The sequence below is a fragment of the Lissotriton helveticus genome, chromosome 6 (assembly GCF_964261635.1).
Source record: "Lissotriton helveticus chromosome 6, aLisHel1.1, whole genome shotgun sequence".
Classification (NCBI taxonomy): Eukaryota; Metazoa; Chordata; class Amphibia; order Caudata; family Salamandridae; genus Lissotriton; species Lissotriton helveticus.
In genome coordinates this window covers 255,521,170-256,097,885 of record NC_136067.1, presented here as the reverse complement: position 1 = coordinate 256,097,885, position 576,716 = coordinate 255,521,170, and the positions used below count along the sequence as shown (strand labels likewise).

The 576,716-nt window shown below is 45.9% G+C and overlaps 3 protein-coding genes across 5 annotated transcripts; 2 read left to right on the top strand and 1 right to left on the bottom strand.

Moving 5' to 3' along the window:
* Positions 1–70,254: 70,254 nt before the first annotated feature.
* Positions 70,255–71,043, top strand: LOC144761323 (uncharacterized). The gene has a single exon (XM_078646764.1). The coding sequence runs from the start codon at positions 70,255–70,257 to the stop codon at positions 71,029–71,031; it is 777 nt and encodes a 258-aa protein (XP_078502890.1). The 3' UTR covers positions 71,032–71,043.
* Positions 71,044–234,626: 163,583 nt separating this feature from the next.
* Positions 234,627–343,502, bottom strand: PFN4 (profilin family member 4). Of its 2 annotated transcripts, none has more exons than XM_078646762.1 (5): positions 343,437–343,502; positions 335,338–335,485; positions 255,171–255,305; positions 239,128–239,233; positions 234,627–235,569 (listed from the first exon to the last, which is right to left on the bottom strand). In XM_078646762.1, the coding sequence occupies exons 2-5, from the start codon at positions 335,452–335,454 to the stop codon at positions 235,541–235,543; spliced, it is 387 nt and encodes a 128-aa protein (XP_078502888.1). In that variant the 5' UTR covers positions 335,455–335,485; positions 343,437–343,502; the 3' UTR covers positions 234,627–235,540. The 2 variants fall into 2 exon arrangements, with proteins under 2 accessions (XP_078502888.1, XP_078502889.1); XM_078646763.1 differs by having other exon boundaries at positions 343,421–343,488.
* A 128-nt stretch (positions 343,503–343,630) lies between these two features.
* On the top strand, positions 343,631–567,471 carry LOC144761320 (protein FAM228B-like). Of its 2 annotated transcripts, XM_078646760.1 has the most exons (10): positions 343,631–343,766; positions 375,040–375,192; positions 401,729–401,849; positions 431,794–431,913; positions 458,637–458,714; positions 481,775–481,972; positions 484,292–484,369; positions 501,884–501,971; positions 547,591–547,735; positions 566,022–567,471. In XM_078646760.1, exons 2-10 carry the CDS (start codon positions 375,158–375,160, stop codon positions 566,194–566,196), a joined length of 1,038 nt encoding a protein of 345 aa, XP_078502886.1. In that variant the 5' UTR covers positions 343,631–343,766; positions 375,040–375,157; the 3' UTR covers positions 566,197–567,471. The 2 variants fall into 2 exon arrangements, with proteins under 2 accessions (XP_078502886.1, XP_078502887.1); XM_078646761.1 differs by lacking the exon at positions 484,292–484,369.
* Positions 567,472–576,716: the final 9,245 nt, after the last annotated feature.

Sequence of the window (576,716 nt, the reverse complement as noted above, 5' to 3'; positions counted from 1 at the left end):
TGCCTAGCCATGAACTTTGCAATGACCTGAACTCCTTTTTTTTTTTTAAAATCCAAAATTCTATTACCCCCACCAACTGTAGTTCCAGTGACAACAGGGACCACCCCAATTTATGCTCTCTTAACTTTCTCCCCTTGATGGATAAGAAATGCTTCTTAGACCCAGTAGTAAAGGTCAAATCAGGCTCCCCTGAAGAGGACTGTCCCATTAACGTTTCTAAAGCAATATATCGGTCCTTCCCAGACATTTTTCTTAAATTCCTGAACCATTCACTGTCCCTTGGCATTTTACCACTTGCTTTTAAAGAAGCAGTGGTCATCCCACTTCAAAAAAAGCATGGCATAGATCCCAATAAATTGGAGAACTATAGACCTATTTCCCTTTTCCCATTCCTGGCGAACGTGTAGGAGACCCATGTGGCCACTTGTCTCAGCCCTTCCGTCCGGCGCACTCCACCGAAGCGGTGATTCTATCGTACTGGACTAACTCAAGGGACAGGCCGATGTGGATCACACTCAGGCCCTGATCCTCCTTGACCTGTCTGCTGCATTTGACACCGTGAACCACAACATTTTGTTGTGTCGCATTGCCGCAGCGGGTCTCGGGAGCTCAGCACTTGACTGGTTCAGCTCCTTTTTGGAGGACTGTAAACAGGCAGTGTGGCGAGCGCCATTTAAGTCCAGAACGGTTGCTCTGAGTTGTGGCGTTCCTCAGGGCTCCTTCCTTTTGCCAATTCTGTTCAACATCTAAATACGTCCCTTGATCTTGGGTCTACGGCAGATGGGAGTAAAGATCTTCAACTATGCTGATGATATTCAGCTAATTTTTACCCTTGATAACTCCAGGGAATCTAAGGTCTATGCTGCACGTCAAAAAGTGGATGAATGAAAACCAATTAAAGTTCAACTCTGAAAAGACCGAGATCACCATTCCCCACAGCAAACTTGTTTATTGGACTCCCTCCTATTGGCCCCCTGGTGTAGGTGTTGCACAAACTCCAAAACCTGCTATAAAGACTCTGGGCCTCCACATTGATGCGGATCTCTCCATGAACACCCAAATCGGCTCAGTGACATCGGCATGCTTTGTCCAATTGCGCAAACTGCACAAGATCAGATGCTTTTTTAGCAAGGAGGCCATCACCCAAATTGCCATAGCCCTAATTCTCTCCAAAATTGTTTATGGGAATGTCCTCTACATAGCACTCCCACAATTTCAGAGACATCGTCTGCAGATGATCCAAAATCAAGTACCGAGAATCATCTACCTTAAGGATAGATGCTGCCATATCACCCCCCTGCTTAAAGACCTCCACTGGCTTCCAATGGAGCAACAAGCCTTGTTCAAAGCCGGTTGCATACTTTTCAAAGCAATCGAAGACACCGGACCTATATTTACTGTCTCGCTATTCAACAAACACTTATCTAAGCGGACTCTGAGATCCACGCATCAGAACTTGTTGACGGTGCCCAGAATCCGGCGTAAACGCATCGGCGGGACTCGGTTTTCCTTCCTAGGTCCGAAGATCTGGAATGCGTTTCCTGCTTTCCTCAGGTTTGAGGGAGACTATTTGCGGTTCAGAAAACATCTAAGGACCTGGCTGTTCACCTTGACCTATGACTAGTTGCTCCCGGCTTAAACTGCACTCACCTGACATTCCTAAGCACCAAGAAACCTGTTGGTGTACGTGCGCTATACAAATACCCATATAACATAACAACAAACTCAAGACAGCCTTAAAAAAACATGTATCCCTATTGAGATACAGGCTTGAAGATCTTAATATAAAAGGTTCTGGAAGCTAGGAAGACCTCTATTAGGGAATGGGCATGGACGAATTTAGCTTCTTTGCCTTTCACGATAATGTGCATTCTAGAGAGTGGTTAACGCATCTTGCTCTAGGGCAGCTCCTGCACCTACCCTAATAGTAATAATACCAGAGTACAAATGAGAAGAGCACTTTAGCACACTCTAAAGAAAACTGCTTAGGGCCTAATGGGGTTCCTATTGATATATTATGAATACACTGTTAATCTATTGGCTCCCCTAGTTACGAATGTCCTTATAGATGCTGCAGAGACTAAACTGCTGTCACCTTGGTTTCGGTCTGTTATAGTGCCGGAAAATATGAAACTGGCAAAGCAGACTGCATTTGAAATATTGGATTCTGTAGTGCAAGTTGTGGGTAGGGTTTTGTTTGAAATATTGGCCAGTCTTTTCTGTGCACGGCCTTTGCACAACCATTTATGAAGAGCTCACTCCCTTCACACAATCAAGACCTATTAGGAGGCCAAGCATGTTGCAAAAACTTAAACCCATTAGCAATAAAGAGGCTTTAGAAAACTAGGTCTAGATGTCCCGGAGGTCTGGATGGTGTCATCGATTACATTGTCAATGATGTTACTTGAGATGTAATCAGTGATGTCATCAATTATGTCATAGAACCTCATAAGTGATGAAGTATGTTAGGTCATAAGCAGTGCATGGCGGGGCGTAAGTTCTAGTTAGCTCATTAAAGTATACCTGACTATAGCACTAACTATCACTAACTTTGATCCTTAATTTCTGGAAAGATTTACGTAAAATCACAAAAAGCACACTTCTGAGTAAGGATTTAACTTGATGTACGAAAAACTTTCCAGGAAGTAGCTGAGATGGATGAACTTTTTTGGGAAAGTTTCATGAAGATTCATCAAACTGCGCCAAAGTATTAGCAAAACAAAACATGTTCTTGCTGTGGAAAGTCTGACCTAACTATAAGTACACTTTGTTGACCGGCACTTTGTAATATATATATATATATATATATATATATATCCTTGGGTACGTCAGTACAGTTAGGATTTGAGCTGAATATGTTTTGTAATTTTGCAAGTAAAGTAGTTTTGACGGCCGTCAAAGCTACGTACAGCCAGAACTTTTTGCCATGGCACAAGCCTTGTTTTGTGAACAAGTGCGTCGAGAAGCAGAAGTGCATGTTTAAAAGGCAAGACACCAGACACACCCACACTGCTGCCAGCAGCCAGGAACAACCTAAAAGTAAATTAACTGACATCATGATTAAATTGGAACGTCTTTATGAACGAGAAACACGCAAGTGGTGGGAGGCCACCAGCCTACAAAATTATCTTGAAGAACAACGTGTCCCTAGAGGACTGAGGGTATACACTGTGCCCTCCTATGAAAACCCAGATCCAGAGTTACTAACTGACTGGGCAGAACACACGGTGCAATACTGTAGAGGCACACTTGGCATACTAGTGAAGTATGCGTGGAGTGACAGAGAAAAAGCCCTTCAAGAAATCAAATAACTGGAAGGAGACCTAGTTAAGGAAGATCTAGATAAGAAGCTTTTGGATGATATGATGGGCCAAATGAAATCACGGTTGGTTAAATATGAACAAAAAAATCAAGTTACGCAACCAAGAAAAATTTGCATGTGACGAAAATGATTACTTACAGGGAAGAGTGCTCACCTTCGCCGGTAAGTTCGACGGTCCCAGAAAGGAAGTAAACCAACGATCCAAACAAGTCACTCCCAGAGTGGAGACCTCAGAATCGGAAGTTACCGAAAATGAGTCGGGAGATGAAGGGTCAGGTACAAGAGCGGAAAGGAGTAAAACACTCACTCCTTTTCACAACAAATTCAAGATTATCCGACAGTCATGGCTCCGGGGAGGCAAAAACAAACCCCCGGAAGGAGGCGCAGAAAAACCCGTAGAGGCAGGAAGGGGAAGGGGCCGAACCCGAAGTTGGGCGAATCGCAAGAAGAATACGAACAGGCAATAAAAGCGTCTAATCTCACAGTAGTCAACCTCATGGAAAGAACCCTCACTGATGTGGAACATAAGATACTTACAATGGGACTAACATTCTGTCCCAGCAATCAATTGGAGTATACACAAGTACGCATAGACCTATTTAGTTTTGTGCGGAAGCTTAAGCTCCATAAATATTTCAAAACTAGATCACATCAGAAAGAACGCAAAGGGAATACCGCGAGGCTGACCGCAACTGACGGCCTCACTGGGAAAGATCTGACCGCAATTGAGTGTCTGGAAGAATTGAGGTTAGAGACTGCCGGTGAATCAGTGCACGGAATTCCAGACTTTCCAACGAGAGCGGCAAATGTAGGAGTGGAACAGGACAGAGAAGAAAGTCCATTTAAACCCAAGTCCCTGTTCAATCCGCAAATGCCATCTGATGCAATTGACATTTTTTCTGATGCGATGATCAGTGACCTCCTCAATTTCAGAGGGAGACCTAAAGAAAACACAAGCTCAGGCAACCTAACGAAAATTGAGAAACAAGCATTACAACAATTAGTACAAGACCAAACAATCGTCATAAAACCCTCAGATAAGGGGGGTAATGTGGTACTACAAACAAGGGAGGTGTACTGTGAAGAAGCACTCCGACAGTTAAACACGGACTGCTATCAAAAAATTACAGCCAAGGAGTACCAAAAAAGCACCATGGCGGGAAACTCGATACTCTTCGCTAGCATCAGTCATCCACCCAAACTCGTCCAAAGCATTCCCTACGGGGAATTGCTTAGGCTAAGAAGAAATTGTTCAAAAGACAACGAGTTTGAGAAAGCTGCCGCAGCGAGCATTGCAAGATTTAGAGTCAGGGGATATGATTCAGCTACCCTTGACAGTACACTACACAAAGTGAGAGGTGTACATAGAAAACAATTACTTACTGGCAGTAAGAGGGCTTCAGCTGATGTAGGTAAGTTCCGGATGGTAACTCCCTACTCAGCTGAGGCGAACCACCTCAAGAAAATGCTCCGTAAGAACCGGCCCATTCTCCTATCAGATACCATCATTGGTATGGACATTCCCCCCAACCTCTGTTTACATTTAAAAGAGCGAGATCCCTGCGGGATATCCTGATCAAAAGTCACCTAGACAAACTGCCTGGAAAAATAAGTAGCCTAAAACAGATGATGGGCTTTTTTCCTTGCAGCAAATGCAAGGCCTGCGCCAACAGCAGGAGGGTATTCACATATAAAATACCAGATGCAGGGATTACAACAAAGATCACGAAGTTTATCACCTGCACGACACCCTTCGTTGTGTATTGTTTGATGTGCCCGTGCGGTCTCCGCTATATAGGGAGTACCGTTAATCCAGTAAAGATGCGGGTGTTAGAACACATGCGGGCCATCGAAAAAATGATCAGGCATACCCGGTTGCGCGCCACTTTGCAGATAAACACAGTAGGGACCGCAACCAGTTACAATACTTTGGTTTGGATTTCGTAGCCCAGAGTCCGAGGGGTGAAGACAGACTGAAGAAGTTGCGCAGGTTAGAATCACGCTACATCATAGATCTACACACTAAACACCCTCAAGGAACTGACAGTCCATATAGGTTAAAACTGAGGTAAATCTACAGAACAGTAGGAATGGGGTATTAGATGTTTTTACCTTGAATTTTCATCTTGGGTTTTACATCCTGCTTTACAACATAATCATGAACCTGATTATAATGTGTCTAAAGATTGGATATGATTAGAGTACCCTAGGAGTATGATTCACTATCTTCATGTCTCTTTAAGTGTCTTGATTAGTGTAAGTAAGTAATGAATTGAGCAATATACTAATGTGTAAAAATTGGATAATTTGATGTCTTGCCTTGTTTTGACATGCACCTAGCTGAATTTCTTTATAATTTAACAGTAATATGTTCACCCATTCCAACTATCCATGAGTAGTCAAAGTCATCCCAATCTGTGGTATGATTGGGACTGTATATGGAAGGACATTAGCCGATCCACGGCTCTATTAGTACATTTTCATGCATGGCGATGCATAACAATATATGTTATATCATTATGAAATTAACTATTTGCTTATTTTGATTCGCAAATTTTATTTATTCAAATAACGAATCATGAAACATCACTAAGATGATAAATTGTCGAATAATGGATGATTTGTACATGCAATATAACATGTTATAAAATGCGCCCACATTAGCAGTGGAACGCGAGTCCTTCCTTAATTTTGACAGCCTGAATGTAAATAAAACATGGCGTTTCATACTAGTGCCGGTAACATCGAGAAAGGCGCTTCCGCCGAAACGCGTCTGTTGCTGTTGCTGTTGCTGTAAATAAAAGACACTTGCATTTTCAAACTGCCCGGAGTGCGGTTTTCCTTGGGTACGTCAGTACAGTTAGGATTTGCGCTTTATATATATATATATATACATTCAAACAACTCTCCAAACCACCTCCAGCAAGGGAACGCCGGCGAAGAAGAATTTTGTCTGATGCCCGATGGAGCCTAGGTCCTATCCTCTCTCCCCTGAATCTCTCCCCTTGCCTGCTACTCTGCCTACCCCCTGTCTTTTGTGCCCTTTGACTAAGCACTCCTTCTCCCCTTGTTGGGGAAAGATGCAATATTTATACTCTGGAATCTCAACGAACCCACTGAGTGAGTCCACTGCGCCAAGGGAGCCACTCACACTTGAGGTATGGTATGGCACCCCTTGCCAAAGCACTCCCTCTCCCCTTTTTGGGGAAGGATCCAGTATGTAGACCTTGGAGTCTCAGAGACCTCTCTGAGAGAGTCCACTGCGTAAAGGGAGCCTCTCGCAATAGAGATAGGAAAGGGATACCACTTCCCCTGGGATCACAGCTTACTGGACTTTGACGTTGCCTTGACTCGTCTACCGGTTTGTGTGCCCGTCACCCTTCCCCTCTTCTCCCCATGCTGAGACTCTCACCCTCCCCTCCCTTCCTCCTTCAGTATCTGTCTATTTCCCATACTCCAACCCCCCCTGAATCTCTCACCTTTCCTTCTTTTCCCCTTACGTATTTGTGCTTATTGTTTATCTCAACCTTACAAGTAACTATGTTGCCATGCTCTAAGAACTATGTAACCTTTGTAACGATGTAACATGTAACTATGATCTGATGCTCATGTAAAGCGCTCTGATACCTCCGGGTCTAGCCAGCGCTATATAAAACTTTTAAAATAAAATAAATAAAAATAAAACAGACCACACGGATTAGGCAAGATGTTTCGTTTATTTTCTTATTGCCAAGTTCAACAAGATGATGCGTTTCGGGCGTGAAAAGCCCTTGATCACATAACGGCCACAGCAAACATTTCTCTTTTTAAAATGCTGATGTGTGCACTCCCCCCAGCACCATGTGACTCAGTCATGTGATAATCAACTGTGAGGAAATACTCGGTTTGTTTAGATATCTACCTGCAATGCTCGATACACATGAAATAATTTTTTAGCATAGCCGTTCTTTACAGCTTGTAACATTCCTGTATAAATACAGATATATCAATCCATCATTAAAAAGCAGCAGCGTTATTGACATTCTCTAAAAAAATATATATATATATATATATATATCCATCACACCTCCTTTGTTAAGGAAATGAGTACGCACTCACAAAGTCCTTTATTTCCCAAGATTTTATTCGCAGTGATTTCCAGCATATAAGTAAAAAATTAAGCCACTCCTATTTCTACGGAGGGTCCGCCAACAACTGTGAAGTCATTACATCACTTCCTGTTACTAATACCGGAATTGCGCTTGGAATTGTAGTTTTTAAATATCATCTTCAATTAGGTTTTATGTTTCAAAGTTTCTGGCATCATTTTTTTCTTTTTTTTATTTATATTACATTTTTTTATTATTATTATATATATTCTCTCCCACCTTTGTCAATTCCTTATATCAAAGGGACTCCCATTGCGTCTTACATAGAGATTACCGGCCGATTTACAGCTCACGGTTAGGTCCGATAGATTTGTCCGTTTTGAATTCTAGTTTATCCAACTTTATTAAGTATATATTCCTGCCCTCCAGTGGGCTTCTAGGTTGTTCTAGATTTATGGCTACAATCCTTGCGAGTCCGTGCTGGCCCCAGGCAGGGGCTGGCAGCAACGGAATACAGGACAGTTCAGTGCCATTAGCAGGGTGGTGCTTTTCTGATGCTCATTTTGGCGAACGAGAAAGCGGGGCAGGCTGCTGCTTGAGCTTTGGATCAACCCACTGTGGAACTACTGATGTTTTAATTTTTTCAAGATGAAAAGCAGCCCACCGAGGATGACTTTTGATGCACTACGAACACCAGAAGGCTGTGCGAGGGCCATTCCCACTGTGGCAGGTGTTTTAAGAACGTGTGCGCAGAAAAACATTGCTATCATTCTTTTGAAACAACGCCACTGAAGAAGGGAATTGAATACTCCTGAAACGCGTTTGGCATGTTATTGATACTAATACCGGCATCTTGTCAGTTTGCCTGCTTGCACGTTTCCATTAAATACGAAGAGCCATTTATCTGTGTGAGGCGTCATTCCGTTGGGGCTTACCTGTGATGTTGGATATATATATATATATATCACTGAAAAAACCATAGGTTTCACACCAGTTATAGTTAGGTGGAAATTTTACTCGCATAAAACCATTGAAATTCCCACGTTATAGTTAGTTGGACTCACTATAACTTGCGCGTGCAATGCACTGCTGATGACGTCACATATTACATCACTCATGACATGGTCAGTGACATCACTCATGACATCACTGATGACATCTCAAATGACATCACTGATGACAACATCCTTGTGACAAAGTGGCAGACCTCCTATCAGCATAAAATAACCTTTGACACACACATTCAAAAATAGAAACTAACATTTTCTTAAAAAAGGAGAAACCAATACCAATTACAACAACTTATTAGGTAATTCCACCATCTACATACACATCCACTCATTCACCAACAGTTCTCTATAGTCACTCATGCATATACTTACTCATCATATGTACTCATACACCTATACATCCTGTTACACACTAATACTCATCCATATAGTTATTCACACACAAATTCACACATGCAAATAAACTATCAAAAAACATTTACTTGATTATACTGCTATATGCACACCACTACACATACTTCTACAGAAACGGAAACATATTTACTCTCTTAAACAATCAATTATAAAAACACATACTCACTAACCCACCCACACACACAATCATCCACCCATACAGTCTTGCACACATGCTGTCTTCAAAATACATACAAATAGTGAGTCACTCATTCAAGCATCTGTGCTCTAAGTAATATCCCCCACCGAACCATACAGACACTGATACTGATACTCAAAAAAACAACTAATAACCCAAATACACACTCATGTAGCTACTCAACAACCCATGCAGCCACTTATACACAAAGTGAGACACAGATACAGATATTTAAACATTACTCGCTAATATATGTATTCACGAAGATACATTTAATAAGTCAGTTAACCAATCAATTTTACACAAAAAAAACATCCATTTAGACATGTATTTACCCATTTATTCTTCCATCAACCTTTAGATATACATATATAAAAAATATTTATTTTTCAGAAAGATACACATTCACTGGATGATGTCATCAGTGATGTCATTTGAGATGTCATCAGTGATGTCATGAGTGATGTCACTGACCATGTCATGAGTGATGTAATATGTGACGTCATCAGCAGTGCATTGCATGCGCAAGTTATACTGAGTCCAACTAACTATAACGTGGGAATTTCAATGGTTTTATGCGAGTAAAATTTCCACCTAACTATAACTGGTGTGAAACCTATGGTTTTTTCAGTGAATTTAATAGGTTTTTTAAATGCTAATTCCTAACTATAACTGGTATGAAACCTATGGTTTTTTCAGTGAATATATAAATATATATATATATATATATACAATTTCTATGGCAAAATTAACCCCCTCATTTTGTTCCTTTGCAATTTAAATGTTTTAAGTGTTAACACTTTATTCCAATCAAGATGACTTCAGGTGTGCCATACTTTTGTCATAAGTAAGACTGTTAGCGCTCTAGTTGTTCTTTAGAACACTCTGGGACATTCTGTCATTGGGCTATAGTTGGGCTACATCTGGCTGATATTTGGGCTACATTTGGTTTTTTTTGTCTCTGGTGGCCATCTTTGGGCTACATTGGGCTACATTGGGCTACATTTGGGCTCTAACATATATATAGCCCAATGTAGCCCAATATATATTTTTTCAAAGTTAATTTTCGTAAAAACCACTGGAGCATATATCTTGAGACATAGCAAAGGCACATCGGGGTACCAGTCCCTACAATTTTGCCAAGTTTGGTGGAAATCCATTCAGCCGTTCGGGCTAAAAATGAGTCCAACCGCCCTATGGAAATTAACATGGGGAAAACATGTTTTGGGACCCCCCTTTTATCTCGGCCCCCGCTTGACGGATCCCCCTGAAACTTTCAGGGAAGGAGCGGAGCGCAGCGAGGCAAAGTTAAGGAAAATTACAGGCAGATCCCTCATTCGGCGCCAAAGTTATTCCCAATAGAATGTTGCAGATTTCCTATGGAAAACGATCCTAACTATAACTACCTACTGGCGACCGCCAGTAGGTAATATATATATATATATATTCACTGAAAAAACCATAGGTTTCAGGAGTTATATAGTTAGGAATTCGTTTTTAAAAAACCTTTGAAATTCACTCAAAAAACTATATGTTTTAGTGGTGTTATAGTTAGCTGGACATTTTACTCATACAAAACCAATGAAATTGCTCCTATATAGTTAGTTGTACTAACTATATTTCGCGCACCCGCAATCCACTGCTGATGATGTCACATATTAGATCATTCATGACATGGTCAGTGACATCACTGATGACATCTCAAATGACATCACTGATGACATCATCCAGTGAATGTGGTTTGCTTCGTTATTTAAATATGCATTATATATATAGCAATTTACATTGAAGAATGAGTGGATATATATAAATAAATATTTGGATGGAGGATTTAGTAGCAGTGTAATTGACTGTTTACTTGACCAATTTATAATGTCTCACTAAATATAGTGGATAGTGACTAAACTGTGTGAATATCTGTATCACTTTGTCAGTTGTTGTGTAAACTGATTATACAGTTGGTTACTAGCTATGTGAAAGTCTATATTAGTTATTGATTAGTTAACTGAGTATTTGTATGGGGAGTGTGAAAGTGTGTGTGGTTCGGTGGGGGGGGGGGTGTGACTGTCCAAAGATGTGTGAATAGTTGATTCAGTAGATATATGAAGTTAAAACTACATGTTCTAACAGTTTGGGTGAGGGAATCTCTTTATGGGTGTGGTGATGAGCAAATATATTTCTCAAAGGTACAGGTCCAACAAACTAGAAAAATAAAAGGCAGTGTATGTGTCAGTTGTTGTATATAAATAAGTATACATAAGACACAATGATTGTGTGAGTGACTGTATGGATAACTGTATACTTGTAATAATGATTTTATAATTCACTAAGTATGACTTACTATCTAAATGAATAGAAGAAGTGGTGTTTGTATAAGTGTTTTGCTAAGTAAATATGTAAGTATGATCCATTGTTTGCATAAGTGAGTAGAATGACTTCATATGTGAATAGGATGCGTGCTGTTGTTTAATGTCGATATAGATGTATAAGTATTTTTGATAGTGTTCTATTGTTCATTGACAGCATGTATGAGTGAATCCATAGGTAAGTGATTAGATGTGTGTATACATCTATGAATCACTGAGTGGATTTTTAGATACTTGTATTGCTGTGACAATGGATTTAAATATGATACTCTGTATTTTACAAACAGTGATGAAAAATTGTAATAGTGTATGAAAAGGTGTATGTGATTGTCACGTGGATGATTTCATCAGTGATGTCATCAGTGATGTCATTTGAGATGTCATCAGTGATGTCACTGGCCATGTCATGAATGATCTAATATGTGACATCATCAGCAGTGGATTGCGGGTGCGCGAAATATAGTTAGTACAACTAACTATATAGGAGCAATTTCATTGGTTTTGTATGAGTAAAATGTCCAGCTAACTATAACACCACTAAAACTTATAGTTTTTTGAGTGAATTTCAAAGGTTTTTTAAAAACTAATTCCTAACTATATAACTCCTGAAACCTATGGTTTTTTCAGTGAATTTCAAAGGTTTTTTTAAATGCTAATTCCTAACTATATAAGGCCTGAAACCTATGGTTTTTTCAGTGAATTTCAAAGGTTTTTTAAATGCTGATTCCTAACTATATAAGGCCTGAAACCTATGGTTTTTTCAGTGAATTTCAAAGGTTTTTAACTGCTAATTCCTAACTATATAAGGCCTGAAACCTATGGGTTTTTCAGTGAATTTTAAAGGTTTTTTTAAATGCTAATTCCTAACTATATAAGGCCTGAAACCTATGGTTTTTTCAGTGTTTTTAAAAAAAAAATTGATTGGTTAACTGGCTTGTTAAGTGTATCTTAGTGAATACATATATTAGCGAGTAATGTTTAAATATTTAAATATATGCATGAGTGATGTAATATGTGACGTCATCAGAAGTGCATTGCAGACGTGCAAGTTATAGTGAGTCCAACTAACTATAACGTGGGAATTTCAATGGTTTTATGCGAGTAAAATTTCCAGCTAACTATAACTGGTGTGAAACCTATGGTTTTTTCAGTGAATTTCAAAGGTTTTTTAAATGCTAATTCCTAACTATAACTGGTGTGTAACGTATGGTTTTTTCAGTGAATATATATATATATAAAATTTCTATGGCAAAATGAAACCCCTCATTTTGTTCCTTTTCAAATTAAATGTATTAAGTGTTACCACTTTATTCCAATCAAGATGACTTCAGGTTTGCCATACTTTTGTCATAAGTAAGACTGTTAGCGTTCTAGTTGTTCTTTAGAACACTCTGGGACATTCTGTCATTGGGCTATAGTTGGGCTACATCTGGCTGATATTTGGGCTACATTTGGTTTTTTGTCTCTGGTGGCCATCTATGGGCTACATTGGGCTACATTGGGCTACATTGGGCTACATTTGGGCTCTAACATATATATAGCCCAATATATATTTTTTCAAAAATATATATTTTCGTAAAAACCACTGGAGCACATATCTTGAGACATAGCAAAGGCACATCGGGCTACCAGTCCCTACAATTTTGCCAAGTTTGGTGGAAAACCATTCAGCCGTTCGGGCTAAAAGTGAGTCCAACCGCCCTATGGAAATTAACATGGGGAAAACACGTTTTGGGACCCCCCTTTTATCTCGGCCCCGCTTGACGAATCCACCCCAAACTTTCAGGAAAGGATCGGAGCGCCGCGAGGCAAGGTTGACGAAAATTTCAGGAAGATTCCTCAACCGGCGCCAAAGTTATTCCCAATAGAATGTTGCGATTTCCCTATGGAAAACAATCCTAACTATATATACCTATTGGCTATCGCCAGTAGGTAATATAAAATTTCTATGGCAAAATGAAACCCCTCATTTTTTTCCTTTTCAAATTAAATGTGTTAAGTGTTACCACTTTATTCCAATCAAGATGACTTCAGGTGTGCCATACTTTTGTCATAAGTAAGACTGTTAGCGTTCTAGTTGTTCTTTAGAACACTCTGGGACATTCTGTCATTGGGCTATAGTTGGGCTACATCTGGCTGATATTTGGGCTACATTTGGGCTCTTTTGTCTCTGGTGGCCATCTTGGGAGACTGCATATCAGAATTTTATTAATGAAATATAAGAGGACTTGAGAAGTCACTCAAAATGTGCCCTAATTTTTCTTTCGTCAGCACTAATCATATTTTCTATGGCAAAATTAACCCCCTCATTTTGTTCCTTTGCAAATTAAATGTTTTAAGTGTTAACGCTTTATTCCAATCAAGATGACTTCAGGAGTGCCATACTTTTGTCATAAGTAAGACTGTTAGCGTTCTAGTTGTTCTTTAGAACACTCTGGGACATTCTGTCATTGGGCTATAGTTGGGCTACATCTGGCTGATATTTGGGCTACATTTGGGCTCTTTTGTCTCTGGTGGCCATCTTGGGAGACTGCATATCAGACTTTTTTTAATGAAATATAAGAGGATTTGAGAAGTCACTCAAAATGTGCCCTAATTTTTCTTTCTTCAGCACTAATCATAATTTCTATGGCAAAATTAACCCCCTCATTTTGTTCCTTTGCAAATTAAATGTTTTAAGTGTTAACACTTTATTCCAATCAAGATGACTTCTGGTGTGCCATACTTTTGTCATAAGTAAGACTGTTAGCGCTCTAGTTGTTCTTTAGAACACTCTGGGACATTCTGTCATTGGGCTATAGTTGGGCTACATCTGGCTGATATTTGGGCTACATTTGTTTTTTTTTGTCTCTGGTGGCCATCTTTGGGCCACATTGGGCTACATTGGGCTACATTGGGCTACATTTGGGCTCTAACATATATATAGCCCAATGTAGCCCAATATATATTTTTTCAAAGTTAATTTTCGTAAAAACCACTGGAGCATATATCTTGAGACATAGCAAAGGCACATCGGGGTACCAGTCCCTACAATTTTGCCAAGTTTGGTGGAAATCCATTCAGCCGTTCGGGCTAAAAGTGAGTCCAACCGCCCTATGGAAATTAACATGGGGAAAACATGTTTTGGGACCCCCTTTTATCTCGGCCCCCGCTTGACGGATCCCCCCGAAACTTTCAGGGAAGGAGCGGAGCGCAGCGAGGCAAAGTTAAGGATAATTACAGGCAGATCCCTCATTCGGCGCCAAAGTTATTCCCAATAGAATGTTGCGGATTTCCTATGGAAAACGATCCTAACTATAACTACCTACTGGCGACCGCCAGTAGGTAATATATATATATATATATAAAATTTCTATGGCAAAATGAAACCCCTCATTTTGTTCCTTTTCAAATTAAATGTTCCGTAACTGCCTCGACATGTGGTGCTGCAGTCGGATGGCACGCCGTGCCGCAGGGCTCCTCTCGCGACTCAGGCGGGCCGCATTTACCTTCAAACAAAGTTTGCCTGTAATGAGGGAGCCGCAGACAAGGAAGTAAGTATCGCCTTGAATTTTATTAAAAGATGCAGTGAAATCAGCAGCGCGGTTCTTTGGCAAGTGTCACAGCTCCGCTCAGCCCGACGCGTTTCGTGCCTCCAGGCACTTCATCATGGGCTTCTTTCTTGGTTGAAAGCTGGCATGTCTTTTATTGTGTGCACCACTCTATAGATTAAGATCCCGCCCCAGTGGGCATGGCCACCCTCGTGGCCTGCTGGTAAACATAGTGCATTCATCCTACTCCAGTGAGTTATCATGCCGCAATCAATAGTAGTCCAGATAAAACCCCAGTGGGTTGCAAAGTAAACCATCGCAGCTGGCTCACTTCCGTTAATATCTTTTAATGGCCTCCTCGTTCCGTAACTGCCTCGACATGTGGCGCTGCAGTCGGACGGCACGCCGTGCCGCAGGGCTCCTCTCGCGACGCCGCATTTACCTTCAAACAAAGGTTGCCTGTAATGAGGGAGCCGCAGACAAGGAAGTAAGTATTGCCTTGAATTTTATTAAAAGATGCAGTGAAATCAGCAGCGCGGTTCTTTGGCAAGTGTCACAGCTCCGCTCAGCCCGACGCGTTTCGTGCCTCCAGGCACTTCATCATGGGCTTCTTGCTTGGTTGAAAGCTGGCATGTCTTTTATTGTGTGCACCACTCTATAGATTAAGATCCCGCCCCATTGGGCGTGGCCACCCTCGTGGCCTGCTGGTAAACGTAGTGCATTCATACTACTCCAGTGAGTTATCATGCCGCAATCAATAGTAGTCCAGATAAAACCCCAGTGGGTTGCAAAGTAAACCATCGCAGCTGGCTCACTTCCGTTAATATCTTTTAATGGCCTCCTCGTTCCGTAACTGCCTCGACATGTGGCGCTGCAGTCGGTTGGCACGCCGTGCCACAGGGCTCCTCTCGCGACTCAGGCGGGGCCGCATTTACCTTCAAACAAAGGTTGCCTTTAATGAGGGAGCCGCAGACAAGGAAGTAAGTATCGCCTTGAATTTTATTAAAAGCGACGGATTTGCTCCCACAAACCCACTTGGGCAAGTTACTTTCAGAAAAGTGAAATGCTCGGCGACTCACTGTAGTTCTTACTAACGGCACCACAAAGACCAACAGGCCACGCGGGTGGCCATGCCCACTACGGGCGGGGGAAGGATATAATGAAGGTGGAGCTGTAACAACGCCGTAAGCATGGAACTGATGGAAAGCCCATATCCCCAGAAGAAGTGCCTCTCAGGCACGAAACGCGTCGGATGGACTTTTAATTCACTGTGCGGCATGACGCCGCTTTGCCTGTCTACGCCCATCAATTAAAAGCCTTATGAACATTTACCTGTCGAGGGCCTCTCACTACAGGCAAACTTTTGTTGTTTGATGTGATGCGGCACCGCCTGAGCCGCGAGAAGAGCCCCACTGTGCCTCGGTGCAGTTCTATCAAAGCGTCAACGGGCGTTTTGACATCAGGAGTGGGTAAGAGCTGATGGAAGATGCTAACGGCTTGTAAAGCGACGGATTTGCTCCCACAAACCCACTTGGGCAAGTTACTTTCAGAAAAGTGAAATTCTCGACGACTCACTATAGTTCTTACTAACGGCACCACAAAGACCAACAGGCCACGCGGGTGGCCACGCCCACTGCGGGCGGGGGAAGGATATAATGACGGTGGAGCTGTAACAACGCCGTAAGCATGGAACTGATGGAAAGCCCATATCCCAAGAAGAAGTGCCTCTCAGGCACGAAACACGTCGGATGGACTTTTAATTCACTGTGCGGCATGACGCCGCTTTGCCTGTCTTCGCCCATCAATTAAAAGCCTTATGACAATTTACCTGTCAAGGGCCTCTCACTACAGGCAAACCTTTGTTGTTTGATATATATATATATTTATATATATATATATATATTATATATATGTCAGAAAGGTTTTCCCGCACGATATCAACTCAGGAAACACAGAAGACTCGCACTCCAGGGTCCGTGTTAAGAAAAATGGTTTATTGTATATTTATATAAGTACGTGAAAGTGCCTTTGATTGGCTTTTGAGAAATTAGAGTTTAAAAAGTATTCTGGTCTGGTCATGAAGAGGTTACATTTTGAGATATCTGGGCCCGTATTATATAACATGTGCGCTGTTCATGTTTGCACCACGGCACAACTTTAAACGCACTTAAAGTTGAAACATGGAGCAAAAATGAACCTTGCACTGGTTTACTGTTCTTGCTCTGCCATCAGGGCAGCTATGAACTCAGGGCTGTCTTGGAGACAGAGCATTCAGTTAAATATGGGACTGCTGCTTTAATCTGCTTAGAGAGAGGACAGAGATCCCCTGTAGGCAGGTGCAGGGAGTGACTACACCCACTTCCAGGGGGATCCATGGGACCCCCTTTGTCCCCTCTAGAGTCCACATGCAGTGCACTGACAGTGCTCAACCTTTATGTGGCGCAGCATTAGTGCACCTCCTGACGGCTTCTTTGCCTTTGTACCAATGTCCATAATATAGCGCAGGCGCAAAGCAAAGAGACTCTCATTTCAATGAGGCCACGGCCCCATATAAATGAGGGACTGCCCTCTCAAGCTAGCGCTTGCGCTACATGAACGCCAGGGCTATCAGCATTACAGAAGCAGCCCTATCAGTACTCCTAAAGTGCCCGAAGCAGGTGCACATGTCCATTGTGCCCCCAAGAAATAGGTGACATTCTATGTAACGACGTTACAACACATGCCATTACATCGCATGCCGTTGCAATGCAAACTTTTGCTCCGACTTTTTGTCGGGGGCGCTGGAAGTTGGAATACATTAATTGTCTATTCCAACTCCAGTGTGTGCAACAGTAGGGAAGGTGTTGGAGTTAAATCCAACACCACCTACCCACTGCTGCACACCTTTTGCGTTGCAACAACATGCGATGTAATGGCATGCCTTGTTTTAGTTTTGTTGTAAAGGCCCCCAAGGTACTTGTGTATAATATGGCCCCTGGAACGTTAATCACTGGATCCTCCATAGATTAAAAAATCCACAGAGCTTTTCCAAATAGAATAAAAGATAAATAAAAGGCACACCACTGGACTAGGAAACGTTTCCTCCAACTGTTGATTGCGGATTCACAAATCCGTAGCACTCTGGCTGGCCGCCACAGAAAAATGTCACTGTGCACCCTGCACCATGCTGAGAAAAAGAGCATAAGAGTGCATGCCCAAGTATAGGGGGCCCAAAGGGACTCACAGCAATAAAATAAATATTAATAAAACAATTGTTTTGGGGGGGACACTCACTGTGTCCTGTGGACCCTCCTAGGGCTCCAGGATTTGCAAATATTGGAAGAAAATAAACAGAAATAAAAAAAGTATTCAGTGCACTATGCCTGCGCTTGGCCAACGAGATGGCCGTTGGCCGCACCCACCAAATAATAGGTGGTAATTTATTATATTTTTTGTTGTTGAATTAGCCCTTACTACCTCAAATTTCCTCCATTTCTGTCTTCACAACTCTCTGCCTCGCCTTGTGGCCGATCCCAGCTATGCATCAGATGCGTTCTCTCCAACGTCCACACCCAAGCTTTAGATTCGGGAAACACGTCCATGCAGTGTTCAACAAATGTGTCTTCATTTCTTGTGCACCTTTGTAAGAGGTAGCCGGAACAGGCAGGTGATAACAGAGCTGGATTAACATCTTTTGTTAACCCAAAGCTTGGCGTGGGCCGCTGGGCCTTCGTGGTAGCTCCCTGTGTTTGCTTTCGTCTACCTGTCAAACGTCATTTTTTAAACCAGACATTTTCTAAAATTTCGTTCCTTGTGATCGATATGGCATTTGTATTTTTTTACTCATGCTTCATCTTTTTATTTTAATGTGGTTGTTCCAGCCAGAACTTGTTTGTGAATCCTGTATAGACTAAACATTGAATAGAAATAGAACTAAACAATTGCCTTAATTACTCGAGGTTTTGTATACAATATTTACCATCAATCTAGTAAATAGTTTCACAAAAAAAATGTCTCCGGGGGTCAATTCAAAGCAGAAAATGATTAGTCAGTCGTCTAGGTACAAAAGACCAACAGTTCACTAGGGGTGCTGGCAACAGCTCCAGGAGAAGGCACTCCCTGTGTGTTTGCAAATGATTAGTAGCGCTCAAAAAGTTTCCATTACAACTTTAGGGTATAAGACAACTTCAGAATGTAAAACTATAATGCAGTAGGCAGCTGAGAACTGATGCCAGGGCGCCGATTACCTAGTGGAAACGTGTTACAGTGTAATTTGAACCAATGTTTTCATTGTGCAAAGTACAATTTTTGTAGCGGTGGGAAAGTACACGTGTCGGCTGATTGTTGTTGCAAGTAGCGTGGCATTATAATGCTAGAAGTTACCAGCCTTTTTTCCAAATTTGTCTTGGATGTTCTCTTTATGTTAAGAATTACCTTCAATGTTCTTCTGACCCTCTTTTTTCTTTATTCACTCTTGTTTCTTTTATTTATGCTTAGTCTTTCTTGAGTTCTTTATTACATAATCATATATACAGTAGTTCAAGCAAAAGTATGAAAGCAAGCCATAATATGCCTTCAGCCTTTCTCTTCCAGCATTAGATCATCTTTATAGGGATGACCATTACATGTTTGGGCTCCTTGCTCTTTGTTGTGTGCCAGAGGCGCGGAGATACTCCTTCGGGAGTCGAGTCCTAGCGCGGTATAAGTCTGAAAATAAATAAATAAATAAATAATACATATTTACTAAGAGACGTTGTCAACCAAGATGGCTGACAGGACGCGATTTTAGCTAGCTTAATCCTGCGGCATCCTTTGATGATATGCGTCCATCCCCCTGCCATGGTATGGGACCCACCTCTCCATGCCATTGAGGGAGGACTGGGTGGCCTGTGGACGATTTAGACCCCAAAGAGGTCGACACACACCCCAGGAGTGGCTGCGGACTACATGTGCCGCGATGACAGATCGTTTACTGCGGAGTTGATCCTGGCTCCAAGGCGAGCTTAGCCTATTGTTGCGGGTCCAGGCGGGCCAGTGACCTTTGGCGGACAGAGTGGCCGCACAGAATTTCTGGGGGTGATTGAGTCAGTCCGTTGGGGGCACAAAATGCCGGCGAGTGCTCTGCCCTCTGAGGTGAAAATTGGCCCGGGAGTGAAGCAGATTGGCTGGCCTGGGATGGCGTTCAGGAACCAGCTCTTTGGGGGCATATACCGGCACGAGGTACTGGCTGGAGGGTACGCCAGCTCTCATGGGCTTCATGAAGCAGCCGTGCGGTGAGGCCTAAGCCGTGGGGACAGTGGGGCTGGAAAGCCTGTGATTCCTGGCTCTCAGTAATTTGTTGGGGGCTCTCTCTCCCAACGTGGACTTCTCAGCGAGGGTCAAACTGTGAGGCGGTGGCTGGGAGTGCTGCCCTCACTTCCGGGGCTCATCGGCTGACAGGGGTGTCTCCACCCGCATGTGGCCCACAGTGGACTTGACACTGGGTCTGGATTTCCACTATGCCCGGACTCTGAAGGGCCCTTTGTTGGGTTAAGACTACTTCGTTGGGGTCCTAGAGGCATGGTGAGCTTTGGGAGTCCATATACAACTGATATCCTGCTCCAGTGGAGTCTGTGTTCCTTTTATTTGGGGTCTCTGTTGCTGATCAGCCCCCTGCGGTGGAGGACTGGCGCCATGGACTGGGAGGAGTGGCCCCCTTCTTCTAGACCCATTCAGACATGTGTGCTGCTTACCTTTGGGGTCACTTTCATTAGTTTGGGGTGCACTGTCTTTTCACCTCCCTCAGAGTCATTCGTGGGTGATTACTCTTGCTGGTGGTAGTTTTGCATTCCTTTGTGGGATCCTGGTGTATCACATGCTTGGTGGCCCCGGGAAGCTTATTTCATGTCTGCATTGGGGGGTCCTGGGGAATGGTCCCCCATCTTCCTGCTGAGGTGCTTGCTACCGGATCTGGAGCTCAATGGGGAGTGCTTGCTCACGTGTACCTTGGGGCGAGGTTGGAGCTGGCTCTCTGCATTGTCCCACATTTGCCATGAGGAAGGACAGGCCTCAGAGGCACTTTCTGGGTAACACCATCACACAGTATACTACCCTGCACCAAAGCACTCAGAGAATAACCAGGCAGGGTCAACAGGTAAAGTCAGAGCGCTCAACGATGCACCAGGAGTGACCATTCAGTGCTGCCCTCTTGGAGGCCATTCAGGGCTCAAGGCAGGGCCGGACTGGGAACCGAAACCGGCCCTGGCAAAGTGCTCGGCCGGCCCCCCCTCCCCCTGGGGGGTTGGGGGGGTGCGACCGCGCTCTTTGCTAGGGCCGGTTTTCGGCCGATTTTGTTACAGTGCCGTTTTTGCAGCTATGCTGCAAAAAACGACCCTGTAACAAAACCGGCCCCCTGGGGCCCAAAACCGGCCCCCACCCTCGCGACCGACCGGGGAATTGCCCGGTGCCTGCAAAGGCCAGTCCGGGCCTGGCTCAAGGGTGTCCCTAGAAGAACAAATTTCAGGTGTGTCCTTTGAAGTGAATCTGCTCCATTTTTATTTGGGAATCATTGCAGATAAGGTGGACAATGTGGAATCCAACATTGCATCCCTTCAGCGTGAGTTGGAGACGTGTGGGGACGCATCCTCCCAGGGTGGCATCTGCTGCTGCAGGATATGTTGGATGGGGTTGAGGTGGCCCTTGTTAACTGCTATGGGCCTAAAATAGATGATGAGTCCTTTTATTTAACACTACGGAATATTGCATCTCCGGCGGTTGATTCCAGACTGATCTAGGTAGGGCAGTGGTATAACGAAAGTTGAAGGGGCCCCTTGCAAGGTACACAGAGCTGCCCCCGCTCCGGATTTAATCCAGAGCTCTCAGACCCGAGTACTGTGATGAGGGGGCCACATGCAAATTGGGGGCTCCAAAGCACTGCAAGGGCTGTGGGGGCATGTGTTACACCACTGGGGTAGAGGCCTTTAAGTGCATTATGGATGATACACCTGGTCAGCACCTGACTAAATACTAAGCCAAAGATGAAATTCATGCTCCCGTTATCTCTCTGACCATGGCCAGTGACATGTGAGCTTGATTTGGGTGGTGGCCCCAGGTCCCCGTTCACTTGAAGGTTTTCCCCAGAGGTGTTACAGGATCCTGTGGGCAGGGATACACTAACGGGCACCCTTACGGACTACCTTGAGGTTAATTGGGCTCTTACTCAGAGCCTGGCAACAGAATGGGATGCAATGAAGGCTGTCTTGCGGGGACAGTGCGTGGGCCTCTCCTGCAGGGACTGGTGCGCATTGCAGGAGGGAGTTTTGGCCGACATTCACCGGCTCCGCCCGGACAAGGTGGATGGACATCAGGATGAGATGGGAAACCAGCATCTGGTAGCTTCCATCAGAGATAGACTTGAGAGCTACTCCCTGAAGTCTTATCATCAGTTACTGTATAGCAGAGTTCTTCAAACTGTGGGGTGCGACCCATAGGGGGCTCGAGGAGTCCTAGGAAGGGGGTCGCAGATTCCCCAGCTTCACTTGTCCCAGCAAAAAGAAAGACCTCATGGGACAGCTAATTAAGATCGTTATCAGCTGCTTGCCTGAATGAAAGGCAAGTGTGCCTTATCTGTTAATCTGCAAGTGTGTAAAGGATGCTTGGGAGCAGTCCTGGTTCATTATGAAGACAAAGATGTGTTTTACAAAGAGTTAACAACTGGGCTGGGAAGTTCTTGCTTTTAATTTTAACTGCATTTAAACAGCCCTTAGTGCCCCATAAGAGGTGTTGATGGGACAGATATGTAAAACTACACTCTGGTATCACTAAAACCTACATTTTGAAAGCACCATTTTATTGTAACACTATTTGTACGTTTCGCAGCATTCTATCTAACCCTGTGTGTAATGCAAATATAAAAAATAGACTTACATATTCACAGTGCTTTCCGTCACAGCCTGTGACTTCGTAGCACGAAAAATACACATCACTATTCTCCACTGCACCAAGGTTTCATAATGTACTACAGTGCATTTCCCAATGAGAAATAACTTTTTTAATTTATTTTTCATTTATACTGCCCATTATTTTATATGTAGATATTTGAAGGTGAAAGACCTAAAAAACATAGAATATTTTGGGCTTGTTTATGAAAGGCTTGCATTGCCAGAGCATCACTTTTTTGATGTTTTGATGGCGCAAGCATCTCAACCATACCTATGAGGCAGAGCAAAGTCACCCTGCATGGCATTTGCATTACCTCATAGATATGGAGTAAGACATAGCAGCGCAAGTCACTGCGTTGCCTTACTCTGCGTCAAGGAGGTGTTCCATGGGCGTTGACTGGGGTTTCCACTCAAATCCTATTGATTTTGATGCTGAGCCATATTTACAAAATCATGTTAACCTAGGTCAGCTCCAAAAACGGACGCCTCTCCAGTGGAGGCATAACGAGGAGAACTGTTTTCATTTCTTCTCTTTTTTCCTCTTTCCATGTGTGTTGCATTATGCAGCTCACAAAGAAATATGAAAACGCCCCCCAGGATTGTTTTGGTGAAGGAAGGTCCCTCTTCCCGTACAAAAACAATCCTGCCAACGTTGGTGCTAGGCAGCAATTTGTGAATGGGAAAAAACTGGAATGCACCGTATTTCATAAATACAGTGCATTCCTGCCCTTTAGCATTGGCATAGAGCAGCGCCGCAAGAAGACTTGCAGCACTGCCCTATGCCAATTCCTCATAAATGAGGCTATTTGTTTTTAGCCACACCTTTGGCTACACCCCTACGCTCAATGACCTTTGGTTTGCTAAACACTGTTTAATATCATTTCCCCAGCGTACACATTATTTGCTGTGGTAATTGGGGGTGTTAGAAATAGGGTTCTCTAGTTGGAAATGGTTTGTACCTTTGTCCTAGTAGGGACCCTTCTTTCTAGTCAGGGTAAGAGGGACACATTACTGAAATAACCCCTGCTGACCCCCTCGGTAGCTTGGCACAAGCAGTCAGGCTTATTTCAGAGGCAGTGTGTAAATGATTTGCACATAACCAACAGTAATACAGTGAAAACACTACAAAAGGACACCACACCAGTTTAGAAAAATATCCAATACTTTATATATTCAAAACAAGACCAAAAAGATAAAAATCCAACACATAGTACTTAAAAATATGCACTTTGCGGGGAGCTTGCATCGGTCAGTCCGCACTGCGGTGTTGGATGGAGCAGTGTGTTGCAAGACTTATTTTTTGAGTTTAAAGATAATTTTATTGGGTATAAGAATGCAATTCGTACAAGGAATAACAACTGCAATATGAAACAACTCAAACAAGCTAGTTAATATTTATAAGAGAAAGTGGAAAGAAAGAGAGAGAAAGGGGAAGAGGGAAAGAGAGAAAGGATGAGAGAAGGGGAAGGAAAAAAGAGAGAAATGTAAAAAGTCAGCAGAGAAAATACAATTGCAGTATTCAAGGCATATCACTATACAATGAGCATAACCATTTGAACTACATTAAATCATGAAACGAGTTGAGAACGTATTAAAAAGAGTAAGTAAAAAACAATTCAAGGGGGTTTGGGCACTTCCTCAGTACGAGGGGAATGAAGTGTAGAAGATGCAGCTGAGGAGTCTAAGAAAGAGGTGATAGGTAACCACAATAAATCACGTTTGATAGCAATCGTAATAGGATAAACATAAGCTCTATCCAATCTATGGTTAAAACAAACACCATACCACCAAGCCTGATATGAAATGGATGAGGTATCTTTCCACGCTTTGGTGATTTGCTGGAAGGCGATTGCTAAAAGGAGATCAATAATAGAAGTGTTGAAGAGAGAGGAGGACCATATATCGGAAAGGCTACCCAGGAAAACATTTGTATAGGAAAAAGGAAAATTAGTGGAGAAAATATTATTAATTTGTTTCCAAACTTTGGACCAAAATGTACGAACAAGGGGGCAGAGGAAAAGCATGTGTTTGAGATCCGATCTTGCTTCAATACAAGACCAGCATGTAGAGGGAATAGAGGAATTCACTTTATGTAAGCGTGCAGGGGTGAGCATAAGATGATTAGAGAGAAAAAATAAAGTTTGGGTAGTGTTAGCTGCTCTAGAGGATTTCCGTATTTTATTCCATATGTCTTGCCACAAAGAGGTAGAGAACGTTTCACCTAGGTCTGATTCCCATGCTAGTTCGACGGTCGATTTATCTCGGGTAGGGGAGGATTCATGTAGTTTTTTATAAATCTGCGAAGCGGAAGATGAGGATAAGAGAAAAGAGAGTGTAAGAGGAGAAGAAGAGGAAGAAGAAGAAGTAGAGGAAGGAAGGGAATCATAACCTAGTTGGACCGCAGTAGTCAAAAGAGTGAATTTAAAGAGGGAGGAAGGAGGAAGAGAGAAACGCTGTTGAAGAGTAGGGAAAGAAATACAAGTACCATGTTGAAAAACTTGATGTACCCAAAAAAGTCCGAGATCATACCAAGTCTTCCAGAAAAAAGTCCTATTTTTGATCTTAATAAGAGGATTATACCAAAGAGGAGATTGTAAAAAATGCGAATGGCTATCAAGGGTGGTCTGACACACTGGAAGGAAAAGTTTCCTGGAGATCGTAAGAGTAGGTAGAGACAACTGTTTTGGGATACGGGGTAAGGAAATAAACTCTTTAAACGAAAAGGGATGAAAAAAGGAGGCTTCAACATCAACCCACAGGGGAAGAGAGGTATCATCAAGTAAAGTAGGAGACAGCAAAGAAACTGAATGAGAAAGAAAAAAGGAAGTATGGTAAGATGAAAAGTCGGGAAAATTAACACCTCCCAGATGTTTGGGACGGCGGAGTTTAGAAAACGACATTCTAGCTCTTTTATTTTGCCATAAAAAACGGGATAAAATGGAATAAATAGTTTTAAAACAAGATTTTGGAATATTAACAGGAAGATTAGAAAGAAAAAATAAAATAACAGGAACCAGCATCATTTTAATTGAGTCTAATCGTCCCCACCAAGATAAAAATAGCGGATGCCATCTTGACGTAGAATCTGTGAGAGTGGTATGTAAGTGTTTAATATTAAGAGCCACTGTTTCTTTAATGGATGGAGCGAACCAAAGGCCTAAATATTTAATCTTAGAGGGATTCCAGTGAAAAGAAGACATCAAAAAATCCGCATGAAAACAAAATTTGTTAAGGGGAAGAATCTCGCATTTATCGACATTTAATTTATACCCGGAGACAGCTGCAAAATCAGAGACTTCAGATAGGAACGCCGGAACAGAAACTTGAGGGTTAGAAATAAAGAGAAGAATGTCATCAGCATAGGTGGATAACTTTAATTGTTTATCCCCATATTGGAGGCCCGAAATCTGTGCATTGAGTCGGATTTTTGTCAGGAAAGGTTCTAAAGCAAGAATAAAAAGAAGGGGTGAAAGAGGACAACCTTGACGAACTCCACGAAATAGAGGAAAAGAAGAGGAAACAAGGCCATTAGCAAAAATAAAAGATCTAGGGAAAGAATATAACAAAGAGACGTAAGAAAGAAACTGCGACCCAAAACCAAACCATTTAAGAGAGGACAAAAGAAAGGGCCAGTTAACTCTGTCAAAAGCCTTTTCAGCGTCTAACGCTATAGCAGCCAAAGATTGAGGGGAAGCATGTGATTTAGTAAGGACATCAAAAAATAAACGCGTGTTATCTGAGAGATGTCGACCTTTGATAAATCCACACTGTTCCTTACCAATAAGCTGAGGTAAAATTTTGTTAAACGTAAAGCTAAAATTTTCGCAAAAATTTTATAATCAAGATTAATCAAAGAAATAGGCCTATAATTTTTACAGAAAGTATGATCTTTATTATCCTTGGGGAGAAGACAAATCAGTGCTTCCTGAAAAGAACCCGTAGACTTTTGGGAAGAAATAAAGAAAGAAAATAATTGAAATAACTTAGGAACAAGAAAAGCAGAGAAATGAGAATAAAATTCAATAGAAAAACCATCTGGACCTGGAGCTTTCCCCCTTTTAAGGACACGAATGGCTTCTAAAATATCTACAGACGTAATGTCTTTGTCTAAAGAGGAGAAATCTACATCAGAAACAGAAGGAGAAGGAATAGAAGATAAGTAATGATCAATGACGGAGGGGACAGGAGGAGATTCAGGAGTGTAAAGATTCTGATAAAAATTAGAAAATTCATTCAGTATATCTTCATCCTTATGAAGAATAGCGTTTGTAGAAGAGACAATCGATTCAATTTTGGTGCGTTCTTTCTTAACTTTAAGATAATTCGCCAACATATTACCAGCTTTATTCTGAGAGGAATAGTACTTAGCACTGGATTTAAGTAGAATTAAATTCGCAGATTCGGTGGACAGCTTATTGAAGGAGAATTTGGCGGAAACAAGATTATTAAGGTCAAATTGAGATTTAGATGAGTAATAAACTTGTTCTAAATGTTTAATACGAGCGGTAAGCGTAGAGATAGACTGTGTGCGTAGACGCCTCTTCTTGGCAACATAAGAAATGATGAAATCTCTAGAAGCAGCCTTAAATGTGTCCCATACTAGTTGGGGGGAGATCTGAGGGGATTCATTCTCTTTAAAGAAAAGAGAGGCAAATTGAAGGAAGGATGTAGAGAATGTAGTGTCGAGGAGTAGGGAATTGTCAAATCTCCATCGTTTAGTCCCCTTAGTAGGAGGAAGTAAATCAAGTTGAAGGGAGACTGGAGCATGATCGGAGATTAAAATGGAACCTATATCTGAGTGAGTAATGAGTTGAGAAAGAGCTTTGGAAATAAAAAGATAATCTATTCGGGATTGGGAAGAATGGACTGGAGAAAAATACGTGTATTCTTGTAGGGTAGGGTTACAAAGTCGCCATGAATCAACTAGGGATCGTTGGTCAATAAAGGAGGTGAATTGAGTATGGATTGGAGACGGGGAGAATCGGGAGTGAGATTTACGATCCAGGAAAGGATCCATAATCGTGTTACAATCCCCACCAAAAATAAAATAATCATCAGTATATTGCATGGTGGAGGAAAGGATTTGTGGCCAGAACAACTTATCAGGAATGGTAGGGGCATATACATTAAAAATGGTAAGAGGAATTTTGTTGACCAGTAATGATGTAACAACCCATCTGCCCTCCGTATCATTATCCTGTTGAACAAGTTGAACATTCAAACGTTTATGAGTCAAAATAGCAACCCCATTACCTTTTCCCGTCCCCGGAGAAGCAAAGACATGACCCACCCAAGTACGTCTAAGTTTAGAAACTTCAACATCTTTAACATGTATTTCCTGCAACAATACTATATCTGCTTTCAGATGAGCTAAGTGAGAAAGAACACGTTGTCTCTTAATAGGAGACCCCAAACCTTTAACATTCCAAGAGATAATATTAATTGCCATTGAAAAGATTAAAAAACATCCAAAATATATAAATAATCATACATAAAATTAACAATGCAGCAAATGAAGAAAAGGGAGAAGAAATGCAAGGAACTGCTGAAAGCTGAGAAAAGAGAAAAGGGAAGATGCAATATATGAAGACATAAGAAAGAAGAAAATGAAGAGAAGAAAAGAGGAGAAGAAAGGAGAGGGAAAGAAAAGAGAGGAAAAAGCGAGTACAAAAAGAAGAGAAAAACAAGAATCAATGTGATAATAAAACACATACCGTACAAATATAAGAGAACTGGGGATGGAGGAGCCATAAAGGAAGGGAGCACAATGAACCGAAGACTCCACGGAGACGCGGCGAGGGGAGGAACCACCGGGCAAGTGAGGAGGAGTGAACGGATAACAAATGGTAAGGACCACATGACCAGCAACTAAAGGAATAGGGGAGAGAAAAAAATAAACATATAAGAATCAAAAGAAGAGAGAAAACACATTAGCTACATAACAATTGCACATAACAACCAACATTGGGAAAGAGAGGGAACATCATAAGAAAATACAAGAAAAGGCAAACAAAAATCATCATGGATGCGGAATGTCCATCGTTTCGGCGTGACAGGAATCCAGGAACTGCTGCAAGCGAACAGGATCTTCATAAGATGTCGTCTTGTTATTATAGGTGACCCTAAAAATGCAAGGATGAAAGAGTCCGTAGCGGGCATTGAGGGCCCGTAAAGCAGGTCTCATGTCCAAAAATCTTTTACGACGGTCTGCAGTAGCTTTAGCATAGTCCTGAGCAAAGAACAAGTTAGATCCATTGTGTGAAATTTTTCCTTTTTGTCTGGCAGCATGAAGAACTCGAAGGAGGTCAGTATATTCTAGAAAGTACAGTATAACACCTCTAGGTTTTACCGAAGTGGAGACATTTGCTGAATGAGATACTGGACCTAGACGGTGAGCACGTTGAATATTTAAAGGAGGCGAAGGTGGAATATTGAGAAGAGTGGGAAGAAAAGATTGAAAAAATGAAATTGGAGTGGACCCCTCAAGATTTTCGGCAAGGCCATAAATACGGATGTTATTGCGCCTATTTCTATTTTCCAAATTTTCAACCTGCTGCTTGAGGGAAGCAATCTCCTTCTGCATAGTAGGAACCTGGACAATGACCGTTTGAGCTGAAGCCAGGGAATCTTCAATATCCACCACTCTCTGCTGTGTGTGAGACCAATTATCCTCAAGACTCTGGAGGCGGGAGTTGGTCTCTGACATGTATGGTCGAAGGGCTCGAATCTCTTCCAAAAGAAGTTCCATAGAAATTGCGTTGGACATATTTGTAGGAGAAGGAGGATTAGCTTTAGACCTCTTTCCTGAGTTTGGATTCGAAGATGGAGAGACAGCTTTGGAAAGTGGCTTTGTGGAGCGCGACTTAGGAGTATTAGAGCCTTTGATGCTAGCAGAATCAGAGTGTGAATCATCAAATGAGTCCTGCAACACATTGAAAGGGTTATTATCTGCCAAAGGCGCATGAGAGACAGAGCGTTGCTGAAGAGGAGCATTACGGTTTGAACGGGACGTAGCCATTGTAGTGAAGATTCAATTGAAAAATGAACTACGTGAAAAAGGAGAGCTCAGCACAAGCAGCCGCTACAGTGAGGAGAAATATCAATAAAATGTCTTGAAAACACAACAGCAACTCAGCAAGGACGCCTGGGTTTGAAATGACAGCAGCAGGGCGCAAAACTAAGGGCTACAGGAAACAGGAAGAGGCCATGAGAAGCATAATAAACCTGCGAGAGCCCAGTGAGGAAAACATCAAAAACAAAATGGCGGCAGGAATTTGAGGAGAGAAGCAATCATGCTATTAAATCAGCATGAGAGGTCAAAAGATGAGAAATATGCAAAGAACAGTAGCCAATGTCCAAAATGCACTGCAGCATACTAAAAAATGCAGCATCTCTAAGAAAAGCAGAAAGTCACCTCAGAAATGCGATACAGCTCGCAAAATGGCGGCCGCAGGACGAGCGGGCCGTCAGGAACTGCAGGTGGAGAAATGCCGGCACTTAAAGCTGCTCGCGAGCTGGCGGACACATGGACATGCGCCGCATACCTTCCGACGCACTTCAGCGCTGGTCCGGTAGGCGAAGAAGAGAGAAGTCACCCGGTGAAGCTCCCGTCACCTCACGTCGCGACGGAGCTGTCCGGGATTGCGGCCATATTCCTCGGCGCCTTAGCCACGCCCCCCGTGTTGCAAGACTTATAAGCAGTGCCCCCAATCCATGGTGCGGTCAAGGTTGTCGAAGTCAGCAACGGCGTCAGTGAGACCAGGGCGGCGAAGTAAAGCGAGACGGTGTGGAGTGCGGTGCCCACATGTCAATCATGGAAACACCAATCCATAATACAATTTACAATAGGAGCACTTGCTCTTTATCACTGAACCGCAGTGAGAAGGTGCGCAGAGACAGTGAACCAGCAAAAACAGAGTCAAAAATAGGTCAGAAAGGAAAAAACAGGGGAAACATGCCAAAAGGTGCCAGATCTAACAGTGAAATTTATGGTTGTTGATAGTAGTTGTTGATGAGGAGAACCAGTTTCTAGAAAATTTTGTCAGAAGGGGTCCTTACGCCTAAAAAGGTTTGACAATGGGGTCTTGACATCAAAAAGTTTGAAGACCACTGCTGTATAGGGAGGGGTAAAGCTATGCTTGGCTTTTGGCATGGGTGGTCCGTCAGGAGGCACCCCGTGCCCCAAATCATACATCTTAAGACTCCCCGGGACGGGATGGTTACACGCACAGTGATATTGTGAAGACCCTTAGAGAACATTTGGAACAGTTATATTCTAACCCTCAGCGCCCGGAGCCAGAGCGTATTACTGATTTTTTGGCCACTCAGCCGATTCCAAGATTGGGGCATGTGACGGCCCAAAAACTGGATGCGGATCTCACCCTGGAGAACGTCAGAATGCCGTTGCTGGCCTGCCTGGGAGAAGACAATGGCAAACAATGGCTTCCCCGGTGAGTTTTATCAGGCTTTTACTCAGATCCTGTCATGCCTGTGGTCTTCCGCGTAGCCGGCTGAGTGCAGCAGGGGCGGAGCCTCTTAGTGATATCTGCGGCATTGATGAACAGGAAGCCACTTGTCGTTCCAGTTGTTTGTGAACCGCAGCTCCCTGCCATCGCGTCACCTACCTTTTGCTTTTTGGTTATCCCTCCCCGATCACGGCGTCCTCCACAGGCTCCTCTCGTTGAGCTGGATCTCATGGCGGCTCGTTGGTAACCGCTTCTAGGAAAAACCTCCTTCTGGATTATGGATGTTTCGACGATGCTCCTGTAAACTAAAAGAAAAAGAAACAAAGTATCAAGTCACACTGACATTGTTTGGTAACGTGCTAGTGCACTGACATATTTAACGTTTAAATCCTGTTCTGTTCCTTCATTGTACTTATCTGGCATTTAAGTCTTCTGATTTGCCATGGATGAAAACAAACTCTCCTGATTTTCTGCCTAAGGAAAACAAGAAATAAATACAGTGTTACTTTGCTCAACTGTATTAATGCCACTTGTACTCTCTCAACACGGCTAATTTGTTGTCTAGGCTTATTTTTGTTTTTGTTATTTTGACCCTGGTGATATGGCTGACCTATTGGGCACATGAAGTAATGCACTATATATAGAGCAGTGCAGGTCAGACATGGACTAAGGGCCCCAACCTGACCCCTTCCTGAGGGCACACGAAAGGCTCTGCCCAACCCCTGACCCTCATCCCACCTTGCATCCCCCATCCTAGCCCCCATTTGCCACCTGCACAGAGGAGGTGGTAAATGGAGGCAAAATTGTCAACAGAAAGATGCATCTAAATGAGCAAAGAATCCGGCAATTCTGGGTCTACACGTTTAGTCCCCATTCCAGGAAAAAATAACGTATATCTATATGATGCAGGGGTACAAATACAGGCAGGAATTGGTGATTCTAGGCTCAGTAATTTCGGCAACCATGCAACTTGTAAAAAACCTCTTCCAAGCTGATGAGCAACATAAATAACTCATTCGGTGGCCTGTAGTCTGCCCCTGGGGATTGGTCAGCAAGAAGTTATTTTATATGGCGGGAAGGAGAAGGCTCGCTGGGAGCCAGCCCTCAACACCAGCAAAGAACTGGGGGATTGAACAAGGAGCGAATCCCATTGGGATATCCGAGGCTGTCGGGCTCGCTTACGGGAGTATGTACATATAAAGGACTGAGTTCCAATTCGACAATGTGGTAGTGGCGGAGTGGAACGGGAGTATGTGGTGCCTGTGTTACAGTTTGGTATTTGTCTGTTGGTGGCAAAATGTATAATAGTTTAAACCTCTTCAGTGGCAATAGGATTAATTAATGCCTTGTGGTCACCTTCTGTTATTTGATCTACTTTGTGCTTAATCCCCCTCAGTTTAAGAGTTTTCTTGTATTATTTGTAATCATTATTGATTTAATTAGTGTTGTCATAGATGTGTAATTTGGTATTGGATATGTCAAATGTGTTTTAAGAGTGTATAATGAGGGTGAGAGCTAAGGTGAAGAAAAGTACTATGTCAACTTCAATTTCTTGTCTTTTTAGGTTTGTGTTGTAACCAGTAGTGACACCACATGTAGCTTAACTTCGCTCAACTGCAGTTTTTGTCCATTAATTTAATTGAGATTTCAGTTTGGTATCTTCAATGCACGCAGGTATACCTGTGACAGAATGTTCCCGGCAGTATTGAGACTTAAAGCCCAGAGCCATCACCAAGCATTAATGACCCCAGGTGGTGATGGTCATCACAAAATTGGAATGTTGAGAACTCCATTAAAGGTAATGGAATGTCTCAGGGCAATGATGACTGGTGTAGGCATTCTGTTCCAAAATTTCAATATTTCTAATTCTGTTTCTCTTGTTATAATTTCAGTGGAATGTTCTAATAGCAGTATAGCCCTTCTACTTTGAGTTACCTGCCACATTCGTTTCCGCAAAGCCGTGAAGACCTGGCTCTTTGTCCAATAATTCTCTAGGAATATATGTTGTTGCTTTTTTGTCTATCAGCGCCGGGAAACCCTGACGGGTAGCTATATAAGCTTAATAAATAAATAATAAATAAATAAAAATATTACATCAGTTGTGCCAACATCCGGTCTCACCACGGGGTGATGGGGTATTGGTGGCCTTTTCCCTGCCTTGCCCATGGGTGAGAGGGCTATGTGTAAGGTATGCAGGGCACAAAAGACCATCTATTCTTGGGCAACATGGGAGAGCAACCAGTGCCCCCTTTTGTCTCGAAGCTGGGGGAAAGATACCCTTTCTGGTCCATCGGCGCTTCTGGGCAGGCAAGAGTAAAATGTGTTTTTTGCTATGACCCCCCTGATCATTTCAGGTCTGAGGAGGCAGGGTAAAGAACGTGAGGTTTTGGGGGAATTTCTCCGTGTACACTTATGTATGGTAGAGCATCAGTTCTCTTGCTTAGTATTAGATTTTTAAATCACCCTGTTGTTCGCAAACATCAGTAGTTTTGTTTATAACAAATGGGGTGTTTTACCCTTAAAAACTTTCGTTCAGCATTGTTTCCTGCTGTCTGACAGGTGCAGTATGTTTTCTGAGGCATAAACAAACAATTTCTGTATTTTCACCTCATTTGATCTATAAACATCTTGATGCTCGCTATCAAATCCACTTAAACAAGATGACTGCCATCCAAAAATGTTCCATTTGGGTTGCAGCCAATCAGATAGTGCGTTTTCTGTCATGTTGGTGCTTACTGTAAAAAATAATCAAAAATCAGAAAACTAGTTTTTTTCCAAATTTTCCCAATTTTCACTAATTTTTGAGGAATGTGTAAATCTGAAATCTGGTGTATTTTTGTTACCGTTTTTTTCATAATTTCGAGCAGTTTCCTATGTAAATACCCATGAAAAATCTAAAAAAAGCTTGTTCCCATTGATCAATCTGCCCCACATTTGACACAATATAGTTTGAATTTTGTATAGTGCATTTCCAAAGTTTGGTGCAAACCTTTCGTGGAAATGAACAAATTGACACAGGGTGGAAAAATAGCTTTTTCTTTAGAGCGTTTTGTCAACCTTCTCCACCGGCATGTAAATGCTGCACATAATATAATCAGTAAATTAACAACGGTACAGAAACATAAAATGGTCTTAAAATGGAAATTGAAAAGGTTGTTATGGTAATGGTCCAATACCTAAAAAACATTGACGTTTCCCAGCTATGGTGAGCTACTGAACCATAACCCACACCATATATTGTTCATGGCCATGCATGTGATGTCGGAGTTGACATCATACCTGACATCATCTATAACCTCACTGGTGACATTTCAATTGGCATGATCCATGACATATTTGAAGCCACTAACTATTCCTTGTGCTGGATTTGATTTGCCCTTTCTCTACCTAGAGAGGGGAGATAGCAGTCAAATTGTTGGAGAGGATCCAGGGTGTTACTCTTACAATATGAGTGATGAATAGAAAACTGGTGTAGGTCGTGAAAGTCAGAGAAATGTTTCTGAACTTTTGTTAAGATTATGTTTGTGCTGTTCCAAGGGATGCTAAAAAGTCTGCGGACAGTGTTTATGACTACTATGATTTCATTGAGGACAGAAAACCCATCACTTGAGCAATAAAATGAGTGTAATGGTGTCATCATGAGAACTGATGTTTCGAAAGCACAGCATCTTAGTGACTGCGACGCTTAAGGATAAGGAAAGTTGGTGCAGGCAATGGAGGCACAGGACCAGATATCTTCATATATGAGAGCCAGGAGGTACCTTCTATGGGCTGGGCCTGTCTTTATACTTCACTGAGTAGAGATTGAGGTGAGGTTGAGAGAACATGTGAGAAATATGTGGTTTGGTAGTGATGCTGACATTTCAGGACTACTCCTCAAGACCTCTGGATTGTGACAATACCCTACGCCACAACCTCTTAGACACTGCACTGGAACCCCAAGGGGCATCATGCACACTGCAGCACGTCTCATCCAGGGCTTGACAAAATATGATCACATCACCCCCATCCTGATGGAACTCCAGTTGTTCCCCTTTCCTGCCCGCACCATCTTCAAACCTAGCTGCATCATTTACAAAGCAATCAAAACCAGCACATGTGCTTAATTTACAAACAAGCTCACCATCTTTGGTGGATTCTGACACACCTACAGCCAGGACATCATCAGACTAAGAAGAGTAAAAAAAAAACCAAGATAGCAGGCCTTTTCCGTCTAAGACTCCCAGGATCTGGAACAACATCCCCATATCCACCTGGACCGCCCCAACACTTTTACAATTTAGGACAAAGTTAAAAACTCATCTCTTTAAAGAACACTACCTCACAATGCATTAAGATTCCACAGACCAGCTTTCTCTTCAATTACTCTTTGAATATATGTTTGTCTCTAACTCTTTATGGCTAGGTTCACGCGATAGAAATACCATGTACATACATACATGCCTTATAACAAAGCGGGTTGTTTTGAAGGTAGGAGTGATGTTGTGATGATTTAGGGTGCATTAGTGGGTCTGGGGAAAAGTCAAAGACCCCCTCCCCCAAAGCTATAGGTGTTTTCATTTAGAGTATGGAATATGGGAATTGATGGAGCAAGGATTTGCACGTAAAGCAACTTGCTTGTATCAAGAACCTCAAATAATGTTAATAATTATAACCAATAATGTTCGTGTTACTAATATTGCACATTTTACATTACACGGGGTGTCCTAGAGAAGCTTGCATATGTGTTTATTAACCATAATACGCTTGCCACTAAAATGGCCGCTGCTTAGCGGGAATTTCAGCTGCGCATGCGTCGGTCACACTCACGTGACGTGACGTACTCGCAGTTCTGGTGGGAACTTTTCGCACTTGCGCACTCGACTTAAGATGACTGCTTTGTGTTCTCACATGCCGAAGCTTGCCCTGCCGCTTTCTGCAATGCTGTTCGTCTTGCACTAATCTTAATGCTATAGTTAATATAAAGTAAGGGGAGTCATATAGGGATTCCTGGTATACATTGTATTCATTTATTTCTATGTTCTAAATTGTTTTCCTTTACTTTTCATGTGGCGAGTCTTTTGGGCCTGGGGAGGTGCTAACGCTCCATCTTAGAAGTCCCTACTGCGCATGTCACCCTGGCAGAGGGAAGAAAACCTTGTACCAGTGGAACTCAGCCAGCTGGCAGCCACAGTCAAGATGCTCATGAGAACTGACCTGCGACCCAGCAGGACGAAGCTGAACTGTACTGCAATTGTAACAATTGTATACTAAAATGTATTAGGCATTGTTAGGAGAAGAGCACATGTCCTGGGAACCCCAAATTCAATAGGCGGTCCCAAAAGATGCAAATTGGGGCTTGTAGAAGTTAATCCTGGTTGGTGTGTTGACCTGTCCTACCTGAGGACCAATCGAAATTGGGGATTCTTACACTTGCAACATTTGGGGGGTGGTACACTGACCCTAAAACAGTATAAATAGCCTAGGTTTAGCTAGAGAATTTGTCCGACTTGTCCGAATAGCTGACCTGTCACTGACCCAACGCACTCAATAGGTGACTGATACAGAGGTGCGGAGCACTCTGTCCGTAATTTCCATAGACCCAAGCGGGGTTTTAAGAACCTTAAGTGCTGGCGGAGCACTTTGCTGGAGAATTCGATAACCCAATCGGGGTTCTGACTGATAGCTGCAGAGAGGGTGTAGCGCAGGCGTTGCTACTGAACTGCGGGTGCTGGTCTTTCCTTGATGGTCCTGTCCTGATCCTTATCTGGTTTTCCTGTCCTGTCCTGGGGTGTCCATTCTGCACCTGCTGGCCTACTGGCGACTGTCCTTCCTTGGGGTTTTTCCTGTCCTTAACTGACCCGTGGCCAGGGTTGGTCCTCACACCGTTCTAGGTAAATATAGTGCTGGGAAATCTATTCTGCATCTTTCATTCTTTTCCTTGCTTTAACAAAGACGTACTCTTGCATATTGATTTTCCAGGCTTTCTTTGCACTGACAAATGAAAAAGTCATACATCATAGTTGTTATATTAGCATGTTCCAATTTTCCTTATCCTTTAAGTACGTTTCTGCATACAGCTTATGAAATATAGACGTTCCTTTTCTTTACCTTCCTTTAGCTAAATGAAGTGATTGCTCTGAAATATTAGCGTGTTCCACTTTTACCTTCCCTATAGTCACATGGTACCCTCAAGTTTCCATAGACTGACTAAATTCTCGTACTGTGCCCACTTTTGAAGGGTATAAATTTTAGCATGTTCCTTGTTTTTACCTTCCTTTAGAATTCTAAATGGTTGGTCTGATTTATTTCCTATATGGATACGTGCTCTTTATAATTTTAGTTATTGACAGTTTACTTACGGTGAACCTTATGCTTAATGAAACTGGCGAATTTTAGATAAAGGTTTTAAAACTTCCCGAGTCTGTGGTTATTATATGAGTGCAAATTGAGTAACTAGAGTATTTTGGTGTCTGCCTTTCTTTTTCAGCTAGCTCCCTGATCCATTATGGTCATTAGGTACCCGTAGCAGTGGAATGGTAAGTCGGGTACATTTGAAATACAATAGGAAGGAACAGGGTTACTATTAGTAGAGTGTAAGGTTACCCGATTAATAAATATGGTAAATTGAATTTTTTATGGGCCCAATACGTATATGGTAAAATTATAGTCGGGTGACCTGCGCGCTCTATCAGTAATTTTCTGGTAGCAGAGCTATGGTTAGGGACTAGTTAAAGATAGATAGGACTAGTTAGGATAGGTAGGTAGGTTATTTGCTGCTAATTGTGAAAACATTTTTTGCTGTTGAGATCGATCGAATGTACAATTGTTTTATTGCTTTGAGAAATTATGAAATGTTTTAAATTGTTTTTCTTGCTGCTATAGTGATATATGTACTAATCCACTCGTTAGTGATTGTTATATGTTTGTTTGGAATCCCCGGGGAAAGAATAGCGGGTGGTGAGGAGAATCCATCGCGCAGTGAGGTCAGTGGCTCGAGGAAAATTGGTGCAGGTTAGGCAGAACTGGAAGCACTAATTAGGGTTTTCTGTATAAATGTATGAATAAATGGTAGCAAAGAGTTCGCTGACAAAACTTCTATTGTGATATAACCTAGTAAGGGTCACACGGAAAGAGTAGCAGGTTCGTCTAAGCTTGATTGATAGCAAAGGAGTTCACTAGTGAAACTTTTGGCTTAGTATATATCCCAAAGTGGATGAGTCGAAGGAGTAGCAGGTTCACTGATGCTTGTATGAAGAGTAGGCAGAAGGGATCTACTCGTAGTATTTGAAAAGTAAATAGAAGAAGTTTACTTGCAGTGAAACAAATCTTTCCTTTCTAGACACTCGAGTACAGTGGCGAATGTGTTTCCGTTGTAAATTTAACTGAGCACTTGCACTTTAAAGGGTAGAATTCGAAGTGTTTCTTACCTTGTGAAGGAGGGAGTCAGTTGCGGATCTGTGCTGACGTCACTCAGTGCCGCGCTGGTATTGGCTAAGACAGTGGGCGTGTAGCTGAGGCGGAATTGTAAAGGAGGGGTGAGTGCCGAAGCGTGGGAACTTGTCTCACGAAAAGGCCGCGCAATCATTGGTCGAAATTATTTGCAACCACAGAGTTGATTGGTTTAAGAAGATTGAAAGACGTGTTAGCATTGGAAGAACATAGTAAACAGAAGAACGCATTCGCGCATGATCTAGGGTTGTGAAGTATATGTGGTATCCAGAATTTTTACCTGATCCGAAATACTTAGGGTTTGCTAAAGAACAGATGCTAGAAGGCAGACTTATAATATGTACGGAAGCAAGAGAAAAATGACTTTAGTAGACAAAGTTAAAAATTATTTCAAGAAGGATAAACCCATCAAAACTAGAGAAGGAATAGTTATTCCACCACCTAATACTCCCGCATCATTCATGTTATTTGACAAAGGGTATCATACATGTGTATGGTTGGAAAATTGGGCGGAATATACTAAAAATGACGGAATTTTGCCATTTCCATTAGATGGTACTTTTAATAGCCGGATTCTGTTCAATTTGAGAACCCGAATGAATGATTTACATCCCAGACCCAGACTAACGCAATATGAGGCCTTAGAAGAATGGGAGATAGAGGCTTTTGAACGAGATAGACCCAGAATTGACAAGGGAATAAGTAAATGGTACCCGAAGATGCATGGAGAAGCCAAAGAAAAAAAAATGAAGCAGTGGAGACAGAACATGATAACAGAAGGACTGTACCCTGTCATTGCTCTAGAAGCGCCAATGGGAGAGAAAAGGGTACAGAAAACAAAACATTTGATGACCAGTGGGGATTCAGATGATGATTATTTGGAGGAATTGCTAATGAAAAATCCACCTCCTTATAATGAAGGATCAAGACCAGTAAGTGCAAGAGACGGCTGTCTAATACCTCCTTATCAGGAGGAGCCGAGACCTTTAAGCACAGGGAATCCATTCCTGAAACCTAACTATGGTGAGGGACCAAGTATGACGCATCCAACTGCCCCGAATTATACTCCAACCCTGACTCCGCAAATAGTACATGAAACAAGCTTGGAAAGAGTGCTGCAGGAGAGAGAACGAGAGGCTATAGCTAAACAGAGAACAGAATTAATTCAGAAAATCTCCCAACTAAATACAAGTCCTGAAGCTTTGACAATTCCAGTAACTATTGGACCAGTTGTTCCTTTGTACGGGGATAAACAGGGGTGTCCAAAGACTCCGATTATTACCCCAGCCGTAGTGCAGCCGCGAAAAGAGCCCTTAATTGTAGATGACCAGGCAATTGAATGTGAATCTGTGATTTCCTTGATGGATTTACCGATAAGGGAACCAGAAAGGGGTTCACGGAGGAAGAACACTCCTTTCAATTCAGGAGAAGTGCAGATTGAGTCAACTTCTGGCATTAGAAGTGTCACCGTAGTGACTCCTGAAGAAATTGAGAGATGGAGTCGAGAATTGGAGAAACAGAATCCTCAGTCGAAACCATTAGATATTTACAAATTGAGAATAGAATTGGAAGAACTGATGGCTGGAAATGTGGGGTTAGACAGATTGAATACTTTTACTGAGGAAGAATTGCTGTTTATCTGCAAGAGTATCACCCGTAATACCAGAGTGTTCCATGAGAAATTAATGGACACCGCGGCTAGTATGGGAATAGATATTGGTAAATCAAAAGTGTTGCAAAAACCTTACAGAGCAGAGTTCTCTTACAAAGATTTGGAAAATATGAATGTGTCAGGGAAAAAGGTACAGATCAGGGAATTGTTGAACCTGTTGCAGAAATGGGGAGAATTAGAAAAATGGAAAGCCAGGTGGGCAAAGAAAAAGGAGGAGATTAGATCAAAACAAATGGCCTCCGAATATGTCTTAAAAGAAGCAGACAAGGCAGAGAAATTATATCCTATGCGAGAAGTGCCAGGTGGAAAATATGTACATGTTCCATGGTCCCGACAGGATATTGTGTCCTTTACCAATGATTTCCCAAAATTACGAGAAAAACCTGTAGATTGGTACAGACAGGTAGAAATATTTGTGAATGTTCAGAAATGCCTCTGGAAAGATTTGGATGGGTTCTTTGACATTGTAGTTCCCGTAGATTTGTGGACAGAATGTAAAATTGCTATTGATTGGCCTAGTGAAGAATACCCGAGGGACCCTAACACAGGGGCTCCTTCTGCAGAAGTAATGAAAAAGTACAACCAGGTAATGTTGCATCTCAAGGGAAAAGTGCCTGCAAAGGAAACTGATTGGACCCGAATAGATAGAACTACCCAGAATAGAGATGAAACTGTGCATTCCTATTATGAACGACTGTTACAAGTATTCAAAACGTACAGTGGTCTGGATAACATAGAAATGAAGGACATGACCCAGTTCATCTATAGATTTGTGCTAGGGTTAATACCTGAGATTTCACAATGGATCAAAGACAATAAAATCTGTTGGCAGTCTAAACCAATTGATGAGGTCCTGAAGTACGCCAAATATTGTGAGGATGAGATGGCTGACAAACGAAAGGCATTGAAGGAAAAGGTCATGTGGGCACAGGTAAAATTGGCAGAACAACAGGAACAACAGCTAAATAAATTAACCAGTAATCAGAATCAGGGCCCTGGGGGTGGGGGAAAGCCAAGAGTAAAAATGAGCAGAGAAGAGACCAAAAAGAAGTTTCCCTGTCACGGGTGCGGACAGATAGGTCACTGCAGAGACGAGTGTCCACATGTACAGAATAGTAACATACAAATAACTGATTTAAATCCACAGACGCAGAATGAGAAACCACGAAAGACCCAGCAACAGGTAAAACAGAATCAGTTGCCTCGTGCACCTAGACAAAATTTTAGGAGCAAAGCACAGCAGGGTGAAGATACCGAAGTGTGGGAAGTAAGGGAAAATAAGAATGCAGCAACCTCACAATTTCTGTTAAATGACAAATTTCTCTGTGATGACACCTACTGACGGTGCTTGAGGGGGGAGGACGAGGAGTGCGTGCTTGGCGCCTCCTTGCCGGTGGACTAGACAGGGCCATACATTGAAGGAAAGGTTGAAGGAAATTATGTCACCTTTCTGTTGGACACTGGTGCTACCCGTTCTACTGTGAGAACAGCAGACGTTCCAAACCTACCCCTCTCGGGAGAAGCGATCCAAGTAGTGGGCATTTCTAATCAGCTAATTAGTGCCCCAGTCACTGAACCTATGGAAATTAAAATTGGGAATTTTAAAGAAATGCATAGATTTGTTGTCTGTGATTCCAGTCCTGTAAACCTGCTAGGACGAGATTTGTTGTGTAAAATGAATTGTACTATCTTTTGCACACCAAATGGCGTTGAAATTCAGACCCCAGACGAAGACGGAATTTACAAATTAATGTTAGCAAGACCAGACTCTGAAATTAAAAGACTGACAATGCAAGACTTACCTGAAGAACTCCAAGAAACAGTGAAACCAGAAGTATGGGATTTTACCGGAAAAGATGTAGGATTAATGGAAAATGTTGACCCAATTAAAATAGCCATAAAAGAAAATGCAGTATACCCAAATGTTAAACAGTACAAAATGAGGGCAGAAGTAAAAGCAGGAGTTGCCATTGAAATAAAAAGATTGTTAGAAGCAAACATCATACAAGAAGTAATGAGCAGCCCATGTAATTCGCCCATAATTGGAATCAAGAAACCTAGTGGGAAGTACAGGGTAGTACAGGACCTGCGCAAGGTTAACAAAATTGTGGTTCCTTGTTGTCCTGTTGTGCCAAACCCTGCAGTGACACTATACCAAATTCCATGGAATGCTGGATGGTTTACCGTCATTGACCTATGTCATGCATTCTTTTCAATTCCATTGCATCCAGACAGCAAATTTCTTTTCTCATTTGAATTTGACAGTCACGTGTACGTCTGGAATCGCGTCCCTCAGGGGTATACAGAAAGCCCCTCAATCTTTAATCAGATTCTGAAAAAGTGCCTTGAGACCCTAATTTTGCCCGGAAAATCAGTTTTGGTGCAATACATAGACGACCTTCTGGTGGCGTCTAAAAGTCGAAGAGACTGTGTAACTAACACCATTGCCTTGCTGAACCATTTAGGTGAGGGGGGGCATAAAGTATCACCCGAAAAACTGCAATTCTGTACCACATCAGTAACATATCTGGGGCACCAGATAGAGAGAGGTATCAGGAAAGTCACCACAGAAAGAATCAGGATAATTCGAAACATGGAATTGCCAAATACTCAGAAGGAAATCAGAATGTTCCTTGGAGTTGTAGGGTACTGTAGACAGTGGATTGTGGGATTTGCAGTCTTAGCAAAACCATTAATAAAAATGACAAAGAAAGGAGCAAGTGACCCTGTAGAGTGGGATGACGAAAGCGTGACAGCTTTTACAAAATTATGAGACTGTCTCTGTACTGCTCCTGCCTTAGGAATGCCCGATTACTCAAAAGACTTTGCACTGTTCTGTGACACACGAGAAAATTATGCACTTTCAGTCCTGACCCAAATTCATGGTTTGACTCGACGTCCAGTGGCATACTTTTCTTCCACATTGGACCCAGTAGCAGCAGGATTACCTGGATTTTTTAAAGCTGTAGCTGCAACTTGCATGAGTCTTGAACAAAGTGAGTCCATTGTTATGGGACATCCAGTAACTGTGTATGTTCCACATTCTGTTGTAATTTTACTGACAAGGACAAAAACCCAGTACCTCACACCTAGTCGGCTGACTAAGTATGAGAGAATCCTTGTAGGTGCAGGAAATGTAACCATCGAACGATGTAACATTTTGAATCCAGCTACCTTACTGCCCAGCTCATTTGCAGAGGAAGTGAGGGAGGAATTTGCGCATAATTGCATTGATTTAACTGAGTTCAGTACCAAACCACGCCCAGACATCAAAGAGAGCCCTCTGTACAGTGAAGATTATGGGCTGTTTGTAGACGGCTCATGCATGAGACATGAGGACGGTGGCCTGAGCGCTGCCTACTCAGTGTGCACTCTAGAGCGTCCAGTGGAAGCATCCTATTTATACGGAGTCAAGTCTGCACAAATAGCTGAATTAATTGCATTAACAAAAGCTTGTAAATTTGGGAGAAATTTGAGAGTAACCATATATACTGATAGCCAGTATGGTTATGGGGTTGTGCATGACTTTGGCCAATTGTGGCTACAGAGGGAGTTTCTGACTTCTTCAGGCACCCCTATCCGAAATGGAAAATATGTGCAGGATTTACTGGAATCAATCCAGTTACCAAAAGAATTGGCTGTGGTCAAGTGTGCTGCTCACAAATCTGGCGATGACGATGTGACAGCAGGTAATCGATATGCTGACCAGTTAGCCCAACATTGTGCAAAATACAAAATGGCAATCAATATAAAGGTTGGGGGAAACGGAAACAGCTGCCAACTTTTGATGCTAGAGGGAGTGAATACATGGGAGGAAGTGAGAGACTTACAGGAAGCAGCAGACCCACAGGAGAGGCAAAGATGGAGAAACTTGGGTTGTCGTAGGAGACATGAAGATGGTGTTATTGTTTACCTTGATGATATGCCTGTGTTGCCAGACTGTATGCTTGCCCCTATGGCTAGGCTGATCCATGGAAACACACATGTAGGTAGAGATGCAATGATTCGCATGTTCCGCCAAACATGGTTCAACTCGAAATTCAGAAGCGTAGCAGAAGCACTCTGCCAGAGGTGTTTGACCTGCCAACAATTTAACCCTGGAAAGAAAACCATAGTGTTACCAGGGAAGATTGGAAAGGCAGAAGGCCCTTTTATTTGATTACAACTTGACTTCATTCAGTTGTCCCCTTGTCGAGGAATGAAATACCTACTTGTCATTGTCTGCCTGTTTTCAAAATGGGTGGAAGCTTTCCCTGCACGAAGAAATGACAGCATCACAGTAGCAAAATTGTTACTTAGGGAACTAATACCTCGTTACGGTTTTCCAGTCTTAATTGAATCTGACAGAGGAAGTCATTTCCAGAATGAAATAACAAGTCAAATCTGTGAAGCATTCAAAATCACTCAAAAACTGCACTGTGCATATCGTCCAGAGGCTTCTGGAGTGGTAGAACAGATAAATGGCACAATCAAATCAAGATTGGGAAAGATGTGTGAATACACTCAGCTGGAATGTCCAGATGCTCTGCCTCTTGTGTTGATGGGACTCAGAAGTATTCCAGATCGGAACACGGGCTAGAGTCCCCATGAAATCCTGATGGGAAGAGCAATGCGGCAAGCATGGGTGCCAAGATACAAAATAATACGCATATCTGATGATTTGGTACTGGAATACTGTAAAGAACTGGCTGACCAAGTACGTTCTATCTCTCGCCAGGTTGGGGGAGAAGACGTCGCCAGGCCAATGACTCCAGCACATGCCCTGAATCCAGGTGACTGGGTCGTAATAAAGAAGCGCACTCGGAAAAGTTGCCTTGAACCCAGGTGGGGAAAGCCACGACAGGTGATCCTGGTAACCACCACAGCTGTAGTAGTACCTCGCTGGATCCATGCAAGCCATACGAAGAAAGTGACTGACCCTTCTGAAACTGAGGCTGAAGGTTGCACAGCTGAGGGATCCCAAGACATTGGTCCTGAAGTAGCTGAAGAACAAACGAGCTCCAGTCAAGAAGATTGGATTCCATTTATCGATCTGACAATCGACCCTATACGAACTAGGAGTCAAGCTCAACTAGAGAGACAGTGGGATAGTGAGGACGAGACAGGTGAAGAAGAAGCTACTCAGATCATCGAAATCCATGTAAAATCTGATTCTGAGGAGGACCAGGTAGGGAGAGAGCAGGTAATAGACACTCCTCCAAGAATGTCAAAAACAAGGTTGGTGGAGGGTCTAAGGGGAAAATTATTTAAAGACCAAAGGACAGACAAACCCCTTATTCACAGTATAACAACACAAAAGGACTGTCAATGGTCTGTACAACTTATGGGGGCAAAGAAAAAATGTGACGGACTCTGTGTCTACCTGTAAAGTGTGTACAACAAAAAGGAAATGAATCCCATCAGCCCACCCATATGGCAGAGCTTCATCATCTGGGAAAGAACCAAAGATGGTCCGGTTAGGGAGCCACACACCTGTTGGAATTATGTGCTTCTCCAAACCCAAGGAACCACCAGTGATGGATCATACCAAAAATCAAATCAGTTTGGAATGGTGTGGGATGTTAAATTGCAGTGAGAAAAAATGTGTGCAAAAAGAATCAAAAAGTGGGATGTAAAATTGGCTACCATGATTTAAGGAAAATTTTATTAGGGAAAATCATGGTGTCAAAATTAAAATGAGTGTGAGACAGTTTGACACAATAACTGTCTATTAAGGATGGTATTTGGTCAACATGTTTCAGCCATTGTAGGAAAAGTAAGCCTACCGGGCTTTCGTCAGGACCTCTTAAACACTACTGCAATTAAGCTTAACCTAAGCTTAGTGAAAAAAGCAAAAATTAACACAAATAAATGATACCAAACATCCTACCGTACATTGGATTTTCCAGACGGGGGATGTCTGTTTCATAAAGTATTTAGAATTCTTTCCTAAAAAGGAAGATTCACAACAAGGGACAACAAATAGGTAGAACACAGACACACATTTCTATTATTTTTGCGCCATATGTTTCTTTATGCCAATAGGTCATTCTCCAAAACGATAGAGATATGTTTTTTTATTTATTTTTACTCACCCAAAAATGCTGGGGAGAAAGCCTCACCTCATCCTGGCCACTGCTCAGGGTTGGAGGCTCCACTCTAATTTGTGAAATAAAATAGTGGGTGTCTGGTTAGATCACATCCATACTAATGATTCACTGGCACAAAGTGCTAAAAACCTAGGCATTGTTTCTGAGTACATGACAGACAGCAACTACAAGGGCTGCCGTGAGAGTGAGACACAGTTAGTAACAGATCTCTGATTCTAACACTATATCAATGTAAGAGCAGTGAAAAAGGCTCTTCAAGGCTGGCTGATAGCGAACCTAGTTCATTTAGTAACAATAATACATAAGGAGCTCATCAAAACTCCGCTTTGTAATTGTAATCCAACAGCCTGTATGCTGATGTCCAGAGCGCTCTCCTAAGAATGAAAATAGAGAAATGAAATTAAGGTTAAGCTTAATTGCAGTAGTGTTTAAGAGGTCCTGACGAAAGCCCGGTAGGCTTACTTTTCCTACAATGGCTGAAACATGTTGACCAAATACCATCCTTAATAGACAGTTATTGTGTCAAACTGTCTCATACTCATTTTAATTTTGACACCATGATTTTCCCTAATAAAGTTTTCCTTAAATCATGGTAGCCAATTTTACATCTCACTTTTTGATTCTTTTTGCACACATTTTTTCTCACTGCAATTTAACATCCCACACTATTCCAAACTGATTTGATTTTTTGTATGATCCATCACTGGTGGTTCCTTGGGTTTGGAGAAGCACATAATTCCAACAGGTGTGTGGCTCCCTAACCGGACCATCTTTGGTTCTATCCCAGATGATGAAGCTCTGCCATATGGGTGGGCTGATGGGATTCATTTCCTTTTTGTTGTACACACTTTACAGGTAGACACAGAGTCCGTCACATTTTTTCTTTGCCCCCATAAGTTGTACAGACCATTGACAGTCCTTTTGTGTTGTTACTCCTCCAAGAACACCTGCACCAGAAAAGGGACAGATAGAAATTAGGGCGGAAGTTCATGCAGAAGAAAATCAAGAGTTCGAAGAGCTTGAACAGGAACAGGTAGGATTAGACAATTGTGTTCAGGAAGAAGAGATCGAAACAGATCAAAGCCAAACTCAGCAGACACCTGAACAGGGCCAGTTTAGGGACCAGGCAGAAGAACCATATGAAAGACCTGGACCTAGTCAGTTAGGTAACAATACTGAAGACGAACTTGATCCAAATGTGCCACAATTGAACGAAAACAAAAGGGTGTTTGAAGAAGGCCAAGAGACAGTGCCAGTTAAAAGACTGAAGAAAGGTGACTCTGTACCCAGATTTGTGAAAAGGCTGAGATTGCGTCTGAAGACGATAACCGAGGAGCCTGATCAAATAAATGAGGTCTCGAGTCAAACTGACCCAGTGGTGACAAAGCAAAAGAGAAGAAGTGCTCGCATTAAAAAGCTGAATAACAAGTATTCGAGCACTGAATGGACTTACTATGTACTGGAAGAATTTGAGAATCCGGAAATAAGTGACGAAAGTACTGAAAGTGACGGAGAATTGATTGCTGAACAGACCGAAGAAGAAGCAGAACCACCCTGAAAAAGTTACTCGAGTAAGCAAGTTGTGCAGAGTTACAAAGAGGGGTTGAAGCTTCTTTTTTTTGGAGCCGAAATGGCTGATTCTTCTGAGATGGGAGACCGAGACGAAGTTGTTGTAAAACATGCTGCCAAGTATGTTTATGCAGTGTAGCAATAGTACTGATCCTTTGGATAGGACTAACAATAACCATCCCTTCTATGATGAGTAAAAATCCCAGTCTGTACCCAAATAATAATTTACCTGACGACACTGTAGAATCACACACTAGAATTACACCACGAAGAGTAGACACATTGGACAAACCACTTAGCCTGAAACGAAGACAAGTAAATTTAGAAGCACCAGATGAGGAAGGATTACACTTTAACAAAATTAAGAACAAGACTCATTTAAATGTTTTCGCAAACCTGTTAGTACATTATGTAGAAACTATGGAGATAGACGACTGTTATGTCTGCATGAAGCTACCTACTTCTGTGGCTGAAGGCGTGACTTATCATCACCTGCCCTTAACCTATGGAATTTCCTGTAGTATACTAACTAGTTTATTTTACAAAAGAGGACCTTTACAGTATTACTATTCAAACTCTGACGTGACATTTTCTGAACTTCCTGTTCGAAGAAACCTGAATCCTGTACATACGACTAGAGATGTAGCTAAGTACATGAGTGATTATTTTCTAACTGTAGGAAAAATTAATATAGATGATGCACACAAAAATAACCTGACCTGTTCTTTACATGAAAAGGAAAAAGAATTTCTGGACATGGTAGAGAAGAGAAGAGAGAGTTTCCAAAAGAAAGCAAAAGACAAGAACCATAAAGTTCCTAAATGGGCAGAGAGTATAGGGAGCACCTCAAATGGTGGAGCTAATGCTGCGATGCTTCTGGATTTCGAAAAGAAGGGGAAACTCTGTCTTAAAAGAGAAATGACTAGTTATTATAACAATATTTTCATTGGTTCCAGTGAATGCGAACATAATTACAAGGTAATTGGAGGTTGGGGTTTCAAAGATGGGACAGAGCCTGTGTTTCCTGGAATTTATTTTATTTGTGGGAACAAGGCTTACTTCAAATTGCCCGACCATTGGTACGGGAGTTGCTATTTTGGTATTGTCTTCCCAAAGATATACCATGTGGGGAAAATCACTGGAAGCACTGAAGAAACTAACCAATTAGTACGCACTAAGAGAGAAAGTGCTGGTGAAATTGTAGGAGATATTTTTAGTGCACTGATACCTACAGTGGGAGTGGTTCTGAATACACACAGAATTTGCAAATTGTTGACAGTAGTAGATCGGTTATCTACCGACACTGCTGGAGGTTTCCTGATGGTCAATACCGAAATGGTTGCGGTCAGATCAATGGTTTTACAGAACAGACTTGCTCTTGATACCCTATTGGCAAAAGAGGGCGGAGTCTGCAGAATGCTGAAAGCGCAACATTGTTGCACCTACATACCAGATAAAAGTGTAGAAATAAAAGGTATGTGAGGAACATTACAAATTTGGGAAAAGAGCTTAAATCACTGGAGGTTGACAGTGCCTGGAAGAGACTTACTGATGGTCTCTCCGCCGTAGGCCCTTGGTTTGCTAATTTAGGTAGAAGTTTTCTGATTAAAGTACTGATGACTATTGCGGGAATAGGTTTAGTAGTATTCATCATATTCATCTGTTGTAAATGTCGAAAGCACCAGAAGAAGTATACTGTGAACCAGAGAGGAGTGAAAAGAAATGTGGATGAACTTGAATTAGAAGAAATGAATAATCAGATTTATAAAAGGGTGAAAAATTCTCACCCTAATAAAGAGACAAAAGAGAAACTGAATCGAATGTTTGAAGATATTGAATTGGGCAAACTGTAAAAAAGTTGGCATCTGGTTCCATTTGATTTGTGATGATATAAAATATCATCAAAGAGGGGATTGATGGAGCAAGGATTCGCACGTAAAGCGACTTGCTTGTATCAAGAACCTCAAATAATGTTAATATGTATAACCAATAATGTTCGTGTTACTAATATTGCACATTTTACATTACACGGGGTGTCCTAGAGAAGCTTGCATATGTGTTTATTAACCATAATACACTTGCCACTAAAATGGCCGCTGCTTAGTGGGAATTTCATCTGCGCATGCGTCGGTCACACTCACGTGACGTGACGTACTCGCAGTTCTGGTGGGAACTTTTCGCACTTGCGCACTCGACTTAAGATGGCTGCTTTGTGTTCTCACATGCCGAAGCTTGCCCTGACGCTTTTTGCAATGCTGTTCTTCTTGCACTAATCTTAATGCTATAATTAATATAAAGTAAGGGGAGTCATATAGGGATTCCTGGTATACATTGTATTCATTTATTTCTATGTTCTAAATTGTTTTCCTTTACTTTTCATGTGGCGAGTCTTATGGGCCTGGGGAGGTACTTACGCTCCATCTTAGAAGTCCCTACTGCGCATGTCACCCTGGCAGAGGGAAGAAAACCTTGTACCAGTGCAACTCAGCCAGCTGGCAGCCACAGTCAAGATGCTCATGAGAACTGACCTGCGACCCAGCAGGACAAAGCTGAACTGTACTGCAATTGTAACAATTGTATACTAAATTGTATTAGGCATTGTTAGGAGAAGAGCACATGTCCTGGGAACCCCAAATTCAATAGGCGGTCCCAAAAGATGCAAATTGGGGCTTGTAGAAGTTAATCCTGGTTGGTGTGTTGACCTGTCCTACCTGAGGACCAATGGAAATTGGGGATTCTTATACTTGCAACATTTGGGGGGTGGTACACCGACCCTAAAACAGTATAACTAGCCTAGGTTTAGCTAGAGAATTTGTCCGACTTGTACGAATAGCTGACCTTTCACTGACCCAACGCACTCAATAGGTGACTGATACAGAGAGCTGCGGAGCACTCTGTCCGTAATTTCCATAGACCCAAGCGGGGTTTTAAGAACCTTAAGTGCTGGCGGAGCACTTTGCTGGAGAATTCGATAACCCAATCGGGGTTCTGACTGATAGCTGCAGAGAGGGTGTAGCGCAGGCGTTGCTACTGAACTGCGGGTGCTGGTCTTTCCTTGATGGTCCTGTCCTGATCCTTATCTGGTTTTCCTGTCCTGTCCTGGGATGTCCATTCTGCACCTGCTGGCCTACTAGCGACTGTCCTTCCTTGGGGTTTTTCCTGTCCTTAACTGACCCGTGGCCAGGGTTGGTCCTCACACCGTTCTAGGTAAATATAGTGCTGGGAAATCTATTCTGCATCTTTCATTCTTTACCTTGCTTTAACAAAGACGTACTCTTGCATATTGATTTTCCATGCTTTCTTTGCACTGACAAATGAAAAAGTCATACATCATAGTTGTTATATTAGCATGTTCCAATTTTCCTTATCCTTTAAGTACGTTCCTGCATACAGCTTATGAAATATAGACGTTCCTTTTCTTTACCTTCCTTTAGCTAAATGAAGTGATTGCTCTGAAATATTAGCGTGTTCCACTTTTACCTTCCCTATAGTCACATGGTACCCTCAAGTTTCCATAGACTGACTAAATTCTCGTACTGTGCCCACTTTTGAAGGGTATACATTTTAGCATGTTCCTTGTTTTTACCTTCCTTTAGAATTCTAAATGGTTGGTCTGATTTATTTCCTATATGGATACGTGCTCTTTATAATTTTAGTTATTGACAGTTTACTTACGGTGAACCTTATGCTTAATGAAACTGACGAATTTTAGATAAAGGTTTTAAAACTTCCCGAGTCTGTGGTTATTATATGAGTGCAAATTGAGTAACTAGAGTATTTTGGTGTCTGCCTTTCTTTTTCAGCTAGCTCCCTGATCCATTATGGTCATTAGGTACCCGTAGCAGTGGAATGGTAAGTCGGGTACATTTGAAATACAATAGGAAGGAACAGGGTTACTGGTAGTAGAGTGTAAGGTTACCCGATTAATAAATATGGTAAATTGAATTTTTTATGGGCCCAATACGTATATGGTAAAATTATAGTCGGGTGACCTGCGCACTCTATCAGAATGACGTGAACAGGGTTGGAGATGGCTTTCTAAAATGCACATGTACGGTGAATACAAATTGTGGAGCTAAGTACAGAGCTGAGTTAAAAGTCAGAGTAGGCTAGTGAATATCTGGAAAGGGCAAGGGACATTCTGAATTCACCCATTTTGTTATTGATTAACCTACTACCTTTCTAAAGTAAGATGGCACAGTTCATATTCTTCCCTTATCTTAAGTGTATAAAACACTTAACCTCTGTGCACTATTGCTGGTGCGGTTCTGCAAGGAGAACAACGCTGCGCTTATTCAAAACTTATTCACTTTTATATAACGTTTCAAAAAAACATCTTAAATGTAGTTTCTTCACAGGTTTCAAACAATGTTTTATGTATAAATATGAACTAAACCATAAATCCAGTCATTATTGTTTTCATTCACAATAAATTCAATACATTTATAACATGTTTAACAATAATCCAAATGTTAAATCGTGGACGAATTTTCTTTTGCCCAATGCATTTCAAGCTCTACGAGCTCTTCATCAGGGGCCTGTGAACTGAAAAGTGGGGTTCAATTAATCATTTTTAAATGCATGACATCACATCTATCTCAAGATACAAGGCTTCAAAGGCTCTAATAGAAATTGTAAAAAGCAAACAGCATAAAAGCAGCCCAGTCACCTCACCACTGTGTGTAAAAATAAAAATAATAATAAATAAACTCACTCGTCCCGAAATCCAGGAATGATTTCAAATCTAAAAGATGAATGAATGATCAAGCTCGACCCTAGTCCACACAATTTCGTTACTCTAACACCTCTAGACGCCACCTCTCAGCCTTCTTACCTTGAAAAAAGCTTGCTGTGCGTTAACCCTCTCCTCAAAGGACTGCCGACTTACTCACTCGCCTGTAAATAACAAAAACCAGAATCTTACTGATTCTTAGACCACCTCTCTTTGTCGTACTACCGCCTCGTGTTACACGAGCACCCAAGCGCTCACCTGTCACTTGCCACAGCCTCTGATACAAATAACTCCAACTCGCGTGTATCTCAAGCTTCTCCGTTCAACAGAATTTAGATGCGGTGTCAACAGCTCCTCCTCTCCTTACAAACATCGTTCCTCAAGACTAAAAACGGACTAACGAGGCCGTAACCACTGGCGCCAAACTCGAAAGCTGAACTCTCTGATCTGTAACTGAAACTGAAAACAGACTGTGCTCTCAGGACCGCGGGGGCCATGTTGAAGTGTACATTCAATCTAAAACCTCTATATGCTCAAATAAAAACGAAAATATGAAATGAAATGGTGAAATAGAAACTAGAAAATTGATAAATGGAAATAATGTTCTCATGTTGTCTGCTAACAATAGGTTATACAATTTACACCTCATGACTAACTTAAAACAGAATTACATTTTTGGGGCATCAACTTTTCAGCAGAACCTAGAGTGAAACATTATAAAAAACACAATAAATCTACTTTTTCATTCAATCCCCTCGGTTCCTGTGTATCGAGTCTTCTAATCCTCCAATGTATTTCTCTTTGGAGGAGGGATCTGGTAAGATCAACCCCCTCATAAGTTTTTACTATCTCTAGGATGGAAAACCTGATCTGGGCTATGTTGTGATTATTCTCGTGCCAATGTTTTGCTAGATTGCTTTTGAAATTTTTGTTACGTATTGTACTCTTATGTTCAGAGATTCTAGTCTTCAGCTTCCTCTCTGTTTTTCCTGTGTAGATTTTTCCGCATTATATTTTTTGAATTGCAGTCTCCATCATAGTATAGAGACATTTCCTTTCCTGTACGTGGATGATGTAATATTTTGCCTTCTATTACATTAGAACAATGAACGCAGTTTTGACATTTTTTCATACCTCTATGGGCCACATCTGTTTGTCTGATAGGAGTCTTCAGTAGTTCTTTGAGATTTTTTGATCTTGTGTAAGCAAAAATGGGCTTATTCGTGAAGATCCCCTTGAAGTCTGTTTCATTTTGCAAAAGTTCCCAATGTTTATTGATGATATTTTTCAGCTTGTGTGATGAGGTGGAAAATTTTGATACAAAAACATGTCTTTCCAGTGTTTTCTTAGGTTTCTGCGTCAAGAGATTGTCTCTGCTGTATGTTTCAACCCTATTTCTTGCTTTTATAAGAATATCTTCTGGGTATCCTCTTTCCTTGTATCTTTCATGTTGTACTGTTAAGTTGTGTTTCAAATCCTCTTCCTCAGAACAGATTCTTTTTATTCGCATGTACTGGGACACCGGTAGATTGTTTTTTAGATTCTGTGGATGAAAGCTCTGGAAAGATAAAGAATTATTCACATCTGTTTGTTTTCTGAAGACTGTTGTTTTCATTTCCGCATTTTTAATGTTAATCGTAACATCTAAAAATGAAAGTTCTTTGTCACTAATGATATGAGTAAATTCAATGTGTTCTGTGCAGTGATTTAATTTTCCAATTTCTAGTTCTAAGTTCTCCCTTGTTCCAGACCACAAAACAAAAATATCATCTATGAACCGACGATAGAAAATCGCATGTTCATTCCAAGAACTGTTGTTGTAGACAAAATCCGCTTCAAACTTGGCCATGAAAGTATTTGCATATGCCGGAGCCCGGCAAATCCCATGGATGTTCCATGTTGTTGAAGAAAAAACTTAGTTGACCATTCAAAATAACTATGATATAAGCAAAAATGCAATAGTTCCAAAATAAATACTTTCTCTGCCTTTATGGATGGTTGTTGTAACAAAGCCCATTCCACGGCTTCCATACCAGATTCATGGGGAATTGAAGTGTACAACGACTTCACGTCTATTGTGCACAAAAGGGTTTCACTGCTGATCTTAATTTCTTTCAATTTCAAAAGGAAATCGTTCGTGTCCTTTATATACGAGGGCCATTGTTGGACAAATGGCTGAAGGAATTTGTCAATGTATTGACCGAGTGGTTCAAAAAGGGTACCACAACCGGTCACAATCGGACGCATAGGTGGATCTCTTAAGTTCTTGTGCACCTTTGGGAGCATATAGAGACTTGGTCTCCTCGGGTATTGAACAGTCAAAAATTGTTTGGTGCTGGCTGAAATGTATCCTAAGTCTTGTGCCTGTGTTAGTATCTCTTGGAGGACATTTTGTAGATCTTTGATGGGATCTTTCTCAAGTTCAAAATAAGTTGAAGAGTCAGATACGTGTTCATCAACTTTTTGTTTGTACATGGTTCTATCCATTACAATAATGGCTCCTCCTTTGTCAGCTTTTTGAATTAGGATATTTTGATTGTCTTGAAGTCCTTTCAAAATACTCCTGTCATGTACTGATATGTTCTTCCTTTTAGATTTCTTCATATTAAGACTCTCCAAATCATTAATCACTGAGTTTTCAAAAGCGTCAAGAATTTTATGAGACACTGGTGCTTGAAACTTTGATTTGGGTCTAAATTCCAACATTTCAGGTTCCTCCTTGTCGGTTTGAACTGGTACTATATTTGTGAAGAAATGCTTGAGTTTAAGAACTCGCATGAATCTGTAAAAAGCAATCTCGCTCTCTAGTTTGTTGGTGTCATATGTAGGAACAAATCCCAATCCTTTGTTCAATACTCTCAATTCATCTTGACTCAATGGTGTTTTCGAAATGTTCAGGACCAGATTTATCTCATGCTTCTTGTGCGTGCTCCTTCTACCTCCTCTCCTTGTTTTGGACCAGGTTTTTTTTTTGCTGTTGTTTCCCTGGCGGTTGGCTTGAATCCCCTCCCTGGGCTAAAAAAGACTGGCTAGTTCCTGCTGTTCTTGAAGGATCAGATAAAGTACGATCTGTGAGTGCTTGGAATTCAGCAATTTGTGTGTGGGCAGCAGGCCTGTTAATGTTTAAGTCACTTTCAGAAACAAGGCTTTCTTCTGAAGTTGTAGGTGCCTTTTTCTTGGGGTATGTTCTTCTTTGGGCATAAACCTCAGCCCAAGTATACACTTCATTTAGTTTATAGTCCAAAGTATCCCGTTTGAATTTACGTAGTTTGCCTTCTTGTAACTCTTTAGAATATTTGTCTAATTTTGCATTTGTTTCATTTAAGGACCTTTCCCAATCAGCTTTATCCATCCGGGTCTCCAAATTGTGTTTGATTTCCTCAATCTCTTTGGTTAGTTCATGAATTGCTTTTGCCAGTTCCTCAATTAATAAAAGAATCAGGTCCAGGGAGCATTTATTTAAGATAGAGTACCACTTCTCCATAAACTCCTTATTGAGGTGAAATCTGTAGAGCATTGGTTTTATAGACATCCTTAATCCTCGTGGAATCCTTTTCACCCTGTGATACTGCACCAAGGTTGATGCGTGTAGTTTCTGGTATACCTCACGTTTAGCCAAATACTCAAATTGTTTTAATTGTTGAATGATGGTGTTGCCTTGTACGTTGGAAGATCTGACATCTTGTATTAAAGAGTAGATATCATCCGCTTGTTCACTTGTATATGCTAACGTGTTAGCTCTGTTTTCTGTGATGCTTGATATTTGGTCAAATGACATGATTGGGTGCTCTCTCCGTGTAGACAATATCTTAAAATGTGTGAATGGGATTAGAGGAGCACTCCTTTTCTAGGTTTTTAGTGTGTTTACAAACTCAGTTATTTACCGTGGCTTGTTGTGTTTCATCTGAGCGTGCTACAGGGGTGGCACGTATGTCCTGACCGTGCCTGAACTTAAATCCCTTATCTTAAGTGTATAAAACACTTAACCTCTGTGCACTATTGCTGGTGCGGTTCTGCAAGGAGAACAACGCTGCGCTTATTCAAAACTTATTCACAGTTCATATTCTTACCACAAGGGGGCAAAGATACCAATGGCCTATATTGCAATCTCTAAAATCGTATGGGAGAGTGGATTTTTCTTTCCTAGCCATGAAAAACATGCATTATTGTATCTCCAATATACAAACTAGTTGTATTGCTAAAGAACTGTGCTATGGGTGTGTGTGTTTGAGTTTTTCACACTATCGTTCGGGGAATTCAATTTTTTATTTTGTTATCTAGTTATTTCCTCTGTGGGTCTAATCAATGTTCATGCTGTGAAAGGGATTGGAGCGCAACACAAGGCCCGGCAGCCCGAGGAACCTCTGAGAGTTCCAATCTGGCAGGCTGTCCCTCAGCTCTGTTGTGATATGTAGTGGAAAACAGCAAGCAAAACAATAGGAACCTTGGGGAAGTCACTGTGTTTCTCATGCATAAGCAACATTATTTTAGGCCTGAGGTTAGCCAAGACCTTTTGATTTTACTAAACTTATATTCATGATATACTTACACAAAGTGCCTTTCAGTCACCTCTCTTCATCGATTGGTCTGTAGCTGGGTCATTTACACTGTGCTTCCGCCCACTACAGCATACAGCATGGGCCAAGCAGGTCAGCCTTCTAAAGCCACTGGTAAACTTCACGTTGACTGACTGCATTTTGTTTTTTCACAAGGAGCACGTCCACACACAAGGAAGTTCCCTTCAGTGCCAGTGTTTTTTCTTTTAATTTGTAATTGATTCATTCATCAAAGCTTTATTCGATATAGAAATATCTTAAAAGCACAGAACAATAAAAATACAATTCATGTTATTAATTAAAACACTTAATAAATAATTAAAAACAGGATAAAACAGCATTAAACCATTTACAGCTTTGAGTTAGTTAAGAAGAAAGATAACAGGAGACCGCCAGAGAAAAATTCATCACATAGCTTTGAATCTAATCACCCACGCCCAGCTAAGAAATTTAGCTACCCCACAGGCCAGTACTGTATTAGGATCAGATTGTAAGATTCTTAACGCTGGGGCATAGCCTCTAGTCTTGAGTAGGCGACAGACTGGTTTTAGCCATTTGGATCTAGGCTTGTTATAGGCACTGCAGACAAAAAAGACATGTGAGATGGTTTCCAATTCAGCACAGCAGTGTGGGCAGGTGGCAGGCGTCTGATGGGGGGGTTTCCATTTAGAGGTGCGATCACGGACTGGTAGTGTTCCCGTTCTAAACTGGATATATAAGGCCCTATCTTTAGGTTTTCTAATGAAGTCCATATAGGGTTCAAGCAAGGGTACTGTCTTGTGCAGACGAAACTCGTCTGTGAGTCTACCTAGAGTATCCGCTGTAGATTCTTGGGCGTCGACCCACAACCAGTATGCCTGCTTGATCTCCAGTTTGGATATTGAAGCACCGGATTCCCATACAACCCACAGGCCAATGGCCATTAGGAGCTCCTTCACTTTGGAGAGCCAGGCAATTTTGTAAGACCCCTGCAAATTCATAACTTCTTTAAGGCCGTCGGCGTAGCTCTTTAGCTCTGGTGTGCGCCACAGGCGGGCCCAATAAAGAAGCGGACGCAGAATTATAAGATCTTTAATAGATCTGCATCCAAGATCGTATTGGATGGGTTTGCTTGGGGTACTCATAGGGACAGACAAAAGCTCCTTATACAATTTATTCTCGGCCATTACGAGGGAATCAACATTACTGAAACCCCAGAGCTCTGCTCCGTACAGTGCACTGCCTACTGCTTTTGCAGAATAAATCTCCAAAGTGGCAGCTATGGGTCTTGATACTGAAGATCTATGCTCCCTGCCTATGACGCCCACAACCCGTTTGTGGTTTAAAGCCATTTTTTCAATGTGAGAGTTCCATTTAAGTTGGTCGGATATCCTAATCCCAAGGTAGTCAAACATTTTAACCCGCTCCAATGGCTCTTCATTAAGTGTGAGCGGGCGATTGGCTTTCCTACTGGGGTTAAAATAGAGGAGCTTGGTTTTAGAGGTGTTAATAACCAAGCCCCTTAGATTACAAAAGACACAGAACCGATCCAGCAATTTTTGGAGCACCATGGGCGTTTTGGAGACTAGTAGCGTATCATCGGCAAAAAGCATGGCAGGAACTTTCACACCGGCCAAACTAGGGGCATCAGCATTAATATCAGATAAAAAAGAAACCACCCCATTAACAAATAAAGAAAAGAGAGTCGGCGCCAACACGCATCCTTGGCGGACACCTCTATTCACCGTGATTTTTGCAGTTTTCTGCTCCTGCGTGCCCCACCGAATGCGTGCATACGTTCCATCATGTATGCGGGCCAACAGGTTCAGAATGGGCATAGGAAACCCCATCTCATGAAGAACCACCCACAGACGCCCTCGAGGAACCAAGTCGAACGCGGTCTTCAAATCGATAAAGGCCAAGTACAGACTGCCCTTACCGATCGAGACTGTCTTCCAATGGAGTAATAACAGCCTGAAAGCCTGATCTACAGTGCTTGTACAAGCCCTAAAACCTGCCTGGAAGGGGGAGATAATGTTGTTCTCCTCTGCCCAAGAGAGGATCCTCTCCAAAAGGACTCTGCCAACCACCTTCTGACCAGCATCGATCAAGCTGATCGGGCGATAGTTGGCAGGGTCACCCCTTGGCCCCTTCTTGTAAATAGGTATCACTTCAGCCCCCTTCCATGAGCTTGGGACTGGAGACCCAAGGAGGAGGGCATTAGTCAAGAGGGAAAAGAACTTGGCCCATTGCTTGGGGCTGGAGCGGAACAGATCACCGGGAATGCCATCCTGGCCCGGTGCCTTGCCTGGGACAATTTTGCTGATCGCAGACTCAACCCCGGACTGCCCTATAGGATCAGTAAATACGGTTGTATCGTACAGGGGTAATATACATTCTGCTATCAGTTCGCTATTCTCGGGAGCCCCTACCCCGGTGTACAGTTTCCTAAAGTGGTCAAACCATTCCCTGTCCGTGATATGATTAGGTAATAGATCTAGGCCATCATCATTAGTTTTTCTTACTAAAGCCCAGAATCGTTCACCATTCCTGTTCTGGCTAGCCAATTTTAGCTCTTCCCAGTGGGAATCGTCCCAAGCCCTCTTTGCCACTAATAGTGCGCGCCTGTACACAGCTCGGGCTAAACGAACCTCGCTTTGTTTTAATGTTGTCTGTGTGTTTAAAGCCTGGTGTGATAGCCGTACGCTATTCGAGTGAGAACAGGCTGCATTTCAGCTTTGTCAGATTTCATCCTTGCTTATGCTGTTGCATATTCCTATTGAAGATGATCTGTTTATTTGACTGCTGTTATTTCACATCAGCTCGCATGAACCCTGAGTATAATCAAATCAGTGTGCTCTATCAATCTTGCCAACCCTGTCTTTCTTTTTTCCTTACTCCCTTTCTTTAGTTCTTCCTTCCTTTCTTCCCGGTATTCCTTCTTTCTTGCTTTTTTTCTTCATTTTTTTCTTTTTACTTCCTTCCTACCCTCCTCTTTCCCGCCTTTCTTTTTTAAAATTTCTTTCTCTCGTCCTTACTTTCTTCTTTTTTCTCTTTTGCTTTCTCTCTTTCTCTCTTTCCCTCTTTCTCTCTTCCTCCCTTTCTTGTCTTCTCTCTCTTTGTTTGTTTGTTTGTTTCTTCCTTCCTTCATTCTTAACCTTCCTCCTTTCCTTCTTAATTTGTTCTCTCTTCCTTCCTTTGTCTTCTTTCTCTTTTGCTTTCTTTCTTTCTTACTCAAAGGAGACGGAGCCTGAGGTAGTACCCTGTCTCTCTCACCGAGGCTCTGCCTTTGAGATCTCATTAGACTGTCAGACTCAGTCCTGATATCATCTGAGCCATGGTCAGTGCCAGAGGCTCAAGAATTACCCTGAACATCTCCACCTGATTGCTTCTGTCAACTTCATGTTTAGTTGAGGAGGGATATCATGTTCATAATCTACTTGACTTCCTTTTTGTCTGCACCTTGTCACCCCTCTTCCATATTCATCTACATAGACCAATTATGGTTTTATTTCCAAATTCCATGGATTGGATAAGGGCGCCTGGGCACTAGACTGGATGTGACAGTTTCTGTGGAGTTGAGTGTAGGCAGTCTTGGTTTTTGGCTTGATGAGTCATTGACAAGATTCCATAGGTCAGGGGTTCCCAAACTTTTTTGACCCGCGGCTCCCTTGACCAATTGGCCTCCAGGCGCTGCTCCCCATTACATTACTTTTTTTTGGCAGAGGGATGTAAGCCTGGTCTCAGTAGTCCTTCCATTTTAATCCCAGCCAAAACCAGCCAGAGACACCCGGGTGCCGCAGTGCACAGTTTAGGAACCACTGCTGTACATGTTCCTCTACCATTTCAGATGAACATGTCCACTGGTTCCCCTTTCCCTATACCTCCTATGCCTTTTTTGTCCCATTTTATTCCCACTCATATCAACCCTCTCCCTCTTACAGTTCCTCAAATGGCTCTACTATTTAGCATTTATGTACTCACTGAACTGTAAACTCTCATTTTAACTTTTGCTTTAGTCTCCCCAACAGTACTTTGACTCATCTTCTTCAATTCTTAGGAACAATAGTCTTTAAGTGATAACCCTGTACCTCACCATCTACATTAAAAATCATGTTGCTAAAGAATGCATTTCCCTGGTAAACTGTGATTCTCTCACTTTGGTGAAGGAGGGTTGAAAGGGAAATCCAAGGTTCTCATTGTGTGTTGCACTGTGTATTGGGCCTCAGGAGGAAGAGGAACTAGTTTATCCACATGTAATGGGCAATCTTGGGGTCTGCAAAGAATACTGGAGGAGTGGTATGACTGAAGTGTGTACTTAAGCTGGCCTTATCTTAAGGCTGGTTAATCCTTGGACTGGAAGACAAATGCTGTGGCCTCTAAGTTGTCCTTAAAAAGACAGTTTGGTCAGGAAATGGATTGACCATGGAGCCTCCATGAAAGTGTTAATAATCTGAAGCCATTTTGTTTTACAAATAGAGAACTAGGCTGTAGTATTTATACTTTCTGATGAGGGTGAACTAATTCTGGGTATGCTTGATGGACTTCAGAAGTTTGGCTCAACAGCAGAATTAAACTGACTGCTTTAGAGCTGGTAGAAAGAAGGCAATGCAATCCATGACTTGACCTCAAACCTAAGGACTCTAGGTAGAACAAAGAAGAATATGAAGTTGATTCCTCAGGAATCATTCATTCAAAACATTTTCTTTTTTGTTCTAAAAAAAGGGCCAAGGAAAATAATGTTTCTATAATCGAAGGTTAAGTGGTGTGAACGGCAAAGCGCCTAAAGAAAGCGCAATCTGCTTGTGGGAGGGGGGTGGGGGGGGGGGGGCACAATCCTGGTAAACGCAGAACTACAATCTCTAACAAGATAGGACAGCACCCCTGGCCACCTCAGTACCAGCTGGCACCTGTGCAGAATACTGTTGAGTTTATTGTGCTGAGCTGGTGTTTGGCTGCACTTTCCTAGTCGCCTCTGCTTACAACTGTTCTGCACAGTAACTTATCTCATTGAGTAGGTATTAGTTACATCAGAGTATTAGCTGCCCTTAAAGGGCATCACTGCTTGAGGAAATTTACCGTAATTCTCACCTGGCTGCCTTTCCAAAAAGACTGGCCCGGCCCCATGGCCCCCCACCAAGCAAGCGTTGGCCTCGCCACCAACCTTCGCGTCAACCTTTGCCCTTCCAATACAAAGCCAACAATACGGTAATTGTCTTCAGAAACCTAATCCCTTAATGCCTGAGCACAGAGGAGTTATCGTCAACGTCATCAGCTGTCCCCGTGCACGCCAGGAGAGCTCTGTGGGCCTGTTTTGTTTGTTTGTTTGTTTTCATTTCTGTGGCAGCCCTATTAGATGCCAGAGGCAATAATTAATGTCAGTGTGGGGCAGAGAGCGCCACAGGCAACCCTCAACATGACATGCAAAGGAGGGAGCTCCAGAGAGCGGTGAAAGCGAATGCGCGGAAACAATAAAAAATATGGTAGGTTGGAACCAAACTTTTTAGAAAATAATATTAAGTATGCGTCAGGGTGGGGAAGGGGGACAGGTGATAGCAAAATATTATTATTTGTGCAATGCACTGATTGCACATCCTTGTAATGAATAGAACTGGAGATCTCACCTGCACTGTAAATTAATCTGATTATAAATTAATAATGTCGAGAGTCGCAATCAGTGTTTGAACAATGCACAATTTTTTTAATAAGACAATTCCTATATATTTTACATCGGTGTAACTCCAATTCCCCATGGGTGTTGGAGTGCTAAGGAGAAAATTACAATTGGTTCTATTCCTAGGTACATCTTTGAATAGATTGTTGGTGTTTAATGGCGGCTATTTACTTCAGTTTACACGTGTAGGTCTCATACTCCAGTCTGACTGTTACTAATTCTGTAAAGCATACAGAGTGGGTTTTGGCGGCAGGATCTATTTAACCTCACTTCTTACTACTGACTGTTTTGTGTATCAGTCCGCCCTCTAGGAAGTGCTTTATATTGAATACACGGGAATCTATTTTGCATGTGAAAAGTACACGAAATCATAACATTTTTGTCAGTTCTTTATCTCGTATGTGCTTTCTGTCCAGAAAGCAATATTGTTTTGCTATTTTTCTCCCCAGCTTTGGCAAATACAGTAGGTGTGACTTTCACGTGCAAAATAGCATTTGTTCATGCATGTGTTTACACGAGTTAGCAGTGTAAAACCCGGCCCCTTGGCTTTCCTATAGCTTCTTATGTAGTGTAAGTAGTGTCTTGGTTCTGCATTCCGTGAAGAACCACTCATTTTTTTTTTTACTTTATTTTTTCAGTTTACACATCATAAACAATAACACACACCTGGCATCTATTCAGTGTATGTACGCAGATCTATGACCTCATTAGCGGCACTTAGGACCACAGACGGCAACAGGGAGGGAACGGACACATGTGGAGAACCACTCTTAAAAACCATTTGTGATTGGTCAACTTGACTTTCGATTCACGAGGAGAGGGAGTGTATGAGCAGAACTGTGTCACTCGATTAATGACTTAATCACTGTGCAGTTCCAGTCGAAGTAACATAGCTGCCAACAGGGACTTGTGTAAGGACTGGTACAATAGCCAGATCCAGGCCTTTTTTACCATGGGCACTTTGCATCCTGCCCCTTGTAAAGACAAACTACAAGTACAAGCATGAAATTTACTTGACTAAATGTCAGGACTGGAAAAACAGACGGTGACACTCATGAGTAGACCTGGGCATGAAATTCCACTCCGCTTGCTGAGGTTCCGGAGTTTTTCCCACCTTGCGCTCCACGTAGAGCGTAACGTTCCGAGAAACACAGTGGGTCGCTACCGCTCAGTTTCAGAAACCATTCGCTCGTGCTAAGGAAGCTGACGCTTGAGTAGAACATCCACTCGAGAGGCAGAAAGAAGCAGCACCCTCTTGCGCTGAAGGTGGTGCTGTGCGTGCTGATTTTACAGCACGGGATAAACACCGGGCGCTAAAAATCAGCGTAGCATATCACACTTTGCCGCTTGCAAAACTCTGCGTAGCGCAGCAGAGTTTTTTTTATCTCTTCGCAGAGTTCCACATAGCAAAACTTCGCAAACTCTGCCCAGGCCTACTCATGAGTGGCTGGGTGGAAGCTATGAATGCAGGGAACTGTTGGAGCAAGCACGGGAAACACAGTAGGTTCCACAATATGTGGAAAAATAATTTTTTACAAGAATAAAAAAAGTTTCATACGTGATTTAGGGTATTAGGATTGCATTGCTGAATTTAATATTATTTTGATTTTATAGCTGCCAAATGCCGCCTATATCATGTGTGACAACTTCAATCCAGCCTGGCTTTTTAGCCAATAGCACATTGCCTGCTGAGATTTGTAAGCCCAGTCTTACATTGAATGTAAAACATCAAAACCTAGAATGGTATGTGTTGCTTCATTTAAAGCGATGACTCAGTGACATGGTCATACATAATATGTCCTAACTCTACATCACATAAAAAAAGTTAAGTAGAAATAAATAAAGGCAGTCATGCAGATTTTGCTTTCTCCTACTCACTGTAATTGGATGAACTCCCCACAAGTCTGGACTAAGGTCTTCTAAACACTTAATTTAGGTTTTCTTTGTATACTATTGGTGAAAACACTGCATACACTATTCCTGATAATGCTATATTGAAAAATGTCAATGTTAGCATCTTCTACCACTTCAAACACCCTTCGCTGCCAAGTTTCCCAGTTCTATGCATCCTGCATTACTTCAGTACTGGTTTTTACTTTGAATTCTGAGAATTGTAGTCCCCTTTTATACTGGAATAAGCAAAACGTACATGTCCCAGAATTTACATTAAAAACCTGGACAGGAGGAGTATATCACCCCTGGTCCTGGGAAACTTGGCAGGGCTGCCACCACCAGGCAGATCAGAAAACATTTCTAACTGGAGCCCACTACCACTCCCCCTGCTGCTGACGCGAAGATGTGGCCTAGCCCCTCCCCAGACTTACAGACTAGAAGTGAAAAATAAAATGACAATAAAATAGTTTTATTGACATTTTATTTTTCTTCTGTGTGCTGGCATGGAGGAGCCCCCCTGTGTTGTGTTGTAGTTCAGGTATTGAGTTCTGTTATGTTGTGATATGCCCTACTATGTTTTAATTGTGTTTTTATATTACTTTGTGTATGTTTTTTTGTTATGTTCAGTTGTTTGCTTTTAGTATGTCAACAAATGGTGCCATATTTCCAGTCAAGAGCAGCACATGCCAACTCATGAAACTCAGTGACAAACAACCATGTACCACCATCTACAGAGGTAAAATAGACCTGCTGCAGCTCTTCAACTACTTAAAACACCAGCCAGCCTGCAACTGTTTCAGGAACTGAGTCTGAAGTTAATGCTCCCTCCCAGTTCTCACTTTATGTGATAAAGCCTCAATTCTCTCACATACAGGGCACAACAATACATTTGTTGCAGAGACTCTGTGTCACCTGCTGCCATACTCGTTCTAATTCTGGAAGAATAGCAGGTTACATGCAGCAGATTTGCAGCAGGACTACACTCAGTCACGTTGCAAATCTGCAGCAAGTAACCTGCAAAGACCAAAGTTTTATTCATTTTAGGTTTTACCGTCATCTTTTGTCCTCAAATTTGACAACAAAATCAGTGCAACTGAGTCTTGTAGTAACGATTAGCATTTAGCATTTCTGCAGCACTTACTAACACAAAGAATTCAGTTTAAGTTTTATGCTAAATAAATGAGTGGGATTGGAATAGAGAGCAAAACACCTTTTACATCTCAAGTTACCTTTTGACAAACTTATAAAACAACAGAAAGAGTGGGACTTGGGTTTCCTTGATGGGCTGCTGAGCCTGTATGCCAGGTAGGGGTGTGTCCATCCGTGCTGCTTTTCATTCTGACACCTGCTTCAGGTCAGGACGTCGCACAGATAAAAGGAATCCTTTCACTGAGAGATTTGGAGCTGGGAGTGCTGGAGAGGGAAAGAGACTCCAATATCTGCAACCACTGCAAACAGCATCTCTGCACTGCCACAGTGTGTCCCAGTTTGTGTAAACTACACCAGAGCACAGTTGAGACAATTCACATAAATTGCGGCAAACTATGAAGTATGACCTGGCAGGTACACCCTAAAAGTATTACCATATTTCATTAATACCTCTTGAGAACCCGTAGATTTTTCGCCAATTTATATGGAGAATGTGCCAATTGGCATTTAGTTTTGTTTTTCTTTGTCAGTGTTCTTGGAAGAGATTCGCTACCCTTTTCCCTTGCCAGCCCACTGTGGAGGAAGTAGGGCTGTCTTGGCATCACGGAGTAGGTGTTGCTGATACACCCCTTTCAAACTGCTTCTAGATGGTCCCAGTTTGAGTTCGGTCAGGGAAAAGAACCATAGAGATGTAGAGTGACTTTCCCAAGGTCACACAAATTGGTTGAGTGCAAAAGTCTAGATTCCAAATGTCTCCTGATTCTGAAATTCGAAATGTAGTCACTCTTATAAAGTGAAGGATAAACACACAGAGCATTAATAGGTTGTGTGATCACAAAGGAAATAATACACCGTGTTCAGCCTGCAGTGCCTTTCAGGTCAAGTCAAGTTTATTTACACTCTTGTCCAATCCAGTGGTATTTTGTGAACCTAGAATTTAAGTTATAATATGTAAAATATACTTTATCAGAGGAAAGGCAGCATAGCAATTACAAATTGGACTTCGGCTCCTAAACTCTAGCTTATGTTTTTTAGAACTGAAACAGCAGTGTACTGTTGACACTCATAAAAGTCTGTTGACCATATATACTGAAACTAAATAAGGTCTAAACTGAACATTTTCATACGAAATTAGAATGTGTTCACCTAACTGAGAAGCTTTTGCAGAAAACATTGAGAGACTCTGAGATTGTTCAAATAGTCAAGGCCTCTTGGTGTAAATGGCACTTTAAGCCTTTCTGCACATTTACAGGAAGCAAATATTATCACCCCGTTTTCACACCACACTTGTGTCCACATACAAATTGCATTGAGAATTGAATTATGAGCTTGCTGGTGCTGGGTCTCAAACCAGTGACCTTCTGCTCTTATGACAGAAGGTTTTACCCGCCATGCTATATGGTCTCACCAAGCATTCACAATATGTAACCTTGTAAGCTTGCAAGTTAGAGCTAAAGGGAAGCGAAAGAATGCATTCTGCATTGGCCTTCACAGGTACATCAGGAAATATTAAAAACCAGGCCTTATTACACATTGGATGCCCTTACCCTCGTTGTACCATTGTGCACCTTTAAATAGGCACGCCGTGCGCAAACAGGGAAACTGCACCCTATCACAGTGAATGCACTGACCTCACGGTAGCCGTGAACTCATCCTACCAAAGGGACAGCGCATTCAAGTGAATTACGGAACAGCTGTCTCAAAGCCGTCTCTGTTTCACAGTACAGGCGCCAACCTATCTGCACTCTGAGAAAGGATTAGAGATCCCTTTGCAGGCGGGTGCAGTGAGTGACTGCACCCACCTGCAAGGCGATGTGGTGGGAGGGTCCACTGACAGCGTGACACCTTTTCGTGACACACTTTCAGTGCACCTCCTGAGAGCTTCTATGCCTTTGATGCCTGCATCTATAAAATGGCACGGGCGCAGAGGCAAAGAGATTCCCTCATTTGCATGGTGCCACACCCCTATAAAAATGTGAGGATGCCCTCTTGAGATAGCGCTTGCACTACATGTGAGGATGCCCTCTTGAGATAGCGCTTGCACTACATGTGAGGATGCCCTCTTGAGATAGCGCTTGCACTACATGTGAGGATGCCCTCTTGGGATAGCGCTTGCACTACATGTGCAACAGCGTTATCAATATTACAGGAGGGGTCGCACAAGCATCTGCAGCCCTTTCCGTAATACCAAAGTGCCCCAAGGGCGCACTAAATGGACGCCCTCGTTTCTGTAATACGGTCCCAGTTGTATTACTTTGACCGATGTGCAAAGTCGTAGGTTCATGCATCTGTCAGTGAAAACTCATGAGACTCAGGTAAGCAGCAACAAGGAACCGTTAGTGAAACTGAAAATGCACTGATCCCTTGTCAGAAAGAGAACACGGCATAAACTGTATCCCCAACCCTGTGCCATCCTTACTCAATACCTGATCTGTGTGCAGAAGAAAGAAAATGAATTTGGTGCACAGCACACAGGCAGGATAGGACTTCAGTGGGTAGGTCTAGGGTGACTACTCCACCCCATGCCATCCCTGTCACTGCCCAGAGTATTGAGTCTTTCACGATAAATCATTTCCGTCAGGTGCATTAGTCTAATTCGTTGAATGGAAGCACACCAAAGCTACAGCACCCAGAATTCATGAGATTGTCACTTGAAAACTCAGGACTGGGAACATCACCTGCAGCAACACAGAGCTTGGCACCCCTTGTTAAAGCAGGCCTAGTTGAATATCCAGGTGCCCACACATGTCTCCTGTGCCCCAGTACCTGAAGCATAACAGGAGCCCAGGAGACTGCTGAGTAGGGAGTAGGACTCCTGCAGAATGTAGAAGAGAGGCAAAGATCCTCCAGCTCAGCAGAAGAGTATGCCACCCCATTCCCCATGAACTAAGCTCCACCAGACCCACATCTCGCCATCGCCAAGCTGAGCGAAAAAATGGCTGGCAAACACTCAACAAATGAAGGAGCAATAGAAGGAGCCTTGGGGAGGTAAAGAGGACTGTTAGGGCCACTTCAACTAAATAAACCCACACAGAGTGACTGACCAGAAACACCTGTGCTGGTTAGGGCACAACCACAAGGGCAGTACATGGCAGGGTAGTAAGTCTAAATAGCACAACAGGTGCAGTAGCACCAGGACACAGGGGCAGGAGGGGCTCACCAGACTTCAATTATAGCTGCATTTTACTAGCAAACAAGAGGACGGCATTCTTTAAGGGAATCAGGTGGCAGGCTATGTACAGGGTGGGAATATAAAACAAAAAGAAAATCTCTTACCAACAGGGAAGGTAGATATCCAGTGTTGTGAGACAGAAAATCACGAGTATGGTAGCTTTATGACTCCCAGAGAGAAGGTGCAGTCTAAGTTAGGGACTGAGCATCAGTATTTGTTTTTAGGTCTATTTCAGGGGTAAGGTTGTTAAATCCAATCTTTGCAATTGACAAAACTTGATGTAAGGACTGGAACGAAGAAGATGGACAAGGAGGAAATGAATACATTACTGTTAGCTTCAGAGTTTTTTGTTGTCTGTATATATTTCTGGTGGAATGGTAGCCTACAAGCCATTAGACCTTGCAACAGAAACTTTGCCATGAAATTAAACAATAATAAAAGACTATCTTACGGCAACTCGCTGGATTGCTGTTAGGGCTGCAACCTGTAGACTATTGAGTCCATCAAGACTCTAATCAGTTTATTACAATAGTTTATTAGGCTTCATTAAATCTTAAAACATCACTTTCAAAGCATACACATCTCACTCTCAGTCCCTTATCCTTCCTTCGGCAATTCCATGATTATTATAGAACTCAGATGCATAGTTCTTAGAGCAGAAGTATGGAGTCCATGAGTCTAATGAACCACGTGTGCCCCATTGGAATTGGAAGATCCACTGGAACCCTGCGGATCCTGTGACATCTTCCTGGAGACATTTGTTGCTGAACTCTCCAGGTGAGATTGCGTGGAGAAATGAGAAATTATCAGGGGAATAGGACCCTGAATCACCGATTCCCTTGGTAATTCCTTATTTCTGAGGGGACCTTCGCGGTCCTACACGTAATCCCTGGTAACTCTGTTCCCCAGAGTTACCGCCACTTATGATGAGAGGTGTTACCCGGCCACACAATTGTCCTGCCTAATGTATCCTTTATTGGAGCATGCTGTGCAAGCGTACTCATTATTAATGTTATATAACATTCTCAAAACTATGTTTTTACAGGTGAAGCACCTCTCTGCATAGAATGGAGCAACAGGCGAAATGCAGAGCCAAATCCCCAATGGTGATGGTTGATGCTCATTTTCTGAATCAAAAAGAAGAAGAAGAGCTCTGCGATAAACTCGATGGCATCCACTACCAGCATTATTGTACAATGTCAACACTAAGGAAAGAGACTAACCAGACCGAGATGCAGTGCAGGAAACTTCTCGCCCAGCGGAAGACTATCCAAAGAACCACGCTCGACCATGTCATGAGTGAAATCCGTTGCTTGAAGGTTGAAAGGCCTAGTAGCATCAGACAGAGGCACAACACTCTACTTAAGCCCGGAGCATTCGCAAGACCGAGCAGTGCATCTCCTAGACTTGGCCAATCAAGAGTAGCTCATGCCTCTTCTTGCCAACTGGCCAGTGATGGAGTGGGCAATAGCTTAATCTCAGATCAGATACCCTTCTTGAGAAGAGCTGTTTCTGATGATGAGTGGTCAAAATACAAACTCAGACCAGCCACTAGCAAGACTCATGAAGCCTCCAGCTGTGCGCCATCAAGAAAACCAAGGGCAGTATCTTCTCGCCTGAGGAAAATGGACAGCACCACGGACACAATGACCTACAGGAAGCTTGAGGGCCTCGCAAAAATTGAAAACATTTCCCTGAAGGAAGCTGAACGCACAAGGCAGGATAAGATCATGGAAAAGGAGAAAATAAGCCAGATGCTGGATGATGCACTGCAACAGAAAATTAACCACTTCCTTGAGAAGTTTGAGGATAAACGACTGCACTCTCTCACTGCATCTCTATAGCGGTGCAACATGTTAGACATACCATTCACTTATTCACTTGTACTTTTTTGGGGAATCGAGGAGTTCTGTGCTATGAAACCCAATTCTGATTTCTTGATAAGCTCACCGACACTAGCTGCACTATGTTTAAGGCAGAAATTGCCAATCTACTTTCTTGGCTGTCAAAGCTGCCACCTATAGAGGTTTTTCAAAAAAGGATTAAAAAACCCTTTACCAACCAAACCGTAAAGAACTTACGGTTTGGTTGGTTTTGGCACCCACATCTCTGACAGACTTTCTATCATCCTGGTTGCTCACAGTGTCCCTTTTATTTACCCTCTTCTACACTGCACAATGTTTGGTTCAGTTTCAGGGTCAGGACTTTCAGATCTCTGCAATGAATACATTTGTATCCAAATCCCTGGTGGTCCCATATTTACTTCCTGAGATTTAAGTTCAAGCTTGCTAATTGCGCTTGCTAATTATGGAAGCAATGGTAAGGCCCATTCGTACAATACTTACATCTTTCCAGAGGCCTCACACCAAGCAATTATAACTGGCTACATCACCACTGTATTTGTTTTACCCAAATCGGTCATTTAACTTCTGTAATTACATTTGCACTATATTTTACCGAACTAATAATTGTATTTATTTTAATATTGGTTTATAATAACCTTGGAAACTTTCATACATTGATCAATCACAACAATAAACAGCATAATTCAATAAAAAGTATGACACATGCACATTTGATAATCTATAATTATGTCTGAGGATTTTTAATTAAAACTTTTTTATTGTATGATTGAATCGTGTTTTGAGTAGTGGACAACAACTTCATTAAGAGTGAAATTAAATTCAAAACGTTTATAAAACAGAGTCCGATTTAGAGTTTGGCGAACAGATTATGTGTCATCACCATGGCACAGTACTTTACTCCTGCAATGGTGGGGGTACTCCGCCTGCCAGAGTTAGAGATAGCTGGCAGCCCAGTGGACATCTCTTGTAATTCCAGGAGATGCCGTCATGGCGGTTCCTGAAAATGCACTGAAAGTTTGACAGATTGCTCCTTCAATATGACTGAACTGTGCATCAAACTTTCAATTTTATTTATTTTCAAAAACAAAATCCCAAAGTGGGACTTTGTTTTAAAAATAAGAGAAACAATGACCCCCCTCTCCATGGCAGTTGTCTTACATGGACTGGGGGTCATTTTGCAGTTTTCACTGGCCCTCACAGCCAGGTTTTACCTGGTGTTAACTGACAGTGAAAATGTGCCATTTGTCCACTCACTTTAAATAGGATGGGCAAAAAAATTGCAAAACCTCCTACAGCCATTACTTTGTTGGGCTGTCAGCGCTGTATGTCGGTGGTTAAGACGGGGGAAAAAACGAGAAGAAATACAACTGGGAAAGCGTACAATTTTTATGCGTTCCCAGGGTTACAATTCTTAGAATCAGTGGGAATGCACCAAAAAGCTTAAGTCAAAGCGTGGGAACCCTTATTCTCCTCCCATGTATTGCCTTCCCGAAGACAGTGACTTGTATTGCCTTGTGTTTACCAAGCCAAGCAGGGCCACGCAAGGTGGTTTTGCGTGGCTTGGTAAATCTGAATTAGGCCCTTGCGTTGCCTTGCATCACCTTGTGTGATGCAATGGTAACTCCAGGGCTTAATCAATCTGGTCCTCGATGTACTAAGCCTCGACCACCAGACTTTACATGTTTTTTCCCAGAACTGACCACATCTTTATCATGTTCAAATCAGCCCTTTGAAGCTTAGGACTCCTGAGTACAGTATAAGGCTGATTCATAAAAGCATTTATGAAGACCGAAAGCAGTAACACAGGAGTACCTTTTATGTGGTCTTTCACACCTATTGAATAGGTCCTGATAGGTCCAACTCCCTGTTAGCAAAAGTATCATAAAAGTGCAAAGAGGGCACAGTCCTTTTTAGGTCAAGCCTACAGCAGCGCATGCGCTGTTGCACGACATTTTGTAAGGGGCTTTTCAAAGTCCTACCCACAAGCTTTTCCTGGCCTAAAGCTTGTGGGCATGTGCGCGTGAACGCGCGCAGCCGCCATCTGTGTCTCCGTCACAGGTAATTAAGTGCATCTCAATCGCGATCACTTTAACTTTCGGCGCCCGCGCGGCCAATGGGAGTATCTGACTGAAGAAACAGAACTGGCAGAGTCACCCTCATGACATCTGGTCAGAGGTTAGATAAACAAGCAGGGTCTTTTAATAGAGGAGCTCACTGCTCCCCTCTGCCAACAAACTCGAGTCAGCAACATCTAAACCACAATGTGCTGTATCTGGGTTTTGATCTTTTCAAGGCGCTACATTGGAAGTCTCTTTTGATGGAAATCCGCTCATTCTCTTTCTCAAACGATTAAAAACGTTTTTAAGGAACAACGCATCCAAAAGCAAATGTCTTAACTCTTCTTGCCTCAACCTACAACTGTATTTCTGTACATACGTCTGTATTATAATGTATTTACTATTGTGTAAAGTGTTCTAATACCTGCAGGTCAAGTTCGCGCTATATAAAACTCCCACCACCATCTAAAAAAAAGGTCTCTCAAACCGCATACATATTATATATAATATGCACGTTTTTATCTATAGCTTTGTTTTATTTTCCACAATAATACCAACCCTGCTGACTTTAAATACTGTTCCGAAATGTGGTATCAAGTATAGGTATAAGGTGCCACTAGGCAGAATCACACAGCCAGTTTTTGAAATGTATCTATTTCTTCAGGCAGTGCTGTAGGGTATGGAGAACCACCAAACTCCACAGAACAAAGCCTCAGCTTTCTTTGACAATCTAATTATCTCCCCTACACACGTGAAATCCAACAAAAGGTCTCCCAGTTTTCACAACAGCAAACAAATAATAATATGTCACACAGTGAAACAGATGTAAATGTCTTATGTTCTCTTTTTCAATGTTTATTCATGTAGGCTTCAGAATCAGCTCTCAACAGCCAACACATGTTTTGTCGCGTTTGGGGTGTTATCCCGCAACTTCAGAAAGGCTGTATAGATATAAACATACAAAAATACCTATGTGTCCATTGCATAATTCGAATAATATCACAAAACATCATATTTGTCGATCACGATACGAAAGATTATACAAAGTGGTCAGCCATTTAGAATTCACCAACAGCGAAAATGCACCATTATTGAGTTCAGCATGACAAGATTTCCTCAAATGAATAGAGGTGGGCTATAACCCAAAATATGATGGAGAGAGAAAAGATAAAAAATATATAAATGATAAAAAGTGATAGAAAGGAGGGTATCTCACTAAGCCGAGTGCAACCTTATCACCCGAGTATGAGGTGCGCAACATTAGACTCAATGAAAACTGTCGCCACACAATTTTTCCAGATATCTACCGTGCCCACTGTAACTAATGCATTATATGTAAAAACAGCACCTCTCCTAGTTAGTATGAAACCACTTTGTGACAGGTGATAGACCCCGTAAACCGGACATGCACATATAATATCCTTTTCAAATACCTATAAACTTCGAGTCGTTATTCTTCTGTAAAAAGAGAATATAAGGCAGAACTATGTCAGTTAAAATGTAACCCCTTCTTTGTATCAAAGTCAATGTATCAGACTAATACTACAGGTTGTGAGCACCTACTTGATTTGTGGTGATACTTCCGGACCACAAAGGGTTTCTGTATCCGAAAGGTGTATCTCATGTAGATTCATGTTAACTGTTCTGTATCCCTCTAAGATTTAATTCTGGGTTCCTGGAAAGATGATATAAATCCCATTACTTGTATGTCATCCAAACCGCAGAGAAACCTACTCTTGAATGTTAAAATATGACCCCAAATCTCTGCCCCAAGGAGTTGTTGATGAGTCTAAAAACTTCAATCAAGAATTAACATACTTGAGCGTATCGGTCTAAGTAACTTATGTTCTAAAATAAATACTAGATATTTCCTAATGTTTCATACATTACCAAGAGACCCCGCATCTGCCCTCTAGCCTCTCACCCATCTTCACAATATACAATGTTAACATGATCATTAGTAAATCATGGAGTTTTATTTAATATCTATCGCTCAATGCATTGGGCATTAAATAAACCACCCAGTGGTAACTTTCCTCAAGGAAACACTAATTAACAGAAAACTCTCTACTTGCCCTCGTTAGCATGTTTGTAAACTCAAATACAACACCGGCGCTTTCTCTCTATGTCAACATTTTTTCTCACTAAAAAACGCTACCTCTTTTCTCAGTGATCTTACGTCAGTAGTCATTTCTTCATGTGGATTGGCGTTCTCATTGTGCCAGAGTACGGCAACAGACGCCAAACGAACAGGAACGGCTCCCTATATCCAGGAATAACCAGATACAGTCTCCACAAAAACATGCGGGCCCGGGAACCCGTTTCCCAGTATGCGCATGGAAATAGGACTAACTACAGCCCCTCCTGAAGACACCACCATATTGTAGTGGGTTCTATCTATTGAAAATTCGGTAAAGCTCTAATTTGTCATTAAAAAGAGACCCATGTACCGTAATCTGGCCCCGGTGTGGGAGCGTACACGCGAGGATTTGAAGGTGTGGTCCCGCTTGCCCCCGACGATTTATGGCAGGTCGGCCATTTTCAAAATGGTAGCGCTTCCCCGCCTTCTATATCAATTGCAAAACCACCCCTACCAGATTTCGCCCCGCTGGTTCCAGCAGGTTAATTCGGCGCTGGGTGGGTTTCTATGGGCGGGGGGTGTAGTACGTGTGGCCTTGCGCACATGCTTCCTATTTACATACACTGGGGGGCTTGCTATGTCGGATATCCTCTCCTATTATCAGGCGGCACATTTACTTGTTCTTAATGAGTGGAGGTACGGGGACAAAGGGGACCCAGCTTATGCGGTCGAGCGACACCTGATGGGTACTAGGTCCCTACACATGCTGCTCTACTCGTTACGAAAGTGCCTTCCCTCAGCTATACAGGTGGTGTTTCATGTCTGGAGGCGGGCTCAGAGTAGGATGGGGTGGTGGAATGTATTGACCCGGGAGACTCCTCTTTGGGGAAATGGGCCGTTGCACCGTCTGGCAGCACTACAGGGCTTCCAGGGTTGGGACTCTATAGGAATCTCGTCCATAGGGGACGTGATGATGGACCTGACACTCAAGTCCTTCCAAGATCTGCGAGACGAATATGGGAGGCCGGGGTCCCAGTTCTTCAGATACCTGCAGTTTAGGCACGCACTGACACCTCACCTGGAAGATCTGGAGTCCCTTCCCGACTTTAGTCCACTAGAGGCCAAGGTGTTTATGGGGAACTACCTGATCGCAAGATCTCTCGCATCTATCAGACGTTGGTTCATCATTGTTCCACCGACTTACAGAGGCTCAAGACTGCATGGGAAGGGGATGTGGGCGACCTAGAGGGAGAGGGCTGGGTGGAAGCACTGGCGAGCCCGCGGGGGGCAGCAATATCTACACGCCTATGACTAGTACAGTTCAAATACTTGCATCGTACATACTTCACCAGAGTGAGCCTGTGGAGGGCAGGAATGATTGGCTACCCTGAGTGTCTCCGCTGTGGGATGGATGAGGGCACACTTCTACATACAGTGGGGGGGTGCCTGGTGCTACATCGATATTGGAGGGGGGTGTTCTCCTGCCTGTCGGAGGTGTTGGCAAGGGAGCTACCACGCACGCCGCGATTGGCCTTACTGCATGTCATGGAGGGTATTGGGGCCAATAGATATAAGCGTCATCTGTTGCTGCTGGGTCTCACGCTGGCAAAGAGGGACATAGCCAGGGCATGGAAGGCACCCAAGCTCCACCATTAGCTGCATTGGAAGAATGGGATGGACTTTTGTATGGGGCTCGAGCTGCCGATTTTTATTGCCAGGGGATGCCCCCGTAAACATTTTAAGATTTGGAAAAGATGGGCGGATTACCGTGGGCTGAACCTTGACCCGCCGCCGGAGGGGGTCGCTCCCTTGCCAGTCTGATAGGTAGGTAGAGTGTGGGTTTGGCAGGGTGTTTGATGGACTCAGTGTGCTACTCTGGAAATGTAAATCATTGTTAGTGGCAGCATACAAGCAATCGGGGGGAGGGAGGGAGGAGGGTATGTTTGGTTTTAAAAGTCAACGGCATTATTGTTGATCCATTGATTTGTGCAGTAGACTCCGGACTGCGGAGCTATGCAGTATATGTGACCTGTGACGAATAAAATCTGTTTGAAAAAAAAAAAAAAAAGAGACCCAAGTGACCTATCCTTATGGCGAAATCGTCAAAATGTATTATGTCATGCCAAATAGCGAAATTTGTAATGCAAAGTGTTATAATTCGTTGTGTGAAAATGTAATAATTCTATGTCTTAATCTGCCACACCAGTAAGATTCATGTGTACTTCCTGAATTATAACTTCCAGAAAAAACGCAACTTGTCTAAAAAGTGACTTCAAATCTCCATCTCTCCAGCTTTTGAGGTTAGAACAAATGATAAAATTAGAATAATAATGTCATAAGGTAGACACAAAATATGTACTTATACCAAATGAAAAGAAAAAAGAAAAGAAATCGTCGCAGTGTTGCATATAATTAATACATTAATTGATGCTACACAGTCTGTTCTCTAATATTGTATTGAAGATTGGCCATGATTATCAGGCACAATGACTCACTAGGAGCCGCCAGTGAGCATCAGACAGACACACAGAAAACTCCTGTATCCATACTACCATTTATCTACCCAAGAAGTAGTGTAGCTCTTGGTCGATGTTGAGGCCACACTCCGTACTGCGTAATCTAAGTATCCAGAATGCTTCTTTTCTGCGTAAAGCTAACTCTCTGTTACCCCCTCTGGGGTGTCTTGTTACGTGGTCTATCCCATAAAACTCAAAGCTTTTGTTTGTCAGTTGTGCAGGGCATATAGACATGTGTGCAGCCAACGGATATCTCATATCTCCCTGTTTAACTGCCCGTATATGTTCCCCAATCCTCTCTCTCAGTGTCCTAATGGTGCTACCAATATATCTCTTTTTGCATCTACATTCAATTGCATAGATAACAAACTTTGTCATGCAGTTGATATTCGTCCTGATCTCATATCTCTTGCCACTAGGTCCCTGAAACTCAACTTCTTGCCAAGAAGACTGAGTTTCAGGGACCTAGTGGCAAGAAGTTCTTGGCATAGGCCCATTTGTACGCTGTGCAGTGGCCACAACCATAGAAACCCTTGGTAAATGTACTCATCCAGTTGTCGTCTTTAGGTTGCGTGGGATGACTAGGACTAAGAATATTCCTCAATGATAGTCCTCGTCTGTAGGTAATGTTTGTTTGTCTGTGATGTGGTCTTTCAGGGATTTGTCAGCCCATAGCAGGTGCCAGTGTTTGTTCATGCTTCACCTCAAAACACCCGACCAATTGTTGTAGCCTGTTATCATCCTTACCACATCTCCCTTTCCTGTTGAAGATTTATTGTCCTTCAGTGTCTCATCTCTTTTCAACTGATCTACTCTTTGCTCAGCTTTTTTTAGTGTGAGCCCGTCATAACCCCTATTCCTGAATCTCGTAAGGACTCCTTTCTTGCAAACCTCAAAATCAGTGTCCAGACTACAGTTCCGTCTGACCCTAACAAGTTCCCCATATGGGATTGAACATATCTGATGTGGCGGATGTGCATTAGATGCATGTAGAAGTGAGTTACAAGATGTCTGTTTACGAAATATTCTACTGTGTATTTGGTTGTCTTTTACATAAAATTCTACATCCAGAAACGTAATTTTAGTCTTACTCTGTTCAGACGTGAAGCGGATGTTAAAATCATTCATGTTCAGATGTTCAATGAACTCAGACAGTTTGGTCTGTGTGCCTGTCCAAATCATGAAGCAGTTGTCTAAATACCTCCCCCAATTTAATATGGAGTCATTCCATTTGGAGCCCTCTGGGCCCCAGATTCACATCTCTCGAGCCAGCCCATGAAGAGGTTGGCATACGAGGGAGAAAATCTGGAGCCCATTGCCACTCCTTGTCTCTGTCTATACCACTTATATTGGAATAAAAAACATTGTTGTCCAGTATTAATTCCACCATTTCAATTAACATTTCAGTATGGTTCCAAGCGCTTGCAGATCTGCTATTAAGCATCTTTCTGATTGCCACCAATTTTGCTTCTCTCCTGATGCTGGTATATAGTGCTGTTACGTCTAAGGTTACCATAAACATATTGTCATCCCAGTTAAAATCTGAAAGTATGCCAAGAATATGTTTTGTGTCCCTTCTGTAAGAAGGTAAGTTACTCACCATTGGTTTTAAAAATATGATACGTACGTAGAAATTCTCTCTGTTGAACCTCCAATTCCCGAAATTATAGGCATACCCGGGGGAAAGGGTAATGCCTTATGTACCTTGGGTAATGTGTATTAACATGGGTATCTCGGTTTGTCAGTTTTTAGGTAAGTCAATACATTGTCATCAATCAGCCCCAAACCATGCCATTTCTTAAGGTGTAAATTAATATGATCAATAAGTGCCCAAATAGGGTTGCCATTTAGTGGTCATAACAGTCCAAATTGTTAAATTGGGAAAGAATCTCATTGTTGTAATCTGTACTCCGCATAATCACCATGTTGCCCCCCTTGTCAGCCTCTCGTATTGTAATATCCCTGTCATTACATAGTTCCATCAAAGCATTTCGTTCCTTAAAAGATAAATTGTCCCTTTTGAGCTTAGAGACACTATTCTTATCTTCATGTCTGTCCAAGTCAGCTAGTACCTGTTTGTGAAACAAATCTATGTTGTTCCCAGATATGAGTGTCGGAGTCCATTTGGATTTCTCCCTTAGATCACTGGAGATGCTATAATCTGTTGTGATGTCAAGATCCCTCATAATCATTTCAGATGTGATCACCTCATCCTCACAGTCCGTTAGAGAAAGTAACAATCTTGTATCTAAAACATCTTTAATTGAATTCCCACTAGACATCAGTACACCAAAATTGTTGTGCAAGCTTTTATTCTCGTGCTGAGTTAATTCAAAGTGTTTCTTAAGTTTCAACCGTCTTACAAATTTGGACAAGTCAATCTTGACATCACACACATTTCCGATACTGTTAGGGCAGAAATTCATGCCTTTGGGCAATACTGAGCAAGCATCATTATACAGACATATATCAGTTAAGTTCACAATATTCAATCACTTACTTCTTCAGATTCAAGTACCTGGTCCTGACCCCTGGTCTTTCGTCCATTTGAGCCCCCTCTCTTTCCCCTCCTTGTTTTTCTGGCTGTGCGGGACGTCTGTATTCCTGATTGCCCCTCTTGATCCTCCTTACTTCCAATAAAAAACTATTCTCAATATTGGTGGTGTTATTCACTCCTTCGGATTCACTGCCACTGGTATGGGCTGTGTCCAGAGAGGTTGAGCTAGAGCTTATGAACTTGGTCTCTGTGTTCCCTGCTGTTTCTCCTTAGGGACTAAGTGATCATATTTACGGGCGAAAGTGAATACCCTCCCACTAGAATAGTCACGTTCATCCCGCCGTAATTTCCTTGCTTTCCGTATTTATATATCAGCAACATGATGTTGTATAATATAATTTAATATAGCATAGTTCTTGGCTGAGACTTCAGGTAAATTTATATCTTTGATCTCTGACTCCAAAATGTCTATGTCCTTCTGCAACTGCGCGACCTTTCTCTCACAGTTTTCTATGAGGATTCCCATCAACCTATTTGAGTTGTTAGTCAATTCTTTCTCCCAATCCGATAATAAATCTGCCTCAAGATCTTCATAAGTGGGGATAATCTGGGATCTTAACCCCCACGGGATCCTCTTTACCCTTATGTACTGTTTTAAAGTGGCTGCATCCCACCAACGTGATAATTCATTTTTCCTCAGTCTCTCTAGCCTGACAAATTTTTCCTTCATGACTTAATTTTTAGGTCTCGCCTAACGTTGCAGCACGAATGTGCTGCCATCGCTTTGCGAGGCATGCAGTGTACACTATAGTGTGGAAGCTTCGTGGAAGCTCCGCCCAATCTCCAGCCCATCTTCTTCCTTGGCTTAGGTTACAAATGCTGCCTTCCGATGCGCTTTAAGATTGTTAGTCAGTACCGCCCCATGACAGCCATGTCAGTCATTTGTATCCTTTCATGGCTACTGGCCCCTTCACTGCAGACTACTTTCATCCCATCCCCCCGACCCTCCTCCCATGCCTTCTTCCCCCCCCCCGTGCCTCCGTTGCTGCTGCCTCTGGGGATAATTATGTGCCCCTTAGGATGGCACTGGTGCCCTCATGCAGCCTGCCTGGCTTACATGCCTATCAACACTCCAGGAGCACCGAGGGCCCTACATGCATCACCTCCGCTGGCCCTTGACTGAAGTGGAGTACTAAAGGCCGGTATTTTATCACTACCGGCCCCCGATCTCCGGGACTGCTGCGTGTTCACTTTTTTAATCACCGCTGCTACTCGAGCTGCCTGCCCGAGGTTTGATTCGAGAGGAGCCATGTTGCAGTGATAACCGCACTTTTGGAATGCTTTTTTTAAAAAAGTGCGCCCGCATTTGGGCTCATGGAGAAGCAATTGCGAGCAATGAGAGGAGGGAGCCCACCCCACATATCTTGAAGATCTGCTGAGATCGGCCAGAACTGCTGTCTCGAGAAATACGGGGGCGGAGCTTACTGACCAGCAGAGGAAGTTCCCATGTGCCAGTTGTATGCTGTTTTTGTTGGACTTTGTGATGTTTGTACAGCGCAAACGGTTTAAGTCTCTGCCGATGCCCCCGCTCCCCATAGGGTGGTTGTCAGTGCCTGATCCGCCTCCATCAGCAGCAGACATGCAGCCAGCGCCCCTCCCTGAGGTCAGGTGACACGGCAGGCAGTGCTGCTCGGGCGGTTGTATGCCTCTGTTTTCCTCCCGGACTCATTCGCTCTCTACTGTACTTTCTACTGTTGCTCCTGCAGCGTTTGCTGTGTAACAACAACATGGGGCTAGACTTATACTCTGCCGCTGCAATTCCACGCACCAAGAAGACGTGCTGCGGAGCCTAAACCAGCTTTTATGGTGTAGACCCCTCTTCCGGTGCGAACCTGGGCCAGAGCTCCTTCACCCCTAGGGTGACCAACCGTCCGTAAATTTCACGGACCGTCCGTCATTTGAGTATGATGTCCACAAGGCGTCCGTAATTTGGGGATCCCAAATTACGGGCGCCTTACAGACATCATGCTAAAATCGGAATGGGAGATTTTAGTAAGGAATGCTGTTTCCCATGTGAGTTTAAAAGCTTTCACTTGGGGCCTCTCGCAGTTATCTTTTAAACTGAAGAGGCTGCCTGCAGAGGCCCCTCCCGGAGTTCCCTCATGCAGACTTTGAAGTGGCCCATTGTCAATTCAATTAAATTAAAAAAAAGTCTTTATTGCGATTGTCCATCTTAAAAAACAGGAAATGTATAAAAGTTCTATACAAAGCATCAGTGTTCATCATAAAACTGTCGTTTAAAAATTGTCATTCCATGATAAAAATATAAATAACAAAAGTCACATTTTAAAACAATTCATTAAGACTAGATTAAATATGACGCATACACAAGACTTTTCATAGAAACTAGGCAAATGCCTTAAAATCCCTACCAAGCCATACAGTAGAATAACTATAATTAGCAAGGGAGACCCCCTCTTTTTTCCCGGATAGCCCAAGACCAGCTAAAAAACTTAGCCACCCCTATGACAGCAATATCGTTGCATCCAATTTTCAATAGCCTATTGGCGACCAGTACAGAGCTGGTCCCCAAAGATCTACATAGGGGTTTAAGCCACGTACTTCGTGGGTGCTGATAGGCAGGACAGACATAGAAAAGATGGCTAATATCTTCGACATGCTCAGGACAAAACGGACACTTATCTCCTGTACCTAGTGTCCATTTACATGTGAACTTCCTAGTTGGGAGTGTCCCGCTCAAAACTTATGGTAAAGCTTGCGATCTCTAGGCTTCGTTATTAGATCCCAATAGCTTTCCATTAGGGGTTCATCTTTGAGCTCACAAAAATCTTTGGTAAAGGATGAGCAGGTCAGGGAGGAATACTTCTTGATTTTAATGAGGTTCCAATATGCTGCTCTATACAAAGCTTTAGATGGAAATTCCGCAGTCTCTGGACAATCCGACAGTTCTCTCATCCCCATGTTAGTGAGCAAGGATTTAATGCTACTTAACCATATAATTTTGCTAGCACTGTCCAGCCCCCTAACTTCAGTCAGACCCCTGGCGAATAAGTGAAGTTCAGGTGTAATCCAGAGCCTTCTCAAGAAGGCCAACATCCTGAACCGTGCAATGTCCTCTATTGCTTGGCAACCAAGATCTAACAGAAGGGGGATGCGCGGAGTCGATTTGGGGAGGCCCACGATTGATCTCAAAAATGTATTCTGGGGGGGGCGTGGCTAGCAGCCGAAGATGGCGGCAGCCTAGAAGGCGAGCTCCGAGGTTGACGCGGCCTCCTCGCAAATCCGACTAATGATCCGATAATTAAACACTACCCTGCGGGACGGTACTGAAGCCCGGGACCGGGCGGCACGACCGGCAGCAACCAAAACGAAAATCCGTCCGAGGGAAGCGGAGTTTGCCGCGCTACTCGTTCAGGCCACAGAGAGGAACTGAAGCTGGGAGGCTGATTGACTCCGGGTCCCGACAGGAAGTGCTGCGGGCTGGGCGCCGAGGCACCGGAAGCAACCGCTGGTGGCGCAGCTCTGAGGGCGAGAGGTGTACACAGACCGTTGCAGACGTCGGAATCCAGGTGCCTGTGGCCCGGGACCGTCCGTCGTCTGCTGAGACCAGGTATAAGCCAGGGAGCGCCCCGGACCGCAACGCGGGGACGGACAGACCAGCCGCGTCCGAGTACGGACCCGCCATCTTGGACCCGGACTCACCAGCGGCTCGGGGCAGAAGACGGCGAGTGCGCTGCCTGCCTCGGTGAGGTGCCCGGATTGTAGTGTGGGGCCCGGGGGGAGTCCTTGCTCGGACCTCGGAACGCCTGGCGAGAGGGTTCACCGAGACACCACTCCGGCCCAGTCGCCGCTGCAGGTAGAGGAGATCCCAGCGGGGGCACAGTCGTTCAGGGCCCCGCACCCCGCGCCTTGCTTTGTACACTGCCGCGAGGGTGCGGTGCCATTACCCCCCCCTTTTGGCTCACCCGACTGGGGAGTGGGCTGTGTCGCTGGAGTGGCCGCCGCAAAGCGTGACAGCGGAGAGACATTGGCAGCAGCGGACGGTGGGCACACTCCTGCGGCAGCCAGAGTGATCCCGACTGGGGCCAAGTTAATATCGAGAGCTGCGCCGACCATCAGCGGAGTGACAAGGGCACGGTGAGGGCGGCGTCTGAGAACGAGTGTGGCCCGAGACACCTGGCCGCGGACAACCTGCTCCGGCTCGCTGGGGGCGGTGTGTTTCCCTGGCGGGCCATACGGCATACCGGCCCGAACCGCAAGACCCACCAACACTGTGGCCTGCAGGGAAGAGAGAGTGACGGTGACGTCTGAGGGTCCATCCATCAGCTAGGTCCACACGCAACCATAACCCATTGGAACACTGCGAGCCTTCACCGGGAATACCTACGGTTGGCCTCGGCTCCCTACGCACCTTGTTCTTAGCACCTACTCCTCGGTGGTTCGCCGCCGCGGCGACGGCCGGAATGACGGGTAAGGGGCCGAAGGGTGGAAACACGCAGTCAAGACTCAAAAAATATGCATTTGATAAAACGTCATCCTCCCCGACGGAAGCGAAACTGCAGGCGAACAAAACGGCCGACACGGCGGGAGGGAAGAAAGCGACTCTGGAGGACGTGATGCGGGCTCTGTCCAGGTGACAGTGGGGTCGATATCAACAGAGATTGCACTAATAAGAGCAGACTTCCACAAAATGCCGGAAAAAGTGAACTCGATGGAGGTGGTGACGAAGTCGCTAGTGGAAGACGTCTCAGAACTGCAAATCAATATGGAGCGGATCTCGAAAGAAAATAGAGAACTGCGTGACAAGCTGGACGAGCAGGAGGGACGCTCAAGACGGAACAACATCCGCATATTAGGGGTTCCAGAATCGGAAGACACTAGAGCTATGGACCTATATGTGGAAGGCCTGATCCAACAAGAACTTAAACCCAAGGGTCTTTCAGCATTTTTTTCGGTGGAAAGAGCTCACCGAGTCCCTGGGGGTCGCCCAAAAACAGGAACATCCCCAAGACCGATCATTGCCCGACTCTTTAATTTCAGAGACAGGGAGGCGATCTTACAGGCGGCGAGAAACTCACCACCAATTAAAGTCCAAAACTCCACATTGGCGTTCTTTCCAGACTACACAGCTGAGGTCGCACGCAGGAGGAGAACATTCTTTGAAGTTAAAAAGGAACTTCGAGCGAGAGAAATCCCCTATGCAATGCTCTTCCCGGCTAAACTGAGAATAGTGGCGGACAATAAAACTTGGTTCTTTGATACCTCGGAGGCGGCACACGACTGGCTGGAAGGCTGGAGAACAACGGGCCTGCCTCGCCGCTCCATTAGACCAAACAGACACCGCAATAATGGTACACGGCCGAGCTCCCAAGTATCCGGTGACGACGCGGGACAGCCTTCGCCCCTGAGCGAGGTTCCTGAACGTGAAGACAACGAAGAACAATGACTTCCCGTGATTATAATGATAGACCGAATGTAATTCTGGCCGGGCGGGCCGCCAAGGACACTGGGCAGAGGTCCTCCGTGGACATGATGAGGGGCCGCTGACTCCGGAGAGTCCTTCACCCCAGCGAGCAAGTACTGTGTTTTGGGTTTGGGTTAGGCACTCTGCTAAGTTGGGGGGGCGGGCAGTTCCAAGTCCGTTTAGCAGGGGGGCAGGGAGGGGGGGAGTTGAGGGGTTTTGCATTTTACGGGTAGTTTTACAGGTCTAGATTGGTTTGGCAGGCACACATATGCAGCATGGCGAGCTCCGGGCAACTTACTAGATTATGTTCACCGTGGCACGTAGTCACCCTTTACCGTATGCAATATGGCACACAACACACAGACTGACTTAGGGGGGGCAGACCCTGGGATGGGACCAGCGACACCTTTACATCTTTTGTCTTGGAATGTGAGGGGCCTAGGGGATAAGGTCAAACGAGGCTTAGTCTTACAACACATAAGGAGATTCAACCCGGCCCTGGTCCTGCTACAAGAAACACACCTGACAGGTTCTGCGGTACATGCATTAGACAGGAAAGGCTACCGTATGATTGCCCACTCGGAATTCACTAGGGGGTCCCGTGGTACAGGGATACTGATGCACCGGTCCTCCAGGTACATACTTCAATCCACGAAGATAGACACGCAGGGGCGATTTGTGGCGGCGCTTGGACAGTGGGAAGGGAGACCGCTAAATGTGGTCTCGGTATATATTCCGCCGGCTTTGCATGCGGCCGCACTCCCAGAACTGGGGAAATTCCTGTTAGGACTCCCAGAGGGAGATCTCATAGTGGGAGGAGATTTCAACGCAACGGTACACAATACCTTAGACTGATTCCCGATACGAACTCAGGCTCCCGGACCGTCCCGGCTGACTGACTTCCTAGAAGCGCAGGGTTTGATAGACATTTGGAGAAGTTTCCATCCGACGGCCCAACAATACACTTACCATTCAGCAGTCCATGATAGCCTCTCCAGGATCGACTATTTTCTGGCGTTGGGCCATGGGCTCCTCACTGTAGACGATGTGCGGATTAAGCCGAGAGGAATCTCGGACCATTCCCCATTGACGCTGACTCTCTCCAACCCGGAGCGGTCCCAAAAGCGCATTTACCCGATCCACCCAGGATATCTTAAGGTGCCCCAGGTGACCAAAGCACTTACTAAAGCAACCAGATGCTACCTCGCGGAGAACGAGGGTTCGGTGTCATCCCCTTCAGTCCTGTGGGAGGCCTATAAAACGGTTCTCAGAGGACAAGCCATTTCCACTATAACAAGGCATAAGCGCACCCAGAAACAAGAACTACTGAACTTAGAAGACAAACTCGCTAAGGCCAATGAAGAACACATGGCTGACCCGACACGCGCTCCAGTTGTGTCAGCAACGTCATACCGATCTTCTACGCCGCAGAGTAGGAGACAATTTGGCGGCCACGGCGAACAGGATATACGAGATAGGGGATAAGGCCAGCAAGCTTTTAGCGTGGCTGGAGAAGAAACGGGATGGGCAAAGGTCGATCCTGCGACTAAAGGACTCGCGGGGGGTAGTGCAAACCCGCCCTGCACTGATAGTCGACCTACTGGCTGATCATTATCAAACAGTGTATACCCCTGAAATAGAAGTTACGCAGGAAATGGCGGGAACGGCTCTTATGGGAGTGCCCACCCCTACACTGTCGCAAGACAGGGTGGAAGAACTTGAAGCTGACTTAACGACTGAAGAGTTACAGTCGGCTATCGCAGCGTTGCACCCAGGAAAGGCCCTAGGCCCTAATGGAATACTGATTGAGTGGTACAAAACCATGTCGGAGACGCTAGCTGCACCCCTGCTTAACATGTTCGTGGAATGCCTGGAAAAGGGACAGCTGCCACCTGACCAGCGCATGGCGACTATTGTGGCGATCCTGAAGCCTGGCAAACCACCTGAGGATTGCGGATCCTACCGGCCGATTTCCCTCCTTAATGCCGAGAGTAAAATATTAGCGAAACTACTAGCCAATAGATTGTTGCCCCACCTTGCACATCTAATTCACCCAGACCAGTCGGGGTTCATGCCTCATAGAAGTACGGCGATGAATCTCAGACGTCTGCATGGTGTGATGGCAAGAGCCCCGTTGTTGAAGGAACCTGCAGCAATCCTCTCGTTGGACGCCAAAATGGCATTTGACTTGGTGGAATGGCGGTATCTCTTTGCGGTCCTACAGCATATGGGATTTGGCCCGAAATTTGTAGCATGGATTAGGCTATTATACAACAACCCTGTGGCGCGAGTAACAGCAAATGGCCACATCTCGAGAGATATTCTGTTAGCAAGGGGCACGAGACAAGGCTGTCCGCTCTCGCCACTATTATTCGCTTTAGTGCTGGAGCCGTTGGCCACGGTCATTAGAACCACCAGACTACTGCGAGGAATAGCCTGGGAGGGCGACTGGGAGGACAAAGTATCGTTGTACGCCGACGATATGTTAATATACCTAACCGACCCGGCGGAGGGGATTCCCGTGTTGTTGGCACTGTGTGAGCGACATAGTGTAGCTTCAGGCTATAAAATCAACTGGACGAAATTGGTGCTCTACATGCTGCATGGGAATCCGCCGCACTTGAGTGGGGATTGTCCTCTGCTACTAGAGGCCATCTCCTTCAGATATTTAGGGATCCAAATCACGCGAAACCACGGGGCCTTTCAGGACATGAACCTGAAGCCGCTGCTCGACAGACTAAAAGCGGATGTCCGGCACTGGAAGACCCTTCCGCTGACATTGTTGGGAAGGGCGGCGCTTTTCAAGATGATGGCGCTGCCCCGTTTCCTCTACGTCTTGGAAAATACACCAGAAATGGTCCCACCTTCCTTTTTTAGACAGATATCAGGACAGTTGTCAGGCCTCTTGTGGGGAAACAGGCCGGCTAGGGTCGCACAGGCGAAGTTGGTTAGAGACTGGTACAGTGGAGGAATTGCGCTCCCAAACTTAGAACTATACTATTGGGCGGCGCACCTCAAGGTGATTAACCAATGGATACATGCTCCTCAGAACGACCCGGCATATCTAGCGGAACGGCGACAGCTGGGCACTACCACCCTTTTGGCCCCGCTCTACAGTAAAGGACTAACAGCGAAATTGGTTGGCCCGACTAAACACACTGTAACACTATGGCACAAAGCTCAAAGACGACTACACTGGGAGGGTGTGATCACACGGCTTACACCCCTGTGGGATTCCAAAGACCTCGGCAATCTACGTAGCAGCAAGGGCTTTACCCAATGGGATAACATCGGGATCTCCACGGTGGGTGACATGTGGATGAGAGATGGGGTAATTCCATTCGCGACCCTGAGAGAGCAGTACGAGCTGGGCATTACTGAAACATACCGGTACATACAGGTTCGGCACGCATTAATGGCTGCAATCTCACCGGGAACAAAGGTCCCAGAATCAGCTCCTTTAGAAGACCGACTCCTTACAGACTACATGGAGGCAAGCGCCACCTCCCTCACATATCGCAAACTGGTAAACAACCTGCCTGACCCATTACAGACACTGAGACGCAAATGGGAGGATGAGCTCGGGGAATTTGATGAGGCAAATTGGAATGCGGCACTGGCATCGCCTAGAGTAGCTGGAATCTCGGCAAGATTCCGACTAGTACAATTTGAAATACTGCACCGGGTATATTACACACGCACCACCCTACATAAAATTCAGAGGGCGGATCACCCTTACTGTTTGAGGAATTGCGGGGAAGAAGGCACACTGTTTCATACCCTGTGGACCTGTCCCAGCATGGTAGAGTACTGGAGGCGAATAATGCGCACTGTCGCCCAAGCCCTGCAGCTCCCCATCACACCTGACCCTAGAATCTGTCTGCTGAATGTCTGGGGCCCGAACAACCTGACTCCACAGGGGCGGCAATGGGTAGTTATTGGAATGATGTTAGCAAAGCGGGACATAGCGCAGAAATGGGGGGCTCCGGAAGCACCGACCTTGGCGCAATGGTGCAGAAATATGGACATGCTCATGGTGATGGAACGTGCGGTGTATCAACAAAGAGCCAACCCACGTAAATGGAACAAAATATGGCTGCCCTGGAACACATATAGGGGGGACATTTGTGATCCGCTACCTGAGGAGGAGGATGTAGATAGCTCAGAAGAGGAGGAGGAAGTAGAGTAGGTGTGGGAAGCGGGAGGGGGCTGCACAAATAACAGAAGGGTCCTGCGACTTAAGTGCCCACCTGATGTGAACGAAACTTATACATCCTGTGAGACACCAGGCCTTACTCGATATGCTGCTACTGTGGGATATAGTAATTCATGTCTTCAGTACTACTAAGTTACCAATCTATGAACCTAAAGTTGAATGTTATGTAATAAAAGGAATAGTTGCAATACCGGTCGGATGTGGCTGAATGTTGAAGCGGCACCGACAATGATATGTTACTACACAATACCTTATCTTGATGCAACAATAAAAACAAATCTTAAAAAAAAGAAAAAAAAATGTATTCTGGGCCTGAGCTAGGTGATACAAATTGCATGCTCCCCATATTTCGGCCCCATACAGGATTGCGGGAATAATTTTCGTGGTATACATTTTGACAACAGGAACTATGGGTTTGGTGATTGACTGCCTATGTTCCTTTAACAGAGCTCCGGCTAGCTGTGAGTGTTTCAACACCAATAGTTTCAGATGTGGTGACCAACTCAATCTGCTGCCAAAGGTGACTCCCAGGTAGGTGAAGAGGTTTGTCTGCTCCAAGAGTTTCCCGCTCATGAAAACTCTTGATGTTACGGGGCTTGCCCCATGGAGAATCATAAACCTAGTCTTCTCAACGTTAACCACCAGTTCATGGTCGCAGCAGAACTCCTCAAAACGAGACAGCACCGACTGTAACCCCTGTCTCGTCTTGGATAAAATCAGCGTGTCGTCTACGAACATGAGCAGAGGGACCCTTTGGCCTGCTAACGTAGGCGTATCCGTTGGGTAGTTGTCAAATTTATAAAAAGTGAAAACAATGTGGGGGCCAGAACGCACCCTTGGCGGACGCCCTTCCCCACTACAAATTTGTCTGTAACCTCCCCTAGCTTCCCCAACGAACCTGTGCATAATTGGAACTGTGAAGCCTTACCACTATGGAGACCAGTTCCTTAGGCATCCCCAAGGCCAACAGGACATCCCACAATTTGGATCGTGGAATTCTAAATCCACGAAAGCAGCAAAAATCATACCCTTACCCAGCATAACCTCCTTCCAATAAAGCAGGACAAATCTGAAGGCTTGATCCAGTGTCCCCATGTGGGCACGAAACCCCGCCTGTAACGGGGTAAGAATGCACTCTTCGAGCATCCATGACTGGATCCTGCCCAGAATCACTCTCGCTACAATTTTCTGCAGGGCATCGATAAGGCTTATAGGCCTATAGTTAGCCGGGGCAGAATGATCACCCTTCTTATAAATAGGAAGGATTTCCGCACCGCCCCAAAAAACTGGAATCGGCGCTCCACCTGCTATTGCATTAAGAAGGTTCGTAATGTAGGGGGATCCAAAGATCGGGGCCCTGCTTGAATAAATCGGCTGGGATGCAATCAGGCCCAGGAACCTTGCCACTAGGGATAGCCTTCAAAACTACCTCAACCTCTTTGGTACTAAAAAGCAGGGGTATGACTGGGGAGTTAAGAGGAGGAGCTGGTACCTCACTGGCATTGCTATTCTGAAATTGGGTTTCAAAAAAGGCAACCCACCGCTGAGGTTCAACATTATTATTTGGAGTAATTGATCGTTACCCATTTCCCCATTTTATCAGATCCCAGAACTGGGTCATATTCCTACCTTTGCATGCTGACAGCAAATCCTGCCAGTGCCCCTCGTCCCAGTCTCTCTTTGCCTTTCTTAAGGAAGATTTATAAACCAATCGAGACTGCTTAATAGTACAAAGCTTCCTTGTCTTAATGGCTGCCACTAAGACCTTATGGGCAGCACTACATGTCTCGTTGTACCAGGAGTTGGGTTTAAGATTGGGGATCTTTCTAATTGGCTTGGTATTAATAAAATAATTTTTTAGCCCTGTAAAGAGCTCACTATGGATCCTAATTAGGTTAACATTAAGGACCTCTTGAGTGCCACATTCATTCAGGTCCTTTAATGACCCGGAGACTAGAGCCCTAATCCCTTGCACTTTCCTATCATCAAGGGCCACCTTTGCCCAACGTACCCTTCTCAGGTCATTAGCCAAGATTACTTGGTTAGAACCTATGTCAGCTTCGATGGCAAGTGAGCTACAGAAGCTCCCATCATTCAAGGAAAAGACCAACGGGTTGTGATCACTTTCGGGGCGATTTTGGACTACCATATCTAGGACTAAGTGCCAGGACTCGACATTCACTAAAATATAGTCGATCCGACTTTTAGAGCGCCCATTGTCAAAGGTCGCCACACCCAGGGCATCAGACGCTGTCCTTCCATTGACCGCACTAAGACCCCATTCCAAACACAGCCCTTTGAGTTGAAGGGCAGGTTCAGACCAATTTTTAATAGGCAGGAGGTTCAGTTGAGGCACACCCCAGATCTCGTCCACCTCAGCACTGAGTCTACCATCTTCCGTATCTAGAGGCTCGAAGCAGGTATTGAAGTCACCTGCAATTACGAGGTTAACATTAGAAAGTCCTACAGCCAATAACGAATCCAGGGCGGTAATAACCTGTGAGGACCTTCCGCCCGGTTGACCCCTTGCATACACGTTAAGCAGGAGTAAGTCAAGGACTTTAACAGATTTGACTCTAATAACTTGAATATCAGGGCTGTCCAAGTCAATCTCCTCTACTGTAATCCCCTTGAGCTGCCTTACCTAGCATGTTAAACCACCCAAAGGTCTTCCTCTATGACCTCTTATTGCTGGTTTTGAAAAGTTTAAATAGCCAGCATGGAACACAGGATTAATTGACCATGTTTCCAGGAAGGCCCAGATATCAACACCCTTAATATAAAGAGACCAATCGTCAGATACTGCCTTTGATTCCAATCCAGCTATATTCCATGAGGCAAGAACCTAGGAAGACTTCTGGGGAGCAGAAGCAACTTGCACGGTACCAACTACATTAGCCACATGGTATTCAGCGGGCATCTGTGCCACGGAGGTTAGAGAAGTAGTAAGTGCATTAGTGACTGATGGAGTGGGGCAGCCGGGCGTCAATTTGACCCCTACTGCCTCGTCACTAACCCCCCCCTGCTAGATCCCCCTGAACGAACGTCCCCAGTCAATCAATTTCTTCAAGGGAGGAAAGAGCCTCGTAGCGATTATTGATCTGAATTGAGGAATTGGGCCTTAGGTAGTGTCTCAGCGAGCCACATACACCCCTCTGTCTGGATGAAATATTTTGTTTATAAAAGAAGCCAAGGTGAAGAGTGCCAATAGCGGCCCTATCATGTAGAACATGACTAGCCATTTTCAAGTATGTGGCGGACCAGGCCGGGGGACCTGAAGCTCAAGACTACACATTCTCCCGGCATGGACTTTGTGGAATGTCCGACCATTTTGAACTCATGAAATAAGGCTTCCCCTATTCCCGTTTTTTTATTCAGAAAGTCGAGGGCCTTATTTTTAAGGGATGACCAATGCTCATAAGAGCTCTGGGAAAGAGGGGGAACGTTAGCTAAGATGACTGTAAAGGGGGTAGCTTCCGGTGGTAAGTGGAGGTAAGGACACTTCTTTTCCCGGACAGCATTACTAAAGTTATCCAACCTCCGTATTTCCTCGGACTCAGGTTTCCTTCTGGTGGTCAAGGTCTTATCCACACCTGAGGCGGGCTCAAATGTACTCCCAACACTCCCAGCTTGAACATCGCTTCTCCCCATTATCTGGGCATTCGCCTTAATACCTCCCTGGTCCCTGTGTTTTACCCCTACTTGAACGGCAGAAGTGCTGGTTAAAACCTGGTTGCCAGGCGTAGCCTGGGTCACTTGTTGCGGTTGTGCCAACGCCGATTCAATTTTGGATAATCTAGAATCCACCGAATCTAATCTTTTCAAAAGTGGCTCGAGTAGGGCTGCCAGTTGCTCTTTTAATAGAATGCACATATCGTTTTTAGTCAACGGAGGAGTATTGGTTGACAAAAGGGGGTTAGCTAAAGGATTGGAGTTTTGGTTACCAAAAACTCCGCTTGGACCCTTGGGGGCTGGGGGAGGCAATGGGGTCTTAGCGCCTCGTCCCTTCCTTTTTTTATTAGGTGGGTCCCTAGTGATAGCACCCGTGGCTTTCATCCCTCTAGTTGTAACCATGACAAGACTACTTGCAGTACTCACAGGCTGGGGGGTGGTCTGTTCAGGGCTAGGAGGGAGCAGAGTAGGTGAACTATGCGGTGAGTGAGTACTTGTGCCAACAGTATCAGGGACTATCTGGGTCGGGGGTAACTGTGCGCATGGGAGGGAACACCTCCTAGAGAGGATAGGATCAAGGGAAAGCCTGCGTTCTGTAGCCTCAATCTCATGGATTAATACTGATTCTGCCCTTGTAAGAAAAGCGTCTAGCGTTCCCACCACCCTATCTCCCACTCTCCTTTTATCCATAATACAGGTTAATACAGGTTAGAAGCACTTAAAAACAGACAAAGACAAATAGGGTCCCGTTAACAGCCCCCTGCAGCCAAATGCAGCAGTCCGTATAAAGTGCTTACTGTCCAGGAGGTATGATGTCAGAGGGGTGGCCTAGCCCAGCCTCGTCTGGCCTCAGACGGTCCCGCCCTTGTCCCGGGCTTCTCCCGGGGTGCTCCCGCACAGCGGAAGAGGAAGTTACTTAAGTAATAGGAGTGGAAGGGGCATTCCACAATCACAAGCACAGGTGTGGGCGGTGGAAGACTCCTGGGACTTCGAGTCCTTTAGGTGGCTCCTTCAGAAAGCTCATCAAAATCCCACAGTAACCTCCGTGTGGTCTTGGCACTTGGGAACTCCTTTCTGACCTTCTGTCATCAGCACTAGCCCCGTGAAACGCTGCAGCACCCACGAAGCAGGTGCGGCGAGGTTTTGAGCCAGTAGCAGCGCGAGGGGCGTTCCACAATCACAGGCACAGGTGTGGGCGGTGGAAGCCTCCTGGGACTTCGAGTCCTTTAAGCGGCTCCTTCAGAAAGCTCAAAAATATCCCACAGTAACCTCCGTGTGGGATCGGCACTTGGGAATTCCTTTCTGCCCTTCTGGCAACAGCACTAGCCCCATGAAACGCTGCGGCCCATTGTCATTCTGAGACTGCAGCTGATTAGCACTTTAGAATGACAATGGGCCCAATTGTAGTGACAGCATGTGGTGTGCCTTCTCCTGCATGGGACTAGGGCAAAGCATTCTGCTTTTGTCTTGGCGCCATGCTGCAGAAAATAAAAATAAAATAATTAACAGCGTTTTCACTGTACATTTAAAAGACAGTTTTCAACATACAAATAAAAAAATACTATTTATTAATGTTTATTGTTGGAAAGGCGATCCCAGGGGAGACAGAAGATGTCTGACTGCCCGCCCCGAGACTCACCTCTCTCTATGGAAAAGGCCGAGCGCCGTAGGGAGGCCTCCTTGGCGAGGCTCCTCTCCTACAATCGTACCAGCTGAGCAATCACACTACTACAGACGGACACCACACGACGGGATATTCACAAGTATCTTTATATAAGAAATGAAGGCACGTTCTTAGCAGGTTAGCAGGCAGGGAACGAGGGATCCATAAAGTCGTGGTTTCGGGACTAGTGGGGTAGCGGGACAGTCTTGGCACCAACTAGTGCGTGGATAGTTCAAGGGGTCAGGCCGCGACAGCGTCAGCAGGGCCTCGAAGGTGATTCAGCTTGGTCCGGCCGCGACAGCGTCAGCAGGGCCTCGAAGGTGGTTCAGCTTGGTTCACCCAGCAGGGGGGTGTAGCCAGGGCCCAGGGAGGCTGGAGGGCGATCGACACCAGGCGTCCGGGGATGGCTGGAGGCCCATCGAAACTCCCCTCCTCCGGGACCCGCCAAGTGGCCACTCTACCACCTGGGAGGATCTTGGTGCCCCGATGTCGGGGCTTCGCTGGGGCCGGGGCCAGGGGTGGCTGCGGCCACGTGCTCGGGACATGATGGGCCCAAGATGGAGTCGGGCCGGAAATGGTGGCCTGGCATGGTCGCCAGACCGGCAGTGTTGGCGAGCAGGGTCCGCTGGGGTCCCAGGGGGGGAGAGCTGTGGGTTGCCAGGGGGGCTGCTCTCGTCAATGGTTCGTGTTCAGGGGGATCGACGGTGGGTCGACGGAGGCCGATGTCGTCCCGGGCCCGCCATGCGGGAGGGGTAGGACCACGCCACGAGGCCGGGTCCAACACACGTCCCCTCCAGCTGAAGGCGGGGAGAGTCACCCATCTTCCTGGGTATTCTCCTCATCGAGGCGGAAGAAGCGGGACAGGCCGTCAGCGTTGGCGTGGTCATTGCCAGGGCGATGCTCCACAGTGAAGTCCATCCCTTGGAGGGAGATGGACCATCGCAGCAGCTTTGGGTTTTCGCCACGCATCTGCATCAGCCACCGCAGGGGCCGGTGGTCAGTCTGGACCCGGAAGTGGGTGCCGAAGAGGTAGGGCCTGAGTTTCTTGAGGGCCCACACGACGGCGAAGGCCTCTCTCTCGATGGTGCTCCATCGCTGCTCTCTGGCCAGCAGCCGCCGGCTGATGCAGGCCACAGGATGGTCAATCCCCTCGGGGTCAATCTGAGATAGGACCGCCCCAATGCCGTGCTCCGAGGCGTCGGTCTGGACTATGAACTCCCGGCTGTAGTCAGGGGCTTGGAGCACAGGGGCGGTGCACATGGCTGTTTTCAAAGTCTCGAAGGCCACCTGACACGCGGGTGTCCATGGTACTTTCTGTGGCTGGTTCTTCGAGGTCAGTTCCGTGAGGGGACCCACAATGCTCCCATAGTTCTTTATGAAGCGCCGATAATATCCAGTGAGCCCCAGGAAGGCTCGGACGGCTGTCTGGTTGACCGGGGGCTCCCAGGCCACGATGGCGTCAATCTTGGGTTGGAGGGGAGCCACGTGGCCGCTCCCCACTTGGTGTCCCAGGTAGGTCACGGACCCTTGACCTATTTGGCACTTGCTGGCCTTTATTGTTAGTCCGGCCCGTCGGAGGGCCGTCAGGACCTCCCAGAGGTGCTTCAGGTGCTCGGCCCAGTGGAGGCTGTACACTGCAATGTCGTCTAGATAGGCGGCGCTGAATTCCTCTAGCCCCGCCAGCACTTTGTTCACCAGTCTCTGGAAAGTTGCTGGGGCGTTTTTCATGCCGAAGGCATCACCTTGAATTGGAAGTGGCCATCGGGTGTGGAGAAGGCTGATCGCTCCTGGGCGCCAGGGGTGAGGCCGATCTGCCAGTACCCTGCTGTGAGGTCGAAAGTACTGAGGTACTTGGCGGCTCCCAGGCGGTCTATTAGTTCATCGGCCCGGGGGATGGGATGTGCGTCGGTTCTGGTAACAGCATTTAGTCCCCGGTAGTCGACACAAAACCTGAGTACTGGAGGTGTGCCAGGTGCGGCGGCTTTGGGGACCAGGACAACTGGGCTGGCCCAGGGACTGTCGGAGGGTTCGACCACCCCCATGGCCAGCATTTTGGCAACTTCTGTCTGGATGCAGGCCCGAACTCGGTCGGGAACTCGGTAGGCCCGGTGTCGCACTGGCTGGCTGTCCCTGGTGTCGACATCGTGGACACACCACTGGGTAACCCCGGGGGTGAGGGAGAACAGGTCCGTAAATTGTTCCAACAGCTCTTGGCAGTCTCGGCGCTGGGCGGGGGTCAGGTCGGAGGAGAGAGAGATTCCCTCGACGGAGCCGTCTTTCTCAGCGCACCTTAGGAGGTCGGGCAGGGGCTCGGAGTCGTCTTCGGCCCCATCATCGGTAGCTAGCAGAAGGCTCAGTTCTGTGCGGGCAAAATGAAGTTTGAGCCGGTTGGCGTGCAGAACCCGGAGGGGGTTTCGGGGTGACTCCGTGTCCACGAGATAGGTGACGGGGCTCTTGCGCTCGATCACTTTGAAGGGGCCCGACCATTTGTCCTGGAGGGCACAAGGTTCGACCGGGGACATGACCCAGACCTCCTGGCCGGGCTCGAACTCGATGGATGAAGCGTTCTGGTCATACCAGCGTTTCATGTCTTCCTGACTGGCCTCAAGGTTGGCCTCGGCAAGGGCCCGGAACTTCCGAGTCTGGCTTCGGAGGGTCAGGAGATACCGGTAGACATTCGGCGGGGCGTCTTGGACTGTAGTTTCCCAGCCTTCTTTGACCAGGCTGATGGGACCTCGGACAGGGTGCCCGTACAAGAGTTCGAAGGGGCTAAACCCCAGGGATTTCTGTGGTACCTCCCGATAGGCGAACAGGAGGCAGGGCAGCAGGACGTCCCATTTGCGGCGGAGGGGTTCTTCTAGGCCCTGGATCATCCCCTTGAGTGTTCGGTTAAACCGCTCCACAAGTCCATTCCCTTGGGGGTGATACGGGGTGGTGAACTTATATGTGACCCCTCACTGTTGCCACAGGGACCGCATATACTTCGATATAAAGTTTGTGCCCCGATCACTCACGACTTCTCGGGGGAACCCCACTCTGGAGAAGATCCCCATCAGTGCTCGGCCCACCACGGGAGCCGTTATGGTGCGTAGGGGGATGGCTTCGGGATAGCGGGTGGCATGGTCCACCAGGACGAGGATGAAGCGATGCCCTTGAGAGGTTCGGGGGTCCAGGGGCCCCACGATGTCGATCCCCACTCGCATGAAGGGAGTGGTCACCACTGGAAAGGTTTGGAGCGGGGCCTTCACCTTCCCCCCGCTCTTTCCGCTGGCTTGGCATGTCGGGCAGGTGCGGCAGTGGTTATGCACATCGTTGCACATTTTCGGCCAGTAGAAATGGGTCACCAGGCGGCTGTAAGTTTTGTCCTGCCCCAGGTGCCCGGCGAGGGGCATATCGTGTGCCAGGTTCAAGAGAAAGTCTCTGAATCGTAGGGGGACCACCAACACTCAGCTGGCCCCCAGCTCGGCAATTTTCTGTTCACTGTATAGGAGGCCGTGGTCCCAGTATATCCAGTGGGACCCCGAGGTGTCCCCGGCAGCTTGGGCCGTGGCTTGCTGTCGGGTCCCCTCGAGGGAGGGGCAGGCCTTCTGTTCCTGCCGGAATTGTTCTCGGGTGGGACCACCCTCCTGGCGCCATTGGGCTAGTTCGGGTATGTCGCTGAGTTCGGCGCTGCCTTCTCGGTCATGCTCTGATGGCTCGGGCTCGGATTCTTCATTGACTGCGGGCGGTGGTGGCGCGGGCCACTCCGGCTCTTCAGTCGAGGTGGCCTCGGGTGCCGCAGGGGCCCGGGCAGTCATAGATCGGGTCGTAGCGCAGACCTACTCTGGTAGTCCCATCATTCCTAGATGTTCTCTCCGCTCGACTTGGGCCCAGGGAGAGCTCTCGAGGTCGTTTCCGAGGAGGCAGTCCACGGGGGCGTCGTCCCGGACGGTTACCTTGAGGGTGCCCGACACCCCCCCCACTCGAAGGGGATTCGGGCCATCTGACACAGAGTCTCGGAGTTGTCGGCGGCCCTCACGGGGCATCGCACGTTGGGTATGATCTGTTCGGGGGTCACCAAGTGGCAGCGGACGGCCGTCACACTGGCTCCCGTGTCTCGGAGGGCTTCGGTCCGTCGTCCATTGATGTGGACCCACTGACGGTATTTTTGAGTGTTGCTCGGTAGAGGGGCTTGGGGGACCATGCCTCTTTCACCCAGGCAGGCTAGGGCCATGGCGGCCGGTTCATACTCGGTCTGATCTTCATCGTAGACCTCTTCGCCTTCTTCTCCCCCTTCCCCCAGGGCTGCAGCAGCGAACTGGCGGGTCGGAGGCCCGGTGGTGCCAGGCCGCTGATTCATGGGGCAGAGGGGGTCACTGGCATAGTGACCGGGCCGCTGGCATCTGTGGCAAGTAATGTTCGGGCGGGGCCTCGGCCGTGCTGGAGGGGGTCCTCTTCTGGTCAGGGTTGGCGAATGTTTGTTCTGGGGGGACCCCCGAGGCGGGCTCCGGCCCGGGGCCGCCGGGAAGTCTCGGCTCCTGTTCTGGCCTCCTCCGCCGCCACGCTGGCGGGGGTGCCCCTGCCCGTTCCGTCCCGTTTCTCCTATCAGGGTCCGGGGGACCCGGGTGCTCACCCATCGATCAGCCTCGACGGCGAGTTTTCGGGGCTCGGTCAGCTTGCTGTCGAGGAGATGCTGTCTGAGCTCGACAAAGCAGTTGTTGGAGAGGTGCTCCCAAACGATGAGGTCAAACAGCTGCTCGTAGGTGGACACTTTGCTGCCCTTTATCCATCCTTCCAGGGCCCGGCTATAAAAGTTTACGTATTCCACCCACGTGGTACCGGGGATCTTTTTGCAGTCTCTGAACCTCTGTCGGTACATCTCGGGGGTGAGGCCATACCGGGTGAGCAGGGCGTCCTTCATGTGGTCATAGGAGGACATCACTTCCTCGGCCAGCTCGAGCAGGGTGTCCCTCCCTTCGCTGACAAATCTCCCCCATAAGCCGGCACCCCAATCTTTTTGCGGGATGCGGTGCGCGGTCATGGCAACTTCATACGCCTTGAACCATTGCTGGATATCGTCATTCTTGTAGTATTCCTTGACGATATCTATGGGAATGTGGACCTTCGGGTCGGCAGGAGGTGGAGGGTCCCGGGTTATCGCGGCGCCAGCCTCTTCGGTCTTGGACTTGATCTCTAGTTCTTTGAGGCCACGCTCGTGTTCGTACGTGAGCTTTTTTTCTTCCAATTCCCTTTGCCTCCGCCTCTCTTCCAGATCTCCTTCTAATCGTAGTTGCTCAATGGCCATTTTCTTTTCTGCTAATTGAAGTTCTCCATCCAGCCGGAGTCGGGCGAGCTCTAGTTCATGGAGCCGACTCCTCTCTCGCTCCCGGGCGTCTTCGTGGGAGAGGCCCGGTTCTCTGTTGGCGGTTCTTTCTTCCACTGGGGCTATGACCGTACTCAGGGGTACTTCTAGGATAATGTCATCGTTAGCCTGGGGTGGGGTCGCTCTGGTCTCCACCCACGTTTGCAGCGCATCTTTAAAATCGTCTTTTGTGCTTAGTCCGGTGGTAGCGATACCCAGGGCTTTGCAGAATTGTTTGAGTTCTTTATGGGTGTACTCCTCTAATCGTTCCTTCTGGAATTCTGTGGTTGTTCCGGTTTCCTTAGTAGTCATCGTGGTTGTGCGTCTCTGTTAGTAGTGGCGAATTACTCGCTGTACGATTTGCGCGGGCTCGGATCCCGTCGCTTGCCACCAATGTTGGAAAGGCGATCCCAGGGGAGACAGAAGATGTCTGACTGCCCGCCCCGAGACTCACCTCTCTCTATGGAATAGGCCGAGCGCCGTAGGGAGGCCTCCTTGGCGAGGCTCCTCTCCTACAATCGTACCAGCTGAGCAATCACACTACTACAGACGGACACCACAGGACGGGATATTCACAAGTATCTTTATATAAGAAATGAAGGCACGTTCTTAGCAGGTTAGCAGGCAGGGATCGAGGGATCCATAAAGTCGTGGTTTCGGGACTAGTGGGGTAGCGGGACAGTCTTGGCACCAACTAGTGCGTGGATAGTTCAAGGGGTCAGGCCGCGCCAGCGTCAGCAGGGCCTCGAAGGTGGTTCAGCTTGGTCAGGCCGCGACAGCGTCAGCAGGGCCTCGAAGGTGGTTCAGCTTGGTTCAGCTTGGTCAGGCCGCGACAGCGTCAGCAGGGCCTCGAAGGTGGTTCAGCTTGGTCAGGCCGCGACAGCGTCAGCAGGGCCTCGAAGGTGGTTCAGCTTGGTCAGGCCGCGACAGCGTCAGCAGGGCCTCGAAGGTGGTTCAGCTTGGTCAGGCCGCATCAGCGTCAGCAGGGCCTCGAAGGTGGTACAGCTTGGTCAGGCCGCGACAGCGTCAGCAGGGCCTCGAAGGTGGTTCCGGTGCACGAGTTCGGATCAGGATCAGCCGCGACAAGGTCAGCAGGGCTTCGACTCCAAGATACAACTGGGGTCCTAATCCAGGGCTGGCCCAGATATAGGACTGGAGTCCTTTGATGTCCGGACCCTCGCGCCTGGGGTCCGAGGGGCCAGGATGAAGGTGTCCAGACACCCAGCAGGGGGGTGGAGCCAGGGCCCAGGGAGGCTGGAGGGCGATCGACACCAGGCGTCCGGGGATGGCTGGAGGCCCATCGAAACTCCCCTCCTCCGGGATCCGCCAAGTGGCCACTCTACCACCTGGGAGGATCTTGGTGCCTCGATGTCGGGGCTTCGCTGGGGCCGGGGCCAGGGGTGGCTGCGGCCACGTGCTCGGGACGTGATGGGCCCAAGATGGAGTCGGGCCGGAAATGGTGGCCTGGCATGGTCGCCAGACCGGCAGTGTTGGCGAGCAGGGTCCGCTGGGGTCCCAGGGGGGGAGAGCTGTGGGTTGCCAGGGGAGCTGCTCTCGTCAATGGTTCGTGTTCAGGGGGATCGACGGTGGGTCGACGGAGGCCGATGTCGTCCCGGGCCCGCCATGCGGGAGAGGTAGGACCACGCCACGAGGCCGGGTCCAACACTTATTTTTACTAGCACAAATCTTGACTGCAGAAAGGGCCCGATGTTGCTTTGCTAAGCTGCGTGCATACTGAAAAACTGTGAAGTGCACGATTGCCTCAACCTTATATAAACTGATTTTGACTTGTATTTATTTTGGTTGTCTATTTACTTACTTATATATTATTGTGCCACCTGCATATCTGTAAAACTTATGTTTGTCCCAAATTTTTGTCCTGAATTTTGACCTTCTGTCCTGAATTTTTGTCCTAAATTTTGACCCTTTGTCCTGAATTTTTACACTGACCGTCCTGAATTTGCACCCATGCCAGTTGGTAACCCTATTCACCCCTCTGACGCCCTGAGCGGCCTCCGGTGTTGCCTCGGAGATAACTGGGTCCCGGAAACAAACAGGACTGTCAGAGAGCAGAGCAGTCTCTTTTGAGCTCTCTGCAAGACAAGGCGGCAACATGTGTGTAGTATGTGCCCCTGCGCAGACTGCTTGAAAGGAGACATAATCCTCTATGGAGTGTGGAGGCATGACGCCCGAATGACAGCCCCGCCTTCACCACTGTCGAAACACTCCAGTCAGACACACACACACAGGCTGACAGGCAGCCAAACACATTATGTCTTAGGGTCACGCATACCAACAACACACAGACTGGCACACCGCCAATGAGACACTCAGACTAGCGTGCATACACACACAGGCAGACACACATCAAAAGAGTCACTGACAAGCAGACCGTAAACAAACACACGCCCATGATGATACACAGATATGATTATTACTCGCACACAGACACAAACAAGCAGCCTCAGCCAGTCAAACACACAAAGAATGGCACACACACACTCAAGCACACAGGGATATAACCACAGACACACTAACACGCCTTAGACAGTTATGGAGATATGCGCATGCATACAGAAACGCAAACCAAGCATAATTACAGACACACACCAGCACTCACAGGCACACATAAACGCACTGTCAGTCAGTCACTTCACAGACACACATATAAACACTCTCAGACACTAAGAGGAAACCACAGACACATGCGCGCAGAGGTAGTCAAACAGTAGCGCATACATGCGTGCACAACAGCAAGCAAACATGCACACATCCAGCAGGACCTCCACAGTCACACTTACACCTCTCACCCCGCTCACACACACCCACGTGCCCGCACACAATGTGGACCTCAAAGTGGTGGGAACAATAATCTTTGTTGGGCACAAAATATGTACTGCACCTCTTGCAATTTGATGGCACGTTTTAAAACAAACAAGCATTTACAATGCAATGGTCTCGGCATTATTAAAGGTAGAGCTATTGGCATTGCTCATGACTTTTTTTTTAATCATAAATAAATGGCATTGTCATTTACATTGCCAAGAGCTTAATCGTTAAATAAATGGCATTGTCATTTACATTTTTGACAAAAAATAACCTAGGCAACTATACTAAAACAATGTAATAGACATCTGGACAAATGGCTACAAAATATTAAGAAAATATATGTTTTATTATAAGTTCCATAAGGACACAACATGTAACATAATTAAAAAGAAAACAATGAACATGTATACAATTATATATCACATAAAATTAATTAAAGAATTCATACATTTGTAACAATTATTATAAACATATATTGAACAAATTAAAAGACTAAAAGTGGCAAATAAGGGTCTCTACGCGCGTTTCGGCGAACCAGCGCCTTCTTCTGGAGTAGCCACACAAATTAAGTAAGGTAAGACGTTTGCAGAACAACTCGTCAGACGTGTAATTGATGTCCAAAATAATAGGTTCAAGGTAAACAGAGTATTCTGAATTCTTATTTGATATATCTTGTCGTGGTATATCCCGCCAACCGGATGTAAATCTTGAGTAAATCTAATTCAGTTTTAAGTTTCTCCGAATTCTCAGTGGTTTCATGAATCGTTGATATACGATGAATAATTTAAAAGATCTCCCTGCCCGAAATATTCGGCAGAGCTCTATGTAGAGGGATTAAAAGATACTCCCTTAGGATTTTTTTGAGGAGATGTCCCAGGTATTGGTGATTTGTTTAAAAGATCTCCCTGCCCGAATAGTTCGGCAGAGCTCTTTGCATAAAAAATCAGTAGTAGCCCAGTCTGAACTTCCACAGCTGGGCTCTAAAGAATCCGGTGGCGGGAGGAAGGACGAAGGATGGCGGCCCGACAGCGACGAGTGGTGTGCAAGCAAACCCGCACTTTAACACACCACTCGTCGCTGTCGGGCCGCCATCCTTCGTCCTTCCTCCCGCCACCGGATTCTTTAGAGCCCAGCTGTGGAAGTTCAGACTGGGCTACTACTGATTTTTTATGCAAAGAGCTCTGCCGAACTATTCGGGCAGGGAGATCTTTTAAACAAATCACCAATACCTGGGACATCTCCTCAAAAAAATCCTAAGGGAGTATCTTTTAATCCCTCTACATAGAGCTCTGCCGAATATTTCGGGCAGGGAGATCTTTTAAATTATTCATCGTATATCAACGATTCATGAAACCACTGAGAATTCGGAGAAACTTAAAACTGAATTAGATTTACTCAAGATTTACATCCGGTTGGCGGGATATACCACGACAAGATATATCAAATAAGAATTCAGAATACTCTGTTTACCTTGAACCTATTATTTTGGACATCAATTACACGTCTGACGAGTTGTTCTGCAAACGTCTTACCTTACTTAATTTGTGTGGCTACTCCAGAAGAAGGCGCTGGTTCGCCGAAACGCGCGTAGAGACCCTTATTTGCCACTTTTAGTCTTTTAATTTGTTCAATATATGTTTATAATAATTGTTACAAATGTATGAATTCTTTAATTAATTTTATGTGATATATAATTGTATACATGTTCATTGTTTTCTTTTTAATTATGTTACATGTTGTGTCCTTATGGAACTTATAATAAAACATATATTTTCTTAGTATTTTGTAGCCATTTGTCCAGATGTCTATTACATTGTTTTAGTATAGTTGCCTAGGTTATTTTTTGTCATAAACCTTTATTCCCTGGCCTTGGAACTATGGTATCCGCACCTTCAGGGGGTCCTTGTTAAATACACGCGATTGTCATTTACATTGCCAATAGCTTAATCGTTAAATAAATGGCATTGTCATTGTGCCAATAGCTTAATAGCTCGCAAATGCATGACCTATTGCATTTACACCCACACAGAGCCACCCACACAGAGCCACACACACACACACAGAGCCCCCCACACACACACACACAGAGCCCCACACACACAGCCCCACACACACACAGAGCCCCCCCCACACACACAGAGCCCCCCCACACACACACAGAGCCCCACACACACACACAGAGCCCCACACACACACACAGAGCCCCACACACACCCAGAGCCCCACACATACCCAGAGCCCCACACATACACCCAGAGCCCCACACACACACGCAGAGCCCAACACACACATACACACAGAGCCCCACACACACACACACACAGAGCCCCCCCACACACACATACAGAGCCCCACACACACAGAGCCACACACACACAGAGCCCCCCCCACACACACACACAGAGCCCCACACACACACACACACCCACACCCAGAGCCCCCCCCACACACACACACCCAGAGCCCCCCCCCACACACACACACACATACCCAGAGCCCCACACACACACATACCCAGAGCCCCCCCACACACACACCCAGAGCCCCCCCCCCACACACACACACACACCCAGAGCCACCCACACATACCCAGAGCCACCCACACACACCCAGAGCCCCACACATACCCAGAGCCCCACACACGCACAGTGCCACACACGCACAGAGCACCACATGCACAGAGCACCACACACACATAGCCCCACACACGTACAGAGCCCCACACACGCACAGAGCCCCACACACGCACAGAGCCTCACACACGCACAGAGCCCCACATGCACAGAACCCCACACACGCACAGAGCCCACACACACACCCAGAGCCCCCCCACACACACACAGCCCCACACCCAGAGCCCCCACACACACCCCCAGAGCCACACACACACCCACCCAGAGCCACACACACACACACCCAGAGCCACACACACACACATCCAGAGCCACACACACACACACAGCCACACACACACACACACACACACCCAGAGCCACACACACACAAACACCCAGAGCCACACACCCACACCCAGAGCCACACACACCCAGAGCCACACACACCCAGAGCCACACACACACACACCCAGAGCCACACACACACACACCCAGAGCCACACCCAGAGCCACACACACACACACACACAGACCCAGAGCCACACACACACCCAGAGCCAAACACACACACACACACTCAGAGCCACACACACACACACACACACACCCAGAGCCACACACACACACACACCCAGAGCCACACACACACACACCCAGAGCCACACACACCCCCAGAGCCACACGCACACACACACACACAGAGCCACACACACACACCCAGAGCCACACACACACCCAGAGCCGCACACACACACACCCAGAGCCACACACACACACCCCCAGAGCCACACACACACACACCCAGAGCCACACACACACGCAGAGAGCCCCGCACACACACACACACCCAGAGCCCACACACACACACATACCCAGAGCCCACACACACACACCCAGAGCCCACACACACACACACACAGAGCCCCCACACACACACCCAGAGCCATACACACACACACCCAGAACCACACACATACACACACCCAGAGCCCACACACACACATCCAGAGCCCAAACATACCCAGAGCCCACACACACACCCAGAGCCCCCCCACACACACACTGTCCCACACCCAGAGCCCACACACACACACCCAGAGCCACACACACACACACACCCAGAGCCACACACACACAGAGCCACACACACACACACATCCAGAGCCACACACACACAGAGCCACACACACCCACACACCCAGAGCCACACACCCACGCACACCCAGAGCCACACACACACACACACCCAGAGCCACACACCCAGAGCCACACACACACACACACATCCAGAGCCACATACACCCAGAACCACACACACACACACCCAGAGCCACACACACCCAGAGCCACACACACACACACACACCCAGAGCCACACACACACACACACCCAGAGCCACACACACACACACACCCAGAGCCACACACACACACACCCAGAGCCACACACACCCACACACCCAGAGCCACACACACACACCCAGAGCCACACGCACACACACACCCAGAGCTACACACACCCAGAGCCACACACCCAGAGCCACATACACACACACAGAGCCAGACACACACACACACACACACCCAGAGCCACACACACACACGCAGAGCCACACACCCACACATACACACACACACCCAGAGCCACACACACACACACACACACAGAGCCCCCCCCACACACACACACCCAGAGCCACACACACACACCCAGAGCCACACACACACACAGAGCCGCACACACACACACCCAGAGCCACACACACATACCCAGAGCCACACACACACACACACCCAGAGCCACACACACACACACCCAGAGCCACACACACCCACACACCCAGAGCCACACACACACACCCAGAGCCACACGCACACACACACCCAGAGCTACACACACCCAGAGCCACACACACAGAGCCACACACACACACACACACACACCCAGAGCCACACACACACACACATGCAGAGCCACACACACACACCCACACATACACACACACACCCAAAGCCACACACACACACACACACACCCAGAGCCCCCCACACACACACACCCAGAGCCACACGCACACACCCACACCCAGAGCCACACGCACACACCCAGAGCCACACACACACACCCAGAGCCGCACACACACACACCCAGAGCCACACACACACCCAGAGCCACACACACCCAGAGCCTCACACACGTACCCAGAGCCACACACACACACACACACACCCAGAGCCACACACACACACACACCCAGAGCCACACACACACATACACCCAGAGCCACACACACACACACACCCAGAGCCACACACACATACACCCAGAGCCACACACACACCCAGAGCCACACACACACACAGAGCCACACACACACACACCAAGCCACACACACACACCCAGAGCCACACACACACACACACCCAGAGCCACACACACACACACCGAGCCACACACACTCACACACCCAGAGCCACACACACACACACCCAGAGCCACACACACACACCAAGCCACTCACACACACACACACAGAGCCACACACACACACACACACACACCCAGAGCCACACACACACACACACACCCAGATCCACATACACACACACCCAGAACCACACACACACCCAGAGCCACACACACACACCCAGAGCCACACACACACACACCCCCACCCAGAGCCACACACACACACCCAGAGCCACAAACACACCCAGAGCCACACACACACACACACACACACACACACCCAGAGCCACACACACACACACCCAGAGCCACACACAGGAGAGCAAGCACAGCGAGGGGGTATGGAAGCAAGCACAGCGAGGGGGAAGGGAAGCAAGCACAGCGAGGGGGCAGGGAAGGAAGCAAGCGCAGCGAGGGGGCAGCGAAGCAAGCACAGCGAGGGGCAGGGGAACCAGGGGGCAGGGGCGCAAGCACAGCCAGGGGGCAGGGGAGCAAGCACAGCTAGGGGGCAGGGGAGCAAGCACAGCCAGGGGGCAGGGGAGCAAGCACAGCCAGGGGGCAGGGAAGCATGCACAGCCAGGGGGTAGGGAAGCAAGCGCAGACAGGGGACAGTGAAGCAGGCACAGCTAGGGGCTGGGAAGCAAGCACAGCCAGGGAAGCAAGCACAGACAGGGGGCAGGAGAGCAAGCACAGCCAGGGGACAGGAGAGCAAGCACAGCCAGGGGGCAGGAGAGCAAGCACAGCCAGGGGGCAGGAGAGCAAGCACAGCCAGGGGGCAGGGAAGCAAGCACAGCCAGGGGGCAGGGAAGCAAGCACAGCCAGGGGGCAGGGAAGCAAGTATCATCAATAGGAGTACAGGGGGAAAAAAGGGTAAGGCCGCTCCCCACTCAAACAACTGTAAACAAATAGCGCCTTACCTACTGAAACTACATCAAAGATTTATTGACCACCCGGGACAGTCTGATGCATCGTCCAGATCCTCCAAGTGTGTTACCTAACACTAACCCCATGGGTCAAAGATGTAGATTTAAAGCAAAATAAAGGACAGGTCCCAGTGTTTCATAAAGATGCGTGAGCACAGAGAGAGCACCTCACGGACGTAACTCCCGAGGGGGTTCCTGGTTAGCAATGTCCAGTGTACCCACTTCTCATCATCGGTTACTCTCTCTGTGTGGAGTGTGAGAAAAGGTAAAAAAAAACACACAAAATGGTATGTAAAAACAATAACCAATGCCACAGTGCACTTATATAAATAGTGTGTCTATACACATGTGAACCCAAAACTAAAGACTAAGAAATAGTGTTTATAGTGCAACCAAAATGTTAAAACGAATTAATTATAAGGGTTGCTAGCTTTCTATCTTTATTCTGGTGCTGCAAGCCTTCCAAATAAAAAATGGATGTTCATATACCATACAAGTTCAAAAATGCCGACATGTTTCATTGCTATCCATTCAGCAAATTCATCAGGGCAGTCTGAGGTTCTTAGTCATCACACTCATATGTGTATCTAGGACCTGTATCAGAAAGATAAAACAGAACACAGAGGTGAAATCATGACACCCCTAGCCAGGGGCTTTCTACTGGAGGTCACTCTTACAACGCCCAGAGGTATATGGGCCTCAGAATTACCTTATGGTTGCCACATCCGGACGTACCGGCAACCATGTGTGGGACCCCGTGTCTACTGATCACGTGTCCTTCGGTGCTTTGGTAAGACTCAAGCCCGCTAAAGGAGTGAATATACATAAGAGAGACCGATCAGTGATTTGGCGGAAAATATACAGGTTTTTTAATTTGCCACACACCATCACTGAAAAATTCTAAACACCGCCATGACGTCCTCCCGGCATCATCCACACTTATATGCCCAAGTTACGAAAAGTATAGCCGGCTCGCACCGCCAACTATATAGCGTGGGCAATATTCAATCGAACTTGCCTGATATACCCGCTATATGTCGCAAGTAATGCAGGGTGGAGAGCAGGTCGTATTTACAAGCTTTCCGACCGAACTGACAGTCCGGAGAGCCTACAAACGAGCTTGCCAAATGCGCCCGTAACATTTCACCGACCGGTCAGATTGACAGACGCCTCATGTCAAAACACACAAGACAGAGTATCAAAAGTGTGTTTGCCGCGGCAGCGGCTGCCTCTCCAGCATCTAGCCTCCTTACCAATGCCGCGTCCCTCCGGCGCTTCTGACGGTCCTGCAACAGGCTGCCGTTGCGGGGGACTATACAAGGGGGCTCCGCCCACCACGTGACATGACACGTCACGCTCCCAAAGGATGCGGTGGCCATCTTAGATCGGGAAACAACTCATGTAATATACGAGATACATGATTTACTGCGAAGGGCTCACAGGAAACGAGGTTTTATATTAAAAAAACGGGGGAATCCAAATCATATAAAATTGTGAATACAGCCATTATTGCAAACGAGGAGTCAGATCGTATTAATTGTAAATACAACCATTATTGCATTTTAATCGTAATTACAGCAAGGAACTTCATATATTGTAGCCACCAAAGCAACGAATATTAAAGTGCAAGGTTTAATTTACAAAGAGGCTCATAGGATGCGAAGTACACTAAAACAGGGCCAGTTAGATGTAGAATAGGCAAAACAGTGAATAACGCCATTGCTTACAGCAGCCGGCTACTTCATGGGCTGTTGATGCCAAGTCAAAGAAGGAGTAAAAACATGGTGTATATATGTGTGAAAAAGAGCCCATAGACATGGACATCGTATTGCAGCTTTTCACATCCAGATACAGAATGGGCTCATTTCAACACCAACACTGCACATACAGGGTGGGCTCACAGAGTTTGATATACCCATACCCCCCACTTCTGCCTGTAAACTAGAGACCTGAAGGAGTGCGATATGAGATAACTGAGCTGGGATGTGTGAGGGTTCTAATGAAGAGGGGTAATTACCTCCTGCTAACTTTGTTCCATTTGATATTCTCATTCAACCCCTCCCGATTTGCCCTCTCAGAAAAAATCCATTTAGCTTCTTTGCGTGCCAAAATGAGATCAAGATTGTGTGTGTCCCCCACTATTCTCTCTAGGACAGTCCATGTCAGGTCTTTCTGGTCATGTCCTTTCTCGATAAAATGTTGCACTAGGCGGGTGGTCAATTTCTTTGCTCTTATTGTACTCAGGTGTTCTTGTATGCGAATTTTCACCTTGAGCGAGGTAAGGCCAATATAATGCAGCCCACAGCTGCAAGTCAGCCTGTAGATAACATAAGATGTATTGCAGTTACTGAAACGGTTTAGAAACCATACTCTCCCATCCCGCAAAGTGACACTTTTAGTGGCCGTGTTGTGGCCACACACAGAGCAGCTCCCACAGGGATAGTGTCCATTTGGAATGGTACTGGGCTGTTTTATCATAGGACATCTTGTGTGACGAGCTTATCCCGTAGGTTGGATGCTCTTTTGAAAGCGAACCTAGGTGCCGGCATCTTGCTTGTCGGGGTGTTCAGAATAGACCAATGTTTTCTGATGATTTGTCTCATTTTGGTTGACAACGGGTCAAAAGTGGTGACCACTGGGAGGCAGTTTTGTTTCTCTTTAGCATTTCTCTCCAAAAGAGCATCGCAGGGAGTGTTCAAAGCCCTCTTGCGAGCATGTTTTATGACCCTCACTGGGTATTCCCGGTTTCTTAATTTAACCGCCAGTTCTTCCGATTGGCTGATGAAGGTCTCAGTGGTAGAGCAATTACGTCGGTATCTCAAAAACTGTCCTACCGGGAGATTGTCCCTGAGTGCTCGGGGGTGAAAGGATTGATAATGGAGAAGGGAATTCCTATATGTGCTTTTATGATGTACACTGGTGATCAGTTTCTGCTCTGATACTGTGATGTCCACATCAAGGTATACCGCCGCCCTGTTGCTGGTGGTCCAGGTGAACCTCAAGCTGGTGTCAGCTTGATTCAACCATTGCAAAAATAACTGGAGTTGGTCCTCTGCACCTGTCCAGATGTAGAGGACGTCGTCGATATATCTTTTCCAAACTGTAATGTTTGCCAGGTATGGGTTTGACGGATGGTACACTGATGAAAATCAGAAAAATGGTCAGGCGATTTAGTCGATGTTTCTTAAGTAATTTTGCCCGGCGTTAAACGCCTCTAATACCATACGAAGTTTATCAAATAAAGAGGCAGGCGCTGGAGACAGGAAGACAGGAAACAAGTTTTATTCCGACGGAGCAGAACACATCAGATCGGACAACAAGGTATCGTCTCGAGGTGCTCTCTAACAGCCTCTCTGAGGCCTGGCCTTTTATACACTGGTTTACGACATGTGACCGCTCTTTATTACAATAAAGACATTGTGAAGTAATGAAAAAAAGACATCCCCGGTACCCCCCAGTTCCGGCTCATTCCAACACGTGGTTACAGTAGAGGTTCTCACCCCCCATACAATAGGAGGGGGCTATCACGCAGCTGAGTGTTCCGCCGATTCCTTTGGAATGTGTGCGCCTGATCGAATCTCAGGGGGTGGGGAGGTCATGATCAATAGTAGCTCCTTTGAAGAGGGGCGAGAGCATACAGTAGTGGGCAATAAACTGTATCCTCAGGCTAAGGGATGACCAGCGGTCCGTGCAGACAATCGGGCTCAGAGGAAGGGGTTATCAAAGGAGAGATATTCATGAAAGGAAGGATCGGTGTGGACAATCGAGCGTAGAGGAAGGGTTTATCAAAAGAGGGGTATTCATGGAAGGAAAGGAGGTGTTGGTCAGGCGCGGGGTGTGATTCCCAGAGACAGAGTCATGCGGAAGGGGGGGGTTCATGACTTGTGCATGTGAGAGCGGGGGCAGCCAGGGTGCATGAGGGATGCTTGCAGGGTCAGGGAAGTGCGCTGATGATCGATCGTGAACAGGGAGACCATGGTACCTAAAATGGCTGTCGTGTATGTTCATACGTGAGTCTGAGGAATGGGCAAGATGGCGCAGATGATGTTCAGTTCACGAACTAAAATTCCACAACACCACATTCTCCTCGAACTGGCCCACATATATGCAGGCCAGACTCGGGGCAAATGTGGCCCCCATCGAAGTTCCGGATATCTGCAGATACAACTGACCGCGGTACTCAAAAAAGTTTTTTGTGAGGGCCAACTCTATACATTGTAAGACAAAGGTCTGAGGTGTATCATAAAACCACTCCATCTCCCCCAGGGCCCTCGCTGCTGCCACCAGCGTAGCATCCTGGGGGATACTGGTGTATAATGACTCAATGTCGATAGTGACCAGGATTTGGGTCTCAGGATCGAATGTGATATCATTAAGAATGTTCAAAACATCAGTCGTGTCCTGGACATAGGACTTTTGGCTAACCACCGCTTCCCTCAAGAAAAAATCAGCGAACTGAGACAGTGGTTCGAGGACAGATTGTATCCCCGCAACAATGGGGCGGCCGGGAGGTGGACGTTGGAGCTTGTGGATTTTGGGCAAGATGTAAAATGCCGGTACCCGAGGCTTAGTGTTGATAATAAAATCAGCTTCTTTGGGGGTAATCCATTTCTTAGCTACTGCGTCAGCCACCATTTGTTTGATGGTATCAAAAAGTTCAGGTGTGGGGTCACGCATAAGCGGGTGGTAATTTGTGCAGACCCTAAACAGTTTGTGTATTTCTGCTTCATAGTCAGCGGTGTTGAGCACCACAACCGCCCCGCATTTATCGGATGGCTTGATTGTAATAGTGGTGTTCTGTTGTAAACCCTTCACCGCTTGCCAATCATCCCTACTCATATTCTGTCCTTGTTGACGTGATTGTTTGGCTTCCAATTCATCTATCTCATGGAGTATACGTTGTTCAAACACTGCAACCTCAGGGCCGAGAAGGAAACTAGGAGGACAAAAAGTGGAGGGGCGGTGTAGATTAGTGTCAAAAATGGACAGAGGTGTCTTCTCTTTGTCGGCAAAAAATTTGTGCAATTTAATGTTTCGCATCATTTCGGACATTTCCATCCTACATAGAAAGGCGTCATGCTTAAGAGTGGGAACAAAACCCAAACTTTTGTTCAATACTTTGCGCTGGTTTGAGGTCAACTCATATGAAGAGAGGTTAACAACAATGTCATTGCTGTCCGGTATCGGGGGTTCACTCAAAGCCCCTGATTCTGAAAGGATCTGCCCCTGCTCCGTGTGACACGGGGCGAGTGGGTCTGCCATGTTGATTGCCCTCTGCCCCTGCCTTGGCCTCGTTGTGCCTGACCGTTGCCTTCCCGAGCACCTCTCGGGGTTTGCCCTAAAAAAGCTCTCAATAGGACCCCCAAATCTTCGTCTGATCTATTTTCAGGAGCGAAACTAACCCTGTTGCTTGTAGGTGCTGGGTAGCGGTCTGATGTCTCCTCGTCTTCACTACTGGTGTTATCGAAGCGCCAATTGTTAGGTGTACGCCTATTGTCTCTTTGTCCCCCTCTCTGAAACTGTTGGCCCGTCTCTGAAAGTTAGGACCCCGTTGCTGAGTCACCGGTTCGTTATAATATTCGTCTTCAGTGTAGGGAAATGCCCACGTATGTGTGTAACGATCTAGATTCTTCCTGAGACCCTTGATTTTCTGGTTGACCATGTAAGTTTTATATTCTAACAGGTCGCCCTGTATCCTAGTCAGCTGTTCTTTAGCATCAGTAAAAGCAGCGTTATTGTTCAGACTCTCCTCAAGGTCCCAAATCTCCTTTAGAAGGGCCTCACTCAAACGTTTAGCAGTGTTAATGATTAAAATGAGCCAGTCCCTCGTGCATTTATTTGCTATGAAACTCCAATCAGTACGGAACTGCTTATCCTCGAGGAAGATCTTAGGTTCGAGACGGACTATCAAACTGGGGGGTGAAGCACCAGCCCTGAGATATTCGGTCATGAGAGCCCCATGTAGAGCAACCCGTATTTGGCGTTTCTTCAGGTTACTCAATTTGTCCCATTCATCTCTTGCTGTACTGTTGGTGTTCAATGGAGCATCAGGTAGTAAAGAGGGACCCGATAGGATGTGCGCTATCTGCTCATCTGTAAAAGCTAGGCAGTTCATCCCCACCGCTCCGAATGTAATTATGAGGCTCATCTTTATACCAATGAAAGCACCAAATTGTAATAGAAGAGTGACCACCAGAAACTATATCCACCTACTGGTTCTGAAATCTAAAATTGATATTCAGTTATGCTACTCTCACGGCTGGGCCGCCGTACAAAGCCACTATCATCAATAGGAGTACAGGGGGAAAAAAGGGTAAGGCCGCCCCCCACTCAAACAACTGTAAACAAATGGCGCCTTACCTACTGAAACTACATCAAAGATTTATTGACCACCCGGGACAGTCTGATGCCTCGTCCAGATCCTCCAAGTGTGTTACCTAACACTAAACCCATGGGTCAAAGATGTAGATTTAAAGCAAAAAACAAGGACAGGTCCCAGTGTTTCAGAAAGATGTGTGAGCACAGAGAGAGCACCTCACGGACGTAACTCCCGAGGGGGTTCCTGGTTAGCAATGTCCAGTGTACCCACTTCTCATCATCCGTTACTCTCTCTGTGTGGAGTGTGAGAAAAGGTAAAAAAAACAACACACAGAGTGGTATGTAAAAACAATAACCAATGCCACAGTGCACTTATATACATAGTGTGTCTATACACATGTGAACCCAAAACCAAAGACTAAGAAATAGTGTTTATAGTGCAACCAAAATGTTAAAAAGAATTAATGGTAAGGGTTGCTAGCTTTCTATCTTTATTCTGGTGCTGCAAGCCTTCCAAATTAAAAATGGATTTTCATATACCATACAAGTTCAAAAATGCCGACATGTTTCATTGCTATCCATTCAGCAAATTCATCAGGGCAGTCTGAGGTTCTTAGTCATCACACTCATATGTGTATCTAGGACCTGTATCAGAAAGATAAAACAGAACACAGAGGTGAAATCATGACACCCCTAGCCAGGGGCTTTCTACTGGAGGTCACTCTTACAACGCCCAGAGGTATATGGGCCTCAGAATTACCTTATGGTTGCCACATCCGGACGTACCGGCAACCATGTGTGGGACCCCGTGTCTACTGATCACGTGTCCTTTGGTGCTTTGGTAAGACTCAAGCCCGCTAAAGGAGTGAATATACATAAGAGAGACCGATCAGTGATTTGGCGGAAAATATACAGGTTTTTTAATTTGCCACACACCATCACTAAAAAATTCTAAACACCGCCATGACGTCATCCCGGCATCATCCACACTTGTATGCCCCAGTTACAAAAAGTATAGCCGGCTCGCACCGCCAACTATATAGCTTGATCTACACACAAAAGGGCCCCCTTCTCAGATTACTTATAATATAATTTCACATAGGGCCAAATAAACAAATTCATTAAATTTGGTCCGGTATATTTATTTATACCTCTTAGTCATATACTTTTATACAAAAAATCTTTCTAATGGCAGAAAGGAATACACAATACAAAAAATTACTTACAGTATTATTCAATCAACATTTAACATAAACCATTACGTTAAATGTTGATTGAATAATACTGTAAGTAATTTTTTGTATTGTGTATTCCTTTCTGCCATTAGAAAGATTTTTTGTATAAAAGTATATGACTAAGAGGTATAAATAAATATACCGGACCAAATTTAATGAATTTGTTTATTTGGCCCTATGTGAAATTATATTATAAGTAATCTGAGAAGGGGGCCCTTTTGTGTGTGTAGATTTATATATGGTCCAGCCCTCCCTCAGCCCCGCCAAGGACCTATCTCCCCTTTTTTGAACTATATAGCTTGGTCAATGTTCAATCGAACTTGCCTTATATACCCGCTATATGTCGCAAGTAATGCAGGGTGGAGAGCACGTCGCATTTACAAGCTTTCCGACCGAACTGACAGTCCGGAGAGCCTACAAACGAGCTTGCCAAATGCACCCGTAACATTTCACCGACCGGTCAGATTGACAGACGCCTCATGTCAAAACACACAAGACAGAGTATCAAAAGTGTGTTCGCCGCGGCAGCGGCTGCCTCTCCAGCATCTAGCCTCCTTACCAATGCCGCGTCCCTCCGGCGCTTCTGACGGTCCTGCAACAGGCTGCCGTTGCGGGGGAATATACAAGGGGGCTCCGCCCACCACGTGACGTGACACGTCACGCTCCCAAAGGATGCGGTGGCCATCTTAGATCGGGAAACTACTCGTGTAATATACGAGATACATGATTTACTGCGAAGGGCTCACAGAAAACAAGGTTTTATATTAAAAAACCGGGGGAATCCAAATCATATAAAATTGTGAATACAGCCATTATTGCAAACGAGGAGTCAGATCGTATTAATTGTAAATACAACCATTATTGCATTTTAATAGTAATTACAGCAAAGAACTTCATATATTGTAGCCACCAAAGCAAAGAATATTAAACTGCAAGGTTTAATTTACAAAGAGGCTCATAGGATGGGAAGTACACTAAAACAGGGCCAGTTATATGTAGAATAGGCAAAACAGTGAATAACGCCATCGCTTACAGCAGCCGGCTACTTCATGTGCTGTTGATGCCAAGTCAAAGAAGGAGTAAAAACATAGTGTATATATGTGTGAAAAAGAGCCCATAGACATGGACATCGTGTTGCAGCTTTTCACATCCAGATACAGAATGGGCTCATTTCAACACCAACACTGCACATACAGGGTGGGCTCACAGAGATTGATATACCCATACCCCCCACTTCTGCTTGTAAACTAGAGACCTGAAGGAGTGCGATATGAGATAACTGAGCTGGGATGAGTGAGGGTTCTAATGAAGAGGGGGAATTACCTCCTGGTAACTTTGTTCCATTCGATATTCTCATTCAACCCCTCCCGATCTGCCCTCTCAGAAAAAATCAATTTCGCTTCTTTGCGTGCCAAAATGAGATCAAGATTGTGTGTGTTCCCCACTATTCTCTCTAGGACAGTCCATGTCAGGTCTTTCTGGTCATGTCCTTTCTCGATAAAATGTTGCACTAGGCGGGTGGTCAATTTCTTTGCTCTTATTGTACTCAGGTGTTCTTGTATGCGAATTTTCACCTTGCGGGAGGTAAGGCCAATATAATGCAGCCCACAGCTGCAAGTCAGCCTGTAGATAACATAAGATGTATTGCAGTTACTGAAACGGTTTAGAAACCATACTCTCCCATCCCGCAAAGTGACACTTTTAGGGGCCGTGGTGTGGCCACACACAGAGCAGCTCCCACAGAGATAGTGTCCATTTGGAATGGTACTGGGCTGTTTTATTATAGGACATCTCGTGTGGACCAGCTTATCCCGTAGGTTGGATGCTCTTTTGAAAGCGGACCTAGGTGCCGGCATCTTGCTTGTCGGGGTGTCCCGAATAGACCAATGTTTTCTGATGATTTGTCTCATTTTGGTTGACAACGGGTCAAAAGTGGTGACCACTGGGAGGCAGTTTTGTTTCTCTTTAGCATTTCTCTCCAAAAGAGCATCGCGGGGAGTGTTCAAAGCCCTCTTGCGAGCATGTTTTATGACCCTCACTGGGTATTCCCGGTTTCTTAATTTAACCGCCAGTTCTTCCGATTGGCTGATGAAGGTCTCAGTGGTAGAGCAATTAAGTCGGTATCTCAAAAACTGTCCTACCGGGAGATTGTCCCTGAGTGCTCGGGGGTGAAAGGATTGATAATGGAGAAGGGAATTCCTATCTGTGCTTTTATGATGTACACTGGTGATCAGTTTCTGCTCTGATACTGTGATGTCCACATCAAGGTATACCGCCGCCCTGTTGCTGGTGGTCCAGGTGAACCTCAAGCTGGTGTCAGCTTGATTCAACCATTGCAAAAATAACTGGAGTTGGTCTTCTGCAACTGTCCAGATGCAGAGGACGTCGTCGATATATCTTTTCCAAACTGTAATGTTTGGCAGGTATGGGTTTGACGGATGGTACACCACATTCTCCTCGAACTGGCCCACATATATGCAGGCCAGACTCGGCGCAAATGTAGCCCCCATCGAAGTCCCGGATATCTGCAGATACAACTGACCGCGGTTGTTGGACCCGGCCTCGTGGCGTGGTCCTACCCCTCCCGCATGGCGGGCCCCGGACGACATCGGCCCTCCATCCAGCCCGGGTCGGCCTCGGGCACACCTCTGCACGCCCTCCAAACCACCAGATCCGCCACCAGGCGGCCCACAACCACTGACACGGCACACTCGGCCGCCCCAGCATTACCGGTCCGGTGCCCACCCCGGACCCTCATTCCAGGCCCGACGCCATCTTGGGCCCATCACGTCACAGACACGTGGTCCCGGACCAGCCGCGGCCACGGCCCCAGCGAGCCCGCCATCGAAGCACCAAGAACCCTCCGGGTGGTAGAGTGGCCATTCAACCAGAGACAAGGAGAGGGGAGTTTCGATGGCTCTCCAACCGTCCCCGGATGCCTGGTTTCGATCGACCTCCGGCCTCCCTGAGCGCTGGCCCCACCCCCTGCTGGGTGTCTGTACACCATCATCCCGGCCCCTCTGACCCCCAGGCGAGAGGGTCCGGACATCAAAGGACTCCAATCCTATATCTGGGCCAGCCCCGGAGTAGGACGGGAGTTGTATCCCGGAGTCGAGAAGCCCTGCTGACGCTGTCGCGGCTGACCCTGAGACGAACTCCCCTTGCTGCTCTACCTGGAACCTGCTGGCGCTGCCGCGGTCCATCTTCTCTGTAACCACCTTGGAGCCTGCTGGCGCTGCCGCGGTCCATCTTCGCTGTAACCACCTTGGAGCCTGCTGGCGCTGCCGCGGTCCATCTTCGCTGTAACCACCTTGGAGCCTGCTGGCGCTGCCGCGGTCCATCTTTGCTGTAACCATCTTGGAGCCTGCTGGCGCTGCCGCGGTCCACACTCGCTGAACCATCTTGGAACCTGCTGGCGCTGCCGCGGTCCACACTCGCTGAATCATCTTGGAGCCTGCTGGCGCTGCCGCGGTCCACACTCGCTGAATCATCTTGGAACCTGCTGGCGCTGCCGCGGTCCACACTCGCTGAACCCTCTTGGAGCCTGCTGGCGCTGCTGCGGCCCAACCTTCCGGAACCCCCCAGCTCGAGGATTGAGAGCTGTGCGTAGGGTCTCCTTGCAACCGAACATCTATAAGACTGTCCCGCTACCTTGCCCCTTACCACAAGACTTTCCAGATCTCTGGATCTGCTGTATATATTGAAACGATACTTATTGCCCGATAAAGATTGAAAACTCTATCTACGTGTGGTGTATATTTGTAGTGGGGGGGTTACTCTGCTGTACGATTCTAGGGGAGGGCCCTCCCGTCGGAGGCCTCTCGACATCGCTCTGTCCCTTCTCTGAAGGAGGGGTAGACCTAGGGGTGGTCAGTCAGACACCTTCTGCCTCCCCCGGGTTCGCCTTTCTAACATTGGTGGCAGGCGCTGCAATCCGAGCCAACGCAAAATCGTACAGAGAGTGATCTACCCACTACGACGGAAAAACACACAGAGACCATGACGACCCAAGGAACCAACCTACCTGCCGAATTCCAGAAAGAGAAGATAGAAGAATACAGCCACAAAGAACTAAAACAATTCTGTAAAGACATGGGTATCGCTACCACTGGCCTGAGCACAAAGAGGACTTCAAATCGGCCCTACAAGCCTGGGTGGAAACCCGAGACAGACCACCCCAAGAGGAGAATGGCCCGAACGGGCAACAGGAAACCAGCGCACCCCCGACGGGGGAAAGAACCGCAACACTAAACGAGGACCTCATCTATGAAGACGCTCGAGAACGAGAGCGCAACCGGCTACACGAAGTGGAGCTTGCACGACTCCGGCTAGACGGAGAACTCCAGCTAGCGGAGAAAAAGATAGCCATCGAGCAACTACAGCTGGAGGGGGATCTAGAAGAGAAACGGAGACAACGTGACCTCGAAGAAAAACGACTAGCATATGAACACGAACGAGGCCTGAGAGAACTAGAAATCAAGGCCAAGATCAACGAAGATAGCGCGGCCGGGGCCAAGACCTCGTCCCCTCCCGTGGACACCAAGGTTCACCTACCGAAAGATGTAGTCAAAGAATACTACAAGAACGATGATATCCAACAATGGTTCAAAGCCTACGAGGTGGCCATGACCGCCCATCGGGTGCCCCTGAAGGATTGGGGCGCCGGCCTGTGGGGAAAGTTCGTCAACGAAGGGAGGGACGCCCTGCTGGAACTCCCTGACACCGAAATGACCTCCTATGAACACATGAAAACGGCCCTACTCACGCGCTACGGACTCACCCCCGAAATGTACCGGCAGAGGTTCCGAGACTGTAAAAAAATCCCCGGTACCACTTGGGTAGAATATGTGAACTTTTTTAGCAGAGCCTTCGAGGGGTGGGTCAAAGGCAGTCAGGTCACTACCTACCAGCAGTTGGTCGACCTGATGTTATGGGAGCACCTCTCCAACAACTGCTTCATTGAACTACGACAGCACCTCCTCGACAGCAAGTTGACCGAGCCGCTAAAGCTAGCGGTCGAAGCAGATCGGTGGGCGAGCAACCGCGTCCACCGGAACACCACAGGAGAATACGGACGAGGGTCCCCGGGGAACCACCGGCCGCGAGGCGGCGGGTCTGGCATCAGCCGAGGCCGAGACCTCCCGCCGGGGTCTTCGCCCGCCTCCTCTACACCAGCCTCCAGCCCGAGGGGGGCCCATCCAGCCCGACCGGGGCCACGCCCCAACGTTACGTGCCACAGATGCCAGCGGCTGGGTCACTATGCCAATGATCCTCTCTGCCCCATGAACCAGCGGCCCGGCACCACCGGGCCCCCCGGTCGACAAATCACTGCAGCTGCTCTGAGCGAAGAAAAGGATGAAGAAGAAGAGGTCCCTATGGAACCAGAAGAATGGGAGTCCGCGGCCATGTGCCTCGCCTCCCTGGGCGACAAAGACATGATCCCCCGAGACGAGATTCCGATCAACACCCAGAAGTACCGCCAGTGGGTCACCATCAACGGACGCCGGGCCGAGGCTCTCCGTGACACGGGGGCCAGCATAACCGCCGTCCGCTGCCATCTGGTGACCCCAGAACAAATCTTGCCCCACGTTCTGTGCCCTGTCCGGTCAGCGGACAATTCCGAGAGCCTGTGCCAGATGGCTCGCATCCCCTTCGAGTGGGGAGGAGTGTCCCGCATGCTGAAAGTCACCGTCCGAGACGATGCCCCGGTGGACTGCCTCCTAGGGAACGACCTGGAAAGTTCCCCCTGGGCACAGATCGAGCGAAGAGAGCATTTGGGGATGCTAGGCCTTCCTGAATGGGTTTGCGTAACGACCCGATCCATGTCCACCCGGGACGCCGTCCCAACCGAAGACAATCTGCCCGAAGAACCTGAATGGCCGGCACCTCCGCCACCCGCCACTGCCACGGCCGAACCCGAACTAGGGCCGCAGGGCCCCAGCCATGAAGAACTTACCGAGCTCGGGCCCCTTCCCGAACTAGCCCAGTGGCGCCAAGAAGGGGCCCCACCCGCGAGCAGTTCTGTCGGGAACAAAAGACATGTCCTTCCCTTGAGGGACTCCGACAACAAGCCGCCACGCAAGCCACAGGAGACTCCTCGGGGTCCCACTGGATCTATTGGGACCAGGACCTACTGACAGTGAACAAAAGATCGCCGAGCTGGGGGCCGGCCGAGTGCTAGTCGTCCCCCTCCACTTCAGAGACTTTCTCTTAAACCTGGCACATGATGTGCCCCTCGCCGGGCACCTGGGGCAGGACAAAACCTACAGCCGCCTGGTGACCCACTTTTATTGGCCGAAGATGCGCCGCGATGTGTACAACCACTGCCGAACCTGTCCGACCTGCCAAGCCAGCGGAAAGAGTGGGGGGAAAATCAAGGCCCCACTCCAACCGTTTCCCGTGGTGACCACTCCCTTTGAGCGAGTAGGGATCGACATCATGGGGCCCCTGGATCCTCCAACCTCTCAGGGGCACCGCTTCATCCTCGTCCTGGTGGACCATGCCACCCGCTACCCAGAAGCTATCCCCCTCCGGACTATCACAGCCCCCGTAGTGGGTCGGGCGCTAATGGGGATCTTCTCCAGAGTCGGCTTCCCCCGAGAGGTCGTCAGTGATCGGGGCACAAACTTTGTATCGAAATATATGCGGTCCCTGTGGCAACAGTGCGGGGTCGCGTATAAGTTCACCACCCCGTATCACCCTCAAGGGAATGGACTAGTGGAGCGATTTAATAGGACCCTGAAAGGAATGATCAAGGGCCTAGAAGAGCCCCTCCGGCGCAAATGGGACGTTCTGCTGCCATGCCTCCTGTTCGCCTACCGGGAGGTACCCTAGAAGTCCCTGGGGTTCAGCCCCTTTGAACTATTATATGGACACCCGGTGCGAGGCCCCCTCAGCCTGGTCAAGGAAGGCTGGGAGCTGGCCGCCTCCGATACTCCGCCCGATGTTTTCCGATACCTCTTGACTCTCCGCAACCAGACTCGGAAGTTCCGGGAACTGGCCGAAACCAACCTGAAGGCCAGTCAAGAGGAGATGAAGCGCTGGTATGATGAAAATGCCTCGTCCATTGAATTCGAGCCGGGCCAGCAGGTCTGGGTCATGTCCCCGGTCGACCCCGGCGCCCTCCAGGACAAATGGACGGGGCCCTTCAACGTGGTGGAGCGCAAGAGCCCCGTCACCTACCTAGTGGACATGGAGTCCCCCCGGAACCCCCACCGGGTCCTACACGCCAATCGGCTCAAGCCCCACTTTGTCCGCACCGAACTGAGCCTGTTGTTGGCTACCGATGACGGAGCAGAGGACGACTCCGAGCCTCTACCAGACCTCCTGAGCACCTCCGAGAAAGATGGCTCCGTCGAGGGAGTCTCCCTCTCTCCCGCGCTGATACCCAAACAGCGCCAGGACTGCCAGAAACTGCTGGGTCAATTTGCAAACTTATTTTCCCTCACCCCCGGAGTCACCCAGTGGTGTGTTCACGACGTCGACACCGGGGACAGTCCGCCCGTGCGGCACCGAGCCTACCGAGTCCCCGACCGAGTCCGGGCCTGCATCCAAGCCGAAGTTTCCAAGATGCTAGCCCTAGGGATAGTCGAGCCCTCAGACAGTCCATGGGCCAGTCCCGTCGTCCTGGTCCCTAAGGCCGCCGCCCCCGGGGTGCCCCCAGAGCTGCGGTTCTGTGTCGACTACCGGGGACTGAATGCCGTCACCAGGACCGATGCCCATCCCATTCCCCGAGCGGATGAACTGATCGATCGCCTGGGAGCCGCCAGGTACCTCAGCACCTTCGACCTCACGGCCGGATACTGGCAAATCGGCCTCACGCCAGGGGCCCAAGAACGATCCGCTTTCTCGACCCCCGATGGCCACTTCCACTTCAATGTGATGCCCTTCGGCATGAAGAATGCTCCGGCCACCTTCCAGAGACTAGTGAATCGGGTAGGCAGGGCTGGAAGAGTTCAGTGCCGCCTATCTGGACGATATTGCGGTGTACAGCCTCTGTTGGGACGAGCACCTGACCCACCTCTGGAAGGTCCTGACGGCCCTCCAACGGGCCGGACTAACAATAAAAGCCAGCAAGTGCCAGATCGGTCAAGGGTCCGTGACCTATCTGGGACACCAAGTGGGGAGCGGCCAAGTGGCTCCCCTTCAACCCAAGATCGACGCCATCCAGGCCTGGGAGCCCCCCGTCACCCAGACCGCCGTCCGAGCCTTCCTGGGGCTCACTGGATACTATCGGCGGTTCATAAAGGACTATGGGAGCATTGTGGGGCCCCTCACAGAACTAACCTCCAAGAGACTACCCCCGAAGGTGCACTGGACCCCCGAGTGCCAAGTAGCCTTTGAGACACTAAAGACTGCCATGTGCACCGCCCCGGTGCTCCAGGCCCCCGACTACAGCCGAGAGTTCATCGTCCAAACTGACGCCTCGGAACACGGCATTGGGGCCGTACTGTCCCAAATGAACTCTGACGGAGTTGACCTTCCTGTGGCCTTCATCAGCCGGCGCCTGCTGGCCCGAGAACAACGATGGAGCACCATCGAGAGGGAAGCATTCGCCGTCGTATGGGCCCTAAAGAAGCTCCGGCCCTACCTCTTCGGCACCCACTTCCGAGTACAGACCGACCACCGGCCCCTGCGGTGGTTGATGCAGATGCGGGGCGAGAACCCGAAGTTGCTACGTTGGTCCATCTCCCTCCAAGGGATGAACTTCACCGTGGAGCATCGCCCTGGCAACGACCACGCCAACGCTGACGGCCTCTCCAGATTCTTCCGCCTTGGCGAGGAGAATCCCCAAGAAGATGGGTGACTCTCCCCTGCCTTCAGCTGGAGGGGACGTGTGTTGGACCCGGCCTCGTGGCGTGGTCCTACCCCTCCCGCATGGCGGGCCCCGGACGACATCGGCCCTCCATCCAGCCCGGGTCGGCCTCGGGCACACCTCTGCACGCCCTCCAAACCACCAGATCCGCCACCCGGCGGCCCACAACCACTGACACAGCACACTCGGGCCGCCCCAGCATTACCGGTCCGGTGCCCACCCCGGACCCTCATTCCAGGCCCGACGCCATCTTGGGCCCATCACGTCACAGACACGTGGTCCCGGACCAGCCGCGGCCACGGCCCCAGCGAGCCCGCCATCGAGGCACCAAGAACCCTCCGGGTGGTAGAGTGGCCACTCAACCAGAGACAAGGAGAGGGGAGTTTCGATGGCTCTCCAACCGTCCCCGGATGCCTGGTTTCGATCGACCTCCGGCCTCCCTGAGCACTGGCCCCCCCCCTGCTGGGTGTCTGGACACCATCATCCCGGCCCCTCTGACCCCCAGGCGAGAGGGTCCGGACATCAAAGGACTCCAGACCTATATCTGGGCCAGCCCCGGAGTAGGACGGGAGTTGTATCCCGGAGTCGAGAAGCCCTGCTGACGCTGTCGCGGCTGACCCTGAGACGAACTCCCCTTGCTGCTCTACCTGGAACCTGCTGGCGCTGCCGCGGTCCATCTTCGCTGTAACCACCTTGGAGCCTGCTGGCGCTGCCGCGGTCCATCTTCGCTGTAACCACCTTGGAGCCTGCTGGCGCTGCCGCGGTCCATCTTCGCTGTAACCATCTTGGAGCCTGCTGGCGCTGCCGCGGTCCACACTCGCTGAACCATCTTGGAACCTGCTGGCGCTGCCGCGGTCCACACACGCTGAATCATCTTGGAGCCTGCTGGCGCTGCCGCGGTCCACACTCGCTGAATCATCTTGGAACCTGCTGGCGCTGCCGCGGTCCACACTCGCTGAACCATCTTGGAGCCTGCAGGCGCTGCCGCGGCCCAACCTTCCGAAACCCCCCAGCTCGAGGATTGAGAGCTGTGCGTAGGGTCTCCTTGCAACCGACCATCTATAAGACTGTCCCGCTACCTTGCCCCTTGCCACGAGACTTTCCAGATCTCTGGATCTGCTGTATATATTGAAACGATACTTATTGCCCGATAAAGATTGAAAACTCTATCTACGTGTGGTGTATATTTGTAGTGGGGGGGTTACTCTGCTGTACGATTCTAGGGGAGGGCCCTCCCGTCGGAGGCCTCTCGACATCGCTCGGTCCCTTCTCTGAAGGAGGGGTAGACCTAGGGGTGGTCAGTCAGACACCTTCTGCCTCCCCCGGGTTCGCCTTTCTAACAGCGGTACTCAAAAAAGTTTTTTGTGAGGGCCAACTCTATACATTGTAAGACAACGGTCTGAGGTGTATCATAAAACCACTCCATCTCCCCCAGGGCCCTCGCTGCTGCCACCAGCATAGCATCCTGGGGGATACTGGTGTATAATGACTCAATGTCGATATAGTGACCAGGATTTGGGTCTCAGGATCGAATGTGATATCATTAAGAATGTTCAAAACATCAGCAGTGTCCTGGACATAGGACTTTTGGCTAACCACCGCTTTCCTCAAGAAAAAATCAGCGAACTGAGACAGTGGTTCGAGGACAGATTGTATCCCCGAAACAATGGGGCGGCCGGGAGGTGGACATTGGAGCTTGTGGATTTTGGGTAAGATGTAAAATGCCGGTACCCGAGGCTTAGTGTTGATAATAAAATCAGCTTCTTTGGGGGTAATCCATTTCTTAGCTACTGCGTCAGCCACCATTTGTTTGATGGTATCAAGAAGTTCAGGTGTGGGGTCACGCATAAGCGGGTGGTAATTTGTGTGGACCCCTAACAGTTTGAGTATTTCTGCTTCATAGTCAGCGGTGTTGAGCACCACAACCGCCCGACATTTATCGGCTGGCTTGATTGTAATAGTGGTGTTCTGTTGTAAACCCTTCACCGCTTGCCAATCATCCCTACTCATATTCTGTCCTTGTTGACGTGATTGTTTGGCTTCCAATTCATCTATCTCATGGAGTATACGTTGTTCAAACACTGCAACCTCAGGGCCGAGAAGGGAATTAGGAGGACAAAAAGTGGAGGGGCGGTGTAGATTAGTGTCTAAAATGGACAGAGGTGTCTTCTCTTTGTCGGCAAAAAATTTGTGCAGTTTAATTTTTCTCATCATTTCGGACATTTCCATCCTACATAGAAAGGAGTTATGGTTAGGAGTGGGAACAAAGCCCAAACCTTTGTTCAATACTTTGCGCTCGTTCGAGGTCAACTCATATGAAGAGAGGTTAACAACAATGTCATTGCTGTCCGGTATCGGGGTTTCACTCAAAGCCCCTGATTCTGAAAGGATCTGCCCCTGCTCCGTGTGACACGGGGCGAGTGGGTCTGCCATGTTGATTGCCCTCTGCCCCTGCCTTGGCCTCGTTGTGCCTGACCGTTGCCTCCCCGAGCACCTCTCGGGGTTTGCCCTAAAAAAGCTCTCAATAGGACCCCCAAATCTTCGTCTGATCTATTTTCAGGAGCGAAACTAACCCTGTTGTTTGTTGGTGCTGGGTAGTGGTCTGATGTCTCCTCGTCTTCACTACTGGTGTTATCGAAGCACCAATTGTTAGGTGTACGCCTATTGTCTCTTTGTCCCCCTCTCTGAAACTGTTGGCCCCATCTCTGAAAGTTAGGACCCTGTTGCTGAGTCACCGGTTTGTCATAATATTCGTCTTTAGTGTAGGGAAATGCCCACGTATGTGTGTAACGATCTAGATTCTTCCTGAGACCCTTGATTTTCTGGTTGACCATGTAAGTTTTATATTCTAACAGGTCGCCCTGTATCCTAGTCAGCTGTTCTTTAGCATCAGTAAAAGCAGAGTTATTGTTCAGACTCTCCTCAAGGTCCCAAATCTCCTTTAGAAGGGCCTCACTCAAACGTTTAGCAGTGTTAATGATTAAAATGAGCCAGTCCCTCGTGCATTTATTTGCTATGAAACTCCAATCAGTACGGAACTGCTTATCCTCAAGGAAGATCTTAGGTTCGAGACGGACTATCAAACTGGGGGGTGAAGCACCAGCCCTGAGATATTCTGTCATGAGAGCCCCATGTAGAGCAACCCGCATTTGGCGTTTCTTCAGGTTACTCAATTTGTCCCATTCATCTCTTGCTGTACTGTTGGTGTTCAATGGAGCATCAGGTAGTAAAGAGGGACCCGATAGGATGAGCGCTATCTGCTCATCTGTAAAAGCTAGGCAGTTCATCCCCACCGCTCCGATTGTAATTATGAGGCTCGAGTTTATACCAATGAAAGCACCAAACTGTAATAGAAGAGTGACCACCAGAAACTATATCCACCTACTGGTTCTGAAATCTAAAATTGATATTCAATTATGCTACTCTCACGGCTGGGCCGCCGTACAAAGCCACTATCATCAATAGGAGTACAGGGGGAAAAAAGGGTAAAAGCGCCCCCCACTCAAACAACTGTAAACAAATAGCGCCTTACCTACTGAAACTACATCAAAGATTTATTGTCCACCCGGGACAGTCTGATGCATCGTCCAGATCCTCCAAGTGTGTTACCTAACACTAAACCCATGGGTCAAAGATGTAGATTTAAAGCAAAATAAAGGACAGGTCCCAGTGTTTCATAAAGATGCGTGAGCACAGAGAGAGCACCTCACGGACGTAACTCCCGAGGGGGTTCCTGGTTAGCAATGTCCAGTGTACCCACTTCTCATCATCGGTTACTCTCTCTGTGTGGAGTGTGAGTAAAGGTCAAAAAAACAACACACAAAATGGTATGTAAAAACAATAACCAATGCCACAGTGCACTTATATAAATAGTGTGTCTATACACATGTGAACCCAAAACTAAAGACTAAGAAATAGTGTTTATAGTGTAACCAAAATGTTAAAACGAATTAATGGTAAGGGTTGCTAGCTTTCTATCTTTATTCTGGTGCTGCAAGCCTTCCAAATTAAAAATGGATTTTCATATACCATACAAGTTCAAAAATGCCGACATGTTTCATTGCTATCCATTCAGCAAATTCATCAGGGCAGTCTGAGGTTCTTAGTCATCACACTCATATGTGTATCTAGGACCTGTATCAGAAAGATAAAACAGAACACAGAGGTGAAATCATGACACCCCTAGCCAGGGGCTTTCTACTGGAGGTCACTCTTACAACGCCCAGAGGTATATGGGCCTCAGAATTACCTTATGGTTGCCACATCCGGACGTACTGGCAACCATGTGTGGGACCCCGTGTCTACTGATCACGTGTCCTTCGGTGCTTTGGTAAGACTCAAGCCCGCTAAAGGAGTGAATATACATAAGAGAGACCGATCAGTGATTTGGCGGAAAATATACAGGTTTTTTAATTTGCTACACACCATCACTGAAAAATTCTAAACACCGCCATGACGTCCTCCCGGCATCATCCACACTTATATGCCCAAGTTACAAAAAGTATAGCCGGCTCGCACCGCCAACTATATAGCGTGGGCAATATTCAATCGAACTTGCCTGATATACCTGCTATATGTCGCAAGTAATGCATGGTGGACAGCGCGTTGTATTTACAAGCTTTCCGACCGAACTGACAGTCCAGAGGACCTACAAACGAGCTTGCCAAATGCGCCCGTAACATTTCACCGACCGGTCAGATTGACAGATGCCTCATGTCAAAACACACAAGACAGAGTATCAAAAGTGCGTTTGCCGCGGCAGCGGCTGCCTCTCCAGCATCTAGCCTCCTTACCAATGCCGCGTCCCTCCGGCGCTTCCGACGGTCCTGCAACAGGCTGCCATCGCGGGGGAATATACAAGGGGGCTCCGCCCACCACGTGACGTGACACGTCACGCTCCCAAAGGATGCGGTGGCCATCTTAGATCGGGAAACAACTTGTGTAATATACGAGATACATGATTTACTGCGAAGGGCTCACAGGAAACGAGGTTTTATATTAAAAAATCGGGGGAATCCAAATCATATAAAATTGTGAATACAGCCATTATTGCAAATGAGGAGTCAGATCGTATTAATTGTAAATACAACCATTATTGCATTTTAATCGTAATTACAGCAAGGAACTTCATATATTGTAGCCACCAAAGCAAAGAATATTAAAGTGCAAGGTTTAATTTACAAAGAGGCTCATAGGATGCGAAGTACACTAAAACAGGGCCAGTTAGATGTAGAATAGGCAAAACAGTGAATAACGCCATTGCTTACAGCAGCCGGCTACTTCATGGGCTGTTGATGCCAAGTCAAAGAAGGAGTAAAAACATGGTGTATATATGTGTGAAAAAGAGCCCATAGACATGGACATCGTGTTGCAGCTTTTCACATCCAGATACAGAATGGGCTCATTTCAACACCAACACTCCACAACAGGGTGGGCTCACAGAGTTTGATATACCCATACCCCCCACTTCTGCCTGTAAACTAGAGACCTGAAGGAGTGCGATATGAGATAACTGAGCTGGGATGTGTGAGGGTTCTAATGAAGAGGGGGAATTACCTCCTGCTAACTTTGTTCCATTCGATATTCTCATTCAACACCTCAGGATCTGCCCTCTCAGAAAAAATCCATTTCGCTTCTTTGCGTGCCAAAACGAGATCAAGATTGTGTGTGTCCCCCACTATTCTCTCTAGGACAGTCCATGTCAGGTCTTTCTGGTCATGTCCTTTCTCGATAAAATGTTGCACTAGGCGGGTGGTCAATTTATTCGCTCTTATTGTACTCAGGTGTTCTTGTATGCAAATTTTCACCTTGCGGGAGGTAAGGCCAATATAATGCAGCCCACAGCTGCAAGTCAGCCTGTAGATAACATAAGATGTATTGCAGTTACTGAAACGGTTTAGAAACCATACTCTCCCATCCCGCAAAGTGACACTTTTAGTGGCCGTGGTGTGGCCACACACAGAGCAGCTCCCACAAGGATAGTGTCCATTTGGAATGGTACTGGGCTGTTTTATCATAGGACATCTTGTGTGACCAGCTTATCCCGTAGGTTGGATGCTCTTTTGAAAGCGAACCTAGGTGCCGGCATCTTGCTTGTCGGGGTGTCCAGAATAGACCAATATTTTCTGATGATTTGTTTCATTTTGGTTGACAACGGGTCAAAAGTGGTGACCACTGGGAGGCAGTTTTGTTTCTCTTTAGCATTTCTCTCAAAAAGAGCATCGCGGGGAGTGTTCAAAGCCCTCTTGCGAGCATGTTTTATGACCCTCACTGGGTAGTTCCGGTTTCTTAATTTAACCGCCAGTTCTTCCGATTGGCTGATGAAGGTCTCAGTGGTAGAGCAATTACGTCGGTATCTCAAAAACTGTCCTACCGGGAGATATTCCCTGAGTGCTCGGGGGTGAAAGGATTGATAATGGAGAAGGGAATTCCTATCTGTGCTTTTATGATGTACACTGGTGATCAGTTTCTGCTCTGATACTGTGATGTCCACATCAAGGTATACCGCCGCCGTGTTGCTGGTGGTCCAGGTGAACCTCAAGCTGGTGTCAGCTTGATTCAACCATTGCAAAAATAACTGGAGTTGGTCCTCTGCACCTGTCCAGATGTAGAGGACGTCGTCGATATATCTTTTTCAAACTGTAATGTTTGCCAGGTATGGGTTTGACGGATGGTACACCACATTCTCCTCGAACTGGCCCACATATATGCAGGCCAGACTCGGGGCAAATGTAGCCCCCATCGAAGTCCCGGATATCTGCAGATACAACTGACCGCGGTACTCAAAAAAGTTTTTGTGAGGGCCAACTCTATACATTGTAAGACAAAGGTCTGAGGTGTATCATATAACCACTCCATCTCCCCCAGGGCCCTCGCTGCTGCCACCAGCGTAGCATCCTGGAGGATACTGGTGTATAATGACTCAATGTCGATAGTGACCAGGATTTGGGTCTCAGGATCGAATGTGATATCATTAAGAATGTTCAAAACATCAGTCGTGTCCTGGACATAGGACTTTTGGCTGACCACCGCTTCCCTCAAGAAAAAATCAGCAAACTGAGACAGTGGTTCGAGGACAGATTGTATCCCCGAAACAATGGGGCGGCCGGGAGGTGGATGTTGGAGCTTGTGGATTTTGGGCAAGATGTAAAATGCCGGTACCCGAGGCTTAGTGTTGATAATAAAATCAGCTTCTTTGGGGGTAATCCATTTCTTAGCTACTGCGTCAGCCACCATTTGTTTGATGGTAATAAGAAGTTCAGGTGTGGGGTCACGCATAAGCGGGTGGTAATTAGTGCGGACCCTTAGCAGTTTGAGTATTTCTGCTTCATAGTCAGCGGTGTTGAGCACCACAACCGCCCCGCATTTATCGGCTGGCTTGATTGTAATAGTGGTGTTCTGTTGTAAACCCTTCACCGCTTGCCAATCATCCCTGCTCATATTCTGTCCTTGTTGACCTGATTGTTTGGCTTCCAATTCATCTATCTCATGGAGTATACGTTGTTCAAACACTGCAACCTCAGGGCCGAGAAGGGAATTAGGAGGACAAAAAGTGGAGGGGCGGTGTAGATTAGTGTCAAAAATGGACAGAGGTGTCTTCTCTTTGTCGGCAAAAAAATTGTGCAGTTTAATTTTTCGCATCATTTCGGACATTTCCATCCTACATAGAAAGGCGTCATGCTTAGGAGTGGGAACAAAGCCCAAACCTTTGTTCAATACGTTGCGCTGGTTCGAGGTCAACTCATATGAAGAGAGGTTAACAACAATGTCATTGCTGTCCGGTATCGGGGGTTCTGATTCTGAAAGGATCTGCCCCTGCTCCGTGTGACACGGGGCGAGTGGGTCTGCCATGTTGATTGCCCTCTGCCCCTGCCTTGGCCCCGTTGTGCCTGACCGTTGCCTCCCCGAGCACCTCTCGGGGTTTGCCCTAAAAAAGCTCTCAATAGGACCCCCAAATCTTCGTCTGATCTATTTTCAGGAGCGAAACTAACCCTGTTGCTTGTAGGTGCTGGGTAGCGGTCTGATGTCTCCTCGTCTTCACTACTGGTGTTATCGAAGCGCCAATTGTTAGGTGTACGCCTATTGTCTCTTTGTCCCCCTCTATGAAACTGTTGGCCCCGTCTCTGAAAGTTAGGACCCCCTTGCTGAGTCACCGGTTTGTCATAATATTCGTCTTCAGTGTAGGGAAATGGCCACGTATGTGTGTAACGATCTAGATTCTTCCTGAGACCCTTGATTTTCTGGTTGACCATGTAAGTTTTATATTCTAACAGGTCGCCCTGTATCCTAGTCAGCTGTTCTTTAGCATCAGTAGAAGCAGAGTTATTGTTCAGACTCTCCTCAAGGTCCCAAATCTCCTTTAGAAGGGCCTCACTCAAACGTTTAGCAGTGTTAATGATTAAAATGAGCCAGTCCCTCGTCCATTTATTTGCTATGAAACTCCAATCAGTACGGAACTGCTTATCCTCGAGGAAGATCTTAGGTTCGAGACGGACTATCAAACTGGGGGGTGAAGCACCAGCCCTGAGATATTCGGTCATGAGAGCCCCATGTAGAGCAACCCGTATTTGGCGTTTCTTCAGGTTACTCAATTTGTCCCATTCATCTCTTGCTGTACTGTTGGTGTTCAATGGAGCATCAGGTAGTAAAGAGGGACCCGATAGGATGAGCGCTATCTGCTCATCTGTAAAAGCTAGGCAGTTCATCCCCACCGCTCCGATTGTAATTATGAGGCTCGAGTTTATACCAATGAAAGCACCAAACTGTAATAGAAGAGTGACCACCAGAAACTATATCCACCTACTGGTTCTGAAATCTAAAATTGATATTCAATTATGCTACTCTCACGGCTGGGCTGCCGTACAAAGCCACTATCATCAATAGGAGTACAGGGGGAAAAAAGGGTAAGGCCGCCCCCCACTCAAACAACTGTAAACAAATAGCGCCTTACCTACTGAAACTACATCAAAGATTTATTGACCACTCGGGACAGTCTGATGCATCGTCCAGATCCTCCAAGTGTGTTACCTAACACTAAACCCATGGGTCAAAGATGTAGATTTAAAGCAAAAAACAAGGACAGGTCCCAGTGTTTCAGAAAGATGAGTGAGCACAGAGAGAGCACCTCACGGACGTAACTCCCGAGGGGGTTCCTGGTTAGCAATGTCCAGTGTACCCACTTCTCATCATCCGTTACTCTCTCTGTGTGGAGTGTGAGAAAAGGTAAAAAAAAACAACACACAAAGTGGTATGTAAAAACAATAACCAATGCCACAGTGCACTTATATAAATAGTGTGTCTATACACATGTGAACCCAAAACCAAAGACTAAGAAATAGTGTTTATAGTGCAACCAAAATGTTAAAAAGAATTAATGGTGCGTTTCCGTATAAGACGTGGCACTCGGCAGGGCTGCCCCCTGTCCCCGTATCTATTTGCCCTTGCCATGGAGCCCCTGGCGTCGCGGGTACGAGTGGATGCCCAATTGTGTGGCTTTGTCTGGAATGGGGGCCTGACGGACAGAATTGCGCTGTATGCGGATGATGTCCTCTTCTTTCTTACCGACCTGCAACGCTCGGGCCCCCGGGTCCTGGAGGTTATGCGGGCATTTGGCGAGGCGTCGGGCCTCCATCTCAACCTCAATAAATCGACCCTGTGGGTGCTGGGCGGCGGAGTGGTGGCCGACCCCTGGGCAGCGGAGTTGCGGGTGGCGACGGGAGGCCTAAAGTACTTGGGCGTTTTTCTATCGGAGTCGCGGGCTATGGCCTGGGCGCGTGGAGTCCTGCCGGTGTGGGAACGAATACAGGCTGATGTCAAAACTTGGTCCAGGATGCCGCTCACTATCTTTGGTAGATCGGCCATCTTCAAGATGGTGGCGCTTCCGCGTCTACTATACCAGCTCCAGAATTTCCCATACCCTATCGGCCTGGAGTGGTTCCGTCAGGTTAACTCTGTGTTGGGTCGTTTCCTGTGGGATGGGGGTGCGGCTAGAGTAGCACTGAAGACGTGTTTTCTGTCCACATACTGTGGCGGCCTGGCCACCCCGGACCTCCTCTCCTACTACCAGGCTTCCCAGCTACTTGTACTTAATGAGTGGTGGTATGGAGATAGAAGTGATCCGGCATACGCCCTGGAACGGTCACTCATGGGTGACCATACGCTCCACACCATTCTGTATTCGGCTCGCCTGCGTCGCGGGTTACCATCGGTCACAAGGGTGGTCTTTGCCGTATGGCGACAATCCTTGCGTCGCATGGGGTGGTGGGGCAAGTTGACGGCCGAGACGCCGCTTTGGCATAATGGTCTGCTCCCTGAGCTGGCGGCTCTGGCTGGCTTTGAGGGTTGGGAGGCCATAGGGGTTGCACAACTGGGACAGGTCATGTCTGGCACTACTCTCAAATCCTTCGAGGAGCTCCGCACGGAATTCCAGATGCCTCAATCCCAATTCTTCCGTTACCTTCAGCTGCGCCATGCCCTCGCCCCGAGCGTCGCCGGTCTCGACTCCCTGCCAGAGTTTAGCCCGATCGAGGCCAAGTTGTTTATGGGAGACTTGGGAGACAGGAAGGTCTCCAAGATATACCAGACACTTGTTGTCCACTGCTCCTCCACCCTGCACTCCCTTCGGGAGGCGTGGGAGGTGGACGTGGGGCCCATTGATGACGACGACTGGAGGGAGGCGCTGGAGTCCCCACGTGGAACTGCCATTGCTATCCGGCTCCGGCTTATTCAGTTCAGGTACCTACACCGGGTATACTATACACGTGAACGTTTGTGGAAAGCTGGTTTGATTGCATCCCCGGAATGCTTGCGCTGTGGTGCGGTGCCTGGGTCCTTACTGCATACTGTGTGGGCGTGTGGCCGGCTGACTGGGTTCTGGAGGGGTGTGTGGAGCTGCCTGGCTGAGGTGCTGGGCTGGGACCTTCCTCGTACCCACCGGTTGGGCCTGTTGCACATCATGGAAGGAATTGGGGGTAACGTATATAAGCGCCATTTACTGCTCTTGGGGCTGGTTGTGGCCAAGCGAGACCTGGCCCGGGCATGGAAAGCGGTGAGGGCCCCCCCCCTTTCTGCTTGGAAGGCGGGGCTGGATTACTTCATGGGGCTGGAGAGACCGGTCTTTGAAGCAAGGGGCTGTCCCCACAAGCACTTCAAAATTTGGAAGCGTTGGGCTGACTATCGTGGTCTGTTCCTGGACCCCCCAGTGGAGCGTGAGGAGGACATTTGTTCACAGTGACACTGTTGGCCCGAAGTACCGCTGCCCTGGTGGCGCTGCACCTACTTGCTTTTCTGTATTGCTTTCTGTGCACGTGTGGTGGGGGGGTGGGGGGTGTTCGGGGCGGGGGGGTGGTGTTGTGGGCTAGGGTGGGTCACTGGGGTGCTTCTATACTGAGCATATTTCTGAGTCTACTCTCGCATTTGCTACCTGTGTAATTGCTGTTTTGATGCTGTCGTGGTGTTCTTCGGTTGTGGAGATACCACGTTCTTAATGCTCATTTGCTCAATAAAATTGGTTGTGAAAAAAAAAAAAGAATTAATGGTAAGGATTGCTAGCTTTCTATCTTTATTCTGGTGCTGCAAGCTTTCCAAATTAAAAATGGATTTTCATATACCATACAAGTTCAAAAATGCCGACATGTTTCATTGCTATCCATTCAGCAAATTCATCAGGGCAGTCTGAGGTTCTTAGTCATCACACTCATATGTGTATCTAGGACCTGTATCAGAAAGATAAAACAGAACACAGAGGTGAAATCATGACACCCCTAGCCAGGGGCTTTCTACTGGAGGTCACTCTTACAACGCCCAGAGGTATATGGGCTTCAGAATTACCTTATGGTTGCCACATCCAGACGTACCGGCAACCATGTGTGGGACCCTGTGTCTACTGATCACCTGTCCTTCGGTGCTTTGGTAAGACTCAAGCCCGCTAATGGAGTGAATATACATAAGAGAGACCGATCAGTGATTTGGCGGAAAATATACAGGTTTTTTAATTTGTCACACACCATCACTGAAAAATTCTAAACACCGGCATGACGTCCTCCCGGCATCATCCACACTTATATGCCCCAGTTACAAAAAGTATAGCCGTCTCGCACCGCCAACTGTATAGCGTGGGCAATATTCAATCGAACTTGCCTGATATACCCGCTATATGTCGCAAGTAATGCAGGGCGGAGAGCACGTTGTATTTACAAGCTTTCCGACCGAACTGACAGTCCGGAGAGCCTACAAACGAGCTTGCCAAATGCGCCCATAACATTTCACCGACCGGTCAGATTGACAGACGCCTCATGTCAAAACACACAAGACAGAGTGTCAAAAGTGCGTTTGCCGGGATATTCTTTGCTTTGGTGGCTACAATATATGAAGTTCCTTGCTGTAATTACGATTAAAATGCAATAATGGTTGTATTTACAATCAATACGATCTGACTCCTCGTTTGCAATAATGGCTGTATTCACAATTTTATATGATTTGGATTCCCCCGGTTTTTTAATATAAAACCTCTTTTCCTGTGAGCTCTTCGCAGTAAATCATGTATCTCGTATATTACACAAGCTGTTTCCCGATCTAAGATGGCCACCGCATCCTTTGGGAGCGTGACGTGTCACGTCACGTGGTGGGCGGAGCCCCCTTGTATATTCCCCGCGATGGCAGCCTGTTGCAGGACCGTCGGAAGCGCCGGAGGGACGCGGCATTGGTAAGGAGGCTAGATGCTGGAGAGGCAGCCGCTGCCGCGGCAAACGCACTTTTGATACTCTGTCTTGTGTGTTTTGACATGAGGCGTCTGTCAATCTGACCGGTCGGTGAAATGTTACGGGCGCATTTGGTAAGCTCGTTTGTAGGCTCTCCGGACTGTCAGTTCGGTCGGAAAGCTTGTAAATACGACGTGCTTTCCACCCTGCATTACTTGCGACATATGGCGGGTATATCAGGCAAGTTCGATTGAATATTGCCCACGCTATATAGTTGGCGGTGCGAGCCGGCTATACTTTTTGTAACTGGGGCATATAAGTGTGGATGATGCCGGGAGGACGTCATGGCGGTGTTTAGAATTTTTCAGTGATGGTGTGTGGCAAATTAAAAAAAACTGTATATTTTCCGCCAAATCACTGATCGGTCTCTCTTATGTATATTCACTCTGTTAGCGGGCATGAGTCTTACCAAAGCACCGAAGGACAGGTGATCAGTAGACACAGAGTCCCACACATGGTTGCCGGTACGTCCGGATGTGGCAACCAGAAGGTAATTCTGAGGCCCATATTCCTCTGGGCGTTGTATGAGTGACCTCCAGTAGAAAGCCCATGGCTAGGGGTGTCATGATTTCACCTCTGTGTTCTGTTTTATCTTTCTGATACAGGTCCTAGATACACATATGAGTGTGATGACTAAGTTCAAGTTCATGCATTTATAAAGCGCACTACTCACCCAGAGGGTCTCAAGGCGCTGGAGGGAGGGGTTTATTGTTTATCGAATAGCCATGTTTTCAGTTCTTTTCTGAAGGAGATGTGATTCTGAGTAAGGCGGAGGTGGGTGGGGAGTGAGTTCCAGGTCTTGGCAGCCAGGAAGGAGAAGGATCTGCCACCCATGGTGGTTTTTCGGATGCGCGGGACTGCAGCGAGGGCTTGGTTGGATGATCTTAGTTGGCGGGTGGGATAGTAGAAGGACAGTCGGGTGTTGAGGCATTCGGGTCCTAGATTATAAAGGGCCTTGTGTGCGTGGGTAAGAAGGCGGAAAGTAATTCTTTTGTTGACGGGAAGCCAGTGGAGGTTTTTTAAGTGACCGGTGATGTGCTCTTGGCGCGGGATGTCTAATATGAGTCTCGCTGATGCGTTTTGGATGCGCTGGAGCTTTTTCTGCAATTTTGTTGTAATTCCGGCGTAGAGTGTGTTGCCATAGTCCAGTCGACTCGTGACCAGTGCATGGGTGACAGTCTTTCTTGTTTCGAGGGGGATCCAGCGGAAGATCTTTTTGAGAATGCGAAGGACGTTGAAGCAGGTAGACGATACGGCGTTGACTTGTCTGGACATTGAGAGGGAGGAGTCTAGAATGAAGCCAAGGTTATGTGCACGGTCTGTGGGTGTGGGCGCAGATCCCAAAGCGGAAGGCCACCAGGAGTCGTCCCAAGCTGAGGGGGAGGATCCTAGGATGAGCAGCTCCGTTTTGTCTGAGTTGAGTTTTAAGCGGCTCTGTTTCATCCATTCGGCTACTTCTTTCATACCTTCGTGAAGGTTGTTTTTGGCGGTGTTGGGGTCTTTGGTGAGGGAAAGGATTAGCTGGGTGTCGTCGGCGTAGGAGATGATGTTGAGGTTGTGTTGACGTGCGATGGAGGCGAGGGGACTCATGTACACGTTGAAGAGGGTGGGACTGAGTGAGGAGCCTTGAGGTACGCCGCAGATGACTTCGGTGGGCTCTGAGTAGAAAGGGGGGAGTCGGACTCTCTGGGTTCTCCCGGCAAGGAACGAGATGATCCAGTCCAAGGCTTTTCCTTGTATGCCGATGTTGTTGAGGCGTTGTATGAGGGTGTTGTGACAGACAGTGTCGAAGGCGGCGGAGAGGTCGAGTAGGATGAGGGCCACTGTTTCACCGTTGTCCAGGAGTGCTCGGATGTCGTCAGTCGCTGCAATGAGGGCGGTTTCGGTGCTGTGTTTGGCTTGAAAGCCGTTCTGTGAGGGATCCAGGGAGTTGTTGGATTCAAGGAAGGCTGCGAGTTGGCTATTGACGGCTTTCTCGATGACTTTGGCCGGGAAAGGGAGGAGGGAAATGGGTCGGTAGTTTTTCAGATCTGAGGGGTCTGCTGTTGGTTTTTTCAGAAGGGCGCTGAGTTCGGAGTGTTTCCATATTTCTGGAAAGGTGGCGGAGTTGAAGGAGCAGTTGATGACATCGCGGAGTTGGGGAGCGATGATGGAGTCAGCTTTGTTGAAGATGTAGTGGGGACAGGGGTCAGAAGGTGAGCCAGAGTGGATTGAGTTCATGAGGCGAATGGTGTCTTCAATGGTGATTGGGTTCCAGGAGTTGAGGTAGTTAGTTGGAGGGGTGGGATCTGAAGGGGGTGGGGTGAGTTGGTCATTGGGAGTATTCTTGAAGCTGTTGTGGATGTCGGCAATTTTGTTGTAGAAGAAGGAGGATAGCGCATCGCAGAGGTCTTGGGAGTTAGTGATGTCGTTGGATGCTGCGGGAGGGTTGGTGAATTCTTTGACGATATTGAAGAGTTCCTTGCTGTTATGAGAATTGTTGTCGAGACGGTCCTTAAATGCTGATTTCTTGGCGGATCGAATCAGTTGGTGGTGTTTGCGGGTGGCAGTCTTGAGGGAGGCCATGTTGTCTGAGGTTGGTTCTTTTCTCCAAATCTTCTCCAGGGTGCGGCATGTCTTCTTGGATTTTTTAAGGTCATCATTGAACCAGGGAGCTTTTTTGCTGGATGATTTCGGCTGGTGTTTTTTCAGGGGTGCTAGTTCGTCCGCACTGTGGGTAATCCATTGCCTGAGGTTGGTGGCCGCTAGGTCTGGGTCCGTTGCTAGGGTGGGAGTGTTTTGGCTGAGTGATGTGAGGAGTTGGTCGGTGGTGATTTTGTTCCATTTTCTTCGGGGAATGGGTTGTGGACGGTTGTGGGTCAGGGTTGTTTTGTAGCTGAAGTGAACACAGCTGTGATCCGTCCAGTGGAGAGCTGTAGTGTGATCGAAGGAGATGTGCTTGCTGGAGGTGAAGATAGGGTCGAGCGTGTGTCCGGCTATGTGAGTGGGGGTGTCAACAAGTTGTTTGAGTCCGAGATTGGACAGGTTGTCCAGAAGGGTGGTGGTGTTGTTGTCGAGAATGTTGTCAAGGTGGTAGTTGAGGTCTCCTAGAAGAATGTAGTTCTCGGAGGCGAGGGCGTGCGGGCTGACGAAGTCAGCGATGTCGTCGCTGAATTGAGATCGGGTGCCTGGGGGCCTGTAAATGAGGGTTCCTCTAAGTGTGGTCCTGGGGTCGGTGTGGATCTGAAAGTGGAGGTGTTCGGCGGTTGCAAGATTGACGTCAGAGCTGGTTGTAATTTTGATGGTGTTTCTATGGACGATGGCGATGCCTCCTCCAGTTTGATCGGTGCGGTCTTTTCGAATGATCTTGTAAGTGTCCGGTATGGCTATGGCGATGTCGGGGGCAGAAGATGCATTCATCCATGTTTCAGTAAGGAAAGCGATGTCAGGTGACGCAGTGTCAATTAGGTCCCAGAGTTCGGTTGCATGTCTGTGGACCGAGCGGATGTTCAGTAGGATGCACTTCAAGTTGTTGGGTTCGGAGCTGTGTGTGGAGGAAGTGTGTTTGGTGAGGGTCCTGAAGCAGTTGAACTTACAGGAGAATGGGCCGTGGGTACGTCCAGGGGTAGCTTCGCAGCATGGTGGGGTGCGTCCGGGGTTGAGGGCGAGGAGAGTAGCGGCATCGTATGTGACTCTAGAGGGTTGGGAGCGGCGGGGACCAGGGGGTCTGGCGCTGGGTGCACTCCAGGCGCGGACGGGCGTAGACGGGCTTACCTTTGGCGCACCTTCGGCGCGGCCGGAGCGCGTGGACGCTGCGCGTATGGTTATCTAGCTTAAGTGGAGAGTGGAGGGGGGCGGAGCGTGGGAGGGGCAGCTGGGAGGCGGGAGCTGGGAGGAGACACGGTCTCACAGAAGGTAAACAGTTACTCCACCAAATGGCAGCCCGGTACCAGAAACGAAACTGGGGCACAGCCGGAGTGCGAGGCAAGGTACATCAACAATTAAAATAACCAAAAGACTGTGCAGGCGCTTTACACCTTCCCCGCAATGCAAGGCTAATGCACACCAATTATGCAGGCAATCAAATGAGATCAGGCGCGATACAAACGCTCTAATAGGGCAAGCAGGCAGCAGGCATATAATTTATAATAACGATACCAAGCGCTACACCAAGCGCTGCGTGCACTTCGAGGCGCTCAATCAGGGTAATCTGGCAGCAGGGAGCAAAGCGTCTGTTAGGAGGCACAGCGCGATGGGAGCGACCACTGTGGAGAGGGTCCAGCTGGTCACCAAGAACCTCAGACTGCCCTGATGAATTTGCTGAATGGATAGCAATGAAACATGTCGGCATTTTTGAACTTCTATGGTATATGAAAATCCATTTTTAATTTGGAAGGCTTGCAGCACCAGAATAAAGATAGAAAGCTAGCAACCCTTACCATTAATTCTTTTTAACATTTTGGTTGCACTATAAACACTATTTCTTAGTCTGTGGTTTTGGGTTCACATGTGTATAGACACACTATTTATATAAGTGCACTGTGGCATTGGTTATTGTTTTTACATACCACTTTGTGTGTTGTTTTTTTTTACCTTTTCTCACACTCCACACAGAGAGAGTAACGGATGATGAGAAGTGGGCACACTGGACATTGCTAACCAGGAACCCCCTCGGGAGTTACGTCCATGAGGTGCTCTCTCTGTGCTCACACATCTTTCTGAAACACTGGGACCTGTCCTTGTTTTTTGCTTTAAATCTACATCTTTGACCCATGGGTTTAGTGTTAGGTAAACCACTTGGAGGATCTGGACGATGCATCAAACTGTCCCGGGTGGTCAATAAATCTTTGATGTAGTTTCAGTAGGTAAGACGCTATTTGTTTACAGTTATTTGAGTGGGGGGCGGCCTTACCCTTTTTTCCCCCTGTACTCCTATTGATGATAGTAGCTTTGTACGGCGGCCCAGCCGTGAGAGTAGCATAATTGAATATCAATTTTAGATTTCAGAACCAGTAGGTGGATATAGTTTCTGGTGGTCACTCTTCTATTACAGTTTGGTGCTTTCATTGGTATAAACTCAAGCCTCATAATTACAATCGGAGGGGTGGGGATGAACTGCCTAGCTTTTACAGATGAGCAGATAGCGATCATCCTATCGGGTCCCTCTTTACTAGCTGATGCTCCATTGAACACCAACAGTACAGCAAGAGATGAATGGGACAAATTGAGTAACCTGAAGAAACGCCAAATACGGGTTGCTCTACATGGGGCTCTCATGACCGAATATCTCAGGGCTGGTGCTTCACCCCCCAGTTTGATAGTCCGTCTCGAACCTAAGATCTTCCTCGAGGATAAGCAGTTCCGTACTGATTGGAGTTTCATAGCAAATAAATGCACGAGGGAATGGCTCATTTTAATAATTAACACTGCTAAACGTTTGAGTGAGGCCCTTCTAAAGGAGATTTTGGACCTTGAGGAGAGTCTGAACAATAACTCTGCTTTTACTGATGCTAAAGAACAGCTGACTAGGATACAGGTCGGCCTGTTAGAATATAAAACTTACATGGTCAACCAGAAAATCAAGGGTCTCAGGAAGAATCTAGATCGTTACACACATACGTGGGCATTTCCCTACACTGAAGACGAATATTATGACAAACCGGTGACTCAGCAACGGGGTCCTAACTTTCAGAGACGGGGCCAACAGTTTCAGAGAGGGGGACAAAGAGACAATAGGCGTACACCTAACAATTGGCGCTTCGATAACACCCGTAGTGAAGACGAGGAGACATCAGACCGCTACCCAGCACCTACAAGCAACAGGGTTAGTTTCGCTCCTGAAAATAGATCAGACGAAGATTTGGGGGTCCTATTGAGAGCTTTTTTAGGGCAAACCCCGAGAGGTGCTCGGGGAGGCAACGGTCAGGCACAACGAGGCCAAGGCAGGGGCAGAGGGCAATCAACATGGCAGACCCACTCGCCCCGTGTCACACGGAGCAAGGGCAGATCTTTTCAGAATCAGGGGCTTTGAGTGAACCCCCGATACCGGACAGCAATGACATTGTTGTTAACCTCTCTTCATATGAGTTGACCTCGAACGAGCGCAAAGTATTGAACAAAGGTTTGGGCTTTGTTCCCACTCCTAAGCATGACACCTTTCTATGTAGGATGGAAATGTCCGAAATGATGCGAAAAATTAAACTGCACACATTTTTTGCCGACAAATAGAAGACACCTCTGTCCATTTTTGACACTAATCTAAACCGCCCCTCCACTTTTTGTCCTCCTAATTCCCTTCTCGGCCCTGAGGTCGCAGTGTTTGAACAACGTATACTCCATGAGATAGATGAATTGGAAGCCAAACAATCACGTCAACAAGGACAGAATATGAGTAGGGATGATTGGCAAGCGGTGAAGGGTTTACAACAGAACACCAATATTAGTGGAGTAGTGTGGCTCACTGGTTAGAGGCGGCAGGCCTGAGAGCAGAAGTCAGCCTGGGACCAAGGTTCAATTCCCGACGCGGCAGGGTCGTGGACCTTGGTCAGCGGACTCGATAATTCTCGCTTCGGTGCTTACTCTAATCAGGGGTTCCACTCGGCAACTCTGGGCATTAGCTTGCCTAATCTCCACAACGGCCCCACCAATTCCGGGGATGCCTGGCTCCACCTTGGGGACTCCCAGCAAGGGACCATCCCACAGGGAAAGCCAGGACGGGTTCCCCAGAGTTATACAGCGCCGGGACGCCCCGTTGCTGGGGCAGCTGTGCGCTTTACAAGTATACTACATTTACATTTACATTACAATCAAGCCAGCCGATAAATACGGGGCGTATGTGGTGCTCAACACCACTGACTATGAAGCAGAAATACTCAAACTGTTAGCGGTCCACACAAATTACCACCCGCTTATGCGTGACCCCACACCTGAACTTCTTGATACCATCAAACAAATGGTGGCTGACGCAGTAGCTAAGAAATGGATTACCCCCAAAGAAGCTGATTTTATTAGCAACACTAAGCCTCGGGTACCGGCATTTTACATCTTGCCCAAAATCCACAACCTCCAACGTCCACCTCCCGGCCGCCCCATTGTTTCGGGGATACAATCTGTCCTCGAACCACTGTCTCAGTTCGCTGATTTTTTTCTTGAGGGAAGCGTTGGTTAGCCAAAAGTCCTATGTCCAGGACACGACTGATGTTTTGAACATTCTTAATGATATCAAATTCGATCCTGAGACCCAAATCCTGGTCACTATCGACATTGAGTCATTATACACCAGTATCCCCCAGGATGCTACGCTGGTGGCAGCAGCGAGGGCCCTGGGGGAGATGGAGTGGTTTTATGATACACCTCAGACCTTTGTCTTACAATGTATAGAGTTGGCCCTCACAAAAAACTTTTTTGAGTACCGCGGTCAGTTGTATCTGCAGATATCCGGTACTTCGATGGGGGCTACATTTGCCCCGAGTCTGGCCTGCATATATGTGGGCCAGTTCGAGGAGAATGTGGTTTACCATCCGTCAAACCCATAGCTGGCAAACATTACAGTTTGGAAAAGATATATCGACGACATCCTCTGCATCTGGACAGGTGAAGAGGACCAACTCCAGTTATTTTTGCAATGGTTGAATCAAGCTGACACCAGCTTGAGGTTCACCTGGACCACCAGCAACAGGGCGGCGGTATACCTTGATGTGGACATCACAGTATCAGAGCAGAAACTGATCACCAGTGTACATCATAAAAGCCCAGATAGGAATTCCCTTCTCCATTATCAATCCTTTCACCCCCGAGCACTCAGGGACAATCTCCAGGTAGGACAGTTTTTGAGATACCGACGTAATTGCTCTACCACTGAGACCTTCATCAGCCAATCGGTAGAACTGGCGGTTAAATTAAGAAACCGGGAATACCCAGTGAGGGTCATAAAACATGCTCGCAATAGGGCTTTGAACACTCCCCGCAATGCTCTTTTGGAGAGAAATGCTAAAGAGAAACAAAACTGCCTCCCAGTGGTCACCACTTTTGACCCGTTGTCAACCAAAATGAGACAAATCATCAGAAAACATTGGTCTATTCTGGACACCCCGACAAGCAAGATGCCGGCACCTAGGTTCGTTTTCAAAAGAGCATCCAACCTACGGGATAAGCTGGTCCACACGAGATGTCCTATGATAAAACAGCCCAGTACCATTCCAAATGGACACTATCCCTGTGGGAGCTGCTCTGTGTGTGGCCACACCACGGCCACTAAAAGTGTCACTTTGCGGGATGGGAGAGTATGGTTTCTAAACCGTTTCAGTAACTGCAATACATCTTATGTTATCTACAGGCTGACTTGCAGCTGTGGGCTGCATTATATTGGCCTTACCTCCCGCAAGGTGAAAATTCGCATACAAGAACACCTGAGTACAATAAGAGCGAAGAAATTGACCACCCGCCTAGTGCAACATTTTATCGAAAAAGGACATGACCAGAAAGACCTGACATGGACAGTCCTAGAGAGAATAGTGGGGGACACACACAATCTTGATCTCATTTTGGCACGCAAAGAAGGGAAATGGATTTTTTCTGAGAGGGCAGATCGGGAGGGGTTGAATGAGAATATCGAATGGAACAAAGTTAGCAGGAGGTAATTCCCCCTCTTCATTAGAACCATCACTCATCCCAGCTCAGTTATCTCATATCGCACTACTTGAGGTCCCTTGAGGTCTCTAGTTTACAGGCAGAAGTGGGGGGTATGGGTATATCAAACTCTGTGAGCCCACCCTGTATGTGCAGTGTTGGTGTTGAAATGAGCCCATTCTGTATCTGGATGTGAAAAGCTGCAACACGATGTCCATGTCTATGGGCTCTTTTTCACACATATATACACCATGTTTTTAATCCTTCTTTGACTTGGCATCAACAGCACACAAAGTAGCCGGCTGCTGTAAGCGATGGCGTTATTCACTGTTTTGCCTATTCTACATCTAACTGGCCCTGTTTTAGTGTACTTCGCATCCTATGAGCCTCTTTGTAAATTAAACCTTGCACTTTAATATTCTTTGCTTTGGTGGCTACAATATATGAAGTTCCTTGCTGTAATTATGATTAAAATGCAATAATGGTTGTATTTACAATTAATACGATCTGACTCCTCATTTGCAATAATGGCTGTATTCACAATTTTATATGATTTGGATTCCCCCGGTTTTTTAATATAAAACCTCGTTTCCTGTGAGCCCTTTGCAGTAAATCATGTATCTCGTATATTACACGAGTTGTTACCCGATCTAAGATGGCCGCCGCATCCTTTGAGAGCGTGACGTGTCACGTCACGTGGTGGGCGGAGCCCCCTTGTATATTCCTCCGCGACGGCAGCCTGTTGCAGGACCGTCGGAAGCGCCGGAGGGACGCGGTATTGGTAAGGAGGCTAGATGCTGGAGAGGCAGCCGCTGCCGCGGCAAACGCACTTTTGATACTCTGTCTTGTGTGTTTTGACATGAGGCGTCTGTCAATCTGACCGGTCGGTGAAATGTTACGGGCGCATATGGCAAGCTCGTTTGTAGGCTCCCCAGACTGTCAGTTTGGTCGGAAAGCTTGTAAATACGACGTGCTCTCCACCCTGCATTACTTGCGAAATATAGCGGGTATATCAGGCAAGTTCGATTGAATATTGCCCCCGCTACATAGTTGGCGGTGCGAGCCGGCTATACTTTTTGTAACTGGGGCATATAAGTGTGGATGATGCCGGGAGGACGTCATGGCGGTGTTTAGAATTTTTCAGTGATGGTGTGTGGCAAATTAAAAAACCTGTATATTTTCCGCCAAATCACTGATCGGTCTCTCTTATGTATATTCACTCCTTTAGCGGGCTTGAGTCTTACCAAAGCACCGAAGGACACGTGATCAGTAGACACGGGGTCCCACACATGGTTGCCGGTACGTCCGGATGTGGCAACCATAAGGTAATTCTGAGGCCCATATACCTCTGGGCGTTGTAAGTGTGACCTCCAGTAGAAAGCCCCTGGCTAGGGGTGTCATGATTTCACCTCTGTGTTCTGTTTTATCTTTCTGATACAGGTCCTAGATACACATATGAGTGTGATGACTAAGAACCTCAGACTGCCCTGATGAATTTGCTGAATGGATAGCAATGAAACATGTCGGCATTTTTGAACTTGTATGGTATATGAAAATCCATTTTTATTTTGGAAGGCTTGCAGCACCAGAATAAAGATAGAAAGCTAGCAACCCTTACCTTTAATTCTTTTTAACATTTTGGTTGCACTATAAACACTATTTCTTAGTCTTTGGTTTTGGGTTCACATGTGTATAGACACACTATTTATATAAGTGCACTGTGGCATTGGTTATTGTTTTTACATACCACTTTGTGTGTTTTTTTTTTACCTTTTCTCACACTCCACACAGAGAGAGTAACCGATGATGAGAAGTGGGTACACTGGACATTGCTAACCAGGAACCCCCTCGGGAGTTACATCCGTGAGGTGCTCTCTCTGTGCTCACACATCTTTCTGAAACACTGGGACCTGTCCTTGTTTTTTGCTTTAAATCTACATCTATAACCCATGGGTTTAGTGTTAGGTAACACACTTGGAGGATCTGGACGATGCATCAGACTGTCCCGGGTGGTCAATAAATCTTTGATGTAGTTTCCGTAGGTAAGGCGCTATTTGTTTACAACGGCAGGGAAGCAAGCACAGCCAGGGGGGCAGGGAAGCAAGCACAGCCGGGGGGGGCAGGGAAGCAAGCACAGCCAGGGGGCAGGAGAGCAAGCACAGCCAGGGGGGCAGGAGAGCAAGCACAGCCAGGGGGGCAGGGAAGCAAGCACAGCCAGCGGGGCAGGGAAGCAAGCACAGCCAGGGGGCAGGGGAGCAAGCACAGCCAGGGGGCAGGAGAGCAAGTACAGCCAGGGGGCAGGGGAGCAAGAGCACTGGCATTAGGATAGATTTACTGCCGTGGTCGGTATTTTATCCATTTTAGACCTTCTGTATTCGTAGTTTACTTCCCGCCCACCCCAATGCCCTGCGCCAGTTACCTGTTGAGCTCTTCCAGTGTGAGGCGGCGGCATGAAAGTCATGGAGGAGGCCTCGGGGAACCGGAACCCAAGCCCCGGTGCTCCTCTCGGCTTCCGAGTTGGGGCTTGTCCGGGCCAATGCCAAGCTTTGCCCGGTTCCCGGTTCCCAAAACCGGATGTCAGCCATACACCAGGGCCGGGTGGGTCAGCAGGAGACTGGTGATAGGCCACGGCTTCTGCGGTGAGGTCCGGGGCGCAGACGCTTGTGCCGAGGGAATCATCGGGAGGCCATGGTTGCCCCGGGCTACTTCTTAGGCCGAGTGCCGGCCTGTGCTCGACTGCATCGAGTGAGGCAGCGTAGTTTACTACCCGCCCACCCCAATGCCCTGCGCCAGTTACCTGTTGAGCTCTTCCAGTGTGAGGCAGCGGCATGAAAGTCATGGAGGAGGCCTCGGGGAACCGGAACCCAAGCCCCGGTGCTCCTCTCGGCTTCCGAGTCGGGGCTTGTCCGGGCCAATGCCAAGCTTTGCCTGGTTACCAAAACCGGATGACAGCCATACACCGGGGCCGGGTGGGTCGGTGGGAGGCTGGTAATAGGCCACGGCTTCTGCGGTGAGGTCCGGGGCATAGACGCTTGTGCCGAGGGAATCATCGGGAGGCCATAGTTGGCCTGGGCGACTTCTTAGGCCGAGTGCCCGCCTGCATCGAGTGTGGCAGAAAGAGGCTCAGGCACACGCTCAGCTTCGGATAATTTTGGGTTTCCATTCCCAGCTCTGCTCTCGTTTCCTCGACCCAGCGTGGACCGGCAGCGGCTGCCATCTTGAGAGTGGATTTTTTCACTAGGCAGTCTCGGGTTTCAGATAAGGAAGCATCCCACAACGTAACGTGGAGATCTTAAAACACACAGAGCATTACATCTCGGGGATTAAACAGTCACGGGTTGGGGGATACGTGCAGCGTGCGGCTCGGTGTATCTGTTGTGAGTGACAAACTCCCCCGTGCAATGCAGCATTACATCTCAGCATTACATTGGGGGATATGTGCCGCGTGCGGCTCGGTGTATCTGTTGTGAGTGACAAACTCCCCGTGCAATGCAACTAGAGGCTGGAAGTCCTCGGCTCGACACGACACGACAATGTTGAGACTACATTTCATAGAGCTCCTAAAGTCGTTCAGAAGTATTTTAAAAGGACTGACCCTATCTGCCGCGATCAGACGAGTCGCTTGCTCTTGGAGGCAACAGCAACGCTTGCAACAATGGCGGCCGCAAACATCCGAAGATTTCGGATTCGTGGGCTGTCTAGGCGTTCTGAGTGACGGGTGACATCACAGGTGGAAAGAACGCCAAAAACACGCCCCCGAATCCGAAAGAGACAGGGCTTCATTGGAGTGACTCCCCTCTCCTCCAATGGCTGGCATCCGTTTAGGAAGCCAGCCAATGAAAAAGAGGTGGAGGAGAGAGGCGGGTTCCAAGCCCAGTCTAAAAATCATTAAATCTCCGACCAAAGACTGCGCAAGCGCAGCCTTTAGGTCCTCGACCTAAAAACGCAGTTGCCACTAGCATCTTCCAGGGTGCCATAAACGTCTCTGCGCTGCTTTCAGTTCTGCCACAAACACGTAACTGCGAACGTTTGGTACAGGCTGCAGCCAAACTCCATACACACCATTGCACGGTTAAAGGCAATGAATCAGAGCGGAGTCAACGCCTCATCTCAGGTCACAGGGGCACAGGTATTGTAATAGAGGCGAGGTTGTACTTAACTTTAGAGATGGGTAGATAGACGGGTAAATGGCTCAGTGAGTAAATGGTCAACGGAGAAGACAGACAAACCCCAAAGGACGGACAGAAAGATGGTGTAAGTCAGACAAGAAGACTGGGTAGACAGGTTGACTGACGAATGGGACATACGGGTATAGAGACAGTGTAAACAGAGAAACTGTTCTGTGAATGGCAGCCATTAAAATGTTTACCCCACTCTCCTGTATCACTCCAGTAATATATTGCATTACGAATATGAATGAATGGATACCTTGTTTGCGTATTGCCAATACTTGAAAGAGTCCGAATTCTCTGAGCAGCAATTTGCACACCATAGCGTGGGACATATTTGTTGCTAAAATTGGATGATATTTTAATATTTCTGTTTTTTTCTAAAGTACAAACATTATCTTGCAGGACGTCACAGTGCTGTACATAGTCTGAGAGACTGACATTTAATTCAAGATGTACATATAGCGTGGCATTACTAGAGATCGCTAAAGTGATACAAATTTCTTCTCAGGGACATTATTGAGACAGTAGGAAGTCATTCAAAAGAAACTAAGTGAACATTACAGTTTGGGGTGCTAGTGATTATGAATACGACTTAATATACTGAGCTCCAACTTTAGGGTTTTGTGAGTTTTCCGAACCCTGTCAGCGCCTAGTTCGCACTCTCAGCCCAGGCAGACGTTGTGTGTGCTACCACTTAGAGAACTTTCTATAATTGTTGAAAACCACTAAAATCCTCGTTAGGGTTGCCTGCTTTTACACAGTTGCGCCATTCTATTGAAGGACGCAGTAATTTAAGTTTGCTAATTCTGTCCTGCAATTCCCACACATTCGATTGTTCCTTAGTTCCTTTACCATGTGCACATACATTGGTCCATAGAAATTGTCTTCAAATCTTGTATTTTATGTAATATGACCACATAAGGACCTGATTCTATATTACAAACACTTCTTTGGACTAAACCATTTCCTGCTGAAAGGCAATATTTCTCTCCATGTGTTCCCATACCTGGCGTTTCCTCCATATTAAAGAACAGTAGATGTTTCAGCACCCGGGCTAATATGCTGCATAGCTAAATACATATAAGGTCCCAAAGGCGAGGCCGATGCATTGCAAATGCTTGTTAGAGTTCTGACCACCTTGTGCTATTGAGCTCAACGGCTTGTTGCTAGCAATATTACTAAAGAGGTACTCTACCTCCTTGTCTCTATTCAGTTTCTCATTATAGAGTGAGTTCATTGTGCCTACCGGACAGCCACCTATATTCAACTAGTATACTGTTCCGAAATGTGGTATCAAGTATAGGTATAAGGTGCCACTAGGCAGAATCAGACAGCCAGTTTTTGAAATGTATCTATTTCTTCAGGCAGTGCTGTAGGGTATGGAGAACTACCAAGCTCCACAGAACAAAGCCTCAGCTTTCTTTGACAATCTAATTATCTCCCCAGCTCACGTCAAATCCAACAAAAGGTCTCCCAGTTTTCACAACATCAAACAAATAATAATATGCCACACGGTGAAACAGATGTAAATGTCTTGTGTTCTCTTTTTCAATATTCAAATTAAATTAGATAGCCTACTGACTTTAAAGTGAAAGCTTATTGGACAGGCATTTTTTAGCACATACGCACGTTTTTTCATTGGTCCTGTATTTTTTTCTCTCCATTATATGTCTAGGCCGGTAAGTCTCAAAACGTACAGTGCAGCTGACTGAAGAAACAGAACTGGCAGACAGTCGCCTTCATGACATCTGGTCAGAGGTCAGTTAAACAAGCAGGGTCTTTTAATGAAGGAGCCATTGCTACCCTCTGCCAACAAACACGAGTCCGCTACATCCAAGTCACAATGTGCTGCATCAGGGTTCTGATCAAGGCACTACATTGGAAGTCTCTTCTGATTTTTAGGTCTCGGCCTGGGGGTACACTGCGCAGCAGTGTTCGCGCAGCCAGAGACCTATTGTATGCGTTTTGAAAATAGACCTGTAAATTCCACACGCTCGTTCGTGTGTTTTTTCCTTTACGGTCTACTATTGGCCTTTGCGTGTGTTTTAGTTTTAAAGCAAGCATACCATAGGTCAGAGGCGGGTGCATAGCTCCGCCCCTGGCCTATTGGTGTCTGTTACGCGCATTTCCTGACATATGCTTTAAATTATCACGGCCAGACACGGGCGCGATAGTTGAAAGCATAGTCAGGAAAGGCGCGCCCACCACTAGCGGCTTCGGTTTTTACCCAATTGCTTTCAGTTTCCCTCAGGCGGCCGACGAGCACATAGGGACCCGACCCTCCTCTGTACATCTGGGCTGCCCAAAGCAGAGAGCGGATTGCTGGTACGAGTGTTTTTAAGCCCTGCGGACGACGCACCCTCCTCAATGAACCTGGGACACTGGCTGCTTGGGTAAAGGCATCCGTGCTGCAAGAAGCTGAAAGTGCTTCCACGCTTCAGCCTCTCTTGGCGAACATTAATCCATCCTGGGAAGTTGGCGCCTCCTTTCGCTTCGAGCTCTCACCTGCTAGGAAGCCCTCTCTCGAAAGCAGCGTGGGTAAGAAGCGGTTCCTCCTCTCTACGGGGCAGCGGCTGCGTCCCACGCCCGTCTGTGGAGAGTGGCGTGGGGCGCGGGGATGCTCCGGCTCTGCGTGAAGTGCACCCCATTCCAGTCCAGGAAGCTGTTAGTCCAAGGTCTATTAATATCTAGACTGGACTACAGCAATGCCCTGCTTTTGGCGGTACCCGAAGCAACCATCAGCATCCTCCAGCGTGTCCAGAACTCAGCAGCTAGGCTGCTTACTGGCTCCTCTTTAAGAACTTCGGCCAAGCCAGCATTAAGATCTCTTCACTGGCTCCCGATACGGGAAAGAATAACATTTAAATCTCTTTGTATAATACACAAGTCCCTTCAGGACAAGGGACCCCCCTTCTTGAGGAGTCTGATCCGCCCTTACAAGTCCTCTCGGTCCCTACGATCTGACCGGGGAAACCTTGCCATCGTTCCCAGAGTGAGGAGGGCACGCTCGGGGGGGCGTCCCTTCTCAGTTAATGCGGCATCGCTGTGGAACTCCCTTCCTGTGACGATCCGAACTGAACCCAATCTTTGGAAGTTTCGGAAACTTCTTAAAACCTTTCTTTTCCCAATGACCCTTAACTAAAGCTGCCCATCTTAGGTTGCTTTTCGTTCTGTAGCGCTGGGACGCTCTCGGGCAGCCATGCGCTTTACAAATCAAATATCATTTCATTCATTTCATTTCATTTCATTGTTACGGAATCTAGGTCTGAGAGGACGGCACCCAACCGTGCACCTCATCCCGCGGGCTACAGCCCTGTGTGTGTGTCATTGTGCTACTGTACTCTAGCGCTGTATGGAGTGCATGTAGCACAAAGCGCTCATCACTTATACTCAGGAAGAGCAGTGGAGCAGGAGGGCGCCACACGCACACACTGCGCTCTAAGCTCTACAGTCAGGGCTTTAAGTGGAATGAAAAAACTAGGGGGTCTCGTAAAGGGGCATGGCCAATGTAATTAAGAGCGTGATTTAAAACACATAAGCTAAAAATCTGTGTTTAGCACGGTGTGCCACCCAACTTGTATTTTGATGTTTCTGTCATTGAATCCAGATATACGATACAAGTGACATCATACCTACAACAAGGCAGGACCATTGGCTTTGTCAATGGTTGTTAGTTGAACCTGGGGGTGCACCTCATCCCGCGGGCTGCAGCCCTGTGTGTGTGTCATTGTGCTACTGTACTCTAGCGCTGTATGTAGTTGTAATGTTTTCTAATGTTTCACTCTAGTCTTTCTGGAACTCTTCTTCTTGTCTGTTCTGTCCCTTGTCCCTTTAGTTCTATTTAGAATGTATTTTGAATGAGCCTTTTACAGTTGACTATCTGCCTTGCTGTTGAGCTGCTGCGCAGCACCTGTTATCAATAAATCTTCTCTGCAATTACGTTGATTCCGACTTCATCACTACAAAAAACGTGGCGACGATCATCAACAGGTGTCTGCTTTCCACGCGTGCATTCAAGAAACAAGTTTTCTACTGGAAAAAAAAAACGCGAGTGAAGTACCCTCCGAGAATCGCTGAATTCTCTTTTGTACTTCTCAACCTCTTCAAGTTTTAAGCTCTGCAAGTATTATTTGAACAAGGTACTGTACAATTTTTATCTTACTTCTAAGCGGCAGCAGCTTTACTTCCAGCGCTAGTGTCCTGACGTATGCGTGTACGTACTACTTGCACTTTCCACGTCATCTACGCAATCTATTTATTTTTCTACGTTGTCAGCGTCCTACCTACGCTATCTACGCTACCTATACTATCTACGCTTCGACGACAATTGCGCATGGTTACAGATGTGTGTGCAGTGTGACGCCTTGGTTACTGGAACGCGTCACTGGAACGCAACGTTGATCCCGTGAAACGCATCGTCAAGCGCCATTTTGAAGATCATTTTTTTTTAAAAGCATTCGTAAACACGCTAGTCAAATATTGACATTCTTTTAGTCAACGCGTATTTGAACGGATTTACTGTGTGAACTGCAACAGCGACGAACTGAGTCTCGCTTCAACCAGTTTTACTGTGTGAACTACAGCAGCGACAAACTGAGTCTCGCTCCAACCGACTCCTCACCCTATTTACAACACGGTATCAGAATATTTTGTCATCTTGCTTTTTAATCGTTTTTTTTTCCACAGACCTTCGTTCGTTTTAACAGTTTTAGTTGCATAACTGTTAAGGTCAAGGAACTCATCTTCTACTTCATAAAAATATTTGGATTACTGCTGTTCACAGTCTTGTACTTTACCATTTTATCAAAGCAAAATGAGTTTACAAGCAGTTTCTCCTCCACCACCTTTTCTTGATCTTCCTGGGGAACCCCCTATTAATTGGAAGAAGTGGTTTGATGCGTTTTCTACTTATTTAGGAGCCATTGGTGCCTCGAGATACAGAGCAGAAAGGAAGAAGTATTTTCTTTTGAATAGCCTTGGGTTTGAAGGTCGCTCAATATTTAAACATTTACCTCCTTTAGTACTTCCTCCAGGAGAAGAGGATTTGGATGACTATAATCAAACTGTAAGACTACTAGAGTTACGTTTTGATATCAAACCCAGTTTGGTTGTTGTCAGACACAAATTCTACAAACGTGAACAAAAGCAAGGAGAAAAGGTTGAAGACTTCATTTCCGCACTTAGAGTGCTTAGTGCAGAGTGTGAATTTGAAATTTTCAGAGATCAAATGATTAGGGATCAATACATTTGCAAATGTTTAGATAAAAGTATACAACAAAAATTGCTTTCTTTAGGTAATCCCTCACTTGAAGAAACTGTACGTGTGGCTAAAAGTATTGAATTTTCTAAACTTTCTGTCAAAGAGCTTGATGGAAAACCCTCTACATCATTTTGTAAAGAAGAAACTGTTAGTGTTGTTAAAGTTGTAGACAATAAGGCAAATGTTTCTGGTCGTACTGACAACAAATTCTTTAAACAAACTAATATTTGTTTCAAATGTGGAAATTTTCCTCATTCTAGGTCTGGACGTCCTTGTCCAGCTAGAAACGTCACCTGTAGATTATGTGGTAGGTTAGGCCATTTTGCTAAAGTCTGCCAAAGTGTAAAAAGAAATGCTTCTCTACCTCAGCCCAACAAACAGTGGAACAATAACTACAATCCTACTTCTGTTGCCTATGTTTCTGACTGCAACCAAGATGATACCAGCATCCAAGACGATTTAAGAGATATGGTTGCTGTAGTTGGCGTCAATGTTGCTGATCCTGAGTGTGAATGTGTGGATCCATACACTGATATTGGCATTGGCGATAAAATAGTTTGCTTGTTAGTAGACTCAGGTGCTAGGATAACCATGCTTACTCAGGAACTCTTCGAAGAAGTTTGGAGTGATCGCAAACTTTTTCCTCCTGACAGGTCTCCTCTTAATTATGAGGGTAGAAGAATTGAACTCAAAGGTTATTTTGAGGATTCTATTGAATTCAGAGGGAGGAACATTTTTGGCAAAGTATATGTTTCAATCAAAGGTTTAAACATCCTTGGTTGGTTCCATCAAGGTCTGTTTAAGATGGTTCTCCGCCCTGGCACTAAAGATCCTATCTCCATCTCTGTTGTTCAAACTGGTGACCAGCCCTCCACAAGTAATAATCTCTCCATTCAAAGTGATGATTTCATCAATACTTTAGTCAAAGATTTTCCTTCCGTTTTTAGCAATAATTTGGGAGAAGTGAAAGGGTATAAGCACACTATTCGTGTCAAGGACAATACCATCCCTATTAAACATAAACTGAGGAATGTCCCGTTCAGTGTGAGAGAACAACTTGAGTCAGAGCTGTTTGGTCTTTGCAGTAAAGGGATAATTTATGGCTTTCTCCCTTAGTAGTCGCTAAAAAAAAGAATGGGGAACTTCGTGTCTGTGTTGATTTACGCAGTTTAAATAAGAACATCTGGGTGGATCCTTTTCCCCTCCCCAAAATTCCTGACATGTTGTCACTTATTGACGGTTGCAAGTGGTTTAGCAAATTAGATTTGGCATCTGCGTACCACCAGGTGGTTCTAGATCCTGCTTCCAGACATTTCACTGCCTTTGTTTCCCCTGTAGGTTCCTTTCAGTACTGCCGTATGCCTTTTGGGCTAGCCTCTGCGGCAGCAGTTTTCCAGAGGATCATGACCAACATTTTGAAAGGCATTACTGGAGTTGTGGTTTTCCAGGATGATGTCCTTATTCATGGAAAAACCTGTGATGCCCATGATGAAATTTTGAGGGAGGTCTTAAAAGCTTTGGGCAATGCTGCTGTTGTTTTGAAGAAAGAAAAATGTGTTTTTAGGGCACGGAAGGTAGAATATTTTGGTCATGTGTTGTCTGAGAATGGCGTGGAACCTAGACCTGGCCTAGTCAAAGCAATAGTCGATAGCCCTGCACCTAAGGACAAAAGTGATTTAAAGTTATTTATTGGACTTTGTGAGTTTTATGCCAGGTTCATATCTGACTACGCCTCCAGGGTACAACCGTTGTCCAACATGCTTAAAAGAGAAGTTCCTTTTTTGTGGGATGCCAATTGTGAAAGAGTTTTTGCCTGGATCAAACAAGAATTGATCAGTTCTAAAGTTTTAAAACCTTTCAATCCCAATGCTATGTGTACCATCACCGTGGATGCCAGTGGGTTTGGTTTGGGGGCCGTTCTCACTCAGGAAGTTAGTGGTGTTGAGCAGACCCTGGGTTATGCTTCGAGAGTTCTCCGCGGAGCTGAATCCAATTTTGCGGTGATTGAAAAGGAACTCTTAGCCTGCTGGTGGGCAATAAGAAAGTTCAATCCATACATCTGGGGAAAGCATTTTCGTTTGAGGACCGATCACAGTCCTTTAGTTTCTATCCTTACTGGTGTCCGCATCAAGGAACACTCCCCTAGAATTGCTAGACTTTCTACTAAATTACTACAATATGACTTTGAGGTTAGTTACATTCCGGGTAACAAAAACACTAGAGCAGATTATTTTTCAAGAAATCCCGTTGACGTTGACTGTGCAGGAGATTGGGAGGAGGATTATGATGAGGAAGATTATTTTGTTGCTTTTGTTGGTTTGGATGATATGCGTTCCATCAGTGAGGCAGAATGGAGGGAGCATTTGTCTAATGACATCCTTCTCAATGAAGTGATTAGATTTGTCAAAGATGGATGGCCAAGAGAGAAGAATGTTCATGTTTCTCTTCAAACCTTTGTTAAAGTTTCTGAAGAACTCTCTATTGAGGGAGGTCTGCTCATGCGTGGTGATAGACTCATTCCTCCTAGTGATCTCAGAATCAGAATTGTTAAAGGTGCACATGAGGATCATCTGGGCAAGACATTAACTAAGAGAAGGGTTAGAGAACATTACTGGTGGCCCAAGATGGATCAAGAAATTGATTTCGTTGTTGAGGAATGCGTTGTCTGTTCAAGTGCTGAGAAATGTTTGAAGATACGCTCTCCTCCTTTGCAACCCATTCCGTTCCCTGACAGGCCGTGGGAAAAAATAGGTATCGATTTAGTGGGTCCCTTCTATTTACTTCCTTCTTCCTCCAGGTTCGCTATAGTTGCGGTTGACTATTACTCAAAGTGGCCAGAAGTCCGTTTTGTTAGCGAGGCCAATTCTAAGAATGTGATCGATTTTCTGAAGGACCTGTTTTTGCGTGAAGGTTTTCCTTCCTCTATTGTAAGCGATAATGGTTCCCAATTTATCAGCCAAGAGTTTAACTCTTTTGTTTGTCAAAGTGGTATCGATCATTTGAGGAGTGCCCTTTATCACCCTCAAACGAACGGTCTTGTTGAGCGTATGAACAGAGTCCTCAACAATTGCATTCAGTGGGCCATTGCCCAGCACTGTCACGTTCCCAACGCAGTTAGATCTATGTTGTGGTTCTATCGCACCACCCCTCATTCCTCCACAAAGGTGTCACCCTTTGAGTTGTTACGTGGGAGAAAACCATGTTCAAAAGTTTGTCCTGGGTGGATGTCACGATGGGTCAAGCTGCATTCCCTTGACAATTTAGATGAAGTTGCTAGGTCTAACGTAATGTATGCCCAGTCCAAGCAGAAAAATGATTTTGACTCCAGGAAGAAAGTTGTTGCTCAACCATTCAAGGTGGGTGAGAAAATTCGTGTAAAATTACCTGTTCACACCACTAAAGGTAGTCCCAAGTTTTCTGAGCCTTTTGTCATTGACAAAGTTTGTGGTAACTCTGTGAGAATTGGTGGAATGCTGCCAGAGTTGTCAAAGTGGGCGAACCCATTGTAAATCATCTTTCTTCTGAAGATAGTTCTGTTTTGCCTTCTACTTCTATTGTTCCTGTTCAACCTCGTAGGAGTGTTCATACTCGCTTTGTTCCTGCAAGATATCGCTGATGTTTCTTTTTCTCTTTTCTTGATTTCCTTTCCGTGCTTATTTCCTTTTCATTTTCTCCTTTCTTCCTTTTCTTGTTTTGAAGGAGAGAGGATAATGTAATGTTTTGCTAATGTTTCACTCTAGTCTTTCTGGAACTCTTCTTCTTGTCTGTTCTGTCCCTTGTCCCTTTAGTTCTATTTAGAATGTATTTTGAATGAGCCTTTTACAGTTGACTATCTGCCTTGCTGTTGAGCTGCTGCGCAGCACCTGTTATCAATAAATCTTCTCTGCAATTACGTTGATTCCGACTTCATCACTACAGTAGTGCAAGTGGCACAAAACGCTCATCACTTATACTCGGGAAGAGCAGTGGAGTAGGAGGGCGCTATGCGCGCACACTGCACTCTAAGCTCTATAGTCAGGGCTTTAAGTGGGATGAAAAAACTAGGGGGTCTCGTAAAGGGGCATGGCCAATGTAATTAAGGGCATGATTTAAAACACATAAGCTAAAAATCTGTGTTTAGCACGGTGTGACGCCCGACTTGTATTTTGATGTTTCTGTAATTGCATCCAGATATACGATACAAGTAACATCATACCTACAAGGCAGGACTATTGGCTTTATCAATGGTTGTTAGTTGCATAAGATAAATAAGCAGCAACTATGGCTTGTATATAATATTGAAAAAAACCCTGGTGATACCACGACAATGTTGCTGCTCCTGAGTTTCAATGAGAGAAGGGAAATCCAGAGAGAAAATTACTCTCTTTAAAGGATTTCCCTTCCTCTACCACGCTCTTCCGGCATGACGTAATGGCGTAACTTCTCTGCTAGAGAGAAGTGAGCAGTGTGAGTAGCGCACATCGTTGTGCCTGGTGTCACTAATCCAAGAAAAAACGGACCGCCTGTTCCAGGGCACAAAACAGAGTCCGTTTCGAGGCCCCCTTTAACGAACTGCCGGTGCTCAGACCCGGTGAGACCCGGCCCACTTAAAGCCCTGTCTATAGTCCACATGCAGCTATACCTTTTCAAATAGCTGTCTTTTGCCCTATATAACTATTTTAGTTTTGCAGTGCGGAATATTTCTGCACTGTCCAAACTCACTCTTTTTGTATAACTCCAACATGCCTCTGTCTCAGCTGCTTGTTCTCGACATCTCCACTGACTCCGTTAGCTATCCTCCTGTCTCTGTGGGCAGTTGTAGCCTTCTCTTTCTCTCTCTCTTTCTGCCTCTCTCTCTTTCTATCTCTCAATCTTTCTCCCTCTTTCCCACTTTAGATAAATGAAGGGGCATTTGGCAGACCACTGTGTTTTTTATATTATTATTTGTTTTGTGGGGGGAGGTTTCCTTATAAGTGTTTTATTCTTTATTCTTTTTTTTTCAATTTTGCGAACCAGGTCTAGAGGTTCATAAACCACGGTGGACCAGTTTTATTCTAATGAGGCTTTTGGTTCGGGACTTAGGCTCTGGGTTTGTGAACCAATCTTTGTTCATGAACTGTGAGTCATCACAACCACTGGACAGATGGCACTTGATCATACAGCGCCTAATGAGGACCTTGAACCTTATGTGGTTGTAATCATGTTTGCTTGATGGTATCTTTGGCTTTAACCCTCTCCAGTGCTCTGCTGCATTTATTCAAAATTCATGTTATACAAATACCACATCCACACGTGCATACATGCACTTGATTTGTGAACCATTGTTCTCCAGTCTGTGAGATGTGTTTAAGGCGGGCCATCATTCGTAAATCTTTTTTTTCTCCCTTCGATCAACTATCGAGCACACAAGTAGATCCAGGTCCATTTTTTTTCTGCCAGTTTTCTTAGGAAGGGGGGCATTTTCCAAACATCTTTGGTTAGTTTATGACCAGATTTCTGTGGTTCATAAACCATGTGTTTGTTTCAAAAACTATGTAATCAGGTCCAGAGAGTGAAAACATTCCTTCTCATTGAATCACAGAAGGTTTGGCTTCCCAACTGCTGATGTCAGTTCATAAACATGATGTCTTCACAGCCAATCAATTCTTGTTAGCAGTTCACCCCTAATGGCAGAGTTATGCCAAGGTTAGCCTTCTCAAGTCTGGATTGTTGGTGTTTTTAAACACAATTATCTAAAAAAAATACTGAACAAGTTACACCAAACCACACCAAGGATGTGTTCTGGCAGGAGGCGCTAGGGGGCGCACAGCGGGATGACTGAGTAAAAACGCAGCTCCGCCGGACGGCTTGGATAACGCTGTTTGAGCCGGTCGAAAGCCCCCCCCCCGACCGCCGCAAACCGAAGATTAAGTGGTATGAATGCACCCAGCACCAGATGCAGCGCTTGTGGTGACCACTACATCGAGTTTCATGCCAAAAACAGCGCTGTAAGCGGAAGTGATCGGACCGAGTTAACAAGATGGCGGACACCGCTGCGAGGAACAGTTAGACCATCGAGGAACTGAGCGCCCTGGACCCCATAGGCGGATTATAACAGCAGACTTAAGGTAGAGGACATCAGCACGGCGGATGACTGGGGGAATTATACAGTAAGGAGCGTACAAGAAATAATGATTAAAACGATGCCCGGCTCCTTTAAGAGTCTCCGGTCTCTAGAACACAAAATGGCGGCGCCCATCGGGATTGTGCAAGCCGAAGCTGTTTGACCCGGGGATAGCGCTGTGCAGGACTGTCTGCGAGGTGGGACAGGGTCTAAAATTAATGCGCTGCTGGCCAAGGGTTGTTCGCTAGGATCGACGCAGCCTGGACACATCTGAGGTGCGGAGCTTCACTGCAACTAACGCTTTTGGGGAAAAGGGTGCGCAGACGCGGTAAGATCGGCCCCTGAATTGCATACGGGCCCAGGGACTGTGATGTGCCGATTGCCATGGGAGCAACACCGCTCCAGATACATCTGCCTCTGCTTTGGGTACGAGCTGTTTCCCGGTTCTGGATGGTGTGACTGCGCGATAACGGTGGGCTGCCAGCCGAATTTCGAATACTGCAAGCACGGACAGGCCACGTAAGCACACGTGTGCTGCTGCCCACTGCCTAGTGTGACCACCGAAGCAGGTAACGGATATAAACATGGATAAGTTGGTGATGAGGGCGGAGGGACACTTCTCCTCGTGATGTTGCAGCCATTACCACGGGCAGGAGCCAGTTAAGCATCGGTGGATACACGCGCCTGCTGCCACCCACACGTAAATGAACAGATCCATTGCCCCACCTTTGGCAGGTGGTATTACACATAGCAAAAGAGACGAACACCCTGCCGGGAGCGGTATAATGAGGGCACTGTCATAAAGAGGTCTGTCGCCGCACCAGCACACGATCAGCAACCCCGAGAGGCTACGACCCACAACGACATTTTACTCATGGAAAAGGCGCGCTACTAGGAGACACAACCGGCCTACTAGGCCCGCGTCATTGCGCTCGTACTACAGCGCAAGGTGATTCCACGCCGAGAAACCATTCAACCGTGCCAAGAATTACGCTCACTGTGGACTACCGATCAACTGGGGGATAAAAACGCGAAGGAGAGAGCTGGCGAACCTTTTGACTGAGGTGTGCCCCACGATTGCCGCAAGGGGACCGAAGGCGGCGGAGGCAGCTAGAACCACCAGATTCACGCAACAATCGACGGACAAGCAACCGTCTGAGGCTCTTACAATGGGAAAGCCAGATAAACAACAACAAAAGATTTCCTTTGAGAATAAAAAAACGCCAAAAATCACCGAACAATCGCCTGAGGGAGCAGGGGCACCGACGATGGAAGCTACCTCAAACGTGGAAAAGATACTACTGTCAATACAGGCGAATGTCCAGGATATCAACGGTAAACTGGATAACCTAACATGTAGAATGGACGGGATGTCCGAATAGCTCGAGAAACATGGCGAACGACTGGAAACTGCCGAAGCCAGGATATCATCGGTGGAGGATGAGGCGCATGCTACGACCAGCAAATGTACTGGCATGGAACGCGTCCTAGAAGTGATAAAAGCAAAGGAGGAAGAGTTGGAAGCTCGCTCCAGAAGAAATAATGTACGCATCACGGGCCTACCAGAGTCGACCAACACGGGCAAGATGGAGGTCTACATAGAACAACTGTGCAGAGACATTTTTGGTACGGAGGCCCTATCCCAAATTTTCATTGTCGAAAGAGCCCACAGGTCCCTTGCGCCCAGGCCAAGACCGGGAGCGTCGCCACGCCCAATCGTAGCAAGAATCCTAAATTACCGTGACAGAGACACTATTTTGCGCCTGGCACGTGAGAAAGGGAAGATCACGCATCAAGGCAACACTTTAGAGTTCTACCCAGATCATACAATAGCTGTTCAACAAGCGAGGAAGGAATTTGCATCAGTAAAGTCAAAACTGAGAGAACTCAACGTGGGATACTCCATGCTGCATCCGGCGAGACTACGAGTCACATGGGAGGACAAAGCAGTGGTGTTACAGTCCCCAAAGGCAGCTCAAGAATTCGTGAAGAAGGTGGTACAGCACAACAAACAGCGAGCACGAGATGATCACCACACGGACTCAGACGGTACTGAGTAAGAGAGGGAGTAGACCTCAACGGACGTATGGTAAGACTTAACTTCTTTCTATCCCACGATGTACTGCACACACGGTCCTGTGGGGCCGCGGAGGTGGAGGGAAGATACTCCCTTTGACAGGAACGGGCCCAACCTTGGAACTCACTTGGATGACAATAACGGCGTTCTAACACCATGGCCTGAGAGCTAGATTGAGATGGCTGAGGGGCGGGATCATACAGCCTACGCAGACCAAAAACTTTGGATTTACTATATGTTGGTGGGTAATGTGAGATATGCTGCGTAGAAGGGGGCCCTGGAACATGAGACAATCGTGCAATGCACTAACTATAGACACAATTCTTGGGCTGAAAGGCTGTGTGTACTCCTAAACTGAGGCTATTATTGACGTTGCACGTTCTTATTCACCCCGCGGCCCACACTGCATGGAGCAGCACGGTCGAGTACAGGACTGCGCATATGCGTTGCTTTAGGGTCAGGAGATGGGGCAGAGTTTTCTTTGACACAAACATAGAGTGGGTATGGATGTTTAATGTTTACGGTCTAAGTGCAATACTAAGAGGAGTACTAACGGCACGTCTATGACTGGCATGTACTGCGAGAACGTCACTGCAAAACGACCTCACATAAGAATGGTTGCATCACATCGATCCATTGATTTAATGACGACAGTATTGTTCGCCAGGTTGCGGTGGGAGGGGGGGATCGCAGGGACATGTCCAACAAACATGGTTGAATAAATTTGTAGAAGAGCCGTCCACGCCCATTTGATTGGGCGCTGAGTTGCGCCCCAGGTGGACCTCCCAAGGGTACTCCCCACAAACGTTTGTTCTAAATTGCTTTAGTTTATGGGTATCTACTCCAAGGGTAAATGGCTTCGGCAGGTTTGGGTTGCTGGAGTGGGCGGGGGGTTGAAGGGTAAGGGTAAAGTTCATGTTCAGAGACCAATCGCTATTGAAGTTGTTGTGATAATTAACATGATATGGCGGGGTAATGTCGGGCTCATTGACACTGAGAGCACTATCATGCTGAGAATGGACTACCAATCGTTAATTTATGGGATGTCATAGCCTTATAGATGACCCAAGACACGACAGATGCAGACAGAACACACCTAAAATTTCTAACGTGAAATATTAGAGGTTTCACGCAACCACGTAAAATCAGACAAGTGTTCGCATATTTGAGTAGATGGAATATTGACATATTTGTGATCAATGTAAGGAGAAGGAAATTCTTTGATCCATCCAGTTTCCTTGAGTTAACATTAATTATCAAGAGGGGGGTGGATCACTTGTCCTGCTGAACCCGGATTAATCGGTATTCGTTGCGTCCCTTGGTAAAAGAACCCTCATGCCCTCGAGTTGTTCAACGTGAAGAACCGGTATATCTTGTTTCTCCGCTAAGGCACTCGGGTGTCTGCATAATCAACGGGTTTTTTTGTATGCAGCCTCCACCAGGAGGTTTTTTTGATCCAAGGTTGTGCAGTAGTGTCCAGTGATAGTGGAAGTGGTGATAGTTAAAATAACACAGAATCCAGAGAACGTGTTTTATTAGTCTGGGTTCAGGGTTAATGAGGTTGAAAAACTTATTGGTATGCGTAATGGGAATTTTAGGATTCTCTACGCTACCTGTCTTCGTGTTTATAAAAAGGTCGACATGTTTCAGCCCTTTCGTCAGTGGATCAACGGGCTTTCTTCAGGACCAGAGTGTACGTGTGAGAAGGAGATAACTTTATCCCTTCTTGTCAGAGTCACACTTTTGGTGCCTATAAAAATAAATCAGTATTACCTTGGAATTAGAGGAACGTCTTATCTTTATGTGAATACATTCTCTATGTGAATGGTTAAAAACATTACATACATCGCTTACCGCTAGCTTGCCAACGCTACCACTTTAGGCAACCACATACTCTTATCTAGCCATCACAAGTTGAATTGTTCTAATTATTCGTACTTTATATCGGTTATCAGTTAGTTCATAAATAACTGATTGTCAGTGTTAATTTTAGAGATGTTGTTATTCATCTAATAGTCATATTCCTCTAAGTGTTGTAGAGCTAAGAATTCTAATTTAAAATGGATGACCAACAAGTACAGTGAACTTCAGAGCTCCCACTCATTCAACATTTACATACTTATATCCTTCGGTACCTTCACTCGATTTCTATTTTAGACCTTCGTCACCATACAGAGTGGTATCCTTTCTCACATCCACTGTGGTAGTTTAAAAAGTCTCTTCACTCGTATTAACATGCAGTAATTGTTAGGGTTCATATTATTTCGGTAAGCCCATGTAATTCGTAAATTTTGATTAATTTCTAAACGTAGAGATCAAAGAGAGGGCTATACTCTTCAGGGCGTTATATTTAGTGCGTTTGTTGTTGCCGTTCTATAAATTTCCATTGTTGCACCTTCCTCCTCACGTTTCATTACGTGTTTCCTCGGGTGCCCATAGAGTCACTTTGACGGCCTTACACTACAATTAAGGAGAAAGGGGGGTTGATAAGAACTGGAGTTTAAAGTCAATGGGGTACTTATCTTGTTACGAGCGTCCTTTCCGCTATCTTTTACCTCCAGGTCCGTCACGCGCTGCTTGTGCTGACTCTGCCGATGGAGACCCGGTATGGTTTCTCGGCCTGACGGCGCCCTTATTACTTTCAGAAACTTCATAGTGAATGAAGACAGACTCTATTGTTACTTTGGTCACAAGAAGGAAGAAAGATTGGCGTGATAAAAGTATTGTAATGTGATGAGAAAATTTTGTCGTAATTATTCAGTTATTTTCTAGGAGATTAAATGTTTTTATTAAGATAATACTGCGAACAATTTGTGTGGTGTATTTAGTTCGCTTTTCTTTATAAAGTTATTTTATAACTTTATTTTGAAGGGATATTTTAGGGGGTTGCTGTACTAGTACTACAGTGATCAAATATTCATATATTGGTGTAAATGTTGATCATTCTTATTAGCGAGCTCTATTTGTCTAACTAGTACTCCAGTGATCAAATATTCATGTATTGGTGTAAATGTTGATCATTCTTATTAGCTCTAGATAAGGAAATTCATAATGTCTATCGGTTCATACTTGCCAAAGGCACATTGTCATTCAGTCCTCGTACATCTGTGCCCAATCGATGTACCCATCTCTGTTCTTTTTCGAATAGGATACGTTCCGCATTGTGATCTTTTATCTGTAGTGTTTCAAGAATTAGCCACTGTATGTCATCCACTGTGTGACCCTTTTCCAGGTAGTGTGTGGCCATTTTTGTTGTCGTTTTTCTACATTTGAAGTTACTGCGATGCTCGCAGATTCTTTGTTTCGCCTTGCGGCACGTCATTCCTATGTAGTTCAGACTACAGGGACATGTGATCATGTAAATCACATGACTTGTGTTACAGTTTGTATGTGTCCGTATTGTCCACTTGAAGTTTTGCAAAAGTTCCAACTCCTTCGTTGGTTTCATTAACGGACATACTGAACAAGTCCCACATGGGAAATGTCCCATTATTGGTGGTAAGTCCCAAAGAGTAGTTTGACTTCGTGGGGCCTGTGGTTTGGGTCTTGTATGGACCAGTTGGTCCTTCAAGTTTGTTGTCCTTCTGTTGGCAAAGCGGGGTTTGGGCCAGTTGATGCTTGCAGAGGTCAGGATTCGCCAATGTTTGTTTATTATTTTCTTGACTTTATTTGCCACTGGGCTATATGTGGTGACACATGTAAGGAGATTTTCTCCTTCTGATCTTGTTGTTTCTTGAAGGAGGTTCTCTCGGTTCTGATTTCTCGCTCTTTTTTTGCATTTTTTGATAGTTCTTTGTGGATAGTTACGTGCTGCAAGTTTTGTGCACAGTTCATTGGCCTGGCATTGGTAGTCTGATATTCTACTACAGTTCCTCCGCAACCGTAAAAACTGACTGTAGGGAAGGTTTTCCCTTAGTGGGCGCGGATGGTAACTGTTAAATGACAAGAGGCTATTTTTGGCCGTTGGTTTGAAAAATGTTTTTGTATGCAGATGGTCATCCTAAACCCATATTGTAATGTCTAGAAAGTCAATACTTTTCTTGTCAGCAATATAGGTGAATTTCAGCCACTCGTCTTGCATGTTCAACCAAGTGTGGAATTTGATCAAACTTTCATTATCACCCTCCCAGATTAAGAGGATGTCGTCAATATAACATCTCCAAAAATATATCTGGTGTAGGTGAGGATTTTGATGCGTATGTACGAATTGTTTTTCAAAATTGCTGACGTGAAGTCCGGCCACACTTGGGGCAAAGGTACTTCCCATGGAAGTACCATGGCGTTGTTTATACATTGTGTTCTCATATTCGAAGAAATTCTCCGTCAACTCCAGTTCTTATCAACCCCCCTTTCTCCTTAATTGTAGTGTAAGGCCGTCAAAGTGACTCTATGGGCACCCGAGGAAACACGTAATGAAACGTGAGGAGGTAGGTGCAACGATGGAAATGTATAGAACGGCAACAACAAACGCACTAAATATAACGCCCTGAAGAGTATAGCCCTCGTTTAGAAATTAATCAAAATTTACGAATTACATGGGCTTACCGAAATAATATGAACCCTAACAATTACTGCATGTTAATACGAGTGAAGAGACTTTTTAAACTACCACAGTGGATGTGAGAAAGGATATCACTCTGTATGGTGACGAAGGTCTAAAATAGAAATCGAGTGAAGGTACCGAAGGATATAAGTATGTAAATGTTGAATGAGTGGGAGCTCTGAAGTTCACTGTACTTGTTGGTCATCCATTTTAAATTAGAATTCTTAGCTCTACAACACTTAGAGGAATATGACTATTAGATGAATAACAACATCTCTAAAATTAACACTGACAATCAGTTATTTATGAACTAACTGATAACCGATATAAAGTACGAATAATTAGAACAATTCAACTTGTGATGGCTAGATAAGAGTATGTGGTTGCCTAAAGTGGTAGCGTTGGCAAGCTAGCGGTAAGCGATGTATGTAATGTTTTTAACCATTCACATAGAGAATGTATTCACATAAAGATAAGACGTTCCTCTAATTCCAAGGTAATACTGATTTATTTTTATAGGCACCAAAAGTGTGACTCTGACAAGAAGGGATAAAGTTATCTCCTTCTCACACGTACACCCTGGTCCTGAAGAAAGCCCGTTGATCCACTGACGAAAGGGCTGAAACATGTCGACCTTTTTATAAACACGAAGACAGGTAGCGTAGAGAATCCTAAAATTCCCATTACGCATACCAATAAGTTTTTCAACCTCATTAACCCTGAACCCAGACTAATAAAACACGTTCTCTGGATTCTGTGTTATTTTAACTATCACCACTTCCACTATCACTGGACACTACTGCACAACCTTGGATCAAAAAAACCTCCTGGTGGAGGCTGCATACAAAAAAACCCGATGATTATGCAGACACCCGAGTGCCTTAGCGGAGAAACAAGATATACCGCTTCTTCACGTTGAACAACTCGAGGGCATGAGGGTTCTTTTACCAAGGGACGCAACGAATACCGATTAATCCGGGTTCAGCAGGACAAGTGATCCACCCCCCTCGGAATATTGACATAGCCATACTAAAGGAGACTCATATTGCACCAAATACACAGGAATACATAGGTAAACGCTGGGCCGAAGCGACTTACGCTGCCACATACTCATCGTATTCAAGAGGGGTGATCACCCTGGTCAGGAAAGGGGTGCACTTTAAAATACATCGAGTGATACAGGACCCTAATGGGAGATATGTAGTGGTTTCCGGCACTTTAAGAGGACAAAGCTTAACGCTTCTAAATGTATATGGTCCAAATATAGGTTCGCCAGACTTCTTTCAGGAAATATGGGGGCATTTACAAACGTTCACTAACACCAATATTATATGTGGAGGAGACTGGAATGTAACAATGACTGATGGGGTCGATCGATCCATACATTCTGTTGAACGACATAGACAAGCAAGGACCAAATTGATGCATAGGCTACAAGACATCTCACTAACAGACATATGGCGGCAGAGGAACATAGATACGCCGGGAGCCACTCACATATCAGCGATACACAATAGCTGGTCACGCCTAGACTACTGGCTGGGCACTAATAACATTGCCTTATGGACGTTACGTGTGAGCGTATTACCACGCACCTTATCGAATCATAACCCAGTACTGCTACAACTGACGATTCCACAATACACTCCACCTCCATTCCACTGGCGGTTCAATTCACGTGCACTTACTGACACTGTCTATGACGACACTATTAAAAAAGCGATCAAAGAATATTTTCACATAAACGAGCCGGTGGTGGATGACCCGGTGCTTCTGCGGGAGGCTTTCAAGGCCACTATACGGGGGGTCTGTATGACAACTACCATTGGCATACTAAAAGACATCCGACACCAGCTAAAGCGATGTGAAAGACGCATGAGAGAGCTTGAGACAGCTTTCAAAGCTACGCAAGATACCGTCTTGCTGGCTGAGCTGCGACAGGTACATTCAGAGCATCAAACATTCATTGAAGAAGAAATTAAATATCTAGACCGAAAACACACCGCTAGGACATTTGGAGAGGGTGGTAGACCAGGCAAGGTGCTAGCACACAAAATATGCGAGGGCAAGAGTCACTCGGCTGTGCTACGGATCCAATCAGACGATGGCAAGATACACACACAAGCTGAGGGCATATTGAACAGCTTTGCAGACACATATTCGTCATTATATAAATCACAACCGACTGTATCCGGGAAGAAATGTTCCACTATTTAGATGATGTAGCAATCGGGTGGCTATCGGACGGACACAGAGAATACTTAGCGATGCCAATCTCAATAGAAGAAGTATCTGAAGTAATTAAGACCCTCCCCAACGGTAAAGCTCCTGGCCCAGATTGGGACACCAATGAATTCTACAAACAATATGTAGATCTTCTTGCTCCGCAAATAGTGGACATGTTTGGGGCAGCGTTCGACCAGAAAGAGCTACCTCCCACACTTTGTGAGGCGGTGATAATAGCTCTTCTCAAACCCTCCAAAGACCCGGAAAAATGCGACTCCTATAGACCGCTGTCACTCATCAACACTGACTCTAAAATACTAGCGAAACTACTGGCAGTTCGCCTAACCCCATTGATGACGAAATTAGTTCTCCCGGACCAGGCAGGGTTCATCCCCACATGATCAACGTCACACAACACTCGAGCACTATTTGCTTTATCACACTACTTACAGCCCACTACAAAGGCGGCAGCGGTTTTACTCGACGACGCCAAGGCATTTGATTCCATAGAATGGAGATACCTGATTGCTGTGTTGCAGAGGATGGGCTTTCCTAAACGATTCATCCAATGGGTGACGTTGATCTACACCAATCCATGTGCTAGGGTGCGTATAAATGGGTATGTCTCTAACACTTTTGCAATTGAACGAGGCACCAGACAAGGGTGCCCACTATCACCCTTGCTGTTCGCTCTTGCGCTCGAGCCCTTAGCTTGCATAATTAGACAAAACTTCAAAGCATCGGCCCTCCGTTTTACTTCAAGACCTCTTCACATATCTCTATATGCGGACGATATGCTCTTATATGTCCGTGACCCAGATACACATTTAAATGAACTACTGAGAGAATATATCAAATTTGGAGGACATTCAGGGCTAGCTATAAACTGGACTAACAGCCTGATTCATCATTCTGCCGTTTTGCGAGCCCCTAATAGCGATTCATAAGGAATCGCTATTAAGGACTTGCAAAACGGGATTCATGTAGGAATTGCAAAAAATATTGCGATTCCTACATGTTCCTTATTTGCGATTAGCAAATTGCTAATCGCAAATAAGGAATAACTCCCCATGCATTCCTATGGGCCTACAGGCCCATAGGAATGCATGGGGAGTTAATCCTTATTTGCGATTAGCAATTAGCTAATCGCAAATAAGGATGCGATTTCAAGGGTGCAGGAGTGTCCAAAGGACACCCTGTAGCACCCCTGAAATGTAATCTACATTGGTGTTGCGCACACACATGTCCAAAGGACATGTGTGTGTGTAAGATGCAACTTAGAAAAATGCATTTAAATGCATTTTTCTAAGTTTTTGCTATTTACCACGAGGTCTGACCTCTCGGTAAATAGCGGCCCAAAATTGCAATTTCGCAATTTTAAAATGATTCATGAATTGCATTTAAGGAATCTCAAATAGACATTCCTTAAATGCAATTCTTCGCAAATGTGCGAATTCTTTAATAGCGAATTTTGCATTTGGGATGATGAATCCCAAATGCAAAAATTGCACTCGCAAAAGGCAAGATTCTGAGAATCTTGCCCTTTGCAAGTGCAATTTAGCTTGATGAATCAGGCTGTAAGTCTTCAATTATCCCACTCACGGACACGACGACCCCGTTTGCGACGGAATACCCGTTAGAATGGCAAAGCGAACCCATACGCTACTTAGGGGTGATGTATCACAGAGACCCGGTGGAGGTAATTAGATCAAACTATGGTGCAGTAATTTCCAAACTGGAGGATAAGGTACAAAGATGGATTCAATTACCATTGTCCCTTGCAGATCGCATTGCGATTGTCAAAATGAACATGCTGCCTAAACTGCTGTACCTTTTTAACAATATCCCCATTACGCCCCCTGCAGAAGTATTTCGCCGTATAAAAACGTTGGTGTTGAAACTCATATGGGCAGGCAAACAAGCCTGCATCAACCTCCAGACGCTTAGCCTTCCCTATGTGCGCGGAGGTTTCGGTGTACCAGATTTTCTGCTATATTTCTTGTGCGCACAGGCGCAATATGCTGCCTATTGGTACCACGAAATACCATATCTCACCCATACCGCCATCGAAAGGGATGACGCTGCACCAGTCCCACTGACAGCAGTTATATCCCACACTAGACAACCACTGCATGCACGAGACATCAACTCAGTAGATGTGACGGTTAGAGCCTGGCAAAAACTAGCTCAATTAGCACATAAAACACCGCTATATGTACCCGCAATGCCACTGCATCACCATCAGGCACTATCAGTAACTGGGGAGAAAGTGTGAATGACGTTGCTGCAGAGGGCAGGAATTGACAAAATGGGAGATCTATTTAACGAGGGCGAATTTCTGGAAGCTACAGACCTTACATATATTCAGAACAAATCACCTATGTTTCACTTCACATATAACAGATTGAAAAGTGCTTTAAAAGAATTATACCCTTCATTCCCTACTGAGCCTGATAGCCTGAACACACTGCAAATGGTTATTACAACAGCATACACGGCGCACTTGGTATCCAGACTATACTCCAAGGCACAGGAGGAAATACAGCACGACGCGGGGAAAGCCAAAACACGATGGGACAGGGTATTACTAGAACCTCTGACAGACCAAGAATGGGCGCAAGCATGCGCACTAACGCAGATCCTCACCCCGAATGGTAACCTTAGAATCATTCATTATAAATTCCTCCACCAAACATATTATACACCCGCACGGATGAGCAAATTTGGTGGTCAAATGGAGGACAGATGCAGGAGATGCGGTATAGATGGCGCAGATTTTTCACACTTAGCATGGAGCTGCATAAAAGTACAGGACTATTGGGTGGAAGTAAGCAGAACCCTCTCCGTTATGCTGGGTACTGCAGTGGACTGCACGATACAGGTTTGCCTATTGGGGCTAGTACCACACCTTAAATCCACTAGACGAAAGTTCTGTGCGGTTTCGCTATTATTGGCCAAAAGGCAGGTTGCACAATGCTGGCACAGTAGAAAAGTGCCTAAGTTGTCCAGATGGATGCAAGATATGTCCAGCTGCAGAGATAAGCTTATAACGTATGAGGAAGATTTGCCAGCGAAATCTAGACCTAAAGACTTTTGGTGCTATCTAACAGATTATTTGCTCACATTGAATGATGAAGACGTGGGGGGATCGTAAGGCCTGATTATCTAATTGATATCTATTCTTGTGTTGATAAGATGCCTGATAGGTTCCGCTGTACCATGAAACTGTTACTATTTATCAATCCACACGGATTGTAGACAAAGATGTATGGATTGCAATGCGTATTATGGTTAGGTCTCTAAGTTTCAGGTTATGGTTAGTTTAGATAATTTAAGATAAAAAGAAATGCAAAACGCAAGACCACTATTGCAATATTGTTATATAAGCGGCGACATCATCGGCAACGCAATCGACCAACGTCAGCATTCATATAGAAAAGTATATTAATCCTGAGTCAAGACTGTGTTGGTTTGAGGCCTGCCCAGGGTTGTAGGCCAATAATGATGTACTTTTGTAAAAGATCAATAAAGGTTTTGCAAAAAAAAAAAAAAAAAAGGATGTGTTCTGGCACAACGCATGTCTTCTGCAAATTCTGGTATGCATTTGCATCGGTGCGTAAACATGCACTTTGTACTTATAGTCCATGCTTATGAGAAGCAAGGCTGGCAGTCTCTTTTAGTGCCAGCCTTGCTCATCGTAAGCAAGGACTATATGTTCAAAATGAAGTTCAGTTTAAAGAATTCTTCTCACTGCAAATGATTTTTCCGATAGTGGGTTTTCCGAGGGGTCACGGAGAGCAGGGGGCGCCATCTTACCCCCAGGATGCCTCATCTGGAGAAGCTGCCCCTGCAAGGTGTTTGCAGCTCTTGTGTCTGCCTGCGGAGACAGACACGGCCTTGGGGTATGGGGCACGAAGGAGTCGCAGCTGTAACTCGTCTCCGAGGCCTACCCGTGGCTCACCATTGGAAGTCTCTTCTGATTTTTATTGTTTAACTCCGGTCGTGTAGCAGCACGGCACCCTCTTCATGTGGACAAGTGCTTCACGTTTCCTCTCACACTGCAATAACAAGCATTGGCATAGCCAGTAGGTCTCGCCTTTGGGACCTTATGATTGTTTAGCCATGCAAAAATTGATGTTGTAGCACCAAGGATATTGTGCTGCATAACTAAACACTAATAAGATCCCAAAAGCAAGACCTATTTGCCATGCCAATGCTTGTTTTCGTACTAGCTGCATAATCATATTCTCTGAATATTTCCATTTTAGTTAAGATTAAGAGGTTTTTGAGCCAGTGCACAGAAGTGCAAGAGTACGTAAAGGAGTATTACAGGAGCACTATATTGTATACTTCAAAATGCCTTTGTGAATAGTCCCCAATACTTCTAGGAGTACCATATATTCTGAAAATAGCATAAGACTGTCCATTAGCATTCGCTAATTGCCATGATTATGTTTTGACTATCCACATCAATCAATCAGAGTACTTGTAAAGCGCGCTACTCACCCGTGAGGGTCTCAAGGCGCTGAGGGGAGGGGGGTGCCGCCACTGTTCGAAGAGCCAGGTCTTGAGGAGTCTTCTGAAGGCGAGTAGGTCTTGGGTCTGCCGTAGGTTGGCAGGGAGGGTGTTCCAGGTCTTGGAGCAATGGCACAGAAGCCAAAGACAATTACCTACGAGGCGGCGGTGGCAGCAGGGGCACACAGTCGGAGCTGCGTGGAGGGGGAGCGACCTACCAGAAGGGTCAGGGGTCGCAAAAACTGGGTTACTCTGCAGTGGAACCTGGGAGTTCCTAATCACTTATTGCTTGAATCCATTTAAACCACAATTTAGGAAGGATGTTTGCATCAAATGCTGCGTGTTATCTCTTCAGAGCACACAGACTATTCTAACTACCCGAGTCCTTTCCTCTGGGGTTCTGAATTGGTTATACAGGATAACGAGGGGCAACGGACAGATGCACCCTCTAAGAGCCGCCGTAATGCATGCACATTATTACAAAACCAAACAAGCACATGCAAAGCATAGAACACCACCATCATAAGATATCAGAGAAAGAGAACACCGGCTGCTCTCAACCTCCGACCAGAGCAGGACTGGGAACCAAAAGCAGCCCTGGCAAAAATGTTCAACCAGTTCTGCTCCCTCCCTCTCTCATCTCTTTCTTCTCTCTCTCTCTCTGTTTCCTGAAGCCCCTCTCCCCCATCCCTGTGCTTGATGGAATTACCAAAGAAAGTGGGAAATGTGGCAGAGGCACCATCAGCAGCCCTTGCCCTACTAATCGACCTCCAAAGGCTCCAACCCACTGGTGGAATGCCAGGTGGAAAAAAACACACAGGCAGTCCAGGCCTGCCTCAGACCCAAGAGGCGTGCAGCAATGCATAAGCAGGGGCGGGCGTAAATGCTACCCACACAAGGGCAGTGTGCCTGAGACAGCGGCCGTGGGACAGTTTTGAAAGGCATACCATATACCTCCACATGTGCCACTTCGAACATTAAAGACACCCTAATTTTCCGGCCCAGAAAATTCATGGGTTGATTTAGAGTTTAGCAGATGGATGCACCAAAAGTAGGTGGTTACCGAGTCCTCTCTAGAGAACACATCCATTTATACTCTCTAAATAGGACAGACAGGACATCGCTTATTTTTGGCAGATGTCCTGCGTCGGCCAAACTCTGAATTGTGTAATAAATGAATGCTTTATTTCTGCGGCCATAATTCTGCTTATTCCTAATTCTAATTTCTTATTCCTAATTTAAGAAAGTAGTGTCATCGTATGTTGATGCCTCTTGTAGCACAGCTGAATGGGGTCAACATTGTAAAATCAGACTAGATTGAGGTTAATCCCATGCACTGAGTTAACCTCCGAGCTCACAAACCTGAAAGTAGACTAATGCAAATACCATACTAATTAAAGATATATAATTTATCAAAATTCAGACCATTTCCCACACTAAGGGGCCGATTATGATAGAGGATTTTCCGCCTCCTCCGGGCCGGCGGAAGCCACCGCCGGCCCGGAGGAGGCGGAAAATCCTCTGCGGAGTCACCAAAGACCCACCGCCGCATTATGATGGCTGGTGGGTCTTGGATTCTGTCCGCTGCTTTTCCGCCGCGGTCGGATTACAACCGCGGCGGAAAAGCTCTCCTTTGGCTGGCAGTGTCTATCAGACACCGCCAGCCAAATTAGGAAGCATTAGTAAACATGCTTTTCCGCGGCGTTTTTTCCGCCGTGGAAAAGCATGTGTACTTTTGCTTTTGGGGGCCCGTTGCGGGCCCCCAGGGCGTAGGCGGGTGGGGGGTGCACATGGGGGGTACCTATGGTACCCCCCAGCATTTACATGCACAAAGCGGCAGGCACCGCGCGGTGCCTGCCGCTTTGTGCATGTAAATGTTACACATGCACTTTTAACATTGCGGCGGGTGCTGCTTGAAGCAGCACCCGCCGCAATGTTAAATATCCAGGATGTGACCGCCAGGGTGGCGGTCACATCCTGATTTGCATGGAGGGACCTCCGCAGTCCATGCGGACGGTCCCTCCACCTCTGGGATGGCGGACGGACGCAAGTCCGTCCGCCATCCTAATCGGCCCCTATGTGTGGGTCAGTTTCAGGGTTAGGACTTTCAGATCTCTGCAATGAAAGCAAGTGTATCCAAATCCCTGGTAGTCCCACATTTACACCATGAGATTTATGTTCATGTCCATGATAAATGTCAGTAAATTTGAGCTGTTGGAATTTTTGATGGAATAATTTCATGGAGTGCAGTAATTACAGCATTTCTCGAAATTCTGATCCATGTGCCAACTCCCATTGGTACTGGTGATGATTTTATTTTTAAATGCTTTTACACTTATGTATTCACCTTAATATGCACCAGACACACAAATATATATAGTGTGATTTCCACATTAAGTTAGCCATAGTTAATGTAGGCCTCGATTTAAATGATACATGCAAAAAAAGAAATCCTCTCTGTTTGCTTTATATTCTTGTCTTTCAATTCAGCAGCCAATCTGATCTATTTGTGCTGCTTGGAGAGCTGAATAATGAACCTCTGCACATTCAAGAACATGTGACCCACACTGTATCATCCTACCACAAGATAGCCAATGATGGTCATCCAGCAGAGACTTTCATTGTGCGATGGCTGGAAAGAAGGCTGTAGCTGGTTTATCAGAGAATGTTCGATCCTGACTGGATCTCGTCATGGGGACAGTGGGGATTTGGTGTTCTCTGAAGATCTGTACTGTTTTAATTGTGCATTGCTGAGTTAGTTAGATCAGGTGCCGTTCCACTTTCCATAGAAGAGACGGGTTCTTTGCTCCTGCCCGAAAGAGGTAAGACTTCTGGGCAAATCCATTCTCACTTACATGACCGAATCTTCATTTTATTCATGCCTTTAGAGGTTATACTTGCTGACACCTTCTGCATGACTTTTCCCCAACTTGGCTAGGGCGCCGATGGTGGAGGTCGCCTGAGCGATCGGCTCCGCGATCGAGCCGCCATTAATCCTGTTTCCAGGGTCTCAGGGGCTCCCCAACCCTCCGCTAGTTGAGTGAGGTGGGCGCTGAGCCGAGGGGCGACATCTGAGAACAGCAGTGCGGCACGGTGGAGGGGGACAAGGACCGATAGAGTGCCCACGGACCGGGCGGCACCGGGCTCAACATGGCGCCCGCTCCGTGAGTCTCCGGGAGTGGGTGCTGGGGAGGGGGGCGAGCCCTCGCGGAGACTGTTGGATAATTGGATGGTAAATGGGTTGGGGACAAGCCCTGGGTTTGCCCTCGATACTTATGGCTCGATCGCCATTAGGTGGCTTGGACGTGGGGAGGCCCCCTATCAGTGCTCGACCCCCATCTTGCCCTTAAGGCACGCCTGCGGTGGCTACCGTCAGGATAGTTTTTGTTTTTCTGGGTACAGTTTGGATGGGAACTAGGAGGCATTCTTTGGGTCCTGTTCTGGGGAGGGTGGGGGGAGACACGGTTTGGGGTTCAATTGTTGTTGTTAGAGGGTGGGTACGCCATCGGTGCAGGGCAATCACTGTGTATGATCTTGTTCGAGCACGACTGGGAGGGACATAGCGGGACGCAATGGGACCGTCAAGGCCGTCTGAATCCAGTTCCTCAGGGTTGTGTGATGCTCTATGGGGGCCCACCTCTGAATCGACCCAAGTCCGGTTTGCAGAACGCACAGACTTTTGGGAGCGATTGAGCGGGGGAAAAAAGAAACAGGGAAGGGGACTGGTGGGATGTAGACCTGCAAGGGAGACAAAAGCAGACAACAACAGGTCAATACCTAACCTTCCCTATTCTATCGATCTCACTCACTTATTTATAGGTTATGTTTTCCTACCTGTGTGAACATAAAGAAACCTCCTAAATTCTGGGTGCTTCTGAGAGATAGATTCACCGTATTGAGTTCAATATCTCTAGCTTATGTAGTATTTAGAAACTGTAACAAAGTACCCGAAGATAGATAGTGGTTATAACGCTTCAGGTAATCCAATGCAGTGCATAACCAATGTAGTACATAAAGTATAGATCAGGAACCCTTGTAACAGCAGGACTCCTCAGCTAGGTCTTCCCCTTTATAGTTGCAGGTGTAAAAGGATAACAACGTGCCACTAATACTCCTTAGATAAACACGTAGGAATATCAAAACACAAAATAGTATATAGGCAGAAGGGCAAGGTATAGGGTGTTTTAACCTCTCTGCATGAGACAAGCCTGTCTCCTCCAACAGAGAGAACAACCTCCCAAGCGCCTCTAGGTGCGCACTCCTCCTCTGCACGAGTACGCTGGAAATTGCGACTCAGCCAACAGAGGAGATTGCGGGCGTTTCAACCTCTCTGCAAGAGACCAGCCGGTCCCCGCCAACAGAGAGAACAACTGCCCAAGCGCCTCTAGGTGCGCACTCCTCCTCTGCACAAGAACGCGTGTACAGCGTCTCAGCCAACGGAGGAGAATACCAAGTCACCCCACGATACCTGAGTCGAGGTCAAGGAAAGCCGGAGGCTGCAAAAGGTCGACTCCCGACACCGAAGGAAATGTAGACTCGTCTCTGCCTGGAATTCCACTGTGAACAAGCTTGCCGTGGTGGACCATAGGAAACGTAGGAACAATTATCGGCAGCGCTCCTTGGCGTTCTTGCCGTTTTGTAGCCTGCTGGGTGTGTCGGAGCGACGCCTCGCCTGATTACCACCTGATGCTCTAGCGCGACTTTCGCTAAGCGTCATGGGAGTAGTAGTTTTTGCCGGTTTTTTTTGGTGACGTATTTCACGCATCTCGGTTGTGCTCCGGAGCGTCTTTTTCTCCAAGGTAATCACGCAGCTAGCGTAACAACCGGTGCAGCTTCAGCGCGACTGTGACAGGGACAATGGCTGAACTGTCCACTTTGAAATGCATTACCTGGAACGTGCGTGGGCTGCATTCCATGTCCAGGCGCCACAAGGTACACGCTTACTTAGTGCGTAGGGGAGTACAGATTGCACTTTTACAGGAAACGCACCTCACGAAAGCGGAGGGTCTAGCCTTACAGCGCAGATGGAGGGGACAGATATATAACACCACATACTCGGCTTATGCTAGAGGCGCGCTAATTTGGGTACGAGCTGGGGTCCCCCTGCAGGTGACGAAACATACTGTGGACCCGGAAGGGAGGTTTGTGGCCATTGCAGGTAAATTGGGGGGGAAAGATTTAAATATTTGCGGCATTTACGCGCCCAATGTGGACCAGCTGGCCTTTTTTGCGGCGCTGTCAGGCTCCCTGGCCCACTATCTGACAGGGCCACTCTTGATCTGGGGAGACTTCAACTCGGTGGTGGATATAGATCTTGATAGATCTTATCCTCCCCTGGCGGACTCGCCAACATGCCGGGTAGCCAGGGGTAGACTGGACTGGCAGACTAAATGGGAGCTGACGGATATCTGGCGAGCCCAACACCCGTATACCCGGGACTACTCTCACTTCTCCGGCATGCATGAACTGCACGTGAGGCTGGATGGGTTCTTGGGGTCGGCAGAATTAGTGTCCTCTGCTGTGAGATCCGAGTATTTAGCGAGGACTATTTCCGACCACAACCCTCTTCTGGCCGACTTCAGATGGTTCCCAGGTACCCTCTGTGTCCCAACTTGGAGGTTGCGCCCCGAGATGTTGGAGGACCTAGTGTTTCGGAGTGAACTGGAAGACAGAATCACCGCCTACTTTGCGGAGAGTGAGGGCACGACTGGGGCAAGGGCCACGGAGTGGGACACCTTTAAGATGGTAGTGAGAGGCTATTGCATTACTAAGAAAGTGGGGGTGCGACGAGTCCTTTTAGAGGATCTCGGCAAGGCAGATCGGAAGCTTCGCGAGCTGGAGCTCTTGCGGCCCGGCCGTCCGGAGCTTCACCAACAGACCGCAGCCGCGAGGGAAGCCGTAGCTGTTGAGGTTAAAAGATTACGCAGCTTTGATTATAAAACATATCTGACTAGATCGCTGGTGGAGGGGGACAAATCAGGGGCGCTCCTAGCTCGGCTACCTAACCCCACGAGACGCACCTCTCCCACGGTTGCCATGCGGGACGCTGTGGGAGGGGAGGTCTATACCCAGCCAGAAATCCTTGATTGTTTTATGCACTACTACGCAGATCTGTACCAGAGTAAGGTGGTTAAGGACGCTGCCCCCATTGATAACTTCTTGCGGGATTTGCCCATCCCTACTCTGGAGCCCGAACAAGCAAAAGAATTGGGGAGAGACGTGGAGCTGGGGGAGATCCGCAGTGCCATAAAATGTATGGCACGCAACAAAACTCCAGGTCTGGATGGGCTTCCAGTAGAGTTCTATTCCACCTATGTTGACCTCCAGGCCCCGCGGCTGTTGATAATCTATAAGGAGGCGAAGCGCCTGGGGCGCCTCCCGGGCTCCATGCGTGAGGCCCTCGTGGTCCCCCTGCTCAAGCCTGATAGGGAGGGTAGCGACCCGGCGTCTTATAGGCCGCTTTCGATGCTCACGGTAGACTATAAAATACTAAGCAGCATCCTAGCGTCGAGATTGCTGGGACACATGGGCTCCCTGGTGCATAGGGACAAGGCGGGGTTCATTCCCAAGCGAAACACTACGATGAACATCCGTCGCCTGCTCCGCCTGTTGGAGGAGGGCCATGACGAGGCTCCCCAACCCATGATCCTCTCGATTGACCTGGAGAAGGCTTTCGATAGTCTAGAGTGGGACAACCTCCGTAGAGTGCTTAGTTGTTTTGGGGTAGGGGAAGGATTCTTGCGTTGGACTACAGTGCTATATGCCTCTGCGGTAGCAAGAGTAAGATCGGGCCCGCTGATCTCCCATCAATATCCGGTGGAGCGAGGTACGAGGCAGGGCTGCTCGTTATCCCCGTTACTTTTTGCGCTGGCAGTGGAACCCCTGGCGCTGTCAGTTCGCACCGGGGCCCACTACGGAGGACTGCGGACCTTATTGGGGCAGCAGTTTATTTCCCTGTATGCCGACGATCTGTTGCTTTTCCTGGAGGATGCTGAGGGGGCCATGGCTGGTGCCGACGCTGTACTCACCTCTTTCGGTGAGATATCGGGCCTCAGGGTGAACTGGTCGAAAACTTGCTTGTTTCCGGTTCGCAGGGGGGAACCCCAGCCCGTTACGCCTAGGGCGATTAGATGGGCACCTAGCTGCCTTAAATATCTGGGGGTTTATATCTACCACTGCCCTGCTGACGTTCTGGAGGGCAACATATCCCGATGCGTTCGGGCACTAAAGGGTAGCATGTCCTTTTGGGCTACCCTGCCGTTGTCGGTGGCAGGACGTATAGCGCTACTAAAGATGGTGGCGCTTCCCCGGCTACTCTATTATTTCAGGATGCTTCCAATCTGGATCCCGCCGGCCGTATTCCGGAACCTGAAATCGCTAATTGTGGCATTCCTTTGGGGATTGGGCCGCCGCAGAGTGGCGCTTCAGACCCTGACGAGACCTAAAGCGGAGGGTGGGCTGGCTGTTCCCGATTTTGAAACATACTACCTAGCTGCCCAACTACAGACCTACACTCAGGAGGTAGCACGGGAGTTTCGGGGTCCGGAGGAGGAGCGGGGGCTGGGCATACCCAGGCACGTTCTTTGTTATATTGCACTGCAGCAGAGGCTAGCGGTGAGGGACCTCACACAAGAGGAACGCACTATCAGATCGTGCTGGAGCCGCGTACAGCGCAAGTCGGAAATAAGCCGCCCCTACGCCCCCGAAATCCCATTGGGAATGCTCACAGCCCTACCACATGGTGGGGATTGGTCGCAATTACAAGCTTGGGAGGACGCGGGCATACAAGTGGTCGGTGACCTGTACGGGGACGGAGTGCTCTTGCCCTTCAAGGCAATGCTGGACCGATTTGACATTCCCCGGGGCGATTTCTTGTTACACGCGGCGATCACGAGGGCACTTCAGGCACACTGGCAGAATGGTCTTGAGGAACCACAGACGTCCTTGGCATGTCAGTATGTTATGATGGCAGCGGGAATGGTTAAAGCTTTAACGTGTTTATACTCCAGGATGGCTCATGAGAAGTTACCTCCGTTGGAGACACTCAGGGTCAAATGGGAGGCAGACATAGGGAGGGTTATCCCAGAGACCACGTGGGCCCAGCTGATGCGTCGAGCTTGGAAGAGCACGCGCAGCGCTCGGTTCCAATTGGTCCACTTTTATATATTACACCGAGCATACCTGACCCCGGAGAAGATACAAAAGTACTTCGCCTCTGACACTGCGGCCTGCCCTAGATGCCGGACAATTGGAGCGGACCTAGCCCACATGCTATGGTCCTGCCCCGCCTTGTCCTCCTACTGGACAATGATAGGGGACACCCTCAATGAAGTTACAGGGCGGACCCTACATTTCGACATCGCAGTAGGGATCCTACATTGGTTTCCACATACCCCCAAGACGAAAGTGACCAGCAAATTCATTGACATGGGACTGCTCTTGGCGAAACGGGAAATAACACGACACTGGAAGGCACGAGTTGGTCCAACGGGCGCTAAATGGCGCAATGAGTTCCTCAAATGGGCTGAGGGTGAGAGCACCCCGCGATATCAACTAGCGAGACGGCAGCAGAATGAGAGGGCATTAGAATCAGCGCAGGCATGGGAAGCATTGGTGCAGGCCCTACGCGATCATAACACCCCTAGCGACACGGAAAGTGATGCCAATGAACTGCCTGTGTCCCCGTAGTGCGACAGGTTTACTGCATTTTCTTACAGACTGCGGAAAGTTTCCTACCACATGCTCTCTGATGACCTACCTGCACACCGATGGCGTGGGGGGCAGGGGGGAGGTAGACAGAGGGAAGAAAGAGCATTACAAGCTTCTTAATAAACTCTTGATATTGTGCCCATGTTGTTTAGCCACTGGACCTCTGGGTGAGTTTTGTTGGGTTGGGTTGGGTTGGGGGGGGGGTTCTTTTCCTTTAAAAAAGCAGATCTGTAATTTTGCATTATTACTGGTCGTTTCTGGATGGCCACAGGACCCACGCTCATAGTTTATTTCCGAATTGCCGCCCGACCTCGGGGTTGTGGGCTGAATGGCCGTGTAACTGTGCTACCTCACCATCGGCGTTACCATCACCGATTGCTTTCTCATTGACCGATGTACAACTGTAACCTTTCGCTGCAATAAAAATATATTTACAACAAAAAAAAATGACTTTTCCCCAACTTTCTCTAGCTTAGAACATGAGGGGACTTCCCTTCAAGGGAACCTGAATCCTGCCTCAATTTGCTTATGACAACTTAAATAGTTTATCTTTGTATTGGGTATTTTAAAATGCTTTGAATTATACCGACCAATGCTTGTGATTGGTCTGAGCGCTGTGGATTGGCGCTCAGCCACAGAATGGGAGGCTGGGCATGTTCTCCATGCAGGCTGTAATGCAGCCTGCATGGAGAATATGCAAAGTGCACATGAATGTTTGGCCGGCCCCAGAGGACCCGCGAAACATTCACGCACACTTTATGGAGTGCAAACCACTCCTCCCCTGCTCTGTCAGCAGAGCAGCCCGCCATGTCCCACCCGCAAAGCTGCTGCAACAAGGAAAAAATAAAATGAAAATAACTTAGAGTTATTATCATTTTATTTTCCTTTAGTGACACTTCTAAAAGAAGAGACTAAATAATATGAACCCGGGAGAGAATTCATTTCATACTATGCCCAGCAGCATTTTGTCCTTTGCTATGGTTTGCGATATTGGAAGATGACATAAGAAGTTACTTTGCACTAGAGTGCTCATCAGCATGGGCAGAGTCATTGTCTTGTTGATAGTTTGCTTTCCAATGCCTTCTGGTGATTGCAGCCCCTGTCTTTGGTAGCATGAGTGGTACTGATGCGGCACTCTTGCAGGTATTATGAATTTCACCAAAAGAGGCATTAAACCCACAGATGTAAGGGAAACAGCAAATACCAATACCGCTCAACAAAGTGTTGCCTTTGCAATACGGGTGGAACAATGAATGCTTCTGATCCACACTTTCCATTTACAACACAAGTCGATACACCGACATGCGTTAGGTAAAGCGGCATTGGACTTTAAAGCCCAACGCTTTCTCTACTGTTGCAGGGACTGGAGTTGGAATAGTAAATTATACTATTCCAAAGTCCAGCACCCCCATAAGGCAAGTCGTTGTAACTACTTGCTTTTAAATGGAATGCGGTGTTCAGACGCATTTGTTGTTACGCCCATGTTGTTAAGGAACGGGTGGGAAAGGAAAGCGTTGTTGTGTCAAACAACCCAGAGGTAAGGATGATCAACCTTAGTTTCTGTACTGACACTACTAATTCCTTCAATTCCAAGGAGACAATCATGAGAGTATCTGATTCTGGCTTCATTTTGGGGAACTCAGTGAACCGAACGTAGGGGAACAAGAGAAACAAAGAGTCAAAATCTTCTGCGCTGCTTCCAGTTTTAGTCTAAGTAAATGTAGCCCTGACGAAGGGCGCATGCCGATTCCCTTCAGCAGAAGCACTTTGGGGCATTGAGTAGCATTCCTGCCGCAAAGCGTCAAAACTGTGCCAAATATTTCCCACCAGTGAAGTGGTGCCTACATGACTCCATTTCCTGTGTGTGTTTTTTTTTAAAGGGTTGGCGCAGGGGAAGGGAGTGTCACAGTAAAATCCACTTCTCCTGAATAAAAACAATGAATGTTGCCTGTTTACACTGGAATTGTATTTTTTTTAAAGGAAATAATTTTGTAGAAGTGTATCAGGACCCAGCACATAAATGGTGATATAGTACAGTAGTACTGTAATACATTTAACAGAAAACCCATCATTCACAACTCATGCCGTCTCCCACTCAGACACAATATTAAAACAGAAATTACAGATTTTAATAAATGTTGCCATGTCTTGGTAAAGAACGCCATGATAAAATGTGTAACTAAATGGCAGATCCCCTCTGTTTCAGTAATCTAGCACAAAGATGGTCACAACCATTTCCTCAGAAACCAAAATTTTTTTTTATTTTTTTTATTTATTTATGCATTTTTATATAGCGCGGACTTTACCCGAAGGCGTCAGAGCGCTTGACAATAGGAACAGAAATGAAACATAATGAGAAACATTACACAAGAACAGATTACAAAAGTATACTTTACGTTACATAAGGTAATAGTGACAATTGTGAGCAAACAAAATACATCAGGTAGTAAAAATTGTGAGCAACCAAAAAATACATGAGGTAGTAAAAAGTGCACAAGAGGAAAAAGTGACAAGTGTGCAGTTACAAGAGAAAACAAAGTATAATTTGAGGTATAATACTGCAATAAGAGCTAGACACTCAGGCACAAGAACAAGCGTTACGTAGGCAAAGGTGGCACTTGTGCAAGTATCAAAGGTAAAAAAAAAAATAATAATTTAAATAAAAAAAATGTGCGTGAGATGCCTGAGATGTAATCGAGGACCACATTGCTGCTGGCAGCGACTGATGATAGAAACAAATGTGTTCATATGGAGACCGCGAATCATGGGTCATGGACATTTTGGGGTTTCATGACATAACACACCTTTCTCTATGTTGAGAGATAAATGTTTCTCCAGACATTTCGTTTATCAAGAGTGATGACTGTGTCATACCATACCAGAGTTTAAGTCCCTTTACTGCCTCCTCGCATTAGCCTTGAAAAGTCAAATGTGCAAAGGGACTACCTCGATTATCCAATTGGAATTAAGTAGTGGTGGCACATCAATAGTATCCACCAAGGATGCTACCCATTAACCACCTACTGCCCCAGAGCCTAGAGGAAAAACCTCATAACTAATTTCCTTATCATTGAAACATTGGAAGTGCTGAGAAACAACTCAATTAACTTAGTGAGTTCGATAGAAACAGGCAGGTTCCCCAAGAAGGTAAACACTTCACAAGTATGCAGACATCGCGGTGTCACTCCTACCACAAGATGCAATCCAGTGGGTATGTTTAATCCATGGTACTTGGGAACTTGATTATCTAATCCTTGCTGGACCTCTTCATCGAAATATGGTGGTAGGAAACATTGTATTCAAATCTGGTCAGGAAACACAGTGGAATTTACCTCAAGAGGGCTGTGACCAGCCCTTCTCATCTGAACCACTCCCACCCAAACTATGGTGTTGGCAGCAAGCCAGATACCGTGGAACTAAAAGATTTGGTGTTTAATCCCGGCTTCTAAATATGACCAAACTGTGCACTCTTGGTCAATCTCTATTTGATCTGATTCCTGAGTTCCAGATTTTGTTTTCAATGATTGGAAATATTCAGAATCATCCTAGGCACTGTTTGTAAATGTCTAATAAGAAAACTGGACTGAAACCCAAAACACTTTGAGGCATATTTACAAGGACCTTGGGCAGTGCTTAATTTATAAAGAAATAAGTGCCAGGGCTGTCATCAGGAGGCCTCTGCACCTTGCACCACCCATTGCCGAGGTCAGCACTGCCAGTGACAGTACAGACACACCTACGAACATCACACTCCTTCTAGTAAGGACCTTCAGACTATTCCAGGCCTCCAAAGCTATTAGAACGGCCTGGGTGGCTGGTATTAGTCATTTTAATGTATATTGAATTTGAATGTATATTGAATAAATCAACAACTGTTGTTGTACTCATCTCTAAATAAGACCATATGGCTGACTGTCATAAGACCCAGTGTTTGCAATTAAGTACCGGTGCCGAGCACCGGAAACCACCGGCTCAAATGAAGCACTGGCCTTGTGTCATGCTTGCACCACACAACGTGCTACATGCATGATGCAAAGCACCAAGCTATATTTATGAAGCCACGCAAAGTCACTGCATTGCTTTGAATGGCTTCATAAATATGTAGTAATGCATTCTAGCATAATTCGCTGTGGCGCATCACTCCGCGCAAGGGAGGCGTTCCATGGATGTTGCGGTGTGTGTTCCCACGCAAACCCCATGGTTTTTGAGGTACCCCAAATTTACCAAACCTGGTAAACCTGGGAATGCGCCAAAAAGATACACCTCCCCAGGTGAGGCATAACAAGGAGAAATATCTATATTTCTCCTTGCATTTACTTCTTTCTATGTGTTCCACATTCTACAGCAAACATAGAAAGAGAAAAACGCCTCTATGGATTGTTTTCGTGCAAGAAGGTGCCCCTTCAATCACACAAACAATACTGCCTACAGCACAGGCACCCTTGCACTATGATGCAAGGGTGCCTGCGTTGGCGCTAGGGTGCCAAAACGGTGCTAACGAAGGGGGAAAGGATAGGAAAGCACTGTATTGGATAAATACGATGCATTCCTGCCCTTTCCCTGTGACGCAGGGCTGCTCAACAAGGTAACTTGATGCGCTGCCTTGTGCCACAATTCCCATAAATAAGCCCCTTTATTTGAAGTCCTGGGGTGAACAGATCCAAGGCTCATAGTTTACTGTGTGTGAAAGGTAAACAGTGAAATAATTAGTTCTGTATTTTAATATTGGGTCTCTTACTGAGTAAAGTGTTTGATCTTGGACATATCATGTTATCCCTATCCTCTTGTCCTGTGTACTGCCCAGTGCAGTTTTCATTCATGCAGGTTTCTGAATTAATCATTTTCATGGTTAAATGGGTATAGTAGACATGTATTGACGACCTGAACTGTCACTGTCCATGACTAATGAAGCACCATAGCACTTTATTTAGCTAGAAAGATGACTCTGTAGTTGAATGGTTGCCACTGAAACACATGGTAATCTTAAGGTCCAGAATTCAAAAGCAAGCAAGGCAGACTTAGCCTTCTGCCCTGGAGGGGTCAATATACTGAATACTAGGAGATGGGGAATAGTAACATGCATTATTATATATTTTTTTAGATCTGTTTTAATCAAGTTTCATATCATAACAGACAAACACACCCACGGTATTGTAACCCCCCTCTGGTGGCTCCTTTGTGATGGCTGTCACATATAACATCCCTGCAAAACCCGATCAAGACAATTCCTCACAATCCATAGGCCCAACCCTGCGATCAGCTAGGTCCGGATAAGGCAAGTAACATCGCAACCACCGACCATCCTGTGGTCTCACCCCCATGATGTCTCTCATGCGCATTCAATTTGTGCCTGGCTGTTAGATTTTGGGGTCTCTAGTTGGCACAGGTAGCTACTTGTGACAAATAGGGACCCTGGCCTCTAGTCAGGGTAAGTGGGATACACTCTTTAGATAACCCCTGCTCACCTCCTTGGTAGCTTGGCATGAGCAGACACGCTTATCAAAGGCAATGTGTAAAGTATTTGGTTCTTGCAGCGGCAACAGGCGCTGCGACGATCTCGATCTTCGCGGCGGCGGGAATTTCCTCGCACTGTCGGGGATGCGCTCCGCAAGCGAGCGATGCTTTAAAATTTGCAGATTGTCTTAGTTTCTCCTTGTCCAGCTTTCCAAACATCAGGTACAACTTCCAGAGGCACCACAACTGGACCAAGCACTCTAGGAAAGGCAGAACTCATTCAGCAGAGTTCAGGGGGAAGCTGGGGTTGAAGTCCTTTTGTTCCTGGGACTTCTTAACAGGGAGCCAGCTCTTCTCCGGCCCTTGGAGATCTCTTCAAGCAAGGGGACAAAGCAACTCAAAGTCCTTCCCCTCTCCTTGGCAGCAAAGCAACTGCATGTCAGCCCACAAGTACACAGCAGGACAGTTCTTCCTCTTCAGTCTTCCAGCTTTCTCCTTGGCAGAGGTTCCTTCTGGATTCCAGGATGATCTAAAGTTCAGTATTCTGGGGTCCTGTACTTATACCCAAAAAGTCTTTGTTCCCTTTGTGCAGGAGGGGTCTGAGCCCGGTCCAAACCAGTTCTGGAGCACTCTATTTACACGATTCCTTCTTTCCTTTCACAGTCCAGAGCAGAAAAATCAGACGCCCCACAGGAGGTGGAGCCAGCATTGTGAAGGGAAAGCACAGCCCTGGAGCACTTTGTTGACATGATTCCTTCTCTTCTTTCACAGTGCAAAGCAGAGACATCAGACGCACCACAGGGGGTGGAGCCAGCACTGTGGGGGGCAGGCACAGTCCTATTCAGATCCCAGGTGCAACTCCTCCCTCCCATCTAGATGCAGATCTCTCTATTCACCACTGGGCGGACTCATTCTGTCTCCTGGAATCCCCCAGCCCTGTCACTCACAAACCAGACAGTCAATTCACAAACAGCCAAAGGCACATAGAAAGGTCAGACAAGAAAGCAGCCACTTTCTAAAAGTGCTGCTTTCAAACACAGGATTTAAAAAACATCCTTCCTAAAAGATGTTACAATAATATGAGTACATCTATATGTGAAATAAAGTTCAAAGGTATATATAAGTGCCAAGCAGTCCAGTATTCTTTATTTCTTCAAAGACAATTTCTTTTCTCACGGTAACACTCCTAAAACATCAGAGCACAAGTGTCCAATTCTTCATCCAAAAGTAATTTATTCAGAGGAATTTTCTTCACAGCCAACACATGTTTCGTCTTGCACTGTATATATGCATCAATGACTTCGTCAGGGCTGCAACCCAGAAAAATATAAATACAAAATGTCACTTCAATCTCCTATTGTCTACACATCATCTGAGACTTTATCCACCACCACTTCCTACAAGAGATTATAGGTAAGTGGGAAAAGTTCTTAATAGCAACCAAAGTCACCCTCAGTAATATTAGTAAACAAAGTTTGGAATAGGTGCTATGATGTTAGTGCAAATTTAAAAACGGAATCGCACCATCGTTGTGCTTTAGAACCAAAAGTGCCAGTTTATTAAGGAAGATAAGTTACCTTCAATTGTGCTCATTAAGTCCTCTGAGCATATAAAATTTCTGAGTCAGAAAGTATGTCTGAGTCTGCAACACAAGAATGCTGGTTTGAATAACTGGTCCATTAATAGCCAAATACTCCTTTATAGTCATCCAAGTAACTTCCTTTAGTCTACTCAAATCTATAAATTGAATTATTCGTCGTATACTACTGTATACTCACTTTATAATTATGCTCTTCATTCATGTATTCTTACTAATCTTTATTCATTCCTCTTATCATTGATTATCGTCTTTCCACTGATTTTCAACACAAAATTCTGCCCAAGCCGTTACATTTCTGAATACCTAAAACATAAATAGTAACCATACTTAAGTCCTTTTAACATCATTGTAATTATAGTCTTAACTTGCTCTAAACCAACAGCACGGTGAATCTCACCTCCTAAATAGGAATCATTCCAAATAGTCCTGTATATATTGTCTTTGTTAGTCCCAGTCAAAAACGTCCATAATTCTGAAAGATTAAATAGGGACAAATACTGTAAAGAGCCGTATGTCCCTGTATAGTTCACGTCCCTATATTCATTAGAGTATATAGAAAACGGTAAACATGTAATCTCACCTGTATACCTTCGATGAAATAAGTCGCACCTAGTAGATAAGAACACGAGTACGTGTTACTAAAAGAAACTGAAGGAGAGAAGAGTATTTGGATAAGTGTCAATCCACTAAATTAACACTCTAAGCTATAGTTCCAGTTTCATAGTCCCACTATTGAGGTCAAAACTTACAGGTACGCTGTCTCGCTGTGTTCAGGAGTTGTGTTTCCGAACTCGCGTTCTACGTGGCCGCCATCTTTTTATCCTAATGCGAGAGTAATCTCCTGTTTGTGGGCGCCATCTTGTAGTGTTTTCCTCTCGCGCACATTTCAGATTTATAAAGTATACTCCGAGTTATAATATTTATAATATAAACAATGGGAAAAACCACCTCATTAGTTTTTCATTACTCATCTCAAATCACCATATAGGCAGCTCCACATAGAAACACTCGTGATAAAGTCCTTTACTCTCAAATTTCAAAAGTTCCAATCTATCAATCAGTCGGAATTGGTCATTTTAGTTCGATAAAAATATAACATTTTAACGAAATAAATCTCTTATTCTCCGTGTTGCCAAGAATAATCTCGAACCGACAACCTCTTTATCCAGAGGTAAATGCCAAAACGTTATTCCATATCTCCATCAGTTACCATTACGATTCACACTAGAACAAAAGTTCATTAAAAGTTATGTTCATTATCAAAATATAGTCAGTCTAAAGCAGTCACGAACCGGTAACCTCTAGATTCCAAGGTAAACACGAAAACGTTACTCCACATTTCAATCGATTACTATTACGGTTCGCTCTGTAACCTAAATCATGCGAGTGTGATGTTCTATACACCAAAGTTCTCAGCATTTGTATTCTATTCTTATACAGGCAAGGTTCAAAAACTACGGTCCCATTGTGAGATATATTCATGTGTCACTTAGGATGAAAGGCTCCCTTGCAGTCAGTTTGTCATACCACAACCTGTTAATCATTACCAGCATCACCACATTACATTTCAGATTTATATATCTTTACAAAGAATTTCTAGGTTATAACGTAAATAGGAGGGTAAGGAAGAGAAAAGAGAAAGGAAATAAAGTCAGAGGGAAAGGAATTGTACATCAGAATCAAATAGCCATATATGTACATTCGAATCAGATAACCATATATGTTTCATGTAAATAATGTGAACATTATCCAGACAATTCCTGTATATGTAATAACACACCACTATTTTCTAATACACATAATACAGGCAGAGCCAGAATAGGCTAACCATACATTAATACTAATAGTACATTTAACGTGAGAGTCTACATGTGTTATTTCTTTCTTTATCTGTTTCTCGTTCCTACGGGCGGTATCCACTCTAATACATTGTACAAATTCTATCAAGGTTATGTACATTCAAAAACATAAATATATTGGAATTATTCAGTTATGTTCAACTGATTATGAATTTTCTACATCAGTCACCCAATAAATACTGAAATTCTGGGTCCAAATTTAAACCCTCTTCCACAGCTCGCAAATTCATGATCCATCTTGCCTCAACACGTCTTAACTTTAACATTCTGTTACCACCCCTTCTATCCAATGTCACGTGTTCAATACCATGGTAACAAAATCTATGTTTCTCGCGTTCACCACAATTCTGGACAAGATGAGCAGAAATGGGGTATCTAGTATCCCCATTCTTTAATGCCCGAAAATGCTCAACCATTCTATCTCGCAATCGTCGAATGGTACTGCCCACGCATATATTTTTGCAAGTACATACAATCACATATACCACATATGTCGTCTCACAGTTAATGAATGTTCTTATGCTGTGTAATCCCGTATCATTATATTCAAATTGTTTAATTTTCCCAATTGACCATCGGCAAGAGCTACATTGACCACAATAGTAGAACCCAGTAGGACGGGTACCTAACCATGTATCCTTACAGACTAATCTTCGGCAGCTTGGGCTCACTATATTGGCAAGTGTAACGCCTTTCCTGAATGCTAGGCCTGGTCTGTTAGTAAGAAAAGGTAATAAGTCTTTGTCATTTTTTAAAAGATGCCAATATCTTTCCAAAATGTTATAAAGTTTGTGACTGTCTGTTCCAAAATTGGTAACTATCCTGATTTTCTGTAGTCCTGGATTATTAGTCAAAGTTACCTTGGGTTTTAATGTATCTTCCCTTTTTAGCTTACGTGCTTTAGTTAATGCCTGATCAATAGTCTTCTTGTCATAGGCTCTGCTTCTGAATCTGCATGACATATCTTTTAGATTAGTTTTGAAATCCTGTTCTTGAGAGCAATTCCTACTAGCTCTAAGCATCTCGCCGAAAGGAATGGATTTAACTTGGCTCCTAGGGTGGCAACTATTGGCATGTAAAAGTGTGTTGCAGCTCCTTTCTTTACGGTACATGCGGCTGCACAGGTTTTTCACTTTCTACAAATAGTTCAATGTCTAAGAAAGTCAAATGTTGTGTATCATAATGTGTAGTAAATGACATATTAACATTATTTGAGTTCAGATAATCAAAAAAAAGCATGAAGTTCCACAGTTGTACCTCTCCAAATTAAAAGACAATCATCTATAAATCGTCCCCAGTTATATATATGGTCAGTCCATTGTTTACCATTAGGGCCCCAGAGCCACTCCGCCTCAAACCACCCCATGAAGAGGTTGGCAAAGGACGGAGCAAATCTGGAGCCCATCGCTGTACCAAGTTTCTGTCTATACCACTTGTCCTCGAACAAGAAAATGTTGTTTTCCAAAACAATCTGAGTCATCTCCATAAGCATAGCAGTATGATCAAAATACTCTGCTGGTCGTTTCTTCAAAAAACTTTCCATAGCTTTCATACCCAATTTGTGTTCTATATTAGAATACAAGGAAACCACATCAAGTGTGACTAAGATCATATCAGATTCCCATGTAACGTCACTCATCAGGTTCAATACAAGTGTGGTGTCCTCAATATGTGATGGTAAATTCTGCACATATGGTCTAATATGTACATCAATAAATTGTGATAACTTCTCTGTCGGCCCCCCAATACCTGAAATAATTGGTCTACCTGGAGGTTTATATCTATTCTTGTGAATCTTAGGCAAGTAATACAAACATGGAGCTCTAGGGAACTCCACACGTAGATACATAAATTCATCATAATAAAGTAGAGATTGATCATACCAATGCTTGATTTTAGAGTGAATCATCCCTGTAACTGTCGATAAAGGACTCTTCGTGACTTGTTCATAATACTTCACATCTCGTAATTGTGAAAGAACTTCATCATTGTAATCTTTTCTGTTCATCAGAACAATATTGCCACCTTTGTCTGCCATACGTATAATTAGTTCTGTTTGGGAAGTTAATGTCTTCAACGCCAACCTCTCATCTCTCTTAAGGTTATTGTTATATAGTATGTTATAACCTCTTCTTTCTCTGTCAATAAGTTTATCTATGTCCAAGTTGACAGCCTTATAAAAGGCATCAACCATATTACCAGATGACAATTGGGGTGTCCACTTCGATTTAGGTTTGAGTCCACTCCCAATCGCAGAGCTCTGATTAATTTCTAAATCTTCTAGTAAAGAACTCATAGTAACTGGATCCTCCTCAGTTTCTGTTAGTGACAGTAGTAACTTGGTGTCATAAACTTCTTGAATAGTCAATTCACTTAATAGGGTTCTAGAATTAGAGCTCTTATCAGTATACTCACGTCCAGAAAAATATTTTTTACGTTTGAGTAACCTTGAAAGTTTATATACATCAATTTTGGTTGTATACCAATCAATACAAGTAGACGGACAGTAACCCAAACCTTTCTTTAATACTGAAATCATACTATCAGACAGTTCAAACGAAGAAAGGTTGATAATTTCTATTTCATTAGACAGATCATTTATTTCTTCCAAGAACGAGTCCTCATCCCTTGTCTGACTTTTTCTTCTACCTTTCCCTCTTGTCCCTCTCCTTGTCTTTCTCCTCCTGTATCTCTGAATCTCCCCCCTGTTTCTAGATTCCCCATTCTGATACGCCGGACCTCTTGTAAAAAAGAGAAATTCTCTGATGTTGTAGCTATAGCTAAATCAACTGTGTACTCGTTCTCATTAATAGAGACATTACTTGAAGAGGAATTCAGCTTTGAGCTAGAGGGGTTCATTTGTTTTTTGGTAACCTGCTCCTTATTAACTAAATGATCAAATCTACGGGCAAAAGTAAAAACACGGCCAGTGTTATAGTCGTGTTCATCCCGTTTTAGTTTTCTCGCTTTTCTACGTTTAATATCAGCCTGTAGATTTGCTAAAATTTCATCAAGTAGCGTATAGTTCTTAACTGTAGCTTCCGGTAAATTAAGTTGTTTGATTTCGTCTTCACATGTCTGTATTTCAATCAATAGTTTGACAATTTTCCTCTTAGCGTTGCCTATCAAAATTCTTATCAAATTGTTGGAACTGCTAGTCAATTCCTTTTCCCATAAGTCAAGGAGGTCTGGTTCTAAGTCCTCGTAAGTTGGTACGATTTGTGATCTAAGACCACGGGGAATTCGATTCAAGGTTAGGTATTGCTTAAGAGTTACTGCATCCCACCATTTGTTTAGTTCAGATTGCTTCAGCCTTTCTAACTTAATAAATTTGGCTCTCAGGCCCTCATTTTTAGTCTTGGTCGTTATTGTCACTGCTGCACTTATTGATGAACCTGAGCTGAGATTCTTGAACAAATCTTGCGCTTCTTGATCTCTGTTCATAGTGAAATTAGCCTGTGTGGCTGCCCAAAACCTGAAACATGAAATACTATACGCAACGGTAACCAGGTATAAGCTCGGGCGCACAACTAGATATGTAGGCAAAATTATTGAAAAACAAATAATACAATGAAATGAGTGCTTCCAAGGAAGAGGGATTGGTTACCACTTAATCCCACAAAACCCAGACTGAATTCTGGGTGTAACTATAAATGCAAATGGATTCTCCCTGAGCACATCAATTGTTACAATAATATGAGTACATCTATATGTGAAATAAAGTTCAAAAGTATATATAAGTGGCAAGCAGTCCAGTATTCTTTCTTTCTTCAAAGACAATTTCTTTTCTCACGGTAACACTCCTAAAACATCAGAGCACAAGTGTCCAATTCTTCATCCAAAAGTAATTTATTCAGAGGAATTTTCTTCACAGCCAACACATGTTTCATCTTGCACTGTATATATGCATCAATGACTTCATCAGGGCTGCAACCCAGAAAAATATAAATACAAAATGTCACTTCAATCTCCTATTGTCTACATCATCTGAGACTTTATCCACCACCACTTCATACAAGAGATTATAGGTAAGTGGGAAAAGTTCTTAATAGCAACCAAAGTCACCCTTAGTGATATTAGTAAACAAAGTTTGGAATAGGTGCTATGATGTTAGTGCAAATTTAAAAAAGGAATTGCACCATCGTTGTGCTTTTGAACCAAAAGAGCCAGTTTATTAAGGAAGAGAAGTTACCTTCAATTGTGCTCATTAAGACCTCTGAGCATATAAAATTTCTGAGTCAGAAAGTATGTCTGAGTCTGCAACACAAGAATGCTGGTTTGAATAACTGGTCCATTAATAGCCAAATACTCCTATATAGTCATCCAAGTAACTTCCTTTAGTCTACTCAAATCCATAAATTGAATTATTCCTCCTATACTACTGTATACTCACTTTATAATTATGCTCTTCATTCATGTATTCTTACTAATCTTTATTCATTCCTCTTATCATTGATTATCGTCTTTCCACTGATTTTCAACACAAAATTCTGCCCAATCAGTTACATTTCTGAATACCTAAAACATAAATAGTAACCATACTTAAGTCCTTTTAACATCATTGTAATTATAGTCTTAACTTGCTCTAAACCAACAGCACGGTGAATCTCACCTAAATAGGAATCATTCCAAATAGTCCTGTATATATTGTCTTTGTTAGTCCCAGTCAAAAACGTCCATAATTCTGAAAGATTAAATAGGGACAAATACTGTAAAGAGCCGTATCTCCCAGTATAGTTCACGTCCCTATATTCATTAGAGTAGATAGAAAACGGTATACATGTAATCTCACCTGTATACCTTCGATTTTGCAGAGCTTATATTTCTGCGTAGTTCCCTTGCTGCTTGGCAAATTGCCTCCACCAGATATCTAAAGCGCCTGTTTACTCTCAGCGGGCATTGGGGGTGAATATGTGCTTCATTGGTATTGCTTCATTTAAGTCCCTGAGCCTGCAGCTCACCCTCAGCTTCCTAATGGTTGAACATATCTAAGGTTTTCTTCAATCCCCCTTTTGGGTGTGACACAGAGGCCTCTCAGGATGTGATATCTTGGGGTCTGAGACCATTTAGAATTTGTTGAATTTTATGTTGAGAAGAAACATGATATCATCCTGCTTGACATGCTACAGGATATCACTCCAACGGGAGCCTCTTTTCATTCTCCATATATTTACCCTTGCTCACCTTCGCTGACACATACATATGAGCAGTCGGCAGTCGTTCTCTTCTTTTTCTGGCACTCTTCGCTCTCTCCTCTTTAATTACTCCCTCATTTCACCTCTACTCTCTCATTCTCACCCAGTGCATCTATTGGATTTTCTGTTTCTCTGTGCCTCTTTTCATTCTTTATCTGTCTCCCACAGCCTTGCTCTCATTCCCTTCTATCCATTTTACACTCCCCCTTTATCATTCTCCCTCCCACTTTTCCCAGTCTCTCTCGTAGGCCATCTGTTTTCCTGGTTTCTCTCCCCTTCTTCTCTTCCATTTCCCTCACCTCGATCTCTTTCCCTCTGTGTCTCTCTCTGTCTATAAATGTACCCTCTCTCACTCCAGTCTGCAATGTACATTTTCTTTAATCCTTTTTCTAACTCCAATGTCCCTATTTCCCACTATCTCAATTTCTGTCTTCACTTTTACCTCAGTTCTATTTTCTGTCGTGCATATTCTTCGTTTCTTCTGCTGTGCTTTTCTGTGTCACTCCAACTCATTTTCTACTAACCATTGAACCCCAAAGTGTCCTTTATTACACCTAATGTAATATTCTGTCGTGTTCTATTTATTGGCTTGCTGCAGTCAGTAGCTACCTGCATTAGCAAACCTCAACCTTTTCAGAAGACAACCATTCCCCATAGAAATTCAATGTATTTCGGTCCTTGTGAATACTTTATGAGTTCTGCAGGCTTCCAAAGGTGATTCAGGAAAGTGGAGGGGCCTTGTACTGGCTCTGGTAGTGGACAGACAAAGACTCTGATTTCAAGTTGGGTGGTAATGGAAAAGCCATCTATTCCTGGAGGAAGTGCTAAACCCAGAGAAGAAACTACTGGTGGTGTTTCCTTTACCATACATATCTGGTTGTTTTTTTAGGAAACTCCATTGATGGGTTCTACTGTGGATTCAGCATCATCTATAGGTGCTCGGCAAATTCTAAATCAAGCCATTGACTACTGGACGGTCAGACAACTAAGGGGTGAGTGTATTTGAGGCACTAATCCACCTGTTTCTTATTCTCACTGACCAGGAGATTTCTGACATTCTGTTCTCCATCTACACTGTTTCATCATACACTGTTTACTCTTTTTCACCCTTTGCCATATCCTCTCACCACTTGTGTTTCCCATCCTTCACTTTCTCCCTCTATATCAATCTATCATTCAAACCTTCTCTCCACTCAATCTTTCCTCACCCCCACCCCCTTATGTTTGTCTCCCTATCCCATTCCCTGTCTCTTGTTTCCGTCTCTCTTTTCCCTTTTCTCCCCTTTAACCAGAGGATGAAGGGGTGAAAGAGTTTCTTTTTACAGCAACACTGCCACAAAAAGTGTTATCTTTTGATCCGGTTCTATTCACATTTTGTTTTGCAAAGTTATTTAAAACTGCACAGTATTTGAATGGAATTCCCACTCTCATTCGAGAAAGCTGGCAGCAGGCACACACTGCGACCTGCTAGGGGAGACAAAAGCCTCCTACCCACTTCTTAATTGTGCTGCTTAAAAGACGCACCTCTCTCCAAAGCTCACTGAAGCCTTCTGGGGCCCGGAATGGAAGGAGGAGAACCACATGATGTGCGTCCTCAGCCGCTCACTTGTCATTTTGCAAAGAACAATTAATGGGCCTAATATGTGGCTTGCTCTGACTACCTCTCACCTGAAGCTGCAGCTGTCTATTGGTTAGAAAATCAGCCCAGATCTGTGGAGCTGCTTTATCCACAGATGAAAAATATGGTCCACTAGCTGGCCTCTGCCACAGGTCCCTGAGGCACCTGCCATTGCCCATCATGCCTATCCGACCCTGAAACTCTGTAATCTTAACAAATGTTACGAGGTCTTGGTAACTAGCCCCTGGATGGACCATCAACTCATTTTCAGTTATGTATAGGCTTTAGAACCTTCCCCTCTGCCTGGTCAGGGCGCTTTACAGTAGCGGTTGGTGTCAGGGCTGAGTGGTGGTATGAAGGGGGATGAATGACGACAATAAAACAACAACAACAGTAAAATAATAACTTACCTGCCACATTGCCGCTCTTCTGCTCCTCACCAGCACAGGCTCCCAGCATCCCCTGCGTCCAATCCTGATGCTGTTCTCAGCAGCATGAGAGCAGCGTCGGGATTGGCCTAGGAGCCCTCAATGTGTGCTCCCAGAGAGACTGGGAGCCTGTGCCTGCTGTCTCCAACCCGGGAACGCAGCTCGGGTTGGAGACAGCTTCAGTGGCCGTCCTGAGACAGCTGGCCAAACCCACATGCGCACTGACAGCAGTGGCCCACCACTCTCCTCCGTGCCAGCCCCTGCGAAGGCCCCACCCCCAAGACTCGCCAGAGAGAGCAAAATAAAACCTAGTTTTCAATTTTTGCAACTGCTGGTGGGGGGAGCCACCACTGGCGCTTTATCCTACTCAATATCAACTACCACTATCACATCAAGCTTAAATATATATATAGGCATAAGCATATCTACATACGATGGATATATATCATCAAGGTACACAGATGTGCAGTTAAGAATAGTAAATTTACACTTACCTATATAAATTGATATAGTGATAGTCAATATTCTGCATTCGAGTCTGCGTTTAGACATCCAGCTTGTGAGCAGATCTTTCAAGTTTTTTTACGTTGGTCAATAAAAGTATTTTTTGTAATGCTTTTTTGTTTATTGTGGTTTTCGTAATTGCATCAGCTGATTAAACCTTGGTTGTAATATCTTGCTGTCAGCAAAGAATAAGCATCAGCAGCGACGCCTTCCTGTAACCAACAAACGTTTCTGTGTTCCTAGGCCAGGTCACGTGTGACTTGCTCAGCTGGTTCTTTGTGATAGAGTTACAAATCCCTTGTCTGGCTGAAAGCAAAGTTGGAAAATTATACAACTGCTCAACAGCAGGAATTGATTGGAAATTAGATACAATGTAATCTTAACTTTTAAGCTTTATGGCTTTACCTGTCTGTGTAATAAACTATGCAACGACGTTTGTTACTTACATTGAAAAGCTTCTCACAGTTGTGAAAACAAAGTATATGCGTCCTTTCCACACAAATTAAGCTTTATTTTGAAAACTGAAAACAGTTTGAGTTTGAAACATGAAAACTTCATTGAGTTCAGGGAGACTTTTGCTGTTTGATTGTACAAAATATTAAGAAATTATCTGCACATTTTGAGCGTGTCATAAATGAGCAGTAAATTGTTTGCTCTCCAGAGCAAAACAGTTGTGTTTAGAAGGTCTAAAAGTATCTATTTATTACGTGGAGAACAACTGAAAGCATTTCTAAGCATAACAGATCACTGCAGCCTAACCAGGAGTACTTGATCACATTGCTAGCCACTGGGAGTATACAAAGGATGGGACTGCACAACCTGTAGTGAATACATATTTTTCCCATCTAAACAGAAACCAAACAGTAAACCAAATAGTACTTATACATTAAAATAATCCAAAAGTATGATTCAATTTCAAAGATGCATTTTCAAACCTTTTTATTCAAATGAATTTGGATATGGAATGCAGGGAAGGACAGCCAATGCGTTTCGGCCAATACATTGGACTTCTTCAGGGCGAGCGCCTAAAAATATATGAATAATGATGCCACCAATTCACCCATTTAAATAATGGAGTAACTTGTCATTTATTTGCTTGCAAATAACCACAGTCTATAGAGAAACGATTATTTAAAAACCAAAAATAATTGAAAGAAGCCGTCAAGTAAAGTCAGTTCGGGATTTATCCAATTTAAGGAGACCATGGGCATATCAACACCTGAGTCATCACCATATTACGTGCCGATGTGAAGCCTGCACTTCTCTGGTACCCTAGCAAAGTAGTGAGCTTGGTCAAAAAAGGCTATTGCATCTATCACAAGGATTTCTGGGGTAACAGGAAAGGTGTGATTTTCAGTAGGGGTTCCACTGTCATGCTCAGTTTCAACACATATTTTTCCCAGTTTTAATGAGATCACAGGGTGGCTTACTTATGGACAATCCGAGTAGTCAACAGCAAGTTGTACCATAAGCAGCTGACACGCACCCTTAGAGGCTAATAGTACCTATGATGCTCAATCAATCAATCAATCATAGCATTTGTATCGCGCGCTACTCACCCGGAAGGGTCTCAAGGCGCTTGGGGGAGGGGTCGCTACTGCTCGAACAGCCAGGTCTTGAGTTGTTTCCTGAAGGCGAGATGGTCCTGTGTCAGCCGGAGGTGGATGGGGAGGGAGTTCCATGTCTTAGCTGCCAGGTAGGAGAAGGATATTCCTCCGGCGGTGGCTCTTTGGATGCGTGGTACGGCGGCGAGGGCGAGGCTTGTAGAGCATAGCTGGCGGGTCGGTGTGTAGAAGGTCAGGCGGTCGTTGAGGTACTTGGGGCCCAGGTCGTGGAGAGACTTGTGTGTGTGGGTAAGGAGCCTGAACTTGATCCTTTTGCTGACGGGGAGCCAGTGCAGGTCCCTCAGGTGGCCGGAGATGTGGCTGCGTCGGGGGATGTCCAAGATGAGTCGGGGTGGAGGCGTTCTGTATGCGCTGGAGTTTTTTCTGTAGTTTGGCTGTGGTTCCCGCGTAGAGGGTGTTCCCGTAGTCCAGACGGCTGGTGACGAGTGCCTGGGTGACCGTCTTCCTGGTTTCGGTCGGGATCCAGCGGAAGATTTTTCGGAGCATACGCAGGGTGTTGAAGCACGATGAGGAGACGGCGTTGACTTGTCTGGTCATCGAGAGGGAAGAGTCCAGGATGAAGCCCAGGTTGCGTGCGTGGTCTGTTGGCTTGGGAGCGGAGCCCAGGGCGGGAGGCCACCAGGAGTCGTCCCAGGCGGAGGGCGATGGTCCCAGGATGAGGACTTCCGTCTTGTCTGAGTTCAGTTTCAGGCGGCTGTTCTTCATCCACTCGGCGACGTCTTTCATCCCTTCGCGTAGGCTCGTTCTGGCGGTGGCTGGGTCTCTGGTGAGGGAGAGGATCAGTTGGGTGTCGTTGGCGTAGGAGATGATGTTGAGGTTGTGTTGGCGTGCGATGGTTGCAAGAGGTCTCATGTAGACGTTGAAGAGGGTTGGGCTGAGCGATGATCCTTGTGGTACACCGCAGACGACTTTGGTGGCCTCGGATCGGATCGGGGGGAGGCGGACTCTTTGTGTTCTTCCGGCGAGGAACGAGATGATCCACTCCAGTGCCTTTTCTTGGATACCGATGTTGCTGAGGCGTTGCACTAGGGTGCGGTGGCAGACGGTGTCGAACACTGCAGAGAGGTCCAGGAGGATGAGGGCCGCTGTTTCCCCATTGTCGAGCAGGGCTCGGATGTCGTCGGTGGCTGCGATGAGGGCGGTCTCGGTGCTGTGGTTGGCTCGGTACCCGGACTGCGAGGGGTCGAGGGATCCGTTCGTCTCGAGGAAAGCTGCAAGCTGTCTGTTGACGGTCTTCTCGATGACTTTGGCAGGAAAAGGGAGGAGCGAGATGGGGCGGAAGTTCTTGAGGTCGGTGGGGTCCACTGTTGGTTTCTTCAGTAGGGCGCTGAGCTCGGCATGCTTCCAGCTCTCCCGGATGGTGGCGGTGTTGAAGGATGAGTTGATGACGTCTCGGAGTTGGGGTGCGATGATGGAGTCAACCTTGTTGAAGACGTGGTGGGGGCAGGGGTCGGTTGGGGATCCGGAGTGGATGGTTTTCATCGTGCGGGCTGTGTCTTCGGTGGTCACCGTGGTCCAGGTGCGGAGGGTGGCGGTGGGGGGCGTTGGTTCGACGGTTGGGTGCGTGGAAGGTGCGCCAAAGCTGTTGTGGATGTCGGCGATCTTGCGGTGGAAGTACGAGGCGAGAGAGTCGCAGAGATCTTGTGAAGGAGTGATGTCGTTGTTGCCGGTGCTGGGATTGGAGAACTCCTTGACGATGCTGAAGAGTTCCTTGCTGTCGTGGGCATTGTTGTCCAGTCGTTCCTTCAGTGATTTCTTCTTGGTGGTGCGGATGAGCTGGTGGTGCTTGCGGGTGGCGTCTTTGAGGGTGGTCATGTTGTCTGTGGTCTGGTCGCGGAGCCAGGCTTTCTCGAGGGTGCGGCAGTTCTTCTTGGAATTCTTGAGTTCGTCGGTGAACCAGGAGGCTTTCTTGCTTCTGGGTCTGCTGGGCGGGTTCTTAAGTGGCGCGAGGTCGTCGGCGCAGGCGGTCAGCCACTGTGTGAAGTTGCGGGCTGCTTCGTTGGGGTCCTTGTGCTGGCGGGTGGGTTCTGGCTGAGGGAGGTGGTGAGCTGCTCGGCGGTGATCTTGCTCCAGCTCCTGCGAGGAACCTGTTGCAGGTGGTGGTGGGTCGTGGTTCTTCTGAAGCTGAAGTGGACGCAGCTGTGGTCGGTCCAGTGAAGTCCGGTGGAGTGGCTGAAGGTGATGTGCTTGCTGGCTGAGAAGACGGGATCAAGCGTGTGGCCGGCATAGTGGGTGGGGGTGTTGACCAGTTGCTTGAGTCCGAGGTTGGCGAGGTTGTCCAGCAGGGCGGTGGTGTTGCGGTCCTTGATGTTCTCCAGGTGGAAGTTGAGGTCCCCTAGGAGGATGTAGTCAGCGGAGCGGAGGGCGTGCGGGCTGATGAAGTCCGTGATGTCTTCGCTGAATTGTGTACGTGGTCCCGGGGGTCTGTAGACGAGGGTGCCTCTGAGGGTCGTCTTTGGGTCGGTGTGTATCTGGAAGTGGAGATACTCGGCGGTGGTGAAGGTTTCGTTGGAGTCGGTCGTGATGCGGATGGTGTTCTTGTGTACGATGGCGATGCCTCCTCCAGTCTGGTTGACGCGGTCTCTCCGGATGATCTTGTATCCGTCTGGGATGGCGATGGCGATGTCGGGTTGTCGTAATTTAGCAGCGATTAGATTAAGCATTAGCAGAAGACATCCTGTATTTAGAGACTATCTTGTCTTTTTATGGAATCCATTTTGTATTTGGCAGCCATTTTAGATGGCCATGTGCTCACCATGTACTCAGTCCTATCTTGCTGTTCTCTGCTCGGTATATTTAGCCTCTTCCTTTTACTTTGCACATGCTCAGTTGTGCTTGCAGCTGCTAATATTCTGTAACTGTCAGGATGTGCTTGCTAGCATTGGCAAAACTGTTAGCTCCTCCTACTTGTCGACTGTGCATTTTCTGTATGACCATCTATGTGTGTAACTCTTCTTATGTGCACTTGTACTGCCCCTTTTTAGCCACTGTGAGGGTATATAAGAGATACTGTGGCCTTCAGTCCTCAGACCATCTCATACAGAGTGCTGCGGCTTCTGTGTGACATGGCCTCACTTGTTGTAATTTAATAAATATGTTTCTCTTGATTACAGATTCTGTGCCAACTTTTTCATGCTGCTTTAAAGGATCAGGTGTTAGTGCAAACCCCTGAGATGGGATTTTTGATTTCCATCATTTGGCGCGCCAACTTGGGGCTCATCAGAGCGGTGACTATCTGAAGGAGCGGTCAGGAGACAGAAGTTTACTAAGGAAGACAAGGCAGGATTCTACTAAAGGAGGTACCACTTCTGGGGGTTCTTAGTCTCTGTAGCCCAGTCTACTTCTGATCTTACTGATTTTTGATCCTCCACATGATGGCACCCCTGACTGAGAACATTTCTGGCGTGAATATTTTAAAAGAAAAGACTGTTAGGTCATTCAAAACTTGGCAGATAGAACCTGGACGCTCGTGCTTGGTAAGAACCATTGTATGGTAATTACTGTGAGCTTATGGTAGCCAGTGACTCGCAAGGCAGTTTTAGGATACGCTTGCTGTGGCTTATGGATATGGATATGTATGGATGATCGATCATATTTATGATATGGATTATGTGATATATGCGTTGCAACACATGTAGGCAGGTAATGTGGAGATGTTTCTCCATTTATGGTTATGAGCGGCGCAATGATTAAGTGCCATTTTAGATTATGATAATGCATATTTTGCATTATGTTTGTTTGCATGCCTGTTCCAAACTCACATGTAAAATGTGTAGTTTTATGAGAGGTACCATAGTGAGATATGAATTGAATTAGCCGGCTTCCCCTAGAGGGAAAACTTAAAATAGGTTTTAGGTATGAAAACATATTTCTTCCTTGGTGAAATTTTTCCCCAGGGAATATAAATATGCCCATAATACACATGAGGATCCTTTGTTCTCTGCAATTTTATGTATGAAGATATGCAGAGCGGTTTTTGGTGTTCTGCCAGCCTGAATTAGTGAATTGAGAGTATTTCTACTTCAGTTTTTAGAATACTGTTGAGAATAGGGTTTTTCCTTGTAAATATGACTTACAACTGGAATTTACATAGGTGGTTTGGATGCAGTCTGCGGGCTGTCTTTTGTTTCTGGCTTTAGTGTTGACCCATGGTTTAAAAGGTGTGTTTAAATGTCTAGCTGGTTTGTGGGTTTTTTCCCATTCATGTAACTTTTGCTTGTACATTGCGTCGTCGCTATTTATGAAACATGGCTAAAGCGCGCTGTAATGTGTGTCTTTTCTGTTTTACCCCTTTCTGTTTATGTCTGAACTGAGCTCATATGTATTTTTGTGGTTATTTTTGATGTTTTCAGTCTGTTCAACATACTGTTAGATTAATTAATATTGGATAAAAATTCGATAGAAATTCAGGAGTGACCTATGTGATGTGCTAACATAACTATATGTTGCTCTTTAAAGTTATAGGGTAAGGAATAGCGCATATGTACAACTGTTAAATGTTTAAGGGATGAAACTAAAAATTCTTATTCACTAGGAATATTAAAGGCCTATAGCAGAAAAATGAAATTGTGTGTTTTTGTAGACAACACACTCATAGCGTGTTTACTTAATATACATTGCATTAAGATGCTTACAGGCAAAACAGTTTAGCTGGAGTGAGTTTTTCAGAACTTAAAATATGTATTCTTAAACACGCATTTCAAAGCTTGGAATGTCTGTTTTTAGTAAGGCTGCCTCCAGGAAATTTAACACTGGGTAGGGCCTGCCGTCAAGGGCACAGCTGTTATTTTCGCAGGCCTCGTTTATTTAGCCAGGACTTCTTCCTTAGTTAAACGTGCAACTTTGCATCTCAGAGTGTTATTTTGGAAGCAAGGTTTACAAAAATAAGGTTAATTATTTGTATCACAGACAGACATTTCAATTTCGGTTTTCCTTCTCTTTTAGCATTTTTCTCGTCAGCACATGTCTGGCTCTGTTGCTAAAATCATTGTCCTTTTCAAACAAAAGTGGCGCGAAGTTGTCGTATATTTAAAATTGAGCTTATGTACTTAGGCTTTTGAATAGTTGCTCTAAAAACATAAGCAAGGGGCAGATTTATGATAGGGATGCAGCTTGGTTTTAAATATAGGATTATTACAAAAACGAAATATGGAGAGTAATTTTGAATTATGACATAAAAAAATGTTTGAAAAAAAAATAAGTGCTTTTTAAAATCGTTTTTTGATATTCATAAAGTTCAATACTCATATTGTGACCTCCTAGCATTATAATTTAATTTAAGTTGTGCAGTACTGCATAATGAGGACATTTATGTATGGGACCTTCACTTGGCGCAGGCGTAAGAAGTCTTTTTTTTTAAAGATCTATATGAGATATGTCTAAGTCTGATTTCTGCAATCTGTAAAGAACAATCTGAGGATGATTAATATGTAACACAAGCATAGGTTATTTATTTTTAAGTACCTCAAATTGCAAAAACGATATTGAGTTAAATAGACCATTTTAAAAGGCTTTCTTGCCATTTAAACTAGTTTTATAATGCCTTAGGCTTCAGTGAATGCATGCATTCAAGTATAATACAAATGCGCACGTTTGCTTTTTCATAGCTTAGTGAGTCAATGTGCCCAGCACAGAGGCTTATGTTTAATATCAGGGTTGAAAGTTTTGACTTCAGCGGGCCTACTGAGCCATTCATTCATTTAAGGTTGATAAAATGTGTAACATTGCATGGCACAGTGACACACATTTATTCTGAAGCTGGTATGGTGTGTTATGTTCCATAAATTATTCACAGGCTCTGAGAATAAATAAATTGTAGTTCTCTAAAAGAAGTAATATATTTAAAATGTCTTTTTTTAAATAGGGTTGATTATTGCACAGACTTGCAGAGACTTATTGTCTTTGTCAGTTTCACAGGGGGGTTACAAGAAAGCTTGGTGCTCCAGCCAGATTTTGACCTTTAGGTCAGTGTGGTGGGGGCTTAGGAGTATGTGACAACAAATGGTGAAATGATTGCTTGGAAAAGCGTCACGCAAAGGAGCCATTCACGTCGACATTTGAAGAGTGCATTCCTGACACGGCTTTTTATAAACAGCAGGGCCTAAACTGGGGGGTTGGTGTAAGGGACACGCAGAGGCTGTGAAAGAGTTATTGCTTAAGATATTTTGTACATTTACAAAAGCTGGGTGGTTCCACTTGAGATTTTGTGTGTTATGTGAAGTATTGGCTGTATGATGAAACAAAGATGTGTTTTTATGACTTCTTTGAAATGAATTATTTGTGCATTTTCATGTTTTTTGCATTTCTTCCATGAATTTTCCCTGCTTTTCCTGTGTGTCTGACGCGACACAGTAAGTTATATTTGACAGCTGATCTTCCCTGACTGCTTGATCTGCTGTCAAAGGGGTGAGGATGGATTAAAAGAAGGTGTTATTTAGGTATAAGTCTGACAAAATTAAAATGGGCCCGAATGTTTTTTTTTTTTATGTTATTGGAGTGTTTATTGTGCAGAAAGTGCATGAAATGGTGTTGCATGCTATTGTGTTTTTCTGTCCTTAGGTATACAGCAAAGTATATCTGATGGCTTGGCATGACATGTCCTATATTATGTATGTTTGTGATCCATGTTGGTGCTTTTGTAAGTTTTGCTGTGTTGTGAAGGGATGACATGACGATGTATATCCTTTGAGCAACAGTGGTTAAAACTTGTTAAGTGGTAAAACTTGCTGATACTAAATTATGATATATGATATTGTTATATTGTGAGCAAGAACAGACAGCACTTCACCAAGTGCATGCCTATGTGGTTATAATATATACAGCAAAGTGTGTCACCTTTACTCACGTTACTGCTCTTTTCCCTTAAGGAAAAGGCAGCCTCACATTTATATTTCCTTGATTGGACCTAAGGAAGCAATTATAGATCTGTGACTCTTATGCAAGGTGACCTAATTTCTATATAGTATTAGTTAAATGATGTTCTGTCTTAAAAGGAAACCAGGTTTCATTTTCCCCGAGAAAGGAAGGAATGGGATCACTAGCTGAGATTACCGTAGATGGTGTAGTGGCCAGCGGTAGAGTTATAATATGTGTACTATTTTTGACTTTTTTGTATCACCCATGCTCTTGGCATTATGTCACAAACTTGACTATCACCCAAGTACTTTTTGTCCTTCCTATAGATTTTTCTTTTGCTGCTTCTCCCCTGATTGATGTCACATTGTGCCTAGTATTTGGGGGTTTTAGCTGTGTTCTAGTCCTATTTTCTTTTTCGTTTTTCTTTTACCATTTAGAGGTTTACATTTCCAGACTACAGTGATGTATCAGGTTCCTCTATAATATGTGTAATTCCCTTTTGTATGACCAAACTGGTTTTCAAAATTTCTTCAGGCCTACTCTGATGTTTTCTAGTCTGACTGTTAGGGTAGTGATAGATTATAGTAAGATCAGTTGTCCACCTCAATAGGAGATACTTTCACGTGTATTTAGTATGACAAATTCAAATGCCTATTCTAATTTGGTTTTTAGTTCTTTTTCCCTGCTGCCTTAATTTTTGGTGGGATCAGATGTGTCCTAATCATAGAAATACCAGGACTCTAGTTCTTGTCTGTTGTTTCTACATTGCTATTAGCTTTTGTATTGTATAGTCCACCTGACGCACAATTAGTCTACATGTCCCTGATAATCTGTATTATGTGATTTCTCTTTTTGAGGTGTTCTAGATAAGGAATTTAGGAACACCTGCACTTAATAATTGAGGAAAGTGTGCTTACCCCCTTAGACAATGCCACTATGTGTGAAGACATCCATTATGTAGTTGTCTACCTTTAGATGGATGAGGGTATGCTCTCACATGGAAACCCAATTGAAGAGGCTAGAGGTGCTGTTTTACCTACTACCTTTTGTCTTTGTACTCTATGACAATATTTTGTTTTAGATCACTATAGTCCCCTGGTGTATGGCCACTCCTTTGAAGATTGCAGGCCACCTGCTTGCAAATCCCCTGCAATGAATTGTTTTTTGTATACTTGCCAATAGGTCCAGCCTGTGTTTTTCTTTACTCTCACATAGATAGATGGAAGTGGTTCTTGGGTGCCTTGCTAATATATGGGGCATCCCAAGACTAGGAAGTATTTTCTAACACTCTGTTGATAGACTGTTTCTGTGCCTTGTCTAAAGACAATTTGTTCTGTCCACCAATAGATATTTGCTGCTGTATAAACCACTACCAGAGGGGCCCGGACATCAGATTCAGCCTGGGGAGTCAGCGTCAGCACCAGTGCAGCTTGAAACCAAAGTGAAGGTAACCAGCACAGGCATTGCTGGCAACTAGGACCTCAGTGAAGGCGGAAGCCCTGTGATTAAGTGTGTACCCCTGCCACTGTTTTGAGCGAAAGACGGGGTCACAAATCAGAAAGGAGAAATCGTGGATCATGCCCAGCTGAGAGTCACAGACCGACCAGAATGGCAAGGAGGTTTTGCTTGAGGTGACCCCTTCTGAAATAAGGGTTGCTTCAGAGATCCTAGAATAAGGCCTCTGATTTCTGGTCCTAAAGTGAATACAAGTTTGCACCTTTGTTTGTTGGTCAAAAGATACCTGGGTACACTGGATGCAAATGTGTAGCCCCAACGAATGAGCAGTGCGCCAGCAGAGCAATATAGGAGATAGGGAAGGACTTGAGATTAGGGTTCAAGTGCTGTGTCTCTGGTGCCTGTTAGATTGAAGTGAAGAAAAGTGGTGCACTGTTTGAGACACTGGACAGGATCGCTAAGAGCATTTGCCTGTTGGGTGACTGCCCTATCCTGAAAGAAGAGACTTTTTTCCTTGAAACTGGACTGTGATTCTTGAGTTGCGAGTTGTGCAGCTCCACCGTGGAAACAACAAGAGCCTGCCTGTGAGGATCAAACGGACACAGGGAGAAGACTCCCCCTCTGGTTGGTTGTACAACGGCTTCAATTTCCCAAAGGACTTCCTCTTTTTGTCAATAATGTATCCCTTTTAGTTGTCCCATTTTTGAAGAGCAGCCCTTTGCAGTTCTTGGTCCTAATTCCTATGGCCCTGTGTGGTCCTCCTGGTCCCAGATATGCTTGATGTTCTAGCCCTCATAAAAGGAAAATGTAACAGTCAATTGGAAAATGTTTTTATTAGATATGAGCTGTTAGCTATTCTGAAATTTAAAATGAATAGTCACTGAAATGCATAGGAGCCCTGAAAATGTCTACTAGATGATTTTAGGATTTGCTTTAGCTTAGGCCAAGAAAAATGATAATTCTGTTTATAATAGTGGCCATTGCTTTCTCCTACTGTCTGTATGTTTATTATGATCCAATGCCCGTTTTTCTTGGATTTCTGCTGATACCCTTAGTGAAATGTTTAGACTGGAAAATGCTCCCCTAGGAATAAATTAGGATATTGATAAATTGTGAAATTGAATGTACAAATATTTTCTATGTTCTTACTGGATCATGGGAATGTCTTCAGCTAATGCTGAAAGGGTCGTCTGTCGTAATTTAGCAGCGATTAGATTAAGCATTAGCAGAAGACATCCTGTATTTAGAGACTATCTTGTCTTTTTATGGAATCCATTTTGTATTTGGCAGCCATTTTAGATGGCCATGTGCTCACCATGTACTCAGTCCTATCTTGCTGTTCTCTGCTCGGTATATTTAGCCTCTTCCTTTTACTTTGCACATGCTCAGTTGTGCTTGCAGCTGCTAATATTCTGTAACTGTCAGGATGTGCTTGCTAGCATTGGCAAAACTGTTAGCTCCTCCTACTTGTCGACTGTGCATTTTCTGTATGACCATCTATGTGTGTAACTCTTCTTATGTGCACTTGTACTGCCCCTTTTTAGCCACTGTGAGGGTATATAAGAGATACTGTGGCCTTCAGTCCTCAGACCATCTCATACAGAGTGCTGCGGCTTCTGTGTGACATGGCCTCACTTGTTGTAATTTAATAAATATGTTTCTCTTGATTACAGATTCTGTGCCAACTTTTTCATGCTGCTTTAAAGGATCAGGTGTTAGTGCAAACCCCTGAGATGGGATTTTTGATTTCCATCAGGGTGTTGAGGAAGCATTCATCCAGGTTTCCGTGAGGAAGGCGACGTCTGGTGAGGTTGTGTCAAGCAGGTTTCAAAGTTCGATGGCGTGTCTGTGGATGGAGCGGGTGTTGAGCAGGATGCACTTGAGGTGGCTGTTGTTGGTACTCGGCTTGGCGGGTGCGGTGCAGGTCCGGAGGCAGGTGAACTTGCAGGCCTGACAGGTGAAGGGTCCGTGGGTGCGTCTCGGGGTGGCTCGGTGGCAGACTCTCGGTCGGTTGGGTTTGAGTGCGATGAGGGTGGTGGCGTCGTAGGTCCGTCGGGGGCCAGGGGTCCTGGCGCTGGGTGCGGTCCAGGCGCCGACGGGTGCAGACGGGCTTGCCTTTGGCGCACAATCGGCACGGCCGCTGCGCGTGCGTGGAGGCGACATAAGAAGGGAGCCGGGAGGGAGGGTCCGCTGGGTGGCAGGAGCGGGGGGCCAATCGGCTGGCGGGGGGCGGGGCCGCAGGGAGGCAGCGGCGGGAAAAGACGAGTGCGGGCGGCTCAGCGGCGGCTGGGTCGCCTGTGGCGGCAGCAAAACAGCAAAACAGGACAGGAGCAGGAGGAGCGTGGGGGCGACCCGGCCTGGCAAGGCACAGTGGTCGCTCCCGAGGACGGGAACGAAGTCCCCTTAAGAAGGGAGCCGTGAGGGAGGGTCCGCTGGGTGGCGGGAGCGGGGGGGCCAATCGGCGGGCGGGGCCGCAGGGAGGCAGCGGCGGGAAAAGATGAGTGCGGGCGGCTCAGCGGCGGCTGGGTCGCCTGTGGCGGCAGCAAAACAGCAAAACAGGACAGGAGCAGGAGGAGCGTGGGGGCGACCCGGCCCGGCAAGGCACAGTGGTCGCTCCCGAGGACGGGAACGAAGTCCCCTTAAGAAGGGAGCCGGGAGGGAGGGTCCGCTGGGTGGCGGGAGCGGGGGGGCCAATCGGCTGGCGGGGCCGCAGGGAGGCAGCGGCGGGAAAAGACGAGTGCGGGCGGCTCAGCGGCGGCTGGGTCGCCTGTGGCGGCAGCAAAACAGCAAAACAGCAAAACAGGACAGGAGCAGGAGGAGCGTGGGGGCAACCCGGCTTGGTAAGGCACAGTGGTCATTTTAAAAGATTTGTTACCAGCCTTCAATATCTATCTGAAAATCTTTTCCCGTTTAATACCAAATGATCTCAGGTCAGACCAACATTAGTTCAGACCAATTCTAAACTGAAGGATCAAATAGTGTTTTCTTGTTATTCTCAGGCCCCTATCTTGATCGCTCTGTTACCTCAGGAATAACCTCACAGACCCTCCAATATAACCCCATTGTGACTAAGAATTGCCCTGTGACTTGGCCAAGACTTGATAATGCCTTAACATGATCACCGAGGACCTCTCCCTCCTCTACTGCTTGTCAGTAATTTCTAGGCCCTCTTCAATATTAAGCAAAGCAAATCTATATTACTTAAGTAGTGATGGCAATTTCCCTCCTGGCCTTATTGATCTTCATGGACAAAGAATGAGTCCCTAACTTCCCAGACTCCTGTCCTGTTGGAAGGAACCTAAAAAGCTGACATTCATCAAAACCCAATCTTTTGTCAACAACGACATATGGAAGGCAGCTGGACACACCTAGCAGTTTCCTAACATAACATATGCATTCACACTACTCCTTTTAACTTCCAACAGTATGTATAAATAAGAACATAACAGAAGCCTTAATGTTCACACTACAAAACTGCACGTTCAAGCAAGAGCAGCTCTCTTAGCAAAGACCTGCTCTAATATGAAATTTATATCTGTTGAATTAAGCTTCACTCAGTGGACAAGCCTTAGTGGACACCACCCTATTGTGAAGTGAGCTGAATATTTTTTCATCTTTGTTTCCCACCTCACACAAAGCATTAATCAAAACTCTTCAAATTAAATAGTATCAGCATTGTTTATTTCTTGGTGGATCAACAAATAGCCAAGTAGGAGAGGGTCAGAGGTTACAGACATCGGCACTAAACCCACAGAGCAATACCTGCCATTGCACAACTCTCAGAGAGTGAACTGAACTCCTTCGTATCCAAGTTGTCTTTGGCAACTAACTTTTCATAGTCTATTTTCAAGTGCTTTAAACTAAAGTCATGCGTAGACAGTGGTCTCATATTTATGTCTCTGTTAGACCTGTCATTCTTAGGATGGTCTTCCTCCCAAATTGTTTGCCTGCTTAACTCCTCTGTTTGCTGATTTCTTTTGATGGTCTTAAGACTCTGAGCACTTTACCACTGCTGACAGGTGCTAAAGTGCATGTGCTTCTCCCCTAAACATGGTAACATAGGTGTAGACACAATTGGCATATGTAATTTACTTGTAAGTCCCTTGTAAAGTGGTATACCATATACCCAAGTTCTGTAACCTAAATGCTACTAGTAGACTTGCAGTACTGATTGAGCCACCCACACAAGTAGCCTTTCAAACCTGTCTCAGGCCTGCCATTGCAGGACCTGTGTGTGCAGTTTACTGCCACATCAACTTGGCATTTAAAACTACTTGCCAAGGCTTAAACTTCCCTTTATTACACACAAACCACCCCTAAAGTAGGTCCTAAGTCGCCAATAGGGCAGGGTGCTGTGTAAGTAAAAGGTAGGACATGTACTTTTATGTTTTACACGTCCTGGTAGTGACAAAAAACACTAATACGTTTTCACTACTGTGAGGCCTACACCTTTCATAGGTTAACATTGGGAATTTCTTAAAACACTTTTAAGCTGTAATTTCCGATTAGAAAGGAGTAGCTGCATCATGTTTTATATCTCTGGAATGGTAATGATAAACCCTCTTTACTGCTAAAATTGGATTTAACATTACTTTTTTAGAAATGTCACTTTTAGAAAGTGACCATTTCTGTACTCTTACTGCTCTGTGTGCCTGAAACCTGTCTCCATAACACGTCTGTGGTGGGTGACAGCTACACTTTGAGCATACCCCTCTAGTCAGCCACAAACACAGGAAGGTCCCCTTGAGAGGAACTGAAAAGAGATCCACAATGGAAAGTCAGATATTCTTTGGCAATTATCTTCCAATCCAGACAGATTTTGCAGGTTCCTTGCTACTCAGGACTGATGCAAGGCCAGGATATTGGGTTTGAAAGCCTTCATAAACTTGATGCAAAGCAAGTCACGCTCACGTATTATGGAATAGAAGGTCAACAGCCAGGCCATGACTTTTGTTTGTTTTGACAAGGGAACCTTTGCATAATTGTGGTTTTAATAGCTACTTGGTGGCTACCAAATGAATTTTGTTTTTCGAGCCCTGTTGCTAGCTGTAATGTACAATGTGGTGGGGTGTCATCCCAAAGCACACATGACCAAACTTTCAGGAGATTTCGCAAGACGATCCCTTACTATCATGTAGCAAAAAAGAGTTGTCACTTGGTTTGCAAGTGTAAGGCCTGCTGAACGCCTGCTAGATGAATGCCTCTTCATGCCTAAGATCTCTTTTCAAGTAATATCACTTATACAGTCATTGTTTACACAGGCAGTTATTCGATGTTTCATTTGATATGTATGAATTCTGGTGCCCACGTATTGCAACAATAATTTATGTCACAGTTATCCCAAGACATCTTAGGGGCCTTCTCCATATTTTTTCTGTGTTCTACATCATAAGTTGTTTTTAACATAATGTTATTTATAATTTTTCTAATGGTACAGAGCTTCTAAATTCGAGAACAACTGGTTAAATACTTTAGAAAGCCTTATTATTGTGTGCACATTTTATGGGGAGGAGACAAGAAAACAATTTTTTTCAGCTCAATCATGAATGACCTTGTTGAACTTCCAGAATACAGATATTGCAATAGTGAATAACATTGTAAAATATTCTACTCAATTATACCCATTATGCTCTGGTCCGCCTTCTCATCCTGTTTTGCCTCAAGGGGGATCTGGCTCCTAATGGAGGATGGCCCACAGCAATTGTTTAGTGTGTCTAGTAAAATCAGGCGTTGCCATCACATTCTCCCCGCTCCCTGAATATTTTTTCTAGCTTTAGTATTTTCCTGAGAATTGTCAACTTTTAAATTGTCTGCTGCAGCTGATCCGGCCAGTGCTTTGACTAGGACCTTACCTCCTATATAAATGACAATTATCTTGCAAAATTTGTATGAATCAATGATCAACCCACATCAAGAGGGGGACCTGCTCTTTGAAAGGCTGGGTGTCATGAATTGCAGTCTTATTACAGCCTTGTGCCTGTGTACATTCATGGTGTTACATTATTTCCGACTACAACTTGTGCTTAGAGCCACCCCCTCTTCTTCATCTGTTTGGGATTTCATTCATGTCTGCTCTCTTCCGGTTACGTAGATGGCCAAAGAGGTCTTGACTTCTCAACTCAATTGGATGTCTGAATGTGTTGGGCTGTGCAGCCTAGCACATACTGTGTGATTGACAGTTGAGTGAAAACTGCTTTACTAATTCTGAAGGCAGTTTGTAAACTGGATTAGGGTTCAGTGTAGTTAAATTTGCCATCCCCCATCACTTTCTGCATTTTATCAGTGCCAGTTGTTTGGCATAGTAGAGGAAAGAAGCATCCATGGGCAGGTAGCGGATGGATGCATCCCATCTTGTTGCTTCCATCACTTGCTACAAGAAGCATTGCAGATGGGTCCTTCAATAAAGAATTTGTTGCCTCTACCGGAAGCAGTGTCCTACGCAACCAGCTGGAAAGTCTAGCATGAGGTAGGGACTGACTGTGCTGACGGAAGGGGGAAGCATATGGTAGAAGTGAGCAGTGCATGCGGTAAGCCGATCCGGGGCATGGCGTAGTGTGGATGCATTGAGTCCAGTGCTCAGTTAACCCCCCTCTATATGCAGTGCCATCCTGGGTTACAGCAATCAGTGCTCTGCCATTTACTACCCTTAGTTAGCAGGTTCCAATGTAACTGAGGGCCCCTAGAAAGAGCTTGCTGCCCCCGTGTGTCCCCCGGCTAGATTCAGAGACCAGCCTTTAAAGTGCCTGTCTGCTGTCCTCACTGTTGTTAGCCCTGAGTTCTGCACTTAGAATGTTGTGCTTGGATCCTTCTGCCTCCAGCCCTGAGACATATCTGACCTTCATCTAGCCCTTACCAAGTACTGACAGTATATACATCCAACCTGATTGCCATAATTTATTAAACAAAATAGGCTGTCAATTCATTAGTATTGTATGAAAAAATGTGTACTATCCCTCACACACACAGATACATACAAGTTTAGCTTGAATTGCTGTTGTGCTACTTGAACTATTATGTGTGTGAGGAAGCATGCAAGGCTACTGTATGTGACATAATGCTTCACTTGTTCTCTGTGAGCAAGGAACATCCACAGCTGCTATCTGTATTTTACTTGTTCTGAGAGCTGTACCCTTGTACTTCTGCTGCCACCTTCCCAATGCCATGGGGAACATTTACTTCTACTGCATTGGTGTTGCTAATTAGTGAAGCTTGGTAAAACCTTATCACTATACAAGAGACATAATGATCAGCTTTGCAAAGCTTGTTTTAATATTTGCAATTGACCAGTTACCCTGAGCAATAGCACTCCTATTCGAACTAAACTTGCTTTGCTAAGCTTGAGGATTGCAGACCTACAGCAACAATATGTATGACTAGTATTGTTTTTTAATTTCTTTAAAAACGCTGCCACCAACCTTCTTCCCCAGCATTCACACAGATCCCGTCACCTCGCTCTAGAGATCTTAAGTTAATGCACTGTGTGTGCAATCTTCTACATCCCCTGCACACAATTATGAGTGGTGAACTTGGGAATTCCAACAGATTTGTCTGCTAAATATCAAGACAAATGTTCAAACAAGCATTGGCAAGGCCAATAAGTCTGGAATTGTACGCCAGCTTTTTGGCGATTTTTGATTTGTTTTGTCCTGCTTTTTGCAAAACTTTATTGTTCAGGAAGCTGTTAAGTTTTCATCAATCTAACAAAACTAAAGGCAAAAATGTTTTTGGGTTATAAAAAGCACACATTACCATAGTACTCCCTGCAACTGAAGTGAACTAATTTGTGTGTGGAAAGGACACCACGCTAAAGGATACAAAAAAATGAAACAAAAAGTGCAGAATGGAATGCTTAATTTAATCTTGGTCACTGGTAATCAGTCGGGCCGCATCACAGTGCATCGTTATTTTGCACATTATGCCACCTCAGATTGGACCCAGCCATATGCAAATCAGTTTTGACCCTGCTCCAATATGAACAGTCCAGCCCGAACTGCCAGGCTAGATCCTACCTGAACTGGTGCACAAGCAACCCAGGACAGGGTTTCGCCCAAGGTAGGGCCCATCAGCCAGGTTTGGCATGTTCGAAGTGACACACTGTGCACTGGCCCCATGTCTGGGCATACCCATCCCAATGAGGGCGACATACTAAAGTATACAAAAAAGTGAAGGCTGGAACACTTAAATTATTCTCAGCCCCTGGTAATTACTCTGGGCCACATTCCAGTCCATTGATATTTGGCAACCAAGCGACCTCAGTTTGGACCTAGCAATATGCAAATCACTCTGCAATGGGAGCAAGGCAGCATGCCGTAAATCATAGTGAAGTAAGCCAAGGCTGAAGTGGGCTTACGCATTGACCCTTGATGCATGCCTGAGTAGATTGGAGAAAAATGTGAATGACACAACTAACGACAAATGGATGAAGGGTGGCTGAAAACCCCTATCAGTAACTATATCATAAACATAATTGTAGTAAAAACAAAAGGTATTGTTTAACACAGACCTAAAAAAGCCAATCGCTCTGCCATTAGCTGCCAGCCGCTGCCTTTAAAAAAAAATAAAGAAGGAAAGAAAGATGCAAAAGAGAAAGGAAAGCAAAAAGGAAAAATAGGTGCAAAGAAGGAAAGAAAGAAAAAAATTAAAGGAAAGAAAAGGAAGGACAGATGCAAAGAAAGAAAAAAGGAAAGAAAAAATAAAGGAAAGATGCACAGAACGAAGGAGAGAAAGAAGGAGAAAGAAAGGGAAGAAAGATGCAAGGGAGAAGAAAGGAAGGCAATAAAGAAGGTAATAAAGATGGAAAGCGAAAGAAAACAGAGGACAGAAAGAAAAGAAGGAAGAAAAAAGAAAGATGCAAAAAAAAGTAAAGAAAGAAAAAGGAAAGGAAAGATGCAAAGAAAAAAGAAAAAAGGAAGGAAGGAAAAAAGAAAGAAAGGCAAGAAAGATGGAAGAAAGGAAAGAAAACAAAGGAAAGCAAGAAAAAGGAAATAAGTAAAGAAGAAAAGAAAGAGAAGAAATGAAAGAAATACAAGAAATACAAGAAAGGAAGCATAAAGATGGAAAGTAAGACAAAAAAAAGGAAAGAAACATTTGAAAGGAAGCAAGAAGGAAAGAAAAAGAAAGAAAGGAAAGCAAGACAGAAAGAAAGAAGGCAAGAAAGACGAAAAGAAAGAAGGAAGGTAGGAGAGAACAAAGGAAGGAAAGAAATAAAGAAAAAAGAAAAGGACGAAAGTAGATAAGAAAGAATGGAAGGAAAGAGAAAGAGAAAAAAGAAAGAAAGAGGGAAAGGAGAGAAGGAACAAAAAGAGGGAAGAGAGAAAGAAAGCAAGAAAGAAAAAAGAGATACAAAGAAAGAAAGTGAAAGAAATAATGAAGTAAATAAATAAACACCGTTTTACAAGGCCTGCAATTTAAACATGATAAAGGCTGATTTTCTTCCATTTAATTGAAGAAACATTGGTGAAATTGAGTCCTGAATAAGAAATTGCCTGCTTTTGAATTTACATGTATCAAATTGAAGCTTTTGGTTTGCATATCGCATGCGTAGTAAAGAAAGAATAGCTTAATATTGAATAGTTTAAAATTGATGCAATTTGTTATGCTGTGAAATACCAGCAGTTAGATAAAAAATGTACACTTCAGAAGGAATTTACAAGAGCACTGGCACGAAACAGGAACTGATAACATTTGGAATGTGACCTACCAATGTTCACTTCGGGTAGTAAGGTCCTGCTTTCACCTCAGGCCCTAAATATAAAGGCAACACTAAAGTAATTATCAAGTATAAACAACAAAAACAGCGGCACTGAAGGAAACTACCTTGTGTACAGATCTTCTCATTCTGAATGAGCAAAATGCAGTCACTCAAGGTGAAGTTAGCCAGTGGCTGAAGTCAGCGGACCCATTGCCCCATGCTGTATGCTGTATTGGCCAGAAGCAAGTTGTCAATGTCAACAATAGACCAATGGCTGAAAGCCCCTATAGTATATTACACATATAATTTTTAGTAAAACAAAAGGTATTGGCTAAAATAAGTTGCTAACTCCATCATGCCTCACCTGGCAGCACTATTCCGACTAGCAAACCTACAATAGGAACCATGTGCCAGTGCCAGCCTACTCCTGCACTACCAACAGCAACATAATTAGCATAACTGCACAGACCTCTCCCAAGGCCACTACGTCTTTTAGGTGCCTCAGTCTAAAGAACAGGACCCACTCCCACACAGCAGATGATGGCAATGAGATTTGTCGACAGGTGTCCAGGAGGTGAGAAGGAAGAATGCAGGATTTAGCATAGTAAATCAATATTTTTTTGTGAAACACACATAAGCTCTTAGTGCTCAAAGATAGCAGCATAGGTGGCTTGTGTAATTTCTTTACTTTTCTGTGAATAACTGAGTCAAGGGTCTGCTGCTGTATAAACATATGACAATGCTACGAAGCAAAAGTGGAATGTTAATCATATGTGGAAAGGCGTAAAGGAAACATACCAGTTGAAAGCACCAAAAGGTCTGTACTTCTTTAATGCATGCAGGTTGATACTATAAACTAACAAGTCAATGGCAGCATGACTACGGTAAACCTACATTTTTGTTGGCTATCCCACCTGGTTGCCATGTTTACCAAGATTTACCTTCCTACAGCCTGATCAATTGTTAGTGGTAGGGTTCTGAATGGAATTGTTTGATAATAAAGTAGCTGTAAATTAAAAAATTAAGCACAGGCACTTCTAGTAAACTTTTGAGAATCTCCTAGTCTCTAGCAAATCAACTGGTCTCTTGACAGTTCCGTTATCTTGTCTTTCTTTGGACAATCAATTCTCCTTGTGTCTGTGGTAAAACGTGTAGTGAACAAGCAAAATATGTCTGTTGGAGGCAATACTCTGCACCTTGCAAACTGTTGCATACTAGTTCTTTATGAGCTTAAAGTGGCATGCACATTGTTATATTTCAGCCACATTCAATATCTTCTTTTACTGTACCAGTGTCTACTGGAAAGAAGAAAAAAAGATTCACATTTTTACTACCATTTCGTTTCCAAAATGGCAGCTCCTATCACCTATGTCCCTCTTTTGACCAGCCTCGTGTTAAGAGGAGGATCATCCCGAGTCCTTCCATCACACTATAAAAACTACTCTTGATGCTATAATCCAAGAGAAAGTGTCAAACATGAGGACAAACTGTACTCAGGCCACTTGGTATACATCAGAGCTAAAGGAAGAGAAGAGCAAATGCAAAAAACTTGAACGTAAATGGCGGCGCACCAAAGATGGGCTAAGCAAAGAATACTACAAAATGGCTCTGCTTACCTATCACAAAAACATTTAAAGAAAGGGCGCAAAAATCAAATTATCATGCAGTTGGAACAATCAGGTAATTCTTCCAAAATGCTTTTTCAGATCCTTAACACCTTTGTTAACCCAAAAACCCTTGATACAGAGGAAGAACCTACCCAATTCCTCTGTGACAATATCTCGGATTACTTTACCCAAAATATAGAAGACATTTATAGCAAAATAGTCTCATCTACTATGCATAAGGATGATGCTGATATCAGCCAATTATCCGAGTCGGAGGAACAGGGTGCTCTTAAAGAATTTCCCCTGCTTACAGCCCAAGACCCTATACAACTACTAAATTCCGTTAAGTCAGGTTCCCCCACTGACTTAATTCCTGCAAAGTTCGCTAAGAAATTGGCAGTAGAATTAGCTGAACCTCTCTGCTCTGTTCTAAACCATTCCATCACAGAGGGTAAACTGCCTAAAGCTTGGAAAGCTGCCCAAATCATGCCAATCCGTAAAAATACGAAGTTGGCCTCTGATGTTAGTAACAACTATCGCCTCATCTCTTTGCTACCCCTATATAGTAAACTTTTGGAGGGACACGTGAATAGTCATCTGTCGGCCTTTTTGGAATCCTCCAACTGTTTGGACTATTCCCAATCCCGTTTCCGACCAAAGTATAGTACCGAACTGGCCTTGGTGAAGGTAACTGATGATATATGAGTGCTGGCAGATGCAGGTCAGGCAGTGATTTTGATACTGCTTGACCTGTCCGCCGCGTTTGATACCATATCTCATCAAATCCTAGTAGACAGACTCTGTTGTATAGGAGTCCAAGGCCTAGCTCTGAAGTGGATACAGGACTTTCTTATCGACAGGACCCAAACAGTTAATCTAGGCCCTTTCCAATCTAAACTTAGTCATGTAACGAAAGGTGTGCCACAGGGTTCCTGTCTTAGTCTATCTCTGTTTAATGTCTACGTTGCTCCATTGGCTGCTCTGCTTAGGAAGATTGGGTTCCTCCCAATCTCCTACGCAGATGATACTCAGCTGATCTTTACTTATAGCAAATTTACCCCTGATGTTCAGAAAGTGTTTTCCGAAGGTATGAAAACCATCACCCTTTGGATGAAGAGAAACTTTCTGCAATTAAACACAGGGAAAACTGAGATCATGCTGTTCAAGGATGCCATCTCGAGATGGTCTCCTGGATGGTGGCCTGAAGAATTAGGTGCTGCTCCCACCCCAAAAACTGTAGTAAAAAATCTAGGAGTTCTAGTCAACAGAGACCTCAATTTAGAGGGTCACATCGCTGCAGTCAAAAGATCTTGTTTCTATGCTTTGAGTCTGCTCCGGAAGATCTTTCATTTTCTGCCGATGAGAACACGTAAAATGCTAATTCACGCTCTGGTCCTAAGTCGATTGGATTTTAGCAATGCCTTGCTGATATCCGCTAAGGACTCTGACCTACAGAGCTTGCAGGTGGTGCAGAATACTGCGGCCCACCTGGTGACCAGTGCTCCCTATCGTGCTCCTTCCCTTCCTCTCTTGCACAGCCTACACTGGCTTCCTGTCCGCAAGAGAATTCATTTCAAAGTGTGCTGCCTGGTGTTTAAAGGCCTTAATTCTATGGGCCCAACATATCTGACAGAAAAACTAGTTAGATATTCCCCGACGCGCTCACTTCGATCTGAAGGCAAAAGCCTGCTCACCATTCCTCGTATTAAACAGACTAGATTAGGAGGCAAATCCTTCTCCTATTTGGCCCCCAAATTGTGGAATCAATTGCCATGAGATCTTCGGCAGGAAATTAACTACTTGTCCTTTCGGAAAAAACTTAAGACTCAGCTGTTTTAACCTTTCTCTCCCCTGTGCTGTTGTAATACTGGTCCTTAGCGCGGAGATACCCCATTTGGGGTGATTCAGGCGCTTTATAAATGTAATAAATAAATAAAAATAAATAAGAGGGATCCGCAAGTCCTCGTAAAACAGCTGCTAGGTCGACACCCAACCTGTCAGGGGTGAAAGGAGCTAAAGTGCTTCCTGAGCTAGACACCCACTCTGGGTTCAATGAGAGGGTCCATGACACTGGTGGTGGAGACTTTAAGTGACAAATGTGGGTTAATGGCACCGTGGGTAAAAATAAATAGGTCACCCTCCTGGTTCTCCTAATATCCTGCGCTCCTTGGGCTCGTGTTGTGGGAACATAAATGCCCATCAGAATGTATACCAGATGGAGCTCTGATGATGGCAACATCTGGTTTCCATAGACTAAGCAAAAAGGATGGGATAGCGTTGAGCTCAGTGCAAGGACACTAGATCCACACCACTTGACTTGCAACATAAGATCCAGCCCAAACCCATACACTAACAAATCTGTGAGGGCCATGGGCCGATTAGGCCTACCGAAACAAATACAGCTGAGAAAACGAGAAGTCTGAAGTGTGCTGTAGCACCACCAAGTAAGCTGGGTTGAGTATATTGTTTTCCCACACACCTGACACATAATACTGACATAATTTAAATTCAGACCACATACAAGTAAGCTAAGGAAAAACACTCGCAGTTCAGCCCATTAGGCATCAATAGTTCTATAGATTTATGAATGATAGGGCCAGTTATAGCCAGTGACCTTTGTAGAATATTCCCCAGGCTTATCTACAGAGAAACAACTTCTTAACCCCACCCTCACAGTTTCAACTTCGCCTTTTTAACCCTTTACATGTAGAGGCACTGGTGTTACACTGATAGAGTTTCTTTTTTCTTTTCCAGAACAATGCAATGCTGTAGTCCAGAGGGCCCAGAGCCACTGGGAAGAGGGTGGGGGCTAGGTGGAAAAGGGAGAACTCAGCCAAACCACCAGTTTCCTGTCGCTGCCATGTGCTACATTGTACTCACTGTCAAGGTTGAAGATGATGGCATCTTTACTTCTCCATGAACTTGAGGCGCTAACCTGTCCCACCACGGAAATGACAACCCTTCTTATGATGTTTTGAAACAAGGTGGTTTTGTATACCTATGCGAGTACATCTCCCAACTAACAAAACTAGAGTTAGCACGGTACCTTTTGAAAGGAGGCCAACCCTAAGTTGCTGTTCCCTCTAAAGTTGCTATTCCTGTGACTTTTGAGCTGCACTTCTAAAAGGTTTTCGCCTACTTGCATCCTTAACAATTCTCTCTCTTTTTCAATTAGGATTCATAAAGCACGGCAAATCACCCGTGAAGGTCTGGAGATGCTAGCCGCTTTGCGAGAAAGCAGTGAAAAACAAGGGGAAGTAGGAAAAAGCACTCAGGAAAACAGGGAGGCAGCAGAGTGGTGTGGCCTTAAACATAAACAGTGGTCCTTAAATGATCAGATTTAAATCACGATATATATAGACCAGAATCAGAACTATATTGTACATATCTAGCCGGACAGTAATTTAATGATATCAACAATTGAACAACCGTAGTTGAGACCTTCAATCTAGTGGGACACAGTCCTGTATCCTCTCAAGAACATGACGAATACAAAACAAACAAAAAGACATTTCAGGCAAGTCAGTTATAGCTTTTCGAGTTACACATTATGACAAGCTTGGTAGAGACAGTCAATGCACTCGTTTTACACAACGGAGTAATGTGCAGTGCTGTCTAACAAGAGTCGATGACGTTTCGTTCCTTTACACACGATATTAGGATCATCTTCAGGACATTAATGAGTACATGCCTGACATGATTTAAAAAATTGTCTCCGTATGGAAGGGTATGCTCACATCTGAGCATACCCTTCCACACTTGTGGTGGCCAAAACGATTCAAAAGGGGGTGGTGATGGAAGGGTATGCTCAGACATGAGTCCCTTGCTCATTGCACCATCAGGATTCAAGCAAGCCGGGCCGAAGACGGCTGTAATGCCAGAAACCGGTCCCCGGATGCTTGTGTCCTTTCCAGTGAAGAATTGGCTTGGTAGTTTGGTCTGCCCTGTTCCCATGATGCACTGGGCCAGGGACAGACTAATTTGCATATAGCCAGGTTCTGAACTGGGATGGTGCAGTGAGCTAAAAAACAGTGATGGATCAAGCCCTGATCTGTTGACTGGGTAGGAGTGTTCTGATTAACTCAGATACTCTGTCCATCACCACCCCCTTTTTGAAATTATTTTGGCCACCATGAGTGTGGAAGGGTAGGCTCAGACATGAGTCCCTTGCTCATTGCACCATCAGGATTCAAGCAAGCTGGGCCGAAGACGGCTGTAATGCCAGAAACCGGTCCCCGGATGCTTGTTTCCTTTCCAGTGAAGAATTGGCTTGGTAGTTTGGTCTACCCTGTTCCCATGATGCACTGGGCCAGGGACAGACTAATTTGCATATAGCCAGGTTCTGAACTGGGATGGTGCAGTGAGCTAAAAAACAGTGATGGATCAAGCCCTGATCTGTTGACTGGGTAGGAGTGTTCTGATTAACTCAGATACTCTGTCCATCACCACCCCCTTTTTGAAATTATTTTGGCCACCATGAGTGTGGAAGGGTATGCTCAGACATGAGTCCCTTGCTCATTGCACCATCAGGATTCAAGCAAGCCGGGCCGAAGACGGCTGTAATGCCAGAAACCGGTCCCCGGAAGCTTGTTTCCTTTCCAGTGAAGAATTGGCTTGGTAGTTTGGTCTGCCCTGTTCCCATGATGCACTGGGCCAGGGCAGACTAATTTGCATATAGCCAGGTTCTGAACTGGGATGGTGCAGTGAGCTAAAAAACGGTGATGGATCAAGCCCTGATCTGTTGACTGGGTAGGAGTGTTCTGATTAACTCAGATACTCTGTCCATCACCACCCCCTTTTTGAAATTATTTTGGCCACCATGAGTGTGGAAGGGTATGCTCAGACATGAGTCCCTTGCTCATTGCACCATCAGGATTCAAGCAAGCCGGGCCGAAGACGGCTGTAATGCCAGAAACCGGTCCCCGTAAGCTTGTTTCCTTTCCAGTGAAGAATTGGCTTGGTAGTTTGGTCTGCCCTGTTCCCATGATGCACTGGGCCAGGGACAGACTAATTTGCATATAGCCAGGTTCTGAACTGGGATGGTGCAGTGAGCTAAAAAACAGTGATGGATCAAGCCCTGATCTGTTGACTGGGTAGGAGTGTTCTGATTAACTCAGATACTCTGTCCATCACCACCCCCTTTTTGAAATTATTTTGGCCACCATGAGTGTGGAAGGGTATGCTCAGACATGAGTCCCTTGCTCATTGCACCATCAGGATTCAAGCAAGCGGGGCCGAAGACGGCTGTAATGCCAGAAACCGGTCCCCGGGAGCTTGTTTCCTTTCCAGTGAAGAATTGGCTTGGTAGTTTGGTCTGCCCTGTTCCCATGATGCATTGGGCCAGGGACAGACTAATTTGCATATAGCCAGGTTCTGAACTGGGATGGTGCAGTGAGCTAAAAAACGGTGATGGATCAAGCCCTGATCTGTTGACTGGGTAGGAGTGTTCTGATTAACTCAGATACTCTGTCCATCACCACCCCCTTTTTGAAATTATTTTGGCCACCATGAGGGTGGAAGGGTATGCTCAGACATGAGTCCCTTGCTGATTGCACCATCAGGATTCAAGCAAGCCGGGCCGAAGACGGCTGTAATGCCAGAAACCGGTCCCGGGAAGCTTGTTTCCTTTCCAGTGAAGAATTGGCTTGGTAGTTTGGTCTGCCCTGTTCCCATGATGCATTGGGCCAGGGACAGACTAATTTGCATATAGCCAGGTTCTGAACTGGGATGGTGCAGTGAGCTAAAAAACGGTGATGGATCAAGCCCTGATCTGTTGACTGGGTAGGAGTGTTCTGATTAACTCAGATACTCTGTCCATCACCACCCCCTTTTTGAAATTATTTTGGCCACCATGAGGGTGGAAGGGTATGCTCAGACATGAGTCCCTTGCTGATTGCACCATCAGGATTCAAGCAAGCCGGGCCGAAGACGGCTGTAATGCCAGAAACCGGTCCCCGGAAGCTTGTTTCCTTTCCAGTGAAGAATTGGCTTGGTAGTTTGGTCTGCCCTGTTCCCATGATGCACTGGGCCAGGGACAGACTAATTTGCATATAGCCAGGTTCTGAACTGGGATGGTGCAGTGAGCTAAAAAACGGTGATGGATCAAGCCCTGATCTGTTGACTGGGTAGGAGTGTTCTGATTAACTCAGATACTCTGTCCATCACCACCCCCTTTTTGAAATTACCATATTCTGTTAGGTAGAAATTGTGGGCAGGCTTAGAACACACACGAAGGATTGAGAGTCAATGTTAAGTGGCAGAGAATTGGAAGATTGATGAGAGTACAGACTGCATGGTTCTCAGAACTGATAAGCTGTATAGTAGTTTTAGTGCACGCACCCTGCTCACAAATGTCACAATTTGGAACAGGTAAGGATCCTGGCATTTGAGTCAAGGCTGCCAAGATGGGTACTATTCATTCATTCAATATCTTTATTCGGTTTTTATGATAAAAAAACAAACCATAAAAGTTCATAAAATATACAATTCACATTTCACAATCCAGATTATATTAAAAACACTTCAAGAGACCAAAATATAGTATGGTAGGGTCCCAGTCATAAAAATTCTTTTTCACTCCAAGGTTGAGACAGGATCAAATGGGTTCATGGTTAGTCATTGTTACATGTGCAGATGTTTTCCCAAAAAGTCATGGTGTATTTTATAAGTTCTGCCACATAGGGTATGATTTCGGAAGAGGAGGAACACACGGGATGTTTGGATAGAAGTCATATAAATCCCAAATGGAAATTGAGCCGTCTCTTATTTCAGGCGGCCAAGTTTTCAAGTACGGGACAATATTTCTGTCTCTAAATCGCACAAGTACTAAGTCCCCAGGAACATCTTTGGGAAGGGAGCCCAACCAATCCACCCTTCTGACACTCCTTATTGCTCTGTATAGATAACAAGGCAGTGGCCTATTTTTTGACAACCAGAATTTGGTTTTATTGACTAAATCGTGTTGTCTCTCAGTTTTTCCAGGTGGGAGAGGAGGTACACCCGCAAGAATGCACACGTATGGGGCCGCTTCCGGCGGTAAATGAATAGAATTAGCTTTGTTGTAACCTACTCTAGGTGCGGTCAGCCGGGGAAGGGAAACTTTAGCAGGGTATTTAGCTATTTTTTGCCCTGATACACTAGGGCCAGCAGGTTGTGTTTGACATCTTTTATCCTGCACGAAAGGTTTAGAGCCTAGGTGAGTAGGAGATGGCTTAGGGCGGTCGGGTGTGTCACTACATTTGTCAACCAGGGAGTTTAACTTGAAGGCTTTCTCTATACCAGAGAGCCTATCCCCTAACATGTTAATTTTTTCTAACAACGGAGCTAACATGGAGCTAACCAGTTGTTCGATAAGGGGTAGTATGTGCAAGTGGGGAGGAGGTGTTATGGCCTCTGGATTCTCAGCAGTCGGTGGGATCATAGAGGAATTAACAGTAGATGGATTTAGACACAAATTTTGGGTTTTGGGGTCGTTTCCTCCTTGATTGGTACCGTTATATTTCCTTTGCACAAATGAAACCTGAGGGGGTTCAAAACATTGATTTTTCGGACTGCAGGTTTTGTCAGACAGTGTGGAGGGATCTAGGCGTATAGCCTTGTCTGATAGTATACTAACGCTTTTAGGCGGAGGGGGAGTTACCATTGTGACATAATTAGTTTTACATAGGAGATTTAGCTCATCTAACTAAGAGAACATTTGCCCATTACCTGCTACGCTAGTTAAATGGTCCCCCTTGGAGGTCATGGTGATATGGGGCGGCGATATATGAAAAAGCCCACAAGCATGGAGACAACTCGAATAGAGGGGGCCTTAACCTTTGTGATAATAGACCTTCAGTGTGGCAGCCAAGGGAGGTGGCCCGTCCCGTCTTTATCCGGCCGTAGAGGGCCTGCCCTTAGCCTGGGCTTCGCCCGGCTAGTCCCGCGACGCGGAGGGAGCGTCTCAACTTTTGTAGCGCCTCCGGGCGCGATCCGTTCAGGAACCGGAAGTCCCCGCAAAGCTCTCTGGGAGCTGTAGTCTCTGGCCGCAGGATGGTGGGGGAAAACGGCGTGGAGACTACAGCGTCTGGGACCCAGGAGCTACCCCCGCAGGACAGCGTCTCTCAGGGCAGCAACAGGTAGGGATTCCGCTCCAACAATGCCCCCTCCACGTTGATTCGTGCATTGTCACAGTACGCGGCGACGGGCCCCCGATTCAGTCAATTTTGCCTGAAATTGACAATTATAAGATTAGTTACACCGCGTCCCATTAATTATAGTGGGTTGGGGAAAAACACCTTGTGGCTCAAGCCCCCTCAAAATATTCACTTGGTGCTAACAAGCAAGAATTCCACTTCAGGCCTGGTTTACCATATTCTGTTAGGTAGAAATTGTGGGCAGGCTTAGAACACACAAGAAGGATTGAGAGTCAATGTTAAGTGGCAGAGAATTGGAAGATTGATGAGTGTACAGACTGCATGGTTCTCAGAACTGATAAGCTGTATAGTAGTTTTAGTGCACGCACCCTGCTCACAAATGTCACAATTTGGAACAGGTAAGGATCCTGGCATTTGAGTCAAGGCTGCCAAGATGGGTACTAATAATTGGAAACACAACTTGTCCACATTTTCAGTTTTGTAAAGGACAAATCATCTTTCGGCATAGTTATTGTAACTTCACCCAACAGATTTGCATGCTGTACCTAAAGAGCACCTGATAAACCATGATCTCTGTCAGTTTTGGAGCCGATTTGGAACTAAAAGTGAGCTGTTTCAAAATTGGGTTTTAAATTGCTTCCTTCAGTCAGACCCAGCATCAGCACCCTTTGAAATCCCTTTTGAGATTACAGAGGTACTTTCCATGTTAGATAAATCTACCCCTGGAAAAGCACCAGGCCCGGATGGGGTCTCAGTTGACATTTTAAAATCGAAAAATGATTTATGGGGTCTAGTTCTAACAAATGTCTTAAGAATCGCCATGGTGGGGGAAATCGCAGTCATGGAGATCGGCCACCCTTTTCCCCATTTTCAAAAAGGGAGACAATGCCCAGCCTGTTATAGGCCAATTTCCTTAACTGACGCAACAGCAAAAATCCTGGAACGGGTGATCCTAGCCTGATTTGAGACATGGGCAGAAGAGAATAAGGTTTTAACGCCTATTCAGTATGGGTTCAGGCCCGGTAGAGTAACTGTTGAACAAACATTACATTAAATTCTGATTATCATCAAATACGTGAGGGCAAGAGAGGGTGCCATTCACATGTGAGAGTCATCGATTTGTCAAGCGCTTTTGATTTAGTTAACAGAGTCAAATTAAGGGAGGTTATGCAGAAAATGGGAGTGGAAGCAAATCTGCTCACCCTAATAAAGCGCTTAGACCATCACCTTAAAGTTTTGGTCCAATATGGCCCACAAGGGAAATTATCGACTCAAATACAGTCTCTGAGAGGCATTATAGCCTTCAAGGGATCCCTGGAGACAACAACCGATCACTTCACACTACCCTTTCGCCTCTTGCAACATGCGTACCGTGCCCGTATAGGGCCTGACTAATTCCACAATATATGTAAATGTAAATGTAAATGTATACTTGTAAAGCGCACTGTTACTCCATCACGCAGTGTCCTGGCGCTGTATACCGCTGGGGAACCCGTCCTGGCTTTCCCTGTGAGATGGTCCCTCCTGGGCACCCCCAAGGTGAAGCCAGGCATCCCCGGCGCTGATAGGGCCGTTGTGGAGATTAAGCAAGCTATTGCCCAGAGTTGCAGAGTGGGACCCATGGTTAGCTTAGGCACCTAGGCGAGAATTATTGAGTCCGCGGACATTGACCCAAGACCCTGCCGCGACGGGAATTGAACCCTGGTCCCGGGCCGACCTCTGCTTCAGGGTCTGCCGCTTCTAACCAGTGAGCCACGCCTCTCCTATTCGCAAAGTAAAATGAAGTACTTACATTATTTTATTTCAATATAAAATATCACTGTTTTAAAAACCTTTTTTATATATTTAAAATTCGGAAATGAATTCCGAAACAATGTGAACAGTACATATATTACAAAATGCTTTTTCACAGTATATCTATTCCACTAAATATAGCCCACCTGGAGACTATATTCACATTTTCTTAAAAAACACATAATACATAAAAATTAAACACATAAAGATAACCGAAACACCCCACTTAGAAAACAACGTTATTCGTTCAATTGAATAAAATTTCAATTGAACGAATAACGTTGTTTTCTAAGTGGGGTGTTTCGGTTATCTTTATGTGTTTTATTTTTATGAATTATGTGTTTTTTAAGAAAATGTGAATATAGTCTCCAGGTGGGCTATGTTTAGTGGAATAGATATACTGTGAAAAAGCATTCTGTAATATATGTACTGTTCACATTGTTTCGGAATTCTTATAGAGAAATATGCTATACAATGGCTAAACGTTATGCAAAAGTGTCTGGTGTCCCAGTGAAAGAAACAATTGAACCTAAGCTAAACAGTGACATTTAAAGGTGACATATGTACAAGGTTTCAATCTTGGAACATTTAGGCGGCCAAAGGAACATTTGTCACCTTAAATGCCACTGTTTAGCTTACGTTTAATTGTTTCTTTCAATGGGACACCAGGCACTTTTGCATAACGTTTAGCCATTGTACAGCACATTTCTCTATTCGAAACACCCATATATGTGTATTTTTTGTCAATTGTTTATTTCTCCGTATAATTTCATTGATTTACTGAACCTTTATTGTGTGGTGCCAGCTTTCTTTCTGACATCATCCTAACCCTTTGCATAGCCATTGTGCCTCACAGTATTTGAAGTGTTTCTTACTATTCCACAGGAGCCAATGTTTCCTCCGGCCCATAGATTTAGTAACCAGGCCCCACATGAGTAGGGTTCCCTTGTTGCTTATTCCCAGCCACCATATATGGGGCAGGGGTATGGGGGTATAAAAAAACAGGCAAACTGAGTTCACACGCAGTAGTTCCAAAAAATACTGCAAATTTTATACGTCATGAGGAGTTGAGCCTTCCCTACATAGATGACCAGCTAACAATTGCACCACTCCTCTTGTGGATTAAGTGTTGGCAAAGCCCAGAGGCAGATTTTGTTAGAGCTTGCATGTTAGACTGTCTAGCCTTATATAATGTGAATAAAATACCATAGTTGATGTATGTAAAATCAGGTCTTCACAAATTAGACCTAATAGATATGGTCAAATGCCCTAATCATCTTGCTCCGAACGCTAAGATGATCGTGAAATCCAAGTATGTCAACCATTGTTTGGAGGAATGGTTACAAGACACTTTGGATATTAAAACAATTGACTATTACTTGCAAATTTCTATAGGTAAATTGATTGAACCATATCTGGGATTGCCTGAGAACATAATTCATCGGCTCCTTCTAAAGATGCTCCAGATTTAATTTAGTTCACTTTAAAGTTGCTTTTTCGTTACAATGCACTTGGCAGCGGATATTAGCCCCATGTCATTTTGATAATGCCACCAAACAAAGCACATGTCACTTTATTTATTTTGTCCACTGTATTCGGGTCCAAGAAGTACCTATCTGATTCCTTCTTTGCACCAGTTCGAGATTAGGCAATACCGGTCAGCAATGGATTTTTTGCAAAAACGAATCCCGATATACATGTGCCACGCGGCACTAAATTTTATTAGGAGTGCAACCCAGATTAGAAACCGCTATGAGCTTGTAAATTTTACCTGAGGCCTTGTTTTAAGCGAGAATTATACTCTTTTATAAATTTTAGAGATATCATTAAATGTAATATTTTATTTGTTTTAATGACCCTTACTGTCTTTTATATTGTTGTTTATTCTTGTTATGTGTTATATGCTTTTTATGGCAACTTGCTGAAAAATAAAGATGCACTGAATGACTGAAACTAAAAAAACATGACAATGTGGTACAAAGGTTCTTAATGAATGTTATTATGAAAAAAGTACCAGACTGAACATTTTCAAACAAGTTACACTGCTAATCTACAAACAAAACAGATTATTAATTACATATTTAAATATATTTATTTTTACCTTATGCTGTGTACCCGATCTTACCTATACATTTTAGCTGCTTTTCCAAACACGGCCTGACAAGCCATTGAAACTAACAGATTCCAGTTAACATGCATTTATAATGATGGAGCGAACAGGCATTCTGCCTTGAATCAGGGTTGGCCTGATGTACATTCCCAGTGGTGCAGGTGCCTTACGTAGGGCAACCCTTCGCAATGCTCAGCCTATGTGCGATGTGGTGAGAGCCGGAAGAGGGGGGAAGGGTCCAACTGATGTTAACCCGCAAATTCGAATTTTGATACCCTGCCTTCCATTTGCTTATTGAACAGTTCATCAATGTTACTGGATGTTCATTTGCACTTTAATAAGAACGTTTAAAATATTTTAAGGACTAGCAGATAACGTATGGATTTGTAATGTGTATATTTGCAAGAAGGCATCTTGGCACCATTGAGGCATGGACCGACCTCATCGAAATCAACTAAATGGGTCAATCTATGCAACTGAAAAAAAGCCAAGGCTTGAGGGTCCATCTTCTACGAAAGCCAGAACCTTCCCCGTCAATTTAGAAATCACAGTAGTCCAGGGAATCCAGATTATGTCCTCTGCAAAATATGAACTGTTTAACGAGTTGAAGCTATTGTCGCCAGTTGCATCATGCCAAGCCCGACAGTGTGCGTGCTCTGGGCATGCAGGTACAAATTTTCTGCTTTCCATCTTCAGAAGCGATCTTCAGGTGCTCAGGCAATGCTGCCTTGTGTTGAATTTCAGGTCACCGCCTTGAAGGGAGCAATTGTCAGCACCTGAATGTACCAGTTTTCTCCTCCAGGTTATTCTTAATTTTATTTTTTAAATATATATATATTTTTTTTAAATATTCAAAATGTTTTACTACTTGCTCATCTTACTTCCCCTTTGTTTTGAAATAGTCACCTGTAACAGAAAATAAAAAATGTTAAATTAGAAATTTCTTTCTACCATTGGCGGCTATAAAGATTTGAGCCCTCACCTCCCCCGCCATGTTTAATTGAATACTAACAACCAAGGAAAAGTTGTCACAGCTTTTGGGGGCGGGCATTTATTTAATTACAGTGAAGTAAACCTCGAGAGAAACAAGCTGTAGTGGTTCAAGTAGTTTTGACAAAGAACCCAAAAAGGAATCCAAGAGCAAATGGATAATGTGCAGTGCCATCTTCCACAAGTGTGTTTATCTATGAAGGACAAACATAGCTGGGGAGCCATAGAAAGTTGCACATGTTACATAAAAGGAAATACAATGAGGAGGGGAAGGGCTTTCTTCATGCGTTAGCCGAGTGTGTTGCTTAAAATGTAGTTAAACGAAGTGTAATTTCTGAAGTAGCTCTTTTCTGACGTGCATGAGCGGAGGATCAGATCTATGAATGGATGCTTTCCATCATTTCTGGTCTTCTCCTTTCTGCAATGGACACAGATTCACAACAATGCAACAGTAAGCGGATGGACCATCTACCACCATTTGACCATTGATAATACCACAGGGTTGAACCCTGCAAACAGTGACTTCTATCTGCTTTTGAGAGGCAAAGGGAATGGCAAAGTGCAAGGGGTACCAAAGGGAAAGTCAAGGATAGATGATACCACTGGGGACCTGCAAACCATCCATGCTTTCTATAACTCAGCTTCCAGTATGGGGAATACCGTGCTTCATGTACTGCAGTGACCTCTCAAGATGTAGGATTTATTCAATCTGATCGTGTGGCCAGAGTATGCTGTGGTGTAGATGATGCACAGGTCTGGAATGTGATAAGAATCTGTTGATGAGTTATCTGGTGGGGAGATGAACTTTTCTTTGGAGTTCAATGAATCTCAGGAATGACAAAGAGGAACTTTATTATAGTCATGAAGTCTGTCGCCAGCTTATATGAATTACAACCAAATCAGGCTGGGTGCTGGTCTATTTATCAGGGAAGAAAATTATACAACTGAACACACAATATGTACTGTCCTTCTAAGGTAGACTTGAGATGGTAGTTAAAGCCTATCTATAGTAAATACCATGCAACGTTTGCTACATAAATCCTCTTACATTTCCCTGGAGAATAAAGCCTTTTGCTATGGTGTACTGCATATGTGGGGTTAACAAAAATAAATTTACAAAGGAGGATTGTACAGTCCTGAAAGGGATGAAAATGAATGAATCATGAATGTTGGCCATAGGCTCTTGCATTATGTTGAGATTTTGTACACGCCTCCTTGGGCCAGGTAAGTTGAGTATTGTAAGACTCATTTCCGATTCATAGAGGCACCAGTTAGGGCAGATCACTGTCACCCCTCTTGTTCGCTCTGGTGATTAGGCCCCTGGCCGAATGGATACGAGTGGATGCGCAGATACAGTGTTTTCACTGGTACAGCAATCAAGAGGATGGAGTATCAATGTACGCAGGCGACATGCTCCTTTTTGTGCAGCACTAAAATACTTCAATTCTGCGTATTATGGAGATTCTAAATGTCTATAACAATGTTTCTGGACTAAAGGTAAATTAAGAAAAGTACACTAATGTGCATCTTTTGGGGACTCACCCTAGATGTCTTGCAGATGTGGGAATGAAGGAAGTAGATGATCATTTCCAATACTTGGAGGATTTAGGACCTCAACACAGTCTCCCTACTTAAGAGACTAAGACAAGACATATAAAACGTGGGCCTCAATGCTGTTATCAATGATAGGGTAGGAGGTGTGTTATTCAAAATGATTTCCCCCTCCACGCTTTCTGTATATTTTGCAGAACCACCCTTTTACACTGCCACTCCCCTTCTTTGGGATTATCCAATCTCTGTTGACAGCCTTTTTATGGGATAACAAAATACCAGGGTATCCCATGCCACATGCACGTTGGGTATGAATGATTGGGTCCTGGGCTGGGCCAATATTAAATTATGTCATCAGGCTACACAGCTCATCCTGATTAACAATTGGTTACAGGGGGACAGACATTACTCAGCTTTTAGACTGAACTTGACCCATTGACTTTACTATATAGTACCTCTATACCACTGGCCTTGCCAATGGTTAATAACACCCCATTACTTGCTGGCATGAAGCATTAAAATAAATTAGGTGTCACTGCATTTTAATGTAAACCACTCCAATATGGAAGGGAACATGGCTAGTCCATACCACTTGACTGGTCAGGTTCCGTGCCTGGGACATGATTGGTATATCTCAAATAGGGGATGTCAGGTCCCATAACCACATGAAACCATATGCAGAGTCGGCTGACAAACTCTAAATGTATAAATATCAGTTCTTTCGGAATCTACAGGAACATTACCATAGTAAGTTGAAAGACGAGCCAGAATACAATCAACTGGAAGCAAAGCTAGTAGCGAGAGCTTAGGGACAAGGGAGTTTCATGCCTATTATGTTCTCTAAGTGAAAGGAGTATGTAGGGCCAATGGATGACGACGAAGGAGCTGAAGAAAAAAAATGGCAATTTCATCCAGCCTTCGCCTGATACAGTTCAAATACCTCCATAGAATTTATTACAACCCAGAGCAAATATGGAAGATGGGCAGAAGTCCATTGCCTCGCTGTATTAGATGTGGTACCTACTATATAGTCAGATTGGAATACCTGATTATCTTCCAATACTGGAAAGTGATCACACTAGTTTTGGGTGACATTGTGGGTAGGGATATCACTATGGATCCTAAATTGATGCTATTTGAGATCATAGATGAATGGGGAGGCCCATGCAGTGACAGAATACTTGTAGCTCTGGGGCGAGTTGTAGCTAAGAGAAGAATTGTGAGATGCTGGTGATTCCCATCTGCCCCTCTCCTTCTCATCCTCCCCCAACAAAGAAATGGTTGAGAGGGGTCGACTTTTGTGCTACAACAGAGGAGTCAATTTGTAGAGTTCGTGGGAGTCCAAAAGACTACACCAAGATCTTGGTTAAGCAGTGGGACCATTCTCAAATTCCAATTCATTCAATGTAACTAACTAAAAGTGTGTTAGTTGACAAATGTAATCATTCAACTGTCCTCCCAACAATGATAAAACTTTATAGACCTATATTTTGTACTGTAATCATGGTGTGGATCATTGCAATATACCTGTAAATGTCCTATGGTAAAATCAATAACAAAGTCAATAAAGAAGAAAAATAAAGAGCCATCTAAGGATGACCGTGTGCAGTCATATGTTTTAGAGACTGCTGTTCATAGCAATGTAGGCTACCACAAATTAAAGAACTGTACTACAAATCTAAAGACCATGGTTAATTTTATGGGTTTATGTTGGAAATGCTGTTGTTTCAAGCCAAGGCCTGTAATTGAATTTCTTAAAAAAGGGCTCAGTATTTGTAATTAATGATAACATCAAATTACTGTTTTGCTAGCTTGCAATAGGCTTTATCCCTGTGGTATTAATAAACAAAGCATTTTGAGACTGGTATAAAGAATCACATTCAATATAATCTACATTGGTTGTTACTGTTTTTACTATCTTACCCAATTTCTCTACAGTTTCAACGCACAAACTTGGAAACATCCCTTCACGATACGTCGCCACCAGGATATAGGTATTTGTTTTCACTACAATCAGTCCTTGGTCCCCCTTGGAAATGAAAAAAATATCCAAAGAAAAATCAATATTAGGTTAAAATAAATGTCTGGGTTTAATGTACTACTATGTTCTGCCAGTGCAGACAGTGGATAATGTGGAGAGTAATACACAGCCTTACACAGCCTAGAAGTCTTCATGACTGATCAGCGAGAGAAGGAGGGTGCCTGGTCCTACAGGAGGAGAATTGCTCTAGAAGGAAAAACTTGGCTGTGCCCCTCGGAGTGTGTGAGACTCAAAAAAAGCTGACTATCAGTGGGAGCAGCGCTGGGATCACCTTGTGCCTCAAGAAGTCACCAGGTCTCCCCTAGCACAATTCTGTGAAGAAGATTAATGCATAGCCCTGTACCAACCGTGCCTTCTGTAGTCAGAGGATTGTTGATGCCGCAGCCACTGTACAGCACAACCACGAGGGACCAATCCCCACCTGCCAAATCTGGAGGCTGCAGCTACTATGGACGTCCAGCCCAGAGGCTGCACCTCCCAAAGGCCAGCCCTCACCAGTCCTACCTGACAAGCCGGACACCTGCAGCAGTCTGCAAGAGAGAGGAGTGGGACCGCCACTGCGACGAAAAAAAGCCACCAAGGACACTGACCAGTGTGTGCCGGCATGGCTATTAGCACTGCCCTCAAAGAAAAGTCCTTCGCTGAACAGATAAAAGTGAGGCATGACCCCCAGAGACTGAATGACTGTAAACATGAGCAAAGCCAAAATGTTATATTCATCCTTATCTGTAGGATTCCTTTAGGCTAAAGAACTATAGGAACTGGGCGACCAGTTGCCTAGGAGAAGCTGCTTAATGAAACTAGCACCTGCGCCTAATTTTGCCTACACTTGACTCACAGGAGGGGACATTCCAAGATAGGGGTAGACACCGCAGAGTCGGGATGAATGCACCGGAGCGGGTGCAGCAAGTCTGTATCAGTATAAGCCTGGGGTGAGATTGTTTAACCTTGATTCAGACATCCAATTGTGTAGTATTTTGTACTAATGTCATATTAAAATACCTTTATTCTCCAAAGGACAAGCTGGACAGTGATTTATTGGGTTTGTTGAATGCTTGTTGAGTTCTGAGTTCTAGCTCCCCTCCCCCAAATTACCTCCCTGAGAAACCTTTCACTGCTCACCCTCACTACCCTGAGAGCCAAGAGGGGAAAAAGTCGAAGTGGCTTAGTTTGCGAAGCATACTAGGCCCAAGGACACCAGTGGCAAACGACTCTAAACACCACAGTTGGGGCTCAGTACCCCATCTGCCCTGTGGCCCCCTGAACGGGGCCCAACACCCCCGAAATACATTCACTGCCATATCTTTCCTGACCACTCCCACAACTCCACAAGGCCTATGTCGCGCTGCTCCTCCTCAATGTACATGATCCTGTTTAACTTAATTAATTTGAAAGTGCTCAATTAATTTATTTTCTATTATTCTGTATTTAACATTATTCTTTTTCAAGGTTTATTAAACATGTTGTATCATAATATCTTTTCGCATAAATCCTATTATGCATTTTTAGAAGGATTAATGTATGCATTATCTTTTGTTGTACTATCTGTTTCTCTCAGACCTCTTATGTTGTAATACGGATTCAGGTTTAACGCATAATCCCCACTTTGACACACCCAGCCCTGCAATTGGTTCTTGAGTTAGAAAAAAAATCTGACGTGACCTGCACTGCTTATGTAAAAGTAAAATTCTGAATGATAATATGTACATGTTTTATGCTACATATTTTATAACATGTTTTAACAGTCTTTATTTAGTGGCATACAATGTGGAGACTTTAATATGCCCCACAATTTAAACAATAGGAGTAGGTGATGAAATGGGTCAGTAAAACTCCAGAGATAAAGTAAGCCTGGTTCAATCCCGGTCCCGAGGTAACATGGCCAACGCAGAGGGTGAACCAAGAAGGTAGTGAAACGGACAGAATCCAGTTGGTTGTGGCTTCTGGCTGGTGAAGGAACAGTTATATGAAAAAGAGCAATATATGAAGAGGAGCAAAGAAATGGCACCTTGACAATGTAAAGGCAGGAGAAAAGCAAACAGGTCTATATTTCAGCGCATAAGAGATGTCTGCACACTCACCAAAAAGGCAGTATGCAGACCTGGGTTCTACTGCCAGCAAGCAACTGACAATTGGTTCGCCAAGTGCCCAGAAGGAAGGCTGGAGGGCCCTCGCAATTTACAGAAACTGTAGCTAAGTAAGTAAGCATACATCTACATGGGGGAAGGTTGGGTTTATAACTGTGCGAGACGGGAGTCCTACTAGTTCATATGGGCATTTCATGGGTATTAGTAGTTTGCGTCTGTTGCGTGGTTTGTCCATTTTTTTGTAAATTTGTGTTATAAGGAATAGGAAATCGATCTGTTTGTGTTATTCCCTTTGCTTTTTTAATCAGCCTAGAAAGAAGGTATTTTTCACTTTTAAGAAGTTTGGGCCTGCCAAATAAACAATACCTGCAAGCGCCTTTCCACATCCATAAAACATAGAAACCATTTTACTACTTAATTGGTAAATTTGAACTTTTTGTAGGTCAGGTGTAAAGTGGGCACACATGGTGCAAACTGCCTTAGTATCAAGCTCCAAACCAGGGCCTGCAGAGAGGCTCCTCCACTGACAAGGTCCAAATCTGCAACATGAGCTGAGGAACAGAAACAAAGCACTCCAGGATGGGCCATGATGTCTGAAGTAAAAACTGAACCGTTTTATAATTAAACTGCTAAATTTAACACTGTGGATCTGATTCACAAAGAGCCTCCATATTCATGGTTGGGGCCCACAGTTGTGGCGGTTGGGGCAGGTCTCCGCACTCGGCGAAAGTTCTGTATCGAAAATTCTGACTGCGGAGATTCCACCCGAGTATGGAGAATGCCCCACGATTGAGGGGGCATCCACATTTGTGGTGGAGGCACCGCAGTTGCAGTGTTAGTCTCCTCACTTGGGGCGGAATCTCCATAATGAGAATTCTGACTGCGGGATTCTGCCCAAGTGCGGATACTCGCTCACGTCTGCGGGGTCTCCCCACTCGTGGCGAAAGCCCCGCAGTTGTGGGGGAGTCTCTGCATTTGGGGCAGAAGCTCTGTAACGAACATTCTGACTGCGGAGAATCCGCCCGAGTATGGAGACTACCCCATGACTGCGGGCCTCCACACTCGTGGTGGAGGTCCCACAGTCGTGGGGGAGTCTCTGCACTAGGGCGGAAGCTCCGTAATAAGAATTCTTACTGCAGAGATTCCACCCTGCGTGCGGAGACTACACCACGACTGCGGGGCCACCACATTCGTGGTGGAGGCCCCGCAGTTGCGGGGTTAAGCACCACACTCTGGGCGGAATCTCCGTAATGAGAATTCTGACTGCGGAGATTCTGCCCAAGTGCGGAGACTCCCCCACGTCTGCGGGCCCTCCACACTCGTGGCGGAGGCCCCGCAGTCGTGGGGGAGTCTCTGCATTTGAGGCAGAAGCTCTGTAACGAACATTCTGACTGCGGAGAATCTGCCCGAGTATGGAGACTCCCCCACGTCTGCGGGCCCTCCACACTCGTGGCGGAGGCCCCGCAGTCGTGGGGGAGTCTCCGCACTAGGGTGGAAACTCCGTAATGAGAATTCTTACTGTGGAGATTCCACCCTGCGTGCAGAGGCTCCGGGGCCTCCGCCACAAATGTGGAGGCCAGTGGTGAATCAGGCCCTGTATGTCAGCTGTAAATGGGTGATGAATAAAATCATTACAGTAAGCTTTTACTAATCCTAGTTAAGGTAGTTCAGCACTTTGCGCCTAAATCTACTTCTTTGCAGCAGAAGTTTGCCACTGAGGGATTTTCAGCGGGATGGCTGCACTAGCAGTGCCTATGCTTCACCGTGCTGCATCTGCATGGGCCCTCACTGCACTCTCTGCAGCACTGCTTTAATACATGTACCTTGATTGTACTGGCATTGACTTTCGCAGATGGAATACCTATGTCTGCAGCTTGTCAGCATTCACTGTAACCTATTCAACCTGTCACTTACTGCACAGGCATAGCTCGCAGCTGCATAATGCTTAAATCTAATATGCAATCGGTGCCCAAACTTAAATTAAAAAAAGACGCATTATTTTAAGTGTTATGTTAAAAGAGTTCCTGCAATCAGGCTGTTTTGTTTATGTATGTAAAGGTTGTATATATTGCCCCAGCAGTAAGAGTATAAGAGAATATGAGCAACAGAATGATACATTATTACTACCAAACAGTTAGGAATAGAACACGTGGACCAGAAAAGAAAGGCCTTCGTAATTTAGGAAACGCAGGAACTGGTGAGCATTTAGACTTGCACAGTTAGTAAAGCCTATTTATCTGTAGCTCTAGTTATGATGATACAAAAGGGAGGTTGGTCTTGTGGCATAATACGAATTCAGGAAAATATAAATCATTAGACAACACTGATTGTTATTGTAGATACCGTAAAGATGTCTCACATTTCTAGTTTTGTAAGTAGCCAGTTTGTGCAGGACACTATAATCTTTCTCCTACAGCCAGCCCCCTGTCACGCAAAAGAATGCTGGTTTCATTCCTACCTTACCTTCTCCCAAGAGAGGTGCACCATTTCCACAGATCAGAACCTTCCCTAAACAAAAGCGTTTTTGCCTTTCACTTTCCTTCTGTTTTGATAGCTCTGTCGTAAGGGAACCCAATTACACTTAGCTTCCTTGAAATGGCTCCTTCACGTCTTGCATGACTACAGGAGCCACCAACTTACCAAAGGGGATCGCAGCAGATGTCTAGAAGAACAGGAATTCTCTTTTGCTATACCGGAGTCAGAGGGGGTAACCCTCGGATGAGCAAGAAGAGACAGAGGAAATTACAAGTGCAGTTCTACTCTTTTTATAAAAATTCATCTGCATTCAGGTCACTTGGCAGGAAAAGACAAGGTTGACATCTGAAAATTCTAAGTTGACTATCCTAAAAAGATTCTCCAACCATAGTTGGGTTTACCTTAAACAAACGTGTGGAATTTTAGTTCGTGTACTAAACATCATCTACGCCATCTTGCCGATTCACGTATGAACATACACGACAGCCATTTTAGGTACCATGGTCTCCCTGTTCACGATCGCCCATCAGCACACTTCCCTGAACCTTGCAAGCCTTCCCCGCGCCTCCTGGCTGCCCCCGCGCTCACATGCACAAGCCATGAAACCCCCCCCCCCATGACTCTGTCTCAGGGAATCACACCCCGCGCCTGACCAACACCTCCTTTCCGCCCATGATTACCCCTCCTTTGATGACCCCTTCCTCTAAGCCCGACTGCCTGTACGAACCGCTGGTCATCCCTTAGCCCGAGGATACAGTTTATTGCCCACTACTGCATGCACTCGCCTCTCCTGAAAGAGACCACTATTGATCATGACGTCCCCACCCCCTGAGATTCGATCAGGCGCACACATTCCAAAGGAATCTGCAGAACACTCAGCTGAGTGATGGCCCCTCCCAATCATATGAGGGGAAAGGGCCTCTACTGTTGTCATGTGTTGGAATGGGCCGGAACTGGGGGGGTGCCGGGGATGTCGTTCTCATACTTCACAATGTCCTTGCTGTAATAAAGAACGTTCACATGTCTTAGACCAGTGTATAAAAAGACCAGGTCTCAGAGAGGTTGAGAGAGCACCTCGAGACGATACCTTGTTGTCTGATCTGATGTGTTCTACTCCGACGGAATAAACTTGTTTCCTGTCTTCCTGTCTCCAGCGCCTGCCTCTTTATTGAATAACTTCGTATGGTATTAGAGGCGTTTTACGCCGGGCAAATTTAACTTAGGAAACATCTACTGAAATCGCCTGACCCTTTTGAATTGATCTTTATCAATTGGCGTCCCAAACGCGGGGCCCATCAGTGACACGTGGATCCAGTGGGAGAGGTCCCGACGACAGAGTGAACAACTGCAACGATCGGAAAGAGCTCCTGTCCGATAGACCCTCGTCTGACAGCCGATCATCTGAACTTCACTGATTCCGAGCTGACCTCTCCCGAGTGATCTACGGTCCTGACTGGGAACCACCAGGAGTGCCGCGATAGCAACAGAGAGTAGAGGACGATCGGGCGCTGGAAGCGGAAGACGAGAAACTGTCCATGCGGTCCGGGTAAGGTCGTGACACACGACAAATTGCGAAATTGATTGATTGATTGTTTGAAAATACTAGTATTACTTATTGACTGTTTCTGAGGAATTCTCTATTTGCAAACAAGCACAGAATCGCCATACTCTGTTTAGTCTTTGCAGATAGTGAAGGGTAGGCAACGCAAGCCTTTAACACGTCGTGCCTATTTTTTCCTCCTCGTTTATTGATTGATTGAATCGAGCATTGAATTGTTCGAAGTTGGTTCTCTTAAGGATCTTCTCTGCCTGCAAACGGGGAAGAATAGGAATATTCTCTCTCCATTTGCCTATAGTGAAGGGTAGGTAACGCAAACCTTTAACACATCGTGCCTATTCCGTTCCTCATTGATTGATTGTTTGCCCGAACATTGACTGTTTTGGGAATTGGTTCTTTTTGGAGGTATTCTCTATTTGCAAATAGCGTAGAATAGAATATTCTGTCCAGTCTTTGCAAGTAGTGAAAAGATAGGTAGTGCAGGCTTTTGCCCCCCATTGTAATCCGTCATGCCTATCTTCTCCCCATTGGTTCATAGTTGGGTCAACCCGGACCGCTTATTAGAGATGAACCATCCAGCTCCACTGGAAGGCACCCCTAATAAGGACATGTTTACTAAGCAAGGACTAGTCGCTATAGCTTATAGTAAGTTATGGCATAAATATACAAAAAAGGATCCTAAAAATCAGTGGCCACTGATAGGTTCTTTTGATAAAAATAAAATAAAAACACTAGAAGCAGCTGTAAAAATAAACAAGGCAAAGCCCACTATGCTTGATAGTATTGGCATGTGGCGCAAAGAAGCAGAACATCGCAGGAAAAGAGAGGAAGCGAAGATAGTGAAAGAGTTACGAAAAACCGCCCATCTGGCCGCAAAAGAACTAGATGCAGAAATAAGAAGAAGAGAGGAAGTTAAACAAACGCAAGAATCAGGACTGGCAGGCCAATGCCCTGTCAGGACCACCTCTGCGCTCTACCCGGAGATGCCCTCCAAACAGCGGGCAAATGACGAGTTACTACTCGGTCCTCCAATTATCTACATGCCTCCTCCTTATGCTCCCAGCCAGCCTCTAGCACAACACTCACCAGTTCAAAGTGCAGGCGTGGGTGACTCTAGCGCTAGTGCCCCGGCTCTTACGGCCTTCGCACCAGCCGCATTGGTAACAACAGCAGATGAACATGAGACTAGCAGGCACCTAACAGCCAGACCAAATAGGTTGAGCAAAGATGAGCGGGATGGAATCGACAAGATAGCAAAAACATTGGTAGAACGGAAGGAGAGCGAAGAATATACGATGAATATGCATAACTCACATGCCGGTAGTCACAGACGGCATTTCATCTTACGGTTCAGCTACCACACCCTGAACGCGTATGAGGATAGGTACCAGAATAAAGGTCCTGCTAAATTGACGGCTCTATATAGAAGGGTCGATGTTGGAGATGGAACTGAGAGCGATGTGACGGACCTCTTCATGCAAACGCTTGAGGTCTTCCGCCACCTCGCGGAACAGAAACCAGAGGTCAAGATCACAGTCCCTGAGACGATTGAGCCCTCATTAGAAGCAGCCAACACGATGATGCCTATTAGAGAAGCCGCCCCCTATTGGGTTCCCCCAAGAGGTCAGGGAACAAACGATGATATCAACCACGCAGATGCAAAAGGGAGGGTTGTGTACAACTGGGTTTACCAACCATGGGATCGGCAAGATATTTTTACTTTTAGGCAAACCCTGCCCGATTTACGAAAGAACCCTACAGCATTTTATACAGAACTAGGCACAGCCTTGGGCTCAACCATAATGACTCTAGCGGACATTGATTTGTTTTTCGGGTTGTGTCTGCCGGCTGATGTATGGAAGCAAATCCGGAAAGCCGACCACACAGACCTGTTCGGACACACCTGGAAACAACTCGATGACCTAGATAGGCAACGAGAGCCCGGAAAGAAACCTGTAAAAGACATACTGGAACTCCCTGACAAAATAGTGCAGAAGCTAAAGACGTTGATCCCAGAAAAGAAGGTAGACTGGTCGGTAGTCACGGCTTGTCGCCAGAAACCTCAGGAAGATGTATCAGAATACTTCTCACGATTTGAAACAGTGTTCTCCGACTACAGTGGCCAAGATATGACCACCGCAACCGGACAACACCTATTCGTGCAAAACTACGTAAAGGGGCTATCGCAAGAGGTCTCCCAAAAGTTACAGACTAGCGAGAGTAGTTGGGGAGCCTCTAAACCTGCAGCTATCCTTCAGATGGCTCAGTACTACGAACACCAAAAGAACGAGAACGAAAGGGCAACTGAGAAAAAGAAAAAGGACTTAAAGGAACGAGTAATGATTGCTCAATTGCAGGGAGTGACTACAGGAAGGGAACGGTATAGGGGAAACTACCAGTCGAATGCCCCTAGGAATTCGGCCCCTAGAGACCGCAACCCCACATCTGGCGCTCCACGAACCGACCTCGATGAGAACCAGTGTGCATTTTGCAAAGAATATGGGCATTGGAAGTCTCAATGCTTGGCCCTTCAGGAAATGATTAAAAATAAAGAAACAAGGGACATGACGAATGGCTCCAAAACTGGAGGGCAAGGACGAGGGCAGACCCGCGACACCACCAATGACCGATCTGACAGACCAAACACATTTGACCGCCCCCGACAGAATCAGTGCCAACAGTCCGACTGCAACAATGCTCACGACTTTGCATAGGACTGCCAGGGGCAAGGGAGGGATCCAGTCGAGCTCTGTGTTGACCAGCAAGGTCCTTACGTCACTGCTAAGGTCCTGGGTACAAAGTCTCCATTTTTGGTAGACACTGGAGCGACACGTAGTGTATTATCAAAACGACTGATTCCAAGGGCACCCTTGTCTGGCTCACACATTACCTCGATAGGTTTCGATGGAACGCCCTCCACTAATCCCCTGTCTGTACCTATCTCCTTTGACCTAGGAAACAATCCCACTGACACAACATTTCTGCTCTCCTCCAACTCCCCTGACGCCATTATGGGTATTGATTTACTGAAACATTTCCGAGCTACTATTAGGTGTTCCCCGGATGGAGTCCGAGTCATCCTGTACGACAACCCGAGCATGTCCAGACCCCACCCCGCACGACATATGTACGCCATAACAGATGCTGACCTATCCTTGCTCGATACCCTACCCCTGTACCTATGGGCCAGAAACGACTCGGATGTAGGACGAATGATGATCGATCCTGTACACATAACTGTTCGACCAGATGCAATACTCCCGAAACTCCCACAGTACCGGATATCGCCCGAAGGCGAGAAGGCATTGGTAGCAATTATCCAGTCCTTGGTAGATGCAGGAGTGGTAGAGGAAGTGGTTAGTAATGTCTGCAATAGCCCTATCCTACCCATTGTTAAGAAGCAAGGTGAGGGAGATGAGAAAGCGTACCGCTTCATCATCGACCTGCGAGAAGTCAACAAAGTGGTGGTGCCACAGTACCCCGTAGTCTCAGACATCGCCACCATTCTGACTCTCATCCCGTCCACTGCCACCACCTTCACCGTTATTGATCTTAAAAATGCATTCTTCTCTATCCCCATCCATCCAGACAGCCGTTATCTTTTCGGCTTCACTTTAAAGAACCGTTCGTACCGATTTTGTAGAGCTCCCCAGGGCTACACTGAAAGTCCCAGCATCTACAGCCAGGCCCTCAAAAGACAGCTGGACGCCGTCCAGCTACCAGATGGAGTGGTGTTGATCCAATATGTTGATGATATCCTTCTGGCGGCCGACACCACTCCACTTGCAATCACAGCCACTATCCAACTCTTGCACTTTCTTGCGGAGAATGGCCACAAAGTCTCCAAAAAGAAACTGCAGTTCTGCCAGTCCCAAGTAACATACCTAGGCCATCTCCTGTCCAAAGAAGGGAGGAAACTTACACCCGACCGAATCCAAACCATCCTAGACACCCCCATTCCAAAAACACAGAAGCAAGTCCGTTCATTAGTGGGCCTTACTTCTTTCTGCCGACAATGGTTACCAAATTTCAGTCTCATTATAAAACCCCTACTCTCCCTGTTGGCCAAAGATGTTCCGTTCCCACTCCCTTGGACTCCCGAATGCCAAGCATCCTTTAAGGAGTTGCGGGATGCCCTTTGCTCGGCACCCGTTTTAGGAACACCAGATTACTCCAAGCCCTTCTCCCTCTTCACTCACGAAAGGGAGGGATGCGCATTGTCTGTTCTAACTCAGCCCATCGGCGCCAAACAACGCCCTTGTGCCTACTTCTCTGCCGCTCTTGATCCAGTCGCCAGAGCTCTACCTGCCTGCCTTCGAGCAGTAGCCGCTGCTGCTGTCTCTATCCGCCAGAGTGAGGGAATTGTGCTTTCAAACTCCCTCACGGTATTAGTGCCCCATGCAGTTAACACCCTTTTGAACCAGACTAAGACTCAACATCTGACTAGCGCACGACTAACAGGGTACGAATTGACTCTACTTGCACCCCACATCACCCTGAAGAGATGCACGACATTGAACCCTGCTACACTGTTACCCTTGCCCGAAAATGACCCCGATGTGCCCCCTATACACGACTGTGTGACCCTCACGGACGAACAGACTAGGAGTAGAGTTGACCTCCGAGACATTGCTCTTACAGATCCTGATGGAGAACTATGGTTAGATGGCTCTTGTATCAAACTCCCAGACGGCACCACTTCTGCTGCCTATGCGGTGACGACAGCTCGAACAGTAGTTGAAACCGCTCGCATCGCACAACGATCCGCACAGGCAGCAGAACTAATTGCCCTCACACGAGCATGTATCATAGCAGCAGGAACCACGGTAAACATTTACACGGACAGCCAGTACGCCTTCGGGGTGGTTCATCATTTTGGGCTCCTGTGGAGGGAAAGGGGATTCCTGACGTCCCACGGTACACCCATCCTTCACGGAGATTTAGTCTCCGCCCTGATTGAAGCAGTTCTTCTCCCCAGACAATTAGCAGTGATCAAATGCCAGGCACACAAAAAGGTGACAGATTTAGTTGGACAGGGAAACGCACTAGCCGACAGCACTGCCCGAACCACAGCTGAGAATAGGACAACGACACGCATGTATGTGACCAGGTCACAAGCAGAAAAATGGATTGACGCTAGGGAAACGATCAGGGACATCCAATCGGCCAGCACACCACACGAATTGACTGAGTGGGCGCGGGTGGGTCTAAGGGACGATGAAGGCTGCTGGCGGACAAAAGACACGAACAAATGGTTGCTGCCTGATGCATATTTGATCCCCATACTGACAATGGCACACTCCCCTGCACACATAGGCTCTGCTCCCATGATTGAACTCATTTCCAAAGTTTGGCACAACAACAAGATCCCCGACTCGGCCAAACGCCTAGTCCAGCAGTGCCTTATCTGCTTACAACACAACCCCGGGAAAGGAACTGTGGTACCCGGGGGAGGGTTTGGGATCCCCGACCACCCCTTTGAGGTCCTTCAGATGGATTACATCCAGCTAGAGAGGTGCCAAGGCTTGAAGTACGTTTTAGTCATTGTATGTGCCTTCAGCAAATGGGTGGAAGCCTATCCGACCCGTGATAACACTGCCATGACTACTGCCAAAGTACTACTGAAAGAGTTTTTCCCCCGCTACGGCCTTTGTCGAATTTTATGGAGCGACAATGGCCCCCACTTCATAGCCGAAGTTATCCAACTAATCCTGAAGGGGTTGGGGGTAAAACAAAGGTTCCATGCGGTCTTCCACCCCCAATCCGCTGGCCTGGTTGAACGACACAACGCTACACTGAAACTGAAACTGTCAAAAATAGTGGCCACCACAGGACTTAAGTGGCCAGATGCCCTTCCACTGGCATTACTATCGATGCGCTCCACTCCCACTAAGCACCACTTGACCCCCTACGAAGTTGTGTTTGGGCGGCCTATGAACCTCTGGACTGCCCCCAAACCGACCTCCATTCACGACGTCCCCGACGTCCTGCTGTCAGATTATTTATACAAGTTAACTAAAACATTGTCTGTCATTCATCAACAGGTGCAGCAGGCCATCCCCGATGCTTCCAGGGGTCCCGGTCACGATATCCAACCGGGTGACTACATCCTAATCCGGAACTTTCAACGAGCGAAGAGTCTGGAACCCCGGTGGACGGGCCCCTGGCAAGTACTGATCACCACTCGGACGGCTCTTCGAGTGGAGGGGAAGAAGCACTGGCTGCACGCCCACCACTGCAAAAAGGTTTCCTCGACCCTGGCCACGACAGACAACGTCAGCACCCAAGAAGAGCTCCTGAACAAAGACCGACCATCACTGAACTGCTATCCTGATACCGAGGCACTTGAACTTGCAAAACACTCTGATCCCACTGTGCCATCCCAAGAAGGGTATTTCCTGCGTCGAAAGGAGGGAGCTTTGGCTAAGTAGGCCACTGACTAAGTTAAAAATCTCAGAACGGTGACCCAAAGCAACCAAGGGTTACCCGGAGAGAAGCTAAACAAAGTCTGTGGTTCTGCCCGCTACCGAGCACCTTGAAGATGAAGATGATGGAAGCGCCAGATAAGAAGATGATGGAAGCGCCAGATAAGAAGACGTCGGAAGCAACAGGAAATACCCACTATAGGAACCCAAAGACTGACAATTTGCACAAATCAAAGACAATCGCTCTCTTCATTGTCTTCCTCTTTTGCCTCCTCCTCATGACTTCCTTCTGGATCTTGGAGGAAAGCACACCCGCTCACCAGATGTTGCCAACCACTGTCCAGCCAACCACCATGAAAGAGCACCACCTGATCACCCTTTCACCTCAGCTCCGAGAAAGGCGTAGGGAGTTCTGGAACAATTCCTTCGTACAACTGTTGCACCAGCACAACCTTGCTGCAAATGCCACAAACTGCTGGATCTGTGGGTTGCTCCCACATGCTACTGGACACTCCATCCCCTTCATCCCTTCTCCTTTCTCAGTTCACGGCTCCTGCCTCGCCTGGTTGATCCTCATGCAGGAAAGCCACAAGGACAACGCCACTTCTGGTCAAACCGTGTCACACTTCTACTATGGGTTCTGGCTGAACAAGACAGGAAAGCCCTTTTGTCCTGCAATTTCAGGTTCAACCTTCCTTACGAACATCCCTGCCAAAGAAAGGGTCGAAATGCAAGTGCTCCACAATCCAGCCAGACCCACCTTCTCCCACCTGCGGAAACAAACGGCTGCCACCCTGACCGTGGCCCTGTCTGTCATCAATGTCACAGGACTCGTATGCCTCGAAGGACAAGGAACGCAGCTGGTGGGTCACAGTTCTTGTCGCATCACCAAAACATTGGTCTCAGCTGACCCCCCCACCTTTGTTGCTTCCCCGAATATGTACTTTGTTTGTGGCACCAAAGCTTACACTTGGCTCCCAAGAGGCTGGAGGGGTACGTGCTACATCGCCTTCATTCTTCCTCCCACGTATGTGGCTTCAGCCAACCACCACCGGCAAAAGCGCGCCGGAGATGTTGAACAAGCCGACTCCACCGGAGGACAGTTCCTGGATGCAGCAAAGGGACTTGTTCCTCTGTGGGGACCAATGGCAAATAGCCGCGCTATCCGACACCTGACTCAGGCATTAGAAACAACCATTAACATCACCGCTGGCATCCTCGCCAACAACACGGCTGAGCTTCAGGCCGTCCGCCTGGTGGCTCTTCAAAACCGTCTTGTTCTAGATGTGGTTCTGGCCGACCGCGGAGGAGCATGCCGCATCATCGGCTCCAGCTGTTGCACCTACGTGCCAGATAACTCACCTTCAGTCTACAAAGCAATCGAACACCTCCACAGACTGTCCTCAGAGGTTCACCAGGAGCAGGAAGGATGGTCGCTTGGAGGCTGGTTCTGGGACACTTTGAAGAACTGGGGATGGAGATTGTTCACGTTTTTATTGATACCAATCATGATACTGTGTGGGTGTTGCCTAGGTATTCAATGTTTACCACCTTTATGTGCACTCATTTCCAACTGTATGTGCCCAAAGACTTTGAACTTTAAACCTGAGCACATGAGTCCCCTATACGAGATAGAGGTGCGTGGTCTCATGGGGATCGATCCGAACTGACAAGCTGGCGAGACATGTTAAAGGGAGGACTGTGGAATTTTAGTTCGTGTACTAAACATCATCTACGCCATCTTGCCAATTCACGTATGAACATACACGACAGCCATTTTAGGTACCATGGTCTCCCTGTTCACGATCGCCCATCAGCACACTTCCCTGAACCTTGCAAGCCTTCCCCGCGCCTCCTGGCTGCCCCCGCGCTCACATGCACAAGCCATGAAACCCCCCCCCCATGACTCTGTCTCAGGGAATCACACCCCGCGCCTGACCAACACCTCCTTTCCGCCCATGAATACCCCTCCTTTGATGACCCCTTCCTCTGAGCCCGACTGCCTGTACGAACCGCTGGTCATCCCTTAGCCCGAGGATACAGTTTATTGCCCACTACTGCATGCACTCGCCTCTCCTGAAAGAGACCACTATTGATCATGACGTCCCCACCCCCTGAGATTCGATCAGGCGCACACATTCCAAAGGAATCGGCAGAACACTCAGCTGCGTGATGGCCCCTCCCAATCATATGAGGGGAAAGGGCCTCTACTGTTGTCATGTGTTGGAATGGGCCGGAACTGGGGGGGTGCCGGGGATGTCGTTCTCATACTTCACAATGTCCTTGCTGTAATAAAGAACGTTCACATGTCTTAGACCAGTGTATAAAAAGACCAGGTCTCAGAGAGGTTGAGAGAGCACCTCGAGACGATACCTTGTTGTCTGATCTGATGTGTTCTACTCCGACGGAATAAACTTGTTTCCTGTCTTCCTGTCTTCCTGTCTCCAGCGCCTGCCTCTTTATTGAATAACTTCGTATGGTATTAGAGGCGTTTTACGCCGGGCAAATTTAACTTAGGAAACATCTACTGAAATCGCCTGACCCTTTTGAATTGATCTTTATCAAACGGATGCAGGCACTTTCCGGGCAGACAGCTTCTTGAGAATAAGGTGAAGGACAATTCCAATCACAGATACCCTGACCCAGTTGTGATGAGTTGTTGATTGCACCTTTAGTTAGTTTGAGTATTTTTAAAACCACAAACATACATATCTTATTTTGCATTTCCTACTGGCCTCATGGCTGTACTTAGATGCGGTCATTCATGGGTCACCTTTACGCATGCACTCTGAGCAATTGTGAGATACAGTGGCACCATTACTCGGACACCAAGAAGTGACATGGAACATAATGGACGTTGTGTACAATTGTTCACTTTACTATATTGTACGAACATCAGTTTTCATACGTATTGTCAATGTAATTTCACTGTGAACCCATAATATGTGCTTTATATGGTAATACATGTCAACATATCTACATCTGAAGTTCAAGATGACTCTGGAAAATTTGAAAAACGCAATAAAGATATTAAAAATAATAATAACATAATTCAAAGCTTTCATGAAGATCATCACTTCTTCAGGCAGTATTTATTCATAGATAAAAAAGATGACTTGCTTATTCGTTATTTCTAAATTCTCTATGTGACTTTCTGGAAAAATATATAAATTGCTTGCGATTATCTGATGTCCTGTGTTATACCCAAGGACGTGAACTCACAACCCTTTGTTATTCCAATCCCAGTGCCATTATTCAAGATCCCATCTTTTTACATTTGTCATTCTTTCGGGATACATCAGCCATATGGGAGAGAATGGGAATGCAGTGTACAGGATCATGTAGGACATTCAAAGACCTGTAGAAACATTGCAACTTACATTTTTGGCATAGATAGAATATTCATCCGCCCGAACGCATTTATATCCTACATCCTGGAAGTACAGGCCTTCTTTTCTTGTCAGTGACGGGTTCTTGAAAGCATCAATTAAGATATGGCTTAGCTGGGGTGACACCTGCAGAAATATAGGAGGCAAGTACATATAAAAAATGAACATAACTCAGGCAAATGACGCATCATTAAACACATACTTACAATTGTGCGATGATAAATGTTGCACATATTAAGCAATAATGTTCTATTATTTTGTGGCAATGATTATGGGTTGTATATCTTTAATCATCTGCTAAAATATGTGATTGCTGTGCAGTGGGGTCATTTCTTGCTGGTTCACTTGTATTGTGATGCTAAGTGCACCACTTCCCTTCCATATTGCTTGTTTGGGAGAGGCATATTGTTGCCCAGCTTGTCCAAAGGAGAGGGCCAGAGGTGCTGTCCAGAGGTCTAAAAGGATAAAGGGTGTGGTCTCAGGCATTTAGGTCATTAGAGGTGCCACAAGCTTGCTCTGCTCTATAGAATTGAATTGAAAAAGTTTATTGTTTCAGTTAATTAAAACCATAAAAATACATTTTATAAAATCAAGTACTAAGATCAAGGCTCTTAATATTTAACCGCATTCTCTTTCGTTTGATCTTAAAACATTCTTAGTCTAGTGCACATTTTTTTTTTTTTTTAAATATGAGCATTTTGGTGAACATAATATACAAGTTAAAAGAAAGAAACGGTCAAGAAACTATTGTTAACACATATAAAATGTGGTCCAAGAGTTCTGGTATTATTCTTTGTTAAGTTCGACAGGGCCTTTATTAAGTTCAAGAGAGCCCTCTTCCACGGAGGCCGCCGACTTGTGTCTCTTGTCAGGCAGGGTACCTGATTGTAGTTCAACGCTTAAGCATGAACTTTAGTAATAGGCAGCTCAGGCGGGTGTCTGTTGGATTTAGGACTGCCATAATCGCCGATCTGCACGTTCTAATGCCTCGTTCATTCATGGCCTTTTTTAGAAAGGTGGCTCGAGCGTGGGCCAAATTCGGACAAATGCAAACGAGATGAATGAAGTCCTCCTTGCTGCAACCACATAGTCTACAAGTTTTGGGTCCGTCATGCTCCCAATTTGGCTGGTCCATGGTAGAGGGAAATTTTCCCAGACGTAGTGCCATTAGCTTTTGTTTTCTAGGGGCCGGAAATGTAATTGTTAGGTATGGGGCTGCAGTGAGTGTTTTGTATTTGGATATAACCATCCAGGCATGTTTTCTTGTGCTGAAAGTAGCCTTGTCAGTTACGAGTGAATGGACTTTTGTTGACTTGTTTATGGCTTGCCTAAAAGCTGGGTAAGGCAGGTTAATTTCCCAAAGATTTCTTGTCCCGGTGTCAGTTAAGGCCTTCTCGAGAAACTGATTGTATGGAGACTTTGCGTCAGTTTTTATTTCGTCCCACAGGGCTTTATGCAATTCTGAAGCATATGTGTTCTGTTTCAGGCTGTACCAGTACTTTATTGTTGCGTACTTCCGTCCCACTATTTCGTTTATTACCCCAAATTCTAATCTCGTCTGAGCAGGTGAAGCTGCCCAGTGAATTTAGAAAGTGGATTTGTACATAGCCGTCTGTAATTTGTTCAGCACATCCGCGTCTTTCCCATGAAGGGCTACACTGCCGTAGGACAGCGTAGGAAGCACCTTGGCTTTTAATATTGCCAATAGAGGTTTGTATGTTGGCCCCGTAAGCTTTTTTGCAAGAGTCATGAAGGCAAATGAAAGTGCGTTTGCTCTCTGGGCAATGTACGTTTTTTGCTGCTGGTGATTGTGCCGATTGGCAAAATAAAAGCCCAAGTACTTATAGGTGGAGACAGCTTCTATGTTTTTCCCTCTAATTGGACGCGTTGGCTTAGTGTCCGTCGTCTAGTGATGAGCATTGTTTTGCTTTTTGTTGTATTTATTTCCAGATTGTTATTACTTATAAATTTCGCTAGCCCCTCTAGCCATCTTTGGAGGCCAATATTGGTTAAGCTCATCAATACGACGTCGTCCGCGTATGATAAATGAGTTTGGGATAAGGAGCCAAGTTTTGGGTGGTGGGATCGGATGTTATTTAGGCTCGAAGCTAGGTCTGCCATAAAGAGATTGAAGAGATGCGGGGCTAGAACACAGCCTTGCTTAAGGCCTTTGCTGGTGTTGATTTTCCTTGAGAGCCGTGTTCCATTCCCCAATTTTACTTCCAGCCATGTGTTGGAATAAAGGAGGAGAATTCCTCTCAATGTTTTCTCCGGGATATTCCAGCTGCGCAGTTTCCTCCATAGGATACTATGGTCTACGCTGTCGAAGGCCGCCTTTAGGTCAATAAAACAGAGATGGAGGGGCAGTTTCCTTCGTATATATTTGTCGGCTAACACTGAGAGTGACAGGACGTTTGTCATTGTCCTGCACCCCTTCCTGAAGCCCGTTTGATTCAACGGGATTCTCTTTGTGGCGTCAGACCAGCTTGTCAGGTCTTCAAGGAGCAGGTATGCAAAGTACTTCGCCTCCACATCTAGGAGAGCGATCAATCTGTAGTTTGCTGGAGATGTTCTATCTCCTCCTTTGAAGATAGGTGAAATTATTGAGCCTTGCCAGCTTGATGGAATTTCATTTTCGTTTTCTACTTCATCGAATAGTTTTTTTAGGTTTCCACTCCAGAAGTCCAGGTCGTCTTTGAAAACTATCGGAGGGATGCCATTCGGTCCTGGCGCTCCACTGCCACGAGACTTCCTTAAAATTCTTCTTATGTCCTCATCGCGGAATCCTGTACATCTGGGCATCTCTGCTGTCTCATTGTTCTCTGAAGATTGATCCTCTTCTCGAAAGTGCCTTGCTGTCCTTTGGTCCCCATCTGACAGCTGTATTACACTACTTTCTTCATTCAGGGATTCTGCTTCTGCACAGGGCATTTTTTCTTCGCCACTAATTATGGAACTCACTTTGCTATTTTTAACCCTTTTGTTATTGTTTTGTTGCTCTGCTCGTGTATTGGGCACGACTTGAGTTGCGTCCGAGAATCTCTGTGTTAATAATGCCACCCAATCTGCTTCTTAGACATTCAATGGTTTTGGGTTTAGAGGATGGTTTAGACCATTGATGGTCTTTCAGAATGCGTTTGAGTTGGTGCTCTTTGCAGTACAGAGTAGTTTTGCCCAGAAATCATCCTTCAGGGATCTTTTATGTTTCCACATTTTCTTTGTGTAGTCTCTTTTAAGATTCTGTCTTTGGGCCCAGTCTTTTGATGACGTTGTTATCTTTTTTAGTGCTCTAGCATTTCTTCTAATTTCTATTTTGAGCTTTGCCAAGTTTTTTGGCGGTGGGATTTTATAAGTTGAGGGGCGTGAATTTTTTTGGGGAGTGGGCATAATTGTTGTTAGCGTTTCGGTGAAATTCTCTCATTTTTGTATCTGATTGCCTTTAGTTGTCTCACTCCCCTTTTTTAGTCCCTGTACTTTTATCTGCAACTCCTCAATGTTAGCCGTTGTTCCATTTAATCGTTTCAGGTTGGTGGAGAAGGAACTCTCTCCAACTAGCTTGGTATTATGATATTTGTTGAGTTTTAAATTGAAAAAGGTATGCTGATACAAGTGATCACTTTTTGATGTGAATTCAATTGAAAATTGATGGACGAGGGGCAGTAGTGGCAGTGAGATTGCTGTGTAGTCGAGTCTTGAGGTGGTCGAAGTCCCTAGATAAGTGTGCTGTGGTGGTTTGTCCCCTGGAATTCTCCCGTTGAGGAATCGCAGCCCAAGAAATTCCAAGGATGTTACTAGTTGTTGACCGATTGGATCGTAACGCTCTATTTTCAGCTAATTTTGTGGAGTAACATTCCAGAATTTGTTGTCTGCTGCTAACTTCTCGTCCTCCTCTGGTGTATGAATTAGGTTTGAGTTGAAGTCACCTGTTAGGATGACTTCCCAAGTGGGGTTGTTGTTTCAAATATCCCTGATCGTGGATACTAGATGATCCAGCTGGGCTTGTTTCTCTTTTGCATTTGGAGGTACGTAGGAGTTCACTAATAGTACCGGAGTTGCTCTACCAGGTAGAGACAACTTTATTAATTGCCTGTTTGGCCCGTGCAGGGCTATTTCCTCTGATTTGATGTTGATGTCCGTCGAGATATAGACTGATAGTCCTCCTTTTGGTCGACCATATTTGAAATTTTTCCTTGCTGGAATGTTAAAATGTATGTACCCAACAAGTGGTAGTGCCTCTAATGCCCATGTTTCTTGAAGGGCAATGATGTCGCACGCTGCCCAATTGTGGAAAGGCTTACCATCTTCCATCCATTTCCTTGCCCCGGCTATGTTCCAAGATAGTAAGTGGAAGGTTTCCCAATTATTTTCCTTTGATGGTTTTTGGGATGGTCAGTTATCTTTCTGTTTGTTCAATGTGCCGGTTAGCCAGCACCAGTAGTCGATGTCGTCTTTGGTATTTGCTTGTTTGACTGGATTGGTCGGAGGATAGCTTGCCGGTGGTGGACTATTCCCCCTTGCATTCCGTAATACTGAAAAGGCCTGCTCAGTTGTTTTAAGCGAATTTTCCATGTTACCCTTCGTCGCCAATGGTTCCTCAAGCGGGCCTGGGTAACGAGGTTTAACCGGTCTGGAGAGCCTTATACCCCATGAGTCAAACCTTTCCCTAGAGGATAGTATTAACTGTACAATCTCTTCTGTTCGCCATGTTGTCAGTGTTTGTTCCAGTTTGTTGTTGTGTTCTTGTTTACAGAATTTGACTGAGAGTAGGTCTGCTGTAGTTAGGTGTTGTAGCCCTTGAATTTTGACGAAGAGTTTAAATATGTTGCCCCTGTTGAGAATGTCATGCCTCCCCTGAGTTTCGTATTCTGGAATGAAAAGCAACTGTTTAAGGTGTGGATCATCTTTGCTAGGCCGATTCCCGGGGTCTTTTCCGGGTTCAGGTCTACTGTTTGTTCTGATTCCGCGATAAGGCCCAGTCGAGGTAGATGTTTGTGTTACATGCGGCCCAATTGCCTGTCTATCTTTTAGTTCTGCATGTTGGGATATCAGGGGCCTTATGATCTGGGTACACTCTTTCACCAGTCCCCCGTTTATATCCAAGTTTCTATGGGGGGCTCTGGTGAGCGTCGCCTCTGTCCCTTCCTCCATGTTAACATCCTCCTTTTTATTCATATTTACAATTCGGCCTCCTTGATTTAATAGGATCTCTATGTCAGCAATGGGGGGTAGGCTCTTTTCTTCCCCTGCCTGGAGTTTTAGATTTGCAGTACTTTCAGTGGTTTTGAGTAAATCCTCTTTGTTATTACTTACATTGTCAAACTGGCATTGTTTGATAGCCCCACTTGTCATACTTTTGGTCCTACATTGTCTAGGGTTAAGTTCTTCTCTGCCTTGTGGGCAACATTTGATTCCTTCGGGCCGCTTTTCCAGGGTACCATTGAGTTTTAGTCCAATTGGTATGGGTTTTTTGTTTGGCCTTTGTTTTGCGTCTTTGCGTTGTAAGGTTGTCTCCGGATTGCTGGAGGCCTCTGTAAATCCATTAGTTTGTGGCGGTCTCCCGCTTGGTGTGGGGCTACTTTTTTTCTGCCGTGCCATTTGTCTGTATAGAGTAGGCCATGCCCAACCTCGAGTTTGCGTCTCTGTCACTTATCTCGCCTACGGGCTCTACGTCTGTATGTGTAGAAAGGTTGCTTTTAACATTTGCCAGTATAACCTCCCTTCCTTTTTTGTTGAAAACTGTTGTCTTGGTGGTTTAGGCACTTGGTCAGTATTATCATCAGATTGTGTTGTCATATTCAATGTTTGCTCCTTTCTTTTGACTGCAGTAAATATGGGGAACATTCTCACCCCTTCATCCGTATTCCCTACTGTTTGTTTGTTCCTTGCTTTCCTTTCCCGTTTTTTTTTTTTACGCCTAGTTAATGTTGGATATTTGTTGGATTGGTATATTTGACGACGGTCTTGCTTCTTCCAAGATCTTCCCTTTGTGTATTTCTGCTTGTGTATTCTTGGCGGGATGGTGGTGTGTAGTGTTTTCAGCAGATTTAACTATAGAGAAAGGCAGGCCTACTTCTCTGAGAGCCAGTATTTGTTCTATGAGATTGGGAAGGAGACTCAGTTTGTCTATAATTGGGCTGCAAGAGCAGGGACTTTGTTCCAATGTCTACTTTGATTGAGCTGTTGTTATCAAATTATTCAATTTGTCGAGTTTAGTGTCAAACCCCGCAATGTAGTGAGCTATGGTGTTCATTAGCTCAATTTGAATGTCCATTTTGTCGGATTGCCAATTCAGTGCCTTTGCTGATGACTGAAGGGTTTCTATTACTGAGAGAAGCAAGCCTGGGTGAGTTGCACTGGGGCTATGTTCGAGCTTTTGGTGAGAAACAAAATCAGCACATTCTTGATAAGGCGGGGTGTTATCAGGTATTGGGATTGCTGTTGTTCCTGCTCTAGTATTTTCCAATGTTTTTTCCTGGCTTTGGAGTTCAGTCGGTTGTCCTTCTTTATTTAAGCTCTGCGGTTTTTTTTCCCCAGGATTTTTTTCTTTGGGGTTAATTTTGCTTGTATCTTGTAGCAATTCTTTATTTGCTATTGGGCTTGATGTAGAGCTTAATAGCTTTAACCATGAGGTTTCAGAGACATTCTGATTGTTTAATTCCATTTGACTTGTGTTTTGATCCCTGTGTATCTGGGCTTCGGTTCTCCGTGGGACTTTGTCAAATAATTTGTATGTTTGCGGCTTTGTAGGAGGGCTCTGTGATTTAGATTTTAAAAATGCTGTGAAGAAGGTTAGTGCTGTAGTAGGTGTTGGGTTGGATGCTAGTTTTTCTACCCTTCCCCATTCTTCATTCGACCTCTTGCTGTCTAAGGTGGCCTCAACTGTTGCCCCGGTCGCCTGTGTTTTACTCTGACCCAAAGTAGAAATTTCTCCTGTGCTACGCATTTGTAACGAGTTGAAGCTCTCGCCGGTGTGTTTCATCAATTAACTGGTTGCTGTTGCCGCCTCCTGATGCGGACTTTGGCTAGAAGAGATGGTTAGATTTGCCTTAGATCAGTGGGGAGTTGATGCTTTGGATATGGATCTTAGGCCTGTATTGCAGACTGCCTTCTCAGGAGTTAGAGGCGCTGGGAGATCTGGTAAAGCTTGTTTGGTCATAAGGAGAGTGGCTCCTGGGTTTTTCAAAAAGAAGAAAGCCTTGTTTATCCCTGTTTTCTCTCTCCCACCCTGCTTTTTGTTCTTGACCATTGTTGCTATTGGGGAGATTACGGAGATTAGAGGAGTATCCAGGGCTGTGGGTAGACTTTTTTTTGTTGGCATGAAATTAGTTGCCGTTGTCGTTTTATTCTGTTTTGTGTTGCTCTGGTCGGCAAGCGAGGATGTCTTTGCCTTTGAGTTTTTTTTTTACTGCTTTGGTGTCCTCCTTACCCTGCCTGATCTCATCCTTTGAGGGCGGGGTGGCTGAGTTGTAGTAAATTATTTGCCTCTTTGGGGGCTTTTCTTTTTTTGAATTAAGATTTTTTTTTTTAAGCTTTCCTCCCTTCGACCTTGTTCGCCGGTCTATTAGTCCAGCCGATACAGCGTTCCCCTGCCGCTCCCCTGCACCCCCATGCTCCCCCCCCTACTCTCCGAGGTACCAGGGGCCAGAAGCTGGTCTGTCTCTGCTGGCCAGGGGGGGAGGGGGGAGCAGCTGGTCGGGGCGCTCGGAGATATTAGCAGGTGTTGGCAGGAGCTGGGGAGTAGTCTACAAACACCCAGAGTACTCCCAGAATACAAAAACAAAACCCGAAGCTAGGAGCGGGGGCCGCTGGGCAGCAGTTCTCATCCGCTTGTGTAGCCTTTGTCTCTGCTACTTCTATCACTGTTCTCTCACTGTTCTCTCGTGTTCTGCTGCGTTCTCTTGCCGCTCTCTTACCGCTCTCCTGCCGCTAGAACTCACCAGAGAACGTCGGAAAACGCCGGGTGCCGTGGAGCTGTGGCCAACTAGCCAACTTGCCGCTCAGCTCACCACTCACTGCTCGCCCCTCACAGTCACAGTCGCAGGTGAGGCACTGTCCGCCCCCCAGCAGTCCAAGGGCTGAGGTCTGGACCAACACAGCACGGCAGTCCACCGCCGGCTTGTTCACGGCTCACGGCTCACGGCTTTTTCCCCTCCCTGGGCTCCGCAACCAATCCCCCGGGGAGGAGAGGAACGGAGAATGTGGAGTAGGCGTGGGAAAGAACGCTGCAACCATGCGGCTCTGATGCTCCCTCTGTGGGTTCTGCGGCTCGTTGCTCCCTCGCGTCACGGCAGTCCTCTGTCAGTTTCTCTGCTCTATAGGATATTAGGATGAACATGGATCCCTCTCTGCTTAGCATAGCCAGGGCTCTGTGACAGAGATATCCCAGACAGAGTTGGCGGTCTCTTCCGAAAGCCTCAATAGCTGTGACTGTGTATAGGAACAGCTATACCAATGTTTGCCCCATTTTCTCATTTGAGGACAAGGTGAAGTAAGTAGTGAAGTGTGTAACTGGTATTAATTATGGTTGCACAACGTTTGTATTACAATAGTGAGGTTTTGTGCAGTTCTAGAATATTTGCCTACATGCACTTCACAGTTTCTTGTTTTTTCTTTAGCTACACCCGAACAGATTTTTTTATCCTGCAAGTGTTTGTGGTGTTCAAGATGGAATACCTGTGGATGGGTGAGGACGGATGATAGGTGCTCCTGCACGGTGTACCTCTTGATGACTACAGAGGACATCGTTCCTCCTCAGACTGGATGGCGGTTATCCACTTAGTGAGAGTTTACTAGAATAAAGAATAGGTCCTTCTACTACATGGTTTTAACTTTTTACTATGGACTATTCGTTTTCCTAGGCCATTAGGGATCCTTATCCCTGACGAATGGCCCCCGACCAATATAGGCGACTTAGAATAGGTCAGAAACATGTTGTCGATAAGACGACGGTCTGCACCATTGTGCTCTCATTCCATCAGGTAGTTGGTTTTAGATGCACCAGAGGTCACCACTAATAAAGGTGAAAACCTGGTTACTTCTAAGTACTTTTAACTTTATATATGTTTTGGCCAGGAAATTATCTTATTTAAGAACTTCCTCCATCAGGTTTACTAAGAGATCCAGTCTACCCTGGTGGTATTGTCCTCCAGTGGGGGAGACATTGCCTATGATGGAGCATGTCACATTATATGAGTGAGGCTTCCTCTTCCAATAAGATAGGTCTTACATCTCCTCTTGGACTTACCCCTATCTGTGCCAGAATCTTGGTAATTTAGGGATCAGTGATTTGTGCCATAACACTGATACAAATAGCATTGTACGAGCCATCTTTATGTTTTTTTGGGGATGAAGACAGAGGCACATTTTTCACTAGAGCCTGTGAAATAGAGTCACACTGTTAAATTGCGGGCTTTCTGTTTCCAGGTACATACCATGCTTGCCTTTTTTCATGCGGTACAAAAGGGGGTGGTGATGGACGGAGCATCTGAACCAATCAAACACTCACACCCAGGGTCAGAGTGATTTGCATATAGCCATGTCTGAACTGGGGTGGCAGAGTGGGCTAAAAAACGGTGATGGATCAAACCCAGATCTTTTGACTGGGTGTGAGTGTTTGATTGGTTCAGATGCTCCGTCCATCACCACCCCCTTTTGTACCACTTTGGCCGCCATAAGTGTGGCAGGGTATGCTCAGACGTGAGTCCCTTGGTCACTTTGCCACTGGATTCAAGCAAGTCGGGCTGAAGACGTCTGGAATGCCAGAAACCGGTCCTCGGAAGCTTGTTTCCGGTCCAGGGAAGGCATGGCTTGGCAGTTCGGGCTGGACTGTTCCCATGAGGCACAGGGTCGGACTGATTTGCATATAGCCATGTCTGAACTGGGGTGGCAGAGTGGGCTAAAGAACGGTGATGGATCAAACCCAGATCTTTTGACTGGGTGTGAGTGTTTGATTGGTTCAGATGCTCAGTCCATCACCACCCCCTTTTGTACCGCTTTGGCCGCCATAAGTGTGGCAGGGTATGCTCAGACGTGAGTCCCTTGCTCACTTTGCCACTGGATTCAAGCAAGCCGGGCTGAAGACGGCTGGAATGCCAGAAACCGGTCCTCGGGAGCTTGTTTCTGGTCCAGGGAAGGCATGGCTTGGCAGTTCGGGCTGGACTGTTCCCATGAGGCACAGGTTCAGACTGATTTGCATATAGCCATGTCTGAACTGGGGTGGCAGAGTGGGCTAAAGAACGGTGATGGATAAAACCCAGATCTTTTGACTGGGTGTGAGTGTTTGATTGGTTCAGATGCTCCGTCCATCACCACCCCTTTTCGTACTCCCTTTTTTCATGACAAACTCCGTGTTCATCAGGGAACGATACATCAAATCACTCAATGCAGACTGTACAATGTTAAATCTCAGCGAAAAGTTCGACTTTCTACGCTCAAAACACAACCTGCGTCGAACTTCACCGCCTTTACTTATTATTTCGTAGTGTTTGCGAGAAATGTGTTACGGTTGAAGGAAAAAAAGCTTTGCAACTTCAGTGAAACCAACAAGAATTTGTACTTTCTAATGTAAGGTGTCACCACCTCACACAGAATGGTCAGTCTTACGAGATTCTCTTTGGCACAGGAAGTGAGTGTGTGTGTGTGAGCTTCAGGTGCCAATCTGACAGGGAAGATCCCTTACTCCAACCTTCACAGTGTCTGCACAGAGACATTACCGTCCCCCAAGAGACCAGAGCAGAGTGCTTCCAGGTCACCTCCCAGACGTTCCCACCTCTTCAGGGAGCACTACCCCTGACCTTCCCCCAATAATTGCATTTTCCGAGGACCCATGCCCCCTGTTCAGTGCTCCACTGCCCTTGAACAAGGTTCGCCCTCTACAAATAGCAACAGATCTATATATGCAATGTGTAAAGAATGTTGTACACCCATTTCTTCGGCTGACCATTACTTACACATTGATGTCAACATGGCTCCAGTTGCCAAATTCCTAGGAATGCAGTTAGAATGATAAACCATTCCAGCTGTGCAATGTCAATTTGGGCTCATAGCCATAATATATTGTAGAATACCCATATGATGAATCTCAGTAAAGGTCAAAGTAATGTGATCATATAGATCCTAAAGAACTGCAGGGCAAACCTGTCCTTAATCCTCCCGGAGCTCTTCGAAATCCCACAAAGCCGTGCCTTACAAAAAAAGGTTACTTGCCCACAGCCACTAAGTCTGCACACACATTTCACATTCTGAGGTTCGATTTGGAGCTCAACTATGAGTTAACTATATTTCAGAGGCACTCATCTTCACTGCTATGGTAGTAAAGTATGGGAGGCATATGGGTTCAGGGCACTATGCGTCCTGAGGCTAAACGAAACACTGTATTTAAGCTGCCTACTATGGTGAACTAAATGTGGGGCCGAAGCCACATAACATTTAAAGCAGTTGTTATGGTGAAGTGCCTAGATAGCAATGTGGAGAAAGAAGAAACACAAGAGCATATGCGTCAACACACTTCTTGAGTAAGAGGTACTTTCAGAGGCAATTTAAACAAAAAACGATAACAGTTTTTGAGCATCCGGGTGGTATTTGTTGGCAAGGCTTTAAAACCTCATTCTGAGTGCTCCGATTGTCTAGATTTCAGAGCCTGCGCCAGAATCCGGATTACAGAACCTATGCAAATTCACACAAAAGGCCTGAATTCCCAAGGGCCTCCGCACCTGTGGTCGTGGCCTCCCGCAGTCATGGAGGGGGCAGGGGCAAACTCATGGCGGAGGCCCGCAGTTGTGGCTGGGGCCCACACTCATAGCGGAGGCCTGCAGTCGTAGCGGGGGCCTGCACTCATAGCGGAGGCCTGCACTCATAGCGGAGGCCTGCACTCATAGCAGAGGCCTGCACTCATAGCAGAGGCCTGCACTCAGAGCGGGGGCCTGCAGTCGTAGCTGGGGCCCACACTTATAGCAGAGGCCTGCACTCATAGCGGAGGCCTGCAGTCGTAGCGGGGGCCTGCAGTCGTAGCTGGGGCCCACACTGATTGCGGAGGCCTGCACTCATAGCGGAGGCCTGCAGTCGTAGCTGGGGCCCACACTTATAGCGGAGGCCTGCAGTCGTAGTGGGGGGCACACTCGCCGCGGGATCTCCACTATGAGAAAGTGCAATGCGGAGTTTCCGCCACAAGTGCGGAGGCTCTTTGTGAATCAGGCCCTCTGTGTTTTACCCCCTTTAACAAATTTCACCAGGTATTAGTTCTTTTATGAGATTGGAAATCAGGATCTATTCATCCTATTCTACTGGGATCTGAACTCTCATTGTACAAAGTGGCTTGGATACTGCCAGGGCTCGTGTCGGGGTACCACGCGGATGGACGGCGTCCCCCCACTTATTTTACCAGGTGGACGCCGTCCCCCCTGTCAAACAGCTGGACTTCACTCTTTGGCCTCTCTGGGACGAGGAGCTTTAAGAAAATAGATACAGGTTGATCAAGTGGCCGTGCACGTTTATTGGAACAAGCCCACTTCCTCCAGGGACACGCTAACCAGCATAGCTAGGGCCTGAGCCAGGAGTTTCATACAGTCTAGAATTGTGGCTGCGGGACAAACATCTGGATGAAAACCCAAGGCCCTACCTCCGTGGATAATCCCACAGCTAGACAGCTTCATGAGTATGTTCTCCTTTTAAATCTGTCCATGTCCGTTGCTCTCTCTTCAGCCATATCTTGCCCCTTATTTCCCCAACCCGATGGTGCAAGCCACCTTTCGTGACATCACTTCCTGTTGTGAAGTCACTTCCGGTGACAGCGTCCCCCCACTTTTCTTTTTTAGGACTTATGCCCTGGATACTGCTGAAGGGCTGCATTATCACCTCAGTCACCATTTAGACAGAGACTTTGCACCGTTAGCCCTTCTTTCGAACTACGACTGCAGTTAGCCACAATAAGGTCCACTACTATTCCTTCATGGTCGTAATTTCATAACAGTAACAACTATCTTCCTTATTGTCTGAAATAACCCACGCTCTTCTGAGAGGGGCTATTACATCCGTTGCCTGGTCAGTCCCATGGATAGCGCTCCACGGCTCAACCCTTCCCCCTCTGCCGTTCAACCGTTGTCTGGTACCTCAGGCTCATCGTTGACCATGTATCAGTGTTACCAGGCACATGTATCTAAGGCTCATCCACTTAGTGCAAAGCAAATGCGTGAACCCGACCACCCAAAGTCATAACTGCATTGTTATTAATCTACTTTTTTTTTCTTAATGTAGGGAATTTAACCCATGTTGTTGCGCTCTACATCATGTTTCCAAAGGAGATAGAGTTGTCGGCTTTCAAGTCAGTACATTCATCAGATAAAATCAAGTAAAAGCAGGGCATACATTGGTTACAATGACATATTGCTCCTGATCAATTGAGAATGAAGTCTTTGAGACACTAATATATTAATAATAAATATCTTTATTTGATAGTTAAATAAAACCATTCAAATCTTTAAAACACAGAGGTTATGCATCTAAAACAGACAATTCATATACGCCAAGCACATGTCGGGTGTTTGAAAATATAAAGCAGGTTCAAAACATATTAGCCAAAGCATATGAACATGTATGTTTTATCAGAAGCCACAGATCACCAAGTTCGCCAGTAAAGCACTTCTTGCGGTCACTGTGTCCATAAATTTCACATACGATTGCATCCGGAAAATGAGCGAATGTTCAGTTATCAAAATTGCTTCGACCAAAACTGCCTTTACCATGCAAAATCGGAGCCGGAGCACAGTACGCGGGCCAGTGATTCCTTGAGTAAGGGCAGAAGCGGCAGGATTCTCCAGCCCATGTGAATTTCCCTCTTTGGGCCAGTTCCACCACATCAACAATACCTATTCTCAGTCTCAAAACCTTAATGTATAGGATTTTGACAAAAGGATCTGCAAATAAAGTAGTGGACTCCACTCACCAGAGATCAGTCGTGAGACTTGGATTTTATTGAGAAATGTCATTTTTACAGATTGATTTTTGTAATGGTTTTACGCAGAAGGCTTTTGAATGAGTCATATGAGAGGTTCAAAGCCCAAGGGAAGGTCCTTTTTAGTTTGGTCAGAGTCGCCCGAAGCACCACATGCCAAGGTGATGAAGATGATTTGAATATTTCCTACTGTGGATGGAATTTCAAAGTGCCGGCACTGCTTGTTTTAGTTTGAACCACAGTTTCAAAAGATTGGCCTGCTGTCACAATGTTTGGTCTATGAGGGCAAATTCTAATCAAATCTGTGATTCCCTGGAGGAATTATTGTTATTGTTATATGCATTTGTAGCTCGCTCGACTACTCCAGAGAGTGTCCCGGCGCGAAGTCTGAATGGATGATAGATCACAGTTTAAAAGAAGAAGGTTTTCAGCTTTTTCTTAAAAGTGTGGGAATCTTGGATACTGCGAATGGCCAAAGGTAATGCATTCCAACCTAGAGCGGCTTTCCGGACAAGGGAACACCCGCCAAGCCTTTGACGAATAAAGCGGGGGATCTGGACCAACAATTGGGAGGAGGAAAGCAGCTGTCTCGTCAGCACATAAAAAGAAAACCTCTTTTGTAGATAACTAGGCCCCCGGCCATACAGGGCACTATGGGCAATTGACAAGACCTTAAATTTAATCTGCACCTCCATAGGGAGCCAATGCAGGGCTCACAGATGGGGCGCATTCTACTCCTTCTGGGAAGATCCAGCAGGAGGCGGGCCACTGAATTCTGCACCACCTGGAGCTTATTCAACAGATAGCCAGGGGACCCGACATACAGTGCATTAGCATTGTCCAGGCGAGAGAAAATCAGAGCCCGAACCACGGTTTCTCCTGCAGCTTTTGGGAGAAGAGGGAGAAACTTCCTCAAAGTTTTTAAAATGCCAAAGCAGGACCCTGCCAGCTTCTTAATCTGTGTGGCAAAGGTTAAGTTCTCCTCAAACCATATGCCCAGATTTTTAGCGCCAGAACCCGACAGTCAAGGTAAAGGGAACCCTACAGACTATAGTAGCTCTCTGAAATTAGGCGGAAATTTGCCATACAGAACAATTTCGGTTTTCTCTTCATTACACTTCAGCTGGGCCTGAGCCAGCCAGCGAAATATCGAGAGTAGGCAGTGTTGGGCGGAAGAAACCTTAGTTTCGTCACCCTCCCAGGTAAACAAAAGCTGAGTGTCATCCGCATAGGCAATCACCTTAGCTCCCATCTCCTCCGCTAGATATATCAGCGGGGTGACATAGATGGTAAAGAGAAGGGGGTTAAGGGACGAACCCTTTGGGACCACTGTGACTACTGGCTGGGGTGCAGAGACACAAGTTGGAAGCCAAACCTGCTGCGACCGATAGCCAGGAAAGAGGTAAGCCAGCTTAAGGCACAACTGGCAATGCCAACCTCCGAGAGGCGAGCAAGAAGAAGGGAGTGGGGTACCGTATCGAATTCCGCCGAGAGGTCCAGCATAATCAAAGCTGCCCTCCAAAACCTCCACCAATTCAGACTCTGTGCTGTAAGAGGCTCGAAAGCCGGACTGTGCTGGGTGCAGTAAGCCAGTCCCTTCCACAAAGTCCGTGAGTTGTCTCGTGATCACCTTCTCACATACTTTAGCCAAACTTGTCAGAAGATAGATTGGGCGGTAATTTCCAGGGGACAAGGGATCCAGTGAAGGTTTTTTTAGGAGGGGAAGAATCTTGGCCTATTTCCAGGTGACAGGCACCGACCCTCCGACAGGGACATATTGACAATGTTGTTGACTGCTGGATTAGTAATGTCAGCGGCTAAGAGCCTAGCTGCACACGGATCAGCGGGTGAGCCCGATTTCAAACCCTTACGAATTTTGAGGGTACAAGACAGCTCAGCTGGGCAAAACGCATATAATTTATGGATAAGGCCAGCTAGGGATTGGGGGGGGAGTAAAAAGAACTAACGGTCCCATGGGGCAGGCGGAAAAGGCCGCCTGGAAGGCCTGAATGTTCTCCAGAAAAAAATTAGCAAGAGCACTGCACCAAGTCTCTGAGACAGGCACCGAACAGACCTGGGCACAGGGAGCCACAAAACTTTGCACTATTGAAAAATTTCTTTCGAGTTGTTATTCGCCCGGTCAATGTGTGATCTAAAATATCGGCCTTTTGCTCCAGCAATCGCCCTGTAGTAATTCTTTTGTTTGGTTCTAAGAACACTAAGAATTAGGCATCACCCTCATCAGCCAGACTAGCTTGAATCCAGAGGCGCAGGGAGCATGAGACCCACGTCTGGGCATATCCTTCCCACTTAGGGTAACAAAAGCAAAAGGAATAAATGATGGACGGAGTGCTGAACAGGGTCAAAACTGATTTGCATATGGTTGGGTCTAGACTGGGGTGGCGTATTGAGCAAAATAATTATGGATTTAACCCATTGAACTGGGGTGAATGTTTGGTACATTCAGCATTCCATCCATCATTTGTTGCTGCAGCACTTTTCGCCCTAAGTGGGATGGGTATGCCCAGACGTGGGTCTCTTGCTCTCTGTGCCACTGGATTCAAGCTAGCCTGGCTGATGAGGGTTGTTACCCCGAAACCTGTCCCAAGATGCTTGTTTCCAGTCTAGGGAGTACCTGGCTTGGCAGTTCGGGCTAGACTGTTCCCATGAGGCACAGGGTCAAGACGGATTTGCATATGGCTGGGTCCAAAATTGGCTGGCGTAGTGAGCAAAAGAATGATGGATTTAATACAGATCTCTCGACTGGGGGGGAATGTTTGATTAATTTAGCATTCCGTCCATCATTTGTTGCCGCAGCACTTGCTTCTAATTACATCACTTGGTTCTTGGCGCTGTGCCCTTTAATACCATAAACTATTGAAGGGGCGGTCAGATGGGCGATCTAGCCCAAAGTGCGACATGCACTAAAGTGCTGTGGGTGGGGCTCATATGAATTGCTTTTTTAGATATGTGTGCTCGCATTCACCCTTCTCGCTTACCTCTTTCAGGAGTGTTTAATATACCCCTGCTGAGCACACTTGCCTGAGGGTAAAGCTGTGTTTAGTCATCTGTGCTGGGATAGCCGGCTGGAGAAAGGCAGGGTGGGCGCGGCAGAGCACTTTCAAGGCGCAGTGGAGCGAAAGTAGGGAGAACGGCAAGGGGAGGCAGGGGGCGAAGGGGGGTGGAGGTAGGAGAGGGTGTTCACATTCCTGAGCTTAGGGAGTTGCAATCGGGAGGCAGCTGGCTTGCGGGCACCAGAGCGAGCACAAACTGCACTGGCCTAACACCAGCTACCTCCATGTAGCACAAAGGGCCCATAGCCTATTGCCATCACTGCGTCCCCTCCACCTCTAACCATCAAAGGATCCATTTTCACCTCCTACCCCACGTCCTTGTTTTGATACCTGATCCTGCTAGGGCACTGGACGCTGAAACGGCAGAAGCAAAGGCCACCGCTCAAGGCCTGGATTCATCAGTTCAGAGCTGTGCCCCCACATAGGAGCAGGATGGAGCAAGGGCTCTTGGAGCATGGCGAAACAACATAGCATGTCAGACTGGTAAGAGCAGCCGCAGATTACATAAGGTGTGATCAAGACCTGGGTGGGTCTAAACAGGTCATTGTGTTTTCTGCCCCCAAGCAAATTTGCTTACAGCATTTATTCTCTTGTGTGGCTCACCTTTCTCCCACGACACTGAACACAGAGATTCCTTTGGATATATAAGTGGTATGGCAAGATACTGACTGCTAAGCTTGGGATTCAAAATCTTCTCGCAAACATATTTAGATAATTTAAGTTCGCTACACATCTCAATACAGATGTCAAAACCACAGTACCAGAGTATATCAGAGACATACAAGTAGATGTTGAGATTTTACAGTGATCCAAGTCCAAGTCCTGGCAAGCAAAGGCTCCCACGATGATAGTGAGACTATCGCAGAATGTGACAGCATCTATAGAGGTGCCTTTGTTGAGAATTGCTACTACATTCCAGGACCACTCTCTATGAACCTTCTAGTTGTTCTCGTCTACAACGATGTAGTAGTTTGTTTAGGAAGTGCTGTTTGAGGCTGTGGTTGACCTTTCAGATGTGTGCTACTCGAAGAATATTCCAAATTGCTTGTGTTTCCCAATAAGGAACGTTTCAATGTGGATGACTTTCTGAATTTAGAAGTGTCAATCTTCAGCACTGCATAGCCTCCCATGATGCGAGAGCTGGAGGTCTCTGTCAGAGGAATAAGGATGTTCAGATAGATTAATCTATCCCTAAGTGATGAAGGACTTTGCAAATACAGCAGAGATCACTGAAAGCTATCGAGAGGGGGTGAGGGCTACAGTTTCGGTAGCTACACATAGAACCACTTTGAGAGAAGCCAGTCAATATTTGAGTATTTACATACTCTTGCAATTCATTACCTTAACTTCTTTGCATTTTCAAACTCAAACCTAATTAAACTATGTTTAAGTGTTGCAGTAAGTATGTGAAAACACTTGCCACCCTCTCAATTTCTGTAGGCGGTATAGGTGAAGGATAATGTCTGGTGGTTCAGCGGACTAATGCATTCTCCATATGGGTTCATGTTTGGCAACATGGTCACACTTTTAAATACAGGCTAGTCAAAACAGCTATTGGTTGTTCTGTGGTCGATAAATCGAGTACCATTCATTTAGGCCATGATCAACATCTGCTCCTTCTCAATCATGCTGAGGGACCACCAACAGAGCGGCATGAGCATTCTAGAAATGGATTTGGGAAGGGAAGGGCTTTTCAGAAGGTGGTGGGGGGTAGGTGGCAGGGGGCCAGATAAATATTTTTTAATTTTGATGAGGGGGAGGGTAAGGGTATCTCAAGGGTGGTAGGGATGGGTGGCAGAATCCAATGTTTTTTAAAATGCTGGAAGAAGAGACCGATGATTTTGGGGCAGGGGGAAATATAGAACATAACATTACAGATATGTAAAATGTCCATCAATCACTATTTAGATAGCGCAGTTTAACACCCCAGGAGGTATCGAGGCACGAAGGGTATTCATTGAAGAGGCATGTCTCGAGTTTCCTTCTGAAGAAGGCAAATGAAGGGAAGGTTCCGAGGTGGAGTGGGAGGTCGTTCAAGGACTTGGCTGTGGGGTACAGCTCCACTGGATGCGGAGGATGTGTGTGAGGGCGATAGAGGCAGGTCGGAGTTGTCTGATCGGCTGGTGGAAGGTCAGGCGGTGGTTGATGTAGGGAGGTCCGGCGTTGAGATAGGGTCTTGTAGGTGTGAGTCAGTGGCTTGAACTGGCATCTCTTCTGGATGGGGAACCAGTGGAGGCTTCTGAGGTGGTGGGTAATGCTTGTTCGCTAGGTCGAAGGGCTAGGGAGGTCGAAGAAGAGTCTGGCTGCAGCATTCTGTATAGTCTGTAGTCAGTTGAGGCGGTCGGGGTGGTTCTGGTGTAGAGTATATATCTGTAGTTCAGTCAATGTGAATAAGAAGGATGTTTTTCGCCTCGGAGTTCTGAGTGTCATCATTAACAATTCGAGGTTCGCTCTCATTCCCTTGATGTCACTTGAAAACCCTCAGTGAAAAACACCTTAGTTATTACTCTTCTATATATTTCTAATCAGACAAATTCATTGGATAGGTCTATATTTCAGTCATTAGTAGCTCAGCTTTCTTTCATACACTGTTATGCTGTTTTCTTGTATTCTATTATCTTTATACAAGTACTTTTCTTTAGCTCTACAGATCTGAGTTTATTCAGTCAGTCAGTCAAACACTTTTATTTCGGTTAGAAACCATAAAAAGGCATATTACATGCAGTGCTATTTATACATGGTTGAGCATTATAAAGAACGTTAGAATACATCATAGGATCAACATACAACATTTCCAAGTTAAAAAGGATTAAAAAAGGGAAATGCAAGAATAAATATCTCGAAAGTGCTATAACAAGTCCCGTAGGTACTATAACAAGTTGCAGTAACAAAAAGGGGGACCTCCCCATTTTTTACATCAATTGCCCAGTGGAAAATAATTAGTGTGGAGTGCCTTTTTTTAGTATAGCACCACTAGTAAACCACATGGACAACAAAAATTAGGATGTTGCATATACTGTTATAAATGCAGTATCGGTTTTGAGGATTCTATAGGTCTCCCTAAAATCTCTAAGACCCCTGGAGTTGCAGAAAGGGATTATCCATTTTGCTCTAGACCTGGAATACGAGGGGCAGAAGAGCAGAACGTGCAGATCCGTCTCTCTGCTGCCCCGACATCCGGGACAAATGCTCACTGGGGATGTGGCTTTTAGCCACTTTTCTGTGACATCCCTAAGAGGGAGTGAGCCATGTCTGAACTGGATATACAGTTTCCTGGCCAGGGGGGCTGGATATCATCTATAAATCTCTCAAAAACAGGGAGGGCCTTGATTTCCAGGAAAGTGTTGGTCAACCTACCCTGGGACGAACATGAAGCTAAAAGGGCCAGGCCATACTCTCTCAGAGCTTTGCTCAGACTTTTTCTAGGTAAAGCGGCGCAGGTCTCCTCAGGAGAGGACCATAAGTCCTCCCTACCTAAGGCCTTGGAAAGGCACCGAATGTGCCTTAGCCAGGATATTTTCCCCGCGCCCCTGCAGGCTAACAGGTCCCGTAGGTCCACCCTATAGCTCTCCAATTCTGGGGTGGCCCGGAGTCGTCTCCAGAATAACAATGGACGATTCGAGGCTACGTCCTGAATAGGAACCAAACCCAGGTCCAACCTTAGAGGTATGAGGGCTGTACTCTGGGGTATCCTCAGGATACGCCTCATGAAGCTGTTCTCAGTGAGGGAGAGGGGGGCCGCACTTACGCGTCCCCACAAGTCCGCGCCATAAAGTGCGCCCCCTCTCGCCTGGGCTCTGTATACTTCAACGGGAGGGCCCACCTGTTTGAGGGGGGATTCATTAAAAACTTTTAAAATGCCACCCGAGGATTGGGCAAGCTTCAGGCTGACTTTAGAAATCTGCGGCCCCCAATCCATTCTATCAGTTAAGGTGACCCCCTGGTACTCGAAGATCGACACACGATCCAGTGCCAAGCCATCCAAATGCGGATGAGGGCAATTGGGGCGTTTCAAATTGAACACCATATATTTGGTTTTTGTGAAATTGATTTCCAGGTTCCTCTCCTTGCAGAACCTGGCAAAAGCCTCCAATGTGCGCTGGATGCCCCCCGATGATTTTGACAATAGGAGGGTATCATCGGCGAATATTAATGCCGGTATTTTCCATCCCGCTAGGATTGGGGAGTCTAGGTTTTTTGCTCCCAAAAGAAAGGCAATCAAACCGTTGAGGAATAGGGAGAATAGTGTGGGTGCTAGAACGCACGCCTGCCTTACTCCACGTTCCACCGGGAATGGGGTTGAAAGAGCGCCTTCCCTCCCGTACCTCACCCTAGCGTACGTGCCCTTGTGCATCCGTTTAAAGAGGTCACACAGATAGGCTGGGGCTCCCATCCCCTTTAGGATAGCCCAGAGCTTGTCCCTCTGGACCAGGTCAAATGCAGATCGAAGGTCCACAAATATTAAATACAGGCTACCCGCTCCCAAAGTGACCGTCCTCCAGTACACAAGCTGTAGCCTGAACAGCTGGTCGATCGTAGAAACCCCCGCCCAAAACCCTGCCTGCAGGGAGGTTAGGATGTGATTGTCGTCCATCCAACACTGCAACCTGGTTAGGAGGACTTGGGCGAACAGTTTCTTGAGGACGTCAATCAAGCTTATGGGGCGGTAGTTGGCCGGGTCCAAGGGAGAAGCCTTCTAATGGATGGGTATAATTACAGCTCCCAACCAGCTCGGGGGGATGGCCAAACCCTGCATGATGGCATTGAAGAAGGTACAAATATAAGGTGCCCACACCCCTTGTTCAGACCGATAAAGGTCCCCAGGGATCCTATCAAGACCAGGTGCCTTCCCCGAAATCAAACTCCTTATTGCCGACTTGACTTCCAAGATCGTGCAGGGATAACTGTCTGAGGCACCTCCCTCAACACGGGTTGGGTAAGGCAGACTATCTAGTTCCAAGGATTCCCCTAGGGGTCGCTCAGGGTCAAGAGAATAGAGGGGCTTGAAATGTGCAAGCCACACCTCTTCACTCAGGTTGGGAACAACTGCAGGCATCCCCGAGGCCGGGCCTCCACGCACCAGGTTCCAGAAGGCCCTAAGAGATACTGTGCATGGGGTTTTTTAGAAAAGTAGGACTACAGGGGCGCACTACCTGGGTTAAACGTTACAAAGTGTGTAAGGAACAAACGTGTCGTTGTGTAGTGCGTAAAGAGCAGACGGCAAAACGCCCTTAACCGTCTCAACAGGTCAAAAGACAAGACAATAGTACAACAAATAAGCTCTCGCAACTACAGGTGTGTATAACAAGACAGGGTACAATGACCAACAGTAAAAGGAAACGCAGATGCAGGTTCTTTGGTGTGAAGTTTCTTATTACAGCAAGACGTTGACTTTTCTCCAGACTTAAAAATGATATCAAACGCCGACACGTGTTTCGTCGTGTACGGGTGAGTCAAACACGACTCTTCAGGGCTTATACTCCCAAACCACAGTGTGGTTGGAGTAAGTCTGGGTCTTTAAAAGCTCAGTTATAGGCAATGGGTATTTGGTGTGTTCATATATAGACGAAAATGGTTGATAGGGTGATTGATTGCGGTAAGAGAATGGAGTTGTCCAATCCCGTAGGTAGTCTTGTACAGATTGTAAAAGCGCTGTATCCTGTTGTGTCATCAGGCGGTAAGCCGGGAGGGGATTCTTAAAGAGTGCCGGCTTGAGGAAACGAGTCTGTCTCCTCTGAGGCGGTGTGCCGCTTCGTGTAATCCCTCCTCTGTTTGTTCCCGGCGGTCGTCTCTCGTGTACGAACACGAGAGACGACCGCCGGGAACAAACAGAGGAGGGATTACACGAAGCGGCACACCGCCTCAGAGGAGACAGACTCGTTTCCTCAAGCCGGCACTCTTTAAGAATCCCCTCCCGGCTTACCGCCTGATGACACAACAGGATACAGCGCTTTTACAATCTGTACAAGACTACCTACGGGATTGGACAACTCCATTCTCTTACCGCAATCAATCACCCTATCAACCATTTTCGTCTATATATGAACACACCAAATACCCATTGCCTATAACTGAGCTTTTAAAGACCCAGACTTACTCCAACCACACTGTGGTTTGGGAGTATAAGCCCTGAAGAGTCGTGTTTGACTCACCCGTACACGACGAAACACGTGTCGGCGTTTGATATCATTTTTAAGTCTGGAGAAAAGTCAACGTCTTGCTGTAATAAGAAACTTCACACCAAAGAACCTGCATCTGCGTTTCCTTTTACTGTTGGTCATTGTACCCTGTCTTGTTATACACACCTGTAGTTGCGAGAGCTTATTTGTTGTCCAGAAGGCCCTAAACTCGCGGGCGTCTAGGGCTGCTTTGATTTTCTCCCATCTGTCGACTTCCCACTCCGCTTTGGTGGCTTGGGTCAGGCTAGTATAAATTTGCCGTGCGTTCCTAATCGACGACTGGGTTCCCGATTTCACCTCCTTTAAGAGGGTAGCTTTTGCCTCCCTACATTTTTTATTGTACCAATTCTCTCTCTTGTAAGGTCTCCCCCTACCGGGCTCGGGGGCTGTAAAAAAGTCAGCCAAGGAGGTGAAATGCACATTGTGGATGGACTGGATGGCCGGGAAATACGAAAGCCCAGAGATCCCATTCCTCAGGTCACTAACCTCAACTAAGGCCCCTGCTACCTGGTTATAAATTTCTGCCAACTTATCCGGTGCTTGAGCCACCCTCTCCCACCTACCTCCCCCTGTTAATAGTAGATGCCGATTAGTGAGAGTCCCAGCTGCATCCCGTGTAGTCAGGTTCCCCAGGTGGCTGAGTAACTCGAGTGACAATAAGTTGTGGTCGCTGTCGATTCTTTGGCAATACAGCGAACGATTTTAATTGAGCCCAGAATTCCACGTTGGTCAAAATATGATCAATTGTCGTGCTTTTCCCCAATCGGTTATAGGTGCGTGCGCCTGGTATATCTGGGAGGAGCCTGCCATTGCAGGCCCTTAGGGAAAAAGCTACGAGCAATTTATTAATAGCAAGTGCCAACGGCGTCAGACGGTTTAGTGGATACGTGGAACATTCAGGGATGAGCCACATCTCGTCCTCCTCAGAAGTAACTGGGGGAATCCCCGAGAGAGGCTCAAAGTAGCAGTTGAAGTCTGCCCCAGTGATTTTATGGTACGTAGGGGGAAAGGAAGAAAGGAGAGCCTCCAGGGCATCCAGAATAGATAGACCTTGTTGTCGGGGGAAGGGACGTAGGTAGATATTAATCACTGCCAGAACCAAACCCCCCCTTAAATATTAGTGTAATGCACAGGATGTCCTGACAATTGGTGTCGATTACCTTGACTGTGCACCCCAGGTGGACTGCCACCCAGATGCACAGCCCTCCAGAAGGTCTTCCCCATGGTCCCTGAACCACTGCTCTAAAGTATGACACAAAACCTACGCTCGCGGGGACAGATGACAACCAGGTCTCTTGAAATAAGCAGAGGTCATACCCATCGGATGCACTAGGCCAGAGGGGGTGAGTATTTCCCGTGATTGAGAGTCCAAGTCCCATCCATCCATAGTGGCTACATGGTTGTCGGGTAGTGGAAACAGGCCATCATTCCCTAAGTTGGGCGCCTGTATTAGGGGCCCTGCTTCCTTGCTTTGACCTCTGACCTCAGAGGGTGCCACTAGGGATGGAACTTCGTTAAGGGCATCTAGCGATAGTCAATCCACACTGCTCAAGCTGCTCAAAGCCCTGAATCTATTAGCTACTGGGATTGTAAACTCAGGGGAGATGGTACTATGGGGCGGATGGGGTTGTTCCAGTGTGGGCATGGCCTGATTCCGGCTATAAAAATACCCCAGATGACAGATATTAATAGGGCCTGGGGAAACTGGTCCACTACTCCTTAGCAAGTACTTGACTGTTACAGGATCCCTGAAGTTAACGATGATGCAATCACCCTCCACATCTTTTCTTCTAATGCCCAGCCAGTCAACCCTGCGAGCAAACAAAATCTCCCCCTGTCCTCTACCCATAAGGGGTCGATGCCTACTTAACCAATGAATGACCTTGTTCTTTAGCTCGGGATAGGTTTCATCCCTAGGGTCATTCAATGGTGGCACACCCGTAAGCACCACAACATACGGGGCCACCGCTGGGGATAAGGTGGCCGCTTTGTGTGATTGGTTTCCAGGTGTTAGGGTGGGGAAGAAGGTTTACGTTTAGGAACAGGAAGAAGATTATGTTTACTCCCGGTTGGCTGCTGATACCTTGAAGAGGACAATTGGGGTTGCACACCCGGAACATTCCCACCTGGGACAATAGGAGGCACGCTAGTACTCCTACAGAGACCAGTGGTATCCGCTGGTGTGGGAGATTTCCTCACAGCTGCGGGTGCCAAAGGTTGTGGATGGTTTGTAGGGAAAAGGCCAGCGTCCCGTCCGGTGTCCTGATGAGTGGACGGTGTAGGTCCAAGACTTATTCAAGGAGCGGTATTCCCCACTGCGTCAACTGCCAGGTCTTTCCCCAGACTTTTATGATTAATAAAGGATGCCAATCTATCTATCCTAGATGTCAATATTTTAAAGTGCGAAGATATGACCTGGTCTATGTGAGCCTGTAAATCAGATAGTAAATGTGTTGCCCACAGTGGAGGTCCAGTGAGGGGTGAGTAAGGGCCGGGATCCAACTGTATAGGAACGTGTGTTGTGTTTGTGTTATTCTCGGGTTTGAGAGCGGGTTTCGTCTTCCTTCGTTTAGGATGAGGTTTAGGGACGTTTATCCCTAAGGGTGGGGGATATTGCGGGGGATCTACTTCAGGAGCTAAAACTTCTGGGACCTGTTGTGCGCAGGGTAACATGAGAAGGGAAGTGGATTCAAAGGGGTTGAATGTAATTTCACGGGAGTCCCCTTCAGGCTGGGGAGGAATGATCACTGGAGTGAGTGAAAATCGTCTCTCAGTATTTTCAATTGCAGTTGAGACGACTCCAATCGTTTTTTGTAACATTTTATCGATTGCAGTAAGGGTGGGTAGGGACTGGCTCGAGACTGCTAGCTGTCTAGTTACTGGACGTGAAGTGGGCACGTTATTACATTTACCCATGTTGTTCAACGACAGTTAAAAATGAAAAAAAAAGAAGAATATAAAAAAGAGAGGATAATATTAAAAAGCCCGGCTAAGGCACAGATTTCCGTGAAGAACAAATTATACTACAAGTTTGTTAAAAAGCAAACATATTCACAGTGATAATTAGCACCAATTAGAGAGAAACCCCCTAGCTATGCCTATTCATTGGAGGGTCAACTTTGACTAGTACATAGTATAAAAACAGTAACGGTATATACCCACAGGAACGATCAAATCGTGATAAATACCAGTCAGTAACGGAGTAACCAAGAAGTCTTAGGGGGGTGGCCCTGCCCGGCCGCGTTCGGCCCCGGACGGTCACAGACGGTCCCGCCCTTGTCCCGGGCTTCTCCCGGCGCCGCCCGCGCGCGTCCCGCGGGACTGGAGACTGTGGTTGGTAAAATACTCCCGATGATGAAGGGAGGGGCTGCATTGCACCGTGATGCCCCGCTGCTCTCTGGGGCGCGTAGTCCGGTCCTTCAGCCCCCTGTTGTTCCTCATGAAGCGTCTCCCGCTGAGCTGGAGGCGCGAACAGTTTTTAAATCTCCCGGTAATGAAGGGAGGGGCTGCCTTGCACCGTGATACCCCGCTGCTCTCTGGGGCGCGTAGTCTGGTCCTTCAGCCCCCTGTTGTTCCTCGTGAAGCGTCTCCTGCGGAGCGGGAGGCGCGAACAGTTTTTAAATCTCCCGGTAGTGAAGGGAGGGGCTGCCTTGCACCGTGATACCCCACTGCACTCTGGGGCGATTAGTCCGGTCCTTCAGCCCCCTGTTGTTCCTCGTGAAGAGTTTATTCATTTATCCTTAATGCTTCAACCCAGCCTTAAAAGGGTCATATTCATTAAGGTGACTTTTGTTTATTCCTCACCTTGTCGGAGGAAAACTGTCGTCTCATTGAATATGTCATATAGGGGTTAGAAGAACACCCAGTGTGAGTGTCAATTGGTATGTAGAAACAGTGTGGTGGTGAGAACTCATTTTAACAAATGCTTTAATAGGAAGAGGGAGTCACAGTTCTGTGAAGAAAGGGTCATCTTCTTTATGTAACTAGCACAAGAATATAGCTTCAAATTTAGATAGCCTTTTGTGTCTTACAGATTTGTTAAATGGAGTGACTGCCACGGATTATTTCAGTGTCATAACAGTGTATGCAAAACCCGGCATGTAGGCGGAAAGTAACACCACTTGACGCTGCACAGTGGGCGGACACCACAGGAAGTGGAAAGGAGTCTGTAATTAACGGAATATGAAGTAATGTCCATAAATGTATTTCTAGTATACAAAAGGCCCTCTGGTGGAGAGTGATACTACACAACCTCCAGTTAGAAAACAACTTGCATTACACTTACAACATGGAATGTCATGACGTGTGCCCGTCCTCTCCAGTACAACCCTCACCCATGCCTTCGAGGCTGTACCCCTGGTTTGTCTCCAGTTTCAAAGAGTTGTGCCACATTCACCAATCGTCATAGGTCTCTGACTTTTTAAGCCTGAGGAGCCATCCTAATTACTCCTCACTCATCAATGAGGGAGGGGAGTCAATTTCACCGCAGCACGCTTAGCCTCCTGCCATCACTCATCCACCCTCTCTAGGTGAGTCTCAGATGCATTGGTAGTGTTCTAAGGCTTCCCCAGTTAAATCTTGTCATGGAGAGAGGGAGCATTGATGAATATTTGCCACCATATTGAAGTTCTATACTTAGTTGTGAGATTCTGAACTACAAAGAAGGCTGTACACCCAAGCAATGGTATGGACAGTGGTTTTTGTGTAGTGAACTGCTATGTACACTGATGTGAAAAAAAAGACTGCACCTTTAAAGGCTCTATGGTTTTAAGACAAACCTGATCCTGGTCCTCACTAAGTCTTAACCCTTACCTTTATCGAGTTAAGTCTATAGTTTCAAGGAGTCATACAGGACTCGCAATATGAGCTTCATCAGTTGAAAACAATCTTCTTCGTGCCTTGCCTGCAGTTTGTTGAGTTGTCCTCTTTTACTTACAAATCCTGTCAACACAAAGAATCTAAGTCTGGCCTTCAGAATGCAATATTGATGGAAAGGTGTGATCGTGTGAATATTATCTGCAATACAAATGACAGAAGAAGCTGGTGATGTGATTGTTAGAATAATGCTGCTCACACAGGAACTTGAAGAAGAGCAGTTTATTGTACGTCTGGTCTCACCGCTGCCAGCCTCACTGCAGTTTATTGTACGTCTGGTCTCACCGCTGCCAGCCTCACACCACGTTCTAACGTGAGCGCCCCACCAACATTCTAAAGGGTTCTAATAACTACAGCTGTGGGAAGGGGTGATAGGAACATACCATTATAATCGCATTAATTCTGAGTAACAATTTACAACACATCTCCCTCTGTAGAGAAATCAACAATAGATATAGGAACATATCCTCACAGAGAGGAAACTATGAATAAACAGTCCAGCTATTGCATGTAGTCCTCCTGCCAACGTGGTGGGTGGCGTACTCTAGTCTCTCTGGCCGCTTGAACATCAGGTAGCACAACTTCCTGGTTCTCACCACAGCCAGGCACTGGAACACATACATTAGGGCAACAACTTACATTGTCCATACTCCATGTGCTGCCATCATTCAAAACTACAGAGTTACTGTTTACACGCTGGATTCTCAATGGTTTGGAGAAAGAGGACACTTTTGCACGCCCTATACCAGGTCTTTTGATTACCACCCACTGTCCAACCTGGAATTTTCTATTGGAAGCTCCCCACTTTTTGTCGTATTTGGTCTTGTAATCAGTCTGATGTTGGTCCACTTTCTCTCTCACAGAATCTCTATCCACCTACACTGGGATACCTCCATTTAACCAGTTGGGGGTGAGTTTAGATCCTGGATTTCTCCCTTTAAGGGATACGAAAGGAGAAACTCCGGTCACAGCATTAGGGGAAGAATGATATGACCATAGCGTTTTCCTAATGGCTTCCTCTACCGGTTCATGCATGGTAACAGCATTTGAATGGAGTCCTTCAGCATTCTATTTGCTCTCTCTACCATTCCATTAGCTTTGGGGCAGTAGAAAGGTGTTCTTACATGTGAAATGGCCAACTCAGATAGAAATTCTTTCATTACATCAGACGTAAATTGTACCCCATTGTCTGTCACTAGGGTACTCAGTATGCCCTCTCTTGAGAATACCTCCTTCAAAAACTCAATTAGGACTGGTGTTGTTATTGAAGATACAAACTTAGTACTGACCCAATGAGAGTGATAATCAATGATTACGAACATAAACCTCTTGTTGATGTTAAGTAGGTTCAAAGGGCCTATAATATCAAGCCCCAGCTTGTCCCCGGGTTTAGTCGGCACCACCACCGGAATGAGAGGTGCTTTATGTATTACCTTAGATTTGTCACACCTTCCACATGCCTCACAGTCTTTCACAGTGTTCTCCACCAACCCATCCATCTTGGGGAACCAATAGTGCTGCCTGATCTTGCTCTTGGTCATGCTTCTCCCTGGATGACCTTCGTGTGCTAATGCAATAATGCGTTCCTTCATGCTTCCAGGAGGAATAATTTTATTTCTTCTGCACACCTGGCCACTCATGTTGGATAACTCATCTCTTACTACCCAGTATGGTTTGAGAGTTTCTGACAGCTCATTGCTAGACTCAGGCCAACCTTTTTCAATTAACCTCCTCAAATCCCTCAACACTTTGTCTTCTTGAGATTCTTTCTCCCACTCCTCCTTATTGATGGCAGGGTATTCGACTGCGAGAATAACCTCCTCAGGTGGACTGCATAGGCTGTCCTCACTATGAATCGGCAACCTCGACATGCAGTCTGCTATGGTGTTTTTTACACCCGCCACATAACACATGTTGAAATTGTACCCTTTCAATGCCAAACCCACTTTGAAATACGTGGAGTGGCCCTCTCAATGTTCTTTGTTGAAAACAATGGGATTAGGGGCTTGTGGTCGGTCCGTAATGTAAAGGGAATTCCCCACAAAAAAAAACTTTAAATGATTTATTGCCCAATAGCATGCTAAGGCTTCCCTCTCAATTGTTGAGTAATTGGACTCAGGTTCCTTCAGCGCCCTGGAAGCAAAAGCAATTATTCTTTCACATCCATCTACCACTTGGGTGAGGGATGCCCCCAGGCCTTTAATGCTGGCATCAGTAGTCAGGGTAGTTTTTTCGTTAGGATCAAACATGCCTAAAGTGGGTGCCTTGGCAATGGCTGACTTGACATACTGGAACTCCTGTTGACACTCAGAACTCCAAACAAAGGAGCAATGCTTCTTCAAGAGTTCTCTCATAGAGCATGTGTGACTTGAAAAATTCTCCACAAATTTGGTCATGTACTCCACTAAACCCAGGAAAGATCTAAGCTCGTCTTTATTAGATGGAGCGGGAGCTAACATTACTGCGTCCATCAGACTAGTTTTTGGCTTGATCCCCTCTCCTGAAATGGTGTGACCTAAGTAAGTTACAGACCTGACACCAATTTTACACTTGTCTTTTTGGGTTGTAAAGCCTGCCTTGCTTAATTTGCTTAGTACCTCTCTCAGATTCTTGTTATGCTCAGTCTCTGAATCACCATAAATTAAAATATCGTCCTGGAAACACAAGACTTTACCAAGACCCTCTAGAATGTGCTGCATAATGCGTTGAAATACGGCAGCTGCGGACGCCAACCCAAATGGCATCCGGTTGTACTGGCATGCCCCAAAGGGTGTTATAAAGGAAGTCAGGCGTTTTCAGACTCAGGATGAAGGGCAACCTGGTGGTACGCTGCCGAGAGGTCTAAAACACCGAAGTATTGTGCTCCTTTTATAACACTGAGCATCTCATTTATCTTGGGGAGAGGATGCCTCTCCACCCAGATGTTGGCATTGAGGTCCCTGAGATCCACACACAAACGAATCCCTTTTCCCCCTCCCTTCGAAGCTACCACAATGGGGACGAGCCACTCCGAGCTCTCAATTTTTTCAATAACCCCGATGGATTCCAACTTCTCCAGTTCACTTTGTAGAGAGTCTCTCACCACTAACGGTACCGATCTGGCTTTATGCACAGTTGGTTTGCAGTGTTTCTTCAACTTTATCTTATGAAGGAAACCCTTCAGCAGTCCCAACTCATTAGAAAATACCTCGGGGAACTCCTCACACACGCTAGGTTGTTCCACCAAGTACACCGGTTCTGAAGCATTAGGATCTAATTTAATGCCAAGGTCTTTCTGGTGTTTCCACCCCAAGAAGCATGATCCCTTCTTGGTTAAATATACCTTACCCACTGTGAATCTATCCTTGAATTTGATCTGCATAATGACCATTCCTACTAAGGGTATGGTATCACGGTTGTATCCCCCCGGGTTGATGTCAGGAGGCAATAACTCATACCCTCTGTCAACAGATCTCGCTTTGAATGTAGCTTCATTAATGAGTGTATATGGGAAACACGAGTCAGCATAAACTTCATAAGGTATGTTGGCAAGCAATATCTTGCATTCCGGGTAACTACAATCAGAGCTCTCAAAAAGTTCATTCACCTGGAATACAATGTCACCTCTAGGTACCTCCTCATCAAGAATAACATGGGTTACATCTTTCTTCATATCATGGCAAACTTTTGTAAAATGCCCCGTTTGTTACACCTCCTACATATGACATTCCTTGCTGGGCATTTATTATTATTTGCTAGATGGTTAGGATTACCACAACGGAAACATTTTAACTTTTGAGTTTCAGCCCTTTGAACAGAACTTCCCATTGGTACACTTTTGCTTTTATCATTCTTTGTTGATACTTTTAATACCGCCTCATCACAAACTTGTTTTACCTCAACGGAGTCCTTTATCTCACTCATACAGAAAGCTGTGTGCTCAATGCTCTTTGCTATATCCACAGCCTGCTTCAAATCCGGAGCATCTGCTAGCAACTTTTCTTGTATTTTTTTATCAGATGTACATCTAACTAATTGGTCTCTGATCAGCGAGTCAGTAAGAGTCCCAAAATCACAAGTGGAAGATAGCCCTCTAAGGACCGCAATATAATTCACTACTCTTTCATTCTTCCCCTGTGACCTAGAGAAGAATTTGTGTCGTTCCAGAACCACGTTAATCTTCTTACCAAATTGAGCATCTAACTTTATCAAGGCAATTTGATAAACATCTGGTGGAACATCACCATCAATACTCCCACTTCCACTTTCACTTACAATATCAGATAAATTGTCATATATTTCTCTTGCATGCTTTCCTAGATTATGCAACAAAATGTGTAGCTTCCGTACAGATGAGAACCTGTTACCACCAATAGCTATTAAATAGGACTCAAATATCCTCACCCAATTCTTCCAAGGAGTGAGGGGTTCCCCATCCTCATTAAGAAATGGAGGTGGTTGGGACATTGACATTGCAGTTGCCATTATACAATTAAGGAATAAACTCCTGATTCGAGCTATAGGATAATATGTAGAGATTAATTCAGTTACAGCTACAGATTATCTAAGCTTAAACCGTTTTCAACACCTGCATAGATTTCCAAATGTAACACACAATGTTATAGATGAAATTTTGACCATATGTTACATACCCTTCAAGGAGGAAATAACATGTTAAATTGTTCACATATATTTCTATTTTTTTTCTTTACACTTATATATATGTGCACCTGTAAACAATAATAATGCACCCTCACTATTGTCCTAAAAATCCTTTCCTTTTAGTTCCTTGCTGGCAGGCTTTACTTTTCTCTCAAAAATGCTGAGCCTGTCAGCGCAAATATAACCTTCAGGTCACTGTCACAGATGCCGTTTCCTCACTAGACTTAAAATAGCTGTGCCTATCAGTGTGACCTTGTACAATATACGTCACCGATAGGCTCATCAAACTTCAAACAGCTGTGCCTATCAGCGTGATGTAGTACAATTGACACCGATAGACTTGCTCCACAATATCTGCACACATGACCCTTCTGCGGCTAATTGCGTATAGTTTCCTATTTTCAGCGCCGTGGGTTTCCCAGGGTGACTGCCCTCTGGTGGCCGCAATGCGCTAGCGCACGATCCAGCGCTTCAGTCTAAGCAGCTGACAGGAATAAATGAGGGATGACACGCCACGCCTGACAGTCGGCAGCTGATAATTACTTGCCTGAACTGCCGCGCCTACACATATTACAGTATGCTAAGCCTCCTGGCCCAAATCATATGAGCTGTGGAAATTATTACCAGGCTTACACTGTCTCGCTTGACGCCGCAAGAGCCGAAAACAATACTCAAATGGTGGAGCAGTTCCTCTGAAATTCAATTTCACCGAATTAATTAAGTGTCAACCTCGCTTTTTATAATTTCGTCTCTCCGGCTGTAAGCATAGCGTCAGTCACTGTGGTGAATATCCTGCGTTCAAAAATATTTCTTTTAACTGCGCTGATCAATTTTTCAAAGGTTAATTCCTGAGACGTCTAAATAAACTCTTAACTGGTGCGAGCTGAAAACACACGCTTCCAGGTCGAGGTCAACTCACGGCTCTCCTCAATGAAGATGTCTCGGCTATCGGCAGCGCTTCAGAAATGGGGGAAGACCAGAAGCTGCCCCCCGCGCAGCCCCGTCACCAATTTGTTAGAATAATGCTGCTCACACAGGAACTTGAAGAAGAGCAGTTTATTGTACATCTGGTCTCACCTCTGCCAGCCTCACACCACGTTCTAACGTGAGCGCCCCACCAACATTCTAGAGGGTTCTAATAACTACAGCTGAGGGAAGGGGTGATAGGAACATACCATTATAATCGCATTAATTCTGAGTAACAATTTACAACAGTGATCATCGTTAAAAGTAGTGTGTGTGTAGGTGTTCAGAATCGAAACACTTACTTATAAAGTTAGCAGTTCTACAACAATAAAGAGAAAGATGTATAATGCCTGGGTTGTGCCGCAAAAAGTGCTCTTCAGAACAGCTCACTTCTGCAGGTTTTACATCCTAGACTCTATAGTGGTACTTCAGACAGAAGGAGGCACCGATCACAGCAGAATGTGTTACATGAAGTGCTGAGAGGAGCGAAGCCTTTGAGAGAATAGCCAAGTTTCACCTACTCAGTACATTTATACTTTCCAAACTACCACTTTTAGGCAGAGCTGTGTGTACTATCTACAGTAGAGTGTTTGAGATGTGGGGTGTTTCCTACCCGCGGATTTCTGTCTGGGCAGTCAATACATTGAAACATTACCGGCCAACGTGGTAAAGGTCTGTCACTTAGAAAGCCAAATTTCATGTTGATTTGACCATAGCATAGCTAAAGGATAAGATCACCCAGAACAAGAACACAGGATGAGCCAATAGCAAACATTAAATTAAAATGATTAGTCAATGGACTGCACTTAGCAAGATTTTACTCTACAAAGAAGTATGAGCAATGTGTTAATCTTCCACATATGTAATCTAACATATTCCAGGTTTTCTAAAGTACCTATGTTTTGGTTCACTGATGAAGACAGTACTCTAAACAAGCACTAATTAGCAATAACTATGTAGTTGATAATGGGTGGGCGCAATAGGGTTTCCCTGGCGGTGCTCCGCAGACCCCCAGGTGTAGGGGGCCTAGGTGCCCCTGATTTTGAATCATACTACTTGGAGGCCCACCTTCAGTAGATAACCCAGTGGTTAGATGGAGAACATCTCGAAGAACTGGGACCCATAGGGTTGACTAGGAACCAGGAGACTCTATTAGCAACATTTTCCTGACTCGATAGAGGTGATCCCACGATCTGGAGTGTTATTGCAAGTTACACTGTACTTCTGGTGGAGAGGTCTTCAGAGGACAGCTGGGTCTCCTTTATAAGCTCCAGCCCTACCGTTGGTGGGGCTGCCACATGGGAACCCCCCTTCCTGCTTTACGAGGCACCAGTTATCTGACTGGTCGACAGCGGGCCTGATCACGGTGGGTGACTGGTACCGATTGGGAGCACTAATCCCATTAGAGGACTTGATGACACAATGTGAGTCACCCCTCAGGCCAATTCCTGGTATACCATGCTTTAGTATTGACGTTTGGGGGCTTGTGGTCTGATAACAGACAGGAGCCAGAGACCCATGTTGTTCTTCAGGTCCTGATGACACTAGGCACAGCACGCCACCTGGTGAAGTGGTTCTACCAGGCACAGTTGGAAATGGCCATCACGCCTTTGACAAGGGTAAGGGGGAGATGGGAGGCGCCGCTGAGGAGAGAGCTCCAGGACTCTGAGTGGAGTGGTTTTGGCATGTCCCAAGCGTATTTCCAGAAAAACAAGGCTAAAATACGTCCTGTTTAATTATATACACATGACATACTTAACCCCTCATAGATTACAGGTCATGTATGAGGGAGAGCCAAAAGCTTGCCCCACAGGCAGGACACTGCGGGAGGATTTTGGACATATGACATGGAATTGCCCAGGTTTATGCCCATTCTGGGACACTACACTCACCACACTTCATTGGGTATTAGATTGTACAATATGGTACACAGCAGAAGTGTGCCTCTCAGGGTTGTTCCCCAGACCAAAGGCACATAGAGTCGGCACCAAATTTGTGGACCTGGCTCTGGTGTCGGCCAGGAAACAGATAACAATGCAATAGCTCTCTGGGGAGGGCCCAACGGTTGCGGCGTGGGAGATGGATGTTAGCATGTGGGCCAGGGTGGAAGAATGGGCCCTGATCAGAGACGATAAATGAGGGATCAGATGATGCCCACTGGCGGGTCTTTGGACAGGAGTTTTGGAAGCCTGGGGCAACAAGGGAGATGAACCTGGGGAAGACGATAGGTGCCAGACTGCATAGAGTGGTGGAGCTCAGGGCAGCCCTAAAGACTGTTTGGGGAATATTAGATACTTTTGATCAGAGGGAGATGCCATTGGTGAACCTCCCTTCCGTTTGGGACGCAGAGACCCAGAGTGGAAAGCACTAGTTATTCCCCTTACTGGTAGGCACTTCCCTGATGAAGAACCTCAAGGTGGAATCAAACTTGCTAGTGAATGAGTTATATTGTTCCCCCTCCCCCGGTATACTAGACCATATGACCTCGATCCCCCAGAGGTGGGAGCCCACTGTGGGGTATTGCAGGACAGGAGAGTGGACAAAGGTGCTAACTAATCAAGCTGATGTACATGAACATATGTTATATATGGGCTGCCTGAGTCTGTATACCACCAACAATATACTACTTACCACATGTTGATTCTATATTATGATTTGTGCTATCAAAGATGTTATATAATACTGTACTAATCATAGTGTTTTTTTCCTGCATCGACAGCTGTCTAATGAATGGAGAATTAATGCATCTAACTGTATTATGAACAGGACTGCTCCAACACACATTTATGTATTATTGTCAAAAGCCAATAAAAATATGTTTTAAAAAACTATATAGTTGATTTGACCAAGCCATACAATGTCTGAAACACACGTTATATCTTTGCAATTAAAGTTTTCGCGACAATTTCTTTCCTCCATCAGTCAGAGTCGATATTGTATTTATAGTACTCGACAGTCATGTTATTAGGACTCAGATATTGTATTCCATAAGTTATATTTGAAAATTATTTATATTTTCACACATTGAAAAAATATACTGTGTTGCCCAATAAACAGAACTGCACATACATTTGAGTTATTCAAATTATAAAATATTTATAAACATTTTTGGATGTATCCACTTTTTAAAGGTATGTGTCTATGAAATAAAGGGCATTCTGTTCTGTTTATAGTTGTGGTGTTTCTGAATCGTCAACAGGACTGGTGAGTCTTAATCTAAAATATTTTCTTAGTTTAGTTTTCTTAGTACTGGTAAGATAAATGTTGACCATAATAATACAACATAGAAGTCTAAATCTGTTTATGTATACAGGTTGCATACGGTTATTTATTTTTCCATTTAAGGAGGGATTGAAGAAGTCTCTCTGGTGGCAAATCCTCAATTATTTTGTAGAATTAGTCCAAAGCTAAATGGGAAATCCCTTAGGTGTGATACCAAAACAGCAAACCCTTGTGAAATGGCTAGGCTCTTTCCGGGGTTTCAAAGTTATGTTTATCGGGTGCGGTTACATTAAGGAATAAAAAAGAGTTAAATCGTCATTAAGTTTAACACTCTGGGCCAGATATTCAACCTGCAAATTAGCGAGTCATAAATTGCATTGCATTTGCGACTCACAATTTGCCACTCGCTAATTGGGATGCACAACAGTGTCTGAGACACTGTTTAAGATTCCCAAAGAGGTCGCAAATTGCATGCCTCATGCAATTTGCGACTTGCTAATTGGGATGCACAACAGTGTCTGAGACACTGTTTGCGATTCCCAAAGGGGTCGCAAATTGCATGCCTCATGCATATTAATGAGGCTGTCGCAATTTGCGACCAAATTGAGAATGGCTGGCCCTCCCAGGGATGGTGGCCTGCTGGGCTCAGCAGACCTCCATGTCTGGGACTGCTTTTAAATAAAGCACTTTTTTTTAAATGAAGCCCGTTTTCCTTAAAAGAAAACGGGAACCCCCGCTTCCTTTATGCTCTTCAAAATTCAATGGAAGCAGTCCGCCCCCTGCTTATTTTAGAGAGATCAAACGACTCCAAAGAGAGCTCCTGTGGAACGGACATCCACGCATTGCCCTTAGCAAGCTGACGCTGAAATGGTACGATGGAGGTATCGCCCTCCCCAACATCAAGAAATACTACTGGGCCGCCCACCTGGCTACAATTAACCGTGGTACCTATGGGTCCCCGGACGATCCAGGATATCAGATGGACAGGTGGCTGCTCCCGGGCGGGAATTACAACAGATCAATATATTCCAAACCAGCTCGTCCTCTGCTATCTGGCCCCACCGGAGTCTCGATATCAGTCTGGCACACTGCTACTCGGTCGCTTGGTTGGGAGGGCAGGTTGACACTGGCAGCCCCCCCTGTGGGACTCAGCAGAGCTGGGACACCTATGGCAAACAAAGGGTTTAGGTATTTCCCGCATTCAGGAAATGTGGGAAAAAGGAGACAAAAACATTCGCTTCTCTGAAGCAACAACACGAACTAGCCGGTTTAGAACACTTTTGTTACAGGCACATTTTGCATGCCCTGCGCTCAGTCTTTCCTAGGGATTCATCCCCCCTCCCCCCACCCGAGTCCTCTCCACTGGAGGACAGGATATTAGACGGGTATCTTCCTGAGAAATTTATCTCTCTCATTTACAATAAGCTCATACTCAACATGGAAGACCCCCTCATACAGCTTTGACGAAAATGGACTGCGGATGATATTGAGCTGGATGATGAGGACTGGCAGGAGGCTGTGTGCTCTCCCAGGGTGGTAGCTATTCCCGCTAGACTGTGACTGGTTCAGCTAAAGATATTACAAAGAATATACATGACAGGACCTAGACTAGTGTTGATGGGGAGTGGACCCACCGGGGACTGCCGTAGGGGGTGTGGCCAGCTGATTACTTTCTTCACATCATTTGGGAGTGTTCGCTGGTCCAGACCTACTGGAGGGCGAAACACAGGGTGGTGGGGAATTTCCTGGGAATCCCCCTGCTCCCAGAGGTGCGTAGATGTTTACTCAACATATGGGAACCTACCAACTTGAATGTAAACCAAACTCAGTGGGCCACGCTTGGCTTTATGATTGCTAAAAGGAACATTGCCTAGGCTTGGGAGGCAGCTGCCCCTCCAACGCTTAAAGATTGGAAGGTCAACATGGACTGGTGCATGTTCCGTGAAAAGACAGTCTACGTGGCCGGCGGGGGATGCCCCAAGAAATGGACTCGGATATGGGGGCTCTGGAACCGATACAGAGGCAATATCCGTACCCCACCAATGCACGCAGACCCGGAAGACATACGTTTGCCCTGAAGAACCCCACAGTGTACGAAATGTGGTGGTGCTGTTAACTTTGTATGTGCCTGAACAGTAATATTTCCGTTATTGTAATGTGCTATACTTTATTGTAGTCGATGTCTGTTAATAAAAAGATTCTTAAAAAAAAAAAACGGGATGCATTTAAAAAAAGGAAATTGAAACGTTTTTGTTTCTCATTTTTTGAGGGCAACTGCCTGCCCCAAAAAAATATTTTTGCATGGATTCACAAAGGGGAAGGGGTCGCTTGCAAGTGGTTTACTACCCTTCTTTGAAAGGTGGCAAACTGCAACTGTTTTGCGACCGGTCATACATAGGTTCACGAGTCGCCATTAGGAAGAGACACCCTTGGAAGACCCTTCCTAATAGCAAGTCACAAAGCCTATTTTTGCGACTCACAAAATAGGTTTTGTACATGGGCCATAGGCTTATCGCATGTGCAAACGAGTCTAACACCAATTTGCGCATGCAGAAATCTGTAGTACATCTGGCCCTCAGTTTATTTACTCTTGAGCACCCCATGAAAGTGCATGTGTTTGCCTGCTGTCCGATTTTACATTAGCTTTTTTCCTTTTATCCTCCACCTTGCGCTTGGTTTTTGCTTTCCATTTCCTGATGCTTCCCAACTAACTTCCAGTGTTATATTCTTTTACCTTACATTACTTTTAACCTGACTGCAGTCTAATGCTGCCAGGTCGTTTGCTGTGCACTTCTTTTTATCCTTCCTCCCCAGCCTCCAAATGTTCCCAGTGTTTTATATATATTTGTTTATTTTGGTGATGGCCCAGAAGCTTTAAAGTGCTGACAGGTCATTTGTTTTCTTTCTTCATGCTTTCAGAATGGTAAATTAAAATTGGGCACCATGCATCACATAGCAGCACATGGGTGCATGCTTTAAGACGGTTGCATGTGTCTCAGTGGTCATTTTTTAATGGGTTACTTTAACAGAAAACCCATTTCAAGATTGCTGGCCCACATGCACATGCGTCTTTATGCCTGCAAACGCATGAGTTGACAAAAAGCATTGGCAAATCCAATATCTCAGCCTTTTAGAATAAATACCTATTGGCTTAGCCAATTCTTGTTTCCTTTGTTGTGATCCTTTTAGTGACATCTTAGTGAAAAATACATCACACATGTCTTCCTAAACTAATAAGATCGTACAACATACAGCAAATCGTGGGGAAAAGCAGACTTTTAGGTGATCCATATGCAGCAACAAGCTACACCAGTTGATCTAACTCCCTCACATTTGGTAAATGCCATCAGAGATGAATGATTTGCACTGGACATAAAATAGATGCTGTTCTAATCGAGATTAGTCTAATCTGACCTTCAAAACAATCGTCTGTCAGGATGTACATGAACAAAGTAGCAATAGTAGCAGTTAAATTAAATGTTAATGAAATGTGCAACACTATCATCAGTCTGCAAAACATGACCTGAATGTTAATGGTAAGGGTGGAAAATGAGGAAGGAAGATCCTGCCTAATAATCTTCGACTTTGGACTTTTCAGAGTGATGAGAGGGCCCTACAAAAGAACTGTTTGTGAAAAAGTGTATCTTTGAGACGCTGCATCTACAAGGTTTGTCAAGCATATTCTCTATTGAGAGGGCACAGAGCACTAGCACCACCTTGCTACACCTGAATCTATGACCACAATCTTGCTAGTCTCGCCTCGCCTAGGCAGCGCATGCACGCTGAGTCTTTGAGACATGCTATATGTACAATATGGGTTTTAAGCACCGCCCATCTTTTTAATTGGTTCCTTTTATTGTCCTTCATAACTGCCTGTTTTTGTTAATATGTTTAGTAGTCCCTCCTTTTAAAACCTTCCATGAGGACTACCACTGTTACATGTGCACTTACTCTTCATGTTATTTATTACACTTTGTGAGCACTCTTTTTTTATTTTTGCTTGCATTGGCTCGTGCTCAGTTAAGGATTGTTGGGTTCGCTTAATCAGCTTGTTATTTGCAGTGGCATTTTTTGTTTTTAAACACACAGTTCACATGTTTAACTGACGGCTTTCATAACGTGTAAATGCTTTGTTTAACTTACTTATCAGCATTCCTAATTTTGTTTCCTTTCGCCATTGTTTTACTGATGATCATCATGTATTTACATTCTATTTTTTTTATAGCACAGTTTTACTGATGCAGAGACTTGAACCCGGTTCCCCAGTTCCAAATTCGGCAGCTCTGGAGGTTACGCCATAGCCTCTCTCCTGCTGGGCATAGGCATCAGTGTGTTTGGCTGCGACTTTCGTACTTTCTTTTTTCCCATGCTTGAAGCAAGTTGCCGGTGGCAAAACCTGCTTTCCCCGGGGCTGTCCTCCTTGTTTTTAATGTATTAACTGTGTTGCTTCTTTCAACACCACCCATCACTTTTTCGTGTTTCTGCCATTGTCCCCTCAAGCCCCACACTCACCTGTTTTCTTTTTACTTAGTGATCCGACTCGGAGTGGTAACTAAGAAGTAAAAAAGCTCCCACATCATTTTGCTTTTTTGTTGTCACGCAATATAATTTTTGTGATAAAGTTATGAAGTGACACAGGAGCATGGAGCCTGAGCGCAAGGGGGTGGGCTCTTCCTGGTATTACAGTACAGTACAGTGAGTTCCTTTTTGGCAAACTAAATTGAAGAAATGCAATATTGTCCCCCCCTTTCCTTCCATTGTCTCCTTCCCCTTCTAAATTCCACGTTCACTTTCAAAAACAATGCTTTTGCATAAGTCACCAAACCACCTCGTATACCGATGACAAAACTGTGTCGAACCTTGAACAATGGTGGCATTGCACTACCAAATATACCAATATACTACTGGGCATCCCAATTGATAGTGATTAACCACTGGCTGCATGTCCCCCATACAGATCCAGCCTTCAGCCTTGATAGATTAGGGTTGGGGGAGGAAGGGATATATTGGGCAGTCTACAATAAAACCCGGGCCCTGATGGGCCCAACGAATCACACACTTCAGGTATGAAACTTAGTAAAGAAAAGATTAGGGTGGAACAACAAAATCACACAAGCAACACCTCTCTGGGACATGGACAGACTGGGCAAAAGTAAAGGCTTCAGGCATTAGGACAATATAGGGATACCAAAAGTGGGAGATCTTTGGGCGCGGGGGAAGATGATTCTGTTTGAGCAACTCCAAGACAAATATGAAATGGCACCCACGGAGCGATTCCGTTACCTTCAAATCAAACACGCTCTAGAGGCGGCAATCCCCCCCAGACACTAGTCTCCCGAGGCCTCACCATTAGAGGATAGGTTATTGACAGACCACATGGCCACGAAAGCAATATCTATGACATACCGAAAGATCATTAATAACATGCCCGACCCCATGCAAAACCAACAAGAAAAGTGGCAGGAGGAGGTGTCTAGACGATGCCAAGTAGCAGGAAGCACTAGCATCACCCAGAGAAGTAGCGATTCCATCTAAACTACGCCTTGTACAACTTAAGGTCCTTCACAGAATCTAGTACACAACAACTACTTTTTGCAAGATAGGGAAAACTGAGAACCAACTCTGCCTACGACAGTGTGGAGTGCCCGGTACCTTTTATAATACACTTTGGGAGTGCCCTGCAATAGCGTCATACTGGAAATCAGTCATGCCCATTATCACAAGAGTAAGTAGGAGACCAGTTCCGCCAGCGCCCAAATGCTGCAGCTTGAATATTTGGGAGGCGACAGACCTAAATTCAACAGTGCAGACTTGTGCAACATTAGGAATGATGTTAGCCAAAAGGAACATTGCTAAACACTGGGAAGCAGTCAACACCCCCACGAAGCTGGAATGGTGTAAAGATATAGACATGGCCATGATGGCGGAAAAAACGGTATATGTGCGCAGAGGTTGTCCTAAAAAATGGATGAGATTAGGGGGAGGTGGGAACACCTACGGGGGCAATATGTGCGCTACCAACACTGAACAACGAAACATAAACAAGCTGACGCCAACTAGATATTCAATATGTCATTGTATGGATGTAGGTACCAAATATAATAGATAAGATGCTTATGTAATAGCATGATGAGCTCTGTAATGAATGATGGTAGGATGTTTCATAATGTAAACTGATGTTTTGATGATACCACCAAATGTGAATAAACAGATTTTTTGTTTTAAACGATTTTGCTTGTTTTCTTTTTACTTACCGATCCTCCTCATGTTAGCAATTAGTAAACTGATGTCCTGCAGGTGTGAAGAAAATACAGCAACAGAAATCATTGGTGGAGGGTTTGCATTCATCAGACTGACAAAGGGAGCATATCGATTGGAACATTTTATACTAGTCGTAATGGGTGAACAGATGTTCGATTCCTCTGTCATGGAGGGTTGATTATGAACATTTATTGACTGATTGATAGGAGAGTTATTAGAGAAATATGCCTTTTTGCTGACAAGAACGATAGGAACCAGAACAGCGGCTGATTGATGGGTTTTACAGCAAAGGGTATCTTTATTATCCTTCCCTTTGAAAAAATGGGTGATTTTTGGTTTAGAGCCTAGGGACTTCACCTGTTTTTCCCTTTGCTTAATATTTCTTCTATCTCCTCAGTTAAGTTATTGATATCAACTAGAATACCGTTTTTGGTTGCATATTGCTTTGCTGATTTTGGCTCAGTCCCAGGGCCCAAAATAATATTTAATGCTTTCTTTTTCCCTATATTAGAAAACAATCGCTGCACCACCTCAGATACTCACAGCCTTCGTGATGTTATGCCTTCCTGGTAGTAACAATCTTTTCCCAGGTGTAAAGCTCTGCCCTGCCTCCTTCCTGGCGTGGACTGGCACAAGTTGGGCCTTCCCTTGGCCGGGACTCCTACCCCTCCTCTCAGGCACGTTAAGGCTCACCTGCACGAAGAAATGTGGGCCTTGGAGTCCCTGGCAGCCCCAATGTTGCCCATGCATAGCGGTTAAGTTTGGCAGCGTTTTCTTGAGAATTGGGGGTTAGGCTCCTTTCCCTCCTATCATGCAAGTTGGCCCTTACTCTGCCACAGATATGTGGGCCCTGGAATCTCCAGCGGCCCAATGTCATCTAGGGCCAGTCCCCTCCCTATAACAAAGCAGGAAAAATACAGGCGCAGTGGGGAGAGGTCCAGTATGCTAGTCAGGTTCCGTTCGACTTCTAACCTGAGCGACCTCCTTTACAACCTCTACAACGTGAAAGGGAGGCCCAGCAGGAGTCTGGCATCAGGTAGGTAAGTCTCGATCTTAACCTTAATACACACCCCGGAAATGTATGCTGTGCTGACACTGTCCTATACAACGGTCTATGCATAAAAAACTGGCCCCCCAACTGGTCAATGATCCAATAGGTCCAAAACCGCTACAAAAATAGACCCACACAAAAAGCTTACTGCTGATGAGCAGGAAAGTGAGTATATAGACAGACAGTGAAGCCATAGAATATAACTGTAGGAGGGCATGTTTCCTCGTTGTTGTTGCTTAATGCGGGGCTGCTTTACAAAGGTACAGCTCTTGGAACCACAACGCACCACAACACAGCATAGCCAGCCCTGCGCGAACACCAGTGAAGCCAGCACCTAACTGGATGCCTAGCTGGCCATGTTGCAGTTGGGGGATCACTATGAACGGGGGCTGCAGACAAACAAACAATGGGGCTGGGCGAGGCTGAACGAGGATCAGGGAGTGAGAAGCGCATGCTGCATCGGCAGCTACGCCGATCGCTTCCGCCTACCAATGCTCTCCTGCAACGTCACACAATGTAATGTAAATGTGTGTATACTTGTAAAGCGCACTGCCGCCCCATCTCGGGGCATCCTGGCGCTGTATACCGCTGTGGAACCCTTCCTGGCTTTCCCTGTGAGATGCCCCTCCAGGGCACCCCCAAGGTGAAGCCAGGCATCCCAGCGCTATTGGGGCCGTTGTGAAGATTAAGCAAGCTACTGCCCAGAGTTGCAGCGTGGGACCCATGATTAGAGTAGGCACCGAGGCGAGAATTATCGAGTCCGCGGACATTGAGCCCAAGACCCTGCCGCTTCGGGAATTGAACCCTGGTCCCGGGCCTGACCTCTCCACAATGCCTAGCATGGTGACGCTCACCTGAACAGTTTAATTAAATTAATTGAACCTGAAGATAGCGTGGAACATCTACAGGTGATACCCACGCTGTTGTTAGTGTGCATCTGGAACCAAGCCGCAACTGACTGACGAGCCCTAATCAGAACAAGCATTGGCATAGCCAATAGGTCGCGCCTTTGGGACCTTATGAGTATTTAGCCATGCAGCACAATATCGGGGGTGCTACCCCGCGTGGGATTGAATAGCTATACAATTACTACACACTGGATCATGCAATGTGATTGGGCAATGCATGCTTGCATCTGCTGCACGCTTCTTCCTGGGTGGCATAGCTTTCTTATAGGATAATAATGCAGTACAGAGACCATCGTCAGGGGCATGTATGCGAAAAGCATTAGAATGGCAAAAATAAGCATTGGCATCATCAATAGATAAGGCACTGTCTGCGTGCCTTTTAAATTTGTCAATGCTTGTTTTGTTTTCTGGAAAGCTTTGTTAGGGAGCTACCGGGCACATGTCAAAATATAAAAAAAATCATTGGTTGGGAAGCTTTAGTTTCGAGAAGTGCACACTGCTATTACAGTCCCTAGAAGTAAGTAGTAGTATGTGCAGAATACAGACAGTGAGGTTAGCCGTAGGCTAAAGTGGGCTGGCGCACCGCCATACGCTGAAGGGGAGGAAGAAAATGTGAATGATGCAATCGTTCAACAAAGGATTACTAAAAACCAAAATATATTTGTTAACGCAGTGGTAGGCGCTTTGCAAAGCTGGATTGGTCCCTCTCTGTTGCTTATTGCTGCTATATCTGTATATCAATGAGGTGCAACCAATGCCAAGCCAGTGTTACCCGGTGTAAAAAATGACGAAATAATGAAGTAATACGTTTACAAATTGTGGCGCATTAAGCTGCCTAATTTGCCTTTTCTTGTTGCATAATTTACTCAAGTCTGATGCATAATTAGGCCCTCTCCTGCCATGTAATTCCAGTGGCCCTGCCTACAGAAGACAATGTTGTGGAGAGGGGGGTAGAAGGGGAGGCAGATCCAAATTACTTTCTAGGTCCATCATAGTACGGATACTTTCACACTCTTTGGGAGACAAGTTTGCTAATAGCATATTGGCAATCATGTTTTTGACTGCAATTTTAAACAGAAGTAAACAGAACTGCTATGTCTGACTTGTTAAATAGGTTAAGAGCAGCCGATTTTACTGTGAAAAAATGTTTGTCATTCTTGAGGTCCCTATGAATAACTTTTTACAAGAGTTGGTGTGTGGCATTAAAAGGTTTGAAGACCACTACTTTAGAGAATGAAATAAAGATAGCAGAAGGTTAAAGCAATCTGGTGGTGGTATTTGCCAGATCAAGATTTTTTTGGGCACAAGTTAAAAGATTGGTATTATCTTACAATAAGAAATGTAATTCATATAGTAAGCAATTATCATAATAACAATGTTATGCAGGGCTTTAAGTGAGATAAAATACGTGTGAGGGTTTCTAAAAGGGGTGTGGACTATGTAATAAGAGGCATGCTTGAATACGTAGCTACATTTCTGTGATTCCTTTAGTGTGCCCACTGACTGATAGTTTAGTACCTCTCAGAGCTTTCAATTAGTTCTTCCTGATATATAACAGAACAACTGAAATACATCTAAAACCAGTCATGGCTATTGTGAGAAGAAAAACCTGAGCACACACAAACTTGGTACAATTTACAATCAAAAGTAGATTTTAAAAAAAATAAAACCCTTAGAGCTAGGCCCCGTTCCCATTCCCAAGAGCACGGTTAGGAACTTGGGAGTGCTACTCGATCAGCAACTTACATTTAAAGACCATGTAAATCAAGTTGCCGGTACCTGCTTTCGAGCTATCGGGATGTTAAGACGAGTCTTCCCCTACATACCGGACCATCACAGGAAAACGCTTGTACAGGCTCTTGTCATCAGCAGGGTGGATTACTGCAACGGTTTGCTCCTCGGAGCTAACGAGGAACAACTTAATAAACTGCAGGTAATCCAAAATACAGCAGCAAGGATTGTCCTGAACGTTCCACCAAGGACTCCCTCCTGTCCCCTACTGATGAGACTCCACTGGCTTCCAGTGAGGAAACGAGTCCAGTTTAAAACTCTATGTACTATCCACAAGAGTATGATAGGGGAAGGCCCGAAATATATGACTGACATCTTCCAGCCCTACATCCCCGGGCGCTCTTTGCGCTCCAGTAATCAGCAGTTATTGCATGTACCCAGAGTGAAGAAGACCAGACAAGGTGGCCGCGCGCTGGCCCATGCTGGACCAGTACTCTGGAACTCTCTGCCCCCAGAATTAAGGTCACTTACCAGTCACCTGACTTTCCGGAAAACCTTAAAAACATACTTGTATCCCAGTAACTAATGCCTCTCTTGTATACATTCCTCCTCTGGACACACTATTATAGAACACTTCCTTTGCAGCAACAGCGCGGAGATACCCCTTCGGGGGTCTATTCTGGCGCTTTACAAGAATATAAATAAATAAAAAAGTCTTTGATCCTGATTATATAACATCAACGAGGGACAGTTGGTAAGTGCAGCAATAATATTTATTGTGCCAGCCGACACGTGTTTGATTGGAGTGGAATGCACTCCAAATCTTCAGGGCTGGAAAACAAACATAACAAACAAACGGAACTTTACTGGTGGTATTTATCACCAGTCTTAGATACAAGTTATCTTAAAACATGCACAACAGTAATCACATTAGAAGGCTCAAATTTTACAATTCAGCACCAACGAAAAAGACAAAGCGAAGAAGAGCGACTCTAAGTGAAGTGAGGAAAGGAAAAAATGTGTTGAAAGGGAACAGAATTCCTTGTGACTGATAATACAGTTGGCGCACATATTGTGGTAGTATCGATACCAAAAGGCTATAGGTCAAAAAGTTATTACAAATCTGATCTGGTTTGCCCTTTGTTCATCTTGGTTAATTAATTGAAAATTTAGTTTCATTAGAAAAACGAGTATGAAAATCAATTTATTTGTCCAAAATAAACATGTTAAAGAATAAATGAACACAAACGCACCTCAAAACATAATTGTCAAACTCCATGCTCATTTAGTAAATAGTTACACTGCATCCATGGCGGTACTAAATGTGGTGCACAGATGAAAAACGGGGAACTAGGTGAAAAGAGAGCACAAAAGAACCAAAAGGGAATGGTGGAGACCGTGTGTGCACCTATTAATCATTAAAATTGTGAAGGAATCCTAAACAGCGCTATCATAATACCAGTGACATTTCCAAGTTCAAGACCAATGTGATGGAGTAGGGAAGTGTTATCGTAATGATAAAAATGAAAATTAATATCAATACACGAATCGGTAAAACAATATACCATTGGAGAAAAGGCCACAATGTGACATACCTGTCTCCAAATGGAAAGAATGTGTCGTCCCTGTGAGTAATGGAAAATAAAGAAGCACTGGTAAGATTAATGACCCGTGGATTCCTATCTGCCAAACTGATTTAGACTACTGGTTCTCGGCAGACGAGGAACTTACCCCACGACTGGTGATAATTCCAACCCAGTCCGGGTAAATGTGTCTTCTAGTGAGGCGCGCCGATCAGATATTGATCACTGTCCAGGGAAAATACAAGAAAAGTTAATAAGCCCTTGTTCATTAGACCTTACATTATTTCACGGCGCTGAAAATCATAGGGCAAAACCAACGTGCCGAATTCTTTATCACAGATTGGTTTAAGAAAAAAATCTCTGCGGCCTATGTAGAAATAAAGACATTTAAGCCATCCGTGAAATTAAAGGGAGTGTCATGGACGGGTGGTTGAATCCAACCTGCAAATTTTTTGAAATTGCATAAAAAGTCAAATTGGTCATATATGGATATTGAACTGTTACAATTGACACAGATCAATATAACCATGGTGTATCAAATCCTGGTTGAGACACCCGAAGTAAATAATACGAACACTCACACTTACGTAGTCAATAGTAAAGAGAATCGCAATGAATTCTAAGCGCCAGGAACAGCAAGGGCAGTACAAACTGTAAGAGAACGGTGAGTGAGAGAGTCATATTACGTTTTACAATTGACTCGAGGTTGGTCATTTGCTACATTACAACAGTGATTCTAAGACTTCGAGGCATATATCTGGAAAAAAGAGAAATAACATACCGGTAATAATAGGTAATGTTTCTAGCTGTGATTGAATCCGTCGTGAATTAAAAGGTACTGCAAAGAGATAGTACGAGATTAAGAAAACGACCTATTGGCCAAAGACCATAATTATTCGAACCATTCGACATTACATAACCATGAAGGAAAAAACAAAGAGAGGCACTTACATAGCCATTTCCGAGTATTCCATGATAAAGCCACAATGGGCGAAAGTAGCCAGCACTGCCCTAATAAAATTAAAGAAACCGTATTTAAGAAATAAATCGAGGATAGCACATTTGAAGAATTATCAAACCAATAAACAGATGTTAATGGACAGGCGGGAATTCGCTACACCAGAAAGTCCAATCGTACCTCTGCTGTAGTACTCTCCTGCTCGCACAAGTGTTTGCCGCTGTTCCGGGTCTGGAAAACACCCAGAAGTAAAACAGTGGCACCTAAGTAGTCAGAAAGTGCGCGGAACGGCGCACAGAGAGCTAGACTGTTGCGCTCGTTTCCGGTGTGGAAAATTAGTCCTATCCGGAAGTAAGTTAAAGATATCCACAGAAAATAAACAGTATTAGCGGTGAGCTTATAATGAGCAGCTAAATGGTATCGATGGAAAGCAGCATGAAAGATTATTACCACGTAAGGGATTGAAATCTAATTGTCCCAAAAGAGACAAATTGTAGAGAAAAAATGTCTTTCTTTACGATGAGATAACCATCGCAAGGATGTCCAAATAGCCCACAGAGACGACACATCATTATAGTATCTAAATAGATAAATTATCACCACGTAAGGGATTAAAATCTGATTGCGCTCGTTTCCGGTGTGGAAAATTAGTCCTATCCGGAAGTAAGTTAAAGATATCCACAGAAAATAAACAGTATTAGCGGTGAGCTTATAATGAGCAGCTAAATGGTATCGATGGAAAGCAGCATGAAAGATTATTACCACGTAAGGGATTGAAATCTGATTGTCCCAAAAGAGACAAATTGAAGAGAAATAATTTTTTTCTTACAAGATAGCCATCGCAAAGGTATTCAAAAAAGCACCTAGAGACGGCGCATCATTATAATATCTAAATTGAAGTCCAACAAAGTTGCTGATAGAAATGATAAATGTCATTAGGAGCGTACCGAGCACCTGGAAGAAAACAGTTGTGAAAACAGAGATCGTGTGGGATACAAAAGTGACAGTCCCCGATATAAATCAGCAATTAATTTTACTGATGCTGAGGTCATTTTCTCAAATCAACTTTTTATCAGTATAACCCAATTATTCATATACAATGAAGGCCTAGAAATTGTCATGTTCATTTATAGTTGGAAAATCGTAAAACCCTACACAACCAGACTATGTTTTCAACCCCCTATTTTTGTGTGTGTATGACCAGGGTGCTGTCTGTCAATATCCAGTGCCTCTGTTCTTCGAAGTTGAAGTTCTCTATTGCCTCCTCTCGGGTGTAGCTCTACATGATCAATTCCGAAAAATGACATTTGTTTGTGTGCCCCTTGGGCTGGGCACATAGTTGCATGGATGGCCACTGGATATTTAGGATCTCCTTGTTTTACAGCTCTGACGTGTTCCATGATTCTGTCCTTTAGAGGCCTTATTGTGCTTCCCACATATTGTTTCTGATATTTGCAGGTGATTATATAGACAATGAATTTAGAAGTCCAGTTGATGTGTGCTTTTATGGTATGTGTCACATTATCAGGACCAGTGAATTTTTTGGTTTTATGTTGAGCCCACTGGCACATGCTGCAGAATCCACACTTATGAAAACCCAATGATCGTTCATTGAGCCATATGTTGACTTTGGGCTCTCTTGGTGGAGAGGGGCTCAGTCTGGATCGTAGAGTCCTCCCTCTCCTGAAAGTAACCATTGGTCGTTTTGGAATGTATGCTGCCAGAATGTTGTCCGTCTTGAGTATTTGCCAATGCTTGTTCATGCTTCTCCTCAGAGTAGTGTTGAGCCCATTGTAATCCACTGCCATCCGCAATATACCATCTTCTTTAGAGGACCGTGGATTTGTTTTCAATGTGTCTTCTCTTTTGGTTTTGTAGATCTTCTTTGCTGCTTGTTTCAAAGTGTTCTTGTCATAACCTCTATTGATGAATCGCTGTTCCATATTACTTCTGCATCTTTCGAATTCATCGTCTTTGCTGCAATTGCTTCTCGCTCTCAAATATTCTCCAAAGGGAATCCCTTTTATTTGGAACGGTGGGTGACTGCTCTTGGCGTGCAAAATCGAATTGCAGGAAGTGTCTTTCCTGAACAAACGGCTTTGAAGTTTGTGATCTTCCACATACAATTCGATATCCAAAAAGCTGATTTTTTCTTTGCTGTATTCCATCGTGAAGGATATGCCATACTCATTGTTGTTCATGTAGTTCTTAAAACTCTCTAGTTCATCAGTTTTGCCTGACCATATTAAAAGACAGTCGTCTATATAGCGACCCCAGTATAAAATCTGATTTATCCAAGGAGACCCTTTTTCACCCCAGATGTAGTCCATTTCCAGACATCCCATGAATAGATTAGCAAAAGAAGGCGAAAACTTGGAGCCCATTGCTACGCCCTTCTTTTGTCTGTACCATTTCTGGTTAAACATGAAAAAATTGTTCTCCAAAATAGTTCTCATCATCCAGATTAGAATGTCATTGTGAATCAACTGAGAGGCAGGCCTGTTGTTTAGCAAACGTGTCAGTGATCTAAGGCCTAGTTCTGGCTCAATGCTCGTGTACAGGGATACCACATCCATGGTCAATAATGTAAGATCCCGTTGCCATTCAAGGTCCGAAAGTATACTCATGATGTGTTTCGAGTCTTGGATGAAACTAGCCATAGTTGATACCAGGGGACCTATAAAGATATCCACATATTCGGACAACCTTTCAGTGGGACCTCCGATGCCTGACACGATTGGTCTGCCTGGTGGAAAGGGCAAATGTTTATGAATTTTCGGTAATGTGTACAGGATAGGATATGTAGGGCGACTTACTTTAAGATATGCCAGTTCGTCGTCATCTAACATCCCCATACTGTACCAGACTAGTAATTGTTTGTTAATACTGATAGTCAGCGGACCCATGGGATTGAATCCTACCTCTTCGTAGCATGTCAGATCGTCAAGTTGTGACTGGATTTAATTGTTGTAGTCCAAAAGGTCCATTATAACCACATTGCCCCCTTTGTCTGCCTCTCGGATTATGATGGTGTTATCGTTGCACAGGTTAGTCAAGGCACGTTTTTCTCCTGCTGTTAGGTTGTACTTTGAGTTGCATTTTCCTCTTGTTTTGCTATATTTAAAAGTTTCTAGATCTTCTAAGATTCTTTTATGAAAATTATCAATAGCATTTGCCCCTGGCAAGGTTGGCGTCCATTTTGATTTATTTCTGAGACCACTCGTCAGTGAATAGTCTATGTCAATGTCAAGATCTACCAATAGTTGAGACATGGTGTGGGGAGAATCTTCCCTTTCCGTAATGGACAACAGCAAGGTGGTGGCTTATATATTTTGGATAGATGGCACATTAGACACATTAGCCAGAGTATTGTTGCGTATTCTTTTATTGTCATTAGTGGAAGGGTTGCACAGAAAATGTTTCTTTAGTTTCAAAGCACGAATGAATTTGAATAGGTCAATTTTCAACTTACACAGATCCCCCACTTCAGACGGATTGAAACTCATCCCCTTACTAAGGAGACTAGTCATATCAGTAGTCAATATTTTAGATGATAAATTAATGACCTGTAAATCATCACTTTGTTCAGTTAGTTCCCTGATCCCTTGCCTGACCTTAGTTTCTCTTTGTATGTGCTTGCCTCCGCCCCTTTGGCCCCGTCTGGTTTTGACTGTTCTGTTACGTGTGGACCTCTTCGCCGGTTCCCTTTCCGTGCTGTTCTTACCTCCTGAAAAAAACTTGTTTGATTGATTTTACTCCCTGTGCTATTCTCTGTGTCACTATCACTGGTTGCTGGTAGATTGAGAGAGGTAGAGCTGGTAGAGGAGACAGAAGCAGTCTCAACTCCTGATGGCCCTTTCGGTTTGGGGTTAGTTGATACCACTGCATCGTATTTCCTCGCATAGGTAAAAACCCTCCCATTTCTATAATCCATCTCGTCACGTTTAAGCTGGCGTAACTTACCTTCTCTAATTTCTTTTTGGTGTATAGCCAGCATATCCTTAAGTATTACATAGTTTTTTTCAGTAGCTTCTGGAAGGTTAAGATCCTTAATCTCACCCTCCAGAATACTGATCTCCGTTTGTAGTTTGGAAACCTTTCTATCAGAGCTTTCTATAAGGATGTCCATCAATGTAAAGGAATTAGTATTCAACGAGTCCTCCCATTTGGTTAGGAGGTCCTCGTCTAATTCATCATAAGTGGGTAAAATATCGGCTCTCAACCCTCTTGGTATACTTTTTAGCCGGAGATATTGTTTGAGGGTTGTGCCATCCCACCATCGTGCATTTTCTGTTTTTCTCAGCCGCTCTAGTTTGAGAAATGTGTTTCTTAAGCCTTTTTTACGTCCACTGGCTCCCCCAGATGCGAGGTTACCACTAGAGGCACCATTGGTTAGGTTGCCAAAAAGTTCAACTGCTTCTCTATCTCTATCCATTATTTAAAGAGAAGCTAAAGTTACTGTTCAAATTAATTTACTGATTATCAAAACAACTTCCCTTATCGAATGAGTGTATTGGTAAACCAAAGTGGGCTACAACCCTTCTTGACCACCCTTATTTCACACAATGGACCAGGTACTTAGATGAAGGGGGCTCTGCGCACCAACGTGTATTTGGAGTGTATTCTGCAGTGGTTATGTTGAGGTGGTGCTTCTAGGCAAAGGGGTGACCTGTACAACCCCTTAACAATGTAATGCGTCAAGCACATACATATAAATTTGTGAGAAGAAAAACCTGAGCACACACAAACTTGGTACAATTTACAATCAAAAGTCTTTGATCCTGATTATATAACATCAACGAGGGACAGTTGGTAAGCGCAGCAATAATATTTATTGCGCCAGCCGACACGTGTTTCATTGGAGTGGAATGCACTCCAAATCTTCAGGGCTGGACAACAAACATAACAAACAAACGGAACTTTACTGGTGGTATTTATCACCACTCTTAGATACAAGTTATCTTAAAACATGCACAACAGTAATCACATTAGAAGGCTCAAATTTTACAATTCAGCACCAACGAAAAAGACAAAGCGAAGAAGAGCGACTCTAAGTGAAGTGAGGAAAGGAAACACGTGTCGGCTGGCCTCACTAGAAGACACATTTACCCGGACTGGGTTGGAATTATCACCAGTCGTGGGGTAAGTTCCTCGTCTGCCGAGAACCAGTAGTCTAAATCAGTTTGGCAGATAGGAATCCACGGGTCATTAATCTTACCAGTGCTTCTTTATTTTCCATTACCCACAGGGACGACACATTCTTTCCATTTGGGGACAGGTATGTCACATTGTGGCCTTTTCTCCAATGGTATATTGTTTTACCGATTCGTGTATTGATATTAATTTTCATTTTTATCATTATGATAACACTTCCCTACTCCATCACATTGGTCTTGAACTTGGAAATGTCACTGGTATTATGATAGCGCTGTTTAGGATTCCTTCACAATTTTAATGATTAATAGGTGCACACACGGTCTCCACCATTCCCTTTTGGTTCTTTTGTGCTCGCTTTTCACCTATTTCCCCGTTTTTCATCTGTGCACCACATTTAGTACCGCCATGGATGCAGTGTAACTATTTACTAAATGAGCATGGAGTTTGACAATTATGTTTTGAGGTGCGTTTGTGTTCATTTATTCTTTAACATGTTTATTTTGGACAAATAAATTTCATTTTCATACTCGTTTTTCTAATGAAACTAAATTTTCAATTAATTAACCAAGATGAACAAAGGGCAAACCAGATCAGATTTGTAATAACTTTTTGACCTATAGCCTTTTGGTATCGATACTACCACAATATGTGCGCCAACTGTATTATCAGTCACAAGGAATTCTGTTCCCTTTCAACACATTTTTTCCTTTCCTCACTTCACTTAGAGTCGCTCTTCTTCGCTTTGTCTTTTTCGTTGGTGCTGAATTGTAAAATTTGAGCCTTCTAATGTGATTACTGTTGTGCATGTTTTAAGATAACTTGTATCTAAGAGTGGTGATAAATACCACCAGTAAAGTTCCGTTTGTTTGTTATGTTTGTTTTCCAGCCCTGAAGATTTGGAGTGCATTCCACTCCAATGAAACACGTGTCGGCTGGCGCAATAAATATTATTGCTGCACTTACCAACTGTCCCTCGTTGATGTTATATAATCAGGATCAAAGACGTTTGATTGTAAATTGTACCAAGTTTGTGTGTGCTCAGGTTTTTCTTCTCACAAATTTATATGTATGTGCTTGACGCATTACATTGTTAAGGGGTTGTACAGGTCACCCCTTTGCCTAGAAGCACCACCTCAACATAACCACTGCAGAATACACTCCAAATACATGTTGGTGCGCAGAGCCCCCTTCATCTAAGTACCTGGTCCATTGTGTGAAATAAGGGTGGTCAAGAAGGGTTGCAGCCCACTTTGGTTTACCAATACACTCATTCGATAAGGGAAGTTGTTTTGATAATCAGTAAATTAATTTGAACAGTAACTTTAGCTTCTCTTTAAATAATGGATAGAGATAGAGAAGCAGTTGAACTTTTTGGCAACCTAACCAATGGTGCCTCTAGTGGTAACCTCGCATCTGGGGGAGCCAGTGGACGTAAAGAAGGCTTAAGAAACAAATTTCTCAACCTAGAGCGGCTGAGAAAAACAGAAAATGCACGATGGTGGGATGGCACTCCCATCAAACAATATCTCCGGCTAAAAAGAATACCAAGAGGGTTGAGAGCCGATATTTTACCCACTTATGATGAATTAGACGAGGACCTCCTGACCAAATGGGAGGACTCGTTGAATACTAATTCCTTTACATTGATGGACATCCTTATAGAAAGCTCTGATAGAAAGGTTTCCAAACTACAAACGGAGATCAGTATTCTGGAGGGTGAGATTAAGGTTTCTAACCTTCCAGAAGCTACTGAAAAAAACGATGTCATACTTAAGGATATGCTGGCTATACACCAAAAAGAAATTAAAGAACGTAAGTTACGCCAGCTTAAACGTGACGAGATGGATTATAGAAATGGGAGGGTTTTTACCTATGCGAGGAAATACGATGCAGTGGTATCAACTAACCCCAAACCGAAAGGGCCATCAGGAGTTGAGACTGCTTCTGTCTCCTCTACCAGCTCTACCTCTCTTAATCTACCAGCAACCAGTGATAGTGACACCGAGAATAGCACAGGGAGTAAAAGCAATCAAACAAGTTTTTTTCAGGAGGTAAGAACAGCACGGAAAGGGAACCGGCGAAGAGGTCCACACGTAACAGAACAGTCAAAACCAGACGGGGCCAAAGGGGCGGAGGCAAGCACATACAAAGAGAAACTAAGGTCAGGCAAGGGATCAGGGAACTAACTGAACAAAGTGATGATTTACAGGTCATTAATTTATCATCTAAAATATTGACTACTGATATGACTAGTCTCCTTAGTAAGGGGATGAGTTTCAATCCGTCTGAAATGGGGATCTGTGTAAGTTGAAAATTGACCTATTCAAATTCATTCGTGCTTTGAAACTAAAGAAACATTTTCTGTGCAACCCTTCCACTAATGACAATAAAAGAATACGCAACAATACTCTGGCTAATGTGTCTAATGTGCCATCTATCCAAGATATACAAGCCACCACCTTGCTGTTGTCCATTAATGAAAGGGAAGATTCTCCCCACACCATGTCTCAACTATTGGTAGATCTTGACATTGACATAGACTATTCACTGACGAGTGGTCTCAGAAATAAACCAAAATGGACGCCAACCTTGCCAGGGGGAAATGCTATTGATAATTTTCATAAAATAATCTTAAAAGATCTAGAAACTTTTAAATATAGCAAAACAAGAGGAAAATGCAACTCCAAGTACAACCTAACAGCAGGAGAAAAACGTGCCTTTGACTAACCTGTGCAACGATAACACCATCAAAATCCGAGAGGCAGACAAAGGGGGCAATGTGGTTATAATGGACCTTTTGGACTACAACAATGAAATCCAGTCACAACTTGACGATCTGACATGCTATGAAGAGGTAGGATTCAATCCCATGGGTCCGCTGACTATCAGTATTAACAAACAATTACTAGTCTGGTACAGTATGGGGATGTTAGATGACGACGAACTGGCATATCTTAAAGTAAGTCGCCCTACATATCCTATCCTGTACACATTACCGAAAATTCATAAACATTTGCCCTTTCCACCAGGCAGACCAATCGTGTCAGGCATCGGAGGTCCCACTGAAAGGTTGTCCGAATATGTGGATATCTTTATAGGTCCCCTGGTATCAACTATGGCTAGTTTCATCCAAGACTCGAAACACATCATGAGTATACTTTCGGACCTTGAATGGCAACGGGATCTTACATTAGTGACCATGGATGTGGTATCCCTGTACACGAGCATTGAGCCAGAACTAGGCCTTAGATCACTGACACGTTTGCTAAACAACAGGCCTGCCTCTCAGTTGATTCACAATGACATGCTAATCTGGATGATGAGAACTATTTTGGAGAACAATTTTTTCATGTTTAACCAGAAATGGTACAGACAAAAGAAGGGCGTAGCAATGGGCTCCAAGTTTTCGCCTTCTTTCGCTAATCTATTCATGGGATGTCTGGAAATGGACTACATCTGGGGTGAAAAAGGGTCTCCTTGGATAAATTAGATTTTATACTGGGGTCGCTATATAGACGACTGTCTTTTAATATGGTCAGGCAAAACTGATGAACTAGAGAGTTTTAAGAACTACATGAACAACAATGAGTATGGCATGTCCTTCACGATGGAATACAGCAAAGAAAAAATCAGCTTTTTGGATATCGAATTGTATGTGGAAGATCACAAACTTCAAAGCCGTTTGTTCAGGAAAGACACTTCCTGCAATTCGATTTTGCACGCCAAGAGCAGTCACCCACCGTTCCAAATAAAAGAGATTCCCTTTGGAGAATATTTGAGAGCGAGACGCAATTGCAGCAAAGACGATGAATTCGAAAGATGCAGAAGTAATATGGAACAGCGATTCATCAATAGAGGTTATGACAAGAACACTTTGAAACAAGCAGCAAAGAAGATCTACAAAACCAAAAGAGAAGACACATTGAAAACAAATCCACGGTCCTCTAAAGAAGATGGTATATTGCGGATGGCAGTGGATTACAATGGGCTCAACACTACTCTGAGGAGAAGCATGAACAAGCATTGGCAAATACTCAAGACGGACAACATTCTGGCAGCAAACAATCCAAAACGACCAATGATTACTTTCAGGAGAGGGAGGACTCTACGATCCAGACTGAGCCCCTCTCTACCAAGAGAGCCCAAAGTCAACATATGGCTCAATGAACGATCATTGGGTTTTCATAAGTGTGGATTCTGCAGCATGTGCCAGTGGGCTCAACATAAAACCAAAGAATTCACTGGTCCTGATAATGTGACACATACCATCAAAGCACACATCAACTGCACTTGTAAATTCATTGTCTATATAATCACCTGCAAATGTCAGAAACAATATGTGGGAAGCACAATAAGGCCTCTAAAGGACAGAATCATGGAACACGTCAGAGCTGTAAAACAAGGAGATCCTAAATATCCAGTGGCCATCCATGCAACTATGTGCCCAGCCCAAGGGGCACACAAACAAATCTCATTTTTCGGAATTGATCATGTAGAGCTACACCCGAGAGGAGGCAATAGAGAACTTCAACTTCGAAGAACAGAGGACCTATGGATAATGCGTCTAGACTCGGTGAAATACGGGTTGAACTGTGACTCAGAGATGCAATTTTTCTTAGGATAATCGTGTTCATGTAAATGGATATTGACAGACAGCACCCTGGCCATACACACACAAAAATAGGGGGTTGAAAACATAGTCTGGTTGTGTAGGGTTTTACGATTTTCCAACTATAAATTAACATGACAATTTCTAGGCCTTCATTGTATATGAATAATTGGGTTATACTGATAAAAAGTTGATTTGAGAAAATGACCTCAGCATCAGTAAAATTAATTGTTGATTTATATCGGGGACTGTCACTTTTGTATCCCACACGATCTCTGTTTTCACAACTGTTTTCTTCCAGGTGCTCGGTACGCTCCTAATGACATTTATCATTTCTATCAGCAACTTTGTTGGACTTCAATTTAGATATTATAATGATGCGCCGTCTCTAGGTGCTTTTTTGAAAAGCTTTGCGATGGCTATCTTGTAAGAAAAAAATTATTTCTCTTCAATTTGTCTCTTTTGGGACAATCAGATTTTAATCCCTTACGTGGTGATAATTTATCTATTTAGATACTATAATGATGTGTCGTCTCTGTGGGCTATTTGGACATCCTTGCGATGGTTATCTCGTAAAGAAAGACATTTTTTCTCTTCAATTTGTCTCTTTTGGGACAATTAGATTTCAATCCCTTACGTGGTAATAATCTTTCATGCTGCTTTCCATCGATACCATTTAGCTGCTCATTATGGGCTCACCGCTAATACTGTTTATTTTCTGTGGATATCTTTAACTTACTTCCGGATAGGACTAATTTTCCACACCGGAAACGAGCGCAACAGTCTAGCTCTCTGTGCGCCGTTCCGTGCACTTTCTGACTACTTAGGTGCCACTGTTTTACTTCTGGGTGTTTTCCAGACCCGGAACAGCGACAAACACTTGTGCGAGCAGGAGAGTACTACAGCAGAGGTACGATTGGACTTACTGGTGTAGCGAATTCCCGCATGACCATTAACATCTGTTTATTGGTTTGATAATTCTTCAAATGTGCTATCTTCGATTTATTTCTTAAATACGGTGTCTTTAATTTTATTAGGGCAGTGCCGGCTACTTTCGCCCATTGTGGCTTTATCGTGGAATACTCGGAAATGGCTATGTAAGTGCTTCTCTTCGTTTTTTCCTTCGTGGTTATGTAATGTCGAATGGTTCGGATAATTATGGTCTTTGGCCAATAGGTCGTTTTCTTAATCTCGTACTATCTCTTTGCAGTACCTTTTAATTCACGACGGATTCAATCACAGCTAGAAACATTACCTATTATTACCGGTATGTTATTTCTCTTTTTTCCAGATATATGCCTCGAAGTCTTAGAATCACTGTTGTAATGTAGCAAATGACCAACCTCGAGTCAATTGTAAAACGTAATATGACTCTCTCACTCACCGTTCTCTTACAGTTTGTACTGCCCTTGCTGTTCCTGGCGCTTAGAATTCATTGCGATTCTCTTTACTATTGACTACGTAAGTGTGAGTGTTCGTATTATTTACTTCGGGTGTCTCAACCAGGATTTGATACACCATGGTTATATTGATCTGTGTCAATTGTAACAGTTCAATATCCATATATGACCAATTCGACTTTTTATGCAATTTCAAAAAATTTGCAGGTTGGATTCAACCACCCGTCCATGACACTCCCTTTAATTTCACGGATGGCTTAAATGTCTTTATTTCTACATAGGCCGCAGAGATTTTTTTCTTAAACCAATCTGTGAGAAAGAATTCGGCACATTGGTTTTGCCCTATGATTTTCAGCGCCGTGAAATAATGTAAGGTCTAATGAACGAGGGCTTATTAACTTTTCTTGTATTTTCCCTGGACAGTGATCAATATCTGATCGGCGCGCCTCACTAGAAGACACATTTACCCGGACTGGGTTGGAAATATCACCAGTCGTGGGGTAAGTTCCTCGTCTGCCGAGAACCAGTAGTCTAAATCAGTTTGGCAGATAGGAATCCACGGGTCATTAATCTTACCAGTGCTTCTTTATTTTCCATTACCCACAGGGACGACACATTCTTTCCATTTGGAGACAGGTATGTCACATTGTGGCCTTTTCTCCAATGGTATATTGTTTTACTGATTTGTGTATTGATATTAATTTTCATTTTTATCATTACGATAACACTTCCCTACTCCATCACATTGGTCTTGAACTTGGAAATGTCACTGGTATTATGATAGCGCTGTTTAGGATTCCTTCACAATTTTAATGATTAATAGGTGCACACACGGTCTCCACCATTCCCTTTTGGTTCTTTTGTGCTCTCTTTTCACCTATTTCCCCGTTTTTCATCTGTGCACCACATTTAGTACCGCCATGGATGCAGTGTAACTATTTACTAAATGAGCATGGAGTTTGACAATTATGTTTTGAGGTGCGTTTGTGTTCATTTATTCTTTAACATGTTTATTTTGTACAAATAAATTGATTTTCATACTCGTTTTTCTAATAAAACTAAATTTTCAATTAATTAACCAAGATGAACAAAGGGCAAACCAGATCAGATTTGTAATAACTTTTTGACCTATAGCCTTTTGGTATCGATACTACCACAATATGTGCGCCAACTGTATTATCAGTCACAAGGAATTCTGTTCCCTTTCAACACATTTTTTCCTTTCCTCACTTCACTTAGAGTCGCTCTTCTTCGCTTTGTCTTTCTCGTTGGTGCTGAATTGTAAAATTTGAGCCTTCTAATGTGATTACTGTTGTGCATGTTTTAAGATAACTTGTATCTAAGAGTGTTGATAAATACCACCAGTAAAGTTCCGTTTGTTTGTTATGTTTGTTTTCCAGCCCTTAAGATTTGGAGTGCATTCCACTCCAATGAAACACGTGTCGGCTGGCGCAATAAATATTATTGCTGCACTTACCAACTGTCCCTCGTTGATGTTATATAATCAGGATCAAAGACTTTTGATTGTAAATTGTACCAAGTTTGTGTGTGCTCAGGTTTTTCTTCTCACAAATTTATATGTATGTGCTTGACGCATTACATTGTTAAGGGGTTGTACAGGTCACCCCTTTGCCTAGAAGCACCACCTCAACATAACCACTGCAGAATACACTCCAAATACACGTTGGTGCGCAGAGCCCCCTTCATCTAAGTACCTGGTCCATTGTGTGAAATAAGGGCAGTCATGGCTATTGGCTTTAACTTTTAAAATAAATGAGTAACAACAATGGTTTTGTTGTAAATAATTAATATTGTAAAGGTTTCAATTCCGAAATTGTGAGACTATACTTAACCATAATGCTCCTTAAGTTCTGCCAGTGAGAAACAAACATCTAGGCTCATGCTCACTCCTTGGCCTGCACACAACAACTGTACGCTCTCAGACAAACAAGCTTTGGCCCCACTTGGTTATTTTTAACGATCAGGTTCAGATGGTGTGTGCTAACGTTGAAGAAAAAAAGTGGAACAAATGGACTGGAGAAAGCAGAATGCTCCCAAAAACGTATATATCTAAGGAAGAGGGACAACTGAAGAGGGACTAACGCGTTGAAGATAAAACCATATATTGTGTTTTATGCATATAGTTCTACACTGTATAACTAACATGCCTTCGACACCTTCTCCAGACATCGATGCTTTAAACATTACTGAGGCCCATTAGAAGCATCCGGAGGCAACTCTGTTGATAGTATGCACTATACATAAGAAATATGCTACACACAAAAAATACAAAAATGCAACCTCCTGGAAATAGCTAACACTCTTAGGGAATGCAAGATTAAATAAAACGTGAATTATAAACTGGAGCTAAACCGCTGACAGATTCCCTTTTAGTTTTTAGCATTCATTTTTCAGAAATCAATATTATTTTTACCAGTAAAGTTAAAGACATCAATATAGGGACCTACAGAGTACGGACCCGTTTCAATGTCTGTTCTTAAGCGCTACAAGGTCCGCGACTTGTAGGGGCAGGCCCACATAAAAAAGCCCTGATGTTATGTTATAGACACTTTCATAGCAGTATTTTGAGATTAGTGTGGCCTTGCAGCACTGTCAGATTTTGGGTACTGAGGATTTAATCACAGACTGGCATCTGCCGTCTGAACGAGTGATGCAAGTGTCGTTAAAATGCTGCTTTTGTGCATTTGTTTTGTTGTATGGGTGCTTCAATGATTAGTGTGTGTAACCTGAGGTTTTTTCCGTGAACAAAACATGGCAGGCTACCATTGGTTGAGGGGCACAGGCCTTTTCTATCTTTAGCCCCGGGAAATTCTGTTCAGTCACCCATAACCCTGGTCCCTTCTCCTCCACTTTACTGTGTGTATACTAGGCATGCTATGTGGCCGAGACCACAATGCATAAAATAATTGTTATCAGTCTCTCAGGTTGTGTTGGTCCGGGTGGAGGTGCAGTTTACAAATCTGATTTTTTTCTTTGTTGCAAGATTATATTTACTACCCTCCTGTAGGCAAGGGTCTTTTCTTCGAGTCTTCTCACATTCAGTGAGTGCTGAAGCAGTACAAGCCGTTTTCCAAGAATCCCATTTTCGAGTGCTCATTACTGAAATGAAGAGTTTTACGATATTTATTAGTGTGTATTTACACCCAAAAAGGAAATATTGATACAAACGCATCATGCAAGGATCCAGGTAACAGCAATGATGCAAGGGGATTCATTCAGAAGATAAGTTTAAGTATCACAAGGAATATCCTTTTATTTCTTCTCAAAACTAGGCAACACCAGAGTTTTAGTAATAAACACTGGCAATGTATTCAAATGGTGGAAGTAGTGGAGTACATAAGCGAAAGCAGGAAGCCGTGCAAGGTGAAAGGGTAGAAGACATAGCAGTAGATTGGGGAGACAGGGCATGAGAGAAACCCGATATCTGGAGCACACAACAGAGGGGACTAAAAAGTGGATACATACACACAAAAAAATTAAAGCAAAGAAGATCAGCTCGCCAACAAAGCAGTAATAAATGCAGACATAACAAGGGAGTATGGGCGAGAAAGTAACATCCAAACAAATTCTAAATGGCCTGAAAGAGGGCAGACAGTAATACGCTTTATAGTAAACACAATCTCGGAATACTGTAAAGATGAAGACTCAGATTTATTGAATGAGTTTAAAAGAATGGTTGATTAGAATCCAAGCAGAACGTGATAATTAAGATGGATGAAATAAAATGGTCCGAGGTAAAACGTGTCCTTTAATAGCCAATAAAGTGCGGTGAGCTATAAGACAATGTCACCAAGTCAGTAAGCCCATGTCGTGGCTCTCTACAGCAATACTTTTCACTCGTGTGAAGAGAGAACATGGCCTTGGCACAGTAAAGCAAGACTCCAACAGCAGCGTCAGTCAGGTAGGACCCCGTTATTTACGCGTGTTTCCAAGGCCTACCGGAACTGACAGGCAGTGACGATGCAAAAAGAAAATTAGAGGAAACAACCAGTGGACCAACTTCTGTCCTTCAGTTCAACTTATACTCGCAGCACCTAAACCATAGGTAAACCCACTCCCTTCATGTCAGCACGACATACGATAACTGGAGTATATCTCTTTAACATTTTTTCAAGCACTGGAGATTGATTTTCTGAGCACACTAGGTGATTCGCCTTTATGGGAAATAACTTGCTCGGTATAATACCACTCTCACTGGTTTTCTTCCCTCTTTTCTCCTCTCTTTCTCGACCAGAGCCCTATGACCTTTCTTGATTAAAACTGGCATAGGGTACCACGTATAGCTATGAGCACTAATACAATGTAGATTAATGGAACCTTGCACATAGCCGATGCCACTGAGCTACAAATGTCAAAATGAAAAAGTAATAATGATATTTATAAATGTTTTTCTTTGTCTATTTTTACAGAAAATTGTATTATGCCCTCCAACTCTCTTTTTTAATATCATAAATATTCATGTCATTTGCACACGTTGTCCCTGGCCCTGAGGAAGGTGACATTCACCGAAACGTACGTCGGCCTAACATCTACCTGTTGTGGATATAAACTGGTTAACTCCACCTACACCAGCAGAACTTTATCATCTAGGTTCTCTGAGTTTCCCACTAAGTACACCTTAGAGCTGTCACTTATGTTTGTTTTATGTTGTGTTTAAATTAGTCCTTGTGCTTTTGTTGATAGGTTGCTCTTTCTTACAAATAGGAATGGTATGACTGACATATAAGTATGCATGTATGAGTGGTAAGAATAGCTGTCATTAGAGGGCACACTTTCAGCTTTAAAATCTCATAGATTTTTGTGAAAAAATATGTATGTAAAAGTGATGTATTTCTTACTGACGATAAAATGATGATTTGTACAGATGCATAAAAGTTTTTTTTAAAGAAATAATTTTCAAAAAAATCAATAAATATATATGTTTTCATAACACTGTGAAGTTTCTCTCTTTGGCATCCGCTTCTAAACACTTTAGAGATTTATTCAATGTTAAAAGGAATATAGGTCCATATTTGAGGTTGTGTACTTTTTTGCTTGGTTTGTTTCTCCCCCCTCTGGACCTCAAATTAACTGGGAGTACTCTTTCTTACTACACGAAACAACCAGTGGAAGACGATGCCTGGCAGGTGCGCTCACACACAGCCGCCAGGACTGATGCCACGCCAATGTTTTCCACAATGCTCCATTTCCTTGCAAAACATTAACATCTTCCATAGAGTTTATGCAAATGATAGGGGCAGTGGAAGCAAAGAATGGAGAGGGTAGGCAGAATAAACCGATGAAATGTGCTTGCTTTAATGAGTACAGTGGATTGCTATCAGATCACTATTAAGGTCACAAATAAATCGACTGGAAGCGCTTCTGTGGTGTAACTCTTACAGTGAACAGAAAGACAGAATGCAGTGTTTCCAAGCCGTAAATGTCTTCTAGATCTGGCTCACGTTACACGTTAAAACTGAAGAGGGGTGAACTATGTGTAAAATGTGAGCGATAAGTTTTCAGAAACGATCAGAAGTGTCCGAATCTGTTTGCAAAACTGTCTGTAACCGCTGAAGCAACATCAAAAGGAATGAAGTGAATGCGGGTTTTATTTTTCAATACATGCTTTTAGCCACAAGATGCCTCTCCCATACAAGACAAGGCATGGTTTGTAGTTCCCCAGTTGTCTTCCTGAATGAAATGGAAACAAGGGCAGGCCGCCAGTCTAGGAAGATGCACTGAAACCCGACCTGCTCAGGCCAGCGCCGTCACAAGGTCAGGACAAATGATGTGTGTAAATAAGCGCGCCCCCGCTGATGAAAAACATATGGGCCCGCGCATCGCTGCTGCCTCCCGAGAGCAAAACGCTCTGGGAGTAAACCTTTCAAAAGAAGCTGGGACATCCACACGTCTTTACCCAATTGCGTGCTAAAGCCAGACGCAAAAGCCAATCGCGTGTGAGCACCACAGGCACGAGCTTCTTATAAACCTGGAGAAAGCTGAAGTGATTCCAAAAGGTCGATTTCCTAGTGCAGCGCATGCGCTGCTCTAGGCTCGACCTAAAAAGGGTAATGTGTTGCTTGGATTCCAGTTCATGGAGGACCTCGCCTGGCAATTTGTGCTATATTGTTCCTATTGGAGTAGTATCAAGACTAATTTCAATTTCAATTTCAATAAGCTTTATTCGATTTTCACAGTATTAAAAATCATAAAAGCAAGTACATACAAAAATACATCCATTCAATCTAACATCAATAAATAACATCTGACTTAAAAAAGTATTAAATCCTTAGAGTGAATCTATCGAATATTTAGCAGTTCATAATAAATTCCGTAATCTTAAAACATTTTTTAAAAACATTGTCATAAACATTATACATGCAGGGTTCCCTAATTGCTGCAAGTTCAGATACGCTGGCCTACATTGCCGTCATGCACCATCTCTCAAATATTGCTTAATCCATCTACAACGTTCTTTTTTATATAGTTTACAGAACATGACCAGATGGAAAGTGGATTGGGATGACATGTTATCGCATGGGCATACGGCCAGAGTTCTATGCCAATCATTTTTAGCTGGGAACGTCACTAGGCGATGGAATAGATTAAATCTGAATCTGGTTAAAATTAAACGTTCAAACCCCAGAGTCACAAGGTTTAGATAAGGTTGTATTCTGTTAGTGATCAGCAGGAGTTGATGTGCGGGCACAGTTTTCTTCATAACTTCCCCTCCAAACCTTTTTGTGTTAAAATGCTCCATGCATAGGTGTTTCAATACTTTCTTTGGGATTTCCCCTATTAATTTGGGGTTACTGTACCATTCTGGCCTTTGAATATCGTTTAGCACCCTCCTGACATACTCAAGCCATTTAATGCGCTTAACGTTATCAAGGGCCATGACATCTCTAATTATTCCCTGGTTTAGGCCAAGTTCTTGTGTCGCCCAGACTCTGCGCCACAGCAAAATTGGTTGGATTCTAATCAGGTCAGTTAGATAATCCCTACCTAATTCTGCGTGGCAACTGATGTGCCCTTTGGAAGGGCCAGCAGATATCTAAAAAAATTGTTTTCAGCAATTTGAAGTGATGTTACGTCCTGGTATCCCCAAATCCCTGCACCATAGAGAGCAATGCTTCTGCATTTTGCCACATAAATACTGATCATAATTCCAGGCTGTTTTTTACCCAGTTTATTTGCGAAGTTTATGACAGCCACGATCGATCGCTTAAAAGCTAGAGTCCTATTTTTCACTTCCGGGCCCCAGGCGCCCAAACTTTCAATAACAACCCCCAAGTATGGGAATGTTTTTGTATGTTCTACTTGGAGGTCTGCCGCTTTAAGTTGTTTGCACCTGCCACAGCCTTTACCACAGCACATCACAAAAGACTTCTTGGCATTAATTCTAAGGCCTCTATCCTCCATACATTCTACATACTTAGTTAGGGCCTTTTGTGCGCCCACCTTAGTCCTGGCCATCAGCACTGCGTCGTCCGCATACAGGAGGGAAACTATCTGCTTATTGCCATACCTTGGTGAGTCGATGTTACTGGCCACCAATTCCTTTTCTAGACTGTTCGTGTATAATGAGAAAAGTAGTGGGGCCAGCACGCAGCCTTGTCTCACCCCCTTCTGTATGCGGAAGGACCCCGTGCATTCCCCCCCAATCCGTATCTTACTTTAGCCGATGCACTTGAGTATAATTGTCTCAAAAAAAGGACAATAGCTGGGTCCACATCCATCTCCTCTAATATTTCCCAAAGTTTTGTGTGCACTACGCAATCAAAGGCAGAGGAAAGGTCGACAAATATTGCATACAAGCAACCATCTTTGGCCCTGGTATACTTCCCTTGTAGCAATACAAAATTTAAGACTTGCTCTACCGTGCCCATCCCTGGACGAAACCCATATTGTACAGGGGTTAAAATATCGTGTTCCTCGGCCCACGTCTGTATTTTAGCCAGGACCGCTCTCCCTGCAATTTTCAATAATGAGTCCAGGAGAGATATGGGTCTGTAGTTTGATGGGCTTTCCCTATTGCCCTTTTTATAGATGGGAATTATCACTGATTCTGCCCATGTTTTAATGAAGCCTTTGGCACAACATGCACCCAGGACCCGCGAACAAAGTGGGGCCCATAGATCAATATTCATCTTATAAAGATCACTGGGTATCCCGTCTGGTCCCGGGGCTTTATTATTGTGAGTTGAGCTTATGGCTGTTTGTATCTCCTCAAGGGTAAACTCAAGTGGAATCGGGAGAAAATTACTCGGTGTTTGCGATTCCCCCTGGCAGCTACTATAGACTTGGAAAAAAATTCTATCCAGGATTTTTCGTCAATGGCTATTTCCATCCTAGCCATCTCTTTGTTGTTGAAAAAAAGGTGTGTTGACTACCTGCCAAAATAATGTTGCCTCTTTACTCTCAGCAGCCCTCAATAAATCCTGCCATGCTTCATCTTTAATTGTCTTCTTTCATTGGCGCCTAGCTAGATTATATGCCTTCCTATGTGCCATTATTTCCTCATGATCCCTCGGTTTTTTACTTAATACTAACTTAAGGGCCGTGTGCGCCTTTGTACATTGAGAATCGGACCAGCCCTTAGTTTTATTACTTTTTTTGGTACAGGACCTAGTTAGAACACTCTGAATAGTAGTAGTGATGTTACTAAATGCTTCCAGAATTTCCTCATTTGATGACTTCTCCTCTAAACATACCAATATGGGAACCAAGGCATTTTCCACTATTTTATTAAAAGATTTTTTTTTTATTAAATCAAACAGACATACAAAAGAAAAAAACCAAAACTCTCAAGGCAAAAGTACAGTGTTACATGATCATGAGTCCATGCGGGCAGAGCTCCAGAGTTAGATACAGGTATTGCAATCAATTAGCGTGGGGTAAAAGGCGCGGACAAGGAAACAAGCAAAAATATTGACGATAAAGGGAAGCTGGATGCCAACTAGGGGGACGTAGAAACATCAAGGTTCACATCCTGTGGGGGAGTACATATATTTCCACGATAAGCGTTCCATTGGGACCAGATCCTACTCCATTTCCTAGGCCGGCCCCGGGAAAGGTACACAGTCTTCTCCCGGAACATGCACCAATCCATGTTCTCCTTCCACTTGGAAATGGTGGGCGGTCTGGGAGAACCCCAAAGCTGAGCCATGTCTCTTTTTGCGACCATATTTCCAAGGGTCACCCATGCGACCTGTGCGGTGCTGTAGTCATTGGGCTCCCAAACATTCAACAGACAACGCCTGGCCTCAGGCAGCAGCGACACACCCGTGACATTCTCCATCACAACATGTAATCGGGACCAAAACTCAACCACCTCCGGGCATTCCCACAATATGTGTAGGAAGGTGCCAGACATTCCACAGCCACGCTTACACAACCCATCCAAAGAATAGCCCATTCGAACAAGACATGGCCCGGTAACATACACTCGATGGAGTATCTTAAGCTGGACGAACCTCAGGCGAGCAGGAATAGCGACTTCCTTGGGCGAGGACTAAGCAGATTGCCAGTCCTCGTCATCCAGTTCTAGTCCATCAGCGCTCCACGAGACCCTGAGGCGCACCAGCAAGTCAGCTCTATTATTGATCAATTTCTTATAGATCAATGAAATCGTGCTGTCGGGCACATGGCCATCCAGAATACGGTCCTCCAGAGGGGAGGATTCAGGAATATCATCACCCGCAGCAAACACACATAATAGAGCGTGATGGACCTGGGCGTACCTGAAGAATTCCGTGTCACCAAGCTCGTACACCACTTTCAACGCGTCAAAGGACTTGACGGTACCTTTCGACCACAGATCACCCACCTTGCTTATACCAATCATATCCCATTTATCAAAGCCTTTCGTTCTCCAAAGATGTCCCAAACATTCAGAATCATACAAAGGGGTAGCCCGAGTAAATCTGCCACACCAACCCAATGCCGCATTCGCGTCCCGCCACACCCTCACAGCAATTTTGGTGGGATCAGTCAGTGTTCCAGGGAGTCCCCCGGAGTACAACGCTCTGTTAAAGGTCCCCCCTGGCAAAAGACATGTATCCATGGAGAAAGCCGGGGCAGGGCCCAGTGCGTAGGTCGCATGGTTAATAGCACTCAAATGAGATGCCCAATAATAACGCCTGATGTCGGGGAGGGCAATACCGCCATCATACCACGGAAGCGTGAGTTTGGAAAGAGCGATACGGGCACGCCCATCCAGACCAATTGTCTCTGCAGGCTCTCCACTTCACGAAAATAGCCTGAGGCGATCGGGTCAAAGGAGTTCTGAAGTGCGTATAAAAAACGAGGCAGTGACATCATTTTAAAAAGCGCCGCTCTACCGAGGGGCGATAAAGGCAACCTACGCCAGCGAGCAACATCCAATTTGAGCCGCTGAAGGGGGGTAGCAAATTACGCTCATATCGCCTAGAAGGGTCCAGGGAAACGTAGATCCCCAGGTACTTAAAGCCGGTCTCAGTTACTTGAATCGGAAATCTACGAGGCAGTGGAGGGAGATCTCCCGCCAAAACATAGACACAGGATTTAGCCCAATTAATAATGAGACCCGAGTTCTTTCCGAAGGAGGTCAGAACATCAAAGAGTACATTCAGGGACTTCCGAGGGGAGGTGAGATAGAGAAGGATGTCATCCGCATATAGCGAGACCCGATCCTCAAAGTCGGGAGTCCATCGGATACCCCGCATAGAAGGCTCCCAACGGAGCCACTCTGCCAGAGGTTCCAGAGCGAGAGCAAAAAGCAATGGAGACAGCGGACAGCCCTGCCGGGTACCACGCCCAAGCGTAAAAACGCAAGAAACTTTCCCATTAACTACCACCTGACCCAGGGGCGTCTCGTAAAGAAGTTTCACCCAGGCAATGAATCCCGGCCCAAACCCAAACTTCGAGAGGGCCGCCCAAAGATAAGGCCACTCGATGGTGTCGAAGGCCCTGGTAGCATCAGGGTAAGCCAAAATGGCCGGTTCAGTGAGCGTCCTGGCTCTCTCGAGAACTCCATGGAGTCTGCGAAGATTCAGAGCAGTATTGCGGTGCGGGATAAAACCGGATTGATCTGGATGGATCAAGTCCCCGATCACAGTAATCAAGCGATTAGCCAATAATTTAGCCAAATTTTTAGGTTCGGCATTGAGCAAAGAAATGGGTCTGTACGAAGTACAACAGTCCCGCGGCTTACCCTCCTTATGGATAACTACGATGGTAGCAAGTCGTTGGTCCGAGGGGAGGGAACCAGACTCCAAAGCCTCAAGGAACATGTCCCTTAAGTAGGGCACCATTTTGTCGGGTCGCAGCTTGTACAATTCAATAGGCAAGCCATTGGGGCCCATCGCCTTACCAGAATGGAGGGAACGAATAGCCACAGCGACTTCGTCCACTGTGAGCGGAGCATCCATGAGGTCCCTGCTAGCGTCAGAAAGGCAAGGCAAAGCGATATCCCGCAGCAGCAGACGAGAGTCCTCCTCATCCCTACCACAAACCAAGGTGTACACAGTTCTAAAGTGGTCCGCGAAACACTGAACGATCCCAACTGGGTCAGTAACACACTCTCCATCAGGCCGTTCAATCACGGGAACAACACGATTCACTCTCTCTTTCTTGTCCAACCACGGAAGCAATTTACCCGCCTTGTCTCCCACATCATACAGCCTGCCCTGCTGCTCCCTATACATCATTCTCGCCGCGTCAGTCACAAGAGCCCTGTAATCAGCTTGTTTCAAGGCAAGGAAATGCAGCTTTACATTGGAGACGTCTGTCTGAAGATCGTCCTCAAGTGCGGTTATCTCAGATTCCAATCGCACCACCTCCACATTTGCAGCCTTCTTAGCAGCGGCAATCAAGGACAGGGACTGCCCACGTACAACCGTCTTGAAAGCCTCCCACAATGAAACAGCAGAAGAAACAGACCCCACATTTTGGTCAAAATAATGTTCAATAGCTTTAACGAGTTCAGAGCGGGTTTTAGGATTGCGGAAGTACCAGGGGTTGATAGGGGCGACCCTACCCTCACCGCCCACCCCAAACTCATAACAAAGCCACAAGGGGGAGTGATCGGAAATACCCCTAGGGAGCTGACAAATCTCTCTAATGGAGGAGGATTGGACCGATGGCATTAAGAAGTAATCCAATCGTGAAAGACTACCAAGTGCCCCAGAGTGGAAGGTGTACTGTAGTTGTGTGGGGTGCAGCAATCTCCAGCCATCTACCAGCCCGAAGGTTTCAAGAAAATCACTCAGCCACATTTGAGCCCTGGGTAAATCCCTAGGAGGATGACGATCAGAGGTGCCGGAGACAACCGAATTAAAATCCCCACACATGATCAGAAGGCCCTCAGGAAGTTCCAAAAGGACCCTGCAGAGATCAGCGTAGGTCAAGGTCTGTAGGCCCGGGGGGACATACACTGAGAGGAGTATGGACAATGTCTTCCCCTCCCATCTACCAGTGAGCGCCGCATAGCGCCCCCTGTCATCAAGCCTTACTTCATCAACCTCGAAAGGGAGAGAGGACCGGATAAGAATACCGGCCCCCCTGGAACCAGAAGTAAACCCAGTGTGGGCCACCAGACGATATCCGCGCCTGTTCATAGCCTGACATGCATTACCTATTAGATGCGTCTCCTGCAGGAGAACAATGTCGGGAGAATGGCGCCTAAGGAACCGCAACACAATCCCACACTTAATTCTGTCACCCAATCCATTGACATTCCAGGATAGCAGTCTCAACTCGCCACCCCCCATCCCCAAGAAGTAGGCAGAGCAGCACCCACACAGGGCCCAATGATCAGAGCAAAGGAAGAAAACAATGCGATGCCTCGTGAATAAAAGGAAACACATACACACCCCCCCACCACCCCACAACTTGAACATGTTACAACATCCCCCACCCTGCACCCCTGCGTACGACTCATAAGCCACCCCAACTTGCAGTGTGCCTGTCGCCCCATTATTAAACTAAGCTACGCAAAGGACCCAGGAGGAGGAAGAGTCCCCATTCAACCCCCGCAACCCCCAGGCCAATCTAGGCTTATAAAGGAAGACCAAAGTCCAGACTCAGCTGAAAAAGTAGAAAAGTTCAGACGCCAGGATCCACGGGGCAACCCTCACTCCAGCGCGCCCCCGTCGGCGCCTCCGGGGTACCCAGTACTTTCGTTTCTCCTGGGCAGGGAGTCAAGCCAGTCACGAACATTTTCCGGGCGATCAAAGAAAAATGTACGTTCTCCATATTCAATCCGAAGCCTGGTCGGGAACAACATGGCGTACTTTAGGCCCAAGTCCCGCAATCGTCTCTTCACACCCTGAAATCCAAGTCTTTGTCTCTGAACAAGCTGTGAAAAGTCAGGATAAAAAGAAACAGAGGCATTTTTGAATTTTACGGGGCCCTTATCCCGAGAGGCCTGAAGAATAGCATCCCGATCTCTAAAGTGGAATAGTCTGGCAATAATGGGCCTCGGGGGAGCACCCGACTTCGCCTTCCCGCCAGGGACTCGATGAGCGCGTTCAACAGCAAAGAATTTGCTAAGTCCGGCGGGAGCAAGATAATTCGTAACCAGATCCTCCACCAAAAGGTCAACCGCCAGCATCTCAGGATTCTCCGGGACACCAATAAGACGTACGTTATTGCGACGGGATCTGTTTTCGTAATCCTCGAGACGACGAGCCATCAGGTCGTGTGAGGAACGCAGATTACCAAGCTCAGTCTGGGCCTCCGTGACATCCGTAGTGAGACTAGAAGTCTTCAAGTCCAAGGACTTGACCCTCTCGTTGGTCTTCGCCAAATCCGCTCTAATCCGCGTGATGTCGACGGCCACCGTGTCGATCTTAGAGGCAAGGGCCTCGTACTGCTGTCCCATAGAGGCCTGCATGTTGGTAATGGCGCCCATGACGTCCTGCAAGGATATTTCCGAAGGCGCTGAAGAGACAGTTTTAGGATCTTCAGAAGTGCGACCAGAACCGCCAGGGGACCCCTTTATCTGCGAATAGTGATCCATAATGTTCGTCTGGGTTTGGCCCCCACGGAGAGGTGTTTTGATCTTGCACCACTCGGGAGCAGGTCCGGTGGCCATATTGGAGAAGGGACCCCGAAGGGGTCCTCGCGACCTGGTAAAAATGGCCGGTCGTCGAGTGGCCAGACAGACAACAAGACGGGATCAGATGTGCATAGGCACCAAGAAGTCGGAGTTTGGGCACTCAGTAAGGCCAGCACTAAACAGCAGAGAGACACCAGGCCAGCCGAAGGTGGATCAGGGCTGCGCTTCCGTCAATCCGAGCCGGGAGTAGAAAACGAAACCGAATGTCAAGAGGGGGTCGACCAAAGGGAGACCCCCACAGCCGTTGTTGTGCAACTACTCCCCGGCCTGCAAAGCAACTGAGCCCCCGGCCTGCCTCGGGGAGGGCCGCAAATAGGAAAAGCGATGTAAAAGTGGACCCCAGCGTCCGAATTCGATTTTTCAAAGGATAGGAAGATCAGCGAGGATGTGCGAACAAAAGCCCGTCCTTAAAATCAGGATGTAGTCTTTATATCCGTGGAGGGTGGTGCGGGTCCGGGGAGCTCTGTGCTCACGCGACCTCATGGATGCCCGCGAAGCTCCTCCTATTAAAAGTTTTTATTTGGTCTACCGAGCTCCATTTCAGAGCGAGACCATTTTGTCGTGAAACTACTAGGTCTTGCGACCATACAAGTGTCTCAATAGTGGAGGTACTTTTATTTCCTGGGACACTAACATGCATTTTCAAAGGCAAATGGTCGCTCAGTCCGATGGTAGGAATCTCGTACTTGACCACCCGACCGGCAAACCTGTTTGACATGATAATATAGTCAATGACTGAGTGAAACCCCCTTGCTAAAAAGGTAGAGGCGAACTCCATTTTAGGGGAGCACAACCTATTTGCAAAGCCAAGGTCGAAGTTGGCCATGATGTTATTTAATATTTCCCCTTTCTCATTATGCTGAAAGTGACTCCTACCCGCAGTCTCACCCACCCCATATTCCTGAAACCCACATGTTTCACTGTCACATAGGTTTAAGTTAAAATCACCTACCCAAGCCCATATTAAATCTTTCCCTTTTACACTTTTTATGCCCCTTAATTCACGTGTCAAATTTGTTAATACTTCCGTAAAGTCGGAGTTCTTAATATTGTTATAAAAATTAACCACGACCAGTACATCAGAAGAATTTAGTGAGATAGTGACCAATTGAAAATAATGTGAGCTTGTTCTTCCCAGGGTAATGCTAGCGTTCAAAAGGTTGGAAACATATACCCATAATCCCCCCTTATGCCTACCATGGGTAGAACGTACCGCTGGGACATGGAAGGTTCTAAATCCGTCTAGATGTATTTCAGTTAAAACCCAGGTCTCCTGAACACAAAAAATATCAATGTTATTAACAAATTCTCCCCACGCTGTTTCTTGAACTTTGTTCACTAGCCCACACACGTTCCAGGACACTAAACTAACTTGACTACCTGTTGTTCTGGTGTATTTTGGTTTTGGTAAATTTTTGTCTATTTCAAAATCAGACATACAATACGTCGTGTCTTGTAATATCGTGGAATTCAAGGGCTCGATACCAATCTTTGGTCTCACATTCAGGTCTAATTTAGATGCACTGTGATCCCCCCATATCTAATAAAGGCTCAGACACTTTGCTCATAGGAATAGGAAAAGGGAGAAATAATTCCTCTCTTGTTTTACAGTTTTTCGAGCACTCACATGTGCTTCCTATTGGAAGAGCAGATGGATTGAGTCATTTGTTTATATCTAAGCCTGAGAGGGGTTCAAATAAGTTGTGTAAAGGAATGTTCAAGTACTCATTTGGATTTGTAGGGCGATGATCATTACCAAAAGGAAGAAAAAACCTATTTGGGCGTTGAAGTGAAGGAAAATGCGGGTGATTGTTTATATACTGTCTTCGGGTAGCGAGATGCTGTTTACGGTAGGGAAGTTGGAGGGAATCAGAGCGGCCCAGTGTTGATGGATAGTTCGGGGGCATCATCAGGGTTTCAGGATAAAAATAACTCAAGTTACGAGTTGATACACTACCCTCGTTTCTTCCTGGAAACCAATTACTGATGTGCGTGACTACTCTGTGGTCCCTGAAATTTACTATCACCACATCCCCCTCAATGTCTTTAGGTCGCACACCCACCCAACTGCACCGTCTTACAGATATTATGTCTCCGTTTAGATATGATGAAAGGGGTCTATTATTCCCCAACCAGTGAATAACTTTATTTTTAAGGCTGTTGTTGGATTCTATACCTCCTACTGGCACAACGGGAACTCCAGTCAGGATAATAACGTAGTTCGATGATTCTGGTGGTAAATCAACGTTATTTCTGTAAATTGATTTTACTTGGTTCATTTTTGGTGCCTTCATTAGGGGAGGATTTCTGGTGACTGAAGTTTTCAGGAGACCTGATTTAACCTTCTCTTTATATGAGGCTTGCATAGCCACTGGTCTAGGGGGGTTAACCACTTGTGGCAAGGATATTTTCTGTGTTGGATTTTTAGTTGCTATGTGGGTTTCCCCTGGGTTGATTTCTTTTGGGGTTTCATATAGACTTAAAGCTGCTACGATACGATCCATGTTTTCCCCTAACCTTTTGACTCTCTCTAAGAGTGGCAAGTAGAAGGATTTTAGGAGGCGTTCAATGTCCTCCATCATCCCTTTTGCCAGCAGAGCTTCTGGCACCAAAGTTGTTTTTGTTTTGAGCCCACTTTGTGCGTCCTTCTCTACTTCCTTAGATATCATAGTTGTTGGGATCGCGGGTGATAAAGATGTATTCGAGGATTTGGCCCCTTTTCTAACCCCTCCCTTTCTCCTTCTTTTTCTAGGTGGAGAACAGTGTGCTCCCTTATGTCTCTTTATTTGTATATTTTCCTTAGGAACGTTTTCTGCTGTCAACAAATGCGTTTCCATAGGTGTCGCCACCTCCACAAGTAAATTAAATATGGGAGATGTAGCATTTAAGTTAGACTGAGAGACTATATCTAACACTGTTGGTGAATTTAAATCGATAAGAGAGTTCGATATAGAGGGGGGACCATTGAAAATAATATCCTCATTTATTTCAATGATATGTGGAGGGGATGATCTATCTTGAAAGATTAGAGGGATGTTTTCAGTATTAAATAGCTCTGGATCTGTATACGTTGGTAAAAAGGGGTTATTTTGTGAGGTGTTATTTTGTGAATCTAGATTTGGTACCTCTTTCTGGGGCAAGATTTGAGGCTTATTTTTAAGGAGTTCAATAGAGAAGCGGCGCTCGGCACGTTTCTCGGCCAGCGCAATTTCCCTATCTATTTCCTTGTTTGCCCTGAGAAAGTACTTATCTAGAGGTCCAAGTATGGAAACCCCTACAGTAGGGGGTAAAGAATTCTCCACACGTATAGACATCCTAATAAGGAAAAATCAGAAAAAACCCAAATAGTAAAATATATCCAGATAGCAGTAGATAATTAAAGTCAGTCACCAAAACAGGTTACTTGGTGCAGAGTCGTAAGGACAAGGTAAAGTCATGGACAAAATGTTAGGGGGCGGGCCCAGCCCAGCCTCCTGCAGCCCCTGACGGCCACAGACGGCCCGCCCTTTGCCCGGGCTTCGCCTGGCGCCCCCGCGCGCTCCCGCGCAGCGTGGAAGTATTCCTGTTAAATATGTGTAAATGGCGTCCAGGGGGCGGGGCAACCAGGGGGCGCAGACCAGGTGACAGAGGTCAAGCAGGGACTCCTGGGAATGCGAGTCCCTGCAGCGCTCCACCCCTGATGCATTCCGACCTCTCTCCCCAGGCAGGCACAGGTCCTGGGCGGTAGTTCTCCGACACACGCAGCAGCACCCGCGAAGCGGGTGCGGCAAGTCGTGAGTTCGTGAAGGCAAAATCCTGGTCAGAAGCACAATGTCCCAGGTACAGGCTCTAACTCGTTTCAAATGTTCCCGCCAAGGCCAGGGATTATGATGTTACTTAATGGGTTTGGCGTCCAGGGGGCGGGGCAACCAGGGGGCGCAGACCAGGTGACAGAGGTCAAGCAGGGACTCCTGGGAATGCGAGTCCCTGCAGCGCTCGACCCCATATGCACTCCGACCTCTCTCCCCAGGCAGGCAACGATGGTCTTGAGCGGTAGTTCTCCGACCGCGCAACGGCACCCGCGAAGCGGGTGCGGCAAGTCGTGAGTTTGTGAAGGCAAATTCCTGGTCAGAAGCACAATGTCCCAGGTACAGGCTCTAACTCGTTTCAAATGTTCCCGCCAAGGCCAGGGATTACGATGTTACTTAATGGGTTTGGCGTCCAGGGGGCGGGGCAACCAGGGGGCGCAGACCAGGTGACAGAGGTCAAGCAGGGACTCCTGGGAATGCGAGTCCCTGCAGCGCTCGACCCCTGATGCACTCCGACCTCTCTCCCCAGGCAGGCAACGATGGTCCTGGGCGGTAGTTCTCCGACCCGCGCAGCGGCACCCGCAAAGCGGGTGCGGCAAGTCGTGAGTTCGTGAAGGCAAATTCCTGGTCAGAAGCACAATGTCCCAGGTACAGGCTCTAACTCGTTTCAAATGTTCCCTGACTGATTTGCAAATGGCTGGGTCGAAACTATTGTTGGGATGCGGACCAAGTAATTTCCAATGCCTGAGATTGATTCAAGCATTCCATTGATCACTTTTTTGTATACTTCAGTGTGATGTCATAAGTGGCACAGCTATGCCTAGAAATTAGTCCCATGCACACTGGGCCACTGGAAATAAGCTCATCCTGGCTGACGAGCCCCAATGAGGGTGAAAACCAGCCTGGGTTGCTTGTGTTCCAGTTCAGTCGAGGACCTGGCCTGGCAGTTTGGGTTGGACTGTTCCTACTGGAGCAGGGTCAAGACTGATTTGCATATGGCTGGGTCCAAACTGAGGTGGCATGGTGGGCAAAATAACGATGGGATGCAGCCCCAGAGTAATTACAAGTGGCTGAGATTCATTCAAGCATTTGAATCATCACTTTTTCTATATTTCAGATGTTAGAGAGGGACACCCTGCTGGGTTATGAAACATTGTGAAACATCAAATATAAAGGTAAGTGGCTTTAAAGTGCCATTGCCTCTATGTGTAAGCTTGGGATTCGATACTGCTAGCGGTCCATACCTTGTAGGCATTCTTTGAAATGCACTGTTCTGTTTTCAGACACAATCAAAATGTTCTACAAAAAAACTACTGATTCAAGAGGATAAGGTAATGCGACTGGAGCAACACCCGTCCCCTTTTCCTGTAGGTGGAAGGTTAGTGCTAACAATGAACATAGGACCCATCTTTAACGGTACATAGTGGCCAACTGCACATATGCAGATGATTTCTCTTCAATATCGTACTTTATCTATACTAAAAAAAAATGCTGCTCACCCAATCCTTAAAAAATGCTCTACCTCACACAGCACCTGAGGTGTGATAATTACAATCACAACTTCTGTACGTGTGCCAGACATTGGCTGAAATGGCACAAAAATGGTCACACATCAATGCACAATTTACGTCTTAATGAGGATGCATAGGTGCAGAAGTACATGTTTGTTTTATCAATGTTTCTGAATAATGTATGAGTTTCCTTACATTAAATCCTGCAGTAGATGCAGCAACTTTTGCGTCTTTTATATTAAGGATAGCTGCATTTTCCACATGCTTGGTTTGAATGAGGGTCTCGTTCAGCAGAGTTTGTAACTGGGTCATTTTATTCACAATGGGTGTTTTCACCCTGCACCTGAAAGAAATAACAGCACAAAAGACATAAGACAAGATATAAAACATGCTGCTGACACTATATGAGAGATCATAACATCATCAGCCATTATTAGATGGCTCCATACTGGAAGTACACACAAACAGAGGAAGAACTGTGTACTAAAATGTACTTGTGAATCGACCTTATCTGCAGTATGCGTGTGAAAATACTCTATATATATTGAAGCATGAAGAATCTAGATGTTAAATAGGCAATCTTAAATAATGCACATTCTGTGCTCCATACATACAGAACAATACATGGTCCCCTTCAAACTTGCTCACAAAAACAGACGTCTTTTCCATCACACAGAAGGGCATTAGTTCCTCTGGCTCAGGAAGTATTTGGACCAAGTGCAAACACAATCTGGTTATGTGTGAGGCAACAGTGCACTCCTAACATAATTATGTATATAGTACATGTGCTCAGAAGGTCAAACACTGGCCTGAGTGTTCCTTAATGCCTGCTATGCATTCAGAGCAATGCTTCACATCAGTACAAATTAGAATTTATGTAAAATAACCACTGCCTTAGCCTGAGGTTGGAGATCAGATGATTCATATCAGTGAGTTGGGGGCAGATTTGTGAATCTATGTGGTAAATGGTGTGAAAGAAAAAACAATATGCCAAACGAGGGACACCCGCATCAGCCATAATAGTGTTTCCATTATTTTTATTGCTGGAAGACTGGGGCAGCTGACAACTGGTCAGCTCCCCCATCCCTCTAATCTGGTGTGATGATTACTGTCCAGTCCTAGAAAACTGGGATTTTATGCCTCAATGGATGCTCCTTCCTTCATCCCGACCCCCTTACCGCTCGACAATCCTACTTGTGAGCTGGGTCTTCAAACTTCTAAGTAATAAGTGTTGGTTTTGTCATTTCTAATCCCTCCTCAACCACAGCCCAATGTCAAGAGCTTGGGAATCAGAGTAGAATAAACTAAAGATGGACAACCTGGTCTCCGCAGTTCACTCCTCCTGCACTTCTATATGTGCAAGCTTAGATCGCTTTTCCCTATTTCCTCCATCGAAGGCAGAAGATCAGCTACAGCTGCCACCATAGGCACTAGATTAGATTGTTTTAATGCGTCATAACTTAGTGTAAACACATCACTGCTAAGGAGACTTCAATCATAGCTATTTTGGCTTCCCATTCATAGTAGGGTTCGTTTCAATACACTCCGTTTAGTCTGGCTGGTAAAGACCCCTCCTTTCTTGTTGATAAAATAACCAGATAGCTGTCTTGTTGTGTGCTTCCTTCACCCTCACTCAATGTGTTGTTCTGACCGCGCTTTCACAAAATGTGTTTTGGAGGAAAATCCTTCTGGGTACTAGCCCCACAACTATGTTTACCATTGGAATGATAACTCATCTTCTCTCAACATTTTTTTAGAAAGAAACGTACGGCCCCTGCTCTTCTCTGAATAGTGTTTTCTAAAGCTATATCGTGTCTCATCTTAAATGTTAATGCCAATAGACTTAAGATGAATGTTCTGCTTAATAAATACACAAACTAAACTAATGTAGGCACATTACAAATCAGACAATTACTCTGCAGATATGTTGTAAAGCTCGTAGACTTAGGAATGAAACTGCACAGTCTCCAAGCCACCGAGCAATAGGAGGTCATAAGCCCTTTCCAAACACTTTTCTCATGCAATGCCTGGCTCCTTGAGAAACAAAATGGCCCAACTGTTGCTACCATACTGGACCTCCCTGGTAACTCCTCACTGATGCAAGGTGCTTTCCCAGACAGTTTAAAATCTGCCAGGCTTCTCATCCAGAAAAAGCCCGGGGCAGGCTAATGAACTGGCCAACTTTCTTCCGATGTCAACACTTCCCTTCCTAGGGAAGGTGTTAAAAAGCTGTGTAGCCTCTCAACTATCTCTCCATATCCAGGCAAACATTCTCCTTGATGTTTCCCAATTCAGATTTAGGTTGCAGCACAGAACGACCCTTCAACAACTGTGGATGATCCCACTGTTTATTTGACACGGGTGAATCCTGCCTAATGGTGCTTCTGGGCCTCTCAGCTGCCTTTGATACAGTAAACCAACCTGCTCTGATTAACATCCAGAAGGAATGGATGGGAATCAAAGGAACAGTGCTTAAGTGGTTTGAATTCTTTTACTGTAACCGTCCACAAACGGTGAAAATATGGAGTTAGGTCTCAAGAAAAAACATCCTAAAGCAAGGGGCTCCACAGGGCTTGATCCTTCCCCTAATTCTTTCTAATTTCTACCTTGAACCACTAGGTAAGAAAAAGAAAACCTGCACTGAAACTCTGTTGCTCATGACAACCACCAACATGAAGCTCCCGAGATGACTGTATCTTCACGCTACAGCAATGACGATCCACGATGCTAGACCTGCTCTTTGTACCAAAAGCCTCCTCCTCCTCATGGCATCCTTACGCGAGAACTTAACTGTGCACTGGACTTGAGAAAGTAACTTTTCAGCAGGACTAACCTGGTCTCTGTATCTGACTCATGCTCCATCGCAATTTTTATTTATTTTTATTATTTCAGGGCTGGAACTATCATTTAAAACGTTCTACCCTGGACATATTGCTACACAGCTTTGAGTAGGTTCGACATGGCTATTAAACTGTGAACACATGGCACTTTCATTTTAACACAACCATTTTAGGTCAACTGCCTTAGTGTAAAACCATAATGGTACAACTGCATTGTTTCTACAGCTAACTACACGACTGCACATCAATGATTCATGCTTTTTTCGGTTGAGAATTTTTTGTTGTATTTTTAAGTTGGTTCACGCGACCTTTTAAACTATTTAAATGCGTGTTTGTCATCACTTAATGCTGATGACGTCAGGTCCACCTGTGTCACAATGCTCGAAATCAAATGACCAGAGTGTGAGGTCAAAACAAGTGGATTTGTACTTCTCTTCTGAAAGAAAGACCTTCCTTTACAAATTATAAACACAATAAATGTATGCCCTATACCATGCTGAAATCATTCTGTGACCGATAATCAGCGCATATATTTCATATTCATGTGGACATGACAATGACTGATGCTGCCAGTCCTTAAAATCAGACCTTGACTAAAGTAATCTCAGAAATAATTCTTAGTAATGTAAGGGGAAAGTTAACGAGTCTGACTAATTGTAATTCGTCCTTTTTCTTACAGCGAGGGTGGGGGCTCGGCTCCGCCTTACACCAGAGTATGGCTCACAAAACTTCATCACCATAAACAACGTAGACATAAATAAAAGAGCATTACATTATTCGTTTCACTTTTTCGGAGTTTGATACAATCACTACCAAATGACGCATGTCTTAAAAAATATACCACGAAGCCGCCACAAACTAGGTGCTATAGACATCCTTAAAGATTAAAAATATTTACTACTGCTTTCAACGTAGTTATAGATATACTTCCCTATAAAGTTACGTGCTTGCTTAATTGCGCACGTTTGTGACTGTTGTGATATGTGTGATGTGCTTGCATGTATGTGCGAACGTGTGTATGCGCTCATCTGTGTGCATTGTATGTGAGATGACTTGTGTGCACGCTTGTGTGTACCTACATGTGTTTATGTGCGTGTGCATGTGGACATGTATGTGCACACACGTGCACTGCCCACGTGTGTGTGTACCTGCAAGGTACTTCTAGGGCTCGAATCCACAGTTTTAGGGAATTTGTAGACATTTGTGATAAGAATATTTAGAGTTTGTTATCTAGGATGTTCATTTCGTGCAATTTATCGTTGACAGTTCGTTTATTTCATCAACACTAATGCCCGGAAGAGGATAAGTGGAGTTTTAGGGTCGGCTGGGACTGCAAACCTTAGAGGTTTACAGTCCCAGAAGTATGTTTGCATCAGGTTTATGGCTTCACAATTTGTATAGACATTGGTGGACAACCTGTGAATAAGAGGCCTCTACTTGGAGCAGTGATTACAATCTCCTGTCTCACATGTAGGCGACAAATGTATTCTTTGTACTTCTGCACAGTGTATTTTTTTTAACATTCTGATTTGTGATAAAGTGAACTTCTCCTGAAAGTACTGACTGCAATCCTACATGTTTGAACGCTGTAACCTTTCTTCCACCATACAGTGTATATAGTTATTTACTTTGCTAAAGTGCTCCAATGTCCATTCAGACAATGCCCTGCAATAGAAAAAAACAAATAATCTGTATTTGCATTGCTCCCTTCATTTTCCCTCTTGCATCATATTTTCTTGTATTTATGACCTATCTATAAGTGCAGCGCTTTGATACCCTGATGGGTCATTTTCACACTTTATAAAACTCTGCAAATAAATAAATAAAATGTGTGTGCAAGTGAAGCGTGCATGTCTAGGTACATCTCAACATAGTCCGACCTACTTTAGTAGTGCCCACCTAGCTGCATAGCATCCAGCGATGCAACACTGTGGGTCAGCAGGCTGCTTGTAGGTGGCTGTCACCGCATCTGATTAATCACCCCAGTGAAACATGTCCAGCTACATTAGAGCTCCATGTATCTACCATAGTCCACATGGACCAGACTTTGTTCTGAGAGGGAATGGTGTCAGCAGTCACTGGCATTTACTCATAAAAAGGTAAAGATTTACTGCCATCAGAGGCAAGACGAAAGTGCACAAATCTGACCGATTTTTACCACAACGTCACATTTTGGGGAAACGTATTCCAGGGACGTCAGAGATATGATCAGCTTATTTGGAGAGGGATAATATGGAATCTTCTCTCAAATAAACTTTGAAAGAAGTCAATTGTAACTATTGATTTCTGAAATTAACTGTCAATCTCGGTTGGGTACAGATTATTCCTATCATCTTGTTGCTACGAGTTACATCATTAAGCAGTTCTGTGCAGCAGCAATATGTCCACAATAAAACTTTTCCATCAAGTCAGGGACTCAAGTGAAGTTTCCTTCTTTCATCATAACCAGAAGTGGTCAATGTCAGTCCAGAAAGGCAGAATCTATGGCAGACTTTCATGATATTGGCATTAATAACACTTATGATTCAGAACTTAGCTTTCCAAACACGTGTCCTCTTCCCATATTTACCTACTTTAAATTGTAAATATTTTTCATCTTTTGTTTCCGGAAAGATCGATTAAGTTTACCATACATTGCATTATTTATATACTGCTGTATATTTGATTTTTGTGGTCTGCTGCTTGCACACGTGGATACATTAATATAACTTTCACAATGGACTCCACTGCTGAGCATCAAAGGCCAGGCGCCTGGGATTTCCGGCACCAAAGTAGTTTACAGCCTGAGCCTCCTCCTGAGCCCAGTGGTTATTGCCTGACAAATGGACTGCAGCCGTATCAAAAGCAGGCTCTTCAGCCCCTTCCAAATGCAAGCAATAAATATAGACCATTTGTCAGAGCATAAACAGTAACACAGGGTCTGGTATCAGTTCAGATGGCATGAACATGCGGCCTCAGGCTTCAGTGTGCAGCAGTGTAAATAGGATTTGGAGAAAAAATGCCAGGAGGACCCAGCCTTGCCTTTGATGCACTAAATAAAATAAATAAATTAGTCTGCTCCTGTGACCAGGCGAAATAGCTTTATTGATTTCATAACTACACTTTCACAGCTGCTTTATTAACCTTCTTGCTTTCTCAAGTTTGCTTGAAAATGCACCATCTACCCACTCTTTTTTTTTAAATTTCCCGAAGGGACAATCCCCCTGCACCCTCAATATAATGGCTAGGCTTGCTCGCTCGCCACAGGGCACTTATCACAAACTTTTATTCCCCCACCACTTTCAAATGTCACCAGCTGCCACTGGTTTTATGATGTTTGTTATCTAGAAGGCACATTGTGTTCTCTTTCAAAGTGCTCTACTACCCTTGGGCTAAGTACGTGCTATAAAACACCACAAAACTAAAATATAAATAAATAAAGTGTGTGCAGTGTGTCTCTGTGAGTGCAGGGTGAGAGGAGAGACTTTGTGAGTGCTGGGTGAGAAATGTGTCTCTGTGAGTGCAGGTTAAGAAATGTGTCTCTGTGAGAGCAGAGTGAATGCCCTTGTGAGTGCAGGGTGCAGCACATTAAGGCGAGACCTGTTGGCATTGATGATGCTTGCTCCAAGTGTGGTGCACCTAAGGCCTCCTGCCAAAGTATGCCACATACGTTTTCAACCTGTACTTCACATGGCACTTTTAACTAAAACAAACAGAACGGGGTACAGAGCTTAACCAAGAGGAAGACATCTTACTGCGAACTTACATCATACATATACTAAATTGTGAGTGAATTGACAAACCAGGAAGCACCTCAACAAAATGAAATTCCAACCGTATAGATACAAAGAGAATGTGCATCAAAAACTGTACATATGTTGGTAAAGGAGATGGCAGAATTTGTTAGCAATTGTTACTTATCAATTTTCATTGGAAGGGAATGAGAGCCAATTTAAATAGGAGGGAGTTGTAAAGTGAAGTTATGCATAGAAAGAAGGTAGACAACACGCATATAGAGCATGGAACGGTCAGGGAAGAAGCCCTCCCCCCCTATCCGTTGTTAGGTTAACTTGGCAAGATATACACCCAGTGGTCGAAGTGGGAGGGGGTGAGGGGGGAGTCTGAGGGGTGCGGCTTGCCCATAATTTTCTAATTTAAGAAAAAGAGTTCTCCTACTTTTTTTATGAAAAGGCAACCATCCTGGTATGGTTAATTACGGTAACTGAAATGCTTCAACTGAAGTGTAAGGCAGGGACTCTCATGTGCTGTGAAACCAAGGGAAGTGCAGACAGAAGGCTTCTTGCCAAGGTGCCTGCTGCCTGATAGAAATGTGAATGTGCGCAACTGGTTAATCTGCATATGTAAAGCTCCTTGAAGCAGGTATTGGCTTTATTTGAAGGAATCACTGGGAGCTTTCTGATGGCACACACAGGGCCGGTTCTATGATTTGCGAGGCCCTGGGCTAAAAGTGAATGCGCGAGGTCCCTCTAATTTACTTAAGGGAATGCGCGAGGCCCCTCTAATTTACTTAAGTGACCATATTCAGAGACACCGCAGGAGGCCCATTGTACAGGATTTTACCGCCCCCACAGTTTTAACTTTCCGCCCACAAGCAATTCTCACACCTCCAGCCTGATAGGTGTAAGAATTGCATGTGGGCTATGAGTTAACACTGTGGGGGCGCTAAAACCCTGTACAATGGGACTCCTGCAGTGTCTCTGAATGGGTCTACTTGCAATTGGGACAAGGGTAAGCGTCTCCCTCCCCTAGGCCTCCAGACACCATCCCTGAGAGGCCCAGGGAGGGGACCCCTTCCATAGACCCTAATTGCAAGGAGACAGTGAAACAACAGGGCACATGATCGGTTCGGGCCCCATGCTAGTGGGCTGAGTGCGAGTCCCTGGGCAGCTGCCCATGCCTAGCGCCAGCCCTGGACACACATTTAGTTTTTGGAGAGGTATTGTAAGAGAACTACCAGCTAAGATGTGAAGTGTGTACTTTTAAACAATTAAATGTTTTTAATGCACTATGTACAGTCTCCTAAAATCTATATTTTGGAAACACTTTTTCGCTTAAACCTTTTTGCTCATTTTTAAGCAGCCTATCTTATATTGTGTAAAAATCAGACGTAAAATAAGACTTACATGTTCACCAGCCAGGATTCAGTTATGTGGCTCTCTGGTGCAGTGCATTAACAGAGGTTTCATAATGTACGATAGTGCGTTTTCCCACTGACGAACACAACTTCCATTTAATTTGTATTTAAGCTATGTGTTATTTTATATCTAGTTACCTGAAGGGGAAGGATCGTAAAAAGTGACAGAATATGTTGGTTTCTTTAAAGCACGCCTTTGACCACGCCCCCCTAAGCTCACTCACCCCTCCCACTCTCCCTAGCGCCGGGCATCACAGTTCTCATACTTTTTTAAAATGCACTTCGACCCTCTGTTTACACCTACCCCAAAAGTCTCTCACCTGCCCAGGTTAACTTCTGAATCCCCTGTGACCTCGACCTACAACTAGCCCCGTCGACACACGGCCAGCCAATCGACGCCTTCAGATCATTCCTCACTCAATGATAGGCTTGAAACGTAATAAGAATCCCGCCCTACGCTGGCATCGGAATCAGCCAATTGGGTGGCAGCCCTGCTTCTCAGCAGCGTAGTCCGGAAAGGGGGGGAGCAAGACCCATTGCTATGGTCACCAAACAACCAAATGACGCTTGGTGGGTCCTGCTGACAGGATTCAGGGGGAGGCCCTTTCCGGCCCGCGAGAGCAGCATCAGGCCTGGCACGGGCTCAGCGGGTGAGTACAGAAAAGTGTCATATCTGTGGCATGGTGTCTGACATGTTTGATAAACCTGTTTTGTGCGTCTGTGTAGCCGAGGAGCAGCTGAAAAATTCCCACCACATTCAATTCACCGCAAACCGGGACGTGGTGTGTATACCGAGCTGGAGCAGACCCAGGCTTTGCGTCAAAATGATCACCCCTCCCTCCCCACCTCCCGTTCACCGACCTGTCTGCCCTCCTTCAGCTGTGCCCCCACTTTAATTATTCACCAATTATTCATTGTACGTGCCCTTTGTCTCCTTACGTGCACATATGTTGTTCAAAACAACTTGTTTTGCCCTTATTCACACTCAGTTGTTGCCCCTTTCATCCTCAATTCATAACTCTTTTGTGTCATTTTAAAACATCCAAAGCTGATTTGGACTTGACGTTTCGGGTTTATAAATGTAAGTAGGGGATTAAAAGTCCCAGCCTGAAAAATGTTGTTTTCTGACAAAAAACAGAATTGACTGAGGTGTCACCGTACATACCAACATTTGTTAACAGAAAGGAACATTTTATGGCAAAAAATGGGTTACTGAAATGACTGCATAACTTGCATTGAAGTGGAGGAGGGTTTAAGTAGGAGAACGATAATGCATTTTTTAGGTTAAAAAATTGGAATTTTCCATTATTATTCGTGGAAGAGTCAGAAGTCAGAAGCCGGGTTTGATATTTATTAATTCTATTTATATATCAAATGCATCTTTTCTTTTAACTCATCTTCCTTTGGAGGCTGCCACTTACCTGTCAATTTCATCACCTGCTTTAAAAAACATACTACATACGTTTCCCACAGATTAAAACGAAGTCACCCGTTTGACATCTTCCTTTCTGCCAAAAATGTTCGCTTTCATTAATTTCAGTTCAGATTTCAGCTACCACAAGCACTTGATTTCACCCCAATTAAGACTCAGTCGGCTGAGAAGGATAGATGTCACACATGAAATAGGACTACGCGGCAGCTATGCATTATTCACTCTGGCTCTTACCTTCTTTCATTAATTACACTTCCCTGCAACCTCGTGTCATTTTCTCCTACCTTTGCCCTTCGTGATATTATTGTTAGTAACCCATGTCCACTGTGCATTATTCACATCTACCTGTACCACCCAATGCGATCAGTAATACCAACCTGTACCCTCTGTGTCATTATCCACATTGGTGTTGTCATCTAGATTCATGCAGTCGAGACACCAGATTTCCAGTAGTAGGCTTTTACCTTAAAAATCATTATCCATTGTTATTCCCGTTTGTTCAAGTGAAGCAAACCTCGACTACAACTCCGAAAACGACTCCCTTGCCCTACTGCTTCACATGGACAAAATCTGCCTCAAAGTCCATAAATCATGATCATAGGACTTGGTTATTTGGTTTATGCTAGTGGTAAATTTTAGGGATGTCAGCCTTTTGCACGTGTACATAAGAAACTATTGGTGAACAATAAGTGTTCGGGGCAGATTAATACATTGGTTATGAGTTATATATTATGCTAAGTAAGGCCACACTTGATGCCTAGAGTGCACACTATGCTATAAATGGCCACCTTGATAGTTAAGCTCTGTCCAGTTTCTTTTTTTTTTTTTTATTCCGTAATTTTTTATTGAAAATAAAGAGCATATTTACATGGTACTGGGTGAAAACACATGGGGAAAGAGAAAGGAGAAAAAGCGCGGGGGGGGGGGAGTTGTCAAGCATTGTATACATTGGCTTAATTAGTTTGGCTCTTGACAGTCCATTCTGCCATTTGTTACATCTTCTTCTCTCCTTCATGCGCGTTCCAGTTTCCCCCATGTCTCTTTGCCTCCGGCATGGTTATTTTCCCGCCCCCCTGGTGATGTGAGGAGATAGAAGATCCAAAGAAAAGAAAAAGAGACGCAGGCATATTATGTTGTTGAGTAGGTGCATGTGTGCGTTCGGTAGTATTGTCTGGTCTGAGTGTTTAGGGTGGCTTGTGAGAGGACAAGTAGTTGTCTAGTGACAGTCCAGTTTCAATGTATTTTATTCATGTTTGATTAAAATCATGACATTTATGGATCCATGAATGGAGTGGCCAGGACATGGAAGACGGTGGACGCCTGAGCGCTCAACTACACTCCGGCCCATCAATAATCCTGAGGGCGTGATCCGCTGGAGGGGTGGCAGTGGCCCCGGACCATACATCTGCTATTCGGGCACCTCGTTGCTGCAGCAGGCAGCTAATCGGAACCCCCAGGGACAACTGCATGGATGACGAATGAAAAGGTTGAGACAGGCCGCAGATGAGCCCGGGCCTCCTCGTGGCGAGCCGCCCAGGGGCGAGACCCGACTCAGAGGTGAAGCCTTGGGTAGTGCTCCCTCTGCACTCCTGCCTGCCCACCCGAAGAAGTAGATGAGCCGACACCCTGTGGGGGAAACATAATAGTGATCTGGCAGCCCCTGCTCTGAAGTGTGAGGGCTGCTGCTGCAGGAGCCGGGAGAGGGCACGCGGCTGCAGGGTTGTGTATGCAATGCCAGAGGCCTACGAGTCACTTCTGTACAGAGCCCCAAGACAGCGGCTGCTTCAGGAGTTGTTCAGGTTGTGTGGAGACGACCGCAGAGGGAGAAGACTACAAGGCTGTCATCGTCCTCTAGCGAACGTTGTACAGAGAGGGCCCCATGTGCCCCTGTGGAGGGGCGCGGAGGTAAAGGTAGGTGGTACTGCCTTTGGAGCCTGCCGGGGAGAATATGTGGAGGTCTTGACCGCCTTGATTGCATGGAGGGAGCTCTAGTCAAAGGAGGGAGAATAGCACGGATGCTCTGGGAACATTGGCAACGTATCTCGACCCCGGTTTGCAACCAGGGAGAACCTGGACCAGTCGCTTGTTGACTAGGGCTGGGACAGGGCTTCTGCCTGGGGCCACCATCGAGCCCAGGTTTTTCACCTCCTCGAGAGCTGAGCGACTGTTGAGAGTGTGCCCCATGGGCGGACAGGTGGTGCCAGGTTGGGCACCAACGGTGAGAGTACCACAGCAGTGAGACCCTGAGACCCGTGTTGGAGAACTGTTGAGATGCAGACACCACAGAGGGCATTGAATGTGACAACAGAGATACACTGTTCTGGCGCTGGGCCAACTCACGCTGTGCCTACTACTGCGAGACAGAAGCAGTCACGCGAGATCAGTTGGCTGTGAAATGGTAGGCCTGGTTCGGCGTCCCCACACTGGGAATGTGAGTGTCGGACAAGGCCATAATGGACAAACTGCGAACTAAACAGGGGGCACGCCCCTGAAGGGGCATGAGCCCTCTCAGGCTGCCATGGGAACGGAGACAGAAGGACCTGGAGCTGCAGACCAATCATTCCATACGCTCCTGGATAAGGTGCTGGCAGCCATTGCGGACACAAAAGCCACTCTGCAACAGAACATTGGGGCAGTATATGTTGGGCTGGTCCTCCTGCAGGAGGAACACCACAAGCTAGTGGATAGAATGAAGGAAGTAGAACTGACAGTAGAGGTGCTGCATCCAGAATAATCGGCCACGTCCCGCAGGCATGACGACTTGACCGTCAGGGTGTCGATACTTGAACGCAGAGCTGAAGACACAGAATGCCGGTACCATCAGAATAACATAAGAGTAGTGGGTGTCTCGGAGGGAGTGGAGGGCACAGACACGGTAACCTTTCTTGAGAGTTGGCTTCAGACCACAGTGGCCCTGGGATTACTCACACAGTTCTTTACCCTGGAGAGAGCCCACTGGGTGCCGTCACACCAGCTGGCACCGGTGGTGATGAGGCTCCTGTACTATAGAGACCGGGATATTAGTTCGGCTGGATGACACCAAAGAGGCCCAGGAATCCGTGAGGAACCTGCTCAGGTTCACGGTCAACTGTATGACTAACAATCTGTTGAAAGTGAATGCTGACAAAACGGAGGTGTTGGTGATCAGTAACAAAGAGGACCCCTGGAGCGATCTGTATTGGCCTCCAGAATTAGGAACCACTCCGTCTCCTGGCTCTGTAGTAAAAAGCCTAGGACTAAGAATCGACACAGATCTCTCAATGGCCCCTCAAGTCTCTGCTGTCGTCGGTTCCTGCATTGGTGTGCTGAGGCAATTACAAAAATTAGTCCCTATCCTATCTGCCTCCTCCTTGCAGTCAATCGTATCTGCCACAGTCATCTCAAGAATTGACTATGGCAATGCCTTGTATCTTGGCCTGCCACAGAAGCTGTTAAGGAAGCTGCAGGTAATACAGAATGATGCAGCCAGGCTGGTTCATTCTTTGCCCAGAAACTCGCACGCAACCCCCCTGCTTCAGAACTTGCACTGGCTCCCAGTGAAATTCCGAGTCCAGTTCAAATGTCTCTGTGTGGCTCACAAGGCACTTTTTGGGAAAGCCCCAGACTACATCAAAGAACGTTTGAAGAGGTATATTCCTGGGAGACCCTTGCGCTCTGAAAAAATTTCCAATCTGTTTCAACCTCGGTTCAAATTAAAAACCAAAGGAGGGAGGGCCTTGTCTGTGCTTCTCCCACAATTGTGGAATGTTCTCCCGCCCACCTTGAAGGAGGAATCACAGCTTCTACCCTTCAGAAAGAAATTAAAAACTTATCTTTTTAGACAGGCCTTTATTACAGTCTAGGCGGTAGAATAGCTGAGGGTTTATGGGCATCAGTGTGTTATGTTCTTCTGTTAAGCGCTTAGAGACCGGCGGTGATAGGCGCTATATAAACACTTCTTAACATAACATAACATAACATATTATAATCCACAATGCTCGCACCAATGGTCCATATGTGATAGACAATAGCAAGTTATCGATATTCGCTATCTTACTGCAAAGGCATAGACTCAAAGGGCCTCATTCCTGGAAGCGAAGAAAGCGCTATGAGAGGAAGGTATGCAGTACTACTTAATGTTCCTGGCCAAGCTTCTCATAAACCTGGATGGTACAACACACTTATATGACTTCCTGGAGGTAGAATGGTCTTAGTTGGAGGCGTACAAGACAGGCACGCCACCCCCACAGCCGCGGAGTAGCCCGCGGCGGCGACTAGACAGAATCGGAGGAGATTGCAGCAATCTGCCTGGAGGGCGACATTGCAGAAACTCAACTCGTCTCAGACTGCAAAGGCAAGACAAGCAGCTCTACAGGCAGTTGATGAGGTTATGTCGACCCAGACAGCGAAAGGAGGCAACGACGGGTCCTCTGACCATAAAACAGGACAATAGGACACAGGGGACTCAGTCCAAAGTAAGGCAGTGTTCCATGTGGTGATCACGAGGTTGGTGAATGAACTGTTAACTCCTTCTCAAGAGACTTGGATCCATCGGGTGGTAAGATGGGAAACAGGAGATCCCTTTTTTCCTGCCCCTCTGGGGGTGGGCAGAGATGCTTGGGGGGGGGGCAGCTTCGTGGTTGTTGGTACAGAGATCACTGTACTTATGCTATAGGGCGTTGACATCCTCCTGGTCTGGAGCCACGGACTGGACTCTGGCCACTATTGATTTTGGGTAGTGGGCTGGAAGGGAAGACCCAGGTACATTGTTACATAGGCTACCACCAATCAGTTTACCCATGCCTGGATACCAGGGAATGCCATCTACTATCAATCAATCACAAGTTTGTTAAGCGCAACTACTCACCCACAAGGGTCACAAGGTGCTGGGGGGTGGGTGGCACATCTCCAGGATGATCACTGTGATTTGTCGAAGAGACAGATCTTGAGTGTCGGGTACACCACAAGTTTACCTGTTTCTTGCAGAGAGATCTCGCAGAGACGACACGAGCTATCGCCCCCGTGCCCACCTTACCCCAATCTAGAGTTGATAATAAACTAGGATGAAGATGGGAGTGTGGAAGGTAGTTAAAAATGGCTAGATGATGTATGAAAGGCCAGTAGAGGACGTCCCTCTTTTCGGAGTAACCGTGGACACAAACTAGACAGGGAGACAAGGGAATACCTATTATAATCAGCACAGACAAACCATCATCCTGTTACGAACATACACTCATGCGGAAGTTAGCGGTTTACCTCATAACTGGACATAATAAGATCTGTAGCCATCTTTGAAATAAACAAATAGCGCTCCTGCGCAATATGCACCACAGTAACTAGCGCTCCTGCGCAAGGTACAACAAATCAACCAGCGCTCCTCTGCAACAAAAGAAGAACCCAAAAATAAGCTCTCCAGTGCGGTGTGGCAATGTCAAAAGTAAACACAAAGTAAGCGCTCCTGCGCGATGTGGTAAAGTCATAGGTAAAAACAAAACAAGTGCTCCAGCGCGATGAGGCAGAGTCAAGGGCAAAACACAAAGCAATCGCTTCTGCGCGATGAGGCAGAGTCAAGGGCAAAACACAAAGCAAGTGCTCCTGCGCAATGAGGCCTAGTCAAGGGCAAAACACAACGCAAGCGCTCCTGCGCGATGAGACAGAGTCAAGGGCAAAACACAAAGCATGCGCTCCTGCGCGGCGAGGCAAGGATTAAATACAAGAAAGACGAGCAGCGCTACTGCGCTGCTCGAAAATACCTGAAAGGGCGTCCTGGAACGAAGAATGCGTCTAATCAGGCACGGGCGTCAATACGAAGCGCCGAGCCGGGAGGAACCGCTGACGTTATGCGGATTCTCCCGGAAGCGCTAGTGATGTTGCGGCGGTACCGGCAATGGAACTGGACCGCTAACAGCTAGCAACCCGGAAGCGAGGAGACTCGCTTCCACATGAGCAATGTTTCATGCGCAACAGGCACACAGGTGATAGGGGAAGGGGAGCTTCCTGACGAACCATGTCAGCACCCCCACCCAAAACAGAACCCCCACCCGCAACAGCAGACTCATACAGGGGTGGCAGGGTGAGGGCTGAGCGGGTGACTAACATGGAAGGCGCAAACCAACCGGGAAGCGTGGCAAACGTGAGACAGGGGCTCCCAGGACCTATCCTCCGGGCCATAACCCTTCAAGTCTATCAGGTAAAAGAACCTCCCCCTGGTACGACGGGAACCAAGTATAGCCCAGACCTCGTACTCAATGTGATCATCCCTAAGAACTGGAGAAGGAGGAGAAGACACATTGCACTCGGGGTGAATGGCATGCAGAAGGGAGACATGGAAGATAGGGTATATTTTAATCTGAGGAGGCAACAAGAGCTTCATGGACACATGGTTGATCACCTTCTCAATCACATAAGGTTCCACAAAACTGGGCAGCAGTTTCTTTGGGCCGTGCACGTTGAGGTTCCGAATTGAGAGCCACACCCTGTCTCCCTTCGTGTAGGTGGGTTCCTTCTTCCTGCAATCGTCCACGTACTGTTTGTAGTACTCTTTTGCCTTGGCTAGCTCAAACCGGGCCTGCTGCCAGAGTGTGCAAAGCCTGGCATGGTATGCCTGAACCGTGGGCAAGGGACTGTTCCGTGGTTCTTCCCATGGCATAGTCCTGGGATGTTTGTCCTAGAGGCAGTAGAAGAGAGACATACCAATGGCAGAATGCTTGTTGTTGTTATAAGCAAATTCCACCATCCACAGTACTTCAGCCCATTCAGCAACGGAGATACTGCTCCATGGTGTGGTTTGTTCTCTCGGCTTGACCGTCGGTCTGAGGGTGGAACGCTAATGACAAACGAACATCCAAGTCCATGGCAGTGCACGCCTCATTCCAGAAGCGAGACACTAACTGCGGACCCCGGTCTGTTATCACCACAGACAGTATGCCATGCAGTCGTACCACATTTTGCAGGAAAACTACTGCCAGTTCGGCTGCCGAAGGTAACTTCTTGAGTGGTACAAAATGAGCCATTTTCGTGAGGTGGTCCACTATGGTAAGGACAGTAGTGTACCCTGAAGCAGTGGCTGGCAATTCTACTACAAAATCCATGGAAATGGTGTGCCAGAGATGGAGAGGAACAGGAATGGGATGTAACAGCCCAACGGATGGCCCTGACATGTTCTTTCCCTGGGCACATATGGCACAACGCGCAATATGGGCCCTGGTGTCGTCTTCCAATGTGGGCCACCAGAAAGGTCTCTGTAATAGTTCCACGGTTTTGTGATAGCCCGGATGGTTGGACAGAACATGGTTGTGACACATATACAGGGCCTGCTGTTGGCAGGCTACCAGAAGAAGGTAGTACTTGTCTTCTTTGTACAAGAACCCGTTCTGTGTGGTTACACCCTTGTGGTACTCTACCAAGGAAGTCGGATCGGTCTGTGTTATGTCGTCATGGAGTTGGGAGAGGAAATCAGAAGACAGAACAACACCCCTGAAACACTGTCCTGGAATGATGAGTAACGGCTCAGCGGCGGACACAGAGTCGTCGGTGTCCTCTAGGCGGGATATCCCGTCGGCCTTGGCGTTCTCCTTTCCTGGTCGGTACGTGATGCAGGAGTCGTATTTATTAAAAACAGAGTCCATCATAGTTGTCTGGGTGTGAGGGCACAGGCCGAGCAAAGGAATTGCAGGTTCCTGTGATCCTTATAGATAGTTACGGGATGTTTGGCTTCTTTCAGGTAGTGGCGCCACTCTTCGAATGCTGTCTTGATGGCCAGGACCTCTCGGTCTGAAATGGTGTAGTTGCGTTCCAGCGTCCCTTTGTGACAACACTCCTTCCAGAGCGTCCTGTGAGGCATCGGCCCCCACTGTAAATGGTTGTTTGGAGTCGGGGTGCCTCAGAACGGGAGCTGTGGTGAATTTTCTTTTCAGCTCCTGAAAGGCGTGCTTGGCTTCCGAATCCCAGCAGAATTGGACCCCCTTGCGCGGCAAGGGAGTGATGGAAGTGACAATCCTGGAGAAGCCTGTGATGAAGCAGCGGTAATAGTTGGCAAATCCCAAAAACCTCTGGACGTGCCTCACGGTGGTGGGAGATGGCCAGTGCAAGATAGCTTCTACCTTCTTGTTGTCCAATTGGATACCAGCAGGAGTGATAACATGTCCCAGGAACTCGACAGTCTTGGTATGAAAGATGCTTTTCTCCAGTTTGACGTACAAACCATGTCGTCCTAGTTGGAGGAGGGCGCGTACATGTTGGATGTGGTCTGCCATGTTATTCGAAGAGGCCAAATTTGAACCGGTATGCTGCTTTCCATTCGTCACCCTTCCGGACTCTGACTAGATGGTAAGACCCCTGAGGTCTAGTTTGGTGAAAATTGAGGCGTTTTCACCTGGTCCAGCGGGTTGGAAATCAGAGGCAGTGGGTACCTATTTTTGATAGTAATGGCGTTCATCGCCCTGAAGTCTATACATGTTCTGAGATCCCCCTCCTTCTTGGCCACGAAGAAAAGAGGAGACGATACAGGGTACCTCGAATGGCGTATGAACCCATTACTTAAGTATTCATCCAGGTAGGAGCGGAGGTGCTCGTTCTCCTTTGCGGTGAGGGAGTATATCCGGCTACAAGGAAGCGTGGAGCCAGGGATCAGATCGATCCTGCAGTTGAACAAACGGTGAGGAAGAAGGGTATTGGCTCCCTTCTTGTCGAACACTGCCACCAGGTCAAGGTATGCTTCTGGTACGTTGTCCAGTGTTGTCATGCCCATTCCTGTCAGGGGTAGGGTGTGGGCCTGTATGGCACGCACACAGGAGGAGCCGGTCAGTTTATAACAGGAGGTGCTACAGCAGGCCAAATCCAAGACCAGGATTCCGGATGCCCAGTCTATCCGTGGGTTGTGGCGCACCAACCACGGAAGGCCCAAAATCACTTGAAACTGGGGTGCATCAATAACGTCGAAGGCAATGGTTTCCGTGTGTTCGTTCTCAAATGACATAACCATGTCCTATGTCTGGTACTGGATAAGGCCGGAGGTGAGATCAGTACTGTCCACTGCTTTCACTGTCTCTGGTTTCGTCTTCAGTACCATGGCCATACCCAGGTCTTTCATATACTGGGTGTCGAGGAAGTTGCCGGTGGCTCCTGAATCGAGAAAGGCGGTTACCTGCCAAACCTGACCTCTCCAGGCCCGTAGGACCACCTCAACACCCAGGTGGTGTCTGCCACTGAACAAGGCAGGGGTCGTTGTCTTGCTGGACGAAGAACCCAGTAGCTGGACCCCACAACCTACTGGGTTTCTCCGTTTCCCGCCTTACCCTACTTGGATACTGGCAGTACAAATGGTCTTCTTCCTTTGGCTCGGGAAGGCTTTCCTGGGCATTCCATGATGAAGTGTCCTGTACTTACCGCAGCACAGGCACTGGTTCTGTTTTCTCCTCTTCTCTCTTTCCCTGTTAGTGAGAGGTCCCCGTACACCACCGTTCTGCATTGGTTCAGGTACGTTGCTGGAAAGAGCCAGCTCTTCCTTCGTTTTGTCCTTGAAGGACAGGAACCGGTTATTGCCTCCTTTGGTTCTCTCATTCCTTCGCTCCTGTATCCTATAGTTTACTTTGACCACCAGATCTATGAAAGGACCTATTTCATCCGGGGATCAGGCATCTGTGAAATGAGGTTCATCGCGTAAATCCCTGTAAAACACGGATACTTTCTTGGTCTCGGGCCGACGGGCTTCTATGATGAGTCTACTGAAGGTCGTGATGTAATGGAGCAGGTCGGTGTTGTCTTGTTTCAGATTGCAGTTTGTTGTCCGTGGCTTGAACAAAGGTGTGACGGGCTAACATCCGCCGCAGTGCTTCCTTGAAAACCGGCAGGTTGTACAACATGGGGTTGTGGTTGTCCACCAGGGAGATGGACCATTGAGCGGCGTCGCCACCCATGTAGGAGAGGATGAAGGTGATCTTGGAAGCATCGTCCGGAAAGGTGGTTGCTCTAGCCATGAAATGCAGGTGGCACTGGTGAAGAAAGATACTGTATTTGGTGCTATCACCATAAAAGCGTTCGGGGGGAGCAAGTTGTACGGGATGGGGAGCTATTACATGTATGGCATTCTCTTGTTGTGTAGTAGAGGAGGTGCCCCCAAAGGTGAACAAGGGAGGACTTAGCAGCCCCTCCTGCCTAACTCTAGCAGAGGGAGAAGGACCCCAGGGACCTGTAACCCCAGCCGCCATCTGACCCTGTAAGGCGTCATGTCTTGGAGCAAGCTGAGGTTTTCTGCCTGTTTGTTTGCAAGCACAGCTGCTATGTCTTGCAGAGTGATCTCGGGATCACTCATGTCGTCCGGGCGAGATGATTAAACTTGGGCTTCGTATACTGTCGGGTACCCCACAAGTTTACCTGTTTCTTGCGGAGAGATCTTGCAGAGACTACACGAGCTATCGCCCCTGCGCCCACCTTACCCCAATCTAGAGTTGATAATAAACGAGCATGAAGATGGGAGTGGGGAAGGTAGTTAAAAATGGCTAGATTACATCTGAAAGGCCAGTAGAGGACTTCCCTCTGTTCGGAGTAATCGTAGACACCAACTAGACAGGGAGACAAGGGAATACCTATTATAATCAGCACAGACAAACCATCATCCTGTCACTAACATACACTCATGCGGAAGTTAGCGGTTTACCTCATAACTGGACATCTTTGAAATAAACAAATAGTGCTCCTGCGCAATATGCACCACAGTAACTAGCTCTCCTGCACAAGGTACAAGGTACAACAAATCAACCAGCGCTCCTGCGCAACAAAAGAAGAACCCACAAATAAGCGCTCCAGCGCGGTGTGGCAATGTCAAAAGTAAACACAAAGTAAGTGCTCCTGCGCGATGTGGTAAAGTCATAGGTAGAAACAAAACAAGCGCTCCAGTGCGGCGTGGTAATGTTAAGGCAAGCTCTTAAACAAGCGCTCCTGCGCGATAAGACAGAGTCAAGGGCAAAACACAAAGCAAGCGCTTCTGCGAGATGAGGCCAAGTCAAGGGCAAAACACAAAGCATGCGCTCCTGCGAGGCAACTATTAAATACAAGAAAGACGAGCAGCGCTCCTGTGCTGTCCGAAAATATCTGAAAGGGTATCCTGGAATGAAGAAGGCGTCAAATCAGGCACGGGCATCAATACGAAACGCCGAGCCGGGAGGAACCACTGAAGTTGTGCGGATTCCCCCCAGAAGCGCTAGTGACGGCGCGGCGGTTCCGGCAATGGAAGCTGGACCGCTAACCACCAGAAACCCGGAAGCGAGGAGACTCGCTTCCTCATGAGCAATGTTTCATGCGCAACAAGCACACAGGTGATAGGGGAAGGGGAGCTTTCTGACGAACCATGACATTGAGGTTCTTCAGGAACTTGGAGAGTGTTGGTGTCTGTCGGACGTGGAGAGGGAGGGTGTTCCAAGCCCTGGCCGCAAGGAGGGAGAAGAAACGGCCACCTGTTCTGGTCTTCTTGATGCGAGACTGTGTTGCAAGTGAGAGCTGGGCTGAGCAGAGGGATCTTTGGGATGTGTTGGGTGCGTGGATTAATGCTTTTGTTTCACAGGTTTGGGTGGTCAGCTGTTCCGAGGCTGCCCTGGGGATGGGGAGTTATTTGTTTGGGGTGTTTGGCGATTGTCCAGGAGACCTTTACTGTAGAGTGGGTTGGTTTGGGGGTGGGGTTGGAGGGTTGAGGGGGTCCAAGCCCACAACCATGTAGAGTGTAAGACAATTGTATTATGAGGTGAAAATGTTATCCTGGAATGTGAGAGAGATGGGATCAGCTGCAAAGCACCATAAATTCAATAGCTACATTACTAGGGTGGCACACATAGTGATGTTGCTGGAGATCCATCTCACGTCAGATGAGGGGGCCTGGTTGAGACATAGGGGGTAAGGTCAACTGTACTCCACCTCCTATTCTGCATTTTTGAGGGGTGCCCTATTGTGGATCAGGTCCGGCACGCCTTTCGAGGTGGAGGATTCGCTGATCGATCCTGAAGGTCGATATGTACTTGTGCGAGGCAGGTTACTGGGTAGCGTGCTCACACTAGGAAGTATTTAGGCCCTGAATCAGGATCAGCTGAAGTATCTTAGGAACCTGTTTATCCCCCTCTCATCTATAGGTATGAACGGCCTTCTTATTTGGGGAGACTTTAACTGCGGCAATGGATATAGAGCTTGACAGGTCAACGCCTCCAATGCATGGCACGCTGGTCTCCAAGATAACAAGAGGGTTCAGGGAATGACTGGAACAATGGGAACTCATTGATATTTTGAGTGTACAACATGGGCTATTGTTAGACTACTCTTACTACTTTCATCTATAGAGCCTACACACCAGATTAGATATGTTTCTATGTTCGGCTCACGTAGGCCCCACCATGATGTGTATCGAATATTTGGAGTGCACACCATGTAACCCCAACCCATTACAACTGTGTTTTCGCTTTCTGGCAGAAGCCACGGTGACGCCACCTGGCTCCTTAACCATGCATTTTTGAAGATAAGTGCTTTAGGGACTCTCTACAGACAGCGGTTTCGGAATATTTTCAGCTTAATTAGAGACGACCACCTCTAGGATGGTAGAGTGGGAAGCCTTTAAGGTGGTGGTGAGGGGGCACTGTTTGGGACAGACGATGAGGTTCAGAAATGAACTGATGGAAGAGCGCACCACGCTAGAGAGCGACCTTCATGGCCGGGGCAACAGACCGTCGAACGACACTGAGACCCATAACTCATGGGAAGATATGATAGGGCGTACAACAAGGCCTTGGAATGGCCGACATGCTTGGATTTGTGCGAATACTAGGCACAAGTGCATAAGGGGGTGGGCAGGGCGGGTAGATTGCTGGCATGGTTGGAGTGCCCTGAAACCAGGGGCTCACCCATTACTCTGATCATGTCCGCAGAAGGGACAGTGCTGCACTCACCTAGGGACATAAATGAGGCATTTTATGTTTACTATGAGACATTGTACGGACCACTGCAACCACAGCCATGGGACACTATGACTGAATTGCTAGCACCCCTGGAATTGAGATCGCTGGACACCGCATTGAGGGAGGGACTAGGGGGACCGGTTACAGCTCAGGAAGTTAAATGTTAAATGTTGTATACTTGTAAAGCGCACAGCTGCCCCAGCAAAGGGGCGTCCCGGCGCTGTATACCGCTGGGGAACCCGTCCTGGCTTTCCCCGTGGGATGGTCCCTACTGGGAATCCCCAAGGTGGAGCCAGGCATCCCCGGCGTTGATGGGGCCGTTGTGGAGATTAGGCAAGCTAATGCCCAGAGTTACCGAGTGGGACCCCAGGTTAGAGTAGGCACCGAGGCGAGAATTGTCGAGTTCGCTGACCCTGGTCCAAGACCCTGCCGCGTCGGGAATTGAACCCTGGTCCCGGGCCGACTTCTGCTCCCGGGTCTGCCGCTTCTAACCAGTGAGCCACACCACTCCACTCCACAGGAAGTACGTGGGAAGTCCGAGGGAGCAGAAGTAGTCGGAGAATTGGTCCCCAATTTACGGATAGAGTGTTTCATTTAGGTAACAATGTATCTGCCGTACTTGAAACGTGAGCGTTGACCCCTTTGAAATGGGAGGTGGATACCTGATGGACCAAAGTTAATTTTCCCCATAAAACGCCTTAATAGCTACAAAATGACCCCATTGTTTGGACTGAATTTTAAAAGAGGTTGATCTAAGGAATAGATTGGTTGAATTGCCCAAAAGTCCTGAAGAGGCCTGAAGTAGAAAAAAGGCTGAAACGCGTCGACTGTATATGATAAGGCATCAACATAAGAAAATTGAGATAAAATATATGTCATTATATGATTTGGGAGCCTGATATATTTTAGAGGGAGAAAAGAATTTACCCTTTGAGATCCTATATACGCTTTTTGTTGATGACCATATACAAAGGGAATGCTGTGATATAATTACAAGTCAACGTCCTTCTATTTGAAATAATTGTGGGCTGTTTAGACCAGCATAATTGGTTATTTATGAATTGTCATTTGTGTTTATTGTATAAATTGTGTATATTTGGTTTGTATATATGTTTGAAAAAATATGAGGTACTAAAAAGAAAAGAAAAAAATAAGCTAAAAGAAATAATAAACAGCTTTAATATTTCTCCTACGAGTGATTTATGTAGCTTTAAATATATATAGGATAATAAGAGTCTTTGATCCAATTGAGATTTATTTCTTTATGACCATGATTCTAGGCTAAGAAAGGACAATTAGTGGTGTCCTTTCGACAACTAAGTATTAAAAAAGTTCACCATAGGCATTGTTTTTGTTTAAGTTGCTCTTAAAGAGATAGGCAATGGGAAGACCCTGGGATCGGACGGCTTGCTGGTGGAGTTCTATTCTGCCGTCTCACACAACTTGGCCTCAAAATTAGAGGCGCTTTACACGGAGGCGCTGGTCAATAGTGTGCTGCCGGCTTCCACCAGGGACTCATTGGTAGTCCCCTCATGAAAAAAAGCCACCGGAGACGCGCACTTCAGAGTTCTGCCCCTCTTCATGTTGAATGTAGACTTTAGGGTTCTGAGCAAAATCTTGGCCATGTCACTTTTTTCATATGTTGCATTTCATACATGAGGACCAAAATGGTTTCATACCACTAGGTCTACTTCAGGAAATCTTCGCAGGCTCCTTCATGTCATGCATCACCCTGACCGAGACCTCTACCCGGAGGCCCATTTATGTTGGTCCATCTGGAAAAGGCATTTGATTCTGTGAGGTGGGACTTTTTTGTACACCACAAGGGAACGGATGGGTTTGGGGAGTGGATGGATCAAGTTGGTGAGGCTGTTTTACTCCCATCCAGTGGCACGAGTCAGGACAGGTGGAGTGATATCACACTAGTGTGAAATCCACAGAGGCGCCACACAGGGGGGCCTGCTGTCCCCGCTCCTGTTTGCTCTGGCCATTGTGCCACTAGCAGAACTCTTTCGCCGACTGGGGAGGCAATACTGCATGCACATTGGCGCAAGAAACCATATCATATCCCTTTATGCAGATGACTTGCTGCTGTATTTGGGAGATGGAAATCAGAGGGTGGAGCGGGCATTGGCACTCCTTGAGGAGTATTCTGTCTTGGCAGGGCTTAAGCTAAACCAAACGAACACCTATGTCTTCCCACTAGTGAGTGACTATCAGTGCCCTGAGGTCCTGCCTAGGGACCTGACCTGGTCTCCCCGCTCCTTCAAATTCCTAGTAATACAAGTATTCCACACTGTGGAAGACCTGAGGGATGGCAACCTGAACCCAGTCATGAGATCCCTTAAGAATGTGTCCAATTTTGGCGCTTGATGAAAATGCTCCTAAATGCCACACATCACAATCTAAAATGATCATGCTTCCTAGGCTTTTAAATTACTTTGTGAACATGCCTGTGGGGATCTGGCACGCAGGCCTAGATGGTTTATTCTGGGAACTGATTTGGGATGGAGGACGAAACAGGGTCTCATTGGCGGTGATGCGGAGGGCACCAAAGGAGAAAGGATTGGGCACCCCAGATTTTTAACTGTACTCTCTGGTATCCCAGCTCCAATGGCTGGACGGCAGGGACCTTGAGTTGCTGAGCCCAATAGGCTTGATAGACAATCAGGTACTGTTGTTAGCCAAGCTCCTGCACCCATCATTGCCTATTGCAGAGCCTGGGGTGTTACCACCAAAGGCTTTGCGATGCTGTACGAGGGGCCTCTGACGCGCAGTCTGGACTCCTCTCTACGCCTCGGACCTGCCCCTGATTGGGCTTCCGCTCAACCCTTTTTCAGGGGATCAATTGTCAGAGTGGACGTCAGCAAGGATCATCACAGTGGGAATCTTGTGCCAGCAGAGGGAGCTGATCCCTTCTGATAACTTTATATCCCTGTATGACCTACCTCGCAGACAGCTCTTGACTTATCCCTCGGTAGTGCGGACATTTGGGGACTTACGGCGGAATGGCAGGCAAGAACTGAAAACTCATGGGGTTCTTCAGGCATTGGTAACATTAGGGGCAGCTAGGCAGCTAGTGAAATGGCTGTATGCAGCAATGTTAGAGATAGTTAAGATGCACTTGGACCGAATGCGCGAGAGGTGGGGAGTAATAAAAGGGAGAGAGTTACTGGACAAGGAATGGGATTGAGCTTGAGGAGCTCGAAACGGTTGTCTAGGAATACCTAACGTAAGCTTATCTAGTTTAACTATATTCACATGGTTTATCTGACACCTCACAGACTGAACATCATGTATGAGGGGGAGGTTCGCTGCTGCCCTAGATGCGGAATGCGGAACTCCAGGTTTGCTCACATGACGTGGGAGTGCACACTGCGGGGTTGGTGCTGGATTACATCAACAAGACGTTGACCTGCTCGCTTCCTTGTTTGGCAGAGGTCTGCCTCCCAAGGACTGATCCCCAGACCAAACGCAAAAAGGGTGGGCTCCAGATTTGCAGACCTGGCCCTGGTCCTAATGTGTAGATAGCACTGACGTGGATGGCGGCGACAGGTTCTTCGGTGATGGCCTGGGAAAGGAATGTGGACATGTGGGCAAGAGCGGAAGACAGGGCATTACAGAGGGAGGACTCCCGGGGGTCCGTCGCCGCCCATTAGCGGGTATGTGAACGGAGGTCCTAAGAGCATGGGATGCCAGGAACGACACATATTCGGGATGGGGTGATGATGAAGTGGAGAGTGAGGGGAGTGTGCGTTGTGGCTCTACAGAGGTAGGAAAGATGTGATTGATGAGGGGGTTGACTGAGTGGCATGTCCCCCCCTCTGCTCCCCCTCAGAGGTTCATAGAGATCCTTCATACTGACACACCCCTACTTCCCACTAAGCGATTACCTCCTAACAAGCATTGTCACAGCCAATAGATCTCGCTTTTGAGACCTTATAATTATTTAGTTATGCAGCACAATATCCTTGGTGCAACAACATCAATTATTGCATGGCTAAACACTTATAAGGTCCCAAAGCGAGACCTATTGGCTATGCCAATGTTTGTTTACTAGTTCTCTGTGCATATTAGTACAGAGCTACTGCAGCCTTCTGTAAAGAGCCTCATCGCAGCAGAATATTAGTAGGGTAAATAACATGAATGCAAAAGAAAAGCCACCCCTCAATCATACTGTCCAGTTTGAGATATACATTTGGGCTAATGCCCACACATACATAACCACCTCAAGAGTACCCTCTTCTACAGTCTGCCAAGCTGATCAGTCTTTTTCCCCAGAATTTGTCAGCCGTTTTTTGCATCGCGGGCACGTAACAAACAGATAAACACTAAGAGTGAGACACCCATAGTCAGACAAAGATGCATGCATAAACTCACTAGCATATAACATACGCACGCGTACGTCACAGTCTGGCTCACAAAGAGGAAACTAATATACAAATACTACAATAATCTTATTGTAGAATGTCTGCACTTGTTGATTGATGTTGCCGTACCATGTTACACGGACAAGTGAGGAGCAGTTATTACAGCACTCTCTTCAAGTATGTCTAACATAGGTTCGGCAGAGAGCTGGGCACATGCAATATTTTCAGGAATCATTATGGAGTTACTGGTTATCCTAAAACAGTATCTCTGCTATCTAAATCCAAGCTGTAAGATATGTAAGAGAGAGGGCTCGGTTGTATAAGGCAAGCTGTATGAAATGTGCCTTCTGAGAAGTAACGCTGCTGACTATCACCAAGATGTAACATTTATGTAAATTGAATACACTAGTAAGAAAGGTGCGACTCGAGAGAAACTTCTTCTAAGACATATGCAATCAGTGAGATAATTTTGCTGTCAGACTAAGGGACACAATCAAGGCCGGACTGGGAACCAAAACCGGCCCTGGCAAAGTGCTCGGCCAGCCCTCCCACCCCCGGCGCCCGCACCGGGGGATTGCCCGGTGCCCGCAACGGCCAGTCCGGGCCTGGACACAATATATGTAAATTGAGGGAAGTTCTGCAGTCTAAGGCCTTAACATGTGAAATCTGCATACTAAAGGGTAGCTCTGTTGTTTAAGGCCCAAGTTGTCAGAAATGTACAATACGACAGATAACTCTGGTATCTGAGTTTGAGTTGTAAAATATTTGTAACCTGACCGAAAGAGCTATAAGATATGTGCAGACGGAGCGATACCTCCGCTGCCGAGGCCTCAGAATATATTATTTGCGGCCCTTGGAAGAACTATTTTATCTAATGCCCACGTGTTGTGAAGTTAGCAGGCTAGTGGTTGTGGGTGGAGTCTAGGGGGTGGACAGGAAGAGGAGGGGACGGACAAGGGAAGAGGCAGTTAGAGTAGGGACAGGGTTGAGATAGGTAGCAGATAATAAAGCTCCTTAAAATTAGAACCTGTGTCTTTGGTTCTTTGTAGCACGATGCTACAACTGGCGACGAGGGTGGGATGAGCAGGACTGCAGCCCACAGAATCGTGTGAGAGCACCCTGTCCCCTGCAGTGTCGAAAAGAAAGGTCCGCTGCTGTGTGATGCTGCCAGCCAAAGGAGAGAGCAACAGTAGGTGACCTGCCCCTCCTGTGATTGTGGGAGCCCAGAGGGAGCCGCTACCACGAGCGCTGAAACGCTCGAGAAAAGAAGAAGTTTTCGCGTCGAAAGCGCGAGCCCCGCCTGATGCGTGAGCTTTGGCACGCTATCGGCACCGGAGAGCGGGAACTCCGAAAGTGAGTTGGGAGCCTACCCCAACCCAACCTGATGACTGCAGTGGCCGGGGAAGAGTGAATCCTGGGGTGGATTGCCCCACGAAGGCCTGCTGCCGAGCGCCGCTGAGCGCGAAATAATTGGAGCCTGAGCGAGCTCCGACGGCGGAGAATCTCACGCCGGATGCGTGAGACTTGGCACGCCGCCGCCGAGGACCCTGCAAAGTAAGGCGGGAGCCCACCCCAACCTCACCTGACTGTAGCAGTGACCAGAGGGAGCTGAATCTGGAGGGTGCTGCTCCTGAAAACGACTGCCGGTGAGTCCTGGGTGAAGAAAAGGGTCGAATGAAGAGAGAGAAAGTAGTGCCTGCAGATAATCACGTAAACAAACAAACTGGCCGGACAGCTTATGTTGAGGTATCGATACACGGCCTGGTACCATAAATTACCCAGGGGAACAGACGTGTGTCTGAAATTACTTTTTTTATTTTATGCAAAATTTTTTGGAAAAGTTTTTTTCTAAAGCGTCAAAAGACACAACAAGACATTCAACAGATTACATCAACAATACATTACATAAATAAACACAATAATACAAACAAATGGAATTTTCAATCAATGAGATCCAAAAAACAAGAAAACATTTCTTGGACGGACAACTGTAATATGCCTACAAGTGGGTAGTCTATGAGGCACCAATCCTAGATATAAAACAAACAAGTGGTCTAGCAGTATGGAACACTGGCCTACTTGTTTAGCGTCTGCAAGAAAAAACCAAGTGCATTTCTACATCGAGTACTAGAACAATAGGAATTACATGGAAGCCAATTCGCGATTTAACATGCATAAGTTCATTCCTATTGCGCCTTCCGACATTGGTATCTTGCAGGAAAGAACGTCGACGCGTTTCGAACCCGAGTGGGTTTAAAGGGTTCTCATCAGGACATGGATTGGGGGGTCGTTGTCACTACAAAATAATTACAAACATTGTATCAGAGAAAGACTAATCCCAAAAAAACCTCTCGCAGAGACTCACACATATAAAAAAATTCGGGGTACCTTAGTGGCTGGGAGGTTGGATCAATTCCCTGCAATCAGAATAAGGTATAGATCTACATTAGAATCATGCCTCGACAGTGTCTCTATGTTAAGCCGGTGAACTGCCGCATCCAAAACATACCTTAGTGATGCGCCCAAAGCAGTCACTGGGAGGGGTGCCGGCACACGTGAATTATACAAATTTCCGGTCAGAAAGAGCTGAAGAAACGGAAAATTCCTGTCAGTGAACCGCATCAATTACGTGGATATGGTGAAAAAGGTTCATACTACATCAAGTCATACCTTCAAGTAACGGGCATGAGTCCGATTGACATTGTATACGAACTTACTAGTAAGTTTGTATACAATGTCATTTGTATTCCCTCAGACTAGAAAGAAAGGGAATTGGAACGTTTCACTAAAACGCTCGTTCTCTATCTCAACAGCGCACGAGTGCAGGCGGCAGTCGCCGCTTATCAGAGCGTTTATGGAGGGACTCATGCCCGTTACTTGAAGGTATGACTTGATGTAGTATGAACCTTTTTCACCATATCCACGTAATTGATGCGGTTCACTGACAGGAATTTTCCGTTTCTTCAGCTCTTTCTGACCGGAAATTTGTATAATTCACGTGTGCCGGCACCCCTCCCAGTGACTGCTTTGGGCGCATCACTAAGGTATGTTTTGGATGCGGCAGCTCACCGGCTTAACATAGAGACACTGTCGAGGCATGATTCTAATGTAGATCTATACCTTATTCTGATTGCAGGGAATTGATCCAACCTCCCAGCCACTAAGGTACCCCGAATTTTTTTATATGTGTGAGTCTCTGCGAGAGTTTTTTTTGGGATTAGTCTTTCTCTGATACAATGTTTGTAATTATTTTGTAGTGACAACGACCCCCCAATCCATGTCCTGATGAGAACCCTTTAAACCCACTCGGGTTCGAAACGCGTCGACGTTCTTTCCTGCAAGATACCAATGTCGGAAGGCGCAATAGGAATGAACTTATGCATGTTAAATCGCGAATTGGCTTCCATGTAATTCCTATTGTTCTAGTACTCGATGTAGAAATGCACTTGTTTTTTTCTTGCAGACGCTAAACAAGTAGGCCAGTGTTCCATACTGCTAGACCACTTGTTTGTTTTATATCTAGGATTGGTGCCTCATAGACTACCCACTTGTAGGCATATTACAGTTGTCCGTCCAAGAAATGTTTTCTTGTTTTTTGGATCTCATTGATTGAAAATTCCATTTGTTTGTATTATTGTGTTTATTTATGTAATGTATTGTTGATGTAATCTGTTGAATGTCTTGTTGTGTCTTTTGACGCTTTAGAAAAAAACGTTTTCAAAATTTTTTGCATAAAATAAAAAAAGTAATTTCAGACACACGTCTGTTCCCCTGGGTAATTTATGGTACCAGGCCGTGTATCGATACCTCAACATAAGCTGTCCGGCCAGTTTGTTTGTTTACTTAATTAAGAGTGGTCCAGGCCGGATGGTGACAGGACCCAAGTCTTCCCAGTCCCTTTTGCAGATAATCACGGCGGCCATCTTTGAGTCAGGCAACTTTCGGGACACCTTCCCTGTGCAAACTGCAGGCGGCCATTTTGAAGTCAGGCATTGATCAAAGGAAAAAAAGCATTGGCCACAGAAAATAAACAAGCATTGGCAACAGAAAATAAACAAGCATTGGCACCTGAAATTAAACAAGCATTGGCAAACAAACAAGCATTGGCACCTGAAGTTAAACAAGCATTAATACCAGAAACTGAAAAACAAGCATTGACAAAGACAAGCATCGACGACTAAGTAAACAGCAGCAAACAAACATATCATTGAGGCAAGCGCGACACCCATCAGACAACATGGTGTCTGACGATGAAGCCAATCCACCGCAACAAGGCGATGTCAAGCCCAAGGTTGCAGGTGGATCGCACCTACGAGCGCCCGAGCCTCTCAAAGTGACCACTGGGGGAAGCATGGGTCCCAGTTGGCAAGAATGGCTGGAAGAATTTGAAGACTACATCGAAGGGTCGGAAGTGACTGTGGACAAGAAGAAGTTGATTGCCCTGCGCAACCTGGCGGGGCGGGAAATAGTCAAAATAATCAAAGACCTTCCTGCTGCTGAGGCGGACACCTATGACAAAGTGCGTGACGCACTAAACAAAAGATTTCTTCACAAGAAAAATGTGGACTACGAACGCCATACGTTCCACTCGGCTCGTCAAGGGAAGGAAGAACCCATGAGTGCCTTCATGATGCGCCTGCGGAGACTAGCCAAGCATTGTGAATTTGATAATTTCTCAACAGATGCTGCAATTAAGTCACAAATAATAGATGGATGTCACTCCGATCAACTGAGGAGGCGACTATTGAGGAAAGAACATAGCCTAGACGACATAGAGGAGATGACACGAGTCTATGACCAGGCGGAGGAGTATGCCGCTGATATCGAAACGGGACACAAAGGGAGTCACGAACAAGTGCGACGAGTCCACGCCAAAAGTGACAGTCGAAGGAGTTCGAGAGACAGACAATGGAGGTCACGTCCGCCCTCCCGTCAAGACCAGTCAAGATACCAGCGGCGAGAGCCATGGAAGAAAGAGAGAAAATCAGAGCGAGTGAGGAAATGTTACAGATGTGGGTATGATTACCCCCATGTGGATAGCTGCCCTGCCATGGGCCAGAGAAGTCGGAAGTGCGGTCGAACTAATCATTTCAAAGCGATGTGTGGGGAATACAACAAGGAGAGGCGAAGTAGTGCAACCAGGACATCTCAGTCTGACACACGAAACAGCACTTCGAGGACATCCCGGTCCGACACTCGAAGACACCATGCGCGAGCTGTCCAGGAACTGACTGAGCAGTCCTCTGGGTCGTCACACTCCAGCAGAGAGTCACGGCGGTCCAGGTGGGAACGGAGGTCACCATCCAAGGACTCGAGACCTTCATCCCGAGACTCAGCATACACCATCGAATACCTGAACCTAGCTGCAGATCCGGACCAACTGAAAACATATCCTCGGTTGGACATCACAGTTGGCAATCATGACACAAAGTTCGTACTGGACTCCGGTGCATCCTTGAACTATATTCCGGTCACCAAATATGAAAGAATGAGTCCACGTCCTCCTCTGACATTTGCACCAGTGAGGGTTTTCACGTGGATGGCAAAGAAGCCACTTCCCTGCCTTGGGAAGTTCTCGACGACCCTCAAGCACGAGGACACAACCATTTCAGCGGTCATCCATGTCATCAAGGGCCCAGAAGCAGACTGCCTGCTGAGCCTTCCGACAGCTGAACGTCTTCACCTAGTGGAAATCCTTTTCAAAGTTAGCGGCAACCAAGATGTGACCCGTCAATTTCCCAGACTATTTCAAGGACTAGGCAAATTGAAAGACTGCCAAGTGCGATTACATATCAATGAACAAGTCAGACCCATCGCTCAGCATCCGCGAAGGGTACCGTTCCATCTTCAGACTGCTGTTGAGGAAGAACTACAGGATCTGTTAGCTGCTGACATCATCGAGCGCACGGATGGTCCAACACCGTGGGTGTCCCCAGTAGTTATAGTACCCAAGAAGGGCACGGCCAACAAAGTCAGACTCTGTGTGGACATGCGCCTGCCCAATACTGCAATCGAAAGAGAACGACATCCGGGACCCCATCTGAGTGATATGATCTCCGCCCTCAATGGCGCAACAGTGTTTTCCAAGTTGGATTTAAATAAAGGTTACCATCAGCTAGAACTAGATGTAAAGTCAAGATACATCACCACATTCGCAACCCATCTGGGGTTGTTCAGATATAAGAGACTGAGTTTTGGAGTTTCCTCCGCTGCCGAAATATTTCAGGAAGCAATTCGGCAACTTATCCAAAACATTCCCAACACGCTTAACTATAGCGATGACATACTTGTATATGGTTCTGATCTACGAGAACACGATATTGCACTCAATCGTGTTTGTCATGCGTTATTGGAGGCCAACCTGACTCTAAACAAAGAGAAATGTGAGTTTCACCAGAACACACTGAAATTCTTTGGCCATATTTTCTCAGGCGCTGGCATGAAACCTGATCCTGACAAGATCATGACCTTGAACAACACTAAGAGTCCCCAGGACGTCAGTGAACTCAGATCGTTCTTAGGCATGGCTAGTTACTGTGCTCGCTACATCAGGGACTATGCGACGATCAGTCATCCCCTCCGCATCTTGACCAAACAAGGTCAACCGTTTGAGTGGACTCCTCAATGTGAGCAATCCTTCAAGGAAATCAAGAAGGCGGTGGAGTCTGCGGATCACTTGTCATACTTCAACCCGCAAAGAAAGACTGAGATAACTGTGGATGCCAGCCCTGTCGGGCTCGGAGCCATCCTGGCCCAGTATAACAATGACTCAGATCAACGTCGTATCATTGCTTATGCGAGCCGCAGCCTGACAGACCCGGAGAGGGCTTACTCGCAACCCGAGAAGGAAAGTCTTGCCGTTGTGTGGGCATGTGAACATTTTCATGTTTTCATATACGGCAAACATTTCACTTTAATCACAGACCATCAAGCCCTTGTCACCATTTACGGAAACCCACGATCAAAGATGCCCCCAAGGATTGAAAGATGGGGCTTAAGGCTACAGGAGTACACATTCACCATTATCCACAAGCCTGGCAAATCGGAAAACCCGTCTGATTATATGTCCCGGCACCCACTTGCATCGTCAGTCTCCAAGTCATCCATCGCGGAAGAATACATACATTTTGTGACTGACCAAGCCCTACGCCCAGCTATCCCCATGGATACCATCCGGGAAAGTACGGCTCAAGACATCGTCCTGCAGAAAGTCCTTCGCAGGGTTCGAAACAACAGGTGGAGACATGACCCTCAGGATGAAGAGTCTGATCCCATCATCAAACGAGAAATGCAAACCTTCTGGCATGTCTGTGGTGAACTGTCAGCCACCACTGATGGCATACTACTGCGAGACCAGCGTATTGTGATCCCCACTCAACTAAGACAAGGAGTGGTTGCCCTTGCACATGAAGGGCATCGGGGGATCGTGTCGACTAAACGTGCGCTACGGGAACGAGTATGGTTTCCCTATCTGGATCAACTGGTAGAAGAGACCTTGAAGGACTGTCACCTCTGTCAGCTCACCAGCAAAAGTGATCCTCCAGCACCACTGCACATGACCACGTTGCCCCCTGGAGTATGGCAGGAGATCGCCATTGATTTCTATGGACCCCTGTCATCTGGCAAATATGTGCTAGCCATCATTGATGAGCATTCTCGCTATCCCATGGCATACTTTGTACCATCCACAAATGCCTCTAGTACCATCAAAGTCCTTGATGAAGTCTTTGCCACATGGGGTGTTCCCACGAAGGTGAAAACGGACAATGGACCCCCTTTCAACGGGCAAGACTTTGCAGCCTTTGCGAGACACCTGGATTTTCATCATCGCAGGATAACACCTCTCTGGCCACAAGCTAATGGAACAATCGAGAGATTCATGGCCACACTCAAGAAGACTTTTCAACATGCTACTATGGAGGGCAAAGATCTGCAAGTGGCTCTCAACGAGGTCCTCCGAGCCTACAGAACAACCCCTCACGCAACGACTGGGCAGTCCCTGGCGACACTCATGCTAGGACGCCCCATGAGGAATCGCATTCCAACGTGGGAAGGGGCCTTGCATACATCATCGCCCGCACGAGACCATCAAGAGATGATGATAATGGACAAACGCAATAAGGACAGAATGAAGTCATATGCAGACCGCCGGAGAAGAGCGAGGTCACTGTCCTTACATGAAGGGGACCATGTTCTCGTCAAGCAAGAACAGCAAAGGAAGACCGACTGCCTATTCAAGGATGAACCTTTGCTAATCACGAAAAAGAAAGGAACGATGCTGACTGCGGAATCGGAGCATCTGCGAGTCACGAGAAACATTTTGCATTTCAAGAAGTTATCACGAGACACCACCGGAACCGTGGTGAGTGAAATGGACACTCCCAGTTCAGAAGAACCACGTTCAGATGATCGCGATAACACTGGTCCAGTCCATGAGATAATGAACAATACTGGTCCGAGAGCCCGGTCACCACGACCTCATCACGACACACGTCCACCCAAAAGACTTATTGAAGAAATGGACTGAGAAGTCAGTATGTTTGTTTTGTTTGTTACAAAGGGGGGAGATGTTGTGAAGTTAGCAGGCTAGTGGTTGTGGGTGGAGTCTAGGGGGTGGACAGGAAGAGGAGGGGACGGACAAGGGAAGAGGCAGTTAGAGTAGGGACAGGGTTGAGATAGGTAGCAGATAATAAAGCTCCTTAAAATTAGAACCTGTGTCTGTGGTTCTTTGTAGCACGATGCTACACCACGCACAATCAATCTTCCCTGAGTTCCCATGGCACATATTCTGTCAGTCTGAATCCGACATTTCTGTAAGGTTTCCAAGCATTTCCGGACAGATAAAAGGAGAAGCAACTGACGAGGGAATGCGGCCTAACGAGCAAAGCTACCGATTTTGTAATTGGGACAGCATGGTCACTCTCGGCTCCGCTCAACATCTTGTGATTCTGGGCAAACGGCGTAATACTCTCTTCATGCCTCAAAATAAAAAATGCTTTAATGTAGCCTTGGGCACGTGTAAAGCGCTCTCATGTCCTTAGCTAAGACCAACTTCTCACTATATGAAAGCTACCTAAAAATAGGAGACGAAAGTTCACAGGCTACGTGGAACTCCTTCACTGTGCTGGGGTGAAGGGCCTGGCAAGGCTGATAAACTGCCTTATTACAGTGAATGACCCCCGTCTACTGATCTCAGTTTTGCTACCGGCTAAGTATGATTTCGGTACAAACAGCATGCGCTCACCACAGGCATGACTTTAAGAAATCCCTCGCAGTGCCCTTTGTTTCCCTGCTTAATATCCGCATATTTCGGTGGCTCCTACATGTGAATTGGGACATGCGTAATGTAACTGCTGCTCATGTTAAGCGCGCCTATACCTTCGGGTCGAGTAGGCGCTATATAAAACTGCAATAAATTTTAAAAAAGCACCAGTTGTAAAATATTTGTAACCTGACCGATAGCTCTGGTGTCCAAGGTAGAGCTGTGCGATATTTGTAACTGAAGAGATAGCTCTGCTGTCTAGGAGAGAGCTATAAGATATATGCAGAGCAGACGGAGAGATACCTCCGCTGCCGAACCACCTATCAGACCTGTCACAGAAGTCGGACGTTATGTCAGAAAGCTTTCTAGTCGCTGTTGTGTTCTCTATGGTATCCCCTCCCTCTAATGCTTCTCCTCACATGTACATGATAGGAGCATGTGACTCATGAGTGAAGTTGTCCTAGCGTCGCCCAGAACAGTCGACAGGCTTCAGATTACGGGGCGGTGTATACTAGAGGTACGTGCCGGTGAGGTATGGGGGATGCGGGACCACCGGGTAACAGAGGCAAAAGACGTGATTGTGTGTTTGGACGGATCATGTTGGAGCAAGGAAGAGAACGAGACAATAAAACATAGCAAGGGTCGCAGTAAGTGTGAGGTGGGCTTGAGCAAGGAGAGTGCGCAAGGAGGCCACGGGAATACGAGTGGTTGCGGACAACAACCGGAAGATTGCAGAGGTTTGCAAATAATTAAAGTTAAACAGCTACAAGTTATCGCACGCCATACAAAGGCAGGAAGCTGACAAGGAGGAAGTGCTACTAATAAAAGTGAAACGGCTACAAGTTATCGTGCGCCATACAAAGGCAAGGAGGGAGAGGGAGAAGGGAGGGGGTAAGGGAGGGCCTTCACACGCGCGACGAAAGAAGCCAAATGACAGCTGTGTACGTCAGGCGCGCACTTGTGCGCGTTATAGCAAGCTGGTGGCCCGCAAAGTAGCACTTTTCAAAGCAGCTACTAAATGAATTGCCAGAGTAGTGCATGCGCTGGCTCAGGCGAGCCCTAAAAATGGCATATAGCAGTGAAACCACTGCACGACGCACTATTAAACAGTTTCCCCGAGTTTGGGACAAATAGTTGTAATATTTTTTGTATAATATGTCAGTATGATGGGAAGATACTCGTGATTCCCTGGACCACACATAGATAAGGAGTAAATGGATGATAACAGTTGGTCACAGAGTGTATTGTAATGTACCTCATGCCATGTATGGTTCTGACGTTAATAACTGTAACACTGGCAAGTCACTGTGCTTCTATCTATTTAAGGCAATCACTACTCTTGTACGTATATATTGACATGTAACCAAAAATGGCAAATAATAAAGATTTTAAAAAAATTTATGGAACCATGCAGCACAATTACACATAGATACAGTAACCAGCAATTATTGATAAAACGCTTATAAAAGGATATAACATACAATCAATAATATTTCTAAGTAAAAGCACAATGCCCTGTAAACAGTGTTTAAAATTGTTTAGAAATAAAATGATAAAAATGAGTTCAAAGTGTTTTGACAGTTTTGTGCTGTGGAGGTAGATTCCAAGGTACAGGGAAAATGGAAAAAGGTGCAGGCTAATTGGTCCTTGTGCAGTTTTGAAACTGAAGGTGCTTAACAAATGGAAGCATCAGGGTGTTACTCTGGGCTGGTTTAACGTCCCGGCCCAACTGGGTAAAGCCCACAAAGATACTGCAGGGAGATAGATGGTACGAAATAGTCATATTGTGGTGCGCAAGACCATGGGGACTAAGGTGCTTTACATGTGGCCCTTACAGTAGTCAGTGGGGGAGGAGGCCTGCGACCCCTGGGGTATGAATAAAAAGCTTATAACGCACTGTGAGTCAGATGGAATCGGTGAATGTCCCCAGTCTAGCTACCGTACGTGTTGTCAGTAGAGCACAGATCTGAGGCACCATGCCGTTGACCCAAAATAGAGGAAGAAGCCGTTAGCGATTATCATCAGACAGTGCAATAATGGCTGCGCGCAAGGGACAGCAGACCCCTGTCACAGCAGTCATTTGCAATATGTCTTGATTGCAGCCCCTGTCACTCCAACCAAAAAATTGTCATGATACGTGGATATGGTTTGCTGTTGGCTCCACTCATATGCCAGCAGCGCATGTACTCAAAGTGAAGCTCCCCTCACAGACAACTTTAAACTAATTGAGTCGCAACCATCAATGCATATTTTTGCAATTCGAAAGGAAGGATGGGTACTCCTTTCACGTCACCTCTGCCTTGCGATTCTTATTGTGGACATTGTAATTGGCACACTCTTTTGCAGGTTTCAGCGTCCCTTTAGTCCATTGCCTATCTGTTTTTGCACTTGTGAATGCTGCATTTTAAGTGCCACAGGCTTTGTGGACACCCTTGGTTTTTTCATTTTCATTATTTCCATATCCTATCTACAAAATGATTCAAATTACATGTTTGTGATGATACACTTTTCTACTTTTGTTTCTGCCGCGAGACTTCCACGTGGCATTCAGTCTAGGCATATGTTTTGTCCTTTTCCATTCGTCCTTTAGGACCGGTCAGAAGACTTCTCCACTTACCATCAGCACTTACCTGTGAGAATAGGGTATCTTGAGGGAGGTGAGGGGGGCGCGTATGAGTTAGCTAGGTTGGGGCACCCTCAGTGGTTTCTCCATGTGGAAGCGGAGAGAAAGTGCTCACACAAGCAATAGTGGTGCTGAAACGTGCAGGCATCAGCAAACAAGAGAAACATGTGGTTCAAGCCTAACTGTAACACGTTCGGGAGCAACTAGATAACATAAGACAGGCTTACTTCAGGTTTGGGAGAGCGACTGAGGCTGTGCCTTGTCAGCCTTGCAACAGTTTAATGCAATTTCACATTGGTCTTGCACCACAATCTGTCAGCGGTTGGGAGCAGCCTAAATTCAGAGCGTGCCGGATTATTCCTCAGAAATAATCATGTGCCTATTGTTCTCTTCGTTTCCATGTGTAGTATTTATTAAGTCTTGATCTAGATACTTTTTTAAAGTTGATTGAAGCTCTTTTTCTTGTTAAGTAATAGTAGCACTGACTGGACAGTGATTTTATTAAGTTGTATTATATGTTCGGAGTGTCGATCACACACCGTCACTTTGAAGTAACGCTTGGACCTCGCGACCTCACTGTTTGGGTCCAACAGTAGGGTAAGCCTAAGGGCATCCATGACAAACACTCTTTTGTTTTTGTTACAGTTTGAGACCAGGAACCTCTGAATTCCCTGGAGCTCCTAAACATGTTCCCACAAGTGTGAACACTGCAGGGTTTGAAGGGAGAGTTCACCTGGACCAGGGGCCTTTAGGAGCTGGTGAACAGAACTCTGGTTTCTGTCTTAGATGTCTTCACGAGACCATATCAGTGTTAACACTCTCCCCTCTGGAGTGTGCTGCACAGAGGCCCTCTCGAGACCACATCAGTGTTAACACTCTCCCCTCTGGATTGTGCTGCACAGACGCCCTCTCGAGACCACATCAGTGTTAACACTCTCCCCTCTGGAGTGTGCAGATGATGCCCAGGGGCCTTTGGATGCGGTGGCTGGTGGTGGACCTTTCTTTATATTCAGCCATGCCCTGGGCCAGGAAGTGGATCCCACCCCCTAGTCAAAGTATATGTCATAAGACATGTATGACTCTTAGGTTGGAGGAGGCATCGAACAGAGTCTAGCATGAAGATGAACATGTGTAAAATATTTGAAAATGTGACCCATTATGTTTATAATGAATTCCTCCATTAAAGGAACCTCCTGCAGCAGCGGTGTATCTGATCATTTAATTGATGCATGTAATGTGCTGCCCAAACATTTTCAGAATTGCCTTTGAAATACCTTGCTTGCTGTTTCATGTTTTATCCCCTGGTTTATGTCTCCCTACAGGATCCCCTTCAATAAATTACAAATTTGTCAACTCTTTCCTGGTCACAGGACCGTGCTCCTTAACAACAAGGTCCAGGAAGAGGGAAGTGTGAAGATAAAGTGAACGTTCTCTAGAAAAATGGAGAAGAGAGAAGAAAGTCACAGGAAGACTAGGTAAACAAAGAGGATTCTGGCACTATGGGAAAAGCACAGCATTGTGGCTCCGGGAGAGATCCGCCTGTCTTGAATAATTCATTTAAGTTGGTCTCCTTTTGGCTGATGTGCTTTTTTATGAATATTGGGGGCTCGGTTCCTAACATATTACAAACCTCCCTGTCCTTATGCCACTGACAGTGCTTTTTGTACCATATACCCGGCAATCTCACTCCCAACACTTGGCTGACAGCTTTTTTCCTACCATCTCTTTTGGGAAAACCTTTTCATTAGATTTTTTAGTTATCATACATGTTATACAACAATCAGGTATATTTTTCAGTGTATTACATCTGGTATCCACATTTCAACAGGGGATAGATGCGTGTCCGTTGATGGGGGGGGACGCTCTACTTATATATGGTTTTCCTACCATCTCTTATGGACTGATCACTACCCCTCTGTGCACAGACCATTGCCTATACCGGAACTTCTAGGTTGACCTATTGCTCTCTAGTGACAGCTGCATCACTACTGCTAGTCCTGGTTATGGCTGAGCTGTTGATGCTCTGAATAGTAAAATTCAGTCAGGTTCTCAGAAGAACCACAGAATAAATATATGATCTTCACTGAAATCCATTCATTGTAAGTGTCTGTTACGCACATTAATTATTTGATTGGGGTTTACTATTTGGTGGATCAACAAGCCACGTCCTAATGTGTGGTGCCAGTTTTTTTCCTATCACCACATACATGACTGATTCCTCCGGTCGTGATAGCTTAACGTCTACACTTTGGATGGAGTCAGACCTTTGCCCCCTCTGACAATAATCCTGCTGGCCAGGTATATGGGCTTCGCTTAGTGAAGGAAAATGTTGTCACAGTTGACCCTTTGGTAAGTCAACTATATTTGTGTGCAAAAGTGTGTGCAGTTGCATCAAATGTAATAAGAGGTGCTGGAATAAAGGACATTCTTTCACTATTTGCATCTGAAGTGATAACGTGATTTAAACAGGCTATGTTTTATATAAGAGGTTGCAAGAGCTGCTTTTAAAACCAACAACCTGGATTTAAACAAAAGAATTGGCAAAGCCATTAGGCAAGGTTTAATGGGCTTATGCAATCAGCACTAGCAAATTAGTGCACAACTTGCAGGAAGGAGTGAGGAAGAGCAGACAGAGAGGGGAAACATCCGGAACTAAGAGGCCAGAGCCACGTGTTCTGGTAGCCCGCATGCGTAACCATGCTTGCCTGAACACCGGCTTTGCCTTAATCACGCACATACGTGGTTAAGGCAAACGTGCTCTTGTGTTCGTAATGGGCGGGGAAAGAGGAGCATCGGGAAGCGGACACGGAGAGGTAAGTGGGGCTGGGGCCGGTCTGGGGGTGGTTTGTGGTAGTTTTTAGGGGTGGTGGGGGTTCGGGATAGCTTTATGGGTTGGTGGGGGCTAGGGGTAGTATTAAGGGGTGGTGTGGGTTCGGGGTAGTTTTAAGGGATGGTGGGGTTTGGAGTAGTGTTCAGGGGTGGTGGGGTTTGGGGTAGTGTTCAGGGGTGAGAGGGTTTGGGGTATTTTTCAGGGTGGGTGTTCGGGGTAGTTTTCAGGGGTGGGGTGAGTTCAGGGACGTTTTCAGTGGTTTTGGGGTTCAGGGTAGTTTTTAGGGGTGGCGGGAGGTTCGGGCAGTTTTCAGGGGTGCAGAGGGGGATGGGGTAGTTTTCAGGGGTGGAGGGTGTTTGGGGTAGTTTTCAGGGGTGGAGAGGGTTCGTGGCAGATTTCAGGGGGGTTCATGATATTTTGGGGGGTTTAGGGCTTAGGGATAGGGAAGGGGGTAGGCGGTAGTTTTTAGGGATTGGGGAGGGTGGGGTTCATTTTTAGGGCTCAGGGTAAATGTTTAGGGATTATGGGAGGTCATGGTAGTATTTAGGACAGGGATTTAGGCATTAGGGCAGGGGGAGGACACAGCGTGGGGGCTATGAGGGGATATGGGTATTTGCACTTCACGGGGGTAACTTAAGCCACGCATACCCCTTTAATATGCATACCTTCACCTCGAAAATTCGTGGTAAAGGCATGACTTGGTGAAGACGTGGTCATTATACAGACCGCATCGTTTAGGTATGCAGGGTTGAGGAAATTGTTGTTCCAACATACAACCGACAAAGAGGGCTACAGTTGTAAAGTAGTCCAGCATTTAGTTCAGTGCAAGTTCTAGAGAAAAGGAAGAGGGATACACCAAACAGCCAGTAGCATTAATTGAGAGATGAACACTCCACTGGACTGAGTCAAGATAGGATTCACTAAGCCTCAAGCCAGTGACTGAAAGAAACTGATCCATGAAAGCCAATAGTTGAAACAGGCTACTCATATGTATACTTTAAGCAGTAGGTCTGTTTGACAATTATATTGTTCCAATCCAGATCTAACAATACTATTTCAGTAAATAATTTTGGAAAAACAAGCCAAAGCCACAGTGTATAGGTAATGTAGGAATGCAAGGAAATTATTAGATTTTTATTATCTGTTTTGCTTACCCACATGTTAAATGGTTTAGTGTACAGCCCACTACAGTGTTTAGCAAGAGAACATTGACCTTTACGGCTACCTTCTGGCTGTGGCTGTGTGGGAACACCAGGAGGGGGAAGTTCCCCCACCCTGTGAGGACCTGGAGGCTGCTCTCAGCAGCAGTTCGCATGTTGCAGAACCAGAGTGCTTGCTTTCATAGATAACTGTCCGAAGGGCTGGATAAAGTTCAGCAAGCTCGCTCATGACTGAATGGGATATGCTGAGGTTTTTACCTTCTGCACGATGACCCTGAGAATGGTAGTGTAAATAAACCTGAACTGCGGATGGCAGCATGGTTGACTCGAAGAAATTCAGAAAACTAGTTAGAACTAAACATTTTTGTATGGACTTGAACTGGAGCTGCGGCGACCTTCCTACAGCTGGGAATCACAGACTGTTGTCTGAGAAAGCAATATTTTTCAATCAGTGCACGTTTCTTTTTTGATAATCTACTTTTTTTGAGTGAACAAAAACATTACAGCACAATAATTCATTGGTAATTGGCATTTTAGTAAATACCTGCATTGGTTATGTGCAAGCATGCATATCTGTCCTTTTCCACAGTACATGGACAATACAATCAATATGTTTTAAAAGACACAAGACCCAGTCTCCTAACCATTTGCCCCAGATCCTTGCCTCAAATAAGGGTTTCTCTTGGGCGGCACACCAGTCCACTACCCTATGCCATTTAGCTAAACCTGAGGGGGCAGATTGTGTCCATGCTGCGGCAATGTCTCGTTTAACCACCATTGTATCCGTCCCCAGGAAGAGTTTGTCTGCTCGAGAACCATCTAAGCCCTCCATGACTCCCAGCATCAGTGCACCTTTCAACAAGAATATTAACTACTCCAAGTGCAAAGAACTGGTTTTAAAAAAAGCAAATCGTTCTAGTGATAGTGTTTACTCAACTAAACTAGGTGCTCGTGAAATTGCTTTCTTTCAGTACCCAAAAGTGAATGCACACTTGTAAGTGGGTAGTGATTGTGTGTTTAGGTTGATCTGTAACAGACCACCAGGCACGAGAGGTGTTAATCATGCGTGTCATAAGGGTAGGGAATTGCCTTTAGTGTGCCCCATTCCTCTCTATTTTAGAAGGATGGGGAAGTATGAAGTGGTGGTAGGTTGACTGGAGGATATTGTGATGGTTCGTGGTTGCCTAAAATTGAGGTTCTGATGTTCATAATTTTAGCATCGAATATCCTTAAAAGATTCTTACAATGACGTTGAGAAACATGTAGCATTGCCTTTAAATCTTCTGGCTTTCTAAGTTCATGAAAAATGTTGAACACATTTTTTGTAATGCCTTTTCTGCTTTCTAAACTCTGATTTTTATTTGATCTTTTTTTCCGTTGGCCTACCCAGTCCCTCAATTTGCTTGCATGCATTCCTGGACTATCTAGTTTATGCGGTCTTGACCTGACCTGACCTGACTCTGCTTGCTGATTTAGATCTTGCTGTTTTTTTGGTTTTGACTTTGCCTGTTTTTGACTCGCTTCCACGTTGATTTGGTCATCCCTAGTACAATAGCCCATCATCGCACAGGCAGCTTAGGTGTGACTTGGTTCACCAATGCTCTGCTTATTCCGCCTGCAAAAAAAGGTATGTACATCAGCATCTTGCTACAGACCCCTCCTCTTTTTGTCATGGAAATAATTACATAGACTGTGACTGTTATGTCAGCTGTTTTTGTCAGGGTTTGCCTCTTAAGCATGGAATTTTCATTGACTGTTGTTAGGAAAGGGATATTTTTGCATGATGACTCCACCCACACACAGACTTTTTGGACTGGTGCTCCTGGTGTTTTTTGCCCTCTATAGTGCACTGGGCCCTGCTGAACAGCCCCAGGGCATGTGCTCTTAACCCCCCAAAGTGTGTGTGTAATTGGCTAATCCCTTATTGCCATATTTAACTTATGTATAAGTCCCTTGTAAATGGTGCAGACAGTTGTAGGGTACAAAATGTACCCAGGACTAGTATGTTAAATGTCACTAGTGGACTGCATCACTTATTGTGCCACCAATGTTGTGACGAAGTGAAAACATGGCCCTAGGTCTGCCATTGCAGCCTAGTTGGGCAGCTTGTAAACTTCATACCCAACATGACAAAACCGTTCCTTTGTCATGTCCAGACCTTCCTTTTTTATATTAGTAAGTCACCTCTATGGAAGGCCGTATAGCCCATAAGGCAGGGTGCCAGATATTAAAAAGATGGACATGTCAAATTCAAACCATACATGTCCTAACAGCGAAAACGTGAAATTGTTGGTTCTACTGTAGCAAGGCCAGTAGCCCCATTGGCAACATGGAGTTTCACTAGCCCACGCGCTTAGTGCTAACTTCCATTTGGGACTCACGAATATGGTATTTCAAGGTCTCAAATTAATTGTTACAGTAAACCCAACGTATTGCAGAAGTCGGATTTAGAGTAACTTTTAAAGCAAAGCTGACTTTAGAGAATCAACGCTGTCTTGCCCCAATCTTCTAGTAGGACCTTCCAATTAAGGTCACCAGTTGTCACCACAGTCAGCCTGCTGACCACTTGTTGAGAGGTGTTAAATGCTCCCAGGAAGTGAAACAACGGGCCTGCTGGTGGGAGAAGGTGTGACCTTCTCCTGCCAGGATGGTCCACTGGTGGTGGTCACAGGTTGCCCAGCTCCAAGGGGGCAACTTCCTTTGAGAGGCAAATGTGAGTCACACTTCAGCTTATCCACACCTTTGCGTAGGCATATAGGCTGGTATCTCCTCCGGGGGATGGAGTTGGGGGGGAGAACTCTGTTGCATAACCGGTTTTCCAGGAGGGGTAGGCCATTTTACTGGACACCCCATAGGGGTGCCCATGGCTCTGTCCCAGGGAATAAGGGTCTTGACATCTTGGATTTGGTCACTGTGGGGTTTATTTACTTCCAACTCCTCAAGAAGTGATGTAAAAGTGGGTAAGATAGCCCCATGGGACTTATAGCCCCTTTGGCTAGTGAGTCCACAAATCTCACAGGTGTAGCCGAGAGATCGAGTTCCAACCCCCAGGAGGTCCATCTCAGGTCCTGCAATGCAAGAGTGTGCACTTTCTCGACACTGGACTTCAACTTCTGAGCCAACAAAAAATGGTTTCTGAGCCGAGAGTCCAAGGTTCAGAGACTATTGATAATTGCCAATTTGTAGGTAGCCTTGAACGCCACTGAGAACAGCGTTTTTCACCTGACCTCTAGATGTTGCCGATCTTTTGACGTGAAACCCAAATCCAGACTTGGAAGACCCCACCAACCTCCCCTTCAATGAGAAAAAGAACCAGAAATGTTTCGACCTGCAAATGTAAAATCAAACCAGGACCAACCCAGTGCCCACATCAGATCTTGACTTCCATCGTGGTCGACCTGAAACTTTGACTTTATCCCAGACCCTCGAGTTCAAGGCTCATAGACTACGGCTAACAGTATTTGGAGTGAAAAGAAGTGATTTATGGAAACTTTGCTAAAATCCTAACTTTGGTTTCCTTTATCTAATTGTTTCTTGTTTTCTTGTCTAATCAAAGATAAAAATATATTCTATTTTTCTAAGTCAGAGTTTAATTTTTACTGTGTTGTGTTTCTTACTTATTGACTGTTTCAATACTGAAAAATGCTTTACCCTTGTTTTCCTTAGAGTTAACACAAAAAGATGATGGACGAAATGATGAACATTGTCCAACATTCAACCCCAGTCACCTATCTGAACCTAAATCCATAGTTTTTTTGCTCGCCACTCCATTCCAGTTTGGACCCAGTCATATGCAAATCAGTCTTGACCCCTCCCCCGTGGGAACAGTCCAGCAGATCTGCCAGGTCGGGTCCTCCCTGGACCACAAAACAAGTATCCTGGGACCAGTTTTGGGGTATCACCCCTCATCAGCCAGGCTTGCTTGAATCCGGTAGCGTAGCAAGCATAGGACCCATGTGTGGGCATACCCATCTCACTTAGGGTGAAAATAGCAACACAGCAAGATGATGGATGGAGTGCTGGACATCGCCAAACATTCACCCCCAGTTACAGATCTGGGCCTAAATCCAGGACTGGATTCAAGCTAGTCTGGCTGATGAGGGGTAATATTCCAAATCCAGTTTCAGAATGCTTGTTTTCCAGTCCAGTGCGGTTCTGGCCGGCAGTTCGCACTAAACTGTTCCCATGGGGATGGCATGGAGAGCAAAAGAATGATGGATTTAACCCAGTTCTGTGACCTGTGGGTGAATGGTTGAAAATGGTCAGCATTCCATCCATCAACTTTTTGTGCTGCTATAAGTCGCCCTCAGTGGGAAGGGTATGCCCTGACGTGGGTCTCATGCTCACTAGGCCACTGCCAAGACACACAGTTCATGCACAGAACAGTTTGGAGGCTGAGGATGGCAAATCTGATCAATCCCAGCTGGCAAGGAAGGAAATTATACCAACCTACGGGAATATAAGTAAGAGGAGGAGGTTCGGTATAAGGGTGGGCGAGCTGCTGAAGGCTCGAGCCAGGCTCTTGCTCAACTAAGGTTCTGTTGGAACCTCAAGCCAATAAAGAGTCAAGCTTTCATGTGGCTTCCGGCTGCCACCCTCACTGCTCTACCCTCTTACACAAGGCTAAAGCAAAGCATTAACATTTCAGGTAAACAGGAGAAACAAATAGGTTCACATTTAGTGGCTGTATAAGTGAATAAGGAAAACTGCAATAATCGCCGCTTCCCTGCCTAACCAAATTGTGTGATCTTAGATAAAGATTTTATTTCAACAATACTCCTTTTTCTTCTCAATGACAAATGAAAGCACCTTCAAATACTCGTGTTACGTATACCAGTAGTACAAAAGCATATTGTCTTTGATTTAATAGACTATAATGTTGCTCTATCTAAAAGAATGTGGGCCACACACAGAGTTCACATGACAACTGTCTTGCCTCTTAGTTCACTAATGTCACTGTCACCAGAGTGGGAGCGGGAGGCTGGATGGTTCTAAGCTCATGTTTAAAAACTATATAAGTGCTTCTCAAAGCAGTACTATAATGGACATCTTAATATCAAAGCTCCCACACGTTAAAGAAATACACTTTTTTTTAAAATTGTGATTTGACTTATTTTATGTGATGATTGTTGTATAATTTCCATGGCAAACATTTTCAGCGCTTGGCTCCTGGTCGTGCTCGGGCTCTACGTAGGGTTGCCACCTTCCCAAGAGCAAAACACCATAAACAAAATTCTGTGTACTCATTTGTAATATTTCTTTCAACCTTTGTTTACTTTAACTACTAGTTGGGTCATTAATGCAGCTCTAGAACACATTTAAAAGTGGTTTCTATTTATATGTACTGTTTGAAGTATGTACAGATATGGGCGAAAAATACCGTCTTTAGGTGATTTTACTTTTTTGTACCAACCTGGACATTAAAATAACAGTGGTGCCGGTAGAAAAGCGGCAAGGTGGCAACCTTAGCTGTAAGAGCCAAGCCAGATAAGAGCCAAGCCTGATGCTTGGCTTGGCTCGCCCATCTCTAGTTCCATGTGAACAGGCTTGGGGCACTGGGAGCTCTGAGTACCACCACCAAGCTCCCATTGAATAAATTGAACAGCACGTTCAGTGTGCCTCTACCTCGATTTAGCAAATAAGCTTTGGGGTAAACGACTTGAAGCATTAAATGCAATCCCGTCGGGTGAGTATAAAAGGAAAATATCAGGGTTGATCAATTAGAATCATTCCTCTGACTGTCTTCACAACCATGGTGAAACAAACTTGACTTAAGGACTGGCTATCTGCTTGTTTCATCTGTTTGGGTGCTGCTATTTCAGCTGGATACTATTTTGGTGCATTTATATCACAACTTGCACTTTTGTAGTGTGACTAGATTTTCAGAACCAGAAACCGGTACAGACATAGAAATATAACTAAATGTTGACAGAGACCATTCAGCTTCATGTATATATATTTAATTATATTTGTTTAACTTTTCGGCCTGGAGCCACCCCTCTCCTCGCAGTGGGTGCCGCAACTTGACGCGGAGGGTCTGGTTAGATACTCGCAATTCCACAAAAAATGTTGCGCACTTGAAAGCTGTATTTTTAACTTGTAAATATAAACTACAAACGCGTTTCAGCCTCCTGGCCTTTTTCAATGTCGTTTCACCCATTTGGTCAGTTGCAATTTAACATGTACACAAACAAAATTGATTGGGCAGCTGTCTTGCCATAGAAACTGATGATGGACTATACATCCAGCTACATCTCAAACCATGATAAGCGTAGCAGCCATTTTATCCTGCCTCTAATGAACATTCATCAACATAGAGTAAGAACTAATATTTGGTGTTCGCAATTAAAATAATAAATAATCTCTTTATTTAGCGTTAACCTGAAACTATCCAATATCTAAATTTTACCCTGGATGGGATTACATGGTTCACTTATCCTTAATTTTGTAATATCTAATTTGCCAAACCCTGCAAATCACTCTTTATTAAATTCATCTTGCCCTGAATGGGATAAGTATATCAAAACAGCTATACATGTATGACAGCTTTCTTATTTTTCTCTTGTAGGACATATTTTCATACAGTCAAGTACCTTATTATCAATCCAATATATTGCTATTGCCTACGAACAAATGTCTCATGATTAATGCACTATACTATTGGGAGCCTAAGGGGGAAAGGTCAAGGGAACAAGGCCGCCCCCCACTCATATCACTAAACACGTTGAACACACAATGGTTTTTGTTTTCTTTGCACAGCATTTATCCCCTTTTCTTTCCTGGTTGGCAGTAGCTGATGATGAGAAGTGAGGATTCAGGCGAGTACCAGCCTGCATATCCTCCCCCGGGTGTTGCTCCCGTGAGGCTCTGCCAACCCTCCCTCCCCCTTTTTCACAGTAGAAAGGTGTAATGAGGTGATAGGATCAGCCTGGGGTTACATGCATACACATATACGGTTTTTAAGTTTTTAGTAGTGAAGGCAGTGACTGTGATCAGCACTACAGATAGAAGGCTGAAGAGCACCCTCTGTTTGACTGAATAAATGCAGTATTAACTTGGGGTCATCGACCTCACAGTATATAGGGGCAGGCCATTGATTGTTCATCATGATTAATGCACCCATGGATTCAATTTCAGGAAAACAAAAACAAAAAAAACAGAAAAAAATATATAATAATCAAATATGGGAAGAGTTCTACATGTTAGAGCAAATAACATTTGTCATCCTTATGTTTTATACCTTACACTCAACTGTCAATTCCACCAATTATTCTTTCTTCCATTGATGTACTTCCAGAGCCCCTATCCATTTATCCTTCAGCCTATATGAGACCATAGCTCCTCTTTGCTATTGAGGCCCCATGGAGTTTGGGTTCTCAATACGACTATATAGCATGATTCCAGCAGTCTCAATGATCTAACACAGGCCCCGCCTCTTTTCTTCTGTGGCAGTTAATAAATGCAGAAAAAGCGTAGCAAATTGCTTTTGCTTTGATGAATTTCTGCAAAGTGAATGGATACTGGGTATGGGGGATCATTACTTGTTATTGCCCTGGTGTGTTCTAATATCCACTCTTTGGCTGGAGGAATGGTCCTCCAAATATATTTCTTATCACAAGGACACACCAGGCAATACACAACGAAATTCAAATTGCAGTTCAGTAATATCTTAATCTCTCTTTTTTCCTTTTTCCTTGGAATCTCAATATCTTTCACTTTTCTGCTGTTTCTACATACCTTACATTTAGTGCAAGTAAAAAATACTGTTATGTTCAATTTGATAGGGTTCTTCTCTTTGTAGTGACTGTGTACTAGTAGGTCCTTTAATGAGACACTTCTCTTGTATATAATGTCAGGTCTCCCTTGTAACTCATTTCCTAGGATGGTATCTGTCTGTAAGATGCTTACATTTTTCTGAATAAGCTCTCGAATTTGCCCGTAGTCTTCTGTGTAATTCAGTATCATCCTTATCGCAGTTTGCTCCTCCTTGTCTTTAATTTTTGGGTCTAGCAGTTCTTGTCTGTTTTTCAGTTGGGCTTTACATATAGCTTCCGTCAGGACACTCTTTGGATAGGCCCTTTCATTAAATCTGATTAATGCATCCCTTTCTGCTTCCTTGACATCATCTGGCATAGAGCAGTTACTCTTTAATTGTAACAGTTCTCCATAGGGGATACTGTTTATCAATCTCCGTGGATGCTGGCTTTGTGCATGTAATACTGCCTTACCAGCTGTAGGTTTTCTATAAAGTTGGGTACACAGTTTTCCCTCCGTAAAAAAAAAATCGACAAATCTAAGAAAGGTATTTCTATTTTGCTTCATTGACTTGTAAATCTGAGGTTGAATTTTTTAGTGTTGTTTAGAATAGCAATATATCTTTCGGGTTCCTCCAAAGTGCATTACCAGATAATAAAAAGATCATCAACATATCTGGCCCTTGGGCATAGTCGCGGCCCAGGCTGACGCTAATGCTCCCACCCGCTCGCCACGCCTCACCTGCCTGCACTGCGCCACACCTACATCACTGCCCCTGCTTCGGCTGGCTCCCAATTTGCGACCTGCCGCTGATGGCACACTGACCGCTCCTCCACACTGGACAACAGCTCCTACACGGCGGATCCTGGTCATGTCCCTTGGAGGGTGGCCCCTGTCATAGTTGTGTTCTGGAGTGGTCTCACGTGGGCCTCCACCCGGGCCCCCCTGCGCCCCAGCGATTGCCCCGCCGTACCCGGTCCCTGGACTGTTAACTCACCACTGCACCTGCAACCATCCCCCCCCCCCTTGCGCGCTGACGGATGATATTGTTTACCCCCATAGTTTTACAAGTTCCAGAACTAATTCCCACGCTGGTCATGTTCCCCGACCAGGCCCTTTATTGATCCTGCCGATACTACTACTCTACACGCCATGGCTATGTCACGGAACAGCACGCAGCTGATGACACACTATGCTCCTGTTACAACGACGTGACACGCCCCACTGTACAATAGAGACCTGGGCCGTGACCTGAAACAATGTCTTCCACCACCAGACGGCTGACACCAAGCACCGACAGCTACCTTGGACGCTTGTGCACGCGCTAGCGTCACTACAGGGTTTACCAACCGCTAGGCCTATGGGCGGCTGCGCCCCAGTTGCAATGGTCGCAACCTGGCGCCGTCGCCATCATACACTTATTCACATGCCTTAGTGAGCTATACTATTTTACACCAACCCGCAACAGGATGGCATCGCGAACACATAGCCTTTAGTATCTATATTGATAGCCCTCTCCCTGTGGAGATGGATCGAAGCTCGAGCGATGCCAGCACTGACAAAGCATTGATGTGTCTCAACTAACAACAAAACGGCAAAATTCATAGACCTGATTGTTATTGTGCTGTGTGTTGAACTATGTCCACATGATTCTTTTCCTATACTACGCCGCCGGACCCCAGGGTTGCCGGCTTATTGGCTGTGTTCACTTGCTAATGTTTCCTATGATCAATTTTACCTGCTACCGGCCCCTGTGGGTTGTAGGCCAAGTGCAGAGTGAAAGAGTGCTTTGAACAATAAAGGTCTTTAAAACATAAAAAAACACCAAAAAAAAACATATCTGGCCCTTGGGGTTACCTTATCAATCCACTGTTCATTCTTCTCCGCCCAGGCCACATGCTTCTCCCACCAGCCTACAAAAGATTTGCATAACTGGGGGTGAAGCACGTGCCCATCGGGTCCCCCAAATTTGAAGGTAAAGTTGTCCTGCAAACAGAAAAATATTATTGTTCAGACAAAAGGAAACCAACTGTAGCAACATGGCATTATGCTTTTGATATTTAAGAGATCTGCCTTTTAAAAAAAGATTCCACTGCTACCAAGCCATGTTGATTTTCAATACATATATGTAGGCTAGTGATGTCCATTGTGATCAAAATAAAGTCTTCCTCCCATTGCATGTCATGTATGGTTCTCTTAAAGTCAGTAGTGTCCTGTATATAAGAACTTACATCTTTTACAAGGGGGAACAAAAAGGAGTCCACATACATTGATATCCGTTCTAGGAGACTTGCTTTGAGGACACTATCGGGCGTCCAGGAGGTTTTTCCCTGTTTTGTGGATTTTTGGCATATGATAAAAAAGTTGGCAAAACTGGATGGTTTACTTTGAGGAAATTATATTCTCTTTCCCCCTGGACCACTTTGTCCCTCCAACTCATTATCCTTGTGTAAAAAGCTTCTACACTCGCATTATATTGTCTCCTTGTAATAGGCATATAACTTTCTTCATCGCTCAAATGTTGTAGAGCCTCTTCATGGTATGTAGATTTGTCAAATAACACCAAATTGCTGCCCTTATCCGAATGTTTGATCACCAGTGTAGTATCATTCTTCAAAGCTATGATAACTGACCATTGTTCTTTAGTAAGATTGAATTTAGTCTTCACCTTCTTAGAATTCATCTTTATTCTAAGTTGGTCTAATTCCCTAAATAGTTTTTCAAGTAAACAGTTAATAGCATCGAACACCATTTTCGGTATAACAATATTTTACTTTGAATGCACTCTTGTTGCCCTGTTGTTGTATTATATATATATATATATATATAATATATATATATATATCAACCAAAACCTCCTCCAAATGAAAGAGCAGTGACCCGAGGGGGAAACAGAAAAAGCGCTTTATTTTTGAGCAATCCCAGGCGTATGCATTTCGGCGAGTGTGCCTTCTTCAGCGCCCCTCACTCTGTCCTTCTGTTGCCGTGGCGTAGGCAATCCTGCCTCATTGATGATGAAAACATCTTGCTCCGCCCCTGGTTTTAATTAGGCCCTCCTGTGCAGTTCCAAGGGAATGGACTGCAAGTCCCATGAAGCCTCTGTATTGTGCACTTCAGGACCGGAGATGCTAGGTGGGGTAACACTGTCGGAGTAGGAAATGATGACAGGCACAGCACCAGAAGTAATGCGGGAGGTGGGGTAGTTCAACAGTCTGGCGCCTCCTCTGCTCCCTCTCATAACCACAGCAACCTGCCACCAGGAATCAATAGCGGGGGCCAGCACGGCAGTCCATGTCGCCCAATCGAGGTAAAACTATCTCCTTTAACCGCGTTGCCAGCCTGGCATTGAGGTGGGTACTAGGCGAAATTGCTTCCGCAATACAAACAACAGAGCTCTCCAGAGCATGCCAGACGCCTAGACCTCTTGTGCTGCGGTGGGTTCACTGAAAATGCGCTACTGGCAATGCGCATAAAATGTCAACCAAAACCTCCTCCAAATGAAAGAGCAGTGACCCAAGGGGGAAACAGAAATAGCGCTTTATTTTTTAGCAATCCCAGGCGTATGCATTTCGGCGAGTGTGCCTTCTTCAGCACCCATAGATATATATATATAATGAAAGATAAACATTCCCTCCCCTTGCTGTGAGGAGCTCCTGAGGCAGGCTGCTGATGACCCTGGCCACGACCTGCAGACCTCATTTACTGCTCATTAAATCATGCAGTGCTGCTTGAATGAGGTGAGACAGCACAGCATGTGGCTCTGTAAAAGTTAAGTTGTGTATCTAGTGTGATAAAAGGGCCAGTTGAAACGAGAGCGTACAAAACTCTTTTAACTCTCTTAAAAACTAGGACATGTATTTGTTTTTTCAAAAAGTGTTGGGCACTGGGACCGTCATTTAAAAACCTGGACTGTCCGGACAAATCCGGGACTTCACGTCACTCTACTCTTTTGGCCTCCTAACCACACTACCAGCAGCGGTTCCTCCCTTAGGGCAGAGGAACGTTGCCACCCCACCCACCCTGCTGACAGTGCTGCAAGGTATTGAAGAGATTTTATTTCCATTTTATTTTTCCGTTTAGCTGAGCCGAGTGGCAGCACTGGGCGGGCTACAGCTGCTGATTGGCAGCTGGGAGCTGTTTTGCTGGCTGCTCAAGTTTAAAATGCGCATGTCACTTGGCCGGCTGTCTTGCGATTTCCATCCTGACATGCATTTTAAACGTCTCCACTCGACTGTCTTAGACTGGCACAGGGTCATGGACCCCTCTGCCGGATGGATGTCAAGGCAGCCCACTCCAACCAATCCTGGTGCTTCTCTCATTCTACTAACATTATCAGCAGCATGAGAGTGGGGTCCGGATTTATAGAGGGGAGTTGGCTGAGGCTCCAGGAGAGCTTGCGCTGACTGCATTCTAGAAGAAAACACGTAGCGGAGGACGGGAAGTTTGGGTAAGTAAATTTTTTATTTGTTTTACTGTTGTTTCCTTTTTTGCCCACTGACAGGCACAGTGAGAAACTTGCATTGTGATTTATTAAGGTACTTGTTACTGGTGTTTGTTAATAATAGTCCTTGCGCTCTCGACAGAGTTGACACCCTTCCACTGTTGAGGGTCACTGCCCGCCACTGAACTTGAGTAAAGAACTCAATGAGCCAACCACAGTCCGCCCTACACTTTCCATCACCAAGATTCATTCCCATCTCCCTAATTGACTGTGGTTGTCCCACAGATCTGAACCTCATTATCAGTGTTATCGTAATTACTGAAGGAAAGGCTCAATACAAAGAAATTCCGACTGTAAAGTGACATATTTGATCTTACAGTTATACTAGAAACAGGAGGGCAAACTAAAATGTCTATACATGTACAACACACTAAGTAAAACAAACTGCTTGCCCTTTACAGGACTCCTCAAGTCCTGGACGATACAAGTGCCACACCCCTTACTCCAGTATTGGAACTTTCATAGATTCCCATTGCTTGTATCATTCCCCGTTGTCGAGATGTGAGTCCCCGGTAAATAAAAAATACTATAGAAATAGGTACAAAAAAAGAATAAGGCCTAGGCCTCATCTTGTTTTGTAGCATATCCACCTCTTTTTGTAAAAGAGACCAAATAAAATTGAACAGCCAATCAGAGCAGCATCATCCCACAGAACCTTCCTGAGAGAGCCTCAGATTTTCTACCGCACGTTGTGCAAGGGAGTCTCCTGAGCTCTGCTCAGTTTCATTCAACTTATTTCTACTTTTTTCACTTCAACTCTTCACTTCAAATTCAACATGTCAGACAAGGAGAAGAAGGCTCTTTTCAAGGCTTGTGCCACCTGCTCCAAAAAGAGACTTTATGTGGAGGACAAACATAAATACTATATTTATTGTTTGTACCCTGACCACAAAGCTAAGATCTGTCAGACCTTCTCCACCAAGATGTAAGGGACATCTACTCACTTGGCTTCAAAAACTAAAGTCACAGAAAGATCCTGTCTCCAGTGACAGTGACAACGCTTCATCAGCTACTTCATCGAGGAGATCACAAAAACGGGGTAGATCTTCACCTTCTACTTCTTCAGATCCCACTTCAAAAGCCTTACAAAAGACCTCTAATAGGTCTGACAGGCGTAGTCCCATCAAATCTCCTCACCGAGGTATAAAGGAGAGGGAAGGACTTGCTCCAGAAGCTTCTCCTCCTCCTTCTGAGAAGGCTATACTTTAAAAAAAAAAAACAGCTTCTGTTCCACCTGATGAAAAAGCTGAGAGAAAAGTTTCCTTGTTGACGACGACATCGATACCGTCGACGACCGCTTCAAAATCTGTACCGACGTGTACATTGTTTCAGTCGACGGGCTAGTCGACGAGAGTTTCCTCGTCTCTACCAACTTCGACAACGACGCCACGCGCGTATGTGTAATTCACCCTGTCGTCGACGTCTAGTCTGACGACGTCCACGTCGACAGGGATGACGACAGTGATTGTGTCGACGGCAACCACGTCGACGACGGTGGCCCTTTCCTCATCGAACATCTTCGTCGACGACTCCGTCAATGACCTCGTCAGCGATACAAAATGTGGCAATTTCTATAGGGAGACGTCACATAACACCAGAAATGACTTCTCCCCGGAAACTGACACCCCTGCCTCCAGCTCTCCTTTTAGAAGAGGAGTTTTCTGAGGACGATGACTGTCCTTATGGTGCTGCCGTTAGCCCATCTCAGCTACATGTTCAATATCAAGACTGACTCTGATGAGTACTACATGGAGCAGCAACAATATGAGCCACAATTCAGGTCTCAGGAGCAATATCAACAGGAGGTGGTCTGTATGCCATCTTCCCTCATTACGGACTTGCAGTTCATGCTATCTGATTACAGGAGGAGATTTCCAACGCAGTCTCCTGTCCAGGAAACAGTGCAAGTGCATCCAACTCCACTGGCTCTTTCGGTTTCACCACAGCTTCCTCCTCAAACTTCATTGCCGGAGTTACCTGTACCGCAGCAAACAGTGGTTACTGTCCAGGATGATACATCCGATGATGACCAGGGGACAGCAACGATCCCGAATCCTGACATGGAATGGGATTATTACATGATTCCGGATCCCGCCTCTCCTGTTCCAGAACCGGCAGATTCCCCTCCTGCAGATATTGGAGGCTTTCATAATCTGATGGAGAGAGCATCTAAGCGTTTCAACCTGCCCATTCCATCAGTGCAGTTGGACTGCTTCTTATACGACTTTAAAGAACCATACAGGAAGTCAGTATGCTCTATCCCTATCGTGGGTCACGTCTGGGATGAGGGGATAAAGGTTATGAAGTTGCCTGCCACAGTCATACCTGTGCTTCCTCGTCTGGGAAATAAGTACAAGACCCCTGAAGATAGACAACTTGTCTTGTCTTGTCAGCCAGCAAAACCGGATTCGGTAATTTCTCAAGCGGCCCAGAGAAAGTCTAAAAATCCGGCAGCCTCTCTCACCACACCATCGGATAAAGAGGGCAGACGGCTGGATAATGCTGGGAAGAGATTCTCTTCCATGTCGAGCCTCCTGGTTAAGACAGCCAACGCCTTGGCGATTCTCGGAAGGTATGATCGCCAGATGTGGTGTGATCTGTCTCCTTATCTAGATCAGCTGCCGGATTAAGCTAAAGTGGAAGCCAAGAAGATCCTCCAGGTGGGAGAGAAAACATATTTGGAAATAATTGACTGCGCAATGCATATTGCCACTACAGCCTTCTGTTCCCTAGTAGGGGCAGCAATCCTTTGACTCCAAGGCTGGCTTTGTGCCACTTGGTTCAGGCCGGAAGTCCAAAACAAGATCCTGGACCTTCCCTTTGACGGTGAGGCGCTCTTTGGGATGCACATTGATGATGCGCTGCAAGATACAAAGGAAACTGCAAAATCCCTTGGGACTCTACAATACCGCAAGGTCCCTTTCCGTGGAGCGAGGGGTAGAGTCTTCTCCTCCTACAGAGTCGGATATTAGCAGCAGCGCTATTCCTCTTCCTCACAGCCTTCTCAATAATACCAGCCGCAATATTCTCAATGACAGGGCCAGTCGTCTTCTTTCTCTATTCCATCATCGAGGGGATGACCAGGGCACCAGGGGAGGGATTCCTCTAAGCGCCAGCAGTGGCTTCCTGGCTCTTCCTACTGTTCCTTTGTCCCCTGTAACACTAGTGGGGGGCAGGATATCCCAATACTACCACAACCTGGCAACTAATAACATCAGATCAATGGGTTCTCAATATAGTTTTGTAAGGCCATACTCTGGAGTTTCAACATCAGCCACCATCCAAAGCCCCTCGCTCCACCGAATCCAAACATCTACACCTTCTACGTCTAGAAGCACACCAACTACTTCTCAAAGGAGCGATAGAACCGGTCCCTCGATTCCAGTGGGGAGAAGGATTCTATTCCCGGTACTTTCGTGTTCAAAAGACCGTAGGAAAATGGTGCCCTATCTCATAAAGCTCTTGTTTCGTATGTTCTCCTTGCAGGACATTTTGCGGCTCCTCAATCCAGGGGATTACATGGCCACCCTGTACCTTGAGTATGCATACTTTCATGAACCCATCCACCCTGCCCACAGGAAGTTTTAAAGCTTTACAGTAGCCAAGAGCCACTTTCAATTCAAGGTCCTGCCTTTCGGACTCCGATCCGCTCTGCGGATTTTCACATAGGTCCTAGACCCTGTCGCAGCATTTCTCAGGAAACAGAAGCTCCAGGTCTTTCCTTACCTGGTCGACTGGATGGTGAAAGCTCCGTCTCATCACGCAGCGGAAGAGGCTGTCAGGACATGCACACAGCTCCTCCGTCACCTGGGGCTCCAGCTCAACATGGAAAAGTCAGTGCTGTGCCCGTCCAAGTTAACCCGGTTCTTGAGGGCCATTCTGGACACCTCTTGCGGCAAAATGTTTCCCTCAAAGGAAAGACCAAAAAAGCTGATGACCTCTGCTCGTCGGTTACAACAAAAAGGGTAACTTTCAGTTTGCGTCTAAAAGTTACCGGGGACTCCCATCTCGATGACGGGGAATGATACAAGCAATGGAAATCTATGAAAGTTACTAATACTGGAGAACCAAAGTTACAGGTTAGTAACTTGTTTTCTTACTTCTAATGGCTCGGTCTTATTTGAGTGTGAGAATGCAAAATAGTATAAAGTAACTATTAATCAACTTGTTGTAATTACAATTGGCTATGAGGCTGCAGAGTGTTTACTCTATGTGTTAGTAAGGGCCAAGAAGGTCCTGTATGACTTTGAATTATATATAACCACACCCAGGCTAGACTTGGGTCAGCCCTTTACACCATACCTGGGCATAAACATTTGTTAGAGTATTTGCCAGCATGACGGGAGGGTGCTGGTCCGGACTGCCATTTCTATTGCCAGTTTGGACCCAGATAAGGAGCTACCACACTGTTCTCTATCTAGGTCCACTGGACTGGAAATTGGCTCCTGGGATTAAGGATCATAGCCACAAAAGTACTCAAAGAAGACTTAATTTATGGTAGCTCTCTTTACTACCATTACCAGCTGGAAATTAAAAACAAGCATTTGCCATGCAATAGGTCTCGCATTACTGATAGTTATTGGCGTTGCAAATAATAATGCGATGCCAAGGGCTCATACTTTCAGTAATCCGAGACCTAGTGCATTACAAATGGTTGCGTAGTGATCCAGGAACCAGCATTGTATGTCTCAGTGCAGTACCGCAAACTGCTCCTAGAACTCCCTAGTGAGCAAGGCACCAGCACTGCATATCTAGGTGCAGTACAGCAATCTGTTCCTACAGGTCCCTAGTGAGCAAGGCACCAGCACTGCTTGTCTAGGTGCAGTACCGCAAGCTCCTCCTAGATGTCCCTAGTGAGCATCATAAAAATGTGAAGATATGGTAATATTACTATACCCATAATGCATTGCATGCAAGACAGTACCTCAAGTACATTCAATTGCTATGTCCATGTATACAATTAGTAGCTTTGAAATGTGACAAAACAATTATTATATTAATTCTGGATTAGGTTGCGCTCTCTGTGGAGCTGATGAAGGGAAATTTATAGAAGGTCTAATATAAATGTGAGATGTGGTAGGTGCAGTACCACATTTTCTAGTCTTTGGGATAGCAGCCTGGTGTTGCATTTCCCCTGTCCTGGCTGCTGAATGAACACCTCTTTTGGATAGATTCCCAACCTAACCGACGATGCTTTGTGGTCTCTGGAGGTGGACACCGGGACCGGGCAGGGAATGGCTTACCCACGCCGTGGAGCTCCGTGCGGCGTCCTGAGGTGTTGGCCGTTGGTGTCCGGTGGTCAATTGGGGTATGCGATTTCTATGGAGATGGCCCCTACAGTAACAGTCCGGAACAGGTGTGATTGACTGGTGGATGCTGGTTCCCTTGGCGGGCGCCTCCTGATGCCGCTGGATTACTGATAAACTGCGCCCCATTTAGTCGTCTGTTCGCATACCTCCTTCCCGGATAGCAGCGCCCGTGAGGGACGGAGGGTTGGGCCAAAGCTTGGAGAGCTACCTCGTGGGTTTGTGACACCTGCATATCCGATCTGTTGAGCGCTACGGGGTGCAGGTGCGGGTTCACGTATTACAGTGCTAGTGGACTCCAATCTGGTGTGGTGCCATACCCACAGTTTGCTATATTACGGTCGCGGTTGCAGTGACGGTGAGTTCGCACTTTCCGAATACAGACCCAGAATGGCGACTCAGCCTGAGGGCGAGAGACAGCCGCCTAGATCGACTAAGGGATCCCGGGCCGTACAATCTAATAAGCTGGACCGCTACAAGCTGCCCAAGGGCTCGCCCTGTGGGTCAGGACGGATATTGGAGGGAGGCAGGGAGTCCGTGGACTCTGTGTCAGAGCCTACACTACAGGATGTAATGGCTGTCATTGATGGCCTCAAGACTTCCCTGGGGCAGCAGATAGAGTCACAGGACCACAAGCTGGATACAGTGAACATTGAGGTTAACCTGATTCATGCCGATCTCACCAAAACCAGTGAGAAGGTTAAGTCGTTGGATATCAAAGCCACGAGCTTGACGGATGATGTCTCGCAGCTGCAGCAGGATGTTCGGGATCTCAAGGCTTCTGGTGACCTGGCACATCGCAAGCTGGATGAATATGAAGGAAGGGTCCGAAGGAATAACATCCGCATAATTGGAGTTCCGGAGAAGGCTGAAGGTCTGACCCCTGACCTCTTTGTGGAGGATATTATCCTTAATCATCTGAAACCGAAAGGGTTGGGAAATTTCTTCACAATAGAACGTGCACATAGAATTCCGGGAGGAAGACCGAAGTCGGGGGCCCCACCGTGTCCGATGATCGCAAGAGTGCTCTACTTTAGAGATAGAGACGCTATCCTGCAGGCCTCCAGATCTGGGGGCCCTTTGAGGTATGAAAATTCCACCCTTAACTTTTTTCCAGACTTCACTCAAGTGGTTCAGAGGCAACAGCAGAGTTTTCTTGGAGTCAAGAGGCAGCTCAGGGATAGTGGTCTGAAATACGCTACGCTGTTTCCTACCAAGCTGCGGGTTGAGATCGAGGAGAAAGTTTGGTTCTTTGATGACCCGGCAATTGCTTCTGACTGGCTGGAAAGTCTTTCCCCTCGGGGGGGGATCCCCTGGGGGGAGGCGGCGAGGATGGTCATGGTGTACAGGAACAAGACTGATAAGTATTGAGTTGTGTGGTCAATGCGGGCTGGTGGGTGAAGAGCCACTTGCGAGACATTTCTATGGGACTACCCCTGTTGCATTAGGCACGGGATATGACCACGATGGGCGGGGGTGGGGATGCGGGATTCTGACGTCCTCCTCTAATCTATATTTAGATAGTTGGTTAGTTAGACTATGGGGCGACAGGCACACTGCGAGTTGGGGGTTGGCGGATGCCGAGAGCAGGGGTGCAGGGTTGGGTGCGGCGGGGTGGGACTGTTTTTTTGTGGTTGTGATTCTTTTTTTGTGTTTTTCCTTTTTTCTTTTTGCGTCAGGTGATAACGATGTTGTGAGATGCTTGCTATTCGGGTCGCATGGCGCTGGGTAGTCGGGGATTGGGGATGAGAGTGCTGAGCTGGAATGTGAATGGTTTGGGTGACAAGATCAAGAGAGGGATGGTCAGCCAACTTATCAGGAGGCATTCCCTAGATGTAGTATTGCTGCAGGAGACACACCTGGTCGGTAACAAGTGTATAGCCCTCCATAAAGGGGGGTATAAGTTGGTGGCACACGCTGGGTTCACCTCCGGGTCCAGGGGGGTTGGGATTTTGGTTAAGAACTCCTTTCCCCTGTCAGTGCAGGCTACATGGTTGGATCAGAAAGGCAGATATGCGGGAATCTCGGGGCTTGTGGAGGGTAAGATCGTCACCTTCTTGTCGATATATGTACCTCCAGGCAGACACCTTTCGAGATCTGGGATCGGTTTTTCTTGCGTTACCCCTAGGTAGCCTAGTTTTGGGGGGTGACTTTAATGCTGTGCTTGACGGGGAGATTGATAGTAACCCACCACGTGTGCTCAAGCAATCACAGAGATGGCTCTCGGAATTTTTAGAAACGTTAGGTTTGGTCAATAGCTGGCGGGTACGTAACCCAACGCTGAAGCATTTCACACACACGTGTCAGCTGCACATGGTAGCTTGTCGCGATTGGACTACATCCTGCTGCCGGCGGCGATGGCGCCTATGATCCAAGAGGTGAAATACCTCGGCAGATGGATCTCTGACCATTCCCCACTGTGGATTCAGCTAGTATCCGACAAACCTGCGGCGGGTAGGGTAGCTCCACTTAGTGCCTGGCAGTTAAAAGACCCGGCTATCAAAAAAGAGGTGCTTAGAAGGTCTGACCTCTACTTCCTGGAAAATGTGAGGTCAGTTGACTCGGCACAGTTATTCTGGGAAGCGTACAAAACGGTAACGAGAGGTGAGATTCTGTCCTTAGTTGCAGGAAAGAAGAAGAAAAGCCAGGCCGAGGTAGCTCGGAAGGAAGCGGAGGTTATACTCTTGGAAGAAAGAGTAGCTGAGTCGCACACAGATGCGGAGCTCCACCGTCTGAGACTTCGGCAAGAGGAATATAAAGGCCTTGTGTGTGATAGAGCGATCGCTCATAATAGTGCCGTGCAGAGTCGCATATACGAGCATGGCGATAAAGCAGGTAAATTGATAGCATGGCTTGAGCACGGTAAAAGGGCCTCTAGGCTGGTACCGAAATTAGAGGGATTGGGGTCGTGTAGAATTACAGATCCACAGGCGGTTGCAGATGAGTTTTCAGTGTACTATAAGAAGGTCTATACTGCTGGTAGTAGGTATTCCGAGACTGAGAATAGCGATATGATTAGAGACATTGTTATGCCGAGTCTGTCGGAGGAGGATAGAAAGTATCTTGACTCTCCCATCTCCGATGATGAAGTGGCACAGGCCATAAGGCAAATCAAATCAGGTAAAGCGACGGGCCCTAACGGGATACTGATTAAGTTGTATAAATTAAACGCCAGCCGACTCGCCCCACACATTCGTGCCATGTTTTTGGAGAGTAGGAAGAAGGGCTGGCTTCCCTATGACCAACGAGTGGCTAATATAGTGGTCATACACAAGGTGGGAAAACCCAGGACACAATGTTCTTCTTATCGGCCTATTTCGCTCCTCAATGCGGAGCCCAAAATATTAGAGAAACTGCTTGCCACTGGGCTGGTCAAGGTGATTACGTCTTCGATTCACCCGGACCAATCTGGCTCTATGCCGCGTTGTAATACTGCGCTGAATCTGCGGCGGCTGCACAGTATCCTTGGGGGTTCCTCGCAGATACATGAACCAACAGTGTTGGTGTCTCTGGACGCCACTATGGCGTTTGACATGGTAGAATGGCAATATATGTTTGCGGTGTTGGCAAAGCTGGGCTTTGGGCATGAGTTTATCGGTTGGGTACGACTATTATATGCAGAACCCCTGGCTAGGGTGGTAGTTAATAATTGTAGGTCCAATGATTTTTCTCTGGAGAGCGGCACGAGGCAGGGATGCCTGTTGTCCCCATTGCTTTTTGCGCATGTGATGGAACCTTTAGTGGCCTGAGTCCGATGGGATAGATCGATACGGGGCCTACGGTGGTCGACTGACTGGGAAGATAAGTTTCACTGTATGCGGATGACGTTTTGCTTTATCTTACTAATCCCAAGGACACCTTGAGCAACTTCTTGGATGTATTGGATATCTTTGGTAGGTACTCGGGACTGGCCATAAATTGGACAAAGTCAGTGCTCTTTGTCCTTGTAGGTGAACCGCCGGTGGTCCCGCGATCGTGTCCAATCCAGATTGAGATGATAGGATTTAAGTAATTGGGTATATTTATTACACTTGATCCGCAGCTGCGGTCCACCAATAATCTTGCTCTCCCATTGGACAGATGCAGGAAAGATGTGGAGCGCTGGAAAGCTCTTCGGCTGTCCATGCTTGGAAGAGCCGCTCTCTTCAAAATGATGGCCTTAACCCTGGTTCTTGTATGCGTTGCAGAACTGGATGGATCCTGTACCGACCTCCTATTTTAGGGGGATAGAGGCTCTCCTGAGGCAGCTCCTGTGGGACGGTAAGCCCCGAATAGCGTTTGTCAAATTAACTCTTCCATGGTACGATGGTGGGATCGGTCTCCCAGATTTAAGGAAGTATAATTGGGCTTCACAATTGGCTGCTGTGAACCACATTGTTTACGGACCCCCCGGTGACCCGGGATACGCCATGGACCGAGGTCAGGCACCGGGAGGGATGATAGATTGAGCTCTATATGCCAAGCTGGGGAAGTTCGCGTTAACAGGCCCGACCGCACATGCAGTGCAGATGTGGCATGTGGCTAATACATATCTAGGGTGGGAAGGTGGGCTCACATTGGTCACTCCCCTGTTGAACTCAGAGAAGCTGGGTAGCCTGTGGAAAACTAAGGGGTTCGACAAATGGGACACTATTGGGATCACTCATATAAAAGATGTTTGGGGGAAAGACGCAGTGCATACATTCGAGTCTCTCCAAAAAATATATAGTCTGCATAATAATTAGCATTTCCGATATTTGCAGGTGAGACACACTCTTGCCGCACATGTGCCTAAAGACACGATACCCCCAAAGTCGTCGCCTCTTGAAGATCGGGTGCTAGACGGGCATATTCCCGAGAAAACTATCTCTTTGATATATAGGAAGCTGGTCAACAACATGGAGAGCCCACTGGGGCGAATCAGAGCCCAGTGTAGTATGGATGGGTTGGAATTGGACGATGAAGACTGGGTGGAGGCAGTTTCCTCTCCAAAGGTTGTGGCGATTCAGATGAGGCTCCGGCTAGTACAACTGAAGATACTGCACAGGTCATATATCACTGGGCCTCGACTGGTCCGGATGGGACGAGGAGGGAGTGGGGAGTGTAGGAGAGTGTGGAGAATCCGGCACCCTAATCCACATTTTGTGGCACTGTGTGGCAGTACAGACTTTCTGGACAAAGATTCACAATGTACTCGGAGATGTTTTGGGGGTGGAGTTATTGCCGGAAGCCCGAAGGTGTCTGTTGAATGTGTGGGAGCCTACGGATCTGAACATGTACCAGAAGCAGTGGGTCACTCTGGCATACATGGTGGCCAAGCGGAATATCGCTCAGCTCTGGGGTGCTAGTCAACCGCCCCGAGTTACTAAGTGGGCGGAAGACCTTGACTGGTGCATGTTCAGGGAGGAGTTTGTGTTTGTAGCCAGAGGATGCCCGAAGAAGTAGGGGAAGGTGTGGGGAGCATGGAATACTCACCGGGGTGAGATTTGTGGCCCACCGCTGCCAATTTTGGGAATGGAAGCGCAGGAGTCCCCTTGATCCTAGTATCGTATATTATTGATTGTGATTCTGTATTTGGCCACAATGACCTATGTGTTGCAGACTGTATGTAATCACCTGGTGTATTTATTATTTGCTCCTTTTTTGTATTGTCCTTGCTTTATTCAATAAAAAAGTTATTTAAAAAAAATCTATAATTGGCCATGAGAATCTCACTTGGTAAAGTACTAGGAGAAGAGGAATACTGGGGGTCTTTGAACGAAGTCTAGAGGCCACAGAAGCAGATGGCGAATTTCAAATAGCCTTTGACCTTTTTTTCCGGACAGATTCCATCAATTCTTTAGACTTGCACGTCAATGAACAGTGCAGTGAAAATAGTGTCTTTTGTGTGTATTGATCAAGGCAGATATAACGTGCATTCGGCTGCAGTGCACTTTCAGAGCTAACCCAAGTGAACTAAATGCTTGCCCATGGGGTCACCATGATTATGTGCACTAATCAGGTGGTTTTTGGTCCTTTCCTGAATGTAGTTGGAAATGTGTTTGTTGGCAGTGCAACATCTGAGGAATGGAGTATCCTGGTAAGGTTAGGCAGAGATGGAGAAAAGAAAGAGGTACACATGCTGTCTTAATGAATTCTTATTGAGCTACAAATGGGACTGTTTGATGACCGGCTTGACGGCAGATGGGTGGGTGGGTGGTGGCTGCAAGAAGTGCATGGTCAGTTGGACAGTATTTACAAAGAATAGTCAAAGAGCGTCTATGTGACCTGTTTGGTAAGTATGCTCATTGACATATGCTATGCATCGCTGGATTCATTTGGCATGTTGTATCGTGCTTATAATTCGTTCTGGGGAGTAATGTAACCGTTTCAGTTGAATTCTTGCAATATTTGAAGTAAAATAAGTATAACTGAAACATTTAAAATGAACAACATGATGGATTCCTAGTTGATGCCATTTTTTTCTCCCGCCTCTTCCAGCCCTGCCATATCCACCAGGTCCCATCAAGATACTGGCGAAGGGTCAATTACTCTGCATTGCAAAGAAGGCCACGCAGACAGTATCTTGGCAGACTTGCTTCCTGTTCCCAAAGAGTCTTCCGTATGTATACAAATATATACGTATAACAATGCAAATATTGTTTGTGATATTAAAAAATTGCTATCAAATATGCAAACTAACATTTAATAATTTCCCGTTACGGTATATAAAAGATTATTATTGCTTCTGATTATGAAGATAGGGGTGCAAAAGATGCTCTTTGTGACGTCTTAAACTGTAGATGGCAGCGTTACTGAAATGCTCTCAAGATCACCAGGTCCATTTGCAGGCTGTTCTCCAAGAGACAATCAGGTATCACTTGGGTGATGTAAAACTAATGCTATTGCTCAAGTTTAAAATGAAAATGTATGTATTATTAAATCATTAAATTTAGGCGTGATACCGCCTTTCCTCTGTTTATTTCAATGACAAGGGGTTGAGTGAGAGTTCAGTTTCAAAACCCCTACCCCTCGAAGAAACTTTAAAATGTTGCACTAGGAAAAAAGAAGGCAGCGTCTCCTAAATAGTGAATAACAAATAAACAAAACTGTACCCTGATTTACGAAGTGCTTTAGGATAGTGCCTCTATCAGTGACATCGACAGCTGTGTACTTTACTGTTTTCTTTTTTGACGGCCAGTTTCATTTTTTTATATATCTTTATTGACTTTTTCCAAACAAACATCACTGATATCGGCATGTGCCAACTCATGGGAATACATTACTGATTGTCCAAATTCCACATATAACTGGCCATAGCCTAAGTACAACAACAGTAAGGTCAATCTTTAATCGGACTTCTCCCCCACCTGTACATTATGTATGATGCCTCAATCATGGACAATCCCACGGATCCCTATTATAGCCCATGCTCCCAAGCTTCTGCGCTACGGATCAGCCAAGCAACCCCCCCCACCCCTCGCCTCCCCCAACAAAAACTACCCCCTCCCACCCGGCCATGTCTGGGGTACAATCCCTTATGATATATCTTGGTACACCGAGCTCCCCCGCTCCTCCGGTTCCCTACCCAGGAGAGCTATAATACTCTGCCTCCCCCAACTCCTCTGTGTTGTCTGGCTCCCCTCTTGAGTGTATGTTCCCCCCGCTACATCATTGTCGGCTCCGTCTGCTTCCCCGTTTACCAACTCTGCCACCTTTGCCTTCACGCCTGTACGTCATCTTCTAGTTCTCATCGCGTCTGGTCTGCTGCCTCCGAATCACCTTGGCATTCGCCCATTCCTGCATATCCGGCACCCACTGTAACATTCTGGGCAGACAGCGACCCATCCACGAGATGGCTATCTGCCGATTTGCAAGCACCAGCACCAAGAGAACAAGCTTTGTACTAAGGTTCTTGTTCTTAGGTCGAGGCAGCAATCCCAGTAACACCACCAGGATCTCTCCTGCTATCTTCCAACCTGTCGCCTCCCTCGGCGCCACCAGAACTTCAGTCTAGTATCCCTGAAGTGCAGAGCATGTCCAAGCCATGTGTATGAACGCAGCCTCCGACTCTCAGCACCGAGGACATTGCCCTGATCGGTCCGGATAGATCTGGAGGAGCATTTTCGTGTCCGATAGGTTTGATGGACATAATTAAATTGTATTAATTTAAACCTCGTGTTTGCACTCACTTGTTTAACTGCTTCATGGATCTTGATCCATTCCTTGGCAGTGAAACTGTCCCTCGTCAGTGCCTCCCAGTTCGCTTGAATTGGTAGCACCCCAGTCACTCCATCAACCCGGATCGCCCGGTATATATGTGAAATCAGCCTGCAGCCTTTACCCATCATTAAAAAAGTCTGTAGTACCTGGGAAACTGGGGGTTCATCGCTACCTGTGCAATCTTTTCATACTTTACATCTTTGCCCCGACTTTTAGAGGGGAGGCAGGTGGTGAAGGCGGCGGCCACACAGAGAACTTGGGGTACCGAGATGCAGCTCCCACAATCCTTTGGGCATTTTTGAGGTGATCTAGATAGGCGGGAAAGGGCCACGGGCTGCCTGACCTCAAAATGGCGTCCATCCCCGACTATAACCAGGAACTTAAAGCGACACTGAGCGTAGGGCCTCCATAGGGCAAACATACATCGGTGACCATATAACAGCACCAAAAGCTCAGTCCCTGCTCAATGGGGAATCACCCTAAAGTTAACTGTTGTGCAGCACCTGCTTTAGAGATGGCTCTAGGCATGGAGTGCAGAGCCACTCACAGGGATAAGAACGAGGAGGGCGCAGCCCCGTGCGGGGAGCGCCCCGCAGTCCCTGTCGCCGCCCCAGCCCCGCTGCTCACGCTAAACGTTGGCGGCTACCTGTACATAACACAGCGGCAGATGATGCAGCGCTACCCAGACCCGCTCCTGGAGGGCGCGGTGAGTGGCCGCACGCCGTTCCAGCTGGACACCGATGGCAACCTCTTCTTGGACCGTGACGGACTGCTCTTCAGGCACGTCCTCAACCTTTGCTCATGGACAGTACAGCTATGACTTTGAAACAGACTGCCCTCCTCCTCCTGGCTCTCTTACTCATTTCCCCCTCTAGTCTACTGTCCTGCCTTCCTTTCCCTTTCTTTCTGTTCTCCCCCTCTTCCTTCCCCTGCCCCCTGAACACCTGGCTGAACGATGGCAAGAATTCCCTGCTCTGTAAATATGTAATATTTGTAATCCTGAGTGAATTTGCAATTTGTATATATTTTTATCTCTAACCACTAGTATATGTAGTAGTTCTTTGTAATTACTACCATTCCTATGTGATTTTAGAGTTTATCTGTTTGTATCTCTTCCTTGAGTAACTTTACATATTGTAGATTTGCAATGTTTCCCTCATTTCCCTCCACTTGTATATATAACTCTAACCACTAGTATATGTAGTATACCTTTGTACTTACTACCATTCCTATGTGATTGTAGAGTTTATCTGTTTGTATATTTTCCTTGAGTGACTTTACAACTTGTACATTTGCAATTTTTCCTGTTGATATCTCCTATGTAACTATTGTAATCCAAAGTCCTAATGTAACGCAACTGGTTCTTTTGTAAATTGCTCTGACACCTTCGGGTAATGTTGGCGCTATATAAATTCGCAATAAATACAGTAAAAAAATTAAAATACTGGGAGCTTTGCTGTTCTTGTTGATTAATCTCAGCGCCTTTCATTTCTGTGGATTCCCAGCTACAAGTAAAGCATGGGCTTTTAAAAATAAATACCCATAGTTACAATTAAAACCTATTTACCTGCTTGCAGTGCTCTCATCAGGAATTAAAACTGATTTTTCAGGCTTTGGGTAGTGAAACTTGTGGCAGCATCTGGACAGATGGATCTTGGTTATAAGGTAGGCTCTGAGCCCGTAGGGCAGTGCACTCTTTTTAGGTCCGATTACAGAGAGCTGCGCCATAAACCTGTAATGGCCATCTGGCGCCTACCTGTACTGCCAAACGAGTCCCAACTGACCACAGACTCTCGGGCCCATGATTGGGCCACACAACATGTATTAAATGTGTGATACCTTTTAACCTAATCTTGTAAGGCTGGTCTGTGGAGAGACTGCTCTGTTACCTGTTGGCCACCAGGCATTTGTTTAGCAAGTTTCATGCCTGCCAGCAAAGAACATTACCGAAGCGCAAAGAAGGCATTTCATCTATGACCATGTTATCTTGTGTGTATTTTTGTAGCACACTATCACCTGTGAGGGTATCCTGGTGCTTGGCAGATTAGAGGCTAGCCTCGAGGAGACTTACCCAAAGATCTAACACATAGATTCATCAAGCATTTTTGCGAGCGCAAACGGTGCGAATCGCAAAATTCGGCCGTTTGCGCCCGCAAAAATTGCATTTGAGATTCATCAATGGGTCATGTACTCGCAATTTGAAAAATTGCAAATAATTGCGATTTTTCAAATTGCGATCGCATTTAAGGAATCTCAATTAGAGATTCTTTAAATGCTATTCATGATCCATTTCTGAATTGTGAATTCGCTTTTTTGGCCGCTGTTTACCGCGAAGTCTGACTTTGTGGTAAATAGCAAAAACTTAGAAAAATGCACTTTAGGTGCATTTTTCTAAGTTGGATGTTACACACACACATGTCCTGTGGACATGTGTGTGCGCAACATCAGTCTACATTCTCATTTCAGGGGTGCTACAGGGTGTCCTTTGGACACCCCTGGCACCCTTGAAATCGCATCCTTATTTGCGATTAGCAAATTGCTAATCGCAAATAAGGAATAACTCCCCATTCATTCCTATGGGCCTTTAAGGAACATGTAGAAATCACAATTATTTTTGCGATTTCTACATGAATCCCGTTTTGCGAGTCTTTAATAGCGATTCCTTAATAATCGCTATTAAGGACTCGCAAAACGGGACATTGATGAATCTAGGTGTAAGTCTTCAACTTCTTATGCAATTAAAGACGAGAAGAGGTGGCTCTGATATGGTGTGGGAGGTCTTTTCATGCTTTAGCAGTGATGTAAGAGAAGGCTCAACTTCCTAACCTACTTTCGCGTATGCATGGGATCTGTGCTAGTGAGAATCTGGTAGAGCGTAGGTGTCTGGAGGGTTGGTGGGACTGCACATGGCTGTTTATGTAGGCTGGACTGGTGTTGTATAGTACTTTGTATGTGTGTAGGAGAAGCTTGAATTGGGTATGCTTATGTATCGGGAGTGGATTGAGTTCTTTCAGGTGTGGTGTGACCTCAGACCAGAGTGAGAGGTTGAGAACCAGTCTGGCTGATGTGCTTTGGACCGTCTTTAGTCTATTTGTAAGTTGGTTGGTGATTCCGGAGTAGAGGGTTTTCCCATATTTCAGTCTGCTGGCAATGAGGGCTTGGGTGACTTTCTTTCTTGTGTTGTTTTGGTAGCCACTTGAAAATTGTATTCAGGATTCTCAGTATGTGGAAGCAGGACTTGGTGATGGTGTTGACCTCGGTAGACATATCCAGCTTGCTGTTTATAATGATCCAGTGGATTTGTGCTTGTGGGTTGCGAGTGGGGGTGGATCCGAGGTCTGTAGGCCACCAAGTGGAATTCCACGGCAACGCATGGTGGGGGGGGCAAGGGTCTGATAGGTCCCTGTATTGGATGGCCTTCATGATTGTAGTGGTTTCCTCTGTGGAGAAGTTGTTCCAGATGGTCAGGGTGTTGCCTTTGTTCGATACCAGTAGACGTGTTACAAGGGTGCTGGGGTCCAGTTATGGGTCTGGAAGGTCATTACACAGTTTTTGGATTGGGGTAATGTTGCTGGTAGTTGCTGTAGGTGTGGTGAAGTCCTTGATGATTGTGAAAATTCTCCGCCTCCATTCTACTTGCGTGCAGTGCTGTTTCATCATTCTGACTGCTTCTGTGTACTAGCTGGCCCACATTCCTGTTCATTGCGTTTTTGGCTTATGGGCGCAGGCCTGCTGGTCTAGAATGAGGACTCGGACTCTCTCCTTTCCAGGGTCGGATGATGTGGGAGGGCTTATGACTTCTGTGATTCTGATATGCACTACTAGAAATACTACATTTCTGGGGGGGGTTCAGTAGGGGAGGGGCTGACATCCTTGGGGAGCGCCGAGCCAGTGGTTTGGCTTGGCTGTATCAAAAGATAATTTGTTTTTCTTCAAATTTTTCCTTTTTCAGAAAAACGAAAAAACCATAGCAGCAGCGGAGGTAGCTCTGTTATCTTGCGTACATTGGCAGGAACCCAGCGGTCTGCACTCCTCCGATTAATTTAACTCAGACTCCAAACATAATAAAAATATATTATAAAGATTATTTAAAATTAATTTTTTTTCTCAAATTCCTGTGTTTTAATTAACTATGTACGATTATATCACTGAATTGACTGATGTTTCTTTAATTGTCAAGCAAGATTATATTATATTAATCATATACAAGTGGGGTTTTAGTAGAATGATGAACCTGAAGTGAATTACTTTAATGTGATCTCAAACAGGTTGGTGAAGGAAAATGACACACAGCTTGTTCAGGTGGGAATTCCGAGTATTGAGCCTACGTCTCCAGGGTGCACACCCTGCAATTCAAACACTGTAGGGTCGCATCCTTCTTTTTTCAGTTTAACACCAAAGATCAGTGCTTTGTGTTGCATTATTTCGGGAATTAGTATTAGTCTATGGAGTTCAGTAAATGCACTTATTACACCTTAAATCAAACTGACACTGTGGACACATATATACATGTATGTGGTCATACGGGTTAAAGATGTTCTTTTCGGTTTGGACTGTTTCCACAGACAGTGAAGAATAAACACTTTGGCAGACCTTGCCTGTCCAGAAGCCATGCTGCGCTTCACTAGGCTGGAAGAGTTGTAACCTAAAGAGCCAACTTTGTGGGGTCTCTTTGGTTTTATTAAGTATTTTATTGTGGTCATTGAGGTATTGAGCCTTTCCTAAAATTGTTCTTCTCAATTCAAGGGAGCCAGCAGTAACAGTAACATAAAGTAGCATGTCCTGCCTTCCCGATCTCCACTGGCTGGCCTGGCTTGACAGACAGACAGATTTTAGGAGGAGCTCAACACTTCAGTGACCACAGTTACATAATTAGCCAAGCAAAGAGATCATATAGCCCCAGCAGGGTTTGCTCCTCAGGTTATAGTGCTCCGAAGAGACTTGGGCAATGTGCAGCTCGGCTTCAGAGAGCTGTGTCCTGTCTGCCACTGTTACATCTTCAGTTTCCAACTCAAAACCTGATGGAGGAGATATAATGTCCAGTGCATCCCCTCAATCCATTATTATCGGCGAGGGAGTGCTCATATGATGGTCACTTCTTCTAGGTCATTACATACAGTGTGTACAGTCTTGGACTTTTGTGTTGTGACAACCTCATACATTCTGGACATTAAACTCTTGTGAGCTGCCATTTAACTTATTCTGGTAAGACACCTGAAATCGCTGATTTATATGAAAAAAGTTCAGACCTGGATGCAGCATCCAAAACAAGCATTGAAAATGCAACAGGTCTCGCCTTTGGTTAAGTTAAAGCCATTTGCTTTGCTAATGGTATTGTATAGCAAAGCACGAACATTCAGCTTCCTTGTAAAAGGATGCAGAATCATCACGAAGGGCGCCTGATTTTTTTCAGAGCTCAGTTACTCTCCAGCTAGATCTGCACTTTACAAATAAACTATACAAACTTAACATGAAAGCAACTTTGTGAAATGCCTGTTAGTAAAGTGCTGCAGGATAACTATTGCATAGGTACTGATAAAGTCCTTTCCATACCCCTTGTGAGAGCCAATTACCTAAGTAAGGCTGGGTCCAAAGGTCTTCATAAAATAGCACCTGTGAAGTTGGTTCACAATCTTTCACTATCAGACTATTTCAAGCAGCAATGGATGTTGTTAATGCCATTAGAGAATTAACCAATTCATAAAACATTTTAAAATCTCTGCACGGGTCTTTCAATGCCACACCAGGCACATACGCACACACATACTAAAAACACCTTTTAATTGAAACCTTCCTTTGAAGGAGGGTAATTTAACCTTAAGGATCTACATAACATGCACAGTAGTAGGTTGCCAAATAGAATGCAACTTTCATGTCAAAAAGCTTACAGTAAAATGTGTATATAATATGACTAAATTCAACCTATTCCTATTTGTGGAATCTATTTCTCTGATAATTCTCTTCAGACTTTACACCACTTTCGAAAATGCTCACACTGGGCTGACTGTGTAAGGAAAGAATGGTAGACACTTTAGCGGGTGCAGAAACCGGTTTAGCCAAAGAAAGTATTGGCAAAGCCAAAAGTCCTGCCATTGGAAAGAGTCAAAGTTTTTGCAAAAATATGCAAAATCCACAAGAAAGTTTGTTAAAAAATAAAGGTGTGGCCCAGCAGTCCAGGCACATCAGCCCCTCTCTTAAGCGCACTCCTCTTCCAAACTTATAAGGAGGGAGAGAGCACACTGCCTCACATTCCAACACTCAATTTGCACAAATGCATTATGGTAAATATAGTGCATGATAATACTTACTTCAGTAGTAGTCAGGTTGGATTGGGATGCAAAATAGGTGCGGGCACCCTAAAAAGGGTGGCCCACATTTGCGGATTGCTCCTTTTTACAAAACACTGCTTAAGTGTTATGAAAATAAGAGGGAGGGTTGTCTTAAAGGAGGCATGTTTTGTTAACTTAAAGGATAAACCCTGCCAGGGCTCTTTGTGCACAGATTAGTTCACAATGGTGAATAACACCGGACTACAAGTGAAGCCATTTCTGCTCAGGCCCCACCCTTGCACAATCTGCATACATTAGTAGGCCAGCCCTGCGAGAGACTGGGAATGACACCTCCTTGGTAAAACTGAGTCAAAAGAGGGCCATTTGCCGCCAGTATAAGGCCGTTCGGACCCCACTGGGCTGTTGGTGGCATATGAAGCCATTAAAGATAATGGGGTAACCCAGTAACCCTCAGAACCTGGGTAGGTATGCTAAGGAAAAAATGGTTCTGTCTGGAAACAAGTATAATTGATGTACCGTACTTAATACGTTTCAAAAAATATATTATTCATCATGTAGTAAATCAACACACCCAGGGGAAATGACAACTTAATTCAGAAGGTGAATTCCTTGTTTAATTATACTTTTTAGATATGCAAGGTAATAAATGGCTGTCCAAAACATAAAACAACAATCAAGCAAGTGAAGAGTGGTACAATTAGTGATTGGTCGTGATCAGTGACAAAGTGCTGTACAAGAGTGACATGAATAACGCATATTTACAAATATGAACGGTATTTTACAAGTATGTCCACAGTGAAATGCATAGACCCCAACAGGATATAATATTTCCCTGTTCTAGTTGAGGAGTTGGGTGGACAGATTGAGATAATAACGTCGACGTTTTGACCCTAATACTAGTGCAGATTCATAAGCATCTGTGGTGAGTCTTCATCAGGACAGGGGAGGATATGACAGCCTAACAGCTTGAAATGTGTAGCACATTGATTTAGTACGTCCTTATTCCTGGAGGTGTCAGCCGACACCTTACCCTCACATCAAAGGATTGTTGTCTTTTCAAACCATACAATTATGTCATCAACAGCCGGTGGAATGGATTACAAAGGGGCTGCTGTAGCGATCACCAAAGTCCGTCCGAATCTTTTGCAGAAGAGTGTAAGGTGTCGGCTGACACCTCCAGGAATAAGGACGCACTAAATCAATGTGCTCTTAAACATCTAAACAAAGTGGAACTGAACCCCATTTTTTGGGCTGGTTACAAGTTGCATGTAACAGGCGTGTGTAGAAACTGCACATTAAATTAACATTTCTGTGTGGTAATCCCCCACCAATATCGTGCAATTACGAGTGCATTTCACTGGAATGGTTAATACCTGCAGTCCCAGAGCTTCACCAAGCGCATATTCCAGAGAATTAAAGCTCACATTTACCACCTGCTTTGAGCTGGTGGGAGATGTGAGTTCAGGGGCAGGTACTGTGCGTTGGTGGTGGAATGGTAGAAAGAAGGTGAAAAAGGTGCCCTGGAAAGGGCTCATAGATGTTTGGACAGGACAGAGTCTTTGCTGCTGTTGGAGTCAAAGCTTTAAGCAATTTAATAGCCTATTTTTTTCTGACTGGCAATTTCAGGTCGGGTAAACTGAGTGCAATCCCACATGGTATTTCCACTCTCCCAGACTCTTCATCCACTCCTCTGTGTTTGGTTTGCATCTCGTTTTGAAGAAACTCCATGTATGGCTACATTCGTAATATCGTAAATATGTGTTTGTAACTAAACAGCAGTAACACTGCTCTTTAGTTCAAATTGTTTGGATTATATCTCAGAATACAGGTCATGCCAATTGTCTTTCTTCCATTAGTTGTTCTCCATAAGTTTAGCACCCCCAAATCTTTTCATCAGTCCTACAAGAGTGGTCTCAACTTGTGGATGCATCCAGTTTTACTGTGCCAGGTGCTGTTTCCCTTCTTGCTGGGGGCGTAGTTTCCCTTGGAAGTCAATAAGTAAGTACATTCTGAGAAACATCCTTTACATTGTTGTGATTATACCGCGATGCATTTAGAACGCAGCCATTACAACATAAGTCGTTACATCGACTTGCGCTGGATGGCGCTATAGCCTAAGGAATAGTAAGATTTACTATTCCAACACCTTCCTTTCTGTACGTAGACTGGTGTTGAAATAGTAAATCTTACTACTCCGAAGTCCAGCGCCCTCCAGTGCAAGTCGTTGTAACGACTTGCATTGTAAAAACTGCAATGTTATTACCGCGATCATTTAGATTTTGTTGTAACATCCCATATTCGCACATTCTACTAGACACAGGGCCCATCTTATATCCTAGTATAGTGGAAATTAATGGAATTCACCAATGAAACCTCTCCGTACGAATACACGCCTTGAATTTTGGGGGGAACCAATTGGGATTAAGTACATCTTGCTCAAAGTTCCGTTTGGTCTCTCGTTGACGATCACCCCATGCTGTTCTCACAGCTGTGGTCCCTTGGTGATTGCAGGCATGCCATAATGTAACCACAACTTATCTGTTCTACTCGGATAGACCCTCATCTGATTGTTGCTGCCAGAGCTGACAAGAGCGGTTGGAGTGAGCACTTAGCACATCTTGAATATTAGGTTTCGCCTGCACAGTGCTTGCGCTCTGCTTGTGAAATCTATTGTATTTAATATTAATCTTAAAAGAGGCTTACATCCCGCCCCTCCTTTTCATTAGTTTGTGTGCTTCCCACTTACTTTTCCTATTGATTGTAGCATACCATTTCCTGTTGTTCTCCGTGTCTTCTTCTTATCTGTGTTCCAAGGCCAAAGTACTCCTTTACATCCACTTGAATTTCTTTGTTATATTAATTACGAGCGGGCATGCCACTTTTGTTTACTTACTTCTTGGTGATTCTGCTGCTCTGAACTTCTTTCGTATTTTAATTATGAGCGAGCACGCTGCTTTTTTCGACCTACTTCTTGGTGACTGTAATGCTGTGCTATTTAGAGAATTTAAATGTAATATTTCTATTATTTGGTGTGAGTTCTACCCATATTTGTACATTTGTAAGCACTAGAAGATTAGGGATTTCCTTACAGGATGTTGCGCCAGTGCAGAGACTCGAACCTGGTTCCCCAGCTCTAAATTCAGCAGTTCTGGCCTCAACGCCACAGCCTTTCCCTTCTTGCCGAGCCTTGCGTTCTTCAGCTCTTTGAATGGAGGGCACTTTCAGTAAATCAAGCAGAGGCATAGCAAGGATGTCTTATGCCTTAAATACACTCCCTATGACTGCATCATAGTATGCCCATTCATTTCAGTGGATTTGTAAATTACCAAACCAATTGCCTGACAAGTAAACATTATTTTATTTTCAATTACTATAAGGGATTTATAACATCTACAAGACTTCTACAATGGCTACAGCTGGCGACTTTTAGAACTTGAAAACAACTTGGAATGTTGGGGTTATGTACATTTGGGAAAATTAGTTTACAGCTTTGTACCCTTTCAAAATGCACTTTGTGCAAACAGCATCCATCAGCAAGAGCTTTTTCTTGTTGCTTCCCCATCGCCTTTGCTTCCTCATCATTGGTGGGTGCTTCCTCATCATTGGTGGGTGCACTCCTCTCACCTTGACACCTCCATGGCTTCCGCTCCCTCTCCTTCCAAGACATAACTCCCTTTTGGCGGAACAACCCTTTTGGCTGATTTGTTTTAAGGAGCAGCAGGATCTTGCTGCAAGTGCCAAGGAAGGCTGCTTTACACCTTTTACTATGCAGTTCTCCTTCGCACAAAATCTCACCTCTTTCAGACTGTTTACCCAGTCCATCCTAGCTGTTACACAGCCCTAAAAACCAAGAGATACTGCTGCAAAACTCCACTAACAGTCTGTCGTTGTTAAAGAACACAATTTACAGCCTGCAGCAAGTAGTTTGATTTCTCTGCATTTTCTGTAGTTTGTCATGTAAGGGAGGGGTAATTGTTATGCATTTATAATGAGTTAAATTCTCATGCTTGCAGTCTAGTGAAATGTACTATGTGCTTTACATGAGCACCAGTTACTTCACACATTCATTTTTTTGTAGTCATAGGGGGAGATTAAATGATTTGCCCTGAATCACAGGATGTTGAGCCAATGCCGAGACTTGAACCGTGGTCTCCAGGTCTGAAGTTGGTAGCTCTGACTTCTATACCACATACTCTTCTCGTCTCATTAGTATGTTTTCTGGGACAGAGACAAGCACAGAATTTCCCCCAGAAGTTCACTTTGCACTTAGCCTATTCACTTGTGTTGTTTGTGTGCATTTCCTAACAAACCCTCCTTACAAGTGCATCTTCAGGCCATCTCGCTCCTCCCCGTGTCTTGCAGCGTCCTTGCAGGTCACACCTCGTTGCTTCTTCTCTCGATTTATTGGGTGTCGCTGAGTCAGCGTGCATGCCCTGCTCGGAGAGACATTTAGGAGGCTTTGAGAAGTCCTCCCAAAGCAGCGATCAGCTTGCCAGAACGCGCACAGTCGCGCGCGACGTGCACAGCACTTTTTCACGTCGAGGCTTTGAGAAGTGCTCCCAAAGCGGCGGCCCAGCACTTTTTCACGTCACGCTTGGACCACTGGCTTCACCACTCGCGTTTTTTTTTTAAATTCATTTTTGTTTCATACATGCTGGTGTCTTGCACTGTTTTTTGTTCTAGGAGGGGTTTTCCGAGACCCTCTGTGCCAGGCGTGTTCGAAGATCCCATACCAGTGTCCGACATTACCGCCGGCTGTCATTTTATTTGCTTTCTAAGCCACGAACAAAGTGATATTTGTGTATTAATTGGCATTTTGTGCATACGTTTCGAGGATATACCCACTTCTTTGCGTGGAAAGGAGTTTAGCGTTTTTGGGAGAAAATTTAAAAGTTGTGGAGGGAATTGACTGAGTCATCTTGCAGTTATTAAACAGCACTGAGACAATAATATTGACATGTTTATTATCCGACCGAGTGCATGATTTCACCGGGGTGGTACATTGAAGCAACGGGATTATTTCAGGTCTGACACAAGCTGGCTGCTTTGATTGAAATTGGTGTGGGGAGAATGTGCGCTTCCGGTCTTTTGTGATGCTTAGTGCGTTAATGCGCAAGGTGCGGAAGTCCGCGTGCAAACCAGGGGCAGTTTCTAAACCGTTGACCGTATGAACTTTTTATTCCGAAATTATTACAATGAGTTCCGTTGAAATGGGTAAGAACACCTGTTATTTAGAGAGCTGTGAAGTCGCGAGACGAGCTGCATGCTCACAAACAATGCAAATGTGTCTTCCTGTTGCCTTTCCATGTCCGCAGGCTGCAACGCAACCCTTTGACTTTTAATATTGATCCTTGATTTTTCGCAGTAGGTTACTTTAGTGTAACCTAAATCTCAAGAGCAAGAAAATGACACTAGTAATAGAGCGTAAAATGTGCCGAACATCACACATTGTCTCAGCCGGAAATGCAAGACTTCCAGCTCAGCTTTCTAATGATGCCACTTTGCCAGTTTTATTTTTTCTGTTTGTTTTTGTAAATCAAAACCAAAAAGTAGAGAGCAAGGACTATAGGACGGTCCTCCTTGTCCCTGTCAATATTTTGTAACCAAAGAAGATGGCCAAGAAAAATGGCTGTCTGACACTAGAGTATCTGGCACCTCAAAGGTTTGTTAATAAAACCCTCACACACCAACCTGGTTGGTGTCATGCTTCATCATGGGGTCCCAGCCGGGTAGGAGAATGCTACCCAGCTGTGCTACGACACCTGATTACAATGGAGTTGGTTTTGTGGTGTAGTGCATGTGATGAAGTGGGTGAAAAGTTATAAAAATACCTCCAGATTGCTACCCGATACTTTATTCGTGGTGATTTGGGGTATGGTTAAAAAGGCAAGAGAGTGGATAATGGGCTACAGGTATTATGTGTTGCTGTTTTTTATCCTCACATGTTCAACATGTTTCAGCCCGTTGCACAAAATATTAGGGCTTTCTTCAGGACCTCTCTAATCAAAGTGAGTGATGTGAAAAAGTGAGTGGTAAAAAATTACCACATGAAAAGCATTTTAAGACTCACGCTAAGGAGTGCTATGTATGCGTGGAGGACTGACCATATGTGGGTCCTCTCAAAATGTAGAATACCTGTTGCTGTTGCTTTCCTTTCCGTTTTCCTTTACAGGTATTCTACATTTTGAGAGGACCCACATACGGTCAGTCCTCCACGCATACATAGCACTCCTTAGCATGCTTTTCACACTTTTTCACATCACCCACTTTGATTAGAGAGGTCCTGAAGAAAGCCCTAATATTTTGTGTAATGGGCTGAAACATGTTGACCACCTGAGGATAAAAAACAGCTACACATAATACCTGTAGCCCATTATCCACTCTCTTGCCTTTTTTTTGTCAAAGATATGTTTATTGATTTTTTTAAATACAGAGAAAATAAATGCGTCAGTCCCGCACATCATCCCACGCAGGGGGTAGCATTGAAATCCGCCCACACGCATCACGTTACGCCGGCCAGAGCTCCCCTAAACCAGACCTGCAATATACAGAATAACGCTTCAATAGGTACAGTGTCTGACACGGACGGGGGCTCCAAGCGGTCTGTGAGGTAAGAGGGAGATCAACGACAGTCAGAGCAGATGCATCCATAGCAGTTCGGCGGGACCTACGTGGACCAGGCAGAAACTAAAGGCCGCCGCCTTACGCTAGATCAAACGGCGGGCTTCTATTTGCAAGTTCCCTGGTGGGGATTGTCATGGAAGAAGCGATATGTGGGATGCACATTAATAACATTAAAACACAACCCCCCCTCCCCCCTCTCCCCTCTCCCCCTCAGCCCTCCCCCCTCCCCAGTGGTGGTAGCTACTTCAGAAGACACGATTCAAGGTACGTGATGATGGGAGTTCAAAGTTGAAATAGGTGAAGGGATCTAACACTAGCAGGACATACTGCAGATGGCAACCCCTTGGAGAGAAACGTGACCAGTGGGCCCCAACGGAATTCAAAGTTCTTAAAATCATCCAAGAAGATGTCAGCCATCCTCTCCAAACTCAATAGCGTCCAAAGCCACGAATGCCAGAGGCAGATGGCTGGTGCCTCCCTCCGTTTCCACGCTGAAGCGAGGGTGAGCTTGGCCGCCCCGATGCTGAGCCACATAATCTTCTTGTCCGCCCTAGTCTGATGTTCGAGACTAGGATCACGGAGACCCAGTAGGGTAGTGGCCATCGAGGTAGGAATAGGGTATCCCAGCATCTCCTTAATTTGGGCCAGAATTTCCTCCCAGTATGGACGAATGATAGGGCAGTCCCACCAGATGTGCTGAAAGTCTCCCAGCAGCCCGCACCCCCTCCAGCATTTATCAGAAGTGTTAGGAAATATCTGTCGCAGTTTGGCTGGGTGAAGGTACCAATCCATCATGGTTTTCATGTGTACCTCCCTAAGCTCCACAGAGTGGTTAAACTTGGCTATGTCTGACCGTAAGTGTGACCACTCCGCCTCGGAAATGTCCCGTTGAAGGACCCCCTCCCACATGGACAGGTATTGAGGTCTAGGTGAGATCGCAGTAGAAAGTAGGAACCCATATATGAAGGTGATAGCACCCTTCATGGAGGAGGTTTTGGTCAGAAAGGCTTCGAACTTCGTGAGGGGGCATGTGGCTGCATCTCTCACCGGAGGAGACATTGCCCAATGGAGTAATTGAGCGTGGTGGTAGCGTTCCTTCTCCTGAACCCCGTAGTCCCTCTTACAGTTGTCAAAGGTGAGTGGGTCACAGTCATGGAATAGGTGCGTTAGTGCCAGACATCCCCCTTCCCTCCAAGCATCAAAGGGGCCCTCAGACAAGGCTGGGGGAAAGGCGGGATTAAAGTATAGGGGCGTAAAGGGGGAGGGAAATGTAGTCCACCTATCGTCCCTGGAGACGGAGTCCCAAACCTTCATAGTGGTGCAAGTGGGGGTACTGATGTAAGCATTTTTGGGCCTGTCATTCTTGGGCTTCCACACCAGGTCCCAGACCGTCCTCCCCGCCACGCTCCGATCCATGTGCAGCCAGTGTTTTTCTGACACTTGTTGCGACCATTCTACTAGCACTCGACGTTGCGCCGCTTCATAGTATAGATGTATGTCAGGTAGCCCCACCCCCCCTTCTTTCTTTGGTCTGCGCAGGATGGCGAAGGAGAAGCGCGCTCAACCCCCCTGCCAGATAAAGCATAGCATCATGGATTTTATTCGTCGAGTTCAATGGACAGGACCTGGAACAAGTATAAAAGTTTGGGGAGAAGGGACATTTTAACCGCATGAATTCTCCCCAGCCATGATATGAACATTGGCTTCCAGCGGTTCAGGTCGGCCTGAATCTTGGTTAATAACGGGGGGAAGTTGGCAGAGTAGAGTTTCCCCAGCGTGGGAGTCTGGTGGATCCCCAGATATAGAATAGATGTACTGGCCCAAGGAAGGGGTGTCAGCGTCGTGAGACGGAGGACTTCAGATTGGGGGAGCGTGAGGTTAAGTACGTAGGACTTATCATAGTTGACCTTGAACCCCACAACCGCTTCAAAGCGCTCCAGTTCCGCCTGCACATGGGGGAGAGATTGGGCCGGGTCAGAGAGGGAGAGGAGGACGTTGTCCGCGAAAATAGTGATCTTATGCATCTCCCCAGTAAAGGGTAGGCAGTGGATGTCGGGGTTAGCCCTCACCACCAGTGCCAGAGGTTCTATGCTTAGGGTAAAGAGTAGAGGCGAAAGGGGACACCCCTGTCTAGTGCCCCATGAGTGTTCGAAGAAGGAGGACGTATGCCCATTCACCGCCACTCTGGCCCTGGGGAGAGGTAGTTTGCCCGAATCATTGTCAAAAATTTAGAGGAGAAGCCAAAGGCGGTTAGCGTTTGAAATAAAAAAAACAATCCACCCTGTCAAATGCCTTCTCGGCGTCAAGCCCCACCAGTACCGCCAGGTTTTTGAACCTATTGGCCTTTTCAATCAGGTGTATCACCCGTCTCGTGTTGTCGTGGGTCTGTCGTCCCTTGATGAACCCTGATTGGTCGGATGTATGAGTGCCGGCATTATGTCATTGAGCCGTTGGGCAATGATGGAGGAATAAAGTTTTGCATCCAGATTTAGGAGGGCAGTCGGTCTATACGAGGCGCATTTACTGGGGTTTGGGTATGATAGATATCAGGGCTTCAGCCATCGTACCCGACGTCTCGCCTTCATCCGCCATGCTGTTAAACAATCGGACTAAGTACGGGCTGAGTTCAGAGGCAAAGGTTTTATAGAAAGTGGCGGTGTACCCATCTGCCCCCGGGGCCGTATGGGGTTTCAAAGCCTTAATGGCCGCCATCACGTCATCTCTCGTGAAGGTAGCAGAGAGCGTCTCATTCCACTCCGCTGACACCTGGGGCAACGGTAATGTCTGCAGATATTCTTTTTGCGTGGCAGCATCAAGAGACTCCCCCGAGTAGAGTGTCTTGTAGAAGGAACCAAAAAGCTTGGCTTTAGACTCATCTTGGTGTTTCAGCACCCCCTGAGCGTCCTGAATCCCCCCAATGTATTCCCTTTCTCTCTTGTCCCGGAGCTGCCTGCCAAGATGCTTCCCCAACTTGTTGCCCTGGGAGTAGGACAGACGTCGTAATTTTAGCAGAGTATATTCTGCCCTGTTATTGTAATGCGCCCGAAGCTTACCCCTGACTGCCGTGAGCTGTATTATTGCGCGCCTGGAGGGGTTCGCCTTGTGTGCTTCCTCCAAAGTGGAGAGTTCCTCCTCTAATTTCTCCCTTTCCCGACCTCGCTGTTTGTTAAGCGTGGCATTCAGGGCCATGCACTGCCCTCGAAAACAAGCTTTAAGGGCGTCCCAGGTGGTAAAGACCGAGGTGTCCCCCGTGTCATTTAGTGCAAAAAACTCCTTTATAGCTCCCCTCAAGGTGTTACAGGAGGTTTTGCCCCGGACTAAGGATGCCGGGAAATACCACCTAGGGCTAGTCTTGCTCTTCACCCCCCACTGAAGGCACACTGCGAGCAAGCTATGATCGGACACCGATAATGGGAACATCTTGGCCTCGCGAAGGTCGCCCCGGAGAGACTGACTCAGGAAGAAGTGATCAAGTCGGGAATAAGAGCGATGAACGTGTGAGAAAAAAGTGTAGTCTCTAGATTGCCATGCATCGAAAAGGCCCATATCCAAAACCTTCTGCTGCGACTCAGGGGAAAACGAGCCCATGTCAGATCTTTGTGAGTGAGTACTATCCATTTCTCTCTGCCAAACCAAATTGAAGTCCCCCATAATAAGCAGTGGTCCCTCAGCAAAATCTATGACCTTTCCTAAAAGAGTGTGGAGGAAGCCATTCTGACCGTTGTTGGGTGCATACAGTACGACAAAGGTGCATAGTCTACCCCGCAAGAGGCCCTTCACCATGACCCAGCGCCCCTCTTTATCACTTTGTACTGCCGTAAGGCCACTCCTGTCTGCTTCGTGGAAGCGGAAGACCTATAAATAAGTGGGAACTGTTTGTGCTTAAGGCGTGAGTCTTCCAATTTAGTCAAGTGGGTCTCTTGAAGGCCCACGACATCCAGCTGGTGGTCAATGATATATTTCCAAATCTTTTGACGCTTCTGGGGAAAGTTCAGCCCCTTAACATTCCACGTCCCTAGAGTTAGCGGCATCATCCAGTGTGGGAGGACCCCTCAACTAGCTCTGTACCATCAAGGATCGGACCCCTGCTACCACCACTACCCCCCCTTCCCCCCTCCACCCCCATAAACACCCCAAGAAGCCCGTGCTCAACATCCTTGAACCGATGTGGAGCCCCCCACCCCCATTCCCCTCCACCCCCCTCCCACCCCTCCCCCTCAACAAAGAGCCCCCTGAAAAACATCAACCCCAACAGTGTGTCCAGAACCCCCAGCAGAATTAAAGTAGGGGGTGAACGATAGGTGGTCGCACCGGCCTTAAGGGCAGGGGAACGTGGCTTCAGCCCCCCCAGGCACCAAGTCCTGATGCAGGACATCCCCCCAAGTAAGGACTTGGAAACATTACCCATCTGGATCATGCGGACAGTCCCCTCCGGCACCAGCTATCGGCCCGCAGGGGCCAAGCAAAAGACTCAGTCCTCAAGTGTCCACTGGAGAGTCTGTCACCCGGGCCACGGAAGCCACTGCCGCTCCTCTTTCTCGCAGGCTGACAGATAGGTCGGGTCTCTTTGTCGCTGCCGGTTTGCCAACTGTCTGCCACTCCGAGGAATGGCGCCGTCGTCTGGTAGGGGAGTCGCCTGTGTCCGTCGGAGTAGAGGGGCTATCCAGACCCAGGAGTTCACGGGCCGCCTCTAGCGATCGGACCTGGATCAGCTTGGTCTTCCATTTAAAAATAAGACGGAACGGGTGTCCCCACGAATAGGGGACTCCTTGTTCCTTCAGAAAGTTAGTGATAGGCCGGAAATCTCTCCGCTTAGCCAGGGTGGAGGCCGCTAGATCTTGATATAACACCGGCCGGTGATCTCTGAACTCCAGGGGGGGCGTGATCGCGTGCCTTCCTCAGAATCCTTTCTTTGAGCTGAAAATCGTGGACACATACCAGAATGTCTGGAGGGGGGGCCTTGGGACCCCGCGGTAGGCCAACCCAATGCACCCTGTCCATTCGAATCTCCTGCAGATCTTCCTCATTCAAGATGTGCCGAAAGAGGGCCTCCACGTAGTCCTGTAAGTCCGCCCCCTCGCCCTTCCATGACACTGCTCTTATTCGTATGTTGTTGTGGCGCGATCTGTTCTCTAAATCCTCAGTGTGCGCCTGTAGATCTAGGTTCTGCTCCATGAGGCGCAAGACATCTTGCTGGAGCCGGTGCACATCCTCCGCAGTCCCCAGATCATGCTCCTCCAGCGTCGCAACTCGTTCGCCCACTGCATCCACGTCCCGTCGCACCTCTTTCAGATCTGACGCCAGCTGGGAGCGCGATTCCACGATGTCCTCCTTTATTACCGCAAATAGTTCCATCATAAAAGCTTTAGTGGCCGGCGCCTCACTGTCGTCTCGGCGCGGTGACTTGTCAGCAGTCGGCGAGGTCGTTTGTGGCACGTTTTTCTGGGCGCTGTCCCTCGGTAGCTTGTCTTTTTTGGGCCTATTTGCCGCCATCTTGTCTCCCACTGGTAGCAAGGAAGGCACGGCGTCCTTCGTTTGGTCCCCCCTGCTTGCGGCGCTGTCCCACCAAGCGTGCCAGGCCAGGCGTCCGGCAAGGCTAACGCGGGACCCCGATAGTGCTCGGCCGGTCTCTCCTCGCATGCGGCAGACCGCCCTTCACCCCGCCGATGGAGCCCTCCAGGCCGCTCCGGTTAGCTGTCTGGGGCAGATGCGGAAAGGAGAGGAGTAGCCCCCATTAGCCAGGCACCCAGGGTACCAGAGTCTTCTTATGGTTGCACTGCCTCACCAGCTCTGCTCTGGCTGTAACTGTCGAAATGGTGCGGGAACTCCAAGGCCCAGACTTACATAGGTCCCCAGGTGTCCCGAAGGCCTCCCTGATGCCTCCCCGGCGGTAGGCACTGCTGCGCTGAAGGCGAAGGACGGCCGCCGAGCCCCTGCTTCACCCGCCGGCCTCCGCCTGTCGCTTCAATGTAGGCCGCCACCGAGACTCTGCACGCAAGAGCTAGGGGCCTGAGACCCCCCGTCGGGCCTTAAAGGAGCTGCCGGTCCCCAGCTCAAGTCCCCTGCAGGGTGCAGCGCTGTCCACCGAACTGCGGACCGTTGTGCAGGGCTCTCACTCCCTGTTTGTTGCTCGGCTCACCTTCACGGGTTCGCCGCCGCTGGGTCGCGGGGCTGGACGCCGCCTCTCCTTAGCGGGACCCCCGGTGGTCTTCTACTCTGCTGGGCCGCCTTGCCGCGGTGTCACTACGGGCTCACAGGCCTCCCTCAGCCCCTTGGTCTGCTGTGTGGAAGAGTCCGCCAGCGACCGGCGTTTAGTGGTACCGGCCCCAGCACCTTCCACCGCCGTTACTCCGGACGCCCCACGGGAGTGCAACAGGCCCGGACTGCTGTCCACGCGACTGCCTGGTCTCCAGGCGTGCGTAGGCCGCCCCGCGGCGCGTCCCCGTTCCTGCTCACCGCTCGAAGAACAACGCCGCTGGGACCTGCTGGACTGCCCCAGGGCACTGGACACCTCATCTGAGCCGTGGATGGGCGCCCTGCAGGGAGATATACAATGCTATATGACAACCGGCGCCGGAGGGACTGAGAAGCAAGTCCTACTCCGCCGCCATCTTAGCCACGCCCCCTCTCTCTTGCCTTTTTAACCATACCCCAGATCACCAAGAATAAAGTAACGGGTAGCAATCTGGAGGTATCTTTATAACTTTCCACCCACTTCATCACATTCACTACACCTCAAAACCTGCTCCACTGTAATCCGGTGTCGTAGCACAGCTGGGTAGCACTCGGCTACCCGGCTGGGACCCGATGATGAAGCATGACACCAACCAGGTTGGTGTGTGAGGGTTTTATTAACAAACCTTTGAGGTGCCAGACACTCGAGTGTCAGACAGTCATTTTTCTTGGCCGTCTTCTTTGGTTAAAAAAAAAAAAAAATGTTTTTGTAAGTCGCCTATTCACTGCTTTTCCAGAGTGAATTCGGGAGCAGCTAACAGTGATTAAAAAATGTGCCACACATTGTACCAAGGTGAAAAGCCAGATGTTCATCTCCTCTCCTTAGCAATGACAATTTACTCATTTTATTTACGTATTTTACAAAGCTCCGACATGCCACCTCACAGCCGCTTCAAAGCGCTTAAGTGGCATTTGTACTTCATTGGACCGACCGCCCATGCAAAGCTCATCTTATTGGCCCCTTCAAGATGTGTTGCTGTGAAGAATTATTGCCCCTGGGATCCGAACCACAAGCTTAAAGTTTAGGAATATTTCACAAGTCCTTAGAATTCAGAGTGAAAGCGTTGGCTTCTTGGGCAATATGTGTAGACAATTGTGCTATAAAGTGAACTATTTGACCACATTTTGGAAACATTGGACACTGTGTTCAAGGTTTTTCTCCCTTGCAGAGTCTAAGCTGTTGAAGAGGCATGTGTTGCAGAGAAGAAAACAAACATGCAGTGCACCCAAGCAAGCTTGGGTATCACAACTCTCTTTACCAGTTTCCTTATCACCACAGTGATTCCGCCGCAAAGGGGTTGCACAGGGCGCACCACACTGGCCCCCTTCCACCTATGGAACAGATGCAGCACCAAGGCAAGGATTGCACTGCGTTTCATGTGCGCAAATTCGAAACCTTTTCGAAGAGGTTAGGACCTGTGGACATCTTAAGGATGCTAGAGGGCCTAGGCGAAACGTATTCTGGGGCCCCTATTCAGGACCGCTTTGAATTTATGATCCAATGTCAGCTCTTTCATGCCTCTTTGGCCAGGTCACTGACAGTGCACAGGCGCACTCCTCCAAAGTCTAAATGTGTTTACATCTAATATTCGGGATTAGTGACGTGTTTTCAATATTGTAACACAGCAGCAGTTCAGGAATATTACTGCAAATAATCTCTTTGATACCCTCCCATTCCTCATATGTGAGGTCCTGTTATGATCAAAATAAACCTTATTTACGGATGCTGCATGCAATGAGCACATTTCTCTGCAAAATATCTGCAGTAGACTCTCACACATCACCCACATTAAAAATCTGTTTATGTAGCATATTTTTAATGTTAGTACTCTGTCTGGTAAACAGCAGCCCAGTGCTGCTGTTGACCAGATGGCCACACGTAAAGGTCAGGAGGGCCCGGGCAATACTTTGTGTATACTGCCCTAGTTGCTCAGTTTTGAGTGACAGCGTGCTTTAAAAGTAGATAATTAATTTATTCATTCATAAATGTATGTGTGGCGAAGTGAAGCACTTCACTCATGTGATCAGCAATAGCTTTCAAAAGAACAAGCATTGGCATAGCCAATAGGTATCGCCTTTGGGACCTTATAAGTGTTTAGCCATGCAACAGTTGATGTTGTTGCACCAAGGATATTGTGCTGCATAACTAAATACTTATAAGGTCCCAAAAGCGAGACCTATTGGCTAGGCCAATGCTTGTTTTATTTATTGCTGTTTCCAGAGATATAGTTCCCTTCTTTTTGACATAATTAGTCCATATCAAATAAACTAATCTGTAGATGTTTTAAAATCGTTTCCCTTCAGACTACAAGGATGAACATTAGGTCCTCTCTGCAGAGGTTCTCAAGGGACCCACGTGGCACTTATCGCTGCAGGATGTATTACTAGTCAGCAAGGCGCAGCCAGCGACACGCGGCACAATCTTGGTCCCCGGCCTCATCGGCATTCACACTGTTGCTTTTTTCTTTGTCCTCCGCCCTTTACCCAATCTCCCGCTTTACAATACAACCAGTAACAGCACAACATATTGCCTTTCTCAATATGCAAGTCATACACTTTAATGGAGTTTCAGTAACTTGTATTGCACACACAACTCACAACAAAAACAAATTTTTATTAATCACATAAGTAAACCCTGTGGTATTTACCAGTGCTTGTTTGAAGTGTTAGCAGTGTCCAGGGCTTCTGCTGACCTGTCCACACTGGTCTGATGCTCTTAGAGGAGCACACAGGATGATTTCCTGTTTCATTGAGAGGGTGTGGTATTATATCCGACAGAAAGGATGGTAGAGTAGTGTGCAGCACAATGCAGCAGCTTGTAGAGGGACACGACACCCACAAACTCAACGCACTGCTGTGTAACATGGTATCCCACATTCTTTTCTTGTTATCATATATTAATTCGGTCCCCCCACCCCCAGTTCTGTCCCAGAGAAAGATATTACTTGTGCTATAAATCTGGAATTGCAGTTTGTTGGACCATGACCCTGTCAGCCTCTGATGTGGCCGATCCCTCTGAATGCATAAACACACTCCTTGACAATGATCTCCTGAGGGAGCATAACGTCAGCGTTGTGCTGGTATGTTAAAGGTGCTTCCAGATTTAGACTGTCATTTAACTCCAGTACTTGCATTGAATTCCCCTCCTTAGGAGGTTCACGCCTCATACGGGCGGCATGTACAAGTAAGCAGGGCACCTACGTTCCTTTCCAAGTGGGATGATCACCTTCCGGAAAGTTGGCTCTGGAAGTGCTAAGACTGTGCTCTTCACTTCCACTCCATCCACAAGAAATAAGAAGGCACAGATGAGAACACACTGGACCCGGCCACCTGTGCTCGCCACTTCCACTCCATCCATTCGAAGCGGAGAGGTGCAAATGTACACCACTGCAGCCACTGTGCGGTCAGTTCTACTCGGTCCAGTCCAATCGAGGAGGCACAGATGGACAACACAACTAGCACTCTTCACTCCTTCCACTCAAAACAAGGATGCAGGGATAGCCAACACAGCAGCCACTGTGCTCGAGGAGGCACAGGTGGACAGCATAGCAGACATCGTCCACTCCACCTTTATCCATCCACTTTAAACAGAAGTGCACACGCGCTTTCCACTTTTACTCCATCCACTGAAAACGAGGAGGCGCAGATGAGCAACACAAGAGACACTGTGCTCTCTACTTCTACTCCATCCACACAGAACAAGGAGGCACAGATGGACACTGTGCCCTCACGGTCAACTCTGTCCACTTCCACTGGAGATGCAGATGGACAACACAGCTGTCCTGTTGGGTGATGTTCCATCATTTTCAAGGCCTGACAGCCTATTTTTTAGTATGTTCTCACCTCAATGCCACCAAGGTCTTACCTTGTAAAGCAGTCTTCGCAAGAGTGAATAAATAATGGCAATTCTTTGAAACTGTTGGACGGCTTCTAAAAGCGTCAGATCACGAGGATGCAGATTATCAGCTGACCTGAAAAGCCGCAGACAATGCTTAGTTACCAGGTGTTTACCCAGGATTCAGGGCTAAAGGTTTTTATGAGCATACTAGTCCCTTAACATAAAGTAGTGGGTGTCTAGGTGATAGAATGGAGTGAGAGGGATTTTCCTTATATTACTAATTGAAATGCATGAACAAATGATAAATGTTTACTCGCTTGCTGGTTTACTTCCATTTTGTACCAGCCTTCATGTAACATTGTCAACATCGTTGGCAGAGTGTGGGCTGCATGATGTGGACTACGGATTATAAATTACCCCTTTGTAAGTTTAAGATGCTTGGCAATTCGAAACCTGACTTAAACACATGTCATTACATCACAGAACTGTCATTCTGACTAGTAAGCCTTCCAGGAAAGCCAGCAAGTTTGGACATGTCACCTACAATGAAAGTATGCAGGCAATGCTCCTTGGGAGGCCGTGCTTCTGTTGTGTGAAGGGTGGTGCATCACTGTGGTGCTACCAGGTCTTTGGCTGAATTGTTTTTTAGTGCTGAAAGCATGATCCGTCCCCTTGGTCACGAAGCCAAAGAAAAGTTAATTACTTTCTGGCTGCACAGTTTGTTGTCCGCTTAAACAACATGTCACGGTTTTACTATCAAAGGGGCAGATCCTTACTCCTTAGTGCAGAGAACACAGCAAAAGAAATTGGAACAAAAATTACTCAAGGGCAATAGATTGAAGTTAATTTTATAGTGGGGATATTTGTTCAACTGAACGGATACTCCCTTAATTCTTTGCGACTGCTTATGTAGATCATAAGTCACTTTTCATTTGTAACAATAACTTCTTTTTTAATTTCCCCATTGTCATGGGCTGAGAGCTAGCATGATAACTGGGCACAGCTGAGGGTTTACTTTCAAGCTATCACTGACCACAAAAAGGGTTTTTGCACAAGAGGACAGTTCTCCCCAAATTCCTATATGTCCTTCTGCACCAATCGGATGGCCCTCCCAGCATCGCCCATTAATTGGAACTTTGTAACACTAAGGCCTCCTTCATTCTCGAAAATGTTAGGACAATCCATGAAAGTATCCTGGTGAGTACTTCACCCGCTAAAGGCATGCAATTGGGGATGCTGCACCCAGCTGGAGACTCAACAGGGACCAGTTGGGTATACAGTGCACTTTCCCAATTTAGTGTTCTATCTGTGCCCAGAAAGAGACTGAACTTGGTGGTTGGCCACTGATCAAATGCATGTTTTATTTGTTTTTCTTTATGTTGTGTTTCATTTTTTTTTTGCAGTACTTGTTTACTAATATCGAAACCACTTCTACAGAGTTTAAATAGTATAGTCCCATCTGTGTCAGTGATACAGGGCTCAATAAAAAATCTCAAACATATACCGACACATGACATAAAATCGAGAGTGAAGATGGATATCTAAGAATCTTGAGGGTAGGCAATGGAGAGGGGTTGGGTCTATAGTACCACCTTGTGTTGAGCAGTAATTTGTATGAGTGACAGGAACCCCCTAAAAAAGGAAAGTAGAACAATTAAATGTTTAACATTCTAAACAGTTCAAAGATGTGCCTTAGTCGTGATTGTTACTCATTCCTTCTCATGTCTATCATTGGGATGACAAACAACTTCTTATAAATCCCACGGTATCAAATACATATGTATCTAGAACCCTAATCTAGAATCTGTGGCAACACCTAGTAACATTGTGGGAATGTTTAAAAATAATGATATTAGCATAAAAAATTGTCAGGCCGCACACCATGATCTTACTGTTGATCACTGTGTATAATGTAACCCGATAATGTCTCAAATTTCTCCATTTGATAATTCTATTACGCCATTCTTTCACAATGAGATACAGTCATCAATTCCATAGACCATTTCTCAGTGGTGTGTAGTGAGAGTTTGTGACATAGGCGCAGAATACCCACTTTGGCTTCTGTGAGCGAATCGTTTCCCATCTGTGGATGAGTTTATATTCGAAACATCATGGCTAAGGGTTAAGTATTTCAAAGGTGAAATAAAGATACTATCTGACATGGAGAGTTGTAACTAAATGGTTGGCCTAGTTGTAGAAAAGTGTACACTGGGCCATATATTGTGAAGTAGGTCACACTCTTGTGCCCCATACCGTTGAGAATAATAATTCAGCTTTGCGTAGTTTTGTGGGAGACCAGTACGATGAATGCAATATCTCAAAGTATAGACATTTAATTCTGGCTTCCCTAAGAACCTTGTCATGTTTTAATAGGGCAATTAGACCAGTCAACTTTCATGCATTATTTTCTTAGGAAAGTCTACCAACGTAGTTTGGTCTCTGCATTCATAGGTTATCTATTAATATGTACTGGAAAGGAGAACTCTAACGTTTCCCCACAGGTTTGAATACCGTCAAATAGGTAAAACAATAATGCCAAACGAGAGTGCCTCCTGCCTACCCTGTATACAACTATGTAGTTGTATACAGTCCCATCACTACTTCGCAGGTAGGTTTCCTGTGATCAAAGGTCATTAAAGTCCTTACACTGTCTAGTAAAGAATATTTGATTGAGAGGTTCACAGCCTATTGTCAGGACTGTGGTATTCTATAACGTTGTTGTGGAAATAATGTATGGAAAGAGTTTCAGAAACCTGTAACTTGTGTTTCTAAACTGTCAGCAAGCCCCTTATCATTGGATTGTCATGTGTGCATGGATGTCTGTAGCCTAAGTATACGGGCAGGGGAGTATTATTGAACTGCATGTGTTTTACTCTCTGTTTACCCACATGTATTTCTGTTGAACATGAGTAGGGAAATTCTCTGTTTGACAAGGGTGCGGAATAGCAGGATATCATGAGTCGCAGTAGGCGCTGGCCTCGTGACATAGTGTAAACCCATGGTGTTTGCAGTGTCAGTGCCCCAAATAAATATATGATTTAGAGGATTGTGTTATTAGTAAATCTGCCAAAACACAGATTTAGCATTTCTGCCTAGGGTGCTGTATAATAAGCCTTATTTTGGATTCTCTAAACATTGAAAATTATGCCGATAGACATTAATCTAGCTATGCCCAGATACAATAGTAACTCGGCAAGCTATAGTAGCCGGTCAACCTTTCGATGTAGTGTCCCTGATCTGTTGTTTTTTCCCACAGTTAGCTCCTTCAACACATGACTGGAAGCCACTGAAGACCGGCTCAAGCATGTGGAAGAGCGCATAGATCCTCAAACAGATAATGCACAGGATGTCAAGTTGGCAGAACTGTGGGAGAACCTATCGTATTAGGTGGCGCCTTCAACCAACCACTGACCGACCGCACCCAATCATTGCTCATCTACTGCCCACCAACATGCTAGGCTCATTTTATAGGCTGTTAAACAGAGCAAAGGTCCTTTTCACATTAACGGCCACTCAATCAGAATAACAGCTAATTTTTCTTCTGAAGTAAACTTAAAGATTAGAACGTTATTGAACCTGCAACCTATACTGCATCAAAATGAATTCAAGTATGGACTATTGGATTCAGATGTTATGCTGGTTAATCTTCAAGGAAAGATGACTGAATTTGAAGATCCAGATGATTTTAAGAACTTTCTAGACTCCAAGGGCCAGATGTAGGAGCCTAAATACCGGTCAGTAACGGCCGATTTCGGCCGTTACCGACCGGTATTTAAGAATTGACATGTAGGGGCCCTATTTTACCGAATCGGTAAAATACCAATTCGGTATTTTTACCGAATCGGTAACTTCCCGATGTAGGTGGGACTCTTCTGAGTCAAAAAGGCCTTACAGATTCGGTATTTTACCACCCTAAGCTTTTTTGACCATTCTGACATGGAAATTTAGGCACCTCAACATAGGTCAACCCGCCAGTATCCCTACCACACACAATTGACTCAAATAGTGCAATCACTGGCTTCAAAAAAGGACACATTCAGGTATCTGCTGACACTATTAGACCAGGGCAGTAAAAGACTATCCATCTGTAGTGTGGACTTCTATGATAAGTTCATATGTGTATCTTCAAAATAATGTCCTAGTTCAAATATGCTAGATAAGTACTTGTTGTAATTACTGAATTACGACGTTCATGCTTATTTCCCCTAGTGAACACCATCCTCACCTCCTCGATGATTTACCTAGATTACACTTTGAACATATAGGCTATTATTCTCTTTCAACTACCTGTTGTTGATCCCATGTATTCATATACCCATCCCCGGTGGGAATATGAGAAAGCAACCTTAGTCTAAAACCAGTCTATCATGTTATTCATAAAACAGCCAGGATAAACTTTGCCAAGTGAAAGGAATGTTCTGGGTTACAGGAGTTAAAAGATCAGTTAACGGCAACTCTGCCTTCAGATTTTGTGTTTCATTATATTCTTTCTTGTGGTGAGAATTGTAGGATCAAAACTTGCACTGATGCTGTCTTATGTACACCATATCAAGATCCACCAATACTACTCTGAAATGTTAGAGGAATACTCATAGTTATGGAGCTAATTTTGGGACAGGGTGACACTAGATCAAAAAGTTGATCAGCTACTATTTCTTGCAGAGTTGCCACTTTATCTAGGCGTAGCTAGAGGAACATCTATTTTCAGTATTTTCAGTGTTTCAGATAATCCAAAAACCCTAGGCAATAATGCTATATCTGTTTTTTGGCAGATGCACTGCTAAAACCCATCTCTAAATTAGGCAGGAATGATAGTGAATCCCAGTGTCACCAGGGATTTACAAATGATCTATCCCTGTCGCCCCTGTGGGCCTTTTAAAGGTATGGCCTGGTGGAACTGTTCCAGCAGTCATCCACGACACTGCTGCATTCGATAATACTGCACAATTTGCATTACTAATCTGTGTGAAAACTTCCTATTTGCTTCCACCTATGGCCTCATTACAAGTTCCTTGAACTTTTCCCCCATTTCTACTGCTACCAGGCTAGAGTTGCGGATGCCAGAGCTTTACATTGATTGCGGGTAGGGGCGACAGATATTTTCCGGGGATTATGGTCTTTACTCTGAGGATACCCTCGTAAATGAGAATCACTGGGAGAATGATGAATACTGCACACAATGTCCCCATGTAATTCTGAAGTTTCCAAGAGTTTGAATTGGGTGTATTCACAATTGTATCTGATCCACTTCGTGTAAATGCCATACTTTATTTGAAAACGAAAACATGTTTATAAGGCAAAACAATACTGTTAAACCTAGTGATTTCTTATATTTTTTACTTATTGAATCTTCCCAGGAAGTTGAAACGTCAGTTGTGCCAAAGAAGATAAGGTCATGTTCCTCTTTAGAGTGCATTCCTTACCCATGTCTTAAAAGAAAACCTTTAGACGCTTGGCTGACACAAAAACATACACAGGTAAGACATATAATTAATGACTGTTTTCATGAATGGGTCAGAAGGTTCATACACTAAGGTATGACGATAAGGAGAATTAGAAATTACAAATATGGTGTGCTCTTATACAACAGGTGATTCTTAAACTTTTGACTCCTGGGGACCCCCACGTAATCATTACTGCAATCCAGGGAACCCACTGAATCATTATTTTTTTAATTATTCAATCTCTTTCATTAAAGTTTGCGTTCCATTGCATTCAACAATACTGAACAAACAACAGCCCTGCTCTACACTGCCGTTACATGTCCCTACTGAATCCTTATTGGAATCTGGAGACTGAGTCATCACTAGAAGCTGTCTTAAACATTTTTTAATCGCAAAACAATACACAAATGCAGAACAGGTATTCATTAAACAAATACACAAATAATGAAACATTTTATTTAATATGCAAAGACATGTACAAAATAATCAAAATGCTAATTTTAGTAGGAAGGTTGTTGCTTTTCTAAATTCAATTGAGGCCACTCATCATCCTTATTATAATTCTGTTTGATGAACTTGCACTACTCCCACAAATCAATCTGAGGATACTTTTAGCCTCCAATTTCAAATTCCTTCTCATTTGCAGAACATTTTAAAATTTCAGTTGTACATTTTTCTATACACTTTATTACTCTGTAAATATTGTTGATTTTACCGAGCAGTTGCAGACAACCCCCTGAGTAGGCTTCACGGACCCCCAGTGGTCCCCGGATTACAGGTTAAGATCCACTGACTTACACTATTCATAAACAAATATTGATTGTGTCCATTTGGGTGTGTTACCTTTACTTCAGAGGCTGTACTTGGGGAGTCATTCCATCGTAGGAGTTACATTGGTAGTCTTTATATCACAGGTAAGTTTCAAACTTTTACTTCACAAGTCTTAACTTTGCAGGTAAGTTAGTTTTAAGTGTCCTAACCATACCATATGTGCCACTGAGTACTAGTACAGTCAAACCATCAGCGCCAGTACAGTGCGTTCAAATCAGGAGAACTGGGAAGGGGCCCAAGGGGCGAATAATGATACCTTGTACCTTGGTACACAGGAATGGGAGGAGATGCTAGCCTCATGTGCTCAAGGTCCATCTCACACAGCTGGTTTGCAAGGAACTGAAGCTAAATCAGGTCCTGAAAAAGAACCTTAGGTGGAAGGCGTTTGGAAGCCTCTCCTAAACACCTTGCAGTTGTCAGTAGAAGTCCTGCAATATCAGTCCAACAAAGTTGATATTCACCTATCATTACTTAACACTCGGCCAGTTTTTGTTGTTACAGGTATTGATGAAAATCTCTACAATCTAAATATGCTAATTAAGTGTTCCCAATGAAATGCTCAACTGCTGCAAGCAAGTTGCTCCTGCACCCCATTCGTGGACAAACTATCCTCCGTGATCTACTCACAGACTTAAAAAAAAAAACACCAAGCCAGCACCAGGGGGCAGCCTCAGCCACCAACTTGGAGCCACAAGGCCCACAACACATCAACATACTGAAATACTCTGCAATGGGCAACCCAAATCAAAACATTAGTGGTTTTCCATAGGGACTCTGAACTCTCCACCAAATGAGCAGGAGGCAGCCATCGAAAAAGTTAGATTCCAAATTGGCCAGGGCCTCAGGCCAGCACAACAAATCCCTGTTCAGACGGAAGCAGAAAAAGGGAAGGCCAAAAAAAGAAAAATGCCACTACTAACCCACACACGGGTGAATACTCCATATTTAGAATAGCGGCTAGGTCTGGGGTGCTGGAACACCCTGAACCAACTCCCCAACCACGAGCCCTGGAAGCCTAGCCAATGAACGAGCTGGAGCAAGTAACTTTAAATGCTGTATCAGAGCTATTGCTGACACCCAGGAGATAGAATCAAGTAGCAGAATCACAGAAACGGGAAAGATCATAGGCTGCGACACTGAGCCCGCCAGATGGGAACACCTGCCCATCAGGTACAGCAGCACAACACCCAGGCAGCTCCCTGAGCACAAAGAATGGAGCCACGACTTGGTTTAAGTCTTCTCTCAGCACTGCCCACCAAGGCGAGGATCCTGCAACAAGTACACAATATCCTGTGATGCCAATGCAGGACGATCAGCAAGACACAAAGATCATAACTTTTTTTTGCCAGAATATAAATCCAAAGGCACGTGTTACATTTTAAATAGGGGCAATGTTTTAGGCTTATTAGCTCTGATCCCAAATTTAGACAACCTAAGGTCAACAGGCCTTATTTTAATTGACTTTATCAGTGCTGAAAATCTATCAAAGAATGAAGGCACCATGGTCACCTGGAGCACAACTGAGACAGCCTGGAAAGTGCTAATGGAATGGTCGATTTTGCAACACAAACAAATTGGGGAATAAGGTTGAGACCCTATAAAGAGCCAGGATACGTTATACCTGTGCTTCACTCAGATCAGACAAGAATGGGTGCCTGGCCAATGAAGTCCACACCCTCTGCTTAAGGGGGCTCTGGGAAAATCACCATCAATAAGAATAGCATCGAATGAACAACCTGGGTCAACTCCAAACCTAGCTGGGCAAAATCCGGTCAACCGTCTGACCGCCAAGAACCAGCCAGGTCTATTCACTTTGCTCCTGTAATGTCAATGACAAATAATCAGAGTCTGAATTCCTACTGTAGATACAGTCTTCTGACATTGTTCTCTTCCAGGACACTTGGCGTTCAGAACCATTTCACATACAGGGCTTCATGAACTTCTCTGGGCCAGATTGCAAAAGAGCAAAACATGGGCACTTAATGGGCGGCCTGACAAACTATGCGTCTGCAACAAGCGTAGGCTCAGCAAGGGTACTGCATTCTAAGTAGTCGGCAATGAATGCAATCAAGATGATAATTCAACACCATAATGAAAAAACTGAGGAGCTGATCATTAATGTCTACACCCACCCTAAAAACAGGTCAAAGGCTTTAAGACTGTTTGTAGGGAATCTTAAGAGCAAACCTCTAATTTTGAGGTGTCTGGCTACTTTAATTTACATCTTCTAGGATCTTTCTTCTGAAGAACTTATTTCAGGCTAATCCCAATATTCGAATCTATCAGCCACGGCAAATTAAATAGAACTGGTAGACAACTCTTAAGTGACCAAGAATGCTAAAGCTTCTGAGCCCTCAATGGCCGGTTCATCAGGGACAACTTGCCGGCAGCTTCTTTCCCCCCAAACTCAACTATTTCCACTTTAGACTATACCTTTTGTTACCCTCTCACTGTTTCACAAGGTTTATTCATACCACTTAGAGGTGAAGGCAGACAGTGATCCCCTTCCGCAAGAAATTAGCTTTCCCACAACTCTGGCAGCAGTTTGCCGTACAGCTGAAGCACCCGGCTCAGCGCTCACTATTAATTCAAAAGAAAGAAATACTCCCCTTCCACTATAAACGACCTGCCGGAAGCAACTGAGACTTCGAAACAGCAATTAGTGGTAACATCCAACGGTGCTCTAATAACCTGGGAGAGTTTTACTAAAGAACATCATCCCCCAAAAATAATACTGGGCAACTGGAATGAAGCTCCCAGGCACAACGTAAATAATTAAAGATAGTTAAAAAGGCAGCAAACAACACACTAAGAGCTCTTCACCGTAGGCCAGGGTATTCTAATCTACAGCTAGCCTTGCTAAGGAAACTGAAATGGGACATATATATGACAGAGGATGATCAGTTCTGGGCCAAGCTACTCTCAGATATAAAGAATAATGACAGCATACTAATCTCGGAAACAACCAATAAGCTACTGCGACCTGTCCAAGGAGGAATTATCTCAAACGTATCCAAGTAAACTTGGACAAACATTCTTTTTGACCATTTCAACCTGAAGTCGGCCAGAAGAGCCAGGCCCGGTAGGATCCCTGCAAACAACCCCTAATAGCACTGACTCTAAGGCATTCTTCTCCATTTCAAACAATTGCATCTCAACTAAATGTTCCAGCATTGACAGAACAAGTTAATCAGACATCAAATAGCAAAGGGCAGACGGGAGGGGCCCGGGGCCCAAACTTCATTCACTATGCGTTCTTCAAGCAAAATGCAGGATACTGGGCGGAGATACCCGAGCCAGTCTTTCCTCAAATGAGCTTGTGGGAGCAATACTTTCTTGATGGAGAGGATCTATAATCTCTCCTATTTGGAGACAAATGTTCAGCAAAAAACCTCTGCCTCATAGCACTGATTGATAATTTTTTTTTTGTTTAAATATCCTTTATTGAATTCACAGAAGAAATGAAATCGGGAATGTTACATCACACATTACCACATCTGAGATGTCTGTCATGTTCGCGGGGCGCGTTACACAATACAGTAGTTCTCCGCTTCATACATCATGACAATGGTTCATCACAAATGTTCCAACCGTGTTGGTGCAACAAAGAAGATGACATTACAAGATAAACAGCGAAGGAAAAAGCAACGGGGGAAAAGGAAAAGGGGATTATGGTCTTCTGATTTGGAAACGTGGTGTGCATGTCGAGTGGAGGTTGCATCGATGCGGTGGGGGCGCGTGGGCTCTATTGAGTAATGACTATTGGTGCGAGTTCAGCTTTGGGGAGGTCCATGTTTCAGCTGTGGTGGGTAATTGGCAGGTGGAGAGTGTCGGGAGGTGTATCACCATGGCCGTCATCGTGGGCTGCCAGCAATAGGTGTATCAACGGCATTGCCCGGGCGTTCGTGTAGTTCCCTGCCGGTATCGCCTGGGTTGCAGCCTATATGTTCTCTGCTCCGCCCAGTGCCTCCGGATCCCTTCCAGAGGGGGAATCATTGGAGGGGTTCTGTACTAGTTGGCATTCCCTATGAAAGGAGCTTAGCGTGTCATCCCATAGCGCCGCAATTGGGAACTGTCTTAGACCTGCTGTTTCTTCATTATGGAGGGTGGTGCTTTCCGCTGTCGCCCAGTTGTCTAGGGAAGCGTGCCAGTGCTCCGTCAGGGGTGGGGTAGTTCGCTTCCAGTGTTTTGTGATCAGTCTTTTGGCCGTGAGGAGGCCCAGGTCCCAAAAACGAGAGGGGACTCTATTTAATTTGGTTCGTTTATATAAGCCTAGTATGCATGCCTCCCATGTGTGCGGTATCGGCATGGCTGTGCATCTCTCCAGTATCGGCAGCACAGTCCGCCAGTATGTCTGTATCTGTGGGCATTGCCACAGCATGTGCAGTAAGTCTGCTCCCACCAGTGCACATCTCGGGCAGCTATCTGCGGCGCCCGGAAAGTACTGGTTAATTTTATCAGGTGAGAGGTATGCCCTATACAGTATATAGAACTGAATCAGTTTGAAGCGTGCGTTGCGGGGAATGTTCCTGGGGCCCATCAGCACCAGCGTCCACTCCTTGTCCGTCCAGTCCCTCCCCCTGTCAACCGCCAATTTGTCGCGTAACGGCTGTAAAGTGTGTTGCGTGTGTGACAATAGTGCTTGAGTCAGCCAATGCACCACATGCGTACCGTCCCCCATGACATGTAGGCTCTGGATCAATTGGTGTGTGGGTAATTCCTCAGTAATGTTACCCCATCGTTGTGCATAAGCCCTAACTATGGAGGCGTGTTGTATGAACTGTCCAGCTGGTAGACCCGCTTCGGCTGTCACAAAAGGTATCAGTGCGCCATCGGCGTATAAGTCCGCCATGGTGTCTACTCCGGTGCGTGTCCAGTGTTCCAGTGCCGTTTCTGTGACAACGGAGGTGGTCTTTGGGGTGCCTAGAAGCGGGAGTGCCGGGGCATATGGTTTGGTGTGGTTCGTGAGCCGTAAGCTCCTGACATAGCATCGTACCGCCACATCTACATGTAGTTGTGACGTTCTCCTCGGGTGTTGCAGGGGGTGAAATAAGGTATGTATCTGTGTGGAGGACAGCATATCTGTTGTCGTGGCTGTGTCCTCCAGATGATTTCCAGCGAGCCAGGCAGTTACCCATTGCAGTTGCGCAGCTAGATAATAAAGTTCTAGGTTTGGTACTGCGAGACCACCCTCACTAATTGGCGCATACAGTTTTTGCAGGGCCACTCTAGGTCTGCCAGCATTCCATATCAGGTCTCTGACCATGGTTGCCAGTTCTTTGAAGGTGTGGGCCTGAAGGACAATCATTTTCGTCAACGTCACCCTGCTCGGGACATTGAGCGGTAGAGTCTTCCAAAAGGCAATCTGGGCCCTTATGGACGTTATGGCGCGTGTTAGGTTGCCGTCCAGGATGTCCGGGGGTGTTCTGTAAATATAGATTCCCAGATACTTGAACGTGGTATGGTGCCACGGCAAGTATTCGCCATTAATCCTAATTTCAGGGTCTGGGACGTCGGGATTGAACGAATACGCCCCTGATTTGGCCCAGTTTACCCTGAGGCCTGACATGTTCTCGAAAGACCGGAAGATCTCCCGAGAGTTCCGGTGGTATTTGGGTGAGGTCCCTGACGTACAAGAGTAGGTCGTCTGCATATAGCGAAACTATGTGCACACCGTCTGCCAGTGGGATGCCCCAGTGCGTGCCCCTGTTGCGCAACACCTCAGCGAGGGGTTCTATTGCCAGTGAAAAGAGTAGTGGGGACAGTGGGCAGCCTTGTCTGGTGCCGCGTTGCACCCTAATGGCGTCGGACACCAGCCTGCCCGTGCGGACTCGCACCACAGGTTGCCTGTACAGCAATCCGACTAGTTCAATATAGTAATCCCCTAGCTCAAACTTGCGCATCACTGCCAGTAGGTAGGGCCATTCGACCGAATCGAATGCCTTCTCCAGGTCAAGAACCAGGCAACCCGATCTTGGCCACTCCTGTACCGCGTACGTCTGCACCCGGAACAGCCTCCGTATGTTGTGGGAGGTGCATCTAGTGGGCACAAAGCCGTTTTGGTCACTGTGTATCAAGGCGGGCACCAAGCCTGCCAGACGTCGGGCCAGGGTCGAAGCCAGAATCTTATAATCGGTGTTCAGCAGCGCAAGCGGTCTATACGAGCCGAGGAGCGTGCCATCTCTACCCGGTTTGAGAAGGGACACCAGTGTCGCCTCATTCATTGACCGGGGTAAAGCCGAGTCTTCCAGCGCCGCTGCGTACACCTTGAGGAGCTCCGGGATCAGGATATCGGAGCAGGCTTTATAATATTCCGCTGGCAGCCCATCTGGGCCGGGGGCTTTGCCATTCAAGAGGGCAAAGATGGCTTCACGGAGCTCATCTGCTACCAACGGCGACCCTAGGTCATCCCGCTGGTCGTCTGTCAGGGCAGGCAGCGCGACGTCGTCTAGATACGCAGTTATGGTGGGTTGCGCAGTCAGAAGTCGGGTCACATATAGCACGCTGTAGTGCGCCACAAAGGCCTCATGTATTTTCGCCTGGGTATATACCTTCGGGCCATCGACTGGTTGTATCGCCGTCACTGGCGTTGCGCGTTCTTCGCGTCGTATCAGCCAGACCAATAGCTTACCAGGCTTGTCCCCAGTGTGATGTGTGCGGGCTGAGTGCGCCTTGTAATTAATGTTTTTCAACCTGTCAATCAATATGGCATGTTCTGCCTGCGCCTCCAATAAGTCGGTGGTCGCGCCTGTAGCTGCTGCTTGTTCCGCTTGTATCAAGTCCGATTCTAAGTGTCTGAGATCCGCCTCTAACTGTCGTCGGGAATGGGCCTGGGTTCCTAGACATTGTCCTCTGAGTACTATTTTAAAAGCGTCCCATTCAATCTGCGGTGTCGACGCCGTGCCAGAGTTGTCTTCGAAATAGTGTGCTGTTTGCGTGCATATGGATCCTCGAAACGGGCCATCCAGTAGTAAGTCAGGTTGTAACCGCCATGTAGGGATCGGGGGCCGTGGTTGCTCCCATGTCAGATCCAAAAGATGTGGGTTGTGATCTGAGTGTGTGCGGCCCATGTAACAGGTGTTCGTGACATGTGGTAGGATCCCATTGGTTACCATATACCTATCAAGGCGTACATGTAGGGCGTGTGCTCCTGAATAATATGAGTAGACTCTGGAGTGTGGATTACGAGCGCGCCATGCATCATGGAGATCCCACTGTGCGGACCATGCCTGGAGTGTGTTCGCAGTGTTTTGCGCCTGTGAGTTGGGTGGTGGGGGGTAGGATCGGTCCAGGGCTAGATCTAATGAGCTGTTGTAGTCCCCACCAAGCACCCAGGGGACACCATGCCAGGGGGCCAATGTGTGTGACAATTGGGCAAGGAAATCCGCCAGTCCAGTGATGGGCGCATACACGGAGGCTAGCACCAATGGGTTTCCATCCAGCCTTCCGTGGACTGCCACGTATCGCCCCTCGGGGTCCACGTGGACGTCCACACCAGCGTCCCCCTAGCATATGATGAGAAACCCATAGCATATAATTGGCCACGCCACCTGCGGCGTAGTGTGGGAGTTTCCGTGGCGGAAAGGTGTGTTTCTTGTAGGAGGGCAATATTACGTGATGGCGTTTGAGGTACGAGTAGATTTGGTAACGGCGGGACGGTGTGTGTATACCCCTCACATTCCACATACATATCTTAATGGCTGTCATTACAACTTTTCAACGACATCCCTTTCCCAGACCTCCCACCACCTCCCCGTAAAACTCGCGCCCGTCATCGGGCAAGCAGTCCCTGCAATCGAGTAAACACATAAGTTGGCACACCACTGCACTGAGACCATAGGAAGGGAAGGAAACATGGCTAACGGAACAATAAGCCAATGAACATTATGAACTTTCAAAATACCAAAAGGTCGGATGCGAAACGTGCTCCCGTCCATACTCTCTAGGAGAGCAAGAAAATTCAAATCTAAGGGGGTGTTTGTGCTATGTGCACGTGAGCAGTGGTTTCAAGTCAATATAGTTGTTATGTGAAGGCCTACCGCCTTCCCGGGAGGAGTGTGCCAGCCTAAACCGCCCGCGCATACAGTGTGCCCCTTCTGTACATGCATCAAATTCTATACTTTACGTGTCCCAGACGATCTGCTGCCAGGTAAAGTGAAGCGTCTCTCTAGCTGTACCCCGGCCAAGTGCGGGCACCCAGTGTCGATTCTTGGTCTCTTGCTCACTGAAGAGGCTTCAAGTGCGCGCTCGCCTCATGTTCGACTTGTAGGGTCGAGGGTGTAGGTCGCTGCCTTGTGTGCCCCCTGCCACCGCTGCTTCGCGGCTACATTGGCGTGTTCTGTCAGATTCGCTGCGGTGGCTTTCTGCGATTGTCTCTACAGGTTGCTGTACACGCTGAGCAGTTAGCTGATGTAGTCCGCCGTTTGGGGAGTGACGTCCGGTCGTTCCTCTGATGTCGGGGAGTCCGATATACCATAAATGGCTTCGTCGTCGCTGGGGAGGTCCTGCGCGCTGCCGCCCGCCGCGTCGCTCTGCGCGGGGGATCCGCTGAGTTCCATCACTAGGCGGAGGGCGTCTTGTTTCTCCTGCCTCGCAGCGTCTGCTGGAGGGGAGGGTCTTGTCGCTGTTCGTGTCTCAGTCTCAGTCTACGCCTTCGCCTGTGGCCTCTGGATTGTCGCCGGGGTGCAGGACCTGCATTCGTTCTGGGGTCTGTGTCTACTCCGCTGTCCAGCCACGACTCCACTTCTGTGGGGTCCGTGAAGAAATGAGTTCGCTCCCCGGCTACAACTCTCAATTTCGCAGGAAATAGCAAAGAGTATTGCAGGCCCAACTGCCTCAGGCGTTTTTTCACCGCCATAAAGGAATGTCTTTGCCGCTGTACCTGTACGGTGTAGTGCGGAAAGAACATTACTGACGCGTTTTCAATCCGGATCTCTTGGAGTTTGCGTGTTTCTCGCAGTATGGAGTCTCTGTCTCGATAGTTCATTATGCGGAGCAGCATGGGCCTCGGGTTGGAGCCTGTTGCTAGAGGTTTGGTGGGGACTCTGTGGGCACGTTCTATTACGAAGTGTGGGGAGAGTGATCCCTCCGGTAGTATGTCCTTTGGCCACTGTTCCATGTGTTCCTCTGGGGTCCTCCCTTCCCATTTCTCCGGGACCCCGACCAAGCGCACCTTGTTCCTGCGGGTCCTACCTTCCGCATCCTCGGCTCTGTCCTCCAGGAATTCCACCCTGTTCAGTAAATCCTGTATTTGCTTGTGTGACTGGTCGGCTTGAGGCTGAAGCGTCTGCATAGTACCCTCCAGAGTTGTGGTGCGGTCTGCCAGTTTTTTATGGTCCGCTCTCAGGTGTGTCAGGTCTATGACCACGCTATCAATTTTGGTGGCCAGGGAGGTGCGGGTCAGTTGTATGGATTCTTCTAGCCTCTCCATTGCTGCCAGCATGGTGTCTAGTTTCGCCGATGTTTGGTCCGGATCGTTGCTCTTCCCTGATTTGTCCATCTTGCCCTTTGAGTTCGCTCCGCCGGTCCCATTTCGTGTTCTAGGTCCGTTAGACATCTGCGCCACTGCGCTGCTCCCGCACCAGTAGCGTGTTCCACCCCCAGGGGGCCAGCCTGCGCGTGCGTTTGCCGTGTGGTGGGGCAATGGACTACCCCTCAGCGCTCGCGGCCCGTAGGTGAGCAGGTGTCTGTGTCTGTGTCCTCGTGTCGGCGGCCTGCGGCGTCCGGCATCAGCTAGGCCGTCGCGTCTTTGTTTGCATGGAGCGCGGGGCCGGCTCGTGCCCCCCTGCGGCGAGTCAGGTGTGGTGGTGGGTCGTGCAGGCCACTGCGCCGCTCACGTGGTGCAGGTAATGTTGTGGGCGGTGTGCTTCCCCGGTCGCGGGCGCCCGCGTGTTCCCTCCACCTCTGGCCAATACGTGGGTGATTCGCCCCCGTTGAATGCGCCGCTGGGCGCCAGTAGCTGCGTCGTCAGTCTGACCAGGTCTGCCACCCAGTCGCGTACCACTCACCACTCGTGGCCGCACAGCACCGTCACTGCTAATCGCCCGGTGGGGGGGCAGGGCCTCAGGCACTCTCGGTGGGCAGGTGTAGGCCTCCGCTGCCGGTGGATCTGCTCCTCTCCCCCTACCTCCGGTCCATGGCGGTCAGGTCGGCCCCATCCAGGTACACTCAGTTGTCCAGCTGGTCAAGCGTCGAGACAGTTGGTACTTGGCATGTAGGTCCCCCGGTCAGGCCAGGCCGGGTCCGTGCTCCGTTCCCGCACCGCAGCTCCGTGCGTCTGCTCTGCGTGCAGGCCGCAACTTCGGGCCCTCGGCACCTGCTGAAGCCTCGGTCTTTCCTGAGTGCCCGCCGAGGACGGGGGCGATGTGCACGGCCTCAGCGCCGCAGAATCCTCGGTGCGTCCCGCTGGAACCGATCGATCCCAAATTTGGCAGGGTGTCCAGGGGCAATGTCTGTCGTTAGCGCCGGTGGTTTTCAGCCGGCTGCAGGCAGTGTTTCACCGGAGAAATGCGCCGGGAAGGGGAGCTCAGAGCAGAGCTCTACCCCAAGGCGGCCATTCCCGATGCGCGCTTAGCCACGCCCCCCATAGCACTGATTGATAATGAGACTAAATACTTCACTGGAACACTGCTTGAGGAACTATCCAACTGGGCTTCAGATTAAGCCATAATTCTGCTAAACCGGACAGGGTTTTCCAAACTGATGGGTACCACAACTAACATCTTGGCCCTATCCCTCCTGGTTGATGCGGCAAAAGGCTCCAGGATGCCTTTGCACATCTGCTTTACCGACTATATGGCAGCTTTTGATCATGTGGATAGGGGCAAACGTTGGCGTAAACTAGCACATTGGAACATTCCACCGGCTCTATTGAACAGGCTATACACGGATATGTGGGTGCAGGTTAAGTTGAGCACTAGAACACACATCTCTAGACCATTCCCAACAACTAAAGGATTGACGCAGGGGTGTGTGCTCACTCCCACTCTGTTCCACTTTTTTTTTGAAGACTTAACACCAAAGTTAAACACCTGCAACTCCCAGGCACCCAAACTGGGTGACATGACCCTCTGTAGCCTTTTATATGCTGATGACTTTGTCCTGGTGAGCCACACTCAGGTGGGTCTGAACATCACACAGGAATATTCAACTGAAAATGTATAGACCATCCATTTAGAAAAAAAAACCTTGTCGTTCAGCAACGTAAAGAGAAGACTCACAACCTGGTACTGGGCCAGGAAGAGAATTGACTCAGCAATTGAATATAAATATCTGGGCGTAATTATTGACACAAATGGATCCTTTGTTGCTCAGAAAGAGGCCATGAAGAGGAAAGGAATGGCCCTGGCCATAACATTCAGAAATCTAAAGAGAAAATGATCAGGTCCAACATTTGACTCCTTTTTGTTCGGATCATGTAAGCCAATCTGCTACCCACTATAGCATACGGTAGCGAACTAATGAGTGGAAAGGATGCCACCATCTTCTACAGCATCATGACTAGAACGTATAGAATAATCTTTAACCTTCATAATTACACATCTCCGGCTCAGATTAGGTTACAATTTGGTCTGAAGACGCAGACTTTGGCAAGACCAGGGGGCGGGGAGGGGGTCTACATAAACTGTTGTAATAAGATCGGGAAGGCTGACCCCAACACCCTGAGTTTCCATCTGTGACAGGATTTGCAGAAAAGGGGCACTTCGGTTGCGAGACACTACCTCGATGAACCGCTATCTATTACTGGGCTGATCCATCTCTGGGAAACAGTTAGCCTCCAAAATGATGATATTCCTTTCAATGACTGAGGACAAGGCTTCTTTAGCATGTAGAGCCCATGCTTGGCTGTCTCTAAACAATTATAGAACAGCTGCACCTCAACAATACTTCTATATTACCCACACAAACACTGTTAAGGAGAAGTTCCTGAAGTACTGCTCAGTTTTGCTTCCTTCTCTGTTAAACTTTTCTCCCTGGCAGTGAAACCACATACAGAACGATTGCTGCCTAATCTGCAACTGCAAAGATCTTCCACACTTGATATGCTCCTGCAAGGAGTTAATGGTTGAATGGAGTCTGCTACTAAAGGCTCCTTTTAATCAAAAAGGAATATGCAAATGAAGGCACGCTCTGCTGACTTGCTTTGCCCCAGGGGATCCGCAGCTGAACTGTTGTTTAGTGAATGTCTTTACAAAGGTGGAAGCGAAAATGGCAATAAGGGATAGACAGCTGCTAAACATTTATAGTGACAGAGAGTAGACGAGCCTTGGCCGCAGCCTATTGTCTAAGGAGAGTATTCTTTCAATCAGGCAGCAGCACCTCACCCACATGACTTTGATTACTGCTAATCTCGAATAAGGATCGTGCGCAGCAAGGAGTTGCAAGCCAGCGGGCGTGGGTGGGTACAAGGCCTAAGTTGGCAGGGTATGCCCAGACGTGGGTCCCTTGCTCACTCTACCACTGGATTAAAGATAGCCTGGCTGATGAGGATTATGAATCCGAAACCGGTCCCAGGATGCTTGTTTCCTGTCCAGGGAAGACATGGCTTGGCAGTTCGGGCTGGACTGTTCCCATGAGGCACAGGGTCAGACTGATTTGCATATGGCCATGTCTGAACTGGGGTGGTGGAGTGAGCTAAAGAATGGTGATGGATACACAAGGACGTAGGTACAGAGGCAGGCCGGAAGCTGGAAATACGGGCAAAACGGATAGAACCCTGTCTAAAATATCGTCTGAACATACTAAGAAACAAATGGATCGGGGAACAGAAGAGCAACCTCATCAACAGGAGGAAGCGGGATCCAGTGGCAGAGTAACAAATGTTGAGGTACAGGCGATGTTCACAACGATACAGGCCGCTCTCACCAATATAGATGGGAAAATAGACTCTCTCGCATTTCGAGTGGACAGGATGTCTGAGCGCCTTGATAAGCATACAGAACGACTGGACATGGCCGAGCGCAGAATATCTGATGCCGAGGACACTCAAGTACAGATGGATGCGAAACAGACAAAGATGGACAAGCAACTGGCGGCTATCTCGGCAAAGGCGGAGGATTTGGAAGCGAGATCCCGCAGGAACAACATTCGCCTGACGGGCATTTCGGAGACAACAAACACGGGTCCTATGGAACGGTATGTTGAGCAACTGCTAATTACAATGCTGGGCCGGGACACGTTCCCCGAGATATTCATCGTCGAGCGAGCGCACAGATCCCTGGCGCCCAAACCGCTGACCGGTTCAACACCGAGGCAGATTATAGCACGGATACTGAACTATAGGGATCGGAAGGCGAGAGAGTTAGGAAAGCTGACACATGAGGGCATGGACATATCAATTTACCCTGACTTCACGATATCTGTACAGGAAGCGAGAAAGAAGTTCAACCAAGTGAAACAAAAACTGAGAGACCTAAACATCCTGTATGCAACGCTATATCCGGCAAGATTAAGGGTCACGGATGAGGGAAAGGCAAAAATCTATAATGACCCTAAAGACGTACTAAAATTCCTCCAACAGAAAGAACATTCAAAACCCAGATGGAGATCACCGCGGGGAGACCTGGAGGAACAGCATACAACCTCGGACGTGGAATAACGGCGCATTGCAATAGCTAACGACCGCCGCTAATACACTTGGAGAAACCTGATGGGCCTAGGAGGCGAGGTACGGTTGCGTACTGAAACAGATACTGGTAGAAGTTGGTATTGTTGTGTACTGGGCGGTAGAAGGCTACAGCATACTTTCCAGGAACTGCGGCATAACCGAAGTGAGCTTTAAGTGACCCGCTGGACTACAAAGCAAGCAGATGGTGGATGGATGACACCCGACCGGTCAAGTGCCCAGCGCAGATAAGTTGAACAACATTGTACTATGTATCACTTGGTAAACTGATGTACTGGGTAGTGTGACTGAATATGTTTGAACTGTGCGCACCCTCAGAGACATTACAGACTTATGGCGGATTCGTCAGGCGCACCTTTAAATCACATACCATGTTAAATCCAGTTTTGATGTATACATCCTTGCAGGGTGTTTGCCCATGTGGGGGTCCCACAGGAAACGGGCTGGCAACCCCCGCCCTCTTGTGTACGCCACATTAGCTTGTTGTAAGGTTTTTTTTTTTCTCTTTCTCTTTTTATTGATGTTTCTCATGTTTAACCGCCATTGGAGCTAGGGCGGAGTGGGTGGGAGTGGGGAGTTGGGATATTGCAAAATGTCTGGCCGACGAAATGAAACTATTGACGCAACTGCCACTGCACTCATACACTGTACAAGGACTAATGCAACGCCAAGCTGTGCTATATGCACATGGCTGACACTTGACTGACTGCTAGAAAATTAACGTTTCTAACATGGAATGTTCAAGGGTTCAAAACCCACAAAAAATACGTAAAGTACTTGCAATCTTGATAGACATGGTGTTGGTGTATCGTGCCTACAGGAAACGCATCTAAACCCCACAACTGAAACACGGGTGGGCACCAGGTGGGCGGTATACCGCTTGGCATCATCGTACTCCACGTATGCAAGAGGGGTTCTACTGCTAGTCAGACGGAATACCCCATTCCAATTACTCCATGCTTTGCGCGATGATCAAGGTCGGTACGTTATAGTACAAGGCAATTTTGGGGGCTCAGCAGTAACTGTGATAACTGTGATCACATCATATGGCCCAAATATAGATGATCCCGGTTTCTATGCCGAGATATGGGCCAAACTTAGAGAGTTCCAGAGTGCGCCAGAAAAATGGGGGGAGTTTTCAACACCTGTCTGGACACAGCACTTGATAGATCGATTGGTAACGAGAGGTATGGCAGACGGGCAGCCAAAGCCCTTAAAGATGGTATGGTAACATGGGGAATGACTGACATATGGAGACTGAGAAATGGGGATCGCAGGGAAGTCACATGCACATCTACGACACACAATACGTGGTCTAGGATAGATTACTGGCTACTGATGGCAGAAGCATGCACATGGACATGAGCGGTCAAACATCTGCCCAAGACACTGTCAGACCACGCCCCGGTTAGCCTCACGTTGGAGATCCCAACTCACATACCTAGACATTTCACATGGAGACTGCAAGGTAGCGCTCTGTTAGACCAAGTCTTCAGGAGCGAGCTCCGACAGGCAATTGTAGACTACTTTGAGCTGAATACCGGATCTGTGGACAGTGTGGGGACATTGTGGGAAGCATTCAAGGTAACTGTTCGTGGTCACTGTATTAATAAACATGCTGGGATCCTGAAGGATATCCAACAGCAACTAACCATAACAGAAAGGGACATTGGTGCACTTGAAGCGGAACACACACAGACACAAAATCCAATTTTATTGGAAGGATAAGGGACAAGATGGAAGAGTACCAGAAATATGCCATGGATGAGGTAAAATACAAATCAAAACGATACATAGCGAGGAACTATGGGGAGGGTGGTAGACCGGGGTGTGCTTTGTCGAGCAAGATTAGACCTTCTTACACAACCCCATACATACTGCAGATACGGGATGCAGCTGATCAAATGCAGTATGACACTAAGTCCATATCTGAATGCTTCCAGAACTACTACACACAGCTTTATGATCAACAAACCAGCACTACAACGGTAGACATAAACCACTATCTCCAGGACGTAGCCCTAGCATGTCTCTCAGACACTCACCGCAAATTCTTAAGCCACCACATCACAAAAAATGAACTAACAGACGCAATAAACTCATTACCAAACAACAAGGCTCCCGGACTAAACGGGTTGCCTGGGGAATTCTATAAAACATACAAAGATCTATTGATACCCCGTTTGGCTGAAATGTACGCAGAAGCGTATGACGAAGGTAGCCTCCCCGCATCGCTGAGAGAGGCGCTCCTGGTGACCCTCCCCAAGCCAGACAAAGACTTATCACGTTGTGACTCGTACCGCCCCCTGTCATTGATAAACATAGACAAAAAGATTCTAGCAAAGGTCATTGCCACTACGATACAATTATTGCAGGGGAAGTTAGTACTACCCGATCAAGCAGGTTTTGTACCCACTAGATCAACTACCCTAAACATACGCACCATTTTTGCTCTATTTCATGAGCCGGATCCGGACCTGCCAGCGGCAGCGGCCTTGCTAGATGCTGCAAAGGCTTTCGATTCAGTGGAGTGATCGTTCATGTTTGTGGTGCTACATAGAATGGGATTCCTGGAACACTTTATAAAATGGATAGAAATTTTATATCATGCCCCCACAGCCAGGATTCGGCTAAATGGACAAGTATTGGACCCTATAGAGGTAAAAAGGGGACCGAGGAAAGGCTGCCCGCTATCACCGTTCCTTTTCACTCTGATTCTGGAACCCCTTGCATGTAGGATTTGTCAATGCCATCGGGAGGCTGCATTACAATTTAGCTTACGTCCCATCAGTATATCATTATACGCTGACGACATGGTATTATTTACACGTCACCCTAATACACATTTAAACAGCCTCATACGAGAGTATATCCGTTTTGAGCAATATGCAGGGATAATATTTAACTGGGACAAATCGATGGTTATCCCCCTAACACCGGCTACAACCCAGCCAACGTTAGACTATCCTCTGAGATGGCAAACTGACCCAGTGAAATATCCGTGGATATGGATACATAGGGACCCAGAACTAGTCATAAGGGAAAACTATTGCAAGGCACTGACTAAACTTGATGAGCAAATAGCTAGATGGATACAGATGCCCCTGTCACTGGCGGACAGGATTGCACTGCAGAAAATGGTGGCGTTACCCAAGTTTCTATACCTGTTCATTAACATCCCAATCTGGCTCATACAGGCCTTTTTTGTAAAATTGCGGTCAACAATGCAGAAACTAACGTGGGCGGGCAAACAGGCCAGCGTCATCTGGACTATATTAACGAAGCCCTACCATATGGGAGGTTTTGGGGCACCAGACCTACAACTATATTTCTACTGCGCACAAGCGCAACATGCCCACTATTGGACCAAACAACATGGCTACATTTCACATGTGGCAGTGGAAACGAATAGTGTACAACCCGCTCCATTGATCACTTTCTTATCAGACCTGAGGCCTTATGCATATAGCGACACGATTCGGCCTGTCCACTGCACATCGAATGCATGGCACATACTGGCACATAGGGCAGACAAGCTGCCTGTCTATGCACCGGCGCTTCCCCTAGCCAATCACCCGAAACGATCAGTGACAAAAGAGAAGAAAATGTTACTACTAATGGGGGAGATGAACCTCTATACTATGGGGGATGTTTTCCCTAATGGTAGATTCCTACAAAGAAAAGACCCATCGCTAAGCACACACAACACACTAATGAAGATATTTACACATATGCGGCTGCAAGCAGCGGCTAAAGAACTATACAGCACCTACCCGGAAGAGCCACCAACGTTACAGGCATTACAGGCCCTACTAACAGCAACAACACGACAGAGGTTAGTCACCCGACTATATAACGCGTCTCAATCAGAGCAAAACGTAGCGGTCAATAGATCATTAGCAAAATGGGAAAAACTGCTAGGAGACAAGATAGAGGAGCAGGATTGGGAATATAGCTGCACACATCTACACCTACTGACATCAAACTGTAACCTACGGATTATACTGTAACCTACGGATTATACACTTTAAATTCCTTCATCAGTTTTATTACACCCCGACCCAACTCCACAGATATGGCCTAAGACCACATGACTGCTGCCATAGGTGTAATGCCATGAATGCTGATTTTCTCCACTTGGCGTGGGCATGCCCCCAAATACACGGTTATTGGCAAGAAATTGTAGAGGCGTTGGCAGCAATGCTAGCTGAGCCGGTGCCGAACACGCCATTAGTATGCTTATTGGGAATTTATAAATTGATACCGTCAAGAAGGCGAAAGTTTCTGGTGGTGGCACTATTGCTTGCAAAACGAAGGGTAGCCATTAAATGGGGTAGTAAACGCCCCCCAAATTCAAGGACTGACTCATGGACATGACATACTGCAGGGAAACTATGGAGACATATGCGGAGGAACTGCCACCCTCGTCAGGACCCCGAGATTTTTGGGAGCCACTGACACAATACCTCCTGACAGTACGTGAGGATAATGATTAAATGTAAATTGGTGGGACTTTACAACTGTGGGTGTGACTCTATTCTAACCCTCACTTCCTTTTGCAGTTATGGATATGACATGAAACTCTATATTGCAATCTCATGTATATAAGTATTGTAAAAATATTTTAATGTCGCACAACGAATTGCAGAACTAAGTTGAAATAAGACCCTTATTGCAGATTTATGTGGAGATGTACAATCTGTTGGCAACCTAGGATATGTGAAACGAAAGCTATTTGTAAATGTTCATTGCAAGTTCACGAAGTCATGTGATATACCTTGTAACAGACTAACAGTCTAGAGTGTATGGCATACCTTGTTGACCAGATGAAATAAACAAATTTATATAAAGAATGGTAATGGATTAAACCCAGATCAGTTGACTGGTGGTGAGTGTTTGATTTGCTCAAACGCTCCGTCCATCATCCCCTTTGGTATCGCTTTGGGCAGAAGGCCTAGCCAAAGGCCAGGCCCTGCGTCCAACCATGTACGGCGATGGACATCTTACTTTACATTAATAAGCCACCAAAAGTATCTTACTTGGCATTAAAAAAACCTTTTACTACCTACTTTGTTTTCTAAAATGTCCTAAGGGCTTATTCCATAATTTAATGAGCATTAACTAGGATTATGTCAGCATTGATGGGATTTGAGATGTCATCATTGAAGTAATTTAGCATGTCATGAGTGATGTAATACATGAAGCAGTTCATGGCAACTAGAATTTAACTCTGATAAAACAGAGATTGTTATAACTAAAAAAAAATGATGTGGAACCTTTCTTTTTAGTCCAACTTGATGGGCATCTCCCCACAACCTAAGCACTCTGTTAAAAGCCTAGGAGTCCACAATGACAAAGACCTTTATATAAAACCCCAATTAGGTCCCTTTTCCTCTGCCTGCTTTCTTCAGCTGCGAAAACTCAAGAAGATCAGCAAGTTTCTCACCTCCGAAGACCTGGTCCAGGTTATTCTTGCCTTAATCGTTTCATGAATCGACTATGCAAATTCTCTTTATTTGGGACTTCTTAAGTGTTTCTCTTGTAGACTCCAACTCACAAACCCAGACAGCCAGACTTATATTTCAACAACCAAGAGACTGCCACATTCACTGCTTATCAGTTGCTCAATGTACCATCTTCAAGTCAGGCTGTATCACTTTATGGTAGAAGTCCTGCCTTTATAGCAACCAGAATTAAAAACAAATACATCCCCACCCATAGTTTAAGTCAGAGATTGGGAGGCTCCCACTTCTCGGTTTTTGCCCCCAAATTTGGAACTCCATTCCTCAGGAGTTCAGATCTACCCCTTGCTACTCGAGATTCCGGCAAATTTGACTTGGCTATTTAAACAAGTCTACGACTAACTGTTTTTAGGCAGGCTTTCCTTCTGTTACCTAGCGCCATGAAACAGATTGGTGTACGTGCGCTCCAAAAGAACCCTGTAACATAACATGGCTGGGGCGCAATTTATATTTAGCTCTCTGAACTATAACGGGTGAATTTCAGTGTATTTGGCTTTTCAAACATTAGTTTGTGTATTATTTCAAGGCCTAGCTATAAAATAATATTTTTTGTCAGTTAATTTCTAGGTTTTTTAAAAACATTTGTTGGGATTTAGTTTGAGGAACCTTGATGATCTGGTGAGGTAAGCAACTGTCAGTCCAGATTGGAATAGCTTTTAAAAGTTGTCAATGGAATATAAAATAAGGCAGGTTTTCATTTTAGTCTGCTAGTTTCAGTGACTCTGGCCATTATGCAGATGTAAAGATCAACCTGGTGATGGCAGCATCCTGAATTTTGGCTGCACCTCATTGAACACTGTCACCTGTCAATCTCTGCAACAGCTCAGCTGGACCTTACACATAGGTTACTTTTCACTCACCCACAACCTCTCAAGAGAGCAAAGATACTGAGCAGAGATTTTGAAATATCCTCATGGATGCTCTACATAAAGACTTTGCAAGACTTGGAGCCACTTCAAATCCTAGCATCAATGCTGAAACCCTCCTACAGAACCTCAGCAACAAAGTCTAGATGACAGCAGAAATCCATGCTTACTATATGTTGGAACGCCAAAATCTAAACTATCCACCACTTGAAGTAACAAGAATCTGATTGACCCCAGATTCACTATCTGAAGACCTTACCAATTTCTTCAAAGAAACAATTGAAAAATTATTGCACCACACCGACTGCTTTTGGGCCTCATTAACACCCTCTTCACATAATAGCTCACTAACTTACTCCCTTCTTTGAAGTTTGTCTCCTACAAAGATGACGTCATCCCTTAACTAATAATGAAACTAAACCCAGTTCATAATCTGCATCAGATGGACACTGTTTTTCAAGTAGAAATTAAAGAACAATTGAATAGTCCTTTCCTGGGCCATATACAAGCTGGAACATTCAACAAGTTATGATGGTTGCCTGTGTCAAACACTGCCAAGGACTAGGAAAAGAAGGCAGGGGGTCACCATTATACGCTCTACATGGCATGGTACTCTAATTAAAGGGTTGTCGAGCCCAGCTGCACTGTGATCTGAAGTGGGGCTAGAAGGATTATAGGGTGCTATGTTGCATTTGGTTTGTTATGGAGCTGGATGGTGATGACGTGCTCAATGATTTTGCCTTAATGTGGTAGACGTGATTGTCGAAGTTGTTAAGTCCAGCATGGGCTTTTTCAGAAGTGGAGAAATCTGTGAATACTTACCAGCCTCTGGAAAGAGGCCTTGTAGAAGATGCTAAATGGCACCATACTGGTACCATTTAGCATTGCACAAACTCAATCTAGGCATCATTCATCCTCAGTCTTTACAAGGAATCACTGGAAGTCCTACAGGCAGACCCCTCAATATGCAGCTGATGTTTAGCCATATCTAAAGATATTAGTATGACCCTGCAAGCCTGGATGTGGAAGTCCCACCTCAAATTAAATCCAATCAGGACTGAGCTTTTCCTCATTGCCAGCACCAGTAAACCCCACTTGGTTCATGACTGCTATTGAGATAAACCAGGAAGACTTAATCCATCTACTCATCATTAGTGACCGATCCCTTGGCTGCCATTTGCAATGTGTGTTTGAAAGCTAAGCTCCATGTCCAGACAAAACCAAGACACATGGTATCAACTTTCCCTGGCTGAAATTTGAATCCTTTCATAGCAAAAACTGATTTTAGAATGATGCTACAGGCTCTATTCTGGTCTGGTGGCTCTGGCGTTCTTCCCCCCCAAAAAAGAACTTTCATCCACCAGCTTGCCTCACTCAAAGGACTCTGAAAGTTCAATATATAATACCTCTGATGATCAGACATCAGCATTAAGTTTCTCTGCATACATTCATCCCCTTCAAAACAAGCTACATTATATTCAAAGGGGTCCAAGGTGGTACCTTACAGTTACAGGCTTTCAAAATCTTAATATCAGGGATGCAGGTGAGGTCTCTGAAAAACCAGTGGTAACAGCACAAGCAGGCTAGAGACCAGTAGATGCAAAAAAGAGAAAACCACACCTTCTCATGCTATTCTTCCAATATAAATCTTGCAGGCTTCATTCATCTTCTGCTTCAGAAAATAGCTCAGGACCCTGCTCATCTAGCAACACCTCAAAAACTTGGAACTCCACATCCATGATTCCAAGGATCTCCTTGCCTCCAGAGGTTTCCCCTTCCCAGTCTAGGCACAGCAGTTTACTGTGTAGCCCTCTCAATCACCAGGCCCCCATCTTAATCCTTGCCTTCACCCTTTTCACCCTAACCATGAGCCTCCTCTGTAATCTGGCCTCCCTACATTATAGCTAGTTTCACACTATATACGTCCATGTATGTACTTTAGGAATAGCAGTAACAAACACATTACAGTGGAAGTATTTTTACTCAGTGACGCCGGCCTGGATCCCGAGTTAAGACATCACCGTTATTTACTCAGATGGTGGTTAATGATTGTACTGCATAAACTTGTTTTGGGGTATCAATTCTGGATTCTTTGTTGTGGAGATTGAGATGCCGATTTTTTGCATGAATTAATATATCCAGGCCTGAATAGGATTTGAAGCAGATACTTTGAGATACAACACCAGAGCAGGGAGGAATTAATACACGGGGTCTTAAAATTGAGTGGGAGCCTCCATTTCACGATTGAATACAGTTGTTCTGAGCCCTGATGATGTCCGTTCCGGACGAAACGCGTTGGCTGTCATGTATTATCCAAACTGTATTTAATTTGGATTGAATTGGACTCTGTTTACACAATTGGAAAACGAAACTTCTGTGGCTGATTTTTGGATAAACTGTGCAACAATAAAACTTTGGAACACAATACTTGTACCCAAGACTTTTTCACGAATAAGACTCTCCTTCCTTGCTATTTTCATTTGTTTGGATCTTTTGGGGCCTTAACGGTAGACCCCTGGAAGACGAGCGTATGAACTGTTTATACTTTATGATTATTGAACCTACTGATTTGTGCCATAGTGCTTGTCTAGTCACCCTTACCGTTATTTAAGTAATTGTATATTACAGAAATCACTGAAGACTGTCTAATGGTATCTGTGGTTCATATAGTAAAAAAGGTAAATCAATAAACTGTACACAATATGCTTTACTATTTAAAACGTTATTGCAAGTAAGGCTGCGCATGACAGGCAAGTAGATTATGTAGGTCAACTCTTAAACAAGAAATAAAATTGGTTTATTACAAATTATGTTCTACAAATCTAATTTCCCTCTTTGAGAAAATTACTAATTTGTTAGTGGAATAGGATTCCTGTGTTACCTTGGATTAGTAAAGCTTTAATAAACAACTAGTAAATTGTTTGGGGACACACCACACGGTAAAATATAAAATTAACTTAGTATAACTTTTGAATATCACAGATATTGTTCAAGAACTTTGAATGTGACCAAAGGTAGACGTTTATGAAGAGCCTCCGGATTGGGGAAAGTTCCTATTTTGTAAATGTTGTTTCATACATTTACACAAGAGATCTGTTGTAAATTTGCTAAGCATTGAAGCGTGAAAATGTTGTGGTGCGAAAATGTTGTGGTGCAAATGATGTATGATTCAAATCAAGGGAATATAACACAATGTACATGAGACAACTTCATGCTGTGCTTTACAACTCGTGTACAAAGTGCAACTTAAGCAGACACAGCAACTGCTTTCCACCTCAACTTCTGCTTGATTTGTTCACATTAATTGGACACGTGAAGAAGAGCCATATAAGTATGTGTAGCTCACTGAAATAATTCCTTGATCCGCTACCAAGCATTGCCTGCTCAGTCCATTATTTCCACTAAACTCTTTTCAAATGTGTATATGAGCAGCTGGCTTTCAAGGGGAGAAAAATTATGTTTTGTGGGAAGGCTGCCGACTGGTTGACATTTGTTTTTTATTTAAATGTGTACTCATGTGTACTAATGGAGTACTAGTAGTTGGCCGGATTTGCCACAGAAGGTAGGTTTTTCATCGCTCCTCCAATGTGGCAGAGCCATCATCTTCTTTTTTTTTTTTTTTTTTTTAAACCTTTATTGAAGCATTCAAAAGTATTACAAGCACAGGCCTACAACCACAGGGGCCGGCCGTAAACTCAGCAAATCAAATAGGAAATTTACTTATCAGTCAACAGCCCTGGCACCAGCTGTGATGCAAGTTACAGCGTATGGTAGAATGCGATATCAATAAACAGGATAATACAGAGGTTTCTTTTTTTCAGAAGCAGTAGTGGCATTACTATAAGAGGCGTCACACCATATAAGAAGGAGCAATTAGAAATGGGGGGATGTACCTCGCACTGCAGTCAATAGAAGGTAACGAATAATGTAGCCGTAGTAACGCAACGCCTAGCAGAGGCAGACAAGGAGTAAAGGATAATCTATTAGCGAGCGATCTAGTGCGAGTACCATCCAGAAAACCCACTCTTAGGAGACAGTAAAGTAAAAGCTAGTATAGACGCCCAATAGAGTAAGAAGTAACTGAAGGATAAACAGCCAACCACCCTGAAAAGAAAGAAAGGAAAGAAAGGGACCATAGAACAAAACAAACTAAAATAACAAACCCACCCGTATGCCCCCACCCAGCACCCCTGTAATGGCTACGGCCTACCCCACTAACAGCGTGCCTGTCGCCCCGGAACTCGCCCTAAAGGAAGGAAAAGAAAAGCGGAGGAGGAGAACAAAAAACACACTCCCGGGCTCCCTTACCCCCCGCCATCAGCGACCTCCCCAAGACGTATTATCCACTGTTGGAAGCAAAGTATTAAACCCCAGCCTGGGGAGGACATCAACAAAACCACCCGACTCCCGTTACACTATAAGGTACAATCCCGGCACATACCACGTAAATTAGCAAACCCTAAAAGTCAAAGTCAACCCTGGCCAGTACGGTTCTTTATGAGAGCCCTTGTGGCCCAGGCCACAGTCACCAAGAGGAAAGTGAAGCGTTCATAAAAGTTCAAGTCAATGAAATCGGATCGAAGACAGGATAGAAGTTCACAACATCCACAAAACCGGCAAGGAAGAGTGAAGAAGAATGGCAAACCTCTCCGATAGTCACTGAAGAACTGTTTGTGGCGATCAAGACCTTTAGCAACGATGTTCCGCCGAGCAGGGTCCGAGCAGGGAAAGCTGACGATGATCATAGGTGCGCTATCTATGAAGCCAGAGTCATCAAAGCGGGCTGAATCAGGCTTCCGCACGGGGACCTCAAAATGGTAGGCAGAGTACTCCACGGGAACCACAGTTTGCTGATGGCATGTCGGAGTGTCGTCGTCCGGTCTCAGACAGACGTTGCCCAGCGTTACAGACCACTGATGGTACATGACGGTGATTTGAGAGTGGAGTGCCCCAATGGCGGCCATTACGGACCTCAACGTTGGTGTGCCGTCTGTCCCCTCCATCACCTCCCGCGAAGCGACGAAGCAGGACTCGAACCCCGGAGAGGAACAACTCAGAGGCACCAGGCACACACGGAGCCGATGACAACAGTGGGCGCTCTCAAAACTGGAAATATCGACACCTTTGCCGCTCGCGGGGCCCAAGCCCGTCAACCCCGGCCCCCCCAGCAGGGTCTCCGGGCGTCGGAGTGCTACCGATGTGCACTTGCGTCACTGTACCGTGTCCTTCGCGTAAGCCGGTTACTGAGTAGCCAATCGTAAATGCAAGTATGATCCGAGTGCAGAAGACCAGCCGCAACCCTGGTCTCACAGCCGATGTTGATCAACTCTAACCCGGACGGGCTAGAAATCGAGGCCCCGGCTTCAGCCCTGAAGTAGGCCGAGAAGAAAACACAACATATCTTCGTCTCCCGGTAAGTTGGAAATTCCGGGATTGCACCGCAGGAGTCAGGAGCACTTCATGTGCACGGGAGACCGGCGTGAGGAAAGGATAGAAAGCAGGATATCCGAGCTGCCAGTGGAGGTCGGCGGAGCTGGGAGCTTATGCGGCCATCTTGGTTCGCAGCGTAGCTCCTCCAGAGCCATCATCTTTAAAGTTTAACAGACCTCATATAACAACCCTGTGAGATCCTTGTGATTTAGTTCTTTTTAGTTTTTCTTAATTTTAAGTATCAGTGCTTAGATCACGGGTGTACGTTAGAGGCAGCATTGAAAAGGTACATCTACCATAGTAGGTTTCAATGGAACAGTCTGCCTTCTATGTAAAGACTTTATTGAAGGGTTACACAACAGTTTCTTTGCTAAAAAAAAGAGCCTGTTCATTCGAAACTAGAACTTGCGTGAATTAAAGATGATTTATTGTTACCACAAGAAGCGATATTGAAGTACTTCTCATTTGCTTTTCTTTTTCCAGGCTTTGGCTGAAAAGGAAAATTCTGAAGTTAGTTCTGCTATCCAGTGTGTGCTCAACAGAGAAACCATCTATGGAAAGGTTGGAAAATTATTAATATTCACTGATGTTGTAAAGGCCAACGTTTTTAAGGCATACTTGAAAATGTATAATAGAAACTTTGCACCATTTAATGGCAGGTGAACATGAGAGAGCTGTGGAGTACAAAGCAATCTGCATTTTTATTGGCTGCTGGCTGGTTGATATCTACCACAGAGATTCATATCCAGAAGCTGAGATAAGCCCCAATACAGTCACAACCAGCATATCAGTGCATGTCGTTTCTAGAACACCTAATCTGTGAAGGCATAGAGATTGATGAGACATTTGTCAACAGGAACCTCTCCTCATTCTTGGACGATCAGGGAACTCTCAACCTACTCAAACTGGTTTTGGTGCAGGAAACCGCACAGGAACCGTTCTCTAAGTGGTAACCAATGAGCTAAAAAGAATTCTGGATCTAGGCGGCAGTTATATTTCTGGATTTAAGTGCTACTTTTTACACTGCATCGCACCCAATACTCAAAGATTGGAAGAAGCGGGGATCAAGGGTACAGCTCTCAATCGGCTTGCCTCATTTTTCAGCAATAGAAGGTTCCAAGTATGTGAGGGAACTTTCTGCTCAGACCCACAGGCTTTGGAACATTGAGTGCCACAGGGCTCGTCATTAAGCCCCACACAGTATAATGTCTATGTTCGAGCACTGGCAGATATCATAGCTGGGCATGGATTCTCAATGGTGTCATATGCTGATGACACACAAATAATCACCTCAGTAACACCCAAAACTGCAGCACTCTAGTCAACAACATGCCTATTTAAGAGAAGTTACTAATTAGATGTCAAGCAGCAGTCTGAAGCTTAACAGAGACATAACTGAGGTACTGGTAGTTCACAGCAACCCTTCCCACTGGGCAGACCTATATTGGCCTAACTGCCTAGGAGCCTCCCTCCTAAAACAGAAACACAAAGTTTTGGTTTCTGGTTCGATAGTTACCTCACTATGGAGGTTCAAGTGAGGAAACTAGCAGCCTGCTGTTTCTGTCTACTTGGGACTGAGGAAGGTTCTGAGTTGACTTCCCTCTGGCACTCGCAGAACGGTAGTCCAGGCTCTTCTGTTGTCCCGCCTAGACTACGGTAATTCACTACACTTGGGTAGTCCTCTGTTTGCGGTTAAGCGACTCACAAGTGGTCCAAAATACTAAAACAACCTGTTACCTTGTCCCTGGCGTCCCTTCTCTGATTGCCAGTATCCAATAGAATGCAATTTAAATCCCTCTTCATAGCCCGTTGGGCAATGCACAAGAAAAGCCCTATGCGAATGACATGGCATTTAGCACTGGGAGACCCGTTGGGTATCTATGTGCTATAGAAGTGCCTAGTATGGTATAGTTCAAATAAAGAAGTAGAGGCTACTCTTGCTACCAACGTGTCCCAGAACTGCAAAACACGCTGGGAAAATAGCTTTATAATTTTTCACTTTACTGTGTTCCATGAGTTAGTTTTAAATTGAAGGTGTTTTCAGTCTGTGAAAATTGTTTAAAGTGTGCAGTCTATCAGAGGTTGCATCCTGTTTAAAAACAGTTATTCGGGCCAACATGGGAATAAACAAAATAAATAACTTTTCTCCAAAGTTTCCCTTTCAGATATTTCTTGAGGGCTATTCCCGAGTTGTTTTATTGTAGTAGTCATAATCTTACCTATGCTTGCAGTGTAAGGCAGCTCCGTAAGTCAGAAACATACAACCAAAACTGATATATTTTGAATGTTTCTTTGTTTGAAGCACACCTGCTTTCAGTTCTGTACAGGAAAGAACAAGATAGAACACTAAAATAGAAATAAAAAAACATTCTATTGCTACATATGGAACTGCAAAATTTGTAGTTTACTACAGAAATAGGAAGTGAAAGAATGGAGGCCCAATTCTATTGGTTCACAAACGAGCGATTTACTTGTGAAAGCACTGGTGCTTGATTTTAGCACCCACAGTGCTTTGTCTTTGTTTCTGTGTTCCAGAAAACAAGACGCTTGCTTATTTTAGAATATGATTATATTTGACTTTGAATGTAGAATTGATACCATATAAATAACACGTTTCTTCACATACAATATGTATATTTTAAATGTGTCAATATAGAAGTCTATTTGTGTTGCTAAAAAATTAAGTTGAAAGCCGGTGTATTAAATCTGATATATAAGATTTGTATTCAATCCTTGCACTATCAAGCAGTTCAGTGCATTAGAAAGGATCTGAGGAAAGAAATTGGACGCACTAAGGGAAACATTAAATCTCAAGACACTGGGGTGTGCCAGAGAGCCCCGCTACAAAATGGCCACCACTCTTTGAGGCTCCCTGTGGAGGGTGCCCATGCTGATGGTCCCCTCTCCCTTCAATGAACACCACAGTGTAGCGAGAAGACTGCTGACGGGTGGATTCCTCAACATGTTGCTTGAGGCCTGGTCTGAGCCTGCGCTCCCTGCCTCCGCCTCGGTGTGGACTGAGACGTTGAGAGAGGCTGCTTGCGGTGACTGGCCAGCGACGGGAGGGTTGCTCGTCTGAGCCCCAGCAGTGAGTGGTGTATGCCGCAACCAAGTCGACCATCAAGGCCGGTGCAGACGGGTCACACAGTCCCCCGCCAGGGGGAGGTGAGGGAGGCGCCTGATTGACGTGCTAGGGCCTGGGTGCTGGGCTGTGCTGTTTGACTAAATCTTTATTGAGTCCATCCAGCACTCTAGTTTTTTGTTTTTTCTTCTTGTTTAATCCATTCGTTGTTGTGCAACATTAACCCAGTGTTTAGTCTGAAAACACTTTGTGAACATATGAAAAGATTGGGAGTCAGCGGGCAATCCCGTTGTCTAGATGGTAATGTTATGCACACTTTCACTAGAACCTGCTTGGTTCTCTTCTGGTAAATTCGTAAACAATAATAGTCCATTCAATAAGATTATTCTTGTTTCAAACTCTCATATTTATTAATTTCATCTTTTTAATTACTGCGAATCCTTTTGTTTCCATGACATTTCATATTAACATTTCCCATTTACCCAATGCATTTCGGGTCTATGGTGACCCTTCTTCCGGGGTCTCTATTAGAAAAATCAAGAAAAAATGCAATCAGCCTCATAACCATCTCTGTATATATACAACTACATCCCAATACATTGGTTAACACTCTATCTTTATATGCAAACGAAAAAATCATGTCATCTAATCATATGGCAATCCCTAAATAGCCCAGCTTAAAAATGTTCACCCTGTTTCACGAAGGTCTAAAACCGAAAATGACCGTTGCATTAGAAAGAACTTCTAGCGCGACTAGGAGAAAGTTCTACCTACGCGCTCTCAAGAAATATGTCCTAACATATTCTATGAAAATAATCAAATGAAACCAAAGTTTCTCGAGCTTAACAAACGCCCTGCTTTTCATTAGCGCTTACTTACTAGGAAATGCGAACGTCCTCAATTTCCGAAATGCCAACCAATCCGCTACTTCCACACATTTGGTGTATGGCTATATAAAGCACTATGCACTGTGATTGGATAAACATGCGATCACATGCTGGGCTGTGCTGTACCATGCGTGTGTGGGCCCCCCGAAGAAAAGAAGCAATCGGTGGAAGCTGAGCCCCCTGACATTCCCTGTATATTGGTTGCGGTCCACCAGGCAGCCCACATAGAGAGGGAGACGCTTATCCAGCTGAGACATGACAACCCCAGGACCCAGAAATCATGCTAGAGCTTCTGCATGCATAAATAAGTTAAGAGCACTAGGAGTCACATTGATCCGGTCCCACGACATTGGAAGAGCACTGTTTTTTCTGGGCAATCTGGTGGGAGGTCTGCTATAGGCGCCAGCTGCCAAGTAAATGCTGAGAGGCTGCCTGGATTGATCCCCATGTAGTCTGCACAATCTGTGTGCCACTAGAGTAGGAATTTGCTTGCTGGCCACCTCATGCGGACAACGCTCCCATCAATGGTGGGGAGGCAAATCCGCAGGGGACCCAGGCCTGCTTGTACTGCCCGTGAGTGGTGCACCGGGGGGTTGCGGGGCTTGTTAGGAGTACAGGAGGCCCCCTGCCTCTGAACTGAGACAGTCTGCATGGACATTGTTCAAGTGGGCTGCTGATTTTGTAAATTGGATAGTGTTTAGGCTCATGCCCGGGAGGCGTGGGTCTGCTCCTGCCCCCCGCACCCTTGTGGGGGAGTGGCAGGACCCACAGGATGTGTTGTCAGCCTGCTGCCTGATTCCGCAGTCTGCTGCACGGGTAAAGCTACACGTTAGGGGAACGACGATGCCAGGCTATCCAAGGCACATTCGAACAGCGCTGGCAAACCTCTACGATAGATACACCCCCGGATGATCAACAGCTACGTCACGCAGACAGAGAGGGATTGACTCAGGCATCTGACATCCGCACCATGGTCTTGGACCTTAAGCAGAGTCTGACTGCTATTGATACTAAAATAGATCTCCTCGCAGACAGATTTGACAGCCTCAAGGACAAAGTGGACAAGTATGACAAACACATCCACCAAATAGAGCTTTCCACATTGGAAATGGAAGATGACTACTCGGCAACAAGCGAGAAGTTGCTCCAGATGGAAAACGTGCTGGAAGTGATTCGAAACAAGAATGACAATCTGGATGCTATATCGAGAAGAAACAACCTCTGCATTGTAGTTATGCCAGAATCGACGATGCTGGTGATGGGCCATATGGAGGACGGTGTAGAAGCAATGCTCCGTGACCTGCTTGGAGAAGCACCCCAGCATGCTCATTGCAGAAAGGGCCCACAAGTCTTTTGGGCAGCGGCCTCTCCTGGGCTTGCCTGCACTCCTCATTATAGTCAGGCTGCTAAAATATAGAGACAGCGACACTGTTCTGCGGCTGGCAAGACATAAGCGGCTACTTCACTACCAAGGAAACAAACGCTCCAACTTTCCTAACTTTACCATTGTGGTGGTCTGCACCTAGAGACTTTTTGCCAGCTAAACGCATTCTACTACGTATGGAGGCTAAATACTCCCTCTTATACCCTGCCAACCTGAGAATACTATACTCTGGCAAGACCCACTATTTCACTGATCCCAAAGCGGCCACCATGTTCGCTCAAGGAGTGATCACAAGAGGTGCTGGTCCGGGCCATATGAGCTACAATGACTGATTTCTGGCTGATCGGAAACTTTGCACTAGGAAAGATGGAGGGGGGCTGCTGCTGGTGGCCCTTCCGGGGGGTTAGGGACTGCCTGAACCTGATTCTCCTCCGGCCACCCAGTCGAACACCGGCTGAAGAGAGTTCTGAACCTCCAGGCTGCCCCACTTCGGATGAGTCCTACACCATTCCCCCTTCAGACGGCACTGTACCTAGCCCCCAGACGCCAGAGAGGTCAGGTGGACACAATTGCATGCACAATGTCCGCATGTAACAAGCTCCGCAGACAGGCTTGCTTGGACTGCCTGTTTTCTCCCTCGATGCCGATCAGTGGACACCCCTGGTTACTGTTCACCCACGCCGCCAGTACTAGTAATAGGTTGCCCCATTTGCAGCTGGCATGGGCGCTTTGTACCTGGATGGGACTTTCATTGAACTGCAGCAGGTCCTGCAAGACCCTGACATGACTGTTCGCAACAACTTCATATAATACCAACTCTGAGAGGCAGTTTGGGGGATTCATAGCTCCTTCCCTGAGGCTTTCGCTACATTCCCCGAGCTGGAGGAGACTCGCCAATCAGTCCTCACGTAGGTTGATCACGAGGCTTTATATGGGTATGCTGAACATGGTGCCAGTAAGGATTCCCAGTAGCCTGCAGGCTTGAGACTCAGACCTTGAGACCCCCTCACTGACGACCAGTACTGCTGCATCCAATCCTGCGCGCTCTCCCCTAACTATAAACTGCGCCTTCTAAATTTCAAATATCTACATAGGCTATACCCCACAAAACAAGGCACAAAATGGGATTAATAGATGATGCAGGCTGTGTGAGCTGCGTGGTGCCTTGCGCTGACTTCATCCATTTGCCGTGGGATTGTGCAAGAGTGCTGAGCTTCTGGGGTGCAGTGGATATGCGGATATCAATGTGCACCCCCTGGAGCGCTCGCCACATAGTGTATTACTGGTTTACATGAGGGATGTCCTTAAAGGCATGCCCAAGTTAACAGAGCTTCTCCTTGTTCTGGCCAACTGCTGTGTAGTGATTCATTGGGGGCAGGCGTCCTGTGCCGCAGAAGACCACAAGGCTCAAGGTTGCCAGGAACACTTGACTGCCTATTGAGAGCTGATGCCGATGAGGTCTCGCCCCAAGGATATATGGACCTCGCTGGAGTTGTACCATGGCACCCTGACTGATGCCGAGGTCACTGATGTTGCTACTGCTGAGACTGACTAGCCAGGCCCCCTTACACTGTGCTCCGCAGACTATGGTCCCCGAGAAACTACTGGAGATTGCAACCTACTATTTTATTAGACGCAGTGTTCCAGGAGGAGCATAGGGAGGAAATCACAGATTTTTTTTCACGTAACAAGGACTCGGTTGACAGTGTGGAAATTGTGTGGGAAGCGTTCAAGGTAACGCTGCGTAGCTTTTGTATAGCGAAAGGAACTGGGGTACTTAAGGATATTATGAATACACTCCGTACGCTTGAGTCCGAACTTAAAACATTAGAGGGAAAATTGGCTATAAGACCTGATGGCATAACACAATCGCAGTTTCGAACAAAACTCACAGCTTATATAGTTGAGGCTGGTAGGGAGGTGCGATTTCGAGGGAGGTATTGGACGGCCCACCGCTATGGCGAGGGGGAGAGACCGGGGAAGGCACTGGTGGAGACGATTAGGAGATAACGAAGTTCTAATATAATACTGGAACTGGAGGGGTTAGATGGCATTATGTACAGGGACACTGCGAACATACTCAACACCTTCATTGCGCACTACACAGCGTTGCATACAACCACGAGGACGGAGACACTGAATCTAAATGAGTACTTGGGGGAAGTATCGCTGGGTTGGTTGAGCGACGTACAACGGAGTTTCATATGTGCCCCGTACGAACTCGATGAGGTCCGGGAAGCCATCATGCATATGCAGTCGGGTAAGGCTACGGGGTCAAATGGCATCCCTGTTGAGTTTTATAAAACTTATATTGACATGATGGCTCCCATACTGTGTGAGGTATATGAGGATGCCTTGGAGGTAGGCCATCTCCCCCCCCCTCCATGAGGGAAGCAATTATCATCTTCCTTTTAAAGCCAGGGAAGGAGCCAGACCACTGCGATTCCTATAGACCCCTGTCACTGCTCAACTGCGATGTTAAAATATTGGCTAAGCTCATAGCTACCCGCCTTGGTCTTCTCATGGAACATTTAATACTACCTGACCAGTCGGGCTTCGTACCCGGGCGTGCAACATCCTATAACTTGTGGACTCTATTCACAATCTTGAATAATGTGTCTTCGGAGTTGCCTTTGGCGGCGGTTTTCCTAGATGCCACAAAGGCCTTTGACTCCATTGAGTGGGACTACGTGTTTGATGTAATGTCCCGTATGGGATTCCGCCCCCTTTTCCTCTCCTGGATACGATTATTGTATTGTTAACCCACAGCTAAAGTGGTAATTAACGGTAAACTTTCTGAGAGTTTCTTGATAACGAGAGAGGTACTAGGCAGGGTTGCCCCTTGTCGCCCCTGCTGTTCGCGATTGCCGTGGAACCGCTGGCGGCTAAATTACGACAACACCACTGTGACAAGGCACTGCAATGTAACATGAGGCAGATATTAGTTTCCCTTCACGCTGACGACATCACACTTTATATACGTAACCCTCAACAGAATTTTAATATTATCCTTCGAGAATTTATAGTGTTTGGTAGGCTCTCGGGAGTCCAGATTAATTGGGGCAAATCTTGCATCTTCCCCCTTACTGATGCAACGAGCCGCTTCCCCTTAGATTACCCGATGGCATGGTGCGAGGATGAACTGAAATATTTGGGTGTTCGCGTGACAAGGGATAGAGAGGTACTGATGCGTCTTAATTATGGAACCATTATGATGCGAATCACAGATAATATATCAAGATGGATCACCCTCCCTCTCTCCATGGCGGGTCGAGTATCTTTCATTAAGGTGGTTATATTACCACAATTACTTTACCTGTTTCTTAATATGCCCTTTCACCCGGGAACATTCTTTTTTCAACAACTACGATCGGAACTGACGCGATTAGTAGGGGGGGTGGGACCGCGAGATTGCAATGGAACGTATTAACAAGGCCATATTCCCAGGGAGGGTTTGGCATACCTAATATTGAATTATATTATTACAGCGCACAAGCGCCATATGCCCATTTTTGGATACATCAGCCACGCTATATGCCCCAGGTAGCAGCGGAGCATTGGCTCGCTCTACCTATCCCCATAGATAGGGCCGTGTATACTACGATCCCCACGCGGGATAAGGCGCCAACCACGGTGAGTTGCACGGTGGCTGCCTGGGCACATGTGTGTAAACTGCTAGATGCGCCTATGCTTTATTCGCCACTGCTACCACTGGTGTATCATCCCGCCATGCCCCTACTGCAGGAGGCACTCTTCCACAGGTTTAAAGAACTAACTCGGATACAAACATGGGGGGACATGTACCACGAGGGCAAATTTTGCACGGTAGAACATGTATTACAGAATATTACACAAAAATCACTTGATACTTTCTTGTACATTCGCTTACGGCAGGGAATTCGCACTGTGACTCCTGATTTCCCTGTGGAGCCACCGACTTTTACACCACTACACTTGACACTTCAGAACGAGAAGGCCAAACGCTTGGTGTCTATACTATACAAGGCAGTACTTTCACAAAAAGTTGAGCAAGCTGCAGGGGCGAGGGAAAGATGGGACTACGAACTAGGTACAGCACTAACGGACAAACAGTGGGAGTTCTGTTCGCTACAGACTGAAAGAATTTCAGCTAGCAGTAGGCTGCGGATTAGTCACTATAAATTCCTGCATCAGTTGTACTATACCCCAGCCAGACTGCATAGGTACAAACTACGGGATACTGATTCTTGTGACAGATGTTGAGCTGAAGGCGCCGATTTCCTGCATTTGGCATGGGGCTGTCCGGCGGTGTATGAGTATTGGACGCAGATTCTTCAGGCACTGTCCACTATGATAAATGGCCAGATTGATATGTCACCACTGATGGCTTTGTTGGGGTATGTAGCGAGATTACGAGCAGAGCATCGTAAGTTTGTGGCCTTGGCGTTGCTCCTAGCTAAAAGAAGAGTGGCATGCCAATGAGGGAGAGGTAGGGCGCCCAAGTTTAAGGTATGGCTTAATGATTTAATATATTTTCAGGAGCAGCTGACGATCTATGCGGAACTCCTACCAGCTGCATCTAGGCCCCGGCACATCTGGGCACCACTGCAATGTTATTTACTGACACACTCTCAAAACAGTTCTCCTGTAGAGGAGTGAGTCTATTGGAGAATAAGAATTGTCATATAAAACTGTGGAATTCCTAGAATTAGGCATAACTGTATCTGCTCTATGGTGTGGAGTGGACCTGAGCGGATGCTTGAGTATTAAAGACCTGACTGACTGATACCCTCCTGGGTGGTGATGGGAGATCCCCCTTTTCTTTCTTTTTCCCGCCTATATTTTCTTTTTATATGACCTTGTACTCTTTCCTGGATCTTAGTTCTTTTATTCCTCATGTATTGGTTATGTGCTATAATTAACTTGTTTGCTTTGCCATAATAACATAACATAATTTGTGACTTTTCTAATGTATACTTTAATGTATACATTTTTTTAAACTTTTTTTATAGATTTTTTGGAAAACCATCACAAACATGGTACACATGTAGTCACACACTTACAGTTATCTTAATTTTTCTTTACAGTACAAGCAATTGTCATTAGCATAAATGAGCAGTCCTCTCTACAATGCTTTCGGGTATGGCGATGGTGATGGCTGGAGTGGAGGTGGGGTTTAACCAGGTCTCTGTGAGGAATATGACGTTCGGGTGAGGGCTGAGATCATCTCCCAGATCTCCGTGGTGTGTCTGCTGAGTGATCGTGCATTGATTAGGATGCACAGGAATTTTGCTGCGAACGTCTCGCTGGACGTGGTGGACATGGTCACGATTGCTGTGTTTCTCGTTTGGTTGGTTGCTTCGGAGCTGAAGATGAGGTGGTAGAGTCAGCAGGAGATTTGTCCTCTGGTAGTGCATAGGGATGTGTGGTAGCAGTGGTTGTTGTTGTGTCTGGGGTCCAAGGCTCGGAGATCTGCGGCTGTGTAGCTTCGTGGGGTGTGTGGATGAATCAAGGGGTCCTGGCGCTGGACGTGGTCGGTGCACGGCCAGGCTTGCCTTTGGCAGATCCACTGCGTGTGGCCGTGCAGCAGCCTCCGTAAGTAGTCCTGGAAGGTGGAAACGGCTGGCGGGGAGGCAGGCGAGCAGGAAAACGGGGGGAGTGGGAAAATGGCAGGCAGGGGGCAGTAACCATCCACTAATTAGACCAACTGAACAAAAGATGCCAACAGCAGGAGAAGTAAAAAAAAAAATACCTCAGATGTAAAGATGAAAATTTTAAATTATCATCAATTTGTGGAAATTTAGTTCGTGTACTGAACATTATCTACGCCATCTTGCAGACTCACGTATGAGAATACACGACAGCCATTTTAGGTACCATGGTCTCCCTGGTCACGATCGCCCGTCAGCACATTTCCCTGACCATGCAAGCCTTCCCCGCGCACCCTGGCTGCCCCCGCGCTCACATGCACAAGCCATGAAACCCCCCATGACTCTGTCTCAGGGAATCACACCCCGCGCCTGACCAACACCTCCTTCCCGTCCATGAATACCCCTCTGTGGATAAACCCTTCCACCACGCTCGATTGTCCACACCAGTCCTTTCCGTCCATGAATACCCCTCCTTTGATGTCCCCTTCCTCTGAGCCTGAACGTCAGCACTGACTGCTGGTCATCCTTTAGCCCGAAGATACAGTTTATTGCCCATTACCGTACGCCCTCGCCTCTCCTGAAAGAGGCCACTATTGATCATGACATCCCCGCCCCCGGAGATTCGATCAGGCGCACACATTCCAAAGAGATCGGCAGAACACTCAGCTGCGTGATAGCACCTCCCAATCATATGAGGGGAAAGGGTCTCTACTGTTGTCATGTGTTGGAAGGGGTTGGAACTGGGGGGTGTCGGAGATATCGTTCTGATGTCATTCTCATGCTCTACAATGTCCCTGTTGTAATAAAGGACGTTCACATGTCTTAAACCAGTGTATAAAAGACCAGGTCTCAGAGAGGTAGAGAGAGCACCTCGAGACGATACCTCGTTGTCCGATCTGATGTGTTCTACTCCGTCGGAATAAAACTTGTTTCCTGTCTTCCAGTCTCCAGCGCCTGCCTCTTTATTTAGTAACTTCGTATGGTATTAGAGGCGTTCCACGCCGGGCAAATTTAACTTAGGAAACAACTTCTGAAATCGCCTGACCATTGTAAATTGATCTTTATCAATTGGCGCCCAACGTGGGGCCCATCAGCGACACGTGGATCCAGTGGGAGAGGTCCCGACGACAGAGTGAACGACTGCAACGATCGGAAGAGCTCCTGTCCGATAGACCCTCGTCTGACAGCCGATCATCTGAACTTCACTGATTCCGAGCAGACCTCTCCCGAGTGATCTACGGTCCTGACTGGGAACCACCAGGAGTGCCGCGATAGCAACAGAGAATAGAGGACGATCGGGCGCTGGAAGCGGAAGACGAGAAACTGTCCATGCGGTCCGGGTAAGGTCGTGACACACGACAAATTGCGAAATTGATTGATTGTTTGAAAATACTAGTATTGCCTATTGATTGCTTCTGGGAGATTCTCTATTTGCAAACGAACACAGAGTCGCCATACTCTGTTTAATCTTTGCAGATAGTGAAGGGTAGGCAACGCAAAACACGTCGTGCCTATTTTTTTCTCCCCATTGATTGATTGATTGAATCGAGCATTGAATTGTTCGAAGTTGGTTCTCTTAAGGATCTTCTCTGTCTACAAACGGGGAAGAATAGGAATATTCTCTCTCCCTTTGCCGATAGTGAAGGGTAGGTAACGCAAAACTTTAACACGTCGTACCTATTCCACTCCTTCATTGATTGATTGTTTGCCCAAACATTGACTGTTTTGGGAATTGGTTCTTTCTGGAGGTATTCCCTGTTTGCAAATAGCGTAGAATAGAATATTCTGTCCAGTCTTTGCAAATAGTGAAAAGATAGGTAGTGCAGGCTTTTGCCCCCCATTGTAATCCGTCATGCCTATCTTCTCCCCATTGGCTCATAGTTGGGTCAACCCAGACCGCTTATTAGAGATGAACCATCCAGCTCCACTGGAGGGCACCCCTAATAAGGACATGTTTACTAAACAAGGACTAGTCGCTATAGCTTATAGTAAGTTATGGCATAAATATACAAAAAGGGATCCTAAAAACCAGTGGCCACTGATAGGTTCTTTTGATGAAAATAAAATAAAAACACTAGAAGCAGCTGTAAAAATAAATAAGGTAACGCCCACTATGCTTGTTAGTATTGGCATGTGGCGCAAAGAAGCAGACCATCGAAAAAAAAAGGAAGAAGCAAAAACAGTGAAAGAATTACGCAAAGCAGCCCATCTGGCTGCAAAAGAACTAGATGAAGAAATAAGAAGAAGAGAGGAAGTTAAACAAACGCAAGAACCAGGACTGACAGGTCAATGCCCTGTCAGGACCACCTCTGCGCTCTACCCGGAGATTCCCTCCAAACAGCGGGCAAATGACGAGTTACTGCTCGGTCCTCCAATTATCTACATGCCTCCTCCATATGGTCCCTGCCAACCTCTAGCACAACACTCACCAGTTCAAAGTGCAGGCATGGGTGACCACAGCGCTAGTGCCCCGGCTCTTATGGCCTTCGCACCAGCCGCGTTGGTAACAATAGCAGATGAGCATGAGACCAACAGGCATCTAACAGCTAGACCAAACAGGTTGAGCAAAGATGAGCGGGATGGAATCGACCAAATAGCAAAAACCCTGGTAGAACGAAAAGAGAGCGAAGAATATACGATGAATATGCACAACTCGCATGCCGGTAGTCACAGACGGCATTTTATTTTACGGTTCAGCTACCACACCCTGAACGCGTATGAGGATAGGTACCAGACTAAGGGTCCTGCTAAAGTGACGGCTCTATATAGAAGGGTCGATGTCGGAGATGGGGCTGAAAGCGATGTGACGGACCTCTTCATGCAAACGCTTGAGGTCTTCCGCCACCTCGCGGAACAGAAACCAGAAGTCAAGATCACAGTCCCTGAGACGATTGGGCCCTCATTAGAAGCAGCCAACACCATGATGCCTATCAGAGAAGCCGCCCCCTATTGGGTTCCCCCAAGAGGTCAGGGAACGAACGATGATATCAACCATGTAGATGCCAAAGGGAGGGTTGTGTACAACTGGGTTTACCTACCATGGGATCGGCAAGATATTTTAACTTTTAGACAAACCCTGCCCGATTTAAGAAAGAACCCTACAGCATTTTATACTGAATTAGGCACAGCCTTGGGCTCAACCATAATGACTCTAGCGGACATGGATTTGTTTTTCGGGTTGTGTCTGCCGGCTGATGTGTGGAAGCAAATCCGGAGAGCCGACCACACAGATCTGTTCGGACACACCTGGACAAAACTCGATGAACTAGATAGGCAGCGAGAGCCCGGAAAGAAACCTGTAAAAGACATATTGGAACTCCCCGACAAAATAGTGCCGAAGCTAAAAACGTTGATCCCAGAAAAGAAGGTAGACTGGTCGATAGTCACGGCCTGCCGCCAGAAACCTCAAGAGGACGTATCAGAATACTTCTCACGATTTTAAACAGTGTTCTCCGACTACAGTGGCCAAGACATGACCACCGCAACCGGACAACACCTATTCGTGCAGAACTACGTAAAGGGGCTATCGCAAGAGGTCTCCCAAAAGTTACAGACTAGCGAAAGTAGTTGGGGAGCCTCTAAACCTACAGCTATCCTTCAGATGGCTCAGTATTACGAACACCAAAAGAACGAGAACGAAAGGGCAACTGAGAAAAAGGACCTAAAGGAACGAGTAATGATTGCACAACTACAGGGAGTGACCACAGGGAGGGAACGGTATTGGGGAAATTACCAGTCAAATACCCCTAGGAATTCGACCCCTAGAGACCGCAACCCCACCCCTGGCGCTCCACGAACCGACCTTGATGAGAACCAATGTGCATTTTGTAAAGAATTTGGACATTGGAAGTCTCAATGCCTAGCCCTTCGGGAACTGATTAAAAATAAGGAGACATGGCAAATGGCCCCAAAACTGGAGGGCAGGGACGAGGACAGACCCACGACACCACCAATGACCGATCTGGTAAATCAAACACATTTGACCGCCCTCGACAGAATCAGTACCAGCAGTCCGATGGCAACAATGCTCACGACTCTGCATAGGACTGCCAGGGGCAAGGGAGGGATCCAGTAGAGCTCTGTGTTGACCAGCAAGGTCCTTATGTCACTGCCAAGGTCCTGGGTACAAAGTCTCCATTTTTGGTAGACACTGGAGCGACACGTAGTGTGTTATCAAAACGACTGATTCCAAGGGTGCCCTTGTCTGGCTCGCACATTACCTCGATAGGTTTCGATGGGACGCCCTCCACTAATCCCCTGTCGGTACCTATCTCCTTTGACCTAGGAAACAATCCCACTGACACGACGTTTCTGCTCTCCTCCAACTCCCCTGACGCTATTATGGGTATTGATTTACTGAAACATTTCCGAGCTACTATTAGGTGTTCCCCGGAAGGAGTCCGAGTCATCCTGTACGACAACCCGAACTTGACCGGACCCTACCCCGCACGACATATGTGCACTTTAACAGATGCTGACCTATCCTTGCTCGATTCGTTACCCCTGCACCTATGGGCCAGAAACGACTCGGATGTGGGACGAATGATGATCGATCCTGTACACATAACTGTTCGACCAGATGCAATACTCCCGAAACTCCCACAGTACCGGATATCGCCCGAAGGCGAGAAGGCGTTGGTAGCAATTATTCAGTCCTTGGTAGATGCAGGAGTGGTAGAGGACGTGGTTAGTAATGTCTGCAATAGTCCAATCCTACCCATTGTTAAGAAGCAAGGTGAGGGGGATGAGAAAGCGTACCGCTTCATCATCGACCTGCGAGAAGTCAACAAAGTGGTGGTGCCACAGTACCCCGTAGTCTCAGACATCGCCACCATTCTGACTCTCATCCCGTCCACTGCCACCACCTTCACCGTTATAGATCTTAAAAACGCATTTTTCTCTATCCCCATCCATCCAGACAGCCGTTATCTCTTCGGTTTCACTTTAAAAAAACTTTCATACCAATTTTGTAGAGCTCCCCAGGGCTACACTGAAAGTCCCAGCATTTACAGCCAGGCCCTAAAAAGGCAGCTGGACGCCGTCCAGCTACCAGATGGAGTGGTGTTGATCCAATATGTCGATGATATCCTTTTGGCGGCCGACACCACTCCACTTGCAATCACAGCCACTATCCAACTCTTGCACTTTCTCGCGGAGAATGGCCACAAAGTCTCCAAAAAGAAACTGCAGTTCTGTAAGTCCCAAGTAACATACCTGGGTCATCTCCTGTCCAAAGAAGGGAGAAAACTTACACCCGACCGAATCCAAACCATCCTAGACACCCCTATTCCAAAAACACAGAAGCAAGTCCGTTCATTAGTAGGCCTTACTTCTTTCTGCCGACAATGGCTACCAAATTTCAGTCTCATTATAAAACCCCTACTTTCCCTGTTGACCAAAGATGTTCCGTTCCCACTCCCGTGGACCCCTGAATGCCAAGCATCCTTTAAGGAGTTGCGGGATGCCCTTTGCTCGGCACCCGTTCTAGGAACACCAGATTACTCCAAGCCCTTCTCCCTCTACACTCACGAAAGGGAGGGATGCGCATTGTCTGTTCTGACTCAGCCCATCGGCGCCAAACAGCGCCCTTGTGCCTACTTTTCTGCCACTCTTGATCCAGTCGCCAGAGCTCTACCAGCCTGCCTTCGAGCAGTAGCCGCTGCTGCTGTCTCTATCCGACAGAGTGAGGGAATTGTACTTTCGAACTCCCTCACAGTATTAGTACCCCATGCAGTTGACACGCTTTTGAACCAGACAAAGACTCAACACCTGACCAGTGCACGACTGACAGGATACGAATTGACTTTGCTTGCGCCCCACATCACCCTGAAGAGATGCACGACATTGAATCCTGCTACACTGTTACCCTTGCCTGAAAATGACCCCGATGTGCCCCCTATACACGACTGTGTGACCCTCACGGACGAACAGACTAGGAGTAGAGTTGACCTCCGAGACATTGCTTTCGCAGACCCTGACGGAGAACTATGGGTAGATGGCTCTTGCATCAAACTCCCAGACGGCACCACTTCTGCTGCCTATGCGGTAACGACTGCTCGAACAGTAGTTGAAACAGCTTGCATCACACAACGATCCGCACAGGCAGCAGAACTAATTGCCCTCACACGAGCATGTATCATAGCAGCAGGAACCACGGCAAACATTTACACGGACAGCCAGTACGCCTTCGGGGTAGTTCATCATTTTGGGATGCTGTGGAGGGAAAGGGGATTCCTGACGTCTCATGGTACACCCATCCTTCACGGAGATTTAGTCTCCGCCCTGATTGAAGCAGTCCTTCTCCCCACACGATTAGCAGTGATCAAATGTCAGGCACACAAGAAGGTGACAGATTTAGTTGGACAGGGAAACGCACTAGCCGACATCACTGCCCGAACCACAGCTGAGAATAGGGCCACGACACGCATGTATGTGACCAGGTCACAAGCAGAAAAATGGACCAACGCTAGGGAAACGATCAGGGATATCCAATCGGCCAACACACCACACGAACTGACTGAGTGGGCACGGGTGGGTCTAAGGGATGATGAAGGCTGCTGGCGGACAAAGGACACAAACAAATGGTTACTGCCTGATGCATACTTGATCCCCATACTGACAATGGCACATTCCCCTGCACACATAGGTTCTGCCCCCATGATCGAACTCATTTCCAAAGTCTGGCACAACGGCAAGATCCCCGACTCAGCCAAACGCCTAGTCCAACAGTGCCTTATCTGCTTACAACACAACCCCGGGAAAGGAACTGTAGTACCCCGGGGAGGGTTTGGGATCCCCGACCACCCCTTTGAGGTCCTCCAGATGGATTACATCCAATTAGAGAGGTGCCAAGGCTTGAAGTACGTATTAGTCATTGTATGTGCCTTCAGCAAATGGGTGGAAGCCTATCCGACCCGTGATAACACTGCCATGACTACTGCCAAAGTACTACTGAAGGAGTTTTTTCCCCGCTACGGCCTTTGTCGAATTTTATGGAGCGACAATGGCCCCCACTTCATAGCTAAAGTTATCCAACTCATCCTGAAGGGGTTGGGGGTCAAACAAAGGTTCCATGCGGTCTTCCACCCCCAATCCGCTGGCCTGGTTGAACGACACAACGCTACACTGAAACTGAAACTGTCAAAAATAGTGGCCACCACAGGACTTAAGTGGCCAGATGCCCTTCCACTGGCATTGCTATCGATGCGCTCCACCCCCACTAAGCATCACTTGACCCCCTACGAGGTTGTGTTTGGACGGCCTATGAACCTCTGGACTGCCCCCAAACCAACCTCCATTCATGACGTCCCCGACGTCCTGCTGTCAGATTATTTGTACAAGTTAACTAAGACATTGTCTGTCATTCATCAACAGGTGCAGCAGGCCATCCCCGATACTTCCAGGGGTCCCGGTCACGATATCCAACCGGGTGACTATATCTTGATCCGGAACTTTCAACGAGCGAAGAGTCTGGAACCCCGGTGGACGGGCCCCTGGCAAGTACTGATCACCACTCGGACGGCTCTTCGAGTGGAGGGGAAAAAGAATTGGCTGCATGCGCACCACTGCAAGAAGATTTCCTCGACCCTGGCCACGACAGACAACGTCAGCACCCAGGAAGAGCTCCTGAACAAAGACCGACCGTCACTGAACTGCTATCCTGATACCGAGGCACTTGAACTTGCAAAACACTCTGATCCCACTGTGCCATCTCGAGAAGGGTATTTCCTGCGTCGAAAGGAGGGAGCTTCGGCTAAGTAGGCCACTGACTAAGTTAAAAATCTCAGAACGGTGACCCAAAGCAACCAAGGGTTACCTGGAGAGAAGCTAAACTAAGTCTGTGGTTCTGCCCACTACCGAGCACCTTGAAGATGAAGATGATGGAAGCGCCAGATAAGAAGATGATGGAAGCGCCAGATAAGAAGACGTCGAAAGCAACAGGAAATACCCACTATAGGAATCCAAAAACTGACAATTTGCACAAATCAAAGACAATTGCTTTCTTCATTATCTCCCTGTTCTGCCTCCTCCTCATGACTTCCTTCTGGATCCTGGAGGAAAGCACGCCCGCTCACCAGATGTTGCCAACAACTGTCCAGCCAACAACCGTGAAAGAGCACCACCTGATCACCCTTTCACCTCAGCTTCGAGAAAGGCGTAGGGAATTCTGGAACAATTCCTTTGTACAACTGTTGCACCAGCACAACCTTGCTGCAAATGCCACAAACTGCTGGATCTGTGGGTTGCTCCCACATGCTACCGGACACTCCATCCCCTTTATTCCTTCACCTTTCTCAGTTCACGGCTCTTGCCTCGCCTGGTTGATCCTCATGCAAGAAAGCCACAAGGACAATGCTGCTTCTGGTCAGACAGTGTCGCACTTCTACTATGGGTTCTGGCCGAACAACACAGGAAAGCCCTTTTGTCCCGCAATTGCAGGTTCAACCTTTCTTACGAACATCCCTGCCAACGAAAGGGTCGAAATGCAGGTGCTCCACAATCCAGCCAGATCCACCTTCTCCCACCTGCGGAAACAAACGGCTGCCACCCTGACTGCAGCCCTGTCTGTCATCAATGTCACAGGGCTCGTATGCCTCGAAGGACAAGGAACGCAGCTGGTGGGTCACAGCTCTTGCCGCATCACCAAAACATTGGCCTCAGCTAACACCCCCTCCTTTGTTGCTTCCCCGAATATGTACTTTGTTTGTGGCACCAAAGCTTACACGTGGCTCCCAAAAGGCTGGAAGGGTACGTGCTACATCGCCTTCATTCTTCCTCCCACGTATGTGGCTCCAGCCAACCACCACCGGCAAAAGCGCGCTGGAGATGTTGAACAAGCCGACTCCACCGGAGCACAGTTCCTAGATGCAGCAAAGGGACTTGTTCCTCTGTGGGGACCAATGGCAAATAGCCGCGCTATCCGACACCTGACTCAGGCATTAGAAACAACCATTAACATCACCGCTGGCGTCCTCGCCAACAACACGGCTGAGCTTCAGGCAGTCCGCCTGGTGGCTCTTCAAAACCGTCTTGTTCTAGATGTGGTTCTGGCCGACCGAGGAGGTGCATGCCGCATCATCGGCTCCAGCTGTTGCACCTACGTGCCAGATAACTCACCTTCAGTCTACAAAACAATCGAACACCTCCACAGACTGTCCTCGGAGGTTCACCAGGAACAGGAAGGATGGTCGCTTGGAGGCTGGTTCTGGGACACTTTAAAGAACTGGGGATGGAGAGTGTTAACGTTTTTATTGATACCAATCATGATACTATGTGGGTGTTGTTTAGGTATTCAATGTTTACCATCTTTATGTGCACTCGTTTCCAACTGCATGTGCCCGAAGACTTTGAACTTTAAACCAGAGCACATGAGTCCCCTATACGAAATAGAAGTGCGTGGTCTCATGGGGATTGATCCGAACTGACAAGCTGGCGAGACATGTTAAAGGGAGGACTGTGGAAATTTAGTTCATGTACTGAACATTATCTACGCCATCTTGCAGACTCACGTATGAGAATACACGACAGCCATTTTAGGTACCATGGTCTCCCTGGTCACGATCGCCCGTCAGCACATTTCCCTGACCATGCAAGCCTTCCCCGCGCACCCTGGCTGCCCCCGCGCTCACATGCACAAGCCATGAAACCCCCCATGACTCTGTCTCAGGGAATCACACCCCGCGCCTGACCAACACCTCCTTCCCGTCCATGAATACCCCTCTGTGGATAAACCCTTCCACCACGCTCGATTGTCCACACCAGTCCTTTCCGTCCATGAATACCCCTCCTTTGATGTCCCCTTCGTCTGAGCCTGAACGTCAGCACTGACTGCTGGTCATCCTTTAGCCCGAAGATACAGTTTATTGCCCATTACCGTACGCCCTCGCCTCTCCTGAAAGAGGCCACTATTGATCATGACATCCCCGCCCCCGGAGATTCGATCAGGCGCACACATTCCAAAGAGATCGGCAGAACACTCAGCTGCGTGATAGCCCCTCCCAATCATATGAGGGGAAAGGGTCTCTACTGTTGTCATGTGTTGGAAGGGGTTGGAACTGGGGGGTGTCGGAGATATCGTTCTGATGTCATTCTCATGCTCTACAATGTCCCTGTTGTAATAAAGGACGTTCACATGTCTTAAACCAGTGTATAAAAGACCAGGTCTCAGAGAGGTAGAGAGAGCACCTCGAGACGATACCTCGTTGTCCGATCTGATGTGTTCTACTCCGTCGGAATAAAACTTGTTTCCTGTCTTCCAGTCTCCAGCGCCTGCCTCTTTATTTAGTAACTTCGTATGGTATTAGAGGCGTTCCACGCCGGGCAAATTTAACTTAGGAAACAACTTCTGAAATCGCCTGACCATTGTAAATTGATCTTTATCAAATTTACCAAATACCAAAGATTTTAAGTTACCAAGTTACCTAGCCAGGCAGCTGTCACCTGACAGCAGGACCGAAGAGAAGGCAGAGAATGTGTCACAGTCTGATGGAGCTAGGCAGCGGGGGAGTGCTCACGAGACCAGAAGGTCAAGGGCTACTCACTGAGACAGTGCAGCGGCCTCCATAAGTAGTCGTAGGCGGTGGGAGGGGCAGGCATGGAGGCGGGAGGGTGAGGAGCGGGAAAACAGCAGAAGTGGGCAGGGAGAGTAACAAACCATCAATTAGATCAACTGAACACAAGTTTCCAAAAGCAGGAGAAACCAAAAGGACTACCACAGATATAAAGATTAAAATGTAAAATTACCATCAATTTTCCAAATACCAAGGGCCATATGCATCATTGAAAATAGTGGTCGCAAAGTGGCAGATTCGCATGCAAAAATGGCTATTTAAGTAATCGCTAAATTTGTGATTACTTAAATTGCAATTGCATTTAAGGAATCGCAAATTGCGATTCCCTAAATGCAATGCAACAACAACAACCAAAATTAGATTTTGCAATTAAGAAACGCAAATTACCATCAACTCAAAGTTGATGGTAATTTGCGGTAACTTGAAAAAGTTCTGTGTTGCACACATACATGCACTTGGGGCCTGTGTGTGCAACATGTGTTGACATTGCAATTTCAGGGGTGCTTCAGGGTGTCCTTTTGGCACCCTTGGACCCTTGAAATGGAACGCGGAATTTGCGAGTACCTATTTGGTACTCCCAAATTGCACATGCAATTCCCATTGATTCCTATGGGCCTCTAGGCCCATAGGAATCAGGGCCTCTAGGCCCATAGGAATGAATGGGAAGCAATTCCTTATTTGCGATTCGCAATTTGCGAGTCGCAAATAAGAAATATGTAGGAATCGCTATTTTCTTTGTTATTCCTACATACATAAGGAGCTGCGATTCTTAAATTGCGATTTCTTAAAAATTGCAATTTAGGAATCGCAATTCCTAACTTTGATGCATATGGCCCCAAACGTTTTAAATTACCAGCAATCTACCAAAATGATAGCAAATTTAGAGTTACCAGCATTTCAAGTTACCTAGCCAGGCAGCGGTCACCTGACAGCGGGACCAAACTGGAGTCCTTGGGGGCAGAGAACGTGTCACAGTCTGGTGGAGCTAGGCAGTGGGAGGAGTGGCGCACGAGACCTGGAGGGTTGATGTGCTCAGTCTACAACTTCAAATGTGTACAGACAAAACGCAGCTTGTTGTATGCTCTGAGGAACCTTATACAGGCGTCAGTCATACCTCTCCGTGAAACCTGGAACTATAAGAGCAATAAAATCAAAATTCCTCACCTTTGTTATCAGGCCTCACCTTCCCCCTCGATTCTAATAACCCATGGAATTCTATCTGTTAACTACCATTACCAAACCAGCTCTCGAAACCAAATAAACTTTGTAGTTAATACCTAAAATAGTCCTCTCGCAGAAATCTCACTCCATTCATCACTGTGGTTCACTTCTGGGCCATTATCCTCTCCAGGATTGATTGTACCGATTTTACAACTTGTCATTGTGTTGATCACCCCCAGTGTTCATTGTCCAACAAGCAATCAATACAAAGCATCGCCGGTGAGCTTTTTAGAATGAATTTCAAGACAATCTGTACTCATTCACAAGCTTGTAAACAATATCAGCCATGAGCATCTTCAAGGCCTTATCAGAAGGTAAATACCTCTCAGAAACCTTGAGTCTTTCTCTCATCCCACTCCCTGAAAGCCCCGATTCTTCTAAAGGCATCACATAGATAGGCACTGATATACTGTTCAAGGTTCCTATTGGATGAACACCCTCCATTTACAGCTAAAAGAAGAACATCTTTGCTCCTGTCTGTGCCAGTTTTTCCTCTAAGCAAAGTCTGGAACTCTTGAACTTTGTGAGAGCATGTTACCCACTCAGTAAAGAAGTAGCCAAATAGCCTAGTCGCTTACAACTTTTCAGCTTAAAATGTTCATTGAATCCCCCCTCCCCTCGTCCCCACTTCATTGTCATCCAACTCTGTAGTCCTGCTCTCTTCCTTTTCTGCTTTGTGATTTTCATGTCATTGCCTGTTTAGAACTTCTATCCAGAATCGGTCTGCATGCCCTTAATTTACTTGATTTCACTATGATATTGTTTGTTTCAAATAATTGCTTATTGATGGATTAAAAGAAAGATTTGTTACAAAGCATATTTTCTGTTTGTAATCCCATCAAGTAGGAATTTGACAAGTTCCTGAGGAACCAAGAAATACAAACACTGCGAAAGAAAGAAATTCAGCACAAAAAGTGGCTGGAGCGTGTATCGATCCCATTGCTGCGAACTATAGATAACTACATAGACCAACAGACCTACAATGAGATTGTAAACAGACGACAAAAGCAGTTCGCTCAGTACTTGGAGTACTGTAACAAGAAGGTGCCAGTAAAACTTTATTAACTTCTCTTTGCACTAGGCACATAATAAATGATTTATTGAAATCGCCTAAAACAAGAAAGCAGGAACATTTTGGCATTGATAGTCTGAGATGGGTGAAGTATTACTTTTAAGATGGCATTGTGCATCTTGTTGTTTGAAAAGCACCTGGTGCTTACTTACCATTGATACCACAATGAGGTGCAGAAGCGCGCCTAATACCTGCTGGCAGTGGCATTTGTACCTGTTATTTTCTCATGGGTAAATTGTGGTAAAATACATATAGCCCTCTTTGTCGCCAGTGATAGCTCAATTAACCAACTTCGTGACTAGTATCTTGTAGAGTCTCCCATGCCTGTGAGTCATGGGGATGGGGCGGTCGGAGGGGGACCTTCTCTGAAGCTTCGTTTGTGACGCGTTTGGTGGGTACCGTGCCATGCCATCGAAAACGATGAACTGCCCCAGCCACATATATATGTTTACATCAGGTTAGATTAAGTGGCCCCAAAAGCAGTCAGGCTAGAGTTGCCAGCTGTAATAGCCTAACATGTCCCTTATGGTGCTTGATACTCTTATCAGACTATTACAATGTTGCGGCACCTCCATAGATGCATCATGTCACCGTGTTCTGCACATCTCCGGCAGCCTTCATCAAAGGCTATTCAGAATTTTGCACTTTGTACTACCATTTGTGCTTCAATTTGTTGTGGTCATCTTTGTTTTCTGCACTTGCTTTTAACTAGGTCTTTACAAACATTACCCACCCTTTCTCGCCTATTGGTCTTACCAGGTGTACTTACCACTTTCTAATAAACGCTTATTTAGGCAATTCTGTGGCATGGTAGGGATATGTTAAATACAATAAATTAGGCTTCCTTGAGCTAGGATTAGATCAGACTTTTCGAAGGTGTCCTATTTCTTGCAGCTCGTAATCTATGTTTCAGGGAATATTACAAAGAGTCTAGTGTTATCTATCACTTTTCTAATGTTAGCTATCAATTTTCTGTAGTTTACAATTGGTTTAGGCTGATGAAATAACCAGGTAGTCCCTTTCAATCAATCAATCAATCAATCAAAGATGTATAAAGTGCAGCAAATCACCAGTGAGGGTCTCAAGGTGCTGGAGTTACCGGCTTAAAAAAAGAAATAAAAATGTTACGAAGGAAAAGGCAAAGGCACTCAAAAAAAAGGGAAAAAGCAAGGAGAAGACAGGAGCAAGAGCAATGCAGCAGCACGGGAAGAGCTGGGCATGGGTCCTTCTCAATTGGGTCATGCTTTAGCCTCCATTAAGTAGGTATTGGGAGGAGCGATGGAGGCAGTGGGCTGGGCTAGGCAGAGGAGGCAGCAGGCAGGAGCGGCAATGAGGGAAAAACAAGGAGAAAGCACGGAAAAGACACTAAAAAAAATAGGGGAAATACAAGTAAAACGCAATGAAGACAAAGGGGAAGCAAGGAGAAGGTACTCAAAAAATGGCAGAAAAGCAAGGAGAAAGCAGTGAAAACGATGGTAAAGCAAGGAGAAGGCACTCAAGAAATGCAGTGAAAACAAAGGAAAAGCAATTAGAAGGCATGCAGTGTGGGGAAAAAGCACGGAGACAACAGGAGCAAGAGCGATGCAGCAGCATGGGGAGACTGGGCCTGATTATTTAGGGTATATAACCAGCATTTGTGTATCAAATGTGATTTTACAGGTTGAAACTTGCTATGAAAGCAAATTTATATTAAGAGAGAATAATAAGGCTTATAGTTTTCCTTTATCTGCAGCCTTGTGGCATATATCTAATAGGAAATATCTGGGTGTATCAATGTATGGTACCAAAGGACGCCCACTTTTGCTGCTGTTTTGGGTCCAGGTGTAATCCGGCATTCTCTGTCTCGTTATTAGTCCATTCCGCTGCTCCACTGATTTGGGTTTTGTCATACTAAGCCAATATGGTATAGGCTGCTCTGCCATTCTTGCTTTTGGGAGGCGTATGTTTCCCCCCTCCCCATAGAAATGTTGCTATCCAAGCTGGAGTAGGCTGAATACATTGCACTCTGAAAGACTTGGAAAATATACAAAAGAATGAGCAGGGTAACCATCTTGATTGTTACGAACCAGTCAATATAGAAGACAAACTGCAGCTATGAATGAGAGGCAAATGTCCCAGGAAAGGTAAATCTTCCTAATGGCAATGACCTGTACTGTACCCTATAGTGTAACATTAGCAGTGGTGCAGGTCACAATTTTAAATCTAATGTTAATATTTGTTGAAAGTACACTAATTCTAGCAACTCTTTGTAGGAGACATTACATTGATGTTTTGCTTCTGTTTTCAAATAGGGATATGTATTTTTAGAAGACTATGATCCATCAGAATACAATCCTTTTTTTCTTTATCTCTGGAAATCATACCTTAAGGTAAGGTACCTCCTATTTACAGTTTAGGAGTATTATCAATAGAGAAAGTCATAGCAATAATGGATGTCTGCCTCAATTTAGCCCATAGGTTCCCTAAGCCACTTTTATAGTACTGGTTGTTTGCACTTTTGTACCATGTTGACATCTCAGTAGACTACATTTCCATAACTGGCTTTCATTGAATGTCCCACTGCACCTTGCACCCACCATTAAACTACACACCATGTTTTAGTCACAGTGCACTCTGGACTGAATTCCTACACCCTCAAGCAAAACACAGCAACGAAGGCACTGTCAGCTCAACAGCAGTGTTCTGCACCACATCAACTTACATCAAGACCCACTCAGCTAAAACCATGATTGTACTATACCCAGACGTATACGTTGTTGCATTATAGCTACCTACCTGAATTGTGATGCCAATCTAAATATCACTTTCGTGTGTTGGGCAGTCAAAAATCTGCCACTCAAGAAAGAGGTAAATGACATCCAGTACACCAATTCATACACAAAACACACTGCAGAGATCTTCACCTAGATCAAAACCATTTATTTTCCCGTTAACCCACACAAACACATTCAAAGTAGACATTAAGCAATCTCTAAATTAACCATACACTATCAAGCAACGTAGACAACCGAACAATGGTATTACCAGAACCATAAGACTGGGGTCCCATACCAATGGAACCATAAGACTGGGGTCCCATACCAATGGAACAATACTATCCAAATGCCAATAACATGATCTGAATACAGTGAAAATAGTTGAACCTTTGAGACCCCACCCACTGCCCCAATGAGTTGATAAAAACGTTCTGAGTTAAATTTACGAGCATGTATACTATTTCCAGAATAGCTTGTTGATATATGTCTCATTTAATAAAGGCTATTAATTGCTCCTACAGGAATCCACTCAACTTCAGTGTGCAATGTTCCTCCTGCCTCATTTGATCAAATTATACAGAAAAAAGCAGTTGTAGGTTGTCAAGTCACAGAATAGCTGGATACAAGCTCTGAAGTAGCCTACACCTCTCTAAAGTTTCTGGTTTCCCCTCCTTGCAAGGCTATCAGACCTTGAATACAAAAGTAGCTTTTTAAACCTAAACCGTCTTTAATGATTACCTTATTACACTTATGATGAGCATAACTGTCTCATTGCCAATGAGCTCCCTTCATGGCAATTCCATTGTCTACAAAATGTCCGTTGTTGACTGCCCTGCTGTCAACAACTCTGACATTCTCAGCGACTGTCAAAGACTAGACGCTGTGAAGATCTCTGAAGTTTCCTAGTTGATTTCCAGAGAAAAATACAACTTCGCCACATAACTATGGTACCACCCTACACTTACCATTTATGTGAAAGCTGTCAAGTATTTCCTTAAAAGAATCTTGGTTAGTGTAAAAGTGTGGGTTTTACCCCAATGAGAAACAGAGTCAGGCTGTGTGAGATTAAGCCTTTATTCCCGGAGCGCCGGGATAACGTGCATTCACTTGCTGCTAGCCGGCGGCACACAAAATGGCCGACTTCCGGTTCCGGAGCCTAAGCTTCCGGATCCGGCAATAGCTGCCAAACAACTAGAACGATGCCACATATCTCCCCCCTTTACACAATAAACAACATAATTAAGGAAAACACTCTCTTACTTAATGTCCATATCATAGTCCTCAAACCTCTTGGGAGTTCTCACAATTCTTCCTGCTCTCGTTCTCACTGCTCCTTCTACTCTCCCATCTCCTTGTCTGTCCATCATTGCAGTCCTTCCTCTGGCTTCTGTGTTCATCCCTTCTCCAACCTTTCTCTCTTCTCCTTCTCCCTTCCTATTCGCGCTACCACCTTCCTCGCTCCTTCTATTGCTCCTGCCGTGCATGGTTTCCTTTTCCTCCACTTGCGGTGTCCTTCCATCCACTTGCTCTTGTCCACCTTCCCAACTTTCCACTTCACTTCTCTCTGCGTCTCCTTCTACTTCCTCATCCACTCCCGTTGTCCACTTCAGTATTTTGCTACATTTGGCCATTCTGTCCTGCGACCACACCTTGCCGTCGCTGAGTAGTGCCGATCTGGCAAATGGCTCAATCACCTGTAGGGGCGGAGTGAATTTACTCTCTCCTTTCCTCTTCAAGGTCGCTACTTTCACCCTCACCCAGTCACCTTTCTCAAGGGCCACTCCTTGCACATTCCGTCTCTTTTTGAACTGTTCTGTGTGTGTTTCTTGCGCCTTCTCCAGGTTTCTCCTTACTATTGCTGGTGACCATTTACTTTGCACCACCATCTGCCTCCACGCGATGTTGTCCTTGGTGAAAGGCTCTCTTCCTCTTAACACTTTAAAGGGGCTGTAGCCTGTGCTGCCTGGCGTGATGCGGTAGGCCCATAGCATCTTGGGCAGTTCCTTCTCCCAATCGAGTCCATCATTTATCGCCGCTTGGATGGTTCCCATGATCACCCGATTGAAACGTTCCACAAGGCCATTTCCCGCTGGATGATATATGGGGGTATGTTTTACTTCAATCCCGTTTCTGGACATGTAGGCCTCCCATTTAGCCGAGACGAACTGGGGTCTATTGTCGCACGTTATGATCTTTGGGATTCCTTCCTTTATGAACACTGCATTCAAGAAGGCGATCACCGCATCCGAGTCCACTGTGTCCTTCACTTCCACCTCCGGCCACTTGGAGTACCTATCCATCAACACTATTGCATACTTCTGGTTTCCCTCAACGTCCAGGATCGGTCCTATTATGTCGATGGACACCATTTCCCATGGTCCTCCCGGCGTGGGGAACTTTCCCAACTGTGGTCTCAGCATCACTTGGGATTTGTCTGCTTTGGAACAGGATTCACATTGTCTCACGTACCTCTCTATTTGGGCGTCAATCGCAGGCCACCAGTACGCCTGTCGGGCCAGGGCCTTGGTCTTCGTGATCCCCTGATGGCCCTCATGGAGTAACGCCATTAGGTGTTCAATAAGGCCCCGGGGGGGATGACCTTGTCTCCTCTGAGCAGGAAAAGGGGATCCTCCCCCAAAGACAGCTCTTCTCTCACCTCCCAGTATCTCCTCAATTCCTCCTTAAGATGCCTCTTCTCGGGCCATCCGTGGGTGACGTATCCTTTGATTGCTTCCAAGTCCTCGTCCAGCCTGTAGGCCTCCATCCATTCTTGCGCACTGATCACCTGCTCCATATCCTGCAAGGTCGCCACCACGTAGCCTTCCCATCCAGGTTTCTCCTGTACCTCCACTCCTTCCATGGCTGCTGCCCTGCTCAGGAAGTCTGCTACCTTGTTCTGGGGCCCCGGTATATACTCCACTTCATACACAAAGTCCAATAGCCTTCGTGTCATTTTGGCTATTCTCGGGGTGGCGTGCGCATGTCCACTTGACGTTAGCACCTTTATCAGGGGTTTATGATCTGTGCGGACCACGAACTTGGCTCCCCACAGGTATTGTCTAAAGCGTTCCATCGCCCATACCACGGCCAGCATCTCTTTTTCAATGACGATAAACTTCTCTTCGTTTGGGGCCAAGGATCTGGAGGCAAAGCTGACTGTTGATACGTCTCCTCTGTCGGATCTTTGTATTAATACCGCACCTAGGCCTCGGTCACTGGCATCAGTGGTGAGTATGGACTCAGCCGTCGGGTCAAAACCTTCCGGTGGTATGGCTTCTCCCATTTCCTTTTTTAAGGACTCGAATTCTTCCTGCTCTTCTTCGGCCCACTTGAACCCGTGTCTTTCCTTCAGCAATTGGCGTAGGCAGTGTGTCTTGGTGGCAAAGTTGGGGATGAATTTGCTATAAAATTCGGCCATGCCTAGAAACGACCGGACGTCTTCTTTTTTTTCCTGGGGCAGGTGCGTTCTTTATCGCCTCCAAGTTGGCTCTCTTAGGCACAATCCCCTGTTCGCTAATTTCATGACCCAAATAGGTGACAGAAGGGACTCCGAACTTGCACTTTGCCCATTCCGCCGTGAGTCCGTTTTCTTGTAAAGTGCGCAGCACTATGTGGAGTTTCTCGTTGTGTTCTTGCTTGGTTTTCCCCACTACGAGGATATCATCTTGGAAGAATTGGATTCCCTCCATCCTCTGAAAGAGCCTGTGCATCAGTGTTTGGAATACCGCTGCCGCGGATGCCAGCCCAAACGGCATTCTCACGAATTTGTAACATCCGAAAGGTGTTATAAAGGATGTGAGTTGGCTGCTGGACGGGTGGAGTTTTACTTGATGGTAGGCTGACGACAGGTCGACCGTTGAGAACCACTTAGCTCCCTTTGTCATAGCCAGCATCTCATTGATGCGTGGGAGCGGGAATTTGTCTATTAGAATGTTTTTGTTAAGTTCTCTGAGGTCTACACATAGCCTCACCTTCCCGTTGGGCTTCTGGGCCACCACTAGGGGGCGACAACCACTCCGCGCTCTCTATGGCCTGTATCACTCCGCTCCTTTCCAACCTGTCCAGTTCGTCTTGCACTGCCTCTCTGCATCGAAATGGAATGTTTCTGACCTTGTGGATGACTAGTTTTGCTCCATCCTTCAACCTTATCAAGTGCTTAAACTTGATCAGCTCTCCAATCTGTCCATTGAACACCTTTGGATATTCTCTGTGCCACGCCTCCTCTTCTTGCCTGCTCTCCATGTCCATGAGTAACACTTTCTCTATGCCTCCGGGATTTAACAGGATGCCCAGGGCACCTTGATCTTTCCAGCTGAGTACTGATGGACCCTTTTCCGCTATGTATAGTTTGCAGTTGGCTTGCCTCCCTTTGAATTCGAATAGTAGCGGGCAATACCCTAGCATGGGTATTCTCTGTCCGGTGTATGTGACAGGCCTCACATCCATGGGGTGCAGTTCAGCTTTTATTTTGGTCATGAACTTCTCTTCCCACACTCGCTTCTGGACGATAGTGATGGGAGCTCCTGAGTCCGCGATCATTTCAATTGGTACTCCTCCCACGTGCATGTCAAGCCTTGGTTTATCCGACTCCTTACCTCCCATTTCTAGGACTTGGACATTGATGTAGAGGAGTTCTTCCTGGTCTCCTTCCTCTTCTTGCGTTTCTTCCTGTTCCTGGTTTCCTTGGTCTATGTACTTGATGGCAGTTCTTTTGGACTTCCTACGACACACTTTCTCATAGTGTCCAAATATGTTGCAGAACGAACATTTAGCCCTGAACGCTGGGCACACCTTGTCGTTGCCCAGATGAGACATGCTTCCGCACCTGTAGCAGCTCGGTCTCACGCCTCTGCTTGTCTTCGGGTTATCTCCTCCTATTTGTTGATTTCTCCTGGTGTCTGGATCCCTTGGTGGTTCTCGTTGCCTGGGTTTTGCTCCCTTGTTGTGTACCATGACTCTGCAGACAGTTTGTGTTCCTCCTCCGTCCTTCCTGGCTGCTTGTGCGCACCGTTTGGACATCTCCGCCTTCTTCACCATGGCCCACACCTCTTTTAAGGGAGCATATCCATTCACCCACAGTTTTTCCTGCACGTGCGTGCTCGTCGTGTGCATTATGATTTGATCACGTACTAGGTCGTCGTGTAGGGCTCCAAATTTACACGTGAGGGCTAATTTCTGCAGAGCCGCCACGTATTCATCTATCGTCTCACCGATCTCCTGTTTTCTGTGGAAGAAGGTATGTCTGTCAATGGCCACGCATACCACCGGCCTGTAGTGTGCGTCCAGGTCTTCTATGGCATGCCGGAACACGTCCGTGTCGGTCGCATCCCTGGTGCCTTTGACAATAGTGTCGTAAACTCTTAACCCCTCCGGGCCCAAATTGTGCAATAGTATCTTCTCGTGTAGGCGGTTTCACTTTCATCCTCCAAGGCTTCCAAGGAGTTGAGGAAGTATCTCTTCCAGTCTTCCCACGGCATCGTGGGTTCCCCTCTCTTCGGAAGAATGGGACCATGTGGGTGAGGGAAGTGGATGGTGTCGCCATCCTGCCGCCGCCCCTCGGTACTGCCAGGGCGGGAACCGCGTGGTTGGGCGGGCTGGTTTCGCTGTCTTCTTCGTCGTTCTCTCTTCTGTCCGCTCCTCCAGTCGCACCTTCTACCCTGTTGTCAGTTCGTGTTCTACCACCGTCAGTTCTGCCTGCCACCTCACCCCTTACTTGCTGATCCACCAGCGTGCCTGGTGCGGGGCGGTTGCCTTCTGGGGTGGCTCCCTTCCTGGGCTGCGTTCGTGGTGGGTGTCCACGCGGCCACCACGCTGAGTGTAGCTGTTCCTTCGCCTCTTGTAACCCCTAGTCACCTCTTGGATGGCGGCGTCCTCCTTTTTGAAGGATGGCAGGGGATGTGAGTGTCCTGCTTGGCGGGGTGGTGGTACGCTGACTGCCCGTCGGCTGGTGCACTAGCCGTCGCCTCTGCCGCGCTCCGGGATGTCTCCTGAGTCTCTGTGTGGTGCTCCGTGGGTTCGGGGATCTGTCCTGTAATATTGCAGAGAATTGTTTTTTTTTTTTTTTTCCCTCCCGCGGGACCAGCGTCGCTAATGCTGGATCATATCCCGCCTCGTCGCCATTGTAAAAGTGTGGGTTTTACCCCAATGAGACACAGAGTCAGGCTGTGTGAGATTAAGCCTTTATTCCCGGAGCGCCGGGATAACGTGCATTCACTTGCTGCTAGCCGGCGGCACACAAAATGGCCGACTTCCGGTTCCGGAGCCTAACCTTCCGGATCCGGCAATAGCTGTCAAACAATCAGAACGATGCCACAGTTAGGAGTTAAAAACCACAACAGGCAAAAAGATCTTTTTGGCAATCTTGAAGATTCTTGATTGTAAATGATGACTAATACAAGGGGAGATTACTATAGCACCAGAAATAGTGTAGAGAAATGGTGAACTGTCATAATATCGAAAAAAAAATATCAAATTGACATAATATAATTTTTTTAATATATATAAAGGGCAGAATATCGAATTGCCAAAATAATGTGGTGCAGAATATCCAAATTTAGGTAAGAAATATCGATTTCCATATTATCGAAGTTAGGAATATTGAGTCATAATATAGTTGTTAAAAATAATGATTTTTTTTTAGTGTTTTAAGTGTTAGCATATGTGTTAAAAGTATGTATTATTTTTGTAATGTGTTTGAATTTTTTTTAAGTAATGAATTTTGTTATTTATTTTTGCGTAATTTAATTCCGTAGCGGGTTGTGGGTTTATGGGGGAATAGGGTGGGAAGTAATTTAATTATAGTAAATTAAATATTAATTTTTAGGAATTATTAATTATTGTTAATTTAATTTTGTGTTTTAGTTCTGTAGCGGATTGTGGGTTTATAGGGGATTAGGTTGGGAAGTAATTTAATTGTTAATAAGTAATTCTTTATTTTTATTTATTGGTATTGATAATTAGTTTATTGTTAAATATTAATTGGAAATTGTTATCAATTGGAAATAATATTTTATTAATTGGTAATTAATGTTTATTAATTGATTAATTGATAATTATATTAATTGTATTAGTGTATTATTCATAGCGGGTTGTGGGTTTATAGGGGAATAGGGTGGGAAGTAATTTAATTGTAATTAATTATTGAAATTATTTTTGTGTATTGAGAATTAATTTACTATTAATTAATTATTAATTAGTTTTTTTATTACTTATTAATTTTTGGTATTAAACATTAATTGGTTGTTAATTAATAATATGTAATTATTTTTTATAAATAATATTTATTGGTATTTATAATGAATTATTAAATATTCTGTAATTGGTAAATAATTTTAATGAATTTTTTATTGGTAATCATTACTTTCCCTACTGTTGCACTCACTGGAGTGGGAATAGTAATGTTTACCCTCCCGCTATCCAACGCTTTCCCTACTGTTGCACCCTTGGAGTGGGAATAGTAATTTTTACGCCTACGCAATCCAAGGCTTTCCCTACTGTTGCACTCTCTGGAGTCGGAATAGTAATTTTTACCCCTACGCTATCCAATGCTTTCTCTACTGCTGCACTCACTGGAGTGGGAATAGTAATTTTTACCGCTACACTATCCAATGCTTTCCCTACTGTTGCACTCCCTGGAGTGGGAATAGTAATGTTTACTCTCCCGCTATCCAATGCTTTCCCTACTGGTGCACTCTCTGGAGTGGGAATAGTAAATTTTACCCCTATGCTATTCAACACTTTTCCTACTGTTGCACTCTCTGGAATGGGAATAGTAATTTTTACCCCTACGCTATCCAATGCTTTCCCTACTGTTGCATTCACTGGAGTGGGAATAGTAACTTTTACCCCTACGCTATCGAACGTTTTCCCTACTGTTGCACTCACTGGAGTGGGAATAGTAATTTTCACCCCTACGCTACCTAACGCTTTCCCTACTGTCCCACTCCCTGGAGTGGGAATAGTAATTTTTACCCTCCCGCTATCCAATGCTTTCCCTACTGTTGCGCTCTCTGGAGTGGGAATAGTAATTTTTACCCTTCCGCTATCCAACGCTTTCCCTACTGTTGCACACTTGGAGTGGGAATAGTAATTTTTACCCCAACGCTATCCAACATTTTCCCTACTGTTGCACTTTCTGTAGTGGGGGTAGTCCATTTTACCCTCCTGCTATCCTATGCAAAAAATATTGAATATTTTTTAATTAATATTACGTATATATATATATATATATATATATATATATATATATATATAACAAGAAATGTATGTTCATTTTTTTTAACTGTGAGATCAAAAAGGACTAGCCTTTTTGTGAATTTACATAGACTCAAGACTGTAAGACAGGGTAGAAACCCTTTTGTTTGTTCATGAAGCCCTCACCCACCAATCTGGTTGGTGGCATGCTTCATCATCGGGCCCACCCAGTGACACCGAGTGTGTCCCGGGTGTGCTTCGACGCCTGAATACAGCAGAGCAGGTATGTTTCTGAGTGTGCAGTGTAGTGACGTGAAGGTGAAAATTTAAAAGCTATACAGGGGTCCCAGTACCCGAGGGTAAATTATATTTTAATAACTGGGTCACTGTTAGCATTAAAAAAGGCTGTTGGATGTTATAGGAGTGTTAATTAGGGTCTCCTACATCCAGGTGTGGTCTACATGTTTTAGCCAGGCCTTTATGATTAAAACTGGCTTTCCTCAGGACCAAAGTGTGTAGGTGCAAATTACTTAATTTTAAGTAATTGTGTAATTTTGAAAAATGTGTAGCACTCGCTAAGGTGCTTTACATGTGTGAGGGGGATTCCCTCTTAGAGCATTACTGGACATACAACGAGTATGACAAAACACACATACAGGGGAGAGTCTTAGTATGGTAACATATTCACAAAACAGTTTGATTGCTGATATCTATTGTGCTGTGTAGACGATAAATAAGTGGCAAATGGTGTAGCCATATTGGTGGTATGGCTACGGTGAAAGTTATCATATATACATGACGTTTTGTGGTGGGCTAAGCATCGTAAGCACAACAACACAAAAAAACGGTGGTAAGTGCATGAAGGGAAGATTATCCTCACGTTGGCTTGTTGCCAAATTTGCCCCATGGAGTAGTCCGGCAGAGGAGTGGACCCTGGGAAGATAAAGGGGCTCTCAGGGGGTTAGGGACCTGTGGAAAGAGAGCTTACCCGGCTCATAGCTGAAGCGCTCGGTTTACTTCCAAAACTTTAGTTCTGTGTCTGCGTTGAACCTCTTGTTGTCTCTGCGGCCTTCGTAAGACTGTCCTGGGCCGTGTTTGTGCCTTAAATGCAGTCTGCATCATTCGGATCACCTGTGCAGGGAAGGACAGAGAAAACAGACTGTGCGAGGACACGCTGAGTCATGGCTATGCTGCGCATGTGCGGGAGAGTAGTGTATCCTGCTGTGAGTATGCCCATGTGCGGGAGAGTAGTGTATCCTGCTGTGAGCATGCCCATGTGCGGGAGAGTAGTGTATTCTGCTATGAGCATGCACGGTACCGATTGTCGGCCCCTGGGCATTGGGTGTGGCTATGTAAGCTGTACCCAGTGTACACAGATTAGTGTACAGGTGTAGTAACATGAACGGTTGGGAAATAAAGTGCGCTAACTGGGAAAAATTGACTTAAAAAGTGCTGTGGGGTTAAGTTGTGAGGCCAGGTGTATTATAACTGGCTAATACAACAGAGGGACATTTAACACGGAGAGGAATCAAGAGTAGTGTTCCATGTGAGGAGAAAGAAATTCATGTTTTCAATGAGATCCAGGGTATGGAGTCATTCAAGCCCAAACCCAGTTGCTGGGTGGAGAGGCGATATATCCATCTCTGTTCTTTTGTATGAAGGATCCGGTCATTGTCTGTTTGGTTAATGTCAAATTGTTCAATGACAGTCCAGGACATGTCATTTGGGGTGTGGTGTGCCGTGAGATAGTGCTCTGTCAGTCTACTGATGTTTTTGCAACACCTGATCGTGCTTCTGTGTTCAACCATTCTAGTCCTGATTTTGCGGGTCGTCATGCCCACGTAACGGACCCCACAGGGGCATGGTATGAGGTACAGAAGGTTGCTGGAGTTGCAGTTGGTGAGTTGGCATTGTGTCCAGATTTTTGCAGGTTCAAGGTTGAGAGTTTTCGTTGGTTTAGTGAGATGGCACACACTGTAGTTGTTGCATGGATAATGGCCAGTGACTTCTGGGAGGCCCCAACAGTTGAGGACTGTATTGTCCATAGGTTTAGGACTGGCACTAGTTTGTCTTTAAGGTTGTTAGCACGTTTAAATGCAAAGCGCAGGATCTCCCCTTCTCTGGTGCCTGAATTGATTATCTTCAATGTTTGCGGATGATACTAGAAACGTGATTTGACGCTGTATTGTAGGTGGTCACACAGGTCATGGGTGGTGGTTCCTGGTCTTTTGTTACCGTTTCCAGTAGCGATTCTCTGTTTATATTGCGGGCCCTTTTGCTGGTTTTGGCAATAATGGCGTTGGGGTATCAAAAAAAGACCAGGGGGAGAAGAAGGACGTTACCAGTGCTGTAACTCGAGCCAGTGGGCCAGAGCAACCCCCAACGTTTGGAGGATCATGAGGCATTGATCCAAGGAAACAAAGTATGCCTTTTTCCCTGTATAACCTTGACTTACCACGCAATAAGTTAATTCCTAATGACACAAGGAATTTAACCCTCTAGAGTGTGTGTTTCATGTTATGTGTATGTCTGTAATGTTTTTTTGACCCTTTTTTACAGGGTCACCTGCACGAGTAGCATGACAGTGTTCTGTCTAGTGACCCAACACCATTTATATATTTGTTACAGGTCACTGCACCATGTACAATAATGAGGAGTGGAGTACTACATTGTGATCTTTTTCTTCCTGTTTTTCTTTTAGGTTATTTGCATACTGGCAGAGAACTTCATTGAATTTGTAGGCACATTACAGTACTACATCGCCACTCTTTTGTAAATACACTGTTTTTACTTAGGAAAACGTGAGTAAGGTGGGGTGTGGTGCACCCTGTCCTGAAGAAGGAGTTGATCTCCGAAACATGTCGACGCACCCAAGAGGCGATGTGCTTAATACCACATAATCACCTCAACCTGCACCCTTTTTAACAGTACCAGCCCGGGGGCTCATTAAAATAGTTCTGACCTACCCCACGAGCCAGGCACTTTTTAACCATTCACTCACAAAAATTCCTCCACCACATACTCACACCCAACCCTCACATACACCACACTTAGGGGCCTATTAGGATGGCGGATGGACCTGCGTCCGCCCGCACGCCACCCCCGAGGTGGAGGGGACGTCCGCAGGGGCTGCGGCGTTCCCTCCATGCAGATTAGGATGTGACCGCAACCCTGGCGGTCACATACCCTATGTTTAACATTGCGGCGGGTGCTGCTTGAAGCAGCGCCCGCCGCAAGGTTAAAAGTGCATGCTTTGCATATGCATGCACACAGCGGCAGGCACCGCGCGGTGCCTGCCGCTGTGTGCATGCATATGCAGGGCGGTACCATAGGTACCCCCCATGTGCACCCCCCACCACCCTGGGGGCTCGCAACGAGCCCCCAAAAAGAAAGACCACATGCTTTTCCACGGCGGAAAAGCCGCCGCGGAAAAGCATGTCCTCTGTCCCATCCTAATATGGCTGGCGGTGTCTGATAGACACCGCCACCATATCAGAGCTTTTCCGCCACGGTCGGAATGCGACCGCGGCGGAAAAGCGGCGGACGGTTTTCCTGACCCACCAGCCATCCTAATCTGGCGGTGGGTCTTTGGAGCCTCCGCAGCGGTGAATCCGCATCCTCCGGGCCGGCAGTGGCTTCCGCCGGCCCGGAGGATGCGGATTCACCGCGATCCTAATCGGCCCCATAGTCTTTATGATCAGTGCTCCCGCGTAGTCGTAGGTCGCAGCACGCCGCATCCCGTAGAGGGGTGCGAAGACCCCAATGATGAAGCATGACACCAAGGGTCCTTTTGGTGTGTGAGGGGTATTTAAAAAACACTGTGTGCTCCCCACCAAAGTAGGGAACACATCACCCAACCAGGTGGATTCTTGTTCCTCTGTTGTATTAGCCAGTTATAATATACCTGGCCTCACAACTTAACCCCACAGCGCTTCTTAAGTCCTTTTTTGCCAGTTAGCGCTCTTTATTTCTCAACCGTTCATGTTACCACACCTGTACACTAATCTGTGTACACTGGGTACAGCTTACATAGCCACACCCAATGCGCAGGCGCCGACAATCGGTACCACGCATGCTCATAGCAGAATACACTACTCTCCTGCACATGGGCATGCTCACAGCAGGATACACTACTCTCCCGCACATGGGCATGCTCACAGCAGGATACACTACTCTCCCGCACATGCGCAGCATAGCCATGTCTCAGCGTGTCCTCGCACAGTCTGTTTTCTCTGTCCTTCCCCGCACAGGTGATCCGAATGATGCAGACTGCAATTAAGGCACAAACATGGCCCAGGGCAGTCTTATTGTGGCCGCAGAGACAACAAGAGGTTCAACGCAGACACAGACCAAAAGTTTCGTGAGTAAACCGAGCGCCTCAGCTACGAGCCGGGTAAGCTCTCTTTCCACAGGTCCCTAACCCTCTGAGACCCCTTTACCTTCCCAGGGTCCACTCCTCTGCCGGACTACTCCATGGGGCAAATTTGCCAACAAGCCAACGTGAGGATAATCTTCCTTTCATGCACTTACCACCGTTTTTTGTGTTGATGCGCTTACGATGCTTAGCCCACCACAAAACTTCATGTATATATGATAACTTTCACCCTAGCCATACCACCAATATGGCTACACCATTTGCCGCTTATTTATCGTCTACACAGCACAATAGATAACGGCAATCAAACTGTTTTGTGAATATGTTACCATACTAAGACTCTCCCCTGTATGTGTGTTTTATCATACTCGTTGTATGTCCAGTAATGCTCTAAGAGGGAATCTCCCTCACACATGTAAAGCACCTTAGCGAGTGCTACACATTTTTCAAAATTACACAATCACTTAAAATTAAGTAATTTGCACCTACACACTTTGGTCCTGAGGAAAGCCAGTTTTAATCATAAAGGCCTGGCTGAAACATGTAGACCACACCTGGATGTAGGAGACCCTAATTAACACTCCTATAACATCCAACAGCCTTTTTAATGCTAACAGTGACCCAGTTATTAAAATATAATTTACCCTCGGGTACCGGGACCCCTGTATAGCTTTTAAATTTTCACCTTCACGTCACTACACTGCACACTCAGAAACATACCTGCTCTGCTGTATTCAGGCGTCGAAGCACACCCGGGACACACTCGGTGTCACTGGGTGGGCCCGATGATGAAGCATGCCACCAACCAGGTTGGTGGGTGAGGGCTTCATGAACAAACAAAAGGGTTTGTACCCTGTCTTACAGTCTTGAGTCTATGTAAATTCACAAATAGGCTAGTCCTTTTTGATCTCGCATATAAAACCCCGGGGATACGGACTAGCTACCTAGTCCTCTCTCTCTCCTTTGATAGTGATACATTTTTTTAACTGGCATTGATTACTTATTAATTTTAAGGTTATTTAAGTATGTTTAAGTATGTTTTAGTTATTTATATGTATTATTAAATTCATTTTACATTACTTTTAAGTCATTTAAAAAATATATATATTTTTACTAACTATATTTTTTACAACAATATTTTGGATTTGATATTTCTGTACTTACCTGTTTGCAGATAGGAATTTGATATTTTGGCATTCTATATTTTTTCCTCGATATTTTGGTAGGTCGAAATTTTGCTCCTCGATATTCTGTCAGTGATCCTAGAGAAATAACCTGGCATAAGGTCTACCGAACAAGAGAATAAAAGTAAGGAATCCAGCTACAGAAAAACAGAGCAAAAGATCATGGAGAAAACGGCTTAAAAGTAGTCGATTAATTCAACAAAAAATAGGGGAACAGTTGCATTCTGACACAACCCGCTCAAAGTAAACTGTCTATATGTATCCAAGCAGGAAATGACATTACAGGGAAGGCAACTATTTTGAATAGAAATAGATTTATAGCTAGCTTCTCCTTCAGCATAATGAAATCTTTTAGGTACAAGAACACCTTATGTGTCATCCGTCCACTTATCCACATTCTGGCTGGCGTCTTATCAGGGCTTTGCCTCATACAGCCAGTCATGTTCACGGAAACACTAATACTGACAGAACAGCCTGAGAGAAGTTGCCACACATCGCACTGATCTGAAGGATCAGAGATGCGTTGCCTCCTGTAAGGACCCCTCTACAGATGTAACGGCACCATGGCTATTCATCAGTACTGGTCTCCTCCCTGTGATGTCCACAGGCTCAGGGGTGAACCTGGTATTGTCTTTTAAAATACTGACATACACCAAGCAGATTCTTGAAGAGGCCAATTCAAATGAAGCAAAAAATCAATAGAATCAGCAAATGCACCTTATGAATTGAGTGAACAAAGGGAAGAATCCGAGGAAAAGGGTTTTCTTTAAAGAGGATGAGAACAATTTCAGAGATTATCACCCTTGCAGCTATACTTACCAGTGTCACGTCCTTGGCCATGTGGTGCAATGCTTGTGGACTTTTTGCATTAACTACAGAATATGGTGCATGCTTCAGCCCTGAAATACTACTTGAACATTCTTACAGTGATGCCAACACCTTAAGTCCCTGTGAGCCCCCAGAACAGACAAGATGCACAGTCCTCACAATTATTCCACTACTAGTTGTCCACATCTGATCTGATCTGATATTTAAAACACAAGAGCTCATTAACATTCTATTTTAGATTACAGCTACATTCATGTATCAGAGCTGACTACCGTAAACCAATATTTTGGTCAGTCTTAAGACCACTCCTTCAAAGTTCTGTGTGATACTTTACCAAAAATGTTTTGGCCCTTAGAGGTCAGGTTACTCTTTTTTTTATCAAAACACTTAAAATAAACTGAGAATACTAAGGGCCAGATTCATCAAGCTTAAATCCTATCGCAAAGGGCCAGATTCCTCTGCGAGCGGTATTGCATTTGGGATGCATCCTCCCAAATGCAAAAATCGCTAATTAAGAATTCGCTAAATTGCGATTCTTTGCATTTAAGGAATCTCAAATTGAGATTCCTTAAATGCAATGAATGAAAGTGAATAAAATAGCGAATTCGCTATTAGGGCACGCAAATTACCATGAAGTACATCTTCGTGGTAATTTGCAAAAACTTTGAAAAATGCACTAAAGTGCATTTTTCATAGTTTCATGTTGCGCACACACATGCACTAAGGGCCTGTGTGTGCGCAACATATGTGCACACATCAATTTCAGGGGTGCAACAGGGTGTCCTTTGGACACCGCTGCACCCTTGAAATCGCAATCTCAATTTGCGAATCGCTAATTGCGATTAGCAAATTGTGATTGTCTTCCCATTCATTACCCTGTGCCTCTAGGCCCATAGGAATGAATGGGGATATATTCCTTAATTGCGGCTCGCAATTTGCCTCTCCGCGGCCTTCGACACTGTCTGCCACCGTACCCTAGTGCAGCGCCTCAGCAACATCGGAATCCAGGAGAAGGCACTGGAATGGATCATCTCGTTCCTCGCCGGAAGGACACAGAGAGTCCGCCTCCCCCCATTCACATCAGAAGCCACCGAAGTCATCTGCAGCGTTCCTCAAGGCTCCTCGCTCAGCCCAACCCTCTTCAACGTCTACATGAGCCCCCTCGCAGCCATCGCACGCCAACACAACCTCAACATCATCTCCTACGCCGACGACACCCAGCTGATCCTCTCCCTCACCAACAACCCCGCCACCGCCAGAGCCAACCTACACGAAGGGATGAAAGACGTAGCTGAATGGATGACGACCAGCCGCCTGAAACTGAACTCAGACAAGACGGAAGTTCTCATCCTGGGATCCTCACCCTCCGCCTGGGACGACTCCTGGTGGCCCCACGCCCTAGGCAGCGCACCCAAACCAACAGACCACGCACGCAACCTGGGCTTCATCCTGGACTCCTCCCTCTCCATGACCAGACAAGTCAACGCCGTCTCCTCGTCATGCTTCAACATCCTGCGCATGCTACGTAAGATCTTCCGATGGATCCCCACCGAGACCAGGAAGACGGTCACCCAGGCCCTCGTCACCAGCCGCCTGGACTACGGCAACTCCCTCTACGCCGTAACCACCGCCAAACTCCAGAAGAGACTCCAGCGGATCCAGAACGCCTCAGCACGACTCATCCTGGACATCCCCTGTCGCAGTCACATCTCCGGACACCTGAAAGATCTGCACTGGCTATCGGTCAACAAGAGAATCACCTTCCGCCTCCTCACCCACGCACACAAGGCCCTACACAACCAAGGCCCAGGATACCTCAACAGCCGCCTCAACTTCTACGCTCCCACACGCCAACTTCGCTCGACCGGCCACGCCCTCGCCGCCGTCCCCCGCATCCGAAGAGCCACCACAGGAGGAAGGTCCTTCTCCTACCTGGCCGTCAAGACCTGGAACTCCCTCCCGAACCACCTCCGACTGACCCAGGACCACCTCGCCTTCAGGAAACAGCTCAAGACCTGGCTGTTCGAACAGTAGCGGACCTCCCCTCCCCCAGCGCCTTGAGACCCACCGGGTGAGTAGTGCGCTTTATAAATGCTGTGATTGATTGATTGATTGATTGATTGAAATATTAGAAATCGCTATTTTTGTAGTGATTTCTTGATGCATAGCATTTTGCTATTCCTTAATAGCGAATCTGTATTTTTCGCTATTAAGGAATAGCAAAATGTTTTCTTGATGAATCTGGGGGTAAATTCCCATATCCCATAAAAATAGCAGAGTTCAAACCTTCAGAAATATGTCACTGATAGTTCCAGAAAAACATTATCTGTGCTATTTTGCGCTAACCCTTTCACTGCAAGCTGCCACCATTTTTACATAGGTCTGCATTTATGGTGAAAATAAATTTCACTTCAATGTAAAATGTTGAGACTTTTGAGGTTTAATAACCTTAGCTTTCATGTATGTACATATTTTCTGTAAATCTGTTTTAAATATGCTTAAATGACAATAGCTTATGTATTAAACATTCTGTGATTGTTGTTGAAGGTTTCAACTCCACCATTACATGATCCTTTATTGAGACAGTTACATGATAAATTTGAGGAAGAAGGAATTGTTCTTCATTGTGAAACAGGTATGTATATGTTTCTGCAATATTGGTAAATATTAGGTTTTGAAAGATTTAATTAAAGTGTGTACTGCTTCCTCAGCAACATCTGCATTCATAGAAACCTAGAATATTCAGTGGGTGAAAAGACATGACATTAGCATGGTTTTTTTTAAAAAAAAAAGGAAAAAAAGTAATTTGATATGGAGTAACGAATATAACATATTCCGAAATGAGTTGCTGGTAACAAATATCATGTGAGAATGGGAAATTTCCAATGTTTCTATTACACATTGTGTCAGTGTATGTGGCATGGGAAGCAACTAATGGTCCTGAGACAGCCGCCTGTTGAACTCTACAGGCTAGTACGTATATCCTACTTTATCCACCCCAAACCTTGATCTGGGCCACTGTGACTACTACGGCTGCCATCAGGTGAAGGCAGGAGGTAATTTGGTAGCACTGTGTTGCACGCTGAGAGTTGGAGACTTCGTGACACATGGCTGTGGCAGCTTCAGGATGACGCCAGAGTGTGACGCCAGAGTGTGATTGGCTCTGCATGAATGAGGGTGGAGAGAGAATCTGCACAAAGGTAATGAGTGGCAGGTGAGTGCTAGATCGGAGGCAGTGATGCCCTCTCTGGGGAATCCTGGTGGATGGAGCTGGGCAGCCCAACGGACACAGCAGATGAGAGCACACTTGTGATGCTTTGGCCACAGATAAGTACCTCCATCCTGGAAGGCAATACGAGAGGGTGACCAAAATCTAGCAACTCAAATGAAGAGGATAATCTCTGAGCAACACCCTGCTCAATACTGATGACATGGAGGCCAGGTCATGTAGATAGACAGCATTCTGACTGTGAATAAGGACTCCAAAGGAGCATTACAACGTAAAATTGGCTAGGTAGCAGTAGACTTTAATTTACACAGAGTTGGGCAACAGAAAACAGTTGAAAGGAACTCCACTACAAAAAAGACTGGATGAACACCAAATCTCAGTGAAGGAGATCCAAACACAAATGACTAGGGCTGAAGAAGCAGAGGAAAGATCCTGCCACAACAACATAGGAATGGGAGGCTTACTAGAGTGAGCAGAGGGTTGAAACATTGTGGCTTTTCTCAAGGGCTGGCTACTGGAGAAGACGGCACCAGAAAGGCTAGTGCCCCACTTCATCACTGAAAGTACTAATAGAATGGCTTTGACCTGCTACCAGCCCCGGGTGTGCTACCATGTCAAATTGTGACCCAAATACTTAATTACCATGACAGAGATGCCATTTTGCAATCAGCCAGGAAAATTGTCTCACTCCTGGTGGACAATCGGGGAATTTTTGCTCTCACTGACTGCATTGCAGTCCCAGGCAAAACAATTCGGATTGGACAAGTCAGTGGGCCTTGCACAACTTCAAACAGATCTCCAATTCCAGTCACCAAAGATGAAAGAGACCAAGAAGTGGCAAACAGCGGTGTTGGTCCAAACTGAATTCAGAACAAAACGAAGCTGCTAAGGAAAGTTGAGTACAGTTAGCCAAAGAGATTCAGCTAGAACTACAGCTAAAGACTCCAATATGGACTATGGATCTGAGCACTTAGGAACTTATGAGGAGGAAGAAGAAGAAGAAGCAGCTGATGATCCTGCAATGCCAGTGGTAACCATAGGTCGTAGACTGAACTTTTCAGCAGACTGTTATATCATTAATTCAAGTTGGTGGACAATGACTCTAAGAGTACTCATTCTGTAGGCTTGAAAAACCCCTTGAACATATTTAATAGGTCTGATATTGGTGAGATTCTTGACTGTGCAGATTTCAGGCTGACACAACAGCAAGCAATTTATGAGGGACTTATCGGAGGGCAGAATAGTTGAAGCCGAATGCCTATAGAGCACACAGGGCATCAACACAGGACACGTTTCACCTACGCTACTCGCCCGAGTCCTAGACACAGGAGTTGACCGGTATTTTCAGTCAACAGAGGGCATAAGGCGGTTTACTCTTGGCCCTGGGGGGGGGCAGGTTGGGTTGTTTTGTCTTGTGGTTAGAGTAAATAGGCACTTGCACACAAAAAGATTATTTGGTACAGCTGATTAATCCCCCGTCCCCGTCCACTCAGTTGCTTTGTTTTCTATCCATCCTTTGCGCCTTGATGCCCTCGGGTTAAGTTGCGCTCATATAAATCGCGAATTCATTCATTCATTCATTTGCATACCCAGGCTATTGTCTACAGCGGGTCTTGTCTCTGCATTTCCTGGGGACATCCTCTCTACACTCACTCTTCTATGTGCATGTCCAACCTTTCTTCTGCTCAGTTTTTCAGTGTGTCCCACAATGCCCCTAGTATGAGTATTTATAAGCTTTTCTAATGGGTATCTTAGCTTGATTCAATAGGTCTTACTATACTTGGCACCAGTGTATGGTAACTTTGTGTTAGGGAAATCATATTTTACTCCCACCGTCTCTCTTCTTCATTGCATCGAAGTTTCATATTTCTGTTGAGGTGTAAATAACCTTAAAAGGTTACTTCTGGCAAAAATCCTTTTCGGGGTCCTTGTTCAACCATAAAACGTTCAGTTAGGGTTGAAGCTCTTAGATTGTTATTAACAGAAAACTTTCATTTTACCTAATTGCTATTATTTTAAATAAGTTTCAAGCTTTTGCTTCATAAGATAGTATTTTTTTGATATAGGGTAAATGTAGCAGATTGGGACACACCTAGACACGTGCTGTCCGATTGGATAACAACTTCTATATATGATTTGTACAGAAGAGCCTCAACTTTATGCATTTTATTCAATGGACCCTAGTATCCTTATACATTTGTATCTGTAGACCCCAGTCCCTTTATGCACGTTTATCTATGGATTTGGTGAGTGAGGAAGTCCCTTAACTGCATTTATAATTTTTGAGTTGCATTGGATTCAAGCTGGGGCCTGGTTTATGTTTAATTCGTGGCTAAAGGCGGATATTCCACTCATTCCCTTTCAGCATTTAACTGACCTCTATCGTCTCCTACAGCATTGCTGAAAACCATGTGTGTTAAGACTATTCTTCTTTCTTCTTTCTTTATTTCGACAATATTCGCCATAAAAGATATCAAAACATTAAACAGATAAAACCAATACAATAGCGATGAGAAATCAGAATCACAAGAATGGAGGCGGAATAAGGTAGCAATTGTCCAAATAAAACATAGCTTAGTTCCAGATTACTTTAGTCATGAATACAGTCTATCATAACTAGTAAAAAAACGACCCATCAACCACTAGATCAGTTGCTAGGAGTAAAATGTATACCAATAAATGTATGTCTAATCAGTATTGGTTAAAAGCCTTCGCTTGTGCCACATAGCTTCCAGAAATTTCGCTACAGCAAACACTGTCGCGGTTGATAGATCTGTTTTAAAAATCCTGTATGCCTGCATACAGTGTGTAAAACTCATGTTTTTGCAAATGGGTACAATCCAATACCTTCTTGCCTTGGCATATGCTGGGCAAAAGAATAATATATGTAAATCAGTTTCCAGCTCATAGTTGCAACCAGGACAATTTTTAGAGGAGGTCAGAAACCATTTGCTTGTAAAGTTTCTGATCGGCAAGGTGCCATACCTCCATTGCAAGTAGAGTTTCCTGGTGTTTTTAGGATAAATCTCATCTGAAACATGCTCAAATTGGTAGCAGTCTTTAGTCTTTAAAAAATAGTTCTGTCCTGGGGGCGTGGCTAGCAGCCAACGATGGCGGCCGCAGCTTAGGGAGGCTCCTGGGCAGAGGCGGCTTTCCGCGATAATCCGCATTATTATCCTGATCATCGCTGGCGGAAAGGGGCGGACCGGACCCGGGGTCCGTGCGGCGAGCAGCGCTGAAGTTCCTGGGAGCGGCGGCGGCCGGAACGGGCGAAATCCCACGCTCGAGAGGCGGAGGAGGAGCTGGGCCTGACTGCGGCCGGGAAGCCGCGGATTGCCGGTGCCCTTGAATCCGGCCGGAAGTGTCCAGCGAGCGGGGGTGAGTGGCAGGAAGCGCCGGCCCCCCGGACACGACACCCCGACGGCCCCGCAAAACTTCCCTCACATCCGCCCAAGCACAGGGCGCACTCAGCGACGGCCCGCTGGCATTCCCCGGACTCACCTGCACCCACCAGCGGCGAGACGGGAGCGGCGAGGGCTCGACCCAGCGCCGCCATTACCCAGCCACAAACGGCGGAAGACGCCCGACCCTGGCAGCGGCCGGCAAAGCCATTCAACAGCCGGGTGAGGTGTGCGGCAGCCACAGCAGACGGGGGCTGCTGAAATTGTAGACTCTCCGGCGGGTGCACAGGGGGCCATACTCGCGTGGCGCCACCAGCGAGACAAGGGCCTGGGCAGCGCCCACATCGAGGGGACACTGCGGAGTGGCATACTGTGGCTGCCCCGGCCGGCGCGAGTCACAACCTGCAGCGCACCGCCGGACGCCCTCAGTGGAGCCCGGTGCCGGGGGGAGACCCGGTGCCTAGCCTGCACGCACTCCTGAAGTGTCGCACCGCTACACAACGGCGGGAAGACGCCACCCCCTGCTGCGGAGACCATATACCTCGACGTAACCTACCGCTGGTGCGCAAAGGAGCAGCTCGTCACAACCCGCGCACGATTACTCTACCCGCCGGCCTGTTCAATTCACGACGGCACCATGTCCAACAGGGGCCCCAGGAACACCTCCACCCAGGCCAAATTGGACAAATTCGCATACGAGCGGCACTCGCCGCCCCATGACCAACGCAAGACTGGCGGAAAAGCGTCTGAGACGGAGGGGGCGAAAAAGGCCACGCTTGACGATGTCCTGGCTGCACTAGCCCAAGTGCAAACGACGGTGGGGGCCACGGCAACGGAAGTCACCTTGATAAGGGCGGATCTACAGAAGATGAATGAAAGGGTCAAACAGGTCGAGGTGGTCACTAAATCACTGGTTGAAGATGTATCCGGATTGCAAATAGCGGTGGAACGGCTGCAGGCCGATAACAAACTGCTTAGGGACAAGCTGGACGGCCAGGAAGGGCGCTCCCGACGCAACAGTGTCCGAATTTTAGGTGTGCCTGAATCAGAAGACACGGGGGCACTGGACCTCTATGTGGAGGACTTGGTCAAGACTCGGCTCCAGCCCAAGGGACTCTCGCACTTCTTCTCCATTGAAAGGGCGCATCGCGTCCCGGGAGGAAAACCCAAGTCCGGGGCCGCACCGCGACCGATACTGGCCAGGTTATTCAATTTCCGTGATCGGGATGCCATTCTGCAGGCCGCTAGAGTGGCACCGGCCATCCAAATCCAGAACTCGAAGATTGCCTTTTTCCCAGACTATACGGCTGAGGTGGCTAGGAGAAGGAAAACGTTCCTGGAAGTAAAAAAAGCCTTGAGGGACCGAGAGCTGCCATACTCCATGCTGTTCCCGGCTAAACTGCGGGTGGTAGCGGACAAGAAAGTGTGGATCTTCGACTCCCCTGAAGTGGCCCGGGACTGGCTGGATGGTTGGCACACCGTTGGACGACAGCGCAAAACACACAGACCGGATAGAGCCCGTGGAGGGGACAGCAGAGCGGGCTCGCAAACATCGGGACGAGCAGAAGGAGAGGGACACTCGCCGGCTCATGGGTTCGAGGGAGGAGGCGAGGAAGACTGAACCCGTCCCTGGACCCAGAACACTAAGCAGTCGCCGAACGCCGAACTGACATTTAATTTCCACAGCTGCACGTAGACGCCGGCATGGCTACCCCAAAAGCCTTCAGGGAAGCCGCCTGCCTGGGGAGACGCTCTCCCCCCTACAAGCAAGTACTCTGGTTTTGGGATGGGTAAAGCACTCTGCTAAGTTGGGGTGGCGGGCAGTTGGAGGTCCGTTAAGCAGGGGGGCAGGGAGGGGGGTTTGTTTTGAACTGTTTATGTTAGGAAGGCGCATAATGGGTTGCAGACGATGTTTCAGTACCTATGGGACTCAGCCCACGTTGCTGGGAATGAACAGTGATGCTATGCCCCCATGATGCTTCTGAACACTTTGCTGCGCGACGACGCAGCCGATGCACTGATTACATCTCTGGGGGTCTACATCATGCGCCTCATGCCACCCGATGGCTAACAATCCCGCACCGGCAGAAGGGGTGACTCACTCTGACGCACAATGCCCACCTCTGACCTTGATGTCCTGGAATGTGAGGGGTTTGGGGGACAAAGTTAAGCGGGGATTGGTGTTGACGGCAATTAAGCGCCTGCGACCTACTGTGGCCCTGTTGCAAGAGACACACCTAGTGGGGGGGGCTACGAAGGCCTTGGATAGGCGTGGCTATAAGATGTGGGCTCATTCTGCCTTCACGTCCGGCTCCAGGGGGTCCGGCGTTCTGGTACAGAAGAACTCCCGTTTCATGCCCCTATCGATTAAAACGGATGATCAGGGCTGCTTCGCGGCTGTGCAGGGACAGTGGGAGGGGAAACTCTTCAATTTGGTATCAGTGTATGTGCCACCGGCTTTACATTCGGTCCACCTCCCAAGACTAGGGGACTTCCTTTTAACTCTTCCAGAGGGTGAGGCCATACTAGGGGGGGATTTTAATGCGGTCGTAGACCCACACCTAGACAGGTACCCCTCCCCCAACCTGACAGGGGGGGAAACATACTTCCGAAGATTTACCTCAGCCATGGGCATGACAGACATCTGGAGACACTTACACCCGAGCACGAAACAATACACATTTCACTCCGCGGTGCATGGCAGCCTGTCTCGCATCGATTACTTCCTGTCACTGGGGGAGGCCCTTTGTCTTGTAGACGCCCTGGAGATTCACCCTCGGGGCATTTCTGACCACTCACCGCTCACACTGACGCTCTCTCTACAGACGAGGGCACGTAAGCGCCTTTACCCCATGCACGCAACATATTTAAAAATCCCACAGGTTCGCAAAGCACTCAAGCAGGCCACAAACCACTACTTTCTCGAAAATACCCATTCGGTGCGCTCCCCGGCAACATTATGGGAGGCCTATAAAACGGTTTTACGGGGTCAGGCCATTAACACTATCTCCGGACACAAGAAACAACAATCTCAGGAGCTGGCCGACCTGGAGATTACGTTAAGAGAGCGGACAGCGACGCACGAGTCACACCCTTCTCCCACTGCCCTGCACGCACTCACACTCCAGCAGCAGCTATACAATGATCACCTGCGGAGGACGGTCAAGGGTCTCTTAACCGACACTCAGAATAGGATCTACGAAGTGGGGGACAAAGCAGGGAAAATGCTGGCGTGGCTCGATAAACGTGATGGTAGCTCCAGGGGGGTCCGATGTCTAAAAGATGAACAAGGGGAGACACACACGGATCCAAGGCGCATAGCGGACCTACTCGCGTCCCATTTTGAGCGAGTGTACACCCCGACTAGCACGATTACACCTGAGAGTGCCAGGGCGCTCCTGGCGCCAATTGAGATTCGGACCCTCTCACCGGAGGTGTCGAGCGAGCTAGAGGCAGACATCACCGCCGACGAGATCCAACTGGCCATTAAGGCGCTAAACCCGGGCAAGGCACTAGGACCGAATGGGATACCCATAGAATGGTATCAAGTGATGCCGGACACCCTCAGCACGCATCTGCTGGGGATGTTCCAGGACTGCCTGGAGAGGGGTTCCCTTCCGCCGGACCAGCGGGTGGCTACCATAATACCTATCCCCAAGCCGGGTAAACCCCCGGAGGACTGCTCCTCCTATCGGCCAATTTCATTATTAAACGCGGAGGTGAAAATCTTGGCCAAGCTTCTGGCGCAGCGGATCCTGCCCCATCTGTCCTCAATTATACACCCGGATCAGTCCGGGTTTATGCCGCACAGGAACACAGCGCTAAATTTGCGGCGATTGCATGGTATCCTGTCCAAAGCTGACACCATCACCATGCCGGCGGTGGTCCTGGCTCTTGATGCCAAAATGGCATTTGACCTGGTGGAGTGGGAGTACCTTTTCGAAACACTGACGCATATGGGGTTCGGGCCTCGCTTTCTAGCGTGGGTAAAACTGCTGTACGCGGCCCCGTTGGCTCATGTGGTGGCGAACGGCCACATTTCCCGCACTTTCCCGCTGGGTCGAGGCACGCGGCAGGGGTGCCCTTTGTCGCCCCTGTTGTTTGCCATCTCCTTGGAACCACTCGCGACTCTCATACGTGCCTCCCCCCTCCTCAAGGGTATACCGGGGAGCGGGGGCTGGGAGGACCGCCTGTCCCTCTACGCGGACGACATGCTGTTGTATCTAACAGACCCTGGGGAGGGAATACCGGCCTTGCTACGCATTTGCGATACATACGGCAGGATCTCGGGCTACACATTAAATTGGTCTAAATCAGAGCTTTATGTCCTACGGGGTCCGGCTCCTGACCTAGGCGACACTTGCCCGCTGCGATTGGCAGGAACGTCCTTTAAATATCTAGGCATACACGTCACTAGGGACCCGGCTGAATTCATGGACAAGAATCTGAAGCCGCCCCTGGATAGACTCAAGCGGGATGTGGAATTCTGGTCCGGCCTGCCGTTAACACTTCTCGGCAGAGCGGCGCTTTACAAGATGATGGCGTTGCCGCGCTTCCTTTACGTCCTTGACAATTCACCCTACCCGGTGCCGCCCAAGTTCTTCCAGAAAGTAGCGGCTCTGGTTTCCAACTTGCTGTGGGGCAACCTCCCGGCACGAGTGGCACAATCCAAGCTGCACAGGGACTGGTATGACGGGGGCATTGCGCTACCGAATCTGAAACTGTATTACTGGGCCGCACAATTGAGGCCCATTAATCATTGGATACACGCACCACATACCGAGCCGGCATTTCACTCGGACAGGGAACAGTTGGGCGCTGACAGTCTGCTGGGTCCGCTATATAATTACTGCAAGGTGCGTACCCTGGTCGGCCCCACCAAGTTAACGGTGCAGATATGGCATGCAGCTACGGCGGCTCTGGGCTGGAAGGGGAAAATCACAAAGATGACCCCGCTGTGGGACTCTCGCGCATTAGGTAACCTGCGGAACACCAAGGGATTCGCACAATGGGACATGATAGGCATCTCCGTGGTGGGTGACCTGTGGGAGAGGAATGAGGTGGTCCCCTTTGCCCGACTGAAAGAACTCTACGAGCTCAACGACAGGGAACTATACAGGTACATCCAGGTCCGTCATGCACTACTCGCAGCCATTCCCGCAGACACCCAACTCCCAGAGTCCTCGCCCTTGGAGGATCGCCTACTCACGGAATTCATGCTAGAACGGGCTACGTCCCTCATTTACCGTAAGCTCCTCAATAATGGCCCTGACCCTACGTTACATCTGAAAGAGAAGTGGGAGGGGGAGGTTGGCGACATGGATGACCATGACTGGAACGCAGCTCTTGGGTCACCTAAGGAAATAGGCATCTCGGCACGCATGCGGCTGGTGCAATTTAAGATCCTGCACAGGGTTTATTATACAAGGACAATGTTGCATCGCATACATAGAGCGCCCCATCCCTACTGTTTGCGTGGGTGTGGGGAGGAAGGCACGCTCTTTCATACTATATGGGATTGCCCCAAGATCCAGGAATACTGGAGACAAGTACTCCGCACACTTTCGCAGGCGTTAGATCACTCCATATTGCCAGACCCGAGGAGGTGCCTGCTAAATATTTGGGAACCTACCGACTTGACCCGGTACGAGCAACTTTGGGTCACGGCGGGGCTAATGGTTGCCAAACGCGACATAGCACAACGTTGGGGGGCAGCTGAACTCCCAACCAAGTCCCAGTGGTGCGTGAACATGGATCGAGTGATGTTGACCGAGCGAGCGGTGTACGTCAACCGCGCCTGCCCCGGGAAATGGAATAAGATATGGCTGAAATGGAATGAGTACAGGGGGGACATCTGTGAACCCTTGCGAGAGGATGTGGTGGATGATTCTGACGATGAGGGCGGGGAGGGCTGAACACGGGCGGGGGGATGGGGAGTGGAGGGAGAGTGGGGCGGCTGCGGCGGGTTACCTCTCAGAACCTAGACGAATGAGTCCGAGGGGGTGGAGGCGGGAGGGGTGAGTTGAGACATGTGCGCACTGGGTGGGCTGTCGAGATCCCAAACTTCCAAGAGACGCTAACGAATTGTGGCGCACTGATTCGTGTCTGACCTTACCGTCCTTCCTAACGGTTGTTGTTCTATGTTTGTTGTTTTCCAAAACAAAAAAACGAAAAATTTCCACCAGAACCTTAAACTACTGCATTGAATAATTTGCTCAATTGGCACTTTATTGTTTCAGCTCTCTACATCAAGACTTTTATTGACAATGTGGTTTGGTTATCCCTTTTTGCTGAAAATCTCTGTATACAATGATCCTGAGATAGCGGCCGGCCCTATGGGTTGTAGGCATCCCGCTGTGTGCTCTGCAAAGTGAAATAAAGGTTTTGAAAAAAAAAAAAAAAAAAAAAAAAAATAGTTCTGAAAGGGTGCCGGTTTGTGTGCCCTGTATAGAGGCCATAATTTTACTTTCATAATATAATTTCGCCAGATACTTGAGTGTGACCCTGGTACATGCGGTTTCTGGGTCGGACCACAGTGAATGAAGTCCCAGCGACCCAAGACCGACTTTAACATAATTAAGCCACAGGATTTTCCCCATGTTCGGGAGGCTTAAAATTTCCTGTAGCTCAAGCCTGTAATTCAATAACTCTGGCGTTGACCAGAGCCTCCGCCAAAAGGCCAGAGGCTTCAGTCCCAGGTCCTCATCTATTGGTCTGAGACCTATATCAAGTCTCAGAGGTAATAGTGGAGTGCTCGGGGGCATAGCCTAGAGCTGCCTGAGAAATGTATTCTCAGTAACAACCATCTTTTGTCTACACATATGACCCCAAAGTTCGCCACCATACAAAACAGCTCCCCTAGCCTGAAGTCTATTTTTTTTTTTTTTTTTGAGGTTCAACACTGCTTTATTACATGATAGAGACCAGAGTACACAGCTGTTGGTGCCTACAACCCGGAGGCTGGCAGCGTAGTATAGGAATGTAAACACAGCCTTGAAGTCGGCATCCCTGAGGCCCGACGGCAATGTATAAGCAAGTAAGATAATATTTGGCCAGTCGGCATTGGAGGGTTGTAAGAGGATGAGCAGCAGCAGAACAGTGTTATTCATTTCAACAAGTACTGAGAGAACAGTAGTACAAAAACTTCCCAACCTGGGAGAACCTAAGAGGCATTTCGATCTTCCCTGAAGGATAAAAGAGGATATAATAGCTGACAAATTAGTGAGGTAATGCAGGTAGGCGATGGAATGTAAAGCCTAACGGTTATAGTGCCATACTTTGATAGGGTCCCTAGTGGGTCCGGAGACTATGATATGACCCATGTGGCATATGTGGTGTATTGGGGTGAAGGATGTGTCTACAGGCATGGGAGGCATGGCGTGGAGGGTAACTGCGCGTCCCATGGAGGAAATAGAGGAGGGGAGAGGGGAGACACTTGCCATCAAAAAAAAAAAAAAAAAAAGGGGGGGAGAGTCTCAGTAGGTTGTATAGGGGCATCAGGAACGACAGCTGACTATTCTAGTCCATCCACAGTAGGAGAAGCATGGTCCGCGCCAACCTCTGTGACATGTGGATGTTGCGATTAGAGTGCAAGTCTGTTCCAAGGCCGGACAGCGTGGCCTCAGGGAGGGACAGTATCCCTCTCAGGCGCGTCGTCTGCGGTCGATCGTTGGAGCATGTAACATACCAGGGGGCCCCATATGTCTCTAGGTTTACAGGATGTAGGTAATAAGTCAGCAAATGTGTTGTATTGATCTTGACAATAAGTCAGGTCTGCTAGCCAGTTCTTGAATTTGGGCGCCCTGCCTCGGCCCCATCGACAGGCCACTTGACGTTTGGCCAACAGCAGCGCAATGTCAACAAATTTCCGGTAAGAGCTAGGGATCTGTTGTGTGTATCCAAGTATCGTTACCAATGGGTCCACGGGCACCGCGGTGTTCGTCATGTCTGTAAGGGCACCCGTCACTTGCTGCCAATATTTTGCCACTTGCGGGCATTCCCATGCTAAATGTAGGACATCCGCATGGCTTGCCTGGCAGCGTATGCACCGGTCATCGTCTGCCAAGCCGAATCTGAGTTTGCGCACAGGCGTGTAGTACATTCGTTGTAGGTATTTGTAATGTATGATTTTGAATCTGCTGCTGGCAGACAGGCGAGAGGTGAGCGCACTGCAATATTGCCACTGCTCATCAGTAATGTCCGCATCCAACTCAGTCGCCCAGCGCGCCCGAGCAGTGGAGTCCAACGTCTGCGTAGCGCTCCTGAGCTGACGGTAGAGGCCAGATACCAAATGCGTCCCATCCCGGGAGCTCAGCAGAAAGTGGAGTGGGGGCAAAATTTCAGGTTCGACAGAAAAGTTGGGGAGTATGTCCCGCATCCCTGCGCGTAGACGCACGTAATATAAAAGATCTAGTGGGGTGTAGGCATAAGATTGGAAGAAAAGGTCCAGGGTTTTAAACTGACCATTGACAAATAAATCGCCCCAGCAGGAGATACGTAGTGTAGCGCACAACTTACGAAATCCCTGCTCCTGCAGTAACGTGAGCTCCGGATGGTAGGTAAGCGGTAATTTCGGCGAATAAGGCAGTTGGCATGCTAAGCTCTTGGCTATTCGCCGCCATGCATCCATCGTGCACTAGACAGACGCATTCGGCGTGGTTATGGACGACTCCGGGCAGTGAAGTAATCCCGACAGCGGGAGGGGTCGTACTATCCAGTCCTCAACTGCTATATGCGGCATGTAAGGAGTAGGAGCCATCCAGTGGTAGGCAAAGTGTGCCTGAGCGCACTGGTAGTATTTCTCGAAGTCCGGTATATCGAAACCCCCTTTGTCATAGGGCAAGGTTAGTGTGGTCCATTGAAGCCGTGATTGCTTGCCTCCCCAAAAAAGTCTGCGCAGTTCAGTCCGTAGTGTCTTAAAAAAGAAAGCGCCAGGAAAATAGGGAATGTTGATAAAAAGGTAGAGAAATCGGGGAAGGATGACCATTTTAATTAGGGACGCCCTACCGGCCATAGAGAGTGGCAGGGTGAGCCAGCGGTCCACGGTAGCGGTTAGGTTTGTGATAGCAACTCCGTAATTGGCTCGCAACGTCTCTTCCCTGTCTCGGGAAATGCGGATCCCCAGGTAGCGGAGATCCGTCCGGCACCATTCCAGTGGATAATCTAGAGGAAATTCGCCCACTGCCTCAGTTAGGGGGAAAAATTGGGACTTGGACCAGTTGGTGTGTACACCTGACATGCTCCCAAATACAATGAACTCTCTGAGCAAAGGATTGAGGTTTATCTCAGGGTGCTTGACATATAGCGTGATGTCATCCGCATAGAGGGACACATCAATTTGTCGCTGTAGGCATTGGACCGCGCCGTCCTGATGAAGCTGACGTAAACGGCAGGCCAGCGGTTCAACAGCTATGGCAAATAATAAGGGCGAGAGCGGACATCCCTGGCGCGTGCCTCTAGTGATGTCAATGGACTGCGATAAGTGACCATTGATCAGCACTCGCGCCGTAGGTCGGGTGTAAAGCAGGCGTATCCAGGACATAAACAAGGGTGGGAATCCCATGCACGTCAGAACAGAGAATAAATAGGGCCATTCAACTGAGTCAAACGCTTTGGTCGCGTCGAGAAAGATTGCTGCGACAGGCGTGTCGGGATGCACGGTTCGCAGAAGGGAAAACAGGGTGCGGAGGTTGTGCGATGTGGATCGGCCAGCAACGAACCCAGACTGATCAGGTAGGACAATTCTGGTCATTAGCAGGGATAGCCGAGTAGCCAGGACTTTAGCGAGTATCTTCACATCGCAGTTTAGGAGGGAAAGTGGGCGATACGAATTGCAGGAGCCGGGATCCTTATCAGCTTCAGTAGGGATGTGATTACAACCTCGCGCATAGAGCAGGGCAGAACACCTTCGTCGAGGGACTCTGTGTAAACCTCACGCAAAACGGGGGCCATGATATCAATGTATGCTTTATAAAATTCGGCAGGAATGCCATCTAGGCCAGGGGCTTTGCCATTCTGTAGAGACATGATGGCATCCCGTATCTCATCAAGCTCGAAAGGTGCAGCTAGAAAGGCCCTATCTCCATCGCTAAGCCAACACAATGCCACATCCTCCAGGTAGTCAGTGTAAGATGGTGTAGTCCCCACAGTAGAAGTGTATAATGAAAGGTAGTGTGCCGTGAAAGAAGTGAGTATGTCATCCGAGTTTCTGAGAGTGGCGCCATTTGTGTCTGTAAGTTCAAATATGATATTGCGGTCACGTGTTGGTTGAGTGAGTGCAGCCAGTACTCTCCCAGGCCTGTCTCCCTCACAGTATTTTCGGGCCTGCCAGTATTTGCCACAGAACTTAGTCTCTCTAGCAGCCTCATCTTCAAATTTGGACAGCGTTTCCCTAAAGGTAGCATGCAATACCGGGTCGGGGTCATCCACCATGTGGCGTTCTAGAACGCCCAGCTCATTCTCCAGTTTGCTAATAGTGCGACGGATATCACGTAGGACCCCACAACTCTTGGATATACAATAGCCCCTTATAGTGACTTTGAACGCCTCCCAAATATGTTCCACAGAGTCCACAGATCCCTTATTTCGGGGGAAAAAGGCAGCTATCTCCTCCCCCAGTTCAGTTCGAAACAGAGCGTCCAACAGAATTTCAGGGCGGAGTCTCCAATGAGGTCGTAGGTTATCCCACCCAGGAACACGAAAGTGAAGGACAACGGGGCTGTGATCAGAGTACGTCCTAGGCAGGTGAGACACCCCCTCCAGCTCCGCGGCAACCCCCCTGGTAATCAGAAAAAAATCCAAACGCGCCCATGTCCCTGTGTGCGAGGTGAAATGTGTGCCCTCTCTCCCCATTGGGTGTACGTGCCTCCAAGCATCCAGAAGGTCCCCTTCGGCAATCACTCCCTCTAGCGCCTCACGAGCCCTAGGTTTATAGGAGCACACCCCGTCAGCTCTATCTAAGTGTGGTACGAGTGCCAGGTTGAAATCACCTCCCCAAATGATGTGTCGGGAGCCCGCAGCCAGAATTTTGCCCCACAGAGTGGTAAAAAAAGCAGGTGTGTCTATATTCGGCGCATAGACCACAACAAATGTGTAAGTGTCCCGGCCCAGTCTGCCCCACAAGAGTGCATATCGTCCCTCCTTATCAGCAAGGTCCCCATATCTATGAAACGGCACATTCCGGGCCACAAGGATAGCTACCCCCCTCGCATATGTGGAGTAAGAAGAAAAAATACGGTTCCCAGACCATCTACCGGCAAAGGTGGCCCCATCTCGCGGCGGCAAATGTGTTTCCTGTAACATAACCACCTGAGCGTGATGCCTATCTAGATAGGCAATAACATTGCGTTATTTTCTAGCATCATTCAGCCCCCGGACATTCCAGGACAAGCAATTTAAATGTACATTAGCAGTCGGTAGAGACATTGTTCGGTTCAAAGCAGTAATAGTAGTAGCAGCCAAAGCATAAAGCCTGGGTCTGCAGCGGCTATCCGCCATTGGCTCTTCGCAAGGTCCATGCATAACCTCGTACAATCTGCCTACAGAATTCAAGGAAGTATAGCCTCAACAGAAAACAATCCAACCCCCCTCCCACCCCAGCATCCCAATCATGCCAGTAGCCAATGAGTCCCACCCAGCTTTTCCCACTCCTCCCTGTCACTTCTAACCCATGTAGTGACCAAACAATTAGCAACAACTTGAAGGGGAGTACCCAGAGGGGGTAAAACATAGAGTGCGCACAGCCAACTCTCGGCTCCTAGCTCCAGTTCGTACCGCCCTTGGTGGAGCCTAGAGCTAAGAGAGTGGGCCTTGGTGTACATTACCACAGGTGTGCAGATGCCATGCGACGTCGGCGTCCAAGTCCAGAGCAGGCGCCGCAGTCCATATGTTAAGTGAATGTCCAATAAAGTAGGACAAATAGCCTACAGAGCTCCCGGGGACAAGCGTCATTCGTCCTGCTCCGGTGGCAGATCATCACGTTCCAGCTCTTCTGCAGCATTCCGGTCCTCTTGTCGCGCCCTTCGGAGTGATTTCAGGAAGTCTTCTACCTTTTGCGGGTTGGTGAAGAACCTTTGCCGTCCCTGATGAGTGATGCGCAGCTTCGCCGGGTATAAAAGAGCATAGTCCACTTGGGCTTCACGCAGTTTTTTCTTCACGGGTAGAAATTTACGGCGCTCCTCCTGCACCATCGGCGTAAAGTCCGGATAAATGGAAAAAGTGATTCCATTGTACTGCAAGTTACGTTGAGTTCGGGCTGCTCTCAATGCTGCATCGCGGTCGCGATAATTCAACAGTTTGGCAATAATAGGCCGAGGCGGCAATCCCGGCTTGGGTACAGGCGCAAGGGAGCGATGCGCTCGTTCCACGATGAACTGGGCAGAAAAAACACCTTCTCCGATGGTCTCCTTAAGCAGTTTCTCAATAAACAGTTCCATCCTGCCCGTGTTGGTAGATTCCGGTACATTCGTGACGCGTATATTGTTGCGACGGCTGCGAGCCTCCAAATCCTCATTTTTCGCCGCTATGACTCGAAGTAAATTGTCCATTCGTGCCAGCTGTGTCGTATGCGATGCGGCAGTATCCTCGGTAGTAGAGATTCGCTGTTCTGCAGTCGTGAGTCTCTCCTCATGACGATCCACCTTGTGGACCAAGGCGTCTAGGCGAGCAGTGACTCCATCAACCTTTTCAACCACTGTCGTAAACCCCTGCCGCATTTCCTGAAATAGGGCTTGAAGATCAAGGTCCGTAGGGGGGGGTGCAGTGACCGCCGGAGGAGTCCCACTGGGTCCAGGGCCGTTAGGTACCGATTTCTCACACTTTTTGGCACCGCCAAAGCTCAGCTTCGCCTGTCGTCCATCGGGGCGTCCCATGGCTGTGGAGGGGGTGCAGTCCGTCGACACCGCGCACCTGGGAAGCCGGATGAGTCTCCGGAGGTCGCAAGCAGACTGTCAGGCAGCGGGGGTCACAGTCAGCCGCGGTAGCCCTCGGTGAGGTAGCTGTAGGTAGGAACGCACGTCGCAGTGCCTGTCAGGAGTAGGGTGCGCGTCTGGCGCGGCCTTTGCGAGCCCAAGTATGTCCATGCCAATGGACGATGAGCAAGGGAACAGTGAGGCCTCGCGGCTCAGACGACAACGCAAAATCCCAGGAATCGCAGTGCAGGCAGATCAACACCCAGGTCGCAGCACACTCACTGGATAGGGCTCAGAGCAGTCCCGTACTCCCCCCGGGGCGGTGTTCGATGTGTGCTAGCACCAGCCCCGGGGCTGGTATTGTCCGGTGGGGGTACAACGTGAAAGGGGTGCCAGCATAGAGCTCTCTACTCCTCGGTATGCGTGGGGCCCATGGGAGCGACGGCGTCCACCTGCGTGTTGCACCCCACTGCTCAGGGCCTCAGGTGTGTATGGCCCAACCGCAGGCCGGGCCAGACTCGATGCACTGCACCAGCCCCAGCAGGACGGTGAGTCGGCCTTCTCCCCAGGCGGCCCCCGGCCGTGACAACTCCCTCCGTCCCGCCGGGTGGCTCGAGGAGGTCTCACCGCCGGTCCGGGTGTCAAGGATCCAAGTCAGCGGGGGGGTCGGCGCTAGCAGCGGACCGACCGCAGTGCCACTCCGGTCTAGAGTGCAACGCGGGGCCCCCCTCGCGAGTCCAGGCGGTTGTTCGGCCGTGCGGCCCAGCCCCTCGTGGCCGACCGCGGCCTTGCGTAGTACGTCACCCCCGCGCTCCTCGCCCGGCTGCTCCAGTGCAGGTCTCGGCAGTCGCGGCGTCCGTGATATCTCCGGCCCTGGGATCAGCAGCAGCTCCAAATTTGGAACGGAGGTAGAGGGTGATAGCCTGCAGGTAGCGACGGGCTTATTTGGCGGGTCTGCACCCTGTAGTGAAGGATTTTAAGAAGGATTAATCACCAAGGCGCGGGAGCTACTTATTCAAGCGGCCATTCCGCTCGTGCGCCCTCTAGCGCCCCCCTAGCCTGAAGTCTATATATCTCTAGGGGGGGGGGGGAAATCGGTCTAATGGTTGATTTGTTCATATTTACAAGCCTGGTAATACCTCCCGCCAGTTGGGCCAGTTTAAGTTGGGATTTAATTTGATGGTGTCCCCAAGTCATGCTTTAGTTTATGGTCACCCCAAGATATTCGAAAGTCTGGACCCTTTCCAACCTGGTAGTGCCAATCATCGGGTTAGGGCGTGTAGTTGATGGAGGATTAAAAATCATACATTTTGTTTTAAGAGCTTTAATCTCCAAACCATGTTCAACACAAAATGCCTCAAACCCTTCAAGGACACGTTGGATCCCCATGGGGGATTTGGACAGCAGCAGGGTGTCATCTGCGAACATGATCGCAGGCACTCTGCTACCAGCAAGCTTAGGGGCATCACTGTGATACCGCGTTCAGATGGATGATTACCCCGTTGATATAGAGGCAAAACAGGGTAGGTGCCAATACACAACCCTGTCTCACCCCCCTGTCAACGGGGAATCTATTCGATAACTCACCATTCCTGCCACATCTGACCTGTGCGTAATTCTACGTGTGGAGGCTTATAATTATGTTTAAAAGTTGAGGTGGAATTCCCAGGTCTGTAAGCACAGACCATAGCTTCCCCCGTGGGACTAGGTCAAAGGCCGCACGGAGGTCTACGAAAACAGTGTAAAGGCTACCGCCCTCAGATTTCACCGTTTTCCAGAATAAAAGGGTCAGACGAAAAATGTGATCCGTAGTGGATACATTTTTTCTGAACTCTGCCTGGTATGGGCTCAAGACTGAGTTGTCATCTATCCAGTCCTTTAGGCGGTCTAGGATCAGCCTTGTAAAGATTTTTTGTGGCACATCAATAAGGCTGATAGGCCTGTAGTTGGCCGGGAGCAGAGGAGAGCCTTTTTGAAGATGGGGACAATCTCTGCTCCCAGCCAAGTACCCGGCACCTCCATCCCCCCCAAGACTGCATTGCATATGATCGTTAAGTAAGGAGCCCAGATCTTAGGTTCTTGTTTGAATAAGTCTCTAGGGAGCTTATCGAGCCCTGGGGCTTTTTCGGCCGCAAGTTTTCATATTGCGGCAGAAACCTCCATCTCAGTAAATCCATTCCACTCTTTTTGGGGACTAAGATTTAATAGAACACCTCCTGAATCCCCTACTGGGTCAGACTTAGGTTTTTCATACAAGACACGAAAATGGTCCTCCCACACCTTCGCAGCAATATTTGCCTCAACTGCAGGCGTCGGCTCATCAGACCCTGTCTTCACAATTTGCCAGAATTTGCGGGGATCCCTGGTTTTAAGAGCAACCAACATAGTTTCCCAGTTGTCATGATCCCAATCAACCTTGGGGCATTGAATTAGGCGTTTATATTCTGATCTCCTGGAGTTTATTACCACCTTGCTGCTATTTGGCTTTAAGAACGCTAATAGATCTGATTTAGCCTTCCTACAGGCGGCATTATACCAGGATGCTCTATTGCTCTTGGATACCTGTTTTGTCACAGGGGGATTAAGCACCTGTGCTACTGTACTAATCAATTCCCGGTGTAAGGCCCCAATTTTATTGTAATTCTCAGAGGAATGAGATTGGAAAGCTAAATCAGCAATACCCTCAAGTACTGGCACAACCCGGGCATAGAGCTCCGCAATCTCATTAGGATTTTCTACTAGTTTCGCCCATCTAACTCTACGCCTATTACTGGATAGGATCGCCCTAGAATCACTGGCATCATTGACCATCACATTATTATCTAAAACCCCAGGCAGGGAAAATTCCAGAATCAGCGTGTTATGGTCGCTATCGTATCTTCTAATGGCCATAAAATCACTGACCTTGTCCCATGCACGTGATTCAACAAAAATATAATGCCTACGTGACTCCTGGCCCGATTTGTTATATGTGGGTTTGGGGGGGATATCTGAATGTACAGGTCCATTGCAGGCCCTGATTGAATGGTTAAGCGTCAGGGCCATGATTTGAACGGCTAACGGTGTCCAAGACCTAACCGGTGAGCCCGCTATTGGAGGTATTGCCCACTGATCATCCTCTTCCATAGAAGCGCCGTCCATCAGACTTATTAACGGCTCAAAGTGGGAGTTAAAATCACCCCCTACCACAAAAAATGAACCTTGCGGAATGGTGTTCAAAAATAGGGAGAGCTCATCAATGGTTCGAGATTCTTTTGTTCTATTGACCGGTCTGGAGTACACATTAACCAGTGCAAGTTTGAATGCATTCGGCCATTCCAAAAGCACACATTGGACATCAACGGACTGGGTGTTCAACGTCCTGGCCTTGCATCCTAAATGGGAGCCCACCCAGATACTTAGTCCTCCAGACGGGCGCCCCTTCCCCCCCCATTTTGCCGGGTTTGAAAATGTGACAAATCCACAACGAAAATTGTCCTCTCTAGCCCAGGTTTCCTGGAACATACACACGTCTGGCTTGTCAATAAACGACCCCCACAAAAGCTACGCACCTGATTGCCGCCACCGCCACGAGTCAGAAAGCAGCCAGCAGGCTCCAGGGAACGCCGCCATCTCCGCCGCCACTGCCAAGAGTCCCAGGATACCGGACTCCGCGCCGCCGCTCCGGGAGACCACAAATCCCGGCAGGCCTCGCGGCGGCGCGTACGCAGTGACGCGGGTCGCGCTGCTGAGAGCGCCAGAGCCCTTCAAAGGGAGGAGAGCCCCGGCAGAGCGGGGGGAAAAGCTACGCACCTGATTGCCGCCACCGCCACGAGTCAGAAAGCAGCCAGCAGGCTCCAGGGAACGCCGCCATCTCCGCCGCCACTGCCAAGAGTCCCAGGATACCGGACTCCGCGCCGCCGCTCCGGGAGACCACAAATCCCGGCAGGCCTCGCGGCGGCGCGTACGCAGTGACGCGGGTCGCGCTGCTGAGAGCGCCAGAGCCCTTCAAAGGGAGGAGAGCCCCGGCAGAGCGGGGGGAAAAGCTACGCACCTGATTGCCGCCACCGCCACGAGTCAGAAAGCAGCCAGCAGGCTCCAGGGAACGCCGCCATCTCCGCCGCCAGTGCCAAGAGTCCCAGGACACCGGACTCCGCGCCGCCGCTCCGGGAGACCACAAATCCCGGCAGGCCTCGCGGCGGCGCGTACGCAGTGACGCGGGTCGCGCTGCTGAGAGCGCCAGAGCCCTTCAAAGGGAGGAGAGCCCCGGCAGAGCGGGGGGAAAAGCTACGCACCTGATTGCCGCCACCGCCACGAGTCAGAAAGCAGCCAGCAGGCTCCAGGGAACGCCGCCATCTCCGCCGCCACTGCCAAGAGTCCCAGGATACCGGACTCCGCGCCGCCGCTCCGGGAGACCACAAATCCCGGCAGGCCTCGCGGCGGCGCGTACGCAGTGACGCGGGTCGCGCTGCTGAGAGCGCCAGAGCCCTTCAAAGGGAGGAGAGCCCCGGCAGAGCGGGGGGAAAAGCTACGCACCTGATTGCCGCCACCGCCACGAGTCAGAAAGCAGCCAGCAGGCTCCAGGGAACGCCGCCATCTCCGCCGCCACTGCCAAGAGTCCCAGGATACCGGACTCCGCGCCGCCGCTCCGGGAGACCACAAATCCCGGCAGGCCTCGCGGCGGCGCGTACGCAGTGACGCGGGTCGCGCTGCTGAGAGCGCCAGAGCCCTTCAAAGGGAGGAGAGCCCCCGCGTCGCGGGACGCGAGCGGGACGCCCGGGGCGAAGCCCGGGCAAAGGGCGGGCCGTCTGTGGCCGTCAGTGGACAGCAGGGGCCGGGACGGGCCACCTCCCTAACATCGTTTTTCAAAGGTGAGCTCCTTATCCGCTACTACATTGGGTGATTGTGCGGCTATCAACATGAATACTGACGTTGCAACCCAGGGTGCCGATACCCCCACCTCCCTCATCACATCTTTTGAGACTTTGATTGATTCAGCTTTTAATGAGATAGTGGAGACCGAGAGGAGGTTCTCCATGGGTCCTTTCACCACTAACACTAAATCGAGTGCCACAAACAGCACAAATGGAAATATACACGTATCCCCTGTAATTACTGTGGTTAAGCCATCCTATCCCTCTGTAAATGTGCCTATCGTCTTGGATGACGAAAATACTGTTACTTATATTGCTTCAGACTCTACCTCCCTAACACCAGTTGTGGCTATTTCAAATATGGTATTGACATCAACACCTCCTGCTATCTCAATGTCAATGTCTGATGTCATACCTACTACCACCATGGCTTCACAGGTCGATATTATCACCCTGGATAGCCCGGAACATAGCAACAAACAGGGAGGGGGGAAACGTAAAAGAGGTACCGTTAAGCAAGGTGCTAACAAAAGGAAACAACATCTAACTCATAAGAATCAGCCCACCCCACAAAGTTTGTGGAAGAAACAAAAAACTACGGGGCCTTCAACTGTTGTTATCACGGAGGACAAAGACTTATTAGACATGGATGGACTTGCTGCTGTTGCAGCTTCCATTGTTCACTCAAGTGGGAATTCCAATACTGTATGGACCCAAACCACATTAATGGGGGATAATTATAATCTCTCACGACAAAATGTGAATCTCATTGAAACTATAGTGGACACTGTTTTTAATCGGCTAGAAAAACAAATGATCGGCCAATTTAATAATGTTTTTAAAAGACTTGACAGATTGGACAACCTAGTTAAAAATGGAGAAACAAAAAGGAAGGGGTCTGTCATCTTGGATCAAATTAGAGCCGACCGTCTCTTAAAAGAACTGGAATCTGTAAACAACACATTGTCCCTGAAAAAGCAGGAAATTACCACCGTCTTGGGTGGGGTTATGAGTGACTCTGGGACTTCAATTCCACCTATTGTCCCACCTACTACTCAACCCCAACCAATCAATGGAGGGTCACAATGGAGTAAGTCTAATCTACCCACTGCAACAACTAAATCTACCCCCACACCTGCTCCAGGAAAAAATATTACTTCCACTATCAGTAACAATAACAATGGTCCAATTCAAACTACAATAGCATCTAGACCAGTGGTTACTAATAATAATGAGGGTAAAGGCCGACAAGGACCAAGCAAACCGTTTAAACATCAAGGGCCGGCCTTACATCTGCCTCCGGATGCATGCCCTTTTGTTTTGGTCCTTGCAGGAATACCACCATTAAGGGAAGATCAGGGGGAATCATGGGTGCAATTGCGTAACAAATGCATAGACTGGCTGACCAAGCATAAGGGTGTAGGATATGATATATCCAGAGAGATTCTATCAGTACGCAGGGTGTCGTGGGTCGGGCCTTTGACCAAAGATAAGGAAGGCGATTGCATAGTCCTTAATTTTCAAAACCCAGGGACTGTGAGAAACCTCCATAACAGGCATAGTAACTGTTCTGCCATTTCTACTGTTGTTACTATGCTACCTCTGAGTCATTTTTACAGACAAATGATAATACAACCCCGGCCCCCCTCCATGCGACCTCATTTTCACCCAAGTCAGTTTCAAGCACCGCCTATGTATTGCCAGCAACCGCCCATGCAATTCCAAACCGCTCCATTTCAATTTAAGATGTTTAACAGATATGCACCCCTGTCGGACCTGGATATGCAAGATTGACCCTCTTTGACTAATCTTGCTGTATCACCTTCGACACCTCACTTAGAACCCCAGGCTGCTCCCCAAGTCTTGACGCAAGCTATGTCACGAATTGTTCCAAGTAAAAAAATTCAGACTCAGGAACAATCGTCCTTGGTCCCTGAATTATCTCTTGTTAGCTGGAACATAGCCGGCTTGAAATCCAAGCTGAAAATTGGGGAATGGTTAAATTGGGTTGACTGCAACTGTGATATACTGATGCTACAAGAAACTTGGTGTCTAATTGATCCGATAAAGGAGGGATTTTGCTGTTATAACCTAAAGGCTTTACCTTCTAATATGGGTCGGCCCAGTGGGGGCCTATCCATTTGGTCCAAAATAAAATCCGGGGTGCAAACTAAACTGATCCCCACACCGGGTAATTGTTTTATGGCTATAACGTACATTAACAGAGTGAAATTGTGTATTATTAATTTCTACAATAACCATTTTTTTACTCGTCCCAATGTTAATTTTATTTTATTGTTTGCTTTTATCGATGATATTATGGAAGGTCAAAAGTATGGGCCCTTTGATGGCATTTGCATCGGAGGGGACTTCAATGCCCACATGTATCGTGGGAGCCCACCTTGTAAAAACGGCGAGGAGCTGAAAAACTTTTTAGCATCCCGCAACCTAGTAAACTCAATGGAAATAGCAGGTTCTATTGATAATAGTCCAACAACACCCACTTTCATAGGTCATGGTTGTGCTTCCACGATTGACTACATTTTTACTTGCCTCAAATTAAGTGATATAACTCTAAAAGCAGAAGTTATCTGTTCCGCGTATAGCGACCACTATCCGCTCAGAATATATCTACATATCCCACAAAATTTGAAGGCTGCAGGGAAGTTAGAGTGTGGTCCACATAATCTGTTATTGTCCACTGACAGATTAAGATTAATCTGGAAAGGGGTGGACAATAAAGATATTCTCGCAAGAGTAATCAAAAAACACCCTGAGATTGTAGAGATATGTCTGTCACATACGAGTTCTGGTAGAAATGTGGTTGATGCCTTTGGCAATCTATGTGGGGCCATTAAAAAAGAATCCTCCAAACCATTTAGGCAGAACACAGCACATGGTCCCCGCTGGTTTGATCAGTCATGCTCTAAGGCCAATAGGGACCTGAGGGCTGCTTTGAAAACTAACCCTAGGGACGTGGTAACAGTGAGAGAACTAAGATCAAAATACAAAACTGCCCTATACATTAGATCTGAGGCTCTAGTGATCAATTATTGGGAATCTCTCACACGTGCTGCCAAACTAAAGGATACCACAGGTTTTTGGAGAGAGGTCAAGTCCTTAAGATCTTTTGGCTCCAACATTAACCGAATAAATTGTAACATAACAGGTGAGGCGTGGGTAGAAAATTTTTCCCAAATTTATGCTATATCTGTAACTTCCTCGGATATCGTTGCTCTACCCAATAACACCGAACCCCTGACCTTCACATTAATGGAGGTCGAGGATGCTATAATGGACAGCGCTAGCAATAAAGCCCCTGGCCCTGATGGTCTTTCGATTGACCAAATTAAATCAGAAATTATTTTCTGGGCCCCCCTGTTATGTAACTTATTTAATAATCTGTGTGATAGATCAATCCCCGAATCCTGGGCGAACAGTGTCATCGTCCCGATATTCAAAAAAGGCGACAGGTCGGATCCCGCCTGTTACCGCCCGATCTCACTGATCGACAATACGTTAAAGGTTCTGGGAAGGGTGATTTTTAAACGGATAAGGAACTGGGCAGAGGACAATAATGTTCTCCATTGTAGTCAATTGGGCTTTAGAAGCCAAGTAGGCACAGTCGAGCAATGCCTAAATTTAAACCTAATTATGGCCAAATATATCATTGTTAAAAAATCCCCTCTTTATTTAGGTTTTATGGATTTGAGTTCCGCGTTTGATTTTGTTAATCGTTCTAGGTTGTGGTCACTTTTGCTCGATTATGGTTTGGATGACTCACTGGTGTATTTTCTTTCTGAGCTCCATCGGGACTTAAAAGCCAGAGTACGAATTAATAATGATGGTGATTTGTCCAATGATGTTTTTATTAGCAGAGGAGTTAGACAGGGCTGCGTACTCGCCCCACTGCTTTTTATTTTATATATTAATGGATTGAGTAGCACTTTATGTAGGATTTGTAAGGATGTCCCAATCATAAACGGCTCCCCCATTACTACTTTACTTTATGCGGATGACGCAGTATTAATGGGGCGTACCCCGAATGCTTTACGCATTTTAATTTCTGGGTTTGTAGCCTTCATGTCAGATCTTGGTTTAAATACCAATTTTAAAAAATCTTTCATCATGAATTGCGGTCCAAAAAAGTACAATATTACTTCAATTAGATCTGGTAACAATATTCTAAAATGTACCAACACTTTTCCTTATTTAGGGCTGTTGTTCTCCAATTCAGGCTCATGGCATCCACATGCTGCGCATGCTAGGAATAAAATTAGTAAGTCAATTAATTCAATTTTGTCTCTTCGACAACCTAAATTGGCTGATGTTGTTACAACCCTGCTTAACATTTACAGCACTCAATGCCAGCCAACGGGGACTTATGGTGCAGAAGTGTGGGGTTATTGTAACAGTAAGGTTCTCCAGTTGGAGGAAAACAGATTCTGTAGAAGGGTGTTGGGGGGAGTCCCCAGCGCCCCTACATTTATCTGTCATAATGAACTGGGGTTGCCTTATATTGCTGATTTTATTAGGTCTAGGCCTGCTCTTTTTTGGATTAAAATATGGTTAAATCCAGCAGCATCCCTAACGCGCAGTATAATATCCGACTGCCTGCTAAGTGATAGATCACAGTATATTCCCTGGTTAACTGCAGTTAAGAATAGTCTGGAAAGTGTGGGGCATGGTTCTTTATTTAGCTCTCCTGGTTCTATTGTACCTGCCCACAAGAATAATATTAAACAGGCATTGCTTGTCCTCTATAAAGAGGAACGCATGAGTTCAGAATCTATCAAACCTGCTGTTATCAGATATCTGAGCATTATAGACCCAGGCGGTGATAGCCTGGTTAACTCTTACAGATACCTATCACTACCTTTGGGAAAGTGGAACCGGAGTCTCCTGTTTAGGTTTCGGGATGGAAGCATAGTTAATTTGCTTAGTTTCCCCCTTGGTTACAACACTGGACTCGAAGAGCGGGACTGCCCATGCCCTCATGGTGGAAAACAAAGTCTGTTGCATTATCTCTTTTTCTGTGGTCACTATAAACTGTATACTTGCAAATACTTAATCCCGATTCTCCGCAAATATAACATCAGAGATCACAATCTGGCATTAAAATTTTTTCAAATGTTACATTTTGATGATGTTATATATACTTTAAGCTGTTTTATAAAAGCCTGTGTGAGATCGAGGGCAAGTATGGAACATGGATAATGGACAATAGTTTTATGTAATCTGACGCATTTTTTTGCATTCTATTCGATGCACTTTATTAATTCACTGGAAATTGGATATAGACTTAATTGCATATGTGTTTTGCTATAAAGGATTGTTTTTAGAACTCTGTGATTAAGTACCCCTGTGATTAATGTTTTTCCCCTATTGCGTACTTTGCACTTTATATTGGTACATCGCACTTTATGACATATATGCTGCTTAAGATCTGTATTTTATAACAATTTTTAAACATACGTTTTAACTTGTTTTAATTGTATTCTCTCTGTATGTACTTTTATGGATGTATTCAAAATCCGAATAAAGATCATTTGAATTGAATTGAATTGACCCCCACTCCGGACATGTCATGTTGTTACTCAGCCCTGCCAAATTCCAAGACAGAATTGACAGACAACCTCGATCAGCAATGGGCGTATTACTTCTAGTCAAGGGTCTCTGGGCTGGTATCATTGGGGTCGCCAGGGGAGTATCTATGATGTTTAAACCTTCTGCTGAACTACTACATTCAGTAGAGCCAGGAAATGGATATTCCAGTGGCCTTGGGCGTCTGATCTCCTCCAGATGGAGTCCTTGAGGCCCATCTATACTGGGACAGATTATAGCCACCCCAGATTGTATAGGGTCTTTAATAAGAGGTCCTAGTGACTTGGGTAAACCTGGTGCCCCCTGCCTATATTGTAGTCAGTCGACCGAGTCCAAACAGCTGAACCTGTTATAATGCAAGAATTGGCTGGGTAGGTAGGAGTTATAGGGTTTTTTCCAATTCTCCCTGCTTTGTCCTCTTAGTTCTACTCTGGTCCAGCCCTCTTCTGACTCCCCCCCCCTGGTCCACACCAATTCAGATGGATAAAAGGTGGACAATGGAAGGGCCTGGATTGATGTGTCAGAATCACCTGGCGACCAATTACAGATGTGGGAAACAGTCCTTGGGTCCCTGAAGTTTACCAGGACACAATCACCACTGATGTTTTTGTTGGTATTGCCCAACCAGGGTACCCTACGAACCATCAAAATTTCACTAGAAATCCTAGGGGGGAGTGGTCTGTATTTATTTAGCCAGCTGACAACTTTGTTTTTTAATGATGCAAATGGTTCTTTAATGGATGCATCAAGCTCAGGTACTTCAGTTAGGACAACCACCAAAGGAGCAGCATCAGGAGGTAAGTCGATTACTGTTTTCTTATTCAAGGTGATACCCTCCAATACTTGTTGTCCCCCTTGCGAGTTTGGCTTGTTAGCCACCATGGGAGCATTTGCAGGCGGGTAGGATGGTCGTTCCTGTTTGGCGCAGTCTGAGCTGGGGGCAGGAGGTTGCTAAGGTCTGAATCTTAGCTATGGGCACAACCCCCTTGCTACCCTCAGGGTTCCCCTGTATACTTTTAACTGAGTTAAAATATTCCGCAGTTACCCCCGTGGCTAGTTCTATTTTCGCTAATCTAGCTGCAATTTGCAAAAGTCTTGCTTCTAGAGGACTAAGCAAAGACTTAAGGAGTAAGCCCAAATTATCATTTGCTGTATATTCATCAGCCACCTGCGGGGCTCGGGGTTTTTGTATTTTTAAGAGGTGGAGCTAGTTGGTTTAAATCCTGGGAAGAATTAGCATTAGTAATTGTAGGGGCAGGCTCCTTATCTTTTGCACTGGCCATGTTCGCTAAATGTCCAGAGTGTTTAGCAACCTTCGCCTTGTTACCCCCTGATATTTGGGCCCCTCGTTTCCTTTTGGGTACTGCCCCCTCCCGATTCCCTCTAAGTTGGCGGTTGTTATTCTTAGCCTGGATGTCAACTAGGGGGTTAGCAGTGATGTTAGATGTTACTGTGGACTCGGGGGTAGCCAGTGGGGAATCTATATGTGATGCGGCACAGCTCTCCAAATTTGGCGGGGTGATTGTAACCAAGTTAACAACAGGGTGAGCCGCCTCTCTAATTGGAGTTACCGCATTTGCTATATGACCCAGAGACGATCTTTTAACATTTTCAATCCCCTGTGATAGTCTCCCCTCTAGGGTGGTAATCTCATGTGATAAGAGAGAACTTGCTCTAATAAGGAAATTGTCCATTGTACCTAGAGTGTGGGTAGCTGAGGACAATGCTTTGCTCCTAGTCTCACGCCCTGCCATGCTGCAACCCAATGTTTACCAAAAGACCCACAATGTACAACAAAATCCAATTGTTAGCACAGTTACAAATAAATGTGGTCCAATAGTACATTTAGATTTAGGTTTTAAGTTAGGCCAAGAGGGGTGGCCCGGTCCGGTCTCTACCGGTCTATAACCGGCTAAAACGGGCCCGCCCTTTGCCCGGGCTTGTCCTGCGTAGTGCGGATATGGGCCCTACTAAATAGAAAGAGGTGGGGGCGGGAAGAGGTCCCAGGTGCGGCGGATGTCAGCCCGCAAAGAGTTCTGGGCCTCGCAGTCCCGGACCCTCACAAATTCCTCCAAAGTTCAGCCCGATTCGGCGAGAGTTGTTTTCCAAAGCCACAATAATGGTCCCAGTGCAGGATTAGGGCAGAGTCACTACGCCCACACACTACGGCTGTGAGCTGTAATGATGTGCAATAATCACGCAGACTCAGGAATGCAGGATAACTTGTTTTATTCTCCGGAGCGCCGGGAGAAGTCCCCCGATCTCGCTCGCGGTCGGCGCTGATCTAAAATGGCCGCCTTCCGCTTCCTGTCCCCTTCTTCCTGTTCCGGCAGCCCAAACACTAGTGCGCTACCACATATCTCCCCCTTTTATGCAATAAACAAACAAATACAAAATATAGTCCTTACTTCCAGTTCATATCATAGTCCTTGAACCTCTCAGGTACTTTCACCATCCTTCCGACTCTGGTTCTCACCACTTCACCATTACCTTCTTCTTCCCATTCTTCTCTGCCTGAACTTTGTCCCACTTCATCTCTAGTCTTGCCCATCACCTCCTCATTGCCTTCTTTCTTGTCCCCACTCCTTGTTCTTGCTCTCGTCTCACCTTCACCTTCTCTGCCTTCCACTTGCCGCACTCCGTCTTCTACATTCTCATTTCTCCGTCCGCTACTTTCTCTCTCTCCTTCTTCTCCTACTTGCTCTGTGCTTTCTTCCTCCTCATTGCCCCACCTCAGTATCTTGCTGCATTTGGCCATGCGGTCCAGTGACCACACCTTTCCGTCACTGAGCAGGGCGGACCGGGTATATGGTTCCAGCACTTGCAAGGGTGGTGAAAATTTACTTTCCCCTTTCTTCTTTAGGATGGCCAATTTCACTCTTACCCAGTCTCCTTTTTCTAATTCTACTCCTTGAACGTTGTGTCTCTTGTTGAAGTGGTTCGTGTATACTTCTTGCGCTTTCTCCAGATTCCTTCTGACCACGGCCGGTGACCACTTACTTTGCACAACTAGCTTCCTCCACGCCGTGTTGTCCTTCGTGAAAGCTTCTCTACCTCTCAACACCTTAAATGGGCTGTATCCCGTGCTTCCAGGGGTGATGCGATAAGCCCAGATCATCTTTTGCACTTCCTTCTCCCAATCCAGTCCATCGTTGATGGCCGCTTGAATGGTGCCCATGATCACCCGGTTGAACCGTTCCACCTGACCGTTACCGGCAGGATGGTAGATGGGTGTATGCTTAACTTCTATGCCGTTCCTTGTCGTGAAGGCCATCCACTTCGCTGATGTAAACTGCGGTCCATTATCACACGTGATAATCCTCGGAATGCCTTCCCTGACAAATGTGGTTTGTACGAATCGCACCACCGCATCAGTGTCCACATTTTCCATAATCTCTACCTCTGGCCATTTGGAATATTTGTCAATGAGAACTACTACATTCTTCTGTGTCCCTTCTTTGTTGAGGACGGGGCCCATAATGTCCACAGAAACCATTTCCCATGGTCCATCCGGCACCGGAAATTTTCCTAACGGTGGCCTTAACATGCTCTGAGATTTATCAGCCTTGGCGCATGACTCACATCGCCGCACATGTCGTTCTACCTGCGTGTCAATGGCTGGCCACCAGTACGCTTGTCTGGCTCGGGCTTTGGTCTTGGTGATGCCCTGGTGTCCTTCGTGCATTAGGTTCATTAGGTGCTCCATTATACCTTGCGGAGGAATCACTTTGTCGCCTCTGAGCAGGAATGTAGGGTTTTCCGCAAGCGATAGTTCATCCCTTACTTCCCAATATTTTCTCAGTTCTTCCTTGAGGTGTCCTTTTTCTGGCCACCCGTGGACTACGTATCCTTTGATGGCTTCTATATCGGCGTCTTCCTTGTATGCTTCTTCCCACTCTTGGGCACTGATCACCTCTTCTGTGTCCTGAATGGTGGCCACCACGTATCCGTCCCACATTTTCTTCTCCCAGTCATCCGTGTCTTCCATCGCTGCTGCTCTGCTCAGGAAGTCCGCCACTTTATTCTGTGGACCCGGAATGTGTTCCACCTCGTACACAAAATCCAGCAGTCTGAGCGTCATTTTGGCAATTCTAGGGGTTGCGTGGGCATGGCCGCTTGCCGTCAGTACTCGGACCAAGGGCTTGTGGTCCGTCCTCACCAAGAACTTCGCTCCCCACAAGTACTGCCTGAATCTTTCCATCGCCCATACCATTGCCAGCATCTCCTTCTCTATGACGCTGTACTTCTCCTCGTTGGACGCGAGAGACCTCGAGGCGAAGCTGATCGTCGTGATTTCTCCATTGTCCGCCTTCTGCATTAGGACTGCTCCTAGGCCCCGTTCGCTGGCATCTGTAGTGAGGATGGACTCTGCTCCCGGGTCGAATCCTTTCAGGGGAATGGCTGTACTCAGTTCTTGCTTCAGGGCCTCAAACTCCGTCTGTTCTTCCCGGCTCCACACGAACTTGTTCTTCTCTTTCAGGAGTTGACGTAGTAGATGCGTTTTCGTCGCAAAGTGGGGAACAAATTTACTGTAGTACTCGGCCATCCCCAGAAATGACCGAACGTCTTCTTTCTTGCTGGGCGTGGGGGCATCCTGAATGGCCTTCATATTCGCACTTTTAGGTTTGATCCCGTTTTCGCTCACTTCATGGCCTAGGTACGTGACAGATGTCACTCCGAGCTTGCATTTTGTCCATTCTGCCGTCAGACCGTTGTCCTGGAGAGTCTTCAACACCTTGTGGAGCTTCTCGTTGTGGTCCTGCTTTGTTCTTCCCATCACCAGGATGTCGTCTTGGAAAAACTGCACATCCTCCACATTCTTCAGCAACTTGTGCATTAGCTTCTGGAAAACCGCCGCTGCCGCCGCTAGTCAGAATGGCATTCTCACGAATTCGTAACAGCCGAAGGGCGTGATGAAAGACGTGAGATGGCAGCACGAAGAATGTAACCGTACCTGGTGGTAGGCAGACGACAGATCCACGGTGGAGAACCATTTGATGTCCTTGGTCTTGGCTAGCATTTCATTGATTCGGGGCAAAGGAAATTTGTCGATTACAATGTTTTTGTTCAGTTCCCTTAAGTCTACACACAGCCTCACTTTACCATTTGGCTTCTGGGCTACTACCAGAGGTGAAAGCCATTCAGCACTTTCTATGGCTCGGATTACTCCTTCCCTTTCCAATCGGTCCAACTCCATTTGTACTGCTTCGCTGCTGCGGAACGGGATGTTCCTTACCTTATGTACCACTGGTTTTGCTCCTTCTTTCAGCTTAATGAGGTGCTTGTATTTCACCAATTTCCCTATTTGACCATTAAATACTTTGGGGTACGCTCTTCGCCATGACTCTACTTCGTCCTTCGCTTCCATATCCATAAGCAATATCTTTTCAATGCCCCCTGGGTTGAGTTGTATCCCTAGTGCTCCTTGATCTCTCCAGCTCAAAACTGAGGGGCCTTTCTCAGCTATGTACAGGTTGCAGTTGGCGTGGCGTCCTCTGAACTCGAATAGGAGGGGGCAATATCCCAACATGGGAATTCTTTGTCCAGTGTATGTTACCGGCCGTAAATCCATGGGATGGAGTGTTTCCTTGATCTTAGATGCAAACTTCTCTTCCCATACTTGTCGTTGTATGATGGAGATGGGTGCCCCACTTTCTGCTATCATTTCCAAAGGTATCCCGCCAATATGCATATTCAGTCTGGGTTTGTCCGATCCCTCACCCTCCATTTCCAACACTTGGACGTCAATATACAGGAACTCTACTTGGTCCTCCGCGTCTTCCTGGTCTTCTGCCTCCTCACCTTGTTCTTGGTCTACATATCTAACCACTGCTCCTTTATTTTTCCGGCGACATACCTTCTCGTAGTGACCGAACACACTGCAGTATGAACATCTTGCTCTGAATGCTGGGCACACCTTGTCATTTCCGAGATGCGAAGTACTGCCACATCTGTAACAGCCCGGCTTGCTACCTTTATTCGTCCTGTAGTCCATTTGAGGGTTGTTGTTGTGAGTGGGTCTTCTTCTGTCTTGGTTCCTTTGCTGGTCTCTCTGTCTTGGCCGTTCATCCCGTGACGGCGTCAAAATCTTTCACACTGTTTGTGTCCCGCCTGCCTCTTTCTTGGCCGCTTGCGCACAACGCCTCGACAATTCCGCCTTCTTGACCATCGCCCATATTTCTTTGAGGGAAGCGTCTCCATTCACCCATAGTTTCTCCTGGATGTGGGAACTGGATGTGTGCATGATGATTTGGTCCCTAATAAGGTCGTCATGCAGCGTGCCAAACTTACATGTGAGGGCCAATTTCTGTAGTGCGACGACATACTCATCCACCGTCTCCCCATTCTTTTGCTTTCTTTGAAAGAAATTGAATCTGTCAATCGCGACGCATACGACCGGCCTGTAGTGTGCGTCGAGGTCTGCGATGGCGTGACTGAAGACATCTGTGTCCGTAGCCCCTCTTTCGGCTTTAACTATGGTATCGTAAACTCTGATCCCTTCCGGGCCCAAGTTGTGTAACAGTATTTTTTTTCGTCTCTTGCTCGAGAAGGGCGTGTCTCCCTCTTCTTCCAGAGCTTCGAGATAGTTCAAGAAGTACCTTTTCCAGTCCTCCCACTTCATATCTGGTTCACCGCATTTGGTCAGGAATGGCACCAATTGGGTGAGAGATGACGAATGGACCGCCATCTTGGCTGCGCCTCTCCGGTCCGCTGGGTCTGGGATCGGTCGACCAGGCGGACTCCCCGGCGTGCTCTGTACAGTATTGTCACCTACTGCGTGATCACTGTCGCTGTCACTTCCCTCGTCTTCTACTGAGGGGTTTGATGTATTCTGTAGGCTTTCCCTTCTGGTCTGGCTCGACGAGCTTGGAACCTCTCCGCCTAGTCGCTGCTCCGCCAGGTTGCCGGACCCTCTGTCACTCAGGTCAGGAAGGGTATACACCACCACGTGGCACTATAGCATCTAAGCGCCTCTGGCGCAGTACAGCTCTGTGGGTCGATTTCCCACCTTCTCCTCCGCATACATGCACCCTTGAGATGACAGAGCGCCGCTCTGGATGGTACAGACGGCCGTGTTGGTGGCCTTGAGGTCTCCTTGCTCCTCTGCCACGTTCCGGATGAAAGTTATGTCCAAATATAATGTGCCTTCCTTTTTCGGGGCTCACGTGGTCACTCACGTCGAGTGCTGCGCGTGGGGTCTAGAGACCGACCCTCGTCGCCATTGTAATGATGTGCAATAATCACGCAGACTCAGGAATGCAGGATAACTTGTTTTATTCTCCGGAGCGCCGGGAGAAGTGCCCCGATCTCGCTCGCGGTCGGCGCCGATCTAAAATGGCCGCCTTCCGCTTCCTGTCCCCTTCTTCCTGTTCCGGCAGCCCAAACACTAGTGCGCTACCACACGAGCGGCACCCCATTCACTAGCCCACTATCCTGGTGTTTCTATGCTTTAGCCTAATGAGGGCCTAGGGCCCAACATTACAAGCGGGACCAAATACAGCCGCGTTACCTCCAGGTGCGGTATCTGCTGCGTATGCCCGATTCCGGCAGCTATGCAGGCGTTTCTGTTGTTCTGTCCATTGGAAGTCTGGGCAGGGTGCACTTGGTCAACTCCTGGCGGTCACAGCGGCCGCGGTGCTTCAGCCGCAGCTCCCGCTGTTTCCTGCCCAGTCCGGAGTTCCGATGCGGCCGGCCTCCGTTTAACTGTGGCTCCCGGCCTGCCACGCCAGCGCCGGCCGTCGGTGAGGTCTCGCTGTAGCAGTAGCGGTAGTGGGAGACCAGGTCTGAGCCCAAAAGGTGGATCGTCCAGCAGCTCGAGTCCGCCACTACCTTGACCCTCAAGCTCAAGTGCTATTGCCGCCGGATAATTAGTCGGATGGACGGGGTCGGTTCCAGGACCCTCGGAGCCTCTTTAGGCTGCAGCCATGTACATCGGCTGCTAGCCACGCCCCCGATTGGATAACAACTTCTATATATGATTTGTACAGCAGAGCCTCAACTTTATGCATTTTAATCAATGGACCCTAGTATCCTTATACATTTGTATCTGTACACCCCAGTCCCTTTTTTGCACGTTTATCTATGGATTTGGTGAGTGAGGAAGTCCCTTAACTGCATTTATAATTTTTGAGTTGCATTGGATTCAAGCTCAGGCCTGGTTTATGTTTAACTCGTGGCTAAAGGCGGATATTCCACTCATTCCCTTTCAGCATTTAACTGACCTCTATCGTCTCCTACAGCATTGCTGAAAACCATGTGTGTTAAGAATATTGCTTTTATTCGATGAAAGTAAGAAGTCTGAAAGAAAAGCTACAGGTTTTCTGTTATTAGAAAAGAGTTTGTATTCATCCTGCTTTTTATCTTATAGAGCATAGGTCCTTCATTCATTGGGGTATAACGCAGCTAATTCATCTTTTATAATAGTTCACATATGTCGGTGCATCAGGCATGCCCTCATTTTAGCTGAACAGTGTGTATGATTGGGATTGGGGCACCAGGTGCTTTACGTCACCTGAAGACATACATCATGTTCGCGCTATATAAAACATTATAAATAAATAGTCCTTTATGATGAGTGACATGCTTTTTAAATGAAGCCTTCCTGTTGCAGCAAAACAGTACCTGAATATTCCATTGTACATGGAATGTAAGCTTGGGTCTTTGTGGCTACTGTATCATTGGGCAGGTGGGATGCATAAGATCCGACAAAGGTACCATTCTTATTGCCTGCCTGCCTTACCAAATATAATGACCTGCATTTTCGATTGATTGATCCATAAATTACACTTGAATGGGACAGCAAAATATTAAGGGCTCACTGCGGACCTATCGATGCATACTCCTAAAAGGACTGCGCTACTGACTCGTTCCTAATGTTTTCTTTGATAGGACATAAAGTCACTTCTGTACCTGGGTATACAAGACTCATACATCAAACCTGGATATGGTGATCTTTTTTATCTTATCAACTTCTCAACTTGCTCTTTTCTCTGATGGGAAATGGCTTCTGTCAGACATAGTGCTTCCGCTGTATGTATTCCAGGAATATGTGAATCTGTACCTAAAGGAAGCCTTCAGGTAGCTGGATGGCTTGTTGATACACGTGGGCAGCAGGTGCAGCTGAGTTACATTGAATACTCTCACTTTAGACATTGAGAAGGTAATGCTACGAGTACTGGTCTTGAAAAGTTATTATATTACATTCCAACTTATGTGGTCTGCTGGGTGGTTTACAAAGCAACAAGGTATTTCCTGGGATGCAGCTTGAGGCTATAGTATGTGCTGGAGGACTAATTGGGCCCAAAAACCTCCAAAATGAGGACGTTTCAACTGGATGAGGTACAGATAACTAAGGTGCACAAATGTAGGTATTTGGGCATCCCTTTGGACTCCCCTATGAATTAGGAGCCACTACTTAAATCTTGTGTCCTACACTTCAGAGATCCATAGAATCTGTTTTTAACTTTACTAGCAAATTGGGTCACAAACTAGTAAAGGATATCATTACCATTTTCAGTAGCAAGTGCGTGGCTATAGGGAGTTATGGAACAAGGGTTTGGGGACTCGAGTTGCTACAAAGGGGGGGGAATATGTTTTTATGCGGACTACTGGCGGTTTTAAAATCCACTCCCTCTTTTATGAGTCGTGCTTGATTTTATGACTCACAACATTTGAGTTAGCCAATTTTCACTGTGGTTTAGGGTTTGGGGTTCGCCTGAAGAAAGCTTTACCAGGGATCATTTATTAGATTGTCTCTCAGTGGATAATGCCCTGGCTGGTTTCTTACTTGGATATATCAAATCTGTTTTTAACATCTTGGGGACCTCCGAGTTTTTCTCTAACCCAGATAGCGTAAAAGCTGACTCTAAAAGTCTGATTAAATCCTTATTTTTTGATTGGCGAGGTCGTTCACGCCTCAGGATTTTCCAGGCTTTGCCTGTTTAGTGCAAACCATACTCTTATAAAATCTTTATCAGGTTTACAGTTTTATTTTTGTAATATTTTTAATTATAGATTTTATTTAGATTTTATTTTAATACCATCGACTTCCTAATCGCATGCATTCCGAAAGCAGGGATCGTAGTTTTCATCACTTCCTAACTGTCCTTGTGATAATGCTTCCAAAAAAAGCATATTGCACTTTTTGCTTTTCTGCCCATTATATGCATAGCTATGTAACCGATTTCTTCTTTCAATTTTAGAAAAACCCAGTATCAGACAACAAACTAGCCTTGAAATCTTGCAACACCTTGACTCATTGCATATCTGTTTTGCTGTAATTAATTTTCTAAGAAATTCCCTGGTCATTAGAAAGAGATGTTAGTCTTCATTGTGATGATTTGAATTTCTGTTTTATCTTTTTACTGCTTTAATATGTGAATGTGACGAGGAAGCATAATGTTTTCTCAGTTTGATATACATTTTTTGTCTATGTTCTTATTGTTTTAATATTTGAATGAATTATGTGATAATTGTCCCCTTAAAGTCGTGAAAAGAGCAAAAGCAGCTTTCATACCCCATTTTATGACAGTCTTGAACTTAGCCATATCCTCAGGACTTTATCCGCTGATCTGGAAGGCTGCTGTGGTCAGACCCATACTTAAGAAGCCCTCGCTAGATCCTTCCAGCCTTAAAAACTTCCGTCCCATCTCCCTTCTCCCTCTTCCTGCAAAAATTCTGGAATCCCATCTTAATTCGCATTTGAGTGCCTACCTGAGGGACTATCAGATTCTAGATGACTCCCAACATGGCTTTAGAAGCTCTCACAGTACTGAGACTGCACTCACAATGGTGCTGGATAATATTCGAGTCCAGGTGGATGCAGGTCATACCCCCCTCCTGATTTTACTCGACCTCACCGCTGCCTTCGATACCCTGTCCCCTCACAGACTGGTGGAACGCCTTGAGGAGATAGGGGTCGGGCCGGGCATTGGATCTCCTTGCCTCCCCATTCTTACTAGTCAGAATGGGGAGTTTCTCCTCAGAGCCCTCCCCCCTTGCCTGCGGTGTGCCACAGGGATCTTCTTTGAGCCCTACCCTTTTCAATATCTATGTGGCCCCGCTGGCAAGGGTGGTGAAAGCATCTGGGCTTGAGGTGTTGTCCTACACGGACGACACCCAGATTATAGTCTCCATTACGCAAAAGCTCAGGAACGCTGTGCAAAATTTCAAAGACTGTATGGTGGCAGTCTTATCTTGGATGGTTCAGAACTATCTTAAATTAAATGGCGAAAAGACGGAGGTCCTGGTCTTTGGGGAAGGCCCGGACCTTTGGTCGGGTGAGTGGTGGCCGAATTCCCTAGGTTCCTGTCCCACTCCTCAAAAAGGGGGGTGGGGTCGCACACTACTCACACACCGGCGGTATCGCCCCTAAGTACTCTGGTTAACGTAGTTAAGTGTTCCGCGATGCATCATCTTTCGATCTTCTGCTGTCTTCGCTGTCTTCGCCATCCCTGAACACGTGTTTCGGGGTATCACCCCTCGTCAGCAGGGATAGGCCGTGTACTGGGGTTGCCGATGGCTGCCAAATATCTGCCAGGTATAGTACCACTCAGGCGCGTAGGTGCGGGGTCCCAGGCTCGTCAGCCGGCAGCTCAAGGGAGCTTAAAGATACAAAAAGGGGTGTGGGGTCGCACACTACTCACACACCGGCGGTATTGCCCCTAAGGACTCTGGTTAACGTAGTTAAGTGTTCCGCGATGCATCATCTTTCGATCTTCTGCTGTCTTCGCTGTCTTCGCCATCCCTGGACATGTGTTTCGGGGTATCACCCCTCGTCAGCAGGGATAGGCCGTGTACTGGGGTTGCCGATGGCTGCCAAATATCTGCCAGGTATAGTACCACTCAGGCGCGTAGGTGCGGGGTCCCAGGCTCGTCAGCCGCCGGCTCAAGGGAGCTTAAAGTTACAAAAAGGGGGGTGGGGTCGCACACTACTCACACACCGGCGGTATCGCCCCTAAGGACTCTGGTTAACATAGTTAAGTGTTCCGCGATGCATCATCTTTCGATCTTCTGCTGTCTTCGCTGTCTTCGCCATCCCTGGACACGTTTCGGGGTATCACCCCTCGTCAGCAGGGATAGGCCGTGTACTGGGGTTGCCGATGGCTGCCAAATATCTGCCAGGGAAGAATCTTGGAGTCATTATTGATGATTCCCTCTCCATGACTCTGCAGGTCTCAATGACCGTGTCCACCTGTTTCGGGCTTATACGCATTATAAGGAAAATATCCCGGTTTTTGTCTTTTGAAACCCGAAAAAGGTGGTTGTGGCCCTAATCTTAGCCGGACTAGACTACTGTAACGCCCTCTATTTGGGCATAAACAAGGGTCAGCTTCACCGCCTGCAGCTGGTTCAAAACGCCGCTGCAAGGTTGGTTCTGAATCTCCCGAAGCATCACTCGGCTTCATCTTCTCTCAGCCTGCTGCATTGGCTCCCGGTGGACCGTAGAGTTCTGTTCAAGACCCTCTGCCTCACCCACAACGCATATCATGACCGGGGCCCATCTGGCCTAAAAAGCATCATCAAAGATATATGCCGTCAAGGAATCTCAGGTCAGCAAATCGTAATATTCTCGTGGTCCCGAAGTTCAAAAGATTGAGGTGGGGGGGAACTTTCTCGCTGACTGCGGCCAAGGCGTGGAACTCTCTCCCGCTCTTCCTCTCGGGGCAACAAGAACACTCTGTCTTTCGTAAGTCCCTTAAGACCTGGTTGTTTCCTAAGAGCAGGACCTAAGCATGATTTCCGAAGTTGTCTGTGGGCGATCTGTACACAAGCGCCTTGACGCCCTTGGGCTTAGTTTGCGATATTCAAATTACTCATTCATTCATTCATAATTGATCCTAATTTAAGTACAGTGCACTTTATGCTTCTGCATCCTTGTATGTGGGCCCATGGAATTAATAACAGACAGCTTAAGCTAGCCTTTGTATAACTATAATAACTTGGCTTAATGTAAATCTCTTATATTGTTATTACATTTGTTAGGTGTTCTCTGACCTCGAGGAGGTTCACAGTTTGAATGTCCCAATTAGGGGTCCCTGTTATTATTGTTTTGATCAAATTAATTTATCAGCATATCTTTTATCTCGCTGAATTTGATTATGAATGACACTCCGATATATAGGAGAGTCAGATTGTGGAACAAAACTGTCAGAAAAGGAATGATCTAAAGCTCAATTCTCAGGCAAGGCAACATTTAATGTGTCAAATGTGCAGGTTTTCCTATTCAGAAATCCTATTACCAGAGTATTTCTCCATACGAAAAAAGCTGCCTCGCTGGCACAGACATTGGAAAGTGCAGGACCGAGTCAGACCAGTAGGCTCGTAATTGAAAGACTGGCTTAGGCAGGTGGAGAAATGGTCCACTGTGGATGAAACCTTCCTTAAACTAGTAAAGCAAAAGGGCTTGATATTGTTTGAGCAAACACTCCTATGCCCTTAATGATCTGTTTCCTCCCTAAACCCTCTTGTAATGCTGCGCTGACTGTCCACTGCCAGAACTGTTTGAGAGAGACACCTATGTAAGTAGCGGTTCTACTATGCTCCACGACCCATTGTTGATTGGCCTTAAAGCATCTGTGCATTGATAGGACCTCCTAACCGTTGTCGCTAAGCCTCTCAGTCTTCCTCTTCAAAAAAAAAAGGCATGACAAAGAGCTCTGCACTGATTTAGTTGTTGGGATGCAGTATTTTATTAGTACTGTACCAATGGTCTGTATTGTAAAGTATGGCAGTTAAGCTGAAAGCGGTTTAAGAAAACAAACAGAAGATTTAGAGAACAGAAATAGGAATGGTAATCTAGGGCCAAATTATGACTATTATGGTTGCAAAGTTCTGGTCACAAAGTATTGTTGTGATCAGTAAAGATTTTTAAGAATTAATCAACAGGATTATTTAATGGCTAAAAGCAGTTTTTCAGTTGCGAACTCCGACCGAAAAACTGCTCTGTACATCTGAACCCTGATGCTTATGGCTAACCAAGAGAGTCAACAGGGAAAATATTATAAAGTTTTTAAACAAATGCATTTTAGGCCTACTTGTCCTTTCAGAGTCTTTAGAATTAATTATTCAGAGCTCATCTCCTGGAAAAAAAATCCCTTGTTTGCTACTCACCACGTAAAGCTGAAGGTTATGATAATCTTATTACTTAAACATACTGCATTATTTCAAGTGGTCCTAATATATGCATATTCCAGGCTCTTTTCAAAGCTGCCGCTTTCAGATAAATAATTCCTATTAACGAGGCCTTGCTTGAAAGAGCTAAATATTGTTTATTGTAATCTCTAAAAGATTTTTAAAGGAAGATACCTTGCTGATGCTCAACCTTACAGATCAATTTGCTACCATATGTACATCTGAAATTAAAAAGCCCTAAATTATTTTGGACATGTACTCTGTCATTATGAAAGAACCCTCTTCAATCTGGTCCATACCCTGCTTGAGTAAGTAAAAACAGTGGACCTGAATGGACCAATAGTTGGTGTAATCAGGTTTGTAGAGAGAGAACACTACCCGTATCAAACACACCGATTGTTTGCCTTTATCTTCTTATAAAGAAGAGCAGTTTAAGACTCTAAGGAGGGTGTCCAAAGTTCTCCTTAGGGTTAAGCAAACAGGCATACCAACAAGCCCTCTGTAAGAATCTAACAACTGCAGCTGCAATGGAAAATGGCAAAAGATGTTGAGGCTTCCTCTCTAGAGCTTATGAAGACAAGCTAACAAAGAAGATCATTATATTCGTGCTAAAGCATGAGTCGAGCACTTCAAGAACTTCTATTGTGCTAGAACCCTGAAATGTGAATTGTCAAATGCCCAGGTACATGGAGACAAGAAGCAATTTAAACTTTCTCCAGTAGAGCATCTAACTTTCCTTCCTCCTGAAATAGAGAAAGCAATAACTGCCCAGAAGCTCAACAAAGCACAAGGATCCAATGATGTACATGTAGACATGTTTTAAGATGATGTAAGCTGTTAACTGAGGTCTCCAATTAAATTTCACCTTCATAGTGATCTGCAGGAATAGTTTCCTTGCACAGGATGGGCAGGACATTTTCACCAAGCAACTACAGTTCCATACCTCTCCTAGATGTTGTGGGAAATATCTTTGGACATGTGCTTTGCTAAGCAGGCTGCTGGCCTGGGTCAATCAAGAGTCTATCCTTATTGATGCACAGGCATGGTTCTAGAAAGGAATCCATCCTATCAATAGGTCAATCAGATTGAACATGATCTGTGCCAAATATATGTAATTTCGGAAGATACCATTATATATGGCCTTCATAGACCTCAAATGTATGTTTGACTTGGTCAGTAGAGCAAAGCTCTGACAAGTTGTTGACCTGGCAATTGAGAAAGTACTGCTCCAAGCAATTTTAAATGTGGATGTGGGTGCAATGGGTGAATGCAGCAACATTTTCTCTATCTCCTTAGGCTTTCGACAGTGGGGTACTCGCCTCATTATTGTTTTGTAACTTCTCGAATGATGGAGGAATCTTCCTGGAAAAAGATAATTTATTTATTTTACTTTTCTCCGAAGATGCAGTGATGCTATCACTGATGCAAAATGTTATGCATAGAATGCTAACCAAGTTCCAGAGATATTGTGGAAAGAAGTACCTCCAAATTAAGTCTGCAAAGAAAGAGTGTGGCTCTGTCACCCGCACTCCCCCTCAAGCGGCTATCAAGAGTCAACGGTCAAAAACTTAAGAGCATAGCAACATATGATTACTTGGGTTTATGCATTAACTGCAGAGCGAATTGGCGTAACCACATCAACAAGGCAGTAGCAATTGTCAACTTCTAAAAATGCCACGCTGAGTCTTAGAAACGAGAATGGCAGCCTATCCCCAACTGTTATATTGCAAATATACAGGCAAAAACCAGTTGCACCTGCACCTTGTTTCGGCCGGCTAAACTTAGCGTCAACATATTTAGCACCTTTAAATCTGCTAACATACTTATATTTTTTTTAATTTATGATAGAATATTCTACATTCCGTTTTTGACATTCTGAACCGATCACTGGTGAGACCAAAAGGTCGGGCCTTGGTAAGCTGGTTTGAAGATTGTTTTGTAAAAAAAAAAAAAGAAGCAAGCTGGCACCTTAATGTGACAGGTTGTGAAGGCATTAAAATAAATATTCGCCTATCATTTTAATAGAACTGTAGCAGGAGTGTACTTAAAATAGCTATAGAAACCATTTTAAGTTTTAATGCCAGGGGAATGCTACTCTTCTTGATACTAGAAAATTACGGTTATCTATGATTTACTGTAACCTGAACATATATTAGAAGCACTGGGATGACTAAAAAGGTTGAAGGAATGGAAAGAAAAAAACATTGGTAAAGTAAAGTACTGGCCAAATACCTGGTACTAAAGAGTACCTTTTAGGGGAAAGGGGTGTCATACACATGTGAACCGCCAAAATATTGTCACTACTCTCCTCCATGCTTCCAAGTGTGGCTCTTCCATTAGAGAGGAGGAGCGTCCCCCCACAAAGAAAAGCTGCAGGCCAGAGCTGAAAGAGAAATTGGTAATAAAGTTTATTTATTGCCATTTTATTTATTAGTACCCAACCCATCCCGTACTGAGCGTCAAAGACAGGTGGGCTGTAGCTTCTGAGTGGCAGCAGGGAGCTGTGAGCTAAAGTTTAAAATGCGCATGTCCCTTTGGCTGGCTGTCTTGCGACAGCCAGCCAGACATGCCAATTTTAAACTTCTGTAACTCGGCTGTCTAAGTCAGCTGGGTTAGAGAAAGCACAGGCCTCCAGTGCTCTAAAGCAAGCCTGGGTGGAGTCTGCGGAGTGCCCAAAAAACTCTGCCACACTCCACATGGTTCCGCGAGCGGCGGAGTTTGGTAAGTTGCGCTGTTCGCACTGATGTTTAGCGCTGAAAGTTTGTCCTGTGCTGTAAAATCACCACAAATGGCACTACGCATCATGCCAGAGGTCGCTGCTATTTTCTGCCGCTCGAGTAGATAGTCTATGCAAGTGCCAGATTTCTGAACGCGAGCGGTCGTGACCGCGTGCACTGGGAAATCTTACTAGGAAGAGGTTTAGTGTGCATCTCTGTGCTTGTTATTTATCAATGTTTTGATTAAATGAGGCTTGGGCGTCACTGAAAGCTGTCTGTAGACCAGACCTATAAAGAAGGCTTATGAAGTAGGTTTTTCTTTATAATGTTTAATTGTTTTGAAAATCTTTTGGTGAATAACAATCTCTTTGAATTTACCTATATGTTTTTATATTCGTTACCAATTTTTAATGTCACATGCAGTAATGATTTTCAAATAGTTGATTTGTTTATATCCATTGCATTCTAGCAGGCAATATCTAACCCAGTATTTGTAAAGCGCTAACAAATCACCCCTAAGGGTCTCACGACGCTGGGGGCCGCTGGGAAGATTAGCAAGCAGAGTCACGTGGTGCTGGGCTGAGCTGCCGCCGGAGCCGGGGATCGAACCGTGAGCCCCGTGCTCCAGAGTCTGCTGCCCTGGCCACTGCGCCACACCTCTCCCCTAGATCTAGATGTGTCAAGTTATAGTTTCACTGTTAGTGAAACATCGTATAATATAACCACAGAAAAGATATTTACCATTCTTTCTCTTTGCATGAAAAAATTAAGATGTCTGTTCTGATTGCCGTCACACATTTTTATCATCTAATTCTAGTAAAACTACAACTTGTTTATTAGAAAAAGAATTGTTAGTCCACCTTAAACACTGAGAAATATGACATACTTGTATAATGTGATTAGAATAACTCTCTATAGTATTATTGTTATTTTTTAATTGCAAACTGACTGTTAAAACATATTAAATGTGATAAATTGCATTGTTCCATGTTCATTTTTCTCTCTCCTTCATTCTCTTTTTCCTTTGCTTACTGTCTAGCCTAATTCATCTCCATTATTTACTAGTATTTGCTTAAAATATATATAGCTACCTATATTTATTATTAGTGATCATTATTTTGATTGACCAATTTGTGTTTTGATTAGTAGTTGATTTGTATGTATTTTGTCATGCTTAATTTAAATACATTGCCTAATACTCTTTTTCTACTACAATACTATAATACCTGAATCATCACAGTATGGTCACAGTGTATGCTTTTAACCCTTTGTTATGTTAGCCTTCTTTTTTTGTCTATGGTGTTTGGTAAATTCTAATTAAAACTGTCTCATTGAGTCCATAGCCACGTTGGTAATTGTGTGAGAGATGTCTGGCATAAAAACACTGATTTCCGTCCTGACTTCTATAGGAAGAGCCTTCACAGCCAAGGACATTGAAGCACTTCACAAACGAAAACTGCCATTGGTGCCTTTCGGGCGTAAAATTGCAGGTGGACCTGAATGGTTGAAAACGCCGCTAGGATTCATAGAAAGTGAAGTCCGGCTAAGGAGCAGGTGAAGTAAAAAATATATATATCAGCTACCGTAAAGTAGTATTTTGTTAAAATAAGTTGATGTTCTTGCACTAAATGCATATATGAAATTAAAGGTTTGATGCTCGAAAAGGCTGGTCACAATTGGTGGGTGCAAATTGCACATTGAATGCGACCTGTCTTTCATTTTGCGATGCAGCTTATGTACTAATAAGTCCTCCCACAAAATGTCCACCCGGAGAGTGTCGCAGAACGACATGCCTAATGAATAATAATTAGTAGGTTTCTTTTTGGACCCCCACCTGTGAATGGCAGACCACCACTCTTCTTTCTCATTCATAAACTGTACATATTTTTAAATCTTTCCTCCTTAAAGGACAAGGTGGTGCTCTAAAACTAAAACTGTTTACAGTTTGGGACGGCATCTGGAGGACCATTGCCAAGGCCGCCCACACATTTCCAAAAGTGAAAGCTATGCTACAGGGATAGCTTCCCCTTTGTAAATGAGTTAGCTCCTCCTTTAAGGCGTGAGTAACCGTCCAAATGTTTGCAGCTGCAATCACAAACCATTTATAAATCAAAATACTAATAGGACGCCCCATTCATACACCTGCCTAATTGTGGTTTGCAATGAGTTGCATAACCCCTTTTGCAATTTGTCAAATACTCTCTGAAAAGAGATTTATCACATTGAATAATACAAATGGTGCAGACACAAACCGTGAGTTTTCGAATCACAGGGTTTGCAACTGCTAAAGGTTTTGTGCATCACGTCCTAACTTATGTAAAATTGAAAAACAACTCCAAGAGTGCTTCACTGCATCTCTTCATTTTCTCGGACCTAATGAACTTGCTTCCATATGCATTGCAGGCTTACATCCAGTTGCCTACTGGTTTCATATCTAGGATGGTCATTCTCATGTCATTTTGATTGTTACCTTGTTTTCTTGCTCACTCTTTACTTAGCCCATCACAGTCACAGGATCAATGCTGAGGATTCGCATGCTTGATTTATTTGCCTTAAGATAGCAAATTGGCTGGCCAGTGCCGCGCCGATGCAGTTCCAATCACACAAGCACTGTATTTTTGTAGGACACCTTTTTGTTATTAAATATTTGTAAAAATGAAGTTATATTGTTTAAGAAATGGCTGAGAAGTCCTCAATGAGCATCTCGTCACAGCCTCTCACAGGTAAAACGGTGAGGTGTGGAGTCATGTAACTCTGTCGGCAACTCGTGAATTGTACATAAGAGACTTTTCATCCAAAATTTGAGTGTGATTTTAAAATATCTTGTGCATGTTAAATGAGTTATCTACAACCAATGATAGAAGCTGTTCCATGTGTGGTAAATTAAATTTACTTATTACCTCATTTCTGAATTTCTATGCTTAATAAATCATAATTTCTTGTCAATGCAAAGCGAGGAGTCCGTGGTGCTCAAATGAAGGAGGAGGAGACCAATAACTCGAGTTAAGGGGAGCGCTTCCAGCACCAAGCGGGCACAGGAGCAATCTCTCAAGTCCCTCTCTTGAAGTGGGGGTGTCTTTATTTTCAACAACAGGACATTTATACAGTCTTGGTCACGAGGCAAAATAGAGGAACAAACAGGTCATGGCAGATAGAGGAACAAAGATCAGCAAGAGGAGCAGATTGTGAAGAAATGGGGGCGTGTCTTAGGCTTCCTGAGGGGACTTGCGATGTGAAATAGTCTGACAGTTGGAAGGGGAAGGCTTCCTCATTTGGGGTTTGTGCTCGTGCTTCATGTCAAAAAGAGGAACTATCTTGTGTAAAACAGAGACCATCTGCTCTCTGGCTTGCAGTAACTAATTCTTAAAACAGGAACTATCTGCTGGTTCTGGGAATTGGCTGAAGCACAGGCAAGGGTGGTCAATGAACTAAGATGCCAGGTGCAGGGTGTCTTACAGTTAAGAACAGGAACTATCTGCTGCTGGTTCCCAGAATTGGCAGAACCACAGAAATGTGTGTGTTCACAGTGTACAACCTTGTGCTTCCTCTTTCAGTTGGGGGTGGTCACAGGGCAGTAGGTGTGACAGGCTGAGTTACCAACAATGGACAGGATGTGGCTGAGTCTCTGGCACAACTGGGGGAAGGCACACAGGCAGGCTTCTTGGAATTGGCTCGACCACAAGGAGCAGGGGATTGTGCAAGATTTAATGGGGATGTGAAGGACAGTTTTCAGACAAGTTGCTGAGAGCATGTCACACACAAAATGGGTGTTTGTCTGAGAATAATGGCTACCAGGCAGAAACAGGGAAATGATGGGGCACAATTGTCAATTTTATTTCCACATTCCCTCCTTGCCCCAGAGTGTACCTACATTATATCTCAATTTGCATGAGATCATCTATACATTCTTGTAGCATAATTCTTTCCCTTTCTCTCTGCTGGACAAGAGGTTTAGGAATGCAGTTTGCAGCGCATAGACCGCACAGGGCAGGACCACATTGGATGCAAAGGCAGCATCCAGTTATTATCAAGAATATTATACCTGCTGCTGACAGCAGTTGCCATCCCCAGGACGATCTGACATGGGGCACTAGGAGGTCTCGGTGGTAAGTGGATGGGGCCACAAAGACAGGGGGTAACAGGAATGCTATATAGCAAGTTCCCCCCCAGTTCAAGGGCAGCTGCACATAGGCTTTTTGGCCACAGATGAAATAAGTATGGCGAGATGCTAGAAATGAGGACTTTCCTCTGTCTTCAAAACTTATAGTGGTATGACAGTCACTGTGTCCTAATGGAACAGAGCCATTTTTCTGGATGCACAGGTGTCCTTTTACTGGTGAGACCGAGATGGAAGGGGGACCAGCATTCTTTTTAGGTTTGGTATTTAACATCTTGTAGGACATGGTCATGTTCCCTTGCTTGTATTCTTCACTTTCTAGGACTGTACCTGTCGCCTGAGGATTTCCCTCCTTATTAGGGTAACAGGCAGTATTGAGTACCTTGTTTAAATCCCCCCAAGGCCACCCATTCTTGCATGAATTATTTCCGTCAGGGCAGGAGGTGGGGGTAGTATCGTCAGCTGTTATTAGGGCGAACCAGGCTTCACAAGTTCCATTATAAGAGAATGGGAAAGGAAAAAGAGGCATCCCTCCCTTTTTCTGATGAGGTGGGATGCGGCCACATATCCAACAATTGGTGCTATTACTGGCCTGCTGAGTGTGGTGTAGCATCTGTATGAAGGTATTGTTTCGCAAGGCTAGTCTATGTGCTTGTTCATGAGGGGGTAGGTCATGATAGGTGTGTTCCTGAGTGCTGTTGGGTGTATGAGAGGTGTGTTGTGTTGGAGGAAAAACAGTGTGGAGATTCCAACCAAGACACATCATAACTGCCATGAGGAAAAATAATACTGTCAAACATATAGTAGGACCATTATGTCTTTTTCTAGAGTTCATTTTTTTTTTTCTCCCACATAGTCAAGGTGTTAAAATCCATTCTCATGCTCCAACCGCTTCACCACTGGACCGACGCCCAATGGACTTAATTAGCCAGAGTCCGAATGGCAGACCTTAACTTTGATTTGTAGTCCTGTTGTGGGGTTAGTTCCAAAGGCAATAAAGATTGTTCAGTCACAATGTCAGTGGGATTGGCAGGGCCATCAGCAACAGTGTCTTTTTGTCCAAAATGTTTCCGGCAGTGGCATGCGTGGAGCCAGCCCTTCCTGCCCTCGACCTTCACTGCTGTCCGTGTTGTTAGTAGTACGAGTCTTGGCTTCTTCCACCTGGGCTGGAGGGGGCTGGTCCGGTCGAAGTTCCTCACGAGGACCCAGTCCCCGGGTCGGATGGCGTGTTCTTCCGGGTTGGTTTTGTCAGGGAAGGTGGCAGCAACCTGAGAACGACAAGATTGGAGTGCAGACATCAAGGAAGCCAGGTAGTCAGTCAGCATAGTACTGTCAACATCAGTTATTCTTTTAGGCCTTGGCGTACCCCACATATTTGGTGGTCTGCCAAAGACCACTTCATATGGAGATAAGCCAGTTCTGGAATGGGCTACCATACGCATGTAGAAGAGGGCAACCGGTAAGGCTACCATCCAGTCCACGCCTTTGTCAGTGCATATCTTGGCCAATTTTGTCTTCAAAGTTTGGTTGTGTCTTTCTACAAGACCTGCTGCTTGAGGATGTCTTACACAGTGAAACTTCCAAGTGTACCCTAATAGAAGAGACACTTGCTTCATGAGTTCAGAGGAAAAAGGTTGGCCGTTATATGAGTAGATGACACGGGGCAACCCATACCTTGGGAAAAACTCTCTAACTAATTGTTTAGCAGTTGTCGTTGCAGTGTAATCTGGGACGGGATAGGCTTCTGTCCATCTGGTCAGAGCACACACTACAACTAGCACATACTTGTGACCTCTACATCTCTCCATCTGGATATAGTCCATCTGGAGAACTTCAAATGGATGGTCAGGGGGTTGGAATCCTCCCTGTTCCACCTTTGTGCCTTTTCCTGTGTTGAACTGATTACAAATCATGCACGTTTTAACTTTTTGTTTGGCTGCAGTTCTCAAATGTTTGTTGTGCCATATATTCTGTATGCTGTCTAACATTGCTTTTTCTCCCAGATGCGCTGGTCCATGTATGGTGTTTACCATAACCTGTACCATGGCATCCGGTAGAAACCATACTGCTCTTTCAGGTGTCATCCAGCCTTGATCTGTAAGGACCCCTCATTTTTCCTTCCATTCTAGCAGTTCCTGTGGTGTGGCGTGACTTTGGACATCCTGGATGTCAGAAAAGGGGTCTCGTATTGTATATTGGCGGTGTGGTATACTTAATTCTGTGTTTGCTGCTAACTTGGCTGCACTGTCTGCAGAATCATTTCCTTTTGATATTTCATCTGTTCCTTTTGTGTGCGCTTTACATTTTAGCACTGCGATTTTCTCTGGTAACTGACTGGCCTCTAAGAGGGCAGTGATGAGTGTAGCATGCTGTATTCTGGACCCATGTGATGTGAGAAATCCTCTCTCTCTCCACAATGTACTGAAGTTGTGTACAACTCCAAAGGCATATTGTGAATCTGTGTAGATGTTAACTGACTTTCCTTTTGCTAAGTGACATGCTCGTGTTAGGGCTATGAGTTCTGCTGCCTGTGCCGACAGTATCTCTATCTTGTGTGCTTCTAAAGTGTCTGTACCATTTGTGACGGCATAGGCTGCTGCTAATTCTCCTGTGGGGAGTCTCATACATGAACCATCAACAAAGAGTGTCATTTCTGCCTTAGCAAGGGGAGTATCTTGTAAATCTGGTCTTGGTTTGGTCACTAAATCAATTATGTCAATACAATCGTGAATTTCTTCAGTAGGAGAGGTCAGTGGCAACAGTGTTGCTGGGTTTAAAATGTTACAGCGTCTAATCTCAATGTGTGGCTGAAAAAGTGTCATCTCATATCCGGTGAGTCTGGCTATGGTCAGATGCTGTGTTTGTGTTCTGTTTAACAGAAGTTCTACAGCGTGTGGGACCTGAACTATCAGATGATGTCCCAATACAATAGAATCGCTTTGTCTAATAGCTTGTGCAGTAGCTGCTACTGATTTTAGACATGCAGGCAATGCTTGTGCTACTGGATCTAATGTGCTTGAAAAATAACCACATGGTTTATGTTTGTCTGCTTGAAGTTGGGTCAGAACTGATAGTGCTGTACCTGAGTTTTCTGTTACAAATAATGAAAAATCTTTGGTGTAATTAGGTGTTGCCAGCACTGGGGCTTGACACATAGCTTTTTTAAGAGACTGAAAGGCTTGCGTGTGTTCATCTGTCCAGGGTAATTGTGGAGTAGCGCCAGCTTCGAGTGTTGTCAGCTGCACTAATGGTTTAGAAATGAGTGCAAATTGTGGGATCCACTGTCTACAATATGAGGTGAGACCAACAAAGGCTCGAACTTGTTTCTGTGTTGTTGGTTGTGGTATTTGTAGTATGAACTGGATGCGTTCCTGTGTAAGCTGCCTACCCTCCTTTGACAGCAAGTGCCCTAAGTATGCCACTTGCTGTAAACAAAATTGGAGCTTACCAGGGGAAACTTTATGGCCATTTGCAGCTAGGAATTCTAGTACTAGTAGTGATGCTTCAGCACATGCTGCGTCAGATCTGGCCGTAATGAGGATATCATCAACATATTGTAGTATGGCTGTATCCGTGGGCATTTGAACAGTATCTAGTTGTCTTTTTAATGCTTGGCTATATACGCTTGGACTCTCTGTGAAACCTTGAGGAGCTCTTCTGAATTGGAAACTTCGTCCTTGTAAGGAGAAGTCAAAAAGGTATTGACTGTCTGGGTGAATAGGTATGCTAAAGAATGCGTTTTTCAAGTCAATGACTGAAAAATGCGTTGCTTCCGCATCTATGGCTGTGAGTAGGGTGGAGATGTCTGGGACCACAGGGTGTTGTGGAATGACACATTTATTTAGCTCTCTCAAATCCACCACTAGTCTGTAGACACGTGGTGTTCCTGGTTCCACTTTTTTATGGACTGGTAAAACAGGGGAATTGCAAATGTTAGAAGTTGTTTCCTTAATCACACTGACTGTATTAGGTCCTGAATAATCAACATTAATGCTTGTTCAGCCTGAGGTGGAATTTTGTATTGCCTTATGCGTGGTAGTTGGGCTCCCTCTTTCAGTGTAACCTTGTGAGGTGTTATTTCCATACATCCTACTGTGGTGGAATCAGTGGCCCACAGGGTGTGTGGCAAATCTTTCAAACGCTCATCTAATTCTCTACTTGTGTAGTGGCCCTTGAAATCTCGCAGAAATAGTCTGACACCTGTAGGTGAGCAAACAATGACAGCTCCTAATTCTTTCAATGTTTTTATACCAAGCAAGTTTTCTGGACATGATTTTGTCAATATAAGATCTGTAGTTGTCGTGAGGGGACCAACCTGCAAGGGCAGTGGTTTTGACGTGGCGTTTGTCACAGGTTGTCCAGAGAAACCCAGAGAAATACTTTTTGAACCCGAGAGAGGAGCCTCTGGGACCTCTTGATGGCTTATTATTGTTTTACTGGCCCCAGTGTCTAGTAGAAATTTCCTATCCTCCCCAAGAAGTCGGACCTCTATAAATGGACCTGTCTGATCTACTGGAATAGGGATTAGGGGCAGTTTGTCATCTTCTCTCTCTGGGCAACATCATGAGAAATCTGGGTAATATTCAGTGTAGGCGCTGTCTATAATATTCATTTGGGCCATTTGTGTTGTCAGTGGAACTGAAGGTGTTGAACTGTCTAGGGAACCATTCTGTTTTGGCTGGTATGGGCGTGGCTGGGTCTTACCAGTAGCCAAATTATGCTTTAAGACTGGGCAATCTTTAACGAAGTGTCCCATCTTCTTGCAATAATTACAAGTGCTTTTTATATTTGTCTGGCTACTTGGTGTCTGTTGACGCTGGGGTGCAGTTTGGGCTACTAATGCTTTCATCTTTGTGTCTTTCATGCGTTTCTTATCATTTTCTTCTTCATCCCTAATGCAATTCTGGTGATATTGTAGCATTTGTAACACCTGTGGAGGTGTATGTGCTTGCCAGGTACTTTCTACTTTTAGTACTCTGTCCTTAATGGCTGGCAAGGCGTTATCTACTAATTTGGAAACAAGCAGATGCGGGTAAGCTTCACTTGTCGGCGTAAGGCCGCTATTTACCGCAAAACATTTGTCAAGTCTGGTGTAATAATCTCCTATGTCTTCACCATGTTTCTGTTTGCAGGAGGAAATGGCATCCCAGTCCTCCTTTTTCACTGTTAGTAACTGTGGTAACACCTTTAAAATAGTGCCAGGAAGTGCTTTTAGTCTGTCTCCTATACCTTGACCCGCTACTCTAGTATTTTCGTCATTCTGAAGTTCAGTCCATCTAGTGTGTTCACCTGCTACTTCCCAATCCTTTTCTCTTAGTTTGTCATATATACCTGATGGCAACAATAATTTCAGAATTGCTGTGATATCAGAAAGAGCATATGTTCCCATCATTAATACATCTCCTAATTCCTTAAAGAATCCAGCAGGATCCTTTGAGTGGGAGGGAACCATCTCTTTCATCCTTAGTAACTCAAGTTTTCTCAAGGGTACATAAATGAAGACGCGTTGTAGCGCTCCATTTGTGTCAGTTCTGAGGTGGACCTCTCTCATGGGGAACTGGCATGTTTGAGGAAGTCTATTAGTTGATCCACACGTATTATGGGGAGATCTATATCCAGTCACTTTCTGGTATTTCTGTCTGAAATCTATAAATGTGTTGAGAAAAACTGAACTATTGTGGAGGAACATGTTATCAGCGCAGTCAGACAGAAAATCTTCGAGTCTTGGATCATGTTTAAAATGAGTGTCATTGAGTGTGATGAGATGTTGTACCATGTAGAGACTTGCTAATCTTTGATGTGAGCGTGGTAATGCTAGAAAAAGCTGGGCTATGAGATCATTGTCATATATCTTATATTGAGAAAAGGCAGAGGGTGTTGAATTACTGGAACCTCATATGGAGGTGGAGTATCTAAGAGAAAATTGGTGAAAGTATCCTCTGGTAGTGGGGCTGTAGGCTGTGCTGATGCAATGTTAAGGTTTTCAGGTGCAGATGGCAATACAGGATAAAAACCAGTAGAAATGGCTGATTGTTCCCTTTTATTCCTTTAACTAACTACTTCTTTCCCTACTTCTTGTAACTGTTCTTTCTTGGCCTGCTCTGACATTCTCTTACCCTTTTCAACCTTATGCAATTCCTTCTGTTGCCTCCTATGGGCTTCTTTTCTCCATAACTCTACTGAGTCACTCTGTGACTGGCGGACTCTCTTTTTCTTCCATAACTATTCCTCTAATTTTATAATACATTCCATGTCAAAAGTACCATTTTCAGGCCATCTATATCTGTGTTCTAAGTCTTTAGTATAATCCACCCATAAATCACAATAAATAATTGCACCGTCACCATGTTTTGCATACATGAAGTGTCCTGGAGTATCCCGAGGAGGAAGGGGAATTTCCTTCTCAAGAATACTCCTTTTGGTTGCCATCTTACGTATTTTCGAGAAAATAGGCATGATGGCAAGACTTTCAAAGATTTTAGAAGTGAGAAAAACACAAACAGAACAAATATCTTTACCGTACCCACGAAAGAGGTGAGTCCGTCTTTTATACTAGTTTAGTAGTCCTCACAAAATAAGTGAGAAACCCACAAAAACATGTATCTTTACCGTGCCCACAAGGTAGTGAGTCCGTCTTTTATACTAGTTTTAGTAGTCCTCACCAAAGATAGGTGAGAAACCAACAAAACGCGTATCTTTACCGCCCCCACAAAAGCTGTGGGTTCGTCTTTATACTTTTCAGCAGTACTCACCGAAAAATAACTGGAAGGCCTCTTGAAGATTTTGGAAAAACGCGGCGCGCAGTTTCAAGGTGGGATTTGTAGAACCTCGGACTCGTCTGCTTCGCAGGTTGGGCTTTGGTTCAGGACGTTCCGCTATTTCCTCACCGCCTCGTGTGGATGCTGGGCCGCAGTCGGTCCCCCTCTTCGCCTCGAGGGAGTTAGCGGGAATTCCCCGCGTTGTGCACTTTTGAAGTCCGTCAAAAGTGTGGAGGGGACCGTACCGGGTCCAATATCGCCGGCGCGTGGGGGAAAGGGAATGTCCCTGTTCCGGGCGCCAATTAATGTGGTAAATTAAATTTACTTATTACCTCATTTCTGAATTTCTATGCTTAATAAATAATAATTTCTTGTCAATGCAAAGCGAGGAGTCCGTGGTGCTCAAATGTAGGAGGAGGAGACCAATAACTCGAGTTAAGGGGAGCGCTTCCAGCACCAAGCGGGCACAGGAGCAATCTCTCAAGTCCCTCTCTCGAAGTGGGGGTGTCTTTATTTTCAACAGCAGGACATTTATACAGTCTTGGTCACGAGGCAAAATAGAGGAACAAGCAGGTCATGGCAGATAGAGGAACAAAGATCAGCAAGAGGAGCAGATTGTGAAGAAATGGGGGCGTGTCTTAGGCTTCGTGAGGGGACTTGCGATGTGAAATAGTCTGACAGTTGGAAGGGGAAGGCTTCCTCATTTGGGGTTTGTGCTTGTGCTTCATGTCAAAAAGAGGAACTATCTTGTGTAAAACAGAGACCATCTGCTCTCTGGCTTGCAGTAACTAATTCTTAAAACAGGAACTATCTGCTGGTTCTGGGAATTGGCTGAAGCACAGGAAAGGGTGGTCAATGAACTAAGATGCCAGGTGCAGGGTGTCTTACAGTTAAGAACAGGAACTATCTGCTGCTGGTTCCCAGAATTGGCAGAACCACAGAAATGTGTGTGTTCACAGTGTACAACCTTGTGCTTCCTCTTTCAGTTGGGGGTGGTCACAGGGCAGTTGGTGTGACAGGCTGAGTTACCAACAATGGACAGGATGTGGCTGAGTCTCTGGCACAACTGGGGGAAGGCACACAGGCAGGCTTCTTGGAATTGGCTCGACCACAAGGAGCAGGGGATTGTGCAAGATTTAATGGGGATGTGAAGGACAGTTTTCAGACAAGTTGCTGAGAGCATGTCGCACACAAAATGGGTGTTTGTCTGAGAAAAATGGCTACCAGGCAGAAACAGGGAAATGATGGGGCACAATTGTCATTTTTATTTCCACACATGGCTGGAGACACAACAATGCATTATTTTGGCAATTTGTGACTAATTGATGAGTAAAAAATGTTTCAAATCTAGTCTTGAGCCATGAGAACATTACAAAATGAGGAGACTAAAGGAGTATCCACCAGAAAGAGGGCTCTTGAAGGAGACTTATTTTTTCAGTCACTGTAGCGCAGGGCACACCTCTCACACTGGATGGCAGAGGGGCAGAGCCAATTAGTCAAATGAAGAACAGTCCATTACAGGCAGTGCAAACTTGTAAGCAGGGTGTTCGCCTCAGGAACAGAATGCAAATGTTCTTAGTGTCACGAGCAATCATTGGGTAGATCAGGGAGCTGCTCAGAAGACCAAAGCAGTTTTTGTCAGTCATTTTTTCTCCAGCCGATCTGTGGCTTAGGAGGGCAGGAATGTTGTTTGCCCCAAACATGGAAGGATCATAGGCTCCAATCACTGTGTGCTCAAGGAGCACAACATACACCGAGCACAAGAACACTCAGACATGTGACACCCAAATAGAACGGACATCACACATGGTACATGTCATAACTGCCCACATTTATGCAAAGAGAAAAATGGAGCCCAGTTGTGAGGGAACTGAATGGATTTACCTCATGAGGGTCAATATACCATCTACCTTGGGGGCAGGCAAAAAAAGTTCTGTGCTTTTGAACCATTGATCCAGCTGTCGCCAATAGTCCTTATCCTCATAGGGGTGGGGTAATAATCACCCTCCACCATGGGTAAAAGCAAACATTAGGGCCCCTATCTATAAAGCCTTTGCATTGTCCTTGCATGACGCAAGGACAATGCAAAGGCTTCAGAAATATTCACGAAGCCTCACAAGTCCTTATTTGAGTGGCTTTGTAAAGAAATGTGATGAAATGCCCTGCTTGGCTGCATTATGTTACATCTCAACTTGGGAGGCGTTCCATGGATGGAGCATGGGCGTACCCATGCTTCCATCCATGGATTTTGGGGCATTCCCAGATTTACAAAGACTTGTAAACCTGGGAAGCATCAGAATGCTACGCCTTTCCAAGTGAGGCGTAACAAGTAGAAATATAAATTTTCACTCGTTATTTCCTCTTTCCACTTGTGCAGCATTCTTCAGCACGCCTAAAAAGAGCAAAATGCCTCTAAGGACACCGCCCTGCACAAAAACTATTCTGTCCGTAACACAGACACTTTTGCACCATGGTCAACCTTGGTGCAAGAGTGTCTACATTGGTGCTAGGCAGCACACAGTGTGCAGGTGCAAGGAGAGAGCAGAAATGCTCCATAAGTTTGTAAATGCAGAGCATTTCTGCTCTTTCCCTTTCACTCAATGCAGTGCAGCAACTTTGCCTGCTGCCCTGCTTTGCGGGAAACTTTAGTTAATGTGTCCCTAGGTGTGCCATTGAACCAGCAGAGCCATGCTGTTTGCTGACGGAGCAAAAATGAAAAAGCACAGCTCCTACAGTTGGGACAATTGCTTCGAGTTCACTGCATGTGAAGCATGAGCAGGACAGAAAAGCAAAAAACTGGTCAACCGTGCAAGGCCTTTTATCCCTGTACTTCCACTGAAAAACTTGATAATATCGACCATTGAATCCTGGTCTGAACCATGAAATGCAAAGGAGTCATGAACTGTTGGGCATAAGAAAAGAGTTTGCCTTAATGAAAATCCCAAACTTTACTCTCCAGCCATTTGGTCTAGAAGTGAGTCATAAAGGGATAACTTCTACTTGGAATGGTTCTAAATCAAATTCTATTTGATATCCTTTTATACTCTCCAAGACCCAAACATCCTTTGCCAGTTGTCCTCATTGATCTTGGAAGAATCTTCGGGCCTGATTTAGACCTTGGCAGGACTCCCTTCATCCCTCTGTTGCGGAGTTTACAAGTACTGAGCCTCGCTGACCGTATCCCGCTATTTGTATTCAGATGTGGGCTGACTGAACCACCGTCTGCATCAACAGGCTGTTTCCCATCGCATAAGTGGCACACTTTTGTTGACGCAGCAGACTCCTCTGCTAGCTAATAGTACTCTGTCACCATGAGGCCAGCAGGCTTGCACTGAGCCTGTTTAGATTTTCCTGTTGTGCAGGCGTTGTCCTAGCAGCAGTTTGCTGACGGAGTGAGTCCCTGGTGGAGTGGAGACTGGTAAGTACTACTTACTGTGTCAATACACATATATAATGTTTGCTTCAAAAATATATGGAGGTAATGTTTTATGCCCCTTTCTTTTACATATTACATAGCACACAAACAACACACACTATTGAATGCACACCCATAGGCAACACAAACACAACAACATAATTTCTCTAAGTATCAATACAGGTGTGTTCATTTTACCGTGATAAGTTGTCAAATGAACACTAAACAATTACACATAAGAAAAAACTGCATGTAAGAGCAATGTAAAAATGCCTTAGGGTAAAGCAATTGTCAACATACGATTCATAATAGGACAAGTGTGAGAAAAGCTTAGCTTACATCCCGCCTACAACGGAGTTGATTAGCGTTGTGGTCAAGGAGAAGCAGCAAAGGAAGGACCTGAACACTAGTGTTCAAGTCAGATACGGAAGTGGGGAAACAGAAAAAAGGTATGTTTCTGCCTCATTTCCTTCAATTCCGCCAACTCAAAGTAGGAGGTATCCCCTCCACAGATTCCTTGATGGACAGGCACATCGTGATGGGCCCGGTGGTAATCTTGGCTGGACTTCTGTCAACAGCCACTTTTGCCTCTGAAGCCGTTGATGCTGGATAAATATTCTGGCAGAGACGACAGCACTTGGACGGTCTATTGTCCACAGACCGCCAACATCTAAAGAGAGCGGACATTGAAGCCGTCGTAAAAAATTGACGTCAGTACCAGATCTGCCAAGATCTAATCAGGCCCTTAATCTTCCTCCCACCTTTGTTTGGATAAAACCAGTTAGTCTTCATACTCACCATGTCCTGAATTGGAAGTTTGTCCACATCCTCAACCTACCCGCTTCCTCCTATTCCCCATTGTGGATAGAAATCTGTAATTCATTGGTTACTTCTATAGCTTCCACTATTTTGGTATCCTGAATAATGGGACTTAAAATTTGTCAGTCTGAAAGGTTGCTCTCTCCTTCCAGCCAGTACATAAAACCAGTTTTTTGTAAAAAAAAAAAAAAAAAGTATGCATTGAAATTGTGAAAGTGTGTATATATTTACTCAAACTATTCCACATTCCTTCTCCAAATAAAAAACTTTGGGCATCTTCATTCGTTAATTTTATTGCTATATGTTCTAATTTTGGGTAAATCCCATAAACAAAAAACTAATTGCGCATTGGCACCATCCTCTTAATAAATGAATATTTAAACCTGTCCCATTCAAGTATGCCTCCTCTACTAAAACAAAAATTCTTGCCAATGGTCCCAGAATGTTCAGAACCCTATCTTGGCATTGCTTAAGAGACCTTTCTAAGCACTTTCTCGGCTCTCTACCCAATTTAAATATTTAGGGGATTAACTCTGAGCCTAATTTATGTGTCAATGTGGCCTTCTCATCGATTACAGGACGAGAGCACTCCACTTTCATATTGCTCCTTTCATCCCTTTCCCGTGGTTTCCTGATCCAATGTTTAATGTAATCAGCCACATGTTCTAGGGGCCATCAATCTTTACCCCTTGGGTGTCTTATGTCTCGTGGGTCAAATAATTTCCCCCCCCAAAGGATCCAAACCCAATTTCACATCTTTTATTTTACTATTTGGACCTTCTCCAAATTCTTCATCTAGACATTTGTTATAGTCTAGGTCCAAAATATATTCATCCAAGTTGAATTTATTACCTGCCATTTCAATCCCATCTAATGGAATTTCTTTACTTTCAGTGATTCACTTCGTACCGCATCAGCCACCAACACACCCTGAGTCGCTTTGGGCTCCCTTCTTATTGGAAGTTATTTCCATATGCTTTCTGTTTTTAATACATTTGCCTCATCGGCCTCTATTCATCTCCTCCTCCTTACTGTCTCCTGAGCCACATCATGCAGTTTCTTAGATACAGTGTTCCTTATCAAACTTTCCTGGCTCTTACCTACATTCTCCTTTTCTGCCATAATTATTTGGGACGCTTACCCTAGTTTTAAAACTGGGCTTTCCTTGTTATAATACGCTTTTTTTGAGTGTTATAAAGCCTCAGCAATCATTTGTTTACTCTCCCTGCAGCGAACGCTTTTCGAAGCGTTTCACTGCCTAGCAACGTGCCTCGCACGCCTAATTCCCTTCTAAATATAACCATAAGTTTATGAAGGCCTTTCTCCTTTAAACAATAAACTTTTTGTTAAAATTCATGCCCGATCGCCTTTCAAAATTGACGTTCTTTGCTATGAACATCTTGCACCTTGGCTACATAGACTGTGCACATGATTAGAAGCACAAAAGTCTCTGCACAACTGTCAGCTCATGCACTATCAACGCACAACAGTCATTAAAAAAAAAAGAAAACCCAAGAGCGAGTCACTCAACAGCCGCTCCTTTGCAACCGAGCTGCCCCATAAGTAATAATTCAAAAACACTTTCAATTAACATTGTAAATGTCTTTTGTTCATAAATAAACATCATTCATTACAAAAACTTCAGTGGCTTCCCATCTTTACAATCTGCCATATAGAATGTTTTAAAATCTTAACTCTTAAAACGAATTACCTTTCTAAACGTATCTAAAGTTTCTAAACGTATCTAAAGCTGCTTAATACCCATAAAGTGGGTAAAGTATTCATCATCTACTATTCATACCACATCTTACACATTTAATGCATATCACAATATACTTATCTGCTCAGAAGCAGCAAACAAAAGAGGAAGAATATGGAGGACAAGGAATACTTATGGGGCTGAAGATTCAAATTGATTGTGATGTGTTTTGGGTACTTAAAGCTTTTAATTGTTGCTGTCCAGAAGGAGTAAGTAAAAGACTATGCATACTGCTAGCCTCCTGTCTTGCCATAACATTGGAGGTTCACTTCCAGAAAAGGCATTCAATTAAAAGGCTAATCCTCCCAAGCTCTGCCCTGAAGAAAATACTTGCCCGTGCCTGCTTTGAATCTCCTTCAATTGATGAGATTAGTCCATCTTGAAGCTTTGCTGTAGATAAGAATATTTAGGATATACTTTTTCACTCTGGGAACTATTTTCGACTGCAAGCTTTCTCATCATCCCCTTTGCAGGAATCAGAGGGAAATACTATGTCCATCTCTCAAGGTACGCCTCCCATGGTAAACCTTTTGAAGTAAATCTATTTCTTGCATGTTTTCACTTAATTAGTCATCTCTGCTGAAAGTACCAGAAAGTCGAAGTAATTCAACTATAATTCTTGTCAAGCCTGTGCAGCAAACATTTCAGGCCTCAAGACCATACTTTGGAATATATATTAACTCATTTCCCAATTTGACCTTGTAGGTTAGGAAAAGGAGACTAATCTTTCCCCTCAACAGGGCACATTCACCTGAGCCCTTCAATAAAGGACCTCAGAGCTCACCCCGGCCTCCTCCCCAGGTGAAAAGCCCAGTGTGGCTCCCTCTAATTGTCAGATTTCGAGTTCGCTGTCTAAAACAAATGACAGCTATTACCCTGCCGATGAGGAGACCAGCACATTGCTCACAGACTAAGACAAGTGCCTCGTCTAGTAATGAGCTCTATGGTTAGCATAGCACCCCTGCTTTCAAGCTAGTTGCCCATGACCTAGGAGACTCTGGGACACCTGGGCAATCCTTGTAAAAAGTTAACTGTTGTCCATGGATCCACCCAAAACATAGTTTATATATTTGTAAAGAAAACAGCATTAAAATCAATAAACTAAGGGTCGGATTAAGAGTTTGGTGGACAGGTTACTCCATCACAAATGTGACCGATTTCCTGTCTGCATTTTTACAAGTACCGGAGTAACCCATCAGTCGAACTCTAAATCAGGCCTTAAGTAAATGTGTATATAAGAGATGATAACAAAGGAAGGATAAAAGAGCTTACCCAGGAAATGAGAAAAAACTGCAAGGACAATGCAGACAAAGAAACAACACTTGAGGAAATGGTATGTATTTGTGGAAATCTTCCACATCAAAAGCATGTCCACAATTTTGTATGGTGCCTCAGTTACTGAATATCTGACTGAGGGCAACCTCTGGTGAACTTTCAAGGGCCAGATAGGGTCTAATCCTTAGGAGGTGATGCAACTTGAGCTTTAGCTGCGGCCTTTGAGAGTGGTGGCTCTTCCAATGTCACTCTCAGGCATGTCTGATATGTAGTAAACCATACCACATCCTTTATTGTATCTTATGATGAACTCTTGTGAGCACACCATCTCAAGTATCAAGTGGACTATTTGTGAAAAGTTGTTGTGCTGCTTGTGGCGTGCTGAATTATAGGCTTAATTAATATTTTAGTCTTTCAAGAGAATTGTCTAACTGTTGCATTGGAAAAATGTATCGCATGTTAGTTGGGAGAGTTTGTTTTAATTGAGGTAAGAAACTCAGTCTCACAGTATGGGAGCCGAGGTACAATTCCCAGCAGTTCCTCTCTCATATTTGAAATGCTTTTCTTGAACTGATGGTGATACATCTAGGACGAACAGAGTTTTTTAATGACATTGTTGTGTGGTAATTTGTACCTTTATAATTAGGGCTCCCGGTTTTATGGTATTTGTTTAACATGTATTTATCAATAGTTATTTTTTGGCCATTGTATTGGTATTAATCTATATTTAGTTTGTGGTATGTTTTGTAAACATATGGTGTGATACCTTGTATATTTCTACATGTATTTAACAGACAAACGTGTTCTCATACATTGATGCCTGTAAGGCGATCATTATATAGCTTAAAATAATAAACCCTCCTTTGAAATGTGCATCATAGCACAAATACTTATTGATATATACATATGGTAATGAAAGCAAATCTCTTCGAAATGTTTAACTTCACATGCTGCCAACAGGTACAGCTATTGGCCTGAAAGTCAATAATCTCAACACACTGAGTCACACAAAAGAAGCCAAATTATCTGTATTTCTCCGCTTTTAAAAATAAATACAGACGGGAAACGCAATGTTTTCTTTCTGCATGTATCTGTAAAAATCAGTAAAAACGGAAAATAGGGAGCCTTATTTATAATGGGTGGATCAACTTTTTGGGAAGCGGGAGATGTCTTGGAACTTTTCAATGTGAGTATCTCCTCGTGCATTTGGACTTTGTAATTTCCTTAAAAATCACGGAATGGGGCACGTACACCAGCAAATCACTTCCAGGTGCAGTTCACAGCTCAAATAGCCTCTTCTTTGTTTCCAGTCTTGTGTCTTATGGTCATTCTAGATTAACAAATATATTGAGTGCAATCCCTGATACACTGCTTGCTATTTTTGGAGCTTCTTAAAGTACTGTAGTGCAGCTAGTTTGAAAGCAATTCAAATTTCAGGTACCGGTTAATTACCAGCCTCATGCATATTAAAATACAAAGCCTAGAAAAACACCACGTGCTGCTTTCATCAGTCAAGGCAGAAACTGTGGGATATCTGCTGTAGAGGCGATGATCTGACACCATAGTATAACTGTAGAATAGGCTTTGTTGTAAGCGTACAACCCAAGATTGTAGGTCTGGCAGGCTACACCTATAAAAAAAAACACAGTAAATACCCCAAAGGGTAGTAACTTTCTCTATTCTTTGTTGCATTTTAGGCAGAAGATGATGGGAAGATTCAACATCAGTTCTCTGGACCCCAACTTCAAGGAAGACCAGAGACCAGCATTGGATCGCTACATGAGCGTAGGCTTCAAGAGAAGGTTCCCTGAGCGCACGCCGACCACAAAACAAGCGCCCACTCACAAAGGGGCCAAACTGATAGCAGTATAAATATGTCCTGCTTGCTGCCACACTTGGCCATCCCTTGTGTCAAGTAGTCTTCTTTTTGCACATGGCAACACAAGCAAGCACACTCTTCATCAGCAAAGGTGCACCACCCTGTAAGTGATGAGGCATAACATCTGGAGCAGATGAGGCACAGAAGAAAGGCACTAGCTGTCGATCACACGATGCATCAGTGGGAGTCATGGCGATGTCACAGGTGTCAATGCGGTTTAAAATCAATGACTGCTTGTGGCTGGGATGTCACTGATTTCTAATGGAGGACCAAATTAGGATTTTTGAAGCACAATCTATGAAAAGTTGCATAGTGATGTGCCGATTTACTTTATCTTTCTTCCCTAGGTTTTCTTCCTAAATGCGCTTTTATTTTTCAAACCACTATAATGAGGAAAGTGGGCAACACATGGAATTTGTTTTACATCACTCTTCTTTTTGCTGCTCCTTTTCTTTTTTCATTTCAGCCTATTACTGAAAATGTTTGCATTACAGTGTAGTCAGGAACACAGTAAAGTACTCAAAGAAAATACTCCGAACTGAACTAAAAAAAGAACTGTTCACTCTGAACTGAGTGGTCCACCATGCCCAGCTCCAGGGCAGCTTTAAAAGACAGCCACTGATTATGTAAGTGAATGTACAATGTGAAATAAGAGATGGGCATGGGAAGCCTTCAGAGAAGCTGATGGTTTCCACATCAGGCAGTACAGCAGTGGCAAGCACCAAGATGTACCAAGATAACCCAGCGTTAGTTTCCACTCACTCACGTTAGCGCTACTAAGGCCCTTCCTCCATCCATGGCCCTGTACTTTTCAAGGTTTCCGCATGGACGTCATTTAGGGGTCGCCAGGGCTCCTTTGTGACCCCTGGTACTGCTTTTGCGACCCGTGGCCTCATGGGTGGCAAATTCAGTGCCAGGAACAAAAGCAGCGCATCCATATGGACGTCGGTTGGGGCTCCACTCTCCTAGTTTTCAATCCAGTTATTTTATTACACTAATAATGAATAATATCACGTTATTCACTATTAGTGTAATAGGAAATGGAGTACAATTAGCTGGAATATTTCCTGTCTGGCAGCTGAGGTAAGTAAAATGCGATTTAAATGTATGTTGTGTGTGCTTGCAGGTGAGAGGGTGCTTATGAAGAGAGAGTGTCTGTATGAGAGGATATATGTGTAAGCGTGTGATGTCACTTCCACTACCTTTTGCATTTTGGTGAATTGACGCTCATGGGGTCATGCTTCAATTACTTCGATTTTTAACCTCTTCCGTGCTCGTGACGGAACCACTCCGTCACGAGCCACGGACGCGCTGTGGTGGTGACGGAGTGGTTCCGTCACGGCGCGGCCGCCCCGTCCACGCTGCAGGAATTCCACGCCTGCGCGGACGTTCTATTAAGCGGGCGGGCCGTGACGGAACCACTCCGTCACAAGCGAAGCGCGCCCGTGGCTCGTGGCGGAGTGGTTCCGTCAGAAGCATCCCGGCGCTGCGCGGACCCCCCTGCCCCCAGCGCCACGCGGCCAAGGGGTTAAAATCAATGGAAATGAACGTGAGACTTAATGAGTAATTGGATATTATTTATTTGAAACATTTGTCAAATGCAAACTAAAAATCCAAAACTTTGCTAGTGAGACAAAATATAAAAATTAAAGTATTGTGAAAAAAGAGCACGTAACACTTTAAAGAAACCCTGGTGGATCCTTTAGGAAATTATAATGCACACACAACCGTTCTCAAATGAATATAGAAAATATATATATACCCATACAAAACGGAATGCAAGGCCTATGTTTCGTTAGTTAAAGTTGCATGCCCCTGGTTTTATTTTCTCTCACATTTGACTGACATTGGTTCGATTAGAGGATTTAAAAGTTGGCTGCTATCCATGTTTCCACATGCCAGAGCATAAGGAAGGCCTCTATCTAAAGTGTCAGCACAACATACAAAGACCACAGCAGCTGTAAGGTGTTGTCAAACTACTGTATGATTTACTTGTGCAAATGTTGATTTTACAACAAAGGCAGACAACAGGCGAGATATATTATAGTTAAAGTATATATCAGAAAATATACACCCTCGTTAGATCATTGTCTAAATAGGAGTTGACCAAAAGTTAAAGTATATCTAGCCTGACTGCTTTAGAAGTAGCTGGACTTTTATGTAATCACCTCTTCTAAAAGGAAGCATTTTACAAAGCTGTGTAATGCAGTTCCTTTCTTTTGGGAGGACTTAGGGATACCATACCTAATCACAAATATTTTGATTCCTAACAACAATGCACTGGGTATAGACAAGGGCAGAATGTAGATCAAAATCCAAGATAGGTGCCGTGGTTCTGGGAACCAGTTTACTTAGTTGAAGGTTCCCAGGTCTACATTACTGCCTTAAAGCACAGGAAAACTAAATTCAGTTCTAGTAAATGACCCCAACCGTCAACAGCAAGCGAGCTGGTCTGTTATCAACAACATATTTTCGCTTCTCGAAGAAAACAGCATTATTTTCACGCCTACTTTGTAACCCAATATTGTTGCTTTACTAGTACACATAGCATAAAATTGCCCTCTGTTTTGGGTTGTCCAGCAGTGTCTAAGTGTGCTCCCACTTCGCATGTCTTCTGAAGAGCGGTCTTAGTGTTCGATCTTTAATTGGAACGTTAGAATGTTGCGAGCTCCTTTAGAGACAATGAAGTGGCTCATGGCTAATACTAGCTGTTATAAGCCTTCTGCTCCAATATTTACATTTCTGTTTCTTTGCTTTACCAGCTTTACAGCCCTTCTGCTTTGGGCTATACCAGTTGTTAAAGGCCCCCAATTATAAGCCCTCACCTGCCGCTCCGGCCTATACCTCTGACTCAAGACCTTTCATGACTTTAATAACTGGTGTACCCCTCGGTAGCAGGCTATATTATATATTTACATAACAAAACCTCCATAAAGTCTAGGCCAAGCGTCTCCAACCTTTTCTGTAATGAGAGCTACTTCTTATCAATAAAAACCATCCAGACCTACTAATATCATTAGTGTTGTAATCATGACCACATCAGAGAGGATTATGTCAGTGACAACCGTATGTAAAATTACTTGCACTGATCACCTCAGTGCATCAGGCAAGATTGCCAGTGGTAATGTAAAAAAAACCAACACTTTGTCAATTTGGAATTTCTGTACATGGATATTACATAAGTCATAGCTTAAATGTCGCTGACACCAAGGTAATATTAGTAATAAACCCTTCCCAGCGGGACATGATTTTTCAAATATCAGCTTTACATATATTTTGGCATTTCAAACATCCTCTGATCAGTTCTAAAAATACACACGTTTTTGTCTCTAATACACGCTTTTAAATGTTGGTATACATATATTCATTTAGTGCATCAAAAGCTTCTAATTTAGTAGGGTAGGCTGTACACAGGAGAGCCTTTTAAGAGGTAGCTGGAGAGCTACCAGTAGCTCAGGAACTACTTGTTGGAGAAGCCTGGTCTAAGCAAAGTATTAACCTAAGTTGTACCAAAGTGATTACCATTTAATTGGAACAATTAAAGCTTTTGAATCAGCAAATTAATAAGCATTTAACCACGGTACAGCTTGCATAAATCGTGACATGCATTTTTCAAACATTCATTTTGACACAGACAAAGGAATATTAGGGCTTACGTTTTGTAAAGTGCAGTAGTGTCATGTAAGCATGAATTGCAGCAATGCATATTTTTTAGTAAATGCTTCTCATCAGTGCTGCTACAACTCACCCAAAACCCTCAAACTGCCTGCTAGACCAATGGAACTTGATTACTAGTTAGGTTAAAAGAACCTAGCAGACACACAAAAAAGTATTTTTTTTAGCTCCTCTGACCTCTTTGCTTCTTCAGCCCCTTTCTGACCCTCAATGCGTAGAAAGTAATATAGAAGGCTTAGGGGCAGAGCATCAACTGTTTGCGGAACTAATTGCTGTTGATGAACTTCTGTAGACTGCTGTCGACACTCCCTGTGTTCATCTCTTACTTACATGAACTGCATTTGTTACCTGTGTTGTGTTTTCACTAGTTATTTGTATAGCCACTTACACCTCCTGCGGTAGAGTAGTAACATAGAAAATCAAGAATAAATAAATATGTGTACCACTGTCATAGAAAAGGTCCGGAAAATAAGTACTTAGGGGCAGATTTACAAGCCCCTTGCGCCACTTTTGCGTCACTTTTAACATGGGAAAAGTGACGTACAAATGGCGCAAGGGTCTTGTAAATCTGCCCATTAAACTTTTAGAATGGATGCAACCTTTGACGGACGCTGCCAATAGGTTTGCTATAAATTGAGCACTACCATTTGTGGGCCTTCTCTGCTAAAGGCTTTATGTTCTCCCCTTCGACTGTGCTTAGCTCTGACTATAGATTGACAACGATTAAGCCATTCTACATTCTACCAAATCCAGAACCTTCTTTGTTAAGCACTTGTGCTTTATCAGGGATTCCACTGAAGAGATTCAGTGAAACTTAGTGCATCGAGAAATTGTATTTACTTGTATCCAGTCTTGTGTTAATCCTGTAATTTTGAACTAAATCTCCTTTATGTACTCTAGATTGCTTTTATTCAAAAATAAAAATATTTATAAAATATTGTTTTCTTTTGTGAATCACAAATCTTCAGCTGGTGGATTATTAGCATAAGAGGGAGACAACATCATACTTTGATTCAGTTGGCCTTGGTTATTCAAATGGCACCGGAGGTAGTGCAGCAATCCAAATGGAATAATAGTGCATCTGGGTAAAAGAAACTATCCGTTATGAAAACAATCTTGCATTGATCGAGAAGGATATATATGTTGCAAAGATCTCCACCACTTTTATATAATTATGGGGCCTATTTTTGGGAGACTTGCATCGTGTTTGCACCACACGGTGTGGTACATTCACGACACAAACCTCTGAGTCAGATATTTGAAGCCTTGCAAAGCCACTTTGTGTGGCTCTGAGGGGCCTCATAAATCTGGAGTAACGCAACGCAGCGCAAATCGCTCCGTTGCGCTACTCTTCCCTGGGTAGGCATTCCATGGGCGTTGTGATGGGTGTTCCCACACTACTCCCATGGATTTTGACACATTCCTAGATTTACAAGGACTAGTAAACCTGGGAATGCGCCAACATCTTATACCTTCCCAGAAAAGGTGTAACGTAGAGAAATATCTTTATTTCTCCTCGTCTTTTCCTCTTTCTATGTGTGCTGCATTCTGTAGCACGCAAAGAAAGAGGAAACGCCTCTCAGGATTGTTTTTCTACAGGAAGGCTCACCTTTCTATAGAAAAACAATCGTACCTACAACACAGACAAGGGTGCCTAAGTTGGCGCTAGGCTGCCAAAACGGCGCCTTGGGAAAAGCGCAAGGGCAAAACACAGGAATGCGCCTTATTGTATAAATACGGCACATTTCTGCCCTTTCCCTATGATGCAGGGCAGCGCAGCGCAGCAATGTGATGTGCTGCGCTGCCCTGCACCACAAAAGTCATAATGAAGGCTGATTCTAAACTTAATCCTTAACTACCATTTTCTCCACTTTCTTTTTGTAAAAACTTTTTTTTTATTTTGCAGTATATCAGAAGAAATAGAAGGGGGAGGGAAACAGTAATAGGGGAACAGGAAAGAAAGAGAGGAAGATAGGCGACATAACGCCATAAAGCCCCACACAGGGGGAGCAAAGACAGGGACTGAATCATTGAAGAAAAAGGGCGACAAGGCTCCAAAGTCCACAAGAAGCCAGCAATAATCCGATACGGCCACAAGGAAATGTCCGCTTAGCTCAGTTCTCGTGTAGGACAGATTGTCAACAGTGGACATCGCAGCTTCAGACAGAAAGGACAGCCCAGATATCATCCAGAGTCTAGAGGTCCTCCCTAGGCAGAGCCAATCGCAACAGGAGAAGAAACAGAAGGCAATAACCCCAACTAACCCCCCCCCCTCGTCCCTCCCCAACATCTCCCTCCCCCCCCAGTGGTGGCAGCCAGCAAGCACGCAAGCAAATCAGGTCTTCAGGAATTCAAATCTGGAAGAGATGTAGGGACCTCACTGCTGATGGACATACTGCCGAGGGCAAGCCTCGGGACAAAAACCTCACAAGCGGGCCCCAGTTGTACATAAAATTCTTGAAATTCCCCAGGAAGATATCAGAGAGACGTTCCATGCTCAACAGACGCCACAGTCGGGCATGCCACAAGGAAATAGCGGGAGCAGACGGGGATTTCCAAGCGGCTGCCAGTGTCATCTTAGCCGCCCCTAGGCATAACCACATAATACGCTTATCCGCTCTAGTCTGGTGCTCAAGCAGCGGGTCCCTAAGCCCTAATAAAACAAAAGCCATGGAGTCCGGGATCGGGTAACCCAAAATGTCCTTAATGTGGGATAAGATCTCATTCCAGAATGGCTGAATGGTAGGGCATTCCCACCATATATGGCTAAAGTTTCCCAACATTCCACAGCCCCGCCAACACCTATCTGAAGTAGTGGGGAATATGCGGTGCAATTTAGAGGGATACAGGTACCAATCAAAGACGAGTTTCATATGTGCCTCCCTAAGGTCAGTAGAGTGATTATGCGCCGACACGTCCCTCCATAAGCCCTGCCACTCACTAGTAGAGATGTCCCTCCCCAGGGTGGATTCCCAATGATCTTGATATCGCGGCCGCGGCGCCACAGTAGAGTCTAACAGCAATTTGTACAGGAACGAGATTGCACCCTTCATGGCAGATGTGCGGAGAAGGAAAGATTCGAATTTCGATAAGGGTCTAGTAGCAGCGTCCACTACCGCCGGTGACGTCGCCCAATGCAAGAGCTGAAGGTGTCTGAAGCGTTCTGTCGGGGGAACGCCATAATCCCTCATACAGTTGTGGAAGGTAAGGGGTTCGGCGCCATGGAACAAATGGGTAAGGGCTCTGCAGCCGCCTTCCTTCCAGGCCTCAAAGGGGCCTTCCATCAGCGCCGGGGGAAAGGCCGGGTTGTAGTGAATCGGGGTAAACGGGGACGGGAATGTGGTCCAGCGGTCGTCGCCGCATACCGTGTCCCAGACTTTTAACACCGTGCTCGTGGGAGTGCTGATGTAAGCATTTCTGGGTCTATCTGCTTTGGGTAACCAGGCCAGATTCCAGATGGAGCGTCCCGCCACACTCCGATCCATATGGAGCCAATGTTTCTCCGACATCTGCTGAGACCACTCCACGATGACCCTCAGTTGGGCGGCCTTGTAGTACAAATGCATGTCCGGATAGCCAACTCCCCCCTCCAGCCTCGGACGGCGCAGAACCGAAAACGGAAGCCGCGCTCGGCCACCCTGCCAGACATATCGCAACATAACGGTCTTCAAGCGGCGGAAGTAGTCTGATCCTATCGGGATAGGTAAGGCCTGAAACAAGTACAACAATTTAGGAAGGAGCACCATTTTAATGGCGTGTATCCTGCCTAGCCACGAGATGAATTTAGGTTTCCAACGCTCCAGTTCAGTTTTAATGGAAGTTAACATCGAGGGGAAGTTAGCTTGGAACAAAGCACCCACTGTGGCGGTCAACCGGACGCCCAGATATAGCAAGGACGTCGACGCCCAAGCGAGCGGAGTAAGCAGCCGGATCCGCTGCACCTCCCCTGGCGACAGGGTTAAATTTAGGATGTAAGATTTATCGAAATTAACTTTGAAGCCCGCCACCTCCTCGTAGGCAGAGAGCACCGAGTGGACATGGGGCAATGATAGTGCTGGGTCCTGGATGGACAGCAGGACGTCGTCAGCAAAAAGCGAAATCTTATGCTGCTCGCCTGTAAAGGGGAGCCCTAGAATCTGCTCGTCCTCCCGTACTGCCAAAGCTAACGGCTCTATACTAAGAGCAAAAAGCAGGGGTGACAGGGGACATCCCTGGCGCGTCCCTCGGGAATGGCGAAAACTCGCCGATCTGTGGCCGTTGATTATCACCCGAGAGGCAGGGCCACTATAGTTGGCCTCGATCATTCTAATGAAAGCGGCCGAGAATCCGAAGGCTACCAACGTCTGGTGCAGAAAGCCCCAGTCGACGCGGTCGAAAGCTTTCTCTGCGTCGAGCCCAACCAGCACCGCCGGAATACGAAACCTGTCTGCCTTTTCAATGAGATGGACGACGCGACGCAGGTTATCGTGAGTCTGCCTGCCCTTAATAAACCCCGATTGATCAGGATGGATCAAGGCAGGCATCAGATCCTGCAATCTACCCGCCAGAATGGAGGAGTACAGCTTGGCGTCCAAATTAAGAAGCGCTATCGGGCGGTAAGAGGCACAAGAGGTAGGATCCTTCCCAGGCTTGGGAATAACCGTGATTAAAGCTTCGGCCATAGAATCCGTGGTCTTACCATCACTCGCCATTGCGTTGAAAAGGGAGACTAAGTAGTCGCAAATGTCAGAGGCGAATGTTTTGTAGAAGAGGGCTGTGTAACCGTCAGGCCCAGGGGCCTTGTGCAGCTTCAGGGCCTTGATGGCATCTAAGACCTCCTCTCGAGTGATGGGGGAGGATAACCGCTCGTTCCAGGCCCCAGAGACTTTCGGGAGGGGCAGGCCCTCCAGGAATCTGGATTGGGCCCCCGGATCAAGCGAATCACTCGAGTAAAGCGCAGCATAGAAGCGCCCGAATATGGTAGCCTTGTCTGCATCTCTATGCTGAATGGAGCCCGCATGGTCGCGAATACCTCCGATATAATCCTTCTCGCGTTTGTCCCGAAGCTGCCGGGCAAGATGGCGCCCGATTTTATTGCCCTGGGAGTAGGAGGTGCGTCGGAGACGTAGGATAGTAAACTCCGCCCTGTTATTATAATGGGCCCTCAGTTTCCCACGCACCGCCGTCAGGGGGCGCAAAGTCACCCTAGAGGGGTTCGTCTTGTGAGCCTGTTCTAGAGAGGCCAGCTCGGATTCAAGAGCCTCTCTCTCTTCCCGTCGCAGTCTGTTCAGGGTCGCGTTGAGAGCGAGGCACGTGCCCCTTAAAGAAGCCTTGCACGCGTCCCAAGTGGTATACACCGATGTGTCCGTAGGTGGATTGAGGAGAAAAAATTCGCTAAGAGCTTCGCGTAGAGCTTTACAAGACACCTCATCTCGCACTAATGCGGCCGGGAAGTACCACTTCCTCCAACCGTCCCCCCCGGCGGCCCAATGTAAACTCAGTACCACGAGGCTATGGTCCGAGAGTGAGAGTGGAAAGATGTCAGCTAATTGTATGTCCCCCTGAAGAGCCTGGCTAGTCAAGATGTAGTCAATGCGGGAGTATGATTGGTGAACGCTGGAAAAGAAGGTGTAATCCCTGGCCTGAGCGTGAAGAAAACGCCAACTATCAATCAATCCCATGTCCCCTAGCTGACGTAGAGTTTCGTCTGAGAAGACTCCCGCGTCCGCCCTGCGGCCCCCAGAGCTATCCAATCCCTTGTTCCATATCATATTGAAATCCCCCAGCAAGAACAGGTGACCCTCCACGAAGTTCCCCATCCTGTCCAGTAGTCCCTGTAAGAAGGCATTCTGACCCGCATTAGGAGCATACATCACAGCAAAAGTACACATACGACCATGCAACAGCCCCTTCACCAGGAGCCACCGGCCTTCTTTGTCCGCAGACATCCCCGTGGGCTGAAAATGCAGGGAAGCCCGAAAAAGTAGGGCCACCCCTCTATGCTTCGTGGTCGCAGACGCCCTGTAAATAAGAGGGAACTGCCTATGACGAAGCCTCAACTCATCTCTTCTAGCCAGGTGGGTCTCCTGAAGGGCAACCACGTCTAAGTGGTGATCTACAATGTACTTCCAGAGTTTCTGCCGCTTCTGCGGGGAGTTAAGACCCTTTACATTCCAAGTTCCTACGCTGACAGGCATTAGGGAAAGTAATCACTCCACGCCATGTACACAACCAAACAGCCGCACTCCTTGTACTGGACCCGCATACCCACCAAACCGCAGAACAACATATGAGGGACAGGTGAGGCTGTCATCAAACGCCTGACCTCCCCATACACCCTTCTGTCACCCACTAGATCATCCTCTCTCGTGAATCGGAGGCCAAAGCGGATCTCCAATACCAGAAGATCAGGAATAAGCAGTAAAACACGCATCTCTCCCCACTCTCGGCAATCCAGACACACCACACAGAGCTGCCACCACAGGTCCCTCACGCCCCATTCTCCCCCCCCCAAAAAAAAAACAAGAAAGAAGAAAGAACAAAATGCAATATAGAGCACTGAACCTGAACCTCGCAGTCTTCAGTTCCAGCAGGTCAAGGCTCAGGAGGTCCCTACTGGACTGGTAACGGGGCAGGGGTGTCAACCTGGCGACCCCCAGGTCCAAGGTCCGGGGTGTCTTCTCCAAAAGTACCAGTGTACCCCAGGGACCTCAGGCCAAGAGCCCCTCCGACGCCATGCCATGATGTCGGGGTCACGCTGCACCAGAGCTCGTCTGGGACTCCGTCATGGTGGCGGAGGCCACCGATGCCACTGCTTCTCCTCTCTCCTGCTCTCTAGTTGCTGGATCCGGTCGCTGTC

Coding starts and splice junctions, on each gene's coding strand:
- PFN4 (XM_078646762.1), bottom strand. CDS start 335,454: ATGACCCAGTTACAAACTCTGCTGAACGAGACCCTCATTCAAACCAAG. Junction 255,306..335,337: donor CATCTACTGCAGGATTTAAT/GTAAGGAAACTC, acceptor ATATTTCTGCAG/GTGTCACCCCAGCTAAGCCA. Junction 239,234..255,170: donor ATTCTATCTATGCCAAAAAT/GTAAGTTGCAAT, acceptor TTCATTTCCAAG/GGGGACCAAGGACTGATTGT.
- LOC144761320 (XM_078646760.1), top strand. CDS start 375,158: ATGGAGAAGAGAGAAGAAAGTCACAGGAAGACTAG. Junction 481,973..484,291: donor TGGAGTACTGTAACAAGAAG/GTGCCAGTAAAA, acceptor GTTTTCAAATAG/GGATATGTATTTTTAGAAGA. Junction 484,370..501,883: donor TCTGGAAATCATACCTTAAG/GTAAGGTACCTC, acceptor TTGTTGTTGAAG/GTTTCAACTCCACCATTACA.
- LOC144761323 (XM_078646764.1), top strand. CDS start 70,255: ATGGAGCAACAGGCGAAATGCAGAGCCAAATCCCCAATGGTGATGGTT.